Source organism: Hyperolius riggenbachi, chromosome 7 (genome assembly GCF_040937935.1).
Source record: "Hyperolius riggenbachi isolate aHypRig1 chromosome 7, aHypRig1.pri, whole genome shotgun sequence".
In the NCBI taxonomy this organism is placed as follows: Eukaryota; Metazoa; Chordata; class Amphibia; order Anura; family Hyperoliidae; genus Hyperolius; species Hyperolius riggenbachi.
Genome location: NC_090652.1, coordinates 112448211 through 112948611, shown reverse-complemented (window position 1 = coordinate 112948611; position 500401 = coordinate 112448211). Strand labels below are relative to the sequence as shown.

Sequence of the window (500401 nt, the reverse complement as noted above, 5' to 3'; positions counted from 1 at the left end):
TCGCATAACGCGCGCGAGGAGGCAGGATCTTTATGCCTCGAGACGGGGAGTCAGCTGACCAGGCTAGTCAGCTGACTCCATCTCCACTGGGGATTGGCTGGGGCTCTGGGGCGGCGCAGGGCAGCTCACTTGCTACAAATAGGACTTGCTAGTCAATAGCAAGTTGTCTGCTGTCGTGAATACATCCGTGTTAATGCTCAGACCTTAGTTCAGTTTCCTAGGTGTTGATACCAAGGACGTCACACCTTAGATTAGGATTGAATTGTATTATTACCTGTGTTTTGACTCTGGCTATCCCTGACTATTCTTTACGCTAATCGCTCTGTACTTCTGCCTATCTGATTCAAGTTGCCGACCCTGCCTGTTTACCGACTCTGAGTCAGCCTTCCGTTTCTGTACTTTTGCCTATCTGATTCAAGTTGCCGTCCCTGCCTGTTTACAGACTCTGAATCAGCTTTCCGTCTCTGTACTGCTACCGCCCTCTCTGTTGCCGAACCTCTGCTTGTCTGACCTTTCTTCCTTCAGTGGAACGTCTCCCACTGACGGGTTACCTCTGAGGCTTGCCTCTCCGAGACGCTTGCCCCGGCAGACGATTACTGCCAGGGGCTGAGATTCCTCTCTTTGTCTGGCCTTGAGGATCTCGCATGCGGGGTTCCCATTCAGAGGTAACCACACCTCTGAGGAATTGCCGTGTGGTGGATATTTTCACAAGTGTACGAAATATTACTGTTCCTAATTTGAGTTACTGGGTTAGGTGTTCAGAGGTTAGTTTTACTCGTATTATTGGTGATTCTGCAGGTCATCAATAATCGGGTATTTATCTGCATTATTGGGGATTCTGCAGATCGCCAATAATCAGATTCTCTCTCTGAGCACCGCCGCCTACCGTTACATTATCCAGTGTTGTTTACATAACATTGCACCCAGATATTTAAAAATGCTTAATTTTGTGTAGCTACACGACTGATTTTATGGGTGTGCAGACCTTAATGTATATACTGTATAACCCTTCCAAACAAGCCATACTTTTTTATTCTTATTTTTTTATTATTAGTTTTGTGCTTTCATGAATTTTAACATTTACATGCTAACTAAGTCTGTACTGTCTGAAAGGAAGCTCTAATGATTTTTTTTTATTGTTGTTGCAATGTCCCATAGCATTATGTGGTCTGAACTTAGAGTGAATTTGCTAGAACATGCATTCCTCTGAACATTGGCAACTATTCAATGTTTTCCACCTTAAAATTAACTATCTCACTGTATAATGATGGGCTTCATTTTTAAAAAAAAAAAAAGTTTGGTTCGCCCATAGACTTTAATGCCCGCCGACTTTAGCGGTTAATAGCAAAGTCCCCTTACATAGTAAAAACACCAAATTTGCAGGGTATGTAGAGGAGGGCAGTGACTACAAGAGGAAAACACATTTTTCAAAAAGACCTTATACTTTTTGAGAAAATCGATTTCAAGGTTTCAAAGAAAAAAGAGTGAATTCATTAAAAAAAGAACCGATTCATTAAAAAGAACCGGATAATTCATGAACCATTAATATAGCTTAGAATGCGTCCTGTGCAGGACGTATAGCTGTCGGCAGAAACCTGTGCTGTTGTACCCTCAAAACCTAGGCCCCAATGAAAGCCTATGGGGAATTTTTGCACTTTTGCACCCCCGTAACTCTGGTTTGCAGAGGTGTAGGGAACCCAACATTGGAGTGCAAGTACAACAATATGCCTTCTACCTGCATGAGACACGTTGTGAGATTCAGACTTTGCTAACGGCCATGGCTGCGATTTATGTTCGTCAGAATCGCCACCATTAACATTGCCAAAATGAACAGGTTTTTGTGACCCTAGGCGATGAGCTCTTTGGCCTAGGGGCCCGAAACTCACCAGTAATGATCCCCCTAAGAGTCCCTACAAACAATGCTAGAAAATGTGCCACTGCTGAGCCATCGCCCTTTGAAAAAATGTGAGATTTTGGAAAGTGAAATAGGAGGCCCAATGAAAGCCTATGGGGGATTTTAGCACTTTTGCACCCCCGTAACTCTGGTTTGCAGAGATGTAGGGAACTCAACATTGGAGCGCAAGTACAACAATATGCCTTCTACCTGCATGAGACATGTCGTGAGATTGAGACTTTGCTAACGGTCATGGCTGCGATTTATGTTCGTCAGACTCGCCACCATTAACATTGCCAAAATGAACAGGTTTTTGTGGCCCTAGGCTATGACTTCTGTGGCCTAGGGGCCCGAAACTCACCAGTCATGATCCCCCTAAGAGTCCCTACAATGCTAAAAAATGTGCCACTGCTGAGCCATCGCCCTTTGAAAAAATTGGAGAATTTGGAAAGTGAAATAGGAGGCCCAATGAAAGCCTATGGGGGATTTTGAAGAGAAAAGGAGCCTAAACCCCTGTGTTGGACAGAGGGAGCGATCTTGACAATACTGTGCAAGTCTGTGTAGTTGTCATCGGAGGGTGCTGCTCTCTTGGGTGCCACTCTAGGTGGTATATAATCTGCAGTAGACAGTGGGATGTGGGGGGATGGGTAGAAAAACAAGGGGTGGGGGAGAGCGCACTCAGGTTGTCATTCAATAAAAATGGCCAGCCGGCCGTGCAATATTCTCACCTGGATCTGTGGCTGACTGTCCCATACGGGGTGGCCAGCAGAAAGGCTTTGTCCCACTTGGACCGGGGACCAAGTCTTGGCAGAAGTCCTCCTCCACAAGGCGTGCAGGCGATAGCCTCCTCAGAGCTGTAGTAGCAGGCTGCTGCTCTTGTATATTTTCCCCCTAGCCTTTTATTGTAGCTAAGCAACGCATTTCAGGGGGCTCAACCCTCTTTCATTAGGCCCCCTGAAACGCGTTGCTTAGCTACAGTTTTTACTTTTGATTCACACGGCAGCCGCCGTTTATTTCCGACTTGCATACACTTGCACTGGCAAATCGCTTAAACCCAAATTTCTTAACCCACCCACGACTGCCTGACAGTGCAGCCGCCTATAGTGGCTTCACAGCACTCAGGCTAAGTGAAAAATATACAAGAGCAGCAGCCTGCTACTACAGCTCTGAGGAGGCTATCGCCTGCACGCCTTGTGGAGGAGGACTTCTGCCAAGACTTGGTCCCCGGTCCAAGTGGGACAAAGCCTTTCTGCTGGCCACCCCGTATGGGACAGTCATCTATGGGGGATTTTAGCACTTTTGCACCCCCATAACTCTGGTTTGCAGAGATGTAGGGAACCCAACATTGGAGTGCAAGTACAACAATATGCCTTCTACCGGCATGAGACATGTCGTGAGATTCAGACTTTGCTAACGGCCATGTTGGTTCGTCTGTTCGCGAACAGTTTTCAGAAGTTCGTGTTCGCCGTTTGCAAACAGAAAATTCTATGTTCGCGACATCTCTATGACAGATACCAGTAGAAGGAAGCTCATCACCATAACAGACAGACACTATGATGGCTGTCACTGGTTCGGAGTGGACATGCTTTCATGCAGCTGACAAGTTGTTTTTTTTTCCGAAAAGACCCTGTTACTTAACCTGATGAAGCAGGCAAAGACCCATGAAACACATTGTATTTAAGTGTTCTATTAAAAGCTTTTTGCCTCATACAAGGTATGCCACCCTTTGAGGTAAGCTAATTTCTTTATATCTTTGTGACAGATTATTATTTTATGGATTGTAACAGTTTTTTTTTATTATATTTTTTCTGGGGAGCCTCTTCTCTCCAAGTATACTGCCCACCCCTAATGTTCAGGGGGTTATGCTACAAGTTGTACAAGAGCTTTAAAGGGAAGGTCCAAGCAAAAAAAAAAAAATGAGTTTCACTTACCTGGGGCTTCTACCAGCCCCATGTAGCCATCCTGTGCCCTCGTAGTCACTCACTGCTGCTCCAGTCCCCCGCTGGCAGCTTTCTGACCTCGGAGGTCAGGGCCGCATTGCATACATTTTTACGCATTCCAGCTAGTGCAGGAACAAAAATGTATGCGTTGCACCACTAACGCGTAAAAATGTATATGTTAATGTTCCTGCACTAGCGGGAATGCGTAAAAATGTACGCAATGCGGCCCTGACCTCCGAGGTCAGAAAGCTGCCAGCGGGGGACTGGAGCAGCAGTGAGTGACTATGAGGGCACAGGATGGCTACATGGGGCTGGTAGAAGCCCCAGGTAAGTGAAACTCATTTTTTTTTTTTTGCTTGGACCTTCCCTTTAAGTAACCTTTTCCTAGAGTGCAACCCATCTGGTCCACAGAAGACCCAAGAATACGAGTGAAGGCAGATTTTCCTGATTAGGGATGGTTCTGATTAGGAGAACTCATGGAGAAGCATTTGATCAGTTTGATCAGCTGATAGATTTGTAAGGTCCTGATTTGCAGTGATGACTTCCTGGTTTAACACATGATCAGGACCAGCAAATCAGAACCTTACAAATCTATCAGCTGATCAAACTGATCACATGCTTCTCCATGAGTTCTCCTAAGTGGGGCCATCCCTACACCTGATACTGTGGTTGTGATTGTTGGCATCTTGTGAGTGAGTGCTAATTTGTTAAAGTGAACCTTAACTGAACACAAGAAAAGGAGTTTCACTTACCTGGGGCTTGTGTTCAGTTTAGGTTCACTTTAACAAATTAGTACTCACTCACAAACAATTAGTGTGTTTAAACACACTAATTGATCTGGTGCCCTAAATACTACACTATACATCGCTCCTGGGTTTTCTGTGTTTTTCTGGAAGGTCTCCTCCAGAACAGACCCACTATTCTTTTGCCCTCACTCTTTTTTGCCATGACAAAACAGCTCTTGCACAGCAACAGCACTGTGCCAATGTGATTGGGTCACAGTGATCACAGGGTTAGGAGCCATTGATATTGGCTCCTGACTGGCATGTGCAACATCTCCAACGCTGCAGAATCATTGCTGAACGCACAACATGCAGCACTCTTTCAAAACGCAGCACGTTACTCACTAACGCAACCTGTGCGCTGTGAATGTCGCATAGACTTTGCATTGCTGTGCATTACTATGCGTTGTGAACTTCCCTAACGTGCGACCTTAACGTCGTACTGTGAAAGAGCCCTAAGAGTGAAATACCAAACTGACAAAATAAAAACTTCCAGGCACAAACACAGATTTCTCCCCTTGATGATAGACATTCCTAATGATGAGCTGTACAAATACCTGCAGCACTAACAGTAATGCTGCAACAGCTGGACTACAGAACAGAACACCACAAAGCTGTATATTTGTAAAATGAATAGTTTCCTTACTGTTAACTGTTACTGTACTAGCTGCTTGATTGTCATATTGTCTGTTTTCACTGTGCTACTGCTACGTCATATTTAGGTAGCAAAATCTGGTTCTAAAGGTGGCCAGCCACCATATAATTAAAAGATCCAATGTTCACCAATTTGATAATTTCGATTGGTTGTCCCGAAAAATCGTGAGCTTTTCATTCCTTTTTGATCAATAAAGCCAATTTAATGTTCCTGGGTTTTTTTCGATTTTTGGAGACTGGACCTCTTGGAAACCTCAGACCAATTTTATCAAAAATGGTATGGTATGTAATGGATTATCAATTACTTGATGTACAGTTCCACTCAATTTTTTCTGAGCTTTCAATTATTTTTTTCATGATTGGGGAAAAATTGAACATAGGTGTGTGGTACATTGGTCAGATTTTTGAATTATTACAATCAGTCAGAAAAATTGATTGCTATTCTTGAATTGAACAGATATTTAAAAACTCATATGGTGTGTGGCCACCTTAAGTCTTTTTATTAGCCTGATTATGGATGCAGATTGTATTGTAGATATTAAATAAAAAGTTCATATAAAATTAAAAATTGATATGACACAGTAGTTTGCATAAAAACAACCTTTCAACAAAAAAAGGAAAATTGAGTAGCAGTCCTAATAAATTCCTATTACGGCGTATTTTCAGTTCCTATAAATAGGAATAGAGTATTTTTAGTTGTATAAAATAAGAATATACACAGCATGAAGAGATATTTTCCATTCTTACATGCAGCTATTGTACATTAATATTTTATCTCACAAGATGGAGGCTTTCTGGCAACCCTTCTAAATTAACAATCACTAACCCTCTATACTCAGCTGAAACCTTCTAAATAAGCCATACATGTTCACTTTTTATTGTTCTATCATGAATTTTAACATTTAACATGCAAACTTAAGTCTGTATTGTCTGAGAGGAAGCTCTTGAGATTTTTTACAATTTCCCAAGGCATGGTCTGATCTTGGGGTGACTTTGCTAGGACATCCATTCCTGGGAAGATTGGCAACTATTTTGAATGTTTTCCACTTTTAAATTAACTGTCTCACTGTAGAATGATGGACTTCATTTTTTATTTCTTTAAATGACCTTTCAAACCTTCCTAAGGGCCCGTTTCCACTGCTCATGCACCACAACTACCCACTGGTGACTTCCGGTGTACTTCCGGAAGTCTGGATGTGGCCGTCTTTTTCTGCCTAAGGGAATCGGATGCATGATGCGGATATCTGCAGCATGCATCTGATTCTTTTACCAGGGCGCATTGAATCGCAAAACTTTAATGTAATGGAAACTACACCTATGGCATGCATTGGCGTCAGTTTTGATGCGATGCGTGGCAAATTCGCAGCTGGTGGAAACGAGTCCTAAACCTTCCTAAACTGAGGTGCAGCAACAACTATTTCTCATTAATTGCTGATGACTTTCCTCCTTGGCATTGTGCTAATACACACCTGAATCCTCCAGACCAGCAAACTACTAAAACTTCTACTTAAAGAGGTGGTCACGCTTGATGGTAAGGGTGTAAGGGTGTAATTTTCACACACAGCTTCTGCATTTTGACGTAGACTTTGATAAATTAATTATGTTATGGTGTAATATGGTGTAAAATTGCACCTATTTTTAAGACCTTCTAAGGATCACGTGATTTTATTTATTTTATGTGCGGATTAGCTAAAACAATTGAAAGACTGTACCAGGGGCGTAACTACAAATCATGGGGCTCCCAGCAAAACTTTGAAGAGCCCCCATGTTCACACCCCTTTCCTGGCCTATCCCTGGTGACCCTCACAGCCTCGTGCCCCCTCTTGCGAGGCTCATAAAACAAGTGTGGCCATTAATCTTCACATCCATAACAAGTGTAGCCACAAAAACACCTGATATGAAGGATGGGCCCGTTTATCGTAGGGAGTGAAGTACCAGTTGGGACCCCCTTACAGCTCTGGGCCCCCCCTTCGGTTGCAGGGGCTGATCCCCTGTAGTTATGCTGGACCAGACTTTCTTTTTTTAGGAAAATGTTATATCTGGAAAAATGTCAGTGTAATAGAACAAAAGATAACCTACAGTTGATGTTACATCAACCTTGCATGGTCACATGCACAAATCATAGCCAAAAGTTAACAAGAACAAATATCAAATACAATAAACTTAAAATCACCCTAGGAAAAGTTATAATGTTACTCAGACTAATGATGCTGATCACAGATAGAGCCTGATTCACAAAGCTGTGTTAAATGATATGCTTATCGCGCGGGTTAGCGCGCGTACAGGTTTGCACACATAATAGTAAAGGTTTGCGCACATTAACCATCCCGTTCACGCGCTGACACATATTTTATCGTGTGAACTGGAAAGTTAATGCGGCAAACCTTTACTATTATGCGCGCAAACCTGTATTCGCGGCCGTGCTATCATTTAGCACAGCTCTGTGAATCAGGCTCCTAAAGTGTTACTGGGCCTCTTTTGCTTTGTGTGATACAATCAGTAGGATTTATAGATGGTTCAGTTAGATTCCCATACTACAAATAATAATAGGGAACCAAGCACCAATTGACAAAAAAAATTAACCTCCCTATAGGGGATGTTCTAAACTGATACTGCCATTGGGGGGGGGGGGGGTGGAGGTTGGTGGGTAACATTACTTACCTACAGGGTGCTGCACCACTGGTCCCTCATCACCATCTTCTCTTCACATTGGCTGCGCCAACCGAAGTTCGTATCTCCCGGCAGTGTTATGAGCATGCGCGCACACACGAACTGTCTATATCTGCAATCTTTCTATAAAAATCTTTGAAACTAAAAACTATTTCTGGTGTTAAAAACACCAGGAGTCATGGAGTGAGTATTAATTGTGTTTCAGAGTTACATTTTATTACACCTCATGCTTAGTTAAAGAGAATCTGTACTCTAAAATTTTTACAGCAAAAAGCATACCATTCTATTCATTATGTTCTTCTGGGCCCCTCTGTGCTGTTTCTGCCACTCTCTGCTGCAATCCTGGCTTGTAATTAACAGTTTTAGGCAGTGTTTACAAACAAATTAATCAGCTTGTGATAGGCTCACATAAGCAGAGTGTGTGAGTCATACAGAGCCTGCAGGAGGCCTGCAGAGGGTGTGTATCGCTTCTATCCAATCACAAGCAGCCCTGCACATTCCACACATTCAAGCCTAAAGGCCCGTACTCACGGGCTGCAAAACTCGCCTGTCGCCAGCACACGTGAGCGTGTGGGCGACAGGCCGGCGACAGCTTCTCGCCAGGTCCCTCCGCGTACACATGTGGAAGAGGGACCAGCGGCAAGGCGGAAGCTGTCGCTGACGTTCCTCCTCCCCCCGCCGGAAGGTCTGTGAACCTCAATGGAGGTTGCTGTCGCTAGTCCGCGTACTCACGCGGACTAGCGACAGTTGCGGCGGGGGGGCAGCGGCGACTGTCGCCATGCGATTGAAAGTTTCAATCGCATGGCGACATAGCGACGGGCGACAGTTCGGGGGCGCGCGGGCGTGCGACGGCCCATACTCACGGGCGACCTGTCGCCGCAACACGCGCGCGCCGCGTGTTGAGGCGACAAAAGTCCCTCGTGAGTATGGGCCATTAGCCCGACAGAGCCGACAGAAGGAAACAGATTAGATCATATAACAGAGATAACACAGCCACTGTGCAATTAGGAAAGGCTGCAGTAAGCCAGAGCACATTAGAACAGGCAAAGGAACTTATAGGATAGAAGAACTAAGGCTGAAAATTTTGTTACAGAGTCTCTTTAACAATGAAATGCAGCTTCTCCGAGGCAGGTCCTTGAGATACATTTGCCTTTATAGATAATAATATTGTTATTGAAGCTGTGATACACTATTCGGATTCTGTCTTATCTAACTAATTCAGATAAATGATCTGGCTAGATTACAGAGAATATATAAATACAGCAATCTATGACAGTTCTCAGTAGCACACAGACCCTCCATGACAGACCGAGCAGAGGCGTTTCAAAACACTGGCACTACAGGCGGTCGCCTCAAGCACAGAGCTGTCTAGAAATGGTTTATTTCTAAAAAGTTTATTTTCTCTGTCCTGAGAGACTGACAAGTAAGGGTGTGGACCAGGTAATAGAATCCTAGCCAATCTTCACAGTTATGCTTGCCACCAATAGTAATAGTTAAAAGATCTTTTATTGTAGATCCATTTAAAATTCCAAACCAGTGCACGCAAAACCAGTTCAGCAAGTAAAGTGACAGCCTGCTGCTTCAGGAAATACACTCTTTGTCAAGCTGTATAGCTGATCAAGTATCAGGACAGGAGGAACCATCAAACCCCATTTATATGGAGATCACAAGTGAAGAGTCAATCATAAAACAGAAAGTGACAACCAATCATCTCCCAGCCAGCCAGGAACACACCATGATGAAGAACTGGAAAATCTAAAAATTCAAAGACACCATGTTGTATCAGGTATTCCCATAGAAACTGGAGCTTGATGTTGTCTCCTTGATCAGCTTCACAGCTTGTGAAAGGATGTATTCCCCGAAACAGCAGTTGCTAAACTGGTTCTGGCTGCATTTGTTTTGAATTTTAAAAATAGCTTTTTAATTACTGCTAGTCTTACCACAAAATTCTGCTTTGCATTGGCGCTCCCCATGACAAACCGTATGTAGCAAACAGCACCTCTTAACTGACCACAGTTACAGACTGCACCCCCATTACAGCACCCATGGCCCAGACAGCCTTACATTACAGACCCAGTAGCAGACAGCACCTCCATGACCGCTCCCCATGTACCATACAGTCTCACATTACAAACCTCAGTAATAGACAGCAATACATGACAAACCCTACTGAGCAGACAGCATCCCATGACAGACCCCAATAACATACAGACCCCTATGACACCTTTTCTGTAAATGACAACCATCATATAATAGACAGCCACCCCATAACCCCATAACACACTCCAATAACAGAGAGCTCCCATGGGAAACACTAATAAAAGAGACCCTTTGATAGATCCCAGTAACTGGCGAAGGCTGAAAATAGCGCATGAGACAGCCACTAGTAGAGTATAGGTGAAATGTGGCTTAACCTTAACTAAACCCCCCCCAGGTGCCTAAACTTAACCACCTCCCCTGGTGCCCCTAAACTTAACCACCCTTGGTGCCTAATCTTAACCCCCATAAGCCACCCTGCTATGGCCATAGGCAGCAATATTAAAAGCCGCGATCAGCAGCAATGAATGAAAATTCTGGTTTCCGTCATTTATCAGGTGCCATAATTACTGTTTATTGCTGCTAATCATGGCTTTTAATATTGCCACCTATAGTGGTGGCGCCATCTTTACTGGTGCTCCTCCAGCACCACTTTTCCATATTTGTTGTTGCGCTGCCGTGAGTTGGGCTTGATGGCTTGCTCTGCTGCTGCTCAAATTCCCGGTGGCATTAAATACTATTCCTATTTAGTACTATTAATAAATTACTATTCCCCCATCTGAGCTGTAGCTGCTTGGAGTGAGAAGTAATTTGCAGCCCAGCGACTGCAGAACCCCGAATTACCCTTACGCACCCTGCACACTATTGCATTAGTGTTATAGGGGCGCCCAGTGTCGGCACTTGTCTTGGCACTGAGTTCCGAGCCCTGAAACCACCTGCTTCAATACTTTTACCTGATTTGCATGACAGGCCCCAGAACACAAATCACTCTATGACCGACTGCAGTGAGAGGCAACCCCCATCCACCATACCACACCCATCACAGACCCCAGAGAACCTTATGACAGATCCCAGTAAAAGAAGCCCCTCACCATGAAATCAACAATTCACAGACAACCCCTCATGGCAGTCCCCCAGTAACAGACATCCTCCTATGTGACACCTAGTGTTGGGCGAACATCTAGATGTTCGGGTTCGGGCCGAACAGGCCGAACATGGCCGCGATGTTCGGGTGTTCGAGCCGAACTCCGAACATAATGGAAGTCAATGGGGACCCGAACTTTCGTGCTTTGTAAAGCCTCCTTACATGCTACATACCCCAAATTTACAGGGTATGTGCACCTTGGGAGTGGGTACAAGAGGAAAAAAAATTAGCAAAAAGAGCTTATAGTTTTTGAGAAAATCAATTTTAAAGTTTCAAAGGGAAAACTGTCTTTTAAATGCGGGAAATGTCTGTTTTCTTTGCACAGGTAACATGCTTTTTGTCGGCATGCAGTCATAAATGGAATACAGATGAGAGGTTCCAGGAAAAGGGACCGGTAACGCTAACCCAGCAGCAGCACACGTGATGGAACAAGAGGAGGGCGGCGCAGGAGGAGAAGGCCACGCTTTGAGACACAACAACCCAGGCCTTGCATGAGGACAAGAAGCGTGCGGATAGCAATTGGCTTTTTGTCGGCATGCAGTCATAAATGTAATACAGATGAGAGGTTCAATAAACAGGGACCGGAAACGGTAACCCATCACAGATGTTCATTGTTCATGTTACTTGGTTGGGGTCCGGGAGTGTTGCGTAGTCGTTTCCAATCCAGAATTTATTCATTTTAATTTGAGTCAGACGGTCTGCATTTTCTGTGGAGTGGCGGATACGCCGATCTGTGACGATACCTCTGGCAGCACTGAAACAGCGTACCGACATAACGCTGGCTGCCGGGCAAGCCAGCACCTCTATTGCGTACATTGCCAGTTCGTGCCAGGTGTCTAGCTTCGATACCCAATAGTTGAAGGGTGCAGATGGATTGTTCAACACAGCTACGCCCTTTTGGGCACTAGCTGCGGCTTGTGTTGTTTGCTGCCCTCCTGGTCGTCCTGGGTTTGCGGAAGTCAGTCTGTCGGCGTACAACTGGCTAGAGGAGGGGGAGGATGTCAATCTCCTCTCTAAAGTCTCCACAAGGGCCTGCTGGTATTCTTCCATTTTGACCTGTCTGACTCTTTCTTCAAGAAGTTTTGGAACATTGTGTTTGTACCGTGGATCCAGAAGGGTATAAACCCAGTAATTGGTGTTGTCCAGAATGCGCACAATGCGTGGGTCGCGTTCAATGCAGTCTAGCATGAATTGAGCCATGTGTGCCAGAGTCCTGCCAGAATCCTCATCATCCTCTTGTGAGAGTTGTGATAGTTGTTGTGATGCATCATAGTCGTCACCTTCTTCCTGGTCTGGTTCTGCTGACCATTCGCGCTGAATTGTGGAAGTCCAACGTGCACCGCTCTGGCCCTCGTCAGTGGTGGCATGAAATTCCTGCTCCAACTCCAGCTGTTCCTCCTCCTCTTCTTCGTCATAGCTGCTGGGGCCAGCGTTTCCTGAGGCAGATGGCCTGATGTTGGTATCATCACACTGATCGTTTTCTCCTTCAGATTCCCCCAGTTGCATCATGAGAGCTGTTTCCTTGATTTTCAACATTGACTTCTTCAGTAAACACAGCAGTGGTATGGTAATTCTGACTGAAGAGTTGTCACTGCTCACAAGCAACGTGGATTGCTCAAAATTTTTCTAGGACTTGGCAGAGGTCCAACATGTTGGCCCAATCGGATCCACAGAAGCTTGGCAGCTGTCCGGATGCGCCTCGGTACTGCGCCGTCATGTACTGGACCACTGCACTCTTCTGCTCGCAAAAGCGGGCTAGCATGTGCAGCGTAGAATTCCAGCGCGTAGGGACATCACACAGCAAGCGATGGTGGGGGAGATTGAAGCGCTCCTGCATCTTGGCGAGTGCCCCCGAAGCAGTACTGGAATTTCTACAATGTTTGGGCACTCGTCGCACCTTCAACAGAAGATCGGCCACGCCTGGGTATGTCCTCAGGAACCGCTGAACTACTAGGTTCATCACGTGCGCCAGGCAAGGGATGTGTGTCAGCTTAGCCAACCTTAAAGCGCGAATGAGATTACTCCCATTATCACACACAACCATGCCCGGTTTCAGGTCCAGCGGTGCCAGCCACAAATCCGTCTGTTCCTTTATTCCCCTCCAAATTTCCTCCCCTGTGTGCTGCTTATCCCCAAGGCAGATCAGCTTCAGCAACTCTTGCTGACGCATGCCAACAGCTGTGCTGCACTGCTTCCACGATCCTACTGCTGCTGGGTTAGCGTTTCCGGATGAGGTACAGCTTTGAGATGCGTTGGAGGAGAAGGAGTCAGAGAGGTAGGTGCTGCTGTTGTTATCCAGTGGGAGGGACGGCGGTGCAGCTGTTTGTGGCGTGGGCAACACCCGCGCCGTAGCAGGTGAGGAATCGCTGCCAGGCTCCACAAGGTTCACCCAGTGCGCGGTAAGGGAGATGTATCGACCCTGGCCGAACGCACTCGTGGTGAGGTGAACCTTGCAGGCAACGGCATTCTTCAAGCTTCGGGTTATTTTGCTGACCACGTGCTCATGCAACTCAGGCACTGCAGAGCGCGCAAAGTGGTAGCGGCTGGGAACCACGTAACGTGGGATGGCCACTGACATCATGCCCTTGAAGCTGTTTGTCTCCACCACTCGATATGGCAGCATTTCGCAGGCCAGAAGCTTGGCCATGCTGGCTGTTAGTGCCACGGCCCGGGGGTCATTTGCTGGCAATTTCCTCTTGCGCTCATACATCTCCGAGACAGACAACTGAACCGTAGGGCTGCACACTGAAGGGCTGTTGGTTGTTGTGTTTGATGAAGACTGGGAGACCTCAAGAGCACTATTCCGGAAAGTGACAGTGTCAGCGTCGTCTGATGTTTGTGAATGTTGTTGTGAACCACGCAATGGCTGGGCTACTGCTGCTGCTGAGGAGGGTCTGGTGGTGAGTCTGGTGACCCCAAGGGAGGCAGTGTTGCTGGTACCCTGTCCTGCCACGTTTGCCCACAGAGTGGGATGTTTGGATACCATGTGGCGGGTCATGCTGGTGGTGGAGAGGTTGTTAATATTTTTCCCCCTGCTCAGGCGGGTCTTGCACACCTTGCAAATCACCATGGTACCATCCTCACTGCAGTCTTCAAAGAAAGGCCAGACTTTGGAGCACCTGCCTTGCTGGCGATTTCTGTTTGCGCCTCTTTTGCGTCTCACTTGAACTTCCACGCTTGTGGTGCCTGAAATTTCGCGCCGCCTACCTTGTGGCACAAGGCAAACTCGTGCAGCAGTGGGTTCTTCAACAGACTCATCTGTGCTGCTACGACGGCGATGTTCTCCTTCACATACAAAATCTGGGTCTGTGTCCACATTGTCCATACCCTCCTCCTCTTCCATCTCCTCAAACTCGTCATATGTGATTGTGGGCTGCCGCCGCGGAGTAGAACTCCCCAGAACAACCTCTGCGCAGCTCACTCCAACGTCGTCTTCCAGATCTTCTCGGCCGACCTCCTGCAATTGAAACCCCTCCTGCCCAACTTGCTCTGGGATTTGGGTTTCAAAGTCCTCGGACTCGCCTTGCATTTCAGTGCGCGGTGCATTTCCCACAGTAAATGGTTGTGAATCCGGGCACAACATTTCTGGCTGTTCTATTGACCTTTGAAAGGTGGAAGCTTGTTGGGCTGGGAATAGCTCCTGCGAATACCCCATTGTGTCCTGAGGAAATTCTTCGGACTGGTTATTTGGCAGTTGTGTGCGTGGTGTCGCTGCCGGTTGTGTCAGCTTTGTGCCCACTGGCTCCTTGTAACTGGCTGAGGACTCGGACCTCGTGCGTGATGTGCTGGTGCTGCTTAACCCACTGCTGGACGCTTGAGAGGTCATCCAATTAATTATCTGGTCCTGTTCTTTTGGATTTGTGAGGGTTGATTTCCTGGACAACATGGGCGATATTGAGTGGGTTTTCTTCGGTGCCCACTGTGGCCTGTACGTGAACCGTCAGAGGAAACACCTCTTCCCTTGCCCCTCCCTCTTTCACAGGATTTCTTCTTCATTTCACTTATCCTTAAAGTACACGCTGACTGGCAGCAGTACAGTGGCAGTACAGAAATGCTATACAGTGGCGGGTGAGTGGTGTACTACTGTTCCCAGCAGAGACACAGAGTGGCAGTAAACACAATGCTATACAGTGGTGGGTGAGCGGTGTACACAGAGTGGCAGTAAACACAATGCTATATAGTGTGGGTGAGCGGTGTACTACTGTTCCCAGCAGCGACACAGAGCACAATGCTATACAGTGGTGGGTGAGCGGTGTACTACTGTTCCCAGCAGCGACACAGAGCACAATGCTATACAGTGGTGGGTGAGTGGTGTACTACTGTTCCCAGCAGAGACACAGAGTGGCAGTAAACACAATGCTATACAGTGGTGGGTGAGCGGTGTACTACTGTTCCCAGCAGCGACACAGAGCACAATGCTATACAGTGGTGGGTGAGCGGTGTACTACTGTTCCCAGCAGCGACACAGAGCACAATGCTATACAGTGGTGGGTGAGCGGTGTACTACTGTTCCCAGCAGCGACACAGAGCACAATGCTATACAGTGGTGGGTGAGTGGTGTACTACTGTTCCCAGCAGAGACACAGAGTGGCAGTAAACACAATGCTATACAGTGGTGGGTGAGCGGTGTACTACTGTTCCCAGCAGCGACACAGAGCACAATGCTATACAGTGGTGGGTGAGCGGTGTACTACTGTTCCCAGCAGCGACACAGAGCACAATGCTATACAGTGGTGGGTGAGCGGTGTACTACTGTTCCCAGCAGCGACACAGAGCACAATTCTATACAGTGGTAGGTGAGCGGTGTAGTACTGTTCCCAGCAGCGACACAGAGCACAATGCTATACAGTGGTGGGTGGGTGAGCGGTGTAGTACTGTTCCCAGCAGCGACACAGAGCACAATGCTATACAGTGGTGGGTGAGCGGTGTACTACTGTTCCCAGCAGAGACACAGAGTGGCAGTAAACACAATGCTATACAGTGGTGGGTGAGCGGTGTACTACTGTTCCCAGCAGCAACACAGAGCACAATGCTATACAGTGGTGGGTGAGCGGTGTACTACTATTCCCAGCAGCGACACAGAGCACAATGCTATACAGTGGTGGGTGAGTGGTGTACTACTGTTCCCAGCAGCGACACAGAGCACAATGCTATACAGTGGTGGGTGAGCGGTGTACTACTGTTCCCAGCAGCGACACAGAGCACAATGCTATACAGTGGTGGGTGAGCGGTGTACTACTGTTCCCAGCAGAGACACAGAGTGGCAGTAAACACAATGCTATACAGTGGTGGGTGAGCGGTGTACACAGAGTGGCAGTAAACACAATGCTATATAGTGTGGGTGAGCGGTGTACTACTGTTCCCAGCAGCGACACAATGACTGGGGGGACCCTGGCTAGCCTGGCTGGAGAGAGAACTACCCTGCCTGCCTACCCAAAGCAAAACCCACAGACAAATGGCGGAGAAATGACGTGGATCGGGTATTTATTTACCCGAACCACGTGACCCGTTCGGCCAATCAGAGCGCGTTCGGGTCCGAACCACGTGACCCGTTCGGCCAATCACAGCGCTAGCCGAACGTTCGGGGAACGTTCGGCCATGCGCTCTTAGTTCGGCCATATGGCCGAACAGTTTGGCTGAACACCATCAGGTGTTCGGCCGAACTCGAACATCACCCGAACAGGGTGATGTTCTGCAGAACCCGAACAGTGGCGAACACTGTTCGCCCAACACTAGTGACACCTTATTAACTCCCCACCCAAATCCCGCCAATACTGGACAGTCTCCAGCCATAGACAGCCCTTATAACAGGCTGCTCCCTGGCTGCAATATGCAGACAACCCTTTTTTAGTCTCCCGGCACTTACATGTTGGGACACTCTTCATCCCAGCCTCTGTCCATGTCAGCCACATATGTGACTCCCACATTCATGTCTTCAATGCCTGGACAATGTGAATGGTCAGGAGGAGGAAGTCAGGACTCAGGAGATGCTGTGTAGTGGAGATGAAAGCTGGCTAGGATGAGGAGTGCCAGCATACATTCAGTAAGTGCTGTCATCCTATAACAGCAAGCAAAAGAGCCACCCACTCTGAAGACCCCATGATGCACCAGCATATCTGGAGAATGGCAGAGCATGGCTTGTGCCCACCAATCAGCTAGAGCCCCGGGCACAACTCACGCCTACTATACTAGATAGCCTCTGTCTTACTTTGCAGTCTACACCCAGCTCTCCTTGTGTAGACAAGTGGTTCAAAACATGCTTCCTTGCATCAAAGACAGTTGTATACTTTGGTGACTAGTCCATCCACATCTCCGGCTTCAGGCTCCATGCAGACACACTCAACTGCCTCGGAGTGTTGAGTAACACTCCGCCCCCAAAAGTCAAGATTTCCTGTAGACGGATGGATGAATAGATGGATGGATAGATACTGTAGGTATTTGGATTTTTTTTACTGTTACAGAGTACTGTTCACTTCTGTTATTTCCTTGTGGACAAATGTTAAGTTTGCACCTTGCAGAGAGAGCGCTGTAATAACAGCACAGGTGATTTGGGCGCAGCCGGCACCACCATAGACCGTAATAGGAATTACAGCTGTGAGTAACTTCAGTGCCGTCATAAGACGGAGATGAAGTTGCTCTTAAAACACTATAATTTGGCCTCCAACAATAGCTGGAAGCCGAATTATATCATTCCCCACTATCCATGTGGACGTGGAGGGGAAATAGTATTTATGCCACCGGGAACTTGTACAGTAGCAGGATAAGCCAATTACCAGCTATGTCCTGTGCCCAAGTCTCCCAGTGGCCAATTCATACATACGCCAGCAGAGAGAATTCCCATTATGACATAGTCACCCATCTAGAAGTAGGGTTTTTGGTTATGCTTTGTTTTCTGTTTTTTCTGTATGCAGTATATGTATTGTAAATATCCTGTACAGCACAAACAAATATACAGAAATAGAGCTGTTTTAACAAAAAGGAGAGCCTTTAATTTGACAAGATTATGGGTAGTATGTATGCTGGACATCCAGGATTCACAAATTCCCCTGGAACACAGAAACTGGACTGACTACAGGATTACAATAAGTACATGGAGGCAACACAGTCCTGTTCCTGTGCAAATTCATCCTGACATACCCAGACTAAGCAGTTTCCATTATCTATGTATGAACTTTAATACCTGGCATCAAAACGGCCACAAACCAGAGAACTGGCAACATGATTATTTGATTTAAAAAAAACACAAGCATTTCATATAACCTTTATTTTATTTTTGTAGCTGTAACTGTAAGCAAGGGGCACTGGCAAGTCAAGGTGTTCAAGATTATGAGAGCAACAGTACTGTTAAAAATTAAACCATGCTTATAAATACTGGTATATGCCACTGACACTCTGAGAAAATCATTTCAGTGGTTCTCTACTATGGCGATTCTCAGCTACTTACTAACACGGGTTGACCTGCTATTATATTTTACAACTTGCATTGCCCTGTTCCTCTACTGGATCAATGGATCTAAGAAAAGCTCAGCAAAGATGCCTCCGGGCCCTAAACCTCTTCCTCTCATCGGAAACTTTCACCTGCTGGATATGACATATCCACATAAGTCACTAATGGAGGTATAGTCTGCTAAATATAATAATTTCAAAATTGTAAGCTGATTTGTTATCAGGTGATTTTAGCTGTGCTATTAATCATTGTCTTAATTTGTACAGTTGTCAAGCTGATCAGTTACAATATCCTGATAAGAATCTGCCTGTATGTATCTTATGCACTGAATTGTCGAAAGAGATCCTTTCCCTCTCTTACACACAATAAATCCAAAGACAAATTTGTGTAAGATGACATAGCATATATCCTATACAATAAAAACTAACTGTCCCTGCATCATCCATTTACCCTGTCTGTCCGTCCGTGGCTTTTTTGAACTGCGCATGTGCGCAGTACAGACAGCTGTTGGGACAGGAGGTAGGGCACGCACACGCGCACTGACTGGTGGCGCTAATTTCACTACCTAGAGCCCGTTTTTAAATGGGCTTAGGTATAGTCTAATAACCTTATTCTTAAAAGAGAACCGGTAAATATGATTTACTTAATTATAAAGTGGAGGGATCTTGACTCCTCTATTGTTACTTGCCAACACACTAGTTCCTCTGTCACCAGTTTGGTTTATTCCATTTCCCCTACAGGTCCTGCAGCTGGTGGTACCCCACCTACAATATACTAAAGTGCAGAGTGGGCAGTGGATGGTACTTTTTTCTCTCTCCCCCCACCACCAGTCCCACCAAATTGCTAGAGGTTCCCCGTGCAGAGTACTGTGCATGCATACTGGAGATGGACTGCCACAGCAGCCTTTTTCTGGTTTCATTGCTGCCGTGGGAACCAAAAATGTTGTCTAGGTTGTAGGTGATCAAATACTTATTTCACTTAATAACATGAAAATCAATTTATAACTTTTATGTAATTTTTTTTTCTGCATTTTGATTGATATTTTGTCTCTTCTCATTAACATTAAACATTTTTCCAGCAAAAAACAAACATAATTTCATGTTTCTGTATATCTGAATGTCTAGTCTATATTTCTCACCAAATGTTATGTTTTGGGGTTGTCTGCTGATGCCCATAGCCATTATCTTATAATTGGAGTGAGTAATGAGTATGTCATGTCAGTTATGGCATGCTAGAAACCACTTTTAGAAGAATAACCGGCCCTTATTCAATTCTCTTTTTCTGGTAAGTTTTCTTCCAGGAGATAATTTTTCCATCTCTTCTTCAAAATAAATTTCCAGCACCCTGCAACTAAAAAACCAAAAAGTATGTTAAAAGAACTGTTAACATTATTTTCTTATATATGATTTGACCGCGCTCAAAGTCTATATTGATGAGAAAGGTATATAAATGTCACCATCCACATGTGGTTCCAGATTAAATACACAGACCAAGATGGCAGTGTCCAAATCAAACCACTACGCCCATCTTCATCTCAGACCATCACGATATTGCACATAAGGGAGAGAAAAAGGTTCATAGCGTAACCAATTACTGACACTGTAACCACCACCAAACCAGCGTGAATCAGGCCACTTCCACCTCATTCTCCTCTGTGCAGGGTCACACCCCCCCTTATGCGCCCGCACTCACCCAGCAATCCTAGCTCCGTTCCACGCGATCGGAGTTCGACATAGCAAGCTGTTGGAGAGGACGCAGAAATTCAAGGTGGCATTTGTGGAAGCGGCTACCCGGGACCAATCTCCACTTATACAATGCGCTGTTATTTCCGTCTCTTGTGAGTGCAATATGGTTTTTAGTTTATACTATTAAAATGGTTTTACACTATCCCAAGTTGTTTTAGTTCGCAGAATTGCGAGGTTACAGTGACGTCCTGCTTACCCTCCAAAAAGTGTTTACATCTTACCTCCGGATATATAGGAGGAATGCTGGGTGAGTGCGGGCGCTGGTTTGGTGGTGGTTACAGTGTCAGTAATTGGTTACGCTATGAACCTTTTTCTCTCCCTTATGTGCAATATCGTGATGGTCTCTGAGATGAAGATGGGCGTAGTGGTTTGATTTGGACACTGTCATCTTGGTCTGTGTATTTCATCTGGAACCACATGTGGATGGTGACATTTATATACCTTTCTCATCAATATAGACTTTGAGCGTGGTCAAATCATATATAATTGTTGTTGCATTTCATACAGGTGCTATTGACCAGCGCACCACGATTATTCTGAGACTCTGTCCATTAGCGCACTGATTTCTTTGTAATTATTAACATTATTTTCTTGCTTGCTGGTAACTTAAATGGCATTTTATTGATAAGGTGTAAAAATGGCACCTAGGGGAAAACTTCTGAATTGAATAAGGGCTATAGGTCCATATTATGCAGTTAACTTTTTCTCCTGAGTTATTTCCTAGGAGATAATTTTTCAATGTACAGTATTTCTGGCGTACAAGACTACTTTTTAACCCAGGAAAATCTTCTCAAAAGTCGGGGGTCGTCTTATACGCCAGGTGCCATCTTATAGGGAGGGTGCTAAAACTTCCGTGCTGGACTGAAGAATCTGCGGTTGCCGCATACAGTGGGAGAGCTCAAAAACGTCTGCGGCCGCATCCCCAGGGCCGGGCCGAGGCATAGGCTGGAGAGGCTCCAGCCTCAGGGCGCAGTGTAGGAGGGGGCGCACAATTCATTCAGCTGTCATTCCTAATTGTGTTTGAAGCAGAAAGAAATAAGAAAAGGAGATACATGGAAGTGACTACAAGCCGGATAACTAGAGATTAAGGTGTTGGGGCCCTGGGGTGCCTCTTAGTCTAATAGCAATCAGTGTGTGACAGCTGGGGTGGAGGGATGGAGGGGCGCACTTTGGTGTCTCAGCCTTGGGTGTTGGAGGACCTTGTCCCGGCTCTGCGCATCCCCACCGTATGCGGTGACCATATGAAAGCAGCAAGGGTGGTGCTGTACAAGTATGGTAAAAGAAAATCCACTCACCAGGATTCCTGGAAAGAAGTGACTTAATGAAGTCCCGATGATGAGGTGAGGGGGTACCTCACTGTGAAGGCTTTGTATACAAAAACCAGCCAATCGCCAGTAAGGTACATCGCTTTCTGTGATTGTTTGGCTGTTGTATACTGGGTACCACATACAATACAGCACCAGTATCTGTTTATACAGTATAGAACCAGTATATACAGTACAGTATACAAGTGTCCAAGAGTCAAGAGTTGTATTCTTATAAGGCGAGTACATCCCAAAATGTATATTTTAACTGGAAAAATTGGGGGTCGTCTTATACGCCAGTCATCTTATACGCCGGAATTTACGGTATTTTTTAAATAACTTTTCAGCACTTTTCAATTGAAAAAGTATCAAAAAGTAGGTGACAAAGTACAAAAAAAAATCATTGTGAATATTTTCTTGCTTGCTGGTGATTTAAAGGTCATTTTATTGATAAAGTGTGTGTAAATATCACCAAGCAGGAAAAAGTTAATTGCATACGGGCCATTGTGTTAATCCTGACAGTATAAGCTTAGCATCCATGTAAACACATAAGTCTAAGATCATAGTGATGATTTGCTTTCCATGACCGAGGTGAGATGTGACATGATGAGATAGACATGTGTATGTATAGTGCCAAGCACACAAATAAAGTGGGATGCGAAAGTTTGGGCAACCTTATTAATCATCATGATTTTCCTGTAAAAATCGTTGGTTGTTACGATAAAAAAGTCAGTTAAATATATCATATAGGAGACACACACAGTGATATTTGAGAAGTGAAATGAAGTTTATTGGATTTACAGAAAGTGTGCAATAATTGCTTAAATACAATTAGGCAGTTGCATAAATTTGGGCACCGTTGTCATTTTATTGATTCCAAAACCTTTAGAACTAATTATTGTAACTCGAATTGGCTTGGTAAGCTCAGTGACCCCTGACCTACATACGCAGGGGAATCCACTTATGAGAAAGAGTATTTAAGGGGGTCAATTGTAAGTTTCCATCCTCTTTTAATTTTCTCTGAAGAGTAGCAACATGGGGGTCTCAAAACAACTCTCAAATGACCTGAAGACAAAGATTGTTCACCATCATGGTTTAGGGGTAGGATACAGAAAGCTGTCTCAGAGATTTCAGCTGTCTGTTTCCACAGTTAGGAACATATTGAGGAAATGGAAGACCACAGGCTCAGTTCAAGTTAAGGTTTGAAGTGGCAGACCGAAAAAATTTTTGGGATAGACAGGAGCGACAAATGGTGAGAACAGTCAGAGTCAACCCACAGACCAGCACCAAAGACCTACAACATCATCTTGTTGCAGATGGAGTCACTGTGCTTCGTTAAACCATTCGGCACACTTTACACAAGGAGATACTGTATGCAAGAGTGATGCAGAGAAAGCAGTTTCTCCACCCACAGCACAAACAGAGCCACTTGAGGAATGATAAAGTACATTTGGACAATCCAGATTTATTTTGGAATAAGGTGCTGTGGACTGATGAAACTAAAATTGAGTTATTTGGGCATAACAAGGAGTGTTATGCATGGAGGAGAAAGAAAACAGAATTCCAAGAAAAACACCTGCTATCTACAGTAAAATATGGTGGAGGTTCCATCATGCTGTGGGGCTGTGTGGCCAGTGCAGGGACTGGGAATTTTGTCAAAGTTGAGGGACGCATGGTTTCCACTCAGTATCAGCAGATTCTGGAGACCAATGTCCAGGAATCAGTGACAAATCTGAAGCTATGCCAAGGCTGGATCTTTCAACAAGACAACGACCATAAACACTGCTCAAAATCCACTAAGGCATTCATACAGAGGAACAAGTACAACGTTCTGGAATGGCCATCTCAGTCCCCAGACCTGAATATAATTAAAAATCTGTGGTGTGAGTTGAAGAGAGCTGTCCATGCTCTGAAGCCATCAAACCTGAATGAACTAGAGATGTTTTGTAAAGAGCAATGGTCCAAAATACCTTCAACCAGAATCCAGATTCTCATTGGAACTTACAGGAAGCGTTTAGAGGCTGTAATTTCTGCAAAAGGAGGATCTACTAAATATTGATTTCATTTCTTTTTTTGTGGTGCCTAAATTTATGCACATGCCTAATTTTGTTTAAACAATCATTGCACACTTTCTGTAAATCCAATAAACTTCATTTCACTTCTCAAATATCACTGTGTGTGTCTCCTATAAGATATACTTAATTTTTTTATTGTAACAACCACAGATTTATACAGGAAAATCATGACGATTAATAAGGTTGCCCAAACTTTCACATCCCACTGTAACTAGGCTGTGTTCTTTTTGTTTCTTTCTCTGACTGAAAGAGTAAAAAAAAACCGGTATGCAAGTGACAGTTTCTGTCTGGGTCGGGACCGGTTTCGGACTGGGTCAGACTATAGCATAACCCTCACTGATAAGTAATTACAGCCATAAATACTTTTCTGTCAGTAAATGGCTTCTTAGAGCAGGAAAGAGATAAAAACGTTCAATAATTCATAGATTTGAGCTCTAGCATACTTCAATGAAGGTGTTGTTGAGCAGAGACAATAAAACAGTAAAAACTTAAAAACTAGATTTAAATATAAAATAAAACTGTGGGATATCTTAAAAAAAAAACATTTCTAGGAGAAGGAGGATAGATACAATTATTTTTCTCATCAATTTATTTTCCCCTCAGATGTCCTTTAAGGTTCCACTTTTCCAAATCTGTGCAGATACTCAGCCACACAGCTTATTTGTGTCTGTGCATACTCTCCTTAAATCGGGATTAAACTCTATACATGATGAATTAAAAAAAATGCCTTTGTGATTTTTACAATCAAAAATAATCGAAAGGTATTTATTGATTGTTCACATTTACTGAACGATTCTTTCTTCATATTCAATCATAAAAATCCAACTTTCAGATCGATTTTATCCTATTTAGCATTTGACCAAAGAATCAATCCTTATTAATTGCCTTCATAAACTGTGAACCTTACTAATATTATAAATGGGAAAGTTCTGATGTTTGGATGTTTGTTACTCAATCAGGCAAAAATGGCTGAACGGATTTTAATGAAATTTGGCACACACATAGTACATTACCTGGAATAACATATAGGATACTTTTTATCCCCATAACCAAAAAGTGGGCGGAGACAAATACAAATTTTACTGGGAAAAAGTAAACGGCAGCCATTCTTACACTGTTAATGGTAGGTTTCTCAACTTTGCACAGTTGGTCACTGGGTGACTGGGACTAATATTCAGAAAAGTGGGTGGAGCCTACAAAAGCCAATCAAAGTTCACCTATTGATTTTCAAGGGAAATATTCTTGCACTGTTAATAGGACAAGCCTCAAACCTGGTACAGTTGGTCATTGGATGACTGGGGTTTAAATTCAGAAAAGGTAGTGGAGCCACAGCCAATCAGATTTTTTTCATTTCAATGCAAATTATTGATGCCAAAGACCACAAAGCTCACAAACTAGGTCATTAAGTAATTGAGTAATTGTGTGTTAGGGTTAGGAAAAGTGGGTGGAGCCAACACTAACGAAATACATACCTGGGCAACGCTGGGCCATCGGCTAGTTTTCTATACAATTCGATCATTAAAATCGCATCGAAAGATCGCATTTGGTGAAAAAATTGTACCGTTAATGGGCACCTTTAGAAAGATTTGGTCTGTGCCAAGCCTTGAACTTCAAACAGTGGCATAATGCAATCAAGGCAGCAACAGAAGCCACACCCACAGAGTCTGAAAGTAACTGCATAATGGAAGACTACAAAAGTACACAGTATGTGTTTGCGGCAAAGTTTTGTTTTATTTTTGATGCTTGAGTCATGAATTAAGATGCTAATTCTATACCTGTCTAAATGAAAATATAAAATGTATTGCAGCTTTCTAAGAAATATGGAGAAGTCTTTACTGTGCACTTTGGATTCCAGAAAGTGGTGGTGCTTGCTGGGTACAATGCAGTGAAGGATGCTCTTGTCAACCAAGTTGATGATTTTGTAGAAAGACCAGATACACCACTTTTCAGAATATTTGGTAAAGGAAAAGGTAAACTTCAAATGTTGACTGTTCACAGTATAAAACTTTTGTTTCTATTCATCTCAGAGTCTCTTTAAAGAGAATCTGTATTGTTAAAATCGCACAAAACTAAACATACCAGTGCGTTAGAGGACATCTATTACCCTCTGTCACAATTTCGACGCTCCCCGCCGCATTAAAAGTGGTTAAAATTGGCCACCAAAACAGGAAGTAGGTTGATGTACAGTATGTCCTCACATAGAAAATACATCCATACACAAGCAGGCTGTATACAGCCTTCCTTTTGAATCTCAAGAGATCATTGTGTGTTTCTTTCCCCCTGCAGTTATCATGCACTGAAGTTTCAGGCTGCTCGTTTCTTCCTGCAAACAGCTTTGCCCTTGTCTAATTCCTCAGTATGTGAAAGCCCAGCCAGCTCAGAGGACGATTTATCCAGCTTGTAAAAGATAAGAGAGAAGCTGCCCTAATCTAAATAATACACAGGCAGTGTGCATAGAGGGGCCTGGAAGGGGGAGTTCATAGCAGAACCACAACACTGAAGAACTTGGCAGCCTTCCAGACACAGGCCAACAAGTCTGACAGGGGAAAGATACATTGATTTATTCAGGGCCGGGACAAGGTCCACCACCAACAGAGGCTGAGCTGCCAAGTGCGCCTCCCCCCCCCCCCCCCCCCCCCCCCCGGGTCCATTTAAATATGGCAATACATTATGCATAGATAAAAGTATTTTTCACAGGAAAACAATTTTAAGTTGAGTTAAACTCTTTTTTTAATCTTTTTATCAAACTGTAAATTTCCATTAAGGCAGGTAGCATAATCTGCCACATAACTGCTTTCATACGCACGTGCACACATGCAGAGAAGCTGCGACCCATCAGGGTTCAGCGATCCTTTGAAGCTGCCAGCGGGACCCAGGATAAGACCGAAGCTGCGGTGAGGGACACAAATGACTTCTAGGGGCTGGAAGAAGCCACACGCAAGTAAAGCTAGAGATTCACCTCAGATATACTGTAAGAGCAACAAGCACTCCACACACACACACAAACACGCACATACACACATATACACACACACACTCGCACTCTCCCTCTCTCGCTATGCAGATACACACAAAACCAACACACATTACATAGACAATGCACATATACCCACACATAAATGAACAGACACACTTGCAGCACTCACTGAATCACACACATACACTTCAAGCAGCACTTACTGATACAGACACACCCTTCTCCTAGCAGCACTCACCGACACAGACATACATTTCTCCTAGCAGCACTCACCGACACAGACACACACTTCTCCTAGCAGCACTCACTGACACAGACACACTTCTAGCAGCACTCACTGATACAGACACGCACTTCTCCTAGCAGCACTCACTGACACAGACACACTCTTCTCCTAGCAGCACTCACTGACACAGACACACGTCTAGCAGCACTCACTGATACAGACACACACTTCTCCTAGCAGCACTCACTGACACAGACACACTTCTAGCAGCACTCACTGATACAGACACACACTTCTCCTAGCAGCACTCACTGACACAGACACACTCTTCTCCTAGCAGCACTCACTGACACAGACACACGTCTAGCAGCACTCACTGATACAGACACACACTTCTCCTAGCAGCACTCACTGACACAGACACACTTCTAGCAGCACTCACTGATACAGACACACACTTCTCCTAGCAGCACTCACTGACACAGACACACTCTTCTCCTAGCAGCACTCACTGATACAGACACACACTCACTAACCTTCACTGGTATGCACACACCCACCCACCTTCAAACTTGCAGCACTCGTTAATCACACACACACAATCTTCTCCATCTTGACACACACACACACACACACACACACACACACACACACACACACACACACACACACACACACACACACACACACACACACACACACACACACACACACACACACACACACACACACACACACACACACACACACACACACACACACACACACACACACACACACACACACACACACACACTGACACACTCCCATTCCTATTTAATCTTGCTTACTGAATTCAGTTCACCCATGCTGCAGACCCACGTGTTCTCTCCTCCAGTACTTTGGAAGAGACTTCTAGGAGGGGGAGGGATAGATGGATGGAAGGAATTTCCTTCTCTGCACTCTGATGGCCACGGAGCTGCTGCTGCTGCTAGACTGAGGAACTGAGGAAGACAAGTTACAGGCAGGCACTATGCAGCATAAAAACTTTGTCTCTCCTTACCCCGTGTTTCACCCCTTCTGTTTGTGACAACACATAGCACGGTCCTACCTCTGCAGAGCTTCATTGATGATTATCTCCGGCACAATCTTACTTGCTTGCTGTGCCACGTGTCATATATTGCACGGCCCCTGCATGCCTCCCGGCTGACCTGTGCTCCCAGATGCGGCAGGGGTGATTGCTACACCCCATCTTACATGAGACGCACAGCACACTTCCAGCATGCCTGGCTGGAGAGAGAGGGGGCGGCTCCGGCAGCATTATCATTGCCGTGGCAACTGATGTACACTCTCTCTCGGAGAGAGAAGTACAGCTGCCGTCCTCAGTCAGCACTAATAGAAGCAATAGCTGGAAGGGCGCTGGGCAGTGCGGGCACATAGCAGAACCGATTCTGCGCCCTTTAATGACATCACTGACCAGCGCCCCGAGGCTGCAGCCTTGCCAGCCTATGTGTCGGCCCGGCTCTGGATTTATTACAGAGACTGTGATAGCAGAAAGTGCTGCAGTAAGCCAGAACACATTAGAATAGCTTTTGGAACTTGTAGGATGATAAAAAACAGGATGCAATTTGTGTTACAGAGTCTCTTTAAGTTTTGAGTAGTGTGGAATGGTCTTGAAGCTTTTGGCGCTTCTAATTGTTTGTGTCCCCACTGAAAAGATTGTGTCTCATATTCTGTTTCTAGGACGCCCATGGAACTCTGTGGCCTAAATAATAAAAACCTATCGTCCTGGGCACAGAAAAGGAGGGACAGCAATTCAAATTAGTCAGGGATTCTTACTTTTTCCCTACTCTACAAAAATCTCTCTGTCTGTCACGCTCCAACGTCTGTCACTCTTGCAGAGATCTCTCTTCTTCCTGTCTGCACAGGAACTGATAGAAATTCTCACAGATAGCCACATAAGCCAGCAATAAAAATATGACCTCTTGCTACACTACCCAGAACTAATATATATAAATATTAAATCAGCCATGGTTGTTGTAGGACTAACTCAAATTCAAATTATGAGCAACACCTCTGCACTACTGCTGGATAGAATTTTGCATTATATATAGCTAATATATAGCACAGTGCAGTGCAGCACCTTAATAAAACAGGCTGTCATTTTGAAGTGCTGGACACATGGCCTATTCAGCTGCCTTGAATGAAGTCATGTCTCACCACCCAGCATAGCAAACAAAAAGTAGGTTAGGGTTGGTCTGAGCAGTGTGTGTTGCTCAATGTGAATGAATCCTTAAAGAGAAACTCCGACCAAGAATTGAACTTTATCCCAATCAGTAGCTGATACCCCCTTTTACATGAGAAATCTACTCCTTTCCACAAACAGACCATCAAGGGGCGCTGTATGACTGATATTGTGGTGAAACCCCTCCCACAAGAAACTCTGAGGACTGTGGTACTCCTGGCAGTTTCCTGTCTGTGAACCTTGTTGCATTGTGGGAAATAGCTGTTTACAGCTGTTTCCAACTGCCAAAAAATCATGCAACAGCTACATCACCTGCAAACAGTAAAAATGTCACCATGTAATAAATGTCAGAATGTAAATCAGGGATTTAAAAGATTTTACAATGGGCAAACACTGACTAAATCATTTATACATAATTATTGTAAAAATGAAGCACTATTATTTTCACTGGAGTTCCTTTTTAAAGAGGAACTATCAAAGAAACTGTCATTCTGTAAACCCCACATACCTATAGAGCTTTTAGCCAGCAACAATAGAAAGCTTTTCAGAAGTCTCTGATTACAGCCTGTGTGAAAGCAATGCTTTGTTTATCAGCTTTTTGGAAGTCAGCGTCAGAAGGCAGGGGCTGTACTACGTAGATAGGTGTCACTTCTCTGTCACTATTCACAGAGGAATGATTTATTGTTTGTTTCTGCACTGCTCACACACACTGCTTTTTCACAAAACATATGAGAACACCTGAGAGATTTTTCAGCTTCAGAGAAAGGATCTGAAGAGAAGGACCTGTACTTTATTCCTGTACTTGCATGCTTTCACCCTCGATTCAGAATGAGCTTTTCCTGTCTGCAAACTCTGTTTACTTTAGACTCTGTGAGGCAGCAGCACAGGAACAGCTGATGAGTCATTTACCGGCTATGTGATGCTATATTTCTGATTTCTATCTTTCTGAAGAGATTCCAGTCACAGGTTTACAGCCAATTGTGATGATCTGCTCAGCTGCCTGTGCAGGCAGGCAGCTTTTTGACCATTGTTCAGGTCTGCATTCTGCAGGTCTCTTTAAGAGAGACCTTTTGTCAGTTCTGCAGCTTGCTGCAGAGGAATTTGCATACGTTTGTCATGCAAGTTGCCTGGCCACATCCTTTGTGGGCTTGCACTATATATACCATGTGATCCCACAGTACTGGGCTGGTCATAAGGAGTCTTCCTGTGAAACACTCTGGAGAGTGTCAGCCATGCTCTTTGTTTGAAGATCAGCTTAGAGTAATTCCTGGAAACTGTGCTAGGCAGATTTCCCTAGTGCAGTTAGGATTGTTTATCTGTTTTGTTTGTCTGTTGCGATTGTCCTGTCCCAACGGTGGTCGATAGGAAATCGTTCTGATCTCTGTTCTTGGAGTATAGCTGGAGCAGCGGTTGCTACCAGCTATCTCATCTGTTCTGTCTTCCTGGATCGCACTCGCCGTTCGCTAGTGCTGTGGATCCTTCTGTTCTGCCTCTCTGGATTGCACTAGTCTCTTTGCGCTAGTGCTGTGGATCCTTCTGTTCTGTCTACCTGGATCGCACTCGCCGTTCGCTAGTGCTGTGGATCCTTCTGTTCTGTTACTCTGTCCCTGGATCGCACTCGCTTCGCGCTAGTGTTGTGGATCCTTCTGTTCTGCCTCTCTGGATCGCACTAGTCTCTTTTCGCTAGTGCTGTGGATCCTGTCTCTCGCTTGTTCCTGTTTTCGTGTGTCTGTCTTGTCTGCTACGAGCGCTTGCTGGAGGCTCGGTGAGGTAACCGTTGAGCAAGCGCTCGCGTCCTCTGTTTTACGTTTGTTTGTCATTGGTTAGTTAGGCGTGCTTGTCCCTGTTGTGCTTATCACGTGGGGACCGCGCACGAACGCGTGCACTGTTGCGAATGAGTGCGGGGTACGCGTTCAGTTAGCGTTTGTTATTTTCCGTATCTCCTCATTGTATGATTTGCTGTGCCTTTGCTATCCTCATATTCTGTTCTGATCTGCCTTGTGTCACTTCTGGCAATCGCCGTTCTTGCGGTTGCGTTTCTGTTTCGTATCTGCTGTTGTGTGTGCGCGGTCGCGGGGTGGCAACTAGATTGGCGCACACACATACAACCTGTCCCCTTGATCGTTCTCATTCGCAATCGCTTCTCTTGCGATTGCGTTCTGCGCTTCGTACAATTCCTATCTGGCATTTGTGGAGGTACAGAGGATTGGTTCCTCTGCACTCCCCAGCGCCATCTGCCGGCAGGAATTTCCCTCTACGGGTGCGTAGCACCTTTTGCTGGGTTCCTGCAATTATACGCTTGTGGAGGATTTCCGGCGTATCAGCGCACGCGTTGTGCGCTGATCACGGAGAAAGTTCCACAATCGTTACACCAATGAAGATTGTTTCTGTATGCTGAATTTGCTGGACACACTCTTCCATAGTAATGCCCACAGTGAAACTGTTCTCTGTAAATGCCATATTTTCTTCACACACAAAAAATGAAAATATGAAAAAATCCTTTGTATTACTATTTGCTAGTAATTACTGGAAATATATGTGGCATTTCGAATTTTAGTTAACTTTGATAGTTGTCCTTTAAAGCGGATCCGAGATGAAAAACTAACTATAACAAGTAAATTGTCTATATATCTTATCTAAAGTTTAGATAGTTTACAAGGCAAATCAAGCTGCAAACAGCTTCAATAGTTTATGATTATTTATTCCTGTGATACAATGAGGGCAGCCATGTTCTGTTTGCCACAGGCTGAGGGCTGGAGATGCTATCAGCTTGCCTGTGTGTAATGTAACAAATTCAGTGCCCTCTCCTCCTCCCTCCTCCCCTCTACCTCGGAAATCTCTGGCTAGTCACCTCCTCCTCCTCCTGCCCAGACTGAGCTCGCATAAGCCCTTGCTACAGTGCCAAGGCACTCTAAAAAGCTGTGGGCGAGGCTTGTTTAGTTTATAGGGAATTAGAGTATTAAAAAAAAACAAAAAACATATTTGACTTGAGGAATAAACTAAACTAAATAAACTATATGAAAGGAACACAATTATGCAATGAGTAAAAGTTTATCTCGGATCCACTTTAAGGAGAAACTGCACTGAAAATAACAAAATGAATTGAATTGCTTATTTTCAACAATATTCCTTTACATACTATGCAGGAGCTCAGGAGGACAGAGAAGAAAGCCCCATCTGCATATATTTTGCACTGCAAGAGCAGTATGGCAGAGAACACCTGTGGTTTCCCTCCTTATAAATAATAAACCCAACATTCCCATGATTTGTATGGTTCAAATATATACTAATCAAGTTTTATGAACCCAGGACATGTGAGTCGTACTTGACTGGCCAGTCTCATTGCACATGTGCACTTATTAAAGTGGGATTATATTCTCAAAACTAAAATCTCATTAACTACTTTAAGTTACCTATAGAGCATTTGAAAGCATTCCCAAGTATTTCCTTTCCTGTGTGGAAAATTGTTTATTTTTACAGCAAAGAGCAGTAGAAGCTTGCTCATCTTTGGTCATTGGCTAAGGCAAGAATCTGCCTGTGCCTGTGTCTTAACCCCACCCCACCCCCCTCTGCTGAATAGACACATCGCCCTGGTAACCGCTGAGTCACTTCAGCACAACCTATATCTGGCTACAGACTACCTATACTGGGCCACCACCTACCTATACCTGGCTACCTATACTGGGGGAACGTATACCTGGCTACCTATACTGGGGGAACGTATACCTGGCTACCTATACTGGGTGCACCTTTGCCTGGCTAGGGCAGGGGGACGAGCTGAGACAGAAGGGGACAAGAGGTAACACAGGAGGATAAACGAGGCACAGAGGGAACAGAGGCGGACAAAAGAGGCACAGGAAGAAAAGAGGGGGACAATAGAGAACGGATAAAGGATAAAAACGGACCTACAAGTCCCTATCTCATTTGTTAACTGGGGACTACCTGTATTTTGCTAGTATTTGGCTCCACCCACAACATGCCATGGTCATGCCCACTTTTTGCCGCATCAAGAACTTCACACACGGGTACTGGGGGGGGGGGGGGAGGGTGGCTAGTGGGCAGGCACAGCAACCAGTGGGTGGGCCCAGGGAGGGGGGGCCAGGTCTGATGATGTGTGAGGAGGCCCAAAATTTCTGATGGCGGCCCTGGATGCTGTTAATGAGGATTCTCACAGCACTGTGAAAAGCAGAGAAGGAGGCTGAAGTCTGGTTACTGCAGATCCAGTATGTATGTGCAGACGCAGACCTACCATAAAGCCACCTAAATCATGTGATTCAGGCGGCAAAATCTCACACACACTACCCTCCTCATCCATGCTTCCCTGAATGTCTGTCCTCATTCGACTGGTGACACCTGCCACCCTTACCTGTGAAATCATAAGAAGGTGAGGTGTTGATGTATGCCTCTTATCGAGGCATGCTACGATAAAACCCCATCACCTGCCAGAGATCACCATGGCCAGTCAGAGGGAAAGCTTTGGCATGTAACCAATCAGGCAGTGGTGCTGGCCCCAGACCGGCCAAACACAGCCGCCCGCTGCTAATTTTGCCAACTGGTGCCAATGGCCTGGCAGGCAGGACCACAGCACCATCATTGGGCCAATCACTGCGCTCGATCAGTAGCAGTAAGATCTGATAGGTCACTGCTATATGATATGAGGTATATACAGTATAATGGTGGTGTATTTCAGCATTTCGGGGGTGGGGTGGCCCATCCTCTAAAGTTTGCTTCAGGCAGCAGAAGGTCTAGAACTGGCCCTGTGTATGTGTGAATTTGTAATTGTATAAGAGGGTGTCGTAAAGTTTCAATTATCACCCGGAAGTTATTATGGTATAGTGATGAAATGTTATCATAATTGATCCCTTAGTGCATGATGTTGAGAAAATCAGCTCATTGGACTCTATTCACAAAACTTCTCATACATGACTTGTTTACCACCTAATTATTAAAAATAACCTTTCAGAACATTTACAGGCAAAATAATCACTCAAAGTAAGTTGTTCCTGATTAACTTTATTTCAATATTACTTTTGTTCCCTTAATTATATTGTACTTTTGCTCTTTGGGAGCTTAAAAATGTAACATAGATAAGGTGAATACAGGTAAAAAAGCTTTGTGAATCATGCCCATTGTATCCTTTACAGACTATGCCAGAAGTGAGATATAAAGGCTAGCAGCATGATAAAGTTCATGTAGCTCAATAGATCAAAGTGGTAGGTGTGGCACATCCCATTTAGTGAGCGGAGAACACAGACAGCAACCTCACCGTCCAGCGGGCCTGCACTGGCTTGACTGGAGCCTGCTGCCACAGAACGTGTGCTACGCCAACAGCAAGAAGAAACAGATCAAACAATGATGAAAGAAAACAGGAGCGTGCACCTTCCGTCCAAGGTTTTAATCACAAGTAGTGACAGCTTAACAATCCAATAGCACATATCAGCGCATCAGCGTGCAAAATCCAACATCGTAGGTGAACATTGTTGTGAAGCTTACGTGTCCATCTATATGGCTGGTCGGTGGGAAGGAGGTGGGTGGGAGGCACAGAGGTGGCGAGCGACGGCCGTTTCGCGTCTCCTGGCGCTTGGTCACGCTACGTGCCACTAAGATTATATGTAGGCTGCCATATTTATTACCTTTTAACTACCGAACGACCGCATCACGCCAATGGGCGTGAATGCGACGGCAGCTCCAGGACCATCTAACGCCAATTGGCGTCAAGTCCTGGAGCTGTGGTTTCCCAGGGAACGGCCGCGCGCATGCGTGATCGTTCCCTGCCCGTTCACGGAGCTGAGCTCCGTGGTTAGCCTGCTAGCCGCGATCTGTTTGTAAACGAAAGAGGAAAGAAATCCCCTTTGTTTACATCCGTAAAGAGCTGTGGTCTTCGGCAGAGCTGTACGAGATCGGCGATCCCTGGCCTCTGATTGGCCGGGGATCACCGTCCTCTCATAGGCTGATGCCTATGAAAGGCGGAACAGGACGGATCGCTGTCCTGTTCAAATGCAGTGAACAGAGGGGAGGAGGGAAGGGGAGGGAGGAGGGAGGGAGGGTGAAACAGCCTGATACAGGCTGAAGAAAAAAAAACAACTACTGCCACAGCGATCGGACACCTCAGGCGGCATGTACCCTTAGGGACAAAAAAAGGAGGTAAGTCCGATCGCTGGGCTCCATAGCTGGGCTGTGCAGGAGGCTGAAAAGCCTGCACAGCCCAGTGCAACAAAAAAAAACCTGGTCGGTAGAGGGGGTTTAACACTGCGGTCCTCAAGTGGTTAAAGAGAGTCTGATGCGAGAATAAATCTCGCTTCAGAGCTCATAGTTAGCGGCGCATCGCCGCCTCTCCCCCACCCCTCTCAGTGAAGGAAGACTGAGAGGGGCGGGGGAGAGGTGGCGATGCGCCGCTGATAGACGCGATTGGAGGCAGGGCTGCAGCCGTTAGCCCTGCCTCCAGGAGCAACCAAGTCTGCGACCAAGTGTCGCAGTGGGGGGTTTGGGGGTCAAGGGACCCCTGTTTAGCGGCGCTATTGCGGCGGTTTAGCAGGGGCACACGTGCCCCTGCTATCTATGAGGTCTGAAGCGAGATTTATTCTCGCTTCAGACTCTCTTTAAGCAATACTAATTGCCTGGCTGACCTGCTGATCCTCTGCCTCTAATGCTTTTAGCCATAGACCCAGAACAAGCATGCAGCAGATCAGGTGTTTCTGACATTGTCAGATCTAAAAAATTAACTCTGACATTATTCAGACACTACTGAATCCCAATAGACCAGCAGGGCTGCCAGGCAACTGGTATTGTATAAAATGAAATAAATATGGCATCCTCCATATATTTCTCACTTCAGTTGTCCTTTAATTCTCCTAAATGTCACCACTTGAAAATTACTTTGTATTTCTGGATATTTCATCATCAGTAATATGGCCCATAGAAGTGTTGTTGATGTTGTTTGTGTCCCAGCTGTAAAGAGATCCGAAGCTGCCATAGCCAAATTGTCATCATTAAAGTACGTTTCGGTTTTGTTTGAGGCCTGAAACAAAGAAATCAGAGTGTGCTCAGCCATCTAGCATTCATAACCATTCATTTCTAATTCCCAAAAAATGTGCATGTTTTGCAACCCTTTTATGTTCGTTGCTATTGTGCCACCTTGTCAAAGTATAATATTTAATTACACATACTTGTACTACCTGAGCACTTTATGTAGCAGTAGAGTATTGTACCTACAATGTGGTATCTTCAAGCATAGTAGTACAATACTCCACTGCTACTATGCTTGAAGATACCACAGTGTCATCCTGATTCAAAACGTCTTGGTAAAGACATTATTGTCAGATCTGCCAAGATTAGCTGCATGCTTGTTTCTGGTGTTATTCAGAAACTACTGCAGTAAAATAGATCAGCAGGGCTGCCAGGCAACTGGTATTGTTTAGAAGGGTATACATATGGCAGCCTCCATATCCCTCTCACTTCAGTTGTCCATTAACATCTGTCTTGAAAGGTCACGCCTTGTTTGTTTCTGGAAAAGGGTTAGCAAACTTGGAACCCAGCATGCAGACACCTTAAGGTGACCATGTAACGAATGGTGTCAGCTCACAGAGAGAATCTGATTGTTGGCGATCTGCAGAATCACCAAAAATACAGATATACCCGATTATGGATGATCTGCAGAATCAGCAATAATGCGAGTATGAACTAACCTCTGGACACTTAATGTGTGAGTGCTTGGTGCAACAGTAACAATGAACACACGTAGAACAGATTAGGATCGCCTGAGGAGCAGGAGTCCCAGCAAGAGAAATGAGCCACAGACACTACTGCAGCCAAGGATCAGTAGACAATAAGATCCTAATCTGCCAAGTAGTGAGATCACCAGGTGGAATGAGGTGATCAACAATACTGCTACCGAGAGTCACCAAGACTAGGAGACCTCGGTTTAAAGAGAATCTGTATTGTTAAAATTGCACAAAAGTAAACATACCAGTGTGTTAGGGGACATCTCCTATTACCCTCTGTCACAATTTCGCCGCTCCTCGCCGCATTAAAAGTGGTTAAAAACAGTTTTAAAAAGTTTGTTTATAAACATACAAAATGGCCACCAAAACAGGAAGTAGGTTGATGTACAGTATGTCCACACATAGAAAATACATCCATACACAAGCAGGCTGTATACAGCATTCCTTTTGTATCTCAAGAGATCATTTGTGTGTTTCTTTCCCCCTGCAGTTCTCATGCACTGAAGTTTCAGGCTGCTTGTTTCTTCCTGCAAACAGCTTTGCCCTTGTCTGTAATTCTTCAGTATGTGAAAGCCCAGCCAGCTCAGAGGACGATTTATCCAGCTTGTAAAAGATAAGAGAGAAGAGAGAAGCTGCTCTAATCTAAATAATACACAGGCAGTGTGCAGAGAGGGGCCTGGAAGGGGGAGTTCATAGCAGAACCACAACACTGAAGAACTTGGCAGCCTTCCAGACACAGGCTGACAAGTCTGACAAGAGAGAGATAAGTTGATTTATTACAGAGATGGTGATAGTAGAACGTGCTGCAGTAAGCCAGAACACATTAGAATAGCTTTTGGAACTTGTAGGATGATAAAAAACAGGCTGCAATTTTTGTTACGGAGTCTCTTTAAGGCTGAACACCCCTAGATGGGAATGGGTGATTCAGACCTTAATGCAGCACAGTATTTCTGAGGAGCGGGAATACTAGAACCCCTCAGGCTAGAAACCTAGAGGTGAGGGTAGCGTAGTCAGACAGGCAGGTTCGGCAACTCACGGACAAAGACAGTACAGAATCGAGAGACAGGATCAGTGTGAAGTGCAACAGGCAATAGTTCGGCAACGAGATCAGAAAGGCAAGGTACAGAATCAGAAGACTAGAGCGTAGTTAGGTAAGCAAGAGGTCATAACAGATAAACAATGCAATTAGTACTTTAAGCTATCAAGAATCTGACTCAGTGTGGATTCCCAGCTACAGCCGGTTCTGGCACACTGTCGGATCTAGCTAAGGTCTGAGAGCTAGCACATATAGTATTCGCAACAGCAGACAGGGAACAACTGACATACAGGTCCTATATGTACCAGGAGAGCTCCTCAGCTCCGCCCAGTCATTCAGCCAATCAGGAGGGCGGAAGGAGTCAGCTGACCGGCTTGGCCAGCTGACAGCCCTTCTACTAGCATAAAGGTCCTGTCGCTTGGCCCCCGCGCGCGTAAGCCTCAGCCTCTGAGTGTCAGAGAGGCTGCGTGCAGTATCCGTGTTGGCAAGAAGATTAGTAGATGCCGGCTGAGTAGCGTGAGCCGCCGCCATGCCGCCGGCCGCGCCGGCGGTATCCCTGCTGCCCTGAGGCAAGATGTCACAGACTGCCTGTGCGGTGGAAACCGCCGGCTGAGATGCAGAAACCGCCACCCTGCTGCCGCTTGCGGTGGTGGTATCTCTGCTAACCTTCACAGTACCCCCCCCCCCCCCTTGAGGAGTGGCCTCCGGACACTTCTTACCTGGTTTCTCAGGGTGTAACTGATGAAACCTCTTTCTCAATTTCTCAGCATGCATGCGGTCTTTTGAGACCCAAGACCTATCCTCCACACCATACCCCTTCCAATGGACCAGATACTGTACAGAATTCTGTACGAGGCGAGAATCCAAAATTTTATCCACCTCGTATTCAGTTTGGCCCTCTACTATCACAGGGGGAGGAGGAGAGGAATCCACATACACTGCTGGCTTCAGCAATGAGACGTGAAAAGACCTACCACATCTCATACTGGCCGGGAGATCAATCACATAAGAGACGTCATTGATCTTTTTGGCTACTGAATAAGGCCCTATGAACCTAGGACCCAATTTGGCAGATGGTTGCCTGAGTGCTAAGTGTTTGGTAGACACCCAAACCTTGTCACCTGGAGCAAAATGCCACTCAGCAGACCGTCTCTTATCGGCCTGTCTTTTCTGAGTCTGGAAGGCTATTCCCAAGCTCTTCCTTACTTGTCGCCAAAGATCTTTCAGTGTTCTTTGCCAGTCTTCCAGGGCAGGGAAGGGAGAAGAACAAACTGGCAATGGGGAAAATTTGGGAGACCTTCCAGAGACCACCTAAAACGGAGAGAGTCCAGTAGAAGAGTTCCTCAAATTATTGTGCGCAAACTCCGCAAAGGGTAGGAACTTAATACAATCAGTCTGAGCATCGGCCACATAGCACCTGAGAAACTGTTCCAGAGCCTGATTAACCCTTTCTGTCTGCCCGTTGGTCTGTGGGTGGTACCCAGATGAAACTGACAGCTTCATACCCATACCATGGCAAAAAGCCCTCCAGAACTTCGACACAAATTGGACCCCTCTATCCGAAACTACATCATCCGGAATTCCATGCAGCCGGAAGATATGTTGTACAAAGAGATCAGCCAATTCCTGAGCAGAGGGGAGCCCTTTAAGAGGGACAAAATGGGCCATCTTGCTGAATCTATCCACCACCACCCAAATGACAGACATGCCCTCGGACTTGGAAAGCTCCCCAACAAAATCCATGGACAAATGAGTCCAGGGTTCACTTGGAACTGGGAGAGGCTGCAAAGTACCTGCAGGGGCCTGACGAGACGGTTTGCTCCTGGCACATACAACACACTCCCTGACAAACTCCTTGCAATCAGATGCTAAAGAAGGCCACCAAACACACCTGGTGAGGAGATCTAGAGTGCGAGTGACCCCAGGATGACCTGCGTTCTTATGGGTATGGAAAAGTTGCAGGATCTGTAGCCGAAAGGGCATGGGCACAAAGAGGAGTCCTTCAGGCTTCCCCTTCGGGGTATCAAGCTGATAGGCCGACAATGTGGCAGCCCAATCTTCCCAAGTTTCCATGGCCGCAAGCACAACCCTGCACGGCAAGATGTTCTCGGGAAGAGTAGGTTGGGCTGTCTCCAGTTCAAAGCATCTGGAGAGAGCGTCAGCCTTAACATTCTTACTACCAGGGGTGTAAGTGATGACAAACCTAAATCTCGAGAAAAATAAGGACCAACGGGCTTGCCGTGGACTAAGTGTAACGATTGTGGGATATCTCCGTGTTCAGCGCACAAAGATGTGCGCTGACACTGCGGAGGTCCTCCACAAGCGTGTCAAGATACTAGAACCCAGCTTTTGGTGCAAGCACCAGTAGAGGGAAAATTCCTGTCGGCAGATGGCGCTGAGGAGTGCAGAGGAACCAATCCTCTGTACCTCCACAAATGCCAGACAGGAATTTGTACGAAGCGCAGAACGCAATCGCAAGAGAGGCGATTGCGAATGAGAACGAGCAAAGGGACAGATTGTATGTGTGTGCGCCAATCTAGTCGCCACCCCGCGACCGCGCATACACAACAGCAGATATGAAATAGGAACGCGATCGCGAGAGGTGCGATCGCCAGACGTGACACAAGGCAGATCAGAACAGAATACGAGGTTAGCAAAGGCACAGCAAATAATACAATGAGAATATACGGAAAATAATAAACGCTAGCTAACCGCGAACACCGCACTCATTCGCAACAGTGCACGCGGTTATGCGCGGTCTCCACGTGATAAGCACAATAGAGACAAGCACGCCTAACTAACCATCAACAGACAAACACGAAACAAAGAACGTGAACGCTTGCTTAACGGTTACCTCATCGAGCCTACAGCAAGCGCCCGTATCAGACAAGACAGACAAACGAGAAACAGGAACTAGGCAGAAAGGATCCACCGCTCTTCCGCCAGAGCAAGTGTGATCCAAGCAGGAACACAGATCAGAAAGATCCACAGCCGCTAACGCTAGCGGCTAGTGCGATCTAAACAAGACAGATCAGATGAGGTAGCCGGTAGCAACCGCTGCTCCAGCTTACACTCCAGGAACTCAGATCAGAAGGATCCACAGCCGCTACCGCTAGAGGCTAGTGAGATCCAAACAAGACAGAGCGATTCGCTATCAACCGCCGCTGGTGACAGCGCAATCGCGACAGACAAGACAAGACAGAATAGGCAGTACAAATTATACACAAACTGACTGCACTAACTAGGAATGCAAGGAGCACTCCCCAAGAATTAACTATACTAAGATAGCAGTGGCTGACACTCCAGGTGAGTCCAGCAGGAACAAACCTCTATGAGCAGCGAAGCATTGTGGGACACACATACTACTTATAGTACACGCCTCCAATGAATGTGGCAAGGCAATTTGCATGACAACGTATGCAAATTCCTCAGCAAGTACAAGCTGCAAAACTGACAGAAGGTCTACTTTCCAGAGTCCTGCAGCATGCAGACCTGAATAATGATCAAAAGGCTGCCTGCCTGCGCAGGCAGCTGAGCGGATCGTTACAGTACCCCCCCCTCTAGGGACGAATTCCAGACGTCTTTCAAAACTGGCGTTACCAAAAAACTCTAACTGAAGACTCATGAAGGTCGGGGCAGCCCGACAAGGTCCAATTCCAGAGTCAGTCCACCCGAAACCGACCTCATCGGAAACAGAAGACACCGAAACATGCCCATCAGTACTACCAGTCTTAGCGTAATACCCATCAGGACTGTGGATACCAGAGAAAAAGCCATCGACACCCTCCAGACAATACCCACCACCTTCCAAGGAGCGTCCGAAAATACCAAACCTGCCACAATACCTGTTCGAAGTGTCCCTTACAACACAAAAGCCACCATTGATCTTATCCAGGGGACCAAGCAAAATCTCTCCCGGAATCTCCCAGAACCTTTTGAAGCTCCACAGAGATCCCAAGAGGGCAGAACAATCACCAGGCTCACATGGAGAATTACCAAGAACCCCCATGGAACCAATGACAATTCCGGATTCAGAATTACGAGGACACCCATCAAGATCAAGACTTTCAGGGACCACTTCTGGGCATGCAAGCAGGCAGGCTAAATCAGAGCATGTCTCCACCGAGGAAGCATCTGAGTACGCTGGTAACCGAGGCACACTTGGGCTTTCTGGGTCACAGAGCACACTGGGGTACACCAGCACAGGAGAAACCTCAGTACATGTCGGGGAACTGCCAGCCTCAGAGTCCGGCACGACAAGACCAAAACCAGTACCGGACAGAGAATCATCATGAGTGGAGGTCACAGGCACTGGAGTTTCACAAGAAGACTCGGATACAAATTCAGAAATTTCTGTGACAATAATATCATCATTGACTACATATGAGTGAAGCTCCATCAGAGCTGAAAAGGTAGCCAGCAAGGCAGCAAGGCCTACGGAAGAGGGTAACACCTCAGAAGGACTTGGGGGGCAGGAGACATCTCCTACAAGTTCTGCACCCTTTGGGAGGAACTCGGAGACCTCCAGAACATCAAACAAGACCTCAGGAACATCTTTTTTCAAGTTTTCTCGGAAGGATTCTGAACTATCCATGTTACAGGGCAAAACTGGAACTTTATTTTGTGGACAGGGCAGATGTCCCAGGAATGGTTCCACCATAACCTGAGACTGGATCTCATCATCATGAGGGGAATGTACAGGTATATTTACTGGAACACACACTGACTCCCTAACTTCATTCTCACTGTACCCAGAATTCTGTGTGGCAGTCAAACTAGCTTGTAACTCCAAAACTGCAGAAAAACAGGTGAGTATAGTGGCAATACCTAGACGAGCCTCTAGGGACACTGCAGGAGACTCTAAACAAGGCCATCTTAACTCATCCAGAGTACAGGGTGCAGAATCAGCACTTTCCTCAGAACAAGAAAGGGACTCACAAATGTCAGTGTGATTGGACATCATATTGTTATTCATGGTACAGGGCAGGCTCAGAGAAACTTTCTCTGGACACAGCAGAGATGTTTCAGAGTCAGATTCGCAAAACCGAAGCGCTGTCTCACTCTTAGATTCGGCTAACAATGTCAAATCCGAGGAGCCAGAACGCAAAACCTGCGAATCCAAGATCGCTTTAGGTTGTGAAACTGACGCTTCCATAGCGCAAATCTCCGCGATCTGCGGAGCAGACTGCAAGGCATCTAGGGTCGAAACACTGGAGCAATTGTCCCCAGGCAACGGGCCCTTACAGGTGTGAACAGGGTGAGACAGAGACTCATCTGCAGAAGAAATAGCGACATCAACAGAATAAACTTTATTAGGCATATTAATTTCACTTTTGATGCTGCATAGTTTAGGAATTTTTCCCATAGCAGGATCATAGATGGAAGATCTTAAAGATCTGTTCTTAGATGACAAGGGATCCCACATATCTTTGAGAAAACTGGCACATTCATGTTGATCACAATCTGCAGGAACATCTGAGAAACAGGCATTACATCGCATAGATTCAAACTTCACGCAATCAGGAGAGAATCTTTCCAGATTCGCACAGGAATCAACCACAGTAGTGCACCCATTCATGTCAGGTCGCACAATATCTAGACTCACATGCTTTACCCCAGAAAGGCAGGAACAATCATCCGATAACGATGTCTCTTTATTGAAGTCAATTGATTGGTGTGTGTGCAATTCATCCAAAATCGTCTGCCACACATAAGTCACCGGATTCACAAAACATTCGTCACACTCATCAGAGTCAATCAAAGCGTACACCGAATCAAGACAAGCATAAAGAATCTCTGCGCTTTTTGCGATGTAAAAATCGCAAAACGCCTTCCAATCAATCTCGAACTCCTCAATTAATGCTCCAATATCCCATGGAGCAAATGGGGGTTCAAACAACTCGGTTTCCAAGAAACCCTCATAAGGGTTGGGGTCAGGAACATGCAAAGACTTTCTCACTCCTTTAATATAGAAAATAATTCTGCCTATCAAAGGATCCACAAATGCCCTTTCTTGGGGTAATGAAACCTGAGACTGAGAAATTTCAGACTTTACAGAAACAATTTTTTTATTTGTAATTGCTATGGGCAACGGATTTTTCAGCTGAGAAGTCTTCCTTTTTTTCCTGCTTTTAGTCCTTGCTGCTTTAGGTGGCTGCTGTTTAGACACAGGGGAATAGTTACTGCATTCATTTTCAAACTGAATGGTTTTGCATGAAGTAGGTAGAGCAGCTGACTCATTAGCAACTACACACTCATACAGGGCAGGTGGCAAGCAAGGCAACTCAAACCAGTAGGAAAATGTAAATGTAAGAAACTGATATAGATTATCATTCCAAGAATTGTCTTGCAAGATTTCATGAGCCCATACAAACAGATCATCTTTCAAAAGCACATAAGCTAATTGGAGAGCAGACGTGGACGGATCAGTAATTTGAAAAGTAGGATTCAGACAAAATTTTACGCATTCAGAGAGAAAATCCTCTTTCGTCTCTGAATTTAATATTTTAAAACTCTTAAAGACACAGGAACCATACTCAGCAAAATCGTACAAATCAGAAATTCCCTCTACACTGGGGTTTTGGGTTGGGCTGCTCATAATGTAACGATTGTGGGATATCTCCGTGTTCAGCGCACAAAGATGTGCGCTGACACTGCGGAGGTCCTCCACAAGCGTGTCAAGATACTAGAACCCAGCTTTTGGTGCAAGCACCAGTAGAGGGAAAATTCCTGTCGGCAGATGGCGCTGAGGAGTGCAGAGGAACCAATCCTCTGTACCTCCACAAATGCCAGACAGGAATTTGTACGAAGCGCAGAACGCAATCGCAAGAGAGGCGATTGCGAATGAGAACGAGCAAAGGGACAGATTGTATGTGTGTGCGCCAATCTAGTCGCCACCCCGCGACCGCGCATACACAACAGCAGATATGAAATAGGAACGCGATCGCGAGAGGTGCGATCGCCAGACGTGACACAAGGCAGATCAGAACAGAATACGAGGTTAGCAAAGGCACAGCAAATAATACAATGAGAATATACGGAAAATAATAAACGCTAGCTAACCGCGAACACCGCACTCATTCGCAACAGTGCACGCGGTTATGCGCGGTCTCCACGTGATAAGCACAATAGAGACAAGCACGCCTAACTAACCATCAACAGACAAACACGAAACAAAGAACGTGAACGCTTGCTTAACGGTTACCTCATCGAGCCTACAGCAAGCGCCCGTATCAGACAAGACAGACAAACGAGAAACAGGAACTAGGCAGAAAGGATCCACCGCTCTTCCGCCAGAGCAAGTGTGATCCAAGCAGGAACACAGATCAGAAAGATCCACAGCCGCTAACGCTAGCGGCTAGTGCGATCTAAACAAGACAGATCAGATGAGGTAGCCGGTAGCAACCGCTGCTCCAGCTTACACTCCAGGAACTCAGATCAGAAGGATCCACAGCCGCTACCGCTAGAGGCTAGTGAGATCCAAACAAGACAGAGCGATTCGCTATCAACCGCCGCTGGTGACAGCGCAATCGCGACAGACAAGACAAGACAGAATAGGCAGTACAAATTATACACAAACTGACTGCACTAACTAGGAATGCAAGGAGCACTCCCCAAGAATTAACTATACTAAGATAGCAGTGGCTGACACTCCAGGTGAGTCCAGCAGGAACAAACCTCTATGAGCAGCGAAGCATTGTGGGACACACATACTACTTATAGTACACGCCTCCAATGAATGTGGCAAGGCAATTTGCATGACAACGTATGCAAATTCCTCAGCAAGTACAAGCTGCAAAACTGACAGAAGGTCTACTTTCCAGAGTCCTGCAGCATGCAGACCTGAATAATGATCAAAAGGCTGCCTGCCTGCGCAGGCAGCTGAGCGGATCGTTACACTAAGCCTCTTGACTCCTTCAATGTACTCCAAATTCTTGTGATCCGTGTACACAGTAATGGTATGCTCTGCACCCTCTAACCAATGTCGCCACTCCTCAAAGGCAAGTTTGATGGCCAGCAATTCCCTGTTGCCCACATCGTAGTTTCTCTCAGCAGGGGAAAACCTGCGTGAGAAATAGGCACAAGGGTGAACCTTGCCTAATGACCCCGAGAGTTGCGACAAGACAGCCCCTACCCCAATTTCTGAAGCATCTACTTCGACTATGAAGGGAAGCGTAACGTCCACATGTCTCAAGATGGGTGCTGAGCAAAACAATTTCTTTAACTGAATGAAGGCTTCTTGGGCCTCGGAAGACCAGTGATAAGAATCTGCACCCTTCTTGGTCATGCGGGTAAGTGGTGATACCACTGCAGAAAAGCCCTTTATAAACCTTCTATAGTAGTTTGCGAAGCCAATGAATCTCTGGAGTGCCTTCAACCCGACTGGTTGAGGCCAATCCAGCACAGCAGTCACTTTCTGACAATCCATAGAGAGTCCTGTGGTCGAGATCACATAACCCAAAAACGAGACCTCCGTAACCTCAAACAGGCACTTCTCGAGTTTAGCATACAGAGAATTCTGTCTTAGTTTTCCCAAAACATAACGTACATGCTTCCTGTGCTCAGAAAGGTTAGGAGAAAAGATCAGTATATCATCAAGATAAACTAATACGAATTTTCCCAAGACCTCTCTAAAAACCTCGTTAATCAACTCTTGGAAAACGGCAGGAGCGTTACACAACCCAAAGGGCATGACCAAATACTCGTAATGGCCGTCCGGTGTGTTGAAGGCCGTTTTCCACTCGTCACCTTCTCTAATACGTATCAGGTTGTATGCACCCCGTAAATCTAGCTTGGAAAAGATGCTGGCATTGGTTATTTGTGTGAATAGATCGTCAATCAGTGGCAGGGAATAACGGTTCTTCACTGTGATCTTATTCAAACCACGATAATCAATACAAGGCCTAAGGCCACCATCCTTTTTCTGTACAAAAAAGAACCCTGCTCCAGCTGGTGATCGGGAGGGACGGATGAACCCTTTGGCCAAATTCTCTTTGATGTACTCCTGCATAGCAATCTTTTCAGGAGCCGATAAGTTATACAAATGGCCTCTAGGGGGCATGCAACCTGATCTTAAGTCAATGGGGCAGTCGAAACTCCGATGAGGCGGGAGTTTATCAGCAGCCTTAGGGCAGAACACATCCGCAAACTCTGAGTATTGTACTGGTACACCCTCCACTAGAACTTTAGTAGAGCAGATTGCAACCTTCTATAAACAGTGGGCGTGACAATATTCCGACCAGCTGAGTAACTGGCCGGAGGCCCAATCGATCTGTGGGGAATGCTGTTCTGTAACGAATGGTGTCAGCTCACAGAGAGAATCTGATTGTTGGCGATCTGCAGAATCGCCAAAAATACAGATATACCCGATTATGGATGATCTGCAGAATCACCAATAATGCGAGTATGAACTAACCTCTGGACACCTAATGTGTGAGTGCTTGGTGCAACAGTAACAATGAACACACGTAGAACAGATTAGGATCTCCTGAGGAGCAGGAGTCCCAGCAAGAGAAATGAGCCACAGACACTACTGCAGCCAAGGATCAGTAGACAATAAGATCCTAATCTGCCAAGTAGTGAGATCACCAGGTGGAATGAGGTGATCAACAATACTGCTACCGAGAGTCACCAAGACTAGGAGACCTCGGTTTAAGGCTGAACACCCCTAGATGGGAATGGGTGATTCAGACCTTAATGCAGCACAGTATTTCCGAGGAGTGGGAATACTAGAACCCCTCAGGCTAGAAACCTAGAGGTGAGGGTAGCGTAGTCAGACAGGCAGGTTCGGCAACTCACGGACAAAGACAGTATAGAATTGAGAGACAGGATCAGTGTGAATTGCAACAGGCAATAGTTTGGCAACGAGATCAGAAAGGCAAGGTACAGAATCAGAAGACTAGAGCATAGTCAGGCAAGCAAGAGGTCATAACAGATAAACAATGCAATTAGTACTTTAAGCTATCAAGAATCTGACTCAGTGTGGATTCCCAGCTCCAGCCGGTTCTGGCACATTGTCGGATCTAGCTAAGGTCTGAGAGCTAGCACATATAGTATTCGCAACAGCAGACAGGGAACAACTGACATACAGGTCCTATATGTACCAGGAGAGCTCCTCAGCTCCGTCCCAGTCATTCAGCCAATCAGGAGGGCGGAAGGAGTCAGCTGACAGCCCTTCTACTAGCATAAAGGTCCTGTCGCTTGGCCTGCGCGCGCGTAAGCCTCAGCCTCTGAGTGGCAGAGAGGCTGCGTGCAGTATCCGTGTTGGCAAGAAGATTAGTAGATGCCGGCTGAGTAGCGGTATCCCTGCTGCCCTGAGGCAAGATGTCACAGACTGCCTGTGCGGTGGAAACCGCCGGCTGAGACTCAGAAACCGCCGCCCTGCTGCCGCTTGCGGTGGCGGTATCTCTGCTAACCTTCACAGACCACTAATGATCCAATCTTTTTCATCCAATTTTACCAAATCTATGTAGTATAAGGGTAAATTGAGTGAATACAGTATATTGAATGGATAATTTAGACAGTCCCTTATATTACATAGAAATGGTAAGACTGGGTGAAAAAGATTGAATCATTAGTGGCCACCATAAGACAGGTGCTGGTCATCATAAATAATTGTCCACACACTACCATAACTTACCATAACTTTCATTCATGATCATTTGTATGGTTGTTTGACTGTGTTCTGGGACTAAACACTCTGCTTTCTTCAGTGTGGCCATATTGCCCGCCAATGATTGTCTTCCAGGCAGGGATGGGCTCTCGAGTAATCACTTACTCGTGATTCAAATGAGACTTAATTGCCGCAGCGGATGGATTACAAGGAGTTATTTAACCATAATTCCGCCGTCCACCCTGCATTCCAAAGAGCTTGCACGCGTCCTATTGGTCACATTGCAAGCCTCACCATTGCGCACTTCCTCCCTCCGGCTTGAAGGAGGAAGTGAGCCATGGTGAGGCTTGCAACGCGACCAATAGGATGCGTGCAAGATGTTTGGAACACAGGGTGGATGGCGTAATTATGGTCAAATAACCCCTTGTAATCCAGCCGCTCAGTTGCGGCAATTAAGGCTCATTTGAATCACATGAGCCCATCCCTGCTTCCAGGTCTTGGCTCATCTGTGAGGGACATGTGACCACTTTGGAAATTCTGTTTCCACCTCACAATAGTGTTATATGATGGGAAATCATTTCCATAAACTGCCATCATCTAATCATGAATTTTCTGGCCACTATTACCCTTGAAATGCAGGAACTTACTACAGGAACTTACTACAGTTACGAAAGCCTCAATTTTTTCCATCCCACACTTTAAGAAGGGAGAGGCTAAAACTGTATAGTATATAACTCCCCGGGGGGAGGGGGGCAATCTTCTTCAATCGCTTCTGTGAGAGGCAGAGCTATGAGCCGCAGCCCTGCCTCTCAGCGCATCTATTAGCCCGGATCGACGCCTCTCCCCTGCCCCTCTCAGTCTTCCTTCACTGAGAGGGGCAGGGAGAGGCGGAGATACGCGGCTGATTGGCGCGTAAGGAGGCAGAGCTGTGGCTCATAGCTCTGCCTCCTATAGCAGCAAAATCCACGACCAAAAAAGTTGTGGATTTTGCGGCGGAGAGGGAGGTGGGAGTTAGGGTGGATTTAGATTGATTACAGCGGCGGGAATGCGGCGATTTAGGTAGGGCTGGCATATTAAATACATTTTAAAAATAAAAAGATGTTTTTCTTGAGACTTCAGTGTCTCTTTAAGGTTTGTTTGGTAGCCCCAGTGGTGTGGCGATAGGGGTGCAGAGGTTGCGACTACACTGGGCCCCTGGACCAGAGGGGCTCAGTAAGGGCTCTCCTTCATCCATCTTATTACCTTTTCATTGATGATATACTGTTAATGAACACTTCTACATGTGAATTAAACAGTAGCAATCCTTAAAGAGACTCTGAAGCGAGAATAAATCTCGCTTCAGAGCTTATATTCTGCAGGGGCATGTGTGCCCCTGCTAAAACGCCGCTATCCCGCGGCTGAACGGGGGTCCCTTGCCCCCCAAATCCCCCCCTGAAAAGTCAACGACCAACTTGGTCGTAGATTTTGCTGCTGTTGAGGCAGGGCTAACGGCTGTAGCCTGCCTCTCAGCGCCATCTATCAGCGGCGCATCGCCGCCTCTCCCCCGCCCCTCTCAGCGAAGGAAGACTGAGAGGGGCGGGGGAGAGGCTGAGATACGCGCTGATAGACACGTGTGAGGTAGGGCTGCGTGCATTAGCCCTGCCTCAAACAGGAAGAGATCCCCGTGAGTAGACAAGGGGATTTAGGGGGTAAGGGACCCCCTGTTTAGCCACAGGATAGCGGCATTTTAGCAGGGGCACACATGCCCCTGCTGAATATAAGAGCTGAAGCGAGTTTTATACTCGCTTCAGTCTCTCTTTAACTATCCTTATTCTGATTACACCTCAGTGACACTGCAGCTGTCCTTGATAGGTTTTGAGGCTCCATATCAATAGAGTGCCTGGGGACCCATGTACAACTTGCACTGAGGCCCCGAGATCCTTAGCTATGCCCCTGGGTAGCCCAATTCAGCAAAATGATGGAGGGAGGAGCAAAGGCAAGTAATTTGAGAGCCTGGAGGAGGAGCAGTAATAATGACGGCTGCTGGGAGCCCGAAGTGCTGGGCTTCAGCTGCTTGTATCCCCGGAGCAGCTTTGTTGCTTGTGTCAATGGAAGGCTGGGAGCTTGGAGCGCTAGGTGCAGTAAGCAAGGGCCAAGTCCGTGGCAGGGGGAGTAATGTGTAAGCGAGGGGAAGTTAGTGTTAGGATTCAGCGGGGAGAGGTTAGTGTTAGGAGTAGGTGGGGAGAGGTTAGTGTTAGGAATAAGTAGGGGTGGGTTAGTGTAAGAGGTCCCACCAAATACTATCCTGGTGGCTCTGGACGTTGAGGCACTATACTCTAGCATTCCCCACGATCTTGGAGTGGGCACCTTCTTGGGCGAACTCGATATACGACAGACGGCCCACAATATCTTTCTACTTGATCTATTGAGATTCCTGTTATTGAATAACATTTTTGTGTTTGACGGGTCGCACTACCTCCAGGTGCAGGGCGCGGCGATGGGCACTACTTGTGCTCCGTCGTACGCAAACCTGTACCTGGGGGAGTGGGAATTTTTGCCGACGATGGTCTCTCGATGTACCTGTGCCATGTATTAATGTGGCACAGGTACATCGATGACATCTTTATCGTTTGGACGGGTACATTGGACGATTTACATCTTTTTGTGAATGTCATTAATCGCAATACTCGGAATTTACGTTTTACATTGTGTTATGATCTTAGAAAAATTTCCTTTTTGGATATCTGGATCATGGTGGATGATCAGGGCGGTCTGTCGACAGGGTTATACAGGAAGGACACTGCCACCAATGCACTTCTTCGAGCTGACAGCTTTCACCCTGAACATACAGTCAGGGGTATCCCTGTGGGCCAGTACCTCCGTGCTAGACGGAATTGCTCTGAGGACCTCAATTTTGAGGTCGAGGCTGCAGAGCTGCATTCTCGATTTAGGGAGCGTGGCTATCCGGACCATTTACTTAGGAGGGCCTATCATCGTGCTAGTTCTGCCAGTCGTAGTCTTCTGGTGTCAGGAGGTGGGTCCCGTAGGGATGGCGATGAGGGCAAACGGTTGTGTACGAAATTTTCTGTTCAGCATAAAGAGATCAAACGTATGTTTGAACGTCATTGGTATATTTTAACCAATGACCCTAAGATTAGCACTTTGGTCACAGCGCAGCCAAGTATTGCCTTCAGGAGAGCGCCATCCCTCCGGGACCTTGTTGTAAAGAGTCATTTTCGTGGCGTGGAGAATGTGCGCCCGCATTGTGTCGTTACTGGCACATACAGCTGTGGTGGTTGTACCATCTGTCGATTTCTATCTGTGGGTAGACAGGTGCTGCTCCCTAATGGGCACCAATGGAAATTGCAACATTTTGTCAACTGCAACACCACTTTTGTGGTATACCTCCTCTCTTGCCAATGTGGGGCGTTCTATGTTGGCAAGACAGGACGTGATTTAAAGAGCAGGATTGGAGAGCATCTTGCTAATATCAAAAGTGTTACATCCACCACACCTGTCGCGCGACATTTTAAAACAATACATGGCGGTGACTACCGCGGTTTGCGGGTCATTGGCCTCGATTGCATACACACGATGATTAGAGGAGGCAATTATGATCGCCTGCTCCTTCAGAAATAATCCAGTTGGATTTTGAACTTGGAGCAACAGATCCTCCGGGTTTGAATGACTCGATTGGCTTTGCAGCATTTTTACCTAATTAGCTTGCTATGGGTCTGTTTGACCCTGGTCCCCCCCTGTAATCTCTGCGATCCCTCTTTTCTTCCTCTGCCTCCCATCTTGGCGTCCCAAGGGCGCCCTGTGTTTGTGGGCTGGCTGCCTCTATTCTGCTGTTGGTCTGGTCCTCCCCCTGCAGCTTTAGATCCACACTGAGATGCTAATTTTTGATATGGATCTCTTCTTTGAGACCTTTTATATGAATTATTCTTGAGTTGGTGTTATACTCATATTATTTTGGACATCTGGCTATATTGTTTAGCCAGGCTGTTTGATGTCCAATGAGTTATTAGACTATCTGGCATTAATTGGCTATCAGCTCATAATATCTTTCTGAATAACTCAAATATATATATATAATAAAAAGGTCTTCCTCCTTTTGTGAATACGAAATCTCTTAAATGTTTGTTCTATGTGCGTGTGTGCGTGTTGCCTGCTCTGCCCCCATGGAGTTAGCCCTTTACCGGTCTATATGTCTGTGCTTTTTGTTCGGTATGTGAATCAGCTTCACATGTTTTATTTTTGTCTTTTTCCCCGTGGAGCTCTCTCTCTTTTTTGATTGGTTGCGGCTTCCTCCTGGGGGCGAATGACACACACGCTAGCCTGATTGGTTGGCCGCGTGTTGCGTATTTAGGTAAGGCAAGGACGCTAGCTCAGCCACGCCTCCCTTTGAAAAAGCCGGAAGAGCCGGCGAAACAAGTTAGGGTGGTCGGCGTGGCTTTGACACCCCGAGTGCTGCCTGCATCAGCCCCCCACTGCTCCCCACGGATTGCGGCCAATCACCGTCGGTTGGTCCCGCTCCTGTTGGAGCCCGCCAAGCTGCCGTTTTGCATTTCTGGGACTGGATACTCCGCTGTGGGAAGTGATACAGCCACATGCTGCTGGACGCTCCTGTATGGTTGGCTGGTCTGACATTGTGTCCATTCAAGCGTTAACACACTGACAAGTGGATCCATCTGCCCAGACGGGTTTCATCTCCTTATATATGTCCTCCCCTAGCCGTGAGCTCCGGCAGTGGGTTGTAGGACTGCACTGAACTGTACTGAATTGAACCCGGTCACTCCAGGAGCTGGTACAGTATGGTTTTCACTGTTAATGCATGAACAATATGGTCTTCTATGGGCATGATCTGGCCTATTGAACTTTATGCAATTTATGTCGCCTTGCTTCTTTGCCGCTGCTGCAGCTTACTAACTGCCAATCCTCAGCTGGACTAATCCATATTGCCTCCTTTGGTCTGCCTAGCATATTCATCAATATTTTTGGGATCCCTGATCACACTAGGTGATCCTAGCCAGGAATGGATGATTGTGGATGTGAGCGGTGGGTGAGTGCTGATTTACCGGCAGTACTGTACGGGTGCATTTTTGTTTTTTAATTGTGTGCCTATTTTTGATTAATAAAGATATTTTCTATTTTTATGAATTCTATTGTGGCAACTCTCTGCACATGCCCTCCAAACCCCCAGCTCCCTTGAATTTTACGTCATTAGTGTGAGAATAGCGGTACAATGATGGATAGTAAAATATCGGTATCAGTACTGATATTGCAGATATTCTACAATTGGGAATCGGGATAGTAGAACATTGGTACAATTACCAATATTCTTCTATCTGCATTACCTAATGCCCTTTTTACTGGGCCCCTTTATAAAATGTATGAGCCTCAACCATCTACCTCAGCCAAGAACCACCTAGCCTCTGTATGAAGCTTTAGGGCATTCAAAAACAAAAGCGCTTTCATTTTTTGGGTTCACTGAGCTAGTCCGACACTCATCTTTTAAAACGGGGTATAAGGAATATCCTCTGGACAAGGGACTAGTGACATATACTTATGTTAGCTACATCTGACACAGAGGTTAAACATAGTTTTCCGCTGAGATGGGAGAAGAACATTGGTGCGAACAGAAGCTCACTGGTCCCATTGCTGCTAAACCCACACAAAAAATAGTATTTACTACGCATCTATCGAAACTTCCCCTAAAGAGAAACTATAACCAAGCTTTAAACTTCATTCCAATCAGTTGCTGATAGCCACTTTCTTTCCCATTAGAAATCTTTACCTTTTCTCAAACGGATCATCAGGGACGATATTGTGGTGAAACCCCTCCCACAGTGTGATGTCAGCACCAGGGTGCTGACATCACGATGTGGGAGCCTTCTTGCATTGTGGGAAATAACAGCTGTTTCCAACTGGCAAAACTGCATCATCTCTTTCCACAGACATCACCTGCCAGCAGTAAAGATGTCACACCAGTGATAAATGTCAGAATGTAAATCAGATAAGATTTTACAATGGGCAAACACTGACTAAATAATTTATAAATAATTGTTGCCCAAAGGCCCAGCTGTTCTGCTGATATCTCTGGAATCTATTGAGCCTTATGCTCTCCTTGAATTTACCCACAGACCCCTTTGTTATTTTATTAGGCAACAAACCCTCTAGAATGAATGTTCCCACATACACAGGCGTATCCAGCACGTAATGGCAAATTGTCAAAAAAACACCTAGCTGCCAATTGGACGTGTTCCCAACGCTCCACGGATTCCATCTTTGATCTTAACTCAATGCTTTCTGAACACAATTTAGCCAAAATTAAGGATACAATGCCTAACTTTTTTAAGACTTGGAGTCTGTGGATGACTTGGCAGGACAACCTAGGCCTACCCTGCATACCTACATACTATATTCTTTTAAAGACCTTTTTCTTTTCCCCAGGCAATACACCCAACAATCGTGATGTAGCTCTATAATTTCCACATTGCCACCTGGAGACAATGTACATACATTCTTTGAATATCTGTATTATGGTTATTTTTGTTATCTGACCTCCCTGACTCCCCTTTACCCCAACCCCTATCCCCTGGCTCAATTGTAAAGCAGTGGCAATACCCTTCAAGTCATTGGGAATCCGCTTATAAAAAAAGCCAGATACTCTCCCTGTCCCCATTACAGCGATGGCTCCCCCGTAGCAGCACTCAACCAATTTGGTCAAATGCTGTTGTCTCCGCCGCCGAAGGAAGGCTTAGGAAGTCTTCCGGAGCTTGAGTGCTCCTCTCTCTCGTGTGCGTGCGCAGTATGGAGCCGCCTGTCTTCGCAAGGACTCGGCTCCAAAAGGCTTCTGAAGTCCCCTGCGGCGGGGATTTGAATGGAGGAGCGGCCGCTGCACCGAGGGCGCCGGGAGAGGAGAGGGAAGGATCATTAGGACCCAGAGCCTGCCCTCTCCTTAGGTAATTATCTGGCTGTGTTTTAGTTTTTAAAGCCGATTACCACTCCCTTACACCCCCTATCATAAAAATCATAATATATCTGAAGTTTAGCAAGACTCTTCTTTATATCTGTTTTCGTTGATATGCAATTATTTTTGCACCCCTGCGTGGGGGATCGTTTTGTCTGCCTGACTCTTTTCTTTTTGGAAGTCTTAGTGTTACAAATTAACCTGCTTTGCTACATATCCCTGTCTGCATTTCAGGAATAATATTCAGTAATGGAGAATCTTGGAAAACTATGAGAAGGTTTTCACTGTCCACCCTCCGAGATTTTGGAATGGGGAAGAAAACGGTGGAATCCAGAATCCAAGATGAATTAATTTACCTTATAGAACATTTCAAAACTCAGAATGGTAAGATGTCCTATGAAACAAGATATGCTTAAAACAAACGCTTTTACTTTAAAGAGGAGGAGACAAATGTTGGTAAACACATCATTGAAAATGCAGTTCATATAAGTTATCATCCATAACTGTGCATATCATTACAAAGCAGAACTTTGCCATAAATAATGGTTGCTCAGCTAAGGTATAAAGTATATGGCTTCGGTCTGGTTTATACCAAAAGCACTGCATCAGCATATCTGCATACATTTTTAGCACACAGCAGATAAATTACCATTCCACTAAAAAAAATACAGAATGTGAGCAGCGATGGATACTCTGACATAGCAAGCACATTCTATGTAAACTAAGCCTTACTTATACCACGCAAGGTGATCGCAAAGCTTGCTCCCCTACAAGTATGGTCCATGGAGGTTTTAAACATACTGTACATTGATATATTAAAACTACCCTACCTAAGCACATAGCTAAGACTATGGGAAGTTCTGACTAATTGTAATTTAAACAATAATGAATATCTAAAAAAAACTGGATGATGGGATAGTCGCAGTAGAGGTCAAAACCTACTTTTTTTATTTTATCTTAAAAACAATTGAAATGCAAGAACTTAGAACTATGAGTTGGGCTGAGCTGATCCAACAAAATCAACTATATTGGTGTAATATGGCTCAGATGCTGTTCTTATCTTAAAGAGACCCTGAGCAGTAGCTATAAATGAAATCAGTACTTATCTGGGGCTTCCTCCAGCCCACCGTAGGCCGCGAGTTCCCCCAGCGTCCTCCTTGCTCCTCTCTCGGTCCCGCTGGCCACTTCATTACCGGCGACACCTGGGCCGAGTGTCAGCCCGACAGTTCCTGAACGATGATGCTACGCTTCATCACGCAGGCCGCTACGCGTCATCACACCGGATGGCGTGACAGTACTGCACATGCGCGGTTCAGATTTAGATAACCGTGCATGTGCAGTACTGTCACGTCAGCCAGTGTGATGACGTGTATCGGCCGGCGTGATGACAAGTAACGTCACCATTCAGGAAATGTTGGGCTGACACTCGGCCCGGGTGTAGCCGTTAATGCAGTGGCCAGCGGGACCGGGAGAGGAGCCAGGAGGATGCTGGGGGACCTCGCGGCCTACGGTGGGCTGGAAAAAGCCCCAGGTAAGTACTGATTTCATTTATAGCTACTGCTCAGGGTACCTTTAAAGGGACCCTGAGCAGTGATTAAAAGCAATCTTTCTAGTACCGCGCATGCGAAGGACCCTTACAGGGACACGCGTGATGATGCCACAGGTGATGGTCGGCTGGGTCTCTGTACTGCGAATATGAAACTTTTGCCAAAGTCACACACCTACCGGATCCGGAAGTGGGACCATAGAGGGGTCCCAGAGGACACCGAGGGACCTTACGGGCTACGGTGAGCTGGAGGAAAGTTCAGATTTCATTTTTCTTCACTGCTCAGGGTCCCTTTAAAGGGAACCTTAACTGGTCAGTAATAAAAAAAGTTTCACTTACCTGGGGCCTCCACTAGCTCCCTGCAGACATCCTGTGCCTGCGCCGGCACTCACCGATCACCCAGTCCCCAGCCGTGGCTCAGTTTTGTTTTTGGCAACTGGCCAGTCGCTGAGCCCGTGCGCCTGCACAGCCCTGGCCGCGTGCGTAATCAATCGCGCTCCCTTCCCTGTGGCCGTCCTGCGCATGCAGTACCTGCATTAGAGTTCTTTTCCACCAAGAAACATGATTGTAATCGGGCTGCAAAACATTTGCATTCATTTCCAATTTGCACCGCCGCGATCTGTAGGGTGTGCAATGTGATTGCAGTGCATTATTAGTTTGCACTTTGCGTCTGGGAGAAAACAATTGAGTGGAGAATTGCATGGCGGTGCATATAAGAGCTAAATAGCAGACAAAATGCAGCAGGATGATTGAAAAAAAATAGCAGTGCAAATGAAGCACAATGTACAGTAGCTGTGAAAGTGCTGCAACTCTGCCTGTTCAACCACAGGAAAAGACTGAGGCTTTCTGTGCTCCCTGCAAAGTTAATTCAGTTAAAATGTCAGTTTTTTTAGGATTTTCATAAATTGCAATGAAGATTTTTTTTCCCCTAAGGTTATCATGCTGGCATACTGTACACTATCCAGTAGTGGCTGGATAATGTACTAGTTAAGCCTGCTTCTGACCAGGGATGGTCGTAGGCAGCCAACTTCGCTACGCTGGAACTACGCGTATTTTTACGCAAATACGCTTCGCAATCTACGGCTCCGAAATCAGCCACTTCGCTACGTTAGCATACCGTAGACTACGCATTAAAATATGCAAGCTTCACGTATTGCGTAGCGTAGTTGATGCGACCGCTTATGCCCTTATGCAGAAAAATTTCCGCAATAATCTGCTAACCATGCGCATACACAAACTAATTTAAGCATACATTCCAACATCCAATGCGGAATTGTATGCGTATAAAGGGCAATAAAATTTCTGCGCATGCGCAATGACCCATATAAATGCAGTTACCGCACGCGTACTTGACTTCGCAATACATACGTCAACTACGCGTAGCGGGCGAAGCTACGCATAGCGGGACTACAACTACGCGGAAATGCGTAAGTGTAGTTCTTAAACTTCGCCTACGAGCTACGATGCGTAGTTGCGTACTACGATGCGTAGATTCGCGCTGGCGTAGTTTACGAGCAACCCTGCCTCTGACACAGGAGATTTGGGTTTGAATCTCGGCTCTTCCTGTTCTATAAGTCAGCACCTACTGTATTTAGCAAGGAGTACTTGGGTTACACTCCCTGCTAGTTCCTACTGAGCATGCCCTAGTGGCTGCAGCTCAAGTGCCTTGAGTCCACCTAGAGAAAGCGCAATATAAATGTTATTTGTCTTGTCTTGTCTTACATGAAAAAAGGACCCTGGAAAAAAGGATGTAGGGGATTGCCGCTAGTAGAATATTGCTACAATTAGCAATATTCTACTGCTGTGCTGAATTCCAATAATAAAATATTGGTAATGATTACCAATATTTTACTATGGCTAAACCTAATCCCACTCTCACACACAACCCTCCTTGGTGGTGCCTAACCCTAAGCCCCCCTCCCAGTTGTGCCTAACCCTAAGAACCCCCTTCCAGTGCCTAAACCTAAGAACCCCCCTGGTGGTGCCTCACACCTGTGGCGCCTAACCCTACTCCCTCCCCCCCAAAAAAACTTAACCTTCTTAGGTTTCAGGACGTGATTCTACATCATAATTGTATGCAGCTCTTTGTTCCATGACGTAGAATATACATCCTGCATTTGAAACAGTGCTAGCCGCGATCGCGTGCGCTCCCACTCGTGCGTGCGTGCGCACGGCAAGTATACAGATCAGTTATGTGAACTTCAGTTCACATGAACTGATCTGATGACCTGTGTAATGAATGATCGCTGCTGCAGCAATCATTCATTACATGTTAAAGAGGGGGCACACGCAGGTGTTAAATAAGTATTGGCGGCGTGCGTCCAGCTAGTGAACTGATTGGTTCATGTGAACTGAGGTTCACATGACCAATCTGATGACCTGTGTAATGAATGATTGCTGCTGCAATCATTCATTACATGTAAATAATGTAAAAAAAAGTAAAGTAAAATAATAAAGTTTTCTGTTAACCCCTGCCTAGCCTATCACCCTTTCTGTCACCTAGCTAGGCCTAGTTCTGCCTTAGCCCTTGCTAGCTTAGTTAGGCCTATCTAATCCATACTTCTCACTATCCCCATCTTGTCATCTTCCTTACCAAAAACAAAAAAAAAACCTTTTCTATCGATCTTTTATTTGTAAATCCGTGATCTACTTGAGACATGGCAAGGAGGCTTTATACAGCAGAGGAGGCGTGCACCATGCTGCAGCTTTCCGGCAGCAGTGAGGAAGATTCTGGTTCTGGCAGTGAGTGGATGACAGTTGATTCTGGATCGCTGTCAGACAGCGATTCTAGCTCTGAGTCTGAGCGTACAGGGCCATCAACAAAGCGGGCCAGAGTTGAAAGTGGAATGCAATCTACTGTCACTGCACGTGCCATCAGCAGTGACAGCGACTCTGAAACTGAGGGGCCATCAGAACGCAGAGGAGGGCGCGTACAGCCGAGGGTACGTGAAAGAGAGGCGGTACCCTTTGAAATCGCTCACCCACAATGGTTACCTCCAAACAAAGAAGAGCCACAAATCCCCCCTTTATTGTAGCCAGTGGCATTATGGTCGATACAGGGAATATGAACCCTTTTGATTTTTTCCAGCTTTTTGTTCCAGATGATTTTCTAGAATACATCGTGGAACAGACGAACATATATGCTGCACAATATATTGCTGACAAACCAACGTCAGTTTATGCCACAAAATGGACTCCGACTGATTTGGCTGAGCTCAAAATTTTTCTGGGTCTAACTTTTAATATGGGCCTAGTATGGAGACCACAGCTCAGCATGTATTGGAGCAAACATCCACTCCACCAGTCTCCTCAGTAATCGGAGAAAATGATAATACTGAGGTACAAAATGCTGATGCGGTTTCTTCACTTTAGCAATAATGCGGAAGACTTCAGTCGTGAAGATCCATCTCGAGACCGCCTTTTTAAAATAAGGCCACTTCTGGACCATCTGAATGCAAAATTCAGTGAGATTTATGTACCTGAGCAGGAGATCGCAGTCGATGAATCCCTAATGCCCTATAAAGAGAGGCTGAGAATAAAACAGTACATCCCCAGCAAACAAGCTCGGTACGGAGTGAAACTGTACAAGCTTTGCGAAAGCAGTACAGGGTACACCTATTTATTTCATATATATGAGGGGAAGGGCCGACTACTACAACCTGAGGGGTGCCCTGCTTATATGGGCACCAATGGAAAGATTGTCGTAGACCTTATTAGGCCATTACTAAATAAAGGGTACCACCTATATTTAGACATTTTTTACACCAGCGTGCCCCTTTTAAAATTTTTGTTTGATGCTCAAACTGTATCCTGTGGTACCATATGGGCAAATAGGAAGGGCCTGCCAGAACAAGTCTTGCATAGAAAATTAAAACGGGGGGAGATGTGTAGTCTGAGAAGCAGTGAGCTCCTTGTTTTAAAATTTAGAGACAAACAAGACATCCTAATGCTGACCACCATACATACTGAGGCATCTGTGAGTTCAAGAGAAGAGACAGAGAAACCACTTGCCATAGTGGAATATAGTAAACATATAAAGGCAGTGGACTTTTCCGACCAGAGGATTGTTCCATATCTGGTAAACAGGAAGACAAAAGCCTGATATAAAAAAATGGGCATTTATCTTTTGCAGGTGGCATTTTTCAATTCATATCTCCTATTCGCAAAATCAGGCAACAGGGACTCCTTTCTGTACTAGGAGCAAGTTCTTTCAACCCTTATATTCAATTCTGCCCGCCCGAGTAACAATTTTGGCCAAAACGACTGTGAGGATATCGTAATACTACGGGACAAACATTTTCCTGCTTCCCTCCCCCCTACTGCAAGAAAAGCCTACCCTCAAAAGAGATGCAAAGTTTGCACCAAACACAAAATACGAAAGGACACAAGAAACTACTGCCCATCCTGTCCTTCCAATCCAGGCCTTTGTTTTAAGAAATGTTTTGAACGCTATCACACAGTCTACGAATATTGAAGTTTTTCTTTTTTACCCCATTGCAAGGCTATTTTACATTTCTTACTTATTATGACTGTTTGCCCAAACAAATTGTGTGCCCCCAATACAAGTAAGTCTAAAGTTTTTTGTTGTTTTTTTTTTGCAGCAAACTGAAACCCACTCTTTTAATTTTCAAAATAGCAATTACATTTGGGCAAATTTCACCAAAAATGACACAAGATACCCAGAGACACAAAATACCCACACTGGACTAGCCCTGATTGACAATTTTCAAAATGGTGTCACTTTTGGTACTCTGCTACTTAGACACATTTAGGACTATGCAAAAGAAGAATGAAGCTAAAAAATAAAATGGAAAAAACTGCCATACTAAAATTCAAATGTGCATGCTAGGCATAATTCCCTGCCGCATGCCCAATTATTCATAAGACATATGAACCTCATCTTAACCGCAAGAAACTAGAGAATAAAAAACGGAAACCCACACTTGAAATTTTCCAAGTGTGGGTTTCCGTTTGTCGAAAAACATTTTTTTTCCTGACAGGCTCCTATGTTATAAAACATTTGACATTTGTTCTCCATTTTTTTGCTGTTAAAATGAGGGCGCATATGCCTTGTTTGATGAATGATTTGACATGTTTGCGGGGCCTTATTCCTGGCATGCACATTTGGATTTTAGTATGGCAGTTTTCTCCATTTTATTTTTTTATTGTCATTCTTTCTCTGCATAGCTCAAATGTGTCTAAAGAGAAAAGAAGTACCACGAGTTGACACCATTTTGAAAAATAGGCACCCAGGGCTATTCAGGCATGGGTATTTTGTGTCTTTCCGATTCTTGAGGTTTTAATGAACTTTTCCCAAATGTGACCATTATTTGAAATATTTTTTTTTTCATCTAAACCACAAGAATCTATAAGACACACTAGAATAGCCCTGGATGTCTACTTTTCAAAATGGTGCCATTTGTGGCACTTCTTTGCTGTTCAGCTGCATTTAGGACTCTGGAAAAGAAGAATGATGCTACAATATAAAATTGGAAAAAAAACTGCCATACTAAAATTCAAATGTGCACGCCAGCCGTAATGTCCTGCTGCATGCCCAATTATTCATCAAATAAGGTCTATGTGCCCTCATTTTAACCGTCAGAAACTGGAGAACACATTTTCCCATTTTTTATAACATAGGCACCTGTCAGAAAAAAATGTTTTGCAACAAACTAAAGCCCAGACTAGAAAAAAATGTCATTTTCAAAATAGCAGTCACATTTGGGAAACTGTCAGCAAAACCACAAGGATCTGAAAGACACAAAATACCCACACTGGAATAGCCCTGGATGTCTACTTTTCAAAATGGTGCCATTTGTGGTACTTCTTTGCTGTTTAGATGCATTTAGGACTCTGGAAAGGAAGATGGACACACTAAAAAGGATACAGCATGCTAAAAACAAAATGGGTACATGGGGGTTAACAGTCTGCAATATGCCTACCAAGTAATAAAGTACTGCATATGTACCATCATTTTAACCAGGAAGAGCTAAAGATAATATTTTGGTGTATTTTATGGCCGTGGCACTTGTCATGTAAAAATTAGAAAGCATAAAACTTGAAAAAATGTGTATTTTCTGCTTTTACTTCTAATGTTTCCCTTAAAAATGTCCATAACATAAAATAATTATTGAATAAAAATATTACCCAAAGAAAGCATGTTATGCTGAAAAAAACAATATATATATATCACTTAGGTGTCATAAGCAATTAAAAAGTTATTGCAGTATCAATACCGACACAGCTTAAGTGTCAAAATAAGGGGTAAAAACCTTGGAACGCGAAGTAGTTAAAGAGACTCTGAAGTCTCTTAAAATTCAGCTTTTTATTTAAAAAATCTGTTTATCATTCCCCTAACTAAAACACCGCATCCCCGCGTCTGGACACTAACAAAATCCCCCCAAACTCCCCTTGCAAAATCCACGACTTTCTTGGTCGTGGATTTTGCTGCCCTGTGTGCTTCCCTGTGAGGCAGAGCTATGAGCTGCAGCTCTGCCTCTACACGCATCTGTCAGCGCGTATCTCCGCCCCCCCCCCCCCCCCGCCCCCCTCAGTGTAGGAAGACTGAGAGGGGCGGGGAAGGGGCGGGGGAGAGGCGGAGATCCGAGCTGACAGACGCGCTGAGAGGCAAAACTGCGGCTCATAGCTCTGCCTCTCACGGAAGCGCTGTCCGGATTGCCCCCTGGGGGGTTTGGGGGTATTTAGTTAGATTCCAGCCGTGGGGATGCAGCGTTTTAGTTAGGGGAATGATGTTAAACAGATTTTTGAAATAAAAAGCGGAATTTTAAGAGATTCTCTTTAATTAACCATCTGCCGCAAAAGACACAGTGTGAGGCTAGGGAGGTCAATTTCAGCGTGCAGGAGGAACCTGATAAGTGGCAGACATAGTAAAGGAGCTTACCGAAATGCAAATTGCAGCATGCATTGAAGGCACTCCGCCCCCACTATGCATGGCGCAATTTTCATTTCCGCAAACTCCTTTACTATGTTTGCCGCTTATTCCTCCAACATACTAAAATTTACCTCCCTAGCCTCACATTGTGTCTTTTGCTGCAGATTTGCGAAGAGAAGGGACCCAGCACTTTTTCAGTATTAATACTGAAGACAATGCTGTGTCCCTTCGCTTCACACTTCCATTACTGTTCCTGGAGGCAGAGGGACAACAACTAGAGCACGTCGCACTAGGATGGTTGGGTGCTGCTTACTATTGCGTTTCTTAAATCCTTTGCTATGTCTGCCGCTAATCAGGCACCTCCTGGCAGCAAAATTTACCTCCCTAGCTGCATAAGGTGGTCATTGTAAAAGACACGATATGCATCAAAGAAGGCACATTTGGGCGCCTGGCGCCCAAACTTCAGTTTTTTGTCGCAAATCGTGACTTTTATAATAGGCGCCCATGAAGGTTCAGTTTTATCCTTAAAGGATCCTGTGCCCTTTTTTTCCTGTCTCCATCATGCTGTGCCTAATCTTCTAGAGCAGAGAGGAAGTTCTGCGATTAGATCCACTTTAAAATGAGTGTTTTACTACTGCAGAATGGCAGCTATGCTGACATGAAGTCCACACTCCCCCAAAAGCTACAAAAGTAGAAACTTTATTGGATCATCCATACAAAATCATATAATGGTCACAAAGACATGCTCGCCCCAACGGCTGATGCATTTCCGACCCTACTGGGTCCTTAGTCAAAGTCATGATAACATACACATGACCTTCCCTCCACACACTCTATTAGACAAGTAATTTTTGGTTCCACTCCCATGAGATGAGTATCTGCATCCCTGAAATCTTCAGTTGAGCTCCCAGGGATGTAGATAAGAATCCCTTCCTGTTTATGCACCCGCAGAATCACGCAGTAGTGCGCAGATTGGTGAAAAGGAACATATGTTCCCAAAGCCAATCAAAGTGTTTAATATATGAATGAACACTGTTGCAAAAAGCAAGAGTGATCATTCCATTGTAAATAAAACTATAATTTACTGTTAGCTGGAACGCAGTGATGTTACAAAATGCATTTCCTATACCTATAACAAGCCCATTAATCTCTTCGGCTCCCTCCTTGCACCCATATAACATACTTGTAAAAAAAAAAAAAAATAAGAGAGAGCCAAAGTGACATAATTTAAAAGACAATACATAATTTGTTATCTTAGGGACTTAGCTTATTAGATATGTATGCCATGACGGGTGTATTACTGTTATTTTTGCAAATAAGGGCTTTTAATTATTGATGGAGTACAATGAGAAAACACAAAGCAAAACTATTCTGCAATGCAACTGACCACTGTGGTTAGTTGCATTGCAGAATAATTCTGCATGTCAACTCACTACCCATACAATTCTATGGGCCTGTTCACAGTAACGGATCACGTTATTCTAACTCACTGCATGCAGCAGCAGGCTTTGTGTTAAAGTCTATGGACAGTCTTCATTGCAGTTCACAATTATTATAACGCGTGAGTTTGTCAACTGACCACTGTGAACCTAGCCTTAGAGGTGAATTGGATAAGAGCACCTGCATACCCCATGTGGTAGAAGGGAGTGTGTATAAAAAGAAATCAGTGCAAATCATCCATAGTGGCACTACAATAGATAAGCAAAAAAAGGGGAACACTAGCTGTTCAAGTAAACAAAATTGCAGGTAGTAATAAAGCATAAAGTGCATAAGTATACATTTAAGGGTAGAATCCAGTGCACCTCATATTCTAGTATCTTTCTTTGGTGATCCCCAATATGACAATGTAACCCTTTAGCAGTCACATTGGCAAATCTATATGTGCACTGCAGGACCACATTTTTTTCTACCCTTCCTCAGTGTGCCTCCCCCAGCCCGGCAGTTTATACAGAGTAACGCAGGGAGCCCTTTCATATTTACTTGTTCTGAACACTGAATTGGCTCTCCTCTTCCTCCACTTGCAGCACTGGAATGCCAACATCCTGTTCTGGGTCCCAAACACATGATATGAAAGGTAATCCGGACCTAAAAGATGATGTCAGTGTTGTAGTGCCACTAGGTAGTGGAGGATGGGTAATGGAAGAATCTCTTCCATTACCCCACTTCCACCACCAAGCTGGGTTGCAACACTGACGTCATCCTCTGGGTCCCGATCACATGTCATATGATGTGATCAGGACCCAGAACAGGATGTTGATATTGAAGCACCATGGGTGTTAATCAGGACATTTCGCACTGGGACATACCCATGTAGTGCTTGTTACTCAGTCTCTGTAATTCGGGTGCCGGCAATCGATGGACCACGAATTATGTTTCATCACCGAGTTGCTACAACTCAGAGGGTAATAGTAATATATTCTGCTAGGAATTTTGGCAGCAGCAGGGTAAGCCATCATTCGGCCCACTCTGTACCCAGCTGACGGTCGATATATACATAATGTACATACTCCATGAGTGGAGGAAGACAAGAGGAAGAGGAGAGCCGTTCCAGCTGCCACTGCCCTTGCCCAAGTTACCCAAAGCAAGAAAACTCAGTCAGGGCTGCTAAAAGGTTAACCTTACTCTCTTATGCCAGGAAAGGTAAAGTAACAGTAGCAGGAACAGTAGATCTTCCACTGAATTTGGCCATAGACTACTGGAGGGGCAGTAGCTTGCTTACATAAAGAATGACAATAATCCTGGATTCTCTTCTCTTTCTTTGCACGTTTCAGGAAAACCGTTTGACACTGAAATCATAATGGGCAATGCAGTGTGTAATGTCATCAGCTCTATTATTTTTGGGAAAAGGTTTGAATATGAAGATCCAGCATTTCAAAAGCTCCTGAAAACTATGGCTGATAATGAAAGACTGTCAGGGTCTCCAAAGCTTTTAGTAAGTATTACTTCTATCATGCATATGAACTTTAGCTTATTATTATTATTATTATTAATGTATAAAGCACCAACATATTCCATGGCACTGTACAAAGTAAGAAGCAGACATGAGGTACAAAATAATACAGACAATGATATACACCAATATACCAAATGCAGAGTTGGTACAAAATACAGAATTAGTACAAAATACAGAATTAGTACAAAATACAGAATTGGTAATAACAGTGACAGATAAATGTGGGGGGAAATGGGGGGAACAAGAGGTGGGGTAGTATACAATATTCATACCGAGAGGCAGTGTGTTCTAGGTTATCTGTTAGGAAGCACAACTTGGCCAGAGGTCAGAAGGTGAACAGCCCTAAGGTAGAGAGTATGCTTGATGGAAAAAGTGAGTTTTGAGGGGACATTTAAAGATATCAGAGGTTGAGGACTTGGGAGTGATGGATGTGTTGTGGCAGAGGATTCCAGAGAGGGGTGAAGCATGTGTGAAATCTTGTATACGTAAATGCGAGGAGGTGATTCTAGAGGAGGACAATAGAAGGTCATGTGCAGATCTAAGATTGTGGTTTGGTAATGCTGGGCATAGACGGTACGTTTATGCACCGGAATCGAGCCAGCGGCTCAATGCCGGCGCGTCACCACTCGTCCGCGCGTGCGTGCGTTTCGATTCCCACTCGTCCCCTCTGGCACTTCCTTATCAGCGCTTCGTTTTTGCTCATTGTCCGCCCGCGGGGATCGAGCCGGGAATCAATCCATGCGGTGATCGGACACGTCGGAAATTATCAATCGAGCCATCAGTGGCTCGATTGATAAGAAAAAAACGTACCATCTATGCCCAGCATTAGATCTGGAAACTAGTGAGGAGATCCACACAGGATAGAGATTGTGGAGAGCTTTGTAAGTGAGGGTTAAGAGTTTGAACTGAATCCCCTGGTTAATTGGTAGCCAATAAAGAGCTTGGCAAAGAGGAGCAGCAGAGGAAGAGCAGGAAGAAAGAGACCTGTTTTACTAAATAGACATATTATGGCTTTTGGCCTCAATGCGCAAAAGGCTGGTAAATTTGCCGAGTGCAGCAGACAACAATGTTACTGGTACTAAAGGCAAGGGCATGTATTAATAGAAAGGACTATACTGAAAGCATAAAGCACAGAGTCTGTTAGGAGTTAGGAGTGTGTTAGCTGCTTGGTCACTTAGATGCCCGCCATCAGGATTGTGTGATATGCGTCTGCTTGGTCAGGCGTAGCTTTTACTTCGTTCCTTGCTCCTGCCATGCTATGCCAACAGGATCTATAGAAAGTGCTTATACAGTGGCCTGATGAAGGGCATTGTACACCCGAAACGAGCATGTCGTTGCCAATCGATACTTTGTTGAGGCTAAGTTCACAGTGGGACGTTAAAGTCGCACGTTAAAACAGCATTTAACGCAGAATAACTCACTGCAATGAAAAATCAATGCCTTGTTCACAGTGCACACGTTGCGTTGGTGTCTAACCGACCGAGGCTGCACTAAGCAATTATAAGGAGTGCAATAAAAATTGTAAAAAAAGAAATTAGGCTGGCAAAGATCGAAGCTGAAAATCAAATCGCTAGGGATATCAAATCTAACCCAAAAAAGTTTTACAAGTACATCAACTCTAAAAAAAGAAAGGTTGACTGTATAGGAATCCTAAAGGATGAGGGTGGGAACTCAATGACAAAGGGAAGGCAGATGATACAAAATTGTGCAGAATCATCAACTCTCAGGAAGATAGTGTCATATTTCAACAGGATCTGGATAGGATGGCTATATGGGCACATACATGGCAGATGAAGTTCAATGTTGACAAATGTAAAGTCATGCATTTTGGTCGTACCAATGGTCTAGCACCATACAAAATAAATGGGATACAGTTGGGGACATCAAACTTGGAGAAGGACTTAGGAGTACTCATCGACAACAAGTTAAATAATCGTACTCAATGTCAAGCCGCTGCAGCTAAAGCGAACAAAATTTTGGGATGCATTAAAAGGGAAATAAAAACTCGAGATGCTAGCATAATATTGCCCCTGTTTAACTCTCTAGTAAGGCCACATCTGGAATATGGAATTCAGTTCTGGGCACCACATTACAAAAAAGATATTGCAGTTTTAGAGCAGGTGCAGAGACGAGCTACAAAATTGATACGTGGGACGGAAGGTCTCGCTTACCAAGAAAGGTTAGATAAACTGGGTTTATTTAGTCTTGAGAAAAGACGCCTTAGAGGAGATCTAAATAACATGTATAAATACATCACAGGGCAATATAATAGCTTGGCGGATGAGCTTTTTGTCCCTAGGCCTTCTCAAAGGACTAGAGGACATGATCTGCGCATGGAGGAAAAAAGTTTTAGCCATTTATTTAGGAAAGGGTTCTTTACAGTAAGAGTGATTAAGATGTGGAATGCATTGCCACAGGAAGTCGTTATGGCAAACTCTATATCTGCATTTAAAGGGGGCTTAGATGCTTTTCTTGCGTTGAAAGACATCCATGGCTATAATTACTAGGTTATGCCTAATGATGTTGATCCAGGGATTTTATCTGATTGCCATCTGGAGTCAGGAAGGAATTTTTCCCTTTTGGGGCTAATTGGACCATGCCTTGTGGGGTTTTTTTTTGCCTTCCTCTGGATCAACAGGGATATGTGGGGGAGCAGGCTGGAGTTGTACTTTGTACTGGTTGAACTCGATGGACATATGTCTTTTTTCAACCAAAATAACTATGTAACTATGTAACGCTGCACGTTAAGTAAAAGTACTGCATGCAGTGCGTTATACACGTTATTAGCTGCATTGGACTGTTTGCACATGCTCAGTAATGACTTGGAAGCATACTTTTTATTGCCTGTATTTTTTACTGTATCTGCTGTATGCGACGGTAACGCTGCGTTGCCACTTTTTGGGCGCGTTGCGTTGTAAGCTTCCGGTGCGACTTTAACGTGGCATCAAAACACAGCACTTCATGAGCCTTCATTATTATTGATCGTTGCAATTCCTGTTTTTGGATAATCATACATGCAAATGAGGAGCATCCTACGGAGATCTCCCTGTTTTAAGAATTTTTGTATTGGTGTCAATAAAGATTTTTGATATTTTTGTACCACAATATATTGCAAGACTCTGAGCTTTACGCTTTCAGTATAGTCGTTTCTATTAATACATGAAGTTGTCTTGAAGTGAAGTGGATCACATAAAAAAAGGGCTCTAAGCGTTTTTTAGTCTTCCCTTTTGATATATAAAAAAGACTTACTCCCAAAACTACAATACTACTAAAGGCAAGGGGGCAGCATCCATTACATTATTAGCACCACACAGGTTACTGGGTTAACGCGTTACCATAGATAGCAGTGCACGCATTGCCCCTGTAACACGCAAGGTGTTAATAGTGTAGTGGGCACTGCTGCCTTGCGATAGTACTGGTAAAGTTACCCGCATTTCATGCATCCCACACTATATAACTAATTGTGACATTTTTAACAGGTAATTTTCTCTTTATCATTAATTCTAATCAAGCAAATAAGAACTTAGAATACAAAAACTCTCAATAACAGATGTAAATTGATTCACTGATGTACATAATCTCTTAGGGCTAGGTTCACAGTAAACAGTTGCATAACACACACATTACCATTAATGTGAACTGCAGTGGAAACTGGGCATACTGTAGTTTTTAATACAAAACCTGCATACAGAGAGTTAGACTAACACTATCAGTTACAACGCAATACAGTGAACAGGTCCACAGAATCGTATGGGAAGTGAGTTGACATGCAGAATAAGAATAACATGATCAGTTACAACACAATGCTGTGAATAGGCCCATAGAATTGTATTGGTAGTTGACATGCAGAGTTATTCTGCAACACAACTGAGCACTGTGAACTAACCTTGAGACTCTGTTCACAGTGGTCAGTTATGCTGCAGGATAATTCTGCATGTCAACTCACTGTCCATAAAATTCTGTGGGTCTGTTCACAGTAACAGATCTCATTATTCTAACTCACTGCATGCAGGCTTTGTATTAAAGTCTATGGCAAGTCTCTATTGCAGTTCACAGTCATTATAATGTGCGAGTTATGCAACTGACCCCTGTGAGCCTAGTCTTAGGCTAGGTTCACAGTGCCAACGCGCGTTGCGCTGTTACACAACGTGGCTAAAACGCAACGCTAAATAGCAAGTAAAGTGGTAACGTTAGCATGCGATTTAACGGAGGCACAACAATCAAAATAGCATCATAATATGCGACGTTTGTGTCGCACATTTACAGCTATAAATGAGCATTTGTATGTTTGAAAAATCGGAGGTATAGGTGAAGTTGGTTAGTCAGTATGTGTGCTAGCATAGATGAGCAAATGTTTGGTGGTGGTTGTTTATTATTTTTTATGCGCCTTTTACAAAGGCAAAGGAGGAGGAGGAGGTATTGGGTACATCCTCTCCTAGAAGAAAGGGTTGAGAAGGGCTATTTTGGATTTTTTTACCCTGATCTGATAGCTGATCCTGAGAAGTTTTTTAATTTTACCCGCATGTCAATAGCAAGGTGAGTAGTTATTTTTCTAACAATTGCCAATGTTTGCTGTAATTTAGTGTGTGAGCCCCTATTAAATGTGTTTTTCATTTTCACATTAGCTTTCAACATCTCTTGGAGCTTATTCGTGTTGATATTACCAAAGAAAATGTCAATTTCAGACCTTCTATCTCAGCAGAGGAGAAACTATTGGTGACATTGAGGTATGATGTTAATAAATCTCTATATAATGTACTTGGCATAGTTATGTGAATGTTAAAAATGTGTTATTTCGTGTAAATGTTCTTAGCAACTATATTGTCAAAGTGTTGTTTTTCTCAAAAATGCATGTGACATGTGTAAGCAAGGGCTCCTAAGTAGTATGATTATCTATCGAACACATATGTTAATATTTTAATAGTGTTGTCAATATGTTTTTATTTGTCTGCAAATATTACTATTGTAGTCTTGCAAGGCTTCATCAAACAAGACTCATGAAGATGTATAATATCCTTTCAATTAATACCTATAAGTTAATGTCTGTTGAATGTAAATACAATATGTTTGGTGTTGTTGATACTTACAGACCAGTGTGTAATGTAAGTAAATTTTTGTGTGGTAATCCTTGTTCAAGGATATTTTTGTGGTTGTACAATGTAAAAACTATTATGAATCTCTTTATAATTAGTGCTTTCACAAGGTTGTTGTATAGTGTTCTAAATTTTGAAACATTGATGTGTAATGGTGTGTGTTTCGTTATTTTGTATTACAGATATCTGGCTACGGGCCAGTCTTTTGCTTCCCTACATTATTCTTTCCGTCTGGGCAAATCCACAATAGCTTACATCATTCAAGACACCTGTAAGGCAATTTGGAAGAGAGTGGCTCCAAATTACATGGCCCCACCTGATCAAAGCACATGGCAACGGATAGCGGATGGTTTTTGGGACATAGCTGATTTTCCAAATTGTCTGGGAGCCATTGATGGCAAACATGTGCGCATCATTATGCCTCCCAAGTCTGGGAGCCGATATTATAATTATAAACGTTATTTTTCTTTAGTTATTTTGGCTATTGCTGATGTAAACAGTAATTTCATTTATATTGATGTTGGTTCTTATGGCAGCTCCTGTGATTCCTTTATTTTCCATCATTCAAATTTTTATCAAAGAATCGAAGCAGGTCTTTTGGGTTTTCCACCTCCCAAACCATGGCCAAGACGAGCAGAACCAGCTTACCAATATACTTTGGTGGGAGATGAGGCCTTATCCATCATGAGGTCTTAATGATGTTACCACCATTTTTAACAAACGCCTAACCCGGGCAAGGCGTGTTGTTGAATGTGCCTTTGGCATTTTGGTAAGCAAATGGCGGATTCTACACACACCTATTCAGCTTGATTTGCCAAATGCTGTTGCTGTCATAAAAGCAGCTTGTTGTCTACACAACTTTGTTAGGCAAAGAGAAGGTGGTAGACCAGATGACCCACAGGTTTGTGCTATGCAAGATGTGACAGCAAACCCCCCACGTGGCACCTCTGATGCTCTAAATATGCGCAATTCTATGGCACAATATTTTGTAAGCCCTGACGGATATGTTGCATGGCAAGATGAGTAGTTGTTCAAATAGTTTAAAACCACAATAGGACATTTTATTTGAATTTATGTAAACACACTGATTGAAAGTTCATTGATGTGTAAGTAGTCCTTATAGTTTGTAATTGTAGGGTAAAGTATTACATATTCAAAATAAAATATCTTGACACAATGAACGTTTGAAATGGGTTTATTTTCATGTTAATTGTTTTAAATGTGTGCAGCATTATAGGCCTTATTTGAGGTCTTAACAATGCTACAACAGGGTACCCAAATAAACCAAAGTAACATAATTACATTCATTATGACACTGTCAAATCAAATCACATTATAATTACCATGAAAATTATTTAATAAAATTGAGATTCCTGAGATGATGTTTCTTCAATACAGCTTGTTGTTTGTGATGGCATTTGAGAGTTAAATGGCTGAGGGTGTGGTTGTGTCTGATTGTGTTCATTGTTAGGAATATAGTGTTGTGTAATATGTTCAGGATGATTTTGTTTGTAATATGGCAATTGTCTTTGTTATGCATGTATTTGTTGTGAAGAACCGTATGGATGAGTGGCGGCATAACTTTTAGCCAAAGGTTGTGAATGTGCTGATGGAGGTTGTGAATGTGCTGATGGAGGTTGTGAATGTATAGATGGATGTTGTGAATGTGCTGATGGATGTTGTGAATGTATAGATGGATGTTGTGAATGTATAGATGGATGTTGTGAATGTATAGATGGATGTTGTGAATGTATAGATGGATGTTCTGAATGTATAGATGGAGGTTGGGAATGTATAGATGGAGGTTGGTAATGTATTGATGGAGGTTGGGAATGTATTGATGGAGGTTGGGAATGTATTGATGGAGGTTGGGAATGTATTGATGGAGGTTGGGAATGTATTGATGGAGGTTGGGAATCTTCACATACTGTATTAATGTGTTGGTCTTGGCTGTGACTGTTTATACTTGTATTGTGTTGGTATTTAACCACTTGCCGACCGCGCACTCATAACGCGCGTCGGCAAAGTGGCAGCTGCAGGACCAGCAACGCAGTATTGCGTCGCCAGCTGCAGGCTGATTAATCAGGAAGCAGCCGCTCGTGCGAGCGGCTGCTTCCTGTCAATTCACGGCGGGGGGCTCCGTGAATAGCCTGCGGGCCGCCGATGGCGGCTCGCAGGCTAAATGTAAACACAAGCGGAAATAATCCGCTTTGTTTACATTTGTACGGCGCTGCTGCGCAGCAGCGCCGTAAGGCAGATCGGCGATCCCCGGCCAATCAGCGGCCGGGGATCGCCGCCATGTGACAGGGGACGTCCCGTCACTGGCTGCACAGGACGGATAGCGTCCTGTGCAGCCCGGATCTCCAGGGGGGGCCAGGTAGGAGAGGGAGGGGGAGGATTTCGCCGCGGAGGGGGGCTTTGAGGTGCCCCCCCCGCAACACCCGCAGGCAGGAGCTATCAGACCCCCCCAGCACATCATCCCCCTAGTGGGGAAAAAAGGGGGGCGATCTGGTCGCTCTGCCTGCACGCTGATCTGTGCTGGGGGCTGCAGAGCCCACCCAGCACAGATCAGCTACAACAGCGCTGGTCGTTAAGGGGGGGTAAAGGGTGGGTCCTCAAGTGGTTAATAATAACATCAAGAAGTTCTTTATGCATGAATGGTAGTGATTCTTCAGGGACTTTCTCCATATATGTAACCAGACTATTGGCCAATTTTTGAAAAGGTGACATCTGCTCTTGGCTCTGCTTCCATCTTTCCATCAATTGTTGAAAAGCATAAAACATATTGGTATCCACATTTTTCCCAGGTCCAACTAACTCACGAGATCTCTTTCGTCCAGTAGGGGCATTTTGGCTTGTGGATGGTGCAGCTTCTAGTGTGTCCATTTGTGACATTCCATCTTGAGTGTGGCTGCTCTCTGTCTCCAAAGCATCAATTTGGAAGCTATCCTCAGTCCTACACAAAGAAAAAATACAATGTTTTATTATTACATATATATGTAAGATATGTAATCATAAGTACTGCCATATGTATGCTGCTTTTATTAGAGGCCATATATTCAAATGTGCCAGACAAACACTGTAAATCAAGATACATCTAACTCACAGTATAAAATTGTGACATTAACATCTGACCTATGTAATCAGAGGAGATTGAAATTTAACACATGATGACCACTATTACAAACATGTACACTGATGTTGGATTGTAGCATACAGACAATATGTAGAACGTTTGGCTTTGCCTGTGGGCCCCTAGTGGCACAAAATTGCCCCAGAAGCTGGTAAAAACATTAGCAACTACACTTCATGGAAAAATATATATATAAGCACAATTAAAAGCTGTGTCTTATCACACTTACTGTCTTCCATCAAAGGTAGGACGTAGAAATTCCAGCTGCTGAAAGTGGCAATATTTGCTCACATAGGCTGGTCCACTTCCACTTTTTGCACGTTTCTCCTTTTCTATCTCTCTTTTGTAGTTATCTTTCACAGCTTTCCAACGATCTCGCATTTCAAGGACTGAAATATACATATAAGAATAAATCATTATATGCATAGCAAACATGTAAAACATTTATATAACATGTTAAAAACATATATAATTATGATCACTATACCTTTAACTCAATACGCTTTATCAAACACTATATCCTAAGCTAGATAAAGTATCTGATGGGTAAAATCGATTTCTGAAGTCACTAAGGTGTTATACATTTATGGAAGGTGTTATTGTTAAAAGTGGGAAAACATCCATAACACCTTTGTCAATTTACAATTCGATTTTTACCATGAGGTACATTATCACACAATTCCCAAAATGTTGGATAAAGCTTCGTGAAGTGCGTCTTTTAGGTGTAATTAACTGTTAGAAATGTAGAACATGTAACAATTTTTTGTAAAACATTTCAGCAAATGGCCAAATAATTATGCCAGTTTGCAAAACAACAGATAAATTAAGAATATAGCACAGCCAATACACTATGGGCTTTATTCTCAAAAGAGTGCTAACTGTTAGCACTCTTTTGTGAATCAAGCCCTATATGTATGTATTAGACAGTTACATACATATTTGTAATAAGTGATATGCGAAACTTACACAGATAAATACATTTAGCTCTGATAGGCACAATACATACACCATGTTATTGTAATGTTTTATAAGCATTGCTTATATTCCACTCAAAAGCAGTAGTAATATTTTCTATGCTATCGTATTCATTATGCGACTTAACAACCGCATACAAATCGAAAGAGTGCGGCTACTTTAAGACGTCTCTGAGTGGCGCTAAAGCGTGCCGTCATGTGATCCAATGAGGTTTAACAGTGCGTCTAGACGCTCATCCTGTTATGTGTAGACGCACACAGACCGCGCCTTGAGCAAGATGCCACCAGCAGTCTTCAGCAAGGAGGAGAAAGAAATTTTAGCCAAAGTAAGTGCACTTTCTACTTCATACCACATCCCACACCCATCCCATACCTTATAATATTTGTTAGGCATTCACGTTCACTTTGTCATGTAACAGTATTATTTACAATAATGGCTGAATGTCACAATACATTTTATGACCTCACCTTACTATTACAGATATGATCATTAACATGTGCCTTCTGTACATGCCAATACATATAATGAGGCCTCAGCTGCAATAGGATGTTAGCGACTTTAGAGGGACCAGTGCTTCTATTGTTGGTGAAATGTATTGTGTAATTATAACATGATATCTTAGAGATGGCTGAATTTTGGTTTTATTTTTTTTTTTTTGATTTTCAGACCATGTTTCACAACAAATATGACCTCATGAGGAGCAGGTATCAGAAGCACCGTGTTCTGCTTAGCCTGCAGGCACTATTCTTGCGTAATTATTTCAAGCTTCCCTCCATCAGCTCTATTGTGAAACGTTGGTGTGACCTAAAAAGAAGGGACGTAGAGTGGCTGGAACAAATGAAGCAGGAATAAACAGGGTAAATATACCACTATGAGTTTTTTATTTTGGCAAAATGATAAACAAATGGAAATCTTCATTCCCATTGCTGTGTACTTTAACATTCATGTTGTATTGTCATACAGAGGAACGAAGACGCCTCAGGACACGTCGTCTGCAAAGACAGCAAGACATTCATCCAATGACCAGAGCAACAGCTGCCAGAACTACTACACCACCTGACACACCACCAGATACTCAAACTCCACCACCACCTGACACACCACCAGATACTCAAACTCCACCACCACCTGACACACCACCAGATACTCAAACTCCACCACCACCTGACACACCACCAGATACTCAAACTCCACCACCACCTGACACACCACCACCACATATCCCAACCTCTTCCTCCAGTGACAACTCTACAATGGCATTTTCGCCAAGCCCTGCACCTTCCATAAGTTCTTCAGCTGATACATTGCCACTGGATTTGGATGATGTAGTTGAACAGGCAACAGATGTCCCACCACAGCCTCACACATCACGTCGTGAAAATTAACAATCAGGGAGCAACACCATAACCGATGGAAGTGAGTTAATCACAATAATAATATTTTTAAGCCACACCAAGGACAACTCACTTGGTGATTTCACACTATTGCTGCTGGGAAGCATGCCCCTTTTTAAGGCCAGACCACAAACCAAGCCAGTAAACCACCATTATGTATTGCCTGTGCCGTGGTTTGTACATTAAAGTATTTCCTCTTGTGCCTCCATATTGTTCACTGTATGCCTCTTTGTGTGTCATTGTGTCCCCTTTTGCCATCTCTGACCCCCTGTGCAACCACAGATAGATTATTGTGAAATGTTGCCAAACACAACTATGCATGTTTGACACACACTTCATAACAAGCTATTGAATACAGAATTTTTTGTATGTGCACATAAACTCTGGCCATGAAAACACTTAATGGAATAGGCACATGCCTATGTTGACTTGTGGATGATATGGCTATGTGTTGAAACCTCTGTTCCTAACTATGTCTCACTGTGCCTCCTTAGGTACCCCTTTGAGCCTTCCTCTATCCCCTTGTGCACCTATGTCAACATGACACACTCCTGTGCTTTCACAGGGCAGTGTGTAAAGGCTGAGTATAGGGCACTAGAAGCTGGCCTAAAACCTCCCCTCTATAATACAGTGACTGTGCAATAATCCAGTTTTCGCCTCCCTTGAAAGGTGACTCTCCTCATGTAGTGTGTCATCACAATACATGTGTTTTGAGATTGGGGACACTATGGTGAGTGTATAGGACACATGTGCAGGCAAACCAATGGAGTGTAGGGGAGAGGTGACATCACAGCTTATTCTGCAGTACACTATGCACTTACAGACTAAGCTGCTGAGCTGTTGGAATTAAAGAATGATTATTAACTTTCATGACAAAGCACTATAAAGGCAAATGTTTGAAACCTTTTCATAATCACACTGAGATTTAGTTTTCTATGTTTTTTTTTTCAGATGACAACAATTATTACATCAACAGAAGCGAATACTTGTTCCTGTTGCGCACAATGCATTCTATGGTGGTGTGGGTGCAAATAATGTATGCAGAGCTGCATCCTGATGAGCACAGAAATGAGTAGTTATAGTTCCAACATGTTACAATGTTTTTATGATCAAACAAAGTTACGCTAGTTAGCAAGTTGTGTGTTTATTTGATTATGAATAAAAGTTTCAAAGAGGATAAAAAAGGTGCCATTGCCTTGAAAAGCACCACATGTTACAAAAAGATTTACAAAACAAACAAAAAACAATTTATGATAAAAAAATATGCAACCTTACTTATGCATTCAACATGATAGTTTGTATGCGATCCAAATGTGGGTGCGATCTAAAAATTCCATACGATCAATAAAAAAACACAATACCACGTGCAATATACACGTGGTAGGTGACCCGGATACATGCTCACGTTCACTAAATGTACACATTACACATCTGTTTTTGACAATTATAACATTACATACTCTTTCACACAGGGATTACGCCATCAATCCACGCTCAGTCTATAAAAACTTGTAACAATCAACGGAAAACAATATATATATATATATATATATATATATACCACAAAGTTACAGTAGTAGTTATATACTGACCTTTTTGATCCTTATTTTCCTGGCTATCCCAATCAGAATAGAAGGCAGCTGTTATCTGCTCCCAAATTTTCTTCTTGTTAACATTGTCCTTAAAACGAGAATGGGTCTGATCATATAGTTCGGGGTGCGTCTGCACCCTACTTATTAGGTCATCTATATCTATTGCAAGTTTTTTCTTGCGGCCTGCCATCTCCAAATAGCACAAAACTATTCCATTCATGAGGCTAACTCCGCCTCATTATGCCTACAACAGGTAACATAAAATTGACAACACATGATTTGTATTTAAATGCGCATGTGCTATAACTACAATGTCATAACATTCAGCCAACCACTTTGAACAGGCAAGCGTTCCCATAGGTTAACATTGAACGCGTCACCGCAAAATTTGCATAAACGCAGAGCAGGATCGCCGTTATTTTTACGTACCTCGTTGACACGCATCGCACCGCGTGCACTCTGAAAGTCGCATTGACTGATCATTGATGTGCGATTTCCGGCGTTACAAAACCTCCGTCATGACGCACCGCAACGGAGCACTGTGAACCTAGCCTTAGGCCCTGCTCACAGGGGTCAGTTGCATAACTACGAGTTAAAATGACTGTGAACTGCAATGGAGACTGGACATAGACTTTAATAAAAGGCCTGCATGCAGAGATTTAGAATAACACGATTCATGTGAACAGGCCGATAGAATTGTATAGGCAGTGAGTTGACATGCAAAATTTTTGTGCAATGCAACTGAGCACTGTGAACAGGGCCTTATAGTTATATACATTATCCAAAGGTTAAAGCAAGAATATTTGGATAAGGATATACCATTTATTGACTTACTCAGAACACAGAGGACCATATGCAATTCATTTTTTTCTCCTGCGTTTTCTCATAGGTAATATTTTCACAACTTGTCAATATAATGTCCTTTAACCTCCTTAGCGGTAACCCCGTGCTGGACACGGGGTAAGCCGCCAGAGAGTGCCGCTCAGGCCCTGCTGGGCAGATTTGCATATTTTTTTTTCTTCAAACACGCAGCTAGCACTTTGCTAGCTGCGTGTTTGGTCCGATCGCCGCCGCCCGCCGCAGATGCGCCGCTACCCGCCGCTAAACAGGGCCCCCCCCCCGCATACCTCTTGCGCAGCCTGGCCAATCGCCGCCAGGCTGCACTATGGGGTGAATCGGGACTCCGTGTGACGTCACGACGTCGATGACGTCGGTGACGTCACTTCGGTCGTCGCCATGGCGACGGGGGAAGCCCTCAAGGAAATCCTGTTCAGAACGGGATTTCCTTATGGGCAAGCGGCGCCGGCGGCGATCGGAAGTGACGGGGGGACGCCGCAGGGAGGGGGGAAGCATGTAGCTAGCGCTAGGCTAGCTACATGCTAAAAAAAAAAAAGGTTGAAAAAAACCCCTGGCGGCCGCGCAGCCGCAGCAATCATACCGCCAGGGGGGTTAATCCACCAGCAAGCAAGAAAACACTCAAAATAATTTTGGGCGGCTGCTGTGCTGCGCTCCCGCTATCGCGGGCACGCCCCCGTGTCCCCATGGTGTCCCCCACCAGCCCTGGGATCAGTGAAAGGGAACATGGTTCCCGATCACTGATCCCTGTCCCCCGCAGAAAAACCGGAGCGCTCACACGTGAGGCTTCAGTTCTTCTGCCCGGAACAATTTCCGCATCCCCCTTGTACTTCCGCTTAGTGAGAACTACAAGGAGGGAAAACAAAAACGAAAAGGAGGGAAAACAAATAGTAAAACTACAACTACACATTTTTTACATTACACTCTACACATTTTAAAACATTAAAAATGACCTGTTTATGCCCCACACCAAAATATTAACCAAATAAATGTTTTTGTGAAAAAAAAGAAAAAAATACAATTAAAAAAAACATAAATAGTTACCTAAGGGTCTGAACTTTTTAAATATGCATTTGAAGGGGGTATACTACAAACATTTTTTTAATTATAAGCTTGTAAATAGTGATGGACGCAACAAGGAAACAATGCCCCTTTATTTCCAAATAAAATATTGACGCCATACATTGTAATAGGGACAAAATTTAAATGGTATAATAACCGAGACATACGGGCAAATAAAATACATAGGTTTTAATTATGGTAGCGTGGATTATTTTAAAGCTATAATGGCCGAAAACTGAGAAATAATGAATTGTTTCCATTTTTTTCTTATTAATCCTGTTAAAATGCATTTATAAATAAATAATTCTTAGCAAAATGTACCACCCAAAGAAAGCCTAATTAGTGGCGGAAAAAACAAGATGTAGATCAATAAATTGTGATAAGTAGTGATAAAGTTATTAGCGAATGAATGGCAGGTGAAAATTGCTCTGATGCATATCCCCGTGAAAAATTATCTTCTAGAAGAAAACTCAGGAGAAAAATTTAATTGAATAAGGCCCAGACTATTTTACTAATACAGGTCAATGCCTTTAACCCTCCTGGCGGTCAATTTTTTTAACTTTTTTTTTAAATTTAAATCATGTGCAGCGGCATTCCCCCACCCTCTTCGATCGCCTCCGGCGATCAAGCCCGTCTGGAAATCCCATTCTGAACGGGATGTCCATTAGGGCTTCCCCCATCGCCATGGCGATGTCGTGACGTCAAAGGGAGTCCCGATCCACCCCTAAGCGCTGCCTGGCACTGATTGGCCAGGCAGCGCATGGGGTCTGGGGGGGGCGACGCGGCGGGTAGTGGCGAATCGGCGCAGAGCGGCGGCGATCGGGCAGTACACGCAGCTAGCAAAGTGCTAGCTGCGTGTACCGAAAAAAAATTATGCAAATCGGCCCAGCAGGGCCTGAGAAATCCTCCTGAGCGGCATAGCCCCAGCTCAGTGGGATAAAACTCAAAATTAAAACATATTCAAATGAGAAAAAAGTGCCCTTAAAAATATATGATTCATTTTACAATGTAAATAAAGCATGATTCCAACCTTACTTCTAACTATTTGATTCTCAAACCCTTAATGAACCGCGTACGAGAGGAATCGGCGCAGGAGACTTGGGCGCAGGATACAGCCGGTATACGGCTGATCCTGCTGCTGCACAAGTCCCGGCCGTATTAAATACTATTCCCCCTCCAGGCCGCCATGGATGGTAGGGCATGAAATAATTCAGCTTCCAGCAATTGCTGGAGGCCGAATTATAGTGTTTTATAAGTAACTTCAGCTCCGTCTTCTGACGTCGCTGAAGTTACTCACTGCTGCGCCCAAGTCTCCTGCTCTAGAATGGAAGTGTTCGTAATGAACCTATGCCAACAGTGAGCAGCTATGAATTCTGGGGCTGTTTTCTTTCTATCCCTGCAGCCTCAGAGACACTAAAGACTTCCATGGCTTCCTCCACCAGTTTTAATTTACAATCTGCAGCTCTTTCCATTTTAGCTAGCACTTGGAAAATTTCTCTGATTGATGCCACAGATGGATGGAGCTGCAGATCATAAATTAAAACTGCTGGAGGAAGCCTCAAGAGTGTTCGGCATCTCTTGGGCTGCAGGATTAGAGAAAAAAACTGACCCAGAATGCACAGCGACTCATTCTCTGCATACATTTATAAAAGGTGTTTGAGGATCAAAGAGTTAGAAGTAACAGGTTTTCCCCCCAAAAAAATCCAAATCAAGAGCCATAACACTTTTATTATTAAGAATGGATGGGAACCCAGCAATTCTAATCTGAAAGTATCTGAGAGAACGAACATATATACATGTGAGATGTTAGCGTTGCCGGGTTGTGATTTCGCACGCGACAACAATTATACTTTAGAATACGCTACCCCGTTGAAATACTATTAAGTACATCCTCCATTTCCAGCTAATAAGAGGCCGCAACGGTTAGCATCCAGTAAATAATTCTTTTGATATCTCCCGGGGAGGAAACAATTTATACATTCATACCGTTTATTATGATGTTTAATATGCAACTTATCTGCAAACCACTTTGTTGGTTAATCGGACTCATGTTCATTGTATTTGTAAGATGTCTGTTTCTTGTCATTATTTTACTATGTCAAAAATTCTAAAATAAAAGAATCTTTAAAAAAAAGAATGGATGGGAACAGTTTCACAAAATGCAAAACCGCCCCAGCGTGTACAGAAACGCTGTCCACCTTCTGGTTGTGAAGGTGGTTGCATCAGGAAGATGGAGAGTGGCATGCAGCCCACTATTGCTGTTTTGAAAATAAACAGTTATTTAATTTATTTAGAATAAAAAGGCCCTAATGATAATTATTTTGTATCCACAGCTGTATAATTATTTCCCTCGCATCATGTCCCTTTTTGGGGTACAGAAGGAACTCGTGCAGAGCCTTGGTGAGATCAATGAGTTTCTTTTGAAGCGTATCAAGCAACAAAGGCAGGAATTTAATTCGAATGATATCTCTGGATACATAGATGCGTATCTTCTGAAGCAAGAACAAGATCAGGTATGTACATCTCTCATTTACTATGTGCTGGATCAGCTACAACCAATGCATGAAATATCTTTGTTCTTTTCAGAGGTATTGTCCACATTTCTGACAAATAAATCCCTAGTGATATAATCTTTGCTTATGAATTTTAACCCCCTATTTATCCCAGCATTTCTATATATTACATTTTTATAACCTTATACTACATAGGCTTATTCTGAGTACTTTTACTCATATTTGTGATGTTTTGTAAGTCTCAGTTCTCATTAAAGAGTAACTGAGAAGTGGGAAAAAAAATAATAATATGTACCTGGGGCTTCCTCCAGCCCCCTTCAGGCTCATCGGTCCCTCACCAACCTCCCAAGCCCCCTGGATTCTCCACTAGGTGGCCCAGTAATTCAGCCAGTGGGTAGTACTGTGCAGACGCAGAACACTCCCGAGGACCGAAGCACGAGAGGTGGCGCATGCATGGCCAAGGCGTGTATCTGCAGTTTACTCCTACTGGCTGGAATAACAGCCCGTTTTGTGGGGGATCCAGGCAGTCCAGGGGGACGACGAGGGACCGATGAGTCTGAACCGGGCTTTAAGGTTTACTTAAAGCATTAAGCACTGGCAAGTCTGAAAGTCAGACGTTGATAACCTTGCCTGATTCTATTCTACTGTATTAAGCAATCAGCAAGGTGTTAAAAAAAATATCTTGGATAATGATGTTATCGCCCAGCGAGTTTTTCACATACACCTGTCACACCTTGCAAGGATGCCCATTGCTGTGTAATAATGTGAGTCCCAGCAAAGCATCTTTGAAGCTCACACCAGAGCTTCCCATGGATCCAGGTCTGAACTAATGAGAGTCCTCCCTGAGGAGGATTTTCATTGGTCCAAACCATGAACCAATGGGAGTCCTGGAGGGAGCTTTAATGATTCTTTGACCAGACTCACAATATTACACAGCGATGGTGGCCTAGCAAGGTGCGACAGGGTGGCGGATTTTCGGTGGTGCTGTGGGGCCATTTGGAAAGAAAGTTTGGCTGAGTTGGGTTGGGGTTTGGTGCCTTGGAGGATTCCGATAAAGCGGCAATCAACAGAGATTACTCAATCGAGATTTAAAGGACAACTGACCTGAGAGGGATATGGAGGATTCCATATTTATTTCTTTTTAAACAATGCAGATTGCTGATCCTCTGCCTTAAATACTTTTAAAAGAAAAAAGTTCACAGCACTGGAGGCTCATAAGTGTACGCAGAACACTAAGTCCAGTCATCTTCATAAGAGTCCAGGCACAATCCCAACACGTACCCACAGCAAAATTCAAGCCAGCACCTTAAAAAATAGAAGCAAGAACTAACAAAGAGTTACAATGTATCACAGTCATAAACCGTCACCAGATCTCCAAGTGTGTGGTCATATATAATCAACACCTTTTATATTGCGCAGTAGGTAAGCAGTGGTGGGCAAGGCCACCCCCTTTGTGCTTGCACTCACCCCGGTGTCCTCTGCAGCAAATATATGTCATAAGCTTTTCAGATAGTTATAGACAAATGACCACCCAACTCCAGATCCAGTGTTTCCACTTATAGCTCTAGAACTCAAGATGTTTAAAGGAACCCTAAGCAGCACCCGAAAAGTTATAGTGAACTTACCTGGGGCTTCCTTCAGCCCCTTGTAGTCTGCGAAGTCTGTTGGTGTCCTCCAGGTCCCCCCCCCCCCCCCCCCCGGGGGCTCCATTATAGCGATGACTTCGGCTGAAGTTGCCAGTCGCCACTACTGTGCATGTCCATGCATTCCCCTCACTGAAGTATGCTTTAATAAGCAAATAGGTGAAATGATGAATACCCCGATACAGCAATTACAGTTGTAAACCTGATTGTAGAATATCAGTCCAGTATACTCTCTCTCTTTATAGTAAACTGAGATATAGTAGAAATTTGGTTACAGTAAACTAAATGTCCAGTTCCTGGCCAAGCACCATTATAAACATATGGGGGTAATGCCTGGTATAGTAAACCCATATACAATCAAACTTCAGTTATAGTGAACCTGTTTTTTAGCCCCTGTGGTATTCTGTATTCGGCTGTAGTGGAAAGTGGACGGGCACATGCATCATACATCAGTTGCAGACCGGTGAGCTGTGGTTGGTAGGTGGGCCAGCAGCCACTTGTAGCCTGCTCTCTATCTGTATGCTACTCTAGCACCATGTGGATTAACTCAAAAACACTGTCCAATGCATGGGCTAAACAGGGCAAGCAGCATCTACTGGTGGTGAGACCTATGGTTCCTGTGTAAGCTGCTACCTAATTACTGAGGGAATTGCCTGTTATCTGTGAGGAGCACACTATCAGTATTATTGACTCACAGTGAACCTCCAAACTAAAAATCTACTCAGCAACACTGAAAAAGCTTCGTGTTTCTTTAACAGTTTTTCTTACCCAAGCCTCATTTTTAGCTGCACAGAAGCTAAGCTCCGCCCCATTAAAGAAATCTGGCAGGGCATTTTTCCCCTGAGGCTGTGCAAAGCATGATGGGATTTCTGATGTTGTTGTTCTTGTTCTGCTGTTTTGGGGCACATTTTTTTTATTTTGAATTTGAGATTTGAAGCCTAGCGTGCACAGCTGGGAGGAGTGATCAGGACACAGGACAGTTGGAAATGTGTCTCATGCTCCTTGTCACCTCATTTCAACCAAAATGATGGCTGACTCCCCATGAAATCACAAACATTTGCCTGTTCTTTTAACCTCCCTGGCGGTCTATTAGAAACCGCCAGGGGGCAGCGCAGCACTATTTAAAAAAAAAATTTTAAATCATGTAGCGAGCCTGGGGCTCGCTACATGATAGCCGCTGTACAGCGGCATCCCCCCGTGACGTCTGAGGGAGTCCCGATCCACCCCTCAGCGCTGCCTGGCACGGGGTCTGGGGGGAGGGCGGCGCGGCGAGGCGAACATCGGCGATAGAGCGCGGAGCGGCGGCGATCAGAATGCACACGCAGCTAGCAAAGTGCTAGCTGCGTGTTGCAAAAAGTAAATCGGCCCAGCAGGGCCTGAGAAATCCTCCTGCGCGGCATACCCCGAGCTCAGCTCGGGCTTACCGCCATGAAGGTTAAAACAGGGTGGGTAAGAGATTATATTACCTATTTATTTTAATTAACATAACTAAGTAACTTAATGATAGTATGTTTGTTTAGGCCGAAGTTCCCCTTAAATTAAAAAACAGAACTATGGTATACTTTATGTGCTTGAGTATGAAGATTAAACAGTTTTTGTTTGTTCAAGCCAGAATATCCATAGCTCAATAGCAATTCTTCAAATAAACAGACTATACATAATTACGGTGATATTTCAGGAGGGTCATCCTCACTTTTTCAAGTTATATATCCATTAAGTGTACAAATCACACAGCTCATGCTCAGATACTCAATGGTCCGAAAAAATAACCAATCATGACCAATTAAAAGTCCACCAGAAAAGTTAAAGCCGGAGTCTCATCTCTGAGGCAGCATGGACCTGACAAGGAACAGGAGACTGAAATAGTCCTCCAATCACAGTGCAGCAACTACTCCAAACTGCTTGGCTAGGTGACCAAGTACATCAAAAATATATCAAAAGTGTTATGTGTACACACTGGAACAATGACGTCAAAAAAGCATTAGCATCTGTCTGTAAGCAGACCAGATGGGAGACGCACCCTAATAAAGCAAGACATTTTGAATCAGGATGACACCATTCATTGGCTAACTTAAAAAAATAAGAGTAAACCAGCTTTTGGCTGTATAGCCTTCGTCAGGTTAGCTGTGTAAATGCAACTTCAAAAGGGATACATTGATTTTTTTGCAGGCACAAATACATGTCATTAAGATGCCTTAAAGTGTACCAGAGCTGTATAATTAAAAAGATTTTACACATATCTGGGGCTTCCTCCAGTCCCATCTGCTCCGATCGCTCCCATGCCACTGCCCTCCGCTGCCTGCAGCTTTGGGAACCGGGTTCGACTCCCCGCACTTCCGTCAGTTGGAGCCAGTCTGGCATAAGAGAAGTGCACCCTCTACGTATCTCTCCAGCAGCTGCTGGAGAGATACGCAAAGAGCGCACTTCTCCTGCGTAGCTAGCCGCAACTGACGTCAGTGACGGGACCTGGTTCCCGAAGCTGCGGGCAGTGGAGGACGGTGGCGTTGGAGCGATTGGAGAAGATGGGGCTGGAGGAAGCCCCAGATATGTATAAAATCTTTTGAATTTTACAGCTCTGAGTCCCTTTAAATGAAACAGAACATCTAAATGGGGTGAGAGGTTGTTAGCTGATTTATGACTCATAGATAAGACTCCTTGTTAACTAAGACGTTTTGAATCAGGATGACACTGTGGTATCTTCAAGCATAGTAGTAGTAGTAGAGTATTGTACTACTATGCTTGAAGATACCGCAATGTAGGTACAATACTCTACTGCTAGATAAAGTGCTCAGGTAGTACAAGTATGTGTAAATAAAATATTATACTTTGACAAGGTGGCACAATAGCAACGAACATAAAAGGGTTGCAGATCATGCACATTTTTTGGGAATTAGAAATGAATGTTTATGAATGCTAGATGGCTGAGCACACTCTGATTTCTTTGTTTCAGGCCTCAAACAAAACCGAAACGTACTTTAATGATGACAATTTGGCTATGGCAGCTTCGGATCTCTTTACAGCTGGGACAGAAACAACATCAACAACACTTCAATGGGCCATATTACTGATGATGAAATATCCAGAAATACAAAGTAATTTTCAAGTGGTGACATTTAGGAGAATTAAAGGACAACTGAAGTGAGAAATATATGGAGGCTGCCATATTTATTTCCTTTTATACAATACCAGTTGCCTGGCAGCCCTGCTGGTCTAGTGGGATTCAGTAGTGTCTGAATAATGTCAGAAACAATCATGAAGTTAATCTTTCAGATCTGACAATGTCAGAAACACCTGATCTGCTGCATGCTTGTTCAGGGTATATGGCTACAAGTATTAGAGGCAGAGGATTAGCAGGATAGCCAGGCAACTGGTATAGCTTAAGAGAAAATAAATATGGCAGTCTCCATATCTCTCTTGCTTCAGTTGCTCTTTAATCGATTTCTTGAGTCTTCTGCTTGATCTAGTTTGACATGAATTGCAGGTTTATTAACTTTTTTGTATGCTTGTGTGAGATACTCTCCACTTCCACACATTTGCTGAAGTAACTGATTTGCTTGAAGTGAAACTGAAGTCAGTTTATCTACTTCATTTCCATAAGAGTACAGTTAATGACCTACACACATGTTCACATAAAAAAATGTATCCAATTTACTGCTTTGGCTATCTGGGTGTGGATGGCCGAAACACATCCTATTTCCCATGTAACACAGGAGAGGAGAGGAAGATGGAAAGAAAAACAACATGAGCAGCCAGTGCCACCTTGTTCCATGCTGTAAAAATTACACATGCTATCATAATACAGCATGGTTCCAGTTAACCAGAACTCAACATGGAAGGTGTCCTTTTTAGGTTTTCAGAGTGGTGCGCAGCAGGAACGACTTACGAATTCCTGAGGTGCTGGTCTTCTTCACTCCTGCAGCTCCAAGCTGCTTTGCTGTGTCCTTGTAAGGCTCCCCCATGTGTCACCTGACCTTTGTTAGATCACATGATGCATAGAAGCCATGCACCCATGACACAGCTAAGCAGCTGAGAACCAGTGGCGGCTCCAGCTTCAAATTGTTGGGGGGGCACAAAGGGGGCATGATGGCTGGCTGGTGGAGCCCATTTGGGTGAACAAAATTGATGTTTGTATGGCGAGCTTAAAGGGGTTCTGTGGGGGTTTCTGAAGAGAAAAACTGCCACTTACCTTGGGCTTCTATGAGCCCCATGTAGCGGTAATGTCCCACGATGTCCTGCTCCCATCCGCCGTTCCCCGCAGCCGGCACCGGGCTATTATTCGTCTGACATACAGACGAATAATGCGCGTTGCCGTGCCACCGCTCGCGTCATCTGAGGCTTACTGCGCAGGCGCAGTACAACGGAGCCTTGTACTGCGCGTGCGCAGTAAGCTTCCGATGACGCAGGCGGAAGCGAGCGGGTGCGCGGCCACTCTAGCGCAGTCGCAGTTGGATCCCATGCCGCTTAGACCGGGGCCGGCGGCGGAGAACGGCAGATGGGAGGAGGACGGCGTGGGACATTACCGCTGCACGGGGCTGATAGAAGCCCCAGGTAAGGGTCTGTTTTTCTCTTCCATAACCCCCCACAGAACTCCTTTAAGATATTTTTTGCCTAACTAAGGTGATACAATTAAGGCTAACTAATTTCAGCAATGATAGGAACCAAATGGAAACATCACAAACAGAGGCTTTTGATGGTGCTATTATTGAAGAAAAGTTACCTACAGATGTACTTGGCTAGTTTGCTGACACACTTTTATCCTTTTGTGCTAGCAAGCTGCTCCTGTGTGGACAGATCACAGACAAATGGCTGGTGAGGTAGTGTTCATTTTAGACCGGTTGCTTGACTTCTCACTCATCCGTCAAGTACAGATATCACTTAAAGAGACACTGAAGCGGAAAAAAAATTATGATATTATAATTTGTATGTGTAGTACAGCTAAGAAAAAAACATTAAGATCAGATACATCAGTCTAATTGTTTCCAGTACAGGAAGAAACTCCAGTTGTTATCTCTATGCAAAAAAAGCAATTAAGCTCTGCGACTTTCAAAGTCGTGGAGAGGGCTGTTATCTGACTTTTATTATCTCAAGTGTTATTGAACTATATACTTTTTCTCTGCTAGAGGAGAGGTCATTAGTTCACAGACTGCTCTGAAAGAATTATTTTGAATGCTGAGTGTTGTGTAATCTGCACATATTATAGAATGATGCAATGTTAGAAAAAACACTATATACCTGAAAATAAAAATATGAGAATATTTTCTTTGCTGCTAAACTTCTAGTAATTATTCATAGTACACAACCAATTGATTATATCATATTTTTTTTCCGCTTCAGTGTCTCTTTAAAATAAATCTTTTATGCACTGGCGTAACAATAGGGGATGCGTTCCCTGCCGCAGTGGGGGGCCCGGGGCCACCCTAGGGACCGCTCAAGGACTTTTATGGGGCAGGAGGGGTCGCGTGGCCGCAGATTGGTGGGGAGGGGGGACATTTCCCCCCCTCCCTCACCTTGGGTTCTCCTCTCAGCACTCCCCTCCTGCAATCATTGGTGGCAGCGGGCGGCGGCAGGCTGGCTGAGCACATACCTCCTTCTCACCAGGGGTCTTCTGATCACTAAGTGTTTCATGTAACTTCCTGTGCGCTAAAGAGGTACGTGCTCAGCCTACCTGCCGCAGCCCGCTGCCACCAATAATTGCAGGAGGGGAGCGCTGAGAGGAGAGCCCAAGGTGAGGGGGGGGGAATGTCCCCCCTCCCCACCGATCTGCGGCCATACTCTCCTCTTATGTTGCGACCCCTCCTGCCCCGGATGTTTTTTTTTGCAGGGGGGCCCGGGGATTTCTAGGTACGCCCCTGCTTTTATGGCATCTACCATTGTAGCATCTTTTCTCTATGACCCCTAATGTTCCCTCTTAAAGTGGACCCAAATTAAAAATACAAGATTTCAGAAATAAAATCTATTTTCTAAATTATAATAATAAATAGCAGCCTTTTTAAGCTGCATGATGACAAATATAAAATATTTTACATTTATTGGAGGAACCCCTCCCTTCCTTTCAAATTGCCGGCATTTTTCCGGCAAACTGGTGGAGTAGATGGTGTCCGGCAATGGAGGAATTGCTAATGGCTGCCCCCAGTATAACCCTAGCTATGAAAAGAGAAGGGTGAAATGCATGCACTGAAATGATCATAGGTTTGAAGGAGTGTTTATTTATCTTTGTATGTGTCAGAGTGGTGCAACTAAATATTTTTAATTAAAAAAATGTTTGGTTTGGGTCCGCTTTAACTATACATCCTGCTTTGCACTGTTTAAATCCCACAACTAAATTCACATTTGGTTCTCCTAGAGAATTTTCTCTTTCTTCTTTTATGGTTTTCGTTTTCTCTTTTATAAATGGCCTGATATTTTAGCAAAAAGTGCATTGAGAATGATTCATTCATTTGTTTGCTGTTTGATAGTTTCAGCAATCGTCTTAGATGTATTACTGCCTTATGGTATTTTTCCTTATGCACAACCTAAAGTTTGTTACAATATATTTGCAAAAGAATATAGTAAAAATAATAATTTAAAAAATAAGTTCAGTTGTTGTGGTGCTGCTGATAAAATACATATACTCTTATGCTGTAGAGAAAGTGCGAGTGGAAATCCAGGCCCATATTAAACCAGGAGAGATGCCCACAGCTGATGACCGGAGGAAAATGCCGTATACTGATGCCGTTATACACGAGGTGCAGAGGTTCTCTAACATTGTGCCTATGAGTCTCTCACACACAACAGCAAAGGACGTGTATTTCCGTGGATACTGCATTCCTAAGGTAATGTATTATGGGAACAGGAAATTTGGGCACCTGCAGTTAGTGATGCTCGGATACCCCCAATCACGGATTTGAATAAATCCGGCCACGGCAGACCCAAACTCCGAAGAAGCCGTGATTGTGATCCGGATTTGAAATTGACTTACAAATTCGACTCAGATTTTATCCGTGATTGCCTGTAAAGTCCGTGATCACGGATTAGACTTTAAGGTTAATAGCAAAGCCCCCATACATGCTACAATCACCAAATATGCATAGATTGTAAAGGTGATTTTCAAAAAGACCTAAAAGTTTTTCAGAAAATCGATTTTAAAATTTCAAATGAAAAAAGTATTTGTGATTAAAAATCGCCAAAACCTGCTGACTTTAGCGGTTAATAGCAAAGCCCTCTTACTTGCTAGAAACACCGAATTTGAAAATATGTCAAGTAGAACAGGGATGGTCGTAGTCAGCCAACTTCGCTACGCTGGAACTACGCGTATTTTTACGCAAATACGCTTCGCAATCTACGGCTATGTAATCATAAACTTCACTACGTTTGCATTACGTGTTAAATTACGCTAGCTTCGCGTAGTGCGAAGCGTAGTTGATGCGACCGCTTATGCCCTTATGTGGAAAAATTTCCGCAATTATCTTCAACCTATTTACAAATATAAACTAATATAAGCGTACATTCCACCTTCCAATGCGGAATTGTATGCGTATAAAAGGGCAATAATATTTCTGCGCATGCGCAATGATCCATATAGATGCAGTTACCGCACGTGTAGTTGACTTTGCAATACATATGTCAACTACGCGTAGCGGGCGAAGCTTCGCATAGCGGGACTACGACTATGCGGAAAGGCGTACGTGTAGTCCTTAAACTTCGTCTACGAACTATGATGCGTAGTTGCATACTACGACGCGTAGATTCGCGCTGGCGTAGTTTACGAGCAACCCTGAAGTAGAACAGTGAGAACAAGGGGAACATTTTTTTTTTAACCACTTGCCGACCAAGTGGTTTCCTATTGATCTGTGCTGGGTGGGCTCTTCAGCCCCCAGCACAGATCGTATTGCAGGCAGGGCGATCAGACTCCCTCCCCCTTTTTTCCCCACTAGGGGGATGTCCTGCTGGGGGGGTCTGATCGCCGCCGCTCTGCTGTGCCTTGCAGGGGGGGGCTCCTCAAAGCCCTCCTCCGCAGCGCTATTCCCCCCTCCCTCTCCTTCCCTCCCTCTCCCTGGCTCTGTAGGCGGTACAGGACGGCGATACGTCCTGTACCGCCTCTGATAGGCTTCAGCCTATCAGACAACGGCGATCCCCGGCCTATCAGAGGCTGGGGATCGCCGATCTCCTTTACCGTGCAGTGTAAACACCGGGGATTGCTTCCCCGTGTGTTTACATTTCACCTGCGAGCCGCGATCGAATGAGCGGCCGTTTCCATGGAAACCCACAGACAACCAGTTTACGCCAATCGGCGTTAGCTGGTTGTCAAGAGGTTAAAAGACCTTATAGTTTTTGAGAAAATCAGACCTCCGATCAGCCGGCGACCAGTGAGTGCGGGCACTAGGACCTCGCGGACACCACACTGATATGCAGAAGTGACATCACTTCTGCATATGCAGTGCGGTGTCCATGGGGGTACCGTGCACCCACTCTCACTGCCTGTCGGATGATTCTGAGGTCTGTCACTATCTAAACTGGGGGTGCACTACCTAAACTGGGGGGCACCTGTCACTACCTAAACTGGGTGGCACACCTGTCACCACCTAAACTGGGGGGGGAGTGTCCCTATCACTAACCATAGAGGGTTCCTGTCATTACCTAAACTGGGGGGGGCACCTGTCACTACCTAATCTGGTGGGCACCTGTCACTACCTAAACTGGGGGGCACCTGTCACTACCTAAACTGGGGGGCACCTGTTACTACCTGAACTAGGGGCACACCTGTTACCACCTAAACTGGGGGGGGTGTCCCTGTAACTAAACATAGGGGGTCCCTGACACTACCTAAACTGGAGGGCATCTGTGTTGGAGGCGCTCACAATCTAATTTCTACTATAGTCCTAATTTAAAGACCCCCATTGCTAAATTCATGTAAATTTGGCTCCACCCGTGACCACAGCCACACCTGGTCCATGGCCATGCCCAAGTACGTCACTGGGATTCCCGTCATTCCGTGCATGCGTGCTGTGTCACACTGCGCTCCCCTTGCACACACTGTTACTTTGTCACCCATTGACTTGCTTTACTGCATAATTTGTGTGGCAGGCACAGATCATGCAGTAATGCACTGTAGACTGCATTAGCATTGCAGTGTATTAGACACTTTGGGTGCACCATGTCTTATCTCATGAAGTGGGCAAGTCTCTATAGGCTGCAGGGAAGCATCAGGGAAGAAACAGTTCAACGCAGTATGCAGGTGTGCAAAGGTGAGAGACTTGGGGACCACTGGAGCCTGTAAATATCTGGGAAATATCCCAGTTTGCCCCTATACTAAGTGCTGGCCCTGTTGTAAATATGTCTGTGATCACTGACAATTTACAGAAACCTCCCCATAATACACTGTAGCAGCTCATATTATCATGCCCAGTCTCCCGACCATTCACTAGAGCAGATGTCCCCAAATTTTTTCGGTCAAGGGCCGGGTCAACATACTTCAGACTGCTGGGGGGCTGGCGTATACATAAAATGATGTAGAAAAGCAAAACATTGAGCCTAGGTATTGTAGACTATGGCCTCAATTCACTAAGATCATGCTAGAGATAATAAAGCAAGAGAAAACTTACCTCCACATGTGAGAGAGTTATCTTACCTCTTCATTCCTTAAGTTACCTCTCCTGTAGTTAATTTACCTCCTCTGTAGTTAATTTACCTCCTCTGTAGTTATTTTCACATGCAGCTAATTAACAGCCTGCCTTTAACTCTGGAGTTATTTTAAGGATTGGAGAGTTAATTTAAAGACAGAAGAGTTAACTTTAGGCTTGCCTGAGGTAAAATGTTTCCTGAATACTACATGCCTTATCACCATGGTAACAACTCTAAAAGAGTTATTAAAGACAGGAGATAAGTTTAGTGAATTGAGGCCATTGCCTATTAACATTGGCAGCCCTCATGTCTCCCATTTAACCAGAGCATATGTTATGCCCCCCAACACAGCAAGTGCAGATAGTATTCCCCCAACCCAGTGCAAATATTGTGACCATAACATAGCAAGTCATATGTGAGCCATAATGTCATCCAATGGCCTGCAAAAGCCTGCAACACAATCTCACCCATTCACACACGATCTCTGTAGAAACGTAAGCAGTACAACCCTCCATTTCCCCTTCGCAAAGGAACCATAACATTCCTGCACAGCACCTACCAAAATATATGTGCTTGTTACAAGTTATCACCTCCACCCAGTAAACCAGAAGCTAGCGAATGACTGCTTTCTGGCTTCCACATGGAAGGGTGGTGCTAGAACTGCTATTCTATATGTGCACCACCAACACTTATAGATGCAGGGGACCGCATCTAAGTAATACATATTGTGTGAGGGGGGCCGGTAAAAAAGCCTCAGGGGGGTGCATTCGGCGTGCAGGCCTTAGTTTGAGGACCACTGCCCTTGAGCATGAGAAATGATTAACATCAGTATGGCCTTCCCTGTAATGATGATGCAGAAGATGTTAATAAAGACATTCGTTTATCTAATTATCTTCCTGATTCAGGTAGCTTGGATCAGAGAGATGACTAGAGAGAAAGTTAAATAATAATTATTACAACTTTTTCCAGGAGATTTTTTTTTTTAACTGGCAAAATATTTTAAAAAGGTCTGAATTACAAATGTTATTCCTGTTTAGTGCCCAACCTAATGACAGATCACTGAATTCTCCTTTAAAGGACAACTGAAGCGAGGGTGCTATGGAGGCTGCCACATTTATTTCCTTATAAACAATACCAGTTGCCTGGCTGCCCTGCTGAACCTCTGCCTCTAATACTTAAAGCCATAGACCCTGAACAAGCATGCAGCAGATCAGGTGTTTCTGACATTATTGTTAGAACAGACAAGGTTAGCTGCATGCTTGTTTCTGGTGTTATTCAAACAACTTCTGCAGCCAAATAAATCATTGGGATGCCAAGCAACTGGCATTGTTTAAGAGGAAATAAATATGGCAGCCTCCCTATTCTTCTCACTACAGTTGTCCTTTAAGTGTTGTATAATGTGTTTGTGTTTGCAGGATACAGAGGTGATTCCTTTTCTCACATCCGTTCTCTATGACAAGACTCAGTGGGAAAGACCTTATGAGTTTAACCCAAATCACTTTCTGGATGGATCTGGCAAGTTTGTACGCCGAGATGCATTTATGCCCTTCTCAGCAGGTGGGTGATTAAACTAATCAGATGCAGTATAATCTTTGCTGCGGCTACAGTAACATATTAATGGAGACCTCAATACAGAACTCAACACCCTATAGGCACAGAAGACCTGCTGCTTTAAAGTAGATGCCATCCACAATGTCACACCCTCTTTATGTTGACAGGAAGCAAGAAAAAAAATGATACTCATACATGAACTTTAAAGAAAAAGAAGTAACAGTGTCACACAAAATGTATCCAATGTGCCCCGCTAAGGGCAAGTAACTGTAGCCAACACAAATGGTGTGTATGTGGGGAGAAGGATGGCTACTATCCCATAATGCCCAGCATGACCTCTGACCTGAAGGCAGCTGGCCAGTTGGGATGACGTTCACCGCGGTGACCGCATTCGCAAATACACATTCCCGTCATGACATGTAGATTAGTGAATGCCATTGGCTAGCTGACTTCAGATCATTGGTCATGCTGGGCATTATGAGATGGAAATTTGCCACCGGTGAACCCATGCCACTGCAAGCTCTATCCCTACCAACTTCCTCACATTCTTGCTGTGCCTATTGGTAATCCCAGCTTTTGCTATAGTGTTTTGGAATAATTGGCCTCGATTCACCATTCTCTTTGAGATAACTATTTCTAGTTTGTTAAATTACCGAATTCGAAGTTTAGCAATTTCTAGTTATATTCATCAAGGTTTTTCCGCATTCGGTGTGAATTCGATAACAATTCGTTAACCATTCGGTAACGTGACGATATTTCCATTTTACAGCGGTAATTTAACACAAGGCCATAAGATTCCCATGGAATTGTGGGTAAAAGGTAGTCCTTTAAACACTACGTAGCAACATTCTGAATAGGGCTTAACACCTGGACCAGGATTCTGTAAGTGGCTTGGGACAATCCCACAATTTGATAGGAGCCTTTTCTAAAAAAAATATAGTGCAGCTAGCAAATTAGTTAACCCTGGCACTGCCTGTGTTCTCTTACAAGATGATTCAAGAGAAATGCAGATGTCCTGTTATAGCAAATAAATATATTCTCTTGCAAATTGATGTAGTTCTAGACTTATTCTTGCCCTTCTGCGCCCTTGAATCACTCTCAGCTGATACATAACCACTTCAAATGGCTCCATCTTCTCTGTCAGCAATGATCTGACAGGAATAACGACAGAGCAGTGAAGGAGATAACTAATCCTAAATTTAACGATAAACCACACCCAATTTCATTTTCATGAATTGCACTTTCTTCCGTTTTAACGCATCACTACCGAATTATTACCGAATTATTACCGAATGCTCGCTAACAGCTGTAGATAAATTTGATGAATCCTGAAATCAACTTAACGAATTCGGTATTTTACCAAACTGTCGTTAACCAATTCGATAAGTCTTGATGAATCAAGGCCATTGTGTATTTTGCAGCACTTTACTTTGCAGCGAAAGGCCTTTATAAAGACAAGGGCCCATATCCAATTCTTTTTTTTCCTGACTTCTCTCCTAGGTGATATTTTTACAACTCGCCAATAAAATGCATTTGAAACCATCAGCTGCTAAAAAAATACTGAACATAATTTTGATGGTACTTTTCACTTACTTTTTGGTCATTTTGAATTGCAAAGTGCTGAAAAGTTATTTTAAAGAGTAGATGAAAGATTATCTCTTAGGAGAACACTTAAGAGAAAAAGTTATTTGCATATGGGCAAAGGGCTTTTATTCAATTCACTTTTTCGTTTACGTTCTCCAGTGCTGGGCCAAAATTACGCATGAGCGTAATTACGCATCGTAATTCAATGTAAATTTACGCGTAAGCGCTACGCGTTACTTACGGTCTTACGCGTAATTATTTACGCGTAAGGAGTTAAGTGGTATCGTAATTACACTGTCTACCGTAATTGCTAGGTATGCGTAATTTTACGAAGACTTACGCATAATTTTACGCGTAATTACTAAGGTAAAAACTCCCCTTTTCTAAGAGTAGCCAATCAGTCAACATCCTAAGCAACCAATAGTATCTTCTCCCGCCCTTCAGTATATAAGCGTACGTTTTGACGCATACGAATGATGTGTACGCAATAGCTGTCACATTGATGGCTATTGCGTACACATCGTCCATATGCGTCAAAAAATACGCATTAATGAGTATTACGGCACTACGCGTAACATCATAGTGTAAGCGGCTACATTACGGTATCCTTACACGTAACTGCGTAAGTTAACGCGTAATTACAGTGATGAACCGTAGATAATTTCCTACGCCGTAACAGTAATTGCGTAATGCGTAATAGCGTAAAATTACGCGTAATGATCCGTAAGCGTAGATTTTTCCATTACGACCAGCACTGACGTTCTCACGTAAGCCTTTCAAGCCACAAGCAAGCAAGAAAATACTCAGAGTAATTCTGAAAGTATATTTTACCTACCAGTATTTGTTGTGTACTTTTCAGTTGTAAAGTGTAGAAAAGTTATTATAAACAGAAGAAATATCTCCTAGGAGAAAACACTGGGAAAAAAAAGTTAAAGGCCAATGTTTCAGCTGGTAAACCTTCCTTTAATACTCTCACCCTATTAGGTAGACTTTTACCGGTGTTTAGATGGGCTGTAAAGTAGTAATGTGTTTTGTTTGTATACTTTACTTTTTTAGCAATTAACTTTAATCTTCTAAGTGCCTAAATTTCTGACTCCTGCTTTTTTCATAGGAAGAAGAGTTTGTGTTGGAGAAGGCTTAGCCAAAATGGAGCTTTTTCTGTTCTTTGTTGGACTTCTGCAAACCTTCACTTTCCACCCACCTCCAGGAGTTTCTAGAGAAGATCTAGATCTCACTCCTGGGATTGGGTTCCTCTTAATGCCTCGCCCACATTTGGTGTGTGCAAAGCTTAACTGTTAGTCAAAAACAGCATTTCCCTTTTAAAATTATGTGTTGTGGGGTCGGTAGTACAAAGTAGTGTAGTGCATCCATTTTATCCCCACTAATGAAAAATCTAAGCTTAAAGGGATATCAAAGGGAACTAAAAAAAAAAAAAAAGACAGTTTTACTTACCTGGGGCTTCTACCGATCACCTGCAGTCACCCTGTGCCCGGGTCGGCACTCATCGATCCTCTGTTCCCCCGCCGCAGCTGAGTTTCACTTTTGGTGACTGAGTCTGTCAATTGCCACTGGGCCTGCAGGGCCTGCCTGGCTTTGCGTGTCCTGGTTCGCGCTTCCATTGCCAGGAGAATCCTGCACAGGCACAGTATGACAAAATCCCTACTGCACCTGTGCAGGACGCCCTCAGCATCAGGACGTGCATGGCCAGGGCCACGCAGGAGCAATGGCTGGTGACAGGCTCAGTTTCCATAAGCAAAACTGAGCCGCGGTGGGGTCGGAAGATCACTGAGTACCGGCGTGGGCACAGGGCGACCGCAGGCAACCGCAGGCGGTCGGTAGAAGCCCTAGATAAGTAAATTTGCCTTTTTGAGCTTCCTCAAGTATCCATTTAAACACAAAGTATTATTGCTAATTGATAAGGACTTTATAAGCTTGAGTATGTTACACTACTTTGTATAGACCAGTTCTGAAATATGCTTGAAGAAGAAACTTAAAGTTTTGAAAGCTTGCAAAGAAATCTTGTACAGTAGAGTTGTTACAGTTAACACTTTCGTTGTTATGTCTTCGGATTATACCGGACCCTCTTGTCATATTAAAAATTACTGAGAAGAGAACACCGCTGTAACAGTGTCTTTGTTACTCCTGGTTATAAGGAATACCAAGACAGTTCATTCCTGGTCATGTGATCAACCTATGGAACTGTCCTTAACCTGATATCGCCTTATCTCTTGATGCTATTTTATTCTGATCTACCGTGTATGACACCTGGATAGTTTTAGATACTATGGTATATGTCAGGTGGATATGTAACTCTGTTAGCAGATTTTGGGCTAAATTGCAATCCACAATACAAAAAAGATATAACAAAGTGACAACATGCCATCACAGCAATACACTGGAATGCCTCTGGAATATCCCGCCCATCATCATACCTAAGATCGCTCATCCGCCACATGACTACTGTAGCTGAAGCTGTAATTTCTACATTATAGAGAACTCAACAGTAGTGGTGCTCGTAATGGGTCAATTATGATTACATAAAAAAATTCACATATTTTTTCGTAATTACGCATTGGGCAATTGTGATTACGTTACATACAGCATACTGCATTTGTGAATCATAATTATGCCTGTAAGTATGCAATTATGCGTAATTCACGCTCAATGTGTAAAAATATTCACATATATTTGCCAGTGTATTGCGCATGCACGGTTATTAGTTAAATATTCAATGCAAAAAATGCATTCGTTTGTGAAAAAAATTGCGTTCATCAGCCAATATACTGTACACATGCAGCTATTATTTAAATATTCAATGCGAAAAATCCATTTGTATGCATAAAGCAGTTCAGTAAATTATGGCCAAACATGTCAAGCTTGGTTTTGTCTGTACAAACGAAATTGTTCCAGAAGTCTTACAGCTCTGTTTAGATGCAACTTAGCAAATCTAAGCTGTGTTAGCATATTCATTTAATGCTGGGCATACATAGCTCGTTTTTGAGCTATTAACCACTTAAGGACCAGGGGTGATTTGGCTGATCTGTGCAGCGTGGGCTCTACAGCCCACAGCACAGATCAGCAATGAGGCTGGGCGATCAGACTTACCACCTTTTTTCCACATTAGGGCCAATCAGAGGCCGGGGATCGCCGATCTGCCTTACGGCGCTGCTGCGCAGCAGCGCCGTATGATGTAAACAGCGGGGATTTCTTCCCCGCGTGTTTACATTACATGTGCGAGCCGCGACCGGCAGCTCGCACACTGTTCACGGAGACACCCTCCGTGAACTAGCATGGAAAGGCCGCTCGGACGGCGTTAGGCGGTCGTTAAGTGGTTAAGATGGCTCGATAGATAATTTCCGATAATGTCCGATATCCCACCTGATCGTTTCGCCGCTCGATTCCGCATTGCAATCAATGGAAAGAAAAACGAGCTGAAGATAAGGGAATTGACTGCAGAATCGAGCGGTGAGACGATCAAGCGGGAGAATCAAGTGGCAAAAGCGAGCCGTGAATACCCAGCATAAGAGAGAATAGGTTTTTTCCTGGAAACTTTTCCAAACAAGCCATACTTGTTCATTTTTACATCCATTCCTGTGAAAATAGGTTACTAATTTGAATGGTTTCCACTTTAAAATAAACTGCCTCACTGTAGAATGATGCACTTTTTTTAATGGCCTTATAAACCTTCCTAAACTGATGAGCTGCAACTATTACTTCTCATTTGTTGCTGATGTCTTTTCTCCTCGGCACTGTGTTAATACATACTGTAAATGAATCCTCCAGACCAGCATACTACCAAAATAATGCGTTCATAGAGGTGGTCAGGTCATGCTTGCTGATTATCAATTGCACCTGGCTGCTACTTACCTTTGTAGTTCTTATGAAAGTATTAAGGGTGTAATTGTTATACACTGCTTCTGCATTTTTTGACTTGGTCTTGGTTAAATAAATAATGGGCCTGATATAATTCACTTGGAAGACTTTCTACTTTTCTCCTAGGAGATAATTTTTCATCTGCTGTTTAAAATAACTTTAAAGGACTCTGCAATTGAAAATGTACCAAAAAAGTAGGTGACAAAGAACTAAAAAAAAATTATTTTTACTTAAAGTGAACCCGAGGTGAAAATAAACTGATCAGATAAACAATTATATTTATCCTCCTACTCCTAAAAATGACTTTTTAAGACATCCCAGGATTTTATTTTATATTTAAACATTTAGAAAGTAGATTGAATGTTTTGTTGTATCTGCTCAGTTGCAGTCTATTAAGTGTCCCTAAATGAAAATACATAAACTATATTAACCCTTTCTCTCTCCATCTGCTCTCAGAAATATGTAGAAAATGTATTTTGCCACAAAAAACTTTTATGGTTGTAATTTGCTTATCAGTGATGTTTACTATATTCCTGACAAGGTTCTGACAAGACAGAAGCTGTCATTTCCAGCCTTAAAAATAAATATTTCAGGCAGCAAAATAAAACAAGTAAAACACCCTGGTTATTAATATGTTTAGTACTGTACATACACATGTTTATCTCATCATGTCACATGTCACCTCGGGTACACTTTAAAAATTGTTTTTATTGTGATTGTAATTTTTAAACCACAGCTGAGCTCCAGGATAATTTTATATGTAGAAAAATTGCAGTGTAATAGAACAAAAGTTGATACTCTACAGAATCCCCACGGAAGGTCACACTGCAAAAATCACGTTCAAAAGTTATCATTTAAACTGGCAAGGCAAAATATCATGCCAAAAATACTTAAATGCACTCTAGTAAAGGTTAAAATGTCACTGAGCCTGATGATGCTGATCACAGATACTGTGCTATTTGGACTATGTTTTGTTTGATACATTCACTTCTGTTTAAAGAGGACCTGTAACTTCAAAAATGCCCCCTGGGGGTACTTACCTCAGGAGGGGGAAGCCTTTGGATCCTATTGAGGCTGCCCCTGTCTTCCTCCATCCCACGGTGGCAGCGCTGGGCCCCCAAAACCACAGCCAACAAGGATAGTTGGCTGTGGCGCAGGTGCAGTAGTGCCTTCAATATTTACCTTCCTCGGCTCCAGCGCAGGTGCAGCAGCGGCTCTCCACTCGGGGACCGGGGTCAGGCGGAAATAGCTAATCCCAATCAGGTCACTCTACTGTGCAGGCAAATTGTGCCTACGCAGTAGAATGGATCCAATCGGGATTGGCAATTTCCGCCTGACCCCGAGCGGAAAACCACTACTGCGCCTGCGCTGAACCCAGGAAGGTAAATATTTACATGGCCGCCACTCAGGGTCCGCTAGCGCTACCACCATGGGGCGGAGGAGGATGGGGGAATCCTCGATAGGATCCAGAGGCTTTCCCCTCTTGAGGTAACTACCCCCCAGGGGGCGATTTTAAAGTTACAAGTCCACTTTGAAATAACTTTTCAGCACTCTGCAACTGAAAAAGTATCAAAAAGTAGATGCAAAAAAATACTGTCAGAATAATTTTGAGTATTTTCTTGCTTTCTGGTGGCTTAAAGGCACTTTATCAATAAGGTGTGAAAACAACACCTAGAAGAAAACTGAACTGAATAAGTGCTTTGGTGCCATGGAGTGAGTTTAAAGCCTTGTACACACCCCTGGCTAAAGTTGGCCAAGGTGGCCGATAACGACCACTTCAGCCGATAGTGAGACGTGAGTACAGAGGCCCACGACCAGCAACGGCCGATTGTCAAGCGACCCAGCCGGCGGATCAACTTGGCTGAGCGAGGGCCAGAGGCCACTCTGACACCCGCCATGTGACATCACGCACACACCACTCCGTCATCTCTCTGCCAACCCGCCTTGCATAGCAAACAGAACAAATTGTTAGATAAGCAGCGGACACACGTCTGTACAGGCCAGTCCAGTGATGTCACCCAAGAAGAACAGGTCCCAATCCCCAATGGGTAACATCAGTTGTTAAAGCGGTAGGATCAGCCATACTATACCAGGGGGAAAAAAACACATATATAAGTAGATAAATACTTGATCTACTTACATAACACATGTATTATACTGTCCATGTTTTGATTTCAGTGAATGCTATATAGTAAATTACGAGAATTCTGTTCCTGGTGGGGGCCATGTCTTTTGCCCACAGTTAAGGCTAACTCGTGATGTCATTTCTCCCCTTTACTTTTTTTCTTGTCTCCTCCAATCGCTAAGTCACCTCAGCCTTGCTTGTAAACACAAGTGAGTAGGGGATTAGGTTTCAGATAAGAAGCTGGCAGGGAAATAAAGGGAAGAGGAGGAATAGATTATAGATAAAAAGAACCCCCAGCATGCAATTCTTTGGCACGACTACTAAAGGGCCAGTGTTCCTTAAGTATGTGATAACTCCAAAACATAACAGCAGAAAAAGTTTTGAAAGTTTTGAATGCAGGATTAGCATCTTTATCACTTAATACACTCAGACCAGTTGCTGTTGAAATTTGATTTTTATGGTGACGATACCGCTTTAAGTGTGTGTGCACTTTTAATTGGATCTCAGACTTGAAGTTTTATTTTTTCACACCTCATGCTTTGTTAACCATGAAAGGTATCTTCTCCGAGGCAGAACTTAGTGATACACGTGTCCTTAAAGATAATACCACTGTCGCTGAAGTTATGATACAGATATTTAGATCCTGTCTTTATCTCCTAATCATAGAGAGAGAAAAAAAATATATATACTATATATACAGTTGGATGCGAACGTTTGGGCATCCTTGTTAATTTTCATGATTTTCCTGTATAAATTGTTGGTTGTTACGATAAAAAATGTCAGTTAAATATATCATATGGGAGACACACACAGTGATATTTAAATGAAATGAAGTTAATTGGGGTTGACCTGTAGTAGAGTCGGACCTAAATATCTCAAAACAACTCACAAATCACCTGAAGACAAAGATTGTTCACCATCTTGGCTTAGGGGAAGGATACAGAAAGCTGTCTCATAGATTTCAGCTGTCTGTTTCCACAGTTAGGAACATATTGAGGAAATGGAAGACCACAGGCTCAGTTCAATTTAAGGCTCGAAGTGGCAGACCAAGAAAAATCTCAGATAGACAGAAGCGATGAATGGTGAGAACAGTCAGAGTCATTCCACAGACCAGCACCTAAGACCTAAAACATCATTGTTGTTAAGCTTGGAGGTGTAATCTCCACAGTCAGCATACAACACATAAGCTGACGTGAAGGAGGTACACACACCAGCACAAGGGATCAGGATATCCCCAGTTTAGTGGAGGAGAGGACTGACTCCAATAGGAGATTGTGGTGCACAGAGCCGGTGCAGATCCGAACAGCCACAAACAACACTTTCGTAATAACGTCTCAGCGCAAAGTAGCGCTGAGCGCATAAACCAGGACTGAGGAGATCAGGACAGGTAGACAGAATGAACGCTTGCTAGCTAGCGACTACTTAGCGACAGCAAGCGTCCAAAACCAGACAGACTGGAATGAGGCAGCCAATGCGTTGCGGCGATGGCGTGCCTCACAAAGACAGGACAGGATAGCCAGAAAATAGCAGGATCGAGATAGATGAACGTAACACAGATAAATATACAATAAGTATGATTTCCTAGCGTATTACAATTACAGCTATCAATGAAACTATTTGTAACGTCTGACAAACATATGTATATATCGGCAATGAACCGATATATGACATAAGCAGGAACTCTGACTAAGACTGGAGTAATACAGGGAACAGGACTCAGAAGGATTCGCTATCTCTTCGCAGAGATGAACGCAATCCACAAACAGGACCAGGAACAGGATAACTAGCTCAGCACGGGAGTTCACGGTACGCGCAAACTACCAAAACGTGCTGGAAAACTGACTAACTGAACACAGGAAATAAACAGTTCGTGTACGTATATATCAGCGACACTGATATATCAACATAACACAAATACAAGGAAAATAACAAAATGCGCAAGTATGCGTATATATTGGCGATGAACCAATATATGACACAAGACAAGCAAGTAGCAACTTCTAGAACAAGAGCAGAACTAGGAGGACTCGCTGACCCCTTCGCAGGAGTCAGCGCAGTCCACACGGACCAGGAACGAGGTGGGGCACGAGCAGAGTAACAGATACAATCTGAGACTATGGTAGCCCATGAGGCATTGCAGGAAGCAGTTCTTTATACTGAGGTCATCCAATGGGAGCAGACCTGCAGATTCCCACACAAGTGAATGGTAATTAATCACAGGCTGATAGCAGGAAAAGGCAGACAATGATATGCAGCCTGCAGGAAAGGGACCGCCCCTCCACTGCAGCAGACAATGTTTGTTTACACAAAAGCATATTAAACTGTCATTAACTTCAGAGCGACTGCAGATGGAATCAGCAACTAGTTTAAGTGCAAACCAAACTATGCAAGCAAATGCATGTAATGACATTAGAACTGTTTGGTTTGCAATACCACTGCAGTCAGCAGTAAACGCTGCAGAAGCGATCATAACAGTACCCCCTCCCTTAAACGCGGCCTCTGGACGCCTATGAAAACTGACATATTTCTCCTGAACCACCCAAACCAAAAAATCAGAAGTGGGAAATCCAGCAAACTGATCTGACTGAAAATTCATGAAGGTCGGATCCGTCCGACAAAACCAAATTCCCAAATCAGTCTCACCAAAACTAGACCAATTGGAACCAGAACCTACCGAACCATGCCCGTCAGCACTACAAGCCTCAGTGTGATACCCATCAGAACCACGACTTCCAGAGAAAAGCCCCCAGAAACTCTCTGAGCGATACCCACCGCCTTCCCGGGACTGTCCAAAAACGCCAAAGCCTTTGCAATGCCCACCGGAACTGTCCCCACCAACACAAAACCCACCGTTGAACCAGGACAAGTTTCCTTAGAGATCTCCCAGAACACTTGGAAGCTCCAAAGAGATCCCCACAGGTCAGAACGCCCCTTAGGCTCACATGGAGAACCATCAAGAACCCCTATGGAACCCAGGGCAACTCTAGAGTCAGGGTCACAAGGACAAACATCAAGATCAGGGTTTTTAGGGACCAGAACCATCTCCGGGCATGCAGGCCAACTGGCAACATCAGAACATGTCTCCACTAGGGAAGCGTGTGAGCACGCCAACACAGACACACTTGGGCACTCTGGCATACGAAGCACATCTGGGCACACCGGCACAAGAGAGACTTCTGGGCATGTCAAGGAACTGCAAACCTCAAAGTCAGTCAAGGTAGGACCGAAACCAGGACTGGGCAAAAAAAAATCATCATGACTAGACTTCACAGTTACTGGATTCTCACTAAAAAATGCAGGATCAGACTTAGATGTCTCTGATTCCAGCAAAGTTATTAACAAATCATGTTCAGGGGCATTTACAAGACAGGACAAATCTTCTGATGTATGCACCGAACTAGACAGGGTTCCCATAACTTCTTCTGGACTAGACAGAGACTCATCAAATACACTGGACTGGAGCTCATGAAGGGCTGCAAAACAAGTCAATATTGCAGCAATCCCCACTGAACTAGGCAAAACTGAGTAACTCACTGGACAGGAAGGGGACTCAGGAACTTCTGCCACACCGGCCAGAGAACCAGAATTTTCCAGGATACAGGGCTGGGTTTCAGAAACACTCATTAACCCGGACTGAAATTCTGAGATTTCTATTATTTTTTCCAGCGAGTCAGAATTATCCATGTTACAGGGCAAGACTTTTGAAACATTCAGAGGACAGGGCTGGAGTTCCTCGGCTGTTACAACACTGGAGAGGGACTCAACAACATTGGTTAAATCAGACTGTGTACAGGGCAAGGTATCTAACACACTTGCTGACGAGGACAACATTTCAATGGCTTCTGCTTCGCTGGGCAGAAATTCATCAAGTTTTATTAGAGCAGACTGTAATTCCAAAACAGCTGCTAGACAAGTGAATATTACTGCAACACCAACTGAGGTAAGCAGTGCCTCAGACTGTTCTGCTAGAGGGTTTGAAGTATCCAAAGTACTGGGTGAAGCATAAGACTCTGCGACCACAGCTTCACTGGACAGGATCACCGAACAGTCCACACTGCAGGGCAAAACCATGGAAGCACCTGCTGGACAGCATAATGACTCTGTGACCTGAGTTTCATTGGAGAGATCTACTGCACAATTCATGGTACAGGGCAAGTTCACTGGAACATTTTCTGAACACGGTAATAATTCTGCGATTTCGGACTCACATAGCAGACGCTCTGAGTTATTCATGAAACTAGAGCGAGGTGTAGAAACAGGAAGATCAAAACACAATGTTTGCGCATCTAAATCACCATTCAATTGTGAAATTGGAAAATTCAGATGCTGGGGTTCTGAGATTTCTGGACAGGATTGCTGGGACTCAGAAACTGATGTAGTGCATCTATTGGCATCTGCTGGATCAGACAGGAGTTGAACTTTATTAACACAGGTGATTTCTGCAGAAATGTTTGCAGAGACAGGCAAGATTTTTCTGGTGTCTGTTTCACTAAACAAAGAGTCATGAGTACTGGCTAGGCTGGACTCAAAAGTCAGCAGGACCTCTGGGTCCTCTGCTGAGAAATTTGTGCAGGGCAAGATTAAGGAAGTATTAGTAATTTCTGTCTTACTGGGAAGTAACACTGAGTTATCCATGGTACAGGGTGGAATTACAGGAACTTCAATTTCACACAAAAGGAGCTCTGAATCACTCGCTGAATCAGCCAAAGGTGCTGAAGCAGGCGAGTCCTCAGGAACTGAGGAAGTGGAACAATCTCCACTTGACAGTGTGTCTTCCCTGGTATCAACTGATTGAATCGCATAAAAATCGTCAAGAATCATTCTCCACACATCGATCAATGGAGCCACAAAGTCATACCCACACACACCAGTTTTTATTAGGTTATAGGCAGACTTAATGCATGCATTCAATACTAATTCACTTTTTGCACTGTAAAACTGACAAAATGAACTTGCATCTTTCTTCCATTCATAGACCAGAGCTTCCATCTCTCCTTTCTCAAATGGAGGATCCCATGCATATTTAACAGCTGAGCATTCCGGCTGATCATAGTTTGCAAATGTGTTAGTGGCAGAAACATACATTGGGTTATTTAGCAGGTAATTGGCCGATTTCTTATTCCTAAGGATTTCCAATACCTGTAGCAAGTGTTGAACTGTAGTGTATGCAAATTTCCCTTGCTGCACGAATAAATTGATCTGTTCAATACTCTGTAATATATCTTCATAATCATATTCGGATAATTCATTTAAACAAGAACTTTTATTTTCCCTGGCTAGCAATGAAAGTTCATTAGTAGTTTCATAGGTCCATTTGACTCCCCTGAATGGTGACTGAATTTCATTATCTGCTACTGGCGGAGTCTCATTACAGATCTGATGCGCAGTCGCCAAGGGCAACGACTCCGCTGATTGTAACGCTTTTCTTTTGGAGCGTTTACGTTTGGCTTTAGACCCTGCTGCCTTAGCAGAAGAAAAGTTATCAGAACAATTATCTGCTTGCTGATTATTTTTGTAGGCAGTAGAAGGAGCAGCTGATTGACAAGCTGCCAGGAGCTTATCAAAAGCGCTAGGCAAATCGGTTTTGCGCAGCCAGTTATGGATCACAAACGCTAGAAATTCCAGTGGTCTTTCTTTTAAATTGGTATGATCCAAGACATCGTAGGCCCACTGAAACAATCTTCCCTTAAATAAAACATAAACTAGCTGGGGGGCCCACGTTGAAACAGGAGTAGCCTGGAGCTCAGGATTGGCCAGGAACCTGGCACATTCAGAAAAAAACTCATTTTCTGTTTCAGAATTGAGCTTCTCAAATTTCTTAAAGGAACAGGAACCATAACAAACAGTGTCATTTTTGCTGGGAACCCCCCCCACAATGGGGATTGGTAATGGGGCTACCATAATGTTAAGCTTGGAGGTGTAATCTCCACAGTCAGCATACAACACATAAGCTGACGTGAAGGAGGTACACACACCAGCACAAGGGATCAGGATATCCCCAGTTTAGTGGAGGAGAGGACTGACTCCAATAGGAGATTGTGGTGCACAGAGCCGGTGCAGATCCGAACAGCCACAAACAACACTTTCGTAATAACGTCTCAGCGCAAAGTAGCGCTGAGCGCATAAACCAGGACTGAAGAGATCAGGACAGGTAGACAGAATGAACGCTTGCTAGCTAGCGACTACTTAGCGACAGCAAGCGTCCAAAACCAGACAGACTGGAATGAGGCAGCCAATGCGTTGCGGCGATGGCGTGCCTCACAAAGACAGGACAGGATAGCCAGAAAATAGCAGGATCGAGATAGATGAACGTAACACAGATAAATATACAATAAGTATGATTTCCTAGCGTATTACAATTACAGCTATCAATGAAACTATTTGTAACGTCTGACAAACATATGTATATATCGGCAATGAACCGATATATGACATAAGCAGGAACTCTGACTAAGACTGGAGTAATACAGGGAACAGGACTCAGAAGGATTCGCTATCTCTTCGCAGAGATGAACGCAATCCACAAACAGGACCAGGAACAGGATAACTAGCTCAGCACGGGAGTTCACGGTACGCGCAAACTACCAAAACGTGCTGGAAAACTGACTAACTGAACACAGGAAATAAACAGTTCGTGTACGTATATATCAGCGACACTGATATATCAACATAACACAAATACAAGGAAAATAACAAAATGCGCAAGTATGCGTATATATTGGCGATGAACCAATATATGACACAAGACAAGCAAGTAGCAACTTCTAGAACAAGAGCAGAACTAGGAGGACTCGCTGACCCCTTCGCAGGAGTCAGCGCAGTCCACACGGACCAGGAACGAGGTGGGGCAAGAGCAGAGTAACAGATACAATCTGAGACTATGGTAGCCCATGAGGCATTGCAGGAAGCAGTTCTTTATACTGAGGTCATCCAATGGGAGCAGACCTGCAGATTCCCACACAAGTGAATGGTAATTAATCACAGGCTGATAGCAGGAAAAGGCAGACAATGATATGCAGCCTGCAGGAAAGGGACCGCCCCTCCACTGCAGCAGACAATGTTTGTTTACACAAAAGCATATTAAACTGTCATTAACTTCAGAGCGACTGCAGATGGAATCAGCAACTAGTTTAAGTGCAAACCAAACTATGCAAGCAAATGCATGTAATGACATTAGAACTGTTTGGTTTGCAATACCACTGCAGTCAGCAGTAAACGCTGCAGAAGCGATCATAACAATTGTGCTGCAGATGGAGTCACTGTGCATCGTTCAACCATTCGGTGCACTTTACACAAGGAGATGCTGTATGCGAGAGTGATGCAGAGGAAGCCTTTTCTCCGCCCACAGCACAACCATACTGTGCGTTATCTGTGATCTCAATGTGTAATACAAATAATAAATTTGTGACAATACCTCTTGGCTGGTCACTCACTACAACAAACATGACAGGCAGAGGGCGGCCAGAGTGCAGAGGTACTAGGGGTCATGGTGGCGTGTCATCTCGTGACCGTGGAATATACTGTATGATCTTCTGCAGAAGAAAGCGATTAGTTCCCAGAGTGTAGAAGAGGTGGTTGATTGGCTCATTCAGCATTCCACCTGTTCTACCTTTTCTGCTGCCAATCTTCCCGCGCCCTCCTCCTCATCCTCCTCTTCTGTAATCAACCGCAACACCACTTCCACCACCACAGAAGACGCTCCAAATTAATTGGATTGTTCAAAGGAGCTATTTCCCCAAGCATTGATGGACAACAGTGACATGCAGGCACTGTTGGCATCAGATGAATGAGAGGAGCATGGCAGACACTCATATGAGAGTCCCCAGGTCTCCACATGTGTAATGTCCCTGCTACTATAGCCTACTGTGAGCTTGCAACTCTAAGCGCTGAGGCTGATGATGATGTGGTGATAGATGTTTCCTGGGTGCCCACAAGAGAGGAAAAGGAGGAGGAGAGTTCAGAGAAAGAGACAGAGCCTGGATGAGGGAAGAAAAGAGTAGAAACTGGAAGCAGGGAGAGGTCGTAGGGTACAGCAGAGCGTGGCGTCACCAGGGGTCAGCCCGACACCGCGCCTGGTCACTTCTAGCAGTACTAGACTGGCTGAACAAAGAAAAGTAACAATTTATGTAGTATTTTTTTAAATGAGGTATTTTTTTTTATTTTATTGTTTATAAGAGTTTTATTTTAGTAACTATGGGGTAGGGGTGAAAGGGGTTAGAAAAGAATAATCATTTATTCAAATTTTCTATGTTAAAGTGTATTATGGTGTATTTGGGTGTATTTTACTTTTCGGCTGATCGTATCATCAACATCCAGTATGTAATTTAGTCCTACATCAATTGGCTTTACCCAAACAAAAAATTAATAGTATTACCCTGGCACTTCCCAGTTACTTTAGGAATCGTGTCCACCCTGGCCACAGGCACAGTTATCCTGCACCACCACGGCACCCAGTATGTCATTTGGTCCTACATCAATTGGCTTTACCCAAACAAAAATGAATATTATTACCCTGGCAGGCACCCAATTTGTATGGCCATGTCCGCCCTGGCCACAAGCACAGCTATCCTGACTTGCACCACCACAGCACCCAGTATGTCATTTGGTCTTACATTGATTGGCTTTAACCAAACAAAAAATTAATAGTATTACCCTGGCACTTCCCAGTTACTTTAGGAATCGTGTCCACCCTGGCCACAGGCACAGTTATCCTGCACCACCACGGCACCCAGTATGTCATTTGGTCTTACATTGATTGGCTTTAACCAAACAAAAAATGTGTACTCTTATCCTGGCAGGTGCAAGTTACTTCAGGTATCTGTCTCATACAGAGGCTGAAATTCAAATATTTTTTCGGCAGGTAATTGCCCAATTCTTATGGCCTCTGTCTTATTAAAAGACTGAAATTCAGATATTTATTCAACAGGTAATTGCCCAATTTTAATGGCCTCTGTCTCATAGAGAGGCTGAAATTCAAATATTTTTTCGACAGGTAATTGCCCAATTCTTATGGCCTCTCTCTCATACAGAGGCTGAAATTAATTTGGTCCTACTTCGATTGGCTTTATCAACAATTACAAATGTATAGTATTACCCTGGCGATTGCCACTTACTTCAGGCCTCATGATCGCCCTGGAAGTGACCACAGACACTACTATCCTGCACCATCGTGGCAACTAGTATGTAATTTGGTCCTACTTTCATTGGCTTTACTGAAAAAATATACATATTATTACGCATGAGTAGCGACCTTTCGCCAACTAATGTGTTCCACTATTGTAAAAAATTCTCATGATTATTGTCACAAGAGCCCTCAGTGGCTGACCGCACTTAGCCTTCTAAACGGTGCCAGCGCACAGATCGTGCGAACTCTGGTCGCAGTCAATGCGCAGGAACCGTTAAGAATTAGCCGCAGACAACTCAGAAGGGAGCCTGTGAGACACGGGTGATTACAACGTCACCTACTGGTTCAGAGTAAACTGCCACCACCGCGGTTACTATGGGACCGTGGGGCCCACTAACTGACTGACTAATCCTGCGAATAAAACGGTTAAACACACGATATTCTGTCTAGCCAACAACAAACAAACAGTAGCGTATCTTCAGAGACCTGGGATCATTTCTGTGTGTGCTGATAAGCAGGGTAGCGAAACAGTGAATGACTTGGGAAAAGTCGTTTATTCACGCAATATAAATAATTAATATGTACAGACAATTATGAAAATCAACAATTATGAAAACAGTAATAGCCAGTATGAAAAATAAAAGAAGGGAGAAAAATACTTAGTTCCTGGAAAGATGTCCTTATTGTGGGAAGAATCATAAAGTCCTTGGTTTCAAAGTCCAGAGTTCAGAGTGCAGACCAGGTGGATGCCAGCATATCCTCAAGCTGGCATCTGATGAGTGCAAGATGTTTCAGTGTGGAGGACTCTGAGTTTTGGCTCCTCTCCCATTCTTATGCCCCTGATTCAGTAGGAGGAAGTGAGGGCGGGCCCACACACCCCCTTAGAACATGAGATGAGTCCTGCCCTTGTCCTGGAGACCAGAAATCATGCCTTAACCATATATGGGCTCTATCTCACAGAACCGTACAGGTCAGGGCAGATTTACTAATATTTTCAGGTCTGCCTCGATGTACCCAGCAGTCTGATACCAAACATGAGGGGTGGGACCCCTGTGGTACCATTAGGGCACTGTTGAACTGCCTAACGGGCAGTCTTTACCTCAGAAGGTTCTGAAATGCGCTCAGAACCAACGCCAGGCAGGGCCCTACCTGCTCTGTTAGTTTGGAGGGTCTGCCAGCCTGGCAACACAGAAAATATGATACATATAGCAGTTTATGGAATATGAGAGACCCCTGGGATTTATACCAGGTCATTCCCAGGCAAAGGTTCTTTGAAGTTGGCAGCAGCAAGCCACATGTCGGCTCCCTGCTGGGAAAAGGAGTCGGAGTGTCTGAGTTCCCTCACTCTAAATTGGTTCTGTCATGGTGTTTGTCACCTTATACCTGATGGATGGGCCATCAGCACAGCTTGAAGCCAGGGACTCTCTGGGCCCAGGCTCATTAGCATATCAAAAGGGCCAACCAGCATTTGGAATGGTGCTCTCTTTGCTAAGAAAAGGACTTTAGCTGTCCCTACACACTCAACCCAGATTGTACCGTTTTGAAGCGCAATCGATGCAGGAATCGAGTGCGATCGTTCTTTTCTTCACGGGCGGTTCCAGGACGCGCCTGCGTCCCCGCAATCGTCCGTGACAGCCCCCCCCCTTGTCCGTGGCTTAGCCACTCATCCGCAAGATGTGTGGCGGCGCCGCTAACCTGGCTGACGGGCCTCGAGTTGCCGGTACGGCGGGAAAACCTATTGGAGCCTGTGGCTCGGTTCCCCTGGACCGGTCGCGGTCTGCTACCCTCAGGGTTGACCCAACATGGACCGTTCTGGACAGGGCGTTTGCGCCACTGCAGTCGGACGTGGTGTCTGCCGGGACTGCGGACAACGGGCAGTGGGTTGGTTAGGTCAACAGCCAGCCCACGCAGGGTTCCCCTGCTGAGTGGCTGTGGACCTAAGGGAACCCCGCGGGAATCCCTGGACCTTCCCAGCTCTTGACAGACGGCACATGCCCTGCAGTAGTTGGCTACATCCCTGTTCATCCGGGGCCAATAAAACTGTTTCCGAATACCGGCGAGTGTCTTGCGGACACCCGAGTGCCCGGTCAGAGGATTACCATGTGCGGATTTCAGCACATGTCCCCTAAACGCACTCGGGACCACAAGCCACTTGGTATCCGCGTGGGATCTACCTGTAGGGGGCTGTACAGACTCACTGTACAGTCTCCCACCTTCCCAGTACACCTTGAAAGCGGCCCCGTCTGCGAGGGGCTCAGCGGCTTGCTTCCTGAGCACCTCCAGGCTTGGGTCACTTTGTAGTGCGGCTGCGAATATGGCGCTGTCAGTTTCAGCCAACTGGCTCATGTCACACGAGGCCAGCGGCTGAAAGGTCTCATCCCTGCGGTCAGAGGAGGGGGAGGAGGCCGGAACCCCCTCCACCTGTCCTGAGCTTGGGTTCTGAGCAGTGCAGCTGCGCGGTACTGCTAGCACCGGTACACTGTCAGAATGGCACAGACGGACATTACTCAAATCATCATTGCATGCAGTAATGACATTGACAGGTATAGACATTTTTTCATTACAGACAGGTTGTACAGTAAACTCAGGTACAGTTACAGCATCATCACAACAGACAGTCTGTACATCAAACTCAGGTGCCTTTGAAGCAGGCACTATTGAACCTGGTACCCTTGAACTGGGCACATTCAACCCACCTCCCCCTGGTGCTCCCCCAAGTGTATAAAGTACCTGGTGGTGGGTGGAGAGTCCGTCTCCTTCCGTGAGCGACAAGGCGGTCGTGGCAGGTTCATAGTAGGACACAAGCTTGCCCAAATCAGTCCCCAGCAACACAGGGACTGGGAGATCCTTCATAACCCCAACAACCCTTTCGTGGACCCCTCCCACTCCCCAATCCAGCTTCACTCTTGCGTGGGCTATGTGGAAAAGGGTGCCCTCTACTCCAGTAAGGGCAAGGGATCGGCTGGAGCTGATGCTCTCCTTTGGCACAAGATGTGAGTGAACTAACGTGATGTCAGCTCCGGTGTCTCGAAATCCGGTGACAACTTTGCCGTTCACTCTAACAAGTTGCTGCTGGTCGGTTCGGTCGCGGATTTCCTTTCCGCGTGCAAACAGGACAAAATCTGACGATCCAGGCTGTGGTTCGCTGGCGGGTTGCCTCTGCTGTGGGTGAGGTACAGGTGATGCAGATGATCCAGGTGCTGGTGGTGTCTGTCTCCGCTCCGGACAGTCGAATTTCATGTGTCCGGGCTGGCGGCAGTAGTGACAGGTGACCTCTCCAGGCGCTGCAGGCCTGGGTGCAGCAGCTGCGCTGGGTGGCCTCTGTGGTGGACGGCTCACAGGGGCAGGAGAGTCTGCCAGAGTATTGGGCTGACCTCCTCTCCAGCTGGATGGGACAGTTCTGCGGGTATCAGCCACCCGGGTAGTTGCAAAAGTCTCAGCAAGGTCTGCAGCGACAGTTGCTGAAGTCGGCTTGCGTTCTAACACAAATTGTCGTACATCAGCAGGGCAAATGTTCAGAAATTGCTCGAGGACTATCAAGTCCTCCAGGACGCCATAAGACCCTTTGGTGAGGCCTAGAGTCCACTGACGGAGTGTGGTGAGCAAGCTGCTGACCACATCTCGGTACGAATCAGAAGACTTTTTCTGCCAGGCCCTGAACTTTTTGCGATAGGCTTCTGGCGTCAGCTGGTACTTAGTAATGATAGCGTCTTTTATAGCAGCATAATCATTATCCTTCTCCGCAGGCAATTCTGCGAAGGCATCAAGCGCTTTGTAGCGCAGCAAAGGTGTCAGATGTCTGGCCCACTGGTCTTGGGACAGACGATACTGACGGCATGCTTTTTCAAAAGACCGCAAAAACAAGTCAATGTCTGTGTCTTTTTCAATATTAGCAAACTTAAATTTTGCACTTACGGGTGCTGCAGCTCCTTCAGCAGGGAGGCTGGGCGGTGAACTCCGGCTGGCCTGTTGAACCTTTGCCATGTTGAGCTCATGCTGTCGTTGGCGCTCCCGCTCAGCGGCATCCCTCTCTGCGTGGCGTTCAGCAGCAGCAGCTTGCCGCTCCCGTTCCTCTCGTGCTTCCATGTACTGCATGTACTTGTCCAGGTCAGTCTCCATCAGCTTTTGTAATGCCTGCTGCATTACCGGGTCAGCACCCATGGACAGTCCAGTACTGGCCAGTTCCGGGCGAGTAATGTCAGAAACTCTGGGATTGGGGTCCATACTGACAGTCTCTGGCGTAACTGTTGCAACAGGGCCCGCAGGATGCTCAACCTCTGTACGCCTAAGATCTTCAGCCTCTGGTTCCCCTTGATTGTCAGATGGGCTGGTATCCACCTCAGCGGACACTCCCGGCTCCCGCAGTTGCTGGGCATCCCATCTGGACAAGTCTGCTATCAGGTCCCGTTTTGTCTTGCGGAGGATGCCAATGCCCCTCTCTTCGCAAAGATTTTCCAGGTCTGCTAGGCACATGTTCTGGTAGTTCCCGGACATTTCCATGCCAAATAAAATAAAACTTTGGGGAAGGGGTACTGGCTACACAGTCTCTCTGTATATATAAAAAATATATTGCCTTCCAGCTACACCAACGAATTAGTTCGTTTCTCGATAGCGCTAGCGCTATCGCAGATACTTTCAGCACAACACAGATCCAACCGCTGCCTAACACTGTCACAAGAGCCCTCAGTGGCTGACCGCACTTAGCCTTCTAAACGGTGCCAGCGCACAGATCGTGCGAACTCTGGTCGCAGTCAATGCGCAGGAACCGTTAAGAATTAGCCGCAGACAACTCAGAAGGGAGCCTGTGAGACACGGGTGATTACAACGTCACCTACTGGTTCAGAGTAAACTGCCACCACCGCGGTTACTATGGGACCGTGGGGCCCACTAACTGACTGACTAATCCTGCGAATAAAACGGTTAAACACACGATATTCTGTCTAGCCAACAACAAACAAACAGTAGCGTATCTTCAGAGACCTGGGATCATTTCTGTGTGTGCTGATAAGCAGGGTAGCGAAACAGTGAATGACTTGGGAAAAGTCGTTTATTCACGCAATATAAATAATTAATATATACAGACAATTATGAAAATCAACAATTATGAAAACAGTAATAGCCAGTATGAAAAATAAAAGAAGGGAGAAAAATACTTAGTTCCTGGAAAGATGTCCTTATTGTGGGAAGAATCATAAAGTCCTTGGTTTCAAAGTCCAGAGTTCAGAGTGCAGACCAGGTGGATGCCAGCATATCCTCAAGCTGGCATCTGATGAGTGCAAGATGTTTCAGTGTGGAGGACTCTGAGTTTTGGCTCCTCTCCCATTCTTATGCCCCTGATTCAGTAGGAGGAAGTGAGGGCGGGCCCACACACCCCCTTAGAACATGAGATGAGTCCTGCCCTTGTCCTGGAGACCAGAAATCATGCCTTAACCATATATGGGCTCTATCTCACAGAACCGTACAGGTCAGGGCAGATTTACTAATATTTTCAGGTCTGCCTCGATGTACCCAGCAGTCTGATACCAAACATGAGGGGTGGGACCCCTGTGGTACCATTAGGGCACTGTTGAACTGCCTAACGGGCAGTCTTTACCTCAGAAGGTTCTGAAATGCGCTCAGAACCAACGCCAGGCAGGGCCCTACCTGCTCTGTTAGTTTGGAGGGTCTGCCAGCCTGGCAACACAGAAAATATGATACATATAGCAGTTTATGGAATATGAGAGACCCCTGGGATTTATACCAGGTCATTCCCAGGCAAAGGTTCTTTGAAGTTGGCAGCAGCAAGCCACATGTCGGCTCCCTGCTGGGAAAAGGAGTCGGAGTGTCTGAGTTCCCTCACTCTAAATTGGTTCTGTCATGGTGTTTGTCACCTTATACCTGATGGATGGGCCATCAGCACAGCTTGAAGCCAGGGACTCTCTGGGCCCAGGCTCATTAGCATATCAAAAGGGCCAACCAGCATTTGGAATGGTGCTCTCTTTGCTAAGAAAAGGACTTTAGCTGTCCCTACACACTCAACCCAGATTGTACCGTTTTGAAGCGCAATCGATGCAGGAATCGAGTGCGATCGTTCTTTTCTTCACGGGCGGTTCCAGGACGCGCCTGCGTCCCCGCAATCGTCCGTGACAATTATGTAGAGAAACAATCTCTATCTTACTTTAATGTGTACCAGAGCTGTGGGAAAAAGAAGATTTGATACTCATCACAACTTCCTCCAGCAGCTGTCTCCCCGCATTCGCAGTAGACCCAGACTGACGCGACTGAGCATATTATTAGGGCTGATCAAGGTTAAACGGCAGACCGCGGGAGGACCGCGAGGGACTCACACGTGTTTATGCTGCTGGAGGAAGCTGCAGGTGAGTATCAAATCTTCTTTTTCCCACAGCTCTCCTTTAAGCTGATTATATATACGTTTGAATGTGCCCTGCAATTTATTTGTGTGAATTTTGAGATTTTATGTCTATGAAATAAAGGTAGAGTTATGCTATAATCAGAGCTAGATTTCAGGCTAGAATGACCCTTTATGTTTTCTTTTCTCCAGAACCCTGAGAGGCTATGTTTATATTTAGATAGTGATGCAGAAAAGTTTTGACTTTACTCTTTCTGAAATATCAGTTATTTAGCAAAGCAATTTAATATCCATGCTAAGAATTAAGCAATATGGCTACTAGTTAATACAAGATATAAATTAATGTAATGCTTAATGCTGAATAATGATTATAGAACTATTAGTTAAAGGGGAACTGAAGAGAGAGGTATATGGAGGCTATCATGTTTATTTCCTTTTAGACAATACCAGTTGCCTGGCAGCCCTGCTGATCCTCTGCCTCTAATACTATTAGCCATAGCCCCTGAACAAGCATGCAGCAGATCAGGTGTTTCAGTGGTTCAGACTTATAAGTCTGATCTGACAAGACTAGCTGCATGCTTGTTTCTGGTTTTAATCAGATACTACTGCAGAGAAATAGACCAGCAGGGCTGCCAGGCAACTGGTATTGATTAAAAGGAAATAAACATGACAGCCTCCATATACCTCTCTCTTCAGTTCCCCTTTAAAGAGAACCCAAGGTGCGTTCTAAGAATTCTCCCCCTCTGCGATCTGCTGTGCCCCCATAAATCAAACGCTGCGTGTCGCTAGCACTACGTTTGATTTAGGGGGGCACAGCAGAGCGCAGAGGGGGCCTGGGGGAGCACTGTATAGCAACAGAGGCTGGGCATTATATGCAGACCCACCCTCTGTGTGCTAATAGGATTCTTAGAACCCACCTTGGGTTCTCTTTAATGATTTGACCAATAAGAGGTCTGGATATTAAGATAAATGAGTTTGCTTTTATATATTTTAACGTGAATTAAAATGAATGATTGTTTGCTATAGAAATAAGCCCAATAAGACGCTGTGACCATACAGATAAGAGGAGGGGTGCAGAAAATCCTTCCAATTAATGATGTACCAAAGAACATACCAACTTCTTAGAACTAAAGATAAGCTATGGACATTATGTGATACCTTTTGGCTTACCTCATTCCAATTAAGAGTATCAGACCCAGATAGATGTTGCAGAACACTACCTGTGTCATAAGATCTAATTAAAATGTTTATTGATGTCTTTAATGACAATAGGAAAACGTTTACTTGAGGGTTTGGCAAATTTATAAAATAAATAAATAAATAAGCTGATATAAATCTTCGACTATGACAGTACCAATGGACAATGGCGTGCAGTGATCACCCCTGGAGTATGCAGGGAACTATTGCAAATAAGATGTCAGGATCTTATTTTCATTTATTTATAGCTCTTAAAATCCAAGACAGACATTAGAAAAGTGTGTGCTGGGTCGCCATGACGCACGGCGTTTCAGAACGTAGTTCCTTCTGCAGATGGCGTCAGAACACACTCACCCATCACAAAAAAAACATCCTATCATTTATAGCTCTATAGTGGACCTGATGGGGAACTATTAAACTGTGATGAATATATATATATATATATATATATGCTAATAATGAAGTTTCCCATCGGGTCCACTATAGAGCTATAAATGATAGGATGTTTTTTTGTAATGGGTGAGTGTGTTCTGACGCCGTCCGAGGAAGAAACTACGTTCTGAAACGCCGTGCGTCATGGCGACCCAGCACACACTTTTTTAATGTCTGTCCTGAATTTTAAGAGCTATAAATAAATGAAGATTTTAGACGGTGCGGATCCTGACATCTTATTATTAAAAAAATAAACTGAGACATCACATGTACACATAAGTTATCATGGATTTATTTTACAAATAGCACGTTAACATTAACAATGTATCTTGGATAATGGATAACAGCTAAAGAGATGTATATTTCTGTTCATACATTTTATCTATATAAAATCAATATATTTATATAAAATCCAAATGAAGAAAAACCCAAATGAAGAGTGTTGCATTTTTATTCAGAGGTACATGTTAACTTATAAAATATTTTGAATATAATGAGACTAATGCTGGCCATAAACTGGTCGATTAAAGGACAATCGATTGCCTATCAATTCTTAGAATTGATTCAAAATAAATGAATCAATCAAACATATTTTTTTTGCCCATACACTAGGGTCGATTTGCATGTTGCAGATTCAACCGCCCACCTTCCCCTCCATATACTTCCGCATTTCCCGATGCAGAAGTGACGCGGCCAGCAGCGGAAGTGACGCGATGTGGCAAGATAGCTGCATTCGCATCACTTTACAATGGAAAAAGGCCCTTAGTCACCCATCTAATAGCAAAGTTTTTGTTTATGTTTTGTTACGTCTATGTAGTGTAGATGTATTGTAAATAGCTTGTACAGCACAAATAATGTTTTGGTGTTGATGAAATTCAAAGATTGTCTCCACGCCTGCTTTGTACTGTGCCTGTCTCAAAGGACAAAAATCACCCACTTCCAACTCTTATAGTGCATTGTGACAGCACAATATATACAATAAATAGCCTGTATGGTTCCACAAAGGGCTGTGTGACAATGTGTAGCAACTGAGGTCCGAGTACTGGCGATCTGCAGTATCACCAGTAATACGGATACTATATCTGATTATTATGTGATCTGCAGAATCACAAATAATACGGATATAGAATTGCAGGCAACCAACTTTAATCATGTGTATGTGTGTGAAGTGATTGGTGCACACAGTAGTACTCCGAAGGTTCCCACGCTAACCTCCCAGGCGGGGGAGATCAGGTTAGGATCTAAGGAGTAACCTCTCCAGTGGCAATGGGTCCACTGGTGAGTAGGAGAGTCAGACAGAAATAGGTCGGCAACACACTGGCAGGTACAGTACAAAATCGGTAGGCAATATCAGAGTGAGGGACAGGAGAAAGTCGGCAACAGAATCAGATGTCTAAAGTACAAAATCAGCGAGTAGGTTCAGAGTCAGAGATCAGGCAGGGTTTGGCAACAATATCAGATAGGCGTAGTACAGAATCAGAGAGAGAGAGCTTAGTCAGGAACGAGCAGGGTCAACAACAATAATACAATAATATATATCCTAGTCTTAGGTGTGTAATCCTTGGCAACAACACCTGGGATCTAGTCTACGGTCTGAGCGCTAACACAGGGGTGATCACGACAACAGACAGCGAGCTACTGACAGCTCGCTGTCTTTATGCTGGCAGGGGAGCCCAAGGCAACCCCCCCGTCAAGTGGCCAATCAGGGGCGAGATGCTCTTCCTGTGACGTCAGCTGACCGGCGGATAAGCTGACTTGCCTCTGGGAGGCGTAAATATCCCGACGCTGACCGTGCGCGCGCACTAGTCTCTCAGTGTGCGCGCACCAGAGACCAACGCCCGGCAGAGAGGGCAGCGGGGACGGACGAAACGGCGTCCCCGTCACTCGTTACAGTACCCCCTCCTTGAGGAGTGGACTCCGGACACGTTTTACAAGGTTTCTCTGGATGTAATTGATGAAACCTAAGTCTAAGTTCTTCTGCATGTAACCGATGTCCCGGGACCCACGATCTCTCCTCAGGCCCGTACCCCTTCCAGTGAACCAAATACTGGAGTGAGTTCCGGACAAAACAAGAATCGAGAATCTCCTCGATCTCGTACTCAGGTTCACCATCAACAAGTACAGGGGGGGGGGGGAGAGGAGTCCACATGCACCGCAGGTTTAAGCAGTGACACGTGAAATGACTTGGCACATCTCATGGTTACTGGTAGAGCCACCACATATGTCACATTGTTGATCTTCCTAGAAATGGGGTACGGACCGATGAACCTGGGTCCCAACTTAACTGAAGGCTGCTTGAGAGAAATATGCCATGTGGAGACCCACACATAGTCTCCAGGCTCAAAGATCCATTCCTTCGACTGCCTCTTGTCGGCCTGTCTCTTTTGCACACTAAAAGCCTTTTCTAAATTGGTCTTCACTAACGCCCATCTCTCCTTCAACGATCCCTGCCAGATCTCCAATGCAGGAAAAGGAGAGTTCACCACGGGCATAGGGGAGAACTTTGGTGATCTGCCCGTGACCACCTGAAAAGGCGAAAACCCAGATGACCCACTTCTCAGATTATTATGTGCGAATTCCGCAAACGGTAGGAACATGAGCCACTCATGCTGGACATCCGACACGTAACACCGCAGGAATTGCTCAAGAGCCTGGTTGACCCTTTCGGTCTGCCCATTGGTCTGTGGGTGGTACCCTGAGGAAAACGAGAGCTTCATGCCCAAGTGCTGACAGAACGCCTTCCAGAATTGAGATACGAACTGCACCCCTCTGTCCGACACTATATTCTCTGGAATACCGTGTAGGCGGAAAGTGTGTAAGATAAATAAATCTGCCAATTGCTGGGCGGATGGGAACCCCTCCAGTGGAATAAAATGGACCATCTTACTAAAGCGGTCCACCACCACCCAAATGACCGTCTTCCCCTCAGAATTGGGGAGCTCTCCTACAAAATCCATGGACAGATGGGTCCATGGCTCCTCAGGCACCGGCAAACCTTGCAGGGTACCCACCGGGGAAGTGTGAGACGACTTACTCCTGGCACAAATGGAGCAAGACCTCACAAACTCCTTACAATCCCGAGACAAAGATGGCCACCAGACACATCTAGGCAACAGTTCCAGTGTTCTGGTAAACCCGGGATGGCCTGCCACCTTATGGCTGTGAAACATCTCCAGAACTTGGAGTCTCATTTGGATGGGCACAAAGAGAACCCCTTCAGGCTTCCCTTCAGGGGAATCCTGTTGACAAGTCTTCAGGATGGCCCTTAGGTCTTCTCCAATCTCAGTGGTCGCCAGGACCACCCGCTCGGGGAGAATTGTCACTGGTTGAGAAGGTGGAGAAGATTCTGGTTCGAAGCACCTGGACAAGGCATCTGCTTTGACATTCTTGTTCCCAGGTTTATACGTGATAATAAATCTAAACCTGGAGAAGAACAGAGACCAGCGGGCCTGTCGAGGGTTGAGTCTCTTAGCTCCCTCGATGTACTCCAGATTCTTGTGGTCGGTATAAACCGTGATAACATGCTCAGCACCCTCCAACCAGTGACGCCATTCCTCAAATGCTAATTTGATGACTAGTAGCTCCCTGTTCCCTATATCATAATTCCTCTCCGCAGCAGAGAACTTGCGGGAGAAGAAGGCACAGGGGTGTAAGCGACCTTGGTAACCTGAATGTTGGGACAGTACAACTCCTACCCCGATCTCTGAGGCGTCCACCTCCACAATGAAGGGAAAGTGGACGTCTACATGATGGAGAATCGGGGCAGCGCAGAACAAATTTTTCACCAAGGAGAATGCTGAACAGGCCTGCTGAGTCCAGTGATAAGTATCCGCCCCCTTCTTAGTGAGGTCAGTTAGAGGGGACACCACGGAAGAGAACCCCTTAATGAACTTCCTGTAGTAATTAGCAAAGCCCAGGAAGCGTTGAAGTGCCTTCAAGCCGAGGGGCTGCGGCCACTCTAAAACGGCTTCTACTTTCTTGGGGTCCATAGTCAAACCAGAAGTGGAAATAATGTACCCCAGGAACGGTACCTCAGTCTTTTCAAAAACACACTGCTCTAATTTGGCATAGAGATGGTTCATTCTAAGTTTTGATAACACATACTTGACATGGTCCCTATGTTCACCCAAACTCTTGGAAAAGATCAGGATGTCATCCAGATAAACTAAGACAAATCGGCCTAGAACCTCCCTGAAAATCTCGTTAACGAGTTCTTGGAAGACGGCCGGTGCATTACACAACCCGAAGGGCATCACAAGGTACTCGTAATGCCCATCGGGAGTGTTGAAGGCCGTCTTCCATTAATCCCCCTCTCGTATACGGATGAGATTATATGCCCCCCGAAGATCTAATTTAGAGAACGCACTGGCATTGGTGACCTGAGAGAACAGGTCATCTATTAGAGGAAGGGGGTACCGATTTCTGACCGTGATCTTATTAAGTCCCCGGTAGTCGATACAGGGTTGTAACCCCCCATCCTTCTTTTGTACAAAGAAGAACCCAGCCCCCGCAGGGGACTTAGAAGGGCGGATGAAACCCTTGGCCAAATTCTCCTTAATGTACTCTTTCATTGCCGATTTCTCGGGCCCAGATTTCTCGGGCCCTCTAGGAGGCATGGTACCCGGCCTCAGTTCAATTGGGCAGTCAAAACTCCGGTGAGGAGGGAGTTTATCTGCCGCCTTTGGGCAGAATACGTCAGAAAATGCGGAATATTGTGGTGGCACCCCCTCTATGTGAAGGTGAGTAGTACACCCAGAAATCTTGTCCATACAGAGTTGGTGGCAGGAGGGAGACCAACTCAAAAGTTGGCCAGAACTCCAATCGATCTGTGGAGAATGCCTCTGAAGCCAGGGCATACCCAGAACCACAGTGGAAGTGGCCATTTTAAGAACAAAAAACTGAATCTCCTCCCTATGGAGGACCCCAACCCAGAGGAGCAGATTAGGGGTCAGAGAGAGAGGACGAGTAGACTGTAAGGGAGAGTCATCGATCGCAGTGATCACAATATGCCTGTCCAAGGGTTGGCTGGGAATTCCCCACTTACGGGCCAATTCGTAATCTAGAAAGTTTGCTGCCGAGCCTGAATCAACGAATGCTTCGGTGGATATGACCTGATCCCCCCAAGCAATAGAGCACGGCAGCAAACATCGGTTATTATGTAGAGGTAAAACTGGCTCGCTTAGGTTAGTACCTCTAACTACACCTAGGCGAAGGAGTTTTCCGCCTTCCTTGCACAGTTTTGCACGATGTGACCCTTCTCTGCACAGTACATACAGAGCCCCTCCTTCCTCCTATGATTCTTCTCCAGCTCTGACAGTCTGGATTGACCAATCTGCATTGGCTCATCCTGGGTAGCAGAGGAAGAAATAGGTAGAGGCCCTGGCTTAATAGAAGCTCTGGCCCGAGTCTGTTTCTGATACCGGACCCTCCTGTCAATTTTAACAGCCAGGGTTATGGCTTCATTCAGTGTTTTGGGTTCGGGATGGCTCAACATGATGTCTGAGACTGCATCAGACAAGCCGGTCAGGAAGCAATCTAACAGGGCAAAAGAACCCCATCTAGCCGACACTGCCCACCGTCTGAACTCCTCCGCATAAACTTCGACAGAGTTGTGACCTTGACGGAGAGTTTTCAACTTCCGTTCCGCTGTAGCCGCCAAATCTGGATCATCGTAAATGACGGCCATAGCATCAAAAAATTGCTGTACAGAAGACAAGGCCTCGTGACCTGTTGGCAAACTGTACGCCCAGGTCTGGGAGTCTCCTGACAACAAAGTCTTAATAAACGTTACTCTCTGCTGCTCTGAGCCTGAAGAGATAGGCCGTAACTCAAAATAGGACAATACACAATTCCTAAAATTACTAAAGTCAGACCTATGGCCTGAAAACTTCTCCAGAGGTGACATTCTCGGTTCCACCACTGGAGGGGATAACACTGGTAACCCAGGGTTTTGCAGGGTGCGAACCGCGTCTGACAGCCGATTAATCTGGTCTTGCTGGGCGTTGACCGTGGCTGTCAGATCGGTTACTGCTGTGGTCAGGGCCTGAACCTGGTTACACAGAGCATCCATAATGTGGTCTGTTGTTCTGTGACAATGTGTAGCAACTGAGGTCCGAGTACTGGCGATCTGCAGTATCACCAGTAATACGGATACTATATCTAATTATTATGTGATCTGCAGAATCACAAATAATACGGATATAGAATTGCAGGCAACCAACTTTAATCGTGTGTATGTGTGCGAAGTGATTGGTGCACACAGTAGTACTCCGAAGGTACCCACACTAACCTCCCAGGCGGGGGAGATCAGGTAAGGATCTAAGGAGTAACCTCTCCAGTGGCAATGAGCCCACTGGTGAGTAGGAGAGTCAGACAGAAATAGGTCGGCAACACACTGGCAGGTACAGTACAAAATCGGTAGGCAATATCAGAGTGAGGGACAGGCGAAAGTCGGCAACAGAATCAGATGTCTAAAGTACAAAATCAGCGAGCAGGTTCAGAGTCAGAGATCAGGCAGGGTTTGGCAACGATATTAGATAGGCGTAGTACAGAATCAGAGAGCGAGAGCTTAGTCAGGAACGAGCAGGGTCAACAACAATAATACAATAATATATATCCTAGTCTTAGGTGTGTAATCCTTGGCAACAACACCTGGGATCTAGTCTACGGTCTGAGCGCTAACACAGGGGTGATCACGACAACAGACAGCGAGCTACTGACAGCGAGCTGTCTTGATGCTGGCAGGGGAGCCCAAGGCAATGCCCCCGTCAGGCGGCCAATCAGGGGCGAGATGCGCTCCCTGTGACGTCAGCGACCTGCGGATCAGCTGACTCGCCTCCGGGAGGCGTAAATATCCCGACACTGACCGCGTGCGCGCACTAGTCTCTCAGTGCGCGTGCGCGAGAGACCAGCGCGCGGCGAGGCAGAGAGGGCGACGAGGACGGACGAAATGGCGTCCCCGTCGCTCGTTACAGGCTGTTTTGGCAAAAAGGAAAGCTTTTATGTGGATAACATTTAGCCCCTCTAGGATGGTATGTAGGCTGGACATCCAGTTTTCACAAATTCCCAGGGACACAGGAACTGGACTGCCTACAGGAATAGAATAAGTACATGAAGGGTCCACAGTCCTTTTCATGAGCAAGTTTATCCTGACATACCTGGGCTATGCAGCTTCCATTATCAGTGTATGAACTTTAATACCTGGCATCATAACTGATCTGGAAAAACAAGCATTTCAATCATATCACCTTTATTTTATTTTTGCAGCTGCAAGCAAGGGGCACTGGCCAGTCAAGGTTATGTGTGCCCTTGTAAAGATTCATGTTAAAAATTAAGCCATGCTTTTAAATATGTGTCACTGGCACTCTGACCAAATCATTTCAGTGGTTCTCTACTATGGCGATTCTCAGCTACCTACTAACACGGGTTGATCTACTATTATATTTTACAACTTGCATTGTACTGTTCCTCTACTGGATCAATGGATCTAAGAAGAGCTCAGCAAAGATGCCTCCGGGCCCCAAACCACTTCCTCTCATTGGAAACTTTAATCTGCTGCATCTGAAACAGCCATTGAAGTCACTAATGGAGGTAAAGTCTGGTCAATGTAATACTTGGAAATTGTAAGCTTATTATTATAAGGTGATCTTAGCTGTTTTCAAACATTGTCTTATTTTGTTCAGTTGGCAGGCTGGTCCATCACATGTCCTGATCATAATCTACCTATATGTAACTTATGTGCTGACCTGTTGTTGAAAGTGATCCCAGAGGCGTAGCAATTTTTTTCAATGCCCAGGGACAAATATAGTTTTTGCGCCCATCTCTGGACAATATGGGCATGGCCACACATCAGAAAGTGGTTGTGGTCATGGGTGGAGTCAAATGTACAAATGCTGTTTAAGTAGCCATATGTGCCCTCTTCATCCCCTTTAGATAGCCAAATGTGCCCCCTTCCCCCATTAGGATAGTTTGATGTGTCCCCTTTAAATAACCAAATGAGCCCCCCTTTAGATAGCCAGATTAGACCCTCTATAGATCACCAGATGTGCCCCCCTTCCCCTCATTTAGATAGTCAGATGTGCCTCCTATAGATAGCCACATGTCCCCCCTTTTTTCTGCTGCTGCTAACACTTCTGCACTCAGAGGTAGGGAGAGAAGCAGGGAGCCTTTGGGCAGCCAGCAAGCCGCCTCTCATGCATGCGGGGTTGCAGCGACTGTGCTGAGTGCCCTGACAGTGCTGCGCCCAGGGACATATGCCCCCCCTTGCCTACCCATAGCTATGCCTCTGAGTGATCCTCTCTCTCTTACACACAATGAAGCTGAAAACAGATTTATGTAAGAGTATGTATCATATATAGTCAAATAACATCATTTTTACCAGAGAACAGGTAAATATGATTGACTTAAAGGATACCCGAGGTGACATGTGACATGATGAGATAGACATGGGTAAATACACAGTGCTGAGCACACAAATAACTCGGCTGTGTTCCTTTTTTTCTTTCTCTGCTTGAAAGAGTTAAATATCAGGTATGTAAGTGACTGACTCAGTCCTGACTCAGACAGGAAGTGACTAAAGTGTGACCCTCACTGAGAAAAAAATCCAACTATAAAACACTTTCCTAGCAGAAAATGGCTTCTGAGAGCAGGATAGAGATAAAAAGGGTCAACAGTTCATAGATTTTAGCTCTGGCATACTTCAATGAATGTGTCATTGAGCAAAAACAATAAAACAGTTAAAACTTAAAAAATAGATTTAAACATAAAATAAAACTGTGGAATATCTTAAAAAGTAATTTTTAGGAGAAGGAAGATAGATACAATTGTTTATTTCATTTATTTATTTTCGCCTCGGTGTCCTTTAATTAAAAAATGAAGGGTTCTCTACTATTCCGTTGTCATTTGCCGACACACTGGTTCCCCTGGACGGTCTTGTCACCAGTTCGGTTTATCCCATTTCAACCCCATTTCCTGTCTTCATCCCTGCTGCCTGCATCTTCTTAGTGGAGTAGTTGTAAAGGGTGCTATAAAGGGGCCCATACACTCAGCCGATTTTCTGGCTGATCGATCGATCCAAATCGATCGATCGACTGATCGATTGCAAATCGGTTGCCCAATCGACCGATCGACGGCCGATTTCGATCGATTTCGATGGATTTCCATCGAACTGGCAAGGTGGAAAATCTAAGTCAAGCTGTTGAGATTGCTTATCATTTTGCATTGGCCCTAATGGAAATCTGATGGCAAAAAAATGCCATCAGATCGTTTTTCAATAGATTTCAAACTGAAATCTATTGGAATTCTATTGTAGTAAAAAATGTTCATTTTACACATCAGATAGATAAGAATTCCATCTGATGATCTATCTGCTGCTAATCTGACGAGTGTATGGGTACCTTATAGTAGGTGCCCTTTGAAATAGGATGCATTGTAACGCTGGGGGCTAAGGTGAGGTGCCCACGGGGGAGGTAAGGTTAGATGCCGTGCAGGTGGGTTAAGTTTAGTTGCCCACTGGGGGGAGATGTTAAGGCTAGTTGCTCACTGAGTGGGTTAAGGTTAGGCACCCACCAGGGGAGGGTTAAAGGACACCCGAAGCGAAAATAAACGAATTACATAAACTATTGTATCTATCTTCCTTCTCCTAAAATGACTTTTTACCATATTCCACCATTTTATTTTATGTTTAAATCTACTTTTTAAGTTTTAACTGTTTTATTGTTTTTGCTCAATGACACATTCATTGAAGTATGCCAGAGCTAAAATCTATGAACTATTGACCCTTTTTATCTCTTTCCTGCTCTCAGAAGCCATTTTCTGCTAGGAAAGTGTTTTATAGTTGGAATTTCTTATTATTGAGGGTCACACTGTAGTCACTTCCTGTCTGAGTCAGGACTGAGTAAGCCACTTACATACCTGATATTTTACTATTTCAGGAAGAGAAAGAAAAAAAGGAACACAGCATAGTTATTAGTGTGCTAGGCACTGTACATACCCATGTCTATCTCATCATGTCACATATCACTATGGGTATCCTTTAAGGTTAGACCCCACCAAGGGAGAGTTCTGTGTGCGAGTAGGGAGAGGTTAGGTCATAGTAAAATATCAGTAAATATTACCGATATTTTATTATATGAATGAAGCAGTAGAATATCGGTAAAGTTACTGATTCCACTACTGCTATCCAGCACTCTTTTAAACAGTGGCCTTTTTCAAATATACGCCTTCTCAGCAACCCGGGGCATATTATATTATACACAGTAACATGCGATGGGTCCTAAGGTGGCCACACACGATACAATAAAGTTATCCGATTTTACGGCAATTCAATTAAAACAATAGAATTTTCCGAGGCATTGAAAGTTTTTATTTTTTAATTCAAGCAAGAAATCTGATTGGATTTCCCATTTTTATTCGATATATATATATATATATATATATATATATATACAGTGGCTTGCAAAAGTATTCGGCCCCCTTGAGGTTTTCCACATTTTGTCATATTACTGCCACAAACATGAATCAATTTTATTGGAATTTCACGTGAAAGACCAATACAAAGTGGTGTACACGTGAGAAGTGGGACGAAAATCATACATGATTCCAAACATTTTTTACAAATCTATAACTGCAAAGTGGGGTGTGCGTAATTATTCAGCGCCCTTTGGTCTGAGTGCAGTCAGTTACCCATAGACATTGCCTGATAAGTGCTAATGACTAAATAGAGTGCACCTGTGTGTAATCTAATGTCAGTAAAAAAACAACTGCTCTGTGATGGCCTCAGAGGTTGTCTAAAGGCCCATACTCACGGGCGAGAAATGTGGCCTGTCGCCAGCACACGTGAGCGTGTGGGCGACAGGCCGGCGACAGCTTCTCGCCAGGTCCCTCCGCGTACACACGCGGAAGAGGGACCAGCGGCAAGGCGGAAGCTGTCGCTGACGTTCCTCCTCCCCCCGCCGGAAGCTCCATGTACCTACATGGAGGTTGCTGTCGCTAGTCCGCGTACTCACGCGGACTAGCGACAGTTGCGGCGGGGGGGGCAGCGGCGACTGTCGCCATGCGATTGAAAGTTTCAATCGCCTGGCGACATGAGCGACGGGCGACAGTTCGGGGTGCGCGCGCGTGCGGCGGCCCATACTCACGGGCGACCTGTCGCCGCAACACGCGCGCGCCGCGTGTTGCGGCGACAAATGTCACTCGTGAGTATGGGCCATTAGACAATCTTGGGAGCAACAACACCATGAAGTCCAAAGAACACACCAGACAGGTCAGGGATAAAGTTATTGAGAAATTCCAAGCAGGCTTAGGCTACAAAAAGATTTCCAAATCCTTGAACATCCTACGGAGCACTGTTCAAGCGATCATTTAGAAATGGAAGGAGTATGGCACATCTGTAAACCTACCAAGACTAGGCCATCCACCTAAACTCACAGGCCGAACAAGGAGAGCGCTAATCAGAAATGAAGTCAAGAGGCCCATGGTGACTCTGGACGAGCTGCGGAGATCTACAGCACAGGTGGGAGACTCTGTCCATAGGACAACTATTAGTCGTGCACTGCACAAAGTTGGCCTTTATGGAAGAGTGGCAAGAAGAAAGCCATTGTTAGAAAAGCATAAGAAGTCCCTGTAACGATTGGTGTCAGCACACAGAGAGAATCTGATTGTTGATGATCTGGCAAACAACCAGCAACTGACAAGCAAGATCTATATATACTACAGCGCTCCTAAGCGACGCCCCCAGCCACTCAGCCAATCAGGAGTTCCGCTGGGATCAGCTGATCGTCGTGATCAGCTGATACCTCTCCTGCTGGCATAAAGGTCCTGTCTTCTAGCTCTCCATCTGTGTGCACTAGAAGGCCCAGGCAAACCAGACACATGCTGCTGTGCGGAAACCGCCGGTCTGAATGCGGAGACAGCCACCCCACCGCCAGACCGCACGGCGGCATCTCCGCTATTCATTACATAACCCCCCCCCCCCTTGAGGAGTGGACTCTGGACACTTCCCACCTGGCTTCCCAGGATGTGAGTCATGAAATTCTTTCTTTAACCTCCCTGGCGGTAAGGGGGGGAAGAGGAATCCACGTGCACTGCCGTCTTCAACAGAGACACATGGAATGATCTCACACCTCTCATGCTGGCCGGGAGATCAATCGCATAAGTGACATTATTAATCTTTCTGGTCACTGGGAATGGTCCTATGAATCTAGGACCCAGTTTGGGTGACAGTTGCTTCAGGGCCAAATGCCGAGTGGATACCCATACCATGTCTCCCGGAGAAAACTTTCACTCTACAGACCGCCTATTGTCTGCCTGTTTTTTCTGAGTCCGAGGTTTATTTGGCACCGGTAGGGGTTGCAATGTACCCACTGGCGCCTGACGAGATGGCTTACCTTCTGGAACATTTCGTTGGTAAGGGCCGAGCGTAGCCACCCAGTCCTCCCAGGTCTCAGTAGCTGCCAAGACCACCTTCTGAGGTAGAATGATCTTAGGCTCAAAACACCTAGATAGAGCGTCTGTTTTGATATTTTTACTACCCGGTATATGCGTAACAGGAGACCGGGAAGGACAGAACCCGTCAGCAAATTCCGTACACTGCACTGCCACTCCTCCTACCTGTATCTTGGTAGCACAAACAGCAGCTCTCCCCAAACAATGCTGATAACAATTGGCTGACCATCTCTGCAGTTTACCTGAAGCCCAGTCAATCTGAGGGGAGTGGAGTTGCAACCAGGGCATACCAAGAACAACGGTAGAGGTTACCATTGGCAGAGCCATGAACTCTAATTTCTCTTTATGTAATACCCCTAAACTACACAACAACAAGGGGGTTTGGAAAAGAGGTTGACTACTCTGCAACGGAGAGTCATCTACTGCAGTGACCAGAATCTGCTGGTCTAGTGGGAGTAAGGGAATCCCCAATTTCTTTACGAAATCATAATCTATGAAATTAGCCGCAGAACCGGAGTCAACAAAGGCTTCTGCGGAACTGGTCTGACCCTCCCATGTAATAGAGCAGGGAAGGAGCCGACGACTATTGTTTAGATGTAAAGACCGTTCGCCTATGGTATGACCTCTGACTACCCTTAGGCGGCAGTATTCTCCTGACCTTTTGTGACTCTTTTCCACTTGTCTCAGCCCCGAGTATCCGATTTTCATCGGCTCGTCTGGGGGTGACGAAGGGAGAGAAGAGTCGTATGAGACAGACCTTATAACATTCCTACCACGAATCTGTTTCTGGTAGCGCAAGCGGCGATCTATCTGCACAGCCAAAGAAATTGCCTCATCGACCGATTTGGGTTCAGGATGTCCTATCATCACATCATGTATTGCATCTGATAATCCTGCCAAAAAACAGTCTAATAATGCATATGTTCCCCATCTAGCTGACACAGCCCACTTCCTAAACTCAGCGGCGTAGTCCTCAACCGATTTACGACCCTGCCTGAGCATCTTGAGCTTCTTTTCAGCAGTGGAAGCAATATCCGGATCATCATATATAATAGCCATGGCCTTAAAAAATTCCTGAACTGATGATAACGCCTCATGCTCTGCATGCAGGTTGTATGCCCAGTTGTTTGGGAATCACCTGACAACAGGGTCTTTATGAACGTTACCCTCTGAGACTCAGTTCCTGATGAAGTAGGCCTCAACTCAAAATAAGACAGTACCCGATTTCTGAAATTCCGAAAGTCCATACCTGAAAATTTGACTGGAGGAGATCACACTGTATTTATAGTCAATTAAAGTTCCTGAATAGCCCCAAATAGCTGATTGATCTGAGTCTGTTGGTTCATAATCACCCCGGAAAGATTGTTCACCGCGGTGGTCAGGACTTCAACATGACTACGCAGTGCGTCCATTTTGTTTTTCTGGTCTGCCGTTCTGTAACGATTGGTGTCAGCACACAGAGAGAATCTGATTGTTGATGATCTGCAGAATCATCAACAATACAGATGTATACCTGATCATGGATGATCTGCAGAATCACCAATAATACAAGTATGACTAACCTCTGGACACCTAATAAAGTGTACGTGTTTGGTGCAACTGTAGGCTATCTCCCGTGGGATGGGAGACACAGATAACTTCGGCCAGAGACCACCTGAGGAGCAGGTGGCCCTCGGCTGTGCAGGGACTATCTCCTTAAGAGAAGGGGATAGAGATAATCTGGCAGCCAGTGATTCCCTGGTAAAACTGGGAATCAGACTGTACTGCAGCCAGGTGACTCCTATGGAATAGAGGCCACTGGCTGCACTGCAGGAAGGACTCTCTGAAGAACAGGAGGTCCTTGCAGCTAACTGACACTTGGTGGAATAGTGTCACGGGTAGTACAGACAGACTGAACACTCGAGGGAGGAGTGACACCCAGAAGGGTCGGGTAAGCCAGGTCGGCAACACACGAGCAGATAAGGTACAAAGACAGAAGGCTGATTCGGTAACCGGGTACAGGCAAGGTTGGCAACTGGTAGGCAGATAGGCAGAGGTACCGAATCAGAAAGCGAGGTCAGAGAGGTCGACAGAGCAAAAGGTCATAACAGATATCAAGCACAATCCTAGTCTGAGGTGTGAGGTCCTTGGTCTCGACACCCGGGAACTAGTCTGAAGAATAACACAGTATCCTATGCTTGGGTGTGAGGTCCTTGGTCTCAACACCCTGGAACTGGTCTAAAGTATAACACAGGAATGACACAGTAATCCTAAGCTTGGGTGTGAGGTCCTTGGTCTCAACACTCTGGAACTGGTCTAAAGTATAACACAGCAGTGACACAGTAATCCTAAACTTGGGTGTGAGGTCCTTGGGCTCAACACCGTGGAACTGGTCTAGAGTATAACACAGCAATGACACAGTAATCCTAAGATTGGGTGTGAGGTCCTTGGTCTCAACACCCTGGAACTGGTCTAAAGTATAACACAGTAAATAACAAGAGCGTAATCTGGCTAAGTGTGAATTCCCAGGTCCTCCTGGTTCTAACACACTGTAGGATCTGACTGAGGTCTGAGTGCTCACACGTAAGTATTCGCAACGGCAGACAACCAGCAACTGACAAGCAAGATCTATACATACTACAGCGCTCCTCAGCGCCGCCCCCAGCCACTCAGCCAATCAGGAGTTCCGCTGGGATCAGCTGATCATCGTGATCAGCTGATACCTCTCCTGCTGGCATAAAGGTCCTGTCTTCTAGCGCGTGCGTAGCTCTCCATCTGTGTGCACTAGAAGGCTCAGGCAAACCAGACACATGCTGCTGTGCGGAAACCGCCGGTCTGAACGCGGAGACAGCCGCCCCGCCGCCAGACCGCGCGGCGGCATCTCCGCTATTCATTACAGTCCCGTTTGCAGTTTGCTACAAGCCATGTGGGGGACACAGAAAACATGTGGAAGAAGGTGCTCTGGTCGGATGAGACCAAAATGGAACTTTTTGGCCAAAATGCAAAACGCTATGTGTGGCAGAAAAATAACACTGCACATCACTCAGAACACACCATCCCCGACTGTCAAATATGGTGGTGGCAGCATCATGCTCTGGGGTTGCTTCTCTTCAGCAGGGACAGGGAAGCTGGTCAAAGTTGATAGGAAGACGGATTGAGCCAAATACAGGGCAATCTTTTAAGAAAACTTCTTGGAGTCTGCAAAAGACTTAAGACTGGGGCGGAGGTTCACCTTCCAGCAGGACAACGACCCTAAACATAAAGCCAGGGCAACAATGGAATGGTTTAAAACAAAACATATCCATGTGTTAGAATGGCCCAGTCAAAGTCCAGATCTAAATCCAATCGAGAATCTGTGGCAAGATCTGAAAACTGCTGTTCACAAACGCTGTCCATCTAATCTGACTGAGCTGTAGCTGTTTTGAAAAGAAGAATGGGCAAGGATTTCAGTCTCTAGATGTGCAAAGCTGGTAGAGACATACCCTAAAAGACTGGCAGCTGTAATTGCAGCAAAAGGTGGTTCTACAAAGTATTGACTCAGGGGGCTGAATAATTACGCACACCCCACTTTGCAGTTATTGATTTGTAAAACATGTTTGGAATAATGTATGATTTTCGTTCCACTTCTCACATGTACACCACTTTGTATTGGTCTTTCATGTGGAATTCCAATGTTTGTGGCAGTAATGTGACGAAATGTGGAAAACTTCAAGGGAGCCGAATACTTTTGCAAGCCACTGTATATATATATATATATATAGCTATTTTCTCAGTTTTCAGTTTTCAATTATAATTGGGTAAAAGTTGAACATATGTGTGTGGTACATTGGTCAGATTTTTTAAATGTTACATTCAGTTGGAAACATTTATTGCAATTCTTGAACTGAAAAGACATTTTAAAAATTGTATGGTGTGTGGCCACCTTTACGAAGATGCAGGCAGCAGGGATGAAGATGGGAAGCATGGATGGAGCAGCGCTCCAGGACAAGGGATATGTAATCCTTACTCAAATCATGCAGGGAACCTGGGGAGTAGTCAGGGGGGGACCTGGAGGGTCAGGCAGAATGGGGGACCCAGCAGCATTTCGGGGGCCCAAGGGAAATTGCCCCCTTTTCCTGACTGGTAGAGCCATCCCTGCCTAGATGGTATTTTAAATGTGTGCTTTAGTAGGAATCAGACACCTGAAAAAAACTACTAAAATACACAGTATGTGTTTGCTGAAATGCTCTGTTTTCTGACAGATTACTTATGATGCTTGAGGCATGAATTAAAGAGTACCTAAGCTATAATTGACAGATCCTGTCATGGCAGGCTCTGTCTTAATAATGATGGATGGGGGGATTACAAGGTTAAATACTCACCTGTCCTGACATCTTCCCTCCATGCGGGTGACTTCCACTCCGAGTTGGGCCCAGGCTATGGCCATGCCCATCTGCATCACTGTGGCCAGCCCCCAGCTTGAAAGCCGCTGCCTAATTGGTGGCTGCTGAGTTAGAAGTGAGCTGCAGCGACGCAGGCCGATGCTTCTGAAGAGCTTTGGCAGTCTTCGGAGACATGGCCGCGACTGCGCAGCTGAGGAGGGGGCAAATCGACACCTGTGACGTGAAGACGTCAGGACAGGTGAGTATTTAACCTTGCGACCCCCTCATTAAAGGTGTGTACACTCCTTTTGACATTACGTCTCCCATCGGTCACATGTCGGCTATGTAGCTGATGGTGTTTTTTGTTGCTATGCGGGGGAGGGATGACAGAGTGGCACATGCGTGACATCACGTGGTAGGCGGGGAGCGGCACAGACAATGCAATTGGCGGGGGTGAGTTGATCTGCCAGACAGATCGCATACAGGTTGGGGGTGGGGGGGTGCTGTACGCACGCCTGACTATCGGCACAGGCGGTTGTCTTCGCCCATCTTAGTCGGACGTGTGTATGAGCCTTTAAACAGGTTCTGTCAATTTAAGCTTAGGATGCAAAGCCTATGACTATCTAATGAAAATACTCAGGTTGAACTTGATGGACGGATGTCTTTTTTTCAACCAAACTAACTCTTACAGCTTTCTGAGAGATATGGAGAAGTCTTTACTGTCCACTTGGGATTCCACAAAGTGGTGGTGCTTGCCGGCTACAATGCAGTGAAGGATGCTCTTGTCAACCAAGCAGACGATTTTGTAGAAAGACCAGATACACCACTTATCAGATTATTTGGTAACGGAAAAGGTAAACTTCAAATGATGTCTCTGTACGTATAAGGCATGTGGGCCATGATTCAAGAATCACCAGTAAAGTTTATGTGCCCATCCAGCACTCATAAACTTTACTGGTGTTTATTCAAACAACTTAATGGGAGCTGTACAAATTACACAATCCACATTATGCACGCATTGGCCTCAATTCTGGTAGTGATAAAATCCATTTTACCGCATACATAGTAGTTTGCTGCATTCGGTAAAGGCAGTTTGCAATTCTGAATCATTTTAGTCATAAATTACATAATGCAGTAAATTAGGTCATAAAATGTCCATATTTTGTGTTATTTTACCGAAAATTTTAATTCTCATGGAAAATAAGGGGCATTTTAGCAAATAATTTACTGATCAGTTTAAGACCTGCCTGTACCTGGCGGCAAAGTCAGTTTGTGTGCCTTTTGCTTGAACAAGACCACCATGTAACAACACATACAACTCAAATTGCACTAATTTAACATCGCCCAATGTATAATTTAAACAATAAAGGCACACCTGCTATACTGAATACATATACTTTCCATTGGTTGCTACATAATCAAATCCACCCCCCCCCCCCCCCCCCCCCAAAAAAGACAATTAATTGCTATTATTATTTACCACTTGCTTACAGCTGAAATACCGCACTTTTCACAATTTTTACCACATTTTCAGAAAATGACCCATAAATTACAGTTCCGCCACTGCTTGTAAAGTGCTGTTTAGCACGTTGCAGCGCAACGATGGGGGTACGAGTGAAAGTCAAACTGTACAAAGATAAGGGGCTTGATTCACAAAAGCGTGTTAATCCTTATCATGCCTTCGCTATGCTTTGTGTGCGGTTTACCGCTACAAAGGTTTACGCACACTATGACAAATGTTGTCGCGCGTTAACGTTCGCGATCGCGCTTAAGTGCACGTTTGCGCGCACACGCAAACGTTAAGGCACAACAACCTCTGTCATAGCGCGAGTAAACCTTTGCGCACGGTAAACCGCACGCAAAGCATAGCGCGGGCGTGATTAGGATTATCACGCTTTTGTGGATCAAGCACCTTATCTTTGTACAGTTTGACTTTCACTCCTACCTCCATCATTGTGCTGCAACGTGCTAAACAGCACACCCTAACAAGCAGTGGCGTAACTACAATTTGTGAATCAAGCCCAATGTGTGGTCATAGAACAGCTCTTTCTTGGGACAAATTGACCCAAAAAAGAGGGGTTTAACCTCCATGGCTGACTTTCTAGTGATTGCTTGTTAGTACATAGAGTTTTACTGTATTATACTTTATGTATTGAACCTGCTTGTACTGTATGTTTAGTTTCTCCCTCCATCACTGTTGAACTCCTAGGCCCATATGCAATTCACTTTTTCACCTGAGTTTTCTCCTAGGAGATAATTTTTCATTTTCCATTTAAAATAAGTTTCCAGCACTTTTCAACTAAAAAAGTACAAAAAAAGTAGTTGAAAAGTACTAGCAAAATTGTTTTGAGTATTTTCTTCCTTTCTGGTGGCTTAAAAGGCATTTTATTGGCAAGTTTAAAAATATCAACTTGGAGAAAACTAAGGAGGAAAAGTGAATTGCATATGGGCCCTAGTGTCTGCTCGTTGGGATGTATTGTGTATATGTTATAATGCATAGTATTTTGTCTCTGGATCTTACTGGAAGCCAGAGGCATCATTTTTGTCATTCCCTGTCATTGCATAGTCATTGTAGTCTGCTGGTTTGATTTTTTTGCTATAACTCATCTATTTATGCAAACTAGCAAGTAAACCCCATATTTCCTGAACATAATAATTCTTCTGATAGAAGTTGTTTATCTACATATATTAAATATGTATAAATGTTAAATTTCAAGTGAACCTTACATCAATGATTATCCTGTATTTATAGTTATACTTGGGGTTTCCTCCTGCAACGAGAGGCCCATGGAGTCCCGAATCCTCCTCCTTTGTCCATCCATTCTGCTGCTATCTGGCCTGGTAATCATGCCAGCCAAGCTCTTCAGCGCATACGCGCCTCTACCGCGCACCTTCTGTGCAGGCACAGAAAGCTCCCAGGAGTGGGAGCGGGATGGGGGCGTGCACAGCTGAGCCGCGTATGTGCTGAGGGGCATGATTGGCCCTGACTGGCCGGATTACCCGGCTGGATAGCAGCAGAACAGAGCTGCCAGAGAGGACAGTGAGGGACTCCATGGACCTCATGGGGCAGGAGGAGGCCCCAAGTAAGTATAAATACAGAAGAATCGTTGATCTCAGGTACACTTTAAACACAAGATGCCTGAAAGCATTGTTTAAACTTTTGACATGTTATAGAAAACGCTTATGTGAATTTATCCTGAAGCATTATACACACATTTTTTGGAAGTCTTGGTGTTAAACATTAACCTGCTTTACTACATAACCCTGTTTGTATTTCAGGAATAGTATTTAATAATGGGGAATCTTGGAAAACCATGAGAAGGTTCACACTGTCAACCCTCCGAGATTTTGGAATGGGGAAGAAAACAGTGGAAGCCAGAATCCAAGATGAATTAATTTACCTTATAGAACATTTCAAATCTCAGAATGGTAAGATATCCTATACAAAATCATGTGTTTAAAAAAAATAATTTTACTTCGAAGGACACCTTAACTGAGACAGATATGGAGGCTGCCATATTTTTTTACTCTAGCCTTAAACAATACCAGTTGCCTGGATCCTATGCCTCTAACACATATACATATATATATATATATATATATATATATATATAGAGAGAGAGAGAGAGAGAGAGAGAGAGAGAGAGAGAGAGAGAGAGAGAGAGAGAGAGAGACATAGACCATGAACAAACATGCAGATCAGATGTTTCTGATTAAAAGTCGTATTAAACTACAAAAATGTAAATTTTGAAAACCACTGTAATGTGTTTACTAAACTTACATCTATAGGACCATGCCATACAATCCCCTTATTTATAAGGATATACATAGTATAAGTTATATACTGTAAATAGCTCCCCTGGCTCTTAATCTTGCCATTACTGGTGACAGGAAGAGGTTGACAGCTGACACTTAAAGTGGATCCGAGATGAAAAACTAATTATGACAAGTAACTTGTCTATATATCTTATCTAAAGTTTAGATAGTTTACACAGCAAATCTAGCTGCAAACAGCTTCAACATCTTCATGTTTATTTATTCCTGTGATACAATGACAGCGGCCATGTTTTGTTTGTCACATTACAAACAGGCAAGCTGCAACTGCATCTCCAGCCCTCAACTCACTCCCCTCTCCTGCTCCCTCCTCCCCTCTGCCTTTGAAATCTCTAGCTAGTAACCTCCTCCTCCTGCCCAGACTGAGCTCCCATAAGCCATTGCTACAGTGCCAAGGCACTTTGAGCTGTGGGTGAGGCTTGTTTAATTTATAGGGAATTGGCGTATTAAAACAAAACAAAAAAAAGTATTTGGCTTGAGGAATACCCTATAAACTATATGTAAGGAACACAATTATGCAATGAGTAAAAGTTTATCTCGGATCCACTTTAACTATTGTGGGGTGGCTGATAAAACTACTCACTCTCAGCAGCTGCTGCTGAAACATGATCTGTATTGCTCAGAAATTTCCGTAAACTCCAAACACAGTCACATACTAATGGGCATGCTTGTGCAGGGATCTCAGTATAAGTGTAAACTCTGGGAGAAGGGCAGGCAGTACACAGACATTGATGCAGAGAAAAAACGTAAGGGAGAAAATTACATCAGGATTGGCTTCAATCAGAAGCACTGAAGATGGGGAACAGTTTACCTTTTTTATTTTATAAATTCTCAAGAATCAGACTGAATGCATTGCATCACTGTATCCATTGCTCCCCAGATTTTGTGCCTCTCAATGTAACGGCAACACATTTATTGCAGCTCACAATGCACTGCTGCATGCACTTTTAGCTTACAGTGAGTTACTATTGCACTGAAAAAGGCATAAAATCTGAGCAGCGATGTATACCCTGATGCAACTCAATCGATGTAAACCAGCCCTAACTGACACCAGACATGGTGATCACAAATCTTGCTCCCAGCAACATGAGGACTACAAGAAGTAACCATTGTGGTTTTAAATATACTATACATTGATACAGGGGTGTAACAATAGGGCCTGCAAGGGATTCGGGTGCAAGGGGGGTCGTGGGGGGGTGAAGCCTGGTAGGCGGCCCACCCAGGGCCGTTATGAGGGGCAGGAGGGGGGGTAGCGCAGGAAGAGAGGGCAGTGGGCACACAGTGGCAGAGAGGGAGGCCCAACTCCCCCCCCCCCCCTCTTCCTCACCTGGGCACTCCGGGTCCACCCTCCAGAAAGCTGTTAGCAGAGGCAGGATGCGTACTTACTTCCGTGTTCCAAGCGGCGACTGAGCTCTGTGTGTCTCCACCCTCTTGTCTCTAACACCAATAACTCCACTTTCTGTCAGCGGCGTTAGAGACAAGAAGGCGGAGACACATAGAGCTCAGTCACCGTTCAGAACGCGGAGGTAAGTAAGTTCTCTGCCCAAGGGGGAGCCGGGAGTGCTGAAGGGTGTGGGGCCAGTTGAGGGAGGGGGAGAGTTGGACCCCCCCTATCCAGTAGTTTGGTCAGACCACCACACTGTCCACTTCTCCTTTACAGCACCGGCTACAAAACACCAAGTGAAAGAACTAATAAAATATCGTTCCTTGAAAGGTTTGACACCCCAACACCTTCAGAACAGCCTCAATCTAGGTGGACTGACAGATCACAACTTAGGCCTTGAACACATGGTCCTTAAATATAACCACGATGTCTCAGCCGCTTTTGACGCCATAGCTCCCTTAAAGATTAAAAGTTCCGCACCATTACATCACGCTCGCTGGTTTGACAACTCTATAAAGGAACTAAAGAAACAGGGACGCAGACTGGAACGAAGGTGGCGCAAGCATCAGTCTCCTGATGACAAACTTTCCCTAATTGCTCACCTGGAAAAATATCAAACGATGATTAACAAAAAGAAGTCCTTATTCCTGTCTCACGAAATTGCAAATGCAGCCAACAGACCTGCCCAACTCTTCCGCACGGTTGACAGTCTCTGCAATCCATCTTGCAGGAAATCCAGCATCAGACCTTCACAGGAACTGTGCGAGAAATGTGCCCACTTCTTCTCAGACAAAGTCTCCTCCATACGATCTGCCATTCAATTCACAGCCCCAGAAACCCATGCAGAGCCATATAACAGGTGCAAAAATAGCCTACCACCATGGTCTGATTTTAAGGTAATCACTGAAAAAGACATCTTGGATATCCTCTCAAACCTTCGCCAGACTACCTGCGATCTGGACCCTGGCCCCACTAAGTTCATGTTGAGATGCCCTGAACTATTTACACCGGCATTCCACAAAATAGTCAACGGCTCCTTACAAGAAGGGTGGTTTCCCTCTACTCTGAAAGAAGCAATCGTCAGGCCTCTACTCAAGAAACCAGGCACGTGCACAGGGGAGGGCTCTGGGTGCTCAAGCACCCCCCTTTTTGTTACAGACATCATGTGGGCCCTTCTCCCAGACTTTTTCTTTAGCTGCTCAGGCAGGGACTGGCCGGGAGTAAGGAGGAGGAGTTTTCCACCAGCCTGTCTCCCCTTGTTCATTTCACCAGGGTCAGGATCGGTGCACACTTAGCTCTCAGCCTCAGTGTTTGTAGCTGCCAGGCCAGTGCAGAGGAGTTGCAGGGAACTGGCAGAGCTGAATTCCTGCTTCCTCTCCTTCATGCCCCCTCCTATTTCAGCTAGGCTTCTGTAACTCCGCCCCCGATCTCGAGTCTCCAGTTCAGAAGCTGCACAGTGCGTGCATGCACAGCACACTCCACAGAAGGCTGGCTGCTGCAGGGTTGACTGAGCCACGACCAGGGTCCTGCAGGGACACAAGTCACACCACAGTGAGGTGACACAGAGAGAAGAGTGTCTGTAGCTACTACTCTGTCAGGAAATGCAGACGTGTGTGTTTACTACATGGGGAATTATAGTGACATATTGGGGAGGGTAGTGGCTGAACTATTGTGGGCAGTGGCATCACTAAGTCAGTTTATAAACTGCAGCAGTTTTTCCCCAAACCTCTCTCCATCACCACAGAACTTGTAGCTAATATTTGGCAGGAAACTTACCTGTGCCAGCAACACTAGTGAATAAAGAAGATAGGGCAGTGATCAGGCAATCACTTCTTCACAGCTGTCAGTGCACTAGCTGCAGAGAGCAGGGAAGTCCTGGCTGCTGGGAGTGGAGGCTTGGAGGAGCAGAGTGCAAAGGCAGAAGCACTGAAGAGGAGGGAGAGCCTAATCTGATGTCACACAGGTATCAGTCAGACAAGCTGAGACCTTCAGTTCACACACATCAAGGTCCTCTCAGCATTGTATCTTCTTCCCCCTTCCTTTTGAACCTATGCTGAGCCTTAAGGTACATGCACACGTCTGATTTTTCCAAACGACCGGTCAAATCGGGAGTGTGTACAAAGGATCGTCCAGCTGATAAGGCTGATTTTGACAGATCCGCTAAAACCAGCCTTATCAGCCGAACGATCGTTTGTACACATGCACGATTTGACGTCCAAATGACAAGTCCTTTGAAAAAAATCAGACGTGTCTATGTACCTTTATGGTTCCACAAAAGCTGCCTTCATCTGTTACATGTTTTGAATGGAAACATGAGGACTCATTTCCACTTGGGGAAATTTGCAGCATTTCCCTGGACATGATTTCAGACATGGAATTGCGGCCTATTGAATTCAATTGGCTGCTTCCAAATTCTCATGTGGGGAAAAATTAGTGCCAGCTGTATTTTATTTGCATACTGCATCCATCTCCATAGCTGTGGGCAGCACAGTGACATAGTGCATAGCATTCCCGCCTTGCAGCACATGGTCCCCAATTCAAATCCCTAGAACTATCTGCACAGAGTTAATATGTTCTCCCATGTCTACGTGGGTTTCCTCCAGGCGATGTAGTTTCCTCCGGCATCCCAAAAACATACAGATAAGGTAATTGGCTTCTTCCCAAAAATTGGCCCTAGACTGCAATGGGCACAACTATGGACATCTGCAGCGCTTCATGCAGAAGATGTCAGAGTCAATAATAATAATAATAATTCATGCAGTATTCGCTGGCTGTTTATGACAGATGCAGGACCTAGGCGACAACAACATTAAGGAACTTCCAAGAAGCTTTGCATCTGCATGGCAACCGCACCACATAAAAACCTGATGTTATGTAACAGACACACAGCTGCCAGGGAGAGCAACAAGCAGGCCAATCGGCAGATAAGGGAGTGTGGCTACTGGTGACAGGGCTGACAGTGATTGCATTGCAATGCAGCACCTCTGTCACTTGCACTGTGGGAGAGGGCAGGCACCTGACTGTTGACTTTACTACTTGCTAGCACTGTGACGGGGTAGGGGGCAGTCTTATTGGAAGAAGATGCCACTGCAGAGAAAAAGGGGGTGGAGGGCCCTTTTTTAAATTTGAGCACCCCCTACTTAAGGATCCTCTGCACGGCCCTGCAAGAAACCATCCTTAGACCCAGATGCTCTAAACAGCTACAGACCTGTCTCAAACCTCCCCTTTCTGGGAAAAGTTATTGAAAAGGCTGTCTACCTCCAACTTGAAGCCAGGCTCTCCAGAAACAACATCCTTGACCCTCTTCAATCTGGCTTCAGGAAATATCACAGCTGTGAAACAGCCCTCACCCAGATTTGCAATGATCTGCTCATTGCAAGAGACAAGGGTCAATGTTCCATCCTGATTTTGTTCGACCTCTCAGCGGCTTTTGACACAGTCGATCATGAAATCTTGCTCAACAGGCTACAAGAGTACTGTGGCATAGATGGCATTGTTCTCCGGTGGTTCAACTCCTTCCTGGCTGGCAGAACACAAAGGGTAGCCTTAGGGCCCTTCCTCTCCAACCCTGTACCACTAAAATACGGTGTACCTCAGGGCGCAATATTATCCCCTTTACTGTTCACCATATACATGCTGCCACTTGGAGAAATCATACAAAAACATGGCCTGACATATCATTGCTATGCTGATGACACCCAGCTATATTTGTCATTCAAACCTGACATCACAGACCCTACTTCACAAATAAACGCATGCTTAGCTGAGCTTCAGGAGTGGATGAATAATAATTGGCTAAAACTTAATGCTGACAAAACTGAGGTTCTTGTTATCGAGGGCCAGGGCTCAACAGCAAAGCAGCCCCAGTCTCAACCAACACCGCTAAGGATAGGGAGCTCAGACCTGAACAACTCAGACTGTGTGCGCAGCCTGGGAGTACTGATTGATGGGAAATTAAGCTTCAGGAATCAAATCTCAGCTGTTGTGAAACATTCCTTCTTCCACCTAAGGAATATTGCAAGGATTAAACACCTAATTCCTTCAGAGGATCTTCCAACCCTAGTTCATGCCTTCGTCACATCAAGGTTAGACTACTGCAACGTCCTCTACACAGGCCTGCATAAGAAAGACTTACGCCGTCTGCAATTAGTACAGAATGCCGCCGCAAGGCTGTTAACGAGCCAACCCCGCCATTGCCACATAACTCCAACCCTGAGCTCACTCCACTGGCTACCGATAAAATGGAGAATTCTGTTTAAGATTGGCTTACTGACATTCAAATCCTTGCACAATCTGGGCCCTGGATACCTGAAGGACTTGTTGCAACTACATCACACCCCCCACAATCTTAGATCAAAAGGTCGTAACACCTTGGTCACCCCCAGAGTCCACCTCAAAACCTTTGGAGACAGAGCCTTTTGTCATGCTGCCCCTACACTTTGGAACTCCCTGCCACACCCAATCAGGACAGCTCCATCCCTGGAAGTATTTAAGTCTAAACTGAAAACCTACCTCTTCAGTCTGGCATTCATGAACATCTGACTATCTCCTCTGTAACACAACCCAGCCTGCAACCCTGTATTAATCTGAGACACAGCTATGCGCTTTGAGTCCTATGGGAGAAAAGCGCTTTACAAATGTTATTGTATTATTGTATTATGTATGCCCCCTTCCTCTTTGGGGGTACAGGAGGAAGACACAAGGGGGGGGCAGGAGCAGAACACAAGGGGGACAGGAGGAGGCCACAAAGGGGGACAGGAGGAGGCCACAAAAGGGGACAGGAGGAGGATACAAAGGGGACAGGAGGAGGACAGCAAGGGGGGCAGGAGAAGTACACCCAAGGGGACAGGAGGACAAAATAATTGGGGGGAGAACATCTGCAAGATGCCCCTGGCTGCCAAAAGATAAGACAATGTACAAAAGGCATTATTGTGGAAAAATAATTATCATCTTTTATTTAACTTTGAGCAAAAAGTGTCCAGTCCAAAATTATTCTTACCCTTCTCAATAATTAATAGAAAAGCCTATTAAAGCAATCAAACGCTTCCTAAAAGTGCAGACCAGCTTTTTGCATGTCTCCACAGGTATTTTTGCCCATTCATCTTTAACAAAGAGCTCCAAATCTTTCAGGTTGGAGGGTCTTTTTTCCATCACTGTGATCTTTAGCTCCCTCCACAGATTCTCAATTGGATTCAAGTCGGGATTCTGGTTGGGCTACTCCAAAACGTTAATGTTTTTGTCTGCTTACCATTTCTTCACCACTTTTGCTGTGTGTTTTGGGTCATTGTCATGCTGAAATGTCCACTGGTGCTCAAGGCCAAGTTTCTCTGCAGACTGCCTGATGTTGTCATTGAGAATCCTCATGTATTGCTGTTTATTCATGGTGCTGTTTACTGTGATTAGGTTCCCTGTTCCATTGGCTGAAAAACACCCCCAAAGCATTAGGTTCCCACCACCACGTTTGACAGTGGGGATGGTGTTCTTTGGGTTGAAGGCTTCTCCTTTTTTACACAAAATGAAGGAAACATCATTGTGACCAAACAATTCAATTTTTTTTTTCATCTGACCATAACACAGAAGACCAGGGCCCATATGCAATTCACTTTTTCACCTGAGTTTTCTCCTAGGTGATATTTTTAAACTTGTCAATAAAATGCATTTTAAGCCCCCAGAAGGCAAGAATATGGTGAAAATAATGTTAGTAGTACTTTTTACCAACGTTTTAGTACTTTTTTTAGTTGAAAAGTACTGAAAAGATATTTAAAATCAAAGATGAAAAATTATCTCCTGGGAGAAAACTCAGGTGAAAAAGAGAATTGCATATGGCCCCAGAAGTCTTCTTCTTTGTCCAGATGCACAACTAGAGGAAACCTGGTTTGATAAAAGCGTCTAAAAACAGCTTAAAATCGATAAAAGATATGAGGTAGCTTACCTCAATGACAAAATCTCTGTAATATATACAAAAGATTTTTTTATTTTGCACAGACAACGCATTTTGCGGGTCTGTGCCCATTTCTTCAGGCCAATAGCAGTGCCTATAATAATAAAATAAACTCCTCAATATAGCCATATATACATATATCCAAAACAATAGAATAACAAATCTTTACATATCAAACAAACAAATGAGCGTTCATGCTTAAAGGGACACTTAAGTCATCCTAAAAAATGAGTTTTACTCACCTGGGGCTTCCAATAGCCCCCTGCAGCTGTCCGGGGCTCACGCCGTCTCCCTCCGATCCTCCTGTCCCCGCCGGCAGCCACTTCCGGTTTCGGCGACAGGAGCCGACAGGCTGGGAACGCGAGTGATTCTTCGCGTTCCCGGCCACTATAGCGCCCTCTATGCTGCTATAGCATATATTATATACCATATAGCAGCATAGAGGGCGCTATTGTGGCCGGGAACGCTTTTCCTAATTGATATGTAAAGATTTGTTATTCTATTGTTTTGGATATATGCATATATGGCTATATTGAGGAGTTTATTTTATTATTGTAGGCACTGTTGAAGGAACTGGCCTGAGGAAGCAGGCGCAGAGCCGCGAAATGCGTTGCCTGTGCAAAATAAAAAATCTTTTGTATTTCTTAGAGATTTTGTCATTGAGGTAAGCTACCTCATATCTTTTTAAGCTGTTTTTAGACGCTTTTATCAAACCAGGGCGCCTCTTTCCTCCAATTGTGCATAGTATACCCCCGTACTGTTATCCGTCCACGGGGTGGGTACAGACTGCCGGTGGCCTACACCCCGGTGGACACCTGTACCCGTTGTTTTTCCTAAGAGAGTGACCACCTCCAGGTCCTGGTCAGGACCATCCCGAGTGGAGTCGGGTTCATTGTCTCCACCTGCTTCCTGTGGTCGGTTGCAACCCTCTTTTGTGAGTAGTATTCCTATTTATCATCTTCTTCACTTTATGTACTAAACATATTACACTACTGGGCTCCCATTTTTTTGTCTCCTGTGTTTTTCCTGCAGGGTGCTGAGACACCCCGACCACAGCTTCCATTCTTTGTCCAGATGACCATTTGCTAAGGCCACGCAAGCTTACGTGTGTATTATCTGGAGAAGTGACGTCCTCCTTGGTCTGCATCCATGGAACCCAGCAGTGTGCAGTGTCCATTGGATTGTCTGCCTTGAGACATTGCCACCAGCAGAGCCCAGATTCACCAGGATGGCCTTGGTGGTGATCTTTGGATTCTTTTTCACCTCTCTCAGAATCCTCCTGGCCAGCACAGGTGTCACTTTTAGCTTCCGACCACGTCCTGAGATTTTCCACAGTGCGGAACAGCTTGTATTTTTAACAATACTTTGCACTGTAGCCACTGGAACTTGAAAAAATTTAGAAATGGCCTTGTAGCCCTTTCCTGACTTGTGAGTAGCCACAATGCGCAGCCGCAGGTCCTCACTGAGCTCCTTTGTCTTAGAGTGTAGAGAGCTGCTGTTTTTCACATGTTGAGTTGATTAAAACAGCTGTTCCCATTTAATCAGGGTAATTAGGTTGGTTTAGAAGGGCTTGGACTATTTGGAATGGTATAGAACTTTGGATTTTCCCACAGACTGTGACAGTTTGTGAAGGTTTCTTCACTGGCTGCCAATTAACCAGAGGATCCAGTTCAAACTACTAACCCTAACCTACAAAGCTCTCCACAATCTCTCTCCTCGGTACATATCCTCACTAATTTCCAGATACAAACCCAATCGCAATCTCAGATCTGCACACGATCTTCTGTTGTCCTCCTCTAGAATCACATCCTCACATTCACGCTTACAAGATTTTGCACGCGCTTCACCCCTTCTCTGGAATCCACTCCCACAACACATCTGTCACTCGCCAACCTTCTTTACTTTTAAACGCTCTCTAAAAACTCATTTGTTCCGACAAGCATATGTGCTACCTTAAGCCACTTCCCTTTGTCCTAAGACCAAATTGCACTCCTACTAGGTATCCTAAAACACACTGCATTTATATATTTTTTCGTATACTACCCCTCCTCTTGTTTCCCCCCATTCCCTTTAGATTGTAAGCTCGCAAGGGCAGGGCTCCTCCCTCATTTGTGTCTTGGAAATCATTATACATTATATTCGTCATGTTACTTTTATCACTGTCATTACCACTTCTGTATTTTGTATTCTGTATGCTGTATAATTTTTTGTATTTTGTCACTAATTATGTAGCTTGTATATTAGTGTACACCATTGTCTGTATTATGTACCCCATGTTTGTTTCTTACTTTGTACAGCTCCACGGAATATGTTGGCGCTTTATAAATCAATGATAATAATGATGATAATAAAAGGGTTAGGTATGAATAATTTTGGACTGGACACTTTTTGTTTAAATGTAAATAAAAGCTGAGAAATTTTTTTCCCCCACAATAATGCCTCTTGTACATCGTCTTATTATCTTTTGGGAGACCCCTATGTCATTTCCCGTCAAAACATTACTTGCTGGTTGAATAAAAGTAACTTTAAGTCAAAATTTGCCAGGGGTATGAATAATTATGGACAGCACTGTAGACTTGTATGTTCTCTCCAAGTCTCTGTGGATTCCGGTTGGACACTCAAGCTTCCTCCCATATCCCAAACCATACTGGTGGGTTAATCTTCCTCTAAAATTAGCTCTAGACTGCAGTACTACAGTAGACTGCTTACATAAAGAATGATAATAATCCTGGATTCTCTTCTCTTTCATTGAACATGTTTTAGGAAAACCGTTTGACACTGAAATCATAATGAGCAATGCAGTATGTAATGTCATCAGCTCTATTATTTTTGGGAAAAGGTTTGAGTACAATAATCCAGCATTTAAAAAACTCCTGAAAACTATGAGCGATAATGAAAAACTGGGAGGGTCTCCAAAGACTGTTGTAAGTATTACTTCTATAATTTGTATGAACATTAGAATAGACCTGTTCTTGTATATGAAGACATATTGATGATTATATAAACTAATTGCGAAATGTGGATAGATTTCTCTATGTTCACTTCAAACCTTCAATCAGACAAACATAAACCTTAAAGTAGACCTAAACTATTGCACAGGACACAAGGAAAACTGAAAGAAATGTACCCTGTGTGTTTTTAAAGAGAAGAGCCTATCTAATTCCTCATCTTCAAGTAATCACAACTGTAATTTGATCTCTAAGGTATGTCAGCACAGAGGATATTGGCATGGGACATTTCTGGGGATATTGGTATGGAAACATTTTTTTAAAGGTACTGCATTTTTCAGACTATAAGATTTCCTTATTTTCTCACCCAAATTGGGGGGAAAAAGTCACTGCATCTTATAGTCCAAATGCAGGGAGTTCCTGACTTTCGAACGCCTGCCAATACGAACCCCAAACCCGCCGCAATGTCGGGGACTCCCTGTACTGTACCCATGCAGAGATGGAAGCAGGGGGATAAACGGAGGACACAGTGGGACACAAAGGAGCATAGAGGAGGACACAAGTGGGACACAAAGGAGCATAGAGGAGGACACAAGGAGGACAGAGGCAGACACATGGGGACACCGGAGGACACAAGGGGGACAGAGGAGGACACAGGGAGACACAAGAGGTACAAGGGGGCATAATCCATGAGATGCCCCTTCACCATGGATGCACCAGGTTTGGTATATATTTTTCCCCCTGATTTTTGTCCTCTAAACATACACTAAGGGCGTCTTACTGTCCGTAAAATACAGTAAGTATTCATGGTTAATTAAGATTTATAAATACTTTTCTTGTTATTTGCATTTTTATTTCATTTAACCCTTTGTGGAATGGATAAGGGGTACTTTGTACCCCTATACTCATTTCTCCTGGGGAGAGGGCTGGTATCTGGAGGTCTCCTTCCAGACTCCTTTCTGCTCCTCTACCATTGGCACTGCACTCCTGCCATCCTCTTCTGACTTCCGATCACATGTTATTACATGTGATTGGGGCTCAGAAGATAGTGTCAGCGGTGCATCGCCATTTGGTGGTGGATGAGGGGTGATGGAAGAGACTCTTCCATTACCCCTGTTATATCCATGTACCCCTGTTATATGAAGCAGAGCACAGTCACTACCGCTTTCCTGAAAATGAACTGTCATTTGAAATCTTAAAGAGGAACTCCAGTGAAAATAACGTAATGAACAAAAGTGCTTAATTTTTACAATAATAATGTATATTGCGCAAAAGGTGGATCAGCGCAACACCAGGCTGCCTCCGAATGGCCTCCAATCAAAGATGCGCTGAGCCCCCCCCCCCCCCCCCCCCGGGTTCAAGGTGCGTTTGTAGTTTCTGGGCACCTTTTGCGCAATTTTCAATTTTTGATTTTATTTGATTAGCCGCACCCAGGCTATGCATATACATAGGTTAGGATTTAGTTAGTGTTAGGCCCCTCCCATGGAGGATCGACTTCTTCGCAGTGGGAGGGACGGGTACTTAATAAGTTGCATGCAAGCTGTTACAGGAAACTAACATCCTCCAGTGGTAGACAGGTCATGTGTATGCTCGGTGTGTATTATATCCCACAAGTGGGGCTTGCACTCTTTTGCAGGTAGGCACTTGCCTGTTTTTAAGTAGTGCTGTTCATTTCCTTGCTATGTAATAATTATGTATAAATGATTTAGTCAGGGTTTGATAATTGTAAAATCTTTCCTCTGCCTTATTTACATTCTGACATTTATCACATGGCAACATCTTTACTGCTGGCAGGTTATGTCAGTGGAAGGAGATGCTGGTTGCTTTTTTTAGCAGTTGGAAACAGCTGTTATTTCCCATAATGCAACAAGGCTTCCACAATGTGACGTCAGCACCATGGTCCTGACATCACACTGTGGGAGGGGTTTCATCACAATATCAGCCATTACAGAGCCCCATGAAGATCCGTTTGAGAAAAGGAAAACATTTCTTATAGGAAAGGGGTTATCAGCTACCGATTGGGATGAAGTTCAATCCTTGGTTATGGTTTCTCTTTAAGTATAAAGTCCTAATTACAATTCATTTGTCTCCACAGCTGTATAACTATTTCCCTCGCATCATGTCCCTTTTTGGGGCTCACAAGGAACTCATGCAGAACATTAGTGAGCTCAATGAGTTTCTTTCAAAGCGTATCAAGCAACAAAGGCAGGAGTTTAATGCGAATGATATTTCTGGATACATAGATGCGTATCTTCTGAAGCAAGAACAGGATCAGGTAGGTACATCTCTCATGTACTATGTGCTGGATCATTTAGAAACACTACTTTAAAATAACTTTTTAGAGATACAGACCAAACTTCTGAGAAATAAGGCCCTAGTAATATAGTCTTTGCCTATAAATGTTCACCTTTTTCTCTGCTTATTTATATGATACATTTTTCATCACTTTATCATGTTGGAACAAATGCATGTGTTCCCGGTGCTGCCACTTCGGTTATTCTTTGGCTACACCATAAACTGAACACAAGAACATTTTTGCAGAAACGTACTACAGTCAAAAAATCACTGAGATCGCATTTCTTCCATTCTTAACTGAAGCTCTTGACCTCAATCTGCAGGATTTTATCCATTTCACTTTTGCCACTTAATTGGTTGATCAGATACAGATGACACTCGAAAAATTAGAATACCCAACAAAAGTCTATTAATTTCAGTGATTCAACTTAAAAGGTGAAACGAATATATGAAATAGACTCATTACATGAAAAGCGAGATATTTCAAGCCTTTACTTGTTGTAATTTTGATGATTACAGCTTACAGCTTATGAAAACCCTAAAACCAAAAGACTATTAGAATATTCTGAAAATGTTCAATATTCTAGTGTCAGACTCTCATCCGCTAATTAATCCAAAACACCTGCAAAGGGTTCCTATTTAATATATTAGTTTCACTTTTTAAGTTAAAATAAATTGACTTTTGCACAATATTCTAATTTTTCGAGTTTCACCTGTGGTTGCATGGATATTTAGGTGGACAGGTGAGCCTAACAAAGTGCCCAGGAAGAGCAAGTATGTGAAATAAATATACTTTGAAAAGGTGGCACAATAGCAACAAGTCAGAGACGTGCTGGAGATCATGTAATGTATTTTGGAATTAGAAATAAATGTTTATAAACGATAGGTGGCTAAGCACACAATCCGATTTCTTTGTTTCAGGCCTCAGACAAAACCGAAAAGTACTTTAATGATGACAATTTGGCTATGGCAGCTTTCGATCTTTTCACAGCTGGGACAGGAACAACATCAACAACACTTCAATGGGCCATATTACTGATGATGAAATATCCAGAAATACAAAGTAATTTTACTATTATTATCATTAGAAAGTGGTGACATTTAGGAGAATAGACTGATTTTTTGAATGTTCTTGTTCATCTAGAGTTTGGCATAAGTTGCTGATTAACTGAGGTCGGTTTCACACTGAATATTGGCAAAAACGGTGCGGCCCAGGGCTGTTTTTTTCTATTTGCTATTTGTCTGTCACTCATTAAAAAAAAAAAAAACCTGAGAGACAGCACTTCTCCTGGAATGTAATCTATTAATCACTTCTGCCCTGTATTAAGCCTTAAGCTGGCCATACACTGGCCCGATTTGCCGCCGTTTCGACAGCAGATTCGATCACTGGGATCGAATCTGCTGCCAATCGTTCGCGCTACACGCTGAATTTCGATCCATTCCGTCCGATCCCGTCGATCGCGCTGTGCGGAAAATAACCGCTCTTTTTCTCCGCTCTGGTCTGGTCTCCGGCATGCTTCCCTTCTTCCTGTCCCGGCAGGAAGTTTAAACAGTAGAGGGCGCTATAGCAGTGCCTAATAGTGCTTGTAGCCACAAATAAGGCGCCTTGAAGCAGGTGGAGATGTATAACCCCGACTCCACTCTGATGATTGTAGGCACTGCTATTTGGCCTGAGGAAGTGGGTATGCACCTACGAAACGCGTTGCCAGTGCAATAAAATTATATTAATACGTGAATTTGTCTTCATTGAGGTAAGCCACCTCACCTTTTTCATTTTATTTGTTTTTAACGTATTTTATCTGCTCTGGGCGCCTCTTCCCCCTTTACTTTGTCCCATCACAAAGCACAATCGTATCAACACATAATTCTCCTAGTCCAGGTTCTTTATTGATGTCTACCTCTGCTCTTCTTATCCCGTCTCAGCCACCCTCCACTCCGCCTCTCACCTTGACCAGTTCCTGCTGGTCTGCCCACAGTCAAGTTTCTGTAAGGGACATGTTTGAGCGCAAGAAGCCGATGTCTCTGAGTCACCCCCATGCTTGGTGTCAGCTCACAGCTGGCTGTGTCAGCTCAGAAATCTACTCTAATTTGTAAACACAGGATGTGAACAATATGCCTGCTTCCATGAAAGCAGGACGTAGAAAAAACTGCAGATTTATTGCAGGATTTGCACCAGCTGTAACAAAGATATTTCTTTCTTTAAAGGTTATTATGCTGTTGCGTATCTTTTAGAGCAGAGAGGAAGTTTTGAGTTCAGGTCCGCTTTAAAGAAAATTTCTGCTGAACTATGACTAAAGGAGAAACCTGCATGGCAACAAAAGGACATTACACTTTTTTATCATGTACATAAAACCTGCTTGAGAATAGACCACTTTTTAACATATCTAGCAGTCCTTCAGTGTATACAATCAGGTTATATTAGCAGGGTCAGATGATATGCTGCTAACAAAACCATTCTATGGCCCTATTCAGTGGCGTAGCTAAGGAGCTGGGGGCCCTGATGCAAGTTTTACAGGGGGCCCCCCAAGCACTCTATACATAACAATTGATACGGCACACCAAAAACTGCCAAGGACAACCACAGTGTCTGAGGTGCAAGAAGGGGATGGGGAACAGTTTGTTAATGATAACCACTATTGAAAGTATCTATAGAAGTCATTATTATGAGCACAGGACCAATAGAGAGCTAATACTGCAGTTGAGGAAGGGCCCTTCGGAGCCCCTCTGGCCCAAGGGCCCAGATGCAGTCGCAACCTCTGCAACCCCTATTGCTAAGCCCCTGGCCCTATTTATACTTAATGCATTGCGTTGAGTTGCAGTGAGTTGCGTTGTGCCCATTTTGGCAAATGGGATTGTCATGATATGACATGAGGATTGTCCATAAATAGTGAGCAGGCATGGAATCTAATGATAAACGCTTTATTCTGAAGCATTTGTCAGCAAAGTTACATCCATCAAGTTGCATGCAGCTTTCACCTAGCTGACTCATACCAAACTGACTGTCTCTCCCTCTCCACCAGACAGTATATCAGCTTCTTCACAAACAGACCTCAAATCTTATCAAGTGATAAGGACAAGGCCAGTCTGCTAACACAAAACAGAACAATAGTATATTCCTCACCCGACTCCAGTAACACAATCAATCCAGGGTCCAATCACAGCAAACAAACAAAGCAGTAACAAAATACATTAAGCAAAACATACAGTTATTACATATCATACATCACATTTTACATATTATACATCACAGGGATGAAGCACAACGCAATGCAATACAACTCAATGCAACGTAACAAAAATTGCATCCTGTTTTTTATCATCCTACAACTTCCAAAAGCTATTCTAATGTGTTCTGGCTTACTGCAGCACGTTCTACTATCACCATCTCTGTAATAAATCAACTTATCTCTCTCTTGTCAGACTTGTCAGCCTGTGTCTGGAAGGCTGCCAAGTTCTTCAGTGTTGTGGTTCTGTGATGCATCTCCCCCCTCCAGGCCCCTCTCTGCACACTGCCTGTGTATTATTTAGAGTAGGGCAGCTTCTCTCTTATCTTTTACAAGCTGGATAAATCCTCCTCTGAGCTGGCTGGGCTTTCACATACTGAGGAATTACAGACTGGTAGAGCTGTCTGCACTCTGCAGGAAGAAACAGCCTGACACTTCAGTGCAGGGGGAAAGAAACACACAAATGATCTCTTGAGATTCAAAAGGAAGGGTGTATACAGCCTGCTTGTGTATGGATGTATTTTCTATGTGTGGACATACTGTACATCTACCTACTTCCTGTTTTGGTGGCCATTTTGTTTGTTTATAAACAAACTTTTTAAAACTGTTTAAAACCACTTTTAATGCGGCGAGGAGCGGCGAAATTGTGACAGAGGGTAATAGGAGATGTCCCCTAACGCACTGGTATGTTTACTTTTGTGCGATTTTAACAATACAGATTCTCTTTAAGTGTAAAGAGGGCCTAAAAGAACATTCCCACCCCAAACTCCAAAAATATGTAAAATGAACAACAATCTAATTTTCCACACCTGATTCCAAGGTGAAATTAAAAGAGCCCTCAAGCCAGGCCTGGATTTACACCAAAGGAGCCTATAGGCACAGATGCCCTGGCACCCTAGACTTTGCCCCCCATGAACCTACAATGCCCCGCCAAACTGCACCGAGCTGGTAATTATATGGGCGCCTGTAGCAGGGACCTACGTTTCCTGTTTTCCCAAAACCAACTTTACAAATCTAAAATATACTGCCAGCACATTTGGCGATTTTTATTGCTCACTATACAACCTCAAAGAGGAACCCAATACACCTCAGCCAGATGAGGCACTCCAGTGTCCTCCCACACCCCCAAAAACATACAGAGAAGTTAATTGGCTTCCCCTAAATTGGCCCAAGTCTACGATACATATACTACACAATACATGCATAAACATATGATATGACTATGGAAGGGATTAGATTGTGAACCTCTCTCAAGCGGACAGTTAAGCGAGATTACTAAATACTCTGTACAGCACTGCTGAAGATGTTGGCGCAATGTAAATACTAAAAAATAATAAGTGACCTTCACAAACTAAATCTCAACACAACTTAACCCCTTATGCTGTTCGCAGCAGTATATCTATGCCCGCAAGACTTCAGTTCCTGCCCAGGGATGTAGATATAAGTCTATTGCCGCGAATGGCCGCAATTTGCTCCCGCGCTCACTTGCTTGCGGGCAGTGCAGTTTCTAGGCTATTATGCACCCAGGGCGAGGGTGTAAAAAATGCGCCCCCCCCCCCCCCCGGTATAGTTAGCCAGCTATAGGTCTCCCCCGAGTATAGGTGGCCAGGCATAGGTGAGCCAGTAAAGTTGCCCCCAGTATAGGTAGCCAGTATAGTTGCCCCCAGTATATGTTAGATAGGCAGGCACCCCCCCTCCCCCGGTATAAGTTAGATAAGTAGGTGCCCCCAGTACAGGTTAGCTAGGTAGGTGCCTCCAATATAGGTAGCCAGTATAGTTGCCCCCAGCATAGGTTAGATAGGTAGGTCCCCCCAGTATAGGTTAGTTAGGTAGATGCCCCCAGTATAGGTAGCCAGTATAGTTGCCACCTGTATAGGCTAGCTAGGTAGGTAGGTGCCCCCAATACAGGTTAGATAAGTGCCCCCAGTATAGGTTAGATAGGTAGCTGCCCCCCAGTATAGGTTAGATTAGGTAGCAGCCCCTCAGTATAGGTTAGATTAGGTAGGTGCCCCCAGTATAGGTTAGATTAGGTAGGTGCCCCCAGTATAGGTTAGATTAGGTAGGTGCCCCCAGTATAGATTAGATAGGTAGCTGCCCCCCAGCATAGGTTAGATAGGTAGCTGCCCCCCAGCATAGGTTAGATAGGTAGCTGCCCCCCAGTATAGGTTAGATAGGTAGCTGTCCCCCAGTACAGGTTAGATTAGGTAGGTGCCCCCCAGTATAGGATAGATAGGTAGCTGCCCCCAGTACAGGTTAGATTAAGTAGGTGCCCCCCAGTATAGGATAGATAGGTAGCTGCCCCCAGTATAGGATAGATAGGTAGCTGCCCCCAGTATAGGTTAGATAGGTAGCTGCCCCCCAGTATAGGTTAGATAGGTAGCTGCCCCCAGTACAGGTTAGATTAGGTAGGTGCCCCCCAGTATAGGATAGATGGGTAGCTGCCCCCCAGTATAGGATAGATAGGTAGCTGCCCCCCAGTATAGGATAGATAGGTAGCTGCCCCCCAGTATAGGTTAGATAGGTAGCTGCCCCCCAGTATAGGTTAGATAGGTAGCTGCCCCCCAGTATAGGTTAGATAGGTAGCTGCCCCCCAGTATAGGTTAGATAGGTAGCTGCCCCCCAGTATAGGTTAGATTAGGTAGGTGCCCCCAGTATAGGATAGATAGGTAGCGGCCCCCAGTACAGGTTAGATTAGGTAGGTGCCCCCCAGTATAGGATAGATAGGTAGCTGCCCCCAGTATAGGATAGATAGGTAGCTGCCCCCAGTATAGGTTAGATAGGTAGCTGCCCCCAGTATAGGTTAGATAGGTAGCTGCCCCCCAGTATAGGTTAGATAGGTAGCTGCCCCCCAGTACAGGTTAGATTAGGTAGGTGCCCCCCAGTATAGGATAGATAGGTAGCTGCCCCCAGTATAGGTTACATAGGTAGCTGCCCCCCAGTATAGGTTAGATAGGTAGCTGCCCCCCAGTATAGGTTAGATAGGTAGCTGCCCCCCAGTACAGGTTAGATTAGGTAGGTGCCCCCTAGTATAGGATAGATAGGTAGTGGCCCCCAGTATAGGTTAAGTAGGTAGGTGCCCACTCATAATGGCGGGGGGAGCCGGAGCCGCGGTGAGGGCAGCCCGACCTCTCCCTCCCTCTCCCCGGGCCGCCCTCCATGCTCCCCCCCCCCTCGGACTGCAGGCAGCAGAGTCAGCGCGCAGGGAAGCGCTGCTATACACAGTTACTCACCTCCCAGCATCCGATCGCCGCTCCCGCCCTGCTGGTCTCCTCTCTGCAATAGCCGCTGATACACACGCGGCTGCTTCCTATGTAAACAGGAAGCAGCGTGAGTATCAGCAGCTACATTGCAGAGAGGAGACCAGCAGGGCGGGAGCGGCGATCGGATCCTGGGAGGTGAGTAACTGTGTATAACAGCGCTTCCCTGCGCGCTGACTCTGCTGCCTGCAGTCTGACGGGGGAGCATGGAGGGCGGCCCGGGGAGAGGGAGGGAGAGGTCGGGCTGCCCTCACCGTGGCTCCGGCTCCCCCGCTATCACAGCGCCCCCCCTTCCTCTGCACCCAGGGCAGCGGCACGGGCCGCACGGCCCTAGAAACGGCCATGCTTGCGGGTACTCATTGCAGCCGGTTAGAGGGGAGAAGAACGCAGTTCCCATTCATTAATCTAAGTCCCGTGTGAATGATTGCCGGCATCAATGAGATGACTGCGTCATTGTATCTTCCAGAGTAACACGTGAACGCATCACTTCCTATTTAGCATACTAGTACGCTAATAGGAAGTAATGCGCGAGTGCATATTTTGGCAAATAGTAAAATTACACCAACATTCATTTCTTTTAATAAAAAGACCCACCATTACATTTAAAATTAACCCCTTACCTCACACCCTCTCCCATAATTTCCTAAATAAATCATATGCAAAAAACAATGACAAATAAAAATAATTAGTTACCTTAGGGACTGAACTTTTTTGATATGTATGTCAAAAGGGTATATTAACGTTATTTGTGAAATTATGGGCTTGTAATTAGTGATGGACGGATAATTGAAAAATGCACCTTATTTTTTTAATAAATTATTGGCGCCATACATTGCACTAGGGAAATATTTAAATGTTTTAATAACCGGGACAAATAAAATGTGTGGGTTTTAATTACGGTAGCATGTATTATTTAACATAAAGGCCGAAAACTGCAAAATAATAAATTTTTTTCTTATTTTTCTTGTTAAAATGTATTTAGAATAAAATAATTATTTGCAAAATGAGCCACCCAAAGAAAGCCTAATTGGTGGCGTAAAAAACAAGATATAGATCGTTTCATTGTGATAAGTAGTAATAAAGTTACAGTGGGATGCGAAAGTTTGGGTAACCTTGTTAATCGTCATGATTTTCCTGTATAAATTGTTGGTTGTTGTGATAATAAATGTTAGTTCAATATATCATATAGGAGACACACACAGTGATATTTGAGAAGTAAAATGAAGTTTATTGGATTTACAGAAAGTGCGCAATAATTGTTTAAGTAAAATTAGGCAGGTGCATACATTTGGGCACTGTTGTAATTTTATTGATTCCAAAACCTTTAGAACTAATTATTGGAACTCAAATTGGCTTGGTAATTTCAGTGACCCCTGACCTACATACACAGGTGAATCCAATTATAAGAAAGAGTATTTAAGGGGTCAATTGTAAGTTTCCTTCCTCTTTTAATTTACTCTGAAGAGTAGCAACATGGGGGTCTCAAAACAACTCTCAAATGACCTGAAGACAAAGATTGTTCACCATCTTGGTTTAGGGGAAGGATACAGAAAGCTGTCTCAGAAATTTCAGCTGTCTGTTTCCACAGCTAGGAACATATTGAGGAAATGAAAGACCACAGGCTCAGTTCAATTTAAGGCTCGAAGGTGCAGACCAAGAAAAATCTCAGATAGATAGAAGCGACGAATGGTGAAAACAGTCAGAGTCATTCCACAGACCAGCACCAAAGACCTAAAACATCATCGTGCTGCAGATGGAGTCACTGTGCATCGTTCAACCATTCGGTGCACTTTACACAAGGAGATGCTGTATGCGAGAGTGATGCAGAGGAAGCATTTTCTCCGCCCACAGCACAAACAGAGCCACTTGAGGTATGCTAAAGCACATTTGGACAAGCCAGCTTCATTTTGGAATAAGGTGCTGTTCACTGATGAAACTAAAATTGAGTTATTTGGGCATAACAAGGGGCGTTATGCATGGAGGAAAAACCACACAGCATTCCAAGAAAAACACTTGCTACCTACAGTAAAATATGGTGGTAGTTCCATCGTGCTGTGGGGCTGTGTGGCCAGTGCAGGCACTGGGAATCTTGTCAAAGTTGAGGGACGCATGGATTCCACTCAGTATCAGCAGATTCTGGGGACCAATGTCCAGGAATCAGTGACAAAGCTGAAGCTGCGCCGGGGCTGGATCTTTCAACAAGACACCGACCCTAAACACTGCTCTAAATCCTCTAAGGCATTCATGCAGAGGAACAAGTACAACATTCTGGAATGGCCATCTCAGTCCCCAGACTTGAATTTAATCGAAAATCTGTGGTGTGAGTTAAAGAGAGCTGTCCATGCTCAGTAGCCATCAAACCTGAATGAACTAGAGATGTTTTGTAAAGAGGAATGGTCCAAAATACCTTCAATCAGAATCCAGACTCTCATTGGAACCTACAGGAAGCGTTTAGAGGCTGTAATTTCTGCAAAAGAACTGTACTGTAGTCCCCGGTTTACGTACGCCCGACTTACAAACGACCCGCCGATACGAACACCCGCTGCGATGATGTCACGCCGCCGGGGACTACCTCTTCTGCAGCCGTTTTTAAAGCAGAGTAGGTGCAGCGGAAGGCAGATAGGGGACATCTCACCTGTTCTACGGCGGTAGAAGGTCCCATCGTGCTGCCCGGAATCTGCGCGCCCCGCCCTCTCTCTGTCCACTGTTCCCCGGCGGCTTCTTATGCGTAGCACAATGACGCAATCAGGAAAAGCCCCCTAGTGGCGGCTCCTCCTGATGCGTCATTATGCGATGCATGAGAAGCCGTCGGGGGGGGGGGGACAGTGGACAGAGAGAGAGGACGGGCCGCGCAGCTTCTGGGCTGCACGATGGGACCTTTTACCGCCGTGGAACAGGTGAGATGTCCCCTATCTGCCTTCCGCTGCGCCTACTCTGCTTTAAAAACGGGGGCAAAGGTGGCTGTCCCGACTTAAGGACGGATTCAGGTTAAGAACGAGCCGACAGTCCCTATCTCGTTCGTTAACCGAGGACTACCTGTATAGGCAAATGATTGGAAGAAGCGCTGAAAGGTGAAAATTGCTCTGGCACAGAAGGGGAAAAAACCCTCAGTAGTGAAGTGGTTAATTGTCCTTTGAGGAAATAAAAACTCTCCCCCATAATAAATCACCAGGACCTGACATCTTTTCTACTAAGTATCATCAATACTTGTCTCATGCTCTCTGCAATAGTATCACATCTACACATTTACAGAGGATAGATAAAAAGGTCAATAGCACATATACAGTATTTTAGCTCAGGGATCACTTTATAGACTGAAATTGAGCAGAGGCAACAAAACCTTAAATCTACTTTGTAAATGTTTTAATATAAAATAAAACCATGGAATTTTAGGAGTAGGAGAATAAATACAACTATTTATGTCATCGGTTGATTTTCACCTTGTGTTCACTTTAATGCAACACAGCATTTATAACTGTATAGCACATTGTAAAATAGACTTGTGAATCTTATCTGGTTGTTTGACCGTTATGGTTGACTGAGCTCTGTATAATTACTAAACCTTTATAAACTTGGACACAGGCTCAAAAACGTTTCTAATGGGTGACGCGTCTGGGTATCAGGCTGGCTAGTTTAGCACCCAGGCTCTTTTACCAAATGTGCATGCCATGAATCTGAGAGACCCAGGGCCGGATTACCTCCCAGGCAACAAAAGCAGTCGCTTGGGGCCCCATTCAGAGTCAACGGGGCCCCATCAGCACATAAACCAGCCCTCGCCGTCCTGTCAGCGGTGGCTGGATGGTATAATGGTTAAAGGGACTCTGAGCAGTGCAGTAACTATGGAAAGATGCATATCATTTTAAAGCCCTCTTTCTCCTCTTTCTAATGATATATAAACTGTCGCCCTATGCCTTTTAGTTTTCGCTATTTTCGCGATCGAAATCGCGGCCACGGCAATTTCGATCGCGAAAATAGCAAAAACTAAAAGGGGTAGGGTGGCAGTTTATATATCATTGGAAAGAGGAGAAAGAGAGCTTCAAAATGACATGCATCTTTCCATAGTTACATTGTATTATACAGGACGACTTTTCTCCAAAGTCGGCAGCTCGATTCAGCACAATGCAGAGAAATATAGGGAACCCAGGGGGATATAATTACAAACATCATGCTGGTAGGTGTGAGGATGTAATTTAATTAGTTGTGGGTATGCTTAAAGGCATACCCACAGGCACTGCTCGGAGTCCCTTTAAGGGCTCTGCCTCTGACACAGGAGACCAGGGTTCGAATCTCGGCTCTGCCTGTTCAGTAAGCCAGCACCTATTCAGTAGGAGACCTTAGGCAAGTCTCTCTAACACTGCTACTGCCTATAGGGCACGTCCTAGTGGCTGCAGCTCTGGCGCTGTGAGTCCGCCAGGAGAAAAGCGCAATATGTTATTTGTCTTGTCTTGTCTTGTCAAATGATGCCATGCACTGCTGATTGTCTTCAGAGCCAGGCTCTCCTCCTAGGTCCCCCTCCTGCTACTGTGCGCTCTGCCGCTGCCCACTCCTCCTTCGCTTCCCACAGAGAACCACAGCTGCAGCAAGAATGATAGCAGCAGATGGCAAACGCTCACTCACCTATCCATGATCCAAGCGATAGAGATCCCGTCATCTGAAACCCATCTGTCTCTTCTACAGCGCTCTGAACTTCCTGATTCTCAGATCAGACAAGAAGTAGGAAGTAGTAATAGTAGTAGTAACAGAGCGACAGCACTCTAGAGGAGACAGATGGGCTCCGGATGATGGGACCTCTATTGCTTGGATCGCAATAGGTGAATGTGAATCATCTGGTGCTGTCATCCTCCCCCGCTGCAGCTGCCTTCTCTGCTGGACTATCGTATTCACTGGGATGGAGGCTGCATGGTGGCTGTCTAGCAGCCCCGTTTCTTGCCCCGTGCGGAGCGTGCCGCCGCCCGGGGCGCTGTTGGGAGGGGGGCGCTATAATGGAGGGGGGAGCCGGAGCCGCGGGGAGGGCAGCCCGACCTCTCCCTCCCTCTCCTCTCCCGGGCGCCCTCCGTGCTCCCCCCTCAGATGCAGAGTTCGTGAGCAGCAGGGAAGCGCTGTTTACAACTCACCGGCTGCCTGGCTCCAAGCGCTGCTCTCTCGCCGCTGGTCTCCTCTCTCTCTCTGTATACGTACTGATACACGCTGCTTCCTGTAGCCGGAAGCAGCGTGTATCAGTATGTATACAGAGAGGGGAGACCAGCGGCGAGAGAGCAGCGCTTGGAGCCAGGCAGCCGGTGAGTTGTAAACAGCGCTTCCCTGCTGCTCACGAACTCTGCATCTGAGGGGGGAGCACGGAGGGCGCCCGGGAGAGGAGAGGGAGGGAGAGGTCGGGCTGCCCTCCCTGCGGCTCCCCCCTCCATTATTGGGGGCATCTACCTATCTAACCTATTCTGGGGGCACCTACCTAATCTAACCTACGCTGGGGGGCAGCTGCTAATCTAACCTACGCTGGGGGGCACCTACCTATCTAACCTACACTGGGGGGCACCTACCTAATCTAACCTACAGTGGGGGGCAGCTACCTATCTAACCTATACTGGGGGCAGCTACCTAATCTAACCTACGCTGGGGGGCAGCTACCTATCTAACCTATACTGGGGGCAGCTACCTAATCTAACCTACGCTGGGGGGCAGCTACCTATCTAACCTACACTGGGGGACACCTACCTAATCTAACCTACGCTGGGGGGCAGCTACCTATCTAACCTACACTGGGGGGCAGCTACCTATCTAACCTACACTGGGGGGCAGCTACCTAATATAACCAACACTGGGGGGGCAGCTACCTTTCTAACCTACACTGGGGGGCAGCTACCTAATCTAACCTATACTGGGGGGCAGCTACCTATCTAACCTATTCTGGGGGCACCTACCTAATCTAACCTACGCTGGGGGGCAGCTGCTAATCTAACCTACGCTGGGGGGCACCTACCTATCTAACCTACACTGGGGGGCACCTACCTAATCTAACCTACACTGGGGGGCAGCTACCTATCTAACCTATACTGGGGGCAGCTACCTAATCTAACCTACGCTGGGGGGCAGCTACCTATCTAACCTATACTGGGGGCAGCTACCTAATCTAACCTACGCTGGGGGGCAGCTACCTATCTAACCTACACTGGGGGGCACCTACCTAATCTAACCTACGCTGGGGGGCAGCTACCTATCTAACCTACACTGGGGGGCAGCTACCTATCTAACCTACACTGGGGGGCAGCTACCTAATATAACCAACACTGGGGGGGCAGCTACCTAATCTAACCTATACTGGGGGGCAGCTACCTAATCTAACCTATACTGGGGGGCAGCTACCTATCTAACCTATACTGGGGGGCACCTACCTAACCTATACTGGGGGGCACCTACCTAACCTATACTGGGGGGGCAGCTACCTTATCTAACCTATACTGGGGGGCAGCTACCTAATCTAACCTATTCTGGGGGGCACCTGTCTAATCTAGCCTATACTAGGGGGCACCTACCTAATCTAACCTATACTGAGAGGCACCTACCTATCTAACCTAGGGGGGGGGGGGGGCGCAATTTTTACACCCTCGCCCTGGGTGCATTTTAGCCTAGAAACTGCACTGCTGTCTAGTTTGGGAGGAAATCAGTTGCTCGGTGGTAGGGGGGTTATGTAATTCTGTCTGAGGAACGGCTTCCAGTTTGGCGGTGTCCAGAGCTTTCTGCTATTGCCAGGCTGGAGATGCAGGAGGAAAGTGCTGCTGCTGTGATATCTGGCGCCCTCTTCATAGGGGTGCCCCAGCCCCTGAGTGCAAATGTCCCAGCTATTCATCTCTCACTCTGCATTTTGCCGCTGCTATTCCCTGCATTGTGCACCCACAGAGGAAAGTGGGCTGTTGCCCATAGCAACCAGTAGCTCGGCTGCCCCGGTGTGTGCAGCATGTTGCTGTGCAGCTGCATCTTCTGATTCTATTACGACATGATGGGGGGCCCAAATCAGTTACTTTGCTTAGGGCCCCATTTAGCCTTAATCCGGCTCTGGAGAGAGCCTAAGCGCTTTGAGTCCTATTGGAGAAAAGCTCTATAGAAATGTTATTGTATTGTATTGTATTGTATTATGTGCCCATTACGGTACAATCAGTATTAACAATGGGCATTGGGCATGTAGACCATTCAATCAGATTAATGGAATCAATCAGTTTTTCATATTGATCCCATCGATCCGATCAGATTGGTTAGCTGTAGTTTGACCGTAAATGGGCATGACCGATCATTACCAATCAGAAACGATTGATTGGCCACAAAATTGTACCATGGGGGCTTCTTTTACACTGCAAAACACAATTCCAATTTGCATTTCAGATGTGCGATTTTTACTGGATGCTAACAACACAAGAAAAAAAACACAGAAAAAAATGCAGCCTGCAGGACTTTTTTTAATCACATCAAAAATTGGAATCGTTAATGAAATCGCATCAACATCTGGAGTCGGAATCGCATGTAGTGTAAAAAAGCCCTAATGGGCACTATTAGATGTATTACTTCCTGGCTGCTTTATGGCATTTTTGCTTTATATACAACTAACTCAGATGTTATACCTTTAAGGTGAAACAATCTATTTTTATGTTATATTTGCAAAAGAAAAGAATGAAAACATGTTTGGATGTTGCAGTGTGGTTAATGAAATAAATTTACTCTTATGCTGCAGAGAAAGTACGAGAGGAAATCCAGGCACATATTAAACAAGGACAGATGCCCACAGCTGATGATCGGAGGAAAATGCCGTATACTGACGCAGTGATACACGAGGTGCAGAGGTTCTCTAACATTGTGCCTATGAGTGTCCCACACACAACATCAAAGGACGTGTATTTCCGGGGATACTGCATTCCTAAGGTAGGTTATTATTGCAATTATTATTACATTTTTTTTGCGAAAAGTGGATAAACAGAAAAGTAAAATGAATTTGTGAAATTTTTACAAAAATTCTATATTGTCATAAATATTTAATGAAAGCACAATAGGGGAAAGAGGCGCCCTGGTGTATATAAAACCTTTAAAAACAAATAAAATGGAAAAAAATGAGGAGGCTTACTTCAGTAACGAGAACCTTTGTAAACACAAAAGATATTTATTAAGCACAAGCAAAGCAAAAGGTCTGAGCCCGCTTCCTCAGGCTAATAAAAGGGAAGCAGTAGATTTGGGCGCATGAGACAAGTGGACAAAAAGGGCGCCCCATTCACTCCTATTATAAATATCGTTTAATGGGCGCCGAACAGGGAAAAAAGGGCTCCGGAGATAATAAACGTTTTACAAACGGCGCCCGGAGATTTTTAAGGATTTATAACTATGTTTGTGATGATTTAAATTTACAAAATGAGCCCGTGACGAATAACGTTTATAAAGATACTAAATCACTATTTCTAAAACATTTCTAAAACATTATTATCCACCCAAAAAAATTATTTACATTTTTTTATTTACATTTTTTATTTATTTATGTTATTTAATGTTATTTATTTATTAATTATTATCCATAGGGGGTCTTAGGTTTAGGCACCACCAGGGGGGTCTTAGGTTTAGGCACCAACAGGGGGGTCTTAGGTTTAGGCACCAACAGGGGGGTCTTAGGTTTAGGCACCAACAGGGGGGTCTTAGGTTTAGGCACCAACTGGGGGGTCTTAGGTTTAGGCACCAACAGGGGGGTCTTAGGTTTAGGCACCAACAGGGGGGTCTTAGGTTTAGGCACCAACAGGGGGTCTAGGGGTTAGGGATAGGTACAGGGAGGGTTTTTAATAAACGTAAATATAAGTTTCACTTTACAAACAGGGAAGATTAACGTTTTACGAATTGCCGATCTCATACACATTATTTAGTGATTTATAAATTCTTAAAACGCTATTTTTAAACGAAATTCTACACAATATTTCTATAAACGATAATACTGTTTATCGTTTACACCACGCGCCCTTTTTTCCCGACGCCCTTTTTTGATGTACGCTAATAAAAGTGCCAATTACAACAAAGCCGTCCAACATAGGGAGCCTCTCCCTGCCTGTGCTTAATAAATATCCTTTGTGGTTACAAAGTTCTCGTTGCTGATGTAAGCAAGCCGCCTCATTTTTTTCAATTGTATTTGTTTTTAAAGGTTTTATATACACCAGGGTGCCTATTTCTCCTATTGTGCTTAGTATACCCCCCAACAAAGCTTGTTGAAGGGGTCGAGACAGACCTCTAGTGGTCTTGACTCCGCTAGTCCTCTGTCACTGTTTTCAAGGAGAGCGACTGCATCCAGGTACAGCTGGGCCACCCCGAGTGGAGTCGGGTTCATTGTCTTCACCTGCTTCTTGTGGTTGAATGCCCCTCTTGCAACCCACCTTTGTTAGAAGAAAATCTGTTTACATTTCATACTAAATCCTGTGCTCTTACATATTGCACTACTGGGCTCCCGTTTTTGTTTCCTGTATTGTTTTTTAGGGTGTCAAGACACCCCCACTACTCTGCATATTTAATGAAAGCATAGCCAAATTTAGTGATATGTGCGTGAAAGTAAGAATGGCTTTTCTTTTGGGCTGGCAAAAAAATCTCTGCCTGTAACACTAAACTGCGGGACTAAGATACTTTGTTACAAAACAAGGCAAACAGACCAGGCACTGTCCTGTCATCAGCATTTATTGCCCAACTTCACAGCCAGATTAACATCATCAGAGTCCAATGATAGGATACATCAAACCTATGTCAGATCACTTGCATCAGGCATGCTTCATGTGTGCTACTTGTGGAAGGAGGTGCGGTGACCAGGGGATGCGTGGCCGGACCAAACCGCCGTTTCGCGCTGTTACAGGGCTTGCTCACGTGCTTGTCCAGGCAAATGGCGGCACATCTCATTCTCTGGCATTAAAGTCAGAGGCCCTGCCCAACGCGCCTGCCATTGGTCCGCAAGCGGGAACAGAGGGGAGTGGTTTGAAAGAGGTGAGGGGTCGCCTATACCGGTGATAATTAGAGATGGGCCGAACGGTTCGCCGGCGAACGGTTCCCGGCGAACTTCGGTGGTTCGCGTTTCCGGAAGTTCGGTTCGCCCCACAATGCACTATGAGGGTCAACTTTGACCCTCTACATCACAGTCAGCAGGCCCAGTGTAGCCAATTAGGCTACACTAGCCCCTGGAGCCCCACCCCCCTTATATAAGGCAGGCAGCGGCGGCCATTACGGCCACTCGTGTGCCTGCATTAGAGAGAGTAGGGCGAGCTGCTGTCTGTCTCTCATAGGGAAAGATTAGTTAGGCTTAGCTTTTCCTGGCTGCATACCTGTTCAGTGATCCTGCCACTGCATACCTGTTCTGTGAACCCTCCCACCACTGCATACCTGTTCAGTGATCCTGCCACTGCATTCCTGTTCTGTGAACCCACCCACCACTGCATACCTGTTCAGTGATCCTGCCACTGCATACCTGTTCTGTGAACCCACCACTGCATACCTGTTCTGTGATCCTGCCACTGCATACCTGTTCTGTGAACCCACCCACCACTGCATACCTGTTCAGTGATCCTGCCACTGCATACCTGTTCTGTGAACCCACCACTGCATACCTGTTCTGTGAACCCACCCACCACTGCATACCTGTTCAGTGATCCTGCCACTGCATACCTGTTCTGTGAACCCACCCACCACTGCATACCTGTTCAGTGATCCTGCCACTGCATACCTGTTCTGTGAACCCACCACTGCATACCTGTTCTGTGAACCCACCCACCACTGCATACCTGTTCAGTGATCCTGCCACTGCATACCTGTTCTGTGAACCCACCCACCACTGCATACCTGTTCAGTGATCCTGCCACTGCATACCTGTTCTGTGAACCCACCACTGCATACCTGTTCTGTGAACCCACCACTGCATACCTGTTCTGTTCAGTGGACCCGCCACTGCATACCTGTTCTGTTCAGTGGACCCGCCACTGTATACCTGTTTAGTGAACCCGCCACTGCATACCTGTTCTGTTCAGTGAACAGTTTGGTGTGTCAGTGTGAAGCAGTACCTTAATTACACTACCTGATTGATGTATACACATGCAAGATGTTTTAAAGCACTTTAGGCCTGTCATTTAGCATTCAATGTGATTTCTGCCCTTAAAACGCTGCTTTGCGTCAAATCCAGATTTTTCCTCGGGACTTTTGGCGTGTATCCCACTCCGCCATGCCCCCCTCCAGGTGTTAGACCCCTTGAAACATCTTTTCCATCACTTTTGTGGCCAGCATAATTATTTTTTTTTTCAACGTTCGCATCCCCATTGAAGTCTATTGCGGTTCGCGAACTTTAACGCGAACCGAACCTTCCGCGGAAGTTCGCGAACCCGGTTCGCGAACCTAAAATCGGAGGTTCGCCCCAACTCTAGTGATAATCCAGAGGCAAGAAATACAAGGGGAGAGAGGAGGACAAAGGGAACAAATTTGCATATGGCCTGGGTAGGCCCTTGTACTTGGGGCAGGTGACAGCACCAGGTATCAAAGGAAAGAAGACCAAGGGAAGAAAAACAGTAAGATTGGAAAAAAGGGGAGAAGAAATGAGGGAAGCGTATAGGGGGGAATTGCCCCTTACAGAGGGTAAAGGTTAGGGGGGAGAGAAAAGGGGAAGGAATAGGTCATTTAGGCCCATGGGTCCCATGGCTTCTGTACGGAAGATTACCTGTGACTCCAGACATGTCAATTCATGGTCCCGATCCCCCCCCCCCCCCCCCGCATAGATGGTGTAACATGTAGGAGACCCGCAAACCTCAGGCAAGTGGGTCTTCCCCCATGTATCTCACGAATGTGTTCAATGAGACGTTGGCACCCCTTACCAATCTTGATGGATCCAAAATGTTCACCTATTCTCTCCTTAAAGAGACACTGAAGTATCATTTTTTATCTGCTTTTTTCATATAATCCTGTTTTGCATCATTGTCCCAGTAGATTTGCGGCATCCCCGTGGCAGATGTCCCAGTAGAAACGAGCAGGGCCGGATTTGTACTGCTTAGTGCCCTAGGCCGAATATTGCCAGCCGCCCCCTGACACAGCATCCACCCACCCCTCCCCCCACATACATCTCTGTTTTAAGTGTGCACAATGGGGATTGCGCAGGACAGTACGCTTTCCAACAAGTGATGTCATTCAGGGGTTGCTCTCACTGTATCTGTATCTGCTGGTGTCCTGGCAGGTAGCACACATACAGGACACCAATGGCTAGAGTGATGTAGATAGGTATTAGGAAGGTAGGGGTTAAAAAAAAAAAAAAGAGACAAGGGGGGGGGGGGGTATTTGCCTCCTTACACAAACATTTAGTCACTGGAAGAACATCAACCTGACCTATGCTTTATAGACCTCGCTGCTATAAATGGGGCATGGCCAGCCACCACAGTAATAAACCTGTTTTTATTTATCAGAAACATTGGAATAGCAAACATTAAAAATATTTACAATTATGCACAGGTATCAGCTAAATGGATTAAAATAACAGCACTGCTGCAAAATAGCAGATGGGCCCACAAAATAGGATGCAAATAGGGCTTATTGCACAATGCAAGTTCTGAACTCTAACAAATTCCAACTGGGAACAGTTCTCCACAACAGAGCTCCATGTTCATGCTCAATCTTTACATATCCAGATCACAATTTGGAACACAAAGGCACACAGCAGAGCAGCTAGTCAGCATATTTTGCATGCAGTGAGTGAGGTGTAAGCAAGGCAATGCATATGCACAGCAAAGCCAGCATTCAAAGACATATGCCCTCCATACTCACAGATCACGTCATCTGCAGGCTGCTTGTGTTGGCATGCATACGTTGAGTGCAAGTGTCCCAGCTCAGGTGACCACAAATGTCCATAGGAAGGGGCCCCACTAGCTTCCACATTGCATGTGTCGTGGATCCTCATACACAACACCGCTGATAGATGCCCTCCGACCGAGAGCTGAGCAGTGACTCCCCACCACAGATCATCTGACAGATCAGCTGTTTCAATCACCAGTCTGTGTGGACTTGCGATCTAGTGCAGCTCCTTCCCGTTTGCTAACCTCCCCGCACTTTGCAAACATAAATCCTCCTCCTTGCGGTTGCTGTGGCCTGCAGGCCTGCCCGACATCATACAAACAGCGGCAGATAAATAGCGGTGCTTTTTTCATCAGAGCGATGAGACAGCGAGCAGTTCCCAGTGACGCGCCGTGTAATTCAAATACAGGAAGTGACATCACCGTTCACTTCCTGTACACGGCTCGTCACTGGGAACTGCTTGCTGTCTCATCGCTCTGATGAAAGAAGCACCGCTATTTATCTGCCGCTGTTTGTTTGATGTCGGGCAGGCCTGTAAGCCACAGCAACCGCAAGGAGGAGGATTTATGTTTGCAAAGTGCGGGGAGGTTAGCGAACGGGAAGGAGCGGCACTAGATCGCAAGTCCGGCGGCCACACAGACTGGTGATTGAAACAGCTGATCTGTCAGCTGTAACAGCGCCCCAGCCACGTTGCCGCCCTAGGCCCTAGCCTTTGTGGCTTGCCCACAAATCCGGCCATGGAAACGAGACTTCAGAGTCTCTTTAAGGGGTCTGGTCGTTTTCCCCACATAATAGTTGGAGCAGGGGCAAAAAAACCTACAACTCAAATTTTGTTTGGCAGGTAATAAACGCTCTTACTTCCTACCTCACTGTGCCCTCACTCATGTAGGGGCAGAACTTGCAATGGCTGCAGTGACGGTTCCCTCTAGGCCGTCCAGCAGATAGCCAATTCACAAATAAGGGTGACCAAAATTCACTCTCGGTCAAAATATCCCCCAAAGTGGGTGCTCTTCTGTAAGCTAACCGTGGGGGATTAGGAAAAATCTGCTGTAGAGAAGGTTCTCTGGTGATCATTGACCAATTTTTCTTCACAACCTGTTTAATTATACTTGACATAGGGGTATAGTCAAACATAAAGGTAATGGACTTCTTGCCCCTCTTTTTTGTTTTTCTGACCAACAAGAAAGCTAAGATACTGCAATATGCAAAAAGGCAAACAGCCAACCTCACCTCATACAAAACAATCATAATACAATAAAATTCGTAAAGCGCTTTTCTCCCATAAGGCTCAAAGAACTTAGATATGTCTCAGATCAATAACAGGTTGCAGGCTGGACTATTACAGAGAAAATATTCAGGCGTTCATAAATGCAAGACTAAACGAGTGGCTTTTCAGTTTGGATTTAAAGTACATCTGTAACAAAAAAAAACAGCCCCTATAGGGTACTTACCTCAGGAGGGGAAGCCTCAAGATCCTAATGAGGCTTTTCCTGTCCTCTTAAGCCTTGAGGATCCAGCGCTGGCTCCCCCAGCAAGCATCAGAAAGCACAGCAGCACGCAATAATATTTACCTTCAGGCCAAATAGCCAAGCCAATCAGGTCCGCTCTACTGCGCAGGTGCTTGTCTGCGCTGGAGCCCAGAAGGTAAATATTGCCGTACTTGGAGTTCTGGGGCTGTCACTGCAGGATCCAGGAGGCTGAAGAGGACAGGGGAAGCTTCATTGGAATGCAGCGCGGCTTCCCCCTCCTGATGGGATGGTTTTTTTTTCCTTACAGATTTCCTTGTAAATGCTTCCAGGGATGGATATGTCCTGATTGGGTGTGGCAGGGAGTTCCAAAGTGTAGGGGCAGCATGACAGGAGGCTCTGTCTCAAAGGCTTTGAGGTGAACTCTGGAACTTATTAGAGCCTTTTGATCTAAGATTGGAAAGGAGGGGGGGAGAGGGGTTGCAGTTGCAACAAGATTTTCAGGTATCCAGGGCCCAGATTGCACAAGGATTTGAATGTCAATAAGACAATTTTAAACAGAATTCTAAATGTTATCAGTAACCAGTAGAGTGGGCAAAGGGTTGAAGTTATGTGGCAATGGCGGGGTTGGATTGTTAACAACTGGCTGCTGGTTCGCCAAAATCTCAACTTACATAAATTTGCAGTTTTTCACAGAAAAAATGCTTTCATGAAAATAATCTGCTAATCCCTAGCTGAATTCCCTGCTTGCTTATGCTGATGCCAGTCCTGTGGTTGTATTGCATCTTCAGAATTCCCAGTGTTTTCACTTACACAGCTAAATGATGCCCTATTTGCACAGAGGAATGCTGCATAACTTACACAAAAAATAAAACTAGGAAATAGTGGCAAACAAAATATTTCTACCGTTTAGCTACCGTAATTAGTTTTACCCATGAAGAGGAGTAATAAGCACAGCTGCTGGTTAAATGGATCAGCTTGTTACATAGTTATTTGGGTTGCAAAAAGACATACGTCCATCGAGTTCAACCAGAAAATAAAGTACAACACCAGCCTGCTCCGTCACATATCCCTGTTGATCCAGAGGAAGGTGAAAAACCCTTACAAGGCATGGTCCAATTAGCCCCAAAAAGGAAGAAAAATTCCTTCCCGACGGCAATCAGATAAAATCCTGGATCAACATCACTGGGCATTACCTAGTAATTATAGCCATGGATGTCTTTCAATGCAAGGAAAGCATCTAAGCACTATTTAAATACAGATATAGAATTTGCCATAACTATTTCCTGTGGCAATGCATTCCACATCTTAATCACTCTTACTGTAAAGAACCGTTTCCTAAATAAATGGCTAAAACGTTTTTCCTCCATGCACAGATCATGTCCTCTAGTCCTTTGTGAAGGCCTAGTGACAAAAAGCTCACCGCTAAGCTTTTATACTGCCCTCTGATGTATTTATACATGTTAATTAGATCCCCTCTAAGGCAGGGGTCCCCAACCTTTTTTGGCTCGGGGATCGCTTTCCTGTCTAAACACTTGTCCGGTGACCGGGTGGGGGTTGGGGGGGCTTGTTGTCAGCAAATTGGATTGGGCAGGGAACAGGGCTATGGTGCGGGCATATGGAAAACCACTGGGCCTCAAAAACAACCTCACACAGGCACAGATGTTCCACCAGTATTAGGTAGCCCCCTCCCCAGTTTAGATGGCTAGATTTGCCCCCAGTGTTATATAGTCCCCTCCCAAGTATAGATAGCTAAATGTACCCCCAGCGTTCGGTAGCCCCCTTCCCCAGTTAGCTAGATGTATCCCCAGTGTTCTGTATCCTCCCTCCCAGGTTAGGCAGCTAGATGTGCCCCCAGCGTTCTGTAGTCCCCCATCCAGGTTAGGCAGCTAGATGTGCCCCCAGCGTTCTGTAGCCCACCACCCAGGTTAGGCAGCTAGATGTACCCCCAGCCTTCTGTAGCCTCCCTCCCAGGTTAGGCAGCTAGGTGTGCCCCCAGTGTTCTGTAGCCCCCCTCCCAGGTTAGGCAGCTAGATGTGCCCCCAGTGCTCTGTAGCCCCCCTCCCAGGTTAGGCAGCTAGATGTGCCCCCAGTGTTCTATAGCCCCCCTCCCAGGTTAGGCAGCTAGATGTGCCCCCAGCCTTCTGTAGCCTCCCTCCCAGGTTAGGCAGCTAGATGTGCCCCCAGCGTTCTGTAGCCCCCCTCCCAGGTTAGGTAGCTAGATGTGCCCCCAGTGTTCTGTAGCCCCCCACCCGGGTTAGGCAGCTAGATGTGCCCCCAGCCTTCTGTAGCCTCCCTCCCAGGTTAGGCATCTAGATGTGCCCCCAGTGTTCTGTAGCCCCCTCCCAGGTTAGGCAGCGAGATGTGTCCCAAGTGTTATGTATCCCCCCTCCCAGGTTAGGCAGCTAGATGTGCCCCCAGCGTTCTGTAGCCCCCCCCTCCCAGGTTAGGTAGCTAGATGTGCCCCCAGTGTTCTGTAGCCCCCCACCCGGGTTAGGCAGCGAGATGTGCCCCCAGCCTTCTGTAGCCCCCCTCCCAGGTTAGGCAGCTAGATGTGCCCCCAGTGCTCTGTAGCCCCCTCCCAGGTTAGGTGGGCAGCACGGTGGCGTAGTGGTTAGCGCTCTCGCCTTGCAGTGCTGGGTCCCTGGTTCGAATCTCAGCCAGGTCAACATCTGCAAGGAGTTTGTATGTTCTCCCTGTGTCTGCGTGGGTTTTCTCCGGACACTCCGGTTTCCTCCCACATCCCAAAAACATACAGATAAGTTAATTGGCTTCCCCCTAAAATTGGCCCAGACTACACGATATAGACATACGACTATGGTAGGGATTAGATTGTGAGCTCCTCTGAGGGACAGTTAGTGACAAGACATATTCTCTGTACAGCGCTGCGTAAGATGTCAGCGCTATATAAATACTAAATAATAATAATAAATAATAGGTAGCTAGATGTGCCCCCAGTGTTCTGTAGCCCCCCACCCAGGTTAGGCAGCTAGATGTGCCCCCAGCGTTCTGTAGCCCACCACCCAGGTTAGGCAGCTAGATGTACCCCCAGCCTTCTGTAGCCTCCCTCCCAGGTTAGGCAGCTAGGTGTGCCCCCAGTGTTCTGTAGCCCCCTCCCAGGTTAGGCAGCTAGATGTGCCCCCAGTGCTCTGTAGCCCCCCTCCCAGGTTAGGCAGCTAGATGTGCCGCCAGCCTTCTGTAGCCTCCCACCCAGGTTAGGCAGCTAGATGTGCCCACAGCCTTCTGTAGCCTCCCTCCCAGGTTAGGCAGCTAGACGTGCCCCCCAGCGTTCTGTAGCCCCCCACCCAGGTTAGGCAGCTAGATGTGTCACCAGCGTTCTGTAGCCCCCCCCCCACCCAGGTTAGGTAGCTAGATGTGCCCCCAGCGTTCTGTAGCCCCCCTCCCAGGTTAGGTAGCTAGACGTGCCCCCCAGCGTTCTGTAGCCCCCCACCCAGGTTAGGCAGCTAGATGTGTCACCAGCGTTCTGTAGCCCCCCCACCCAGGTTAGGTAGCTAGATGTGCCCCCAGCGTTCTGTAGCCCCCCTCCCAGGTTAGGCAGCTAGATGTGCCACCAGCGTTCTGTAGCCCTCCCCCCACCCAGGTTAGGCAGCTAGATGTGCCCCCAGTGTTCTGTAGCCCCCCTCCCAGGTTAGGTAGCTAGATGTGCGACACCCCCCCCCCCCCCCCCACACACACACACACCGGCCCCCCAGGCAGCCTTACCCCCACGGGTCTGGTATCTTCTATTTCCTTTCAGTTGAGCAGCATGCAACAGAGAGTGTTTCAGCATCGAGCTGTTCAGAGGAAGCACAACTGATGTAATGAGAACAGCGCCACCTACTGACACTCTGATGCATGCTGCTCAGCTGATAGGAAAAAAAAAAAAAAAAAAAGAGAAGAGGCTAGACCCGCGGCCCAGCACAAAACAGCCCACGGACCAGCATCTTTTCTCCAAACTAAATAAACCCAGTTTATCTAACCTTCTTTGGTAAGTGAGACCTTCCATCCCTCGTATCAATTTTGTTGCTCGGCTCTGCACCTGCTCTAAAACTGCAATATCCTTCCTGTAATGTGGTGCCCAGGCCAGAACTGAATTCCATATTCCAGATGTGGCCTTACTACAGGGGCAATATTATGCTAGCATCTCAAAATTTTATTTCCCATTTTAATGCATCCCAAAATTGTATTAGCTTTAGCTGCTGCGACTAGTGTTGGGCGAACACCTAGATGTTCGGGTGTTCGACCCGAACTCCGAACATAATGGAAGTCAATGGGGACCCGAACTTTTGTGCTTTGTAAAGCTTCCTTACATGCTACATACCCCAAATTTGCAGGGTATGTGCACCTTGGGAGTGGGTACAAGAGGAAAAAAAATTGCAAAAAGAGCTTATAGTTTTTGAGAAAATCGATTTTAAAGTTTCAAAGGGAAAACTGTCTTTTAAATGCGGGAAATGTCTGTTTTCTTTGCACAGGTAACATGCTTTTTGTCGGCATGCAGTCATAAATGTAATACATATAAGAGGTTCCAGGAAAAGGGACCGGTAACGCTAACCCAGCAGCAGCACACGTGATGGAACAGGAGGAGGGTGGCGCAGGAGGAGAAGGCCGCGCTTTGAGACACAACAACCCAGGCCTTGCATGAGGACAAGAAGCGTGCGGATAGCAATTTGCGTTTTGTCGCCATGCAGTCATAAATGTAATACAGATGAGAGGTTCAATAAACAGGGACCGGAAACGCTAACCCATCACAGATGTTCATTGTTCATGTTACTTGGTTGGGGTCCGGGAGTGTTGCGTAGTCGTTTCCAATCCAGGATTGATTCATTTTAATTTGAGTCAGACGGTCTGCATTTTCTGTGGAGAGGCGGATACGCCGATCTGTGACGATGCCTCCGGCAGCACTGAAACAGCGTTCCGACATAACGCTGGCTGCCAGCACCTCTATTGCGTACATTGCCAGTTTGTGCCAGGTGTCTAGCTTCGATACCCAATAGTTGAAGGGTGCAGATGGATTGTTCAACACAGCTATGCCATCTGACATGTAGTCCTTGACCATCTTCTCCAGGCGATCGGTGTTGGAGGTGGATCTGCACGCTTGCTGTTCTGTGTGCTGCTGCATGGGTGTCAGAAAATTTTCCCACTCCAAGGACACTGCCGATACCATTCCCTTTTGGGCACTAGCTGCGGCTTGTGTTGTTTGCTGCCCTCCTGGTCGTCCTGGGTTTGCGGAAGTCAGTCTGTCGGCGAACAACTGGCTAGAGGAGGGGGAGGATGTCAATCTCCTCTTTAAAGTCTCCACAAGGGCCTGCTGGTATTCTTCCATTTTGACCTGTCGGACTCTTTCTTCAAGCAGTTTTGGAACATTGTGTTTGTACCGTGGATCCAGAAGGGTATAAACCCAGTAATTGGTGTTGTCCAGAATGCGCACAATGCGTGGGTCGCGTTCAATGCAGTCCTAGGCCGAAGAGGTCATAGCCTAGGGTCACAAAAACCTGTTTATTTGGGCTATTTCAATGGTAGTGATGGTGACGTACATAAATCTCAGCTATGGCCATTAGCAACGTCTGAATTTCACGAAATGTCTCATGCAGGTAGAAGACATATTGTTAGACTTGGATTCCAAAGATGGGGTCCCTACATCTCTGCAAACCAGAGTTACAGGGGTCCAAAATTGGTAAAATCCCCCATAGACTTTCATTGCCTCCCTATTTCACTTTCCAAAATCTCACATCTTTTCAAAGGGCAATGGCTCAGCAGTACCAAATTTTCTAGCATTGTAGGGACCCTTAGGGGGAACATGACTGGTGAGTTTCGGGCCCCTAGGCCAAAGAGGTCATAGCCTAGGGTCACAAAAACCTGTTTATTTGGGCTATTTCAATGGTAGTAATGGTGACGTACATACATCTCAGCCATGGCCGTTAGCAACGTCTGAATTTCACGAAATGTCTCATGCAGGTAGAAGACATATTGTTAGACTTGGATTCCAAAGATGGGGTCCCCACATCTCTGCAAACCAGAGTTACAGGGGTCCAAAATTGGTAAAATCCCCCATAGACTTTCATTGCCTCCCTATTTCACTTTCCAAAATCTCACATCTTTTCAAAGGGCAATGGCTCAGCAGTACCAAATTTTCTAGCATTGTAGGGACCCTTAGGGGGATCATGACTGGTGAGTTTTGTCACTGCTGAGCCATTGCCCTTTGAAATGGTGTGAGATTTTGGAACGGTAAATAGTAGGCCCAATGAAAGCCTATGGGGGATTTTACCAATTTTGCACCCCTGTAACTCTGGTTTGCAGAGATGTAGGGACCCCATCTTTGGAATCCAAGTCTAACAATATGTCTTCTACCTGCATGAGACATTTCGTGAAATTCAGACGTTGCTAACGGCCATGGCTGAGATTTATGTACGTCTCCATCACTACCATTGAAATAGCCCAAATAAACAGGTTTTTGTGACCCTAGGCTATGACCTCTTTGGCCTAGGGGCCCGAAACTCACCAGTCATGTTTCCCCTAAGGGTCCCTACAATGCTAGAAAATTTGGTACTGCTGAGCCATTGCCCTTTGAAAAGATGTGAGATTTTGGAAAGTGAAATAGGGAGGCAATGAAAGTCTATGGGGGATTTTACCAATTTTGGACCCCTGTAACTCTGGTTTGCAGAGATGTAGGGACCCCATCTTTGGAATCCAAGTCTTACAATATGTCTTCTACCTGCATGAGACATTTCGTGAAATTCAGACGTTGCTAACGGCCATGGCTGAGATTTATGTACGTCACCATCACTACCATTGAAATAGCCCAAATAAACAGGTTTTTGTGATCCTAGGCTATGACCTCTTCGGCCTAGGACTGCATTGAACGCGACCCACGCATTGTGCGCATTCTGGACAACACCAATTACTGGGTTTATACCCTTCTGGATCCACGGTACAAACACAATGTTCCAAAACTGCTTGAAGAAAGAGTCCGACAGATCAAAATGGAAGAATACCAGCAGGCCCTTGTGGAGACTTTAAAGAGGAGATTGACATCCTCCCCCTCCTCTAGCCAGTTGTACGCCGACAGACTGACTTCCACAAACCCAGGACGACCAGGAGGGCAGCAAACAACACAAGCCGCAGCTAGTGCCCAAAAGGGAATGGTATCGGCAGTGTCCTTGGAGTGGGAAAATTTTCTGACACCCATGCAGCAGCACACAGAACAGCAAGCGTGCAGATCCACCTCCAACACCGATCGCCTGGAGAAGATGGTCAAGGACTACATGTCAGATGGCATAGCTGTGTTGAACAATCCATCTGCACCCTTCAACTATTGGGTATCGAAGCTAGACACCTGGTACAAACTGGCAATGTACGCAATAGAGGTGCTGGCTTGCCCGGCAGCCAGCGTTATGTCGGAACGCTGTTTTAGTGCTGCCGGAGGCATCGTCACAGATCAGCGTATCCGCCTCTCCACAGAAAATGCAGACCGTCTGACTCAAATTAAAATGAATCAATCCTGGATTGGAAACGACTACGCAACACTCCCGGACCCCAACCAAGTAACATGAACAATGAACATCTGTGATGGGTTAGCGTTTCCGGTCCCTGTTTATTGAACCTCTCATCTGTATTAAATTTATGACTGCATGGCGACAAAACACAAATTGCTATCCGCACGCTTCTTGTCCTCATGCAAGGCCTGGGTTGTTGTGTCTCAAAGCGTGGCCTTCTCCTCCTGCGCCACCCTCCTCCTGTTCCATCACGTGTGCTGCTGCTGGGTTAGCGTTACCGGTCCCTTTTCCTGGAACCTCTTATATGTATTACATTTATGACTGCATGCCGACAAAAAGCATGTTACCTGTGCAAAGAAAACAGACATTTCCCGCATTTAAAAGACAGTTTTCCCTTTGAAATTTTAAAATCGATTTTCTCAAAAACTATAAGCTCTTTTTGCTAATTTTTTTTCCCTCTTGTACCCACTCCCAAGGTGCACATACCCTGTAAATTTGGGGTATGTAGCATATAAGGAGGCTTTACAAAGCACGAAAGTTCGGGTCCCCATTGACTTCCATTATGTTCGGAGTTCGGCTCGAACACCCGAACATCGCGGCCATGTTCGGCCCGAACCCGAACATCTAGATGTTCGCCCAACACTACACGTGACCCGTTCGGCCAATCACAGCGCTAGCCGAACGTTCGGGTAACGTTCGGCCATGCGCTCTTAGTTCGGCCATATGGCCGAACAGTTTGGCCGAACACCATCAGGTGTTCGGCCGAACTCGAACATCACCCGAACAGGGTGATGTTCTGCAGAACCCGAACAGTGGTGAACACTGTTCGCCCAACACTAGCTGCGACTTGGCATTGAATACGATTATTTAACTTGTTGTCGATGAGTATTCCTAAGTCCTTCTCCAAGTTTGATATCCTCATCTGTATCCCGTTTATTTTGTATGGTATTAGACCATTGGTACAACCAAAATGCATGACTTTACATTTTTCAACATTAAATTTCATCTGCCATTTATGTACCCATATAGCCATCCTATTTAGATCCTGTTGCAATATGACACTATCTTCCTGAGAGTTGAGGATTCTGCATAATTTTGTATCATCTGCAAAAATAGCAGCATTGCTTTCTACTGCATCTACTAGATCACAGGTGTCGAACTCCAGGCCTAGAGGGCCAGATCCATGCCAGTGTTTAGAGGATGGACTGAGAAAGAGGAATGTGTTCTACCTGATGGACCACACCTTTCCTGATTCAGACCCATCAATTAATTTGAGCTGTGTCAAAAATGTGTGAGGACCTTGGCCCTTGTAGGACTGGTTTGACATCCCTGTACTAGATCATTAATAAATAAATTGAAGAGCACTGGACCCAGTACTGACCCCTCTGGGACTCCACTGCTAACAGTCTCCCAATTTTAATAAGATCCATTGACCACAACTCTTTGTTTTCTGTCCATTAGCCAGTTCCCTATTTATGCACACAGACTCTTCCCCAGTCCTTGCGTCCTCAATTTTTGCACCAAACCTTTTTTTTGGGGGAACAGTGTCGAATGCCTTTGCAAAGTCCAAGTATATCACATCTACAGCATTCCCAATATCCACATTAGCGTTCACTACCTCATAAAAGCTGAGCATGTTAGTCAAACAGGACCTGTCTTTAGTAAACCCATGCTGATGCTGAGAAATAAGACTATTTTCTACTATGAAGTCTTGTATAGTATCTCTTAGTAACCCCTCAAATAGTTTGCACACAACTGATGTTAAGCTTACCAGTCTATAATTTCCCTTATCCGATTTTTTTGCCCTTCTTAAATAATGGGAAAATGTGGGCTGTACGCCAATTTACCGGAACTCTGCCAGTTGACAGAGAATCACAAAAGCTTAAATCCCTTAGGACTCGAGGACAGTGTCGGACTGGGAGCTAGAAAAACTGAGGAAATCTACCAGCTGGCCAAGCAGCAGTAACCCTGTGTTATCTATCACTCCCAATAGAAACCTGCAGCAAGTCTTCACTGTGAGCAGCAACACCTGATTACTGCTTCTTGGCCAGCAAGTGGATTTCCTGAGGTTTACCAGCTCCCAGTCCGACAGGACAGGTGCCTTGTCTATTTTTTATTTATTTAGTCTTGCCTTCACTTCTTCCTGCGTGAAGTATTTCAAATTACAATTGGAAGATTGAGACTCTTCTGCATCTGTAATTTGCAACAGTGGTGTTTCCTTTGTGAAGACAGAAGCAAAGAAAGCATTTAATAACTCTGCCTTACCTTGATCATCCACAATTGAATTCCCACCCTCATCCTTTAGGAGTCCAATACAGTCAACCTTTCTTTTTTTAGAGTTGATGTACTTGTAAAACGTCTTTGGGTTAGATTTGATATCCCTGGCGATTTGATTTTCAGCTTCAATGTTTGCCAGCCTAATTTCTTTTTTACAACTTTTATTGCACTCCTTATAATTGCTTAATGTAGCCTCAGTCCCCTCCTGTTTTAGGACCTTATGAGCATTCTTTTTCCACTTCATTTTATTTCTAACCTTTCTATTCATCCATAGTGGCCTTTTTTTATTCCTACGTTTTGTTTACACATGGGATATATTTACTACAATATTGATTGAGAATAATTTTAAAAGCTTGCCATTTCCCTTCAGTGTCCCTCCTTTGTAGTGCATTATCCCAGTTCACCAAACTTGGTGCCTGCCTGAGTTGATTGAACTGTGCTTTTCTAAAATTCATAGTTTTAGTTGTCCCGCTGCCCCGTGGCCTATCAGTCACTAGATCAAACGTTATCATGTTGTGATCACTATTTCCCAAATGTTCTTGAACCTGCACATTTGATACATTATCTGGTCTATTTGAAATGATCAAATCCAGTAACGCATTCCCCCTAGTTATTTCAGTTACCATTTGAGTCCGGTAACTGTCCCGTAGTGTTGCCAGAAATCTGCCACTTTTACCAGAATGGGTAGCCTCAATAGTCCACTCAATGTCTGGAAAGTTAAAGTGACCCATAACTATGACCTCACTTTTATTTGCAGCTTCTTCAATCTGCTGTAGTAATTGCAGTTCTGCAGCTTCATGAATATGTGGTGGCCTGTAGCATACCCCAATAAGAAATAGGCAACAGTTATTTCCACCATGAATATTTACCCAAATGGACTCCACATCTTCACAATCTTCATCCATCTCATCATTCATGACGGCTGTAAAAGAGTTCTTAACAAAGAGACAAACCCCTCCACCTTTTTTCCCTGCTCTATCCTTTCTAAACACATTGTATCCCTCTAAATTTGCTATCCAGACATGGCTTTCATCCATCCATGTCTCTGTTATTCCCACAATGTCATAGCCTTTGTCAATCAGAATGCACTCTAGTTCGTCCATTTTATTTGCAAGGCACCTAGCATTGGTTACCATGCACTTTATATTTTTACCACCACATTTTCCAATTGTGGTTACATGAAATGGGCTACTTGAAGTTTTACTAACCTCCTTACTCTTTACACTGCCCCCACCCCCAGTAATGTTAGGCTCCCCGTAATCGCTCCAGTGGAAGTTGCCCCATCCATTTACATTAGCTGAGCGTTTTTGCAAAACGCTAGCGTTTTCAAACGCTCCCTAATTGCTCAAAAATCGCCCTTGTGGGTTCCAGCCCTAATACAATTATTAATCAACCCTTTTAATTAACCTTTTCCCTCTAACTTTCACCATTAACAATATTTTGTTTTGTTTTGTTTTTTAAGTTCAAGGTGACAAATACACACTGTAGCAAAACCCACCTTTGTTATAGAATTAAATCTCTTTAATGTAAATTGTGATAGAAACATAATTTAAGTTTTGTAATAAATGGGTAAAATAGCCAAATTAAGTTCTGAATTATATCTACAGTAGCACTTTTTATTTTTAAAGTATAGTGGGTAAAAACTGAAAAATAATTTTACCGTACTTTAAGAAGCATAAAAATTAACATGATTCTTGGGAGAAAATACTTTCCACAGAAAGACTAGTTTGTCCTGGAAAAAAAAAGAAGAAGATATATAAATCACCTAAGAGTCTTCAGTAATGAGAAAGTTATTGCTGATTGCAAAGGGACATAGCTAAAACATCAAAACTGCTCTGGTTCTTAAGGAGGTACTGAAGTGGTTAACCATATGAATATTGTTACATGAAATGTTATGTATAACTCGTCCAATGACTTTTGGGACCTGCTAAGTCAAAACTGTGAGATGTTATTACGGTATGCTATTTGTTGTGTTATATCATTTTATCAAAAATAAATACACGTGTTCTTTATGAACTGAATCATGTTAAAATACTTGGTTTGTAAGGAATAATATCACAAATACTTGAATTGAAGGATATTTCACAAATATGGTGCTATGAGAGCTTATAATTTTGTTCAATTTTAAAATTTTTTAAAGGGTATCCAACATGAAAATCCTTGAGTAAATAATTAACATACTTATGTACACAATGCCTTCCCCCCCCCCCCCCCCCCTCGGCTCCATTCTTCTGCAAAGCGTCCCGAACTAGCCCCTGACCCCTGGGTTGGCACCTGTGACCCGCCCGGATACAGTACTTGCCGTGCGTGCACAGTACATGGCCTTCTGAGTTCACAGCAGTGCATGTGAGCCACGCCTACAGTGCACAGTGAGGACGTGTGATATAAATGCGAGGTGAATGCTGTACCCTGCAATAATGCAGGAGATGCAAATCAAGAAATCTGTGTGTTCAGTTATCATCCTTATATTGCATGAATCAGAGAGATGACTAGAGAGAAAGTTGTATTATCAAAACTTTTTGCAGCTGATAACCTTTTAATGCCAAAATATCTTAAAAGTGTGAGTTAAGGTGGCTACTAACGATAAAATCTTTTTTTGTCCAATCTTACCTTTTCTATGTAATATGAGAGACTACCTAAAATATCCATTCAAAGTACAGTATATTCACTCAGTTTATCTTTTTACTACATACTGTAGATTTGGGTAGGTTTGGACAAAAAAGATTGTATCATTAATGGGCACCATTGAAAATGTTGCTTCTGTTAATTGTCTAAACTAATGACAGGTCCCCCAGTTCTCCTTTACGTGTTGTGCAATGTATTTGTGCTTGCAGGGCACAGAGGTGATTTCTTTCCTCACATCCGTTCTCTATGACAAGACTCAGTGGGAAACGCCTTATGAGTTTAACCCGAATCACTTTCTGGATGGATCTGGCAAGTTTGTACGCCGAGATGCGTTTATTCCTTTCTCAGCAGGTAGGTCATTAAATTAATCACACTGGGGTTAATTCATTTAGGGAACACTGTCTCGAAAATCTTAAAAGTTAAAATGCATGTAAACATATACTGATAAGAAGTATGTGTCTTCCAGAGTAAAATGATCCATAAATTACTTTTCTCCTATGTTGCTGTCACTTACAGTAAGGGCCTGTTCATACTTGCTGCGTTTGTAGAACGCGTATAAATTCAAAGAAACGCAAGTTGAAAAACGCATGCGTTTTTCTTGCGTTTGAATGCGTTTTCTATTGCGTTTTGCACAAACACGTGACCCAGGGGAAAAAAAAGAATTATGGGAACCGCAGAGGAAAACGGATGCTAAAAACGCAATAGTACGCGTTTTTGATACGCGTCCATAGACTTTCATTGCGTCCGTTTCTATGCGTATCGCACAGAACTGCGTGCAGCAATGCGGATGAGAAACGTATGCGTCTCATACGCATACATGTGAACTAGCCCATTCAAAAGCATTAGGAGCCGTTTCTATGCGTTTTTGGTACCAGTACGCGTTCCCTGAAAACGGCTAGGAACGCATATAGTCTGAACAGGCCCTAAGTAGTATAAACCTGACAGAACCAACAGGTTTTGGACTAGCCCATCTCCTCATGGGGGATTCTTAGGGTTTTCTTTATTTTCAAAAGCACTTAGTGAATGGCAGTTGCACCATCCAACTGCCAAAAAAAAGTGTACAGCGAGCAGGGAGGCTGGCCAGCATCATTGTATAAATCTTTTTCAAGGAGTGTCTTTATAAAGAATAAAGGCCATGCTGAGAATCCCCTATGGAGAGATGGACAAGCCCAAAACCTGTCTGTAATGTCAGATTTCTACTACTTACTGTAAGTGACAGCAACATAGGAGGAAAGTAATTTATTGCTTATTTTACTCTTAAAGAAACATGCTTATTATTTGTACATACATATTTACATGTATTTTAAATTTTAAGATTTTCATGACAGTGGTCCATTAAAGTCAGTAAAATGTCTGTGCCCAGGTAGTGCACAGTAATTTTACTGGTATTTTTACCAGTGGAAGACAAAGAGTTGCACTATTAGCGCAACCCACAGCACCTAGATAGTATGTGCATTGCTATGGTAACATACCATAGCAACAGATGCATTACCCAGGTACCGCTAATTGTGCAACATGCGCTACTCTACTGGCGTAAGTACTAGTAAAATGGCCATGAGCAGATAATTGTTTCTAAAGGCATTGTTGCAAGCAGTACTGTATTCACATCTTCGGGGTCTATTGGCACAGAAATTCTGGCACCCTAAACTGCACCCTCCACCCAACCGCCCCCGCCCCCCCCCCCCCCCCCCCCAAACCCTGACACAAACACAGGCTCATGGATTTGTTTCCCAAACCACAGGAAAATTCATCATCCTGGACCTGCACTAACATCACAATCCTTGGAACATAGAACAGTGAATGAGTGGGCTAGAGGGAAATGGAAATGAAGCAGGGTGTAGCAGAAGACACATTCTGTTTTATCACCAACATGGTTTCCCTCAAGAAGAGACTTAATCCTTTTCTTAAAACTGTTTGACATGAGGACTCATCTATCCTGTGCCAGACCGAGGCAAAGGCTCGGGAGGCACTAGCCTTTGGGGTGCAGAGCCCTGAGGACGAGCCAGTTCCCTCCCTTGCCCAGCAATGTGCAGAACATGCAGAGCAAACTGGAGTAGTTAGCTGTCTTGGCACCACCGGGATCCCTCTTATGGAATCTCCACCTCTAATCCTGGAGGACCTTGTCCCTGTCTTGCATCTATCATTGTAATAATGATAGCTGCCTGACTTTTTCACTAACAATGTGGCGGCAGATTTGGTATTAAAATGCAAAATACCATTTCACTTAGTTTACATCTTACCACATAGTTTACACCTTATTACATAGTTTACACTTTACCAAATACTTTACACCTCTCCCCTTGATAAAATCTGAGGAGAAGTTTTATTTGTATACTTTCATTTTTAGCAATGCTTATGTCAGCTTATATACTGTAAGTGTCTAACCTTCATCCTCCTGTTTTTTTCCTTCATAGGAAGAAGAGCTTGTGTTGGAGAAGGCTTAGCCAAAATGGAACTTTTCCTGTTTTTTACAGGACTTTTGCAGACCTTCACTTTTCACGCACCTCCAGGAGTTTCTAGAGAAGATCTAGATCTCAATCCCAAGATTGGGTTCCTTTTAGCGCCTAGGCCACACTTAGTGTGTGCAAAGCTTAACTATTAATCAAACAATATTCAACAGTTTAATAATCAGTTTAATAATTATAGTCAACATTGTTATACCTTTTTGCGGAGCATACTATGGTATAGGTAGTGTAATAACTCGTATTGCATCTCTTGCATCCCTGCTAATGAAAAAACTATGCTCAAATGCAAACAGCCACTGCTATTAAAAAATGAAATGTACCTTTTGTTGTAAATGCCAAACATCTTGTAGGATTCTCAACTTAATATCTGAGTTCCCAGAAAATTTCTTAAAGGGTTTTAATCAGATTGTTAAAATTTAGTCAGAGCCCACTGCCTTTCACAGACAATACTAAACTTGTGCTGAAGGTCACCATCTCAACAATCATTGCATTATTGTTAGAACAACATTGCAGAGAACAAGTGCTGTACAGACATGCTGTTCAGCTACTGTTTTTTTTAACCACTTCCCCGCCACAGGTTATTTCCCCTTAAAAACCAGCACAATTTTCACACATCACGCTCCTCCCATTTATTCACTGATAACTTTATTGCCACTTATGACAACACATCTATACATAATTTTTTTCGACACAAATTAGGCTTACTTTGGGTGGTACATTTTTCTATCAACATTGTTAATCGTCATGATTTTCCTGTATAAATCGTTGGTTGTAAAAAAATGTCAGTTAAATATATCATATAGGAAACACACACAGTGATATTTGAGAAGTGAAATTAAGTTTATTGCATTTACAGAAAGTGCACAATAATTGTTTAAATAAAATTAGGCAGGTGCATAAATGTGGGTGCTGTTGTAATTTTATTGATTCCAAAACCTTTTGAACTTTTTATTGGAACTCAGATTGGCTTGGTAAGCTCAGTGACCCCTGACCTACATACACAGGTGAATTAAATTATAAGAAAGAGTATTTAACCACTTCACCACTGAGGGGTTTTACCCCCTGAGCACCAGAGCAATTTTCACCTTTCAGCGCTCCTTCCATTCATTCGTCTATAACTTTATCATTACTTATCGCAATGAAATGAACTATATCTTGTTTTTTCCACCACCAATTAGGCTTTCTTTAGGTGGGACATTATGCCAAGAATTATTTTTTTCTAAATGTGTTTTAATGGGAAAATAGGAAAAATGTGGGGAAAAAAATAATTATTTTTCAGTTTTCGGCCATTATAGTTTTTAAATAATGCATGCTACTGTAATTAAAACCCATGAAATTTATTTGCCCTTTTGTCCCGGTTATAAAACCATTTAAATTATGTCCCTATCACAATGTTTGGCGCCAATATTTTATTTGGAAATAAAGGTGCATTTTTTTCAGTTTTGCGTCCATCCCTAATTACAAGCCCATAGTTTATAAAGTAACAGTGTTATACCCTCTTGACATAAATATTTAAAAAGTTCAGTCCCTAAGGTAACTATTTATGTATTTTTTTTAATTGTAAATTTTTGAATTTTTTTTTTAATTAAAAAAAAAAATGGGGAGTGTGGGAGGTAATGAGTTAATTTTTTGTGTAAAAATAATTTATTTTTATGTGAAAAATGTGTAGGGTGTAGTTTACTATTTGGCCACAAGATGGCCACAGTAACTTTTTGTTTTAATGCGACCTCCAAGCTTCCTTCCGGAAGCTTGGAGGAAGTATAAGGAGGCTGGACACGTGAGTTTTTTCTCACAATGATCGCGCTGCCCATAGGAGAGCAGCGGATCATTGTAGGGCTTAGATAAACGAATGGGAATGGATTTTCCCGTTCATTGATCTCCGGGCGAGCGGGCGGCGGCGTGTTTACTAGCGGCGGGCGGCGTGTTTACGAGCGGGAGCGCGGACAGCGTCGGGTACGCGGAAAGTACGGATTTCTCCGTCCCTGGGGGTTAAAGGATGGAAAAAAAGATGGAGAAATTCGTACGGGCGGGGGTAAAGTGGTTAAGGGGGTCAATTGTACGTTTCCCTCTTCTTTTAAATTTCTCTGAAGAGTAGCAACATGGGGTCTCAAAATAACTCTTAAATGCATGGAAGACAAAGATTATTCACCATCATGGTTTAGGGGAAGGATACAGAAAGCTGTCTCAGAGGTTTCAGCAGTCTGTTTCCGAGGTTAGGAACATATTGAGGAAATGGAAGACCAAAGGCTCAGTTTAAGTTAAGGCTCAAAGTGGCAGACCAAGAAAAATCTCGCATAGACAGAAGCAAAGAATGGTGAGAATTAGTCAGAGTCAACCCACAGACCAGCACCAAAGACCTAACATCATCTTGCTGCAGATGGAGTCACTGTGCATCGTTTAACCAATCGGCGCACTTTACACAAGGAGATTCTGTATGCAGAGGAAGCCTTTTCTCCGCCCACAGCACAAACAGAGCCGCTTGAAGTATGCTAAAGCACATTTGAACAAGCCAGCTTCATTTTGGAATAAGATGCTGTTCACTGATGAAACTAAAATTCAGTTATTTGGGCATACCAAGGGGCGTTATGCATGGAGGAAAAACAACAGAGCATTCCAATAAAAACACCTACTGCCTACAGTAAAATATGGTGGTGGTTCCATCATGCTGTGGGGCTGTGTGGCCAGTGCAGGGACTGGGAATCTTGTCAAAGATGAGGGACACATGGATTCCACTCAGTATCAGCAGATTCTGGAGACCAATGTCCAGGAACCAGTGACAAAGCTGAAGCTGCGCCGGAGCTGGATCTTTCAACAAGACAACGACCCTAATCACTGCTCAAAATCCACTAAGGCATTCATGCAGAGGAACAAGTACAATGTTCTGGAATGGCCATCTCAGTCCCCAGACCTGAATATAATTGAAAATCTGTGGTGTGAGCTAAAGAGAGCTGTCTATGCTCAGAAGCCATGAAACCTGAATGAACCAGAGATTTTTTGTAAAGAGGAATGGTCCAAAATACCTTCCACCAGAATCCAGACTCTCATTAGAATCTACAGGAAGCATTTAGAGGCTGTAATTTTTGCAAAAGGAGGATCTACTAAATGTTGATTTTTTTGTGGCGCCCAAATTTATGTACCTGCCTAATTTTGTTTAACCACCTTAGCGGTATGGACGAGCTCAGCTCGTCCATTACCGCCAGAGGGTGCCGCTCAGGCCCTGCTGGGCCGATTTGGATGAAATAAAGAGCAGCACACGCAGCCGGCACTTTGCCAGCCGCGTGTGCTGCCCGATCACCGCCGCTCTGCGGCGATCCGCTGCGAGCAGCGGCGAAAGAGGGTCCCCCCAGCCGCCTGAGCCCTGCCAGCGCTAAGGGCTGGATCGGAGGCGGCTGACGTCAGGTCGTCGGCTGACGTCCATGACGTCACTCCGCTCGTCGCCATGGCGACGAAGTAAGCAAAACACGGAAGGCCGCTCATTGCGGCCTCCCGTGTTACTTTTGGCCGCCGGAGGCGATCAGAAGAACGCCTCCGGAGCGCCCTCTAGTGGGCTTTCATGCAGCCAACTTTCAGTTGGCTGCATGAAATAGTTTTTTTTTTATGTAAAAAAAACCCTCCTGCAGCCGCCCTGGCGATCTTAATAGAACGCCAGGGTGGTTAAACAATTATTGCACACTTTCTGTAAATCCAGTAAACTTGATTTCACTTCTCAACTATCACTGTGTGTGTCTCCTATTTGATATATTTAACTGACATTTTTTATCGTAACAACCAACGATTTATACAGGAAAATCATGACGATCAACAACGTTGCCCAAACTTTCGCATCCCACTGTAGATAAAACCAACACGTTTTATTTGTCCATTTGTACCGGCTATTACAATGTTTAAATTGTGTCCCTAGTACAATGTATTGTGACAATATTTTATTTGGAAATAAAGGTGTATTTTTTGCGTTTGCGTTTTTTTTATACTAGATCAATAATTGCAAACCCTCATTTGCAAAAGTAATAGTGATATACCCTAATGACAAACATATTAAAAAAAGCTCCCTCCCTAGGAGGGGGACATAAGGGGTTAAAATTGTTTGTTTAATCAATCAACATTTGTAGGTGTATTTTTATTTGTGTCCACATAATATCAGGGGGGGGGGGCATGGGAGGGTCGCGGTAGCTGCAGGAAGGGGGGTGCGTTTCACTGTAAACACTGTGGTATGTGTATCTACGTCCCTGGTGCTGAAGTCCACATGAGCGTAGATACACGATACAGTGGTGCTGAATAGGTTAAACTCGTTTTATTGAACAAAATAAAATACAACAGTTATCACTGACCACATGTCATATATACAAAAGCAGCAACTCCATCTGTAAACCGTCACAGGCTATAGATTGACAACAGCAACATGTGTCATTTGCTGAAATCTGAATAAACTCAGCTACAGTTTAGTGGAGAGGGGAGAGGGACAACAAGACAGTACATGAGCAAGCAGCATCTGGTGGGTGAGTAAGTAAAAGCACAGTGTGCTCCTTCATTGCTTGTTTAAGGAACACTGTCGATTAACATATTTTTTTAATTGAGATAGGAATAGTTCGGGAAATGCTGTTAAGTATGGGTGTATACATTTGAATGCTTATCTATTTGTTTACTATTATCAAATTCCTTTCGTACTTCAGTGACGCCAAAATCTGACGGACTAAATCATGAAGGTAGGAGGGAGTCCCTCACACTACATCTGTTAACCCTGTGTGTGAGAGAAAGCTCTCACTGCAGCTGCCTGTCTCTGAGTTCTCTCTGCAGAAAGCAGAGGAAATGGCCTCAATTCACTAAGATCAGGCTTGAGATAATAAGGCAAGAGAAAACTTATCTCCACACAGGGAGAGGTATATTCAGTGTTAAAATTCACTAAAGAAGCTTGTCTTATTAAGGTGCAGAGTTAAGTTTTCCCACTGAGAGAGTTGTCTTATAATTTCTGTCCTTAAGTTACCACATCTGTAGTTATTTTCACATGCGTAAGGGGAGGAACACAGGCAGGATGTAGCTCCACCCCTCCTGCTGCCTGATGTGTCAGGACGATTACAGCTAGCCTGCGGAGACAGCCAGGTTAGGAGACAGAGGCTGTGTGTGTGTGTGTGTGTGTGTGTGTGTGTGTGTGTGTGTGTGTGTGTGTGTGTGTGTGTGTGTGTGTGTGTGTGTGTGTGTGTGTGTGTGTGTGTGTGTGTGTGTGTGTGTGTGTGTGTGTGTGTGTGTGTGTGTGTGTGTGTGTGAATTACATACCTCACACATAACTCTTACATTCCCCTCTGTGAATTAACAGCCTGTCTTTAACTTTAGAATTTAGTGTTATTTTAAGGATTGAAACGTTAACTTTAGAGATCTGTCCTTAACTTAAAGGAAACATCCAAGCTAAGAAACAAACTCCACTTACCTGGGGTTTCCTCCTTCCTTCCGGCTTCCGAGTCGGCTTTTTGTGCGCTCCACGGCGTGGGTCACGTGGTCTGGCTGACGTCATCAGGATTGTACTGCGCAGGCACAGTAGTTCTGCGATGATACATGCACTACACGGTGCATACATAGACATATGTGACTACGGTAGGGGCAAGATTGTGAGCCCCTCTGAGGGACAGTTAGTGACAAGACAATTGGCCTCAATTCACTAAGCTTAACTCCTGTCTTTAATAACTCTTCTGAGCTGTTTTACAGTTATCACCATGGTGATATAATTGTGATAACTGTAAAACAGCTCAGAAGAGTTATTAAAGACAGGAGTTAAGCTTAGTGAATTGAGGACAATATACTCTGTACAGCGCTGCATAATATGTTGGGGCTATATAAACAATAGTAAATAAAATATAACTCTGCTTAAATATTGCACTATTCTTAACATGTCAGACTATAGAAATTCACCTATGCAAATGAGACATTCCAGAAAAACTAAAATCTACACACAATGAATTACAGCTTTTGCCTCTGATATTTAACATGAAAAGTAGGAAAATGTTTACACAGCTACTTAGACATTATTTGTACATTGTCATTTTAGAACACTTTTTTGATAGTGTGCCTTTAAACGATTTTAAGGGACAACTGTACACAAGCTAGATTTTTGGTCAAACAACCACCTTGACCGAAGATCATCTAGTGTGTGTATACGGCTAAATGCTGAATTGATCAGTTTCACCTATTTTCATGTAAATCTAAGTGCTTGGAAGTAAACATATAAGGCTTGCTTATCATGCCCAGAGTATCCCCAGCTTCACATAAGAGTAAGGCATACATGATAGCTGTAATTGGCCATGTGTTCCCAGCAGAGTAATAGTGCATGTATGGACTAAACTTTTTAAGTTAAAGAGGAACCGTAACCAAGGATTGAACTTCACCCCAATCAGTAGCTGATACTCCTTTCCCATGCAAAATCTTGTCCTTTTCTCAAATGGATCATCAGGGGGCTCTGCATGGCTGATATTGTGGTGAAACCCCTCCAACAGTGTGATGTCAGCACCAGGAGGTTGACTTCACACTGTGAGAGCCTTGTTGCATTGTGGGAAATAACAGCTGTTTCTAACTGCTGCCCAAAAAGCAGCATCTCCTTCCACAGACATCACCTGCCAGCAGTAAAAACCATGTGATAAATGTCAGAATGTAAATCAGGGAGAGGAAAGATTTTACAATGGGCAAACACTGACTAACTCTATTGTCACATCAGTGGATACACAAGGTTAAAAAAGCTGACGCATATCGGAGCTCATGGCTCCTTAATCACCCAGCCATCGGTGTAGCGGAACCTCTTTTTCCTGTTGTTCATGTGAGTTTTGTGGATCCTAGGCTCCATTTGGCTTGCTAGTAGGTGGTTGCAGCGAGTTCACACACTCCTATTACTGACTAATTCATTTAGAGTTACAGAGTATCCAGTATGAACCAGAACTCCTATGCGTGTGTAAGGGGCTTCTATGGTCCTAAAAGCTCTCTTACTAAAATGTTATGGAAAACAAATTATCCATTGTTGTCCCTGTAAGCTAAACACACCTCCAGAACCGCTGGAATGCAATGGTGTCTCAGCTTGTTAATATTCCTGAGCCACAGTAATCCAACATGCATACAGACTGTTTCAGACTTGTTGGTCTTCATACGTGCATGGCATGGATTAATGTGGCTCTATGGGGTAGGACTTGAGGCACCCCGTTACAGATTGCTCAGCAAGCTCATGGTGAGCCAGAACTCCTAGGAGTGTGTGAGGGGCTACAATGGACCAAAAAGCATTGTTACTAAAATGCTATGGAAAACAAACTAAAGCACTTAAAAATAATTATTGTACAAATTAAGCACTTTTTTCATTACATTATTTTCACTGCAGTTTCTCTTTAAATGAGAACTCTATATACAGTATATCTGTAGAGGTTTTAATTTCGCCAGGTCATGGTATATACATCCAAAGAATAAGTAAGTAGCTTCAACCAACCACCATAGTGTTCACTATAGAAGAAGTAGGGGGGCCAAAGCTATGTGTATGTGGAGAAGCGGCAGCTATGTACCCTTCATCCCTCCAATACATGAGTCCATCCTCCAGAGCAAGTAATATTGTGGCCACAATTGTTATAGAGGGGAGGAAGGGGTCATGATGGCCACACTTATGGATGGCGTAATCATGGAGGTCACACTTGTTATATGATTCTTGAAGATGGGCCTCCAGCTGTAAGGTCATCTATAGGGATGGGAAAAATGGGTAGAAATCACAGGGGGGGCCATGAAAGTTTTGCTGGGAGGGGGGAACAGGATTTGCAGTTACAAATTTTTTTACTGTTCTAGAAGACATTTCATCATTCTTGATAAGAAAAGTGTAATGTTCTTATAAATACAAAAAGACAAAAGAGCGAACTGTGTAAAAACTGTAGTCGCTTGGGGGCCAGTCAGCCATGGAAAGGTCTCACCTGCTTTTGTTGCTGGAGAGAGCCCATAGGGGAGTTCCAGCATTAAAGCTTTTTCCCTCTTAGTCCAGGTACTGGGCATCCTCAGCAGTGGTGCTGTCCTCATCTCCCTTTACTAATCTCGGCAGTACCTTAAAGAGAAACTCCGACCAAGAATTGAACTTTATCCCAATCAGTAGCTGATACCCCCTTTTACATGAGAAATCTATTCCTTTTCACAAACAGACCATCAGGGGGCGCCGTATGACTGATATTGTGGTGAAACCCCTTCCACAAGAAGCTCTGAGTACCGTGGTACTTCTGGCAGTTTCCTGTCTGTGAACCTTGTTGCATTGTGAGAAATAGCTGTTTACAGCTGTTTCCAACTGCCAAAAAAAGCATGCAGCAGCTACATCAACAGTAAAAATGTCACCATGTGATAAATGTCAGAATGTGAATCAGGGATTTAAAAGATTTTACAATGGGCAAACACTGACTAAATCATTTATACACAATTATTGTAAAAATGAAGCACTTTTTTATTACATTATTTTCACTTGAGTTCCTCTTTAATCTATTTTAGTTCCTGGACGTAGTTCCTATGTCCAGGAACCATGCGCGCTCCCACGCCCGATCGTGCGTGTGCACGCGCTCTCCTGGCCCACGGTTCGTTAGCCAGGCAATCAGTGAATCGGGCTATGGTGCCCAATCACTGATTCCTCTCCCCCGCTGAAAAAGCGACAGCTTCTCTCGGAAGCTGCGCCCCCATGCGTCGCTCTAAGCGTATGTTACGCTTAGAGTGACGTCATGTAAACAAACTCATGGCCGCCATCTTGTGGCCAAAAAGTAAAACTACAACTAAAAGTAAAAAAAATAAAAATAAACACACATTTACATTATAAAACTATTGTTTGCATCCCACCCTCCCAAAAATACCCAAATAAAGTGTTTAATATAAAAAAACAAAAAACATTACAATAAAAAAAAACATGTAAATATTTACCTAAGGGTCTAAACTTTTTAAATATCAATGTAAAGATGAAATATTTCTATATTTTTTTAATTGTAAACTTGTAAATAGTGATAGATGGAAAACGGAAAAAATGCACCTTTATTTCCAAATAAAATATTGTCGCCATACATTGTGATAGGGACATAATTTTAACGGTGTAATAACCGGGACATATGGGCAAATACAATATGTGAGTTTTAATTATGGAGGCATGTATTATTTTAAAACTATAATGGCTGAAAACTGAGAAATAATGAATTTTTTACGTTTTGTTCTTATTCTTCCTGTTAAAATGCATTTACAGTAAAGTGGCTCTTAGCAAAATGTACCCCCCAAAGAAAGCATAATTGGTGGCGGAAAAAGCAAGATATAGATCAGTTCATTGTGATAAGTAGTGATAAAGTTATAGGCTAATCAATGGGAGGTGAACATTGCTCAAGTGAAAACGACGGAACGCGAATGGGTTAAGTTATTCCTGTATGAGCCATAGTGCTGTGGAGCGGCAAAGTGCAGGCATATGCATTCCATTTGCCAAGGGTCCTTATGCACAGCGAGTCCATGTCTCCTACTTGTATTGTTTCCCTGCACAGCCCCAGAACGTCCACACTCTCCACAGGCACAGCACAACCGCTTAAAGGACCACTCCAGCAAACAACATAAGCAGTTAAAATCTGACAGAACCAAAAGGTTTTGGACTAGTTTATCTCCTCATGGGGGATTCTCAGGGTCTTCATAAGCATTTCCCGAAAAGCAGTTGCTAAGTCTAACTGCCATTAGGGAAGCTGGCTGGTATCTTACTATCTTGACAGTTATACTTAGCAACTCCCATTCAGGAAATGCTTTTGAAAACAAAGAAAAACCTTAGAATCCCCCATGATGAGATGGACTAGCCCACAACCTGTCAGCTCTGTCAGATTTCAACTGCTTACCTTCTCCACTGGAGTGGTATATATATATATATATATATATATATATATATATATATATATATATATATATACCAGAGGGACAGCAGAAAGCGGCAAAGGGAGATTTGGACAGCGTGACTGCCCAGACACACGGTCACCAGCTTACGAGGGAAAAAGCTTTACACGGCGTAACTCCCATATGAGCTCTCCAGCAAAAAAAAAAAATTAAAAAAAAGGGAAATCATCTTTTCACAGCCAAACGTACCCTGCGTGTGACTACAGTCTTAATAAAGTACGCTCTTTTGTCTTTGTGTATTTCGCAGTAGAGATGCCGCAAACTCATAATTTTCCGCTCGCAAACAGCGAATGCGAACTTCCGCAAATGTTCGCGAACATGCAAACCGCCATAGACTTCAGTGGGCAGGTGAATTTTAAAACCTGTTTCTGGCCACAAAAGTGATGCAAAAGTTGTCTGAAGGGATCTAACACCTGGACTGTGGCATGTGATCCATGCCAAAAGTCCCACCAAAAATTACAGAGCTGACGTAAAGTCGGGTTACATTCCTACAAATAATGCACTGGAGTGGTACTGTGTGTGCAACTTAACGTAGTAACAATAGCAGTAGTGTACACAGCTCTGGGTGTCAGTGGGCTGTGGAGTGTCACACGCAGAGAAATACAATAGTACTATCAGAATACAGGGAAATAATAATGCACTGGAGTGGTTCTCTGCCTGCAACTTAATGAAGCAACAACAATAGCAGTAGTGTGCACACAGCTCTGAGTGTCAGTGGGCTGTGGAGTGCCACGCACAGAGAAATTAAATAGTACTATACAATACAATAATACAATAACATTTGTAAAGTGCTTTTCTCCCATAGGACTCAAAGCGCATAGTTGTGTCTCAGATCAATACAAGGTTGCAGGCTGGACTGTGTTACAGAGGAGATAGTCAGGTGTTCATAAATGCCAGACTGAAGAGGTGGGTTTTCAGTTTAGACTTAAATGCTTTCAGGGATGGTGCTATCCTGCTTGCGTGTGGCAGGGAGTTCAAAGTGTAGGAGCAGCGTGACAGAAGGTGTCTCCTCCAAGGGTTTTGAGGTGAACTTTAGGGTGATCTAAGATTGTGGGGGGTGTGATGCAGTTGCAGCAAGTCCTTCAGGTATCCAGGGCCCAGATTGTGCAAGGATTTGAATGTCAGTAAGCCAATCTTAAACACAATTCTCAATTTTATTGGTAGCCAGTGGAGTGAACACAGGCTGGTATCTTACTATCAAAATACAGTGAAATAATAATGCACTGGAGTGGTGCTGTGCCTGCAATTTAATGTAGCAACAGCAGTAGTGTGCACACAGCTCTAGGAGTCAGTGGGCTGTGGAGTGTCACACACAAAAAAACCCACAGGAGACAGGCTGTTTGGTGTGCTTTCACAGCAAGTGAGGAACAAGAACACAGGCCTAGCTAATGTTTTCCCTACCTATCTGCAGCAAGTCTGTCCCTGCTTTCACTAACAGTCAGCAGGCAGCAGAGAATGAATCGAATATGACCACCACAACTGCTTTTTAATAGGGGGTGGTGGGTCCAGGAGGGGGTGCTAGCTGATTGGTTGCCATATGTCTGCTGACTGTGAGGTAAGGGGTCAAAGTTTGTCTCTGATGATGTAAAGGGGGCGGGTCGAACACGCCATATGTTCGCAGTTCGCCGAGAATGGGAACAGTGAAAATTCGCCGGGAACTGTCCGCCAGCAGTTTTCTTCTATAAGATATTTTTTTCGTATTCAATTTAGAATAACCCTTCAGCACTTTGCAATAGAAAAAGTACCAAAAATTAGGTGAAAATTACTATCAAAATTATTTTGAGTATTTTTTTGCTTGTTGGTGGTTTAAAAAGGCATTTTATTGAAACGTTTGAAAATATCGCCAAGGAGAAAACTCAGGAGAAAAAGTTAATTGCATATGGGCCTGTGTGTCTTGTTTTTACCTGTGACAGTAATGGTACCGTTCTATTCACCATTTATTGCCCCTGAATCTTTGCTCACATTTACAATGACTGTCTGGCTTGGGATCAGTGAATAATGGCGCACAGCGCCTATGCATAAGAATGGCGCTGCATTAAAAAGATACGCGTATCGCTATTTATCGTTAGTACTGCATAATAATGGCGCGCAGGGAAAAAAGAAGAAAAACGGCACACACTAACGTTATTTATCAATAGTGGCACACACTAACGTTATTTATCAATAGCGCCCTACATAAGCCAAACTGCAGACGTTATTTAACTGCAAAACGGTGAATGGATTTAATGTAACACTGTCAAAGTTAGGGTTAGGCACCACTGGGGGGGGTCTTAGGGTTAGGCACCACCAGGGGGGTCTTAGGGTTAGGCACTACCAAGGGGGTGGTTAGGGTTAGGTACAGGGAGGGTTCTGTGTGAGAGTAGGGTTAGGTATAGTTACAGTACAATATACACCACCAGGGGGTCTTAGGGTTAGGAACCACCAGGGGGGAGTCTTAGGGTTAGGCACCACCAGGGGGGTGGTTAGGGTTAGGCACCATCGGGGGGGTTTAGGGGTTAGGGATAGGTACAGAGAGGGTTCTGTGTGTTAACGCTAAATAACGATAAGGCTTTAACGCTAAATAACAATAAGGCTTTAACGTTAAATAGCGATAAGCGGCAAACGGATTAGCGGCAACACTGTGCGCCATTATTCGCAGGCACCATTTTCAGATAGATGCGTCTGGCTTGGCTCATACACAATACAGGATCATACATTATACAACCAGCAGAAAGCATCAATAGACTCAGCTACCTCTCTCTACAGGTCCTCTACAACTGCAGGTGCAGAAAGAGTCCTCTTATCACTACATTTTCTAGCTCCTTTCTTTAGTAGTTTAGTCAAACTGTCCAAATAAAAACTTCCTTGTACACATATAATAGGCCCATTTGCAATTTACTTTTTCTCTTACGTTTTCTCCTAGGAGATAATTTTTCATCTCCTGTATAAAACAAATTTTTGGCACTCTGCAGTTAGGGCTCATTCACACTAGAGGCGCTTTTTTCATTTTTTTAAAATCGCCCTGAAAGTGCTTACACCATGCTTTCCTATGCGTTAGTTCATTTTGGGGCGTTTTGTTCACTTTCTTATCTGAAAAGCGCTGCATGGACCATTTTCGGGGGCGATTCCGCCTCAATGGAAGAAATGGGAAAAACGCAAATGCTCACAAAATCGCTTTGTGCAGCGATTGCGTTCACATTTTTATTCTTTTCCAGGGCAAATAATTTACTTCCTGACTTGTGTCAGGGAGTGAATTAAAAAACGCTCTGAAAAGCGCTACTAACAAAAATGTACCGCCCACCCAAGCGCCGGGAATCGCAAAAAAAAAACCACGTTGCAAAACGCTAACACGATCGGAACACAATGTGAACAAGGCCTTAAAGATCCAAAAAGTAGGTGAAAGAGTACTGAAAAAATATCACATAGGAGAAAACTTCGAAGAGAAAGTGAATTGCATATGGCCCATAGGCCCTTGTTTGATTAAATTGTTCTAAGTTTTCTCCTAGGTAATATTTTTACACCTTATCAATAAAATGCATTTTAAGCCACCAGCAAGCAAGAAAATACTCAGAATTATTTTGACAATTCTTTTCCACCCACTTTTTGGTACTTTTTCAACTGCAAAGCGCTGAAAAATAAGTTTAAACAGAAGCTGAAAAATTATCTCCTAGTAGAACGAATGGCTTTTTTCAACCCAAATAACTATGTAACTAGAAAGCTTAGAAGAAAAGTGAATTGAATAAGGGCTATGGCCCCTATGCAATTAACTTTTTCTCCTGAGTTTTCGTCTAGGTGATATTTTAATACCTCATGGATAAGATGCCTTTTAAAACACCAGCCAGCAAGAAAGTACTCAAAACTATTTTGACAAGTACTTTTTAACCTACTTTTTTTGGTAGTTTTTCAATTGCAAAGTGTGGAAAAGGTATTTTAAAGAGAAGATGAAAATGTATCTCCTAAGAGAAAACTGAAGAGAAAAAGTTAATTGCATCCATGGGCCCAGGAATGCAAGTGAATGGCATGAGTTGAATGAAATCTTTAAAAAAAAATACTGGGAAGTGTTAAAGAGAAAGTGACAATTGTGAGTAATATGCCGCATTTAATGGCAAAAAGGTGTTGCAACCTCAAGGATGTTTTGGTATCATGAATAAGTCAAGTCAACAAAAAAGTGTTAGGGCTCTTTCACACCAGAGCCCTCTTTCGGCGTTTTAACGCAAAGTCTATACTTTGCGTTAACCAAGGTAAAAGGAAAGTCCATAGGTCTATAGGTGTCCCCAGAATAGGTGGCCAGGGGTATAGATGTCCCCAGAACAGGTAGCCAGGGGGAGAGATGTCCCCAGAACAGGTAGCCAGGGGTATATGTGTCCAGTATATGTAGGCAGGGGTACAAGGCCGGTTCTAGACTGGCACATATGAGGGGGCAGTCAAATGGGTAGGGGGCAACATGTTCGAGGAAATTTGCGGCGACTAAAGTGGGCATGGCAAGTAAATGCACATAATGAGAGATAGCGTTTCACCAGTAAATGCACATAAGAGACAGCCTTTCACCAGTAAATGCACGTAATGAGAGACAGCTTTTCACCAGTAAATGCACGTAATGAGAGACAGCTTTTCACCAGTAAATGCACATAATAAGAGACAGCTTTTCACCAGTAAATTCACATAAGAGACAGCCTTTCACCAGTAAAGTCACATAAGAGACAGCCTTTCACCAGTAAATGCACGTAATAAGAGACAGCTTTTCATCAGTGAATGTACGTAATGAGAGACAGCTTTTCACCAGTAAATGCACGTAATGAGAGACAGCTTTTCACCAGTAAATGCACGTAATGAGAGACAGCTTTTCACCAGTAAATGAACATAAGAGACAGCTTTTCACCAGTAAATGCACATAATAAGAGACAGCTTTTCACCAGTAAATGCACATAATAAGAGACAGCTTTGTACCAATAAATGCACATAATAAGAGACAGCATTTCACCAGTAAATGCACATAATAAGAGACAGCTTTTCACCAGTAAATGCACATAATGGCAAACAGCCAGTGTCCTCAGTATATGTAGCCAGCAGATATATGTGCCCAGTATATGTAGCCAGAGGTATATGTCCCCAGTATATGTAGGCAGGGGTATATGTGCCCAGTATATGTAGGCAGGGTTATATGTGCCCAGTATATGTAGGCAGGGTTATATGTGCCTAGTATATGTAGCCAGGGTTATATGTGCCCAGTATATGTAGCCAGAGGTATATGTGCCCAGTATATGTAGCCAGGGTTATATGTGCCCAGTAGATGTAGCCAGGGTTATATGTGCCCAGTAGTTGTAGCCAGGGTTATATGTGCCCAGTAGATGTAGCCAGGGTTATATGTGCCCAGTAGATGTAGCCAGGGTTATATGTGCCCAGTAGATGTAGCCAGGGTTATATGTGCCCAGTAGATGTAGCCAGGGTTATATGTGCCCAGTAGATGTAGCCAGGGTTATATGTGCCCAGTAGATGTAGCCAGAGGTATATGTGCCCAGTAGATGTAGCCAGAGGTATATGTGCCCAGTAGATGTAGCCAGATGTATATGTGCCCAGTAGATGTAGCCAGAGGTATATGTGCCCAGTAGATGTAGCCAGGGTTATATGTGCCCAGCAGATGTAGCCAGAGGTATATGTGCCCAGTAGATGTAGCCAGGGTTATATGTGCCCAGTAGATGTAGCCAGAGGTTATATGTGCCCAGTAGATGTAGCCAGAGGTATATGTGCCCAGTAGATGTAGCCAGAGGTATATGTGCCCAGTAGATGTAGCCAGGGTTATATGTGCCCAGTAGATGTAGCCAGGGTTATATGTGCCCAGTAGATGTAGCCAGAGGTATATGTGCCCAGTAGATGTAGCCAGGGTTACATGTACCCAGTAGATGTAGCCAGAGGTTATATGTGCCCAGTAGATGTAGCCAGGGTTATATGTGCCCAGTAGATGTAGCCAGAGGTATATGTGCCCAGTAGATGTAGCCAGAGGTATATGTGCCCAGTAGATGTAGCCAGAGGTATATGTGCCCAGTAGATGTAGCCAGGGTTACATGTACCCAGTAGATGTAGCCAGAGGTTATATGTGCCCAGTAGATGTAGCCAGGGTTATATGTGCCCAGTAGATGTAGCCAGAGGTATATGTGCCCAGTAGATGTAGCCAGAGGTATATGTGCCCATGGGTAGCCAGGTGACCCCCCCCCAAAGCAGGAGGGGAGCAGCGCAGTGGAGGAAGAGCTGTGGCATCAGCGGTGGAGAAGGGGGGCAATTTCCAGCCCCCTTCTCTCACCTTAGTGCTCTCCCTCGTTCACTCTCCCCTCCTGAACTAAATGACGAGTGGCAGGCGACAGCGAGCAGACTTACCTGCGTCTCGTCGCCGGCGCGGGATGATTTGCCGCTACTCTGGTCTGGTCCAGACCAGAGCAGCAGAACTTCCGGCGCTTGGAGCGAGACGGAAGGTAAGTCCCGCCCGCTGCCAAGCGCTACTCACGTCACTCAGCACTTAGTTCAGGAGGGGGCAGCGAGGGAGGGAGAGCACTAAGGTGAGAGAAGGGGGGGGATTGCCCCCCTTCTCCACCGCTGCTCACAGCTCTCCCTCCACTGCGCTGCTGTCCTACTGCAGACCTGCAACAGAGCGGGCGGCCGATTGGCCGCCCTTTTACGGACGCTGCTGAATTCCTTACGGAATTCACAGGCAGCTCAATTTGTATCAAAAATTACGGGCTGCCCGTAAATTTACGGGCGGTTGGCAACACTGACTTTATCTGTGTGTTTAGGTGTTTCCTTGGCATTCAGCTTCACCCTCACATGTAACTGTTATCTCCTAGGCTAGAACATGTGGTTCCATCAGAGGTCCTGATCGGGTGTTGACAAGCCATGTTTTTGTGATCTGCCCAAAATATTGTACAGCCCTGCTTCTATTAGGAAAAAAAATAGTACAGCATGTAATAACATTCTATTCCAAGTCCACTTGTGTCCTCTGATAGAGTTCATTTCTGCAATATTAACATTAGCATTGTGCCCAAGTAAACAGCCTTTACTTATTAACCAATAATGCAGATACTTGGCCAGGGGTCTTTGCATGTTTTTGATAGCTCCTAAGTCTTTGTTCTTTAGAAAATATTTAGCTCTTGATATACAGACTACGCATGACAGATAAGTTCACAGGGGTACTAAAGAAGAGTGTAGGTAATTATTTAAACGGAATCTGAAGTTAAACTTATGATATAATGATTGGTATGTGTAAAACAGCTAAGAAATAGGACATTAGCAGCAGAGATATGAGTCTCATATTGTTCCAGTGCAGGAAGAGTTAGGAAACTTCAGTTATCTATGCAAAAGAGCTTTTCTGAGTTCTCCGACCAGGCTTGGTCGGCTACAGTGCTGTTTTCTGAAGCACTTATCGCAATCTTTCTCTCACTGCACCCTCATGTATTTTATCCTGAATATCAGTGGGAACATGACAGTAAACACCTACCCTGCTTTTAGTTTCATTCCTCTCTGTCCAATTAGTCTGTTATCAGCTGTGATAAGAATCCCGACTGAGCCTTCAGTCGAAGTTTGACCTAGAATCAGATTAGCTGAGTCCGTCTGCTGTGAAGTCATTTCAAGCCCTCCCGCTCCTGGCTCTGCCTTCCTGCTTTGTGTACACAGCATCACGGAGGGCTGTGATGAGAAGGGAGTGGTTGCTGCTGCCTAGTAATGCCTGCTGATTACTCCGTGCTGTCGCCGCTGCTGAGTCTGCCGACTGCCCTGCTGATTCCTCTATGCTGCCACCGCTGCTGAGTCTGCCGACTCTCCTTCCAGCCCAGGTCGGGGGAAATCCAGGTCGGGCTAGTCCGCAGTGGGAGGATGACGTCACCGGCGCTCCTCAGCGTGGCCTAACATGCACATTAGGTCTCCCAACACTGCGCCTGCGTCCTCCACACTAGGCTTGTGCGCTGAGCAGCACAGAAGCGCAGCAAGCCTAGAGATTAACATTTAGAGCTGCTCATGACCCGGAAGAAGAAGGGTATGAGCCGGCGGCAATCTTTGATTTATCCCGGGGGAAAAATGTAAAAATAAATGTACTAAGGCACACCAGAGAGGCGAAAATAGTGGTAAAATAATTTCCTCATAAAAAGCTATTGATGTATATATATTTTGTGTGTATAACGTTCATCTCTAGTTCCCTTTAAGGTTTTACTGCAGAGCTAATGACCCTTTGAGCTTTCCTGCTCTGTTTCATAGTTTAAAATACAGAGTATAGTTTGTAAACTGCAAATATTAGAGAATGATCCAATGTTATAAAAAAAAATAATAATAATAAAAAACTGTATAACTGAAAATAAAAATATGATACACTTTTCTTTGCTACCGATGTTCTATGAATTATCCATACTACATATACCATTCATTATATCATAAGGGTTTTTTTGCTTCAGTGTCACTTTAAAACATCAAATCTAAGGAAAATCCTTTAAAGGAAACATGAGATATGAATAAGTAGTGTATGTTACCTGGGGCTTCCTGCAGCACCATGAGGTGGGTGGGCTCAGCTCCATTCTCTGGTTATCCCCCCCAGTAATCTGGCAGGTCACATTCTTTTGCACATACATGGCCAGGGACGGATTTGTACTTATTACCGCCCAAGGCCACTGTCACCAACCGCCCCCCTTCAGTGTAGGTAGTCAGATGACCCTTCCCTCTAGTATAGGTAACCTGTTGACCCCCCCTCCAGTATAAATGCGCCAGATGACCCCTCCCCCTTTCCCTCCAGTATAGGCAGCCAGATGACTCCCTTATTTCCTCCTTTTCCCACTTCCCCCTACAGTGTAAGTAGCCAGCTCGCCTTCACATTGCAGCAGCCATCAGTGTCACTTATTTCTCAGCTCTTCTCCAGTGCCAAAGCTTCCCCTTCCCCTCTGTCTCCAATGCTGCCCAAGTCCATAGCCGCCGGCCACAATGCAGACGTGCACAGAGAGCAAGGTGGCTGCTGCACAGGCAGCAGGTAGCAGAGTACCATGGTCAGGCGCTCGCCTGATCTCCCTGCATTGCAGCATTTACAAGCTTGGAAATGCTGCAACAGTTCAGCCTGCTGTTTTGGTGCCCTTGGCCCTGTGGTGCCCTAGGCCATTGCCTAGGTGGCCTTGGCCCAGCCATGCGCACAGCTGCCGTTGGGCTCCCACAGAATGCTCCTGTGTGCAGTAGTGTGACTGGGCCGTGCGCAGGAGAGCGAGATTGGCTGTGACTCGCTAGATTACTGGTGGGGATAAGAAGACTAGAGAACAAAGTGGCCGGAGAGGATGGTGAGGGAGCCCATACACCTCATGAGGAAGCTGGAGGAAGGCCCAGGCAACTATAAATGCAACACACTATATATTACACTACCTATTAAGATCTCAGGCACACTTTAAAAAGGGCTCATCCAATCATTTTTTTGATCACAATATTTTTTCGGACAATGGATATGTCTGTTCTTTAGATAATGAATACAGTGCGGAGCTAATGTCTGCAGCAGTGTGATCAGTAGAGATGGTCAATGAGATGCAAATCATTCCGAGTTGGTGCAGGATTATGCAAATTCTGTATGGAAATGTATGCAGCTTGGAAAATGGATGATTCAAATCACACTTTGACTTAATTTGCTTGGTTCATTTTCAAGCTGCATATATTTGCATACACAGTTTGCATAACCCTGCATCATTGTCCATCCCTAGTGATCAGTATAGGACAATACAGTAGCAGAAAAAAGTACGTGAACCCTTTGGAATAATATGGATTTCTGCAGAAATTGGTCATAAAATGTGATCTGATCTTCATCTAAGTCACAACAATAGGCAATCACAGTAATGCCACACAAATAATTAAATGTTTCCATGTTTTTATTGAGCACACCATGTAAACATTCACAGTGCAGGTGGAAAAGTTATGTGAACCCTTGGATTTAATAACTGGTTGAACCTCCTTTGGCAGCAATAACTTCAACCAAGCGTTTCCTGTAGTTGCAGATCAGCCGTGCACAATGGTCAGGAGTAATTCTTGACCATTCCTCTTTACCAAACTGTTTCAGTTCAGCAATATTCTTGGGATAACTGGTGTAAATCACTTTCTTGAGGTCACCCCACAACATCTCAATCAAGATAAGGTCAGGACTCTGACTGGGCCACTCCCGAAGGTGTATTTTCTTCTGCTTAAGCCATTATGTTGTTGATTTACTTCTATGTTTTGGGTCGTTGTCCTGTTTCAACACCAATCTTCTGCTGAGCTTCAGCTGGTGGACAGATGGCCTTAAAAAGACACTGAAGCGAGAAAAAATCTCGCTTCAGTGCTTATATTCAGCAGGGGCACGTGTGCCCCTGCTAAAACGCCGCTATCCCGCGGCTAAACGGGGGTCCCTTACCTCACAAATCCCCTCCGTGCAGCGGGGGATCACTTCCGCATTCAGGCAGGGCTAATGGCCGCAGCCCTGCCTCACGCGCGTCTGTCAGCGCGTATCTCTGCCTCTCCCCCGCCTCTCTCAGTCTTCCTTCGCTGGTCTTCCAGCGATGCGCCGCTGATAGACGGCGCTGAGAGGCAGGGCTGCAGCCGTTAGCCCTGCCTGAAGAGCAGCAAAATCTACGACCAAGTTGGTCGTTGATTTTGCAGGGGGGGGGGGGGGGGGTGAAGGGACCCCCGTTCAGCCGCGGGATAGCGGCGTTTTAGCAGGGGCACACATGCCCCTGCTGAATATAAGCACTGAAGCGAGATTTATTCTCGCTTCAGTGTCTCTTTAAAGAGACACTGAAGCCAAAAAAAAACTATGATATTATGATTTGTATGTGTAGTACAGCTAAGAAATAAAACATTAAGATCAGATACATCAGTCTAATTGTTTCCAGTACAGGAAGAGTTAAGAAACTCCAGTTGTTATCTCTATACAAAAAAGCCATTATCTCTACGACTTTCAAAGTCGTGGAGAGGGCTGTTTTCTGACTTTTATTATCTCAACTGTTAGTTAACTATTTACTTTTCCTCTGGCAGAGGAGAGGTCATTAGTTCACAGACTGCTCTGAAAGAATCATTTTGAATGCTGAGTGTTGTGTAATCTGCACATATTAGAGAATGATGCAATGGTAGAAAAAACACTATATACCTGAAAATAAAAATATGAGAATATTTTCTTTGCTGCTAATCTTCTAGTAATTATTCATAGTACACAACCAATTCATTATATCATATTTTTTTTTCGCTTCAGTGTCTCTTTAAGTTCTCCTGAACTTAATGTCTTGATAAACTTAGAAATTCATTTTTCCTTCAACGATAGCAATTTGTCCAGGCCCTGATGCAGCAAAGCAGTGCCAAACCATGATTCCCCCACCACCATACTTCAGGGTTGGAATGAGGTTTTGATGTTGGTGTGCTTTACCTCTTTTTCTCCTCACATAGTGTTGTGTGTTTCTACCAAACAACTCAACTTTTGTTTCATGTGTCCATAGAATATTTTGCCAGTACTGCTGTGGAACACCCAGGTACTCTTTTGAAAACTTTATGTGTAGCAATGTTGTTTTTTTGGACAGCAGTGACTTCCACTGTGGTATCCTCCCATGAACTCCATTCTTGTTTAGTGTTTTACGAATCATAGATGCGCTAACAGGGATGTTAGCATATGCCATAGACTTTTGTAAGTTTTTAGCTGACACTCTGGGATTCTACTTCACTTCATTGAGTATTCTGGGCTGTGCTCTTGCAGTCATCTTTACAGGACCGCCCAGGGGCATAGCTAGAAATGACTGGGCCCCATAGCAAAAAAAAATTATTCGCCCCCCCCCCCACGACCTTCCAACCCCACGGACCTCGGACCTGATTTCCCTACAAAATGCAACCAGATTGTCGGCAGATTTCCCAACAAAATGCAACCAGATTGTCAGCAGATTTCCCAACAAAATGCAACCAGATTGTCGGCAGATTTCCCCACAATATGCAACCAGATTGTCGGAAGATTTCCCAACAAAATGCAACCAGATTGTCGGCAGATTTCCACACAATATGCAACCAGATTGTCGGCAGATTTCCACACAATATGCAACCAGATTGTCGGCAGATTTCCCCACAATATGCAACCAGATTGTCGGCAGATTTCCCCACAATTTGCAACCAGATTGTCGGAAGATTTCCCAACAAAATGCAACCAGATTGTCGGCAGATTTCCACACAATATGCAACCAGATTGTCGGCAGATTTCCACACAATATGCAACAGATTGTCGGCAGATTTCCCCACAATATGCAACCAGATTGTCGGCAGATTTCCCCACAAAATGCAACCAGATTGTTGGCAGATTTCCCTACAATATGCAACCAGATTGTCGGCAGATTTCCCAACAAAATGCAACCAGATTGGCGGCAGATTTCCCCACAAAATGCAACCAGATTGTTGGCAGATTTCCCCACAAATTGCAATCAGATTGTCGCCAAATTTCCCCACAAAATGCAATCAGATTGTCGCCAAATTTCCCCACAAAATGCAATCCAATTGTCGCCAGATTTCCCCACAAAATGCAGCATATGTAGTTAGGTCTATAGTGGGCTAACATTAATTACCTGGAGGGAGGGTGGTTGGGCAGGCTGGCACACTATTTGCGGTGCTGGCACTGCACTGGGTAGGCAGTTAGGTAGCTGGGTGGGAGGGTAGGCAGATAGGTAGACGGGTGGGAGGGTAGGCAAATAGGTAGACGGGTGGGCAGTTAGGTAGCCGGGTGGGAAGTTAGGTAGAAGGGTGCGCAGTGGGAAGTTAGGTAGCTGGGTGGCAGGGTAGGCAGATAGGTAGCTGGGTGGGCAGTTAGGTAGCTGGGTGGCAGGGTAGGCAGATAGGTAGCAGGGTAGGCAGATAGGTAGCTGGGTGGAAGGGTAGGCAGTTAGGTAGCTGGGTGGGCAGTTAGGTAGCCGGGCGGGCAGTTAGGTAGCTGGGTGGCAGGGTAGGCAGATAGGTAGCCAGGTGGGCAGTTAGGTAGCTGGGTGGGCAGTTAGGTAGCCGGGTGGGAAGTTAGGTAGAAGGGTGCACAGTTAGGTAGCCGGGTGGGAAGTTAGGTAGCCGGGTGGCAGGGTGGGCAGATAGGTAGCAGGGTAGGCAGATAGGTAGCTGGGTGGCAGGGTAGGCAGTTAGGTAGCTGGGTGGGCAGTTAGGTAGAAGGGTGCACAGTTAGGTAGCCGGGTGGGAAGTTAGGTAGCCGGGTGGCAGGGTGGGCAGATAGGTAGCAGGATAGGCAGATAGGTAGCTGGGTGGCAGGGTAGGCAGTTAGGTAGCTGGGTGGGCAGTTAGGTAGCCGGGTGGGCAGTTAGGTAGCCTCAGTTAGGTGGCAGGGTGGGCAGTTAGGTAGCCGGGTGGGAGGGGAGGTAGCTGAGTAGTTAGTGGGGTAGGGGCCCGACCCTTATCCCCCTGCCTCACCTGGAGTCCCCCCTCCTTCCATCAGTGGCGAGAGATGGCCCCACGGCAGCCCTACGTCACAGGGGGCACGCAGCTACCTGTCCTGAGAGGATAATTATTATTTTTATTTTCGCCCGCCCGCCGGCCGCCCCCCCCTCACCTCGGGTCCCCCCTCAGCGGCGAGAGAGCGGCATATCCAGGAAGCTCCGGCGGGGTAATCAGCCGCTAGAGGTTCAGCTGCCTCCGGGCTACTGTGTCCCCACTGTATTGCTGCTCGCAATAGAAGCGGTGCGAGCAGCAATACAGTGGGGACACAGTAGCCCGGAGGCAGCTGCACCTCTAGTGGCTGTTTACCCCGCCGGAGCTTCCTGTATATGCCGCTCTCTCGCCGCTGAGGGGGGACCCGAGGTGAGGCGGCGGGGGGGCGCCGAGGTGAGGGGGGGGGGCGGCAAAAAAAAAAAAAGACCTCTCAGGACAGGTAGCTGCGGGCCCCCTGTGACGTAGGGCTGCCGTGGGGCCCCATAGCAACGCTATGGCAGCTATCCCCATTGCTACGCCACTGGGACTGCCACTCCTAGAGAGAGTAGCAGCAGTACTGAACATTCTCCATTCTCCATTTATAGACAATTTGTCTTACCATGGACTGATGAACTGCAAGGCTTTAGGATATACTTTTATAACCCTTTCCAGCTTTATGCAAGTCAACAATACTTAATCATAGGTCTTCTGAGAGCTCTTTTGTGCACGGCATCATTTACATCAGGCAATGCTTCTTGGGAAAAGAAAACACAAAACTGGTGTGTGTTTCTTATAGGGCAGGGCAACTGTAACTAACACCTCCAATGACTGCACTCCAGCTGGCTGACATCTCACTCCAATTAGCTCTTGGAGATGTCATTAGGGCTTCACATAGTTTTTTCACCAGCACTGTGAATGTTTACATGGCGTGTTCAATAAAAACCTGGAAACATTTAGTTATTTGTGTGGTATTAGTTTAAGCAGACTGTGATTGTCTATTGTTGTGACTTAGATGAAGATCAGATCACATTTTATGCCCAATTTGTGCAGAAATCCATATAATACCAAAGGATTCACATACTTTTTACTGCTGCCGTATTTCTGCTAAAATAATTTATTGATACAAACTGGTACAGAATTGTACACCAGATATGGCCAGCGTACCCCTGCTCACCAGATATAACTTCAGTTACAGCTAATGTCTGCCACCTGGGCTATTTTAAATAAAATAAATACATAAATAAAAATGAACTCAGAGAGAAATCTGACGTGTAAAACCACTACTTTAATACTTAGATTAAAATCAGTATTGCCAGTACATTTTAAAAGAAATTTACTGCATTGTATATTACCATCTCTTTGCTGGGTAGAATTCTCAGGAGTCTCCAAGCTCGGCACTTGTCTCCCTGGCTCCGCCCTACCGGGTTCATCATGACTCATCGGGGCTAAAGGGAAGAGGAAGGAAAAAATAAAAATAAAATGGTGGCATTTAAAATAGGCGGGCATTGAGCTCCTTAAATTACGCTTAATAGTCGGCTATTTTAGATACCGGTAAATCCCCCATACTCAGCACCTTCTTTCTTCTTTAAGAACAGTCCTTCAATCCCAATATCCCTATGCAACTCCTGCTTAAGTGATCCTCAGCACATTTCCTGCTCTCAGAAGCCATGTCCTGCTAGGAAAGTGTTATATAGTTGTAATTTCTTATCAGTGATGGTCACATTGTAGTCTGACCCAGTCCTGACTCAGACAGGAACTGGCACTTACATACCTGATTTTTAACTCTTTCAAGCAGAGAAAGCAGAGAAAGAAAAAAAGGAACACAGCAAAGTTATTTGTTTGCTAGGCACTGTACATACCCATGTCTATCTCATCATGTCACTGTAATGAATAGCGGAGATGCCGCCGCGTGGGCAAGCGGTATGGCGCTATCTCCGCGTTCCAGTCGGCGGCTTCTGCCCCGCAGCAACATGCTGCTGGTTCGCCTGGTCCTTATAGTGCACACAGATTGAAAGCTACGCGCGCGCGCGCCAGGCGACAGGACCTTTATGCTAGTAGAAGGGGAGTCAGCTGATCAAGCCGATCAGCTGACTCCAACTATGCTCCGGATTGGCTGAGTGACTGGGTCGGCGCTGTGGAGCGCTCTGGGTATATATAGGACTTGCCTGTCAGTTGCAAGTTGTCTGCTGTTGCGAAAGCTTACGTGTGAGCACTCAGACCATAGTAAGATCTTACAGTGTGTTAGAACCAGCCGGAGCTGGGAATTCACACTTAGTCAGATTCCGCTGATAGTCTTATTACACTATTGTATTGTGAGTCTTCTGTACCATTCTGTAGACTAGTTCCCAGGTGTTGAAACCAAGGACTTCACACCTAAGTCTAGGAGATTGCTACATTGCTACTGTTTATGTGTTAGACTAGTTCCCAGGTGTTGAAACCAAGGACTTCACACCTAAGACTAGGATATTGCTACATTGCTACTGTTTATGTGTTAGACCAGTTCCCAGGTGTTGAAACCAAGGACTTCACACCTAGATTAGAACTGTCATATATTTCTGTTTACCTGTTATGATCTCTGACTTTCCTGACCACTCTTCTGCTTACTGATTCGGTACTTCCGCCCACCTGATAAACTGTTGCCGACCTTGCCTGTACCCGGATACCGAATCAGTCTTCCGTCTCTGTACCTTATCTGTCCGTATGTTGCCGACCTGGCTTGTCTGACCTTTCTGGCTGTCACCTAACTTTTAGGTGATCAGCCTTACTGTACTATCTGTGACACTTGCTCTTCAGGTGTTCATTAGCTGCAAGCTCAGGCTTATGGTCACCTGCTCCTCAGGAGACCATCTTGCAGCACAGTCAGTGGTCCCTGCCCCTCAGGGGTCCACTGGCTGCAGTACATTCTGATTCCCTGCCCCTCAGGGAATCCTTGGCTGCAGAAGAATCTGATTCCCTGCTCCTCAGGGAATCCTTGGCTGCAGTCCAATCATTATCTCTCATCCTTCAGTTATCCCATTTGCAGCCCAGTCAGTGGTCCCTGCTCCTCAGGCGTCCACTGGCTGCAGTACAATCTGATTCCCTGCTCCTCAGGGATTCCTTGGCTGCAGTAGTGTCTGTGTCTCACGCTTCTCGGGAGATAACTTCTCTGATTACTGTTGCACCAAACACAATACCACATTGGGTGTCCTGTGTCGAGCTATACTAGTATTATTGGTGATTCTGCAGATCACCACATAACCAGGTATAGCATCTGTATTATTGGTGATACTGCAGATCACCAATAATGAGAAAAAATCTGTGTTGCTGACACCAATAGTTACAGTCACACGTCACCTCGGGTATCCTTTATTCCCATCAATTACATTGAAATATTTCTTATTCCAAATGTTAAAATGAAGGAAAACTAGGTAATGATGAAGGACCAGTCTGTCTTGAATGAAAAAACTGCATATTTTGATTCTGAATTCTTTGTGATATGCATGGCGAGGGGTGTAATGGGGTGTGGCTAGTGGTGTGACAGAGGCGTGTCTTAAAGTGTCCCTCTTACTTAAATAAAAAAGTTGGGAGGACCTTCTGTATAATGTCCTGTATTATGCATTTTATATGCCTTGTATGTGATGTCTGTTTATAATTCTATGAAAATTTTATAAAAAGATAATATATAAAAAATAAAATAAAATTGGAAGGTATGGTACTTTTGCTTCAAAATGTAACTCTGCTCACCACCAAAACTCCCCCCCCCCCCCCCGCCCCCAAATACCAAGTCACCTTTATTCTGTATGCTTTGATTGTTTTAACTAACTGTATTGCACAGTGCTCTTCTGCAAAATCTTCTTGGTGTTGCTGCCATCTTGCTAAAGAGATGGAAGTATACACATCACCAGCAAACTCACAACTTTCTATCATCCCTCCCTATGTCACAAATAAGTCATTGCAGTAAAACTAGAGACACTGTCGAAGTAGAAAAGGGATAAATAACATTTTACTTCCTGCTTTAGGTAAACTTCTCAACCAATGACAAAGAGAGGTTAGGGATGAGCAAGGACAGTTTTTAAATACGCAAAATTGTCCCGAAGTATGTGGGGGGCACAGAGCGCGACAGACTAGGATAAATCAACTATGTTGCTGTCTATTGCTGTAGTGCAAAGGAGGATCCGCAAACCAGGACAGGTTGATGTAAAAAGGCTGAAAAAGTTTATTTGAAAAATCCACAGACAAAGCAATAAAATCACAGGATCAACTTGATTGCTTTGTCTGTGAATTTTTCAAATAAACTTTTACAGCCTTTTTACATCAACTTGTCCTGGTTTGCGGATCCTCCTTTGCACTACTGTCATGTCATGGTCTGGCTTACCTGATCCTGCACCGATTGGTATGATGGCTGGGGGTAGAGCATCGTGAACTTTCCTGTTGCTGTCTATTGCTGATGCATTGCAGACAGTTCTCCATTGTACTAACACTTCCGCCTTCACAACTAGAAACTCTTCTGTGACATGTTGGGAAGATGGAGAGTGGTGTGCAATGCATTAATGAAAGGCCTGATCCCACTGTTCATGCCAGAAAAATTTGCATTACGGCCTGCTCCCACTGTACATGCCAGGAAAATTTGCACCATAGCCTGCTCCCACTGTACATGCCAGGAAAATTTGCATCACGGCCTGCTCTCATTGTACATGCCAGGAAAATTTGCACCATAGCCTGCTCCCACTGTACATGCCAGGAAAATTTGCATCACGGCCTGCTCCCATTGTACATGCCAGGAAAATTTGCATCACGGCCTGTTCCCATTGTACATGCCAGGAAAATTTGCATCACGGCCTGTTCCCATTGTACATGCCAGGAAAATTTGCATCACGGCCTGTTCCCATTGTACATGCCAGGAAAATTTGCATCACGGCCTGCTCCCATTGTACATGCCAGGAAAATTTGCATCACGGCCTGCTCCCATTGTACATGCCAGAAAAATGTTGTATTTCACAAAGCTGTCTTTGCTATAAGAGCTGTGTGAGTTCCTCAGGGACGGTTCCCATTGATCTGTTAAAGAACAACTTGGGAGCCCCATCAGCACATTTAACCACTTTACCCCCACGCGTACGCATTTCTCCGTCACTTTTTCCATCCTTTCACCACCAGGGACGGTGAAATGCGTACTTTCCGCGCTCCCGCCGCTGCCCGCGCTCCCGCTCGCTCTAGCGCGCACTCCCGCGGGTAAACACGCCGCCGGCCGCTCGCCCGGAGATCAATGAACGGGAAAATCCATTCCTGTTCATTGATCTAAGCCCCGCAATGATCCGCTGCTTCTCCGATAAGCAGCGCGATCATTGTGAAAAAAAAAAGTTCCCAGCCTCTTTGTACTTCCTGCAAGCGTCCTTCCGGACGCTTGCAGGTCGCATAAACAAAATGTTACTGTGGCCATCTTGTGGCCAAATAGTAAAACTACACCCTAAAGCATTTTTCACATACAAATAAATTAGTTTTATTCACAAAATTAACTCCTTACCTCCCACACTCCCCAATTTTTTTTTCTTGTAATTAAAAAAAAAATTACAATAAAAAAAAAATACATAAATAGTTACCTTAGGGACTGAACTTTTTAAATATTTATGTCAAGAGGGTATAACACTGTTACTTTATAAACTATAAGCTTGTAATTAGGGATGGATGCAAAACTGAAAAAAAATGCACCTTTATTTCCAATTAAAATATTGGCGCCAAACCTTGTGATAGGGACATAATTTAAACGGTTTTATAACCGGGACAGGGGCAAATCAATTTCACGGGTTTTAATTACAGTAGCATGCATTATTTAAAAACTATAAAGGCCAAAAACTGAAAAATAATAAATTTTTTCCCACATTTTTTCCTATTTTCCCATTAAAACACATTTAGAATAAAATAATTCTTGAGAGGAAGATAGGGGAAAAGGAGATGCTGGCACTGCAGACCGTCTACCATCCAGGAAGGGGGGAGGGGGGGGGCAGCACAGTCCAATGCTAGGATGTATGTGTCATGTACTGAATGTCTTCAGCGTGCTCAGGCCAAAAAGATCTGTGTACATAGGGAAGAAAGGGGAGAGTGCCGGCACTGCTGTCACATTCTTTTATTTCAAAATCGTTAAAAATACATTGTCCGTACAAAAATTGAAAAGACACATACCATATGTAGCAGTGAAAGATGCGGTGGGTGCGGAGGGTGCAGAGCCTGACGGCCGTTTCGCGCAATACGCACTTCTACGGAGGCTGCAAAGGGATGCTGGCGTGAACAGGCTTATATATTTTTACAAAGCCTGCGTGCGGCGATTCGCCGCTACACGCACCGCCCCCCTGGCCATCACAACAAGCCTCCACATTGGCCGCTCGTACGAGCGGAGGCAGCTGGGGGCTGGTGACATCAGGTACTTCCTAGCTACGGCGGCCTGCATGGGAGACACTATATTAGGTCTCCCAGGCAACCAACATGGAGCCGGGCCAGTTCCGTAGCCAGAAAAATCTTGCTGCCATCTTGTGGCAAGAATAAATATTGCAGCTGCGAGCTGCAAAGTGCATATTTGTGCAAAATTTGATACCTTATAAAGCTATAGAGTCATATTGGAGTTTAAAAAAACAACTTGAGTTCATTATTTGTGCAAACATTAGTGTCCCTTAAAAAACGCACATAAAGTGAACATGATTGTGTTAGGAATACAATTGTGACAATTACAATTAATAAGCCCCAAAGAAGAAATTGGGGTAGGAAAAGTGCACCTGTGCAAAAATGTATAAGGTATTAAAAACAGTGCAAAAACCTGTGGTAAAAAAATCAGGGACCCTGAATTAAAGTGCAGATATGCTCTATTACAATTGTACCGACTGAAGGAGATGGGGGGAATGTGGGAAACTATATATAAAAACAATGAATCGAAGGAGAGCAAATACAGCATTGCTACATGCTCATCCTTCGTGGAAAGGCCATAGCGATAAATACGGGGCAATGGACATCAACACTAAATATTGTGCTTTGATAAAGGAAAATGTCCCAGAAGACACACAGGGCCAGATGACAAAAGAAAAAAAAGAAAATTTTAAACAACCTAAGTGTCCGTGCCGCCAACAGCCTTTTACAGGCAACGCGGGCATATCAAAGGGAATATCACAACGAGAACCACTAATACAACACGGGTTGATCATGGGGAAGGGGTGTGGGAAAAAGGCGCAGGAAAAATGGAAAGGGAGGCAAGACAAAAGGAAAGGAAAAGAGGTAGGAAAGGGAAGAAAGGGGAGGGAGGGGGGGGGGGGAAGAAAGGAAAATTAGGGAGGGGAAGGACAACAACACAACCACATTGGAAAAAGGGGAAGGGAAAAGGGGGGTGAAATGGGGAAAGATGCCCATGTTGGGTATACAGAAAGAGGATTCCTCTGAACTTCTAAGTAGTTATCTGACATACTAGGGAAATACATATCACATCCATAATAGGGCCGGGGGATAACCCATAGCATCAGGGATCCAGGAAACATGAGAGGTCTGTATGATCGTTCATTCCAAATGGGCCCATAGCATCAGTCCTCAGTATCATACGGGCCTCCTCTCTTTTTAAATTTCTCTCCCTGTTTCCTCCACGTCTTGGGAGTGGTACCTGTAGCAAACCAGCAAAAGTTAACTTGGTAGGGTCTGATTGATGGGCTTCTCTTATGTGTGTGATCACCCGAGTAGAGCCTTTACCTGACTCAATCGAGTGAAAATGCTCCCGGAACCTCCTGTTAAGGGATCTGGTGGTTTCCCCTATATAAAATCTGCCACAGGGGCACCACAACGCATACACGGAAAAAGACGTTTGGCATGTAAAAAAATCCCGTACACAATGGCGTATTGGGCCCACTTGATACTGTGAGCCAGTGGCCATGAATTCACACGATACGCACCGTCCACATCTGTGGTTCCCCTGTGGCAAATGGCCACTTAACCAATTATTGCTGCTGCTCTGCGATAAAAATTCGCTTCTACTTATCTTTGAGCCAATGGTTGGAGCCCTCTTAAAAGAAAACAAGGGTCCATTTTCAACCAGTGGTTTCAAGACGGGGTCCCTCAAAAGGAGATCCCAATGTTTTTTGGTGATTTCCTCGATCTTACTAGACATGGGAGTAAACTCAAAAGTGAATGGGACCTGCCCTCTTTCTAATTTTCTCATTTTATCTGGGTGGCGTCTCTCCAGCAACTGTTTCCTGTCTGTTCTATAAGCTTTTTTAAAGGCTTTCTGGATGACTTCTTGTTCATATCCTCTGCTGATGAGTCTGTTCCCCAGTTCCTCAGATTGAGATATGAAACGCACATCCTCAGCATTATTCCTTCGTAGCCTAAGGAACTGGCTATAGGGAATTGATTGGGTCACATGATTAGGGTGAAAACTAGATCTGTGTAAAAGTGCGTTGGAGGCAGTTGGTTTCCGGAAGCCCCTAGGGATCAAGGTGTTGCCTTGTACTACCAACTCCAGGTCTAGGAAAGCAACCCTATTGTGATCAATTGTAGCAGTAAAAGCCATATTCATGGTGTTGTTGTTGAGATACACTAAAAATTCATCAAAGGTTGCACAAGTCCCAGACCAAAAAATAAGGACGTCGTCCACATATCTGGACCACATCCTTAGCTGGCAATGGAACGGGTTTGTTTTGGAATGGACATACTGTTCTTCAAACCACGCAAGGAAGATGTTGGCGTAGGTGCACGAGACCGCAGTTCCCATCGCGGTCCCCGACACCTGCCAATACCATGAACCGTCGAATAGGAATGCATTGTGGGAAAGGACAAACAACAGGCAATCACATATGAAGTTTGTGCAATTATCACTCTTGTTTGTTCTGTCGAGGAAAGCTCTCACAGCCTGCACCCCCAAGTTATGGGGGATGCGGCTGTAGAGACTCTCGACGTCTATAGTGGCAAGCAGGTCACCCGGGACCCACGTGAGGGTGTCTAGGCCCATGAGGACATCTAATGTGTCTTGTAAATGGGAAGGAATTTCATCCAATAGGGGCCTCAGGATGTGGTCCAAGTATCTGGACAACCTCTCTCCTGGCTACGGAACTGGCCCGGCTCCATGTTGGTTGCCTGGGAGACCTAATATAGTGTCTCCCATGCAGGCCGCCGTAGCTAGGAAGTACCTGACGTCACCAGCCCCCAGCTGCCTCCGCTCGTACGAGCGGCCAATGTGGAGGCTTGTTGTGATGGCCAGGGGGGCGGTGCGTGTAGTGGCGAATCGCCGCACGCAGGCTTTGTAAAAATATATAAGCCTGTTCACGCCAGCATCCCTTTGCAGCCTCCGTAGAAGCGCGTATCGCGCGAAACGGCCGTCAGGCTCTGCACCCTCCGCACCCACCGCATCTTTCACTGCTACATATGGTATGTGTCTTTTCAATTTTTGTACGGACAATGTATTTTTAACTTTCCAACGATTTTGAAATAAAAGAATGTGACAGCAGTGCCGGCGCTCTCCCCTTTCTTCCCTAAAATAATTCTTGGCATAATGTCCCACCTAAAGAAAGCCTAATTGGTGGCAAAAAAAAACAAGATATAGTTCATTTCATTGTGATAAGTAATGATAAAGTTATAGACGAATGAATGGAAGGAGCGCTGAAAGGTGAAAATTGCTCTGGTGGTCAAGGGGTAAAACCCCCAAAGGTGTGAAGTGGTTAAAGATGATTTGCCAGGGATAGCTATACTTTTGCAATGTGTGCCTTTAGTGCATAGAGATCTTTAATGAAGGTTGAGAGGCTATTGGCATGGGATTGTTTCCGAGGATATTGGTGTAGGATCAATAATTAAAAGTAATTTATGGTTAATTAAGAACATTAAAGGGCTTTCTTCATGGTTGTGTTTTTATTTCAGCTTAACCCTTTGCGGGCAGGGGCGTAGCAATAGGGGTTGCAGAGATAACGACCGCATCAGGGCCCTTGGGCCAGAGGGACCCCAAAAGGCGCTCCCTCAACTACAGTATTAGCTCTCTATTGGTCCTGTGCTTATAATATTCATTTCTATAGATACTTTGAATAGTGGTAATCGTTAACAAACTGTTCCCCATCCCCTTCTTGCACCTCTGACACTGTAGTTGCCATTGGCAGGTTTTGGTGCGCCGTATCAATTGCTATGTATCTAGAGTGCTTGGGGGGCCCCATTGTAAAACTTGCATCGGGGCCCACAGCTCCTTAGCTATGCCACTGTTTGCGGGTAAGGAGTACATTAGTAACCCAAAAACCATTTCACTTAGGGTGGTGGGCATCTAGGGGGCCTCTTGTTAAACTGAGAGATGAGGAGATGAAAACATCTTGAAAAAAAATCAGAGACAACGGGAGCCCAATAGTGCAATATGTCACTAGGTATATTAAATGGATAGTTCTTAGAAAAAATATACTCACAGGTCAGTTGCAGAAAGGGTCAACCAACCACATGAGGCAAGTGGAGAACACTAGCCCGTCCCCATTCGGGCACTCCAGCTATGGCTGGATGAAAGATGGTTGCACTCTTATAAAAAGAAACTGGTACTGCAGATGGAGAGGTCACTGTAGTCCATTAAAACCCCCCCTTCCCCCTCGTATAGGGGGGAGTTGGAAATGGCATGGAAAGGGTGAAGAGACACCCAGGACAGACAAAACTTGATAAAAACAAGATAAAATAGAAAAGAATGGAAGTTGCTTACCTCTCAAACGACACAACCAAATTGTAAATAAGGTAGATTTTATTTGCACAGGCTACGCATTTCGTGGGTACAAGCCCACTTCCTCAGGCCAATAACAGTACCCACAAAGTTAATGAGAGACTCTCAGAACTTTTTGACCAAAAAGCAAAACCATAAGTCATAAACTAAAACACATAGCCTAAAACAACGATAATAAGTCTAAAAGAATACTTGAGAAACACAGTAAAAATGTGTACATGCATGTGTTAAGTCACACATAAAAATGCATATATACACAGAAAAATACATATATAGATCACTCCTCTTGTTGAAGCAGATTCTCAAATTCCACCATGATCTTCCCAAGGGCTCCTGCCTCCTCCTGGTGGGGAAGAGCCCCTTGTACACGGCTCTTCCTTAACCCCAATAGCACGGACATGCTCTCGCCAGAAAATGAGTATATTCCCGCTGTTCCAGTGGCAAGGAGAGGCATGGAGGACACAGGAAGCCTCTACAGCATAGTTCCCTAACCCTGTCTTCAAGGCCCACCAACAGTACATGTTTTGCAGGAAACCCCACATATGCACAGGTGAGGTAATTAGTGCCTCAGCAGAGCTGTGGATTTCCACAAAACATGCACTGTTGCTGGTACTTGAGGACAGGGCTGGTGAACACTGCGTCTATGGGATACAGAAGCTTGCCTCTTCTTAGGTAAGTGTGTGTTTTCTAGGTATGTGATCGCCTCGGGTTCACTTTAAATGTATATGTGTATACAGAATTTGGAAATCAGTATTTATTATTATAGTCTACCAAAGCAAAATGTAATTTTCCCAAGCTTTAAAACTATTTTTTCTGTTAATATTTTTTAAATTGATTTTCTCAAATACTGCATGATAAACTTGTTCCCAAAGAAGCAATTTTTGCATTTTACAAGTAATTGCAAAATGACTGATCATAATTACGGTTATGAGCAAAATTAATTACATATTTGCCAGAAACTTACCATTACGATTTCACATCCTAATTTTAAATTTTGATGCAAAATTATGATTATGCAAAATTTAAGCTTGACACTAATAACCACCATACCACTGCCGCCACTAGCTTTGTTCTGCCTGACACGGTACAAACCTATGCTGCCATTGTTTACTTATAGTGGTACTGGAGGGGACTCTGCATTCCAGCTACACTTGACCATCTAAAGGACATACACATCTATTCAATATTCAATCAATATTTAAATCCAATATCAAATACAGGTGTGCAGGGGTGCAGCTAAGGTTTTTGTGGCCCCAAGCAGACTGTAGGCATGGCCCTAACCCGAAAAATGGGTGTGATTATTGCACGGAAAGTGGGTTAGGCCATGACATGTGGGTGGAGCCAGAGTGTGAAGTTAACTTAAAAAGAAGCTCATACTGCTGCTCAGGACTTAGAAATGTATGAAAACCTTTATTGAACACAACTGCAAATCGCTAACCCACCCTAAAAACAATTAAAGCAGTCAGTTATACCTTTGTTGTGCTATGGCTTATGCAATTACAGATGATATTCATCTTGATATTGAATCTACATTTAAAGTTGCTGAAATAGACTCGACCACAGAAAATCCTAATCAGGAGGTTAAAAAATTGTGTCGACAACACAGGAAATTGACCCTTAAACATTTGAGACGCAAATGGAATATATCAACTCTGGAGTCATATAAAGAGGCGCAGGTATTGCCGTGGGGAATAAGGGAGAAAATTATCCCAGCAGAGCACCTGCGCAATGATCAGTTCCTCCCAAAATGGAAGGCTGCTAGTATTGCACATGGATTTGTGGTACTGGGCCTAATCATTGAAGAGGAAAAGATATAACTATTAGAGATTAAAGAGGCTGTGGATACAAGTATCAAGTCCTTAGACCCTTACAAAGAGAATACAGTTTTTTTAAAATTGAATGATTTGTTAAAAGGGGAAGTCGAGAGAACACAAAAAAGAATCAAAAAGGATAAACAGACTAAGTATCTAAAAGATTTAGCAGAGTGGAAGGAGGGGGAATATCTCCTTTACTTACCTGGTAAACCACGATCTAGATCAGGGAGTAGACCCAGAACCCCAAGAGATCAGGGAGGAGTTGGTGGGCAGCCGTACTCTCCTGAGTCATCGACCTCGGGTAAGTTTGTTGTTTTTTTAGACGAAAGCGACGGAGGCAGCGGCGACGAAATAAAAAAGAAGCAAGGAAAAGGAAACAGGAGAGGCAGAAACAAGAAGAAATTGCAGCCTTTAAAACCTATATTATGAGTCCAGCCACCACGGCAGGGCAAGTACAAATAGGTGATAGTATGGGAGGGTTTGATTGCATGTGTGAAAGGGAGATTGTCCTAGGACCTGCAAAAAACCAACCAAGAGAAACGGCACAAAATGTGATTAATCTATCTGACTTTCCCCTGGGCCCGGACCACATTTCCCTCCTTGGCAAGGGGTTATCTTTTTCGCCTGTACAAGAGGGTGATGCATTTCTAGTACAGAAAGATCTACAAATGTTTGTCTAAAGGCAACCTATGACAGTAAAAACAAGGAAGGGAGAGAGGAGCCCCATAATAATGAAAATAGGGATGGAATCATCCCGGAAATTGAGCCTGATTGGATTCTTGGCGATCTTGAAACACTTAGGACACTTGAAACACTCAGGGATCAGAATTTAGAAGAGGGGAAACAAAGTGTGGATCAGGGGGAAATTAATGAAACGAGATTAATTGAACATGCGGATTGCCACTCTAAGTCTAGTTATATGCCCTCACCACACACCTTCCCAGCACTAGGAATATTTCTTGATCTAGTCTCCCGTGATTTTAAAAACTGCCATGGAATAGACAGGCTAGAGATAATTTGACTAAGGGAGAAAGAAAACATTAGAAGAACTAAAACAAGCAAAGGAAATAATAGTGCGCCCAAGTGACAAGGGGGAAATGTGGTTCTATGGTCTAGGGATCTGTATTTAGAAGAAGCGGCGAGACAGTTGAGTGACAAAAATACGTACCAACCACTCCGGAGCGGACCATATGAGAGGATAGCATATGGAGTTAATCAATGGGTCGATGACGCAGTTGATGAAGGTGTGCTAGACGAAAAGGAAGAAAACTTTTTGAGAGTTGGCACATATAGGGTCCCGGTATTCTATCTGATCCCCAAGGTTCATAAAAACCTGAATAAGCCCCACGGGAGACCAATAGTTAGCGCTATTAATGGTCCCACTGAGAAATTGGCCATATGGATTGATTGTAAAATCAAAATGCTGGTTGCATCTCTCCCCTCCTATGTTCAGGATTCGAGAGATGTATTACGGCTAATTGGCAATTTGTCAGTTGATCCCGGAGACCTTCTCGTTGGGATAGACGTTGAAAGCTTGTATACGTCTATCCCACACGAGGTAGGATTGGATGCCCTAAAGTTTTTTCTGGCAGATACGTACCCTGATACACCACTTCACAATGACTTTGTAGTCCAAGCTATGAGGTATGTACTAGAACACAATTGCTTTTTGTTTAAAGGGACTCCGAGCTCAAGTAAAAAAAGAAAGTTGTACTCACCCGGGGCTTTCTCCAGCCCAGTGCTGGTCGGGAGGTCCCACGACGGCGTCCTGGCTCCTCTCCTAGTCCCCGCTCCGGAATGGCTGACCGGCCGCAGCCTGGGCGACACTCTGCTGAGTGTCGGGCTGTTCCTTCCGCGTATGACGCGGCTGACTTCACACGCCGGCCGCCTCGCGTCATCACGGCGGCCGGCGTGGCAGTACGGTGCATGCGCGCTTTAATCGCGCATGTGCAGTACTTTCACACCGGCCACCGTGATGACGCGAGGTGGCCAGCGTGTGACGTCAGCCGCGTCATACGCAGAAGGAACAGCCGACACTCAGCAGAGTGTCGCCCGGGCTGCGGCCGGTCAGCGGGGACTAGGAGAGGAGCCAGGACTTCGTCGTGGGACCTCCCGACCAGCACTGGGCTAGAAAAAGGCCCGGGTGAGTACAGCTTTCTTTTTTTACTTGGGCTCGGAGTCCCTTTAAGGACACCCACTATAGGCAGGTGCGCAGTACGTCGATGGGGGCTTCGTGCGCACCTGCCTATGCCTGTTTACACCTAGGCCTGTGGGAACGGAAGGACGTCTACACGTTATCTGAATTTGATATTCATGTCAAGATGTGGCTCCGTTTTATTGATGATGTGCTGGTGGTGTGGAGGGGGAGTGAGAGCGAGCTGGAGACCTTTTTGGACCGGCTCAATGTGAACCAGCGGAATATACACCTCACGTACACTTATAGCCTAATTGGCATATCCTTTTTGGATTTGAGTGTCGTGAAGGATGGTAATACACTGTGGACTACTACTTACCGCAAGCCTACCGCTGGGAACACCCTCCTCCACGCCACCAGCCATCATCCACCACACCTCATTAGGGGGATCCCTAGAGGTCAATTCCTCCGCATTAGGAGGAATTGTTCCAGCAAGGTGGATTTCCAGCGGGAAGCCACGGAGATGTACGATCGGTTTAAAGATCGCGGTTATCGACATGAGGCATTGTGCTCTGGTGCTGAGAGGGCCCTTCAAACTCCACGTACTGAGTTACTTAAAAAACGGGACAGATGTCAAGTACAGGCTAGACAGGGAAGAGTATCTTGTCCAAGTTTCATTTCCTCGTACAACTCCAATTGGTCACGTATACGTGATATTCTGACCAGACATTGGTCGGTTTTGCAGGTTGATCCGGTCCTTGGGCCCATTGTCGGCGAGAGGCCGCCTTTAGTGGCCCGACGTGCGCCCAATTTATGGGATTGCCTAGTACATTCTGACCTTTTGCCACAGTCTAATTGGTTGGGTGAACTTAGTACTAAGGGAATGTATAAGTGTGGTGCATGTTCCATGTGTGAGTATGTGGATGTATCAAAAACATTTCAGGCACCAAACAAAATGAAGGCGTGGAAGATACATTCCTTTATTAATTGTAATTCAGAATGGACAGTGTACACTATACAGTGCCCGTGTACTATGTTATATGTTGGCATGACCACAAGAAAACTGAAAAAGAGGATCTCTAAACATGTAAGCAACATAAACTGTGGAAAAAAACCTAATGGGGAATATCGCAGTACAGTTGCTGTACATTTTTGTGAGACACATGGGGGTTTGAAGAATGGCTTCTGGTTTAAAGGCATATATAAACTTTAAAACAACAGACGAGGTGGGTACAGAGAAAAGTGGTTGTTGCAACAGGAGGCAAAGTGGATCTATTTGTTGGACTCCCTAGTTCCCACTGGCCTTAATCAAGAATTAAATTTTGCACCCTTTTTATGAAGGAAAAACTGGCTGACAATGATAGACATTAAAGCGGAATATAACCCTGCATTTCAACTTTGCTCTAAAACATTATTTACAGTATATTATATGCAACCAGCATTTTTTTTTTTACTAGACCAGCATTGGAAGGGTTACACAGAGCTTTAAAATTTCTGGAGATTTCTGCAGACGCATCCGAAGCTGACATAGATACATTTTGTTTACATAAATGTATCTAAGTGTTGAATGTGACTCACTCTCTCTGACTGAGAAGGAGCAGGAGGACAGCCAAAGAGTGTGTAACATTTCTCAATAGATACATTTAACTAAATAGAATGTAACAATCTGAACTTCTGCATATCTCTCCATGGAACTTTAAACCTCTGTGTTTAACCCTTCCAATGCTGGTCTAGTAAAAAAAATGCTTTTTGCATATAATATGCTGTAAATAATGTTTTAGAGCAAAGTTGAAATGTAGGGTTATATTCCGCTTTAAGGGAATGCTGAACCTATGTGGGGGATATATGTGATGATCGATCTTGGAATACTCTCCTGTAATAGGGCTGTGGATGTCTGCAAAAAGAGCAAGTCTTGTTATGTGGACTGTATACCTATTGGTGGATTTGCAGGATGGTGTTACCTGTCTGAGTAAGCAGCAGCAACGAGAGGGGAGAAGTTCCGGCGTTGAAGCATGTAGCTATGGCTACGAGCAACGTCAGTAGGAACGCCCAGTGAGTGCGTCCGTCATGGCGCATAAATCGCTAACCCGCCCGCCGCGTTATACATCCTGACGAAGCTTGCAGTGGGCGGGCGCAACGCGTCGATGCGCGGGGCTTTACCTCGATGTGCGTCTGAGCGCTTCTACTAGCCTGCCGGCCGTGCTGCAGCAGAAGGACTTCCGTCTCCCCTCCTCTCCCCATAAGTAATTATACGGTGGGTCGAGAAGACCGGAAGCAGTGGAGGGTTGAGGTGAAAACCAGAGGAAGCTATGCAACCAGCATTGACAAGAGGGAAAGTGATCAGAGGAATCTGTTTGGTCGCGAGGTGGTAAGACATTGCTGCCTAGAGACTGTCCCCAATATTGCTGGAAAACGTATGCAGTTTGAGCATTAAGCACGGCAAGCAGCCATTTCATACACCACATTCAGCAGCCACTTTGTCTCCACACTCTGCGGATATAAGGGGAAGGTACCGGTACCAGAGTAAATGGAGTGTGTGTTGTTGTGCTGAGATTGGTGTTGTTGAGGAGCGCTCCGCAGTATTTTAATTGTTTTTAGGGTGGGTTAGCGATATGCAGATGCAGTTGTGTTCAATAAAGGTTTTTATACATTTGTAAGTCCTGAGCGGCAGTATGAGCTTCTTTTTAAGTTAATTTTACACGTGTTTTACATGCAGTTGCTCCTGTTGAAATACAATTATGGACGGTGTATATGGGTGAGTCGAGATAGACAGATTTTGTTATTATCATGGAGCCAGAGTGTGGCCATGGCATGGGTGGAGCCAACTGCATGATGCTTACATGTCAATATGAACAAAAAAAACACATTTCAATGTAGAAAGAGGTAGACTTTACACCCCCCCCCCCTCCCCCAAAAAAGAAAAAAAATACATAATTAAGTAGGACATTAGACTATGGTAGGGATTAGATGGTGAGCTCCTCTGAGGGCAGTCAGTGACATGGCTATGTACTTTGTAAAGTGCTGCACAAGAGGTCACGGCAGTAGTAATGCACTAGCACAGAACGCTGCGATATGCAGAAGCACACATGGCCAAGCATGCGCAACAGAGCACACAGCCAGCCCGGTACACCAGCCCCAAGCCTGATCACAGCCAGCAGTATAGGTGCTACGTAACGTCAGTGGGGCGCGTGAAGCGTGCCACGGCAAAAAATGGGCGTGACCATGACATTATGTGGGCAGGGCTAACTGTAATGTAACGCATAACAGTGAGGCGGCAGGTCAGAGTTTTCTCCCACAACAGTTAGGCAAAGTGAATCTAAGGCTCCCTGCACACTGCAAATCTGATTTGCGATTCCAATTTTCCCTGAATGCTATCAACAGAATAATGCAGTAACCATTAAAAATTGGAATCACATGTAAAAAAACGATTAAAAATCGGAATCGCATGCAGTGTGCAGGGAGCCTAAGGGTAATTAGACATCATTCCACAAACACATAAGGAAGCAGTGTTTTTGCCATGATGTGGGGAGACAGAAGATTTGCATCATGGATGTGCAGATGATAAATCAGCAGAAACTGATGCTATTTATTAGCATACCATTTAGTAATCATGAGACGACAACATAATGTCAAATGCTGCAACAATGATCCCAAAGGAGCAAATGTAACCAACTATGACCATCGAGTAATAAATGCAGCAACCGTTACCTTTGGCTCCGACACATCAAATGCAAGAACCATTACCTCTGACACATGATATGCAAAAACCCCTACTTCTCACACATGATATGCAAAAACCCCTACTTCCAACACATGATAAGCAACAACCCCTACATCCAACACATTATATGCAACAACCCCTACTTCCGACACAAGATATGCAAGAACTATTACCTCCAATACATGAAATGCAAGAACCATTACCTCTGAAACATGATATGCAACAACCCCTACTTCCGACAAATGAATGCAGCAAATGATTTCCCTAACACATGGAATGTGGCAAACGTTACTTTTGACATATGGAATGCAGCAAATCGGAAATTAGGCAAATATTATTTCCAACACATGTTAAAATTCAGTAAGCATTATCCCCCACACATGAAAAATACACATATAAAAATGCAGCAAATGTTACCTTAGACATAATTTAATTAAATGTTCTGGCCCACTGGGTGCTGGTGGGATGGAGCTGCTGAGTAGGGTGGGAGAGTGACACTGGATGCGGCTGAGAGGGTGACACCGGGTAGAAGGAGGGTGACATTGCTGGAAGGGGAGGAGGATTACACTAGGTGGGGAGGAGGATAACACTGGGTGGGGAGAGAGTGACACTGACTGGGTTGGGAGGTGGGTGATACTAATGGGGTGGGGAGGAGGGTAATAGGTAGGTGTCCCAGTATACAGTGGGTTGCAAAAGTATTCGACCCCTTGAAGTTTTCCACATTTTGTCACATTACTGCCACAAACATGCATGAATTTTATTGGAATTCCACGTGAAAGACCAATACAAAGTGGTGTACATGTGAGAAGTGGATCGAAAATCATACATCATTCCAAACATTTTTTACAAATAAATAACTGCAAAGTGGAGTGTGCGTAATTATTCGGCCCGAGTCAATACTTTGTAGAACCACCTTTTGCTGCAATTACAGCTGCCAGTCTCTCTTAGGGTATGTCTCTACCAGCTTTGCACTGAAATCCTTGCCCATTCTTCTTTGCAAAACAGCTCCAGCTCAGTCAGATTAGATGGACAGCGTTTGTGAACAGCAGTTTTCAGATCTTGACCCAGATTCTCAATTGGATTTAGATCTGGACTTTGACTGGACCATTCTAACACATAGATATGTTTTGTTTTAAACCATTCCATTGTTGCCCTGGTCTTATGTTTAGATTCATTGTCCTGCTGGAAGGTGAACCTCCGCCCCAGTCTCAAGTCTTTTGCAGTCTCCAAGAGGTTTTCTTCCAAGTTTGCCCTGTATTTGGCTCCATCCACCTTCCCATCAACTCTGACCAGCTTCCCTGTAGCTGCTGAAGAGAAGCACAACCCAGCATGATGCAGCCACCACCATATTTGACAGTGGGGATGGTGTGTTCAGAGTGATGTGCAGTGTTAGTTTTCTGCCACACGTAGCGTTTTGCATTTTGCCCAAAAAGTTCCATTTTGGGCTCATCTGACCAGAGCACCTTCTTCCACATCGTTGCTGGGTCCCCCACATGGCTTGTGGAAAACTGCAAACGGGACTTCTTATGCTTTCTGTTAACAATGCCTTTCTTCTTGCCACTCTTCCATAAAGGCCAACTTTGGAAAGTGCATGACTAATAGTTGTCCTATGGACAGAGTCTCCCACCTGAGCTGTAGATCTCTGCAGCTCGTCCAGAGTCACCATGGGCCTCTTGACTGCATTTCTGATCAGCGCTCTCCTTGTTCGGCCTGTGAGTTTAGGTGGATGGCCTTGTCTTGGTAAGTTTACAGTTGTGCCATACTCCTTCCATTTCTGAATGATCGCTTGAACAGTGCTCCGTGGGATGTTCAAGGCTTTTGAAATCTTTTTGTAGCCTAAGCCTGCTTTAAATTTCTCAATAGCTTTATCCCTGACCTGTCTTGTGTGTTCTTTGGACTTCACGGTGTTGTTGCTCCCAATATTCTCTTAGACAACCTCTGAGGCCCTCACAGAGCAGCTGTGTTTGTAGTGACATTAGATTACACACAGGTGCACTCTATTTAGTCATTAGCACTCATCAGGCAATGTCTATAGGCAACTGACTGCACTCAGATCAAAGAGGGCCGAATAATTATGCACACACCACTTTTCAGTTATTTATTTGTAAAAAATGTTTGGAATTATGTATGATTTTCATTCTACTTCTCATGTGTACACCACTTTGTGTTGGTCTTTCATGTGGAATTTCAATAAAATTGATTCATGTTTGTGGCAGTAATATGACAAAATGTGGAAAACTTCAAGGGGGCCGAATACTTTTGCAACCCACTGTAGGTAGCTAGGCATAGGAAGGTGCCCCTGTAGGTAGCTAGGCATAGGTAGGTGCCCCCGTAGGTAGCTAGGCATAGGTAGGTGCCCCCGTAGGTATCTAGGTGTAGGTAAGTGCCCCCATAAGTAGTAAGGCGTAGGTAGGTGCCCGTGTACATAGCTAGGCATAGGTAGGTGCCCCTATAGGTAGCTAAGTGCCCCCATAGGTAGCTAGGCATAAATAGGTGTCCCAGTATAGGCAGGTAGGCATAGCATAGATAGGTAGGTGCCCCCGTAGGTAGCTAGGCGTTGGTAGGTGCCCCCGTAGGTAGCTAGGCGTAGGTATTTACCCCCGTAGGTAGCTGGGCATAGTAGCCAGGCATGCAGGGAGTGCGGGTAAAAGTAGCCAGGCAGGCAGGGAGCGGGGTAAAAGCAGAGCAGACGGGGGGACGAGGAGAGTGGTGGTTTACTGGCTTTGCCAAGAATCATGCGCCATTCTTACTTCTGGTTCCTGCAGTCCATGTGGAACGCAGAACCGGAAGTATGCGGCACATTTACCCGGCTTCAGGGAGGGTGGGCAGAGCAGGTGGCGGGGGTGGAACTATGGTGGATGGGCAGGGTCCAGGGACAGAGCCTTCCCCTAGCTGGCGTCTGCCTGCCCCGAGTCCCAAAACCAGCCGCTGCGGCTGCAGCCAGTGACAGTGTGACGTCACAACGACATCACGGAGCCTCCGAGGCCCCTAAAAACATGAGGCCCCAAGCAGCCACTTGGCCTGCTTGGTGCCTGGCGGCGACCCTGCAGGTGTGTAACAATTGCCCCTGCAATGGCTGGGACCGCTGAGGGCCGGGGGAGAAGCCTGGTGGCTCTGGGGCCGTTTTTAGGGGCAAGAGGGAAGACAGCACATAAGGGGAGGAGCAGTGGGCACCCACAGCCGCGGGGAGGGGGGCCCGGCTCCCCTCTCCCTCACCTCACTCCCCCCTTAAACGCTCCCCCTCCTGAAATCAGAGCAGTGGGCAGGGAAGGTGCACGGAGTCAACACTTCCAGGTTCCATGCGATGGACGAAAAAAACATTTGTCCGCTGTAGTGGGAACACAGCCTGAGGGTGAATCAGATGCATCCAGTGCTGTTTAGCCATCCTATTTACATACAGATTTACTTTTGTCAGGACAGTTCATTGTTGTACTTTTACTGTGCATGTAGCTCTTCCCCTAACAGGCAATAGCATCTTATTTAAGGTCTATTTTTCTAGAACATGTCGCTCCATCACAGCCCCTGCCATGTACTGACACACCATGTTCTGATCTGCTCAAAACATTCTGTCTGTAAATGTGCATCATGGCACAACATCTGAGACTGTACTGGGTTCATCTGTGTTATCTGATAGAGGCTAATCTGTCTAGCATTGACTCTGGCATTGAGCCTTTTCCACCCAGGAAGACAAACAGCCTTTTTCTAACCAATAATACAAGACTTTGCCAGGAGACTTGGGGATTGTTTTCTAACTGGTCCTGGTACACAAGTATCTATTTATAATACATTAGTTATATTGACTACATGGAAGGACATATGAGTTTATGATGATATTACATTATATGTAATGACGGTATGTAATATCAATACATACATTATATAAATTATATTACAGCTAGTGTAAATGGCACGACAACTCCAGCTGTAGGAAGAATTCTACAAGTCTGCAAATCCCAGGCTAAACAGGTTGCTTTTCAGTCTTGATTTGAATAACTCCAGGGATGGGTGTGACGTCGCCCTCCAATCCCTGCTCCATTTGCCGCAGTTTACCATTCAGCCTCAGATACATGTTGCTGAAAAGCGAACAGAAGTGGATAGAAGCGCATAGATGGAAACAAGCCCTAGGGAATCCCGAAAGCATTCAGCACTGCAGGCAAAGTAACCTTTTGGATTGGTTGGTGAGTCCACACACAATACAATTTTGATTGTACGTACAATCGATACAATCTACAATCTCATATAGAGATTGGGTTGCTGCCACAGTTTCGCATTAGCGTGTGAATACGCAAATCTAACTCTAGCTAATCTTGTACAAAAAAGGGTTAATTCAACATCCTTTTTTTAGAAATCGCAAAAAATAACAATATCAATAAAAACGGTTATGGTAACTCAGGAAATGCGGGACTTTTTGCAGAGATTTCAGAACAACACAAACAATGTTTCATCGTTTGTTTTATAATAAAATAATGCATAAACTGAATACAGCAAATGAACAGATTGATACAGTAAAAATAAGGGAATAAAAGTGAAAATAACTGGGTATAATCTCTAGGTTGTTTGTCACATAATCGTGTCCTTTGCAATGGTAAGTCCAAACAGAAGACGGAATGGGAGATGGGCAGTGTCTGCCACATGATCCAGCTCCACCCCCTGTCATGGGAGGCTGTAACATGAAATATCTGAAATGATCATATTGCGTCATCAGTTGATCAGAACATGCAGAGAATGATACTAGCGTGTTCCTGGCATTCTCTGTTTTACTCAGAAACTAAACACATGAGTTATCATATTTTATTTCAGAGAAAACCATATCTCTGCCACAGAAGGTGGTAGGCAAATGCTTTTTGGCTCAAACACCTTGAGATTGGGTTTAATGCGCATCTGCTAATTTTGACATGGCTGGCATCTATGGAAAGGCAGATTCATGCTGATTAATATGGTGGCATTAATATTATTTATTCCAAAGATAATTATATAGGGCATTGGATTTTATGTTCCAGTGGCTGGATATGGGAAAGGAATGTGCCAAGGGTCTGTGTTTTTTTTGGCCACTGGCCTCTTCTTATCAGATCCTTCGAAAAACATATCAAAGAATGTGTAAAGCTATGTACCAACCTGGCAATTTTCCTGACGCTGGCAATTTTTACACCACGTCATGAGGTGGGTATAGGCGCATGATTGCGAATGTCGCTTAACGTCGTGCAATAACAAAAAACTGACACGGCAGATCTTTAGGATCCCTGGCGACACCAGGCAAAGTACCGCGATTGCGGGAAGTCTCGATAACGCTGTGTGTACGTCGTGTGACCTCATGCTTAACCCGCCGACAGGAAGGGGCGTTGCTAGCGACCATCATCAAGGGGACGTTGCTGGACCCATCGAGTGGTGCATGCGCAGCCCTAAGTTTGCTGGAGAGAAGACGTAATTGTTTTATGAGGGTTTAGAATTAGAGATGGTAAGAACTGTTTGCCCAGCAAATAGTTTGTGGCGAACAAGGGGTGTTCGCGTTCGCATCGCCAAGCGAACACTTGGCGTGTTCAATTCGCCTTCTATGCATTGTAATGGAGCCAAAAATGTACCCTAAGCTCCAGAGTCAGCAGACACATGGCAGCCAAACAGCTATCCCTCCCACCTGGACCGCCCCCCTCTCCCCCCACCTATCAGAAAGTAAGCACAGAAGCCATTTTGCAGTCTGTGTTAGGCAGATCAGGGGGAGAGTGCTGCTGACAGAGGGAGCGCCCGGTCCCTGTGTCAGTGCTTTTGGCCTACTGCGCACATCCTGCACTGACACAGCTGTTGGGACAGGAAGCAGGATCGGGCAGAAGGCAGCCGAGTGAGCGGACAGGTCGCGCGACGGGTGTACGCGCATGGCAGGTGGGCAGCAGTGAAAGACCTAGAGCCCGTTTTTAATCGGACTTAGGTCAGCTAGTGTATAATAATACCATAAAGAACAGTGTGCTTGGCAATGTTGTGTGGTTTCTCTTCGGTGGGCAGTGCCAGGGCCGGTTCTCTCATCAGGTGCAGAGATTTCAGGATTTTTGTACTGTGTGTACCTTCCTGAGTAGGAATGGAGTGGCTGAGGGTAAACAGCAGTTTGTTTGTCACAGACTCACAGCCAGCCAGTATGCTATTGTGTTGAGCTGCAGCATGTCATGTGAGAACATTAAATAAAGCCGAGTAAATTGTCAGGTGCGATCATTCCAAATCGGGGGGGGGGCTCATCCTCGCAGGTTTGCCACAGGCAGCAAAAAGTCTAGAACCGGCCTTGGGAATTGCATAGTTTTCCTATACATAGAAATAGCTGTGATTAAAGGAGACCTGTAATGAGTGGTATTTGGAAACTGTCATTAGTATTCCCATACTAAAAATGTTTCTTCCTTGGCTATTGAGCCGTCCCTCTATTTCTCTAATATTGGTCCACGATGACTGTTCAAAGCAGATGTTATGACTCAAGTTTGACTGGCTGAACACTATTTACCAGAGTGTAACCAGGGGTGATAAAAGACCAGTTCCTCCACACTTGTCCTGTTGACGTCTGGCTGTTGGTGCTGGATCAAGAGCCAAAGACCGTGGATGAGGCTGCTGAAATTGCGGATTCCTACACAGCCCATCGATCACCTGAGTCCCGGAGGACTACTACGCCCAGCTAGAAGGGAGAACAGATCGTTAAACCTGCTTCACCCATCACCCAGAGGAGGCAAGCACCTCTGTCTCCTGGATTCAAGCCACCAACCACTGACACCTGGAAATGCTTTGTATGTGACAGGGTGGGTCATATCAGCATGACTTGCCCCGAGAGGAAGAGGAAGGCCCCAAAATCCAGTGAGGCCTCATACCCCAGTGAAGTCCAAGCTGTTTTGTGTGCTACCAGGAATGCCACTAGCTATGCAGAGAATCTGCACCTTGTCACGGTTGGGGGTACAGTTGCCTCTGGGCTGAGAGATGCTGGAGCAGAAGTGACTCTCATACACCCCAGCTTGTGAACCTGGAGCAGTACATACCTGGGAAAAGATTGCTGTCAAAGGAGTTGGGGGTGTAACCCCAGCCATACCCACCGCCTTGGTCCACCTGGATTGGGGGCAGCGGAATGAAAGAAGTTGGGGTAACTGACAAAATCCCCACCAACGTTTTGCTGGGTACTGACCTGGAATAGTTAGTAGCCCGGTATGAGCCTAATCCAACCCCCGTGGAGCCCGCCTCCCCAGCAAAAGTTCAGGACTCTTGCAAGGTACCATTTGACGACTCTGTGCAAGTGGAGGGTGCTGGTGGGCCTCCCGGGGCTACGGACTGTATACTAGGAGCCAGCCCTAGTGAGTCTCCAGTGCCCAGGCCTGGAGTGGGACCTGTTGATTCAGAAAATGCAGAAACTGATGATGTCATTTATGACACGCGGACTATCGAGGTAATCGATGCAGGAACTATTGATGCTACTTGTGAAGTGCTGAGTAGCAAGGTGTGTAATGCTGCAGATAATTTTGATGTTGTATGTGATGTTCTAAATGTCAATATGTGTAAGGCAGATAATGCTGATGTCATATGTGATGTACTACCCAATGCTGTGTGTCATGTGGACACTCTGTCAGCTGCAGGAGTAACCATCAGTGTTCGCTAGGCTGCAGCAGATGAACGGCCCACTGAAGGGGCTAATGGCACCAGGCTAGATCTTTCCCCTTCAGATGGTTTTGAGATCAAATGTATGAGCAATAATAGGGGTGATGCGGACACTCCCTCCCCTGCAGTGGTAACCAGCAACGCTAGCGGGTCTACAGCAGAGGGACTGTCCACTGAAGTGGCCAATGTTGCTGGGTCAGCAACATCCACTTCCGAATCGGGCCCTGAGGGCCTCTCCGTCTGCAGCCTTCCTGGAATGTGTGACAGGCAACACTGAGCTCCCTGGGGCTGTTCGATTTGACAGCAGCCTGGAAGAGCTCAGGGGTCTGGCCAGCAGGTCACCAGCTGGGAGGGGCGGGCTGAGAGGGTTCTAGGAAGTTATTCCCTCGGAGCTGTCCGAAATGGAGGAGGCAGACCGGCAGATAATCGTTCCTCAAAGGGACAGAGAGATTAGCTCCTGCCACTATAGAGAAATTGTGTGTAGTGACGGTCGGAACCCTTCCCCAGCTGCAGCACTGTCTCTATGGTCGCAAATTCACGGTCGTCACGGACCATCATTCCCATAGTTGGTTACGTCAGGTTGCCAGGGGCAACAACGCATTGCAGCCACCTTGTCTAGTTTTCCAGCCGTGTAGCTTGGAGCTAACTGCCAGGTGAGGAACCCTCATGAGAATGCTAAGGAGTTACCCCCCCAGGCCCGGCCGTCAGTGTAGGCTTTGGCAAGACGACTCGTTGGAATCGTCTGCCAGCGCCATCTTGAAGAGGGGAAGTGTGTGAAGTATTTGAAATCTCTGAAAGATCAAAAACTAACACAGGAAAGCTTTGAAGTTTGCATATCCCAGAAAGGAAATGACCAGCTGGACCATCAGGGAGATCGCATTAGTTCTGGGGCTGAACATTAAATGCCCCCGGGGCCACACTCGGGACTATATAAGTGGCCTAGGATAGTCACAACTCGTAGCTCTGTGGAGATAGCAAACGCTAGGGCTATCCTGGTCTGATCAGAAGCTGCGTTCTCCCGCAAACAACGTTTAGACCTTCAAGTTGGTAACGTTTTGATTACTGTTTTATTTTTATGCAAATATCCTTGTGTGTATCGTTGTAACTTTTATCTTTGTAACTTTTTAGTTTGTTTTGTAATCTTTTGTATATATTATTTTCTGCATTGTTCCACCTTCTTCTGGAATATTAAATCGTTATTTAATAAGTTTGACTTCTGCTGTACTAAGCTAACGTTCATAGCCTAGAAGAGACTGCAGTGTAACTTGCGTTACAAAGTTCAGTGCCTGATTGTGTCTTGCTACTGTACGATTGTACTGTGTGTGTGTGGCGTTCTCGTAATCGGCCTAAAGCGCAAAGCTGACCCAAATACGAAAATGTGGATTGCGTGCAGATTACTCCACAGCAGAGTGGAAGTGTATAGCGGCAGCTAGTGGTGGCAGTGAGAAGTGTTCTGAGGGGTCACAGCCTTGTTTTAGCTTGAATAACGCTGCTCCCCGCTTGATTTGGTCAAACCCGCAGTTGGGAACCATATCTGTAGACTTGCCGCGGGGCCGGTTCCTGACAAGGGGTGCATAGACAATGTACATAGAGACCTATGTTTTATTAAAGGAGAACCGAAGCGAGAGGGATATGGAGGCTGCCATGTTTATTTCCTTTTAAGCAATACCAGTTGCCTGGCAGCCCTGCTGACCCTCTGCCTCCAATACTTTCAGCTATAGACCCTGAACAAGCATGCAGCAGATCAGGTGTTTCTGACATTATTGTCAGATCTGACAAGATTAGTTGCATGCTTGTTTTTGGTGTTATTCAGACACTACCGCAGCCAAACAGACCAGCCAGGATGCCAGGTAACTGATATTGTTTAAAAGGAAATAAACATGGCAGCCTCCATAGTCTTCTCATTTCAGTTGTCCTTTAAGGGAGTATATACAAAATAGAAATAGACTGAACAAGTTTAGAAAGCTCTGGAGCAGCTGGATGAAACACTACACATGTAATCCTCCCCCTTTTCTCCATCTTCCTCCCTCACCTTTCCCTCCCTCCTTTTTTCTCCCCCTCCCTCCACTTTTTATCATATGTTAGTGTGCCTATTTAGGGAACAGATGTTATACTTTATATTGTCTAGTTATGTATCTGTTACTTTAAGAGCAGGTGGGGCACCTCCCCGGGTTGGGGCTCACCTGCCCTATATACCTGTATGGAACACACTATACTCCAGCTATGGCTAAGGAGACATCTGTCACTCCGATATGCGTGAGCTGTTGCTGCTGAATTGCTGATTGTCCGTATGTCCATTTTTCACAAATAAAGATTGGATTTTTTTTTTATTAGAGAGCTGATGCCTTTGTGTAATGTAAAAATAAATAACATTGGCTAAAATCGATCATTTTTTTTAATTACAAATGAATCTGCCATGCAGTAATAAATGTTGGTACAACAATACAGTGATTGCAACCACACAACCATTGTAATGGAGATAGCAGATAATTACTTCCATGATCTGCAATGTAGTAATACAAAATAAATGTTGGTACAACAATACAGATAACCATTATAATGTAGATAGCAGATAATTACACACATGAACATGCACATGTAAGGTTAGTAAGCATGCTTTATAAATTTGTGCTCATTAGCATTAAGTCTTCTAAAACACGATAACGTTTGATTTATGGAATATTCCAAATGTCCTTTATCTCCAGTATGATACTTTGCCAGCCAATCAAGAGTCACTACTTTGTTATCTCTGTTTACTCACATTCCAAATATTTCACAACACGTCAAACAAAAATCTTACAGTAAGGACCAGGTCGTTATATTGTGTGGACTACAGAGGTAGGACAGATTTTCTGCAGTTCCTTGGCAAAGTCACCAACCATGGCCATTTTTCCAGAGTCAGTGACAATTTTCCTAATATGCACTCTTGTTATGATGTGCATGAAAATCCTAATAAACCTGAAGGAGAAGAAGAAGAAGTACAACTTCCCCCCAGGACCCACTCCTCTGCCATTCATTGGTAACATGCATATTCTGGACATCAAGAGGCAGGATTTCACCTTCATGAAGGTAATTCTTAAAATGTTTCTTGCACTTAAAGTGTACCCTAGCTGAAGCTCAGGTGCAAAATCGCATCCTACCTAAGAAGCCTCCTAATGAGGCTTCCCACAGCATCCTTCGCTCTCCCATTGCCACTCACAAACCCTCCAAAGATTACCAACAAGGGCATGTTGGTAATCTGATTGGGCCGTGCTCCTCTTTAAGCTCAAGTGTGGCCGTACTGCACCTGCGCGAGTATGGCTGTGTCTGTGCAGTAAACTGGAGACACTTGTGTAAGAGCAGCTCTCTGCTACTGCGCAGGCTCATCTGTGTGTGTGCAGCTGCAGAACAGCAACGCTCGTGCCAGAAGAGGAGCACGGCCACAATCAGCTGGAAGGTCCCAGGCAGCAGCGGAGGACCAGAGGACAGCATGGGAAGCCTCTGGAGGATCTAAAGGCTTCCCTTTCCTTATGTAAATATGTGTTTCTGAACCCAAACTTCGTCTTGGGTTCTCTTTGAATGCAATCTGAAGTTAGAGGAATTTCCAGTTTGTCATTTTGAACCTTGATGTACACAGTGTCTGAACTACATGACCCAACAAGTTTTAAGACATTGGAGTCAGAAACCAGTCTAGGCATCTTCTGCCTCGTTCTGAGTCAGTCAAAATGATCAGATTAGCACTTCAAAAACAATGAAGTATATTCAGGTTGTGTTAGGCCTCCTCCATGTGGGGATGGTCTAATACCAGCCAAAGGAAAAATAACAGATGTAAATAGATGAATAACATGCTGGTCAAAATAATGAGTCGTTCCCCATGGCAGGTTTTTGCCAGCTCTACCACTGCACACACAACTTTTGCACTGCCTATGGAGTAAAGCTCTCCTCGATCTCTGGAGCATTCAAGCTATAGACCACTGCTTTTCGATGGTTAATTTTGGCTTCATCACAGCTTATACATGATTGTCTTTTGGCAACCTTTCACAATTTCAGGTTTTTGCAGCACATGCAGTGCAACTGCATCTGTAGCTTTTTTCATGCTATTTATTGCACTGGATATGTGCTAACTTTGTTTGTGCTTCAAGCTACTGTAATGTTATGCTAAACGCAATCTATCCTGACTGCAGCTATCCTTGCTACATATTCTCCAATCCTTAAGCTGTCTACCTAAAAATTATATATGCAGTATAGGAACACTATACATTCTTCACAGTTCTCTGCGATTAAGAGGAGGGACACCCTTTAGAGCATACAGGTTTGGTCTAAAGATATGTCCCTTCTACACCTCCTATTACAAACATTATGAGAAAAATATTATTTTTTATGTTTTAAAGTGTAACTAAATTCAGACTTTCTTCTCTGTTCTAAAAGATTAGCCATGTCATGATAACCGCGGGCTTGATTCATCAAGCTGCACGGCTAAAGCAGCGCAGCTTAATGAGAGGAGCGCACGCTCAGCGCACGCTATGCTGCAGTAGTGCAACGTAACCTGCGCTGGTAACTTACGCATGCTCCTTGTCACTAACGGCCGCTGCTCTTGTCATGTCCTGAGCCCCTTCGGGTCCAGTGGCTTTATAGAACGTGGTCCCCGCATGTTGATTGACCCAATCGGCTGCCTGTCAAGTGAGAGGTAGCCTATTGGGTCAATCAAAGCACCGGGATCATGTCCTAGAAAGCCACTGGACCCAAAGGGGCTCAGGAGCGGGTCGAGTGGAGCGGCCGTTACTTACAAGGAGCTTGCAAAAGTTACCGGAGCACACTACGCTGCACTACCGCAGTTCACGCTCCTCTCATTAAAGATGAATCAAGCCCCTTGTTATTTGTGGGGAAAAATGAATGGGAATAAAATATTCTTCATTACATTTATGGAAATCCTTAAAATAACTAGTTTTAACTTGGTCTCACTTTTCAGAGAGCACTGAAAATATTAAGCGTCAGTGTTTACTGTATGGGGAGACAGCAGGCAGAGCTTCTCTGCAGTCGGTTCATAGCTGCTGATAATAACTTTTTAGACTCTTTGATCTGGCTAAACCAGGGATGTCAAACCGGTCCTACGAAAGCCGAGATCCTCACACATTTTTGATACAGCTCAAATTAATTGATGGGTCTGAATCAGGAAAGGTGTGGTCCATCAGGTAGAACACATTCCTTTCTTTCTCAGGTCCATCCTAAACACTGGCATGGATCTGGCCCTCCAGGCCTGGAGTTCGACACATGTGGGCTAAACAAACACAGAGCACAGAGCAGTGAATTTCTTCCTCAACGATATGCAGGATAAAGACTTTTCCTTGTGTGCTGCGCAAGAGTGTGTGTCCACTTTAATTGCTGGCAAGTTCTAAACCAGACAATGCAACCATCATCTGATATGATTGCAGTTTTCACCCAGTAGGGCACAAAAAAACTTGTTAGGATGATTATATCTCCAAATGAGTTCTTCACCCCAAATGCAATTGCTGGTTTCTACGGAATCCCATTGGAAAGTGTACTGACCAATAGCAAACCCCAGCAGCAAATTTGAATTAAACCTGCGAGGAGAAAAAAATGCAAAATGTAGGTACTTACCTCAGTAGAGGGAAGCCTCGGGATGATTAGATCCTAGAAATAGAGAGGTGAGGTGCAGGGACTCAGTGTCTCTCTCACTTAATGTAGGCTGTCAGTATACAGCAGTATCCCTGGTTGCAGAAGCCGATTAGCATGCTTACAGAGATAAGGACATGAGTTTTGCAATACTTGTGGAGAGAGGATCAGAAACTCTTGTCGCTGCTTTCAAAGTGTACAAAGCTTTATTCCAAATTGTGCAATGATTACATATTCAAATACTAAAATCACAGAGCAGGGCCGGGCCGAGACAGAGGTGAGAGAGGCTCCAGCATAAGGACGCAGTGTAGGAGGGGGAGCACAACTCACTCAGCTATCATTCCCCTATTGTGTTTGAAGAAGAGGGAAATAAAAAGAGGGGATACATGGTTGTGACTGCAAGCCAGATAACTAGAGGTTAAGGTGTTTCGGGAGTGGGGAAGGTCGGGGGCCCTGGGGCACACCTTAGTCTAATAGCAATCAAAGTGTGATGGCTGGGGTGGAAGAGATGGAGGGGAGCAGTTTGGTGTCTCAGCCTTGGGTGCTGAAGAACCTTGTCCTGGATCGGTCACAGAGTACCTGCAAAGGTAGTCAAAATATGTACACAAATTCACCCCTCCTCAAATCAACAATATGTAGTGCAGCCACCTTTGGCAACACAGAGTATGTGTGAATAGGTGTCTTTCAGCTTTGCAACCCCCGGACACTACAATTTTCTTCCTAACCTCTTTGCAAAAGTGCACACGTTTAGTCAGGTTATATGAAGTTTGTAACTGAACATACTCAAAATATCAATGGGAAAGGAATTTGGAATCATTCATTTTGACAAATCTTGTGCAGTTGTGCAGCCTTCTAAATATACATATAGGAGCTTAATTATAAAGGTGACAATCGGTTAATCTAGAGAAATAATAACACTTTTTTGGAGATGAGCTGATTACCATGTTTATAAAACTGGTGATGAGTAGAAGGGAACTCCACTGCCCTGCACCTTTGAGAAGCTTCGGAGCAAACTGTGGCCTAGTCGCAGCTGCAACGCCAGGGCTTCAGTTAGTTTTGTAGCCCACAAGCAAAACAACTTCTGCCAGGCAGAGAACCCTACCACGAAACAGGTGGCTTCGGCGCACGCAGATTACCGCCGAGCGCCAAAACCAGGCGCCTCAAAGCTGCAATGTTATGCTGTGCGGGGCGCGTAAAGGTAATTTGGGGCTTCGGCATTTGCTGGACCCAGAATTACATCTCCCTTCGAGTTGCTACAACTCGGACCGGGAATAGTATTAATGCAACAGGAGAGTTTTGCGGCAGCTGGGAGAGCCGTCTTTCAACTCTCCCGGCATCCAACTCACCGGTGATGCGCACATATGTACGCTACTACCAGAAGTAGATTACAGACCATAGATGCTATGCAGGAGCAACTTGGCTGCAGTTCACTTAAAGGACCACTATCAATGAAAATCGTAAAATTTAAAATACATGTAAACACATTCACACAATTAGTAAATTTCTTCCAGAGTAAATTGGGCCATAAATTACATTTCTCCTATGTTGCCGTCACTTACAGTAAGTAGCAGAAATCTGACAGAACCGACAGAAATTGGAGGAACCTATCTACTCATGGGGGGTTCTCATGGTTTTCTTTATTTTCAAAAGCACTTAGTGCATTGCCAGTTGCTCCGTCCAACTGCCAAAATAGAGTGCAGCGAGCAGGGAGGCTGGCCAGCATCTTCGTATAAATCTTTTTCAGGGAGTGTCTTTCTGAAGAATAAAGGCCATGCTGAGAATCCCCCAAGAAGAGATGGGCTAGCCCGAAACCTGTCGGTTCTGATTTCTATTACTTACTGTAAGTGAAGTGACAGCAATATAGGAGAAAATAATCTATGCCTCATTTTACTCTTTAAGAAAAATGCTTCTTAACTGTGTTTATATGTATTTTAAATTTTACCTTTTTGGCGATAGTGGTCCTTTAAGGAGGTCTTCTATATTCTGAGAGTCCATTAAAGTGAATCAAGCTGTAAATTAGTAGTTTAGGGTAATTATGGTAGGCGATCAAAGCAATGATGGTCACTATAAGTAGCCAACCACTGCTTTGTGAATACAGCAATCTTAATGGCAAAATCAGATTTTTAAAAAGTGAACAACAAAGACGTGCCAATCTGGAATCGGTTAATCACTTATTTATTTGTAAATAGGCCCCATAGAAACAAGCTGTTAGGCAAACATATTTATAGATAAGGCAGAAAGTTTTGATATAGGACCATATCATGTATTGGCTAATAATGTGTAAGCTCCCTTGTGCCAACAAAACAGCACTGAATCATCGGGGCCTCCACAAGACCCTTGAAGGCATAGTGAGGTATCTTGTACCACAACTTTAGTGCATCTCACACTTTCCCAAATAATAATAAAAAAAAAAAACCTCAGTAAAAATGTTCTGTATGGATATGGTGTTTCTTAGGCCACTGACATAGTTCTGCTGTTTTTCTTGGGAAAGCTGCTTATGAGTGGCGGTGTTAGTAAGAGGAGAGTGATTACTCCCAGCCATTCATACGCACACTCAACATCCCTCTAAATATGTGGGGTCCCATCTTCCTGTGGAATAAATGCATTATTACAGTTACTGTAACCAAACTGTAGCAAACCTAATTTGAATAAATTAATAATGACAATTGGGACAATACTTTGAAAAGGAACACACTGAATATTGGGCATTCTCAATGGTCTTACAGAAACACCTAATACATGCTAGAGAAGGGGTGTCAAACGCAAATACAAAGCGGGCCAAAATTGAACACTGGGACCAAGTTGCAAGCCAATATCAATGTCTACTGGCCACGTTCCCCCATATACAGTTCCTTGGTGTCTAATTCCTCCTCCCTCCCCTATACAGTTCTCTGGTGTCTAGTGGTTCCTGTCCCACTCCTAAGCAGTTCCCTGTTTCTAGTGGCCCCTCCTCCCACCTCTAAACAGTTCCCTGGTATCTAGTGATCTCCTCTCTCCCCTATACAGTTCTCTGGTGTCTAGTGCTTTTTCCCTTTCTCCCCCCATGGCGGCCCCGGTGATCTAGGGCTCCACCTCCAATATAGCTTCCGTGGTGTGCTAGAGTGGGCAAAACATAATGTTAAGTGGGGAAACCACTTACGGACAAATTTCGATGACTCTGAGGGCCAGAGTTTGACATGTATGCTCTAGGGTCTTTAGGGTCAATGATATTTACACACAGCACTAGATTCACTGTTTTTGTCTGTTTGGGCAGTGTGGTAGAGAATGTATCGGGGGTCTGTAAAATAGGCTAGACTAGCCCAAAGTCACATCTGTCAGGTTTCTACCACCTACTGTAAGTGACAGCAACATGGGTAAAAAGTAAGTGACGATAGTGGGTCTTTAACCCAGCAAAGTGGGTATGGTTTGAAGCGATTCAAAAAAGTTTTACTTCCTGCTTTATGCAGACTTAAAATCCAAGTAAAAAGAAGAGAAGAGCGCCTTCTAAACAAACTGTATACTGTTGCCGTGGTTTCCAGCACGTTTCCTAAAAAGTTATGTTGTATGTGTAAGCCTGAAAGAAAACATTTACTAGCATCAAGTTATAAACTGGCTTGTGTAGCAATGACATTGAGGGTTTTTACACTAAAAAAGAGCAACCATGTAAATCCTCTAAGCTGGGAGACAAATCTCCATGAATTTAAAACGTTTTTCCAGCATATAATATACATGATCCTATGGGCTTCCATTGCACAAGAATCCTGTTGTGACACTCCACTCTGTTGTGTAATTCATTTTGCTTAGTTTTTGTTTTAAATGTAAATAAATCCTTTAGTAATACTGCACTAAATGTGGCTTCCAGCTTGCAAAGAAATATGGTCCATTCTTCACGTTTCACCTCGGCTCAAGTAAAGCCGTAGTTCTGGTTGGATATGACGTCAATCAAGAGGCTCTGGTTAAAGGCTACTATGATTTTGGAGATCGTGGTGCTATACCAATTTCTGACAGCCATCAGAATAACCATGGTATGTAAAATAAGCTCTTTCCCTATTTGTTTATTAGAAAAAGAGACTGTGAACAGTGACATTGGTAAAGAGCTATTAGTGTGAGTCTTTCATTGGGCTACCTTATGCTGGCTACACACGATGCAATTTCCCACGATCGATTGTTTCTGACATGTCCGATTGGCTCTCGATCGATAGAGTGGTGGATTTTCTAAAGCTAAGTGTGCAGTAACACTCAGTACATAGCAACTGAAGCACCAAAAGCTGCCGAGGATAAAGTGAACCGAGCACCATTTGTAGCACCCGTGGCATCTCAATCGCACAGCCAACGATGTGTCTCATTATTAAAAAAAAACTTCCATTTCACCTTTTATTCTTACATTTAATGCTTAGCAAAGGTTTTATTTGCCTACTTCAGACTGATGCAGAGGTTTTCAGGCAGCTAAGGACTTAAAGCATTAGGATTAGCCATACTATGCCAGGGGAAAAAAAACACATATATATAAGTAGATAAATACTTGATCTAATTACATAACATATGTATTGTACTGTCCACATTTTGATTTCAGTGAATTTCATATAGTAAATTAAGAGAATTCTGTTCCTGGTGGGAACCATGTCTTTTGCCCACAGTTTGAGGCTAAATCCTGTTGTCATTTCTGCCCTTAACTTTTTTCTTTTCTCCTCCAATCGCTGAGTCACCTCAGCCTTGCTTGTAAACACAAGTGAGCAGAGGATTGTGTTTCAGATAGGCAGCTAGGCAGTGTAATAAATGGAAGAGGAGGAATATATTATAAATAAAAAGAACCCCCAGCATGCAACTGTTTGGCACTGACTATTAAGGGGCCAGTGCTCCTAAAGTATGTGATAACTCCAAACCATAACAGCAGAAAAAGTTTTGAATGCAGGATTAGCATCTTTATCACTTAATATACTCAGACAAGTTGCTGTTGACATTTGATTTTTATGGTGACAATCCCGCTTTAAGTAATTGTTTGACTGCACACATTACCAAGAAGTTAACAATACCTTTGATCAACCGAGGGGAGTGGGTAATTGGGACAACTAGCATCTGTAACTTCTGTAAAGATGAGAAGGGGAGAAGGGTACATGGCAGCTCCTATAGCTATTACAGGCCAGGAGAAATTCCAGGGAAAGACAGGGTGCTTAGTTCCCTTTAAGCAGGAAAGGATGAAAGTTTGTAAATGATTACCATTATTCAAAGCACATGTAGAGATTATCATTACCAGCCTAGCACCAATGAAGAGGTAAAACAATGGTTGAAGGAGAGCTCCTGGTAGGTCCCTCTGCCTTGTCCAAAGTCCCCAATGCCCCAGTGTAGTCAAAACCTCTGCATCTCCTATTGCTACACCACTGCACCAAAAGCAAGTTTCACCACTGTTTTTTTTTTTTTTTTAAGATTCTTTTATTTTCAAGAAAGGCAAAAACATGAGAGAATACAAAGCAGAGATCACATAACTTTGTACATGAAATATGGCAAAGAAATACAGTCTTTTGCAAAGCACATATACAGTATAATACAAGCATATGGATAGGAACTGCTCAGCTCCAGATAATCAGAGAAAGGGATTGCATAGATTACAACACAGTGGGAAAAGCTGATTCACATGCCCTGACAGACCACCTATTGGGCCAATCAGAGTGCGGGTATCAGGTCATGTGATGTGACTGAACCCGCTGGTGCTCAGGGTGGGTGGAGTGGAGCTGATGTTAATTACTAAGTTTCGCTATGCTGCAATTCAGCAGCATAGCATGGGCGGAGTGCCCGCTCCCCGATTACACATGATATGCTGCCAACAGTGTGCGTAGCACGCAGGGACACTAAATTAAGGCCCTCTGATTCACTAGCGCGCGTAACAGCAGCTAACTCGTGCTGTTACGCTGTGTGAAGCATAGTGAATTAAGCCTGTTGTATTAAGGCGGAAAATAACATCTCACTGTCGATCTCTACTTCTTATGAATCACTAATCAGTTTTTATTATGGAAAGTCTAACTAAATATTTAATATGGAAAAAATAAAAACCCTTATCTGGAGCATTGTATCAGTCCAGCGATCCAATATACACAAACACATACGCATGAAGCAAATTTGCTTTCTAAATCTGATTATTTTCATTCATAGGTGTGATTTTCGGCAATGGGGAAAAATGGAAGATGACTCGAAGATTCACTCTCTCCATTCTACGAGATCTTGGGATGGGAAAGCGAACCATTGAAGACAGAATTATTGAGGAGCTGCATTACTTGAATGAGTTAATTGCATCATTCAAGGGTGAGTCATGTACAGAATTCGGCAACAATTCAGAGGGTCAATTCAAGGTCAGGCTTCTCAAATCAAACTTTATAAATATCTCTAATTTCTTGTAAACATCTTTATGAACTAGTGAATAAGCACTTAGGCCTTGTTCCCATTGCGTTCGGGATGCGTGTCCGTCCGTAGTGGGCTTCTTTTTCCATGTGTTTTGAATGCGTTTTCTGGTGATTTTCTGCGTGTTCGCTCGTTTTTGTGGGCGTTTTTGTAAGCTCTTTTGCAAAGCGCTTCCGTCTTTTGATCTGAGAAAAAAATCCGGAAACAATAAATACAATGGGCTTGATTCACAAAGCGGTGCTAAATGTTAGCACGCCTGTGAAAACCCCCTTAGCATGTCTAAACAAGCTTTTCACGCACAAAACTTTACGCGCACACTGCACAGATCGCAGGGCGCTCCGCGCGAAGTGCCCATTAAAGCCTATGGGACTTAGCGCGCGCATAGGACTTTGCGCGCGTAAAACTTTGCGCACAAAACTTTGCGCGTGATCTGATTGAGAAATCCGGTGCTAACCTACTTAGCACCCTGGTTAGCGCGCCTAAAGACTTTAGACGTGCTAAGTAGGTTAGCACTGCTTTGTGAATCAAGCCCAATGTATTTTTTTTTATAAAACGCTCATGCTCACGCCAAAGTGATTTTGTGAGCGTTTGGCGTTTTTCCTATACCTTCCACTGAGGCAAATCGCCTCAAAAATGGCTCAAGCACCGCTTAGAAAAGCGGACCGCAAACAAATCGCTCAGATATGAACTCTCTCATAGAGAATCATTGCACAAGCGCTTAAAATTTTTCAAAAACGGATATAATGTGAACAAGGCCTCAAAGTGGAACTGAAGTCAGTTTATTTACTTCATTTCCCATGAGAGCACAGTACATGACTTACACAAAAAAATATCTGACTACTTTTACCTGGAGACTTTCTGGCTACCAATCGACGCCAGTCGCGGCAGTGAGATCACTGTAATGTTAAAAAGCCCGCTAATCGCCCTGGTGTGAATGGGCCCTAAGAGCTCGTTCACACTAAGGGCCCGTTTCCACTATTGCGGTTTCCGCTGCGAATCCGCAGAGTTTCCCTCTGCCATAGGGTAGAATGGCGCCGCCGGCCGAATTGCTTGCGGTAGCGATTAGGCCGGAACCCCCCAGAATACGCAGCGGAGGCTGCGATTCCCATAGCTGTGCATGGCATGGCTGATGGGATTCGCCTGCGATCCCGCTCAGTGCTGGCGTGCGTCTGCGAGACGCACGCCGCACAAGTGGAAACGAGTCCTAAGGGTGTTTTTGCCCTTTTTTTCAAGTGCAGCCAATTTTTAAAATCGCCCTGAAAACGCTTGTGCGATAATTCCCTACAAGAGATTTTACATCTGAGCGGTTCATTTCCAATCCGCTCAGCGAAGCAGTGCCTGTACCTTTTTTGAGGCAATTCCGCCTCAATGCAAGGTATAGGAAAAATGCAAAACGCTCACAAAATAGCTTTGTCCAGTGAGTGCGTTCGCAGTTTTAAGAATAAATACATTGTATTTATTCTTTTCCAGGTCAAAGAGTTCACTTACTGACTTGTGTCAGGGAGTAAATAAAAAATCACTTTGGAAAAGCGCTTAGAAAAGTGCTTTTAACAAAAACGCACCAGCCACCCAAGTGCTGGGAATCGCGAAAAAAAATTGCCTCCACAAAAAAAACCCACGCGAATGCTAACGTGATCGGAATGCAATGTGAACAAGGCCTTAAGAAAAAAACCTAGTAAAACATTTCACAGCTAATTTGGTTAATTGGCAACAGGTATGTAACATGAAGTATAAAAAGCACATCCAACAAAGGCTGAGTCTGAAGTAAACATGGAGAGGATCGCACCACTCTGTGAAACACTATGGGCTTGATTCACAAAAGGGTGCTAACTTAGTTAGCACACCTAAAAGCCCCTTAGCACGCCTAAAGCCCTTTAGGATGTGCAAAGTTTTGCGTGCAAAGTTTAGCGCTGCGCAGTGCGCGCACAATATCGCACCAGGTGCGACTGATCCGTCGCACCGGGTGCCCCCAAAACGTTGCACCGGGTGTGCCCGAAACGTTACACGGCGCAAAGTTTTGGGCACATCCGGTGCAACGTTTTAGGGGCACCTGGTGCGACATTTCGCGCGCACCGTGTAGCGCAGGAGGCAGGAACCTTTTTGGATGAGAGAGCCATAAATGCCACATATTTTAAAATGTAATTCCGTGAGAGCCATACAATATGTTTCAAACTGGGACAGTGCGCATGCAGCTCCCGGCAGCGGGACACGTGACAAGTGTCAGACACGTCTTCAGCCTCTCTTGGGTTTCAGCAACATCAGCAATTTCCCCGAGAGCCAGACAGGAGAAATACCGACTAACAGCTTGTACAAATAGCTAGCTGACTTGGGGGTTGATTCACTTTGTAGGACGAGATCCTCGCTGTGTGGCCCTATAGGCTGCTTGTCAAGTGACAGACAGCCTATTGGGCCAATCAAAGTGCGGGGATCTCTTCCTACAAAGTCACTGGACCTGATAGGGTCCAGGGTGGGACAATTGGAGCGGCTGTTAGTTTTGGGGGGAGCATGAGTTAGTAGTGCCTGCTACAGCAGTAGCATGCCTACTTTGAAAAGTGAATCGAGCCCAATGTGGACAAATAGTGGAACAGTTTAAGAATGACATTCCTCAAGATAAAATTTACAGAGAATGTGGGAATGACATCTGTAGTAAAAAAAAATGTGGCCTTTTCCCACAGCAAAACACAGAGAGCACCCCAAATTATATTTAATAGGAAGGATGCCCAATCATGACAAAAATGCAGTATGCACACATTGCATCACAATAGTGGGAACAGCAATATGGCATGTGCCATGCCTTTGCAACTCCCCCATTCACAAAAGCCAATTGTAACATGTGCAGTCGGATCAGTTCCTAAGAGATTCCAAGAATTCCGAGAAAATTGTGTGCCAGAGACAAGGTCAAGAGCCAGTATTAGATTGCAGTCTTTGAGGCCTCACTACATAGACCCAGGAACACTTCCACAAACCAGTACCTGTGGACAAAGTTCATCGTTGCCTCCACAAATGCAAGTTCAAACTCTAATATGCAAAGATAAAAAAACATACATAAATATGCAAATATAAATATGAAAATGCCACCTCCTTCTCTGAGCCTAATGCTTCATACACACTTGAGATAAAAGTCTTTGGAAAAGGCAAGATCACAGACCAATTTTACCCCCTTCCATGTAGTATGAGAGCCATACTCTACACAGTCTATTCTATGGAGCTGCACTCCCCATCAGACAGAAATCTTTGCAAGATGCTGCACACAAAGATGCCTGTACACACTCAAAAGATTATTATCTGCAAAAGATCTGTTCCTGCAAAAGATCCATTCCTGCAAAATGCATTCATAGTCTATGATATCTGCAGATCCTCATACACACTTGGTTTAACAGACAATCATTTGCAGATCATCTGCAGATCAGATCCACCAGGATGGATTTTCAGATCTGCAGATGATTGCCAGATATGCAGATGAAGTCTGTTAAACCAAGTGTGTATGATGATCTGCAGATCTCATAGACTATGAATGCATTTTGCAGGAATGGATATTTTGCAGGAACAGATCTTTTGCAGATAATGATCTTTTGAGTGTGTACGGGCATCTTTGTGTGCAGCATCTTGCAAAGATTTTATCTGATGGGGAGTGCAGCTCCATAGAATAGACTGTGTAGAGTATGGCTCTCATACTACATGGAAGGGGGTAAAATTGGTCTGTGATCTTGCCTTTTCCAAAGACTTTTATCTCAAGTGTGTATGAAGCATAAGTCTGAGCTCAATTGTGATAAAGTGGACAACTGCCCTGTGATCCAATCAAAATTAGTTTTTTTTATTTATTTATATATTTTTTAAATCATGGGCTCTTTTGAGCTAGAGGAAAAAGAGAGCCTTAGACCAAAAATAAATAAATAATTAAAGTGCATCTCCAGTAGTCATTACTCCTCCAGCAGAAATAAATCAGAAGAGTGTCAGGATCTCTCCTGTAGCATGTTTTGTCGGTTGCAGTGGAACTGCAACCGGGCAGTTCTGACTTATCTGCTTGCATTGGGTTGCGCATTCGCAATAAGTCTCATTGTCATTTGCAATCACTCTGCAGTTCAGAGCAGCTCAGGATGCTGTCATGATTCCTCCTATTGCTTGCTGCAGCTGAACTGCAGCCAGATAGCCCTGGATTTCCTACATGCATGTTGTTGCATAATATTGCATGTATTTGTTATGAGAGTCCTTTTTCAAAGTCAGCTAGCAGCTTGTAATCAAGCTAGCTCAGGATTGAGTAATTGCCACTCAGCTGTGTGGAAATTTGCATGCCTGCATCCATTGGCTGATGTCCACATAAAAGTCTGCCTCCCATTTCAGACTCCACTCGACATAGCGTACAGCTACTATAGTTGTCGTTGGGTCCATGCTGTGAAAGTTGTTATTGTAAAATTGTATATTGCCTTGCTCTGTATTTTCATGCCTGCTGTACATTTGCTGCACCCATGGGGGTCAGTGAAGTCCACTATCTTGATAGCTTGGATTCTGCCATCACCACGTTGGTGACTGGTAGTATTCCTGCTAGCCTTGTTTCTGGGGACGTAACTATAGGCTGTGGTTGCTATTTGTTATGCTCCTTCCTGTTTGTCTTGTTCGTGCCAGTGTGGATGCTTAATGGGGCAGTGATTAGTCTTGCAAGTATTCTGTCTGTCTTTCTGTTGTCTGTCTTGTTACTTAGCCAGAGGCTCAGGCGGCAACCGCCCTGGGCAACAGTCAGTCAGTCTGTCTGTCCGTTGTTTGTCTTGTCACTCATTGTATGTTATTTGCGGCGGTATTGGAAGCCCAGAGCTGCAGTTGCAATCTTGCTCCCTTGCTCATTACTCCTGTGGCAACCTGTGTAGCCTCTTCCATTACCCAGATACATAGTCTTGTTGCTCCTGGTGGTAGGTCTGCTTTCTGCATCAGCTTGTATGCTTAAGTCCTATTAGGGTCAGCTAGTGGTGTGCCAGGCAGGGTCAGCAGGTGAGGAGCAAGCCCTCCAGTCTTGAGCATACACGTTGACTCAGAAAGTATACCCCCCAAGCATACAAAGAGATTTTGTAAAGCACACAGGGCATTCCGCACCAATGGAGTATCTTGTAACCTGTTTCTTATTGGCAGGAACTAGTCTACTTATGGAAAAAAAACTATAATCTGCCTTTTTGACAATAAAAAGGTAATACCTAAAGTGAACCTGAGATCAAAGACATCTCAGGTTCTATACTTACCTGGGGCTTTCTAAAGCCCTCTTGAGGCCACTCAGTCCCTCGCTGTCTCTTTGGGTGACTCCTGTCCCCCACAGTACGGCTAGATAGCCTGGGCAAGTCACACATGGTGTCCGGCCAGGCGCGCTCTCCGTCACGCTCCTGCGGCTGGGAGCATTCAGCCATTGCACAGTACTACTATGCAATCGCAGAACGCTCTCAGGGGTGAGAGCACAACAGGGGTGGGGGGGGGCGTGCCTGGATAGGCCAGGCATGGGACATGAAGCACAACTCGGCCAGGCTTTCGGTCCGCATTGCGGGGGACAGAAGCCACCCGAGGAGACAGCGAGGGACTGAGCAACCTCAAGTGAATATGGTACCTGAGATGTCTTTCATCATAGGTACACTTTAAGTCTCCTTCCCATTTACCGAGGTACTCAGGAAACATAGGGGTTGAACCACCATACCCCAGTAAAATTGCGAAGCGCAAACATTGCACTGCAATTAACGCATCCTGCAATATGTACATAATGTGCAAGTTGCTATTAAACATGCATTTTGAATTGTGTCTTTCAGGTAACCCTTTTCATAAGCAAGAGCTTTATAATCCTACCCCCAATATAATCTTCAATATTTTATTTGGAAGACGCTTTGACTACAAGGACCCAACCTTTAGGAAAATTCTTGATATAATAGATGATGTTGTTATACTCTGTGGATGCCCTTCAGCCAAGGTACAGTTATGTGGCGATCAAAACATGCTAAAACAGGTTCATGATGCAGTAACCTTAAAGGGGCCATACATCTAGCGATGATATGCAGATTTAACCAAGAGACCAATCTCTCTCTAATCGAATTGTTGGCTTCCCATAAACCGCAGGCTGATTACCGATCAAAAATTGAAATCTCTTGAGAATCGGCCAAGCACGCCGCATCTGCCGCCTCGCTGCAGTGTGTGTATGTATGTATGTATGTAATGTATACAGTGGATTGCAAAAGTATTCGGCCCCCTTGAAGTTTTCCACACTTTGTCACATTACTGCCACAAACATGAATCAATTTTATTGGAATTTCACGTGTAAGACCAAAACAAAGTGGTGTACACGTGAGAAGTGGAACGAAAATCATACATGATTCCAAACATTTTTTACAAATAAATAACTGCAAAGTGGTGTGTGCATAATTATTCAGCCCCCCTGAGTCAATACTTTGTAGAACCACCTTTTGCTGCAATTACAGCTGCCAGTCTTTTAGGGTATGTCTCTACCAGCTTTGCACATCTAGAGACTGAAATCCTTGCCCATTCTTCTTTGCAAAACAGCTCCAGCTCCGTCAGATTAGATGGACAGCGTTTGCAAACAGCAGCTTGATACAATTAATTCTACCACTTCTGTGACGCTATTTCTAACTGTACGCCACTACCTTGAACCTATCACAAACCTTTTATAGTTTCTCTTTAGGCTAAGATAACTGCTTGCTTAAAGAGAACCCGAGGCGGTTTTTACTAAAGATAATAGAACATAGAGGCATGTTCTGTGCACAATGACATGCCTCTGTGTCCTTCTATTGCCGCCACCAGTCCCTCCGGCCTCTGCTGTCCCCCCCTGCAAAACAGCACCAGGCTAGCGACAATATGATTGTCGCTAACCTGTTTACCTGGCAGCTTGTCAATCAGTGTCCTCCTCCGCCTCCCCCCTGCATTGTCTCCCCGCCTCCTCCATTGAATGTCCCCCATCCTCTGTCAGCTTCCTCCAATGAGAAGCTAAGCCGAGACCCAGGAAATACTGGGATCTCTACATGACTGTACATGGCTTGATTCCGCGTGTGTGGTGTTACAACCGCTGCAATTCGGCTACATTTAAATTGCTCTACCGGGTGGCAAATGGGAGGCTGAACTGCTCGGAAAATGGGCAGTTCAGCCATCACTCTGAAAGGGGCCTTAACCACCTTAGCAGTATGGATGAGCTCAGCTCGTCCATTACCGCCAGAGGGTGCCGCTCAGGCCCTGCTGGGCCGATTTTAATGAAATAAAGTGCAGCACACGCAGCCGGCACTTTGCCAGCCGCGTGTGCTGCCTGATCGCCGCCGCTCTGCGGCGATCCGCCGCGAGCAGCGGCGAAAGAGGGTCCCCCCAGCCGCCTGAGCCCTGCGCAGCCGGAACAAATAGTTCCGGCCAGCGCTAAGGGCTGGATCGGAGGCGGCTGACGTCAGGACGTCGGCTGACGTCCATGACGTCACTCCGCTCGTCGCCATGGCGACGAAGTAAGCTAAACACGGAAGGTCGCTCATTGCGGCCATCCGTGTTACTTTTGGCCGCCGGAGCTCCCTCTGGTGGGCTTTCATGCAGCCAACTTTCAGTTGGCTGCATGAAATAGTTTTTTTTTTATTTAAAAAAAACCCTCCCGCAGCCACCCTGGCGATCTTAATAGAACGCCAGGGTGGTTAATTGGGGGAGTGCACAGTTTGAAGTAGCTGCAGGCACTTTTCCATAGCTAAATAGTGACTGAGACGGATTGCCATGCAGTAAGATTTTATGGTTTTATGTTTTTAGACCAACTATATTGTGTGAATGTTTATGTGCAGCGTGGTAGCTGGTGGTTACTGTCTTTAGCATTTGCATAGTGTGTGTACGCACTTTAACAGAGGGAACAGTATATCACATCTTCAGCATTCCCAATATCAACATTAGCATTCACCACCTCATAAAAGCTGAGCATGTTAGTCAAACAGGACCTGTCCTTAGTAAACCAATGTTGATGATGATTAGAAATTAGATTATTCTCTGCTATAAAGTCATGTATAACATCTCTCAGGAAACCCTCAAATAGTTTTCACACAACTGATGTTAAGCTTACAGGTCTATATATTCCTGAATCTGATTTTTTAGTGTTATCAGGGAGCACAAGTAAATCAGCTGCCTGAAAGGCTGGTCATGCTCCCCTACACAGAAGTAGTGCATTCTGGGATTGATTTCATGAAGTGGCACAAATTAAAAAAAAAAACAATCTGGGTGACGTGCACTCTGTGTTGTACAGCATTGTATGTGACACTGGTCCTTTAACAATTACCATTAAAAGGACAATTTTTTTTTCTGTATTGTACTGTCAGGTTTGATGGAGTTGAGTCCAACTGCTGTGAAGAAAATAGTTCCTTTTCATCTTTCCTGTCCTATTTCATCTATTTACCCCTCATCCAAAAAATAGAAATTAATTTACGACCTTCCAATATTTTCCATTGACTTCAACCTGACCCAGTCAAACCGAGTAGCTACTATTCAATTAGCTGAAATCTGATTACTGAACCAGCTGCTATTCGGTTTAATTGGCTCAGTTTCAAGTCCCCCTACGCTCACACACAGGGCCCTGACACACCAATGAGCGTTTTGCAGGGTGTTTTCATTTTTTAAATAACAACTCTATTGACTTACATTAAAATCAAGGTAAAATCGCAGCAAAATCGCAGCGGTTGCAATTTTTTTTACAAAATCACGATTGTAGCAATTTTGCAGCGATTTTACCACGATTTTAATGTAAGCCAATGGAGGCATTTTTAAAAAAATGAAAACAACCCACAGAATGCTCTTGGTGTGTCAGGGCCCACACACACACTTTTTTATCAGTTTCCGATACTGAGATAGCCACAAGCCTTTTTTACTCATTTAGTTAAAAAATAATAAATAGAAATTGTATTATCTATTTTTTTTACAGTATTTCAATGTGTTCCCTGTCTTAAAATACTTCCTAAAAACTCCCAAAATTGTTATAAAGAAAATCGATGAGTTAAATGTGATTTTGCAAGAGCTTTTTAAGCAAGCTCAGGAGGCTAAATGTGATGATTTCTTCAGAACCTACAGCGAGGCCTTCCTACAAAAACAAGAAAAGGTAAGAGCCATTTATGGTTACTAAAATGATGGAATTAAATGATTGATTGATTGAATGTTTAATTTTTTTAAAGAAGTAAATTGTAGCATTTTTTAAAACTTTTTTTTAGTTATCAGTGTTAGTACTATAATACAGTATACATTTTTTTTTCTTTTCTTAATCTGGAAAATTTTAAAGATCACATATGCAAATGCAATAGTTGTTTAGAGTGCCGAATGCTGGTCTAAGGCCTCTTGCACACTGCACGCGATTCCGATTCAGATTCCGCTTTTTAATCTGTTTTTACATCCGATTCAGATTCCGATTTGCAGTGTGCAGGGAGCAAACTGCAAATCGGAATCGGAATCGGATGTAAAAACTGATTAAAAAGCGGAATCTGAATCTGAATCGCTTGCAGTGTGCAAGAGGCCTAACTTATAAGCTTTGTAAGCACAAAAAAGAGGACATGAGATCCCAGATATTAGTTCCAAATTCTAGGGCACATCCTGACAGTGTGTCACGTGACGCCCTGTTGCCATGGAGTCACGATGCTGGAACCGGTGATCAGGTGAGTTTTTATGCACTCTTATTACCCGCTTGCCACTCTGGATGAAGGAGCTCAATACATCCCTCTGATATTTACAGCACACATTAGATTAACAGCTACCAGGCAATATTATCCTAGATGCCGTTAGTACCGAAACAACTAAAATATTTACTGTATTTTACATATTTCTAATTAAATAATTTTTTGTTTCAAATTTGTGCTTAACTTTTTCCCACTGATACCTGAAAAGTCTCAGCTGCTCAGGGAGTGCAGTGATTGGCCGCAATGACGAAACCTGGTCCCGCTGGTAAGACTATCAGCTCCAATCTCTTTGAAGCATTTTCATCTGCCCTGCCCCGCTCCTAGAGTGCATGATCCGAGCGCTGAACACCGCTGCAGCAGCTCCGATTGGCTGCGTCTGCAGAGCATAGTAGGACAGCCGGGCCCCCAAGCAACGGAAAGGTTGGTTGGTGGCTGGCAGGAGGGAGGAAGGGGGGAGGATGTGGGGACAGCCGATGGCCATGATCGGGGGACAGAGGAGGTCCTAAAGGAGGACACGAGGGGGCAGGAGGTCAAAAGGGGGGCAAAGGAGAACACATTTCATGTAGGGGGACACCTGGGACTTCTGCCGCTATTCAGACCATAAGACGCAGTGCGTCTTATGACCCGAAAAATACAGTATATACCAGTGATGGCTAACCTTGGCACTCCAGCTGTGACAAAACTACAAATCCCATCATGCCTCTGCCTCCCTGAGTTATGCCTAGAGCTGTCAGAGTATTGCAATGCCTTATGGGACTTGTAGTTCCACCACAGCTGGAGTGCAAAGGTTAGCCATCACTGGTATACACAGTCAATAGTGGCTAGGGAATTTAGTGTAAACAGAGAAAAGGGGAAGGTTCGTGTTAGGCAGAAGAACCATTGCGATAGGCAGAAAAGAGGAGTGATTACTGTAAGTAGAGGCACTCACTTCCTTACACAGTATTGAAAGAGATAATTATTTAAACAGCAACCAGCACAACTGCCATCTTCGTGTTTGCTATTTACCTGCATCAGTGTTTTACTTCAGCTAACATCTGGAAATATGCCTGAAGAAGAGGACTAGATCCCAGAAAGCTTGCATTATTTAACTTTATCCGTTAGCCATTAAAAGGTATTACTTTTAAGAGACTATGGCCTCAATTCACTAAGATTATGCTGGAAATAATAAGGCTAGAGAAAACTTGCCACCACACAGTGAGAGAGTTATCTTATCTCTCCATTCCTTAAGTTATCTCATCTGTAGTTAAGTTACCTCCTCTGTAGTTAAGTTACCTCTTCTGACTTTATTTTAAGTTACCTCTTCAGACTTTATTTTACGAACACTTTGCAACTCTGCTGCTACTTTGCTACTACCTTGTCATTTTGGCTGATGATTACTGATAAACTGAGGTGGTTAGAAGATATTGCTGAGATTTACTAAAGATCTAATGGATGCTGCAGAAGCCTGTTGTTTATGGTTAAGGGCTGCTATACCCTGCTGAACACTGAATAGTATTAGATATTGCTAATTGCTAATTGATTGCTGAAGCCTGCTATCTATTGTCAATGACTGCTGAAGCCTGCTGTCGGCGTTTAATCGCTGCTATTGAACAGTGCTGAAAATCAAATAATATTTATTATTGAATATTGTTGATACTTATATTTGTTAAAGACAGCTGCCTATTGTCAATAAATACTGAAGATTTTTGAAAAAAAAAACGGCAACCGCTGAATACTGTTGAATACTATTTCTTTGGCTCCGCTATCGCCGCTGAATACTACTGGATATTATCTGGATATTATCATATTGGTATATATTCACTGATATTTCCTAATATCGTTAATTATTACTGCTGCTACTGCAACCGCTGAACACTGTTGAATATTATCTGCCTGGCACCGCTGTCACTGCTGAATACTGCTGGATACTGTCATACTAGAGAGGGCATATATTCACTGATACTTTCCAAGATCATTAATTATTACTGCTGTTACTGCAACCGCTGAACACTGTTGAATATTATTTACCTGGCACCATTGACATTACTGGATAATATCATACTGGAGATGGCAGATATTCACTGATATTTTCCAATATCATTAATTATTACTACTGCAACCGCTGAATACTGTTGAATATTATTTGTCTGACATCACTGAATATTACTGGATAATATCATATTGGAGACGGCATAGATTCACTGATTCAAAATCATGAATTACTACTGCTGTTACTGCACCCGCTGAATACTGTTGAATATTATTTGTCTGGCACTGCTGTCACCGCTGAATACTGCTGGATACTATCATATTGGAGAGGGCATATAATCACTGATATTTTTTAAGATCATTACTACTGCTGTAACTGCAACCACTGAATACTGTTGAATATTATTAGTTGATCACCGTTGAATACTGCTGGATACTATCATACTGGAGACTGCATATATTTACAGATACCTTCCAATATCATTAATTATTACTGCTGTTACTGCAACGGCTGAATACTGTTGAATATTATTTGCCTGGCACCGCTATCACTGTTGAATACTGCTGGATACTATCATACTGGAGACGGCATATTTTCACTGATATTTTCCAAGGTCATTAATTACTACTGCTGAGCCTGTAACTGCAACCACTGAATACTGTTGAATATTATTAGTTGATCACTGTTGAATACTGCTGGATACTATCATACTGGAGACGGCATATATTTACTGATACCTTCCAATATCATTAATTATTACGGCTGTTACTGCAACGGCTGAATACTGTTGAATATTATTTGTCTGGCACCGCTATCACTGTTGAATACTGCTGGATACTATCATACTGGAGACGGCATATATTTACTGCTACCTTCCAATATCATTAATTATTACGGCTGTTACTGCAACGGCTGAATACTGTTGAATATTATTTGTCTGGCACCGCTGTCACTGTTGAATACTGCTGGATACTATCATACTGGAGACGGCATATATTCACTGATATTTCCCAATATCATTAATTACTATTGCTGTTACTGCACCCGCTGAATACTGTTGAATATTATTTGTCTGGCACCGCTGTCATCATTAAATACTACCGGATACTATCATACTGGAGAGGGCATATATTAATTGATACTTTCCAATATCATTAACTACTATTGCTGTAACTGCAACCACTGAATACTGTTGAATATTATTGATCGGGCACCACTGTCACCATTGAATACTGCTGGATACTATCATACTGGAGACGCATATATTCACTGATATTTCCCAATATCATTAATTACTACTGCTGTTACTGCAACCACTGAATTCTGCTGAATATTATTTGCAAATATGGCAGCTGACATTAGAAATAAAAAACATCTTCCATCCGCTGAAAAGGGCCTAAGTAATTTTGGATTTGTGCCGGAATCGCAACAAGATAAAGAGAAGTGTCCGGGGAACAGTCGGCAAACTTTGGGCACAGAGAAAAATAATGCTGCAGTTTTTTCCCCTGGAGGAGCAATTGCTCTGTCAGATATTTCACAGCATAAAAACAAAATCGCTGAACTGGTGAGGTCAGCAGAGAAACAAAGGAGGGGCAGCCTAGACTCAAGTTTCTCAAGGACTCTGGAAATCTCCAGATGGTCAAGTGAAGAACGCAGTACGGCTAAGTCTGTCGAAAATGAAACTCAGGAAATAGATCCAAATATAGCAAATCTTCTTGAAGGCTTCACTAAACGTATAGAATGCACGGTTGCAAAGTCGGTCCAAGAAGCAGTAAAAGAGGCAGTGGCAATGGAATTAAAACCAATTAAAGGGAACCAGAGAGGAACATAAGAAAAAAAAAGCAAAAGCTTTTATACATACCTGGGGCTTCTTCCAGCCCCATAAGCCTGGATCGCTCTCACGCCACCATCCTCCGCTTCCTGGATCGGCGGTACTGGGACCCGTCACTCCCGGCGGACGCGGCCAATTGTCCGCATCACAGGGACTCCCTCCATACCAGTACGCATGCGGCTGCGCAGTAAGCAGCCTCACGCGTACGTCTATGGAGGGAGCTCCGTGTGATGCGGACAATTGGCGGGACTCGGTACCGGCCGATCCAGGCAGCAAAGGACGGCGGCGTGGGAATAATCCAGGTGTATGGGGCTGGAGGAAGCCCCAGGTATGTATAGAATATTTTTCCTGGGGCCTCTGGTTCCCTTTAAAGAATCGATGACTATATTAAGCAAAAAAATGGAAGTTCTTGAAAGTCAAACTAAAGAAGTGAAGATGGTATCAGACGACCAGATAAAGCAGCTGAGAACTCATAAAGAGGCCTTGAGAGAACTGAGAAGCAGAACAGATGATCTGGAGAATAGAAGCAGAAGGGAGAACATTAAAATCCGAGGTATCCCCTCGAGCGTGGAGCAGAAGGACCTGGAGGGAGTGGTACAGAAGATCTTTGTGGAAATTCTGAAAAGTAAAGAGCCAACAGAACATATGATAGAACGGATACACAGAGTGGGTAAAGAAAAAATATTGAACGGAACAAAATATAAAGATGTACAGTGTAAACTTCACTCATTCAAACTCAAGGAAGAGATTCTCTATAAAACAAGAAGTAACTCAGACTTTGGAGATTGGAAATTAGAATTCTTCCAGGACCTGCCTGCCCGCACCATATGGAGAAGATGACTTCTCAGACCCGTCCTAGAAATGATTAAAAAAAAAGGAGGAGTATACAAATGGGGTTTTCCCATGGCGCTGATAGCAACCATAAATAATAAGTAACTTTAAAAGACGGAGAGCCTTTGGAAAGATTTCTTAATAAACTAGAGCTACAAAAAATTGAAATAGAAGGATGGGAAGAGGCTTGAATACTTGAAAATCAGTTCTGAAGGAAGAAGATAGTACCCCCCCCCCCCCCCCCCCCCCCCCGCCTGAAGTTTCTGGATAGATATCCTTATGGTGGATTGAAGACAGTGGAGATATCACCAGAAAAGTTCCCAGAACGGATGAGTATTAGTTCTCATCCATTGGAACTTGGTTCAAAAGTAGTGTGTAGTATGTTTGTGGATGTGGGTATGTATGCGGGAAACAGGGAAAAAGGAACACTTCTCAGATATGGATTGACGCTTAGGATCTATTGGTGCTGTCAGGTCTTGTCACATAATAAAGGGGTGGGTGGCGTAGGTCTTTCTTCTCTTGTCTTTTTTATTTTTAGCATATTGAAGTTAATAAAATGGAATCTTTAAAAATTTTGACAATTAATGTTAATGGAGCAAATGTGTGAACTAAAAGGAATAGAATTATTACAGACTTAGTAAGAAATAAAATAGACATTGCTCTAATTCAAGAAATGCATTTTCAAACGGGGAAACTACCAAAAATTGTAGATAAAAGATATGAGTGGATTTGTAATAACAACAAATTTAAGAAAACTTGTGGGGTAGCAATCCTGGTAAATACAAAGATCCCCATAAAGGTAGAAAAAGTTCTAATGGACGATTTGGCGCAAGAAATAATAATAATTGGTAAACTGGAGGGTCTATGGATAACAATTGCTAATGTTTACACGCCGAATAATAAACAGGAAGACTTTGCTTTATTATTTATAGAAAAGGTAATGGGAGTAGCTAGGGGTAAAATAATTATCGGCGGGGACTTAAACCTAACCATAGACCCATTTTGGAACTCATCTAGAGGGACAAGTCAGTTAACAAGACAACCTTGTGCCCGACTGAATACCCTGATAAATAATTTTTCTCTTGTAGATATCTGGAGATTAAAACATATTGGGGAAAGAGACTACACCTACTTCTCCAAAGTATATAAATCTTACTCAAGGATTGATTATCTTTTTCTTCCTAGGTCACAAATAGACTTAGTGGAAGAGGTGAAAATAGGACATTTTACATATTCAGACCACGCTCCAGTTATCACGTCAATAAAAATATCAGAAGGAGGCCTTAGTAAAAGAGGGTGGAGAGTAAATACTGACCTATTAAAAGATGAAACAGTGAAGTTAGAAATTGCCGAGAAAATAAAGGAATTTGTGCACTTTAATATGACAAATGAAATCAAACCCCATGTGGTGTGGGACTCATTTAAATGTGTGATTTGGGGTGTTTTGATGGAACTATCTGCAAGGACCAAGAAAATTTAAGAAGGGAAAATTAATATGCTATTAGAGGAATTACATAGTGCGGAGCAAAAACACAAGGAACAACTGGATAGCATAACATTAGCTAATCTGATTAGCATAAGAGCGGATCTGAACGAGCTCCTCAATGAGCAATGTGGAACAGAATTAAATGAGAAGCGAAACAAGATTTAACAAGGGGGTAAAAAGGCAGGCAAAATCTTAGCCGATATCCTTAAAGAGAGTCTGAAGCGAGAATAAATCTCGCTTCAGACCTCATAGATAGCAGGGGCACATGTGCCCCTGCTAAACCGACGCTATCCCGCGGCTTAACGGGGGTCCCTTCACCCCCAAATCCCCTCGTTTCAGCGGGGGAGCGCTTCCTGGTTGGGGCAGGGCTAACCGCCGCAGCCCTGCCCCACGCGCGTCTGTCAGCGCGTATCTCGCCTCTCCCCCGCCCCTCTCAGTCTTCCTTCACTGAGAGGGGCGGGGGAGAGGCGGCGATGCGCCGCTGATAGACGCGACTGGAGGCAGGGCTGCAGCCGTTAGCCCTGCCTCCAGGAGCGACCAAGTCTGCGACCAAGTGTCGCAGTGGGGGGTTTGGGGGTGAAGGGACCCCCGTTTAGCGGCGCGATAGCGGCGGTTTAGAAGGGGCACACGTGCCCCTGCTAACTATGAGCTCTGAAGCGAGATTTATTCTCGCTTCAGAGTCTCTTTAAAGGGAAAAAGAAAAGCAAGGTCATAAATAAGATCACAGAGGAGGAGGGAATAGAGAAAAGTTCAAATAAGGAGATGGGCAAAGCTTTCACTAATGTTTATACTAAACTATATAATCTTGAGGAACCTATAAAGGACTCATCAATTTTTATTAAAAATGTTAAGACTGGGGAACTAACACTGGAAGAAAGAATAGAATTGGATAAACCTGTAAATAAGGAAGAGGTGGAAGAAGCAATTAATAAATGTAAACTTGGCAAAAGCCCCGGCCCTGATGGGTTCAGTGCGGAATTTTATAAAACATTTGTAAAGGAAATAGTAGAGCTCTTCTGTTGGATGCTAAACTCGACGGAAGAGCTTACCTTCTCGAGTACAAATAATAGTGCACTAATAACCCTGATCCCTAAAGAGACCTCAGAAATATCCAGATGTACAGACTTTAGACCAATCTCGTTAATAAATACTGATATAAAAATTTACGCAATGATCTTAGCAAGTAGATTAGAGAAAATCACTGATAAATTACTAAGCAGCTCACAGTGTGGATTTAGGAAGAATAAACAACTCAAAGACAATATATATACCGCAATTAATATTAATGAGAAATGTAAAAAGGATAAGATAGAGGCTATATTAGTAACACTAGACGCAGAAAAAGCGTTTGATAGAATCTCGAGATCTTTTCTTTTTGACATTCTGCAGAAATTTGAATTAGGTAAGGCGCTAATCAAAAGAATTAAAAAACTATATGCTAATCAAATAGCTCAAGTAGTAGTAAATGGCACATTACATGAAAGATTCAGTATCACAAACGGGGTTAGACAGGGTTACCCACTGTCACCAATTCTTTTTAACCTATGCATGGAAGCGTTACTATCAACAATTCAAGCAGACAATGAAATTCGGGGTATTCAGTCGGGCCAATTACATATTAAGGCACTTGCGTACGCTGATGATGTATTACTGATCCTTAGTAACCCAAATAGATCTTTACAAAGATGCGGAAAAGTGTTGGAAGACTTCAGACTTTGTTCAAATTTTAAGATAAATGAGAAAAAAAATCAATATTCTAGACCTAGGCTGCACACTAAGGATAAAGAAGGAGATTGAGAAAGAAATACATTACACATGGAAAAATGAAGTCAAATACTTGGGAATAACATTATGTAACAGGTTAGATAACCTTCTTGCCGCTAACTATAAACCCCTGCTGACTGATATAAAGAGGAAGTTGAGGGATTGGAAGAGACCCTGTTTTAATGTATTGGGGCGCACCGCAATCATTAAAATGATGATATTACCTAAGATCCTGTTTATAATGCAATGCATTCCAATAATTTACCGGGCTCATGGTTTAAGTCCTGGCATAACATCTTTCAGGACTTCATATGGGCTAATAGTAAGAGAAAGAGAAAGTATAGTATGATCAGTAAGAAAAAAAGAGGATGGGGGCCTGGCAGCACCAAACCTCCTGTGGTATTATAGAAGCATCCATCTTACAAGAGTAACTTCATGGAGATTAGAGGACGGCAGGACAGATTCCAATTTACTGCGGAGTAGCTTTTGCAAAAATATTCTCATGGATTCCGGAAAATATTAAAGAATTAATTAAAACAACAACAAACATATTAATCAAACCAACATTAAATATACTCCTGGGACGATAGAAACATGCGATAAATCAACGGGCATATCACCTTTGATATCTCTCAAAGACAATAAGGAATTCCTTCCTGCTTGCAATCTAAACTGGTTTAAAGAGAACCCGAGGTGTGTTTAAAGAATGTTATCTGCATACAGAGGCTGGATCTGCCTATACAGCCCAGCCTCTGTTGCTATCCCAAACCCCACTAAGGTCCCCCTGCACTCTGCAATCCCTCATAAATCACAGCCATGCTGTGAGGCTGTGTTTACATCTGTAGTGTCAGTCTCAGCTGCTTCCCCGCCTCCTGCATAGCTCCGGTCCCTGCCCCCATCCCTTCCCTCCAATCAGCAGGGAGGGAAGGGATGCAGGCGGGCACTGGAGTTCTGCAGGAGGCGGGGAGAGCAGCAGACTGACACTATAGAGATAAACACAGCCAGCTCTGACAAGCTGTTTGTCAGCAGCGTGGCTGTGAATTATGAGGGATTGCAGAGTGCAGGGGGACCTTAGGGGGGTTTGGGATAGCAACAGAGGCTGGGCTGTATAGGCAGATCCAGCCTCTGTATGCAGATAATATTCTTCAAACCCACCTCGGGTACTCTTTAATAAGAATAAGATCGCTTACGATACTAGAATCATAGATATTGTGGGTAACAAAGAATTAAAAATTGCCGGTCTAAATTGTGAGCAGGCAGGGAAAGGATATTGGTGGCTAAATCAGGTGAATAGTTATCTTGGCAGACTGGAATCAACGGGTAAAAAAATTAAGGAAAAATTAAATATACTAGAGAAAAATATCTACTCTAGAAGGTGCCAGAAAGGTATGATCTCCATCTATTATGACTTTTATGCTGGCCTGCTGAATCCTGGATTACCTACGTTCTGTGGTAGCTGGGAGGGAGACTAGGAGAGAGACTGTACGCAAAAATGGCGCAGTATTTGGCAAAAAATGAATGCAATTCATGATACAAGTTTACTATCACTACAATACAAACTCTTAAATAGATGGTATATGACATCAAAAAGGTTAAACAAAATCTCTAAGCGAAATAGCGATAGGTGTGGAAGATGCAACAAGGATTTAGGGGACGAAATCCATATTTGGTGGGGGTGCCCAAGGATCCAAGAATTTTGGGAAAGGATAGAGCTCTTCGTGAGAGGTAAATCTGTAACAAATGATGAGTTTAAGAGGAAAAGAATATTGACAGCAGAAGGGGTGATCTTTAGTATCGCTAATACAGATGATAATAGAGTTACTAGATTCCTAAAAGAAATGGGAACTCTAGTTGCAAAGGCGCTCATTACCAAATACCGGAAAGGAGGTCAGATCCCTACTTTGGAGGAATGGTGTAACTACATGAATAATACACTGAGAAGGCAGGAAGAAGAGAAATTAGGAGAGGGTGTTAGAGTAGAGGAATTTAGAGAGACCTGGGAAAAAATATTGCATGAATGGAGAAATGACAAGGAATAGAGCTCAAATAAAGATAGGCGTTTTAATTACCCTAAGATTCTCTCTCCAGGCCTCCACACAGCAAACAGGGTGGGCGATATTGGGAGTAACAGGCAGACTGCAGTGGGTAGTACGCGGCAGCATGAAACTATGGAGGATGTGTTCTGGGGTTCCCTGTTTACAATGGGGTGGGGGAGGGGGGAAGTGAGATTGTCGGGATGAGTCTGGTCAATTAATGAATGGATGGATGGATGGATGCTTGAAGTGGGAGTTTGATTGGAGGAAGTGGCTGCGTCCCATGAGACAGTATCTCATGAGAGAGATGGCGTCCCATGAGACGGTATCGCATGAGAGAGATACATGGGTATCTGCGCATTTAATTGCATGATTTTAGAAGAACATAAGGGTTTGTGCGCAGATTCACTTTTTCACCCGAGACCCTCTTTATGAGAAGAACCCTCACCTCCAATTTGGGACATTACTTGGGTATTCTATTGTAGAAAGGTTGTTAGGTGGGGGTGGAGTTGTTAGGTGGGGCGAAGATTGAAATCTAGACTTGGGTTGAGGTACAAGTGGATTAGTTGAGAAGTTTGGGGAGAACTCGGGCGAGGAAGGGTACTGCGTAGGGGCCAAGGGGAGAAAAATTTGGATTGGGGGCAGAATGTATAATTTATAATCTGTATTTAGAGTATATAAATTACCTATTTGTAGATATTTGGTCTGGCTTTATTTCCCTTATTGATGCTTTAACTACAAGAATTAATAATAATAAAAGGAAAGAAAATAAATAAGGAAAATCGAACGATGATGCGAACCATACCCAATGATGGGAGTGCTTCAATGAAGCTAATTTTTCTCTTGGGTACAGTACCGTGGGTACGCTGAGTTTGAGAAAAAAAAATAGTTACCTCTTCTGCAGTTATTTTCACACGCAGTTAATTAACAGCCTGTCTTTAACTTAAAGGGAAACTTAAGTCAAACAAAAAAAAATGAGTTTTACTCACCTGGGGCTTCCAATAGCCCGCTGCAGCTGTCCGGTGCCCTCACCATCTCCTTCCGATCCTCCTGGCCCCGCCGGCAGCCACTTCCTGTTTCGGTGACAGGAGCTGACAGGCTGGGGACGCCAGTGATTCTTCGCGTTCCTGGCCACAATAGCGCCATCTATCCTGCTATAGCATATATCATATACCATATAGCAGCATAGAAGGTGCTAATGTGTCTGGGAATGTGAAGAATCACTCGCATCCCTAGCCTGTCAGCTCCTGTCACCGAAACAGGAAGTGGCTGCTGGCGGGACCAGGGGGATCTGAGGGAGACGGCAAGGGCACCGTACAGCTGCAGGGGGCTATTGGAAGCCATAGGTGAGTAAAACTCATTTTTTTTGTTTGACTTAAGTGTCCCTTTAAAGAGAAACTCCAACCTAGAATTGAACTTTATCCCAATCAATAGCTGATACCCCCTTTTACATGAGAAATATAATGATTTTCACAAACAGACCATCAGGGGGCGCTGTGTGACTGATTTTGTGCTGAAACCCCTCCCACAAGAAGCTCTGAATACCGCGGTACTCTGGGCAAACTGCCACAATGTAACAATGTTCACAGACAGGAAATGGCTGTTTACAGCTGTCTGTAACAGCCAAAACAGCTAGGAGCAGCTACATAACCTGCCCACAGTAACAATGTCACCATGTAATACATGTCAGAATGTGAATCTGGGAGAGGAAAGATTTTACAATGGGCAAACACTGACTAAATCATTTATACATAATTATGGTAAAAAATGAAGTATTTATATAATCATTGTAAAAATTAAGCACTTTTTTAATTACATTATTTTCACTGGAGTTCCTTTTTAAGATGTTATATTTGCACTAGCACTATCAAAAAACATGTAATGTTCTTCTTTTGCATTGTTCCTCTGGATTTCTATCTGCACTACAAGGAGAAAGAATATGATGAAAAAGACAAAATCTATACAGAGAAGAACCTCCTGGCTTCCACATTTGATCTTATTCTTGGTGGTACAGAAACAACTACCTTAACATTACAATGGGCCATCCTGATGATGATGAAATACCCAGATATACAAAGTAAGGATGGTAGCTGGTTAGTCATTGGCCTCTATTCACTAAGATCATGCTGGAGATAATAAGGCAAGAGAAAACTTGCCACCACACAGTGAGAGAGTTATCTTATCTCTTTATTCCTTAAGTTACCTCCTCTGTAGTTAAGTTACGTCCTCTGTAGTTATTTTCACACGCAGTTAATTAACAGCCTGTCTTTAACTTTAGAATTCTGGAGTTATTTTAAGGATTAAAGAGTTAACTTAAAGACAGAAGCGTTAACTTTAGGTTTGCCTGAGGTAAAATGTTTCCTGAATACTACATGCTCCATCACCATGGTGATAACTCTAGAAACGTTATTAAAGACAGGCAGGGGCATAACAATAGACCCTGCAAGGGATGCCTCTGCAGGGGGGCCCAGACGCCACAGGGGGCCCGTGGGGGGAAAAGTTTGAGAGGCTGACAGTTAAAAAAACGTATTCTGCTCTCGCACCATTGTTATATTGACTGCATGTGTCCACCACACAGATAAGGACTCATACACACTTTGGAATTTGTACACTGTCCCTGCTCCCTAGGGTTCGTAAAAAAAACATCTGTCTCTCACTGCTGCAAAGTTCTGATGACTTCATGTACAACCTTACAAACAAAGGAGTCACATTTTGAAAAAAACGTTGTAGACTTTCCCTTTTCAGCAAAGGATTCCTAGATTCTTATCACACATACAGGCTAATGACCTTATGGCCCTGATTACTTTTACAACTCAGTGGAGTGGAGATTGATGTCTTACTGTTGCTGCTTCATTGAGAGCTTGTTGTCTCAATGAAGTCCAAGATCTTGTAATAACAGTATCAATCAGTGACATTCTGAATGTTTTGCCAAAGTTACAGTGAATACTATATCTTATGTTCAGCATGCCATTGTTGTTCCTCCGTATAGCATGTGCTCTCATGTAGTAAAATAATACAGCTGTGTGTGTATGTATGTACTGGGAGCAGAGCTGCGACTAGGGACTTGTCGGCTGCAAGGGGCTGGAGGAAGCCTCGGGTAAGTAGATCTGGGGGTAGCATAGATTGCCTGACGTTTCCTTTAAGTCTAAGTGTTTTTATCTGCATGGGGAAAACACATTGGTCCTCAGTTTTCCTGTGCAGAAAGCGAGGGAGGTGGGGGGCCCCATCCAAAGTTTCTCAGGGGGGCCCAGTGATGTCTAGTTACGTCCCTGAAGACAGAAGATAAGCTTAGTGAATTGAGGTCATATAATATAGCATTGTGGAATTAATCTTTCTCAAATCATCCTATTTTTCCAGTCATGATTTAGGCTCCCTGCACACTGGAAATCCATTTTCTGATTCTGATTCCGTTTCCGATTTTAAATTTCGATTTTCCCTGAATACATTCAACAGAAAAAACGGATCAAAAATTGCAGCATGCAGTAAAGAATAAAAATCTGAATCTGAATCGGAGGTAAAAACTGATTAAAAAGCGGAATCGGAAATGCATGAAGTGTGCAAGAGGCCTAAATAAGTGCCTCCCAAAATAGTAGGTGTTGTTTTGGCCAAACTTGTCATTGGTCGTGGGTCATGGACCATGGTGACCACACTTGTCATATAACTCCTGGCAGATGGCACAGTGGTCGTGGGGTCATCAATGTGTAAGAGCAGTGTTCTCCCCAGAAATTTTTTCCAGCCGGGTGGCATGAAATATTAGACGGGTGGCATGAAAAAGTAGCCGGGTGGGGCGATATGAAAGAATGCAGGGCCGGTGCTTCTCTGCACAATTCTGCTTACAGGATAGGAGGTGGTGAGCCAATGACAGCCAGGTGCTCATCAAAACTAGCCGGGAAGTAGGTTGAAACTCCATATTAACTGGGGGGGGGGGGGAATCAACCAATAAGTTACTTACTAATTACTAATTTAGCTTACCTATCCTGTTGTTCTTAGTGTTCCCTGTCAGATTTAGTAGAAATGTGATATGAAAAAAAGGAGGGAATTCAATTACCTTACCCGGTCATAGTGTCCTTATCTTATCAAAATAGGAAATGTAGCTGGACAAAAACTTTCCACAAAGGGATCTGTATACCAAGTTTGATTGAAAATGGTGTAGGCATCTTTGAGTGATCGCGGCACATACATTTGTACACACACACAAACATCTCATTTTATATATCTATATAATCTATCTATCTATCTATCTATCTATCTATCTATCTATCTATCTATCTATATATATATATATTGAAATTACATTAAATTCAATCAAAAGGCACAATATTTTAATTTAAAAAACGTTCTTTACCATTTTTGCTTTAGAAAAAGTTCATGATGAAATTGAACATGTGATTGGACTGGAGCGCCCACCAAGATGGGAAGATCAAAAAGTGCTGCCCTACTGTCTGGCAGTGGTCCATGAAACTCAACGCTTTGGTAACATCCTCCAGTACCTGTCACATTCCACCCCCACAGATGTCTGCTTCAGAGGATACACTATACCTAAGGTGTGAAGGCAACCTTCATTATTGAGGAGAGTGCAGGGATATAGAGGGTGGGTGGGAGGGGGCATGGTCCTCCTCTCCAGCGCCTGCAGAGGAATGTTTCTGTTTTGTTTACACACTGAGGAGGGAGCAGAGTAATGTACCAGCGGCAGAGAAAAACGCAGCAAAACCGAAGCTCTGACGATCTCAAGATCGTCCTGTACACACTGCTGCGCTTGCGTTGCGTTTTTAAAAACGCATGCGTTTTTAAAAACGCAAGGTCTTTTGAAAAAGAATGAAAATCGTGATGACTTGTACACACTGGTGCGATGCGTTTTTAGAAAAACGCAAACGCAGTGCCTGCTGCACTTTTTTAAGCGCAGTGCATGAAAAACGCATTAAAAACGCATGCGCTTGCGTTTTTGCCTGCGTTTTTCAGAAGTCAGTATCCCAGAAGACTCTGCAATCTCCTGATTCCTGTTGAAATGTAAACTAGAAAAAAAACAAAGGATTCTTTAGCCAATCAGCAATTACAAGAAAAACGCAAACGCACAAAAAACGCAGACAAAAGCGCATGCGTTTTTAAAACTACATGCACTTTAAAAACGCATGCGCTTGCGATTTTGCTTGCATTTTTCAGTGTGTACAGGCCCTTACCCTTGATCACGATTTTCGGTTTAAAACCGAAAATCGTTCAGCCCTATGAAAAAGTGTTTAACCTATTTTGGTTCCTGGACGTAGTTTCTACGTCCAGGAACCATGCGCGCTACCGCGCGCTCCCGCGGCCTATCGTGCGCATGCACGCGCACTCCCGGCCGCGGATTCGGTAGCCAAGGAATCAATGTATCGGGCTATGGAGCCCGATCACTGATTCCTCTCCCCCGCTGAAAAAGCGACAGCTTCTCTCGGAAGCTGGGCTTTTTCTGGCCGTCTCCTTCCCGATGCGTCACTCTAAGCGCGTGCTACGCTTAGAGTGACGTCATGTAAACAAACTCATGGCCGCCATCTTGTGGCCAAAAAGTAATACTACACCTGAAAAAAAAAAAAAGAATTAACACACATTTACATTATAAATCTATTGTTTACCTCCCACCCTCCCAAAAGTACCCAAATAAAATGTTTAGTATATATAAAAAAAACCATTACAATTAAAAAAAAAAAAAAACATGTAAATATTTACCTAAGGGTCTAAACTTTTTAAATATCAATGTAAAGATGAAATATTTCTATATTTTTTTTATTTTAAACTTGTTAATAGTGATAGATGCAAAATGGAAAAAATGCACCTTTATTTCCAAATAAAATATTGTCGCCATACATTGTGATAGGGACATAATTTTAACGGTGTAATAACCGGGACATATGGGCATATACAATACGTGAGTTTTAATTATGGAGGCATGTATTATTTTAAAACTATAATGGCTGAAAACTGAGAAATAATGAATTTTTCCATTTTTTTCTTATTCTTCCTGTTAAAATGCGTTTACAGTAAAGTGGCTCTTAGCAAAATGTACCCCCCAAAGAAAGCCTAATTGGTGGCGGAAAAAACAAGATATAGATAAGTTCATTGTGATAAGTAGTGATAAAGTTATAGGCTAATGAATGGGAGGTGAACATTTCTCTCGTGAAAACCACGGAATCTGAATGGGTTAAAAAAAAAAAATTAAAGTCCAGCAAGCACAGCCCTTAAAGAGACTCCGTAACAAAAAATTGCATCCTGTTTTTTATCATCCTACAAGTTCCAAAAGCTATTCTAATGTGTTCTGGCTTACTGCAGCACGTTCTACTATCACCATCTCTGTAATAAATCAACTTATCTCTCTCTTGTCAGACTTGTCAGCCTGTGTCTGGAAGGCTGCCAAGTTCTTCAGTGTTGTGGTTCTGTGATACATCTCCCCCCTCCAGGCCCCTCTCTGCACACTGCCTGTGTGTTATTTAGATTAGAGCAGCTTCTCTCTGCTCTATTATCTTTTACAACCTGGTTAAATCCTCCTCTGAGCTGGCTGGGCTTCCACATACTGATGAATTACATACAGGCAGAGCTGTCTGCACTCTGCAGGAAGAAACAGCCTGACACTTCAGTGGAAGATAGCTGCAGGGGGAAAGAAACACACAAATGATCTCTTGGGATTCAAAAGGAAGGCTGTATACAGCCTGCTTGTGTATGGATGTATTTTCTATGTGTGGACATGCTGTACATCAACCTACTTCCTGTTTTGGTGGCCATTTTGTTTGTTTATAAACAAACTTTTTAAAACTGGTTTTTCACCACTTTTAATGCGGCGAGGAGTGGCGAAATTGTGACAGAGGGTAATAGGAGATGTCCCCTAACGCACTGGTATGTTTACTTTTGTGCGATTTTAACAATACAGATTCTCTTTAAGCCTCCAGACTTCATTAAAGTCAATGGGATGCGGAATATATCACCTACTATCTGTAGGTGATACAAAATCGGTAAATAACGACGAAATGATGCGCCTGAACATTTTTGAGAATTGATTTTTTTATTGCGGAAAATACCGACTTTTGCGGAAATTTTTCCGCATGAATCCCGCACTTTTACCGCACTTTTTCCGCATGCGGAAAAAACATACGGAACATTTTGAGAATGTCAACTTGACGGTGTTTTGGTCGCAAACTTCCCGCATGTACTTTACCGCATACATTTACCCAATGGGCTCTATTCACAAAACCATGTGCAGCAATGTTTTTTTGGTCGTAAACTTACCGCCTGCATAAAACACCGAAAAATTTCCACATTCACTAAAAATGTTCCGCATGTTTCCCGCATGCAGGAACAATGCGTAAAAAAATTTGGGAAACATGCGTAATTACATAGTAAACATGCGGAAACCATGTGGAAAAAAAGTTGCATAAAAAAACTTGTCCAAAAAAAAAAATTAAAGTCCAGCAAACACAGCACTCAAGGCTCCAGACTCCATTTAAGTCAATGGGAAGCGAAATATATCACCAAGTACTAGTAGGTGATAAAAATTCGGTAGTTAAGTCAGAAATAAGGCGCCTCTTTTTTTTTTGTGAATTTGGATTTTTTTGCGGAAACTACCGACTTTTGCGGACTTTTACCGCATTTTTTACGCATGCGGGTAATTAATGCGTAAAATTTTACGCATGTGGTAAATTTCATGCGTAAACAGTTGTGAATGTCAAGATGTTTTTTTTTTCAGTCGGGAATTTACCACAAGTGCATTTCCGCATGCGGAAAATCATTGAGAATAGAGCCCAATGAGCACAGAAGCAGATGGGGGATTATTGTTAGTATTTCCCTAGTATTAAAGAGAATAAAACAAGGTACATTGGTTCTTATCCATCCACCTGGTCCTCTTACCAAACCAACTTAATTTACAAATTCTGTTAACCCCAATGTAGCCCGTCCACAGCAAACATGCACATTCACTGGTTGGTGGAGTAACACATAAAACCAGGACATATACTTTTAGGATAATTTTATTTTTTTATTACACAATAATAATAAACCTAGCTGAAAAAGATAAGATACTTTTTAATGAAAAATCCACGTTGAGACCATGCGGACTCACCAAACCTAGTCGGTAAATCCATATGACCTCTCACTGTAGGAACATCTTTTCAGGGGGATTAGTTCTAAAAGATGAGCTGATTGAGTCTATGGATAGAGCTCCGAGGCCTATTGTAGACCTGTGATGGCTCTCTGTCGTCTGTTCTTCACTCATAATATTACGTACGTGTTCCATTACCTAACCTTAAATGGTCAGGTATTCATTCTGACATAAAATAAGCCACAAGAACAGATCAATAGAGATGTCCCGAACAGTTCACCCGCTAGCAGTTTTTTTAGCGAACATCGGCTGTTCGCATTCACGGCGAACAACAAATATTTGGCGTGTTCGATTTGCCCCCTATACATTATCATTCAGCTAAACTTTGACCCCTTATTTCACAGTCAGCAGACACATGGCAGCCAATCAGCTAGCACCCAGGCCCAGCCCGCTCATGAGGCGGGGTGAAACATTTGCCTCAGGCGGCAGATCTGGGGGGGCGGCACCCGCCTGTCTGTGGAGAAAGGGGGTATTGGGCCTAGCGGTGGGGAGGGGGGTCGGACCCCCCCTCCCTCGCCTGGGTCCCCTGATCTGCGCTCCTCCTCCAGCGTTAAGTAACCAGCTGCGTGCATAAAGATGAAGAGGCAACGGGCAGGGGAATCACTCACCTCTTCCGCGTTCCATCGTGTGCTCCACTGACGTCACTTCTGGCAACGCCGCACACTGTATTGTAAGTGGACGGCCTTGCAAGAAGTGACGTCGGTGGAGCGCACGATGGAACGCGGAAGAGGTGAGTGATTCCCCCGCCCGTTGCCTCTTTATCTTTATGCACGCAGCTGGTTACTTAACGCTGGAGGAGGAGCGCAGATCGGGGGACCCAGGCGAGGGAGGGGGGGGTCCGACCTATGCTGGCTGCTGACTGTTAGTGAGAGCTTGTCCCCTGATGGTGACGGTAGTAACGACCCTCAAAAACAAAGTCGTTATTGAGAAGAACAAATGCCATCAGGTCAACCAGGTAAAAAATAGATTTTCTGTTTCCTAGGTAGCTGTTCACAATAGCTGGGTAGTCCAGCAGTGGCCTGGGTAAAAGACTCTGCACTAGTCCAGCTGTGATGTAATGAAATACACAAGCCCTGTTAGACCTCGTTGAAGGATGAGGTGTTTAATTTATGCAATAGTCCTTAAGTGAAAGTATGATTTTACAACAAAAGAAAGCTCATTTTTGAAGTTTAATTCCCCATTAATTACCATATTAACAAGCAGAACGCATGACTGAACATATGTCTGCACCACTACCCACGGTGAAGATGATAAGGAGTGGAGCTGTTTTGTTGCCAGGCGCTAATCTTCACTGTCAAGAACTTCAGTTTTGCTTGCATCTATTTTTAGCTGGTTGTCATTTGGCTACAATTTGCTGACCAATCAATTAAAACCGGGGGGGGGGGGGGGGTCATCTCTGATGAAGCAGGGCTAGTCCCTGCGAAACAGCTGTCAGCACTGCTGTAAGCTTTTTTGTGTCTACCCAGCCACGATAAGGGGTATTATTCTCTTTGATTGAAACTGTGGACTACTATTGGAGCACACTGCAGGTAAGCCCAGTGTGGCAGGATCCATCCCTGCTGCATTTTGTGCCAGTGCTTTCCTTTCTCCACAATTACATTCACACACAGTGGTGAACCATTTTCTGCAATGGACAAATAGACAGGACAAAGGATTCTATCTTAATTATGTATGAACGTCTGTTGAGTCCATTGGGGTGACGAAACTCAAAGTCCTGACATAAACTTTACTGTCCCCCACACGGACCACGTATATGTCATAAATGGCCATGCTAATGATGATGTGTCCTTTACAACGGACACCAATAGATGTGGACAAACGCAGCGGATCGTACATTGGAGCCGTTGTGAATGCTGACGTTGTGGCTGTGGTAAAGTGAGATCCATTTTCTAGATGCTTCTTCTCCAGCTCTTGTTAAAGAGAGCCCCGAGGTGGTCTCATATAATTACAAAATAATCCTAGGCTACCTGATCCAGGGGGCTGGGCGGATCATGTAGCCGCCACCCCCGCCGCTCCGTTGGCCTGCACTGTCTCCCTTTCACTTTAGTGACCTCTGGGGTCACGATGCTGGAAAAAGAGAGATCACTCTCTCAGCGTGCGGAGGAGCGGCAGGGGCCGCAGCCAGGAACAGAGAGCTGCTCGATGACAGCTCTGGAAAGAATGCAAGAATGTCCCCAGTGGGCGTTTTGAGCAGGGAATCCCTCTCCTCCCATTACCCTCCGAAATAGCAACAAATATTGTCGCTAATTTCAAGGGGGGTGCTATAGCGGGGCGGTGGGGGGCAGAGAACGGCTTGGGGGGGGACATAGAGGCATATCAGGAGGCAGGCAACATGCCTCTGTGTCCCATCTCTCCCCGACCCCCCCCAAAAAAACACCTTGGGTTCTCTTTTAGCACTACAATAAACAACTCATATCAGCAAGAGGAGAAGAGTCTGCATTTGGCTTATAAGCTACAACAAGTATCAAAGAAGCTGATCAAAGTAGGGAGTTGCGTTGTAGTAGTGATATGGATATCATTTTTTTTCTTGTATCTAAAAACCAACACTTTTCTAGTTGCAATGCCAGACACACAAAGGTGGCATAGCTCATTTGTTTTACTATTTTAATAGGGAACCACAGTGATTCCTTTATTCACATCCATTCTGTATGACGAAACCCACTGGAAGACCCCCTGGCAGTTTAATCCCGATCACTTCCTTGATGCTAATGGCAAATTTTTGAAGAGGGATGAATTTTTTGCGTTCTCCAAAGGTCAGTAAATTCTCCTGTAAATTCTCCTGTATACAGGAAGTAGTCTGTTAGTCAAATAAGTCACGTCAGGTATTTTACATACTGGAACATGTGGCTAAATGATTTACTTTCTGACAACTCTGGATTTGGACATTCAACATAAACAACTTTTTTCAGTGCAGTTTTCAATGTGCTTTAAAAAAAAATGTACAGCTGTTTGTATAGTACTGTAATATGTAATTAAAGAGAACCTGAGGGTAAATATATATGGATGTTGCCATGTTTACTATATTTTTCGGACCATAAGACTCTCCAGTCCATAAGACACAGCTAGGTTTAGAGGACAAAAACCAGGGAAAAATATATACATTATATATACTAAACCTGGTGCGTCCATGCTCCAGGAATGTCTTGTGGAGCTTCTCCCCCTACTAAACAAGGCAAGGGCTGTTGGTTTGGTAAAAAGGTTAGGCATTGCTTAGGCAGATTGGTTAGCTAGGTATTGACAAGAGAGGCTAGCTTTTGGGTTAGATATAAGAAGAGTACAGGTTAGCATTAGAGTCTGGTAGGGCGCCCAGTAAATTTTGTGGTGTCGTGGGTTAAAAGAAATATGCGTTTGCTAATGCACCCCCACGACACCCCTAGCAGTAATACCTATGTGACAAGGAATCCCCTTTACTACAGCAGTGCTCATGGCACCCTCAGCAGTAATACCTGTACGGCAAGATAGCTTCTTATCTTCCCATGCCCCTCCCCCCACGCAGCAATGTCTGTGTGTGCCACCCCCCCCCCCCCCCAGTAATGTTAGTCCATGCCCCCTGCAGTAATGTCTGTGTGTCAACCCCCAGGAATGTCCGTGTGGCGGGTGCAGATTGCACGTCTTACCTTACTAGCTGGTGCATTTCGAGTCCAGTCTGGCATCCCTTACTGCTTGCATACTTGCTGGCGCGCTCTCACTGCCTGACCACATGCGCAGAGGTCACAGAGAGAGCGCCAGCAAGTATGCAAGCAGGAAAGGATGGTAGACGGGATTAGGAACGCGCTGGCTAGTAAGATAAGCTGTGCAATCTGCACTCGCCACACAGACATTCCTGGGGGCTGACACACAGACATTACTGCGGGGGGCACAAGGACATCACCGCAAAGGGGTTCACAAGGACATTACTGCAAGGGAGGCTGCAAGGACATTACCACAAGGGGGGCTGCAAGGACATTACTACAAGGGGAGCCGCAAGGACATTACTGCTGGTGGGAGGGGGGGCTCAAGGACATTACTGCGGGGGCACGGACATTGCTGCTGGAGGCCGCGGGCAGATGAACCATCGTGCTGCACATGCATTACTGTGGGGGAGTGATAGAGAGACAACGTGGGGGGGGGGGGACACCTGGGGCCAGGCCAAGAGGGTATTATTTGGTCCATAAAGCACAGGCACTTTTTGCTCCACTTTCCCCACTGTGGGAGAAAAGTGCGTCTTACGGTCCGAAAAATATGGTATTTCCTTTTAAACAATGCAAGCTGCCTAGCTGTACCCCTGATCCCGTGTCTCTGATACTTTTAGCCATAGACCCTGAACAAACATGCAGGTCTGATGCTCTGACTCATAGCTGACTGACACTGATGCCAGAAGATCAACAGCAAAGCAACTGGTATTGTTTAAAACTAAATAAATATGGCAGCCTCCATGTCCCTTATATTGTCCATATATATGTAGGAGACTTTAGTAACTGACGTTTTTGTAAGTAAGGACTACCTGTACATGGTTACTGCATGAAGGTCTTTTGACAACCAACGTGGAATTCACAGGAGAGAAAAAACAGCTATAGATAATTCTGATTTATTGTATTTTTATTAATACCAAAAGGAGAACATCCTGACTATGGACCCAATATTGTAGGGCTGAGCCCTGTACAGCTTCTGACTGGCCATTTTAATAGTCTAGTAGCCCCCTTCCCATTTACAGAATGCCCTGGTGGTCCTCTCACCCCCCTTACAGTATTCCCTGGTTGTTTAGTGGTCCCCTCATCCCCATTAGGCTTCCCTGGTTGTCTAGTGGTCCCCCAATCACATATAGCTTGCCTGGTGGTCTAGTGATCCCCTCTCTAATCTTATACAGCTTCCCTGGTGGTCTAATGGTTCCCCAGCCCCATTTAGCTTTCCTGGTGGTGTAGTGGGACCCTCTACCCCATTTAGCTTCCCTAGTGGTCCCCCACCCCCATTTAGCTTACCTGGTGGTCCAGTATTCTCTCATTCCCATATAGTTGCCCTGGTGGTCTAGTGCCCCCATCCCCATATAGTTTCTTTGGAGGTCTATGCCCCCCATAGCTTCTTTGGCAGTCTAGAAGTCCCCGATCCCCATATTGCTTTCCTGGTGGTCTCCCCACCCACATTTAGCTTCCCTAGTGGTGCCCCTTACCCCTATTTAGCTTTACCTGTGGTCTAGGTCCTCCCTATAGCTTCTTTGGTGGTCTAGTGGTGCCCTGCCATCACCATATAAAAACCCTGATCATCCAGTACCACCCCCATCGATACGGAATGACTGTTTAACCTACTAACCTGGAATTCCACTTATACTATGTGCTTATATGTTTTCTATAACACTTAGGCCGCAGGGTGTGCGCTGGTGAGAGTCTGGCCAGAATGGAGCTCTTCATGTTCTTCACAGGAATGCTACAGAAGTTTACATTCCTCCCACCACCAGGAGTTAAAAGAGAAGACCTGGACCTGACTGGAGACCCACATTTTCTCACAAAACCTCAGGACTTTCATGTTTGTGCCATACCCAAAGCATAGAGAGCGACAGGCATACAATGATACCAGAAGTTTACGTTTGACCCTTCGTGATGGCTGCTAGTCCTTTAGAAGATTGATTAGCATAACAAGGGTGTGATCAGTATTATTACTGTGCTACTTAAGCCCTATACACATTCTCAACAGCGGTCTTTTATGCAGCACAATTCTCAAACAACTTTTGTTGTGAAACAAGTTGAAACAACACTAAAAAAATGGCTTGCTATTGTTCAAACAACTGCTAATGACGTTTTATCAGTCAATACAACAGTTGGATTGACGTTTTATCAGTTGTTTGAACAATAGCAAGCAACATTTTTTTGGTTGTTTCAACTTGTTTCACAACAAAAGTTGTTTGATAATTGTGCTGCATAAAAGACCGCTGTTGAGTGTGTGTATGGGGCTTAAGGCTCCTAATTGTTTGGGATTTAGTTCAAACTGATTGTATCTGCACCTCCATTTATCTTGGATATTAATTAGGAAAGTAGAGTTGTGTAATGTTCTGCAAACATGTTCAATATATATGCTTATTCATTGTCTTACAAATAATCCTCTGTCGCTAAAGTATATTTCATATATTACATTATTTCTGAGTTGGATATGGTGGTGAAGAGTTACAATTTCCTGCAAGGTTTTACTGCTATCTCTGTCCCAGTTGAGGAACCTCTACCAACTTTCTATCACAAAAATACAAGTTGAGAAATGTAGGTCTGACTTTCTAAATGAAAATATAAAGGTCGGCTCATGGGTGAGTCAGACCGAAATATCTGACGTATGCAGAGCGGGTGCAGTGGCGCTCACATACCCAATCCAGCGCTGGATCTATTTGTCTCCTCTTCAATGCGGCCAGTTAGTGTGCACCAGGGTACCTCATAGGCTCCTGATGTTACGTGACATGGTTTTAGGTAAATGTGCTCCACTGTGGTTGCTCTTCATATTGAGATGGGTGAAGAGAGGTGCTCCCCTTAGATAAAGTTTGAAATGGCCAGTTACTTGGGGTGGGGGTTTGAAGGTTACAAATACTGGCTGCACTACCTACTAAGGAGGGAAGGGGCAGAGACTGGCCACACAGATAACTGAGTGGGGAGGGACTAAGACTGGGTGCACTGCTTACTAAAGGGTGGGGGGATACAGATACTGGTTGCACTGATTACTAAAAGGTGGGGTGGACATAGATTGGCCCCGCTGCCTTCTAACTGGGGGAGGAACAAAGACTGTGCACACTGCTTACTAAGGCTGGTGGGAGAATTATAGATACTGGCCGGGCTGCTTACTAAGGGTGTAGTGATGGCAGAGACTGGCTGCACTGCTTACTAAAGGGTTTGGTAGATACAGATACTGATTGCACTGCTTACTAAAAGGCGGTGCGGACATAGATTGGCCCACATTCTGAACATTAAAAACAACAAAACAATCTATATGTTTTTTTGCCACTAATTAGGCTTTCTTTGGGGGATACTTTTTGCTAAGAATTATTCTATTCTAACTGCATTTTATCAGGAAAATTAAGAAAAAAATGGAAACATTATTTCTCAGTTTTCGGTCATTATAGTTTTAAAATAATACATGCTACCGTAATTAAAACCCACACATTTTTATTTGCCCATTTTTCCGGTTATTACACCATTTAAATGATGTCCCTATCACAATGTATGGTGCCAATATTTTATATATAAATAAAGGTGCATTTTTTCAGATTTGCGTCCATCACTATTTACAAGCTTATAATTTAAAAAATATTAGTAATGTACCCTCTTGACATGCATATTTAAAAAGTTCAGACAATTAGGTAACTATTTACGTTTTTTTTTCTTTTTTAAATTGTAATTTATTTTTTTTAGAGAAGGAAATGAACTCGCTACACCACCCATTAACTGCCAAAGGGAGCAGGGAATCCAAAAGCTCAGTCCTACAGCAAAAAGGAAAGGGTCCCGCTACACCGATAGCTGGGTGAAAAAGTCTCAGTTTTATTGATCACATCAGTAGGTGTACAAAAGTTAAAAAAGCTGACGCGTATCGGAGCTCCGATACGCGTCGGCTTTTTTAATTTTTTTTTTTTAGTTAACAATGTTATTGGGCTATTTTTTGGGTGTGGGAGGTTAAGTTAATTTTAAATGTAATTTATTGTGTTATGTGTGAAAAAAATGTATGTGCATGTAGTTTTACTGTTTGGCCACAAGATGGCCACAGTAATTTTGTTTAATTCCCATCCTGTAAGCGAGAGTGCTTGCTTACAGGAAGCACAAGGAGGACGTGATTTTTTTGGGGGAGGGGGGTCAGAAAGACCGCGACCTCTGAAAAGAAGCCGTCGGTTTTTCTCCCGGGTACTTAGATCAATGATTGGGAACTTTGTTCCCATTCCTTGATCTCCGGGCTACTTAGGGGAGAGGGCGGCACGGGAGCACACTAGCGCGCACGGCAGCACACAGACATGCACAGCAGCCATTTAGACATGACAGTCACGTACAAAAGGCGAAAATGGTTCATTGGCTTCCCCCTTAAATTTACCCAAGACTACGATACATACACTACACGACACACAGACATATGACTATGGTAGGGATTAGATTGTGAGCCCCTCTGAGGGGCAATTAAGTGAAAAGACAATATACTCTGTACACTGCTGCAGAAGATGTCAGCACTATAGAAATACTGAAATATAATAATTATTATACTGTTATTTCATATTTTTTTCCTCCTCTTTAAAACAAAATGTGGCCTTTTGTTTACTGAATGTATGACAAACATATGATGTATGTATATATTTCTTTATGCCTGAATAAAAAGATTTAAAAACAAAAAAAAGCAGAATTGGTCATACATTGCATAATTATACAGATGCATTTGCTGGGACCTGAGGACTGAGTTTAATATATCCAAAGGTTTGCTATATCAGAGTTTACTATAAAGAAATTCTACTGTATCGTGAGCCCTCTATCACAGCCGCCTGACTTTGGCAAGAACACTGTCAGGAATGAGAGCCAGACTATTTTATGCCTATATAAGCACTGTCTTCTACAATGTCCCGCCACTCACACTACAGTCTTCTGAGGAAAACCGATCAAAGTCTTTGTAAAAAAAAAAACTTTTCTTTTTTAATCCTTTACTTAGCTTCTTTGTCACCCTTAATCTGAATAGAAATTATGATCTACAGTGTATATGGCACTCCCCATATTTTGCAAAGCAGTGGCAGCCACAGCTGAGAGTGATACTTTACATCATCCCGAGAGACCAGTCCTCTTCACTCCTCAGTGAAGCCTTTTAGGTTGCAGCTTCCTGTCACATGATATTTGATCAAAAAGAGTATGTGATACTGTTAATCTGAATAGATTACATACCTCCCAACATTTTGAGATAAGAAAGAGGGACACTTAAGCCACGCCCCTGCCACACCCCTAGTCACGCCCCAACACACCCCTAGTCACGCATACCATAAAGATTTCATAAGAAAAATGTGTTATTTTATAATTTGAATCACACTGGACCTTTCTATCCTGGGTCATTTTCCTTCATATTAACATTTAAAAATAAGAAATATATCAAATTAATGGCCGGTTCAGACGGACGCTTGCTGTGCGTTTACCGCTGGCGTTCTGGTCTCGTTGCTAAACGCTCCCATTCCAGTAAATGAGAGTGTTTGTATCGATCCAATCCCGATTTCTCCCTCCATTTCAGGTGACCCTGGACGCTACATGCGGTCACCAGGGTCGATTATCACCGTATCTTTGTGTCCCCCTTCAGGGATGAAAAACGCAGATCATGACGGGATGCTGCCGTAAGCCCAAAAAAGACGCTGCGGAACGAGATGCTACTGTAAGCCGAGCAGGAACCGAGCACCTTTTTTAGCACTCAGAACATTTCTATAGCACATGAAAAATGCATGCCAACAATCTGTTTCATTATTAAAATAAACTTTAATTTTACCTTGTGTCACGGACGGTTGCGGGGTCTCAGGCGCGTCCTGTAACCGCCCGTGAAGAAAAGCGATCGCACTCGATTCTCTGCATCGATTGCGCTTCAAATCGATACAATCTGGGTTGAGTGTGTAGGGGCAGCTGAAGTCTTTTTCTCAGCAGAGAGATAGCACCAGCCCAACTGCTGGATGGCTCTTTTGATATGCTAATGAGCCTGGGCCCAGAGAGTCCCTGGCTTCAAGCTGTGCTGATGGCCCATCCATCAGGTATAGACCATGACAGAAGCAATCTAGTTGGGAGAAAAGCCAGACCCTCCGGCTCCCTCCCAGCAGGGGAGCTGACACCTAGCTAGCTGCCCCAAACTTCAAAGAGCCTTTGCCTGGGAATGACCTGCTATAAATCCCAGGGGTATCTCATATTCCATAAACTGCTATATGTATCATATTTTCTGTGTTGCCAGGCTGGCAGACCCTCCAAACTAACAGAGCATGCTTGGCCCTATCTGGCGCTGGTTCTGAAGAAATTTCAGACCATTCTGAGGGAAAGACTGCCAGTTAGGCAGTTCGAAAGTGCCCTGCTGATACCACAAGGGTCCCACCCCTCATGTTTGGTATCAGGCTGCTGGGTACATCGAGGCAGACCTGAAAATATTAGTAAATCTGCCCTGACCTGTACGGTTCTGTGAGATAGAGCCCATATATGGTTAAGGCATGATTTCTGGTCCCCAGGACAAGGGGAGGACTCATCTCATGTTCTAAGGGGGTGTGTGGGCCCGCCCTCACTCCCTCCTACTGAATCAGGGGCATAAGAATGGCAGAGGAGCCAAACTCAGGGTCCTCCACCCTGAAAACATCTTGAACTCATCGGTGCCAGCTTGAGGATATGCTGGCATCCACCTGGTCTGAACTCTGAACTTTGATTGAAACCCAGAACTCTGATTTTTCCCACAAAAAGGACATCTTTCCAGGAACTAAGTATTTTTCTCCCTTCTTTTATTTTTTATACTGGCTATTACTGTTTTAATAATTGTTGATTTTAATAATTGTCTGTATATATTAATTATTTATATTGCGTGAATAAACGACTTTCTCCAAGTCATTCACTGTCCGCTACCCTGCTTATCAGCACACACAAAACTGATCACGGGTCTCTGAAGATACGCTACTGTTTGTTTGTTGTTGGCTAGACAGAATATCGTGTGTTTAACCGTTTTATTCGCAGGACTAGTCAGTCAGTAAATCGGGTCCACTGGCCCATACCAGTGGTGGTGGCAGTTTACCCTGAACCAGTGGGTGAAGTTGTAATCACCCGTATCTCACAGGCGCCCTCCTGGTTTGTCTGCGGCTATCTCTTAACGGTTCCTGCGCATTGACTGCGACCAGAGTTCGCACGATCTGTGCGCTGGCACCGCTTAGAAGGCTAATTGCGGTCTGACCACCAGGGCTCGTGTGACACCTTGTATTTTACATTCAAAGTAGTTTTATTAGCCTGTTTCAGCAGGCCTGCCCAACCGTCCCCAACCGCAGAGACTTCAGGAACCTAATTGTTTTATTGAGCTAATTACCAAGACGTAAACAATACATTTTCATTAACAAAGGGGGTGAGTAATTAGGACTGTTTCTTCGAAGACATTGTGTGTGTCAAAGTGTCAAGATAGCATCTCTGACTTCTGTAAATAAGGAATGTGAGAATGGGAGGGGGGGACATGACAGCTTATATGCCAGGAGAGGTTCCAGTGAAAGAGAATGTGCTCAGTACCCTTTAAGCATGGGAATAAGGTTTTAGAGTTAAACACATTTTTCTGTAGTAAAAACATATTTACATAGATGTGTACAACAGTCCTGAAAGAGGGACAAATATGGAAGAAAGAGGAATGAGCTTCCCCAAAGAGGGACTGGAAGCTATGAATTAATGCACAGGGAATCAAATATAAATGACTAAAAGAGGAAAGGATTGTCCCAGGAAAGGAAAAATAAAGTGCCTGTGAAGCAAAACAGAGAGAGAGGGGGCAATGAAAATGCCAATAAAATACTAAAACAAGTATAACAAAAAGAGTGAACAGATCTATGCAGGGCCACCAGAACAACACAAAAGAGAGATGCAGAGTGTATATAAGAAGCATGAGCAGCCATATATTACCCCCTTATCATGTGATTTGCGATAAGGATCAGCAGCGACAGTGAGCAGCATGAATCCCCGACCCCCAGGACAACACAAAAGAAACATGACTGGAGATGAGAGGTTTCAGCAAGTGTATATTGCCTAGTGAAGTGCGAGAAGTATCAGCAGGGACAATCAGCAGCACGAACCCCGACCAGCATCACATGACATCAGACAGACTCAGCAGGAGAGACGAGAGACAGCAGCTAAGCAGGGGAAGTTACTGACCCACGCTCCAGAGAAGAGGAGCCTCCGATCAGTGCAGGGTGAAGAGGACGCACGTGTGAGACACTGAGCAGCACAGTCTGCCCGCGACTGCCTGCAGGAATAGCACACAGCACCTAGTCAGCGGAATGATGCGGGCGGGTAATCAGACTCATTTTCCTCCTGGTTGGGTGCCAAAACTTGGGATTCGGCCAGCAGAGGGCGGGACTCGGGACAGAACGCGCAAAATCGGGAGAATGCCACGGAAAACGGGACTGTTGTGGCCTATGAGATTATGATCTTTAATTATTTGAGATTTTGATAAAGTAACCTTTGTACTCTTGCTTTCTAAATGAACTGGTTGCTGGTACTAATGTGATGTCACTTATTTATTTATATAGCGCCGACATATTAAGCAGCGCTGTACAGAGTATATTGTCTTGTCACTACTTGTCCCTTGGAGGAGCTCACAGTCACTTCCAGTTATTATTTCTTAAGTATTATTTATCTGGCTTATTTTTCCTTACAAAGAGTTAGACTATGTTCACAGTGGGGCTCTGTGTGGCATAGCCGGCAAATGCAGGATCAAGATACAACGGAGAAGAAAAGTCGTATCACACGTTATACGCGGCCAGTGATAAGCAACAGATTAAATCCTGATGAAATCCGAATGAGTTTCATAATGCAGGTGAGGGAAAGGGGGGAGGGGCGTTAAACTTACCCAGCAGCCTTCTTCATTCATCCGTCCCACGGCGCCTCCCATGCTGCATTCCAAGCGGCGGTCACGTGACTACATACACTTCCTCCTTCAACCTAGAAGGAGGAAGTGTTTGTAGATACGTGACCACCGCTTGAAACGCAGCATGGGAGGCGGCGCCGTGGGACGGATGAAGTAAGAAGGCTGCTGGGTAAGTTTAACTCCCCCCTCCCCTGCATTAATTATCCGGATGAAATCCGTTTCATCAAGATTTAATCCATTGCTCATCACTGGCCGCTGGTCTGTTCTGTCTGCAGTGTCTATACTCTCACTACTTTCTGTTAACCAGGTAGTGGGAGTGTAGGCGATGCAGACGGAAGAGACCGGCGGCAAGTGATCGGCGCTTGGAGCAGGGAGGGAGGTGAGTTGTTTACAAGTCTTTCGATGCATTTACTCTACAGTGGAGGGGAAGCAAGAGGTGGGGCCCCGGGGAGAGGCGTTGAGGACCCCCTCCCCGCAGCTCAGTCCCAGTCTGGCCGCCCCCCTTCTCACTGCACTCCAGGCAGACACCCTCCTCTAGAAACAGGGCTGCTTTGCTCAACGACGCAACGCCCCACTGTAAACGTAGCCTTGAGCAAGTCTTGGAGTTCCCCTGGCTGCCTGAGATAGAGATACATATATATGGATGTATGTATATATATTTATTTTTTATTTAGGTACTATTCCATTAGCCAGGCGCAACCACTAGGTGGCGATAAAACTCCAAACTGAGCTAAGTAATGTAGAATGTAATCTCCCTCGGCCTGCAAAATCCCAGCGGCGTTAATTACTATTCCCCCTCCAGGCCGCCATGGATAGTAGGGAAAGATGTAACTCTGCTGCCAGCGATTCTACATACTACTTAGCTCAGTTGCGCACGGCTAACGGCGTTTTATCGCCACCTAGTGGTTGCGCCCGGCTAACGGAATAGAACCTTTATTTAATTTGCAACTACCTACATTTGAGGCTACCCTGCACCAGATATTAACCACTTTACCCCCTGCGGTACGAATTTCTCCGTCCCTTTTTTCCCCCCTAAAAAACCAGGGACGGAGAAATCCGTACCTTCCGCGCTACCGCCACTGTCCGCGTTCCCGCCGCTCGTGCGCACACTCCCGTCGCTCGTGCACGCCGCCGCCCGCTCGCCCGGAGATCAATGAACGGGAAAATCCATTCCCGTTCGTTGATCTAAGCCCCCGCAATGATCTGCTGCTTCTCTGAGAAACAGCGCGATCATTGTGATTTACCCAGCCTCGTACTGCTTCCTGTAAGCGTCCTTCCGGACGCTTACAGGTCGCATGTAAACAAACACACTGTGGCCATCTTGTGGCCAAATAGTAAAACTACACCCTAAAGCATTTTACATATACAAACACATTAGTTTTACACAATAAATTAACTCATTACCTCCCACACTCCCCAATTTTTTTTTTTTTGTGATTAAAAAAAAAAAAAATACAATAAAACAAAAAAAAAACAAATAGTTACCTTAGGGACTGAACTTTTTAAATATTTATGTCAAGAGGGTATAACACTGTTACTTTATAAACTACGGGCTTGTAATTAGGGATGGATGCAAAACTGAAAAAAAATGCACCTTTATTTCCAAATAAAATATTGTCGCCAAACATTGTGATAGGGACATAATTTACACGGTTTTATAACCGGGACAAATGGGCAAATACATTTCATGGGTTTTAATTACAGTAGCATGCATTATTTAAAAACTATAATGGCCGAAAACTGAAAAATAATAATTTTTTCCCACATTTTTTCCTATTTTCCCATTAAAACACATTTAGAATAAAATAATTCTTGGCATAATGTTGCACCTAAAGAAAGCCTAATTGGTGGCGAAAAAAAACAAGATATAGTTCATTTCATTGCGATAAGTAATAATAAAGTTATAGACAAATTAATGGAAGGAGCGCTGAAAGGTGAAAATTGTATGTAAAAAAAGAGAGCAAAAGGGCGGACTGGCACTAGATATTGGTTGACCACTGAGGGAACGGTGTACCCACTGTGCCTCCAGATTGAAGATCCAATGTATCAACAGCAAGAGAAAAGCATCCGGGCACCAATCCACTGGTGCCCGGATGCTTTTCTCTTGCTGTTGATGAAAGGTGAAAATTGTTCTGGTGTTAAAGGGGTAAAACTACTCAGTGGTGAAGTGGTTAAAAACCTATTGAAACACTGCATATGTAATGCGTGCAATTTACTCCACGCTACATAACAATTGCTCATTCAACATTAGTCTTCCGTTATGAGCCTCGGTAGTGACATAACACACGCATGCAATCAGCAGAAAACTACACGTCCCCTGCTATTCTACACCGATAGATTAACACGTGCCCCAGAGCCAAGCCTGGAGGAACCGCTATTGCACCCCCCTTCCCCACAGGAGGCGCTTCCTGTTCCTGGGAACATGTGACTGCAGCTTCTGCCACTGAGCATGCGGAAGGCAGCTCTCGGACACTGCAGCATTCCGCATGAGAGCTATCTATTGGTTAACATCGCCTACTCCACTCAGCCCCAACCTGCGTTTTTGTCGCCGCCCCGCTCTGTGTCCCCTCGTCCGCTCCGTCTACAAGAAAATGGCCGCCGATGTCTTCAAAATGCGGAAATCGGCGGCCATTTTCTTGTGGCCCTGCTGTAGCTCCGGACGGTGCGGAAGCGGGGAGAGAAGAGTGACATCAGCGCCGGATCGCGTGGTGAGTAAGCAAGCTACAGCCGCCAACAGCACATGCCACTGGGGGAATCTACAGCTGACTGACTATACTGGAGGCACCTACAGCTGACTTCTTATACTGGGGTCACTTATGCCTGGCTACCTATACTGAGGCACTTACACCTGACTTCGTATACTGGGGTCACTTATGCCTGACTTCCTATACTGGGGGCACATACACCTGACTTCCTATACTTGGGGCACCTATGCCTAGTTACCTATACTGAGGATACCTACACCTGACTTGCTATACTGGGGGAACCTACACCTGGCTACCTATACTGAAAGTACCAACACCTGGCTACCTATACTGAAAGTACCAACACCTGGCTACCGATACTGGAGGCACGGGCACCTACGTCTAGCTACCTATACTGGGGGCACCTACACCTAACTTCCTATACTGGGGGCACCCACACCTAACTTCCTATACTGGGGGCACCTATGCCTGGCTACCTTTTCTGAGGCATCCACACCTGACTACCTATAATGGAGGCACCTATGCTTAGCTACCTTTGACTGGGGGCACCTATACCTGGCTACCTACATTTTCTGAGGGTGTGAGTGACGCACCACGGCTATAAAGTGTGGTGGAAATCGTTGGTGCTCTGTGATCATTCCATAAGAGGGGGGGGGTGGGGTCCCACACATTTTTTTAAATTATTATTAACTACTTCAGCCCGCATGTATTTTCCCCTTTAAAGAGAAACTCTGACCAAGAATTTAACTTCATCCCAATCAGTAGCTGATTACCCCTTTTACATGAGAAATCTTTTCCTTTTCACAAACAGGCCATCAGGGGACGCTGTAGGGCTGCTATTGTGGTGAAACCTTCCACAAGAAAAGTGTGCACACTTAGCAGTTTCTTGTCTGTGAACCTTGCTGCATTGTGGGAAATTACCGTTTACAGCTGTTTCCAACTGCCAAAAAAAGCATGCAGCAGCTACATCACCTGCCAACAGTAAAAATGTTATGTCACCATATAATACATGTCAGAATGTAAATTAGGGATTTAAAAGATTTTACAATGGGCAAACACAAAATCATTTATACATAATTATTGTAAAAATGAAGCACTTTTTTTTTTATTACATTATTTTCACTGGAGTTCCTCTTTAACCTGCCTGGCGTTCTTATTCCTGCGGCCGTGGGAAGGTTTTCTGCACTTTTTTTTTCATGTAGCTAGCCTAGCGCTAGCTACATGATTCCCCCCTCCCTGCGACGTCCCTCCCTGCCCTCCGATTGCCACCGGCGCAATTACCCGTCCGGAAATCCTGTTTTGAACTGGATTTCCTTGAGGGCTTCCCCCGTCTGTCGTGACGTCATCGACGTCGTGACGTCACAGGGAGACCCGATCCACCCCTCAGCGCTGCCTGGCACTGATTGGCCAGGCAGCGCACGGGGTCTCGGCTGGGGGGGCCCTGTATCGCGGCGGATCGGCGGCGATCAGGTAGGAAACGCAGCAAGCAAAGTGCTTGCTGCGTGTTTAAAAAAAAAATTATTCAAACCGGCCCAGCGGGGCCTGAGCGGTGACCTCCGGCGTCTCTGGACGAGCCTAGCTCGTTCAGAACGCCAGGGAGGTTAAGGATGGAAGCAATTTTCCCCTGTCCGCGCTCCTCCCATTAATTCGTCAAAAAATTTTAGCACTGTATCTATTTGCCACCAATTAGACTTTCTTTGGGTGGTACATTTTGCTAAGAATTATTTTATTCTAAATCCATTTTAAGGGGAATAATAAGAAGTGGATACAAAATGATAATATATAAAGTTTTTGGCCATTATAATTCATAAAACCCACACATTTTATGTGCCCATTTGTCCCGGTTATTGCAACGTTTAAAATATTACCCTAGTACAATGTATGGCGACAATATTTTATTTGGAAATAATGGTGCATTTTTTCAGCTTTGCGTTCATCACTAAATAAAAGCCCATGTAGACAAAAAATAGTAAGGGCCAGAGCCCACTAACGCAGTTGTATGCAGTTGTGTCCGCTTTTCAGCATCTGTAACATTGATGTGTTGCTGAAAAGCGGACACCACTGCGTTAGTGGACTCAGGCCCTGATAGACCCTCACAACCCTTATACTAAAAAAAAAAAAAAAAAAAAAAAAAAAAAAGTTCAGTCCCTAAGGTAACTTTTATGTTACATAGTTACATAGTTATTTGGGTTGCAAAAAGACATACGTCCATCCAGTTCAACCAGAGAACAAGTACAACACCAGCCTGCTCCCTCACATATCCCTGTTGATCCAGAGCACAGGTGTCAAACTCCAGGCCTGGAGGGCCAGCTCCATGCCAGTGTTTAGGAGGGACCGAGAAAGAGATGAATGTGTTTTACCTGATGGACCACACCTTTCCTGACTCAGACCCATCAATTAATTTGAGCTGTGTCAAAAATGTGTGAGGACCTCGGCCCTCGAAGGACCGGTTTGACATCCCTGATCCAGAGGAAGGCAAAAAACCCTTACAAGGCATGGTCCAATTAGCCCCAAAAGGGAAAAAAATTCCTTCCCGACTCCAGATGGCAATCAGATAAAATCCCTGGATCAACATAATTAGGCATTACCTAGTAATTGTAGCCATGTGTTTTTTGCAGTTATGGGGGAAGTGGGGGGTTCAGTAGGTTTTTAATAAATATTAAATGTATTTATTTTTATTTTAACTTTAATACTTTTTGGCCACTACATGGCGCTGTATGGATGTCCATGGAAGTGTCCAGGAAGTGTACATTTTTGTTTTTTTACTACAAAATACTTTCATTGATGAATTAACATGCCCCGTGATTTGAGGCATGTTGATTCATTCACAGGGGGTTGAGTTGGCTCGGGGAAAACTCGTTCCCCTTCCCCAATCGATTCCCAGTAATAGCCGTCAAGAACGAGCACCCACCCACCGCAATCATGTAGACTAGAGATGTCTGTTCATTTTGTGTTCTTTTCAGGTACATTGTGAAACTGTGGACTTACAAACTGATGTGTTGGAGTTGGTGACCCTCATGTTTCCAGATGTGTCAGAAGCATGGAAGCACATTTAGATGAAAATATACAATTATCTTGAAAAGAAATGGTAAAATGCAGCACTAATCGAATTTAGGGGATCTAGTGGTTAACCTCACAGGGAACAGTTCTCCCATCACAGTACCCTCTTCCAGCACAAAGCGTTATGATTTGCCAAATTGTGAGCATAGTTTACTACAGCCTATTGGAAACCTAGCAGTTCGAGAGGGTGCTGTCCACTCAATCATGTTAGCTTAATTTTCCTATGAGGTTTCCTGCTGGGTCCCCTATAGTAGACTACCATTTAAAATGCAATTTATTTCTGGTTATGGGTATGGCAGGAAGTTCTACCTATTTTTAGTATCTTGCTGATTTCTGACTGGTGTTCTCTTTTCCTGATTCTTAGATACTGAAATGGCACCATCTGCAGATAACAATGCAGGGTCTTCTTCTTCATGGTCACTGATACCAGTTCTCACTCCAGAGGAAGAACAAGAGCTTCAGGAGTATGAGTCCGGAAACATCAATCCACCACTGTGTCCTTTTCTTGCTGCTCCTATTACTGATAAACGGCAGATCTCTCGGTTGGCCCAGGCTCTTTCTTTGCAGTTCCCTCTAGCAGATGCCCTGAAACACCTAAAGAGGGTCCGGGCCCGGCAGCCTCACCTTGACATCTTACTCCGTCCTGCCACAGCTAAGGAACATATTGACTTTTCAAAGGATACAGACATATTAGTCCAATCAAGTGTTGACAAAGAAGGAAATGATGTAGTACCCATCTCAGAAAATAATCCTCAAGTTTGTGACGTAACCCTGACACTTTCACTTAAAGATATCTTCAAAGATGACTCTTTTGACATAAGTGGATTGGGAGAACCATTTCTGGTTTCAGTCCCATCACGCCCAGCAAGGAATCATAAGGAGCAGCAAGTATGGGCAGGCGTTTGGCCTAGTACCTACCATGCTAAACCTAGGACAGTGAATTTGGAAGAAGGAAGTAATGGAAAAGGGGTGTCTGAGGAAGAGAAGCTAAGGATTGGCAGCCACATGCACAGAGCTCTGGAAGCAGCTAGATGGAATCAGGCTAGAGGAGGGAAAGGCATTGGAGCTGTTGTGGTGGACCGGGAAAGCGGGAACGTTTTGGCAGTAGGAACAGATCAGACTGGAGAGGAGCAAGGACCGCTACTTCATGCTTGCATGGTCGCAATAGACTTGGTGGCCAGGCAGCAAGATGGAGGTGTATATGACTGCCTTGTTGGACTGGAGACTGAGCCCGAACACACAGTGTGTAATGTAACCAGAGAGGAAGAGGAACACACAGGGGATGAAAAGCAGAACCGAAAACGTACAAAAGAGGATAGTAGTGAAAAAGGCGAGGTGCCATACTTATGCACTGGTTATGACATCTATGTGACACATGAACCCTGTGTTATGTGTGCTATGGCACTTCTCCACTCCCGTGTGTCCTGCGTCTACTATGGATGCAGCTCACCTGGGGGAGCCCTGGGAACGTTTTATAGACTTCACTGCAGCCCTGGCCTCAACCACAAGTTTCGTGTATTCAGAGGGGTGAAGGAAAATGAATGCAGAGCCCTTTACTCTGGGACTGAAATATGAATATTAAAATGTATAGGGTTAGTCTGCCAGTAGCCATTCTTTCCGTTATGGCTGCACTCTTGTGAGTTTAATCCTGCGTAGGCTTCATGTATCACTGGGGAACTTTTATGGCAACATTTTAACAAAGGAGCTACCTACGCTGGCCTCTCCTTCTACAGAATCCCAAGTCTTGGTCTTCCTGCTGCAATTTCTATAGTGCAGGGTGAATCAATTCTCCAGCAGGTAAAAGACTTCCATGTAAGGTTGCCAGGCAGGCTTGATCTAGCTACTCGTGAAGAGATTGTACTGCCAGAGTCCCAGAGCAATACAAGAAGCATGCAAGTTATTTAACCGTGAGAAATGGTAGCTTGTTTAGTAGATGTCCCCTTCAGAACACAGGTGCATTAATGATAGACTGACGTTAAGTGGATAGGTCTGCCTTGTGCTCTTGTATGGGAAAACATACACAGTGGGTGCATTTTGAGGACAAATTTATAATCCCTGATGTAAACTCTTAATCATCTGACTGAAGTCAGTCTTGGGATGAAATGGCAGTTTAAAGGACAACTGTAATAAGAGAAACATGGAGGCTGCCATATTTATTTCCTATTAAGCAATACCAAGGCTGCCCTGCTGATCTTCTGCCTCTCAATACTTTTAGCCGTAGACCCTGAACAAGCATGCAGCACGTCAGGTGTTTCTTACATTGTTGTCAGATCTGACAAGATTAGCTGCATACTGTACTTGTTTCTGGTGATTCAGACACTACTGCAGCAAGATAGATCAGCAGGGCTGCCAGGCAACTGGTATTGTTTAACACAAAATAAATATGGCAGCCTCCATAGTCTTCTCACTTCAGTTGTTCTTTAAAAGGCCGTTTCCTCAGCAGAGAAGTGCAGTGTATAAATAACATCGATATGTACTGTCATCATTCCCTTGTTATATCTGTCTGGAACCTTTTCACCTGAATATCCCTCTTCCTGGGTATCTTATCTAGTGGAGTCCAAGAATTATGTTGCCCCCTTAACCTCTTTTTTTCAGAGCTGTGATAAGGCATTTGTATTTATGTGATTGAGATGACAAAGTGGCCATTTTGAAATTATTTCCATCCTCTTTCAGCTGCCACCTGAACTGAGAGGGATATGGAAGCTGTCTTATTTATTTCCTTTCAAACAATACTAGTTGCCTGTCAGTCTTGCTGGTCTATTTGGCTGCAGCAGTGTCAGAAACACACACCTGAAACAAGCATGCATCTAATCAAGTCAGACTTCAGTCAGAATCATCTGATCGGCATGCTTGTTCAGGGTCTATGGCTAAAAGTATTAGAGGCAGAGGAGCAGCAGGGCTGCCAGGCCATGTACATTGTTTAATAGGAAATATGTCAGCCTCTGTATCCCTCTCACGTATGGTGTGCTTTGGAGGACCCCAATTTCTATTTGCCAACACCCCGTGCTCAATGCAACTGTCTTCCTTGCCTTGCCTTTCGAAATGTCCACAGTTTAAATGAACTTCCCACTTTGAGACATATCTGTTCTTTGGTCCTTGGGCCACTTGCTTTTAAAAGCCTTACGGGGCCCCCACCGCTGAAACAGAGCTGAAGGGCAGGATGAGGGCAGAGGCTTCCACCTACTGAGGTAAGTACCCCCTAGAGACTTTTTGTCACTTCAGAGTCACTTTTTAAGTTGTCAATGCTTATTGTGTGGACTATATCATACTTTGAAATTCACAGACTTTTGCACAGTACACATAAACCATGTTGGCATTACTGCTTATTACCCGTTTTCTTAGGTTTACAATGCAATGTTGACTTCATGTGTTTGTGATGGATGGTCTTGGCTGGACTGAATAGCAGTCTATGTTCTGCCTATAAGGCTCCTCCTATTTCATAATCAGCCACTTGCAGTAATCAGAGTGCAGCCTTTACATGTGACCACAGAGCCAACCCTTCTCACTTCCTCTGAGCTACGGCTCAGACATGTATATTGTTTTTATTTAAATCGGGATTCTTAAATCTGTTCTCAAACTGTACCCAGTGTTCATTTTTCCATACAAGAGCACAAGGTAGATGATATATATTAGCATCACGTGTTCTGGAGAGGACACCAATGTGCATTAATATGTGCTTTTAAATGTATTTTATTTGTATTACTAAAAACGTAGTTTGAGTCATGTGACTGACTTTTCTAGAGGGAATTTCTCTAGAACAGCTGCATAAAATATGAAAGCTGTGTGAGTAATGGCATAACCCCCCCCCCCCCCCCCCTATTCACCTTCACTAATAATGTGAAATCCAAGAGGGGGAACTAGGGCTTTAAAACAAACCTGAAGTGATAATAAACTGATTCGATAACTGTATCTATAGTCCTAATCCAAAATGGTACTTGCTGAAATTTCAGTGTTATTTTGTGTTTAAAAGCTAATCTTTTTTTAGGGCCTTTTTTCCCCCTCAGCTGAATCACAAAAGTTTTATTTTTATGTTTCACAGCTCCAGTCTTGATTGCTTTTACATGTTCCCTATGCGTAGAAGCATTGTCTTTGCCATGCAACAACTGTATTGCCTGTCGTTGGTTATCAGTTACGTTACAGTCTGTCTCACTACAAAAAGGAAAATGTCATTTACACCCTTGAATTTTTAACACTTACAGGGAGGGGAAACAGCCTAGTCCTATGTAGGATTGGGTCTGTGAATATGTCATGCCACTTCAGGCACCCTTTACAGGAAATCTTAAAGGACAACTGTAACAAGAGAGATATGGAGGCTGACATATTTATTTCCTTTTAAATACCAGTTTTGCTGGCTATCCTGCTGGTTTATTTGGCTATGGTAGTGTCTGAATCACACCAGAACAAGCATGCAGCTAATCTTGTCAGATCTGACAATAATGTCAGAAACACCTGATATGCTGCATGCTTGTTCAGGGCCCATAACAAAGTATTAGGGGCACAGGATCAGCAGGACATCCAGGCAACTGGTATTGTTTAAAATAAAATAAATATGGCAGCTTCTATATCCCTCTAGCTGCAGTTGTCCTTTAAATAAAAAAACAAAAAAAGAAGCAGTTTAACCTACCTGGGGCTTCTTGCTACGGGGATACGGAGGTGAGTAACTTACTTCATACTTCTCCCATAGCCATCAGCTTTGAGCAGAGTAGCTCTGACCTTCTGACATTCACAATGTGTATTCATATGTTCTTTTAAATGTATTTTATTTTTATTATTAAACTTAAAATCTTAGTGTCATGGTCATGCTTGCTAGAAACATTGGGCTTGATTTACTCGAGGAGGGTATGTACAATGATGACCATTTTTCATATACTGTACTTCCTACCACAATCAAACATGAAGTAAATCTGAACTAAAAAATTACGACGTGGCCATACCTGTGGCGTGCTTTTAAAGTGTGCAGCCTTTCAGATTTGTGGGCCTCCCCTCTGTATTGGAGCCTGGTTCAGGTTCACCTCAAGGAACCAAAGTTATCACTTATTGCCAATATTAATGGTTATGTCACACAGGAAATATAAATCCAATGATAATAGTGTCTATGGTGATCATATTGTAAGAAAGTGAGAGGACATGAAAGAGGAAGAAGGAATGTGAGAAATTAAAGTAGAAACTTCAAGGAAAACTGACCTGAATAGATTTGGATGTAAGAGTGAACAGAGGCGCCAGCAGGATAAAAGGTTCTAAAAGGCTTAAAATCCCTCAGGAGGTGGTGGTGGACTCGCCTTCCCGAAGCAGACAAGATACCGTCAGTTTTACCCTCAGAGGCGCTATTCGTGACCTTGAGACTATACTGTGTACTCCTATCTGTAATTTCCTGAGGAAGCGGGAACATACCCGTGAAACGCGTTGCACTGTTTGTTTTGGAGTATATTAATAAACCTGTTGTCATAAAACTGACGGTATCTTGTCTGCTTCGGGAAGGCGAGTCCACCACCACCTCCTGAGGGATTTTAAGCCTTTTAGAACCTTTTATCCTGCTGGCGCCTCTGTTCACTCTTACATTATCAATATCCACCTCTGGTGGAGGGGTGTTGCCCCTTATTTCCTTATCTACAGAGAGCGACTTTTAATCCTGAGTGAGGACAGGTCTAATCTCCTCACCTGCCTATACAGTGGTTACCTAGGAGGTAACCCACGTTTGTGAGTATATACATTATGTACTTTTCATTTCCAACCCCTTGTTTTGCATACTACACTATATTGGGCTCTCGGTATTTCTTTTGTCTTTATTGAAGTGATTTTGAGGCTGACATATTTATTTCCTTTTAAACAATGCACATTGCCTGGCTGTCCTGCTGATCCTCTGCCTCTAATACTGTACTTTTAGTCACAGACCCTGAAGAAGCATACAGATCAGAAGTTTGACTACATTTGCCATATGCTGGTTTCAGGTGTGTGATTCAGACACTACTGCTGCCAGAGATGTCACCAGGGTGCCAGGCAACTGGTATTTTTTAAAAGGAAATAAATATGGCAGCCACCATATCCCTCTCATGTCAGTTGTCCTTGAAGTTTTTACTTTAATTTCTCACATTCCTTCTTCCCCTCCAGTCAGTTGTCCTTTCATGAGTGCAGGGATAGTTGTGGGGTGTAAAGTGGTTCTGAAGCCAAAGAGTACCAACAAGAAAAAAGTGGTCTGCGGGCCTCAGGAATCGGATTGTATGATTTAGGGAGTTCTGGTGGGAAAAAGGGTCATCACACCTCAAACTTCAAGTCCATACAAATTCCATCCAGAACTTAAAGTGAACCTCCAGACTAAAAATCTACTCAGCAGCACTGAAAAGGCTTGGTGTTCCTTTACCAGTTTCACAGCATTAGAACTTAGTTTTTCTTACCAAAGCCTTATTAATAGCTGCAAAGAAGCTAAGCTCCACCTCATCAAAGAAAACGGCCGTGCATTTTTTCCCTGATGCTGTGCAAAGCATGATGGGATTTCTGATGTTTTTCTCGTTGCCTAGCAGCTAGGAGGGGTGATCAGGACAGTTGGAACTGTGTCTCATGCTCCCCGTCACCTCCTTTCAACCAAAAATATGGCTGCCCTCATGAAATCACAAACATTTGCCTATTCTTTTAAAACGAGTGGGTAAGAGATTATATTACTTATCTATTTTAATTAACATAACTTATGTAACTTAATGACAGTATGATTGTTTAGGCTGAAGTTCCTCTTTAACCCTGTGTGGATGCTTATCCAATGCTCATATTTATTTCATATTGTAAAGCGGGTATACAGCATACCAAAACCAGCACAACCTCTCTGGCTAATTGCCCTTTGTCAAGTGCTTTGGGGCATAGGCATGCAAATAACATTTATGAGGCCGAGGCATGGTTCAGACCAGCACAACAGTTGTTTCGTGTCTTGGGCAGACATCCTAAACAACTTTAAGGGGGGGGGGGGGGGGGTCGTTATTACAAATATGCACATCTTGCAGAAAAAAAGCAGCATGTTGTGTAATTCCTGAGTGGGCCATTGACTATTTTGACTATAATGGCCAGTGCAGCAGGGCGTGTTTTGCAGCGCTTGGCATGATACACACAGAATTTCAAGTGTGTTCCCTGCCTAATAATGGCCACAGAAAATAGAATAAACAGATCTGATTTTCCAGCATTTTTTAAAAAAAATGGTCGGTTGTACAGAAAAATTTAAAGTTGTTTTCCATATTTGTTTTCCTGATAAAACTCGATCGGGAGTGTTGGAAATTTCTGAACAATTTTTCAGAAGATTGAATGGTGTAGGATAGATTATCAATTTCTTGATTTATAGACCCGAGCCATAAAAAAATAACAATCTGAATTCTTCAGCAAGGTGTGCGTCATTTCACCAGGTGAAAAGAAGGAATGGTTGGATTTCACTTCTCAAGAAAGAAGAGAAAATGCTTCCAGATCAGTGATTAGAAGTAGACTATATTTTTATATATATGAAGATATCCAAATGAGAATGACAATTTTTGCTAAGAGTACAATTGTTAATGGAAAAGTATTCAGCCTGCACTGGATTATTAGTTCTGCTCTTTTATATATTTAATAGTAGCTAAGAGAAGATTTTGTGTAAACTTCCAACTTTTCTGTGGATGCTGCTTTTTCGATTTTCACACCATTAACCACTTAAGGACTGCAGTCATAAAACCCCAGACCACTGCAGCTTTAATGGTTTATTGCTCAGTCATACAACCTACCACCTAAATGAATTTTACCTCTTTTTCTTGTCCCTAATACAGCTTTCTTTTGGTGCTTTTTGATTGCTGCTGCGATTCTTAGTTTTTATTATATTCATCAAAAAAGACATGAATTTTGTCAAAAGGATGATTTTTTTTAAAGGGACTCCGAGCTCTACTTAAAAAGTAAAATAGTACACACCGGGGGCTTTCTTTAGTCCAGCGCTGGTCGGTAGGTCCCACGACGGCGTCCTGGCTCCTCTCCTAGGCCCCGCTCCGGAATGGCTGGACGGCGGCAGCCCGGGCGACACTCGGCTGAGTGTCGGGCTCCTTCTGCCGCGTATGACGTCACACGCCGGCCGCCTCGCGTCATCACGGCGGCCGGCGTGGCAGTACGGCGCATGCGCGCGCGCCGTACTGCCTTGCCGGCCGCCGTGATGACGCGAGGCGGCCGGCGTGTGACGTCATACGCGGCAGAAGGAGCCCGACACTCAGCCGAGTGTCGCCCGGGCTGCCGCCGTCCAGCCATTCCGGAGCGGGGCCTAGGAGAGGAGCCAGGACGCCGTCGTGGGACCTCCCGACCAGCGCTGGACTAAAGAAAGCCCCCGGTGTGTACTATTTTACTTTTTAGGTAGAGCTCGGAGTCCCTTTAACTTTCTGTGATAAAATTTGTCAAATAAAGTAACATTTCTGTAACATCGATCAGTGTAAAGCAAGCACCCAAGGAGGGGAAAAGATGTAGATGTGCTCAGGCTTGCAGCGTCTCTGCACTCCAGACGTTCCAACAACTCCTCCACAGTCAAGCCAGCACCATCGTAATTTTATAGCTTTTTATTAATTAAAATAGCATGACAGGCATCTTCACAGCGACAGCAGCGCTGTTTCGATCAACAGATCTTTCTCAAGCTGACATTGCTATGTGCAGCTTGAGAAAGATCTGTTAAAACTACGATGGTGCTGGCTTGACTGTGGAGGGGTAAAATTTCTGTATACATTTTTGTCCAAATTTATTGTGCTACATGTCTTTGATAAAAAAAAAACCCATTCAGTGTATATTTATTGGTTTGGGTAAAAGTTACAGCGTTTACAAACTATGGTGCCAAAAGTGAATTTTCCCATTTTGAAGCATCTCTAACTTTTCTGAGCACCTGTCATGTTTCATGAGGTGCTAAAATTCCAGGATAGTATAAATACCCCCCAAATGACCCCATTTTAGAAAGAAGACATCCCAAAGTATTCACTAAGAGGCATGGTGAGTTCATAGAAGATTTTATTTTTTGGCACAAGTTAGTGGAAAATGACATTTTGTGACAAAAAAATAAAATAAAAAAAAGTTTCCATTCCTGCTAATTTGTGACAAAAAAAAATGAAATCTGCCACGGACTCACCATGCCCCTCTCTGAATATTTTGGGGTGTCAACTTTCCAAAATGGGGTCATTTGTGGGGTGTGTTTACTGTCCTGGCATTTTGGGGGGTGCTAAATTGTAAGCACCCCTGTTAAGCCTAAAGGTAGTCATAGGACTTTGGGCCCCTTAGCGCACCTAGGCTGCAAAAAAGTGTCACCCATGTGGTATCGTCGTACTCAGGAGAAATAGTATAATGTGTTTTGGGGTGTATTTTTACACATACCCATGCTGGGTGGGAAAATATCTCTGTAAATGAAATTTTTTTAATTTTTTTTTTTTTACACACAATTGTCTATTTACAGAGATATTTCTCCCACCCAGCATGGGTATGTGTAAAAATACACCTCAAAACACATTATACTACTTCTCCCGAGTACAGCGATACCACATGTGTGGCACTTTTTTGCACCCTAACTGCGCTAAGGGGCCCAAAGTCCAATGAGTACCTATAGGATTTCACAGGGCATTTTGAGACATTTGGTTTCAAGACTACTCCTCATGGTTTAGGGCCTCTAAAATGCCAGGGCAGCATTGGAACACCACAAATGACCCCATTCTAGAAAGAAGACACCCCAAGGTATTCCGTTAGGAGTATGGTGAGTTCATAGAAGATTTTATTTTTTGTCACAAGTTAGCGGAAAATGACACCTTGTGAAAAAAAAAACAATAAAAACAATAAAAATCAATTTCCGCTTCCTAATTGCGTCATTATGCGCCGCATGTGAAGCCAGGAGCCGGCGGGGAACAATGGAGGAAGCGAGAGGACGGGCTGCGGACCTTCCGGGCACCACGAGGGCACCTTCTACCGTCGAGGATCAGGTGAGTAGGCCTCTATTTACCTTCCGCTGCCTATATTCTTCCTTTTCAATGGGGCAGACCAGGTAGTCCCGGGCGTGACGTCATGCGACGGGGCGGAGCTATGGTCGCGGCGTTCGGATCGGCGGGTCGTTCGTGAGTCGGGCGTTCGTAACCCGGGGACTACGTGTACTCCTCACGGTTTAGGGCCCCTAAAATGCCAGGACAGTATAGGAACCCCACAAATGACCCCATTTATTTTTTGTCACAAGTTAGCGGAAAATGACACTTTGTGAAAAAAGTTATAAAAATCAATCTCTGCTATCTTTTGACAAAAAATAAAATCTTCTATAAACTCACCATACTCCTAACAGAATAACTCGGGGTGTCTTCTTTTGTGGGGTTCCTATACTGCCCTGGCATTTTAGGGGCCCTAAACCGTGAGGAGTAGTCTTGAAACCAAATGTCTCAAAATGACCTGTGAAATCCTAAAGGTACCCATTGGACGTTGGGCCCCTTAGCGCACCTAGGCTGCAAAAAAGTGTCACATGTGGTATCGCCGTACTCAGGAGAAATAGTATAATGTGTTTTGGGGTGTATTTTTACACATACCCATGTTGGGTGGGAGAAATATCTATGTAAATGGACAATTGTGTGTAAAAAAAATAAATAAAAAAAGTCATTTACAGAGAAATTTCTCCCATCCAACATGGGTATGTGTAAAAATACACCCCAAAACACAGTATACTACTTCTCCTGAGTACGGCAATACCACATGTGTGACACTTTTTTTTGCAGCCTAGGTGCGCTAAGGGGCCCAACGTCCTATTCACAGGTCATTTTCAGGCATTTGGTTTCTAGACTACTCCTCACGGTTTAGGGCCCCTAAAATGCCAGGGCAGTATAGGAACCCCACAAGTGACCCCATTTTAGAAAGAAGACACCCCAAGGTATTCCGTTAGGAGTATGGTGAGTTCATAGAAGATTTTATTTTTTGTCACAAGTTAGTGGAAAATGACACTTTGTGAAAAAAATTTCTGCTATCTTTTGACAAAAATAAAATCTTCTATGAACTCATCATACACCTAACGGAATACCTTGGGGAGTCTTCTTTCTAAAATGGGGTCACTTGTGGGGTTCCTATATGGCCCTGGCATTTTAGGGGCCCAAAACCGTGAGGAGTAGTCTAGAAACCAAATGCCTCAAAATGACTGTTCAGGGGTATAAGCATCTTCAAATTTTGATGACAGGTGGTCTATGAGGGGCCGAATTTTGTGGAACCAGTAATAAGCAGGGTGGCCTCTTCGATGACAGGTTCTATTGGCACTGAAGTGCAGGATGTTCTCAAATCGTGACTTGAACATGGCAGCAGAGAACATGGGCATGTGATGTATTGGGTGCGTAGACCAATAAGACCGCAATACATTCTTTTTGACTAGACCCATGTTAAGGAAAAGGCCCAAAAATATGTTACGTTCGGAATCTTGGAGTGGCTTCCACCGAAAAGGCTGGGCATAGTAGCTTCTTGGATTGGTGGTTGCATATTGTGTGGCATAACGGTTGGTCTCGCCACAATTAAGTTGTACCAGCAGTGATCAGAAAAAAAAAATTCTGTCACTGTGGTGGGGCGGGTGAGGGTTTGGCCGGGCGATCAGAAGCCCGCAGGGGGGCAGATTAGGGCCTGATCTGATGGATAGGAGTGCTAGGGGGTGTCAGGTGGTGATTGATGGGTGTCTCAGGGTGTGAATAGAGGGGGGAATAGATGCAAGCAATGCACTGGGGAGGTGATCGGGGGTATCTGAGGGCGATCTGAGGGTGTGGCCGGTCATTGGGTGCCCACAAGGGGCAGATGAGGGTCTGATCTGATGGGTATGATGGGTAGCAGTGACAGGTGGTGAAAGGGGGTGATTGATGGGTGATTAGAGGGGAAAACAGATGTAAATAATGCACTGGGGAGGTGATCAGAGCGGATCTGGGGGGCTATCTGAGGGCATGGGCAGGTGATTGGGTGCCCGCAAGGGGCAGATTAGGGTCTAATCTGATGGGTTTGCAGTGACAGTGGGTGACGGGGTGATTGATAGGTGATCAGTAGGTGATTACAAGGGAGAATATATGCAAGCAATGCACTGGCGAGTTGATCAGAGCGGGTCTGGGGGGCTGAGGGTGTGGGCGGGTGATTGGGTGCCCGCAAGGGGCAGATTAGGGTCTAATCTGGTGGGTAGCGGTGACGGGGTGATTGATAGGTGATCAGTTGGTGATTACAAGGGAGAATATATGAAAGCAATGCACTGGCGAGTTGATCAGAGCGGGTCTGGGGGGCTATCTGAGGGTGTGGGCGGGTGATTGGTTGCCCGCAAGGGGCAGATTAGGGTCTGATCTGATGGTTAGCAGTGACGGGGTGATTGATAGGTGATCAGTAGGTAATTACAAGCGAGAATATATGCAAGCAATGCACTGGCGAGTTGATCAGAGCGGGTCTGGGGGGCTATCTGAGGGTGTGGGCGGGTGATTGGGTGCCCGCAAGGGGCAGATTAGGGTATAATCTGATGGGTAGCAGTGACAGGGGGTGACGGGGTGATTGATAGGTGATCAGTAGGTGATTACAAGGCAGAATATATGCAAGCAGTGCACTGGCGAGTTGATCAGAGGGGGTCTGGGGGGCTATTTGAGGGAGTGGCGGGTGATTGGGTGCCCGCAAGGGGCAGATTAGAGTCTGATCTGATGGGTAGCAGTGACGGGGTGATTAGTGGGTGTTTAGAGAAGAGAACAGATATAAACAATGCACTTGGGAGGTGATCTGACGGCGGGTCTGCGGGCGATCTGAGGGTGTGGGTGGGTGATCAGACGGGTTAGGGTCTTATCTGATGTGTAGCAGTGACAGGGGGTGATTGACAGGTGATTATAGGGGAGGATAGATGTATACAGTACACGGGGGGGGGGGTGGTCTGGGAAGGATCTGAGGGTGTGGTGGGTGATCAGGAGCCCCCAGGGGGCAGTTAAGGGCTTAATCTAAAAAATAGTGTTGACAGATAGTGATTGATGGGTGATTGGGTGCAAACCGGTGTCTGGGGGGGGGGGGGGGGTTTGAGGTGTGCTGTGGGCGATCAGAGGGCAGGGGGGGCAGATCAGTGTGTTTGGGTGCAGACTAGGGTGGTTGCAGCCTGCCCTGGTGGTCCCTCGATCACTGGGACCACTAGGGCAGGAGGTAGCCTGTATAATACGTTTTGTATACATTACAAAGCGTATTATACGCTTTCCTTGCGGCAGATTGGGGGTTAACAACCTGCAGGCGCTTCCGAACAACCGGCGGGTTGATGTCGCGGGTGGGCAGAGCCTATTGCCGGCGGATGCGCGCGCATAACTGTGCCCGATCCCCGGCCCGGAAGAGACCCAGGACCCGACACCAATATGCGTTACGTGGTCCTGGGCATGCCACTTTGCCGCCGCCAATATACAGTGGGCGGTCGGCAAGTCGTTAAAGTGCACCCGAGGCAGATTGTATATACCTAATAGGACACAGAGGCATGTTCTCTGCTGAATGAATTGCCTCTGTGTCCTGGCGCCTCTGCTGTCCCCCCCTCCCCCCCTCGAATCTACTAACAAGCTGCTTGGTGGTAGCCTAATGAAGGAAGGAGGCGTCCTTTGCTAGAAGGGCACTCCTTCATATCGTCCACACCAGCATTAGGAAAGCCCCTCCCGTAGCTCCCTCCCTCAGCTTTTACTCCTGCCCCCCTCAGCTCATTTCCCCACCTCTCAGTTTTCCTCCTATCAGGCCTGTGCTGTGACCTGGGAAGTACTTCTGTGTCGTGGGCATCTTGGATTTATTCCTCCGGTTGTTGAGGATGAATGGTTCCACAGAAAGCAGCGCAGATTCAAACGGGAGGCGTCACGGAGCAGGTAGTATGCTTTATTTATCATTATCATGCCGCCTCGGGTTTGCTTGAAGTGCATACAATGGTACCTTGGTTTGTGGGCATAATTTGTTCCATAAACATGCATGTAATCTAAAGCACTCTTATATCAAAGCAAATTACCCCATAAAGATGAACGGAAACTCAGATGACACGTTCCACAATCCAAAAACATTTATAGAAAACATTTTATTTTATAATATAATACAAAGTACTATATAAAATAAAAAAGACTTTCACTATAACAGAATTATTGCCATCTGTTGGCTCACCTCAACCTTTTTGTGTGTGGCTTTAACCACTTCCCGACCGCCTAACGCACAGAGGCGGCCGGGAAGTGGAGCCCTTAAGGACCGGCTCACCCACAGAGGCGGCGGTCCATTTAAGGGCATGGGCGGAGCGATCGCGTCATCCGTGACGCGATCCTCCGCCGGCGCCTGTCACTGCTCGCCCGCCGCAACATCCCGCCGGCTATACGGAAGCGCCGGCGGGATGTTAACCCCGCGATCGCCGCATACAAAGTGTATAATACACTTTGTAATGTTTACAAAGTGTATTATACAGGCTGCCTCCTGCCCTGGTGGTCCCAATGTCCGAGGGACCACCAGGGCAGGCTGCAGCCACCCTAGTCTGCACCCAAGCACACTGATTCCCCCCCCCCCCCCGCCCCAGATCGCCCACAGCACCCCTCAGACCCCCCCCTGCCCACCCCCCAGACCCCTGTTTGCACCCAATCACCCCCCTAATCACCCATCAATCACTCCCTGTCACTATCTGTCAACGCTATTTTTTTTTTGTCTCCCCTCCTGCCCACTGCCCCCTCCTGATCACCCCCCCACCCCTCAGATTCTCCCCAGACCCCCCCCCCCCCCTGTGTACTGTATGCATCTATCCCCCCTGATCACCTGTCAATCACCCCCTGTCACTGCCACCCATCAATCAGCCCCTAACCTGCCCCTTGCGGGCAATCTGATCACCCACCCACACCAATAGATCGCCCGCAGATCCGACATCAGATCACCACCCAAACGCAGTGTTTACATCTATTCTCTCCTCTAAACACCCACTAATTACCCATCAATCACCCCCTATCACCACCTGTCACTGTTACCCATCAGATCAGACCCTAATCTGCCCCTTGCGGGCACCCAATCACCCGCCTACACGCTCAGATTGCCCTCAGACCCCCCCCTTATCAATTCGCCAGTGCAATATTTACATCTGTGCTTCCCTGTAATAACCCACTGATCACCTGTCAATCACCTGTCAATCACCCATCAATCACCCCCTGTCACTGCCACCCATCAATCACCCCCTGTCACTGCCACCCATCAATCAGCCCCTAACCTGCCCCTTGCGGGCAATCTGATCACCCACCCACACCAATAGATCGCCCGCAGATCCCACATCAGATCACCACCCAAGCGCAGTGTTTACAACTATTGTCTCCTCTAAACACCCACTAATTACCCATCAATCACCCCCTATCACCACCTGTCACTGTTACCCATCAGATCAGACCCTAATCTGCCCCTTGCGGGCACCCAATCACCCGCCTACACGCTCAGATTGCCCTCAGACCCCCCCTTATCAATTCGCCAGTGCATTAGTTACATCTGTTCTTCCCTGTAATAACCCACTGATCACCTGTCAATCACCCCCTGTCACTGCCACCCATCAATCACCCCCTGGCACTGCCACCCATCAATCACCCCCTGTCACTGCCACTCATCAATCAGCCCCTAACCTGCCCCTTGCGGGCAATCTGATCACCCACCCACACCAATAGTTCGCCCGCAGATCCGACGTCAGATCACCTCCCAAGGGCAGTGTTTATATCTGTTCTCTACCCTAAACACCCACTAATTACCCATCAATCACCCCCTGTCACTGCTACCTATCAGATTAGACCCCTATCTACCCCTAGGGCACTCAATCACCCGCCCACACCCTCAGAATGCCCTCAGGCCCCAGCCCTGATCACCTCGCCAGTGCATTGCTTGCATCTATTCCCCCCTGTAATCACACCTTAAGACACCCATCAATCACCTCCTGTCACCCCCTAGCACACCTACCCATCAGATCAGGCCCTAATTTGCCCCGTGTGGGCTCCTGATCACTCGGCCAAACCCTCAGATCCCCCTCAGACCCCCTTCCGATCACCTCCCCAGTGCATTTATTGCATCTATTTTCCCCTCTAACCACCCCCTGAGACACCCATCAATCACCTCCTGTCACCCCCCTAGCACTCCTATCCATCAGATCAGGCCCAATACAACCTGTCATCTAAAAGGCCACCCTGCATATGACCGGTTCCACAAAATTCGCCCCCTCATAGACCACCTGTCATCAAAATTTGCAGATGCTTATACCCCTGAACAGTCATTTTGAGACATTTGGTTTCCAGACTACTCACGGTTTTGGGCCCGTAAAATGCCAGGGCGGTATAGGAACCCCAGAAACGGACCCCATTTTAGAAAAAAGACACCCCAATGTATTCTGTTAGGTGTATGACGAGTTCATAGAAGATTTTATTTTTTGTCAAAAGTTAGCGGAAATTGATTTTTGTTTTTTTTTCACAAAGTGTCATTTTTCACTAACTTGTGACAAAAAATAAAATCTTCTATGAACTCGCCATACACCTAACGGAATACCTTGGGGTGTCTTCTTTCTAAAATGGGGTCACTTGTGGGGTTCCTATACTGCCCTGGCATTTTAGGGGCCCTAAACCGTGAGGAGTAGTCTAGAAAACAAATGCCTCAAAATGACCTGTGATTAGGACGTTGGGCCCCTTAGCGCACCTAGGCTGCAAAAAAGTGTCACACATGTGGTATCGCCGTACTCGGGAGAAGTAGTACAATGTGTTTTGGGGTGTATTTTTACACATACCCATGCTGGGTGGGAGAAATAACTCTGTAAATGGACAATTGTGTGTAAAAAAATCAAAAGATTGTCATTTACAGAGGTATTTCTCCCACCCAGCATGGGTATGTGTAAAAATACACCCCAAAACACATTATACTACATCTCCCGAGTACGGCGATACCACATGATTGGCACTTTTTTGCAGCCTAACTGCGCTAAGGGGCCCAAAGTCCAATGAGTACCTTTAGGATTTCACAGGTCATTTTTGTTTCAAGACTACTCCTCACGGTTTAGGGCCCCTAAAATGCCAGGGCAGTATAGGAACCCCACAAATGACCCCATTCTAGAAAGAAGACACCCAAACGTATTCCGTTAGGAGTATGGTGAGTTCATAGAAGATTTTATTTTTTGTCACAAGTTAGCGGTAAATGACACTCTGTGAAAAAAAAACAATTAAAATCAATTTCCGCTGACTTGTGACAAAAAAATAAAAACTTCTATGAACTCACCATACTCCTAACGGAATACCTTGGGGTGTCTTCTTTCTAAAATGGGGTCATTAGTGGGGTTCCTATACTGCCCTGGCATTTTAGGGGCCCTAAACCGTGAGGAGTAGTCTTGAAACAAAAATGACCTGTGAAATCCTAAAGGTACTCATTGGACTTTGGGCCCCTTAGCACAGTTAGGCTGCAAAAAAGTGCCAATCATGTGGTATCGCCGTACTCGGGAGATGTAGTATAATGTGTTTTGGGGTGTATTTTTACACATACCCATGCTGGGTGGGAGAAATACCTCTGTAAATGACAATCTTTTGATTTTTTTACACACAATTGTCCATTTACAGAGTTATTTCTCCCACCCAGCATGGGTATGTGTAAAAATACACCCCAAAACACATTGTACTACTTCTCCCGAGTACGGCGATACCACATGTGTGGCACTTTTTTGCACCCTAACTGCGCTAAGGGGCCCAAAGTCCAATGAGTACCTTTAGGATTTCACAGGTCATTTTGAGAAATTTTGTTTCAAGACTACTCCTCACGGTTTAGGGCCCCTAAAATGCCAGGACAGTATAGGAACCCCACAAATGACTCTATTTTAGAAAGAAGACACCCCAAGGTATTCTGTTAGTAGTACGGTGAGTTCATAGAAGATTTTATTTTTTGTCACAAGTTAGCGGAAATTGATTTTTATTGGTTTTTTTCACAAAGTGTAATTTTCCGCTAACTTGTGACAAAAAATAAAATCTTCTATGAACTCACCGTACTACTAACGGAATACCTTGGGGTGTCTTCTTTCTAAAATGGGGTCATTTGTGGGGTTCCTATACTGTCCTGGCATTTTAGGGGCCCTAAACCGTGAGTAGTAGTCTTGAAACGAAATTTCTCAAAATGACCTGTGAAATCCTAAAGGTACTCATTGGACTTTGGGCCCTTTAGCGCAGTTAGGGTGCAAAAAAGTGCCACACGTGGTATTGCCGTACTCGGGAGAAGTAGTACAATGTGTTTTGGGGTGTATTTTTACACATACCCATGCTGAGTGGGAGAAAGATCTCTGTAAATGGACAATTGTGTGTAAAAAAAATTAACAAATTGTCATTTACAGAGATATTTCTCCCACCCAGCATGGGTATGTGTAAAAATACACCCCAAAACACATTATACTACTTCTCCTGAGTACGGCAATACCACATGTGTGGCACTTTTTTGCAGCCTAACTGCGCTAAGGGGTCCAAAGTCCAATGAGCACCTTTAGGCTTTACAGGGGTGCTTACAATTTAGCACCCCCCAAAATGTCAGGACAGTAAACACACCCCACAAATGACCCCATTTTGGAAAGTAGACCCTTCAAGGTATTCAGAGAGGGGCATGGTGAGTCCGTGGCAGATTTCATTTTTTTTGGCGCAAGTTAGAAGAAATGGAAACTTTTTTTTTTTCTTTTTGTCACAAAGTGTCATTTTCCGCTTACTTGTGACAAAAAATAATATCTTCTATGAACTCACTATGCCTCTCAGTGAATACTTTGGGATGTCTTCTTTCCAAAATGGGGTCATTTGGGGGGTATTTATACTATCCTGGAATTCTAGCCCCTCATGAAACATGACAGGGGGTCAGAAAAGTCATAGATGCTTGAAAATGGGAAAATTCACTTTTTGCACCATAGTTTGTAAACGCTATAACTTTTACCCAAACCAATAAATATACACTGAATGGGGTTTTTTTTATCCAAAACATGTTTGTCCACATTTTTCGCGCTGCATGTATACAGAAATTTTACTTTATTTGAAAAATGTCAGCACAGAAAGTTAAAAAAATCATTTTTTTGCCAAAATTCATGTCTTTTTTGCTGAATATAATAAAAAGTAAAAATCGCAGGAGCAATCAAATAGCACCAAAAGAAAGCTTTATTAGTGACAAGAAAAGGAGCCAAAATTCATTTAGGTAGTAGGTTGTATGAGCGAGCAATAAACCGTGAAAGCTGCAGTGGTCTGAATGGAAAAAAAGTGGCCGGTCCTTAAGGGGTAGAAAGCCCTAGGTCCTCAAGTGGTTAACAAGGAACTTATCCAATGACTTGCTTTTGCCTACTTTTGAGGATTTCACAGAATTGTGACATTGCAGAGTCCGTACACTCAATCAGACTAAGCACAATCCGGCACAGAGAGACGGTGCTTGTATATCAAAATTTCATACAAATTTTTGCATGCTTTTAGATGCTAAAACCTGGAACAAAATCATGCTAAGGAGTTCTGCAGCAGCTCAGCTCTCACTCATCTCCCTGGGATCCAGTGCTGCAGTTTTCCCTCCGTCCTCCGGGTGGCACTGTAACCCTTTAGTGAGATTGCCAGCTGTCGTCATGATGACAGACACAATCTCACCAAGGGGAAGCAGAGCCTCCGAGGAGAGGAAGTAGAATGGTGGCTGATGTCAGGATCCCCCGGGAGGTGGGTTAAAAAGTCCGACGCGCGTATTTCTCTGCATAAATCCAAGCGGTAGAATTAACTAAAGTTTTTAACATTGTTGCTTTAGCCATGCAATATTTCCATTCACATTGTTTGCTGCCCAATTGATTTATGCACAAGAATGACTGAATTCAGCATGGGGAAAAAAATCATAACATACCTGGGGCTTCCTCCAGCCCCTCCGGCCTGAACGCTTCCTTGGTGCCATCCTCTGCATCCTAGATCGTCTGTAAGGGGTCCCGGTATCTTTGGCTAGTTGGTGCATGCGCAGTGCGCGCTCCCCCGTCTCACTCCTGCGGCCAGGAGAGTTCTGCGCAGTAGTACTTCGCAGGTGCAAAGAGCTCCCAGCGACGTCCGGGCATGGATCGGGGAACCCATGGCTTTCCGACCCGACAAATGAGCGTTCCCCCACTCCATTTTCTTTACACAATTGCACATGACAGGAGTGAACGAGAGTTTAAAAGATCGCAGAACTATATGTGGAAGTCATCAGAGGTTTTAAAGATCCAATACGCCATGATGGTCGTAATTGCCGCAGATCACTAAATCAATGTTCGTGTTATCGCGCACATGTTCCCACATTGCAAAAACAATTGCTCGTTGCATAAAAACTGCCAATCGCAGGAGAAATGGCGTAAAAAGTCGCACCGAGGGTACAGACCGGCCTATCTGCTTTATCTGCAGAAAAAGTGTACAGGGTGATCAGCTGATTCATCATCAGCTGCTCCATTCAATTTGTCATTACAGAATGTACTCTGGTTCACTGAAGGTGCTCTGGCGCCTCTCAGTGCATCAAATAAAAAATACACAAGAATTTACCACTAATTAAATAATGAAGTAAATTAATACTTTACTAAATAACATCTGATCAATTCCACAGATGGCAGCTCAGTGCTGCTTGAGGGTGCAGCAACCCAGCAGGAAGCACAATCCATGTCACCAAAATTTGCGTGAGTGGAGGCGGTAGCTGAAGCGAGCACCGTTCCCAAAGTCCAATGCCCGAGGGTCCTAGTGTTCATTTTTAACCTTAGGCAGCAACAGATCAACAGATTTACTATGCAAGTAACTGTTAATTCTTCATTTATTTAATTTATTGTAAAATCATATGCAGAGTACCTCCATTGAACCAGATTACGTTTTGACAAATGGAATGGAGCAGCTGATGACTAATCAGCTCAGCTGCTCTTTAATCACACTGTACTGTACACTTTTTCTGGTTAACAGCCTTATATGCAAGTACCTTTTTTATTTTACTAGGGAAAACACTACCAAATTATGTTTTTTTTTTTATTTTTTCCCCCTCCAAGTTATTGCTGGCGGCCAAATTAGTCTTTACAGCCTGTGGTGGGGCCCACATCATCAGCACAACTCTGTGCTGAAATTAGATGTCTGGAGTGAAGTCTCCTGTCTGTTATGAACTTAGTTCCTACTTATTCCTCATAAGATTGCAAGGGCAGGGTTCCCTTCCCAATTGTTTCTTGCAATTGCAGTATATCTATTGTAGGATAATTTGGATTGTCATACTTATCATATCCAAACCAATGAACTGCCAGTCCAATCCACAAACAGAAGCAATCAAATCCTCTGCGATTCATCAAGTATAAGGTTCCGTTTCCACTGCGCGGATGCGATCGTGCCGCAATTACCCGCGGGTGACTTCTGGAATTCCGGATATGGCCGTCTGTTACTGCCTAGGGGAATCAGATGCGTGCTGCGGATAACTGCAGCATGCATCCAATTCTTTTCCCGGGTCGCATCACATCACAAAATTTGCATGCAATAGAAACTACTCCATTAACATGCATTGGTGTCAGGTTTGATGCGATGCGAATTCGCGGCTAGTGGAAATGGGCCCTAAGGATTTCCCTCACTCTGATATTTCGTGCAGCCACCAGTGCACACAACAAAACACACAAGAGTGTCCGCCACCACAGAGATATAAGATGGGATCAGCTATTGTCTTAGAATAAAAAACATTTTTTCAGATTTCATCAGAGAGTTGGATCTCCGTATACTTGAGGATTGATCGCTTCTGTATACTGACTATTGTGGATTCATTACATCTGGTAGCTCAATGGTTTGGAAACTTGTCTGTAAGATTATAGCATCTGTACTCTTTTTGCTTTTGACGAAACCATACGTCCTTAGGTTCCAAATCTCTACTCAGTGCTTTCCTTGCCCCATCTCTGCTTGCTCTATCCCCTTGCTTATACTTTATACCATGAACTTCCATGTTCCAGCACCTCTACTCACCCCTTTGCTTGTACCACCATCTCTGGCCAGTGCCAACTTTACCATAAGGCACTGTAGGCACGTGCCTACAGGCGCCTGATGATGGAAAGGCTGCTCGCTCCCCTTAGTGCCTTTCTCCTTCCCTATGCAGAGTCCCATGCAGAGCGTAAATGAGAGGTTACTCACCCAGCTCTTGGCATTCCACTGATGAGCTCCCCCTTCAGTTGTGGTCACCACTCGCTACTTAGTATTAGGTAGCCAGAGCTATCCTCAGTATTAAGGGGCACCTGTAGCTACCTATGATGGGTAAGGGAGAAGAGACAGCTGGGCCAGTCAGCACACTTGTGGTGCGCTTCGGCGGGGGTTTGTAGGTTCATGGATTGAGTCTAGTCTAGTGTGCCAGGACATCTGTGCCTATAAACTCCTGTGATGTAAATCCGGGCCTGTCTCTGGCGCAGTAACCCTGATAAATACCAAGCCCAGGACATGTGTGAATTCTGACAGCTTGGCACAATCTGTCTCTGCTACATACTGACATTGCTGTACTTCACAGCCATTTCTTTCAACTTGCCTGTGAAGTCCAGTAACTGCGCTAAGTTATGCTAAGTGGGCTCAGTGTATGTGACGGGCTGTTAAAAGGCACACATGTCCCTGGCCAGCAATGATCAGCGTTGTTATTCCAGAAATGATGAGGAGTACACTGACCACTAATGTGTTCTGTAAGAAACAGCAGCATCCCTTCTACACCTGACGGTGACTGGAAAGAAGAGGAGTGGGGTAGGTGGAACTGGTGGTAGGGAGGTTTAGTTTATACCAAGCTATGGGCAACAAGGATGGAACAGGAAGAGGGTGCATCCGCGTCATGTGCAGGAAGCAGTACAGTGCTGAGCACTACCCGAAGATCACTGCTCAGAGCACACTTTTTACACTTAGAATTAAATAAGATAAAATAGAGGGTGCAAAGTATGGCTTCTCTTGACTTTACATGACACTCCAGGCCTTTGCCTGGAAAGGCTGTTCCTAGAAATGGCCCTGAGTGTGTATAGGTGTCCATCAATGTCACCTCCTCTAAAACAGAATGAATTTAGAAGAAAGAGGCGGCACACCACTGGCTGCAGATAATGCTTGTATTGTGGAAAAGAAATACTACACGTTACAGACTCACAGGTCCTTCATCAGATGCACCTGATGAATATTCCGTGCACCTTCATCATCTTGCATCTGATGAAGGACCTGTGAGTCCGAAACATGTAGCGTTTCTATACCGCAATAGAAAAAATTGGAGCGAGGACGCCAGGCGCAGTGGCCCGCCAACTCACAAAACGAAACTGAGCCACGGTGAGGGACCGGAGGATTGTTTTGCCCTGGCGCGGGTACAGGACGTCTGCAGAAGATGGCAGAAGCCCCAGGTAAGGGAAACTTTTTTTTCTTTATTTCCACCTTACAGGTTTCCTTTATAGAACCTATACACAGATAAGTGTGCCACTAAATGCTGTCATAGGAAGACACTCGGGCCTGATCCTGGGCTAAACAGCTGCCACCTTCATGATATTAATCACTTATACAATAATATACTGTATATACTTGCGTATAAGCCTAATTTTTCAGCATAAAAAAAATGTGCTGAAAGGTTACCCCCCTTGGCTTATATGCGAGTCAGTGGAACAAAACCGTTGTGGAGCAGGTTTTGTTACTGGCAGAGGAGCGTAAGTATCATGCACTAGTGATCCTACTCTTGTCAGCTGGTTCCCTGCTGTGTCCGTGCCCCTATCCCCTGCAACATGGTGCAGAGTGTGCTGCTTAAGACTACCTGTGTCCCCTGGCTTGTAGAGCAGAGCAAGCAAGTAACGCGTTGGAGGTGCAATGATCGGGGATTCTTCCTGTGTGCAAATCGCTGTGTCTCATATCTATCACACCATCTAGTGGCTTCTTGAGACACAGCTGTATGATCCTGGGACACGTCTGGCTTTGGGGAGGGGGACTGACTTGTACTGGGGGAACATCTGGCTACTGTGGAGGGGGCTATATTGGGGAGGGGGCTTATACACAAGTCAATCAATTTCCTGGTTTATGAGGGAAAAGGGGGTACCTCGGCTTATACACAGGTCAGCTTATATGCAAGTATATACGGTATATAATATACATCACATCTTAAAAAGCAGAAAACATAGCAAACATAGACAAAACCTCAATTCCTAAAAATAAATAAAACAGTGAAACTAAAGCAAGATGAACATTTTTATTATAGCTTTCTTAGTAATACAAAAAACTGTGTAAATATAGTGGAGATATATTTAAAAAAAGGGAATATACTTTGAAGGGTTCCCTGTATTAAATGTCGCCAGTGGAAGTCACCCTTTTCATAATCTGACCACTTAACTGTTTTAACCTGGGAAAAATCAGCTCTAAAATGACTGGACAACCGGCTTCTAAAGCCCAACCAAACCCAAAACTGTACAGGCTCCTTTACACTGCAAAACGCAAACGTAATGCAATAGAGTTTGCGATTTTGCAATGTGACTTTTCGTCTACAAACCACTTATAATAGCAATCAGGTTAATATGCTAATAAGTGTATAGAAGCACGTATAAAAAGTGTATAGAAGCAAAGTGATAGAATAGATTTTTGATGATTAAAATGTGCTTGCCAGGGCACTACAGCTTGCTTATTGCCCTCAGTAAATTTAGCTAGTGGGTGGGTCAATCAGGAACAGTCATGTGACTCCAGAAGTTGGAGATTCTGATTAGCAAAAACATGTGACTGAAGGTGGTGGCAGGTGGGGGTGACAAGGGTGCAGCATGGAAGTAGTTTGCACATTTGTTTCTTTATCTGCGCTGTTTACCTCTCACCTCATTCATATTCAACTTAAATTTCGGGTAAAGTCCCCACTCTTTGTTCTTATTATCAAGAGGTTTGGAAAGTGATTGAATAAAACAATAGGCAGAAAGCCTATAGAACCATATACTGTGTTCCAGACACTGCCAGGGTTTTCAGCTTTGCATAATAGGTCTGCATTAGTATGAATTCACATTTAACATGATAAATCATAGTTGTACAGATACTGAAAAGATAAAACAGGTCAGCTGTTGTCTAGAGATGTCCAATGAGATGCTAGTAATTCTGGCTGGAAAGTATTTCATGCAGAATCCAAATGATCTGTAGCTTGAAATACAGCCAAACAAAGTGCAGATTTCAAAACTACTTTTATTTTGTATCAAATCTGCATACCAGCTGTAATTCTTAGCATATCATTGGCGGTCTGTAATAGAATGTGTAGAATGCTATGACAGGAGCTGTAAGACTTCCCGAATTCTGGCTGTCCTCTGAGAGTCAGACTCTTCCTGCGTCTCACTGCTGTCACTCTCCTTCATGTAGGCCTCTGCCTTCTGTATGGTGGTCTCACGAGCACTGCCTTTCAGACCACCCATGTAGTCCAAGAGCATTCTGAAGTGGTCCTCAGTCACCTACACAACAGAGAAGAGCAATCATTGTAAAATATGAGGTACAGGCACAGAGCATGCATTGGTGTTATATATGTCTACACTGTAGCGTCTGGGGCTGTACACAGTGGAATGGGAGCCGCAGTTGTCTCTGTGATTGGCCCCCGGTACAGAGGACACATACAGACCTCTAGACAGGATTATTTTGCCTAATTTAGTGCTAATCATTACACGGTAGTTTCAGCAATTTAGCAATATTTACAGTGCATAGGGGGTAATCATTAGAACTGATTTTTCCCTGCTCAAGTCTGACTCTCATGTGCTGATGGGCTAATCTGCATATTAGTAGCCTCCGAGGCTTCACAAAATAGTGAGAAAAAAAAACTGAAGTGAACAAAAAGTTAAAAGATACCTCAGCAGTGGCACCATACCTCCTAACATTTTGAGATAAGAAAGAGGGACACTTAAGCCACACCCCTGCCACACCCCTCGTCACTCATACCATCAAGATTTTATAAGAAAAATATGTTGTTTTATGATTCAGCCCACACTGGCCCTTTCTGTTCTGGTTCAGTTTCCTTCATAATAACACATGCAATACAACTACATGCAAGCATCAGCAATACAAAGATACAGTTCCAGCAATTGGTCGCCTTTGAACACATCCATCTACACCAGGACCACAAGGCACAGGAACAGCTTCTTCCCCTCAGCCGTTAACTACCTGAACTCTTGAACTCTAAACCTGATCGCATGGAAGCATATTGCTATGTAAATGTGTTCAAAGGCGACCAATTGCTGGAACTGTATCTTTGTATTGCTGATGCTTGCATGTAGTTGTATTGTATGTCCTGTTCTTTTTCTTCACACTTGCCCTGTACTTGCCAAAACCAATTCCGGGCACGGCCCAGTCGTGCTTGGCGAAATAAAATATTCTGATGATGTCTGCATACCTGGCGCCAGGAAGAGGCTTCAAGGGGACATCGCTGGACCCGTCAGGTGATGAGTACGGAGCTTTAACGGCAGAGGATGAATAGGATAGCCAGACAACTGGCATTACTTAAAAGGAACGAAATACTGCAGCCTCCATATCCCTCTCACTTCAGTTGTCCTTTAACTGTCCTGAGAGTCCCACCCCCACACAAATTACTTTACCGTTGATAGTGGTGTATTTAACCACTTGCCGACCGCCCACTACCAATAGGCAGCGGCAAGATGGCACCACCCGGACCGCGTAACGCCGATTGGCATTAGGCTCCGCCCAACCGCCGGCCAATTAGCAGCGCCGGCGGGTTGTTAAGCCCCGATCTGCCGCATAGAAAGTGTATAATACACTTTGTAATGTATACAAAGTGTATTATACAGGCTGCCTCCTCCCCTGGTGGTCCCAGTGATCGAGGGACCACCAGGTGAGGAGGCAGCTGTGCATGTAAACACACACACACTGATCCTGTCCCCCTGCCCCCCTGATCGCCCTCAGCACCCCTCAGACACCCCCCCCCCTCCTCGATCAGCCCCTCAGACTACTGTTTGCACCCAATCACCGACCTAATCACCCATCAATCACCCCCTGTCACTATCTGTCAACGCTATATTTTAGATTAGGTCCTAAACTGTCCCGCCTGGGGGCTCCTGATCACCTCCCCCCCACACCCTCAGATCCTCCCCAGACCCCCCCCCCCGTGTACTGTATACATCTATTTTCCCCTGTAATCACCCTCTGATCACCTGTCGATCACCCATCAATCACCCCCTATCACCACCTGTCACTGCCACCCATCAGATCAGACCCTACCCTGCCCCTTGCGGGCATCCAATTACCCGCCCACACCCTCAGATCGTGCTCAGACCCTCCCCCCCTTGTCACCTCCCCAGTGCATTATTTACATCTGTTCTCCCCTCTAATCACCCACTGATCACCCATCAATCAACCCCCTGTCACTGCTACCCATCAGATCAGACCCTCATCTGCCCCTTGCGGGCACCCAGTCACCCGCCCACACCCTCAGATCCCCCCGATCACCTCGCCAGTGCATTGCTTGCATCTATTCCCCCCTCGAATCACACCCTGAGACACCCATCAATCACCTCCAGTCACCACCTGTCACCCTCTAGTACACCTACCCATCAGATCAGGCCCTTATTTGCCCTGTGTGGGCTCCTGATCACTCGGCCAAACCCTCAGATCCCCCTCAGACCCCCTTCTGATCACCTCCCCAGTGCATTGATTGCATCTATTCTCCCCTCTAATCACCCCCTGAGACACCCATCAGTCACCTTCTGTCACCCCCTAGCACTCCTACCCATCAGATCATGCCCTAATCTGCCCCCTGCGGGCTTCTGATCACCCGGCCAAACCCTCACCCGCCCCACCACAGTGACAGAATTTTTTTTTCCTGATCACTGCAAAAAACACTGTACAAGAACTGTGGCGCTGTTCAGTTTTGATTTTTTTTTTTTTTACTCAAAACTCAGTGACCACAGCTTTCTACTTCACAAGTACTCCTTTTTGCTAGGTAGGTGCTCTTTTTCCTGGGTAGTCTCAGAGGAATACCCCCTAAATTTAGCAGTCCACCATGGCAAAAAGGGGTATTCCGCTGAAGAGGCCGCTGAGATTCTGGCCCAGTAGGGTGAGTGCGATTTGGAAGCCTCATCCGACGAATCATCCGGGTCAGAATACGAACCGGTGAACAGCAGTGGCTCTCTCTGACCGATAGCAATGACGAGGATGAGGTCCCAGCTAGAGCCAGGCGTACCACACCCCATGTCACTGGACCGCAGGATCAGACTCAAGTGCAGCAGAGTGGTGCTAGCGCTGATCCGAGTTTTCTTGGTGAGGCATGCTCCAGCAGCATAGCATCTCCTGGACCTAGCACCAGTACTACCGTAGACCCTGGTGAAGTGGCGAGCACCAGCATGGTAGTAGCAACTGGTTTGGTGACACGTCCATTAAGACCTGAGTCGCAGCCACCAGCAAAACGGTCCCATACTACCCATAGTCTCCCAGAGGTGCTGGCAAATCTCAATTGGTAATCCCCTGGTTCCGTCGCACCCGTACTGCCCCCTTTCACCGCCCAGTCTGGAGTCCAGGTGGAGACAGATAATCTAGGATTGGCCCTAGACTTTTTTTCATCTGTTCTGCACCGTGGATCTCTACGACTTAATTGTGGCTGAGACCAACCGTTATGCCACACAATACGCAACCGCCAATCCGAGAAGCTACCATGCCCAGCCTTTTCAGGTGGAAACCACTCCAAGTTTCCAAACTTAACATTTTTTTGGGCCTTCTCCTTAACATGGGTCTAGTCAAAAAGAATGTATTGCGGTCTTATTGGTCTACGCACCCAATACATCACATGCCCATGTTCTCTACTGCCATGTCCAGGTCACGATTTGAGAACATCCTGCGCTTCCTGCACTTCAGTGTCAATACATCCTGTCATCTAAGAGGCCACCCTGCTTATGACCGGTTCCACAAAATTTGGCCCCTCATAGACCACCTGTCCTCAAAATTTGCAGATGCTTAGACCCCTGAACAGTCATTTTGAGGCATTTGGTTTCCAGACTACTCCTCACGGTTTTGGGCCCATAAAATGCCAGGGCAGTATAGGAACCCCACAAGTGACCCCATTTTAGAAAGAAGACACCCCAAGGTATTCCGTTAGGTGTATGATGAGTTCATAGAAGATTTTATTTTTCGTCACAAGTTAGTGGAAAATGACACTTTGTGAAAAAAAATTAAAAATCAATTTCCGCTAACTTGTGACAAAAAATAAAATCTATGAACTCACCATACTCCTAATGGAATACTTTGTGGTGTCGTCTTTCTAACCCCACTTGTGCGGTTCCTATACTGCCCTGGCATTTTAGGGGCCCTAAACCGTGAGGAGTAGTCTGGAAATCAAATGCCTCAAAATGACCTGTAAAATCCTAAAGGTACTCATAGGACTTTGGGCCCCTTAGTGCACCTAGACTGCAAAAAAGTTTCACACGTGATATCGCCGTACTCAGGAGAAGTAGTATAATGCGTTTTGGGGTGTATTTTTACACATACCCATGCTGGGCGGGAGAAATATCTCTGTAAATGGACAATTGTGTGTAAAAAAAAAATCAAAAAAATTGTCATTTACAGAGATATTTCTCCCACCCAACATGGGTATGTGTAAAAATACACCCCAAAACACATTATACTACTTCTCCTGAGTACAGCGATACCACATGTGTCACTTTTTTGCAGCCTAGGTGCGCTAAGGGGCCCAAAGTCCTATGAGCACCTTTAGGCTTTACAGGGGTGCTTACAATTTAGCACCCTCCAAAATACCAGGACAGTAAACACACCCCACAAATGACCCCATTTTGGAAAGTAGACACCCCAAAGTATTCAGAGAGGGGCATGGCGAGTCCATGGCAGATTTTATTTTTTATTTTTTTTGGTCACAAGTTAGCAGAAATGGAATTTTATTTTTTTTGTCCGAAATTTTCCGCTAACTTGTGACAAAAAATAAAATCTTCTATGAACTCACTATGCTTCTTAGTGAATACTTTGGGATGTCTTCTTTCCAAAATGGGGTCATTTGGGAGGTATTTATACTATCCAGGAATTCTAGCACCTCATGAAACATGACAGGTGCTCAGAAAAGTCAGCGATGCTTCAAACTGGGGAAATTCACTTTTTGCACCATAATTTGTAAACGCTATAACTTTTACCCAAACAAAAAAAATCCAATAAGTGTCTATTTATTGATCAAAGATGTAGCACAATAAATTTAGACAAAAATGAATATAGAAATTTTACTTTATGTGAAAAATGTCAGCACAGAAAGTTAAAAAATCATTTTTTTGACAAAATTCATGTCTTTTTTGATGAATATAATAAAAACTAAAAATCACAGCAGCAATCAAATAGTACCAAAAGAAAACTGTATTAGTGACAAGAAAAGGAGGTAAAATTCATTTAGATAGTAGGTTGTATGACTGAGCAATAAACCGTTAAAGCTGCAGTGGTCTGAATGGAAAAAAGTGTCTGGTCTTAAAGGGAACCAGAGGCCCCAGAAAAAAGATTCTATACATACCTGGGGCTTCCTCCAGCCCCATACGCACGGATAGCTCCCATGCCGCCGTCCTCCGCTTCCTGTATCCGGCGGTACCAGGTCCCGTAGTTTTGGCCAGTCGGCGGCAGCACGCGGCCAATTGTCCGCATCACAGGGGCTCCCGGCATACCCTTACGCGTGCGGCTGCCTACTGCGCAGCCGCACGCGTAAGGGTATGGAGGGAGCCCCTGCTCATGCGGACAATTGGCCGCATCCGCCAGAAGTGACGGGACCCGGTACCGGCAGATCCAGGAAGCAGAGGATGTCGGCGTGGGAGCGATCCGTGCGTATGGGGCTGGAGGAAGCCCAAGGTATGTATAGAATTTTTTTTCTGGGGCCTCTGGTTCCCTTTAAAGGGTTTTAAGACTGCAGTCCTTAACTGGTTAAACAACAGTGGTTGGTATTCACACAACAAACAAACAAAAAACACCTGCACTACACTCTTTAGAGGCAAAGCAATGTGACAATATTTCTGCGAGATTCTCATTTATCCAGGTAATGGTATATCCCTCAAAAAACTAAAAGAGATTCAAAAGGACACATTTCTCTGTGCTAGAAGTAAACAGGTTATTGATTAAGTGTAATTAATTAAAATTTCAGATTCATTTATTACTTCGGCTGCAGTAAGCAAAGAACATGCATAACACTTCCAACATTTACCACCAGATGGAGTTTCAGCCATGCTAAATGTGAATATTATCAATGTCACCATTCAGAAGTTACAGTAGAAATGTGTAAAGGGCCACCCTCTTCAGTAGCCCTGTACAGAGTACAAAAAAGACAACACAGTATAATCCCTTTATAGTAAACCCCAAAGAGATCTAGTCAAGTACTTTACTATATCAGAAGTTTACTATATCAGGATTCATCATACATACAGGACAGGGGTCTAGTCCTGGGAAAAGAGGTGAGTGGACTTACCCGAAACCCCCCTGCGCCTCTGGCAGCAGCAGTTCCCCCAACATACACACAATCTGGAAGCAGTTCCCCAAAATACGAGAAATTTGGCAGCAGCCGTTCCCTTAACATACACATAATCTGGCAGCTGTTCCCCAAAATACACTTAATCTGTTAACAGCGGTTCCTCAAAAATACAAATAATCTGACAGCAGTTCCCCCAAAATAGGTAACCCCCGGCATAGGTAGCCAGGTCTATAGGTGTCCCCAGTAAAAGTAGCTATGAGTATAGTTGTCCCTAGAATAGGTAGCCAGGTGTATAGATGTGCTCAGTATATGTAGCTAGGTATATTGGTGTCCCCAGTAAATGTAGCCAGGTCTATAGGTGCCCCCAGTATAGCCAGGTGTATAGGTGTCCCCAGAATAAGTAGCCAGATGTCCCCACAAGGAGGGGAGGCAGCGCAGAGAAGAGGGATTGGTGGGCACAGCAGGGAACATCTCCTCCCCCCCTCAGGGCTCCCCCTTCCTCCCTATCCCCCTCCAGAACTAAAGTTTGCAGGTGGCTGGCAGCGGCAACACTTACCTCCTTCCTCCGAAGGCTGCAGTTCCTGTCTCATCCACTGAACTGATTTGGTTCAGTGTGATGAGCCGGATCACTCAACTCAAAGGAAAGAACCGGCTCAAATGAACCGGACATCGCTACTTACCCGGGCGAAGGGGGAAGGAGCAAGGAGCGGTTGGAACGAGATGGAGGTAAGTCCCGACTCCCGTCCGCTGCCAGCCGCCCACAAATTTGAGTTCTGGGGGGAGAGAGTGAGAAAGGGGGAACCCCAAGGTGAGGGAGGGGGGAACGTTCCCCACTGTGCACACGGATCCCTCTTCTCTGCGCTCTCTCCCTCCACACATGCTAGGTTGGACGTCGTCCACCCTCTGAAAATAGCAGGTGGACGTCGTCCACCCGTGTCTACGCCCCACTCGACCCCTGATACAGGAGCATTGCTGGGACCTGGGGCAGAGTTTATTAAGCCAGAGGTTTACTATAACAAGATACTACTGTAGTATGGCACATTCACATAAGTATTTCAACACATGGTGCAATCAGAACATCCAGCAACGCAAGTACATACAGCACATAGATGATATGTGGTTTCAAACATCATCAATACTGGTACATGTTTATTTGAAAGAGTAAAGCAGAAACAGGAAACACTAAGGGGAGGACCTTGCCTTGCAAACTCACAATGTAGGGGTTAGTGGAGTGGAGACCCTAGGTGCGAGGATGGAGGAGCTAACAAATAAAGCAGTGAGTGTCACCATGGCTATGACAAATTCTAATCTTGTTTATAAGAGGTTTGTTTAAGGCTCCCTGCACACTGCAAATCCGTTTTCCGATTCAGTTTCCGATTTTCCCTGAATACATTCAACAGAAAAACGGATCAAAAACCGCAGCATGCAGTAAAGATTAAAAATAGGAATCGGATGTAAAAACCGGTTAAAAATCGGAATCGAATGGAGTGTGCAGGGAGCCTAAAAAGGGTGCATTTGAAGGTTTTCGTGTTTGGAGCATGATGGACAAGTTGAGAGAGAGAATTTAACAAGAGAGGTAATTATTTATTTATTTATTGTATTTATAAAGCGCCAACATATTACGCAGCGCTGAACATTAATTTAGGTTACAGACAATATTTAGGGGTGACATACAGCAATATGACAATACAGGAATACAAGAAAACCAGATCACACAGCACAGTATGAGTACCAGGTAATGCTTAGTCAGTCACTGGATGGAGCATGGAGATTAGGCAAGTTATGTTCACTCAGATGCATAGCATGGGTGCACAGTAATAGAGGTGCAAGATCAGGTAGGACACAAAAGGAGGAGGACCCTGCCCAAAGGCTTACAATCTAGAGGATTGTACTAGAGGTAATACTCATGAGAAGTCCTGGATGTGAGAGTGAGAGGAGGTGAGCAAGCTAGAGAACAGGAAGGTTTCATGGGAGGAGCAAGGGTTCAATTTGGGATGGCATCTAGAGAGTAATTATTTATGTGTGGAAGGGACAACTTGTGTAGAGCTTTGTATGATAGGGTTAAGAGTTTGAATTGGATCTTTTGGTGAATTGGCAGCCAATGGAGGGATTGGCCAAGAGAAGCAGCATCAGAGGAGCAAGAGATGTGGATGAGACCGGCAGCAGAGTTCAGTAGGGGATTGGAAGGGTGCCAGTCTGTTTCTTGGTAGGGTGGAAGAGTAGGGCATTACAGTACTTCAAGAAAAAAAATCAGCATGTACAGAAGCAGGACTATTACAGTATGCAGGGAGCAAAACATGCACAGAAACCATATGACACAACAATGGCTATCATTCATAAAGCATTACCGCATGCGGTTATGCAGAAAACAGCTGACTTTACAAAGTACTTAAAAAAATGTCAAATCAGTTACCGCATGAAAAGCTGAAATTCCTGAGCAGTGAGGTAAATTACCGACTTGTGCAGTAATTACCTCAACATATGTCAGTAAATGTCAATTCATAAAGATTAGAGCAGGGGGTAATGGCACGGAACATACTGCCTGCTTTGAAGAGGTGATAAGAGAGCGATAAGAGCAAAGTTAATGGAGACCCACAGTGAGATCTCCCCAGGCAGCAGCAGCTAGAGCGGAACAAACAAGGTTCCCCCTGAATAACTCAGGCTGTGTGTTTAACCTCTTGAGTTCCTGCTTTTAAGATGTGTAATTCACATCACTTTAGCCTGCCATGTGTAAAGTTTCTTGAAGTTCTTCTACGCTGTGGCAATTAAAGAGATTGTTAAAGAGAACCCAAGGTGTGTTTAAAGAATGTTATCTGCATACAGAGGTTGGATCTGCCTATACAGCCCAGCCTCTGTTGCTATCCCACACTCCACTAAGGTCCCCCTGCACTCTGCAATCCCTCATAAATCACAGCCGTGCTGTGAGGTTGTATTTACATCTGTAGTGTCAGTCTCAGCTGCTCCCCCGCCTCCTGCATAGCTCCGGTCCCTGCCCCGTCCCTTCCCTCCAATCAGCAGGGAGGGAAGGGATGCAGGCGGGGACCGGAGTTCTGCAGGAGGCGGGGAGAGCAGCAGACTGACACTATAGAGATAAACACAGCCAGCTCTGACAAGCTGTTTGTCAGCAGCGTGGCTGTGATTTATGAGGGATTGCCGAGTGCAGGGGGACCTTAGGGGGGTTTGGGATAGCAACAGAGGCTGGGCTGTATAGGCAGATCCAGCCTCTGTATGCAGATAATATTCTTCAAACCCCCCTCGGGTTCTCTTTAAGAAAGACCAAAGCCCTATCTACACCATACAATTTTTTGTACGATTCAATTCAATCTGACATGTCCGATCGGGATTCGATGAACGGAGCATGCTCAGAGTGCTCCCAATTACTGGAGCGCAATAGAGGAGGCGCACATGCGCAGTAGCCTGCAACTGCTTTAGTTTAATAACTTTCGGAGAGGGGGCGGCGCAGGAGAAAACTGAGGGACCTGTAAGGCTACGGGTGACCGGAAGAAGCCTCAGACAATTACAACAGAACTGGTTCTACTCATCTCAGGTACACTTTAAAGGGAACCTAAACTGAGAAGGATAAGGAATATACCAGTTGCCTGACTCTCCTGTTGATCCTGTGTCTCTAATACTTTTAGACACAGCCCCTCAACAAGCATGCAGATCAGGTGCTCTGACTGAAGTCAGGCTGGATTAGCTGCATGCTTGTTTCAGGTGTGTGATTCAGCCACTTCTGCAGCCAAAGAGTTCAACAGGACTGCTAGGCAACTGGTATTGTTTAAAAGGAAACATCCATATCCCTCTCAGTTAAAGGGCAACTGTAGTAAGAGGCATATGGAGGCTGCCATATTGATTTCCTTTTAAGTAATACCAGTTGCCTGGCAGCCCCTGTTGCTATGTATGGTTGCAGTAGTGGCTGAATAACACCAGAAACAAGTATGCAGCTAATCTTGTCAGATCTGACAATAATATCAGAAACACCTTATCTGCTGCATGCTTGTTCAGGGTCTATGGCTAAAAGTATTGGAGGCAGAGGATCAACAGGGCTGCCCGGTAAGTGGTATTGCTTAATAGGAATTAAATATGGCAGCCTCCATATACCTCTCACTACAGTTGTCCTTTAAAGTTCCCTTTAAGCACTTAGATAATGTCCAAAGAGGAGCATCAGGTGGCCCCTCCTCCACACGTAGCACATTGTTTTAGCAATTACTGTAAAGAAATAAATGCCAGTTTACAAAGATTTGCAAAGATATCTATGTAAAAAAACAAATAAAAACGGAGCAGCAGATCAGAGCAGCAAACAAGCGGTGTGCCCCCACTTCATTATTTTTAAGATTTCGAAGTTGTATAAACACTGCAGGTGGAAGTCTATATTTTGTCCACTAGGGGTCACTGAGCTCAGATGAAATATCCAATTTCTTTGAAAGCTCAGCTCAGGCACAGACTTTTATATGTGTTACGGCCAGAACCCGAAGTTTGGCCACTTTGCGTTCTGGCTGGCCACTTCGGGTTCTGGCCGGTCAATGTGCGAAGTGGCCGCGGCGGTGCGGCCAATGTTAGAAATGAAATTATTCCAGTAAGATTAATGTATGTTCTGGCCGTCTCGCTGCGGCCAAATGTTTCAAAAGTGAGTTCATTTAATGAAATTAAGCCGGCGCCAATGTAACAAATGAAGCTGCCGGCTTCAGCTTTCTCTCGCGGAGAGGTGGGGTGGTATACAATATTTATATCTAAAGGCAGTGTGTTTTAGGATATCTAGTAGAAGTACAACTGGAGGTGGAAGAGGGCATGGCCCAAGGCAGAGCGTATGGTTGTTAGAAAAAAAGTGAGTTTTGAGGGACCATTTAAAGATATCAAAGGTAGGAGAGTCACATGTGTGACGTTCCAGAGGAGGGGTAAAGCATGTGCAAAATCTTCTATACGTGTATGCGAGGGAGTAGTTCTAGAGGTGGACAAAATCAGGTCATGTGCAGATCTGATATTGCGATTGGGTTGGTATCTGGAGACTAGTGAGTAGATGTACAGGGGAAAGGCACTGTTGAGAGCTTTGTAGGTTAGGGTTAAGAGTTTGAACTGGATCCTCTGGTTAATTGGCAGCCAATGAAGAGCTCGACAGAGAGGAGCAGCAGATGAAAAGCGGGAAAAAATATGAATGAGTTGAGCAGCCGAGTTCAGTAACGATTGGAGTGGTGCCAGTCTTTTTTTTCTCTAAGAAATGGTCAATCTGCATGCCGATTTTTTCATAGATAAAATTACATCTGGATTAGGTATGATTGAAGTTGGATTCTTTAATGCTGTGGCTCAATTAGAGAACCTTTTTTACTTTCAATCTGAATGACCTTATTGAAAACAAGATCATTCACTAAAAATGGTGCAGGATCCAGGTTTTACAACAAAATTATATAAATAGCTAATGTGTAGGGTAGGGATCACTGTATACTACGTAGGATTGGACATTGCTTTCAGGTGTGGGAAAAAATGAACAAAACGCTTAGAGTGTTTCCATTAGAGAATCCTTCATTGTATCATACACTGATAAATAAACAGGCTAACATGTTTTGTACCACAGTGTGGTCCTTAAAGAGGAACTCCAGTGAAAATAATGTAGTAAAAAAAGTGCTTCATTTTTTACCATAATTATGTATAAATTATTTAGTCAGTGTTTGCTCATTATAAAATCTTTCCTCTCCCCGATTTACATTCTGACATTTATTACATGGTGACATTTTTACTGTGGGCAGGTTATGTAGCTGCTCCTAGCTGTTTTGGCTGTTAGAGACAGCTGTAAACAGCTATTTCCTGTCTGTGAACATTGTTACATTGTGGCAGTTTGCCCAGAGTACCGCGGTCCCAGAGCTTCTTGTGGGAGGGGTTTCAGCACAAAGTCATACAGCGCCCCCTGATAGTCTGTTTGTGAAAAGCATTATATTTCTTATGTAAAAGGGGGTATCAGCTACTGATTGGGATAAAGTTCAATTCTAGGTTGGAGTTTCTCTTTAACCACTTCAGGTTCCCTGGGAATTTACAAGAACCTGAGATTAAAGTGGATCTGAGATGAACTTTTACTCATTGCATAATTGTGTTCCTTTCCTATTGTTTATAGGGCATTCCTCAAGCCAAATACTTTTTTGTTTTTGTTTTAATACTCTAATTCCCTATAATCTAATCAAGCCACGCCCACAGGTTTTCAGAGAGCCAAGGCACTTTCAGAAAGTAGCAAGGGCTCATGGGAGCTCAGTCTGGGCAGGAGGAGGGGGAGGTATTACTAGCCAGAGATTTCAGAGGCAGAGGGGAGGAGGGGGGGATTAGGTTTTTTTTTGCTCAAGATGCAGATAAGTCTGCCTCTGTGTAATGTTTACAAACAACATGGCTGCTGTCATTGTATCACAGGAAGAAATAATCATATTCTATTAAAGCTGTTTGCAGCTAGATTTGCTGTGTAAACTATCTAAACTTTGGATAAGATATATATACAAGTTACTTGTTATAGTTACGTTAAGAAATACAGAGGCGCCGAAAGTATAAAAATAACTAAAAAGTTTAAAATGTTTTGGTTGCGGTGGTGGACCAGCTAACCATAAACGGACGACAAAGCTGTCGATTTTCAAAACATACAGTTTATTCAAAAGCTCCCAATATACATTCGCAACGCGTTTCACGGGCATCAACCCGCTTCTTCAGGCAATAAGGGTCAGGAGCAACAAACACAGCGTCTCGTCGGGATGGTGCCAAGCATCATCCCGACGAGACGCTGTGTTTGTTGCTCCTGACCCTTATTGCCTGAAGAAGCGGGTTGATGCCCGTGAAACGCGTTGCGAATGTATATTGGGAGCTTTTGAATAAACTGTATGTTTTGAAAATCGACAGCTTTGTCGTCCGTTTATGGTTAGCTGGTCCACCACCGCAACCAAAACATTTTAAACTTTTTAGTTATTTTTATACTTTCGGCGCCTCTGTATTTCTTAACGCATCCAGAAGTCCACCCTTGGTGGAAGGGTGTCTCTACCCTACAGATTCCTCTATCCGCAGAGAGCGACGTTTTATTCCTGAGTGGGGACAGGCTCGTTCTCCCCACCTGCATGAACAGTGGTTGCTTCTGAGGCAACCCTGGTTTGTGAGTATAAGACTTACTTTTATTATACTGTCCATATCCTACCAATACATATTACACTATATTGGGCTCTCGGTCTTCATCTTTCATATCTTGTTATAGTTAGTTTTTCATCTCGGATCCGCTTTAAAGTGAACCTCCAGACTAAAAATCGACTCAGCAGCACTGAAAAGGCTTGGTATTTCTTTAACAGTTTCACAGCATCAGAACTTTGTTTCTCTTATCCAAGCCTCATTTTTAGCTGCACAGAAGAAAACTGCCCGGGCTTTTTTCCCCTGATTCTGTGCAAAGCATGATGGGATTTCTGATGTTGTTGTTCTCGTTCTGCTGTTTCGGTGCAAAAAATTTTTTCTACATTTTGAATTTGACATTTGAAGCCTAGCGCATGCAGCTGGGAGGGGTTATCAGGACACAGGACAGTTGGAACTGTCTCTCCTGCTCCTTGTCACCTCCTTTCAACCAAAAAGATGGCTGCCCCCATGACAAAGATGGCAGCCCCCATGAAACACAAACATTTTCCTTTTCTTTTAAAACAGGGTGGGTAAAAAATTATATTACCTATCTATTCTAATTAACATAACTAATGTAACTTAATGACAGTATGTTTGTTTAGGCTGAAGTTCCCCTTTAAGGAATAAAAACCTTTTATACATACCTGGGATTTCCTCCAGCTCCCTTCACGCATATTAGTCTCTTCCTCCTCCGTTGCCTGCAGCCTCCGCAACCCGGCCTGGTAACTTCAGGAGTACTGCGCATGCACGACCTGGCCGGCCGCGTAACCCATCGCATTCCCGTTGCCAGGAGAGTTACCAGCTGTGGGAGTGCGAGCAGCCAGACTATGTGTGCACCAACTGGCCGAATTACTGGGCCAGACTGCGGAGGATGGCGAACCTGAAATGACTTAAAAACAAGAATTAAAACATACCTGGGGCTTCCTCCAGCCTCTTTCAACCTCATCCGTCTCTTGCTGCCACCCTCCACCTTCTAGATCATCCCCTATGACTCCCAGTAACTTTTGGAGCCAGGGCTTACTGTGCATAGTAAAGCTAAGTAGCTTATCTTTCTGTTGAAACACTACAATTGTACTGGACAAAAAGCTGTCCACACTCCTCCCTATAACCATATGGTAGTCAGGTAGAAGCTCTGGAAGGTGGCAGCAGCCATCTCTCCCCATTAGCACAGATCACCTGGTACCTCTCAATTCCACCCCCTGCTGATAGGTTAACTCTTTGTGGCCAGCACCACAGCCACAGATCACTCTCTGGTCACACAGAATAAATCTTTTAGAGAGGAGCTGGAAATTGAGCACTGTTTATTAGCAGTGGAACACTCACTCTTCTGCCAGATACATGCATTCCGTCACTGGGTCTAGTCTGACTTTTCCAATGGGAATTTCACTGGATTAAATATGAAAATTGTGAAAGTAATTATATAGTCTCCATTTCATCTTTACTAACAAAAGTAGGGCTTTCAATATGCAGTTAGTTAAAACATCCAGCTAAAGGAAGTCTAACATGTAACCGTCTATCAAAAAATAATCATTGATAAGGGCTTACTTGGGTGTCATTTCCATAAAGGGGGCAATCGTACTGCTTTTGCTCCAGGGCTTTGGGTGTCACTTTCTCTGTAATGATAGGCTATACAGTAATCTGATTTATGATAAACCCCCTGTGGGTGCACCTTGATTCTGCATGCATACTTTATATGTCTCAGGTGACATATTTTTCCCACAAAGCTCCTGTGAGGCAGAGCATAAAATTTTTTGCCTAAGCAAAGCTCTCTAATGAGAGATCCAGGGAAGCTTTGTATTAATGATAATAGCTAGTATCAGTGGCTGTTAGTTTAATAGGAAATCTATGTATGCAGACTTGGCATTGAAAGACGATCTTAAACCTAGGAATGAACTTTATCCTAATCAGATGCTGGTACCCACTTTCCAGAAATCTTTATCTTTTCTCAAGAAGATCATCAGTGACACCTGTATGGCTGATATTGGGGTGAAACCCATCCCACAGTATGATGCCACGACCATGGTCCTGACAATTCACTGTCTGTGAGCCTCGTTGCATTGTGGGAAATAACAGCTTTTTCCAACTGGCAAGCAAGCAGTATCTCCCTCTTTGCATAGAACTCCCACTAACTGAAAACTACGTGATCATCTGGCAGGACTAAAGATATCAAAATCTGTGATACATTTTCGAATGTAAATCACGGTAAGGAAAGATTTTACAATGGGCAAAAGAGTAACCAAGCAGCTTAGGGTGACCCAAACTACTAGGAATGTATAGGGGGATAAAAGGAACCAAAAAGCCCTCCTACTAAAAAAGCAAAGCTTGGTGTAATTGCCTTCTTAAAACAGAAGGAAATTTGCAATAATTCAGTTATAAATGAACATTTGTGGTTACCCACAATGCACTACCACTAAATATGCAAATAATCCCTTTTCACCCTTGTCAAGCCAAGCAAGCATCCAGAACCGCTGGTGTATAGCAAGCCTATAGCTTTAAGTTTTACACAGCCATATCAAACCCACATGTAGACAGCCTGTTTCGGACTTTTGGTCCTCATCAGTACATGGCAGGGATTGATAAGGCTGTATGACATAGGGCTTGGATGAGTACAACAGAGTAACCAAGCAGCTTAGGGCCCATTCACACTTAGAACCGCAGAACGCCGGCGATTACCGCCGGCGTTTTGCGGGAGTGATTTATCACTGGACACTGCGGCGGTTTTGGAGCGATCGCGATTAGCGTGCTTTGCACGCTAATCACGATCGCAAATCGCGGAACGCTCGTCGCTGGCAAACCGCTGCATGCAGCGCGGTTGCGGTTATCGCTAACCGCAACCGCGGCAGTGAGAACACTGCTATTCGCTACATTGTGTAGCGGTTCTTGCAGAACCGCTAGTTGTTTGCCGTGAGCGGGAATCGTGCGATTCCCGCTCAAGTGTGAATGGGCCCCAAACTACTAGGAATGTATAGGGGGATAAAAGGAACCAAAAAGCCCTCCTACTAAAAAAGCAAAGCTTGGGCAAACACTGACTAAATAATGTATACGTAAATGATAAAATATACAAAATGTGAAAATAAGCAATTTGATTAACCGGTTCAGCGCCGCAGTGCCGAAAATCTCATGCATCCGAGCAACGTTCACCTCCCATTCATTCGCCTATAACTTTATTGCTACTTATCACAATGAATTGATCTATATCTTGTTTTTTCCGCCACCAATTAGGCTTTCTTTGGGGGGTACATTTTGCTAAGAGCCACTTTACTGTAAATGCATTTTAACAGGAAGAATAAGAAAAAAATGGAAAAATTCATTATTTCTCAGTTTTTGGCCATTATAGTTTGAAATTAATATATGCTACCGTAATTAAAACGCATGTATTTTATTTGCCCATATGTCCCGGTTCTTACACCGTTTAAACGATGTCCCTATCACAATTTATGGTGCCGATATTTCATTTAGAAATAAAGGTGCATTTTTTCAATTTGCGTCCATCCCTATTTATAAGCTTATAATTTTAAATAATATAATAACATATTCTCTTGACATGCATAATTAAAAAGTTCAGACCCTTGGGTAACTATTTATGTTGTTGTTGTTTTTTAATTGTATTTTTTATTTTATTTTTTTAATAAAAAAAGTGTATGTGGGTAATTTTTGGTGTGGAAGGGAAACTGCTAATTTTAAATGTAAAATTATATTTTTTTTTAATCAAAAATGTATGTGGGTGCAGTTTACTATTTGGCCACAAGATGGCCACACTGAAAAAAGTCCTGGATGCGAACGATCTCGCATCAAGGAACTAAAATGCTGGGGAAAAGTTTCCTGGGGGCAGAAATACCGCGCTCTCTGGAGAGAAAGCGTCGGTATTTCTGCGGGGAAGTTAGATCGGTGAATGGGAATTATATTCCTATTCACTGATCGGGGGGCTAGCGGCGGGTGCGCGCGCGGGCTGATCGCGCGCACCACGCAGGGAAAACAGCAGTGCCTATCTGGACGAGGAAACTCGTCCAGATAGGCCGAACTGGTTAATTATGGTATTTTTACTACAGTTCTTCTTTAAAGCGGACCTCCAGAGTAAAGAAGAAAATCCTGCTAGTGAAAAAAAAGTTATATTTACCCGAGAAGCCTTGTCCCGCAAAGCAGTCCCAAAGACCCTACATCACCTGACTTCTAGCGCCTAGTCCCGCCTCCATTCTCCCCAGAGAAAAATGCCAAGACATTTACAACAGTAAAGGTAGCCATACACTGGTCGATTTGCCATCAGATTCGACCAACAGACAGATCCCTATCTGATCGAATCTGATCAGAGAGGGATCGTATGGCTACCTTTACTGCAAACAGATTGTGAACTGATTTCAGCCTGAAACCGTTCACAATCTGTGGTGGTGGTGGTGCTGCCGCCGCTTCCCCCGCCGCATACATTACCTACTCCGCCGGCGCGACTCCCGGATCTCCGCTCTTCTTCTCCGCTCTGGTCTGGTCTCCGGCATGCTTCCCTTCTTCCTGTCTGGGGGAAGTTTAAACAGTAGAGCGCCCTCTACTGTTTAAACTTCCTGCCGGGACAGGAAGAAGGGAAGCATGCCGGAGACCAGACCAGACCAGAGCGGAGAATGAAGAGCGGAGACCCGGGAGTCGCGCCGGCGGAGCAGGTAATGTATTGCAGCTCTATTGCGTCGGTCGTCAGGCACTTGAACGCCGCTAGCGATGCGCTCTTTACCCGCGGGCGATCGACTGTTATTTTCCGCACGGCGCGATCGACGGGATCGGACGGAATGGATCGAAATTCGGCATGTAGCGCGAACGATTGGCAGCAGATTCGATCCCAGTGATCGAATCTGCTGTCGAAACGGCGGCAAATCGGGCCAGTGTATGGCCAGCTTTAAGGTTTCCTTCTTTACTCTGGAGGTCTGCTTTAACATCAGCTCTGACTGGAAACTGTAAAATGAACACCATGAACTTAATCTACACATTCTACTGTTAAGATTTACCATGTATGAGAGGCCCACAAAGACATAATGGACACAATTCTACCATTACCCTCACTGCAAGCATGTGATTGCTCTGGTCCCTTGTTTGCCTCTAGCAAGTCATCTGACCTTGTCTCTTTCTGCTAGAATCAGCACCCCACGGACCTCCTGACAGGGCACCCAGTGAGACATCCTCCATAAAGCCACACTTATAGAAGTCAGGTGCAGTAATGGAACACTGAAGCCTTCTGGCTGGAGATGTGCTCCTAGACAGCTGCAGAGCACATCTGCTCCATTGTGTGGAATGTTACGGTAGCTTGTGCTAATGAGAAACAACACGGTCACAAGGGCCATCCCATGACACAAACTTATAAGCCTGAATAGCTATGGATTCAGAGTCAAGTGTAAGAATGATGTCAGCAGTATGGCTGGGAGGCTCAGTAGCATTTTATCAAATATTACTCAAATCTATATAAGGATATATATGCCCCTCTGAATCACAACTACACTGCATAGGCGAGTTACCCAGATTGTGAATACTAGAATATTCAGGTCATTACATACAGTGGGTTGCAAAAGTATTCAGCTCCCTTGAAGTTTTCCACATTTTGTCATATTACTGCCACAAACATGAATCAATTTTATTGGAATTCCACTTGAAAGACCAATACAAAGTGGTGTACACGTGAGAAGTGGAACGAAAATCATACATGATTCCAAACATTTATTTACAAATAAATAACTGCAAAGTGGTGTGTGCATAATTATTCGGCCCCCTTTGATTTGAGTGCAGTCAGTTGCCTATAGACATTGCCTGATGCGTGCTAATGACTAAATAGAGTGCACCTGTGTGTAATCTAATGTCAGTACAAATACAGCTGCTCTGTGAGGGCCTCAGAGGTTGTCTAAGAGAATATTGGGAGCAACAACACCGTGCAGTCCAAAGAACACACAAGACAGGTCAGGGATAAAGTTATTGAGAAATTTAAAGCAGGCTTGGGCTACAAAAAGATTTCCAAAGCCTTGAACATCCCACGGAGCACTGTTCAAGCGATCATTCAGAAATGGAAGGAGTATGGCACAACTGTAAACCTACCAAGACAAGGCCATCCACCTAAACTCACAGGCCGAACAAGGAGAGCGCTGATCAGAAATGCAGTCAAGAGGCCCATGGTGACTCTGGACGAGCTGCGGAGATCTACAGCACAGGTGGGAGACTCTGTCCATAGGACAACTATTAGTCATGCACTCTACAAAGTTGGCCTTTATGGAAGAGTGGCAAGAAGAAAGGCATTGTTAACAGAAAGCATAAGAAGTCCCGTTTGCAGTTTGCCACAAGCCATGTGGGGGACACAGCAACCATGTGGAAGAAGGTGCTCTGGTCAGATGAGACCAAAATGGAACTTTTTGGCCAAAATGCAAAACGCTATGTGTGGCGGAAAACTAACACTGCACATCACTCTGAACACACCATCCCCACTGTCAAATATGGTGGTGGCAGCATCATGCTCGGGGGGTGCATCTCTTCAGCAGGGACAGGGAAGCTAGTCAGAGTTGATGGGAAGATGGATGGAGCCAAATACAGGGCAAACTTGGAAGGAAACCTCTTGGAGACTGCAAAAGACTTGAGACTGGGGCGGAGGTTCACCTTCCAGCAGGACAATGATCCTAAACATAAAGCCAGGGCAACAAAGGAATGGTTTAACCACTTGAGGACCGTGGGCTTTATCCCCCTTAAGGACCGGCCACTTTTTTTCCATTCAGACCACTGCAGCTTTCACGGTTTATTGCTCGCTCATACAACCTACCACCTAAATGAATTTTGGCTCCTTTTCTTGTCACTAATAAAGCTTTCTTTTGGTGCTATTTGATGGCTGCTGCGATTTTTACTTTTTATTATATTCAGCAAAAAAGACATGAATTTTGGCAAAAAAATGATTTTTTTAACTTTCTGTGCTGACATTTTTCAAATAAAGTAAAATTTCTGTATACATGCAGCGCGAAAAATGTGGACAAACATGTTTTGGATAAAAAAAACCCCATTCAGTGTATATTTATTGGTTTGGGTAAAAGTTATAGCGTTTACAAACTATGGTGCAAAAAGTGAATTTTCCCATTTTCAAGCATCTATGACTTTTCTGACCCCCTGTCATGTTTCATGAGGGGCTAGAATTCCAGGATAGTATAAATACCCCCCAAATGACCCCATTTTGGAAAGAAGACATCCCAAAGTATTCACTGAGAGGCATAGTGAGTTCATAGAAGATATTATTTTTGTCACAAGTAAGCGGAAAATGACACTTTGTGACAAAAAATAAATAAAATCTGCCACGGACTCACCATGCCCCTCTCTGAATACCTTGAAGTGTCTACTTTCCAAAATGGGGTCATTTGTGGGGTGTGTTTACTGTCCTGGCATTTTAAGGGGTCCCTAATTGTAAGCACCCCTGTAAAGCCTAAAGGTGCTCATTGGACTTTGGACCCCTTAGCGCAGTTAGGCTGCAAAAAAGTGCCACACGTGGTATTGCCGTACTCAGGAGAAGTAGTACAATGTGTTTTGAGGTGTATTTTTACACATACCCATGCTGGGTGGGAGAAATATCTCTGTAAATGACAATCTTTTGATTTTTTTTACACACAATTGTCCATTTACAGAGAGATTTCTCCCACCCAGCATGGGTATGTGTAAAAATACACCCCAAAACACATTGTACTACTTCTCCCGAGTACGGCGATACCACATGTGTGGCACTTTTTTGCACCCTAACTGTGCTAAGGGGCCCAAAGTCCAATGAGTATCTTTAGGATTTCACAGGTCATTTTGCGGAATTTGATTTCCAGACTACTCCTCACGGTTTAGGGCCCCTAAAATGCCAGGGCAGTATAGGAACCCTGCAAATGACCCCATTTTAGAAAGAAGACACCCCAAGGTATTCCAATAGGAGTATGGTGAGTTCATAGAAGATTTTATTTTTTGTCACAAGTTAGCGGAAATTGATTTGTATTGTTTTTTTTTCACAAAGTGTCACTTTCCGCTAACTTGTGACAAAAAATAAAATCTTCTATGAACTCACCATAGTCCTAACAGTAGTCTTCTTTCTAAAATGGGGTCATTTGTGGGGTTCCTATACTGCCCTGGCATTTTAGGGGCCCTAAACCATGAGTAGTAGTCTGGAAATCAAATGGCGCAAAATGACCTGTGAAATCCTAAAGGTACTCATTGGACTTTGGGCCCCTTAGCACAGTTAGGGTGCAAAAAAGTGCCACACATGTGGTATCGCCGTACTCAGGAGAAGTAGTATAATGTGTTTTGGGGTGTATTTTTACACATACCCATGCTGGGTGGGAGAAATATCTCTGTAAATGACAATCTTTTGATTTTTTTTACACACAATTGTCCATTTACAGAGAGATTTCTCCCACCCAGCATGGGTATGTGTAAAAATACACCCCAAAACACATTGTACTACTTCTCCCGAGTACGGCGATACCACATGTGTGGCACTTTTTTGCACCCTAACTGCGCTAAGGGGCCCAAAGTCCAATGAGTACCTTTAGGATTTCACAGGTCATTTTTGTTTCAAGACTACTCCTCACGGTTTAGGGCCCCTAAAATGCCAGGGCAGTATAGGAACCCCACTAATGACCCCATTTTAGAAAGAAGACACCCCAAGGTATTCCGTTAGGAGTATGGTGAGTTCATAGAAGATTTTATTTTTGTCACAAGTTAGCGGAAATTGATTTTAATTGTTTTTTTTTTACAAAGTGTCATTTTCCGCTAACTTGTGACAAAAAATAAAATCTTCTATGAAATCACCATACTCCTAAGGAATACCTTTGGGTGTCTTCTTTCTAGAATGGGGTCATTTGTGGGGTTCCTGTACTGCCCTGGAATTTTAGGGGCCCTAAACCGTGAGGAGTAGTCTTGAAACCAACAATGTCGCAAAATGACCTGTGAAATCCTAAAGGTACTCATTGGACTTTGGGCCCCTTAGCGCACTTAGGGTGTAAAAAAAAGTGCCACACATGTGGTACCGCCGTACTCAGGAGAAGTAGTATAATGTGTTTTGTGGTGTATTTTTACACATACCCATGCTGGGTGGGAGAAATATCTCTGTAAATGACAATCTTTTGATTTTTTTTACACACAATTGTCCATTTACAGAGAGATTTCTCCCACCCAGCATGGGTATGTGTAAAAATACACCCCAAAACACATTGTACTACTTCTCCCGAGTACGGCGATACCACATGTGTGGCACTTTTTTGCACCCTAACTGTGCTAAGGGGCCCAAAGTCCAATGAGTATCTTTAGGATTTCACAGGTCATTTTGCGGAATTTGATTTCCAGACTACTCCTCACGGTTTAGGGCCCCTAAAATGCCAGGGCAGTATAGGAACCCTGCAAATGACCCCATTTTAGAAAGAAGACACCCCAAGGTATTCCAATAGGAGTATGGTGAGTTCATAGAAGATTTTATTTTTTGTCACAAGTTAGCGGAAATTGATTTGTATTGTTTTTTTTTCACAAAGTGTCACTTTCCGCTAACTTGTGACAAAAAATAAAATCTTCTATGAACTCACCATAGTCCTAACAGTAGTCTTCTTTCTAAAATGGGGTCATTTGTGGGGTTCCTATACTGCCCTGGCATTTTAGGGGCCCTAAACCATGAGTAGTAGTCTGGAAATCAAATGGCGCAAAATGACCTGTGAAATCCTAAAGGTACTCATTGGACTTTGGGCCCCTTAGCACAGTTAGGGTGCAAAAAAGTGCCACACATGTGGTATCGCCGTACTCAGGAGAAGTAGTATAATGTGTTTTGGGGTGTATTTTTACACATACCCATGCTGGGTGGGAGAAATATCTCTGTAAATGACAATCTTTTGATTTTTTTTACACACAATTGTCCATTTACAGAGAGATTTCTCCCACCCAGCATGGGTATGTGTAAAAATACACCCCAAAACACATTGTACTACTTCTCCCGAGTACGGCGATACCACATGTGTGGCACTTTTTTGCACCCTAACTGCGCTAAGGGGCCCAAAGTCCAATGAGTACCTTTAGGATTTCACAGGTCATTTTTGTTTCAAGACTACTCCTCACGGTTTAGGGCCCCTAAAATGCCAGGGCAGTATAGGAACCCCACTAATGACCCCATTTTAGAAAGAAGACACCCCAAGGTATTCCGTTAGGAGTATGGTGAGTTCATAGAAGATTTTATTTTTGTCACAAGTTAGCGGAAATTGATTTTAATTGTTTTTTTTTTACAAAGTGTCATTTTCCGCTAACTTGTGACAAAAAATAAAATCTTCTATGAAATCACCATACTCCTAAGGAATACCTTTGGGTGTCTTCTTTCTAGAATGGGGTCATTTGTGGGGTTCCTGTACTGCCCTGGAATTTTAGGGGCCCTAAACCGTGAGGAGTAGTCTTGAAACCAACAATGTCGCAAAATGACCTGTGAAATCCTAAAGGTACTCATTGGACTTTGGGCCCCTTAGCGCACTTAGGGTGTAAAAAAAAGTGCCACACATGTGGTACCGCCGTACTCAGGAGAAGTAGTATAATGTGTTTTGTGGTGTATTTTTACACATACCCATGCTGGGTGGGAGAAATATCTCTGTAAATGACAATCTTTTGATTTTTTTTACACACAATTGTCCATTTACAGAGAGATTTCTCCCACCCAGCATGGGTATGTGTAAAAATACACCCCAAAACACATTATACTACTTGTCCTGAGTACGGCGATACCACATGTGTGACACTTTTTTGCAGCCTAGGTGCGCTAAGGGGCCCAACGTCCTATTCACAGGTCATTTCGAGGCATTTGTTTTGTAGACTACTCCTCACGGTTTAGGGCCCCTAAAATGCCAGGGCAGTATAGGAACCCCACAAGTGACCCCATTTTAGAAAGAAGACACCCCAAGGTATTCCGTTAGGAGTATGGTGAGTTCATAGAAGATTTTATTTTTTTGTCACAAGTTAGTGAAAAATGACACTTTGTGAAAAAAAACAATAAAAATCAATTTCCGCTAACTTTTGACAAAAAATAAAATCTTCTATGAACTCGTCATACACCTAACAGAATACCTTGGGGTGTCTTTTTTTCGTCACTTGTGGGGTTCCTATACCGCCCTGGCATTTTACGGGCCCAAAACCGTGAGTAGTCTGGAAACCAAATGTCTCAAAATGACTGTTCAGGGGTATAAGCATCTGCAAATTTTGATGACAGGTGGTCTATGAGGGGGCGAATTTTGTGGAACCGGTCATAAGCAGGGTGGCCTTTTAGATGACAGGTTGTATTGGGCCTGATCTGATGGATAGGAGTGCTAGGGGGTGACAGGAGGTGATTGATGGGTGTCTCAGGGGGTGGTATGAGGAGAAAATAGATGCAATGAATGCACTGGGGAGGTGATCGGAAGAGGGTCTGAGGGGGATCTGAGGGTTTGGCCGAGTGATCAGAAGCCCACACGGGGCAAATTAGGGTCTGATCTGATGGGTAGGTGTGCTAGGGGGTGACAGGAGGTGATTGATGGGTATCTCAAGGTGTGATTAGAGGGGGGAATAGATGCAAGCAATGCACTGGCGAGGTGATCAGGGCTGGGCTCTGAGGGCGTTCTGAGGGTTTGGGCGGGTGATTGAGTGCCCTAGGGGCAGATAAGGGTCTAATCTGATGGGTAGCAGTGACAGGGGGTGATTGATGGGTAATTAGTGGGTGTTTGGAGGAGAGAATAGATGTAAACACTGCGCTTGGTTGGTGATCTGATGTCGGATCTGCGGGCGATCTATTGGTGTGGGTGGGTGATCAGATTGCCCGCAAGGGGCAGGTTAGGGGCTGATTGATGGGTGACAGTGACAGGGGGTGATTGATGGGTGGCAGTGACAGGGGGTGATTGATGGGTGATTGACAGGTGATTGACAGGTGATCAGTGGGTTATTACAGGGAAGGACAGATGTAAATAATGCCCTGGCGAATTGATAAGGGGGGGTCTGAGGGCAATCTGAGCGTGTAGGCGGGTGATTGGGTGCCCACAAGGGGCAGATTAGGGTCTGATCTGATGGGTAACAGTGACAGGTGGTGATAGGGGGTGATTGATGGGTAATTAGTGGGTGTTTAGAGGAGAGAATAGATGTAAATACTGCGCTTGGGTGGTGATCTGATGTCGGATCTGCGGGCGATCTATTGGTGTGGGTGGGTGATCAGATTGCCCGCAAGGGGCAGGTTAGGGGCTGATTGATGGGTGGCAGTGACAGGGGGTGATTGATGGGTGATTGACAGGTGATCAGGGGGGATAGATGCATACAGTACATGGGGGGGGGGTCTGGGGAGAATCTGAGGGGTGGGGGGTGATCAGGAGGGAGCAGGGGGCAGGGGGGGGGATAAAAAAAAAATAGCGTTGACAGATAGTGACAGGGAGTGATTGATGGGTGATTAGGGGGGTGATTGGGTGTAAACATGGGTCTGGGGGTGGGCAGGGGGGTCTGAGGAATGCTGTGGGCGATCAGGGGGCAGGGAGGGGGGGGGGGAAATCAGTGTGCTTGTTGCAGACTAGGGTGGCTGCAGCCTGCCCTGGTCAGGGGCGCCGCGAGGCATAAAGCGAACCAAGCGGTCGCTTGGGGCCTCACGATCTTAGGGGCCTCGGCGGCTCCGTGACGTCGGCGTGACATCACTTTTTCCCCGCAGCCCCGCGGGGCTGGCACTGGCAGAGCAGAGCAGGGCTACAGGAAGATGGCCGCCGCCGAAGCCCTGCTCTGGAGACTATGTCTCCAGTACAGGGCTTCGGGTGGCCATCTTCCCGTAGCCCTGCATGAATCAGCGCGGGAGATTGGAGGAGGAAGCCAGGGAGGGAGCTCCGTGGGAACTGCGCGCCTGAGGAGCCGGCCGGGAGAGGAGACGGGGAGAGAAGACTTCTGCCAGTGCCAGCCTGCCAGGTGAGTAAATTCTTTTCTTTTTGCAGCCCTAATTGCGATTGCTTTCTGCTGAACTGTGCCCTAATTGCGTTTGATATCTGCTGAAAATGTGGCCCTAATTGCGATTGATTTCTGCTGAACTGTGCCCTAATTGCGTTTGATATCTGCTTAAAATGTGGCCCTAATTGCGATTGATTTCTGCTGAACTGTGCCCTAATTGCGTTTGATATCTGCTGAAAATGTGGCCCTAGTTGCAATTGATTTCTGCTGAACTGTGCCCTAATTGCATTTGATATCTGCTGAAAATGTGGCCCTAATTGCGATTGATTTCTGCTGAACTGTGCCCTAATTGCGTTTGATATCTGCTGAAAATGTGGCCCTAATTGCGATTGATTTCTGCTGAACTGTGCCCTAATTGCGTTTGATATCTGCTGAAAATGTGGCCCTAATTGCGATTGATTTCTGCTGAACTGTGCCCTAATTGCGTTTGATATCTGCTGAAAATGTGGCCCTAATTGCGATTGATTTCTGCTGAACTGTGCCCTAATTGCGTTTGATATCTGCTGAAAATGTGGCCCTAATTGCGTTTGATTTCTGCTGAACTGTGCCCTAATTGCGATTGATTTCTGCTGAACTGTGCCCTAATTGCGTTTGATATCTGCTGAAAATGTGGCCCTAATTGCGTTTGATTTCTGCTGAACTCTGCCCTAATTGCGTTTGATTTCTGCTGAAAATGTGCCCTAATTGCGTTTGATTTCGGCTGAAAATGTGCCCTAATTGCGTTTGATTTCTGCTGAAAATGTGCCCTAATTGCGTTTGATTTCTGCTGAAATGTGGCCCAAATTGCGTTTTTATTTTCTGGTGTCTGGGGTAACTGTTGCTGCATTTATTATTTAATGGTCATAGTTGGCTATATTTGCTGTGCTACGGTTAAGCTTCGCCCATACAATGTCATGGCCGCGCCCATCTTTCGGCGCGCTACGCGCGCCTCAATCACCCCAACATCCATTTTTTCCCCGCAAACAGCCCTGCCCCAATCCGCCCTCCTGCTCCACCCACATGTCATGGCCACGCCCACTTATGCGGAATAACCACACCCATTTTTCGCCGCGGCGCAGGATAGGGCCTCTTGCTACAGTCCGCTTGGGGCCACAAAAACCTTAGCTGCACCCCTGGCCCTGGTGGTCCCTCGGACACTGGGACCACCAGGGCAGGAGGCAGCCTGTATAATACACTTTGTAAACATTACAAAGTGTATTATACACTTTGTATGCAGCGATCGTCGGTTTAACATCCCGCCGGCGCTTCCGTATAGCCGGCGGGATGTTGCGGCGGGTGAGCGGCGTCAGGAGCCGGCGGAGGATCGCGTCACGGATGCCGCGATCGCTCCGCCCATGCCCTTACAAGGACCGCCGCCTCTGTGGGTGAGCTGGTCCTTGCAGGGTACACTTCCCGGCCGCCGCTGTGCGTTAGGCGGTCGGGAAGTGGTTAAAACAAAACATATCTATGTGTTAGAATGACCCAGTCAAAGTCCAGATCTAAATCCAATCGAGAATCTGTGGCAAGATCTGAAAACTGCTGTTCACAAACGCTGTCCATCTAATCTGACTGAGCTGGAGCTGTTTTGCAAAGAAGAATGGGCAAGGATTTCAGTCTCTAGATGTGCAAAGCTGGTAGAGACATACCCTAAAAGACTGGCAGCTGTAATTGCAGCAAAAGGTGGTTCTACAAAGTATTGACTCAGGGGGCCGAATAATTACGCACACCCCACTTTGCAGTTATTTATTTGTAAAAAATGTTTGGAATCATGTATGATTTTCGATCCACTTCTCACGTGTACACCACTTTGTATTGGTATTTCATGTGGAATTCCAATAAAATTGATGCATGTTTGTGGCAGTAATGTGACAAAATGTGGAAAACTTCAAAGGGGGCCGAATACTTTTGCAACCCACTGTATATTCCAGCAGGAATACTTTACTAAAATACATAGAAAGGAAAGTTAATCAGTATTTGTTTCTTAAAGAGGAACTTAAGCGAAAAGGGGAAAAAATAAATCAATAGATTGCAAAGTGAGAAGCTAAAATATAGAAGAGAGATAAAGAAATTATTGATATTTGCCATGTAATTGGTTTATATTGTTTGACCCACAATCAGCCTGCACATAATCATCTTTATTACTGGCAGACGTAAAAAATCCAGACAGCGCTAACTGCCATTATTACCGACCACACCCCCTAACAATACGATAGGCTAAAGGGTTGTCTTTTTATAGACATACAGTGGGTTGCAAAAGTATTCAGCCCCCTTGAAGTTTTCAACATTTTGTCACATTACTGCCACAAACATGAATCAATTTTATTGGAATTCCACGTGACAGACCAATACAAAGTGGTGTACCTGTGAGAAGTGGAACGAAAATCATACATCATTCCAACTATTTTTTACAAATAAATAACTGCAAAGTGGGGTGTGCGTAATTATTCGGCCCCCTGAGTCAATACTTTGTAGAACCACCTTTTGCTGCAATTACAGCTGCCAGTCTTTTAGGGTATGTCTCTACCAGCTTTGCACATTTAGAGACTGAAATCCTTGCCCATTCTTCTTTGCAAAACAGCTCCAACTCAGTCAGATTAGATGGACAGCGTTTGTGAACAGCAGTTTTCAAATCTTGCCACAGATTCTCGATTGGATTTAGATCTGGACTTTGACTGGGCCATTCTAACACATATATAGGTTTTGTTTTAAACCATTCCATTGTTGCCCTGGCTTTATGTTTAGGGTTATTGTCCTGCTGGAAGGAGAACCTCCGCCCCAGTCTCAAGTCTTTTGCAGTCTCCAAGAGGTTTTCTTCCAAGATTGCCCTGTATTTGGCTCCATCCATCTTCCCATCAACTCTGACCAGCTTCCCTGTTCCTGCTGAAGAGATGCACCCGCCGAGCATGATGCTGCCACCACCATATTTGACAGTGGGGATGGTGTGTTCAGAGTAATGTGCAGTGTTAGTTTTCCGCCACACATAGCATTTTGCATTTTGGCCAAAAAGTTCCATTTTGGTCTCATCTGACAAGAGCACCTTCTTCCACATGGTTGCTGTGTCCCCACATGGCTTGTGGCAAACTGCAAACGGGACTTCTTATGCTTTCTGTTAACAATGCCTTTCTTCTTGCCACTCTTCCATAAAGGCCAACTTTGTAGAGTGCATGACTAATAGTTGTCCTATGGACAGATTCCTCCACCTGAGCTGTAGATCTCTGCAGCTCGTCCAGAGTCACCATGGGCCTCTTGACTGCATTTCTGATCAGCGCTCTCCTTGTTCTGCCTGTGAGTTTAGGTGGACGGCCTTGTCTTGGTAGGTTTACAGTTGTGCCATACTCCTTCCATTTCTGAATGATCGCTTGAACAGTGCTCCGTGGGATGTTCAAGGCTTTGGAAATCTTTTTGTAGCCTAAGCCTGCTTTAAATTTCTCAATAACTTGATCCCTGACCTGTCTGGTGTGTTCTTTGGACTTCATGGTGTTGTTGCTCCCAATATTCTCTTAGACAACCTCAGAGGCCCTCACAGAGCAGCTGTATTTGTACTGACATTAGATTACACACAGGTGCACTCTATTTAGTCATTAGCACTCATCAGGAAATGTCTATAGGCAACTGATTGCACTCAGATCAAAGGGGGCTGAATAATTATGCACACACCACTTTGCAGTTATTTATTTGTAAAAAAATGTTTGGAATCATGTAAGATTTTCGTTCCACTTCTCAAGTGTACACCACTTTGTATTGGTCTTTTATGTGGAATTCCAATAAAATTGATTCATGTTTGTGGCAGTAATATGACACAATGTGGAAAACTTCAAGGGGGCCGAATACTTTTGCAACCCACTGTACATCTGCACAGAGGGAAATACTGGTTGCTTGGCAGTTGGAAACGACCGTTATTTCCCACAATGCAATGAAGCTCCCACTGAAGTCCGGACCTAGGATCTGACATCCCACTGTGGGAGGGGTTTCACCACAATATCGGCCATAAAGACCCCCCTGATGATCTATTGAAGAAAAGGTAAAGATTTCTCATGGGAAAAAGGATATCAGCTATTGAAGAAAAGGTAAAGATTTCTCATGGGAAAAAGGATATCAGCTATTGACTCCTTGGTTACAACTCCTCTTTAATGAGGCCTGAAACAATTTGATTATTAGTGGCAAGATTACGACCATTACAGTTTAATAAAAGCAGAGATACACAAGGTTTGGTTATAAGCAATGGCAGACACAGTGTATGTGCAGCCTATACTGCTGGAGAGTGGCCAGAACTCTGACTATCAAACATAAAACATGGAAAAACAGTGTGGCCATAGATAGCAGCAATAATGGCATTGGCTGTTTCTTCCCCCCAGATGGCAGCATTGGGTTCCCCAAGATATTGTTAGGCATATCATACATCTAGTGATGATGGGCAGATTCAAGCAAAAGACAGATCTCTATCTGATTGAATCTGTTTGGAGAGAGATCTGTCAGCTCCCCATACACTGCAAGCCGATTCCTGAATGATTTCAGCATGAAATCTTGCGTGAATCGGCCTAGTGAAGCCACCTCGTCACACCCGGTGTAGTTCCCCTTAGTGTAAAATGTGCCCCATTGGGTGAATACTTTACCTGCCAGTGTCTGCCGCTGGCTCCGTCTCTGCCCCCTTCCTCACATACATGCATCTCACGTGGTTGCCGCCATAACATAGGTGTGTGTGAAGTGACACACGAGTCCACGCTATGCCAGCAACTATGTGGGGTGCGTGTACATGATGAAGATTTCAGAGATGGAGCCAGCGGCGGACACTGACAGGGAAAGTATTCACCCATGGGGCACGGGCGGGGGAAATTGGTTGCACATTTTACACTTGAGGAGATAGTGCTGGGTGTTCCGTCGTGTTCATCGCTCATCCCAATATTGCAACCTGTTACCACCGTGCACAGCAGCCCGACATTTTGCAGAATGTCAGATTGCTACATTCAAACAAATTTTGGTCTGAAATTGGTTGCATCGTCAATGATGCATGCTCTTGGCGGCACCGATTTTCATCCTTTAGATTGTCAGACCTCCCTCCCGGCCTCAATTTACAGCACAGTGCATGCAGCGGAAAAGTTCTCTCCTATCGATGTGCCGCCACAGGACCACCTTCAGTTTATGGATGCCAGATGTGAAATGGTTTCCTGCACAAATACAAATGCTTTTATGGGCCGAGATCTAAGGTCATGTGACAGTGAGTGGCATAACTAGAAATAATGGTGCCAAACAGAGAAATTCTCTGTACCGTGGGATATATGAGCAATCAGAATTACCACTACCCCCTAGAAATGAGAAGACATGGCCATGTATACTCCAGCTTCAGGACTCCATAGTGATTGCTATGGCCAGGTAAATACATCATACTTGTCTAATAAAAGTAATTTACCTCGTGGCTCCTAATTATTGATCCCTCTTTGTCTGGGTGCCAATGCCACTGAGCAGCTGAGCTAAACTGCTGAAATGACCCTGCCCCCTCATCCGTGGTGAATGTACTCTGTACCTCCACCCACCTGATGCTGCTCCCGGTCTTCCCATTAGTGAACAGGCTGTGGATGAAAGTGTCAGCCTTGGGGCGTGGTGTCAAGTCAGAGGACATGTGGAGAGAATAAGGGGATGTGGGGGAAAGCATGTGGCGGGAGGTAGCAGGAAGACGCAGTAATACCGGGGATTGGACGTCAATTTATAATGTGCAGGGAGAGAAGAGGGGCTTTAGCAGTTCCCTTTTCAACCCCCCCCCCCCCCCCCCCAAAAAGAAACGAAAGTGCAAGCAAGTATCTGTTTGTTTTTATTATCACATCTGGAAGCTGTGTCAGGTCTCTAAACATCCTCTAAATATCCTCAACATGTCTCTAAATATCTTATGAAATGTTCAGTGTTTATTTTTATATTTCTCTTCACTGTTTCTAGAACTGTTTTGTTACTGGTTAACTTAATAAACCAAGTCTGCAAAAAGGCCCACTTTAGGCATAAACGTTTTCCTCATCTGTGTAGGTTTTCAGAGGCCAACTTTGTTGTTGTAGTAGTATCAATGACTGCTGAAGTACCTGATCAGAAGCACCATTCCCTGGCCACGCCCTACAACTCAGACATCCATAGCCATTAGTCTATAGCAGTGATGGCTAACCTTGGCACTCCAGCTGTGACAAAACTACAAATCCCATCATGCCTCTGCCTCTCCGAGATATGCTTAGAGCTGTCAGAGTATTACAATGCCTCATGGGACTTGTAGTTCCACCACAGCTGTAGTGCCAAGGTTAGCCATCATTGGTCTATAGTGTTGCTTTCTTCCAGTCAATGCTGAGCATAGGAGCAAACCCTTACCATGCAACTTCCTTGTACCTCATTCAATTGACGTAGTAGCGGTTGCACTAGTCAAGTATTGTGGTCGTGGTCCTCCACTAGCATGCGTACTTTACAAGGAGCACGCGCACCTTAAGAGTGCACGCTATGCTGCCGCCAGCAGCGGTTAGCAGCACGTCACATTTAACTACCGATCATCAATGTATCTCACACTTAACAGCTTGTAATACATTGAAGAATCAACCCCTAAGTAACAGCTCTGCATGAGTTTTGTATAGAACTCTGTCCCGAACTGTTGTCCGAGGGATGGAGTCACAATCCTTGCAGGTGACAGCTCTCTTATGTGTGTATGACAGTGGGCTTGATTCACAAAAGAGTGCCAACTGTTAGCACGGCCGTTTTCGCGTGAATTTTCGCACTGCGCACGGTCGCGAATGCTCACGTGAAACGATAACGGTTTCGCGCGCCAACATGATTTTTTGCGTGAAAACGATATCGATTTCGCGTGAAAATTCGTGTTTGCGCGCAAAACCGTTATCGATTTACGCGAAAATTCACGCGAAAACGGCCGTGCTAAAAGTTAGCACTCTTTTGTGAATCAAGCCCAAAATCTGAAAAAAACTGAACAGGTTTGATGTTGATTCCTTTGAATGATACGGAATATTTAATAGGTATTAATTTCATGTAATTATTAAGCAATCCCCAATCCAAGCTGCATGACGCATGACCAGGATAGGCAGGGCCGAGAGCTACTTTGTTACTTCTAAAGCGGCATTGTGCTTCCAGAGCAGGACACTGGTATTGGAGGATGGTACTGTTTACATTAAAAATGTTACCTTCTATGAATCATCTTTTGTTCTCATCTTCTTTATACTGCCACTATAGTAGAGGTGCTTTGTTGTCTTTTTACCCTGCCCACTCTCGCTCACATGATGTATACTGGCCTGCCCGCAGGAAAGGCCACATAGGCTTGGGCTTTAGGCGGTTGGTAGCCAAGGGGGCGGCTGGACAGAATGGAAGGATTGTTTGGTATTGAAGAGGAGGCTGAAAATGGAGAGTAAGAGATGGAGAGGGGAATCTGCTGCCAAAGGGAACTGTATATGAACGAAAGGAGCTACTATACATAGATTTTGCATGGAGGGGGGGGGGGGGGGGCATGGAATGGGAGGGGGAGTCGGCATATACAAAGGGTGCCAGAAAGAAGTTGGCTTAAGTATGGAAAAAGTATAAATCAGGCCTTGCATGCCTGTCCACCGATGCCATTGTCTCCCTGCTTTATCCCCAATTTGGTTGAAAGTGCTGAGAATGGGCTGGAAATATGCAAACAAATAGCCAGGATTGGCAGGCTAATCCCTGACATCTCATGCAAAATTACATCATCACATACACTTATGCATGCATAGATGGGGACCAACCCTGGGCCTAAGGACAAAGGGGTTGATGCAGAAAAGGGTGGTAACATATGGTGTGCAATGTTATCAACCTTTTCTGCACTCCACCTAGTAACACTTGTTGCACCAATAGCATGAGAGGGTTACCATAGCAACATGCGTAAACAGTGTATGCGAGATACAGGAGAAGCGTAGCACGCGCTACACTACTGCTGTACCATGCGTACACTGTTTACATGCGTTGCTATGGTAACACTCACATTATCGGCACAATGAGCTTTACTAGGTTCAGTACAGGTTGGTAACCTTGCCACGCAGTGTGAAATATCATCAGCCTTTTCTGCATCAACCCAATAGAGTGACATAAGTCCGGACAGGAAAAGGAACCGCTGTGAGGAGCTTAGTCATGCAGCCCTAAAACATATATATTTCTTTAGCCAATGATAAATGAGGCCTCAACTACATATTCATCCATTACCTCCAAATATGTGGTGCTTACCTTGGTCGGGTCATACATGTTCATGAGGAGCCAGGTTTGCCTTGTCTTTTGAAACTTCCAATCTGGTTGTTTCTTGGACCAACTGAAACAAAATGTTGTTGTGTTTAGAATATACACTAAACATGATTAAGTTTTGTAAATATTATGTCCATTAAAGTTCAAAACTCAGTCAAAGAAACAAAGGACTAACAAAAAATACTACCATATATCAAGGTGTTTGAGAATTCCTACTGTGCTTAAAGCGTACCAGAGCTAAAAAGTAAAAAGATTTTATACATACCTGGGGCTTCCTCTAGCCCCATCCACCTGGATCGTTCCCATGCCGGCGTCCTCCGTTGTCTGCAGCTCCGGTACCGGGTCCCCGTACTTCCGTCAGTCAGAGCAAGTCTAGCGTAGGAAAAGTGCGCTGTTTGCGTATCTCTCCAGCGGCCACTGGAGAGATATGTAGAGGGCGCACTTCTTCTGTGTAGCTGGCCGACATCGTAGGTCGTGGGAGCGATCCAGGCGGATGGGGCTGGAGGAAGCCCCAGGTATGTATAAAATCTTTTTACTTTAGTCAGCTCTGAGTCCCTTTAAAGAAAACCTGAGGTGAAAATAAACTCATAAGATAAACAATTGTTTCTATCCACCTACTCCTAAAATGACTTTTTTTTTTTTTAGAATCCTACAGTTTTCTTTTCTGTGTATCAACTAAGAAAATAATGTTTAATATTCCATTGACCCATATTCTGATTTAGTCTTTGAGTGTCCCAGAAGCTAAAATATAAGAACTTTGACCTTTTTATCTATCCCCTGCTCGTGAAAGCTGTTCTTAGGAAGGAATGCGTTTTATGGCTATAACTCCTTATCAGTGAGGTTTACGCCATAGTCCGACTAAGTCCTGACATGAGAGAAACGGTCCCTTGCATACCTAAATTGTAATACTGCCAGGCAGAAAAAGGAAATAAAGAACAAAGCATAGTTATTTGTATGCTTGCCACTGCACATACGCATGTCTATCTCATAATGTCACATGTCATCCCTGGTATCCTTTTTTTTAAAATGAGCCCCAGATCAATAAAGCACTGTACTCTAATTATTTATTTTACCCCTTAATTAAGATAACAGGTAAGATAACAGGTAGCAGTCAATATGTAGCAGTCAATAGGATTGTAAATTCAGCTGCAGTGTGTGTGGTGAGATCTCCAATAAAGATGGACCCACCACAACCAGATATATCTGGTTCTTGAGTGACCATATTTATTCCAAACAGAGTGATAGATTTTTTTGGTAATCCACCCAATTGTTTTATTAATAATCATTATCAATCAGGTGCAACCATTTTCCTTGCTAATCGTGTGATGATTCCTGTTTAAATTATTGGCATCTTAAAACCCACATTCACCTGCAACTTTCTTCATCTGAACCAATTGTTTTCATTTTAGCCGCCTTCCAGTATGAGTAGAGGTGTCCCCCAAAATCTGAAAACTATTTGTTGGTGATTGGGTGAGCTGGAAAACGAATGGTGCCCATATTCATATCCATTTCCCGTTTATTTGACAAAAATGATCGAATCAAATGAAAGTCAAAAATATATATTTTTTTTTGTCAAGAAAAACGAACGATTACCCATTTTTTTTCGATAGAATACGATCGAACATGTTGGAAAAATCGTTATATTAGATCTAACTGAATAATCAAACAAAATTATCTAATCGAAAAATTTAAATAACTTGTACCATGTATGAGCACCATAAGCCTGATTGCTATTATTGCCTGCTGCAGTTTACTCCTGCATGTCCTGCCCCTTCTCTCTCCAGAAGGCTGGGCAGGCTGCTTGGCAAAGAAGATAGCAGAGTTTTTGTATGGTGACCAAAGTACTGTTGCTATGGAGAGCGCGGGTACTGTTGCTGGGGGTGGGGAGACATGCAAAGCACGACAGAAGGGGAGGAGAACAATGCCGCTGGCCGAGTGTGTATGATGCTTTAATGTGTGCTTCCAAAGTTACCCAAGCACTATATAATATTTTTGCCCAATTAGTTAGGTACAACAAAAACATCTAATTGGGCAGAAAATATGGTTAACCATGGTGCCTGGGTTGTCCCAGGATTGAATTGGAATAGGTGTTTTTTCCACAACTGAACCACAATCTCGGTCATAAAGTTGATTGTGGTTAGATCTTAGGATGATGGGCACCAAGGTAGAATAGTGTATGGGTAGCTTTACTGTCTCTAAAAAAAATCATCTGCTCCCAACTGAATGGCAGTACACAACACAGGAAGTGAGGAAATCTGCAGGATGACAGACCACAAATTGTAAGCTCGCAAGGGCAGGGCTCTCTCATCCTTTTGTATCTAGAAAAAAAGAGATCTATATATATATATATATATATATATATATATTCATTATGTTACAATTGTATCTGTAATTACTATGTCAACCAATTATGAACCAGTGTCCATGGTTTGTGTATATCATATGTACTCCATGTTTGTTTTATATACTGCACAGCAGGTGGTGCAGTGGCTAGCACTCTCACCATGCAGCACTGGGTCCCTGGTTCGAATCCCAGCCAGGGCTGTGAGTTTCCTCCGGGCACGCCAGTTTCCTCCCACATCCCAAAAACATATAAATAAGTTAAATGACTTCCCCCTAAAATTGGCGCAAGACTATGATTCATACACTACACAATGCATTCATAGACAGACATGTGACTACGGTAGGGATTAGATTGTGATTAGACGGACAGTTAGTGATAAGTCATTATACTCTGTACAGCACTGCCATAGATGTTGGTGCTATATACAGTGGGATGCAAAAGTTTGGACAACCTTGTTAATCGTCATGATTTTCCTGTATAAATCGTTGGTTGTTACGATAAAAAATGTCAGTTAAATATATCATATAGGAGACACACACAGTGATATTTGAGAAGTGAAATGAAATTTATCGGATTTATAGAAAGTGCGCAATAATTGTTTAAATAAAATTAGGCAGGTGCATAAATTTGGGCACTGTTGTCATTTTATTTATTCCAAAACCTTTAGAACTAATAAGTGGAACTCAAATTGGCTTGGTAAGCTCAGTGACCCCTGACCTACATACAAAGGTGTATCCAATTATGAGAAAGAGTATTTAAGGGGGTCAATTGTAAGTTTCTCTCCTCTTTTAATTTTCTCTGAAGAGTAGCAACATGGAGGCCTCAAAACAACTCTCAAATGACCTGAAGACAAAGATTGTTCACCATCATGGTTTAGGGGAAGGATACAGAAAGCTGTCTCAGAAATTTTAGCTGTCTGTTTTCACAGTTAGGAACATATTGAGAAAATAGAAGACCAGAGGCTCAGTTCAAGTTAAGGCTTGATGTGGCAGACCAAGAAAAATCGAAGCAACAAATTGGTGAAAAAAGTCAACCCACAGACCAGCACGAAAGATCTACAACATCATCTTGCTGCAGATAGAGTCATTGTGCACCGTTCAACCATTCGGCACACTTTACCCAAGGAGATGCTGTATGCAAAAGGAAGTTTTTTCTCCGCCCACAGCACAAACAGAGCCATTTGAGGTATGCTAAAGCACAATTGGACTAGCCAGCTTCATTTTGGAATAAGGTGCTGTGGACTGATGAAAATAAATTTGGGCATAAAAAAAGGCGTTATGCATGGAGGAAAAACAACACAGCATTCCAAGAAAAACACTTGCTACCCACAGTAAAATGTGGTGGCGGTTTCATCATGCTGTGGGGCTGTGTGGCCAGTGCAGGAACTGGGAATCTTGTCAAAGTTGAGGGACGCATGGACTCAGTATCAGCAGATTCTGGAGACCAATGTCCAGGAATCAGTGACAAAGCTGAAGATGCACCAGGGCTGTATCTTTCAACAAGACCACAACCCTAAGCACTGATCAAAATCCACTAAGGTATTCATGCAGAGGAACAAGTACAACGTTCTGGAATGGCCACCTCAGTCCCCAGACCTGAATATAATTGAAAATCTGTGGTGTGAGTTAAATAGAGCTGTCCATGCCCAGAAGCCATCAAACCTGAATGAACTAGAGATGTTTCGTAAAGAAGAATTGTCCAAAATACCTTCAACCAGAATCCAGACTCTCATTGGAACCTACAGGAAGTGTTTAGAGGCTGTAATTTCTGCAAAAGAAGGATCCAGTAAATATTGATTTCATTTATTTTTTGTGGTGCCCAAATTTATGCACCTGCCTAATTTTATTTAAACAATTATTGCACACTTTCTGTAAATCCAATAAACTTCATTTCACTTCTCAAATATCACTGTGTGTGTCTCCTATATGATATATTTAACTGACATTTTTTATCATAACTACCAACGATTTATACAGGAAAATCATGAAGATCAACAAGGTTGCCCAAACTTTCGAATCCCGTTGTAAATGCTAATAATAATAACTCTGTACAGTGCCACGGAATACGTTGGTGTTTTATAAATCAATAATAATAAAAATACATGAAATGAAATGTTTCTTAGGTCTTCAGGGGTGTGGGTATAGGGATCCTTCCATCAGACGATCCATTCTTAATGACAGTTTGAAATTCAATGGCGTATTATGGACATTGTTAGCATGGTCCTGCTACTCCTCTGAGTCACATCACCAGGCAAGCAGATCAGTCCACTCATCACTATCTACACTGCACCATGCTGAGGAGGCCGACCCACCAGAATAAAAATGGACAAGCACATGGGCTTCAATACCTTTGCAACATAAGCCTCCTGAGTTGCCCTTTTCATGCTCTTCGCCAAGGAAAGCTTTTAAACTGTGTCAAATTGTCTGGAAAAGTGGCTATACAAAGCCGAGCTCTATCCTAAGAGCCTGAGAGAGAGCAGAACATGTGTCCGCTTTATGACTTCCAGACTGCCTCTATCACAAACAGTCATTCCTCCATAAACTGGAAATGGAGCGTTAAGCTTAATGCTAGATGTCATTTGCCTCAGGTGTACCATGCAAGGCGCCCATATGTCCGCATTATAGAAGAGTATAGACAGATAGACCGACACACAGATGTAACATGGACTTTCTGCTATAGGAACCATACAATGGAGGTGTTCTCCAATCATTTGCTCCAATGACTGTAATTTGATTTTGGCTTCAATTACTTGCAACTAACTTGGTTGCCAGTGTCTCTGTGGCCTGACGATCTCCGATTACCAGTTTGTGAAAAGTCATGTTAAAAAGTATTTGCAGACATGAGATGGTGGAATTAGGATCCAGCTCATTTTCCACAGATCTGGAGATGTTCTCATGCTTATAAGTGCAGTAGATCACTTCCAGCTGAGCAGTCTTGGTAGAATGATCATTTACAATGGTTAAGAACCCTGTCTCACTCATTTTCATTCCCCCTGGAGATAAGCCGTAACGTCAGCATCTGCTTCCTGTTCTCCACTCTCCTCCATAGTAATAAACATGAACAATCGGCTGAGCCAAGTATTCATATTTATGTTTTAGTCTGCTGGCAGAATTCCCAGAGGCTACTCAGATCATTCTTGCATAATCGCAAGTTTTGAGATGTCTGAGCAGTTTAATGTGGATAAAAAAACGTAGCAAGCTAAAAAAAAAAAAAAAAAAAAAAAAAAAAAACTCTTACCAAAACTGCTATCAGTTCTCTATTATAAAATTCAGAAAAGAAACGAACAAACCAGGATAGCTGCACTCCAAAAAGGAGCGAACCATTTATTGCAATAAATATGCTTCACTGTTTAATCAAATTGAACTACACCCACCAAAATGATGAATTATGAATACTATTATAAAAGGCAAATAAAAAAGGAGGGAAATGACTAAGTTCTAAAGGCTAGAAAGACACATTAGACACACCATTTATGTGCCCCATTTGATCTCTAACGAATAATTTCATTCTGCTAAGATCATATGCTAGTTTTTTGATTGAGAAGCCTTGTCCTATGAAAGTATGGACTTGCTGAGAATAATAAGCACTAAGGATGTTTTCACTGGGTTTTGTAAAACACTCCAGCATGTCTATAACACGCCCTTAGAGCTTTTTACTAGTTGGTGAAACGATGAATAGGTCTTCCCAAAGTTCACGTAGGAGGATATTACGCAGGTAGCTTTGAGCTCTCATTTACCAACAGAACTACTAAAGATAACTGGGAGTCACTTTGTGATCATCATGGGACTATTGCAGCGCCAGATTGGACTTAAAGCAAACTTGAAGTAAAAATAAACTTTTGATATAATGATTTGTATGTGTCGTACACCTAAGAAATAGTACATTAGTAGCATAGATATGAGTCTCATATTGTTTTCCAGTACAGGAAGAGTTAAGAAACTTCACTTGTCATCTAAGCAAGAGAGCTACTCTGAGCTATTCGACCCAACTTGGGTCAAAGACAGTCCTGTTTTCTGAAGCACTTAACCAGGAAACAGTGAGAGACAGCTTGAGATAGTTCCTTGAGTGGCTGGACAGTGTACTCTGGCTCTGACACAGGAGACCTGGGTTTGAATCTCAGCTCTTCCTGTTCATTAAGCCAGCACCTATTCAGTAGAAGACCTTGGGCAAGACCCCCTAACACTGCTACTGCCTATAGAGCGTTTTCTAGTGGCTTCAGCTCTGTCGCTTTGAGTCTACCAGGAGAAAATCACAATATACATTTTATTTGTCTTGTCTAATCTTGAACGAAGCCTAAACAAAGGTCCTTCAGCAGACTACATATTAATTAAACCGTATGTATAACATTGTAGTCAAACCACACAATTCCTATAATACTTTATTTTCTTAAACATAAATCCTCAAGATTTTTTGTTAAGACCCTCATCTCGGTCTGCTGTTACATTGCTAGAAGCAGGCCAGGGCCGGCCCTAGACTTTTTGCTGCCTGAGGCAAAATTTAAAAAATCGCCGCCGCCCCCCCCCTCTCCCCTCCAGCACCGAGCTGGAGGGGTAGCGGGCAGGAAGGGGGTATTGAGCCTAGCGGTGGGGAGCTATGGGCGGCGTTGCAGGAAGTGACGTCAGTGGAGCGCTCGCTGGAACGCGGAAAAGGTGAGTGATCCCTGCCCGTTGCCTCTTATCTATACGCTGGAACTTAACTATTTTCAGCTGGAGGGGAGCGCAGATCGGGGGACCCAGGCGAGGGAGGAGGGGGGGGGTCCGACCCCCCCTCCCCACCGCTAGGCCCAATACCCCCTTTCTGCCCGCTACCCCTCCAGCTCGGCGGGCGGCCCCCCCACCCACGGACAGGTGGGTGCCGCCCCCCAAATGTGCCGCCTGAGGCAAATGTTTCACCCCGCCTCATGAGCGGGCCGGCCCTGGCTAGAAGCCGTCCTTTATGATGCTAGAAGGATCTTTTCATTTTTCTTGTAATGTTATTAGATTGCTTACAGTCTTTGGTTTTTATTGAAAAGACACAACTACCTTCCTCCACTATTGCAAGCTACACTCTCACTGTCATCAGCCTTTCTGGCTACTCATAATAATAATAATAATCCAAATATTTGTATAGCGCTTTTCTCCTGTTGGACTCAAAGCGCTCAAGAGCTGCAGCCACTGGGACGCGCTCAAGAGGCCATCCTGCAGTGTTAGGGAGTCTTGCCTTGAACTCCTTACTGAATAGGTACTTGACCTAGCCAGGATTCGAACCTTGGTCTCCCATGTCAAAGGCAGAGCCCTTAACCAGTTCACTATCCAGCCACTGATACAACCTACATTGTGGGTGAGAGGGTTAGAAGGCTTGGGAGGGGGTACAAATCAAATCACTATAGTGGAAAATACTTCTCATGATTTCTATGATAAAGTAGCAATTGAATCGAAGATGACAAATTATCTCCTATTTACAGATTTCCTATTGGATTTACAGAAAGTGTGCAATAATTGTTTAAACAAAATTAGGCAGGTGCATAAATTTGGGCACCCAAAAAAATAACTGAAATCAATATTTAGTAGATCCTCCTTTTGCAGAAATTACTGCCTCTAAACGCTTCCTGTAGGTTCCAATGAGAGTCTGGATTCTGGTTGAAGGTATTTTGGACCATTCCATTTTACAAAACATCTCTAGTTCATTCAAGTTTGATGGCTTCCGAGCATGGACAGTTCTCCTTAACTCCACCACAGATTTTCAATTATATTCAGGTCTGGGGACTGAGATGAGCATTCCAGAACGTTGTACTTGTTCCTCCGCATTAATGCCTTAGTGGATTTTAAGCAGTGATTAGGGTTGTTGTCTTGTTGAAAGATCCAGCCCCGGCGCAGCTTCAGCTTTGTCACTGATTCCTGGACATTGGTCTCCAGAATCTGCTGATACTGAGTGGAATCCATGCGTCCCTCAACTTTGACAAGATTCCCAGTCCCTGCACTGGCCACACAGCACTACAGCATGATGGAACCACCACCATATTTTACTGTAGATAGCAGGTGTTTTTCTTGGAAAGCTGTGTTGTTTTTCCTCATGCATAACGCCCCTTGTTATGCCCAAATAACTTAATTTTAGTTTCATAAATCCACAGCACCTTATTCCAAAATTAAGCTGGCTTGTCCAAATGTGCTTTAGCATACCTCAAGCGGCTCTGTTTGTGCTGTGGGCGGGGAAAAAGCTTCCTCTCTATCACTCTCGCATACAGCATCTCCTTTTATAAAGTGCGCCGAATGGTTGAACGATGCACAGTGACTCCATCTGCAGCTAGATGATATTGTAGGTCTTTGGTGTTGGTCTGTGGGTTGACCCTGAATGTTCTCACCATTCGTCGCTTCCGTTTATCCGAGATTTTTCTTGGACTTTCACTTCAAGCCTTAACTTGAACTGAGCTTGTGAACTTCCATTTGCTCAGTATGTTCCTAACTGTGAAAACAGACAGCTAAAATCTCTGAGACAGCTTTCTGTATCCTTCCCCTAAACCATGATGGCAAACAATCTTTGTCTTCAGGTCATTTGAGAGTTGTTTTGAGACCCCCATGTTGCTACTCTTCAGAGAAAATTAAAAGTAAAGGGATACTTTCAAGTGACCCCCTTAAATACTCTTTCTCATAATTGGATTTACCTGTGTATATAGGTCAGGGGTCACTGAGCTTATTAAGCCAATTTGAGTTCTAATAATTTGTTCTAAAGGTTTTGGAATCAATAAAATGACAACAGTGCCCACATTTATGCATACTGTATATATATATATATATATATATATATATATATATATATATATATATATATATATTATTACATACATATATATATACAGACACACACATACATCACTTCCTGGTTAGCGGCCATGTTTTTTGTTTGTAAATACTGCTTAAAACTGGCGATTAAAAGCCAGGATCGCGGTGGGGAGTGGCGGAAACGGCAAAGAGGGACCCAGGACATCACAGTGACTCAATTGGTATGTTTTTTATTGTACAAATCGGACAGGACAGATTTTCTTTAAAGGATACGTCCAGGCATTTTAAAAAATAAAAAAACACTTACCTGGGGCTTCCTCCAGCCCCTGGCAACAGTGGCGTAGCTACAAACCTCTGGGCCCCGATGCGGAATCTGGATGTGGCCCCCCCCTCCCCCACGGCAACAACAGCCCCCCCTCCCCCGGCAACACCCGACGCACACACATATCCGAATCCCTATAGCCAGCTATAGGTCCCCCCAGTATAGGTAGCCAGGCATAGGTACGCCAGTATAGTTGCCCCCAGTATAGGTTAGCCAGGTAGGTGCCTCCAGCATAGGTAGCCAGTATAGTTGCCCCCAGTATAGGTTAGATAGGCAGGCGCCGCCAGTACAGGTTAGCTAGGTGGGTGCCTCTAATATAGGTAGCCAGAATAGTTGCCCCCAGCATAGGTTAGATAGGTAGGTGCCCCCAGTATAGGTTAGTTAGGTAGGTGCCTCCAATATAGGTAGCCAGTATAGTTGCCACCTGTATAGGCTAGCTAGGTGCCCCGAATACAGGTTAGACAATTAAGTGCCCCCAGGTTAGATAGGTAGGTGCCCCCCAGTATAGGTTAGATTAGGTAGCTGCCCCCCAGTATAGGTTAGGTTAGGTAGCTGCCCCCCAGGATAGGTTAGAGTAGGTAGCTGGCCCCCCAGGATAGGTTAGGTAGCTAGCTGCCCCCCAGGATAGGTTAGGTAGGTAGCTGGCCCCCCAGGGTAGGTTAGAGTAGGTAGCTGCCCCCCAGGATAGGTTAGGTAGGTAGCTGGCCCCCCAGGATAGGTTAGGTAGGTAGCTGGCCCCCCAGGGTAGGTTAGGTAGGTAGCTGGCCCCCCAGGATAGGTTAGATGAGGTAGGTGCCCCCCAGGATAGGTTAGGTAGCTGCCCCCCAGGATAGGTTAGAGTAGGTAGCTGCCCCCCAGGATAGGTTAGGTAGGTAGCTGGCCCCCCAGGATAGGTTAGGTAGGTAGCTGGCCCCCCAGGGTAGGTTAGGTAGGTAGCTGGCCCCCCAGGATAGGTTAGGTAGGTAGCTGGCCCCCCAGGGTAGGTTAGGTAGGTAGCTGGCCCCCCAGGGTAGGTTAGAGTAGGTAGCTGGCCCCCCAGGGTAGGTTAGAGTAGGTAGCTGCCCCCCAGGATAGGTTAGGTAGGTAGCTGGCCCCCCAGGATAGGTTAGGTAGGTAGCTGGCCCCCCAGGATAGGTTAGGTAGGTAGCTGGCCCCCCAGGATAGGTTAGGTAGGTAGCTGGCCCCCAAGGATAGGTTAGGTAGGTAGCTGGCCCCCCAGGGTAGGTTAGGTAGGTAGCTGGCCCCCCAGGATAGGTTAGGTAGCTAGCTGCCCCTCCACCCCCACCTCTCCCTCCCTTCCTCTCCCCCCTCAGATGCAGAGTGCGCGGCGCACGGAAGCGCTGTAGGCTGAACTCACCTCCCGTCCCTGCGCCGCTAGTCTCCTCCCGCTCTGTATAGATGTTGTTACACACTGCTTCCTGTTTAGCCGGAAGCAGTGTGTAACAACATCTATACAGAGCGGGAGGAGACCAGCGGCGCTTGGAACGCAGGCAGGTGAGTTCAGCCTACAGCGCTTCCGTGCGCCGCGCACTCTGCATCTGAGGGGGGGGCCCGGGGAGAGGAAGGTCGGGAGAGGTCGGGCTGCCCTCCCCGCGGCTGCGGCTCCCCCCTCCCAATAACGCACGCAGCCACGCACGGATCTCCGAGAGAGTCCAAACGGACATGGGCCCCCCGGGCTCCTCCCCCGCCTCTTCAGGAGCCGGGCCCGGTCGCCGAGGCGACCGTTGCGACCACAGGCCCTACGCCCCTGCCTGGCAACCATCCTGTGCCCTCGCTGCAGCTCCGGTGGCTCCCGGTGTCCTCCGCTGCAGAAGCCGACCTCGCCACGGTGCGGGTCACGTGGTCTGCCCAACGTAATCAGGACTGTACAGCGCAGGCGCAGTAGTTCTGCGCCTGTGCAGTACAATCCTTATGTCAGCCAGACCACGTGACCCGTGCCATGGAGCGCACAAGAAGCCGGCTTCTGCAGCGGAGGACACCGGGAGCCACTGGAGCTGCGGCGAGGGCACTGGATGGCTGGCAGGGGCTGGAGGAAGCCCCAGGTAAATGGAATTTTATTTTTTAAAATGCCTGGATGTACTTAAAGGGGCACTATGGCGAAAAATTGTAAAATTGTAATTTTTTTCCAGAGTAAAATGAGCCATAAATTACTTTTCTCCTATGTTGCTGTCACTTACAGTAGGTAGTAGAAATCTGACAGAAGCGACAGTTTTTGGACTAGTCCATCTCTTCATTGGGGATTCTCTGGGATTTATTTATTTTCAAAAGCACTTAGTGAATGGCAGTTGCTCTGTCCAACTGCCAAAAAACTGTGTAGCAAGCAGGGAAGCTGGCCAGCATCATTGTTCAATCCTTTTTAGGGAATATTTTTATAAAGCATAAATGCCTTGCTGAGAATCCCCTTTAAAGAGATGGACTAGTTAAAAACCTGTCACTTCTATCAGATTTCTACTACCTACTGTAAGTGACAGCAACATAGGAGAAACGTAATTTATGGCTCATTTTACTCTGGAAAAACCGTACTTCTTATTTGTTTATGTTTGCACGTATTTTACATTTTAAAATTTTTCGCCATAGTGCCCCTTTAAAGGAGTTCTGTGTAGGTTAAAAAGTATAACAAGCTGACACTTACCTGGGGCTTCTATCAGCCCCCTGCAGCGGTAATGACCCGCGCCGTCCTCTCCTGATGCGCCGTTCCCTGCCGCCGGTCCCCGTGTAATCACGCGAGTGATTACACTGCGGCTGCACGGCTGAGCTCTCGCTTCCATACGCGTCATCAGAGCTTACTGCGCAGGCGCAGTACAAAAAAACTTTTTACTGCGCCTGCGCAGTAAGCTCCCGATGACGCGAATGGGAGTGCGCATTATTCGTCTGTCGTCAGCCAAATAATGCCCGGTGGCGCATCGAGAGAGGACGGCGCGGGACATTACCGCTGCAGGGGGCTGATAGCCCCAGGTAAGTGTCAGCTTGTTTTAATTTTTAACCTACACAGAACCCCTTTAAGGAGACAGACAAGGCACCATTTTCACAAGGGGTTACTGAGGAACACAGTTCATTTTTTTTCTATTTTTGCCTAAAATGGGTGTAGTTCTCTCTTTACTGATGAAAGTGATTATACTTCAGTAAACTTTTTTTTAAAAAATTAAAGATTTAATTAATTTAATATTTGAACATTTTATAGAGCATAACCCATTTACCTTGACTGTACATATACAGTATTCTCTTCTATATTCTCATATTCTATTGTCTCAGTTTTCTCTACATACGGTAAGTCTATTCTCATATATACTCTACTGCTACATGTATTCTACATACAGCGTTGCTTAGCAGCCAGAGAGCCCCACAACAAACACGGACTATTATTTATATGTAATATGACCGTGCACCTCATTCTCTACTCGTTTGTCATGTTATATTTTGATTTCGTCTTACACATTTTCCCTCTTGGGTCTGCGTTTTGTTATTACATTCCAGCTGCCTGTATTCTTTTATTAATACAGCCGGGGTTGATGCGGTCAGTTTGGCTGCACTTTCTATATACAGAGTTTACAGCCTGGCCAGAGCCCAAACCGAGGTCAGCACCCTTCAGGAAAGCCTTCCTGTTCCACAGAACAAGATGCAACTGGCAGGAAGTGCGCTAAGGCTGACCATATCTGAGCTACGCTTTACTCCCAACAAGTCAAGGTCAAGAGACTTTCCAACTAATGGTTAAAATCAATACTTTGACTGAACTTTCTAATGTCTTCTGCAGCTGAGCGAGAGCACCTGTGGTATCTGGAAAATGAAAAGGGGGTTTCTCCACATCTGAATGACATATGAGGCAGAGATTTATTTTTCACTCTGGTGCTACTAAAATGTTTTTGAAAGCTGCTTTCTTTCAAATCGTTTAAAAAGAAGAAGAAAAAAATAAGAGAGACTGCAGGGATCCGTAGATTGAGCGCCATCTCCGGGAATAGAATTATGAGCCACTCACGATATCCACTGGCAGCCAAGAATGTGATTAGGAAATAGTTTTCAGTCTCCTCCTCATTGTTGCACAATGTTCGGTACTGTAGGAAACATTACAGTTACTGCCAGAAAGGGAAGTTTTGAAGATTATCCTTGGAAAGGTGATGTATGAGGTGAAGGATACATTTTACCTCATAGTCAAGGTTGCCCCGTGTTGGCATGGGCAGTGGAAAAACAGACCAAAGGTGACATCTGTGTTGTATATCTGGGGCACAGCAGCAGAATTATTTCGAGTGGTAGGCTTCTGGCTTTACTGTGAGGCAATGAACTGCAGATGCAGAAATAAAAGAATGTAGTGAGTCAGCTCATATTGTTGATTGTATAATACATTGGTCACTAGGGGAGTTTGCTTGTGGCAAAAGGAAACCGTCAATATTGCAGGTGTTACAGGGTGATGCAGTGGACTGCTAAAATTCACAGCCCCCTCCACATGTAGAAGGGAAGGGGGGGGGGGGGACATGGAGCTGTTGCATCTTGATATTAGAGAGTTGGTTATCAGCTGTGTAGGGATTCGGGATTGGAAAATCCTGCTCCTTACTGATTGGCGGAGGGCAGTTCAGTGTGACACGAGGCTGAGAAGGGAAATACAGCTCACCCCCTGTAGAAGCTGCTGAAACCACATGTTAGCTTACCTGCTAACGGTATTTTTAGTCACTCCAGGACAGGTACACTTTGAGACTTGGTTCCTCCCAGAAACAGGAAACATCCAAGAACCTCCCTATAAATTTAAAATGGAACCGGAGGTCAGGCAGTATAATGACAAGTAACAGGAACAACCAAACCTCATGTTTATACATACTATATAAAACACAACCATTCCATTTACAAGATCGTGAACATACAGAAATTAATAAACCCATATGCACATCAGATATATTAATACCCAATTAAAAGGGTGGGTACCCCTACCTGTCCTGGAGTGACTAAAAATACCGTTAGCAGGTAAGCTAACATGTGGTTTTTCCAGTACACTCCAGGACAGGTACACTTTGAGATGATAAACAAGAAATACGTTTACACACCTTAGGGCGGGTTTACTGCCTCCAGGACAGTTCTCCCAAAGCTTTGATCTCTTGCAGATAGTCGGTCAAGCTTGTAATGTTTCATGAAGGTGTTGAGACTCTTCCACGTTGCAGCTTTACAGATGTCCAAAGGCGATATTCCTTGCCTATAGGCCCATGTCGTAGCAGCTGCCCTTGTAGAGTGAGCTTTTAAGTCTAAAGGTGGGTCTCTCCCTGTGGATCTATAAGCTTCTCTTATACAATCTTTGATCCATCTGGCTATCGTTGTGGCTGAAGCTTTAGCTCCTTTATGTTTACCTGAAAAGTTTACAAACAAAGATTCCGTCTTCCTAAACTCTTTCACTTTGTCCAGGTATGCTAATAAGTTTTCTTTAACATCCAGTCTATGCCATCTTACTTCTTCCTCCGTTTTAGGGTTTGTATAGAATGATGGTAGTATAATCTCCTGTGTTCTATGGTAAATATCACTTACTTTAGGAAGAAATTCCTGACTTGTTCTTAACACTACCCTATCATAATAAAAAGAACAAAACGGCTGTCTGCAAGATAATGCTTGTAACTCACTAATCCATCTTGCAGAGGTAATGGCTACCAGAAATACTGTCTTTAACGTAGAAATACGTAAGGAATCTTTCTCCGTAAAAAAATCCGATGAAAGAGACTGTAAAACAAAAGGTAAATCCCATCTGGGAAAATTTTTAACCAAAATTGGTTTACTCCTTTCAATTGACTTAATAAAACGTATAACTTGCGGATCCGTTGCTAACTTTTTATCAAAAAAAACCGACAGGGCTGCAATTTGGACTTTTATCGTGCTTAAAGCCAGACCCTTATCCACGCCTTCCTGTAAAAATTCTAGAATGGAAGCAATTTCAGTGGATTTGAAATTAGACGTTTGTAACAATAAATTATACGTTTTCCAGTATTTCTGATAGATTAATCTAGTATTACGTTTTCTGCTGTTTAGCAGTGTTGTAATCACTCTTGAAGACAGCCCTTTGGTTCTAAGGACTGCCTCCTCAGTAACCACGCTGTTAGCTTCCACGTAGTTGCTTGTTGGATAGGTTGTCCCTGACAGAGAATCATATCCTTCGCTACTGGCAGTCTCCATGGAGGATCCACCGAGAGCGCCAGCAGCAAGGGGTACCACGACCTTCTGGGCCAATCCGGAGCAATTAACATCATTGTTCCGGTTGACTTTAACAATTTTTGTAACACTAGGGTCATCAGATTCAGAGGTGGGAATGCATACATCAATGGCTTGTTCCAGTCCTGCGACAGAGCATCTATTTCTAATGGATTGTCCATCACATTCAGAGAGTAGAAATGACTGCATTTCTTGTTCCTCCTGTTCGCAAATAAATCTATGTGAGGACGACCCCATCTGCTCACCAACTGATCGAAAATTCTGTTGTTTAGACTCCACTCCGTATTGAAGATTTGTTGTCTGCTTAACTGGTCGGCTAGAACATTCAATGTACCCTTCAAATGTACTGCCGTTAAGGATAGAAAATTATTTTCCGCAATTTTCAGAATTTCTAACGCCAATTGTAACAGTCTTTTTGACTTTGTTCCCCCTTGACGGTTGATGTAGGCCACCACCGTGGAATTGTCCGTTCGTATTTGAACGTGAGTGGTCTGTAACATATGCATCATGCTGATGATTGCCATCTTTACCGCATACAACTCTCTGAAATTGGAAGAATGTTTGGCCATTGACTGATCCCAAATGCCCTGTGTCTGGAAAGAGTCCACATGTGCCCCCCAACCGACTGCACTTGCATCTGTGGTCAGAATCTTTTGTATCGGAAATCTCCATAATTTCCCTATTTCTAAGTTGCTCACTGCCAACCACCATTGAAGATCTATTTTTACTTCGTCCTCTACTTTTATTAATTGGTCTAACGAATGTGGATCTTTGTTCCAGTTGTTTAACAGCCAGGCCTGCAAAACCCTGACGTGCATCATTGCCCACTGCACTGCCGGCGCAGATGACGTCAGAAGGCCCAGCAACCGCATGATCTGTCTCAAGGATATCATCTGAAGCGTCATGAACAGATTTATCTCGTTTACAATTTTTAGGATCTTTTCCTTTGGTAAATATAACTTTTGGTCTATCGAATTTATGATAAATCCGAGAAACTGGATTTCCTGAGTGGGCTGTAGTTGCGATTTTTCTTCGCTGACTAACCAGCCGGCTAACTGAAGTTCCTGCAACGCTCTTTCCCTGTGTACTATCAAATTTTGCTTTGATTTTGCAATAATTAATAGGTTGTCTAGATAGGGGACTATTAGCACCCCCTTTTTGTGTAGTGCTGCGACTACTTCTGCCATGACTTTTGTAAAGATCCTTGGAGCAGAAGTAATCCCAAACGGGAGGCAACGGAACTGTAGATGTTGTATTCCGCTTCCCGTTTGGACAGCGAACCTCAGAAACTTTTGAGATTCCAGTTCTATCGGAATGTGCCAGTACGCGTCTTTTAAATCTATGCTGAGCATAAATCCTTCCGGAATTAAAAGATTCCTAATAGAGTGGATTGATTTCATACGAAATTTTTCGTATTTTATGAAAGGGTTGATAGGTTTTAAATTCAGAATCAATCTGAATTTTCCCGACGGTTTTGGAACCAGAAAGATTTTTGAATAAAAACCGTTTCTCCTTTGATCCACTGGTACTACCGACACAACCTTCCTCTCCAACATATCCTGTATTATTGAATGTATGGCCTCCTGATGGACCGAGGATATCAAACTCTTGGTTATCACAAATCTTGATGGTGGGATCTTTTGGAATACTATGTGATAACCGTCTTTTATCGTATTGATAATAAATGGGCTGTCTGACATTTCTCTCCAATGTGTTAGGAAGTAGCCCAACCTTCCTCCCACCGGAATTATGTCACTGTTTAAATTGGGTTGCAGGACTTCTAACTGTCGAGTCCTGCTTCTTCTGACCTTTCGAAAAAGGCCAGTTTCTTTTTTTTGGTTTGAAATTTTGTTTTAAAGTTCTTAAAATTTTGTGGGTCTTTACGAAAAAACCGCTTCCCTTGAACCTGCGATTTCTTTTTGGGGAACGACTTTTTCCTGTCAGCTGTACGTTCTAGAATTTGCTCTAGTTCCGGCCCAATCAGCGTATCACCCACTACCGGCATTGATACCACCCTATTTTTTGAGGACATACTACCCTGCCAAGTTTTTAGCCATAGATGACGTCTAGCCACACTGAGAATACCCGCAGCTCTGGCCGTTATTCTGACTGACTCTGATATTGCGTCGGTAATGTAAGACACTGCTTTGTCCATTAGCGTCATAGAGTTCAGTAATTGATCTTTAGGAGTATCAGAAACTATGTTCTCCCGCAACTGGGACATCCACAGACCCAGCACTCTGATAACACAGGTAATTGCCGTTGCTGGCCTGAAGTTTGTATGCATGATACCCATAACCAACAGTGAAGAAACCCATGTTCATATACTGTTATATCCACCAGATAAGTTAAAGTATTAGCTGGCAAACAATTTAAAGGATATCACCCAATATGCATAAGAACAAAAATGCCCAAAGTGCATGAACAGCATATCACAAAGTTTAAGTCACCAAACCCATGCTGAAACTGTTATGACACAACAAATGCACATCATACTGCACCGTAGTCAGATGAATAGGTGAGGATCATACACCGCTCCCTGCCGGCAACCCCCATCCCAGCACCATACCGCTCTCACCTTCGGCGGCTCCTGTGTCTCCTCCATTGCCACGAGGAGATTGTGGTGCTGGGACGCTAACAGGCCGCTCCTCTTCAGTCAGCGCGCATGCGGTGACGTCATCTGCCCCGGAAGCTGACTCCGTGACCCGGACGTGCTCCACACGCGGCCTCTGCCCGCACAATCCGGCGTCTACCGCCGGGCTGAAAGCCTCCTGCCACACTGCGTCCTCGGAGCGGCCCTCCCGCAAGCTCTCTCTTCACCCAGGAAAAACCAGAGTCTGCTGCAGGGACCTGGGTAAGCTAAATGGGCACTTATTATAACCCAGCCTCCAGAAAACAGCTATACGCTGCGTGCACCACTCGCCCCTAGCCCCCTAGGCTCTCCGGGACAGCTGTACACTAGAGAGGCATGTTCCTGGAACAGGAAACATCCTATACTGCCTGACCTCCGGTTCCATTTTAAATTTATAGGGAGGTTCTTGGATGTTTCCTGTTTCTGGGAGGAACCAAGTCTCAAAGTGTACCTGTCCTGGAGTGTACTGGAAAAATACAATCTACGCCGTGCTCACATGTGTTTTCAAAGCCAGCTAGAGATGACAGTGCCATTTCTAGGAGAAAAAGAAAAGAGTAAGGCTGGACATGACATCAGGATTGGCTTCAGTTAGAGGCAGTAAAGATGGAAAATGCCAGGAACAGTTTTCTCTTTATTTACTGTATTAAGTTCACTGGAATCAAAACATGAACAGTACAATACATATGTTATGTAAATTCGGGGAAATGTACCAGAACAGAGTCAGGCAGACTGAGATAAGATTCATTACAGCAGACACATTTATGACTATACTGAAATGCTTGCAATGCAGACTGCATGTAGACTACATAATAAACACAGATCAGTGGGTAAATAGAATCTGTTTTTGTGGATGACAATCCCACTTTAAAGCACAAAGACGAATGCCACAGGGTTTTTTGTATGGAACTGTGAATAGGATGCGGGCTGACCCAGTGTTAGAAGGTTGAAGTTTCCTTCAATGTCTCATGAACCTAATTTTGTATCATGATCACGGCAGCCAGCACAGACTATATATAACCATATAATAGCTGTCACTCCCTATATGAGTAACATTTGCACAGATTTCCCTGAAGTACTAGCCATGGATTTTGTGAAGGAAAAGGAAGATGCAGCTGCTGAATCATCATAACAGCTAATACCTCCTTTCCTATAATTCTACCTAATTGGAAACATAAAACTGATGTGGTACAATCACATAATGATGCTGCAAGAGAAGGAACTCATGAAAAGCAGATGCCTAAGAATTCCTTCTTTATGGTCATCTCTTCAGATTCAAAAATAAGGCCCCTCCCCCCGAAGTAAAAATGTATATTAATCCCCAGCAGAAGTCCAGAGCAGTCTTCTGCAAGAAGATGATTGCACCATTGCAGCAGACCAGTCTAACACAGTGCCTTCTGGGAGGAGGGGCTGCAGTGCACCCACTGTTCAATCTCTCCACTTTTTAGACTGGGGGTGTGTCTGTTACAGCCACAATCACTAGCCTTTCCTCCAACTCTGTGTTGTGGGTGGGAAGTTAGAGCTGAATTTGTGGGTGTGTTTAGGGTACTGTGGGACGTGCCCCATGGGAGGTTATGGAAGCCTGGGTTTCTATCTATTACAATTACCATGATTCCGCTCCGATCCATCGGGTGTACAGTGCGCTTGCCATGCATTTGCAATTTACAATGGGAGGAAGAAAAGCCCTTGCGGGAAAATAATTTGAATTGCAGAATAATCACATAGCGGTGAGATTTTTTTGCGCTCCTGTAATTTTTATAATAGCGCAAACGCAGGAAAATTGCAGCTGGCTGGCGATTTAGATTCTGTAAGAAACGCTTACACTAGTGGATAAACAGCACCGCAAAATGCAAATGATCTGAAAACCGGAAAAGTGCTAAAGGGCCCTTTAAGGAAACCTAAATCGACCCCCCAAAAAACATAGTATAATTTACCTGGGGCTTCTACTAGCCCCCTGAAGCCGCCCTGTACCCACGCTGTCACTGAGCAATCTTCCAGTCCCCCGCAGCGCCCCTCTTTTGGCCGGGCAACTGATTGAGTCGATGGCCACTGGGCATGTGCGTGTCCTTGATCACACTCTCGTCACCATAGAGATTTCTCAGTACTGTGCAGAGTGTAATACAGTGGGGAGCACCACCTTGATGGATCTATCCAGGTGCTCCAAATTAATTGTTAATCTGTTTCTATGCATGCATTTAGAAACCTTGAATCAGAGAGACACGGAGACCATATCTATAAGATTCATAAATAACAAGTGGCTTTATTGGGACGCAGTCCGTGATTTTATAGATTACATGACGTAACAATTAATGTTTATTTATTTAAGGGACGGGTTATGGTTAGTAGAGGGTGTACATAATTATTAAGAGTGTGTTAGAGGTGTACATAATTAAATATGATGCAATCCGATGAGCTCAGTGTCCTGTGATGTCTAGGCCTCACACAACGGCTAGGGCTCCTCAAATCCGATCCGGGAGACATCCGGATAGTTGCTATCCGGATATCTCCCAGTAAAACTGTGTGGGGTGGGCGGGGGGTCAATCTTACCTGTCTGACGTCTTCTTCGTCCGTCCCTCGGCGCCTCCCACGATGCCTCCCACGATGCGCTCCCCGCGCCTCACATGATTACAAACACTTCCTCCTTCAACCCGGAAGGAGGAAGTGTTTGTAATCACGTGACCGCCGCTAGGACCGCATCGTGGGAGGCGCCAAGGGATGGACCGAAGAAGACGTCAGACAGGTAAGATTGACCACCCCCGCACAGGTTTACTGGGAGATATCCGGATAGCAACTATCCGGATGTCTCCCGGATCGGATTTGAGCAGCCCTGACAACGGCTTGTACTTGACCTTCAATGCTGATTATATTTTGTCTTCTGTCCCAGTTTTGGGACAGAGCTGGGTTTTTCCACTGACATAGCTAAATTAAATGCAGCATATTACACAAGGGAATAAGCAGTATAAAGCAATATATATATATATATATATATATATATAGAGAGAGAGAGAGAGAGAGAGAGAGAGAGAGAGAGAGAGAGAGAGAGAGAGAGAGAGAGATATGAGCAGTGACTGCTTTGGGGGGGGTCTAATCAATCAATTCTGGATTTAATCAATAACCTATGAGGTAAAGAATGTTATTCAATACCTAGTCAATAATATGTCCCTGACAAGTGCTCCCATCCACTGGAGCGCGATCAGGTGGCGCACAGACTGGGGCTGCGCATCCAAATGAAAGAGGGGCACTGCGGGGGACTGGAGGATCCCTAAAGGCCCATACACACAGCGTAAAAATGCCTGTACAGACACGTCGCATGACAGTTCGCACAGGTGTATACGCTAAGTGACAAAGACAGTCTGGCCTCGATTCATAGAGCTGTGTGCGGTGAAAGTAAAATGCTCGGTCATCTGCATTCGTTATTTTAGACTTTGGTATGCTGATTCATAAAAATGTTCAGAGGTCTAATTGAAGTTCGGTAATTTACCGCTTCAATAGACAAATCTCCGTGCAGTGAGGGCATTACAATGCATCCTGACATCCCTTTAGATGTGCATGCTTTACTATACTGTTTGTTATACTGCCTCTGCTCGGCTCTGAATATGTCTATTAGTCTCTCTTAACATTTTATTTATTTGCCACAGCTTAAATGAACTTTTAAGAGACGTCACATGCCCTGCTTTGAAGATAAGCAGCTAGTATAGGGGAGAGCATCTATCAGGAATGGAAGAGGTTAAACACTGCTGAAGGGCTGCAAGGGAAACTTTATTTGTTCCTTTCTCTCTGCTCACTAAGTGAGGGGTAGAAACTTTTGTTCCACCTGGGAAGCCTGCACTTCCTATCAGCATCGGATCAGCAGGACCTGAAGCAGACAGGAGCTGTTTCTATTGGCTCTGCTCCTGTCAGTCACAGCTAATCCCCCTCTGCTTGCGGCTTTCACAGTTTTACCACTCTCCTATCACCAGCCCAAAGCAGCCGGTAATTTTTCAGCTTGTTATCGCATGTTCTAACTTTTATGAATTGACATTTACTGACATTTTTCCCACTCAAGTCGGTAATTTACCTCCCTGCTCGGTAATTGTAGCTTTTCATGCGGTAACTGCTTTTATGAATTGATACTTTCCTAAGTGCTCGGTAAAGTCCGCTGTTTTCAGTATTACCGCATGCGGTAATGCTTTATGAATCGAGGCCAAAGTCTTCAACTGGTGAATCTCTTGTGATTTTTGTCTCACGAACCGTCGCTTAGTCTGTTGGTGTCCTGTCGTGTGTACGAAAGTCTTCTACAGACGGCTGAGTCGCTACCATAGTACTACTACTATACGTAGTCTGTGGCAGACAGCTTCTGTAGTGTCTTCACTCTTTTTGTTGTCCCGCGTGTACAACTGTCGCAAACTCGATTGTCACTGCCATAAATATGCTGTTGTCTCTTGTCTGTGTGTTGCTGCCTCACAAGTACAGACAAATGTACAGTACTCCTTCCATTTCTGAATAATCGCTTGAACAGTGCTCCGTGGGATGTTCAAGGCTTTGGAAATCTGTTTGTAGCCTAAGCCTGCTTTAAATTTCTCAATAACTTTATCCCTGACCTGTCTGGTGTGTTCTTTGGACTTCATGGTGTTGTTGCTCCCAATATTCTCTTAGAAAACCTCTGAGGCCGTCACAGACGTTTGTACTGACATTAGATTACACACAGGTGCACTCTATTTAGTCATTAGCACTCATCAGGCAATGTCTATGGGCAACTGACTGCACTCAGACCAAAGGGGACTGAATAATTACGCACACACCACTTTGCAGTTATTGATTTGTAAAAAATGTTTCGAATCGTGTATGATTTTCGTTCCACTTCTCACGTGTACACCACTTTGGTCTTTCACGTGGAATTCCAATAAAATTGATTCATGCTTGTGGCAGTAATATGACAAAATATAGAAAACTTCAAGGGGGCCGAATACTTTTGTAAACCACTGTATGCCGTGTGTATGACAGCGCAGGCAGTAGGGCAGCTGCAAGGGGCTGGGAGGAAGACCCAGGAAACTTAAACTTGTGTTGTTGTTTTTTATCGATTTAGGCTCATATAAGGAAGTTTGTGTCCAGACAGAGCAAGGAAGATTCTGTTAATCAATTGAGGAGGGAAGAAAATAAACTCAGAAGATGATCTTTAAACATCACGGCTGACGTGTCTGCATTCCTGCCTTGCTACTCGAAACATTTGTTTAACTTTATAAGACCCTGGACCATAATTGCTAAGCCTTTCACTCACATGGCAAACACTATGGAGGAATAAGCATGCAAAAATCTGATGAAGAGGTCTTGTGCCTGGTATTTACACTAGTGAGCTATTATCAGCCTCAGTAACATCTGCTACTTTCACCCAAAAAAGTGTTCTGGCAACGTTTTTAGAAGAGCTGCCACGCTATTCGTGAGCTCCAAATATATCCATTTTGTGGGCAGGTGGCTAATTTGGTTGATGACAGAGAAAAGGAATGAAAAATAAACAGAGAAAGCAACAGAGAGGGGAGTGGAAAGTTCAGAACTTTTTGGGAAAGTGGAAAAAGACATCCTAGGATGATGTGGGGCCACCATGTGCTTACAGGAACACTGGTAAACAAAACAGCTGAACTACATCAAAATTACCAAAATAAAGCAGCACGAGCACTGGAAACTTTAATTTACTGACATGCAACTGATGAGAGGGGGAAATAAGACAAGGATGAAGTACCTATGACATCAACAATAGCTCTCCAAGGTGAAATGAGAACTTTCATTGGACTCTCTTTTACCTTAATAACTTGTTGCTATTAGCTGCTGTATAATACATTTGTAAGCATCCAGAACAGCAGATGTGGACCGACTAGGCATGCCTTATTTCAATGAAGTCCATGGAGTGAGTCTTGCTGAGTCAGCACACAGTGGCTGCTGTAAGGGTGCTTCCATATCATTCTACAGCCACTGACTGCTACTATTGATGATGAACCACTAGTATACAGTTGTGTTCAAAATTATTCAACACCCACTGAAATTGAGTGTTTTGGCCAGTTTGACATTTCAGTCATCTTGTTTACAATTAAATCAAAGAGGCACTTGTAAGTCAGACAAATATAATATAACATTTATAGTGAAATAACCACAAATGTCTTTTCTGTGCTCACATCATCATTATCAGTTTTATACAACCCCCAAGTGACATTCATTCTTAGTACTTAGTACAACATCCTTTTCCAGTTATAACCGCTTTTAAACGTGAAGCATAGCTTGACACAAGTGTCTTGCAGCGATCCTGTACAGACACATTTGTTCTGTTGCAATGCGGGGGCAGTGGGACAATGAAGGGGCACGTGCATTGACGTTGTGCGGCAGGCGGGGTAGTGGCGTGAAGAAAGAAGATGGACCCAACTTGGCCAAGTTGGTCCACCGGGCGGATGACTTGTGGAGTTGCGGTCGGGGGCTGCTGTACACACTCCTATCCTGCTGACGTGGTCATTACTGGCGCCCCAGCTGACTTTAGGCAGGCATGTGTACAGGGCTTTATGTGCAAACAAATTTTCCAAGGCAAAATCTATTTTTAAGAAAGGTGGCTAAATTATCTTTGGATATATAAGTCAATCTGTTTTTCAAATGATCGGTCTGATTCGTTCATAGGCCTCAGTCAGAATACTGACATAAGGCAGAATTTAAATTTTCATTTAAAATGTAACCCTGCTATCAGAGTGGATACATTATATACATTATTCATGTAACAGTTCCTAGAAAAAAAACTTTTAAAAAACACTATTAAAAATAGATCAATTATGAAGAATGATACTCGTGACAATGCTTTTCATCATAGTGGATTAACAGTTTACATCACAATTTTATCCTAAAATATTACCGTAGTATAGAAACCTTATAGTTCCCATATATGGTACATTTTTTTTATTTTTTTCCGATTAGATAATTTAGTTTGATTATTCCGTTAGATTGAATATAAAGATTTTTCCAACATGTCCGATCAGATTTTTATTGATAAAACAGGATAAGTGATTTTTTTTCTTGTTCGAAAAAAAAAGATTTTAAATTTCCATTCGATTTGATTGTTTGGTTGAATGAACAGGAAATTGAACGTTTTTATTGTACCGTGTATGGGTACCATTATGGTGACTTTTAAACAACAGGTGCTAAATGTCTTGAGGAAATAAAATTGAGGAAGAACGAACCTTACAAGCAGAATCTTCCTTCCGTGGAGAGGCAAACATAGAGGATTCTAATAATAATATCACAACCCGCTCCACAGATAAGGGCATGGGGTTTGTGATATTAAATCTAATAGATTACAACACTGAGGAGGAGGTGTTACTGGGAGACTCTACTAAACAGGTTTTTCTAAGCTCTGACCACCTTTCTGTCCTTTAACAGCAATTAGATACGTTTTTAGGCTGAGGGGAAGAAACAGGATATTGGATAAAAAAAATAATTTCATGTTTTCAGTTTCAATTTTCTAGTATGCCAAAATTCTACTCCATACCCAATGTAATCAGGCCCATCTTACTAGCAGGCCAGTAATGTCAGGGGTAAGTTCTTTAACACTTAACCTATCCCAATATATTGACACATTTCTTCTGGAATATGTTAGGGACGTTCCAGACTTCCTGATGGATATTACAGGTGATCTTCGATTTATGATGTACAAATGACTTGCTGTTAAAATGCCACACCAGGCCCAATGACGTTACTTCCGCAACACATGTGACGAGTTTGAAGACAATGGATAGCCTCCGGGAGTGGCGTAGGACGTTGTTGAGAGAAAGGCACACGGGGGTTGGAAGGGGGCATGGGGACGACAGATGGATGAAGAGTGGACTTAATTAGGTACAGAGGGGTACAGAAGGGGAAGAGGATGGAAGGAGGCATAGGGGGACTGAAGGAGGCAGGGAGGGATACAGAGAGAGGCACAGGGGGACAGAAGGAAGCACAGAGGGACTAAAGGAGGCACAGAGGTGGACAGAAAGAGGCACAGGGGAATGAAAGGTGGCACAGGGGAATGAAAGCTGGCACAGGGAGGCTGAAGGAGACGCAGGGGTATGGAAGGGGGCACAGCAGGATGAACAGTGGCACAGGAGGTCTAAAGGGAGCCCAGAGGAGGCACAGGGGAACAGAGGTTGCATAGTGGGGGACACTGGAGGCAAAGGGGACTAGAGGGGGCACAAAAGGTCATAGGTGGCACAGACGGGGACACTGAAAGCACAGACGGGGACACAGTGGAAGCACAGACAAAGGTGGCACAGAGGACGACACTGGATGCAAAGGGGAACACAGAGGAGGTTCAGGAAAGAGAAGTACAACAGTGTTCCAACTTACATACAAATTCAGGTTAAGAAAAAAACTTACAGTACCCATCTTGTTCATGAGCCAGGGACTACCTGTACAGTCATCATAAACTCATTGGTGTCTATCAGGTGGGAAGTGCACTGGTTGTGCCCCTTGGAAGTGGCACTGATGTACACAGAGACTGACCATGACAAAAGCTGTAATGAGGTTAAATTATTATTTGTGAATAAAAACAGAAACTGTTACCTGCTCATTAGGATAGTAGCAATTCCGTTTATATTGGAGATTTTTTTCTTTTATTTACTATGAAAAGGCTAATTATCTGCAGGCACAGCAATGAAGATGAGGTCTACAAAAGGATACCTCAACAGTCTCTAAATAACTAGAAAGGATCAAAAGGATCATGTACCTAAAAATCAGATTTAGCTTAGTGTTTACTGATTCAACAGATTTCAAATATCACACATGAAAATGGCATGGAGAAAAAAAGATGGGTCTCACCCTAATATTTTACAGTACAACCTTTACAGGTGCTTTATGCAAACAAATCCTGTGTCTGTCAGTGAGGCGTCTGCACCTGACACACAGTGGAAGTGGATTGGCTCAGTCTTCATCAGCAAAGTTTTTATGAAAGTGCAACTGTCCTATCGGGCATATAATCAAAAATCAATTCTTTATTTTTATCTGGTAAACAAGTGATAAGGATGCTAACCAGGCAATCCAAAAGTTAAAATCACTATTACTTTTCTTGTTGATAAATGATCATTCCCCAGTTTACCTGACTCTTATTTGGTACACACAAAATTTGGTACACAAAAAGGAAGTTGCACGGCATGCTGGGTTGTCCTTTTTTGCTTCTCTACTTCCCCTCAGACTTAACTAATGCAGCCTGATTGGCTAAAGCCTCTTTTCCTCCTGTTTTCCCCTCCCACACCTATGTTCCTCTCTGATTGGCCAGTATTTCTCATGCTGAGACAATGCACTTTTTATAGTGAAGGGCCAGCAAATCAGGCAGAGGAGAGTAAGGGAAGAAATGACACCAGGATTGGCTTCAAAATAGCCACAGTTAAAATGGGAATTGCTAAGAAGGATTTTCTCTTTTTTTTTTTACTGTAGAAAAATCACTAAAATCAAAACGTGGACAGTGCAATACATATGTTATGTGAGTACAGCAAGTATTTATCTAATTATATATATATGTGGTTTTTTTCTGAGATACTATGGCTGACAGCTCCTCTTTAAAGGCTGCCTTTTACAGACTGTAGGTTTCATTTTTACCCCATTGATGTTTGGAAGGATTGAAAGGCTCACAGAATGACACTTCAGAATAGTCCAATGCTTTGTTCTTAGCCATTCCTGTGTGATTTTATTCTGTGTTTTATTGTTTGTTTTTGTTCATTATCCCCTGGATTAATGTCAATAACAACCAGCCTAAATATCCAGCATATGTACAGCAGCCCCCGACAGCCGCCCGGCCAGAGACTCACCAGCAACGGCCAATAGCTTTGTTCTCACCGTGTGACATCACATTTGAGAGGTCCGTCGGCCATCCGACAGAACACGCTGTCAGCCTTCAGGCTAACTACACATCTGCTCAGCCTCGGCCCAGCAATGTCACCTGAAGGATCGGTTCCCGGTCCCTGTCGGAAGACATCCATCTACCATGTGTATGGCTCTAGAGGCAGAGCTTTCTGAAACGTTTCACTCCAAAATATTTTATAATCTTGAGATTTCATTTTTCCCATTCACCGACTCCAGGCACTGCAAATTAGCCCCAAAATATAACCAAGCCTCCTTTGTGCTTTACTGCAGCTATGGCCATGGTGTTCTACTCTTTGTAAGCTCCATATTTAGTCTGTAGACATAGAGCTAATGTCACTTGCTAAAAAGCTCCAATTAAGTCTCATCCATCCAAACGAGATTCTCCCCAAAGCACTGTGGCTTGTCAAAAAGCACTTTAGCAAATTCCAGTCTGGCTTTTTTATTAATTTCTCTTTCAATAGAGGAGTTCTCCGGGGGTCTCTTCCACTGAGTTTACGGTTACATAAAGAGTGATGGATGGTGCAGTTAGCTGCTTATAGACCCTGATCTTAGAGTTCAGCTTGGATCCCTACAAAAGTTGTCCTTGTTGTCTGTCACTCTCACTGTCCTTCTGCTCTTTCTGGAGTCCAGTTTCCTCTTGCAGCAGCATCCAGGATCTAAGTTACAGTGCCATAAACCTTAATCTTCTTAATATTTGCAACTGTTTTTACAATAATGTCAAGTTGCTTAGAGATGTCCTATAAATAACACTTAGCAGAGTAACTACTTCTCTCTATGTAGGATACATTCATAATGGTGCAGCATAACGGTCGCTTTGTAATGCGGCTTGCCCCACTGCAATGCACCACCTATATGACCTTAACAGTACAGTGGGTGTGTTGCGGTATAATGGAGTGCGGCACGGCAATAGGAGAAATACTGCTTGCATCATTGGAGATAGGTATGATACTAATAAAAGAAACCAGCTAGATAAGAAAAAAAATAATACCAATGGACTTTTCTAGGGATACAAAAAATGTCACAGCCATTTTAGAGTGGGAATCTGCTGAGATACTTTCTGAATTCAAAGAAAAACACTAAGGCCAGTTTTACACATAGGGATAGCGTTGCGGTGGGATGCTCCATCCCCCTTCGCACCGCAATGCTAAAAAATCCATTCTTATTACCCTACGGCAGAGTGCACCGACAGGGACACATATGCATAGCGCTCCTGCTGCTAAAATTGTAGCATTGCACATTGACTTCAATGCATTCTGCCGCTGCGTTGCCATGGAAGTCACACGGTAATGCGCTGTTCACTTTGCGGTGAGTCAGTGGTGAATCAGAAGCTTCCTGGGCAATGCGACACAGTAAGTGTACTGGGCCCCATACACTTTTATTGCTGTTGCGTTACACTATGTGCAAAAATGGTAAAAAAAATGTGTATGCTTTAAGTGTGAAAGGGGCCTCAGAGTTAGGGAAAGCCTAGTAAAAACTTTCTACTTTCCAGTATAGGTGGAATTATGCTACCACCTGGTAGTAATGCCAGAATCGGTACCTGTTCGTTCTTTAGGTTAATGGGTATCTGAAATGAGACGAATACAGAGGCTGCCATCTTCATTCTCTAATAAACAATACCAGTTCATTGAATTCTGTGCTGCTGTTCTGTCTCTAATACTCAACAGTCCTCCGATTCATCGCCACATCTAAGTTTCGTTTTCGCTAACTTGCAAGTTGATGGCCACGGCGCCTGCGCTGCCCTGGCCGTGTGTGTCCTCGATTGGGCTCCCGTCGCCGGGAGCGTCCTGTGCAGGCCATACATGGCCATCAACTTACAAAACTTAGCGGCAGCGGGGGACCAGAGGATCATAAAGTACTGGCGCAGGCACAGGGCGGCTGCAGGGGGCTAATAGAACCCCCAGATAAGTGAAACTCTTTTTTGTAAGATCAGTTTAGGTTCCCTTTAGCGGCAGTTACCCTTTAAAATCTCAAATTGTCTTTCCCAGCACTACTCAGTTTTTCACAAATAAACCAGGGGAGGGCAAGCTAATCTGAAATACTTACTCAGATTATTTCTGTGTATAAAATGTTCTAAAGCCGGAACCACTCACTACAGTTGTCCTTTAAGTCACAGGTTATAATGAACCCACACCTGAAGCTTTGTGATGGCCGAACTGGCCAGGAAGTGATGATATACTGTGTTTTGGACAGTGCTGCAACCAAGAAAGTAGCCTCGGCAAACTTGGACAGTGCTGCAACCAAGAAAGTAGCCTCGGCAAACACAACCCCATCAGGAGGACCTAAAATAAAACTTCATTTCTGATCCCTATAGGGTCATTTTCAATTTGGTGTCAGACGGGGTGATTAACAACAGGTCCTGGTCAGGGACAGGACACTGAATGCAGTGGAAATACGTGTGTGTACTGTAACATTGTTTCTCTGTGTGTAGCCACAGGTCAGACTTTCATGCCCATTTTCAAGTTGCACACTGCTACCTTGTTTCACCAAATGGACTATTCGTATCACCAGGTTATTTATCACCCCCAGTGGCGTAGCTAAGGAGCTGTGGGCCCCGATGCAAGTTTTACATGGGGGCCCCCCCAAGCACTCTATACATAACAATTGATACGGCGCACCAAAACCTGCCAATGGCAACTACAGTGTCAGAGGTGCAAGATGGGGCTGGGGAACAGTTTGTTAATGATTACCACTATTAAAAGTATCTATAGAAGTGATTATTATGAGCACAGTACCAATAGGGAGCTAATACTGTAGTTGTGGGAGGGCCCCTCGGGGCCCCTCTGGCCCAAGGGCCCCGATGTGGTTGCTACCTCTGCACCCCCTATTGCTACGCCCCTGATCACCCCTATACCACATTGTTACTATATTCTATACCAATAATAGCAAGACTTGACAATAGGGTGCATAAAGATATGGAATACAAATATATATATATATATATATATATATATATATATATATATATATATATATATATATATATATATAATCCCACATACAAAAATAAAAACCCTCAAAATCTGAGATGCAGTCCCCAATCTAATCTAATGAGTCCATGCCCTGTTATTATCAATGTCCATAAATAATGGCGAAGTGATGGTGTAACTGTGAGTAGTTGTAGCTCATACCCTGCATAGTTGTTGTCAAGCCGGATGATCTCAATTGCAGATCAATCGCCATGAATTGGTCAAAATAATCTCCACCACCTGGATGAGCACAGATCATGATTCTTCTGCATCACAGTTGCAAAATAGGGTGTAATGCTGGGCCTATAAGGTCCTCGGCCATCTGTCCAGGCCTGGCCTGTAAGGTCTTCAGGCATAGTCCAAAGAGCACCCCCAATCACAGGGTGATCCTATGAGGGGCTAGATCAATAGACCACTCAGTGCACCAAATGTAAAAGTTCCATATGCATCCAGTTGAGGTGGCAATCAATAAGCCAACAACATATTTCCTATAATCTCTCCTTGCACCGCATGATCTGTAGTGGCTGGTAAAATACAGAAATATATACGACATCTTTATGAAAGGGTTCTGTCTGCACTTCTAGGAATCCGCAAACATCAAGGCAAAACTTTCTTCCCTTCAGCAAATATTTCTCTGAAATGTGACAAATGAAAGAATTATTTCTACAGGAACTCTGATATCAAATGGCAGGACACAGATATATAGTATCACAAGCAGGGAATGGAAGAATGCGAGCATGCTGGCCAAATACATGAGATAATAGTTGGCAACCTCAGACTCTAGCTGCTTAATTACTAGCAGAAGCAAAGATCGACCACATTGATGTGAAAAGTTTGCCCAAACATCATCTTCTCCCCTGAGGTAAACCATCACCAAGACTGTCAGCCTGCGCTCTTCCTTCTCTCTGCTCTCCTTTTTTTTGATCAAAGACTTGTACTATATTCTTAGGACACTGTAGATATGTCTCCAGGCCATAAATTGGTCAGGTCTTACCCAAACACTCCTCCTCATCCTGCTGCTCCCCCCCCCCCCCACACACTGTACGGCCAGCCATTCTTATATATACAGGGGTGGGGCGGGTCAGGGGGCAGGCACAGGGCAGTACATGGGAGCCGAGGAGTCTTCTCAGGCATCCATCAGCCCACCCCGGACATTGGCTGAGACATATTCATGCCTGGGACGGGGACTCTAATTCCTGAGACCTGTCCCATGTAAACTGCCCTAGTGATACAAGCACAAAAAATCATACATACACACGGACATCAACATCTCCAATCATCTGGGCAGCACAGTAGTAGTGATTAGCCGTGTCCCCGTGTCTGTGTGGGTTTCCTTTGGGCATCCCAAAAACATACAGATATGTTAATTGGCTTCCCCCTAAATTGGCCCTACGATACATACACAACACGATACATACATAGACATATGACTATGGTAGGGATTAGATTGTGAGCTCCTCTGAGGGACAGTTAAGTGACAAGACAGCAAACTCTGTACAGCGCTGCGGAAGAAGTCAGTGCTATATAAATACTAAATCATAATCATCTTGCTTGCCAAACTCTTGTACTTGTGATCACATGAGTAGACACATTACCTCAGCAGTGGAATTTAGATCTTAATCATCTCAAAGATGCAGGTTGTAGTGACCAGAAATGGCCATCTATGCCAGGAATGATCATCATCACAAGTGTCATCACTCACAGCTCTCAGGAACTCACTGTATTAAGTTGCAATGGAAAACAAGTAGACGCCTGGAATCAGGGGCGTAACTAGAGGGGAACATCCCCTGTGATCGCAGGGGGGGCCCAAAGGCGTGTCGGGCCCCAACTACTAACCTTCCCTTCCTCCGATACAGTGGTGGATTGTGGTACTCGCAAAGGAGGGTTGCATATGGGCAACCGACCACTGAAGGCAGGTGGAGATCAAAAACCCTGACTCCACTCGGGTGTCCAGCTCCACTGGATGCGGTCGTGCTATTGATAACAGATACCAGATGGTTATGGGGATAAAACACCCTCCATGAAGAACACCCCTCCCAAGGAAGGCTGGGTAATACAAGGGGGAAAGAGGTGCCCAAGCAGTAGTAAAACAGTTATAAACAGCTATAATTGGAAAGATTGAGGTGGCTTACCTCAAGGATGACACATTCATATGAGGAATAAAAGAACTTCAATATGCACCAGGCAACGCGTTTCGTAGGTTCTTGCCCACTTCCTCAGGCTAAATACTGTGCCAAAGCGATGCAAGCCGGAGCCCTTGTATGAGTATGCCCTGCAATACCAGCAATACTAAATACTGCTGTCACCTCAGGTAGTTGCCCTGATCATTATACTGAGCACAAACATCAAATCTGTCATAGAGAAGCATAACTGCATGAAAACAGAAATCCTGTAGTTTGCAGTTTAATGTAAACCATTAGTGCATACATGTAATGGTTGAGGTAAATGACCTCCTACAGCCAGCATAGTGCAGGGAGGGGAGTAACGGTGAGCCAAAACAGCTACATAAAAGATTGACTTGTTGGGGTGCATATGAACTGATAAATGAAGACATAGAAAGTGGAGACATTACCAGGACAAGATGAGCTAAAGCTTTCTGATAACTCTTGACTGGAAGCCTCAACACACAGTAACTTATCCCTGCACATGGGTGTCTTAAAGGGAACCTGATGTGAAAGGGATATAGAGGCTGCCATATATTTATTTCCTTTAAAACAATACCAGTTGCCGGACAGCCCTGCTGATCTTTCATACATCAGTAGTGTCTGAATCACAGATCTGGAACAAGCATGCAGCATATCCAGTCAAACTTCACCCAGAAACATCTGATCTGCATGCTTGTTCAGGGTCTATGGCTAGAAGCATCACAGGCAGCCTCCCTCTCACTTCAAGGTAATAAACACTTACTATTTTATTCCAAGTACAGTTTTGCTTTCCCAAAACAGAAGGCATCTGAAAGTATTTAGCGTCACATGAGCCGGAAGTTACTCTCCTAGTGCAGGGAAGTAAGTGACAATGCAAAGCATTCCTTTATGTCCCTGAAAAGCTTGGAATACATGATAATGTTATAATCGGGAGCAGGTCTTTTTCATAAATGGAAGAAAGACTAAAACACTCCTGCTTTTAGCCGCATGGTTTCTTATATACCTGCCGTCAGGATCGTGTGATATGTGTCTGCTAAGTCAGACGCTGTGTTTGTTTCTTGCTCCTGCCATATGTCGCCAACAGGATATATAGAAATTGCTTATACAGTGGCCTGATGAAGGGCATTCCATGCCCGAAACGAGCGTGTCGTTGCCAATTTATATATTGCTAATCGATATATTGTTGAATACTTTAAGGTTTTGCTACTACTTCCTGTGACTATCCAATGAGGAGCACCTCACAGAGATTTTCTCTTTTTTAACAAGGAATTTTTTGTACTTATGACAATAAAGATTTTTTGATATTTTTGTACCACAAGAATTGAGAGACTTTGTGCTTTATACATCTGATGGTCCTTTCTATGAATATAGTAAGCTTGGAATACATCCAGGATTTCTGGTTTACAGCATTCCACCAGCACCATATAATCCAGCTTGCAGACAGCTGTTTCAGCTTTCATCAGAACAAGGTATGGATTGATAGGACTCTATGCTAGGCCTTCAAGCGGGATTGACAGCCAGAAAATCAAATTCCATTTACCCACTGCTCTGTGTTTACTATGCACCCTACAACCTGACCCTGCACTGCAAGCACTCCAATCTAATCAGAAATGTTTCTGGTGTAATAAATCTTATCTCAGTCAGCCTGGCTCTATTTGGTACATTTCTGAACGAGAAGGAAGCTGGTCATCAACCCTCCCACATTCCTGCCCTTCACTGATTGGCTGAGGGCAGTTCAGTGAGCTGCTGATATACGATCTATGTTGTGCTCACATGTGTTTACAAAGCAAGTTAGATATGACAGTACAGTTTCTAGGAGGAAAAAAAAGAGAGTAAGGGAGGAAGTTACATCAGTCAGGCTTCAGTCAAAGGGAATAAAAATGGAAAATGTCAGCAACGCACTTTAGCCTTTGCATCGGCATTGTAGTGATCTGGATACTTCTGGCACACCGCATCGCTTGAAGTGTGCATAGACTTGCATGGCCCTTGCAATGGGGATGCGACTGGGAAGAGAAACGTGGTGCATCGCAGCATGCAAGGGGCCTAAAACAGAAGTCAAATACAATTCTAAATATGGCATGTAATGACTAACTAATCAGTGAGCTGAGATATAAACTTTTTTGTTTCAAACAAAAATCCTGCAACTAAAAATCCTATCCCTTAAAGGGACACTTAAGTCAAACAAAAAAAATGAGTTTTACTCACCTAGGGCTTCCAATAGCCCCCTGCAGCTTTCCGGTGCCCTCGCCGTCTCCCTTCGATCCTCCTGGCCCCGCCAGCAGCCACTTCCTCTTTCGGTGACAGGAGCTGACAGGCTGGGGACGCGAGTGATTCTTCGCGTTCCCAGACACATTAGCACCCTCTATGCTGCTATATGGTATAGGATATATGCTATAGCAGCATAGATGGCGCTATTGTTGCCAGGAACGCGAAGAATCACTCGCGTCCCCAGCCTGTCAGCTCCTGTCACCGAAACAGGAAGTGGCTGCCGGCGGGGCTAGGAGGATCGGAGGGAGACGGCGAGGGCACCGGACAGCTGCAGGGGGCTATTGGAAGCCCCGGGTGAGTAAAACTCATTTTTTTGTTTTGACTTAAGTGTCCCTTTAAATTCTGGTCTCATGGCATAAAGCTACTGGAGTTCACAGCAGACCGTGAATAGAGTTATTTTTTCTTTTTATAACGGTAGCTGCATTGCTGTGCTGACCACTAAGGGCCTGTTTCCACTGGCGTTTCTGATGCAAGGCGATCACCGCATTGCCTCGCACCCCCGCAAGTATTTGCGGCTGTCATCTGTATAACCAGATGTGTTGTCGTGCGGCTTCCCGTCAGAAGCTATGGGGAGTCGGATGCGTGCTGCGGAAAACTGCAGCATGCTATCCATAAATCCCCCCCCCCCCCCATGTCGCATCAAGCCGAATCGTGTAGGTCAATTCCCATCAATGGAAACTACTCCATGGACGTGAATTGCTTGCAGTTTCGGTGCGATGTGGTGATCGCATTGCACCACGTGTAGTGGAAACGAGCCCTTATAAATGTCTTTCAGCACAGGGAGGAGGTGGGTGGAGTCAAGTGATATGTTCTATGCTGGGGAAGGAATTCCCACTCTGCTGGTAACAAAGATCACGGTAGAACCCAGTCTGCCTCCTATTCTAAATCTTTTTATTTCAAAAAGTAGAGATGTGCAATGCTCAAATCTCGGTACAATGCTTATTAATGGAAATGAGAGAGGAGAAAGGAGTAGCACTCATAGTCCGCAACAGCAATAGGACAACAACAGGACAAATTACAGCTGAATTTAATGCAGGTGAATTACAAAGCATATCCCAACGCACAACAAGATGGAGGCCTGGTGCACACCAGAGGAGTTTTTCTGAGCGTTTTGAGTTTTTAAATCTGCTGCTAATGTTATCCTATGTGTCTGTGCACACTGGAGCAAGCAGGTTTTGTAAAAAAAAAACCCATAGCATTACATTGGGAAGAGCTTTTAGAGGTTTAAAAAGCTCTTCCCAATGTAATGCTATGGGTTTTTTTTTTTACAAAACCTCATTACTCCAGTGTGCACAGACACATAGGATAACATTAGCAGCAGATTTAAAAACTCAAAACGCTCAGAAAAACTCCTCTGGTGTGCACCTGGCCGGACTTTGCAAAGGATGGGATTTAGCCACAGTGCCTTTGGTATCCCAGAAAAATAGGAAGAGACACCTGTTGTGGGCCCTTGCCAATTCACTTGATTGATCTCAAATTGGTTAGCATCAGACTTTCTTGCATGGGCAGCTCAGTCCGCTGACCTCAATCCTATTTATTGGACGAAGTTGAAACATCACTTCAAAGCTAGGAAAAGCCACCATCCAATCTGACCCAACTTAGAGCTGCCATTATGTCAGCATGGGTCAACATTCCTCAGCAACGGTATTAACATCTTGTTGAGTTCATGCCAAGAAGAATACCAGCTTTTTTTTCAAATATATTTTATTTGCATTTTTCATTTTCCATCCTTGCAGACCTAGGTCTACATACATCATCACACAGTACATAGATATTACATATGGGTGATACATGTAGTGCAATTTCGTCGCAGACTAGGACTACTGGTCCCTCCCTCCCTCCCTCCCCGTACCTCCCCCCTTTCCCCAACAACCCGACCCCAAACAAAAACCCCAGTCTCTCAGCACACAACTTGTTTTCAAAAAGCTACACCAGTGTGTCTTATAACAGATTATTTTAAGCCGTTAACTCTTGGTCGCAGACCCCTGTTTTTGGGGGATGATATTTAAGTGGTCCCAGTGATCCACCAATGTCCTCCAGGCAGTACCATGAGGTAAGTACAAATTTCCCCATCAGTTCATTTATTTCCGCAGGTGAGAAGGTGTCCAATATATAGTTTCTCCAAGTTCTGAAAAAGTTTTTAGCTCTTTTTTCCACATTTTGGGATACCTGTAACCTTTCCAGTATAAAGAGGGATAAAAGTTCCTTCCGTAGCATATTTATGGTGGGGGCATGTGGTTGAATCCATGTTAGGAAGATAACCCGCTTGGCCATGGCTAATATGATATGAAAGAGCGCTGAAGGGATCTCTTGGCTATTTCCAGTTTGTACTTTGTGGCTGTGAAATAGACATAACATGTGGTCTTTACAGACCTTTTTTTTACATAATTTATTTGCATATTCCATTACCTTGTCCCAATAATGGTCTATCACGTAGCATCTCCATACACAGTGCGTTAAGTTGGCGTTTGGTTCTAAACATTTGGGACACTCAGGGACGTAATGCTCTGGTGGGTGGGTATATTTAATATTAAAAGCATATTTCGCTCTATGCAGAAACAGGAGGTGGGAGGTTCTATGTTGCTCGTTTATAATATAGGATCTAAACTCAGTAAGGCCTTGTATTATATTCTTTTCTAAGTCCTCATCTTGGAAGTCTTTCCTCCATGCTTTAAAGCTAAGGTATGTTAATTTAGGGCCCTCTATACCCGCTAGGCATTGCACTAACTCTGATAATGTTTTTAGAGGCCCCCCTGGATTTAGCATTTTATCAAAGTCATCTGGCAAAGCCACATCTGAAACACTGGCAATATGCGACCTTACAAAAGATTGAATTTGCAGATATGGGAGGACGTCCCCTTTAGGGATCATGTACGTCCTTTTTACTTCCTCAAAGGTCATCCACTTGCCAGTATCCAGACGCAGGAGGTTGCCCAGTTTACTGATTCCTTTCTGGTCCCAATTTGCAAAAAACTGTTGTGTGGTACTTACTGGGAAGTGAGGGTTCCCCCATATCGGCATATACTTGGAGATTAAGCAATGGAGACCCAGCTTTTTCCTAACTGCCCTCCATGTCAAGATGGTGTCTTTAAAAATTACATTTTGTTTGAGTCTGACAGGTATTTCAGTTAATTTTGAGTGTAGAAGACCCACGAGCGCCCATGGCTTTGCAATTTCCGCTTCCAGTGCTAAGTTTGAGTATTTACTAGTTCCTTTTACCCAATCTTGTACGTGCCTTAATAGTGCCGCTAAGTTGTATCGCCTTATATTTGGCATATTCAGCCCCCCTAAAAGTTTTGTCATTTGGAGCTTTTTTAATGCAATACGGGGTTTTTTGCCCTGCCAGAGAAATTTGTTAAAAGCAGATTCAAGTAGCTGTATGTCCTTGTGCCGGATAAGGAGTGGGATTGTCTGCATGGGGTAGAGCAGTCTTCCCATGGTGGTCATTTTTATAAGAGCTGCCCTTCCTGCTAGGCCTATTGGAAGTTTATCCCATCTGTCTAATTGCTCTTTAAGTTGTTTAAACAGGGGTGTATAATTTAGGGCATAAATTTGGGTGGGATCCCTGGGGATTTTAATTCCCAGATATTTCACCTGTGTGTAAGCTACCCGTAATCCCAAGGCGGGCCATGATCTAGTGTCAGCTAATTTTGAGAGGGGCATTATTTCGCTTTTGTCTCTATTAATTTTTAGCCCTGATAGATATGAGAATTCCGTTAGTATTTTAAATATTTGGGACACTTGAGTCAGTGGGTTATCTATAAAGAGGAGTATGTCATCAGCAAAGAGTGACTGCTGGATTTCCACTTCTCCCACTTGGACTCCCCGAATGTGCTTTCTTAAAAGAGCTGCCAATGGCTCTAGGGCTAAATTAAACAATAAGGGGGATAATGGGCATCCTTGCCTTACTCCTCTGCGCATCACGAGAGATTCTGAGAGAAAACCATGCGTCATTATTCTGGCTTTGGGTCCCAGGTACATAGCTTGTACTGCTTGTAGGAAGGGGCCATTGAAACCCATTTTCTGCAGGACCCCAAACATCCAATCCCACTCCACACTGTCAAAAGCTTTTTCAGCATCCAGCACAAGGACAGCTGCTGTTTTATATGACTTGGGATATGCACGTACATGTTCTAATATTGTTAAGAGTTTTCTTATATTGGTGACCCCTGATCTCCCACGTGTGAACCCCACTTGATTTGAGTGTATAAGCCCCGGCATCAGAAGAGATAATCTGTCTGCCAGAATTTTCGATAATATCTTGACGTCCTGATTAATAAGGGAGATAGGCCTATAGGAAGCCGCCTCACACATATCTTTCCCCTCTTTTGGAAGCAATTTAATATATGCCGTCTTTCCCGTTTCAGGGTATTGCGCATTTTCCATTATATGGTTATATAATCTGGTAAGGTGGTCTCCTACATCTTGTTTTAATATTTTAAAAAACTCAGCAGAGTACCCATCAGGTCCTGGAGATTTTTGGTTTGACAAGCCCGTGATCGCTTCCCTGACCTCCCCCACTCCTATCTCAGCATTAAGGCTAACTAGTTGCTCTTCCGTCAGTCTTCCAATTGGGAGATTGGCAATGGCACCCTCTAATCGTGTGGAGTTTAGATGATTTGAGGAATATAGCTTCTCATAGAAATCTTTAAAAATTGTATTAATGATCTTGGGATTTGAGTGAAGCTCCCCTGTTTTATTTTTTAATTGCATGGCTTGCTGGGGTTTCCCTCTTGCCTTTGCCATGTTTGCTAGTAATTTTCCCGCCTTTTCACCATATTTATGGAAGGTGAGATTTGTATATGGTTTTTGTAGTTCAATTTGCAGCTTGAGCCATATATCCCCTTTAAGTTTTGCCTCTTGCCATTTCTCCCTGTTTTCCTCAGACGGAGATTGTTTAAATTTGGTATATGCTTCCCTTATTTTAATTAATTCTTGTGCATACTTTCTGTGAGCTTGCTTTTTTGCTCCAGATACGTGTGAAATAATCCTACCCCTTATCACTGCTTTTCCGGTTTCCCAAAAAAGAACCGGGTCACCAGTATGTAATTCATTCTCCGTAGTGTATTCCTGCCACCATAATTTTAATTTGCTTTCAAACTCCTCATTGCCGTATAGAGCTGTTGGGAAACGCCACACAATATCTGAACCTCTGGGATATGAGTCCTCCAATTCTAAAAGAATTGGGGAATGGTCAGATATAATTAGGTCTTCAATAGATGCTGTTGTCATTCTGGGAGTGAGTCGATTATGTATAAGGAATAGATCTATCCTGGAGAATGTCTTATGGGTCGGGGAGTAGAAAGTATAGTCATGCTCCGATGGATGGGCATATCTCCATGTGTCAATTAGATCGCAGGCCTCTAAGAGGGGCTCTATAAATTTATCTCTGTGCTTTAGAGAATGTTTGGGATGACTTCTATCTTCCCAGAGGTTCGGTACCGTATTGAAATCTCCCCCTAGTAATATCTGTGAATTCTGCTCTGCCAGAAGCTTACGCTGTATAGTTTGATAAAACTTCCCATTTTCCGTGTGGGGGCCATATATGTTGTAAATAATAATCACTTCCCCTGCCAGTTGAAGCTGCAACCTGGACCATCTGCCTTCTGTATCATGTTCATGCCCTAGTACTTTGCAGTTAAGCTTTCTGCTGATCAGAATCATAACCCCTGCTTTTTTCTCTACTGCCGGTGAACCATAAACTTCACCCACCCAAAATTTTGTCATGTACTTATATTGGTCCTCTTTTAGGTGTGTTTCCTGCAATAGGCAGATATCGGGTTTGTATTTGCCTAAGTGGCGTAAAATTCGCGACCTCTTGTTTGGGGACTGCAGACCCTTTACATTCCATGAAATTAACTTCATTTTACTTTATGGATCTACATAAAGGGTACGTCTCAGGTTGCAGCTTAATAATCATACTTATTGGAACCGTTCCTGGTGCTGAGAGATACCAAAACAGAAACCCCTTAGCCCTCCCTAACCCCAAAATAACCCCAAAAAACTTGCGTTCAGTGACTTCTCTTCTTCCCCGCATGCGTATCTTCTCCTTAAACGTTAAAGGAGCAGTCAGCTAATTTAACATCCCCCCCGAGCTATCTTATGACAAATGGCATATAGGCTTTTGCTAAGCTAAACAAAACATGCTTAGTACATTTCAGCGGTTAAACATTTTACTCTATAAATTTACACATTTGGCTATAGATTGGGCTATTGTATATCCCACATTTGTGCTGCTATCTTATTGCTAATCATTTTGAATATGGATGGCCGCAGGTTTAGTCCCTAGGGCCCAATCCGGGTGCAAGGCACTTCTTTCCCTGCCCTGTCAGGACGTATCAGTTGTGAATTTGTATGAATTGTTCGTACCAGCAGTACGGTTTTATTTTGTGCTCATACGTCTGGCAATTATGCCTTGAGAGCCAGAGCAGCAGCCATCTTTACGTTTCTCACTCTCCATCGGCTGCATCATTTGAATGCGAGCCTGTATCTGCATCTAGTGCAGTCAGGAACGTCTCCACCTGCTCCGGCGTATCAAATGTATGAATCTTGTCTTCATGGTCAGTGATTTTCATGACTGCTGGATACATCAGTGCAAACTTCAATTTTTTGCTGAATAGAGTGTTGCATACTTTGTTAAAAGTTTTCCGCTTCTGTGACACCTCTGCGGAAAAGTCATTGAAAAGGCGCACTGTATGGCTCCTCACTGCGAGATCATGGTTTTGCGCTCTGTAGGCGGTCATCAACGCCACCTTGTCTGCATAGTCGAGGTATCGTACCATGACCATTCTCGGGGGGCCTTTTTTATTTTTGCTTTTAGGGGGGCCCACTCTGTGCGCTCGTTCTACTTTAAGTGGCTCTGGGAGGCCTAGCAATTTCGGGATTTGTACAGAGCAAAGTTCATGTAGCTGCGCAGGCAAAATGTCCTCTGTTACCCCCACCACCCGCAGGTTGTTGCGCCTGGATCGATTTTCCAGATCCTCTATGCGTACATGTGCTGCTGAATTGTCATGAAGAAGTTGCTCTATGGTGTTGTTTGCTTTTTGCAATTCATCTTCACAATTACTTAAGCGCTTTTCAATATCAGAGATTCTCTTTTTATGATCTGTTATGTCCCGCTTTATCACTTTTAAGGAGCTTGCTAGGGTCTTCTCTATTGTGGCCTGGATGTCAGGGGCCAGTGCCTTTCCCACCTCCGCAGCCAGCCTTTTATAGTCAATTTGGAGGTCACCCTTCTTACCCCTCTCGCTGTCTTCCAAATCGGTGTCACAGTCTGTGTCATCTTTCTGCATGCTTTCTTTGGCCTGCGTGCGGCCTGGAGTGGCTTTCACCGCACTCTTTGCACCCGCCATCTTTGCTGTGGTGTCTTCCGCGGGTGACTGCGTAGCAGAGTTGGACCGAGTGAGGTAGCGGTCCATGCAGCGGTCTGAGGGTTTCGGATGCTTCCCTCACCAGTGTCACCCCGCGTCCGGTCCCCGCGAGTGAATTGTATGCCGCTCAGGGGGTTTTTAGCTGACACTCAGCCGGAGCTCTCTCCTCTCGCTGCCGCCATGCGGGCGCCGGAACCGGAAGCTGAAGAATACCAGCTTTGATCAGAACTATAAAGGTAGACCAACTTGTTATTAGAGAAAGTCTCTAATTTTTGTACCACTCAGTGTATATCACCATACTGTTCCTGTGATATTATCCCCAACTCCAGAAATATGTCCTTCAGCCCTCCAAGATTTGTGGTGGCTGATTTGATAATAATGAAAACCTGTAACGTCGAACTAAAAACAGTCCTAAAATCATTACGATTTCTACAATATCCACTAAATTATTCTGTGGCAACTCGGTATTTGTTTTACCGGATAAAGAGTAAAAGCTGAGGATTCAGTTCCAGTTCCAGCGTGCAATCAAACACAAAACAGATGGTCAAACTCGCTTGACGGATCTGAAATCAACATTGAGGAATCCCAGCTGTTTTCCAGATATGAAAGAAGTTTGTCATCTTTCTGGAGGTATAAAGGAATGCCTGCCTGTGGCCTGCACAGGACATGCTGTACATTCCCTTTGACGGTACTACTGCGTTGATAAGGGCCCTCTGAGAACTGGCGATCTTCCTAAGCAATGCAAGCATCTTTAAATAGTAACCTGCTATGTTCCAACATATTGTGCAAGTCATACTCATCTCTGAGATTTACTAGCAAAACAAACAAACTCAGCAGATGGTTTACATTCGTCAAACTTTCCAGACTTAGATGTTTACTACCAAACCATAACCATCCAGGAATTCAAATGAAAAAATCCAATCATACCTGCTTTAGTGCCTTCCATCTGCTTACTGTTTGTTTGTTTATATTGCTTCCTTTTGCCTTTATCAGTACTGGCGCTAACCAATACAAGACTAAGATAAAGTGTTTTGGTAACCATGCCAACTAATTAAAATTTTCTAACCTTTGATATCTTCTAAATACTGAAATTAAAGGTCACATCACATGTGAACTGTGATCAGTAATGCAATTCTGCTAGTGCTATGCAACTGCACCAGCTCATCCAGGTGACCGGAATCTTTTGCAGAAACACCTTGGTCAAGACATCAGTGTTTCTGTAATGTAGTTGGCAGCTGGACCGCCATCTTTACGTATCTTTTACATCTTTACATACATGTATATGTATAAAGTGCAACTTTGGACTCTGGCAAATGAATTTCAGGTTTTGTGTTTTCCCACTCCTATTACTAACCAGTAATTAAAATAAACATCTACAAGTAGCTTTAGGAGGAACCTTAATCAGGACTTAACTTCATTCCAATCAGTAGCTGATACCGCCTTTTCTCAAATAGATCATCAGGGGGTCTATGTTTCTGATAATGTGGTGAAACCCCTCCCACAGCGTGTTGCCATGACCATGGTCCTGACAGTATGCTGTCTGTGAACCTCGCTGCTTTGCGGGGAATAACGGCTTTTTCCAACTGTCAGGCAAGCAATATCTCCCTCTGTGCATTGAATTCTCAATAACAACATTCCGTACTGATCACCTGGCAGAACTAACTATGTCACCACCAGTGATAAATGTCAGAATGTAAATCAGGGAGAGGAAAGAGTTTACAATGGGCAAACACTGACTAAATAATTCATAAATGAATATTGTAAATAATAAGCAATTGTATTGATTATGTCATTTTCATAGCAGTTCCTATTAAAGTGGACCTGAACTCAGAACTTCTTCTCCGCTGTAAACAATAAGCAACAGCATTGTGTCAACTTCCTGCTTTCATGGAAGCAGATATATTGTTAACATCCTGTACTTACAAATTAGCAGCTCTGCCATGGCAGAGGAGATTCCGGAGCTGACACAGCTGTAAAAATCAAATTACAGTTGTGATTAGTCACAGATGAGGGGGAATTAGACAGGCTAAACTCTCTAAATACATACAGAGTGCATTTCTCTATGTTTTCCTTCTGTCCTGTGCAAGAGGTCAGGTTCACTTTAAAGGATACCTGAACTGACATGTGACATGATGAGATAAACCTGTGTCTGTACAGTGCAATCCCCACTTATAACCCCCACATCTCTCTCTTAGGGACCTAATGGACTAAAGTAACTCTTACTGATGACAAATTACAGTATAAAACTCGCGCATGGCAGAGAATAGATACTGAGTGTAGGGAGTAAATAAAGTCAATAGTTCATAGATGGTGGCTTTGGAACACAAAAGGACTGTGTCAATCAACTGCGGGGAAAAAAAGATAACTTTTTAAACTCAAAATAACACAGTGGGAAAGTAAAAAAAAGGGGGTTGCTTAACAGACGCGTGTCGGAAGAGGCTTTGACTGAGTTTTATCTGCAATGTGTACACAGGTTTAACCCCCCATTACTAATCTGGCACAATATTTCTGTCATCTGCAGTAAGAGAATGGAGGAAATGCAGAGCACCAACTTGCTGTTTATATGATTCAATGAACATGCTTACAGCAAACTGGAAGTTACATTTGTATTATAGGATGCCCAGGCAGACAGGTGGGTAAGATGGGCTGGCAGATGACAGCCATTTTATGTCAAGGGCCCATCAACGTATTGGGGTCCTAGTATATGAAGCTATGTCTCTGCTACTGACATACTAAGTGCCATAAAAGTCCTCTGGGCATTACAGGAATTACCTTCAGCACTAGTCTAATCTTGGAGTGTCTCTCTTTCTGCTGCACTCCTAATAAAAGGAATTTCAAATGGGATATTAGACCACTTCCAAGTAGAACATGAACAACTACAGTAGAGTCTTGGTTATCTAGCACTGACTGGGATCAGCGGATGCTGAATAAGTGTGTTTCCTGGTTGCTTGAGACTCAATGTTAAGAATAAGCCTAATACAGTACCAAATCCCACACTATATACGTACCATGAACTTACAGCAGAACCCACAAACAGCCTAAGAAGTTGGCAATCACCACTGTGAGTACTGCTGGCAAGTTGAGTACCGGATAACTGTGTGTCTACTGCATTGTGTCCTTGACACATAGAGAAACTAGGCTTTTCATAGAATGACAACTTCCTGGAGTCCTCCCTCAATGAATGTCACAGGCATGCAAACACACGCTCTTTGGGATCAGATTATATATAAAATAATAAACAACCAAAGCAGAGAGGGGGATGGAGACCAAAAAGAGAAAAATACAAGCTAGCCTCAAACATTACTCAAAATGGGTTAACTCGTGAAATGGCTACAAGAGTTCTCAGAGCTCTGTGCCTAAAATCTGAATGTATGCCATCATGGATATGACATCACAAGTATTTTATTGAATGCATCAACTGGTGGTGATTTAATAATATATAAATATAAACAAGTAATGCATATAATATGAAGAATAGCAACCTGCAGCAGCTGTATACTTGCCATAAGGTAAATGATGGAACTCTAGCCAAACTCAGCCTTCTGATCAGACCACAAGATGCTAGGCATTGAATTCTCTGAGAAAACTACAGCCTGTGGCACTGACAGGTAGTAAAACCTGGTACACACATCCAGGGCCAGAGTTTACAGCTCAGGAGCCTATAGGCACAGAAGTTTTGGCGCCTTAAGCCCTGCCCCTCACTACAGGCCACACCTCCATGCCACACACCCTTTTCTTATAAAGGAGAAGCAGAGAGATGGCACTCCCTGCACTAGGCAATATAGGAGAATATAACAAATACTGTATATTCCCCTACTGATTACCTAATGTGTGCCTTGGCACAAGTAATTCGCCAAAAAAATCACTTCAATAGGGGAAACAAAAAAACAAGATACTTAACCACTTGCCGACCGCACGCTTATACCGTGCGTCGGCAAAGTGGCAGCTGCAGGACCAGCGACGCCAGCTGCAGGCTGATTAATCAGGAAGCAGCCGCTCGCGCGAGCGGCTGCTTCCTGTCAATTCACGGCGGGGGGCTCCGTGAATAGCCTGCGGGCTGCCGATGGCGGCTCGCAGGCTAAATGTAAACACAAGCGGAAATAATCCGCTTTGTTTACATTGTACGGCAGCGCCGTAAGGCAGATCGGCGATCCCCGGCCAATCAGCGGCCGGGGATCGCCGCCATGTGACAGCCTGTCACTGGCTGCACAGGACGGATAGCGTCCTGTGCAGCCCGGTTCACCAGGGGGGGCCAGGTAGGAGAGGGAGGGGGGGGGATTTCGCCGCGGAGGGGGGCTTTGAGGTGCCCCCCCCGCAACACCCGGCAGGCAGGAGCGATCAGACCCCCCCAGCACATCATCCCCTAGTGGGGAAAAAAGGGGGGCGATCTGGTCGCTCTGCCTGCACCCTGATCTGTGCTGGGGGCTGCAGAGCCACACCCAGCACACCCAGCTAAAACAGCGCTGGTCCTTAAGAGGGGGTAAAGGGTGGGTCCTGAAGTGGTTAAACCACAAATGCCACCCTCCCCACCCCACAGGGAAATCAAAATACAACAAAAGAATTAAAAATTAAGAATAAAAAACGATCAGATACATACCTCGGGAGGGGGAAGCCTCTGCAACCTAATGAGACTTCCCCTGTCTTTCTCAGCAGAGGGGATTTAGTGCTGGCAGCGCCCCCCCCCCCCCCCCCCAAAAAAAAAAAAAAAACACGTGGCCAGTGCACGTATGCACAATAGCGGCTTCCCACTCGGGCGGAAATAGTCGAACCTGATGGGGTCCACTTTATAGTGCAGACCTGAGATGACTGTGTCTGTGCAGTAGAGCGAATACGATCGGGCCCGGCTATTTCTGCCAGAGCTTGAGGGGAAAGCCATTACTGCACCTACGTGCAACACCAAGAAGTGGACTTTTGAGGGTGCCAGCGCTGGATCCAGGAGACCGAGGAAGACTGGATTCTGGAAGCCTCTTTAGGCTTCCCCCTCCCAAGGTAAGTACCCCAAGGTGCATACATAATCTATTCACAGGCCTCGATTCATAAAGGGCTGTGCGATAAATAAAAAATCAGGTTGGCAAAATACTGCATTCAGTATTTTTAGACTATTGTTTACTGCTTCATAAAGATTTGCACAGGTGAGGTAGAATTTCCCGAAAAAATGAGCTTCAGTTCACAGAAACCTGTTCGGTAACAGTAGAAGTGTGAAGTTGTGTGTGAAGTTGTCTCTGTTTTGTTACATGCTGTTCCCTGCAGTGACAGCATTACAATAGTAAGAGGCATCCCTGACATCCCTTTAGAATGTACAAATTTGTTATACTCCCTCTGCTCCCTCTGAATCTGTCCATTAGTCTTTCTTAACATGTTATTGCCACGGTTAAGATGAACTTCCAAGTAAAACATTAAACACACCATGCTTAGGTGATTTTCCCACTTGCTCCTCCGCATCTTCAAAAAAAAACCTAAAGGGTTAAATGTCTGAAGGGCTGCTGGGGAAACCTCATTTGTTCCTGCTCTCTCTCCTCCGCTGCCTGGGGGGGTAGAAAAGCTTACTCCTCCCAAGAAGGTATTGCAGCCAATCAGCAGGACTTGCAGGCGAGAGGCACTGTTCCTATTGGCTCTATGCTCCTGTCAGTCATAGGTTATCCCTCTCTCTGCTTCTGTGATTCACAGGCTCCCACACAGTCTCCGCCAAATCAGAGCTGCCGGTATTCACCGCACGTTTCTTGGCTTTACCGCATGTTGGAATCTTCATGAATTGACATATGCTGACATTTATTGATGTATTTACCACACAAGCCGGTAATTTATCTCACTGCTCGGTAATTTCAGCTTGCCATGCAGTAACAGCCTTTATGAATTGACATTTTCCTAAAGTCCTCTTTAAAGTCAGCTGTTTTCTACATTACAGAATGCGATAATGCTTTATGAATCAAGGCCATAGTATTCAAAATGGGGCCCTCATAGAGGTGGCTAAATTGGCCACTGATTGGCCAATCAAAATTGGATTTGTGAACCAGGCTTATTACTAAAAGTGGCCAGTTCCTGGGTTCCTGGCAAGAACACTAAAAGGGATTTATTGTACGGGACTAGGAAAACGGATTCAAATCCATAAATGAACAAGGCAAACTCTCAAAATAATCATAAGGATTAGTGCAAATTAAAAGTGTTTCCTTTGAAAAATGAATTTTTAAGTTCAGAAATACATTGTGCAGCTGTGCAACCATCCATATACGGGTAGAAAAAAAAATAAGCTGCCTGTGAGTGGATTGTGGCCTGTGGGTGTGTACCATGGACTTGATGACCTTCCTAGAAGTGCAAGCTTTTCTGTTAAGTACTGACTTGTTCACACCAAGGGCTTAATTCATTAAACCGTGATAACTGATATCACTGTCGCGCTAGCGTTTTGCGTGCGTTGTAACGCGCATAACGGTTTCTTGCACGCAATTGCGAAATTTCACGTGCAATCGCAAATTTTCTTTGTACATGTTACTTTGTACATGTACCTTTATTGCACTGGAGATGTAATACAGTGCACTTGGGGCTTGATTCACTAAACCGTGATAACTGATATCACGGTCATGCTAGCATTTTGCGCGCGTTATAACGCGCGTACCAGTTTTTCTGCACAATCGTGAATTTTCAAGTGTAATTGCAAATGTTCGCGCACAATAGTTACACGCGTCATACTGTGCTCAAACCGCAAGTGTGACCGTGATATCAGTTATCACGGTTTAGTGAGTCAAGCCCCAAGTGCACTGTATTACATCTCCAGTGCAATAAAGTACATGTACAAAGTAAAATGAATTGTGTTAATAGTGCTTATTCACACCAAAGCATTGTCACCAAGAACAGTGTGTTACTTTATTGGCTGCTCTGTGTCTGTATATTTTTATGGACTTTCAATAAGGAGCCAATTTTTATATGGTAGAGCCAACCCTTCTTACCAACGGAAGCAAAAGCCTTGCATGCTCGCCAGTAGCTGACCCGACTTGTAGGACTACAGCTGATCTTCTGCTCCAGTTACCGACTCGGCCTGCTCACGTAATGCTGGCCGAAGTTCCCTAATGCTCTAAAACACAAAGTGTCAAACTCAAAAACACAGTGGGTCAAAATTGTAAAACTAGGACCAAGCCTAAGGCCAACCTCAATGTATAGTGACTACCTCCCTACCTTTTACAGTTCCCTGGTGTCTAATGGTACACCTCCCTCCCCTATACTTTTTCCCGGCGTGTAGTGGCCTCCTTCCTCCCCTATACAGTTCCCTGGTGTGTAGTGGCCCTCTTCCGAACCTATACAGTACACTGGTTTCTAATGACCCCCTTACGAACCTATACAGTTCCCTGGTGTCTAGTGACCTCCTCCCTCCCCTATACAGTTCCCTGATGTCTAGTGGCCCCCTTCCAAACCTATACAGCTTCCTGGTGTTTAATCCCCCCCCCCCTCCCTCCCCTATACAGTTTCCTGGTGGTGGTCTTCTCCTTCCCCTATATAGTTCCCTGGTGCCTAGTGGCTCCTCTCCCTCCCCTATACAGTTTCCTGGTGTCTAGTGGCCTCCTCTATCCCCTATACAGTTCCCTGGTGTGTAGTGGCCCTCTTCCGAACCTATACAGTACACTGGTTTCTAATGACCCCCTTACGAACCTATACAGTTCCCTGGTGTCTAGTGACCTCCTCCCTCCCCTATACAGTTCCCTGATGTCTAGTGGCCCCCTTCCAAACCTATACAGCTTCCTGGTGTTTAATGCCCCCCCCCCTCCCTCCCCTATACAGTTTCCTGGTGGTGGTCTTCTCCTTCCCCTATATAGTTCCCTGGTGCCTAGTGGCTCCTCTCCCTCCCCTATACAGTTTCCTGGTGTCTAGTGGCCTCCTCTATCCCCTATACAGTTCCCTGGTATCTTGAGACCCCCTTCCACCCGTATACAGTTCCCTGGTGTCTCACCCCCCCCCCCCTTCTCCAGAGTTCCCTGGTGCCCCCTATAACTTCACTGTGTGGTTTCATAGTTTCAGCACTTAGCCATATTGGCTTAGCATGCTGTTGCTCACAGGTCAAATATGATGCAAATTGGTGAAACAACTTGTGAGCCAAATGTAATGGTACTGCGTGTTTGACATGTATGCTGTATGCTGTAGAAGGAACCTTCAGTTGAGAACTTCATGTGACCTTTGATGTTATTTTCTATTGGGAGGTTGCTATGTACGTTTGTAGAGTTCAGATTGTAACGCATTATAGCACACTTCAAATGAGCACTCAGGTGCGCAGGTAGCACAGCCACATACTAACATGCGTGCTGCACTCTTCCCTCATTCTCTAACTCTGTTGCTGGATTTTGATCCAAATGTCTGGCAGTTACAAATAGTCAAATTACAAACTAGAGCCCAAACTACCGTAAGTGCTGTGTCATCAAGTGCTTACCTGCAGCAACTAGAGAAAGTACAACAACATGGCATGGAATGGATTGTGTTATTTGCTATCACCTCCATATGGAAGTACGTCATGTGATCAATGCCACAACAAAACAAAGCTATTCCGTGACATATTATGCAGCCTTTAATCACTCAGTGAATATCTTACTACGGTCCGCAGATGCAAAATAGAATCTAAAAAAATGTGATCTTCCATTAGATGTAACCAAGTCAGTTCTTCCCACTGATTTCTCATCCATTAGATGCCAAAAATAGTGCTCATGTGTCCCAGATTAACTTCAGTTTTGCTCAGTTGTGGTTTTGTATAAAATGAGGAGACATCTTGATGCTAATTCACAAAGGATATGCAGTGCTGTATCAATACATGTGGTTTCTTGTCTTCAGCTAAATATTTGCGGAGGATGCTTGAATACAGATAGTCAGCCTCAGTCATATGCTGAGGGGGACTGAAATATGCCTAGTTTCAGTTCTGTACATAGGTCCCATCTCATGACTTCTCTGCAGTAACATCATGTAATCAGTGTGACAAGAAAAGTGGTTATTTAGAGCACCATTGAGGACTGCGACAGGCTTCATGGGGGATGGGGGCACACAACCGAAACTTTGCTATGGGGCCTCATGATTTTAAGCTATGCCCCTGTAAGGTAGGTTGTAAAACTCTGACAGAACTGACAGGCTTCCAGCTCCTCATAAGGGATTGTCAGTGTTTTCTTTATATTTATAATTGGCAGTTGCTCAGTCCAACTGTCAAGATAGTTTGTATATGAGAAGTGAGGCTAGCATCTTAGAAAACACCGCTCAACCTCTACTACCTCAACCAGAGGTGCTGGAACCAAACTGAAGTAGAAAGTGTTCCAAATGAAGGCTACACACTTCAAGTGCAAACGCTATAAAAGGAGGTATTTACACTTTTATCCCAGGCCTAAATTGTGTGCCCTCCTGTCACTGTAATCGTTTTGATACTTTACGTGATTCTGATAGATTTGTGAGGTCCTTAAAAAAACACTTCCTTGCACATACACCCTTTGACTCTCACTCCTTTACTCCACGGGTGCCAACCCTTTTTCCCTACATCCCCCCATTTGATGACTCACACACAATGGCCATCTTGCAGCAAGCATCCAGAGGGTATGAGAGAGGTAGATCTGGAACAAGTAGGAATACTTACTCCCCTCAATCGAGATAATTACCGCGTGTACTGCAGACCATCCCATCCCCCGTTGAGACCTTTCAGGAGAAGGTGGAGATGGAACTGAAGTCCCTTGCCGAACAGGCAAGACAAGGTTCCAATTGCGAAAAACAGAGAATATTTCCAATGTAGTGATGCATTTTAGTCAGGTGCATGCTGGTGACCTGAGCAGCTTTGTTTAACAGAGAGTAGAAAGGATAATATGTCTTGTAAGATACCGTAGAAAGGATAATATGTCGGGAAGATACCTTTTTTTTAGCATATAAAAAGCACATTTTCTCCCCCAAAAATTGAGAGAAAAAGCCCCTATGTCTTATGTGCAGAATACAGGGAGTCCCCAACTTACAATCGCTGGTCAATACAAACCGCCGACCTGCCGCGACATTGGGCACTTCCTGTATTGTCCCCTTTTATCCTGCAATCCCCTCCTGTGTCTCCTGCTCCCCCCGTGGCTCGCAATCCCCCAGTGTTTCCTGCTCTGCCTTGTATACCTAGGAGAAGCAGCAGCTTGTCTCACCTAATCAACGGCTCCAGCAGGGAACACAGACCTCTCCTCTCCTGCGCAGCTCCCCCTAGTGACGGCTTCTGCTGATCACAAAGCAGCAGAAGCCGTCACTAGGGCAAGCCACGCAGGAGAAGAGAGGTCTGTGTTCCCCGCTGGAGCCATTGATTAGGTGAAACAAGCTGCTGCTTCTCCTAGGTATGCAGGGCAAAAGGTAGATGAAAAAGAAAAGTGATCCTATAGTGCATTCAACTTTCTTTAATCAAGAACGCAATACAAGTTGCACTTACATAAGTTATTGGATAAAAACATGTGTATGAGGCCGCTCACGTCTTATTCTCCTTTCCTAGGTCTGGCCAGGACTAGAGTTGGGCCGAACCTCCGATTTTAGGTTCGCGAACCGGGTTCGCGAACTTCCGCGGAAGGTTCGGTTCGCGTTAAAGTTTGTGAACCGCAATAGACTTAAATGGGGATGCGAACTTTGAAAAAAAATGTATGCTGGCCACAAAAGTGATGGAAAAGATGTTTCAAGGGGTCTAACACCTGGAGGGGGGCATGGCGGAGTGGGATACACGCCAAAAGTCCCCGGGAAAAATCTGGATTTGACGCAAAGCAGCGTTTTAAGGGCAGAAATCATATTGAATGCTAAATGACAGGCCTAAAGTGCTTTAAAACATCTTGCATGTGTATACATCAATCAGGTAGTGTAATTAAGGTACTGCTTCACACTGACACACCAAACTGTTCACTGAACAGAACAGGTATGCAGTGGCGGGTTCACTGAACAGAACAGGTATACAGTGGCGGGTTCACTGAACAGAACAGGTATGCAGTGGCGGGTTCACTGAACAGAACAGGTATACAGTGGCGGGTTCACTGAACAGAACAGGTATACAGTGGCGGGTTCACTGAACAGAAGAGGTATGCAGTGGTGGGTTCACAGAACAGGTATGCAGTGGTGGGTTCACTGAACAGGTATGCAGTGGTGGGTTCACAGAACAGGTATGCAGTGGTGGGTTCACTGAACAGGTATGCAGTGGTGGGTTCACAGTACAGGTATGCAGTGGCGGGTTCACAGAACAGGTATGCAGTGGTGGGTTCACAGTACAGGTATGCAGTGGTGGGTTCACAGAACAGGTATGCAGTGGTGGGTTCACTGAACAGGTATGCAGTGGTGGGTTCACAGTACAGGTATGCAGTGGTGGGTTCACAGAACAGGTATGCAGTGGTGGGTTCACTGAACAGGTATGCAGTGGTGGGTTCACAGTACAGGTATGCAGTGGTGGGTTCACAGAACAGGTATGCAGCCAGGGACAATCTAAGCCTAACTAATCTTTCCCTATGAGAGAGTGTGCAGCAGCTCGCCCTACTCTCACTAATGCAGGCACACGAGTGACCGTAATGGTCGCCGCTGCCTGCCTTTTAGTAGGGGGGGGAGTGGCTCCGGGGGCTAGTGTAGCCTAATTGGCTACACTGGGCCTGCTGACTGTGATGTAGAGGGTCAAAGTTGACCCTCATGGTGCATTATGGGGCGAACCGAACTTCCGCAAAAGTTCGCCTGCGGGACGCGAACGCGAACCACGGAAGTTCGCATGGAACCGTTCGCAGGCGAACCGTTCGGCCCAACTCTAGCCAGGACCTGGGACCACTGTTGGAAAGCTCCGCTGTAACAGTCTGGAGTTGCAGGAGTTGTGTGTGTGTGTGTGGGGGGGGGGGGGGTCCTCACCACAGGAGCAAGGGCACCAAAGCAGCAGGCTAAACTGGTGCAGGGAGATCAGGCAAGCGCTTGACCGCGGTACTCTGCTGCTAGCTGCCTGTGCAGTGGCCGCCCTGCTCTCTGTGCATGTTTGAATTGTGGCGGCCAGCAACAGACTTGGGCAGCATTGCAAAAGTAGTAGTAGTGGAGGAAGTGGAATAGCAGCTACCAGTCACTCACATCTCCGCTCGTCTCCAACGTAAAAGCTTCTTGTTTCCCTCTGACTCCCTTGTAACATGTCGGTGGGTCAAATGTGAGAGACGCTGATTGGAGGGACAGATGCACAGTTGCAGCTGATTGAAACAGAGGGGAAGAGGAAGCTTCTGTGCTGGAGATGTGAGTGACACTGATATCTACTGCGATGTGGAGGCGAGCTAGCTACCTATACTGAAAGGGGGAGTGGAATAAGGAGGGATTAAGGGATTCATCTGGCTATTTATACTGAAGGGGGGGAAGGGTCATCTGGCTACCTATACTGGAGGGACTGGGATTGGGGTCATCTCACTTCCTACACTGAAGGTGGCGGCTGGTGACAGTGGCCTTGGGCAGTAAAGAGTACAAATCTGGCCCTGGGTGCCGTACGTCACTAACGGTTTCGGCTTTTTTCACACTTTCCTCAGGTGACGTATCGGCATGTGGGCACCGGCTAAGTAGTCATAGTAATTGGCTACTTAGCATATCGGGGCTGGCTATACGCCGCTAAAGGATTAAAAGATAAAAAGTGCAATGAGTGGCTGCAGCTGTGGAGGCGACGTGGGCGGCTGCATATAGCACTAAAGGAATTCAAATGCACACACACACATATATATATACATGCGTACACATATGTTAAGTGTGAATCCTATATAATAATTTGCCTGTGTCTCTGCATCCCATGTCCCCGTGTCAGTGCTTTTGCGCTACTGCGCACGTCCTGCACTGACAGCCGTTGGGACAGGACAAGGACAGCCAGGGGGGCGGGCGTGTGTGGACGCACTGCCATGCGGCGGTGACAGACCTAGAGCCCGTTTTTAAACGGACTTAGGTCAACTAGTATAGAATATAATTTTCCAAGCGTGTTTTTCCAAAATAGTAGCTAAACCTCACAGTCTGAGGCCTCTTGTACACTATGGTGGTGTTTCTCAAACCTGTCCTCGTGACTCCCCAACAGTGCATGTTTTGCAGGCAACCTCACTTATGCACATGTGGGGTAATTAGTGTCTCAGCTACATGTAATCTAGCAAGCTAAAACACTAATTACCCCACCTGTGCATTGGAGAGGTTGCCTGCAAAACATGCACCGTTGGGGAGTCACAAGGACTGGTTTGTGAAACACTGCACTATGGTGTTGTGTCACTCTGCGCTGCTGCTCCTATGTCACAGTGGCCATTATTCTCTATAAGTCTGGCCACACCACCCCCGGTGCGATGCAATGAGGTGGAAGTGCTTCCAACGACACAGAGCGTTGCAGAGCGGTACTGCACAGCACACATTTGCATTGGAGTCTAGATTGTTGCGATGGTGGTGTGTCGTGCGCATGCGCTAGTTGGACACAAAACAGTGACGTACTTCCTGTCCAGCAGGGAACATGTCACTGTTTGGGGGGCAGAGCTAAGCATATTACACTAGTCTGCTGCAGGGTATTGTGCAAGGGGAAATGATGCCGTGTGATTGTCCTGCCTCCGACTCTCATGCTGCACAGCACCGTGAAATTAGCCTGAGAGTCTTGGCAATTGCTGCCTGGCCTGTACATAAATACAGTGTTAGTGAGTGCGGACAAGTGAGGGTACGGGGAGTACATGCCCTATTCCTAAAAATATCAATGCTCACTCATTTTCACTTTACTGCACATAGTGCTATCATGTTAAGAGACTCAGGGAAAGGAAGTGCAGGAATCCACCCCGATTAGGACGTAGTCCACTATAAAATCCTGACAAAGCTTTACATTTTTCCCACTTTAAAAACGGAAGACTGGAAGTTGGAAATTTGCCTGCTGCCACGGTACACTGCCATGTAACATTGGCATTGTTTTTGTATTGTCTTGGATGAGCCAGCTAGTACTTAGCGGATGTCTTTGTTAACAGATACATTTTTTCCACGAGTTGTACAACTGTAACAAGGCCCAGACAAGCCATTATTGTCTTAGTGGTTTGTAGATGGCTTAATGCCAGCAGAGAGGAACAGAGAGCCTGGATGGCCACCCCAGCCTCTGAATAAAGCCATCATTAAAGAAAGAACAGCAGAGCAGCTGTGCCTTGTAAACAAGGGCTAGATGTCCAAACTGTCTGCTTCTCCTTCAGAGATGGAGACAGAATAAAGGCTGCCTACATGATTTATGTGTCTTTGAGATGACAGTGGCTGAGTTATCCCCAGCACGCTATAGCTGGAGGCTGCCACTGCTGGCATCTACACACCACCCACCTTTCCAAGTACTGCAGGGCAAGTTCTGCAGCAGAGGGCTTGGCTGGATCTTCTTCTTTCTTCTCCGTGACGCCTCTCTCCCTCTGCAGCCTCTTCTCCTCTTTCTTACGCTCTTTTTTCAGCTTTCTTTCGAGAACCCTTCGCTCCTCTGGATTAAGGTCTTCTAGATCCAGATTGTCTTCAGCTTTGTCCTGCAATAAAATAATACAGATTGATCACTATGTTGACCACGAGGTTCAAAGCAGGCTACTCAAAGGTGGCATTTTACAGTTTTATTGTATTGTACGAACAGACAAAGCACAGTTAGCTTCCTTACCCCTTGCAGGAAGACAATGGGAGAGCAGACAAACAGTTCATGAGTAAAGCTGAATACCCACCACAAAGACCACGGAAGATGGATCGTGGGATATGCGGCACAGAAAGTTGCAACGAAAAATCTTTCCCCACTTGCGTACCGTGGAAACAAACAATGGCGCAAACACAACATTGAGCGCAGTAATTAGCAGGGGGGGGGGGGGTCAATGGAAATAAGAATAACCGTCCACGATTGGTTCCATTATGATGGTCATTCAAAGTGATTGATTATCGCATGTAAAAAAATAAATAAACGTTAACTAAGAGGGCGTGGCCCACTCTTACCAGTTTATACATTCAGGAAACAGGAATGGAGATTTACACTTCTCCTTAAAGTGTACCTGTGACGATAGGGTAAAAGCATTTTTTACTTACCTGGAGATCAGTTTCGTCGCGGTCTGCCCCACAAAGTCCCCGACTTGGATGAGTCACAGCCCACTGTACATCTGCAGCCCTGGACACGTGCACCACCTAATCGTGCATTCTGCACATGTGCAGTTCGTAAGACCTAACTGCGTTTGCACAGAATGGAGAAAGCACACTGCCTGGAACACCGCATACACTGTGGCCTGCAGCCCAGCTGGATCATGGCCTTCGCATAAGGGCAACGGAGGGGGATGGACACCGAGGGAGAAGCTGGGCAACAGGGAGCTGGATGAAGCCCAGGTAAGTACCGGTAAATATCCTTTCCTCCAAATCAGCTCAGGTTTACTTTACAGAGACTATAAAGTCTAAAATACACATGGTGTGCATGGCGTTCTTTTAAAAAGTTAGGATGACTTATACATTGTTTTCGGTATAACTCACCCTTGGAGAACCCGTGCGGCGATTAATGGTGGATAGCCCCACTCCCTTGCAGCCAAAGTTTCAACTGTATGCCCATTTTATGTTCGAGGAGAAATTTCATTGCAATAAAAAGAAAGGTCTTCAAACCTAAACTGAAAAGGTTTGCCATAATGGCAACAAAACATCTAGAGCACAGGTGTCAAACTCAAGGCCCGTGGGCCTAATGTGACCTCTCCTTGCCATTTTTGTGGACCTCAAGAGCATCCAATGACCATCATGGTAAGCAGCAAAAGAAATACAGCAAACTGCCCTACCATCCAAAGGAGCACACCGGTGACATTGTATCAAACAGGAATGCAGCAATAACCCACGGGACACCGTCCATAGAAATTGTTATGAAGCCCCCTTCTTGGAAACAAACCCTCGGTAAGTGGTAAATCATACACACATACCAACACACCTTCTTCCCGACAACATCTCCCCTCATAGTAGAGTAGCATTATGGGGCAGTGTGATGTATACCTGTTTCAGCGATGCATCGTGTCTCTTCTGTTCTTACTGGCCGCCGCATGCAAGCAGTGCATACCTCCAGCTTCACATAACATGCATACACTGCTTCACTGCACCACTCTACAGAAGGGGAGGAGCGGGACCCCCCACACAGTCACTATATTTACGCCACTTAGTTTGAGACTGTTAAATAAATGTTAAATCTTAATAAACAGTTTGGCCCGTGACTTAGACTATGCTTTAGATTCTGGTTCCTTACATGATTAAGTTTGACCACCCTGATCTAGAACACTAAAAGGTAAAGATATTTTTGTTTACAAAAATGAGAGCCTTTAAAGGCATACATCAGTTTATGCTGTACACACAATTGTCACCTGCCACAGGGATCAGGACATAATCTCATGGGCGACAGTTTGTGGCTGAGGCTGCACAGACACACTGCTAGCCTGTCACTATGGAGGGTGGAGGAGGGACGTTGTGTGGCCCACAGCAAAGGGGGTGGGGAGAGGGGAGGACAATAGCATTGGGCTGCATTCAGGCGAGATGATCCAGCATTCTGGATCTCTCACTGACATATCAGGGCTGGCATGCACACACTAGATTCTTACCCAAGGCTGTCTTTAGTGGCACCCTTGGCAGAGTTTAATCTAAAGTGTGTACGAATCTTAAAGGACCACTATTGCAAAACATACTACAATTCAAAATACATACATATATAAAGTATGTTTCTCCCAGAGGAAAAGGCAGTATAAATACTTTTTCCTGTGTTGCTGTAACATACAATAGGCAGTAAAAGCTCGCAGATTTCTGAGATTTTGGACTAGGCTATCTCCTCATGGGAGATACTCAGTATTACCTTTATTTTTTTTTTACAAAGGCACTTCCTGGAAAGGATCCACAGAAAAGTGCTGGCCAGTTACCCTACTTGTTTGAACACTATTTTGGCAGTTGGACTGAGCAACGACCATTTATAATGTGCTTTTGTAAATAAATACCTAAGAATCCCCTATTAGATCGACTAGTCCAAAACCTATCAAATTTTAACTACCTACTGTGAGTGACAGCAACATAGGGAAAAATAATGTATAGTGCATTTTACTCACTCTGGGAGAAATCTACATGTCATATGTATGTATTTTAAAGGGAATCTGAAGTGAAAATAAACATGAGATAATGAATTGTATGCGTAGCACAGCTAAGAAATAGATTAGTAGCAAAGATATGAGTCTCATATTGTTTCCAGTATAGGAAGAGTTAATGAACTTGAGCTATCTATGCACAAGAGCTTCTCTGAGCTCTTCGACTCAACTTGGATGAAGACAGTGCGGTTTTCTGAACCACTTTTACATCAAAGAAACAACAAAAGACAACTTCAGATAAGGTTTTACTGCGGGGAGGTTCAAAGGGTCATTATCTCCGCCCAGTTTAATAGTTTAACTACTTAAGGACCTTAGTAGTTGATATATACGCCCTGTTTTGATGGCTATCTGGCTGCCAGGGCGTAGATTTTAACTAACCTCCGCTGCGCGCATCTGCCGTTTTCGTTGCTCCCGCCGATCTTGCCGTTGAATTCCCGCTGTCTATTGTCGCAGCTCACACGCTCTGCCTGTCTCTATGACAGCAGAGCCCTGTGAGCCGGTCAGGTGCCGATTTCATTGGCTCCTGGCCCTGTCTTTCAATGTAAGCAACTCCTATTAGCTTACATTGAAAAACAGGGCCAGGAGCCAATGAAAGCGGCTCCTGACCGGCTAACAGGAACTCTGCCGTCATAGAGAGTGGGTGGCCCAGGTTCCCGACGTGCGGGGGTGACAGCAGTTGCAGCGGGTATGTGTTGTGATCGTCGGGATTCTGCTGTTTCTGTACCAGCGGCCTCTGGTCCTTAAGGGGGCAGACACCGCTGGTGCTTAAGTGGTTAAAATACAGAGTGTAGTTTGTAAACTGCAAATATTAGAAAATGATGCAATTTTATAAGAAAAAAAAAAAGCTACGTAACTGAAAATAAAAATCGGAGACTCTTTTCTTTGCTACTAATGTTCCAAATAATTATCCATACTACACATACAATTCATTATATCATACTTTTTTCTGCTTCAAAGTGTCAATTTAAATTGTATAATTTATTGCCAAAATTCCTTTAATGCTAAAAACGGAATGCAGCTGGATCTTACAAGGTTCCAGTATACTGCTGGGTGTTGCATAAGCTGTTATATGGAGACTATAGTGCGCTCAGAGAGTGAGTGGAGTGCAGAATCAGGGAACACTCGGTCTGAATTATTTTGGGCTCAAGGATTTTGACAATGGAAGAAACAATTGCAATACAAGAATGGTGGGAGGAGCTCAAGTATGCAAAACTCTCTCAGTCAACCTAGTCCTGCATTATTCATACATACCGATAGTAATATAAATAGTAATAATAATAGCTAAGGCTAAGCCTGTCATTCACCCCAATACGCCGCCTACAGAATAACCTGTCTCAATTATAAGTAATTGTATACTTTAATGTTAACTATATAGTTCAAGTTCTTCATATGTAAATAGACTCCTAAACAAATTACCTCCACCCACTGGCTGTGGGTCACCTGGGGTGGTGTGAGTTTTTAACACAGTATTAAGTGTGGCAGCTCCACTTAATAATAATTGAGAGACAGAGGTGTGGGTGTATTTAACTTCATCATATAACCTTTTCTTAAGGTGTGATTCATCAACATGTCACCTTTGGGACTACAGGAAATCCATTCTGTTATTTGGAATAATAAATTATTACGCACAACTTTCCTAATTTAGCTGTCATGTGGGCGTATATTCAAAAGTGGTGGGTGGATGTCATAATGATGGTGACAAGGGCTCAATAGGAATAAAACAATGAGTAAAAGGAGCGTTTATTCCAGAGATGAGATTTCTGACATCTCATTCTTTTCACACTATACAAACAAGTCTGGGGCCCGGCTTATCTGGCATGCCTCCTCGAAAGGCACAGAGCACCTGGGCTCAGCCTAATCCACATATTCATTTTCTGCATCTGCTTGCTGCTTTTCTTAAAGTGGACCTGAACTCTTGCATGGGATAGAAGGAAAACAGAGAGAAATCACCCTGTATGAGTTTAGCCTGTCTAATTCCCCCTCATCTGTGACTAATCACCACCGTAATTTGATCTCTCAGCTGTGTCAGCTCAGGAATCTCCGCTGCCACGCCAGACCTGCTAATTTGTAAACAATAGGTCTGCTTCCATGAAAGCAGGAAGTAGACATGCTGTAGCTTTAGTGCAGGATTTGTATCAGCAGTAACAAAGAAATGTTTTTCTTTAAGGCCTCTTTCACAGTGGGTCGTTGCGTTTGATGCGACATTAAAGTCGCACAACGTGCCCCTAATGCAGCGCATGTAGGTTATGAAATTGGACGTTATTTTGCACTGCGTTATGTGTCTCTTGGTGCGCCGTTTTCGTCGCATACTGATGGAAGGAAAACAGCGCATGAGTTACATTTTAAATTAAAAAAAACAATTACTGAGCATGTGCAACACACATAACGCAGCAAATTTATTGCTAAACGCACAGCATGCAGCACTTTCTAAATATTGCTACACGCTACACACAACGCAGCGTGTGCACTGTGAATGTCGCACAGACTTTGTATTGCTGTGCGTTAGTCTGCGTTATAATTTTTTATAGCTCGCGACTTTAACGTCCCACTGTGAAAGAGGCCTAAAGGTAATCTGAAGCCTTTTTTTAAAAATAAAACGGATACTTACCTAAGGAGAGGGGAGGGTCTGGGTCCTTTAGAGCCTTCTCGTTCTCCTCCCTGTGTCCGTGTTCCCCCCCAGGCCCCCCCATTAGCAGTCCACTACCAAATTGGTTGTGGAGTTCTCTTCCGGGTTGGGGAGCCCTTCGTCAGTCTTCAGAAGCACTCGGGCTCCGTACTGCGCACACACGAGCACTGCGCACACACGTACTGCGCACACACGAGCACCCTTAACCCGAGCAAAGAGCCACTACTGTGCCTGTGCTGGATAGCAGTAGATAAGTATTTACCTCGCTGCTCTTCGGGGGTTTCAACGCTAGATTGCCGGGATGGAGGAGAATGGGGGAAGCCCCATTAGGATCCAGAGCCTTTCCCCATCCCAAGGTAAGTATCCCACAGAGGGTTTTGTTTTATTACAAGTTTTCTTTTCAAAACATTTTATTAAGTGAATGCTGATTGCATATACAATGAGTATAGTTGCATTTTGATCATGTCACTAATATTTTTAACAATAAAGCATAACAGAACATTTCCATAGAGTAAAAGTAATACAATGCGGTAGTCATTAGAAAAAGAAAGAAAAATAAACAAAAAGGCATAACCTCTTAGAAACATTAACCTGTGCCATACTACAGTACATATCTGTGTTTGTTATGTAGTAGAGAAATGATTTATGCTGTTTGTATATATATATATATATATATATATATATATATATATATATATATATATATATATATATATATATATATATATATATATATATATATATATATATATATATGTATATATATATATATATATATATATGTATATATATATATATATATATATATATATATATATATATATATAGTCACTCATAAGGAGCGAGTGATTATAGGAGATAGCTTACAAATGAATTGTCATCTTTTTAGGATAATTTACCTGTAGATGTATATGGGTAATATTTAGAATAAGTTTCTATCCCATTTCTCCCATTTTTGGTTGATGGAGTCTATTTTATTATGTAAGTTGGCGTAGTTACGTTCATAATCATAATTTATGTTAATTATTTGGGTGACCTCGTATATTGAAGGTATCGCGGGGTCTCTCCATTTTCTGGAAATTGCTATTTTTGTTGCAAGAGTAATATTGGCTATCAGATGTCTATGGTTGGGGGGAAATTGGTTTAAGTTTAAGTTAAAAAGAGCTAATCCTGGTTTCATGGGAATTTTATATCCGGAGAGTGAGCTAATCAAAAATAAGTCAAAAATCTGCCTCCAAGTTTTCCTAATGTAGGGACAACCCCACCATATATGTAGTAATAAACCTGTTTGATGGCAGTTTCTTCAGGCCCTTTTACTCTTGCAGGTAAATCCTGCGTTGCACTACCCTATTTTACCACAGGGGGCCGCAAAAGCTATGAAAGTCTATGGAGACTTTCACATGTATTGCAGTCCATTGTGTTGCGCAGGAAGTATCTGAGCTGATGCAAGGCCAGCAGCGTGTTATCGCAAGCACTGCAGTGCTTGGGGTAATGGAAGTCTATGGGCAATGCAGTAAGTGTAAGCGCCGGAGCTTGGTGCGCGGACCGACGGGAATCCCAGTGATGTACCGGTACTTCCTGCCTAGCATTGCATCACACTGCAAGAAAACGGTCTAAACCTTTCTATCACAATAATAAAATCAGCACACTTACATTGCTTTTTACTGTGTGGGGTACTGATGGGAGTAATAACATCACAAGGCAGAAGGGACACCTCAGGTCTCTTCCCCTCCCAAAATTACATATTTTCCCTTAAAGGAACTACAGTGGGTGTAGTTATTTTATTTTTCTCCACTAAAAAGCTGTTTTCTTGATTCTGAGCAGCAGCAGCCTTGCCTTGTGCAGCCATTCTTCCCTTTTGTCTTCCACAAAGTAGATTACACTGGTAGTGCTGAGATGAACTCTGACACAGGAACAAGTTGTATTCATATTTCATGGCCTTTAAATAGGCATTTAAAAAAAATTAGGAAAAAAAATGGCTGAAGGCCAAGCAACTTTTCTGCTCAACTATCATCCAAACTTGGTCTTTTGGACGATAGTTGGGCATGTGTACGCATGACAAACGACTAGGCGAGTGACTGATAATAGGCAGTTTGCCCGATCCAACTGACGGATCAACTCACGCAACTGTTGGGCTGATATAATGGAGTTGGCCATGTGTGTAGAAGTTGTTTGCATATCGTGCAGTCAGTCATTCTGCTTCCGTGTGCAGTATGCAGAGGAGTTGGTCGTTCAGTTGGTTGGTCTGCAGAAAATACAAGTCTTGCAATCGCTTGGCCGTGCGGTCGGTCATGTTGACGGGTTGGCTGTGCTCTTTGTTGGATTTGTGTAGGAGCCTTTACTGCTGTACTGATTTCACAGCTTTCTCAGGAACTCCCCTTTACTGCAGCTATTATGTAAACAAGCAATTTACCGTCAGTAATTGCCTGGGAATTCTTTCTTTTCAGCTTTGACATCTTCAAGGAATGACTCTACACAGGTTTAGTGCTCAATTCATAGCTTATGGTTAATAACTATAGGAAGGTACCCTTATTATCTTAGGACATAACTGTGAAATGTTAGTTCTCAGGGGTGGCTGGCTGAGCGTTCTCATTGCTTGCATTGTCTCTTACGATTCCACAGCACGGACTTCTGTGCCACCCAGAGAGACTGCCAGGCTCATTAATGATACAGCACAGCACAGCACTAAACCTGTCATAGATCACAAGATCACATGAAAAGGAAAGCAGAAAACTTTTTAAACTGACAAAAGGCTGATTCAGAAGCAGAGGAGAAATACTGTCAGTAGTGATGAGTAGGCAGGACAATTAGACCAACACTGAGGAGAAAACAGGAAAGACAATACGATGAAATATCTGGAGATTCCGATTATTGCAAAGGCCTGTTTGGGACACGTTTACCCTAAAGAAGCACTTGATGGAGAGTTGTGTGAGGGGAGGTGGGGGAAGTAAATTTATTGTAATGATCTACACTTACCTGGACCTACATCCATCCAGTGGCTGGATAGTGTACTGGTTAAGGGCTCTGCCTCTGACACCTGAGTTCAAATTTCAGCTCTTCCTGTTCCTGCCAGCACCTATTCCGTAAGGAGACATAGGGCAAGACTCCCTAACATTGCTACTGCCTATAGAGCGCGTCTTAGTGGCTGCAGTTCTGGCGCTTTGATTCCGCCAGAAGAAAAGCACTATATAAATGTTATCTTGTCCTCTCTTAACTGGTGCCTATAAAGATGGTAGAGTTGGTGATACAGTCCTTTAGGAGGCTTTCACACTGGGGTGGTACAGTGCGATAATTTTCCTGCAGCCCATTGAAAGTCTATGGGGCCGTTCATGCGAACATGGTGCGGCGCCGCGATGCAACGGAAGTGCCGTTTTCACCACGACAAAAAGACAAATCTATGTTACCGTGCGGTTCTGCGGCGACCAGTGGAGGACTGAAAGTCATGTAAGTCTGGTGACGTGTGTGAAAACCCACCACAAGTTTTACGAGTCGAGCATGTACAGAAGCTTATCTTTAGCAATATGCTTCAGTGCACGTGATCGCTTCAGCCACAGGAAATGAGCATCACTTCCTGCTTGGCCGGCTGCCAGATGGGGATTACCGTCGTAGTCACACACATGCCTGGTGCCATACGGGGGTGATGACAGAGGAGGCCAGGAGTCTCGGGCAGCAGGACAGGTGAGATTTTACACTGCAAAGGCACTGGGGAGGGGGGAAGATGACATGGGGGTGGCATGGCAGGGGTCAGTCTCAGTCATTGCAATATCTAACACGGTTTCTGCCGTGCACCTGATCACGTCTGACCAGCATGCTTCATCAATACATTACACTGATTTCAGCCTGAAATTGATCGAATTCCTGTTGAAGCATCTAGCTTTTTAGAGATATATTTTAACTGTAGGTGAAATTTTACTTGTATCTAGTCTCAGGTGATCAGAATCAGGAGGACAGGTTAAGTTATGTTCAAAGGTTTACTTATCCTTTACAGACTTGTTAAAGAGAACCTATTGCCAAAAAAAGTTTGAATAGCAATACATGTTTGTAGTCTATGCACTGTGCACAGTTAGATAAACACATAAAGTTTACATCTAGCACATCGCAGTGGATAGAACAGAATGACTTTTATATTTGCTGTAGCTCCGCCATCTTGCTTCTCCTGCTGAAGCCGAGGACAGTACACCCTCAGCTTTGTGCCTCCCCCTCCAGCAGTAAGTTTTTGTTTTAATCTTTACCCCACATCTATATATATTAATAAGAGGGGTTATTTTATGAGAAGTCCTCTTTTAGCATTAGAGTCTCTTTAACATTGGCATTTGAAATTAGTAGTTATAGTGAACATATTTGACACTCGCCGATTGCCAAATGCTGAAGGGCCGAAAGAAAGAACTGATCTAAATTACAAAGAGTCATCAACGTCACTAAGAGGATATTCGGCAACCCCCATCACTTGACCACTTCCATTCCTCCAGTCTCTGATCCAGGGTCATCAGGATAGCGAAAGCCCCTCACAGTCTGGCATCCAATACCTAAATCTACTTCCATCGAGCCACCGCTACAGTTTCATCTTCAGCAGGACCTCCTTCTTCCCCAAAGCTGTCCAGCTTCTTATTTCAGCTTCCAATGATCCAAACCCAGTAGCCCTCACATGTGTTTATGTTTGTTTATGAATGTATGTATTTGTGTATCTACAGTATGTATAGCCACCCTTGAGTGTTGCACTTTATTTTATCACTGTCTAAAACTATTCAATGTAGGAATCCATTTTAACTTAGCAAACAAATTTGATTCTGATCAGTTTGGCTCATTTGTGTGATTTCAATTAGATGTGTATTAGACTCAGCTCTCTTCAGCACCTCCTCCCTACCCTTATTTGTGGGAACACCACTGTCATTAGATTTGCGGATTGAACCAGTGCCAATATGAACAAACCCTATGGAATTAAGTCACAGAGGAGAGACACAAAAACATATTGAAGAATAAAAAGATGATGGACTTGGACTCAATGGACTTGTCTGTGGCATGCATCAGCAATGTGCTCTTCAGGTGAACTCAAAGTAAGAGTGATATGTAGGCTACCATATGTATTCCCTTTTAAGCAATACCAGTTACCTGGCTGTCCTGCTGATCCTCTGCCTCTAATTCTTTCAGCCATAGACCCTGAACAAGCATGCAGCAGATTAGGTGTTAATTACATTATTGTCATAACTGGCAAGATTAGCTGCATGCTTGTTTCAGCCACTACTGCAGCCAAACAGATGAACAGGGCTACCAGGCAACTGGTATTTTTTGAAAGGAAATAAATATGGCAGCCTCCATATCCCTCTCACCTCGGATTCACTTTAATTCCCGGCCATGAGAAGTGATTGGACCATCGCTATAAAGCCATATACTTACTGCAGTGAACTTATTTTAGCACAGCAACATGCCGGGTTCTCAGTTCCAAATTACACAGTCTGAAACATATACAACCCTAAAATGTTTTTCTATGTACCACACACTTGTATATACATTGGCAGACCTCAGTAATTCTATATCACAGATTAAGGCAGTAGGAGCCAGCTGTTACAGTTTAAAACTGAAAAAAAACACCCCCAAACCTGTGTTTTTATTTGTTGAAGTCTTGACTGCAATGATTAATGAGTAGATGTCTAATTAAAGTTCAGCGCTGGGTGTGTAATACGAGGGGAAAAAGAAAAACTCTGCTCATATTTCACTAAAGCAAAGCAAGAGTTGAAGAAAAATAATGCAATATAAGCAAGCCAGTCTTTTGAAGTAAGAACAACCATGTTTCTTGTAGAAATAATGTAAACAGCACTGCCTGAGTGTAGAGGAGGCTGTAGATAAATTGCTTTGGCGTGACTTATAGGTAAACATCACACTCAGACAATAACAATTACATCCTGAAGACAGGAATTAAATGGCAGATACCTTTCAGAGATGAGGCAACAGGCAACACAGCCGTTCTCATCATCCCCCAATCTTTATGGCTCAGTGCAGGGGGCCTGATTATTGGGTTCCCCATACTAGAATTGATGGTACCAGGTATCAGTAAATAAGGTTAGCAGTATGGGCCTATTTCCACTGGGTGCCGGGTCCATTTACAGCTTAGACATGGCACCCGTGCCAATGCAAAGCCACAGACGAAATCGCTGAGCTGTGCCACCTATAGGGACTTTCCTCTGTGCTGTAGGAAATTGCAGCAAACCATTCAAAATTGCACCGTGATGCAATTCTGACGGCAACCCATAGCAGGAATAGACAGTTTCCCAAACCGACTCGCCTGCGGAAAACGCTGCAGATTCGGCACAGATCCGCAGCCAGTGGAGACGGTCCATAAGTGGGCCACACACCATACAATTGCATAATCTTATCACATCCATTAAAGAGAAACCGTGACCAAGAATTGAACATCCCAATCAGCAGCTGATACCCCCTTTCCCATGAGAATTTTTTGCCTTTTCACAAACGGATCATCAGGGGGCTCTGCATGGCTAATATTGTGGTGAAACCCCTCCTACAGTGTGATGTCAGGACCGTGGTCCTGTCAGTTTCCTGTCTGTGAACCTCATTGCATTGTGGGAAATAGCTGTTAGCAGCATCTCCTTTCACTGACATCACCTGCCAGCAGTAAAAATGTCACCATGTGCTTAATGTCAGAATTTAAATCAGGAAGAGGTACGATTTTACAATGGGCAAACACTGACTAAATCATTTACACATAATTATTGTAAAAATTAAGCACTTTTTATTAAATTATTTTCACTGGAGTTCCTCTGTAATGTAGTAGAAGAACCAAAGGACTAAGATTATTTAGGTATGTGTGTGTATATGTGTATAATATACAGTATACATACGGAAGTGGTTAGATTGAGCAAGATGTATGGTCAGTTTTGGGCCTTTTAGTAACTGTTAGGATCCGGGTAGTATTACTACAGGGTAACGAGCTCATCTTCACAATGTTCACTTCCCTTATAACATTCTAGAATTAAAGAGGAACTGTAGTGAAAATAACGTAATTCATAAAATTGCGTATTTTTTTTTACAATATTAATTATTTATTTACTCAGAGTTTGCCCGATGTAAAATCTTTCCTCACACCAATTTATATTCTGAAATGTATCACAGGTGGTGACATCTTTAGTCCTGCCAGGTGATGCATAGAGCTCTCAGTAAACAAACATTCTACAAAGGGATATACTGTATGTTTGGCAGTTGGAAACAGATGTTACTTCCCACAATGCAACAAGGCTCACAGAAAGGAACGGTCAGGACCCTGGTCCTGACATCACACTGTGGGAGGGGTTTCGCCACAATATCAGTCATACAGACCCCCGATGATCTATTTGAAAAAAGGTAAATATTTTTCATGGGGAAGGGGGTATTGACTACCGATTGGGAGGACGTTCAATCTGAGGTTCCTTTTTAAGTTTCCTAGTAATTTAAATAATGGCAGCTACAATACTTTTAAAGCTGAGAGCTCATGCTGTGACTGTAGGTTGATGTCTTCTGCCACCTTCCTCCCCCTCAATTTTGAAATCTGGATGCATCTTCACAAGTGAGTAATGCAGCTACCTTGGCCTCCCTGCAGTCGGACCCCCCCCCCCCTCACCTGGATCCCCCGGTCTGAGCTCCACCTCCAGCTATGAGCACAGTGTACAATCAGGCAGGGGGCGGGGAATTGATGACTCACCTCCTTCCACGTTCCGGCGTGCGCTCTACCTCTCGTCACTTCCTGCAATGCTGCACACTGTACTGTACAGTGGACGGCATTGCACAAAGTGATGAGCGGTGGAACGCAGCGCTGGAACGTCAAGGAGGTGATTCTTCGCTTTCCGCCCGCTGCCTGATAGTTGTACCCCACTAATAGCTGGAGGGGGAGCGCAGACCGGGAGGTCCAACCCCCCTCCCCACCACTGTGCCCACTGCCCCCCTTCCTGCCTGCTACCCCCTCCAGGTTACCTATAATGAGAGCAATTATACTAACTAGGGGGGAGGGGGCGGCATCTTCACAAGTTTGCCTCAGGTGGCAAAAAGTCTAGAACCGGCCCTGCTGACATCACACTGTGGGAGGGGTTTCACCACATTACCAACAATACAGAGCCCCCTGGTGATCAGTTTGAGATATGGTAAAGAATTCTTGTGGAAAAGGCGAGGCGGTTGGGAGAAAATTCAATCCTTGATTACGGTTCCTCTTTAAATTCAAATATAAAGGTTTTCTGGCCAGTGTGCAAAAAAAGTGTGCACAAGCCAATCAACCCAAGGTCAAATAATGATTCTTGCTGAACTATGCACTTAGACAAGGAGGTCCCAATGAGAGAAGCCTTCAAAACCACGGTCATAGCTGTATTTTCCCTTGATGGGTGTCTGACCTTCCACGCTCCGTAAAATGATTCTGACGAAAATCCAGGCATTATCTGAATAGCAATAAACTCATTACCAGGAAAGGACTTAAACCTACACGTGCATATGTACCTTGGGATGTATAAGAACCGTGTTCATGACCTCATATATATTTGCTGTCTTAAAACAAAGCCATAAGTGTGAAATTTGGCTTTCCAGCCAGCATTATAATGAGCAGCAACGGCCAATCCAAGACCCCGACGGGCTGGATCTGACAAGACGAGGAACCCAGATCTACATCCAGACAAGCCAAGCTCCATCACTCAGAGCTAGTTACTCACCAAGAGTAAGGGCAGGACAATGCATTTGTTATTTTGGAAGCTGTCCCAGATTTTGCTGGAAACATTCCCTGGGTTTGAAAAAAAAATGTTATTACTCTTATTACAAAATGTGGGATGGATATTTTATTAGCCATTCAATTTATTGGGAAGGGATAATATGGGCTATATTCAAGCCACAATGGTGAAAAGGAATGATGGTTAGGCAGAAACACAGTGTACTGTGCTTGACCTTAGACTGACTTGGCTTATTGGCAGTGAGTTTTCTAGGGCTGCTAAGAACCAGTGACACATTTCAACACCGAGCAAACGCATGACGTGCTGTTGTTTTTCCAGAGTGCAGTTTTCTTTATTTTATTCTTTTTTTCCTCATCAGAAACTGACAAGTTTACAAGGACTTGGGCTTTTACAGCTAAGTGTAGTGTTTTAAGGAAAGCTCCATTTGCCTTGCAACAGATCCAAAAGTCAAATAAAGAAAACAGACCAGAACAGAGGGCAGGCACTATACTACAAATGTTAAAAGTGCATTAAAAACACTGCCCGTAAATGTGCCTGGGAATACGCTTACCGCAAAGATGGTATAACCTTGAGAGACTTTGTGTTGATGTGTGCCGGGTTGTTACGGTCTCTACTCACTCCAGTGGGCCCGCTTATTAAGAAAAATGCAATGTAAACTAAAGCGCTGTGTAATATATTGGTGCTTTATAAATACAATATATAAGCATAGTAATAAAGCAGAAGTGGAGCAGGTGTCCACAGCAACAAATCATAAACCTTCTTTCATTTAGCAATTATGCAGGTGAAACCTGATTGGTTGGTCCTAGCAACCACTCCATATTTGCTCCAACTTTTCTTGTACTGCTCTTTATAAACCTACCCCAAAAAGCCTAATATGCATTATTGTTCACTTTTTTTGTATTTTAATATTTTGCCTCTCCATGCAGTCTTTGGACATTGGTATTAGAATTTAGCACCAGAAAAAGGGAGGTATGTAGGGTGAAGACCGCTAGGTAGTGTGCACTGCAGAGCGTACAGAAGGAATTGTGCTGTAGTATGTGGCAGGCTGAGAGCATGTTCACTCAGAAAACGTTGCATTTTTTAACATGCTTTTGGCAGCACCGATTTTCATCGATTTCGATAATTACTGAATTGGATAGCTGAGCAGCCGCCAAATCTATAAATGTATGGCCACCTTAATTAAGTTTATCAACCTACAATTAGTATTTGGCATTGTTGGGAGATAAATATATATGTATTTATTTTATTTATTTTACACTGTTAACATTTTTTTTTATTCTTGGGGGGGGGGGGGGGGGGGGGTGTAAGTTGAGTCCTGAGTTAAACATGGTGAAATGTGGATAAATGATGTACTTTCTGACAACTCTAGATTTGGACATATAATATAAACAATGTTTTTTGGTTGTTTACAATGTGCTTTTATAGTCTTTTAAATTACTTTACATAATTCCGTAATATTTAACAACAAACATATGTAAAAAAAAAAACTGTAATGTATATTTTGTAAATGAAGACAGCTTTGTATCTCTGAAACATTGCAACTCGAGTGTAAGTAGGGGACTGCCTGAATAACGTAAGCCAATATAGATGAGCTAGAATAGCTAGAATATGTATATACATATACAGTACATATTCGGTCTAGCTTTCTTATGTCTTTTGCTACATTTATAATTAAAAGTTTTACATCTGCATGTCTTTTCTTTTTCCAGTGGTCTGCATTGGCAAGCTGTACCAAACTGGATGCTATACACAGTGTGAGTCCCATTTGTCATTCCATACATAATCTAATAAATTGGCATATTATCTGGTGAAGTTTGCAAAACCTTAGTAGCTAATTACTTGTTGGAATGATATCTTAAGGGTGTATATGGTTCACATTGGAAGTATTTTTTAGGTATGTTTATTGCCCAGAGTTATATTGTTATTTATTGTCTATAGTCATCTTTATTATTATATTTTGCATTTAATAGGTTATTGAATTATTTTTACTCCATAATGTATTCCATTGAGCTGTCTTTCTTGTACCTGCGACTATTTATTACCTGTAGTTAACCGCCTTGACTTGAGGCCGGTATGTTAATTCCTGGTAACAGGTAACTTAACACAGAAGCAGAGGCCTATATATGAGTAACTGTAATAGACACAGAGGGAGAGCTGACTATTGGAGAGATTGTCCAACTAAACCTCTAATATTAATGTATAAACTCTCATATTACATGGAGGTAGTAAAATTGATCAGTGATTGGCAAATCACAATCGAAGGTGTGTACCCGGCTTAAGTATAGAAAATATTGTGTTTTGCTATAAGATTGCTATGTAGAACACACAATGGCCTGGTTATCGGTAACCAAGAAAGTGGAGTTTGCTTTTGTACTGTTAACGTGAACCAGAGATGATAAATGAAAAAAGATTTTATACATATCTGGGGCTTCCTCCAGCCCCATCTGCCTGGATCGCTCTCACGCCGCCGTCCTCCGCTGCCCCCGCAGCTACGAGAACCGGGTCCCCGCACTTCCGTAAGTCGGAGCCAGTCTAGCGTAAGAGAAGTGCGCTGTTTGCATGCTTCTCTTCTCGTACTTCTACTTCTCTCTTCTCCTGCGTAGGCTGGCTCCGATGACATCAGTGACAAGAGCTGGTTCTCGTAGTTGTGGCCAGCGGAGGATGGCGGCGTGGGAGCGATCCAGGCAGATGGGGCTGCAGGAAGCCCCAGGTATGTATGCATCTTTTTTATTTATCATCTCTGGTTTTCTTAAAACTACATAAACAAAAGTAAATTTTTAATGCTCTAAACAATAATATGTGATCATTTCATGTGACAGTTTGCAGGAGCCCCCTTATGTGGGCCTTTTCCCCTTTAGTAGGGATGCACATTAGGATTTTGCAGAATTTAAATTTCCGAATTTCTGACCAAAACTAGGAAATCGGATATCGGATCTCTGCAGAAATACTGCATTACCGCAATTCGGTGATTTTAGCCCAATCACAGAACTCGAAAGCATTGGACCAATCAGAGAATGCAGAGACAACTCAGAAATATTTGGCCAATCAGAGAATACAAAGAATAACCCCCCCCCCCCCCCCCCCCCCCCAAAAAAAAAAAAACCCTCGGAAATCAGAATTACCACAGCTCTGTAATTTTCGCCCAATCACGGAACTCGGAAACATTAAACCAATCAGAGAATGCAGAGTTAACTCGGAAGGGTTTGGCCAATCAGACAGTGCAAAAAATTACCCTTAAAAAAAAACCCTACTCGGAAATACGAACTCGGAAACCAATCGGAAATCCACGGAATCGGTAATCAGCATTGACGGAAATCAGAGTTTCCGAGGAATCGGAAATCGGCAATTCCAACAATCCCTACTCTTCAGCAATCAGCATCATTGTGTTTCCTTCATTGGATAAGAATCCATTCATAGAATTAATCACTAACTCCCTCCCCATCTGACCGCTGCCTGGTGTAGGTATGGATGCAAGGGATGACATTAACAGCAGGAGGCAAGACCAGCAGAGGAAAATGTGCAGCAAAGAACGCTGGGCTTCCAAACCAGAAAGCCCAAGCAAATAATGGGTGTTACTAGGGTTCAGCAGAGCCTCATAACTGGCAGAAACCTGCACTGCTGAGGCATACAGCTATAGTATACAGCTTTCTCCCCATTGTTGTCATGTGATCCTCTAGAGCCTAGGTTCTCAACGTGTGGTACGCGTACCCCAGGGGGTACTTCTGATGGTTCCAGGGGGTACTCGGGCTTGATATACTTAACCAAGAATAACAAATTTAGAGTTTCAGAAAATTATAAATCTTATTTAAACACCAAATTAGTATTTTAGCTACCGTAATTAAAATAAATAGTAAATGCTTGGAAATTGTTTAAAATCAATTATCATGTGCTATGATTAAATATATATTTGTTAAGGGGTACTTGTGATAATGTTTACTATGCTAGGGGTACGTAGTGTGTACAGGGTTTTAAAAGGGGTACGTAACAATAAAATGTTGAGAAACACTGCTCTAGAGAACTACCTCACTCATTTTCTCATCATACGCTCTGTTTCTACTGCCTGTATTTGCAGGAGCTTTCAGATACATCTTTCACATGCAGTGCAATACATTCCACAGAGAGCATTAACAATAGGACCTGCACTACTGTATCCATTTACATGGTAACAGCTCAAACTCAAGCTATGGGATTTACAGAGGTTTGCAAACTAATCACTGGACAGGAAACAAAATGCTAAATAGACCTATAACTATGGAGGTAAGATGTACACCATCTGGAAAATGTGACAGTGAGATTCCAATGTAATATTAATAGGAGATGATCCCCAGCCCACACCCACTCTGAAACAAGTAACCTCTATAAATAGCCTATCATGCAATGGTAAATTACACGCACATGGAAATAAATAGGATAAGGCTAGAATGCATTACACAACATGACACAACAATCTGCCAGGCAGGGTGGTGATATTATCGCAAGAAGTCATTAATCTGTTCTGCCAGGCAAGCTGCTAATAACAGCCTGGCTATGAGAAGCACGCTTCCTCTGTAATTAGCTGTCAGAGCAGAGCCTGAACATCTCCAGCCTATACTGGATCAGGAGATTGGGGGAAGGCAAAGAAGTTAGGTGGCACAGCTGCATAAAGTACAACTCCATGCCAATGGCAAAACGGTTATCGCAAGTCCTCTCTGTCCTAAAAGATAAGCAACAGCATAATAAGCTGTAGAGAAAAACCTGTCTTTGTTACAGCTAATACAAATCCTGCAATAATTCTGCAGTGTGTCTACTTCCTGCATTCATGGAAGCAGACATAGGGTTAACATCTTTTGCTTTCAAACGAGCTTATCTGCCATGGCAGTCAGGTGACATACGGGAGAGATCAAATTACAACTTGCGATTAGACACAGATGAGGGGGATCTCTAAATACATACAGGGTGCATTTCTCTGTTTTTCTTCTGTCCTATGCAAGAGTTCAGGTCCACTTTAAAAAAATCCTGCAATAAAAAAAAATACCCCTCTGGGGGATACTTACCTCGGAAGGGGGAAGTCTCTGGATCCTAACAAGGCATCCCCCGTCCTCCGGTGTCCCTCCGTTAAGTGCGCGGGTAAATATTTACCTCTCTGCGATCCAGCGCAGGCGTAGTAGCGGCTTTTCCTTCAAGTAAGGCGGAAATAGCCGAACCCGATCGATCCGCTCTACTGCGCAGGCGTGAGACCTTTTGCACCTGCGCAGTAGAGCAGATACGATCGGGCTCAGCTATTTCTGCCTTGCCCCAAGGAAGAGCTGCTACTGCGCCTGCGATGGATTCCCGAGAGGTAAACAAATCATCCCTTGTTGTGGGAGGATTGCGAGAAGCTTCGGGGGACCCAGCGCTGGATTACCTGCAGCTACAGGGATGGGGAAGCCTCATTGGGACCCTGAGGCTTCCCCCTCCCGAGGTGAGTACCCCCCAGGGGAGTTTTCTTTTATACAGGTTCCCTTTAAGGAGAGCTCTGGGCAAAGCTTTAAAAGGTTTGTGATAAACTGTTAAACGTGTATGCCTTTTTATCCATTTTTTTTCTTATGGCTCATATATTAAAGGACAAATGAACTGAGAGGTATTATGGAGGCTGCCATATTTATTTCCTTTTAAGCAATACCAGTTGCTTGGCTGTCCTGCTGATCCTCTGCCTCTAATGCTTTAAGCCATAGCCCCTGAGCAAGCATGCAGCAGATCAGATGTTACTGAGATTATGGTCAGATCTGACAAGATTATCTGCATGCTTGTTTCTGGTGTGATTCAGACACTACTGGAACCAAATAGATCAGCAGAACTGCCAGGAAACTGGTATTGTTTAGGGCTGTGGAGTCGGAGTCGGAGTCATGGAGTCGGAGCAATTTTGGGTGCCTGGAGTCGGAGTCGGGAAAAAATGCACCGACTCCGACTCCTAATGAATTTGTAACTGTAAATAAAATAGAAAATATAATAAAATGTTCTATTTCTCAGATAATACTCATTAAAAATAAGGTATATATACAGTATATATACAGTAATAGCTGTGCTCAGTCCACAAAAATGAAATAAACTAATCAAAATTAGTTACTTGTGCTGCTTCAATAAAGCAGTCCCCGTATTTTTAAAGTCAGATATACACATCTGATTGTGACTCTACAGTATACAGTATATGATGTGTACACAGGAATCTCTTATATATACGAAATAACATCTATGCTGTAAGTATAAAGCCTGATGTGTAGCTATGTCACTAATAGAGATGGTCAACGAGATGGAAATAATTCTGCGTTGATGCTGGTTTATGCAAATGTATGCACTCTCTTTGCTCATGAAATCAAATAATTTGATATGTTGTTAAAATTTGGTTTGGTGACTACAAATTAAAGGGTACCTGAGGCGGATGAAAAGAAAAGTGTTATACATACCTGGGGCTTCTTCCAGCCCCCTTCAGGTTAATCAGTCCCTCGCTGTCCACCTCCACCAACTGGATCTTCTGCTATGAGTCCTGGTAATTCAGCCAGTCAGCGCTGTCCGGCCGCATGCCGCTCCCACAGCCAGGAACATTCTGCACCTGCGCAATAGTGCTGCGCAGGTGTAGTATGCTCCTGGCGGCGGAGTGTGTGCATGCGCACTACACCAGACTGGCTCCAGTACCTGGACTCATAGCAGAAGATCCAGGTGGCGGAGGAGGACAACGAGGGACTAATTTGCCTGAAGGGGGCTGGAGGAAGCCCCAGGTATGTATAAAACTTTAATTTCATCTGTCTCAGGTTTACTTTGTTACACAGTAGTACTATACTCTTCATATGCACTCTCCACAGAGCAGCAGGGAATCCCCTGAGAATGTTGTGAACATTGAACAGAGGTGTTGTCTATCACCCATAAACCTGGTTAAGATTGTGCATGAAGAATGTGTAATAGAGGAAGAATCTCCTCATTCCTCTGCAGAGTACCTGCACATCACTCTTACATGTACCCACAGTTACATTGCCTAGGGCCTGATAGATGTTCTTTTGTTCTGGTTTGTACCTTTTACAAGTACTCTTACCAAGGACTAGTTTTGGGCAGCACGGTGGCGTAGTGGTTAGCTCTCTCGCCTTGCAGCGCTAGGTCCCTGGTTCGAATCGCAGCCAGGGCACTATCTGCAAAGAGTTTGTATGTTCTCTCCGTGTCTGCGTGGGTTTCCTCCGGGCATTCCGGTTTCCTCCCACATTCCAAAAACATACGGATAAGTTAATTGGCTCCCCCTAAAAAAATTGGCCCTAGACTACAGTACTTACACTACATAATATAGACATATGGCAATGGTAGGGATTAGATTGTGAGCTCCTTTGAGGGACAGTTAGTGACAAGATATTTATTATTATTATTATTATTTAGTATTTATATAGCGCCGACATATTACGCAGCGCTGTACAGTGTATATATATATCTTGTTACTAACTGTCCCTCAAAGGAGCTCACAATCTAATCCCTACCATATGTCTATATTATGTAGTGTAAGTACTGTAGTCTAGGGCCAATTTTAGGGGGAGCCAATTAACTTATTTGTATGTTTTTGGAATGTGGGAGGAAACCGGAGTGCCCGGAGGAAACCCACGCAGACACGGAGAGAACATACAAACTCTTTGCAGATAGTGCCCTGGATGGGATTCGAACCAGGGACCCAGCGCTGCAAGGCGAGAGAGCTAACCGCTACGCCACCGTATATATATATATATATACACTGTACAGCGCTGCGTAATATGTCGGCGCTATATAAATACTAAATAATAATAATAGTTTTAGTTTAAAGGGAATAAATATAGTAGTCTACATATCCTTCTCACTTCAGTTGTCTTGTAAAATTCCTAAGCATTGGCAGTTAAGAGACGAATTTCACGTTACATACTGTTAATCAACAAATTAAATATGCAAATTAGAGAAGTCGGAGTCGAGGAGTCGGAGTCGAAGTCGGTGGAATCCTAAACTGAGGAGTCGGAGTCGGTGGATTTTTGGACCGACTCCACAGCCCTGATAAAAGCAAATACATATAACGGTTATAGTAGTAGAATGTCTTTTCAGCCTCTTTTAGTCCCTTATACTTTCTTAGTGCTTCTGGCCTGGGTCACCAAGAGCTATCTGGATATTCTGTAGTACCAATCGTATACATGCACTGATGAGGACCACAAAGTCCAAAACATGCTGTTAATATGTTGGATTGATGTGGCTCTGTAAAATGTATAAGCTATAGGCTTGCTTTACAACAGAGTTCTGGATGTAAGCCTGGCTTCAGGGCCATAAAGAGATCATTTGCATTTTAAGGAGTGAGGCATCATGGGAATCCACAGTTGCTCACTTAAAGCTGAATTATAACAAATAACTTCTGAAGGCAAATTATACTTGGTATAGAGCCTGCGAAATCTTCATACCAGCTGTGTTAAAAATTGAGGTAAACTGTTTCTGAAGATCAACATTGAAAGCTGACATGAACATATAAAAGGTAGTATGTGTATGGCACCTGTTGTTTTCTCAAGTGTTCTCTTGCACCCAGGGAGTCACCAAATATAGGTGCTATAAATGTATTTACTTCCAAGCTAGAAGCTAAAGCAGCAGAATACCTCTTAGTTCCACAATTCCACACCGAGGTGACCACCAGCACTGTGAGATACTTTCCACATTTCCTAAAGATGGATTTCAAGAGGTAAAGTCTGCCTCTTATAATATTCAGACATCCAGATATTTGTACCTTAAACCGTTACCAGTAACTGATATCTGAATTCACTGCTTTCACAGACTTTGTTAGAGATGTCTGGAGTAAATCCTCGTACACACTTGTGACGACTGTTGCAAGGCAGAGACTGAGATGAGATCCCTTGGGCAACGGTTCATGGCCGAGGCTGTACAGACATATTGTTAGCCTGCAGACTAGTGACGCATTCTGTCACTATGGAGGGTGGAGGAGAGACGATGCATGGCAGAGTGGGCGGAGCGAAGGAGAGAACAATGCCATTGGGATACATTCGGGTGAAATGATCCAACATCCCTCAACGTTGTATTGAGGCTGCTGTATACACTCTAGAGCCTGCTTAAGGCTGTGTTTAGAAGATTCTTCGGCCGAGTTTTATCTCAAGTGTGCACAAACATTAAGAAGCAAAAAAAAAAAAAAAAAAAAAAACCTGAATATTTTTCCTTCCAAAACCTTACGTGGCTTTAATTATAAAATTGGCATAAAGTGAATTGGTGCATGTTATTAAAAACTGTTTTACCTTTAAATTTGCATCAAGCAAAGACTTTCCCTTCAAAAGATGAAGCTGAACTCCTAGCCAGGCCAATGCCAAGCCATTTGTTTATTTATTTAGTTTGGATTTGTATTGAGTTTTATTTTTTTCAATCACACAAGCTATGAAGATAGGCATAGATACACCAACCAAACTGTAGCCACGCACAGCAGCGGGAGGCAGTGGTGTAACTAAGGAGCTTGGGGCCCCAGTGTGACTTTTACATGGGGCCATAAGCTCTCAATTGATATGGAGCCCCAAAACTTACCAAGGACCGCTGCACTGTCAGAGAGGAGTAAGAAAACATTTTGTTAAGGATTACCACCATTCACTGCACATATAGAGATGTTCATTACCAGCATAGCACCAATGCAAAGCTAATAAGATGGATGAAGGGGGGCACCTCTGGTCCAGTGGCCCCAGTGCGGTCACAATCTCTGCAACCCCTATTGCTACGCCACTGGTGGGAGGTAATCTTGCAACGTAACTGAATTATAACAACATTAAAGAGGAATTACAGTGAAAATAACATAATGAAAAAAATGCTTAACCTATTTTAGTTCCTGGACGTAGAAACTACCGTATTTCGCGCCGTATAAGACGCTCCGGAATATAAGACGCACCCAGGTTTAGAGGGCAAAAACAAGAAAAAAAATACTAAACCTGGTGCGTGCATATTCCAGGAGCGCCTTGTAGAAGTTATACCTCAAATGGTATCCTCCTGTGTCCCCCATGTGTCCTTATGTCTCCCCATGTCTCTCCCATATGTCCTTCTGTATCCTCCATGTCTCCCCATGTGTCCTCCTGTCTCCCCCAGTGTCCTTCTGTCACCCCCACCATGTCTCCACCTGGTCTTATGTGTCTTCCATGCATCCTCATGCCCCCACCCCATGGTCCTCCTCTCACCCCCATGCATACTCCTGCCTCCCCCTCCATGTCTCCCCCATGGTCCTCCTGTCACCCCATGGTCCTCCTGTCACCCCATGGTCCTCCTGTCACCCCCATGTCTCCTCCTGTCACCCCATGGTCCTCCTGTCAGCCCATGTGTCCTCCTGTCACCCCCACCATGTCTCCTGCTGTCTCCCATATGGTCCTCCTGTCTCCTCCTCCATGTCTCCTCCTGTCCTTTCTGATTCCCCCATGGCGCTCCTGTCAGCCCATGTGTCCTCCTGTCACCCCCACCATGTCTCCTGCTGTCTCCCCCGAAGTCCACGTCTCCTCCTGTCACTTCCATGTCACCCCCTATGTCTTTCCTGCCACATGGTCCTCCTGTCCCCTGCATGTGTCAGCGGCTCCCCGCCCCCTCCCCTTGCGTTGTGTGGCCATGGTCCCCCTGTCCCCTGCGCGTGTCCGCCCCCTCCCCTTGCGTTGTGTGGCCATGGTCCCCCTGTCCCCTGCGTGTGTACGCCCCCTCCCCTTGCGTTGTGTGGCCATAGTCCCCCTGTCCCCTGCATGTGTCCGCTCCCTCCCCTTGCGTTGTGTGGCCCCCCCGGGTGTTTATCGGCAGCTGCTTACCTCAGCCATCATGCCCGCGTGGACTGCAAACCTCCGGCTTCTGTGTGCGGCTTCCACTAGTGCCGGCTTCGTCATTAGAAGCCGGCACTAGAGGAAGCCGCACATAGAAGAAGGAGGTCTGCAGTTCACGCGGGCATGATGGCTGAGGTAAGCAGCTGCCGATAAACACCCGGGGGGGCCACACAACGCAAGGGGAGGGAGCGGACACATGCAGGGGACAGGGGGACTATGGCCACAACACAGAAGTGACAGGTGGAGGAGACAGGACACCGCACACAGGCAGGGAATCCCCGATGTGGCGGCGGTTTGCATCGGCGGGCGTTCGGGAAGTCGGGGATTCCCTGCCTTTGCCGTATAAGACGCAGGGACTTTTTCACCCCATTTTTTGGGGAGAAAAAGTGCGTCTTATACGGCGGAAAGTACGGTACGTCCAGGAACCATGCGCGCTACCACGCGCTCCCGCGGCCGATCGCGCGTGTGCACGCGCGCTCCCGCCCCGCGGTTCGTTAGCCAGGCAATCAGTGAATCGGGCTATGGTGCCCGATCACCGATTCCTCTCCCCCGCTGAAAAAGCGACAGCTTCTCTCGGAAGCTGCGCTTTTTCTGGCTGTTGCCTCCCCCATGCGTCTCTCTAAGCGTATGTTACGCTTAGAGTGACGTCATGTAAACAAACTTATGGCCGCCATCTTGTGGCCAAAAATTAAAACTACAACTAAAAGTAAAAAAAATAAAACTCAAGACACATTTACATTATAAAACCATTGTTTACATCCCACCCTCCCAAAAATACCCAAATAAAAAGTTTATTATTAAAAAAAAAAACATTACAATAAAAAAAAAACATGTAAATATTTACCTAAGGGTCTAAACTTTTTAAATATCAATGTAAAGATGAAATATTTCTATATTTTTTTTTAATTTTAAACTTGTAAATAGTGATAGATGCAAAACGGAAAAAATGCACCTTTATTTCCAAATAAAATATTGTCGCCATACATTGTGATAGGGGCATAATTTTAACGGTGTAATAACCGGGACATATGGGCAAGTACAATACGTGAGTTTTAATTATGGAGGCATGTATTATTTTAAAACTATAATGGCTGAAAACTGAGAAATATTGAATTTTTTCCATTTTTTTCTTATTCTTCCTGTTAAAATGCATTTACAGTAAAGTGGCTCTTAGCAAAATGTACCCCCCAAAGAAAGCCTAATTGGTGGCGGAAAAAAACAAGATATAGATCAGTTCATTGTGATAAGTAGTGATAAAGTTATAGGCTAATCAATGGGAGGTGAACATTGCTCAAGTGAAACCGACGGAATGCGAATGGGTTAAAGGAAAGGTCCATGGAGAATAAAAATAAAAAATTCACTTACCTGGGGCTTCCGCCAGCCCCTAGCAGCCGTCCTGTGCCCTCGCTGGCACTCCGGTGGCTCCCGGTCCCCTCTAGTGCAGATGCCGACCTAGCAAAGTGGGCATCTTTCTATGCTCCAGCGTGCGGCTCACTGCGCAGTACAGTCCGGATGATGTCAGTGCGACTCTGAGAGCCACTTGCGCAGGTACAATGAGCATCTTGTGCCAGAGGGGACCCCGAGGGGGCGGAGCTGCGGCGAGGGCACAAGACGGCTGCAAGGGGCTAGAGCAGGCATGGGCAAACTTGGCCCTCCAGCTGTTAAAGGGGAACTTCAGCCTAAACAAACATACTGTCATTAAGTTACATTAGTTATGTTAATTAGAATAGATAGGTAATATAATTTTTTACCCACCCTGTTTTAAAAGAACAGGTAAATGTTTGTGATTCATGGGGGCTGCCATCTTTGTCATGGGGGCAGCCATCTTTTTGGTTGAAAGGAGGTGACAAGGAGCAGGAGACACAGTTACAACTGTCCTGTGTCCTGATAACCCCTCCCAGCTGCACAGGCTAGGCTTCAAATGTCAAATTCAAAATTAAAAAAAGAAAAATTTGCACCAAAACAGCAGAACGAGAGCAACAACATCAGAAATCCCATCATGCTTTGCACAGCATCAGGGGAAAAAAGCCCGGGCAGTTTTCTTCTGTGCAGCTAAAAATGAGGCTTGTATAAGAGAAACAAAGTTCTGATGCTGTGAAACTGTTAAAGAAACACCAAGCATTTTCAGTGCTGCTGAGTCGATTTTTAGTCCGGAGGTTCACTTTAAGGAACTACAAGTCCCACAAAGCATTGCAGGAGTCTTACAGCCACAATCATGACTCATAAAGGCAAATGCAGTGTGGGACGTGTAGTTCGTAAACAGCTGGAGGGCCAAGTTTGCCCATGCCTGGGCCAGAGGAAGCCCCAGGTAAGTAGATGTTTTTTTTATTTTTTAGGGATCTTGGATGTGTCCGTTAACTTTTACAATAATTATAAATGATGTAGTGTTTGTCTACCTGGCGAGGTCGGCATCTGGAATGGAGGGGATCCTGGGAGCAGAGCAACGGAGCTGCGGTGAGGGACATATATGGGCTGCCAGGGGCTGGTGGAAGACCCGCGTAAGTAGATCTCACATTTTTTTTAGCAGCTTAGATGTATCCTTGAAGGTAGCGTGCTAGGCATTATTCTTTTCCTGTTCTAAATGGAGGCGAAACCTATACAATGCTAAAACATGTAACTCCTGGCCTGCGTCCACAATCGCTAACGTGAAGAATAGATGAGAGAAAAAGGGAAGAGGAAGATTAAAAGCAGAAAGAATCAGAAGTGAAGCTGAGGGGCCAGGGGACTGCATGTCATACTGAGCCAAAGGAAACAAGGCCAACCTATATTTTATAAAGGGGAGGAAGGGCCTTGCTTTGAAGGTCTTGCAATAAGGGCTCTGGCCTGCCAAGGCCTAGATTGGAAAACCTCATTACTCTTTAGCTGGCTATTAGAGCAAGCGCATGGGAAATATTACCAAGTAAATAGATCCTAACTTATTTTGCTGAATTATGCTTGCTGTAGCCACGGTTTTATGCTTACCTGTAATGTTCTGTCTCCAGCCATTCTGCTTAGAAAGCTTCACTTTGTATTTAAAGAGGCACTATAGTGTTCTATGGCAGAATACAAGAAACGATTCAGGATACCCACTTTTATAGCAATTTTCCTGGTTTCAGCACCTGTAACACTTCCTATATCTATATATTGCTGTATATTAGTATGTAGCCCCAACTTCCCAGTTATGCTTAGTCTAGACTGTTTAGCTCTGCAGAATGCTCCTGCCAGAGCATTCTGGGAGACCATGTATATTTTGTACTGGCTTTGGAACTCTCAGTAACCAAATATTCTGCAGAGACCAACTGACAGGTCTAAAGATGTCGCCCTCTGCAATCCATTTCAAAATGTAAATTAGAGAGAGCAAAGGTGTTACAATAGGCAACGGTGACTACACAATTTATGAATATTGAAAGAAAAATAAATGATTTTATTCCTTACTTTATTTTCATTACAGGTCCTCTTTAAAGCTGCATTACTGTCTAGCATAACATACAAGTAACAACCTACCCACTAACTCCTTATTGATTATATATAGTCATCCTACTTAACTTTTACACAAAGTAATGTAGTCCTTTGTAAAAATTATAATCTCTATCTCCCAGGTCACAGCAGCTGGTACTGGCAGCAGCCCTTGCATAATAAAGTAATATTCAGTTCAGTCTGTAAGAACTGCACTTCTATTTTCCTTAGTGTACAGTTTTCTATCTGTGTAGCGTGCACACAGAATCTCCATGCTTAAAATGACCCTTTACTCTTGCAGTCAGAGATAAACAACCTGTAGGTAGCCTGGACTGCTCAAAGCAGCACACAGATAGGGCTCCAGAGAGAAAATGAAAGTAGACTTATTAACCCTGCCAGGTACTTTTTGTAAAAGAGTTTACTTTATCTATAGTAATGCGGCTAATATATTGGAGCAGAGGGGACATTTCGATTTTAGTTCTGCTTCAAGCACACTGTGCCCATATTGAATTATAGCATTTCTATCATTTCTTCTTTGCAGAAAGAAAATATTCCACCATTACCTATAATCAGAACTGAAAATACAGAAACCAAAATGTACAGGTAAGCAAATGGCCTTTAGGACTGCTGCAGTGTGTTATTAAATTTCTTCTGAAGTGCTCTTTGTACCGAGGAAGAGAGGATGAGAAAGTCTGTAATTATTATAGCTGTTGGGTCTTCAGTGCCCTTTGTGTGTGTGTGATTTTAAACATCTATCTTTTCACAGCACATTGTGCAGAATGGGAAAGTTGCTGACTGAAGTGGCTTTGTGGTTGAGGCAATGCTCCGCTCCATAATCCACACAAAAGACTGGAAAACAGTTATTCCGCATGAGGTTGAGCCAGAGTAAACACGCTGAGTGTATACATAACAGGGCCGCCGTTACATCTTCTTAACTAGCCCTCAACATCAAACGCTGCTCCCCTCTGTAGGCCTGGGATAATAATAATAATACTGATAATGCTTACTTTCTGCAAGTCAGGAACTCCTTGATGACTTGAAGACGCTCTCTGTGATATATTTAATACACTCAGAGGAGTGACACTTGCCAAAAACCAAACACAGAAGAGATTTCATATTTTAAGGACTCTTGTCAAGGGATTAACAAAGCTTGGGTGGTCTTACTTGAAAGCTCGGCATCTGCCAGTCTCCAGTGACTGTAGAACTACAAGTCCTTGCAGTGCATTGGGGTGGGGGAGTTAGAGGACAACCAATAAAAGCTGTTGAGTATAGCGTAGTGTCACATAAGGTAATATAATAATGGGTGGCTATTAGGGATAGTTAATAAAATGCAAATAATTAGTTGAGTTGATGCAAAATTAAAAAGAAAGAATAAAAAAGGTAGAGGGAGGCCTATGGATGATCCAGAGGCTTTCAGTGGCCTCCTGTGCCCCATCACTGCCCGCCGAGACCCTCTTCTGAGTTCACACTCAGGAAAATCGCAATCACAATTGCCTAACAATTATGATTGCAAATTTTGTGTTGCGCTATTACACAATTTTTAGGCCATTGTATTCCAGTGAATGAGAATCACAAAGCAACCGCCAGGAAAATGCTGCATGCAGCACATTTGACAATGATCGCAAACGTGCCACAAACGCTGCAGTGTAGAGTAATTCCATAGAATTACTTGTGCAGCAGCCAGTGATCAGCAAAGTGCTAATCGCAGACGCAAAGCGCCTGAGTGTAAATGAGCCCTTATTCTTTGTGGCTGTGCCCCCCTCAGTGTACGAGCGTTGCCACACTGCCCGGTCCTGTCTGCGCATGCACAGTAGCACAAAGCTGCTTGTGCATGGAGGAAAAGGTCATGCATGGCCAGCTTTGTGCTACTGCGCAGGCAGGACTCACACAGTCGCAGCGTGGCCATGCTCATACATGGCAGCAAAAGCAAATCCCACAAGTACTTTTTGGATTTTCTTAGAAGGTTGCGGCGCTGAATGAGTGGTGAGGGCCAGCATGATTACTTACATAAGAATCAAACCTTTCTTCAACATTAGACTTCAGGTTCTTGTTAAAGAACTGCGGCAGACATAACACAATGCGAGGGAATAACACTAATAAAGGTGGGTTTCACTTATGAGTGGCTATTATACCTGCCTATCTGTGTCTGCCACTGCACCTGTTCAGTGTGAAAGCCTTGTACACGCGTACATATTAGAACACCATCGGTGAGTTGGTCGCAGGGCAAGCAGAATGGCGGCTCTCCCTGCTGCCGCTAAATTCCCCAGCGGCGTTGAATAGTATTCCCCCTCTGAGTCATCGCAACTCGGAGGGAGGTGTAATTCAGGATCCAGCGATCGGCAGAGCCCCAAATTACTCTTACGTCCCCCGCGCAGCATAACATTGCTGCTATGGGGTGCCTAGTTTCTGTGTTGAAACCTCCTGCTTCATCGTACACACATGCAAGGACTGTCACTCAGGACTCAGGAGTGATTTTTCGGTCACAAGACTGTACAGCTCCAGGCTAGCGACCCTTCTGTTGTTATGTGGGGGTGAGCCCTGACAAAGTGGCGCACAAGGATAATTCGATGGTAGGAAATGCAGCAGGGACCTTACAAACTGCAGGGGAGCCGGAGGAAGCCCCAGGTAGGTATATCACACATTTCTGATGGTACAGGCAGAATGTAGCAGTGAGGTGTGTGTGCCCTCCTAGTGGCTGCACAGTGACATGCTTTTTTAACACTTCTTTCTGTGGGAGGTTATGTTCCCTTCCTACACTAAACAGATATAACAGGGGAGTGAATACATGCCATTTTTGGTAACAGAGGATCGCATAGGCCATCATAGTCCAGTAGGAAGTGAGGATATTGGAAATTCAGGGAAATTCCTCTATTGAAACAATCTTTGCCATTGTCGGTAGCATGTGGTGTGTTGACCATCACTTATCCCAGGAGATGGGTATCCCAGGGGATGGGTCTATTTCTACATATCCACACCAAGATGCAGACTTTATAAAGGGACACAGGTATGGGCAGTGGACACAAATGTATTTCAATTTAGTGAAACGCAGCTCCACAGAAAGGAAACATTTCAGCCAATAGTGTGTGTTAACAAACCCAAATTACGCCTCAGCATATGCAGCATGGTGTGGGTGCATTGTATTAGCAATGGCTGTAAGCCCCCACCATAGGCACATGTGGGTGTGATGGCTGTGACTCAGAGATGGGTTAAGATGTAATGGGGCCCTAGGCAAGGAAATTGATTTGGCACACCCTTGTGATCCTTTTTTTTTAAGCTAAAGTGGAAAAAAGGTCAGAGAAGGTGGAAAAAAGGTCAGAGAAGGTGGCAAGTGGGCCCCTTGACACCCACTAGGCCCCAGGCACCTGCCTAGGTTGCCCGGTGGATGATCCTGCTCTGCTGCGACTCCCCAGAGTGGCCCCTGACATATGCAGAGCAATGCAGGTGCATTGTATTAGTAATGGCTGAAATTCCTCCTTAGCCTCTGTCGCAGTCTTATCTCTATGACCCCTAGCCATCAATACTACATCCCACCCTCACCACTTTGCTTATGCCAGGGAGTCACAACACTCCGCGCATGCCGGGGAGGCACTCAGGGGGACACAGTGGTCTCCAGCTGCATATGTCGGGGAGCACTTGGCAAAGGAGATAGAGATGTGGTGACTCCAGTATAAGCCATCACCCCCACTTTTGGGCCACTTTTTTAGGTCCAAAAAGTCAGCTAATACTCTAGTATATATGGTACCTTGCGCATAAGAATGGTTAATTTGCATATATTCAGCAGTGGTGCCTGGGAGACATCTCGAGCTCACTCCAACCTGAATTATCGCAAATTCTTTCTGTTTTAGGAAAGCAAACTTCTGTTTTGCATAAGAATAAGCAAAGGTTTCTCAGATAGGTAGCTAGCTATATGAATGTTTAATAGGATTTACATTGTGAGTGAACAAATAAGTGTCAGTAAGACAAGTCATTCAGATTCCCTTTCAATTAAAGTGGCCACCAGATTCGACCATCAGATAAATCAAAAATCAGAAAGGGATGAAATTCTCACACACTAGGTATATATTTTAAATAAACTTTTGCTAAGGCCTATTGACCTGCTATTGCACCCGATCCACTGGAGATCGATAGCTTCCATCTGGTGCAATTGTCAGAATTCTTGTAGTATATGCAGGAAAATCTGTCATTTGTACATCTTTTTAGTTATAAGTTTGAGTGTGCTATGCTAAATTTCAGTGTAAACTATGAAGTTGGGGTATTTCTTTAAAATATTCCTCTAAGACTTACCAATTTATTCCAGACAGTAAAACTTTCATAAGAGTGTTTAAATTACACAAACTTAGACATTTTGCTTATATTAGACATTTAGATTTCTTGCTGAAATGCCATGGTTATAGATAATGTCAGATAAATATTTGTAGAACTTTTTTATAAAACAATTATAGAAAAAAAATTATTTTCGATAATTGATCAGTATACATGTTATTTGATTATTATATAAGGATAGTTATAGTGTTTAAATAAGTATTGAATTACTGTAGGCTGTAAGTTACAGATCTCCGTGCTTTGCTGGGTCAAAATGGCTGACTCCATTTCAGGAAAAGGACAGACACATTAAAAAGGAATTAGTAAAGGGACAGAAATATCAGAAGTGTGTCTAGATAGATAGATAGATAGATAGATAGATAGATAGATAGATAGATAGATAGATAGATAGATAGATAGATAGATAGATAGATTTAATATTTAAAAGTCCTAATGTCTTGGGCAATTCAATTAATCAACAGGTCAGAGGCAGACAAGAATTCTACCAGCGTCAAAGTGCTAATTAATGGTCATCAAAATCAATATGTGTTAATCAAATGTCAGTATGTGTAAGTATACCAAACAACGTAAATTCTCACAGATAAGTTAAATAAGGAATTTGTAAATAAAAAATATTATGGCTTAATTAAATGTCAGAAATTAAAAATAAACAATTATTGACGCAAAATAAATTTCAGCTAATTACAACAAGATATTGAGGGAAATTTCAAATTTGTCAGCCATATTGAATGTAGTGACTATAAAAATAGGAGCTGAAGCTTATAGCTCATACATCCAGACCGAATCTTTTCTGAAAACCCCTACTTGGGAAGAAGTTCTTTTAGAAGTTATTTTTTATGTAATTTTATTCAAGATTATTAGGAGTTCAACACAATTACTAGTGCAACTAAGACTATTTTTGATCCCAGTCTACAAAATACAATTGGTATAATACTTTTCAATGTACTAATTGAAAAATTGATTCATGCTTGGTCGACTATAAAGGCCTAATAGGATGGAATATCAGCAGAGGGAAACACTACTTGGAACTGTTCATATTTTTGTATGTATGCTTTATGATAGGCAAATAAATTTTTATGTAAAATCAAATACTGAGTGATCTGAATCATTATAAGGTATATCGTCAATCTGTAATGACTGTTATAGAGGGTTCAGACCCCACTATGCCGGAATGTGGATAGTAATGCTTTAAAGAGACCCTGTAACAAAAAAAACATCCCCTGGGGGGTACTCACCTCGGGAGGGGAAGCCTCAGGGTCCAAATGAGGCTTCCCCCACCCCTGTAGCTGCTACTGTACTACTGTAATAAAAACCCACAAATTTTATATACCCATTTGTTCCAGTTATAAAAACATTTAAAATATTTCCCTGGGTCAATGTATGGTGACAATATTTTATTTGGAAATAAACGTGCATTTTTTCAGTTTTACATCCATCACTAATTTTAAGCAATTAATTTAATAATAATATACCCCCTTGACATACATATTTTATAATATTATATACGGTAATAATTTTTAGTCCCTAATGTATGTAGGTGTAATTTTACTATTGGCCAAAAGATGTCCATGCACATTATTTCCTATTCACATACAATAATTACGCAAAATAGGAAGTAATGAGTGGCTTTTACACTTTGGAAGTGACGCAGGCATCTCATTGATGCCAGCGATCATGGGGGCCTGAAGGGAGATGAACAAAGTTTCCATTCATTAATCTAACGATTGGCGGCAGGAGCAGCAGAAAAGAGCTAGCAGGAGGCAGCGCTTCGGGACCATTTCAGAATGATCACTGTTTTTGAACAAAAACAGTGATCATTCTCAGCGGACATGCACGGATTGGCTCAGGGGACTCCTATTCCCTGTCACCAATCCCCCATGTCGCCGGAACCATCGCGATCGTGGGATCCGCCTGCATGATCACGCACACAGCCCACAGACTGCACGGATGTGAGTCTCACGTCCCTACGGCTACAGCAGCACCAGCCGCGGACATGAGGGTCACATCCGTGCGGCTGAAATGGTTGAAGGCTGGTTCCTTTACTGAGTTATCGATCACATAAAAAGGCAAGAACGGGGAAAATCAATCAAATCAACCGATTTAATTGATTTTTGCCCATAATTGACTGGGCCATCGATTTCTAGCAGATTCAATCAGAATGATTGAGGCTGCCAAGAATTGATGGAAAAAAAATCACTTTTACACACTTATCCCAAACAGCACCAGGGGAGGTCTGGCACATGGGACTATTGTTGTCTTGCACTATCCATGTTTGCTGTTCTTTAGAACAAAGCCATTACGTTTCAATGGGGTGTTTCTTGTTTTTCTCTTCTAGTTTGCCACTTTTTTTGCGGTCGATTCTCTGCTCGATTCTCTTATCTTTGTTTTTCTTCTCTTTTTTTCCATTAACTTCTATGAGAAATCAAGCGGAAAACAATCGAGCGGAGAATCGGACATGACGGAATTTATCAATCGAAGGCATCTATCGGAACGATTCTTCCTGCATAAACAAAACGTGTGTTCCCAGCATAATAGGTTTTTCAAGCATGACAATGAGATTTGCAACTAAATTAAATTTAGGCTACAAGCTGGCATTGCCTACATTTGTTCAATGAGATGTAAACAATCCTAAATTGATACAGGATTATGCAAATGTATGTTTGAATATTGACCAATTGAATGAAGCCAAGATTGGATTCGATTTTCAAGAAGCATATATTTGCATAACCCTAAATCAACTATTTGCCTCTCATTGATCATCCCTTTTCAGAAGCAGTTCTGCCCCCAGGCCACTACCGATCACAGGTGGTTTTTATTGTTTGTTTTTAAAGATCTGTGATAGATTTTGCTACTCTCAATGAGAAGGCTTAGGGCCGGTTCACACTGGCACTTTCAGAGGAACAAATCTGTGAAAATGGATCTGTTTACGTTCTGTTCCCATTGCATCAGTTTAGTTCCATCTCCCCATATAACCCCCAAACCCGACCCAATCCCCCCTTCCCCCTCCTTCCACACACACACTCCTCTAACCACATTTGGCCCATTTTTTAGCCAATGTGATTAAAGGTTTAGGTTCTCATTGCCCCAATGCAGTGCATCAGAGTCAGCTTCTGTTCCACTGAGCTCAGCGGTCCAGAAAAATTGCTGCAGCACCAAACTTGGGGTCTGTTCAACGGAGCATGCGGAACAGATCTGTTCGAACAGACCAATGCGAACGGATCCAAGGTTAACATTGGATTTGTTCGCATCCGTTCCTTTAAGATCTACAAAGAGATTATTTAAAATTGCCAATGTTAACCAGGCCTTACACCTGTACTAATAAACCAGCAACCTTTAATAGCTGAGTGTGAAAGCAAGTGAATAATCAGGCATAGTGATGTTTAAGATGGGGAGGAATAAGGACTAAATGGTGAAAAGCAGATTATACATACACTTACCCTTTAAAAATGACTTCAAGCTTATGCATTTACCATAATCACGACACTGTTAAACGCCTAGTGACATTTTCTGGAAAGTGTTTGAATGCTGAGTGATGTGCGCACGGTTGGCAGAGGCGCCAGTGATGCAATGTGATAAAAATAAGCATCCATGGCTTCTTTACTATATTGGAAACTCCCTGGCATGGAACTAATACACATACAAAAGATCAGTGTAAGCAATGCTAAATGGAAGATATTACTCAATGGGAACATAGAATGGGACAAGAAGTGACATTTCTGTAAGATACAGGAACAGACACAGAGCGGACAGCCAGAGGCGCTTGTCTTAGAAGATCTGTATTAGCAGAATCAGTTTGTTGTACAACTGACATTCTGCAAACAGAACGCTCAAAGCAACAGGGACAGAAGTAAATGAATGCTGCACATTCCATGCAATATGTCCGCTAAACTTTGTTAAAGCCAGATGTTCCCAAAACACTGCAAATTACAGCAAACCTGTCATACAGGTGCCTTTAATTATCTGACGTAATCCTAAGATTTACTTCTGTATGCTTAGGGAGGATAACTAAGTACCATTTATGAAAATGAGCGCTTAGTTCGCTGACTTGCTGCCGCTTAGCATTTTGTATTCTTCAGCTAAGCCTTAAAGTGGAGCTAAACTCAGGACTTCACTGATCTAAAAGATTAGTCACAGTGTGATAATCTTTATGGAAAAAAAAATTCTTTATTACAATTTATAGAAATCGAAAAGAAAACCTGAAAGCACTGAAAGGGTTAAGCCTCGGGTGTTAACCTTATGGGCAGCTGCATAGGCAGAGCTCTCCTGCAGTCTGTATACAGTTGCTTATAAGAACTACATTAGTATACACAACAGAAGAAAAAGCTTGAGGCACTGTAACTTGCAAATATGGTACCTTTACTCAACGGTGTACAGACAACGGGTATGCGGTGGGGGTGACAGAGGCCTGCAGCCGTTTCGCTTAACAATAAGCTTCCTCAGAGGCCAGTAGTACAGACAACGGGTATGCGGTGGGGGTGACAGAGACCTGAAATCTGTTTCGCTTAACAATAAGCTTCCTCAGAGGCCAGTAGTACAGACAACGGGTATGCGGTGGGGGTGACAGAGGCCTGAAATCTGTTTAGCTTAACAATAAGCTTCCTCAGAGGCCAGTAGTATACTGGCCTCTGAGGAAGCTTATTGTTAAGCGAAACGGCTGTCAGGCCTCTGTCACCCCTACCGCATACCCGTTGTCTGTCCACCGTTGAGTAAAGGTACCCTATTTGCAAGTTACAGTGCCTCAAGTTGCGTATACAAGATACCTATATAGAAGCGCATGTATTTGTTGGGTTAAACTCCGGTAGCTGAGCCAGTCCACCTCTGATTGACACCTAGTGCCAGTTTCTTTTTCTCCTTCTTGCACAAGAACTACATTAGACAGGTTTATCTGACTAAACACAGAATACAGAGAAGTGCATTTATTCAGCATCTACAGTATATGTGGAATAAAGATTTTTCATTTTGTGCTGTGCTAGAGTTTAGGTCTAGGTATAGGTTTTAGGATACCAAATCCCTAAAGCAGATGAGAAACGGGGCGAAGGAGCAGGCATGTGTGGTGAGCTGTACTGATGCTCATTGCTCCCCCCGTTCACCTGTAATTGCCCTGGAGTCCCCGTCGGGATCGTTATGCGCTGGCTGGCAGGGCTGCACATGTACTACAGCATGCGTTCGCTGGCCAGGAGCGCTCTGCGCATGCGTGTGACGTCACGATGAACACTGCTTTTACACTGTTCGGATGCACAACAGAGCGGTTAAAGTATATCTACGCAGGTTCCAACAAATGTCCATGTATGCCGCTCATATATCTCCATTGTGCATCCGGTTCTGCTTATGTCACCACTGGTGCGATTGGCTGTCCATTTGGGCCTCTGCTGGCTCCACTGCTTAGGTCCTCTGTATAGAGGGTATACCAATCCAAGCCCCTATTAGAAGCATCAGGCACCCGTTGGATCACAAAAGACTAATCGGTATCCTCCCTGAGCACCAGGGAGGATTCTCATTGGAGTATCATTCAGTGAAGAAATGAGAATCCTCCCTGGGAAAGAAGGATTCCCATTGGTCTGTTGCACACCAATGATGGCTTGATGCTTTTTATAGGGCTTGGAGTAGTAAATCATGTGCTTCGTCTGTGCAGAGGACCTAAATGGCGGCAAACAGCCTAGTGAACACTGTCCGCTCTTTCGTTGATTCTGTCAGTATCCGCTTCATCGGGCTGATCTGGAAAGGTCGAGCGGAACTCGTACTTGCTTTCCACTCATACGGATCCGTTCCAAATGAACTGATGTGAATGGAACTGATACCTTGCATAGAATCCATTTGCATCAAAGCCAGTCCATTCCATTGAATGTTATTTTGCTACTGTAAACCCAGCCTTATTGTTATTGATTTATACAGCACCATCATCTTCTGGGGTGCTGTACGAAGACAAGACATTTTGTGCTTTTCCTCTTCTTTTTCCTGGTGGACTCAAAGTGCCATAGCTGCAGTCACTAGGGCATGCTCAGTAGGCAATTAGGGAGTCTAGCCCAAGGACCCCTTACTGAGTGAATGCTGGCTTACTGAACAGGAAGAGCCGAGATTCAAACCCAGGTCTACTGTGTCAGAGGCAGCCCTTAACCTATTAACCTTTAACCACTATCTATTTCCAGCCACAGCCTACGAAATAGGCTTCTCTCAGTTTTGGTGGAATCTCTACCCACAAGCATACTACTGGCTTCTGACAAAAATGTCTGTGGAGTGGTCAAAAATTATTATTATTTATATAGCGGTGACATCTTTCACAGCGCTGAAAGTGCTGGAGTATATTGTCTTGTCACTTAACTGTTCTTCAGAGGTGCTCACAATCTAATCCCTATCATAGTCATATGTCTATCTACAGTATGTATCGTGTAGAGTATGTATTGGTAGTCTAGGGCCAGTTTAGGGGGAAGCCAATGAATTTATCTGTATGTTTTTGGTATGTAGGAGGAAACCTGATTGCTCGGAGGAAACCCACACAGACACAGGAAGAACATACAAAATCCATGAAGATAGTGCCTTGGCTGGGATTCAAACCACTAGCAAAGCGCTATCCACTATACCACCGTGCTGCTCATAATGTGCTGTCATGAGTAGGGATATTAGATTGTAAGCACCTCAACAAAACTGCCATGAATGGCTTTAAGGAAAGCACAGAGTAAGACGTCAGTGCTACATAAATCCGGGAAACAAGGAAACAGCAGTGTGTCTTCATGGTACATAAACCTCTCTGGCTGATTTTGAGGCCTTTGTTTAACATTTTATAGCTGGGAATCCTTCAAAGGCCCTGAGGCCAGCATGACATGAATTATGACATTTGGCATGCTTGGTTAAATGTATGTTGTTTGGGGAAGAGTAAAGGGGGGGGGGGGGAATAAAACAAAAATAAAGGCAAAACAGAAGAGAAGAATCTCTGATCACAGAATGAGAAGCAATAGTAATGGCAGTAGAAGGAGGTAGCGAGGAGCCTGGAATGGAGATAGTGCAGAGCCAGCATGTAGCCACAATGCTCATGTTTGAACAGGGAAAGGAAAAGCAAAGCTACACACACTGACAGCTTTCTCTGTATTCCCCGCGCACTTTCCTTCTTACTCATGCATGGAATGGTTGAAAGAGAGCTTTTCCTGCAGCCGGGCGGTACAAAGGGCTTCTTCTTATTTACATCTGACATCTCGCAGAGACCCACTTCAAGTCCTCCTGCTTGACTTGTTTATGAAGAAGTAAGAACATTTTCAAAAATATGACAAGTTTTACAATTATTTCCCGTGAAATGTTTTTGATTGGTTTTGTTTTTTTGTTTGGTTTTTTGCTTCTTTTGAAAGCAAAGCCTTAGGAAAATATATTTAAAAAAATAAATCTAAGAAATATTCAATAATGTATTCATAGAAAACAAATTCAATTTTTAGATATTGTCTGCATAATTACTCCCGGTGGTTTGAAAAAGCATTTGCAGCTGTAGCTGGTAAAGTATTAATGTCTCATTCAATTCATTATTTCCTAGGCCTGGGTCACACTTAGTTTTGTGGGAAAAAGCAATGTTTTACCATCTTCTAAAACTGCAATACAGTATAACCTCATTAAAATAAACTCCAAGGGACCAGGAAAAGTGGTTTACTATATCACAAGTTTACTATATCAAAAATTGTTCTACAAATGGCCCAGCATGCCCTGGTACATTCTCTGCTGCAAATGACCAACTCTGTCCTCCCATTGAAGATACAGTACAAGCACTTGCACATTTGATGGACTACAAGGTTAAGTATACCTTAGGGCTGCATAGCCAGGCTGGACAAATTGTTGGTAGACAATCCAGGGCTCCTCAAAAATTGCAGCAGACTCTGAATAGTGGCAGACACTCACTTCCTGTGAGTGGCTCCGATACCACCGTAGGCCAGACTTGCAGCACGTGTCCTGCAAAACGTTCTGCTCACACTTGAGCCAATCATGAAGACTCTCTTCCAAATGCATCCCGTCATGATAAGCCACTCGCATCTGTAACACGAGTGGTTCCGATACCTCCGCGGGTTAGGCTTAGTACTCTCCTCACTACTCACTTTAGAAAAATGTGAAGATATGAAACCGAGAGCCCAATATGGTGTAGTACGTCTTAATGAGTGGAATAAGACAAAACATCAACGAGTAATATACTCACAAGTCTGGGTTACCCCTAAGGTAACCACTGGAAATTCAGGTGGGGAGAATTATGACCTGACCCCACTCAGGTTTAAGAAGTCGCTTTCTGTAGACAGGAAAAAATGGGGATACACCCCTCCACCAAGGGTGGACTAGATCAATGAATAATAGGGAGTAACAGAGGCGCCAAATTAGAGTAAAATGTTTTAAAAACAGCTTAAAAGGAGGGGGGTTAGTGGTTACCACCCTCAAGTATATAGTGACCAGCCAATGAGTCGTATATATATAAATAATGCAATTTATTGCCTGGAGATTTTAAAATAAATTGCATTATTTATATATATATACGACTCATTGGCTGGTCACTATATACTTGAGGGTGGTAACCACCAACCCCCCTCCTTTTAAGCTGTTTTTAAAACATTTTACTCTAATTTGGCGCCTCTGTTACTCCCTATTATTCACTACTCACCTTAGTTTTTTTAATGAGTAGGCCCTCTATGATCTGCACTACAAGTGAAAGTAGCCTGTACTGTTCTCCACATGCTACCAGGAGCCTAATCGCTAATAAGGGAAGAAATACCTGGGAGGACTGTGATGATACTTTTATCGGTGATTGCAAAGTGGAAGTAGTAACACTGCATCCTCTTTTGTTTACGTCCACAATAATCCTTATTTTCCCCAGGCTGCTTATCTGTACAGTATTGTATATCCAGTGCTAATGGCATTCTTATTGTCTAACAAATGTTATGAGGTATTAACTCACTTGCAACCAACCTGCAGAGAGCAGACGACCAAGGGTTTCACACTGACATATGATGCATGCACTACCCAGTTTTTTACTATATCCAGAGTCAGTGTCACGTAGGGGCCAAAAAACAGGTTTACTATAGCAGAAGTTTTATCATATGCGGGTTAACTATACTAGGCGTTGCTCCCATAGACTTATAATGGAGATGGTAGTTTACTATAACAGAAAATTTACTATATCTGAGTTTATTATAGCGAGATTATACTGTACGTGTAAACGTATGCTCCATACCTACATATGTAGTTATGGGTGGATATGTGTAAACGTATGCTCCATACCTACATATGTAGTTATGGGTGGATATGTGTAAACATATGGTCAATGCTTACATATGTATTTATGTGTAGATATGTGTAAATGTATGCTCCATACCTACATATGTATGTATGTGTAGCGATGTGTAAACGTATGCTCCATACCTACACATGTAGTTATGGGTGGATATGTGTAAACGTATGCTCCATCCCTATATATGTTGTTATGGGTGGATGCGTGTAAACGTATGCTCCATACAGACATATGTATTTATGTGCAGATATGTGTAAAGGTATGCTCCATACCTACATATGTTGTTATGGGTGGATATGTGTAAATGTAAGCTCCATACCTACCAACTGTATGTAGTGTTATGGATGGCACGGTTGAAGATGGTAAAAAAAAAAACTACTTGGACCATTTGTGTTGCTACAACCAGCCTCAACCATATATACATATACAGCGGGGCTGTGGAGAGGGTACAAAAATCATCCGACTCCAACTCCTCAGTTTATGAAACCGCCGACTCCGACTCCAACTCCCCACAATGGCTCCCACTCCAACTTCGACTCCTCAGTTTATGAAACCACTAATTCTGACTCTAGGTACCGAAAATAGCTCCAACTCCTCTATTTCAACTCCTTAGTCAAAATTTTACCAGGGCTGAGGAGTTGGCACAAAAATCATCTGACTGACTCCTGAAACCACCGACCTGTACCATTTTCTGTATGTAATTCTCAAGACATCTACTCAACCAACAGTGTGCAACTTAACCTATACCAAGAAATGATGAAGAAGGCAAATGCCTTTTATCAACAAGGGCCATAACAAATGCACTGCTTGTTTCCATAGTAACTAATAAGGTGCACTTATTTAAATTTTGATTATTACTACTTTAACATAAAATATACAAGCTGGAATCTTCTAAGACAGAAAAATACCACATGTAGCCTATGACAATACTGTGACATGGCAGGACAGGACATCATCATTGTTAATGGACAACTGAAGCGAGGGATATGGAGGCTGCCAAATTCATTTCCTTTTAAGCAATACTGGTTGCCTGGCTGCTCTGCTGATCATCTGCCTGTAATACATTTAGCCATAGACCCTGAACAAGCATACGCAGATCAGGTGTTTCTGACATTACTTGTTTCTGGTGTGATTCAGACACTATTGCAGCCAAATAGATCAGCAGGGCTGCCAGGCACCTGGGATTAACTATTTCTGCCGCTCGGTCGTGAAGGTCACGTCCGGGCGGCTGCTCTGCTGCGGTGCGCACTTCCGCACGCGATCGCGGGCGCGCCCCCGTGGTGTCCCCCGGTAGCCCTGGGGTCAGTGAACGGGAACATTTTTCCCGATCACCAATCCGTGTCCCCCGCAGAAAAAACGGAGCGCTCTTACAAGAGGCTTCAGTTTTTCTGCCCGGAAAAATTTCCGCATCCCCCTTGTACTTCCGCTTAGCGAGAAGCACAAGGAGGGAAAAAAAAAATGAAGGTGGCCATCTTGTGGCCAAATAGTAAAACTACATCTACATATCTTTTACATTACAATTTACACATATAACAACATTAAAAATTAACTGTTTATTTCCCACACCAAAATATTACCAAAATAAAATTTTTAATGGGAAAAAAAATTACAATTAAACTAAAAAAAAAAAGACAAATAGTTACCTAAGGGTCTGAACTTTTTAAATATGCATTTGGAGGGGGTATACTATGCACATTTTATAAATTATAAGCTTGTAAATAGTGATGGATGCAAAACGGAAACAATGCACCTTTATTTCCAAATAAAATATTGGCGCCATAAATTGTGATAGGGACAAACTTTAAATATGTTGGCGCTTTATAAATACAATAAATAAATAATAAATAAATAAATGGTGTCATAACCGAGACAAACGGTCAAATAAAATACATAGGTTTTACTTATGATGTGGATTATTTTAAAGCTATAATGAATGAAAACTGAGAAATAACGATTTTTTTTCCATTTTTTTCTTATTAATCCTGTTAAAATGCATTTATAAAAAATAATTCTTAGCAAAATGTACCACCAAAAGAAAGCCTAATTAGTGGCGGAAAAAACAAGATATAGATCAATCAATTGTGATAAAGTTATTAGCGAATGAATGGGAGGTGAAAATTGCTCTGATGCATAAGGTGAAAAATCCCCGCGGGCTGAAATGGTTAAAGCATACAAGTCAAACTCCGGCCCATGGGCCAAATCTGGCCCTCAAATCCATTAAATTTGGCCCCAAGTGGATTCCCCACTTTGCATTATGTTTGGCCCACTCTAGACCGCCAGGGAAGCTATATTGGAGGTGAAGTCCTGAAACACCAGGGAAGCCATATGTGGTGAAAGTAGGGGGAAAGCACTAATCACTGGGGACCTGTATAAGGGGGTGGGGGCGGCGGGACTAGACACCAGAGAACTATATAGGGGTTGGAGGGGGCCATTAGACACCAGGGAACTTTATAAGGGAGGGAGGTGGCCTTTGGACATTGAGGTTGGCCCTGCGACTTGGTCCCAGAGTTAAATTTTGGCCCACATTGTATTTGTGTGTGACACCCCTGGTTTAAAAGGAAATAAATATGGCTGCCTCCATATTCTTATTACTACAGTTGTCCTTTAATAGCCTGCTCAGCAACCTCCGCCTCCAAAGCCACCCAGTATATAACCCCTATTTTACGTGTTTATTTGGCAAAAAAAAAACGTATTGTTGACCTGCCCAGCAATCGGACGTACAAACCCTTCTCTGCCAGCCCAGCGACCTGGCACATAACTCTGTTTCTGCTTCCCTAGCCACATAGTATGTGACTGTTTCCCTACTGTTTGACCAACTGGTACATAAACCCACTCTGCTTGTCCAGCCGCCTGGAACATAATGGTTTGTGTACCTGCCAAACAGCCTGGAACATAACCCTTTATTTGCCTGCATCTGGCATGGACTCTGCTTGCCCCGCCAACTGATATGTAGCCAATCCCCTGTGTGCCCAGCTAGCAGGCACTTAACATTTTTTGCTTTCCAGTCACCGGGTGCATAGCTTCTCCCTTCCCACACAGGCACTCAGTACTTGACTGCTCCAACACCCACACAGCCACCAGTTATATAAAACGGAACCGAAGGAGTTCAAGTGCAGCCCTCATACCCTGCATAGTAAATTTCTACTAATGTGACTTGTCTCAGACTGTCAGGGTGCCTCACAGTTCCAAACGGGCTTTTAAAGTGGACCTTTGCACAGGACAAAAGGAAAACATAGAGAAATGCACCCTGTATGTATTTAGAGAGTTTAGCCTGTCTAATTCCCCCTCATCTGTGTCTAATCACAAGTTGTAATTTGATCCTTCAGCCGTGTCAGCTGAATGCTACGGCAGAGAGGCTTATTTGAAAGCACAGGATGTTCACAATATTTCTGCTTCCATGAAAGTAGGAAGTAGATGCACTGCAGATTTATTGCAGAATTTGTATCAGCTGTAACAAAGAATATTTTTCTTTATTATTATTATTTAGTATTTATATAGCGCCGACATATTACGCAGCGCTGTACAGTGTATATATATATATATATATATATATATATATATATATATATATATCTTGTCACTAACTGTCCCTCAAAGGAGCTAACAATCTACTCCCTACCATTGCCATATGTCTATATTATGTAGTGTATGTACTGTAATCTAGGGCCAATTTTTTAGGGGGAGCCAATTAACTTATTCGTATGTTTTTGGAATGTGGGAGGAAACCAGAGTGTCCGGAGGAAACCCACGCAGACACAGAGAGAACATACAAACTCTTTGCAGATAGTGCCCTGGCTGGGATTCGATCCGGGGACCCAGCGCTGCAAGGCGAGAGAGCTAACCACTACGCCACCGTGCTGCCCATTCTTTAAAGGTCATTATGCTTTTGCGTATCTTTTAGAGCAGAGAGGAAGTTTTGAGTTCAGGTCCGCTTTAATAAGTCACAGTCAAAATCACTAGCTGATTGGCTTTATTTATTGTCAGTGTGAAAGACCAAGCGTAGCCGCAATTACATCAAACTTATCATTTTCACAGTGTCATCCAGAAGTGAAAAGTGATTGCTGATAATGCAATGTCCTCATGTTCGTCTCCACAGCTCCTGATCTGATAAAGGAACCCCAACAGTATTATCTCGCAGCCCCGTCCAAGTGACAAAACCTTTAATATTATTTTCATTCAAGTGTGAATAACAGGGAACAAATGTTCCTAGAAATAAAGCAAAGCCCCTGTCCGCCCTCCCAGTGCAGAGGTACAGCCAGGGGAAGCTTTCAGAGGCAGGCACAGCTCCAGCATTATGAGCTGCTCTTTATCTGGACATCATTCACACACACATCACATGACAGCCTGCTATAGGCTCAGCCATGTCACACAAGACAAAGCCAGACACTCTGATGGATCTGACCGTTACGTGCTGCTGAGTCTCTATGGGGCAAACAGTTGAGGGTGGAATTACCAATGACTGTCTCTTTAAGTTATAATAAAATATACAACTGCAAACTCAGTGGGATCAACTGTACTTATATTATATGAATGGTAATACAAAACATGCATATTCAGAGCCCAGACCAAGATAAAACTCGGGGAAAAAAAGACGAGGACACAGTGGGCTTAATAATGTATGCTTAAAGAGGAAGGGCGTGGTATGGAGTTCACTGTTCCACTAACGCTACATACTCACCAGAAGATGGATCCGGGGACCCACGGTGACGTGACCCGACAAACGAGCGTTCCCCAATCTATCCTCTTACCGTGGGAACAAGAGATGGCACACGATGGGTGCAAACCAGAGTTCAAACGATGACCGCAGCGCTTTGCACGGGAGTCGTTGGTATGAAGGTCATAATCATCGCATGTTCAAAAACATTGCTCGTTTAATCATGCACACATACTCACATCGCGGGAAACGATCGCACTTCACACATAAAATCACCGGTCACAGGACAAACTGCAGGAATTTTCTTGTTAAAGGATACCCGAAGTGACATGTGACTTGATGAGATAGACATGTGTATGTACAGTGCCTAGCACACAAATAGCTATACTGTGTTCCTTTTTTTCTTTCTCTGCCTGAAAGAGTTAAATATCAGGTACATACAGTAAGTGGCTGACTCAGTCCTGACTCACTTTAAAAGATGGGGATAAAATTTAGAGTCAATTTAACACATTTTTAGTAGAACAAAACATAGATCTGTACATTAGTCCTGAAAGTGGGACAGAAAGACAGGGTCCGAAATGAGGGACAGTTGGGAGCTATTGGTGTATTCCCAGAATTATACACAAAGCCCTGCAGGGATCTATTGTAGTGTCCTCCCGGCAAGTTTGATGGGCTGTAGGGTTCCTCCTGTTGCCTGTATACTGTACAAAATCCAATCATCTACCAAGGATCACAAAGGAATATCAGTTCTGGGCCTGTGAGGCCATGAATTACCCATTCTGTGCTTCAAACCATATCAACGGTCTACCTAAATGTGTGTTCACACCTATGCAGGATGTCGCCCATTGGATATCGAGATCGATCCCCTTGGGTGACACCTCTGGGCCGTTCTGCAAAGACACGTGTCAGCTTTGTAGCTGATGACATGCGGTGCTGCTATGTGGGGAGGCTGAGGAGCGACGGAGCGGTGCCTGTATGACGGCGGACAGGGGAGCGGCATGAACAATGGGATTGGCCGTCGATGGGGGTGAGTTGATCCACTAGATTGGGGTCGCGAGCCTCTGATTTACGGCTGAGGCGGTCGTTATTGGCCACCTCAGTCGGCTTTAGTCAGGCATGTGTATAAGCCACAAGATCAGACTCTGCTGCAGCCTACAGGAGGCAATTTATATGCACACCGATGCAGATCTGAGCTTGCACAAAACGGCAAGAGTGTAAAGAATCCTCGCTACAGATACACTGTCACGGTCTGTCTTATTGTGGTAACAGATCATCTTATTGCATAACATTGCCTACATGGTATTTCTCTGTTTACTGCATGATTTCATTTGTTGACTGGACCTGTTGTGTTACACAGTCTGTTACACAGCGTATACAATGGATTTAATTATGTTTGAATGCCTGTCTGAGCTATTACAATAACAAAAAAAAAAAGAAAAAGAAAAGGTCACAGCCATGTCCATGTCATCCATGACAGATACCCACTACCCATGTTCCAGTATCACCACACCAAAAGCTTCCAAATCCTCCCTTTTATTCTTGAAACCTCAGGGTTTCAATATTTAAAGGAATACATTTCTAGAACCTAGAGTCACAGGCAGAGGCAGAACTCCCACTTTCCCAATAGGGGAAAACTGAGCAATTGCCAAGGGCCCCAGAGGTCACAGGTTTATTATCCACTTACTATGACTCGAGAACAATTTTGGAAACAAATGTTTTTAGCAAGTTTAGAATCAGAATAAATTTTATTCACCAAACACGACTGGGTTGTGTCCGGAATTGGATTTGGCACATGCATGACTCCAGCAGTAGATAGGACACACAATGTACAGCACTGTAAGCACAATATAAATAAAATAAAATAAAAAGGGACATACCGGTACCTATATGTAACTATTGGATAAAATTACTTACCAGGACCAATTGGTCCATCTATACTTAGGGCATTTGAATTAGATCACTTGTTGAACCCCACTAGGTATAACTGCTTGGCATATTCTCACTATATCTGCATTAGTATCCTGAGCATCTGGCTTCTAATAATAAAGGCATACTGGTAAGTAAAGGAGCAGCTTGCCATATGAATTCCTGGTGTAAGGGCATTATAGTGTGCGCTCCACTAGAGACAGCGATAGATACAAATGGTTCTATGATTAATAGGGAATAACATTGTTATATACATATGGAAAAAAATATGTTATTCCAGACCTAATTAATATATTTCAAACACCAGAGGGGCTCGTTTCCCCCCCCCCCCCCCCCCCAAACACAAACTCGGGTCCTACAGCATTTTTTAAATTGGTGAAGCGTTTCTGCCTCAATGTTAAGTATAGAAAAGTGGAAAACCGCTCTGAAAAACGCTAGATCAGAGCGATTTTCCAGGCGTTTTTGTTACAGAAGCTGTTCAGTAACAGCTTTAGTGTAACAAAATATAAAATCTGCTACACAAAAACGCTCCAAAAAACTTTAGGCATGTTTAGAAAATTCTCTAAACATGCCTAGAATTGCTCTGAAAAACGGCTTCAAAAACCGCTAGCATTTGCGGATGCCAGGGCACTATCTGCACGGAGGTTGTATGTTCTCCCCGTGTCAGTGTGGGTTTCCTCCGGGCACTCCAGTTTCCGCCCACATCCCAAAAACACACAGATAAGTTAAAGCGGAGCCAAACCAAACATTTTTTTAATTCAGAATATTTAGTTACACCACTCTGACACATACAAAGATAAATAAACACTCCTTCAAGCCTATGAGCATTTCAGTGCATACTTTTCACCCTTCTCTTTTCATTACTAGGGTTTTACAGGTGGCAGCCATTAGCAATTCCTCCTTTGCTGGAGACCATCTACTAAACCAGTTTGCCGGATTCTGTCCCGGCAATATGAAAGGAAGGGAGGGGTTTCTCCAATAAATGTAAAATATTTTATATTTGTCATCATGCAGCCGAAAAAAGGCTGCTATTTATTATTATTATAATTTAGAAAATAGATTTTATATATGAAATCTTGTGTTTTTAATTTGGGTCCACTTTAACTGGCTTAGGCTCAACACACACCATACAATCTTGGTTGTACAGATTTACCAAATCTATGTAGTATAAGGGCCAACAGATTGAAAATACCTTGGATGTTTGATTGGATAAGCTCTTATACTACATGAAAGTGGTAAGATTGAACAACCTAGATTGTATGGTGTGTGTTGAGCCTAACCCTTAAATTGGTCCTAGATTACGGTACATATACTACACAATACCTACATAGACATATGACTATGGTAGGGACAGTTAAGTGACAAGAGAATCTACTGTACAACGCTGCGGAGGATGTTGGCACTATATTAATACTTAAAGCGGATCCGAGATGAAAAACTAAAGGTGGCCATACACTGGTCGATTTGCCATCAGATTCGACCAAAAGATAGATCCCTCTCTGATCGAATCTGATCAGAGAGGGATCGTATGACCACCTAACAGATTGTGAATCGATTTCAGCCTGAAACCGATCACAATCTGTGGAGCTGCTGCCGCCCCCCCGCATACATTACCTGTTCCAGCCGGCACGAGTCCCCTGGTCCACCGCTGTCTACTTCTTCGCCTGGTCCCGGCATCTTCTTCGCATCGTCTCCCGGCTGGCATCTTCTCCCATCACCTTCCGCATCACACATCCGGAGTTCGCGTATAACTTTCTGTCACTCCAGTGACAGCGGAAGTTCAAATAGAGCGCCCTCTATTTGTACTTCCACTGTCACTACAGTGACACAGGAAGTTATACACTGATGCCGTGATGCGGAAGGTGATGGGAGAAGATGCCAGCCGGGAGACGGGAGGTGACAGCGGGGACTCGCGCCGTCGGAGCAGGTAATGTATCGCCGCTGTATTGCGTCGGCCGTTGGGCATTCGAACGCCGCTATCGACGCACTCCCGACCTGAGAAAAATTTTCCGCACGGATGGATTGACGGGAACGATGGATTTCGGACGGAAATCCATCGTTCTGTCAACGGAGTGCGCGGCGATTTCACGGCCGTTTCGATCACTGTGATCGAAACGGCCGTATTTCGGCGGGAAAATCGTTAGGTGTATGGGCCCCATAACTATAACAAGTAACTTGTCTATATATCTTATCTAAACTTTAGATAGTTTACACAGCAAATATAGCTGCAAACAGCTTTAATAGAAAATTATTATTTCCTCCTGTGATACGACAGCAGCCATGTTTGTAAACATTACGCAGAGGCAGGCTTATCTGTATCTTGATCACTAAGCCTGTGAAAAAAAACCTAATCCCTCCTCCTCCCCTCTGCCTCTGAAATCAATGGCTAGTAACACCTCCTCCTCCTCCTGCCCAGACTAAGCTCCCATGAGCCCTTGCTACTGCCAAGGCTCTCTGAAAACCTGTGGGCGTGGTTTATTTAGTTTATAGGGAATTAGAGTATTAAAACAAAAACAAAAAAGTATTTGGCTTGAGGAATGCCCTATAAACAATAGGAAAGGAACACAATTATGCAATGATTAAAAGTTCACCTCGGATCCACTCATGCGTGTTTGTTACGATCGCCGCCGTTCGCCACCGATGCGCCGCTACCCGTCGCGCTACAGGGCCCCCCGAGACCCCGTGCGCAGCCTGGCCAATCCGTGCCAGGCAGCGCTAAGGGGTGGATCGGGACTCCCTCTGACGCCATGACGTCATCCCGATCGTCGCCATGGCGACGGGGAAGCCAAACAGGAAATCCAGTTCTGAACGGGACTTTGTGTTTGCTCTGATCGCCGGAGGCGATCGGAAGGGGTGGGGGGATGCCGCTGCACAGTGGCTATCACGTAGCTAGCGCTAGGCTAGCTACATGATTTAAAAAAAAACAAAATTAAAAAATAGTGCTGCGCAGCCACCATGGTGCAATCAATAGAACGCCAGGGTGGTTAATAATATTAATACTGATGCAGTTGTAGTGTAACCAGTAGAGTTCTAGTGATAAATAAAATGAGTGCAGGGACTCATTAAACAACAGTGCATATTATGCCTTGAAAAAATGACATTGGTAAAGCCTTGCACCCAATCCCCCCCTCACACGTGACTTACAGAAGAATGCATATTATTCCTTGAAAAAAATGTCATTGGTGAAGCCTTGCAACACACACACACACAACTTGCAGATCAGTTAAAACATTTCCTGTAATTTTCAAAACTGCTTCAGATAATTCACATAAGAGATAAAGACAGGTTGGTGTGGGCAGGAGTCCATTACTCCTTGCAATACTGCTAGCAAATGACTGATTGTAGCAGATGAAGCCAGCAGCTGACATACCAGAGACAAAAAATGGGCAAAAAGAGAAACAGGCACATTCTCCATTACAAAGTGATCTGTAATACATTAAGGGCAACTCTAAACAAAAATGCAAGGATTTGAAAACAGAATAGCATAGCACAAATACAAAGATAAAGAACAGAGCACCTTAGTAGATACAATGGAAAAATGGACAATATTGAACTGTGCGCAGTTTCTGTACAATGATACGGAGGACTCCATGGTGGCACAAATGTGAATGGCCCATCTGCTAGGGCCAGATTTGTATTGCATATGTACTAATGATTGCATACTCTACTCATGAGAGGACTGCAAGTCCAATATGCCATAGGGCTGAATAGTGGTGTGAAATACCCATTATAGCGATTATTAAAATCATAAATCAATGTGTCAGGTGTCGGACAATGGTTTTATTCATGATTTTAATAACAGCTATAATAGAATATATTGGAAAACTGCAGTACTATGGAATGAAGATTTTTCAGGTGCAATCTTTATTTAGTATATAATGCGTGTTATGGTCATTATGTATCATACAAAAATGGTGCTGACCAAATTAAATAAACAGAAAGTAGGAAGGTTTACTCGTCTACCTAGGTAAGTGACAGGTTTTATTAACAATAGGCCTCAACATCATGTATGAGTATAGACTCAGCAGTATTACCACATACTGCTAAACACATTGGAGTGGAGTATAAAGCTTGCAGCAGTAGCAAGCTAGTAACATATCTGGAGGGATAACATGCTGTGTACTGATCTCTGTAGGTCGTTTCGACAGAGGTGCTTATACCTGCAGAGATCACTACATACACAGTTACTCCTGTTTTATTGCCTGATGAAGCGGCTTAAATCTAGAGAAACGCATTGCAAATTGTAGAGTTTTAGGATTACAAAACTTTCACTGAATACAGACTATTTACCGTAGGTCTTTTTGGAGAGGTAAGTCCAACACTACCTCCTGTTGTAAACTGTTTTTCATCGTTTTTATTCTGTTCTGGCGCCTCTGTTTATTATCCATACATTACAGGAAGTCCCCGGTTAACTAACGAGATAGGGACTGTAGGTTTGTTCTTAAAGGGACTCCGAGCAGTGCAGAAACTATGGAAAGATGGATATCATTTTAAAGCTCTCTTTCTCCTCTTTCCAATGATATATAAATCGCCGCCCTACGCCTTTTAGTTTTCGCTATTTTCGCGATTGAAATTGCCGCAGGCGCGATTTCGATCGCAAAAATAGAGAAAACTAAAAGGCGCCCTGCGCCTTTTAGTTTTCTCTATTTTCGCGATCGAAATCGTGGCCGCGGCAATTTCAATCGCGAAAATAGCAAAAACTAAAAGGCGTAGGGTGGCGGTTTATAAATGATTGGAAAGAGGAGAAAGAGAGCTTTAAAATGATATCCATCTTTCCATAGTTTCTGCACTGCTCGGAGTCCCTTTAACCTGCATCTGTTCTTAAGTCGAAACACTGTGCCATCTCTGTCCCCTGTACCTCCTCTGTGCCTCCAGTGTCTCCCTCTGTGTCACCTTTGCCTTCTGTAACTGCTTATACAAGTTTAAAAGCCATTTTTTCTTTGATTTTTTTTAAATCGATTTTCTCACAAAGTCCAATTTAAATTTTTTTTTGACTTGTTCCCATGGAAACACAGAATCCATGCCGTTCGGGGGTTGTTCGTAAGTTGGGAACTACCTGTACTCGAAGATGGGTCATGGATATCTGGCCAATTCAATGATAATGATCGAATCTGGCAGAGATCAATGCCGCAACGTGTCCACACAATCGTCATTTCGACAGTTTCTGTCTGAAATCGACCAATTGATTGATTGATTCTCGGTCAGGTGCACAAGGTAGTTCTCCGTCAGGTGGGTGTTTTCCCAACAACGGGCGGACTCCCAGTCGTTTTTTCTTGAATCACCATCGTAATAAATCCTATTGTGTTTGGTCACAAATTTTCTGTTTATTTTTTTTATTTTAAAAAGCCTTACCATCCCATTATGCCATTTACTGTTTCTATATAATGGAATATAGGTTTAATCTTTCTGATTCAGAAATCAGACTGATGAAGGCTTCACTGCCGAAAGCTTACTGCTTTTCTTCTAAGTTAGCCAATAAATGGTATCATCCTGATTCAAAAATTCTTGCTGTTACTGATGGCTAATATGGTACAACACTCTACTGCTATCTTTTCCCTATGCTGGGACTCGTCTATGCATTTTCTGCTCACACTAAAACTGACAGCTGCATTCTGATTGGTTTACACCTACACACTTTTCATCTCTTTTTTTCTATTTATATACACATCGAGCTCAATGTGAAGGATTTAGCTGTAGAGTACATTTAATACAAGGCAGGCTTCTGTTGAGCTCCATCCCAAGTCGCCCATACACAGGTTCCACTGTGTTCATGGCGTTCCGGGCACAAGGATGACCACAAGAGCAAACACTCCAGCGCAAGCTATAACTACAAGCATCCTGATCAGCTATGGGAGGGTCGCAGCCCATCCAGAGTCCCTCCTTTACTTCACCTCTGCAAACCCACTGTAAGCAAATATGGGACTCCCCCCACCCCTTTGCTGCTGAGAGGAGTAACAGAGCGTAGGCAGGGTGCCAGTCAGCACGACCACAGTGTGCATTGACTCTGTTTAATGAAAGCCAGGAAAGAACACATTACACAGTGTTTCTTTGGAGAGCCAGCTAGCCTTCAGTGATTGCAATCAATAAAAACACTCGGCAAGGGGCCCACAGGGGGAGAAAAAGAGAGATACAGACTGAGAGAGAGAGGGAGAGATTTCTGTGCTGTGAGTTTGCCTGCCACTCTCCTCTCTCTCCCTTCCCCCTCCAACAAAAACAAGTGGAACTTTGGAAGTCAGAAGACAAACTGGTCTCCTTTGAAAAGACAGAAAAGCTCTCCGAATTCCCAGCTATCCTGCCCGCCGACCGCCTGTTTCTCCTGCTTGGACCAGAGTTGTGAAGCTTCCAAGCAAGTGCAGCATCCACTACAGGACATGAGAGCACTTCACACAACAGCAGAGGAAACCATGGGATGGGATCCAGTAAAACAATTGCAGGATGGGTAATACTGGCACTCCTGATTCTCCAAGAAGCAAGGTGATACATTGTTATTTATCAGAGGCTGCACTGAGTCACTTCCAATCAGCTGCATGTATTAGAAGACAGCCAGTGAGAGGTAAGCAAGGATGGCTGCTGGTTACAGTGTTTCTCATGCTTGTGTTTACATTCGCTGTGTCACATGTGTTCATTCATATGACAGCATGTTTGGATGCACTCTCATCTCTCTTTTTACATGAGCTCCACTAAATGACCAGTGTGCTGAAAACAGGTATATTGTTTCAGGCAGTTTGTAGGATTTTCTGCTCAACAAGGCAAACTCCCATAGAATACATCACATGAGCAATGAAAACAATGCAACAGTTACCCAGCAGCAGAACATGGATTCAGTTAGTGCAGAGCTAGTCACTGTGCTGGATTTGTAGCACTGCCATTTTGCCTTATTTAAAGTGGACCTGAACTCTTGCACAAAACATGGAGAAATGCACCTTGTATATATTTAGTAGGTTTAGCCTATCTAATTCCCCCTCATCTGTGACTAATCACAACTGTAATTTGATCTCTCAGCTGTGTCAGCTGGCTGCCTCGACAGAGCAGCTAATTTGTAAACACAGTATGTTAATCCAATGCCTGCTTCCATGAAAGCAGGAAGTAGACACACTGCAGATTTATTGCAGGATTTGTATCAGGTGTAACAGAAATGTTTTTCTTTAAAGTTATTATGCTGTTGCTTATCTTTTAGAGCAGAGTGGAAGTTCTGAGTTCAGTTCCGCTTTAAGATAGCAATGGGGACACTTCAAACTGTGATAAGTGAACTACTTATGGGGTTCTGCTAAACGAAGCACATGTTCATACATATTTGTTTTCCGGGAAAATAAATGATCCCGATGCTGTATGACAGCAGGTGTGACTCTTGTAGTAGGCGCTGGAATATATACAATACTGTATATGTCAGTAGTCTGTCGCCACTCTAAAGGTACTTCAGTCTGATCTCAAGTAGACATGTAAAGACTGAACTATGTTTGCCTTATTTCCTATGATATTCTTTGATTATATATATATATATTTTTTTTTTTTTAAAGTCCTGTGTGCATAAACTAGTGACTACAGATAGGGACATGTCTTATCAAGATGTAAAATGAGATATATCTTCAAAGGAACTGGGACCTTCCCAGTTATTACTTGTACTTGGGCCAATGGACTGATCTGTAGTCAGTTGAGAAGAGTTGGCCTTGTCCAAAGATTTGTTTTTCATAAATGGAAAATCTATGTACACAATGATAAGAGCTTTGAACTGTTGGAGGATCACAACTTAAATGCATTATGGGGCCACCAGGTCAGGGGTCAGTTCAGGTGTCCAGAGGTGCCCTCAGGTTTTGGCTTCTCAGGAGACTTCATGAGGACAATATTAAGCATCTGCGAGCTGTCTCTGTATGTCCTGTGACCCTGCATGGGTGGATGGTAAATTTAAGTAAATGTTTTGTGGTTTGCAGGCCAAGAAACATGAGACAGCCGTGATCAATTCCACACAACCAAATGATAGTGGTTACCTTCACTGAAAACTGCATGTCAAGCTAATCAGTTGTCCTAAATACATAAAATCTATGAGTGGAATAAAGCTTCCTCACTGACTGGGAAAATCCAGTATTTGCACAAACTGGGTTGGGACAAAACTCGGCATTTACAGGAAATGCCAGCAAACAGCTTCAGCAACCCAATTTTTTTTTAAATTACAGATTGTTTTCACATTCAAACAATCTATTGGGTAGGGTTGGAATACAATATACAATTTTTTCTACATAAAGTACACTTACCATTCTATTGCCAAACTTTTGACAGGTTTTCCTTTAACAGTTACAAAACATTGAACAGTAATGTAAGTGTCACCTTACCTGATTCATCAAGATCCATGAAAAATAATCTGCAGCGAAAGTACAGTAGATAGCCTGAGTAAAAAATAGCTGAGTAACCAGTCAGATCTCAGCTATTTCATTTAACAAGGCCCTGATGCATTTTTCTACCTTTCATACTGCTGTGTTACTGCTATTTCAGGCAAAAATATGAAACCAAACTATTTCAGTGCCCAGCATCAGTCTGTGTACATAGGTATGTGGCTGTGAAGGGGTTAATTCTTAATTAACTTATTTTGTCCCTATGGTGCATGCTGAAAGAGCAACCCACTGGCTATTCAGAGTTGTGTTTAGCTCTAGTTTCTGGGACTTGGGGGTGGGGAGCAGAGCTGATGGCATGCAGGAACTCTGACTGAAGTTTTGGTGTCACTAGAGTGGGCTTTTAAAGCCCTCCTCTGAGTGGGCAGGAGCAGCGACGCAAATAGGTCCTGCGCTTGTTATTGTAAGACCGGGGAAAGGAGTGCACACAAGATATGAAAAAATGAGAAAAGACAAGAAAAGAGCCAGATTTCTCAGAGACCGCATTCATCTTGAGTGTCTGCCAGATTGTAATTTGTTACACATGCTTACGCTGGAAATACGCTGCAGTGATTTCTTCACTCTGAAATTACATCGCTATGCATACACGATCCACCATGCGTAAATAACTTCAATCACACACACACAGAGAGCATTTAAATAATGCTGACATCTCCTGCTGCTCTTTCCAGAATCTATAGTCTGGTCACTGTCCTGCAAAGAAGCTCACAATCAAATCCACTACCATGTTGGGCATAGTCTTAATCAATGTACACACACTGGTTTAAACACACTGGTTTGTGGTGGACTATAAAGACCGCCTCGGCCGAGAATTGTGAGCGACTCCAGTGTGTGTACAGCAGCCACAAAATGTCTGCTAAAGATCTGGCATGGCAGATCTTTAGCGAACCCTTGACATCTGCGCACCGCCCGTTCACAATGTTCTGTTCCACTTGCGGGAATCCGCTCCGTCCTGCGCCGCTCGTTCATCATCCGCCCCCATCCATAGCTACAGACGTGTTACTAGCCTGGAGGCTGATGACGTGTCTGTACAGGGACAGCACTGCTCTGTCGCCCAAAGGCTCATGTACCAATCCCTGCTGGATCACAGAAATCAGGTAGTGTGTATGGCGTATTTTTGGTGGGATACTAATTGAGGTATCAGTAATTTTGTAGGATGTGGGAGGAAACTCAAACACGGAGAGAATATACAAACTCCATGCATACTGTATCCTGGCCCAGAATCAAGCATCCACACGCACAGTAAACATTTGTAGATACTATACTTCACAATTTCCCTGGGTGTTACAGTATCTGGCACCAAGCCACTTAAAAAAAAATTACCTATGAAGAAGGCCAGTCCTCTCTCCATCTCCTCGGCCAACTGCCATCCCACGCTGAAATTCTGCGCCTTTGGGAGAGTTCCCAAAAGGCTTCAGAAGGACTTATGTTTCCGAACATGGGTGCATCCATACAGAGCATGCGTGAGGGTACATTTCCACTTGTGCGGTGGGAATCACTGTGGGAAAAATTCACATGCAGATACGAATTTCACATGCGGTTGTATGTGAATTTTCATGCGAATTCGCATATTATTTCTCATGGATGACTATGTATGCAAATTTAACCATGGCAGTGCCTGTGTGCTTTTCCATTGTTTCTATGCGAAATCGTATGCGAATTCACATGAAAATTCGTATACCAAAACTGCATGCAAATTTCCTATTAAATACATTGTATGCGAATCGCATAGCGGTATGCAGTATGTGAATTCTGATGGCTCTGCTGTGCATATTTTTTCTGCACAGAAAAACGCTCAGAAATCCTGAGAAGTGGAAACAGTCCCATTCACTTGTATTGTGTATGCGAATCTGCATGCAGATTCACTCTAGTGGAAACGGGCCCTGAGCGTGCACTCGTGCATGCGCAGTACAGTCCTACAAACACAAGAACTCTAGATGGCCGTTCCCATCTAGGATCAGTTCTAATATTTATTGTTCCACCTTATTGTGCTTGAGAAAGGGCTAATGGAAGCCCGAAAAACATACTGGGGCCATCAAACTATTGATTTATTAATCTTGCTGCAACATTTTATCTGCACGTCAAGCTGCTTGAAAAAATTGCTGGACATTTTTTAAATAAATTGTTCACATTTTCAAACTAGGATGGCATAATCTTATGTTATGAGTACCTCCTCAGTACAAACTGCCTTTCTCTCATGGTCAGAATTCAAGTGTACCTGTAGGGGAAAAAGTGCCCAAATGGGTACTTACCTCAATAGAGGGAAACCTCTGGATAACTCACTGGCTTCCCCCGTCCTCCTCCACTGGCCCGTTCCAGAGGTGTCCCCTCCGCAAAATGGCTCGCGTATGTGCAGTAGCACGGACCCAATCAGGTTCAGCTGGTTCTGCTGAAGCCCAAGCAGGTCCGTGCTACTATGCAGACGCAGTGCAGCCACGCTTCAAGAGTCTCAGCACTGGAACAGCCTGATGGAGGAGCTTGGGGGAAGTCTTTAGAGGATCCAGAGGCTTTCCCCTCCCAATTGTTTGCAACCCTACCAGGTCTGCTTTAAGCTGTTCAGAAACTTTTGCTCCAGTTCTCTTCATAAGACTGGACCAGATGAGATAGCTTGTTTCCCATGAGCATCACCGAGTCTTGTCTCCCATCACCCTTTGCCAGTTCACCAGCTATCATTCCTTGGTAAGTATAAGGCCTCTTTCACAGTGCGACATTAAAATTGCACGTTAGAAAATATTCTAACGTTGACTAACGCACAGCAATAGAAAGTCTGTGCAACATTCACAGTGCACACGCTGCGTTGTGTGTAGCGTGTAGCAATATTTAGAAAGAGCTGCATGCTGTGCGTTTAGCAATACATTTGCTGCATTATGCGTGTTGCACATGCTCAGTAAGGTTTTTTTTTTTTTTAATGTAACGCATGCGCCGTTTTCGTTCCATCACTGTGCGACGAAAACGGCGCACCAAACGCATGGCTAAATAATGTCCATGTTATAGTCTTTCAATGCGTTGCATTAGGGGCACGTTATGCGACCTTGACCTCGCATCAAACGCAACGTCTCACTTTGAAAGAGGCCTTAACAACTGCATAGAAATGCATATTGGACATATTCTGTCCCAGTCACCTTACCAACACAATTTAATCCTTGTAAGGTTGTGCCAATTACAATGCATGTTCATTTTTCTTCCTTCCCACACATCACATTTAGTGACTGTCCACTTGCTGTCTATTACATTCCAAATGCTGCTAGTGTTGCTGATTGTTATATATACAAGGAATGATTTGCATAGTCATTCACAAAGCATTTGTAATGTTTAGCTTACATGAAGCTGAATATTTGCAAATAACGTCTGTTTTATCAAGGTTAACATGTATCAAAAGGTTTTTTCCTCCCGTAGTATGGGGGCTTTTTTGTACCCCGATAAAAATCCCAGAACTACTCATATTAGCCCTTCCCACATTATAAGCTTCCAATCCATGTCACCAGTTATTAGTAGAGTGACCTAGTTTGCTAATGAGAACAGATGATATCATAACAAAATAAGATCTATTTGTCACAAGTCATATTTGGGACTTGTATCACATGACTCATTCAGAGCTGGTTTCCAGCATTTCTCGCCGGAACACCATAGGCCTTAACAACTAGGGCATCTCCATAGATATCATAAGTGATCCTACAAACCTGGACCAATCATATTTTTACTTCCATTATCTGGTAAAGATTGCAGCCATCACCTAGATCAAGAACTAGCTTTGTGACTGCAGATACCTTCAGGGTTTTGTTTGTTGTTTTAATATAAACTCAGATTATCCTGATTTACTAAAAAAAGAAAAAATCAGCGTTGGAAGCTGCACGGAGCAGCAATCAGACATCTGCTTAATCTCAAAAAATTGTTGTGGTCCGAGCTTCTGATATGTCCCAAGCTAGAGTGGCAATGCAGGGAGGAGGCTTATTGGCCACACTTGTAAGGGGAAGGGTTGGAGGTAAGTTACACTAGCCAGCCACACTTGTGGACATGGGGTGGGTGGGGGTCATACAGGAGGGGACCCTTGCAGCACTTGCTCTGTGTGTGTGTGTGTGTGTGGGGGGGGGGGATGCTTGTTATGGGGAAGGAGGGCAGCACTAGTATTTGGTCTGCGGGGGGTGGAGGGGGAGCCTGACATTTGCACTGTGGGGCCACATGGTTTGTTGTTACACCTCAGAATATCACAGCTCACCTTAGATTTTCCTCCTTATAGGGAACCATAATTGACATGTGACATGATGAGATAGACATGTGTATGTGCAGTGGCAAGCATACAGATACCTATGATGTGTTCCTTTTCTTTTTTCCTGCCTGAAAGAGTTAATATTCAGCTATGCAACTTTTTCTCCGTTGGGGATCCAGTTGGACTATAGCATTCCTCACGGATAAGGAAATACAGCTATAAAATACTTCCCAGGCAGAGAACTGGGCTTCTGAGAGCAGGGGATAGAAAAAAAAGGTCAATAGTTCAGATATTTGAGCTCTCTGAGACATGGGACAGGTTGTTATTAAGCTGAAATATCAAAAACAATAAATCTACTTTTTAAAGTTTTTAAACATAACATAAAACTGTGAGTTAGCTAAAAGTCATTTTTAGGAGTAGGAGGATAGATACAATTGTTTATCTCGTCAGTTAATTTTCACTTAAAGTGACTCGGAGGCGAATAAAATTTGCCATTTTTACCTTGAATTTTACTTCAGAAGTCTCAGCAGAGGTAAACTGCTGCATCCCCGCCGCAAAATGAGGCTTTAGGCCCCCCAAATCTCCGGTGGGCAATCCGGGCAGCGCTTCCTGAAAGAGGCAGAGCTTTCTGCGGTAGCTCTGCCTCTACTGATGTCAATCGCCACCTCTCCCCGCCCCTCTCACTCTTCCTTCACTGAGAGGGGATGGGATCCGCATGCAAATTGACGTCAGGAGAGGCAGAGCTGCAGCTGAAAGCTCTGCCTCTCAGGGCAGCACAATCCACGACCAAGATGGTCGTGGATGTTTGCCCAGTGATTTGGGGGGTCTAAACCCCTCGTTTGCGGCGGGGACGCGGCGGTTTACCTCTGCTGAGACTTCTAAAGCGAAATACAAGGTAAAAATGGCACATTTTATTCGCTTCAGAGTTTCTTTAAAGAAAAACTCCAGTGAAAATAATGTAATGAAAAAAGTGCTTAATTTTTACAACAATTATTTTTAAATGATTTAGTAAGGCCCGGTTCACACTTGCGGTGGCCCTCCGGAATCGCCGTGCCGGAGCCGCACCGCCTGCAGAACGGACGGAACGGACGCACGGCATAGCAATTAAAGCCTATGCGTCCGTTCACATGGGTCCGTTCTGCAGAACCGGAGCCGGATCCGGGCCGGATCCGGACTCCGGCCTCCGTTCCAACATGCGCTATTTTTTCATCCGGCCCCTCCGGCAGCCGTATCCGGGGCGGAGCCGGACTGCACCATCCGGCCAATACAAACAAATGGGAACCGGAGGCCGCACAACACACTGGCTGAGAAATCCGGATGTTCTACCCCACTTCCTATGCGGATTGTTGCGGCGATATTGGCTGGGGACACATGGGCAAGCATTTTGGAGTGGAGCAGCACGAGCTGGAGGTGTTGGCAGGATGTTGGCAGCATGTCGGAGGTGGAGGTGAGTGCTAAACAGCAGAGGGCCTGATTCCACAGGTCCCCCTTCTGCTGACCTCCCAGACCCCAACATTTTTTTTTTTTTTTTACGTTACTTTGCCAAACGGATCCGGATCGCATCCTGATTACCACCTGATGCAACCTGACCGGATCCGGATCGGATCCGGATCAGAACCGTACGGTTCCGATCCGGATCCGGTCAGGTCATCCGGTCCGTTTGGCAAACAACCGCTAATGTGAACCGGGCCTAAGTGTTTACCCATTGTAAAACCTTTCCTCTCCCTAATTTACATTCTGACAGTTATCACATGGTGATATCTTTACTGCTGGCAGGTGATGTCAGTGGAAGTAGCTCCTGCTTGCTTTTTTTGGCAGTTGGAAACAGCTGTTGTTTCCCACAATATAACAAGGCTTCCGCAGTGTGTTGTCAGCACCATGGTCCTGACATCACGCTGTTGGAGGGATTTCACAGCAATATCAGCCATACAGAGCCCCCAGATGATCCGTTTGAGAAAAGAGAAATATTTCTCATGAGAAAGGGGGTATCAGCTACTGATTGGGATGAAGTTCAAATCCTTGGTTACAGTTTATCTTTAAGGTTCATTAAACTTATGTTATCTTGCAACCTGAACTGAGCTGTTATGGCAATGATGGCAAATCACTGTATATGTTTAGGAGACATATCAAGTTCAAACTAAAGTCCAGGCAAAGAAAAACGAAGGTTAGAAAAACATTATAGTTCCTGATTTAACACTTGCAAACATAACTAGAATTCTCAAGCACAAAATATAAATATTAAATGATAATAATGGTCCACATGTGACCTCACAGATACGAGGACATGTGTCACTGGGAGAAATGTCACTTTGGCACATGGAGCCACCTGGTGATCTTACTATGGGGAGGCCAGGCAGTAAAATGTAGCCTTGGTTTAGACAGTTGTTTACATCCCTGTAGGTCCCTACTCTACCTATGGAATTTGATGTTGACAAAACCACCCCTTGAGAAATGGAAGAAATTCCATAGATGCACAACCATATACATACACATATAGTAATGATAGCCTCTAACGTTATTATTTGTTATATGTTACAGTTACGTATTATTGGAAGACTTTCAGCACTTTCTATATACATTATCCACAAGAGCAATATGTGTCAGTAATCCATAGCAATTACGGTACATAATAACTGCTTTTATCAGTTAGCTCACCGAAAGTTTAAAAACAAAAAAGAATTTTGATTGGATGCCATGAGCTATCACATGGCATAAGGAAAAAGAGAGGCACCTGGTATAAATAAACCTTATTAAAATCTATAAAATATGAAAAAAGAGAGGAGGCCTTCCTTGGGGAAGACACAGTAAGGGCTCAAACTCACTAGAAGCCTTTTGTAAGAGCTAGTGATTAGAAAAAGCTCTTGCTAATGCAATGCTATGGGGGATTTTTATAAAATCACAATGCTCAAGTGGGATCACACCCACCATGGTGTCTGGAAAGTGTAATGGTTAAGGGCTCTGCCTCTGATGTAGAGTCCTGGGTTCAAATCCTGGCTCTTCCTACTCAGTAAGCCAGCACCTATTCAGTAAGGAGTTCATTGGGCAAGACTCCCTAACACTGCTACTGCCTACTGAGTGCGCTCTTGTGGCTGCCTCGCAAGCGCTTTGAGTCCGACAGGAGAAAGGCGCTATACAAAAAAAGGAATTATTATTATTATATCATTACATTAGCAAGAGCTTTTCAAATCACAAAGCGCTCCGAAAAGTGCTCCTTGTGGGTTCGGGGCCTAAGAATGTATAAGAAATATTACACTATGGAAACGCATTTCGCGGGACCAAAAGCCTACTTCCTCAGGCCAACATTCAGCGCCAGCAACAACAATGGCTGAACTTTGAGGCATATAGGGGGGAGGGGGGCACACAGCTCCTTAGCTACGCCACTGCAGGCAAGCACCCAGACAGTGTACAGGAGCAGCTGTCAGGCAGTTGATTTACCACCTACAGCCTTCCGTATGAATGAGGCCTTAGTTGTGTAGATCGAGAGAAGCTCCCCCATCTCAGTACATGTCCATGCTACTTGGGTGACCTCACCAACATCCATAGGAACGCCATACAGCGCTTTCTTCACACAACACTGAATCAATCAGATTTGAAGAATAACATAAAAGTGATTTTTTTACTTTTATCATAAAGGTTATACTACAAAGGATTTTCTACCACTCATTAAAAAAGCTGACTAGCAGCAGGTTACATAACACAGGTCCTAAATATTAAGTAAACATGAGACAGGCGCTAAGTATCCTACTTGCCTGTTTTAAAAAAAAAAAAAAAAAAAAACTGAAAAGAATCCATCTGTGTTTTTCCCTGAGGCCTTCACAAGTTCCACAATTGCATAGCAACACCTGCTGTCCTCTGCACAAGCATGTACACTGTACAAGTTACTGTACATTGGGGGCGACTCATGGATGAGCTCCAGACTCTATTGCATGACTTCATTTTTGTTTATTAGAATGTGGGCTTCCAGCGTGAGAGCATGCAGCCAGCTCATAATGAAACTGGACAGCATGGGGCTTAATGTGCATGGATTATGTGCTGTTTATACAGTTGGCATGTTATCGTATTCACTTTATGCATGAGAAATTTCATATTAAAGACTCTCTGGCATTATAAATTGATTTGTACAAGAGATCGTGTGCCCACTGTACACTGCCAGGGTTTTCAGGGAAGAACAGAACGTGTAAGAGGATTGAGGTAATTTCTAGGGAATGGCAGTCCTGGTAGGGCAATTCGGTGGGTCTTCTCTGTCTGCATATTGGAGCTCCCATGCTCTCACTGCAAATAACAGGAAAATGGATCATCCTTAGAGGACACCCGAGGTGACAGGATGAGATAGACATGTGTACGTACAGTGCCGAGCACACAAATAACTGTGCTATATTCCCTTTTTTTACTTTCTTTGCCTGAAAGGGATAAAATCAGGTATGCAAGTGACAGTTTCAGTTCGGATCGGAACCAAGTTGGACTATAGCATAACCCTCACTGAAATTACAGCCATAAAACACTTTCCTGGCAGAAAATGACTTCTGAAAGAAAAAAAAAAGAGATAAAAGGGGCAATAGATCATAGATTTTAGCTCTGGCATACCTTAACCTTCCTGGCGGTAACCTCCGCGCAGGAGGTTTTCTCAGGCCCTGCTGGGCCGATTTACTTAATTTTTTTTTGCTGGACGCAGCTAGCACTTTGCTAGCTGCGTCAGCACACCGATCGCCGCCACCCCGCGCTCGATCGCCGCTATCCTTTGCGGCGCACGGCCCCCCCCCCCAGACCCCGTGCGCTGCCTGGCCAATCAGTGCCAGGCAGCGCCGAGGGGTGGATCGGGACTCCCAATGACGTCAAGACGTCGCTGATGTCATCCCGCCCCGTCGCCATGGCGACGGGGGAAGCCCTCCGAAGGCTCGCTACATGATTATAAAAAAAAAAAACAAAGAAAACTGCTGCGCTGCCTCCTGGCGGAATTTTTTATACCGCCAGGAGGGTTAATGCATGTGTCACTGAAAATGAACAGTAAAAATTAGATTTAAATATAAAATAAAACTGTGGGATGACTAAAAAAAAGTAATTTTTAGAAGGAGGAGGATAGATACTATTGTTTGTCATCATTTTTTTTTCCCCCCTTCGGACGTCCTTTAAAATGATCCTGAGGAAAGTCACGTGGGCAACTCTACTACTGCAAGAAGTCTTGATGAGCTAATATACTTACCTTATCAGCAAATGAGAGTTTTTACAATTTGTATCACAGCAAAAGTCCTAACACAAGTCTTTTATTATAATTATTACTGTATTTATTATATTTATAAAGTACCAACACATTACACAGTGCTGGACAATAAATACATACAATGATACACGGCTGACAGATGTAACAAGGTTATACAACATAGGACAGAGATGTACAAGGCAAACGGTACAAGATACATGATCATGCGATTTGGGGCTGGTTAGGTAGGTCCAGTAATACAAGTACTGGGTGGCAATTGGACACAAGCACATGATCATTTAACAGTGTTCCCCAACCCTTTCCTCAAGGCTCACCAACAGTGCAGGTTTTGTAGAAATCCACAGAGGTAGTTAAGCAGCTCTGCTGAGACACTAATTACCCCATCTGTGATTGCGTGTGGTTTTCTGCAAAACATGTACTGTTGGTGGGCCTTGAGAATAAGGTTGAGGAACACTGAGTAGAATGCACTAGAGAAGGGAGGACCCTGCAAAAGACTTACAATCGAAGTCTACTGATACTAGTTACCAGTTTACTGTTACTAGTGCTAGTCACAGCAGCTAGCAAAATTAATGACATTGGCCTCGATTCATAAAAGTGCTGTCGGTAAGGTAAAGTCGAGCGGGAAAACACCGCTGTCGGCATTTCAGCCTTCTGTGTGGTCATTCATAAAAATGTTTCTATTTGTTATAGGAGTGCGGAGATATTCCGCTGTAGGCTGGCGTTAGGCTGTCGGTAGGCATGCGGAAACAGGAGAAGCAGGCGGAGTCCCTCTGCGCGGTGTTCTCTCTGCTGCTGCTTGGGAGGTCTGTCCCATTCACTGCAATGTATTCCGCACGCTTCTCGCCACATCAGAGGTAGTGGTAATCCCCGTGTGCATACCGCTTCCTCTAATCTTTATGAATTGACATTTGTTACTTTTCTTAAGATAATAATCGCGCAAGGCGGTGATTTATCACTCTGCTCGCGAATGTCGGCTTTTCATGCGGAAAAAGCCTTTATGAATACAAATTTTGCTATGTGGTCGGTAAAGTGAGCTGTTTTCAGCATTTCCGCGGGAATGCTTTATGAATCGAGGCCTTTATGTGACCTGGCCTTTAGGCATGTAGTACTTACTTTGAGGCCTTTTTCACACTGGTGCGTTGCGTTACCCTGCTTGTACCGCGGGGTAAGGCTACACCAATGAAAGTCTATGGGGCATTTCATACCGATACGACGCGACGGAAGTAACGTTTGTGGGTAACTTGCGAGGTGACCGGAAGTCATGTAAGTGACGTAGGTTTTTTTTCATGTTTGCGTTGCTATCTGATATCGCGCAAATGGTCGTCTATCCTAAAAGGACATCCAAAGTGAAAATAAACTGATGAGAAAAACAATTGTATCTATCCTCCTTCTCCTAAAAATGACTCCTAAAAATATCCCAGTTTTATTTTATATTTAAATCTCGTTTATACGTTTTTACTGTTTCATTGTCTCTGCTTAGTGACACCTTCATTGAAGTATGCCAGAGCTCAAATCTATGAATTATTGACCAAAAACAGAAGTTGGAGGAGCACTCATCCATAGGAAGGAACTGTTGTGTGCCCAAGCCTTGGATCCCTGTATCCTCAGAATCCTCAGTAGTCAAGTGTAGAAAGGAGGCTGGCACCACCAGAAGTAGAAAAGTAAAAATTAGCTCTTTATTGATCAGTCATAAAATGACAGCATGGTCAAAAATAAGGCTTTGGCGGCGACAGCCCGCTGTTTCGAGCTGCTATAGCTCTTTCTCAAGCCGAACAGCCCATACAAAGTTAGCAACAATGACCACACCCTTATATACTGGTCTATGCATCAATTAGCCAATCATTTCAAAATCAGAAACACCAATCAGAGTGCAAGGGCATGTGGATGGACCTGATGGGGAACAGGCAGTGTGTGATGTCATCAAAACATACCTCCCAGTCAGCTGACCAAGGACAGCCCATCGCAGCATGGCAGAGAAAGTTCCACATGTAAAAGCAGGAAGTGCACTGTAAACAAAGTTCACATGCACCAATAGGGACAGGCTCCAATGGCCCATCCATCTTAATATGGCATGGTAAACGCGTACAAATGTCCGCATAATACGCGTCCTATAGACGCGATATCAATGCATAATAGCCGCCGTAACTCGCCATCCAAACGCATTCTCAAAAACAATGCGTACAAAAAGACGCATAATGCGTAATACTGGACGCTAGATAACCGCATGCCGCTACTGATGCCAACGCAATAATAATGCGTACAAACCGACGTAAAAACGCCCCCTGGCCGCATAACTCTATAATGGACGCGTACAAAAAGACGCATAACGCGTGGTACTGAACGCAACATAGTCGCATACTGTTCATGCCAAATGCCACATTAATGCGAAAAAAACGTCGCAAAAATGCCTTCAGGGCGCATAAAAAATGGATGCACAAAAAGAGGATATAATGCATAGCATCATGGCGGGACTCAAATCAAGTCACGCCTAGAACTAATGCCCAACATTATACACGTGGAAATCGCATAACTAGAGAGAACAATTCTCACCAGGCCACAAAGTTCTTCCCTCCATCAGCTCACAGGGACTAAAGAAAAAGGAAAAGAAGAAAAAAACACATCACTGCAAAAGATATCAAAGTTTTCAAAAATATTATAATGCTCCCAACCAGTACTCCACACCCCCTAGCACAGCATAATAGCTGTCTCTTATCATAGTAAATATCCCACATCACTATTTACAGATTCAACAGGAAAATTAAACACAAAAACTTAGATCGTATTCCCTATTAAGTCCTCCCTTTCCCATCACATGTAACCTTCTAATCCACCAGGCCTCTCTTTTGGCCAACTCATCCTGTCTATTTAATCTCCCTCGCCAATTACTCGGAACACTGTCAATAACCTGAACTTTAAATTGGGACAAATTATGTCTAGCTGAAACAAAGTGGCTAGACACGGCCTGGGTCATATCCTTGCCACGTATGGCTGTCTTATGGCCAGACATTCTGACCTTCAAAGCATTTGTGGTCATACCCACGTATCCCAATCCACAGGGGCATTTAATTAAATACACTACGTAGCTAGAATCACAGGTATATCTGTGTCTAACCGTGAATCTTTCCCCTGTGGTGGGATGCGTGAAAGACCCACGTCCTCCGAGGACACAGGTCACGCAAAACAGACATGGTACTTTTCCATGCCTCAGTTGCCATCTTTGTAGCCATATAGCTAAAGGTGGGTCTTTCACGCATCCCACCACAGGGGAAAGATTCACGGTTAGACACAGATATACCTGTGATTCTAGCTACGTAGTGTATTTAATTAAATGCCCCTGTGGATTGGGATACGTGGGTATGACCACAAATGCTTTGAAGGTCAGAATGTCTGGCCATAAGACAGCCATACGTGGCAAGGATATGACCCAGGCCGTGTCTAGCCACTTTGTTTCAGCTAGACATAATTTGTCCCAATTTAAAGTTCAGGTTATTGACAGTGTTCCGAGTAATTGGCGAGGGAGATTAAATAGACAGGATGAGTTGGCCAAAAGAGAGGCCTGGTGGATTAGAAGGTTACATGTGATGGGAAAGGGAGGACTTAATAGGGAATACGATCTAAGTTTTTGTGTTTAATTTTCCTGTTGAATCTGTAAATAGTGATGTGGGATATTTACTATGATAAGAGACAGCTATTATGCTGTGCTAGGGGGTGTGGAGTACTGGTTGGGAGCATTATAATATTTTTGAAAACTTTGATATCTTTTGCAGTGATGTGTTTTTTTCTTCTTTTCCTTTTTCTTTAGTCCCTGTGAGCTGATGGAGGGAAGAACTTTGTGGCCTGGTGAGAATTGTTCTCTCTAGTTATGCGATTTCCACGTGTATAATGTTGGGCATTAGTTCTAGGCGTGACTTGATTTGAGTCCCGCCATGATGCTATGCATTATATCCTCTTTTTGTGCATCCATTTTTTATGCGCCCTGAAGGCATTTTTGCGACGTTTTTTTCGCATTAATGTGGCATTTGGCATGAACAGTATGCGACTATGTTGCGTTCAGTACCACGCGTTATGCGTCTTTTTGTACGCGTCCATTATAGAGTTATGCGGCCAGGGGGCGTTTTTACGTCGGTTTGTACGCATTATTATTGCGTTGGCATCAGTAGCGGCATGCGGTTATCTAGCGTCCAGTATTACGCATTATGCGTCTTTTTGTACGCATTGTTTTTGAGAATGCGTTTGGATGGCGAGTTACGGCGGCTATTATGCATTGATATCGCGTCTATAGGACGCGTATTATGCGGACATTTGTACGCGTTTACCATGCCATATTAAGATGGATGGGCCATTGGAGCCTGTCCCTATTGGTGCATGTGAACTTTGTTTACAGTGCACTTCCTGCTTTTACATGTGGAACTTTCTCTGCCATGCTGCGATGGGCTGTCCTTGGTCAGCTGACTGGGAGGTATGTTTTGATGACATCACACACTGCCTGTTCCCCATCAGGTCCATCCACATGCCCTTGCACTCTGATTGGTGTTTCTGATTTTGAAATGATTGGCTAATTGATGCATAGACCAGTATATAAGGGTGTGGTCATTGTTGCTAACTTTGTATGGGCTGTTCGGCTTGAGAAAGAGCTATAGCAGCTCGAAACAGCGGGCTGTCGCCGCCAAAGCCTTATTTTTGACCATGCTGTCATTTTATGACTGATCAATAAAGAGCTAATTTTTACTTTTCTACTTCTGGTGGTGCCAGCCTCCTTTCTACACTTGACTACTATGAATTATTGACCCTTTTTTATTGCTTTCCTGCACTCAGAAACCATGACCTGACAGGAAAGTGTTTTATGGCTGTAATTACTTATCAGTGAGGGCTATACTATAGTCTGACCCAGTCCGAATAGGTCCCAACCTGGACAGAAACTGTCACTTGCATACCTGATGTTTAACTCTTTTAGGCAGAGAAAGAAAAAAGGAACACAGCATAGTTATTTGTGTGCTTACGCAAAAATCTTCTGGTGAGTATGGACCTTAACTGTGCAGCTGCAAGCACCTTTAGGGCCCGTTTCCACTTGCGCGGAAACCAGGTCGAATCCGCAGAGTTTCCCCGCAGGCAAATCGCTCGGGGGAAACTCTGCCATAGGAAATAATGGTGCCGCCGCCCCAATTGCTTGCCCTAGCGATTCAGCCTTCATTGCCATTAGTTTTCGTTTCACTCCGCATCACGTGGTCCCGCCGGCCAATCAGCGCCACTCTCACTGCCCTAATGCGGAAAGAGCCGGTTACCGCGGCTCACTCAACGTCCTCTACCAACACCGGCAGGCGTTGCTTTAGGGGACGTTATACGACCATAATGTCCACTATAACGCAACGTCCCGGTGTGTAACTAGCCTTAGTCACTATTTATATTAATTCATCAACCTGACTCCTCTGAGATTTTGCATTGCTCAATTCTGGATTTAGTTTGGCTTTAAAGTATTTCTAAGCATTAACTTTTCTCTGCTTCTGTGTAAATCATTTGTGTTTTGTTATTATGTCTTATTGTTGGGTGAGGAAAAGATATCCTTGCTAGGTTCTTACTGCTCTCAAGTTCTTTAGGTAAGTGGAAAAGCGCTCTTAAATGCTTGTGCTTCTATAGCATCAGATGAAATGAGAGCCCCCCCCTTCGGGGAAAGACTCACCAGACTCCGTGTCCTTCTGGGCCCGTTTTCGCTTCTGGGGTATTGGTCACCCCGCCACCTCACTGGCAATCCACCTTCAGATGTTCCAGGGCTAGATAGACATTCAGATTGGGCTCTGGCTGATTCATCTCCTTGAAATGTTAGCAAGCAGGGGGACAGGGAAGTGCCTTACGCGCTCGAAACAACCGTTGCTTCAGTTTAGCGAAAACGAGCCCAGAAGGCCATGGAGTCTGGTGAGTCTTTCCCCGGGGGGGGGCTCTCTTTTCATCCGATGCTATAGAAGCACAAGCATTTAAGAGCGCTTATCCACTTGCCTAAAGAACTTGATTGATGGTGCACGCATTCAGGAAGAGCGCCCCACTAATCTAATGTGTCTATATTAGACGTTATTGTGGTTATTGCTTGTTTAATTGGACTTTTATTAACTTTTGCTCCTCATATGAGCGCAGTATCTGGGTGCTAATTGTAGTTTGAAGGTTCTTACTGCTGTCTCTCGCTCGCTGTCCTCAGGACCACCAGGGTTCATATTACAGCACTAGTTGGCCTCGGACAGTGAAGGAGATTCTACAGAACAGAAAAAACAGTAATAACAATGTGAGAGAGGTTCAGGCCTTTCCATCCAAAGCCAACAGAATGTTTGGAGTTAGCTTTCAAGTGAAACAATAGTTTCAATGGAATGTCCTTTTTATAAAAAATTTACAATTTTATCTTTTTAAAAATATAAAAAAAATCACTAAACACCAACATTGTTCATATTAATCTCATAAGGAGAAAGGATTGGGTTTCACCTGAGGCAATTAACATAGGCCTTACTAATGAAAGCGTCTCTGTGGGTTCTGTTTACACAGGGAAGAACTTGAGATTTTCCCTCCGTGATGTGTGTAGATCTATATTACGCTCCGGCATCGGACGCCAAGGAAACCTCAAGCTTGAAAAGCTTCCAAGAAAAGGCTGACTTTTTTTTCTCGGCCATATAAAGTTTATAAAAATGTACTGGAATTTACACAGAGGTTAATTGCACAAGAAAACTGATATGTGGAACACGAGGGATTCCACTTCCATAATTATAACTGTACTGAGCTGCTGCTTCTCATTTAAACATAATATGGAAGATCAGCTTGTGGATAGCTGCTTACCTATTATCTGTAAACAGGGCTGAATGGAAACAGAATCTAATCCATCATTTAGACGTTGTATATGTTTATATGAGCCAAGAACTGATCTTCCACTGGAGACGCTTCATGCGTGACAATGCCTAAGCCTCCTGCAGGGGCAGTAAAAACATGGGAACAATTACTACTTTTACTATGCGGATTTCAGGCAGGCTGGCACCCACTGCTTAAATTACATTACTGCAAAGTCATCACAAAGTATGTTCCTCCTGGGGGTGAAGCAATAGCTATATCAGCTGCTATGGGGCCCAGGAAAAGGGTAGGGGGACCATTATTGTTTGTTTTCCTGCGCACTCTGATTACCCGAAAGTTGGTGGCGTTCAGAATGGATTTGTGCACCATGTGAATTAGGGAAGTCAGTATGTTCACAAGGTTTCTGAGCCTGTAGGGAATTGTGCTGTGTACAAAAGCATGTCTCCTTAACATTTTGTTCAAATAGCATGGATGTTTTCCTCGACAGGAAGTGACATCACTGGCCACAAGACCCTGAAGGAAATAGCCATCAGCATGTTCTGGAGACACTTAGTCCAACAACGCTTCCCTGCAGGCTCTGTAAATGCCCAACTCTGAGCAGAGATGCTTACAAATCTCTGTGGCCACGCATACATAGTTCAGTATACTCATATCTTGAGGGAGATAGAGAAGTTTCAGTTAGGCAGGCCTATGGACAGGGGTCTGATTATTTGCTATGGGGACCTGTTCCTACTCCTCTGTCTTAATTGTTAGCAAACAAATTCTTATTAGTGCCACTATACGGCCTACATTTGCTCCTTTGGCCTCATACACATCTACGAGGGAATGGTACTCAGTCCCTTCGGAAACAATTCAGAGTTGAGTGCTGTGTAGATACTTCACAAGGCTAGTGAAGCTTCTATTGCTATGGAGGTGTAAGTAGTTGTAGGGAAGACAATGGTGCACGATGGAGTGATGCATAATGGGCAAAGTGAGAAGAAGGACAATGTGCTCAAGGGTAGTTCAGAGGGCTTCGGTGCACATGCTTGATTCTCAGCCAAAGTCGTCCTTAACCCTCCTGGCAGTAACCCCAACCTACACTCGGGGTAGTCGCCGCAGAGAATTGCATGGCCCCGGGAGAGATTTTTGTAATAAAACTTGTTGTAATAGTTGTAGCTAGCACTAGGCTAGCTACCTGTGTCCCCAAAGTCCCTCCAGTCCCCTCCGATCACCGCCGGTATACGTACCCCCAGGGATCACGCGATGGCGCAGCCTCCCAATCAGCTCCAGGCTTCAGTATGGGGAGGATTGGGACTGCGCATGACGGCATGTCCGATCGTCGCCATAACGACGACTGAAGCTGATTGCGGAGGCTGCGGCTCTCACAGGATCGCGGCTGGGTAAATATAAGCGGAGGCGATCGGGGGGATCAGAGAGGAGCGGGGGATTTGGGGGACACTGGTAGCTAGCCTAGTGCTAGCTACAACTATTATAACAATTTTTATTTCAAAAACCCCTCCCGCGGATGCAGCCACCGAAACTGCATACCGCCAGGAGGGTTAATGGCCGCCCTGGCCAGTGTAATCCAGCTGTGTGCTTAGCTTAATATTGACCACAAGCTTCGCAAAAAATGAATCTGGTGTTGGAGCAATGGTCAGTGTCCTCCCCAGGCTCTTTCAGCCCGGTGCACCACCCGGCTAATTTTGGTGAGCACCCGGCTGTCATTGGCTCATCTCCTCTATTCCTCCTAATCTGTAAGCAGAGCTGCACCGGCCTGCATTCCCGTTGCATCTCACTACTTTTTCATGTCACCCGGCTGGAAAAAAAATTCTGTGGAGAACACTAAATGGTGATATTGATTAAATTGCATAGGATTGATAGATACCATGGAAATGCTTATCCAGCTGTTAACCTATTTTATCAGACCAAAACAAACTTGCTCCTGACTGGGCCTAATGAAGAATCTGAACATTCAAAATTAAATTACTGTTCCTGTTGTGCAGGCTTACTAATTAACGTGTATGGACAATTTCCCAGAATTTTCTATTCCTGCTTTTCTCCTCCAATGCTTACAGCAAATAGAGCATTTTACATAGTACACACTTGAAAGATAAATGAAAGATATCAGACCAATTTTACCCCCTTCCATGTAGTATTTTAATGTTAAAGAAACACAGATCTAAACTCTCAGAGCTGAGAATCAATCTTTGCTTGTGTAGCAATACACTTACCCATTCCAATATTTGATTTATTTATTTACTTCTAAGTTAAAGCTCTTTCACAGGCAGAGCAGATGCAAAGAAATGGAAACGAACAATAGATTACCCAGAGGTGAAGCTTACAGTATGTTGTTCTGACCTGATCTCTTCTGAAGGAGCAGAGGAAGAATTTGGTGTCAGACAGGAAGACAATCATATGACAATCTGAGGATTAGAATGTCAAGATTTAAAGCACACCTGTACTGAATCAAAACGGATGAGGTGACTATACCTGGGGCTTACACACCTTCGTGTCTCCATGTACTGTGTAAAGAAGTCCAAAGAATCGCACACCGCGTTCACCTGTCTTGGGGGTGCTGGACCAAGTAGCTAAAGTAATCCAAAGTAACAAAGGGAGGTCTACACCCAACGCTCTTAAGGAACTTGCATTTATCGTTCCATCACCATACACCGACAGTATTGCCAATGATCCTCACAGGGTCCCCTTTCTCAAGGCTCAGTACAGTACTGTGCCTTGACAAAACAATCATTGGCAATACGATCAGATGTGTATGGTGATGGAATGATAAACGCAAGTTCCTTAAGAGTGTGGTATGCAGACCTCCCTTTGTTACCATGTACTGTGTGACACCCCAACCACCCCTCCATGTTAGCGCTATCCTCCCATTCACTGCTGAAAGGTGCCATGCTCTGTCCACTCCAGGTACTCTCTTCGTGTGCACACTCCATGGCTGTGTGTAGAAACCTGAGCATGCATGTTTACAATGTTTTACGAACTGTGTATTGTTATAATGCTCCTGACCACTGTGCAGTCATTCAGGAGCGTGACTGAAGAAGACACACGGAGTGGACCAGAGCTTTAAACCAGACGCACAGCTCCAATACAGGGAGGGAGGGAGGCAGCAATGCTGAGGGGCCACACAGTTTATGGGGACATTAAAGAGGCCCTAAGTATGGCCACCTTGAAAATTTAGAATCAGTTCAGATACTGGAAAGGAAATTCTAATACGGCAATAAGCTGTTGGATTTCTGCTTGGCTACATGGAAAACAATAATGGCCTGGAGCTTGCGTTCCTGACTAGGCACATTGAGATTGATCCATTTGATAATGGCTAGTTAAACCACTTCCACACATAAACGGGTTTGGTCACTTACTGACACTGACTGCTATATAGTTGTGATGTCAACAACTCCATCAGGCAAAGGGCTGCCTATGCAAGTCATGCTAAATGAGAAGGTTCTCCTATGACCATCTAAAGCTGTTTTTAATCTACACTGCAATGAGACAGGATCATTATCACATGCACACTTTGCTGCTGGGTAAAATAAACAGACAACACAGACATTATTTCCACACTTGGAGTGGAAAACTGATGGGAATACACAGAAAAGTGGCCCCAGTAAAGGCTTTCATTGGCCTCATGCTGTGGAAAGACAGAAGCCGAGTCTTTCATGCAATCCTTTGATCACATAAAATAGCTTCTGCCCACAAAAACCATATATTTAAGGAAAGAAAGAAAGCTTGCTTTACAGTGAAGGCTTAGGGCTCTCTAGGAGCAGTTTGCATGCTAATGAAAGTGGTGTGTGTTCTAGCAAACTAATCTGGTTAAAAAGTAACTATAGTTAGTAAACTAGGATGTTCTTTTATGTTCCCGGAACCATTAATCCAAATTAACGGGTGCGTTGACATTTAAAAAAAGCTTATCATAACATTCACAAATATGTTAGGGATTCATTCCAAACGCACTGATCGGAGATAGAAACCACACCAGACGGGGACACACTTCCATACCAAGTAAAATGGGCAAGTGCCAACAGGCAGCTGGAATACTAGGCATGGGGTGTCTCACTGGCTCCACCCCCATCCTCTGCCTGTTGTTGTCTTCTTGGTCTCAGAAACCACCTTCCCCCGTAATGCAGTTATGCAGGTATTGTGCATCGTAACTGGTTCTGTGGGAGGTTTTCTGCAGTGGCTCCACTTTCATGTCCACTTTCCTCCCAATGCTTGTCATGTGACACTGTAACATGGCCATGTCACTGGATATGCCCCAAGAGCTGAGGGGACATGAGTTCTTAATCACTGCAGAGGATGCAGCACAAAGGGGGTAACAATGCACTTCCCTGTACAACTCTGCATTGGGTGGAGCAAGTTATGGGGGACATCATGCCTGCACTTGTATGCTGGAAATGAAGGATGCACATGTTGCATAGGAGATATGATGGCTGCATGTTATGTAAGTGCACAACGGTTGAACATGTTACATCAGAGAGATTATGGCTGCACAGGTAATATTGAGTATATGACTGCACTTTTTGTATGGGGATGTGGACTACTACATGTTACTGTAATGGCTGCACTTTTATATAAGACACATAATGGCTGCACTTGTTATATGAGACACATGATGGCTGCACTTGTTATATGAGACACATGATGGCTGCACTTGTTATATATGAGACACATGGGGCCATATGCAGTTGCCTTTTTCACCTGAGTTTTCTCCTAGGAGATAATTTTTCATTTTCAATTTAAAATAACTTTCCAGCACTTTTCAACTTAACCTCCTTAGCGGTAACCCCGTGTGTGACACGGGGTAAGCCGCCGGAGGGTGCCGCTCAGGCCCTGCTGGGCCGATTTACATAATTTTTTTTTTTTTGCTGGACGCAGCTAGAACTTTGCTAGCTGCGCCAGCACACTGATCGCCGCCGCCCCGCGCCCGATCGCCGCTATCCGTTGCGGCACGCGCCCCCCCAGACCCCGTGCGCTGCCTGGCCAATCAGTGCCAGGCAGCGCCGAGGGGTGGATCGGGACTCCCAATGACGTCCCGACGTCGGTGACGTCATCCTGCCCCGTCGCCATGGCGACGGGGGAAGCCCTCCAGGAAATCCCGTTCTTTGAACTGGATTTCCTGATCGAAGCGGGTGGGCGGCTATCATGTAGCGAGCCCTGGGCTCACTACATGATTTAAAAAAAAAAAAACTGCTGCCCTGCCCCCTGGCGGAATTTTTTATACCGCCAGGGGGGTTAAAAAGTACCAAAAAGTAGGCGAGAAAGTACTATTACAATTATTTTGAGTATTTTCTTGCTTGCTGGTGGCTTAAAAGAAATTTTATTGGCAAGTTTAAAATTATCACCTAGGAGAAAACTCAGGTGAAAAAGTGAATTGCATATGGGCCATGATGGCTGCACTTGTTATATGAGACACATGATGGTTGCACTTGAGATATAAGGAACATGATGGCTGAACTTGTTATATGAGACACATGATGGCTGCACTTGAGATATAAGGAACATGATGGCGGAACTTGTTATATGAGACACATGATGGCTGCACTTGAGATATAAGGAACATGATGGCGGAACTTGTTATATGAGACACATGATGGCTGCACTTGAGATATAAGGAACATGATGGCGGAACTTGTTATATGAGACACATGATGGCTGCACTTGAGATATAAGGAACATGATGGCGGAACTTGTTATATGAGACACATGATGGCTGCACTTGTTATATGAGACACATAATGTATACAAATAGAAAAAAGGAACCGGCACTGCAGATCTCAGATCCTGTGCACTAGATTGGTATTAGATGCTGAGAAGTTGGTATCGGGTTATGCTGCTATATGCGTGCTCTGACCTGAGAAAACAACAGATTTGATAAAGCAGAAAATAGAGAGATGGTCGGCACATGCAAAATTGTCAGCATAAAAAAGCTTTATTCCAAACTGGCTTCATGCAACATGCTTTGTAAAATATCCATGTAAAAGATAGATCCTACCCGATACTCAGATGGCTGGGGGGTGAGGTGGGAGCGGTGGGGGCCACCTTACGACCGTTTCACTCTCCTGAGCGTCTTCAGAGGCGTGCGCATTGCCTCTGAAGACGCTCAGGAGAGCGAAACGGTCGTAAGGCGGCCCCCACCACTCCCACCTCATTCCACAGCCATCTGAGTATCGGGTAGGATCTTTTACATGGATATTTTACAAAGCATGTTGCAGTTTGGAATAAAGCTTTTTTATGCTGACAATTTTGCATGTGCCGACCATCTCTCTATTTTCTGCTATATGAGACACATGATGGCTGCACTTGTTATATGAGACACATGATGGCTGCACTTGTTATATGAGACACATGATGGCTGCACTTGTTATATGAGACACATGATGGCTGCACTTGTCATATGAGGGACATGATGGCTGCACTTGTTATATGAGGGACATGATGGCTGCACTTGTCATATGAGGGACATGATGGCTGCACTTGTCATATGAGGGACATGATGGCTGCACTTGTCATATGAGGGACATGATGGCTGCACTTGTCATATGAGGGACATGATGGCTGCACTTGTTAGATGGGGAACATGTAATGGCGACACTTGATATATGAGACACATAATGGCAGCACTTGTTATATGAGACACATAATAGCTGCACTTGATATATGAGACACATGATGGCTGCACTTGTTATATAAGACACATAATGGCTGCACTTGTTATATAAGACACATAATGGCTGCACTTGTTATATGAGACACATGATGGCTGCACTTGTTATATGAGACACATGATGGCTGCACTTGATATATGAGACACATGATGGCTGCACTTGTTATATAAGACACATAATGGCTGCACTTGTTATATAAGACACATAATGGCTGCACTTGTTATATGATACACATAATGGCTGAACTTGTTATATGAGACACATGATGGCTGCACTTGTTATATGAGACACATGATGGCTGCACTTGTTATATGAGACACATGATGGCTGCATTTGTTATATGAGGGACATGATGGCTGCACTTGTTATATGAGGGACATGATGGCGGCACTTGTTATACGAGGGACATGATGGTGGCACTTGTTATATGAGGGACATGATGGTGGCACTTGTTATATGAGGGACATGATGGTGGCACTTGTTGTATGAGGGACATGATGGTGGCACTTGTTATATGAGGGACATGATGGTGGCACTTGTTATATGAGGGACATGATGGTGGCACTTGTTATATGAGGGACATGATGGTGGCACTTGTTATATGAGGGACATGATGGCTGCACTTGTTATATGAGGGACATGATGGCTGCACTTGTTATATGAGGGACATGATGGCTGCACTTGTTATATGAGGGACATGATGGCTGCACTTGATATATGAGGGACATGATGGCTGCACTTGATATATGAGGGACATGATGGCTGCACTTGTTATATGAGGGACATGATGGTGGCACTTGTTATATGAGGGACATGATGGTGGCACTTGTTATGTGAGGGACATGATGGTGGCACTTGTTATATGAGGGACATGATGGCTGCTTGTGTTATATGAGACACATGATGGCTGCACTTGTCATATGAGGGACATAACAGCTGCACTTGTCATATGAGAGACATGATGGCTGCACTTGTTAGATGGGGAACATGTAATGGCTTTTTTTCTTTAATGTCCATTTATTTTTGCATACCATTCTCTGGGGAAGTAACTTACACTGTAACTTTATGCTGAAGAGTGAATTGATATACTCTATGCCAGTGATTGCTAACCTTGGCACTCCAGCTGTGACAAAACTACAAATCCCATCATGCCTCTGCCTCCCCGGGTTATGCTTAGAGCTGTCAGAGTATTGTAATGCCTCATGGGACTTGTAGTTCCACCACAGCTGGAGTGCCAAGGTTAGCCATCACTGCTCTATGCCATTCAATGTCCTCTTACCCCTATTATGTCACATGATGTTATATATAAAGAATGTGTAATCTGGCTGAGAGGGTGAGAGAGCACCCGGTTCACCATTCTACACAAAGGTTTTAGGAGGATGACTGGTCTGCCCATTGAGTGGCAGGGGCTTGGTTCCTCTGGCATGCAGACATCGATTTCCAATGTGCTGCCAAGTACAGGCTTCTCTGCGGTCTCCTAGACTTGAATAGAATTCCTTGTGTACACATACATTTGTTATTTTCATTTGAATTCTATTTCTAAAGCACTTTTAATGCATCTTGAATTTTGACCGAGTTCTCATGAAGCAGTGCTGTATTACAGCATTCAGCTTGAGTTAAGATTGTGCTGCCTTCTTCTGAATACTCCCTATACAATTCTTCCACCTTTGCCGCAGGCTTCTGATTGTTAAGTAGTTAGCGGTGGTGTCTAACTTAGGCCAAACTTAACTCATTAGAATAACTGTTCATGTGCTTAAACAGGTACTGAAGAAGATGAGACACAATCAAAGTGTTACATTATGTCTTTATACATAGGTAGCCACACAACTTCACTGTTAAACAGCCCTAGCTTAGATTCACATTCTTTTATTCCATAGGATGGTAAGTTTGCACTAGCAACGTACAAAGTTTTGCGCATTGCACCCGTGGTACTTATTTGCAAGAAATATATAGAAAGTACCTGTCTAGCTGGGTCCTGAATGTCCTTTTCCTGCTAAGACACACTACAATTTTGAGGACAGACCAAGACTCTCACTCCCCCTCCCCCCCCCCCTCCCATCAGTATTGGTGTGCGTTAGTAAGGGAGGAGCTAGGAGTGGGTATCTGCTAATTCTTGCTTGTGAACACAGATCACCTGACTCCATTCACCACCTTCCTTTGCTAATAAAGCTATGCAAACATGTTTGATTTTCTTTGCATAAAAATATAATCTGTGATAGCCTCACCTGAACATCTGGTTAGTAGAGTTGTCCCTCGACACTGACAACTTCCCTGGCTGCAGCGGTCCAGATAAAAATACTACTGCCTCAATCTGTGGTGATTGTTTTAGTAGACGATAAGCCAAAGTTTGTAGGTAGTTTAAGGGGGTGAGTAACACAAATGCCATGACCCCTCCCAGACATCATTATGGGAAACTGGGACAGTATGATAAGGCAGTAGCCTTCCACTAACCAATGGGGTCTATACAGGAGCCCTGCTATGATACTATTTCTGAAAGTTTTGAAGATCACAGTGATAATGGGAGAGGATTAGCTGGAGGGATCACATTAATTGCAAGGTTGAAGGAAGGCATGATAAAATAATTGATCCTGAAATAGTGCTTGAAAAGATCATCTGGCCATCTTAAAAGTTCCCCTGACACTGACGTACTTTCTCCTGACACTCTTAGGAAAAGTGCTAATTTGCATAGATTTCTCCGAGACATAAGCTGTGGAAAAACATTTAAGGCTAAATCACATGGATGGTTGGAACGCATGTTTCAGATGTCCATTGGCCGGGGACTGTCCACCACTAGACTGTGATATGGAGCACCCAAAAATGAATGAGTGGTTGGTGCCAGTGGTTGAAGCAGACATACGGTTACTGCACATATTCTCAAAACATCTGGATGGAAATTTCTACCTCCTAAAATGTATGTTCGTTGTGTATGGCACTGATGCCACAGATCTCCCTATCCCCACCCTACCCAGATGACCTAGCCACTTGCAAACACTAGACAGTCACACTGGTGTGGTTGCCTGGCAGTGAACCAATTGCTACCCACTGTCCTCCACTAAGTACCACGAGGAGAAAGGTGCAATATAAATGTTACGTGTCTTGTCTTGTGAACTAGCCCTATGTCATATAGGTAAACTCTGATTATGTACTTTGTCATATGCTTCTTTTTAATGCCCAAGTATACCTCAGAGTCAAATTAAGGTGTTATTGGAAGTTTATAAGACCCTATCCCAGAAATACTCTCTAACAGCAAACTTTTTCCTGCAAATTTTATATAATCAGGTTGATGTTGGAAGACAGCCACCCCTCTAATCCATGTTATCCTACAATGGAAAAGCAAAACAATACAAAATGAGATTTTCAAGGCATCTATCTGATGGGAAATTGCATGGTGAGTACCAGGCATAAAACATCACTTTACAATATCAATTAACCACTTCACCACTGAGGGGTTTTACCCCCTGATCACCAGAGCAATTTTCACCTTTCAGCGCTCCTTCCATTCATTCGTCTATAACTTTATTATTACTTATCGCAATGAAATAAACTATATCTTGTTTTTTCCACCACCAATTAGGCTTTCTTTAGGTGGGACATTATGTCAAGAATTATTTTACTCTAAATGTGTTTTAATGGGGAAAATAGAAAAAAATGTGGGAAAAAATTATTATTTTCAGTTTTCGGCCATTATAGTTTTTAAATATTGCATGCTACTGTAATTAAAACCCATGAAATTTATTTGCCCATTATTCCCGATTATAAAACCGTTTAAATTATGTCCCTATCACAATGTTTGGCCCCAATATTTTATTTGGAAATAAAGGTGCATTTTTTTCAGTTTTGCGTCCATCCCTAATTACAAGCCCGTAGTTTATAAAGTAACAGTGTTATACCCTCTTGACATAAATATTTAAAAAGTTCAGTCCCTAAGGTAACTATTTATGTTTTTTTTGTATTGTATATATATATTTTTTTTTAAAAATTACAAAAAAAAAAAAAAATTGGGGAGTGTGGGAGGTAATGAGTTAATTTATTATGTAAAACAATTTATTTGTATGTGTAAAATGCATTAGGGTGTAGTTTACTATTTGGACACAAGATGGCCACAGTGAGTATGTTTACATGCGACCTGTAAGTGACCAGAAGGACGCTTACAGGAAGCAGTAGGAGGCTGGGAGACTCACAATGATCGCGCTGTTTCTGAAAGAAGCAGCAGATCATTGCGGGGGCTTAGATCAACGAACGGGAATGGATTTTCCCGTTCATTGATCTCCGGGCAAGCGGGCGGCGGCGTGCACGAGCGGCGGTAGCGCGGACAGCGGCGGGAGCGCGGAAGGTACGGATTTCTCCGTCCCTGGTTTTTTAGGAGGGAAAAAAGGGGCGGAGAAATTCGTACCGCCGGGGGTAAAGTGGTTAATGGTCCTATGTGACATAGCATGAAAAATAGTCCTTGATAAACGTTTGTCACATATAAATCGCCTAACGCACGTTTCACGACACGTAATAAGGTCGCTTCTTCAGAGACATAATTTTGTAGGTTCACAGTTTGTGAATGAAGGACGGTTTTAATACATAATGTATATAGCCACATCAAAATATGTTCCACACGTTCTTATGGTCCAGCAGCCCAATTATCACTAGAGTTATACAGCACAGTCCCCAGTATCCAGCAACGGCGGGTATCGCCGGATACATGTGTTTGCCGGTTGCTTGAGCAAACGGCCAAAAAAGCACAAATCTCCCCCCAGGTGCAGGCAGAATACTCACCGAGCCTCCAGCGAATCTTGCATCACCTCATCAGCTCCTATCGGCTTTCCGGCTTCCCCCGTGTCAGGAAGCCAGAGTGTCAGCTGACCCGCATTGGGTCACGTGACACGCAGGAAGATGCTAGGAGTCCCCAAGGTGATGCAGGACACCGCTGGAGGATCGGTGGTGAGTATTTTGTTGCAGAGCAACCACCCAGAACACCCCAAAACAGTGTTTCCCGTTATCCATCAGGCATGCTGGTTAGTTGAGACTTCTGGTTGCCTGAAATCCAAAGAACGGGGACTCTGCTGTATCCAGTAATAACTCACTGTAACCACAGTCCATGGAATGAGGTTTTCTAATGGTGTATAATGGTCCTTATATAGTCCATCATGTGGGGCTGCTGGGAGTGTGGTGATGCACTGGAACTTCAGCGGGAGTAGGCCGAATTTTCCTACAAACGCCAGACCTGCTTGGTAACCAAATTGGACCCTGTGTTCTCTTTATATCTATAAGGTGGGGAAACGTGTTTTCCACAAGTGCTGCATATAAAGAAAGAAACAGGTCTTAAAATGTTATTGTCTATGTTTTATTGTGACTTGAGAAATGTACAGGCTGTACCTTGGCCGTGACCATAGTGTAAGAAAAACATCATTATTTCCCTTCTCGTTTACGCTGCAGATGTTTCACCCCAGCTGTATAAGCAAGAGAACAATCCCTCTCCCCCTTCTCATATAATACGCACACTCCAAAGCTTTGTATCCCCCAAAGACATCTCTTTCAACACTCGCCTCAGTTTATTCAAAGAGCCCATTCTCTATTGGATCACCGGGTCTATGGCTGCGCTTCACCGTGATCTTAAGGGCCTGAGAGTCTTTAAAAAGCCGACATCATTTATTACACAAACATCTACCAAGAAAATCCTGGACTTTACTACTGTATACAGAGCAAACACGTGGAGGGCTGCACATCGGCTCCAGCTAATGATCTGAGCTGTACTCTGCACCCTGCGCTATGTGAAGTGTTAACATTCCTGTGTAATAGCCGTTCTCCGCACTGTACTAGGCGGGCAGAGGAAATGGCAGACTGTGTATATAGAGAAGGGTTCCTACTGCAAAGGGCTGGGAGCCATCTGTCAAAGTGTTATATAATGAGCCTGAATTTACAGTTCTATATTGGGCAATGTACCTTGTAGCATAAACTGTAGGAATATCATATGTCAAGTGCCAAGCTGCAGGTTGACTGCAGTACATATCGAGGAAGAGTGGAAATACTTCAGATGCCTTAGATTGGCCACACGCACAGTAGTTAAAGCTACAGACGCACTTTGAATAAGAAGATTGTTTTGGGAATGTATTTGGAATATTCTGGGGATAATTGCAGTACACTGTTCGGCAGTCTGTTCTCTTCTATCGAGGAGGGGTGGGAAGGATGAGAGGGATGTGATCTTGTATAGATTCCCAAACGGTCTTTCCACTAAGGGTAAGGGGCCGTATCCATGACACAATTTTTGCAGAAATGTTTTCGCAATGAACAAACTTTTTTTTTTTTATATTGCGTAAAATTGTTTAAAGGACATCCGAGGTGAAGATAAACTGATGAAAAAACCAATAGTATCTATCCTCCTTCTCCTAAAAATGACTTTTTTTTTTTACATCCCACAGTTGTATTTTATATTTAAAACTAATTTTTATTGTTTCATTGTGTCTTCTGAATGACACCTTCATTGAAGTATGCCAGAGCTCAAATCTATGAATTATTGAACCTTTTTATCTCTTTCCTGCTCTCAGAAGCCATTTACTGACAGGGAAGTGTTTGATTACTGTGATTACTCATCAGTGAGGGTTATGCTATAGTCTGACCCAGTCCGACCCAGACAGAAACCGTCACTTCCATAACTGATGTTTCACTCTTCAAGGCAGAGAAAGAATAAAAAAGAAACACAGCATAGTTATTTGTGTGCTTGGCACTGTACATACACATGAGTATCTCATCGTGTTACATGTCAACTTGGTTGTCCTTTAACCTCCTTGCCGGTTATCCCGAACACAGTTCGGGGTAACCTGCGCAGGAGGATTTCTCAGGCCCCGCTGGGCCGATTTGCATAATTTTTTTTTTGTTACAAGCAGCTAGCACTTTGCTAGCTGCTTGTAACTTGCGATCGCCGCCGCTCGCCGCCGATTCGCCACTACCCGCCGCGCCGAGCCGCCCCCCCCCCCCGCCCCAGACCCCTGCGCAGC

The 500401-nt window shown here is 44.3% G+C and overlaps 7 protein-coding genes across 15 annotated transcripts in view; 5 read left to right on the top strand and 2 right to left on the bottom strand.

The window, feature by feature from the left end:
* Positions 1-18370: 18370 nt before the first annotated feature.
* LOC137524540 (uncharacterized) lies at positions 18371-244770 on the bottom strand. Of its 5 annotated transcripts, XR_011022723.1 has the most exons (5): positions 244581-244770; positions 214374-214466; positions 89813-89977; positions 75287-75446; positions 74236-74880 (listed from the first exon to the last, which is right to left on the bottom strand). XR_011022723.1 is itself a non-coding variant. In XM_068244528.1 (4 exons), exons 2-4 carry the CDS (start codon positions 214459-214461, stop codon positions 74493-74495), a joined length of 636 nt encoding a protein of 211 aa, XP_068100629.1. In that variant the 5' UTR covers positions 214462-214466; positions 244581-244770; the 3' UTR covers positions 74236-74492. The 5 variants fall into 5 exon arrangements, 2 of the variants coding, with proteins under 2 accessions (XP_068100629.1, XP_068100628.1); XR_011022724.1 differs by lacking the exons at positions 74236-74880; positions 75287-75446 and adding an exon at positions 18371-19918; XM_068244528.1 differs by lacking the exon at positions 89813-89977.
* On the top strand, positions 18458-99940 carry LOC137524538 (cytochrome P450 2K1-like). Its single transcript, XM_068244525.1, has 9 exons — positions 18458-18738; positions 25500-25662; positions 55675-55824; positions 66650-66810; positions 83269-83448; positions 88042-88183; positions 91716-91903; positions 96107-96248; positions 98938-99940. Exons 1-9 carry the CDS (start codon positions 18544-18546, stop codon positions 99123-99125), a joined length of 1509 nt encoding a protein of 502 aa, XP_068100626.1. The 5' UTR covers positions 18458-18543; the 3' UTR covers positions 99126-99940.
* On the top strand, positions 128238-190057 carry LOC137524537 (cytochrome P450 2K1-like). Its single transcript, XM_068244524.1, has 9 exons — positions 128238-128516; positions 138402-138564; positions 140990-141139; positions 151633-151793; positions 153913-154092; positions 155034-155175; positions 168314-168501; positions 187483-187624; positions 189688-190057. Exons 1-9 carry the CDS (start codon positions 128322-128324, stop codon positions 189873-189875), a joined length of 1509 nt encoding a protein of 502 aa, XP_068100625.1. The 5' UTR covers positions 128238-128321; the 3' UTR covers positions 189876-190057.
* LOC137524539 (cytochrome P450 2W1-like) lies at positions 241804-284332 on the top strand. The gene is made up of 9 exons (XM_068244526.1): positions 241804-242051; positions 248437-248599; positions 250722-250871; positions 256748-256905; positions 259879-260052; positions 272464-272611; positions 274894-275078; positions 281265-281406; positions 283989-284332. The coding sequence occupies exons 1-9, from the start codon at positions 241863-241865 to the stop codon at positions 284174-284176; spliced, it is 1497 nt and encodes a 498-aa protein (XP_068100627.1). The 5' UTR covers positions 241804-241862; the 3' UTR covers positions 284177-284332.
* A 9480-nt stretch (positions 284333-293812) lies between these two features.
* Positions 293813-301743, top strand: ADAT3 (adenosine deaminase tRNA specific 3). The gene is made up of 2 exons (XM_068246780.1): positions 293813-293898; positions 297320-301743. Exon 2 carries the CDS (start codon positions 297328-297330, stop codon positions 298528-298530), a length of 1203 nt encoding a protein of 400 aa, XP_068102881.1. The 5' UTR covers positions 293813-293898; positions 297320-297327; the 3' UTR covers positions 298531-301743.
* Positions 301744-321061: 19318 nt separating this feature from the next.
* Positions 321062-500401, bottom strand: part of C7H7orf50 (chromosome 7 C7orf50 homolog) — a 553489-nt gene continuing 374149 nt past the window's right edge. For all 3 annotated transcript variants that reach the window (XM_068244522.1, XM_068244519.1, XM_068244520.1), the window contains exons 5-7: positions 413652-413842; positions 356548-356629; positions 321062-322300 (exon numbers count right to left, since the gene is read on the bottom strand). In XM_068244522.1, the coding sequence (XP_068100623.1) occupies positions 322118-322300; positions 356548-356629; positions 413652-413842 (456 nt within the window). In that variant the 3' untranslated portion in view covers positions 321062-322117. The remainder of the gene's footprint in view (positions 322301-356547; positions 356630-413651; positions 413843-500401) is intronic.
* GPR146 (G protein-coupled receptor 146) overlaps positions 442564-500401 on the top strand; it is a 144683-nt gene continuing 86845 nt past the window's right edge. The window contains exons 1-2 of one of the 3 annotated variants that reach the window (XM_068244516.1): positions 442564-442584; positions 496698-496806. The gene's annotated coding sequence lies outside the window, so the exon portion shown is untranslated. Of the gene's footprint in view, positions 442585-468071; positions 468685-496697; positions 496807-500401 lie in introns of those variants that run through there. The other 2 variants (XM_068244515.1, XM_068244518.1) reach the window with 2 other exon arrangements.

Bases quoted from the DNA above. Each gene is read 5' to 3' on its own strand.
- LOC137524539 (XM_068244526.1), top strand. From the start codon at position 241,863: ATGGCCATTTTTCCAGAGTCAGTGACAATTTTCCTAATATGCACTCTT. The intron at 256,906-259,878 runs GTACAGTTATGT...TTTTTTTTACAG, and splicing joins GTGGATGCCCTTCAGCCAAG to TATTTCAATGTGTTCCCTGT. The intron at 272,612-274,893 runs GTAAGGATGGTA...TTTTTGCTTTAG, and splicing joins GAAATACCCAGATATACAAA to AAAAAGTTCATGATGAAATT.
- LOC137524538 (XM_068244525.1), top strand. From the start codon at position 18,544: ATGGCGATTCTCAGCTACTTACTAACACGGGTTGACCTGCTATTATAT. The intron at 25,663-55,674 runs GTAAACTTCAAA...TCTGCATTTCAG, and splicing joins AATATTTGGTAAAGGAAAAG to GAATAATATTCAGTAATGGA. The intron at 88,184-91,715 runs GTAATTTTCAAG...CTTATGCTGTAG, and splicing joins GAAATATCCAGAAATACAAA to AGAAAGTGCGAGTGGAAATC.
- LOC137524540 (XM_068244527.1), bottom strand. From the start codon at position 226,721: ATGCTATCCTCTCATATGGTCCGCTCCGGAGTGGTTG. The intron at 75,447-214,373 runs GTAATATACAAT...TGTATATTTCAG, and splicing joins TTCTACCCAGCAAAGAGATG to TCCTTGAAATGCGAGATCGT. The intron at 74,881-75,286 runs GTAAGTGTGATA...TTCTTTGTGTAG, and splicing joins CCTACCTTTGATGGAAGACA to GACTGAGGATAGCTTCCAAA.
- ADAT3 (XM_068246780.1), top strand. From the start codon at position 297,328: ATGGCACCATCTGCAGATAACAATGCAGGGTCTTCTTCTTCATGGTCA.
- LOC137524537 (XM_068244524.1), top strand. From the start codon at position 128,322: ATGGCGATTCTCAGCTACCTACTAACACGGGTTGATCTACTATTATAT. The intron at 154,093-155,033 runs GTAGGTACATCT...TCTTTGTTTCAG, and splicing joins TGAAGCAAGAACAGGATCAG to GCCTCAGACAAAACCGAAAA. The intron at 187,625-189,687 runs GTAGGTCATTAA...TTTCCTTCATAG, and splicing joins GTTTATTCCTTTCTCAGCAG to GAAGAAGAGCTTGTGTTGGA.